Below are 513594 nucleotides of genomic sequence, written 5' to 3'. Positions count from 1 at the left end.
TAGAGAATTCATACTTGTATTAGAAACATTACCTATAAGTATGGGACACCTCAAATGCAAACTAGGCAAACTACAGAAAATAATTTATAAAATAACAGATTTGAAACGATCTGGTGCTGCAGCGGAAAATGCTTACAACCCAAAGTCTTGGATATTGATATATATCAGCATATACTGATAATAATAATAATAATAATAATGGCAACGCAAGCTTTCTTAATATTGTTTCATATTGTAACACGAAACGTACGAGTGTACTCAATGAAATTTACCGTCGTACTGACGAGATTCGTATTGAGTGTGTAGTATACTAAAAAAATACCAGATAAATATCTCGATAAATATCACGATAAATATCGAGCGTGTAGCATTCGCCATAGAATGTTTAGATATTTCTGTTACAAGATAAAAAAATACACAAACATTTATATATCTATAATTAACCTCTTAAAACGGACTATAAACAGTTACACCAAGAAAAAAAACAAGATACAAAAATAGAAATAATAATCCATAAAAGTAATTAACCAGTAACAAATCTATAATTTTGATTTTGAAATAAAAGTTATAAATGAAAAACCAGCGAAATCAAGCATAAATGTACTTAAAGGAGGTAAAAAATTACTCATTATCATTTTGACATTTGTTATTGATGCAGTTACATAATGAAATACAAAACAATTCTGAATTTTTGCAATTACAAGACATTGTGCGGCAATTTGCAGTACATTTACATGGTAGAATTAATGACTCTGGTAAAGACGGCTTCATTTGCCGTGGACGTAAGTCACCGTTGAGTTTTTCGTTACCAAATCGAATAATCAATGGGTACTTAATTGTGTTTGATGAGAATTTTTCCATATTAATGTTTTTGCATGCCTTTTAAGTTCTGTCGTTCCTATATTTCCCGGCAATTTTGAATATCAAAACAATTGAAAGTACATAGTAGGATTAATGCTAGTGTTTAGTCACAGCGTCGTTTGGAATGTGTCAGGTTACGTACGAAAATGAATCTTTCTAAAGGTGGGAACTGACCAACGTTACGAGGTGTAATGTAACATGTAATGTAATGTTGTACAGCGAGCATTCGTGCAGTCAGTACGTCGTGTTACGTTGTTTTTCCCCGTAACACGACGTACTGACTGCACGAATGCTCGCTGTGTGACATTACATTACATGTTACATTACACCTCGTAACGTTGGTCAGTTCCCACCTTAAGGCAAATGTTCGTGCAATAATTTTCTAAAACTTTTCTAAGAGGCCTGACACGGCTTCAGTGTTTTGAAGCGCCATGTCTGCGGACTGTCAAACGCTGGTATTTAGAATTCCAGCGTAGACATACTAGTGTGATGTAGTGCGAAGGACGCCCAAAATCCGTCTTCACTGAAGATAACATCTTGCTGTGAGAAAACTAATAGAACTATTAGAGGCTCTATTAGGCATCTCAGGCAGATGCATCCCATTAAGAAGATCTTGCATGAAGCTTGGTGTGAGAAAGCTAGTTTGCCGTTGGATACCGCATCAGCTTTCCGACGATCACAAGGCGGCCCGCGTCAGATGGTGTAAGAAAACTCTGCAATGGTTCAACAGAGGAGAGTCAAAACACGTCTACGACATCATCAGTGGTGACGAATCTTGGATCCTGCCTACGATCCTGGTTCCATCATCCTGCACCACGACAACGCAAGCTCACACAGCGCTCGTCAAACAATTGAGTATTTGAAGCTGGAAAAAGCAGCCCTAACGATTTCTTTACATTTCTTAAAATTAAGAAAAGTCTTCGGGTCAAAGATTCCAGTCCGGTGAAGAAGCAGTCGACGCTTTCAAGTCAGCCATTTTGAACACCCCCACTTTAGAGTGGAATAAATGTTATAATAACTAGTTTGAGCGAATGGAAAAGTGTATTAAGCTACGTGCTGGTGGTGGTGGTACTTTGAAAAACAATAAAAAGTTTTTTGTGTGAGAACCGTCAAACCATAGACCAAGACACCCAATACTTGCTTAGTTTTTCCAGTAATAAACTGCCAAGAGAAATACATCTGTATCAGCGCTGATTATCATAATATGAGCAGATTGTATCCTTACTGCGTGAAATGTGGGGACGAACATTCTGGAATGAGTTTCTGAATGGTTTGATTGTAATTCAAGTAGGTACCTCACAAATTGAAGACCCTTGCACCTTGAATTATTTAGTTAAATCATCGAATCCTCCACAAATATACATCTCATAGTCTTCTTTGACTTACTTGTGCATATTTTAAAGCATGAGCGCACAGAAATCGAACGAGTTGCAACTTATAAATTAATAACGGCTACAGTAGAACCATTTATATGGAAAAGTTTATTTTTATTAATAATTAGGAATCTATGCTCACTTTTACCATTACAACAAACTATAAATTATTATAGAAATAATCATTAAAATGATTTTATATCATGTTCTCAATACATTCCCTTTTAAGGCATAAGAGAAAAGGGGGTATAAATGGACCAAAAAATGGACCGGCACGATCCACATTGTTATTCCTTTACCTTTTCTTAACTCAAATCTGTTGGCGAAATTCGTCACTCACATTTTGCATACTGAACTACCTCTTACGCCTGGACTATTTTGATAACAATAGATACAAGTAAAAAGTAGGTATTTTATTAAAGTACGTAAGTACTGTACTTAAAAATATTTATTCTTTATTGAAAACTTGAAAAACTTAACACATAATAACTTGTACATTTCTTGTAATTAGTGAATTTGCAGCAACAAATTTTAAGTATACTTATAAAGGTACAATTACAAACACATTACAGTTTTTTAACTTAGAACTATGTTATGGCCGATTTACATTATCTTAGTGTTTAGGAGAGTGCTTTAGTACAACTTGAAAGGCAAGTTCTTTAGCGTAGCGTTTACTAAAGCAAGTAGCGTTTACATGTTTCAACTAAAGTACAATCCTAAAGCACTCTCCTAAACACTAAGATAATGTAAATCGGCCCTTATGATATGTTGAAGTTTAGTCGATCCGAATCCGATTGAGGTTAGGTCTAGCTAGACGTTACGTAGTCGACAAGCGCGCGCAAGTGTGGCGCGGTAAAATTCAAAATGTCGATGCGTTCGTTCCTAAACGTTTACCATCATACAAAGTTATTATATTATATTAATTAAATATTGTAGGTATGTAGTTAATAACAATCTGTATGGTGAAAAAAATTAATAAATAAAATCATTATGTTCAATTAGTCGTTGACCTAAGTTCTGGAACCAGCTCAGGATCAGCTGGATCCGCCGTTGCAGTACACACTACACTGTTCAAGTACGTAAAAAGTCTAGTTTTTATTAAAAGACGAGTATTAACTATGTATGTGTAAATGTGAAAAAAATTTAGGAGTTAGGTACCTAGGTAATAAAAATATGCTCCACCGAGTACTGAACACTTAATACTATCACGGTATCACATATGACAAAACTTACGAATAATGTGTTCACTGTTTAGTTTTCACTATTCTAAGTTCTTGAAAGTCAACAGTCATAAATATATCATATTTTGATACTAGTAGTTTTAGTACGTATCTTAGTACTTAGTAATGGACTGAATAGTGAATTCATAATAAAAGTTCAATTTTCCTTATGCGTATATAATTATTTTTTGGAAATAGTAAGTATTGATAAAACAGATAAAAAAGTTTTGCTTGTGTTTTCTAAGTTACTTGACTCGTTTTACTGGACTGTTATCCATTAAAAAGATAAATAAACAGTCCTAAAACATACTAAAATAATGTAAAATTGATTATTCAATATTATATAAGGAAATTATAAAGACTTATTATTATAATTACGCTTCTCCTAAAATGCCAAGCAATTTATAAACGTATTTGCAAGAAAGTGTCATGACCTTTTCCCAGCTAGTAGCAAGTTTACTCGCTTACTTCAATAGATAGCGCTGATGCACGCTTAAGACGCGCTATCGTTGTACGAGAAAATTACTTAATATTACGAGAAAATTAATGTTTCCGTAGCTTTAATTGTAACTCTTACAGGGTATGATTATTAAGCATTAAATTCACAATTAAAAAATAATGACAAATGAATTTTTGTAGACCCTATTACTTATATTAAGTTAATAGGTCCACCGTCCAATAAACATTATTTAAATATACATATAAGTATAACTAGGGCGGGATGTGATCATGTGACATTCTGCATAAAAAATCGATATTTTTATTAATCTACTTTTTCCTAATTTTTGAATTAATTTCAAAATAAACACTCTAAATATTTTATTTTCATGGTTTTTTTAATTAAAAATAAACAATAGAAATTATAAACACAACACAAATTAACGTTTAAGAATAATCAAAATCGAAATTAACTTAATCTCGTTTTGATAGATTTTAGGAGAAATTTGATAAATGCTGAGTGTATGCCTTTTCAGTAGTACATTGCAGTATTTTTGTCGTCTTTTTAATTGTATGTAATCTTGAGCTGCTGAATAAATTTATTTTACTTTTAAATTATAGTGTTCCATTCAAACTTGAGTTTTTGTAAAATTAACTGGTTGTATCATCATCAAACATCGAATGTTTTACAAAAAAACATCAATGCATCGAGTATATCAATACATCTTCAAAGAATCGGAATCAATGTTTCGCATTATAAACATCGATGTATATCGAATATCCCTAATAGTTCGAGGTCCAGGTTATAAAAGACCAGACATAATGTCGGGAGGTGGCAGATGAAAAATCGACTATGATTGATTTTCAATTATAAAAATAATCGATTATTTTAAATAAAAAAATCGATTTTTCGAAGGGGGATACCTTGTAGGCTTGTACCTGGTTAAGTTATTAAGTACCTCTACCAAATATGAGCTCCATAAAAAAGGATAATGAGATAAAGGATCAGATTAGTAAAAAAAAAACATCTGACATTCTCGAGCGCGTCCGATTAAGGTAGGGTAACTCACCCTACCTATTATAATTACATGCTAAGAAGTGTATATTTCACTAATCTGACAATTTGCAATTAAAGTAAAGAAAGGGGAGAGCTGCCAAGTTGTAAAAAAACGTCAGCTCGACATTCTCGAGCGTAGCTGATTTTTGTTTATTTTGAAGGAAATATTCCTATATATTTAAAGGATTATTCAAGGATGACGAAAAATATATAATCTGACGAATTTTCACAAGCCGAAGTCAGAAAAATTCGTCGATAAAGTTTAATGCGTGCGGGTGCGTGATGCCTATATTAGTTTAAAATATTAACTATAAGTAGTATTAACATAAAGTGTGTATTTTGTGGTGAAACTACTTTGCAAAAATCAATAAAATTTACATTTTAAACATTAGAAAAATGTATAAATATTTTAGAATATCGTTGATATTTTTTTAAATTATTATATAATAAATACAAGTTCTACTTGAACAACATACACTTTTTGCTATTTTCTAAGATTTTCAATCAGTTAAGTTCAATGATTTAAAAAATCTGATTAGGCGAATCCCTCCAGATAATAATCGTTAAATTATGAGACATCACGTCTAGGACATAAAGATGAACCATATGTATCTTAATCTAACGCGCTTGAGTATGTCAAAATGTAGATTTTTTTGGCACATTCTTTTAATGACCACGAGTTTGCGTCACATCCAAATCGTCAGATTATTAGATGAGAGCTTCTTTTTAGGTTCACTTAACACCCCCTTAGGAAATCTGACGCGCTCAATTAATTTTTTTCCCTCCCCCACCATGCAAGCAATCTCCCCGTGGAAGCGTTTGGACGTATCCACCGTGTTAGTTGTTTTAAGAATTTTAAATATTAAATTGAAATATTTGGTTGTGAAACTGAGTATCGAACCGGGTGCCGTGTGGTGTTTGGTTTCTGTGCTTTGCCACGGAGCCAAATTACTTGTGAGTCAGAGCGTAGCAAAATATTGCAACGGATTAAGCCAGTGGGTGACGTAACAGTGTCTACGGAAACGATCACTGCTACGAGTCTGCTACGATAGTGCTAAGACAATCTACGGACAACCTGAGCAAATGACTGCGGCCAAGCCAGATTAGTCTTTGTATGTTGGGCGCAATGTCTAGAATTCCGCGTACGCCACCATCTAAAAATTCATTATCAGGTTCCCGCTCGGAATCCGGTCTTTCAACAACTGCAAGTGCTAGCAATAGTAGCACTTTTTCTTCCGCTTGTTATGTAGTTGAATCATCTGTAACTGATCATGACAGCGTAGTTTTCATATTAGAAGACCAGCAATCTCACAAACAAAATAAGGACTTGATTCATAATAAAATTGATTATGTAGGCCTAGATAATGATATGAAAAACCTTTGCTTTGAACCGATCTATCAGGATGCAAATGTTGCTACTTCTTTTCTTATCTCGGAGATTAATGCTAAAATAAATTCTAATACTCAAACTCACACCGTGCCTAATCGCAAGAGGCTAAAGAATCCTTGGATGACTGCTGGTCTTCTAAGATGTGTACGAAATCCAGATAAACTTCATAAAAGATATAAAAGAGACCCGAACAATGAAATTAAGAAAATAACCTACAAAAGGTACAGAAATTTTTGCAACTGGCTCCTTAAGAAACTTAAAAGGGAATATGAGGAGAAAGAGTTGAAAGCGGCGGTGAACACAAATAATAAAGCACTCTGGGACACTATTAGGAAATTAACGCATACATCAAAACTCTGCAGACCTGCTGAGCAACTTATTTCTCCGTTTTCTCCTGATAACCCCTCTGAATCGGTCAATTATATTAATAAATTCTTTGTTTCTATTGGTAAAGATCTGGCTGAAACGGCATATTCCTCTGGTAAGGGTTGTATATAATGATGATAATAGCCAAGCCAGTATCATCCTTAGTTTTGGATAAAAATGAAGTTCGCAGCTGTATTCTCAACTTAAAAAAAGACAAATGTACTGGACGGCATAATATTTCAGGTGCTATATTAAAACGGTGTCATCAAATAATAGTCCCACCTTTGATATACATTGTAAATTTGATTTTCTCTTCAGGCGTTTTTCCGGATCAGCTTAAGCTGGCTGATATTGTTCCGATTTTCAAGTGTGGTGACAGAGGATGTGTCAATAATTATAGACCAATATCTAAACTACCCACGATTGCAAACGTAATAGAGAAACTTATAAACAAACGCCTTGTAATCTATCTTGAGACCAAGAATCTAATTTCTAGTTCGCAATTTGGTTTCCGTTCCGGTAGTTGTACAAACGACGCCGTTCACGAACTTACTGATTACATTGTAGCCAAACTTGACCGAAAGCAAAAAGTTATAGCGATATTTTTTATTATCACACACTCGCGCGCACACACACATACACACACCACGCACAGAGACACACACCAAATTTATTTTTACGACTCCGTTCGCAATGTTTTATTTTAGTATTACTTCTTTTCTTCTATTGTATCGTATGATAATGACCTGATTGTACGTGTTCCGGTCCGGTGGTGGAGAGGCTGGCTATCTGTCACTCAGGTCTCCTGTTACAGAGACCAGTCTCTCACATACACTTCCAAACGTTATCATCATAGTTAAATCAATGAGAGAAGAAATAAAGATTATTTATTATTATTAATCAGATTAACATACGTACATTATTAAAAATACGTAGGACATAGATGCTATCAATATCTGACGCGCTCGAGTATGTCCATGGCACAGTTTTTGAAGTTATACTTCTTTAGGCGCGTTATGAAAAATTGATGTGAGTGAAATTTTACGATTGCGCGCGCACCGTGACACAAAGTTGTCAGTGTGATTATAGCGTGCGCGAGCGAGATGGGAATAAGACAATCTACAAGTAAAAAGAAATAGAATATGCGTGAAGTTCGAAGATCGCAAATTTTGAATGACCATAATGATTAATGACATTTGTCATAAACCTTTTAAACAAATAAAGGAGTTTTAATTATTTTTTCAAAGAAATTAGCAATGTTTTTATCACAAAGACCTATTGTTAGTTAGTTAAAAGGTTATGAAACATACCACGTTATTAAATTGAATTAATAATATAATAAAATAATAATAATAATTGTTATTAATATTAATTAATAATTGAATAATATACTAAATATTACTAAATTGTTTACGTAAAATATTAATTATTAATTAATTATATTTAAAAAAATAAAGGAAGCCAAAGAAGTATAACTTCTTACGCGCGTACATAAGTACACGCAACGCCCACCGACGAAAAGGTATATAACAATTTTTTCTTATAATTATCTAAGCTTCGCAACCCAATAGGTCTCTATGAGTAAATCCCCATTTAGCATCCTAGGCTCCCCTACTAATAAGCATACGCTTGTTCCTACGTTAAGGCGTGAGGAAAGCGCAAGAGCACAGGCACAAAAGGCTGGTCACCAACTTGTAAAATAAAACATGATTGAGGAAACGGAAGCGCTTTGGGGCCAAGAATAATAATAAAAATAAAGGGCAATAAACGTCCTTCAGAAATAATAAATATTTAAAGAAAGGCCTGTGACAAAAACTGCTTTCATTTAATTAGCCATAAATAGTAGAAATAAAACTAAAAATTACATAAATAACGGAGTATAGCTTAGAAGAAAATGGAGATCTGTGAAAAGAAGAAAGTGAATCAGATGTCAAAAAAAACAATGTCTGTGATGTTTTTCGTATTTTTGCAATTTTTCATCAATATTTATGCCAACCATGCAAAAAGTATGGTACCTATTTTATCATTGGAACAAAATAACGCTGAGAATGTAACGACTCAGCTGACAGAAGATTTAAAGGTAATGAGAAAAAATATAATAAGTTAAAGATTATTATAATGATAATAAAAGTCTTTAAGGCTTTAGCCACTAAGGTGACCAACTATTATTTGTTCAAAATGAGTACGCTTTGCAAAAATTTCATAGATAAAAAAAGAAGAAAAAACGATAAAAACTTTATTTTGATGTATAAAATAATCTAAAAAAATGTTTTAGAAATACAAATAAGTATAAAATTATACAAATAATTACTTTCAGAGTACAGGATTTGAAAGAGTACGGTTTGCGAAAATGATTACAAAACTTAGTAAATGAGTATAGTTGGTCACCTTATGTTTACATAATTTTAACAAAAATTTGTCCGGACAAGAAGCCAGGTTGTCTTCCGACATGAATATGTAATATGTGTAAGTGAAGAGGGAATCCCTCTTCACTTTCACGACCTGATCTTCTCCATCCATTTGGCTCGTTTCCCCATCTCTTTATTTGACGGCCTCTTTTATATAATAATTTATCTGCAAGAATATGGTACAAAAGTTTTATGGTGGTACAATCTAAATCCCATATTCTGCCACAATGGCGTTGACTTAATAGGAATTTTACATAGAACTTACATTATAAGTCATATCATTATAGTCAATTCTTATATTTGTCCTTCTCTCATCTCTGGGATACCATTCTACAACGTCTTTTGTCCATTTTTCTTTTTTTCCATCTCATGATATTCCCAGTCCACGTCCAAAAGGTTATTAAAGTAATTTCAAATAAAAAGTTATTAATTCCAGTAGGTAAGTAAAAATCCTTAGCAATTATTAATAATGTGATGGCACACATCGCTTCCATAAATTTCTACTTTACGTTACAATAACGTCAATTAGTATAGTCATTTATAATATTTACAGTTTCTTCCCTTCATAATGTTAATAAACCAAGCAGAAGATACGAGCGAGTTTTGGCGGGAAACGGAAATGCTGTCTCTGGTCAGGAACAACGAAATGGGCATAGACTATGAAAAGTGCGAACAGAGCAGCCCCGAGAAATCCATAGTGCATTTCCCGAGTCGGCGTGTTGTAAGACCCATCTGTAGAAGTACCTATGGTATATTGATTTTTTAGCTGCTGCTATAAGTTACTCAATGTAACGTATAAGTCAGTACAAATAGTACACATAGTAGTCTTAACCCTATGCAAAAAAGAGGAGTACTGTAAATTGGCATAGAATGTGTTACCATAAAATCAAAAATCATTTATTCATATAGGTAACATAATGTACACTTATAAACGCCAAAAAAGAAATATACATTAAATACTTATAATTGTACATTTACTGCCAGTTCTCAAATCAAGGGCGTAGAACTGGTAGTAAACTCGCCGCCACTCTTTTTAATCGCCATTTTTTTTACACATCGTTTGTAAGGAGCTGCAACCATTACACCATGTTCCACATGACGTCTCAAGTCAACAAAGATTTGTCCTCTATCAGCAGGAGACATGGTGAAAAAGGAGCACGCTCTTACATTCTCGTGGGAACAACACGCAAATACATAGTCGAAATAACTTACATCACCGCATACACGAATCCAAGTCCGACCAGTCACCACAAGTAGCACCCGTTTTCGAGTATGACGCATGGCCATCCATCGGCTCCCTCTCCATATTTTAGAGAGAGAGAGACAACCCGACGCATGGACGCCAGTTTTGACATAAAGTTTTTATATTATTTAGTATACATATACAAAAATTAATTCTTTTTCTTTTATTTTTAGATTTTCAACTATGCCCTCAGTGTCCACGCTACAGTAACTACACGGAATGTGAGCTTTTTAGAGATTCATGCAGGTAAGCGCTTCTGAACTCTAGAATCTAAAAGTTCCAAAGACAATTGATTGACTTTGTCTAAAACCGATTAAATCTAAACCAAGCCCAAAAAGGGCCACTTTACTCTTACTGAAGCAGTCACTCATTCTTTTAAAGTACTCTCTCGTCTTCTGTCAAACTGTGTTTACGCTGTAGTGAAAAGACACAGTATGTCAGTTAAAACAGTGTAAAACAGAAAAGATAATTTGCGTTACAGACACTACCACTCAGCGTCTTTGTATGATGTAATATTTTGTATGAACATGGCGCGTTACATGGGGGGGGGGGGGGCAATAATCTCCCAAAATTGCGTGACGTAATACTTGAACGCATCCTACTAGGCATTTGAAAAGAATTGCTTTATTAAAAGTAATAAACAATTGTTAAGATTATTTTTTTCTTCATTCATTTAGATAATATTAAACTGTTTCTGTCTTTGGACGTTTTATTTTATACAGAGAACGTCGGGTCCAACCAGCAGAACATCGAAGTTACTGTGATAAGATTTATGGAAAATGGCGGGCCATGTTTATACCTGCCGATTATTCACAATGTCGTTGCTGTGATGAGTGTGTGTTATATCGAGGTAATTTAATAATTAAAATATTTACTTTTAAATATAACCTGAAAGATAGAACCTAAGAATAATATAAAGTAATTTTATAACAATGTATAAAAATATATAGCTCGTTCAATGGGGGTTCGAACACTTATTATTGGAAGAAGAATTAAAAAGCATTGTATGTAAAGATTGAACAGCTTTCTGCTGCTGGAACTGATGGAGGATTATAGTTGGAAACTTATGAAAGATCAAAGATCGATATTTTCTTATTTACTTATTAATGTACACCACATAATTTATACATTTTCTAGAGTACAAGTTACCATTTATTTCTAAAATATATGACAATTACGGTACATTTTTCCTACAAAAAAGTTCACAAAAGAGAGTGCGACTTAACATGAATTACAATCTCGCCTATACAATAATTATGGCTAATGAGTAACATCGCGTTGTCCATTTGCTCCAGTTCAAACAATTTGTATGACAAAACTTGGCGATAAAAAGAGTGGCGGAGAGTTTCTTGCCAGTTCTTCTTGCTCGCTCTACGCCCTAGACTTGCAAACTGGTAGTATGTGTAAATTTATAATCAGTTTAACATCTTTTCTGTTGAACTTCATAAGTGTACTTGGTTACCTATATGAATAAAGTTATTTTGAATTTGAGTTTGAAAGCAAATATAGAGGTGAAAAATGTTCTTAAATATAAAAGAAATATATACAAATGTTTTTTTTAGAATTAGACCAATCGTGCGTTGAAGACGAATATAATTTTGATGCGGACGAATTCCTACCGGTGACGACTCTAGGTGAGTTGTATTCAGCAAACAGTGATTAGAGAAATAGAAAGTTGGACTAGAAATAAGAGTCTATAGAAGTGTGTTAGAGTATGTTTTCTTCTTGTGAGAGTAGCAGTTACAAGCTCGGACAGTGACGGCATGTGGGAAATCTTCCAGAGATTCTGTGAAGCTATCATGCACCATAAGGAAGAGGCGGAGAGGGCCAGGGAGGATGACCCTGCAGCCCACCCGCGTCGTCGTAGGAGACCACAGCGTCGCCGTTGCACCGTGCAATCCTGTGTGTAATACTGGGCACGCAGTGGCTCCAGCGGAGGAACAGGGGCTCATGCGTCCAAAAGAAGGGATGCGGTAGCATCCCTGCAAGGATTGTACCCGGCCTCCCCCAGCTTTATAAAACAAGGTGAATTGGCCGATGTCAAAGGCCCTTGCTGTGCCAAGGTCCATTCCACATCAACGGCTGATCGCGTGGCTGGATGCGGACAAGGCTACGCTGTTACCGTGTCCTGCCCCGGGCGATTGCTGGTGGCGCCGTGGGGTTTTAGTGGATGTGCACAAAAGCGAGTCCCACATAACCCTTCCCCACCAGGTCAACCGTGCCGCGGGAGGGTATGCGTAACGCATATCCCCACGAAAAAAAAAAAAAATTCTTCTGGCCTCCATACTATATTAAAGATGTAGAAAATATACAAATAAAAACGTTTGTGTACTTATGTACAGTGTACACGCGTAAGAAGTAATACTTCTTTGGCGTGATAAGATAAAAATCTTTTCAAAAATGTTACTCTACGTTTGTAGAAAAAACGACACTAACAATAGAAAAAAAGGTACAATACATTAAAGGTTTTATTATAACGCATTATCTTGCTATATAAAGTTTATTTAAATATCCCAAAAAAAAAAGTTGATAACTAAGGGTGTCGGTTTTTTGTGACGGTGTGTGGTGTCGATTTTTTGTGACGGTGTGCGGTTGTTGGTATTTGTGAACGTGTGCGCGCGCATCGTAAAAATTTACTCTCATCATTTTCCCCTAACGCGCCTAAAGAAGTATAACTTTAAGAAGTTTGTGCAATTCCTTAGTTTTAAACAGTATCAATATTTCAATAGTTACGCAGATTCTTACAAATATTGCATTGGAATGTCGGCAGTGTCAGCAAGATTTATTATTTTTGCATGCTATTCTTAATAGATTTACTGTCATTAATATCTTTAAGAACCTCCCGTATGCGACAAGATATTCACAATTGTTCCATGTGCCACGTACACGAACATGCATCGGGTTGTACAATTATAATACAATTTATGAAGATGATATTTTCCACTTCACATATTTTAAGAAACGGGAAGTCTTTTACTTTATTTAGAAGTAGTACTATTTAACTTTTTTTATATTAAGTTGTTTGTTTAATGTTTAATTTCAGTTTTCTTTTTGAAGTAAAACTTCTTTATCGGGGTTGGAAAAAAATTTTGTGTAACATTTTTTCGTTACGCGTCACATTTTTCGGTTACGCGTCACATGTTTCGGTTACGCGTCACATTTGACCGTTACGCGCGTCTTTTTCTTGTCCCTACCAGGGTTGATTCAAAGAGATTCTAAACCATTAATAACAAAAAGGTATAATAACGATAACAATGATACTAAAAATTCTATTACAATTTATGAAATTCTGTAATAATCTTAGTGGTAATAAGGTAAAATGAAATAATTGTATTATTTGTATTCAAGTCTGTGATATTAAAAGCCTTTTATTAAACTTTATCTAATGTAACTTTATTTAACCAATTTCTGTAAAGTTGCATATAGATAATTTTTCGAAAAATAAGGTCATAAAGAAGTTTCACTTCTAACGTGTGTACACTAGTACACGCACATTTTTTTAAAATCTATAAATGTACTTAATAAATGTACTTAATAAATGTTTTCCGTTTAATATATTTTGTTTTCGTAATATTGTATATTGTCTCATTGCTTTCTTTTATTTTTAAATGTATATGTGTAGCTGTAAGATTATTTATAAATAAATAGTATTATTCTATCTTTATCTAGTCTATATTTGTTTACAGATTTTCGCGCTGGATGTAATCCGTACTGGGGCCACCCTGAACAAGAGTACAGGGCTCTGAGATGTGATAAAATATTGCGTAGATGTAAGTTATTTCAGTTAAGAAAGTCTTTTGTCAAATCTATATTTATAAAAATGAATTGCTGTTCGTTAGTCTCGCTAAAACTCGAGAACGGCTGGACCGATTTGGCTAATTATGATCTTGAAGTATTTGTGAAAGATCAGGGAAGGTTTAAACGGTGGGAAACGTAAATAACAATTAAAGAAAAATACTTAAAACGACAATTGAATTTTAATAATAAAATCTCTCTATAATATATAATAACCTAATAAAAACTGTTCTTAGCTGGAAATTTTGACGTCTTTTCAGAAATAAAAAATTGTCACTTGGTTGTCATGTATTTGTAGATTCTTTTAGATATATGTTTCATAGTATTAGTATGTAGTCTGCGGTATGAGGTCCGATCTCTTTGGTCTGTTTTAAACGTTTTGACACAAACATATGTTGGTGATACAAAGTTCACGGGGTCATCTAGTATATAATATATAATAATGTTACTCACTCACACTGACTCCGTGTCTTGGTCTCCGAAATGAGAACTTCCAGCGCTTTCTGTATTTCTGTTCTACTTTCCGCCAATTGAATCGATCCAGTGGAATCTGACGTTATTTCTTATATTGTTTTATCTATATGCGGCCGGCGTATTGTGAATTTTTGGGGCTCTGGGCTATTACGGGAGACTTCCCCGTACGCCACGCCACGCCACCAAACGCACAAGCAGAAAAATACACCGACTGAAAACAAGCGACGGGGATTCCCCGTTCCGTTCGATAGACGCACATCACACGTGTATTGATAGATCTTAGGAATAACCTTACCTTATAATTGGATTTTTTAATTCAAAATAGGCCTATTGTTTTCAGTGGGGACTTGGGGCCCTTTGCCCTGCAGCCCAAAAAGCCCTTAAGTAGATCCGCCCCTTTATGCTAGTACGGGAGGTAGCAACGTTTTCGAGAAAGAATTTCAGGTCAGCTGATTTTGTGATATGTCTTCCTTCTTGCACTTCCGGTTAGAGTCTGGGCAATCTGGCTGGCGGTAGCGGTTGCGTTCATTAATGCGCATCCTATTTGTCCAGGTAATAATCCTGGATTTTAAAAGCATTTTAAGAAGCGTAATTTTTAAATTTTCGATTTTAAATACGTCTACCTGACATACTTTTTTTGTTGCCAGAAATTTTTCACGTTGCTATGTGCCAGACGCGATTTTAAGTTGTATTTTTATAAAAATTTCAAAGCATTTTAGAATGTCTGTAATTTTAATATTATGTTATTTAAATATAAGAAAAACTGAAAATCAATTTGCCAGACATTAATTCGATTGTTAAGTCTTGAATTAAAATGAAAAAGTATTGCAGTATGATGAAGCATTGCATTTTAAGAAGCGTAATTTTTGATTTTTCCTTTTTAAATACGTCTACCTGACATACTTTTTTTATTGCCAGACATTTTTCCCATTGCTAACTATGTGCCAGACGCGATTTTAATTTTTTTTTTCATAAAGATTTCAAAGTATTTTAGAATGTCTGTAATTTTAATATTATGTTATTTAAATCCAAGAAAAACTAAAAATGAATTTGCCAGACATTAATTCGATTGTTAAGCCTTGTTCCTTTTTATGCTCGTACTACAAGCATTATACTGCAAAACTTTTCATGACTTTTACATTTTAATTCAAGGCTAAAATTTTTTGAAAAAAAAAACTTAAAATCGCGTCTGGCACATAGTTAGCAACGTGAAAAATGTCTGGCAACGAAAAAAGTATGTCAGGTAGACGTATTTAAAAACGAAAAATTAAAAATTACGCTTCTTAAAATGCTTTTAAAATCCAGGATTTTTAGCTGGACAGATAGGATGCGCACTAATGAACGCAACCACTACCGCCAGCCAGATTGCCCAGACTCTAACCGGAAGTGCAAGAAGGAAGACATATCACAAAATCAGCTGACCTAAAATTATTTTTTTTCAAACGTTGCTACCTCCCGTACTAGCATTTTTATTTGCTTCAATTCGGTTTTATAAAACGTGAACTACGTATTATAACTATGGTAACAAGTCATATATAGTCTGTCTTATAATAATTTCTTAATATGATTTCAGGTGTTCCAGTCAACGTACCATTTCTGCCAAATGAAACTCTAAACTTGTAAGAACTTTTGTTTTGCTACCTATCCTAATGTATTCATTTAAATATTTTAAAATGGCACACTAACGGAACACGTAACACTTAAGGCCGATTTACATTATCTTAGTGTTTAGGAGAGTGCTTTAGGATAGTACTTTAGTTGAAACATGTAAACGCTACGCTAAAGAACTTGCCTTTCAAGTTGTACTAAAGCACTCTCCTAAACACTAAGATAATGTAAATCGGCCTTTACAGAACACACGACTGATAAAATACGCAGTACATGCACAATATATTAAGGGAAACATTACAATTATAAAATAGATTAAGAAATGCAAACATTAAATCTTATAGGTGATTTTAGCATCTATCTAAATTAATAAATTAGTCTGTCTTCCGAGCCTGCCTTTTATTGACGTAACATTTGGCGACGAGGTTTATTTAACGATTTAAAAGTGCATAATGTCGATTGTAAAAATTGAACCATTTAATTTGAGTTCCAAGCAATGGCCAGCGTATATTCGGCGCCTAAAACAATACTTAATTAACGAAGAATTAAGAGACACTATAACCGACGTTGGTTCTCAGTGCCCGAATGTAAAATAGGTTTTTTTTTTATAGAACGGGGGGCAAACGGGCAGGAGGCTCACCTGATGTTAAATGATACCGCCGCCCATGGACACTCTCAATGCCAGAGGGCTCGCGAGTGCGTTGCCGGCCTTTTAAGAATTGGTACGCTCTTTTCTTGAAGGACCCTAAGTCGAATTGGTTCGCAAATACTTCAGTGGGCAGCTGGTTCCACATAGTGGTGTAATGTAATTATTACTATTAATAATAGGCGTAATAATTAATTGTAATTATTAAACTGTGTAATTTATTGTAGCCGAAGGAACTTCCGCTACGACCCACCCAGCGGAGGCAGTGATTGCCCAATATCGTGTCGTGGTTTTGACTGCCAGGGCGGTTTGGTTAAAGAAACAGATTGTAAACCTGGCGCCTTCCTACCAGACAAGGACCAGTGCAATTGTTGTGGTCGTTGCAGCACGTACCAACGTTAGTAACTTTTAACAATGTGTATTTAACAATTAAGCTGATATGAAGTATATAGTTATTAAAAAAAATAAGCTGCATATGAATTTTGGAAATGCTAAACTGATTTAGATAGTAAATGGAATTGTGTAGTTTACTAATTGTAATGTTTTGAATTGACGTTCACAGATGTAAATATCAATATGGTGGTGGGATTTTGTTCATATTTTTTAACGTCAGAGCTCTGCCTATAAAGGGTAGAAATGCGTCTGTCCCATGCCCTGTTTGGGTCTCGTAATCATTACATAGAAAAATCTGCATGTGTATAAAATCATAATATTTTCAGAACTTAATGAGAAATGTGCTGAATTCAAGAAAACTGTTCATATAGTCAATGGTTCAAAGGAAACTGAGGTGATTTTCTTTTTTTTTATATAACAGACAGGAGGCTTACCTGATGTTAAGTGTTACCGCCCATAGACACTTACATTGCGAGAGAGCTCGCAAGTACGTTGCCGGCCTTTTAAAAATTGTTACGCACTTTTCTTGAAGCACGCTAAGTCGGTGGTCTTTCCTTTAGTATGATTATTCTTACGTTATTTACATGTATTTAATTTAATAAAAGGTAGAAGAAGAGTTCTTAGAACCAGGTTGTGATGATGGACTGGTCTGCAGACAGGGGCTCTGTCAGGATATTCATACTGTTCAAACACATCCTGGACGTAGAAAGAGAGATGAGGGGCTGAATGAAGCTAATGGTGAGTACTTATTATGGAATAACGAAACGTTATTGTATTATATTATGGTAAATATTAGGAGGAGTTAACAAGATATTCTTCTTCATTCTTCTACTTATATTCACTCTTACCACTATTTTCATTTATTTCGTGTTCCTACAGCTAATATACATTATACATTTAAAAAAAGTGCGTGCGTACAAAGTACCTATAGTCTAGTCTACAAGTTGAAAATGGTACAAAATAGAGATACTGCTCTTAAAATTTTGTGCGATAGCTCATTGGATCCGGAATGACGTTTAGAAAAATGTGCCAAAAGCGTGTATTAACACATAAAAAATTGCAAAAGTTATAAACAATTAAAGATGAAAAAAATGGCATTTAGTTTTTTGCCAATATTTAATAAACTATTAATATTTAAGAAATTTCAAAAAAAGATTATGAAAGAAGAGGATATTTCCAATAAAAAACTCTCAACTCCCGGAACTCTATCTCCATTATTTATAATTTTAATTTAACGCTGAAAATAGGTCTAATTTTTAAGTCTTGTTCATATTTATACAAATCTAAAACTTTAGATTTCCGAGACTTAAAAGGAAGATATGTTAGGAATTTAATGAATTTGATTGTCATTAAAATATTAAATGTGTCGAAAAACAATACAAATCATAAATTTAATTTTTTAAATTTATTTCTTCGATAATAAAAACACGTGGCATTTTAATTTACTCTTCGTCATTTGAGATTTCAATAAATTATTCTTATGATATTTATGGTTGAGTTGGAACCCGTTGGCCGGCGGGACCTCTTGTGCTATTTATCTTAGTGGCATTTTCGCCGAACTTTCGTTACAGCTCGGACCTGTACGTCATGCTCAACTCGATTTTTATGTATTTAGAACCTTGCAAGCGAGAAATAAAAGAATTTAAGAAGAAATATGGAAGAGATGGTCATCTACACTACAATGCACCACAGTGCACTCCCTTGTGGTTGTATGCCCCTGTTCAGGTATGTACAATAATTAAAAAAAAAAACAATCAAAATTTATGTATTTTTTTAAGTATTGACATGTTGTGTTCATCTGAAACTAGTTTATGTTGAAGAACATACGGTGCATTGGTATTCTGTAACTTCCAATAGAGATGACCCGATGTTTTTGTCTTTTGGTCCTTTACAATTAAATTTTCGTTTATGTCGCAATGGGATCGCGCGGTAAAAAACCTTAGCGTGGACGTCAGGATCTGCTGTTATTGGAAATTACATAGTACCCATGCTGCTTTGCAAGAACAAGATGAGAAACATTGTGTTTTTTTTTCAACACAAATCATAAATTGTTACCCAATTTCGATTCGACTGGAATCGTTCAAATAATCTTTAGATGGATGAAAATGACGTACAGTATTTCCTTCTATAACACGGTAGATTAGTTCCGCGTTAAACGAAACGCGTTTTAGGAGTATTACAGCATAACGCGCTTGTATGACCCCATATGTCGCGTCATGTACAAATGATTCACGTTAAGAAAAAACTATGTTATGTGCGTACAAATCATTATAAATGTCACGGTCCAGAAATATAACGTGTGCAATCCCCGCGTTATTTAGGGGAATACCCGTGTTATAAGGACTGATATCGCGTAATATTAAAATGAGTTTTAAGAGTACCGTGTTATAAGGGGGTTTACTGTACTTCATATTGTATAACATGCGTAACATAGAACTCTAATGAGGTCATCTGACGAAACCCAGTTTCGATGTAGTTATTTTAATATCAGCGCTTTCGCAAACTGTTTTTTAGAATTTCAATGATTTCCAAAAATTGTGTGATATAATACTTGAACGCTCCCAAAGAAAGAACGATTGAAAAAAAAATTGGAGTTGTTTTAAGGTGATTGATTCGCCAAATTTACCGCAAATGAGTGAGCCTAATGCCTCCTCCCCTTGTTCTTTAGAAAAAATAGTATGGCCGTGTCCCTTCACTCAGACTAAAAAGTTCTTTGTGGCAGTGTTCCTTTAATGCAGGCAGGGAGGAAAGCACCAGCTTGGGGGTCACCGGTACCAGTACCAGGCGCCAACTAGTTTCCAATATATAATATTAGTCTAGAGTATAAGATTGTGTTTTTATTATTTTCGTTTCAAAGAAGTAATATGTATAGTGCCGACGTTTCGTATGCTATTGCGCACTGGAAGATGGCACCTTTATAGAAGGCATCAAAGTACCACGCGTGGAGGTGTCTAATATGAACTGTGGTATGAAACACTTTTAATGTATTAACACATTGTGTATCCCCTTTAAAAGTAAGCTTAAACTGACTTTGCCAGACGCAGTTTGCAGGCTACATTTAAAATAAATTCGCAGTTTTGGAGATGCTACTGTGACTTAACTTATAGTTACACACTTATTCACGTTACACTCATTCGTACTAATTTCCTACACCCACACACTCGCTCGTTCACTCAGCTACACCCACACACTCATTCACTCACATACATCAACACACTCCATCAGGCATTCACGCGTCGCGTTGTTTTTTTTTAAATCCTTTTTTTTTGTAAACTATACTATTATAGTATATTATAATAACTATGTAATTATAATAAGTAAATATATGTATATCACTACTACACAATTTAAAGAAATAATATATAATAGTTTGGGGAAAAAGTTTCTTCGCATTTTTTAAGAAAATTCAAAACATTTTTTAATATAGTTTATTTACATTTAACTAAAGTATGTAGGTACCATTTTGTTCGATAACTTTTTGCCATTATTTAGGTAGGGACATGATCCCATTGCTAAAGAAATTTTGGGGCTTCTGGTCAAAATACCGCGATAATTGGTTTTGGCAGTCCTCTCGTGATGATAACCTGACACTTCCTAAAGAATTCTGAAGAGACAGAAACAGGTGGAAATCTGAAGGTGCAAGGTCAGGACTATACGTCGGATGCATTATCACCTCCCAGCCAAGCTCTCTTAGTTTTTGCTGAGTGGCCAAAGATGTGTGAGGTCTAGCGTTATCATGATGAAAAACCACACCCCTTCTGGTGATTAATTCCGGCCGCTTTCTCTCAACTTCTTGCTCTAATCTCATCAGTTGTTAGCAGTAGAGTTCAGAATCGATGGTCCTGCCTGGTGGTAACAGCTCATAATGAATAATGCCCTTCCAATCCCACCACACACACAGCATCACCTTGTTGCGAGTTATCCTGGGTTCCGCCACAGTCTGTGAAGCCTGACCGGCCTTTGACCACGACCTTTTTCGCACGTTCTTGTCGTACGTGATCCATTTTTCATCATCAGTTATCAGCTTCTTCAAAAATGGTTCGGTTTCATTAAGTCGTAATAAAGAATCAAAAATGAGTACACAGTTCATTAGGTTTCTTACAGTGAGCTCGTGAGGTACCCAAGTATTGAGCTTTTTTGTGTACCTAGTTTTTTTCAAATGCGCCAAAACTGTTTTGTGGTCAATTCCCCGTTCTTCAGCTACGTCGTAACTACTGATATGCCGATCTTGCTCCACTTTTTCAAAAATTGCATCCATTTTATCTGTCATAGGGCGACCAGAGCGACTTGGATCTTTGACATCAAAATTTCCGGATTGAAAAAGCTTAAACCAAATTTGTGCTACTCTCACAGATACTGCACTAGGTCCATAAACATCGCAAAAAATGTTCGCGGCTTGTGTTGCATTTTGACCTTTTTTGTAGTAAAATTTTAAAATGTATCGAATTTCTTCATTCGATTCACTCATCTTGACGGTACGAAAAATAAATAAAAAACAGTCATTATCCTAATTTGATTTTGGAATTATCTTCTTTAAAATCTCAACTTTCCTTGATAACAAAACCAGCCAGATACATATAGTATAGCCAAAGAGATTTTATTACAAGTTCATACATACTATAATGCGAAAAGACTTTTTCCCCAACCTAATATGTACTCAGCCTTTAAGAAATTAGTTTAGAGGTTGGTAATCTACAGTTTATCAACTCCATCAGGGATTAAAGCCCAAACCCACATAATAACCATTGGATAAAATGACAGTGTATGGTGATGGTAAACGGTAGTTTTCACCACCACACATGGTGTCCCTGCAAACATTCGTCGCTTTAAAAAAGAGCCGCTTCTTCTTCCGAACATCGGATTAACTTCATTATAAAAAGATGTGTTTTGCTTGCTTAGATTGCGCCCGTGAAAAGTGCAGGACAAATGTAAATTTGGAATGTGATGGGTACGGCAATTATAAGGATGCTGTTTTCACCATGCGTCAATACCAGTCAGGAGATGAAAAGGCTACAGGTGAGTTAACAGTTCTTGGATAGGTAAAGATTTCAGAACTACAGTCGACTCACAAACTCAAGGGGAGTTTAAATTATCGAGATAAATTTTAAATTACCAAGAGTGCAAAATATTACTACCATGTAATACTTTCGTGGGGTAGGTGATAAAATTTTTAAAGGCTTTTCTTATAGCGTGGGAGCGGGAAGCGAGGAAAATTTGAATTGATCACTTATAATAATAATAATAAAGCCCGTTTTATTTCCAATCATGACAAAAAAACAAATTATAATACACAGCTTAGATTATTTTACATTTTTGAACATTTTTGTTGTTGTGCTTGTTCACTTAAGTTACTTAAATTATAGGTTTAAGGAAGAAATTACTAGGAAATTGTTGATGAAACACTGAAATTAAAATGCCAAATAATTTAAATAAATTTTCGAATTTTCCTTAACAATCAAATTACCTATTTTGGGAAACCCTGATTTAGATCATATGTATTGACAACAATTATAATTAACTGTTCTGATTATTATGACATTCTGATAATTGATATGACATTTGCATGCCTATTATATCGGTTCAAAGGTACTTTATTTCTCAAAGAATTACATTTACTTACTGAGAAATTTTAGAGTAGGTTAGTAATGTACGTCGTGTTATGAAACTATACAAAAATAAGCTATATAAAAGAAAATATTAGTTGTTAACATTGTATTGTATAATAATACATATGTATTATATGACTGACTCAAGTAAATAAGAGTTTGATCACAATTCGAGATTTATTATTAAAATAATAATAAATCAAGCTCTATTTTTACTATTGTAGAATGTAGATAATTATTTTTATTGAACTAAAAAAATGTTTCCTAGAAATAATATACGTGGCAAAACAAACGTTTGCCGGGTCATCTAGTAATTATATAAAAATATAATTATGTACGTAGATTTTCTTATAAATTTATAAGAGAACTGCTGTTTTTATCACATGAGAAAGGAGAAGAGAGTGAAGTGAATCGTGTGTGTGAAGTGAATTAATGAAGTCTTAGAATACATTACTACTATATCAGTAGAATGAATGAATATTCTAATATACTGGGCCTGCTAATATAATATGTTTTCAGTGACGAAAATCCCGACCCTGACGTCTCCACGAACTGGTTATGAAGCAGCTCTACCTACTGGATATGTTTGAATTAAATAATATTTTTTTTATTGGATTATGTCACTTCCCACCTTAATGAAACCGATTCCACTTCCTCTGTCTCTTTCCACCACAGTGGAAACACAATTGTCAGAACGAGACCAAATTAATTAAAAGTTTAAGCATAGACACAAAGAGATAAACGTATTCTTAGAGAAATATTTTTGCTTAATCTGTTAATCTGTGTGAAAATTACTTATTAATTTATAAAACTCTCTTGACTTTGCACAGCTGGATATTTAATTTCCAAAATATTTTGTTTAATATATATGGCCCAGTCCAGGATGATAATAATGGAATAGACAACTTTTAAAATCGTTCCAGTAGTTATTATTTGGTTCAAACATGTATCAGCGGTCGAGTATTACGTAAGTACTATAGGGGGGAGGGGGAGGGGTATTTTATGTGCTTATTTGATGATTACGTCAACAGTAATTATTTAGTTTTATGCACATATATACATTGTCTAAACGAAATGCAGTTTCGAGGATTCACACAAAAAATTTATATGTTTACCATCAGACTCGGCCAAGCGTTGCTGTGGCTAAGATTTTTTTATATTACATAGTAGTAAACTATTCAAGGGAATCGGTAGGAGAACACCAGTCATGGGGACCATCATGCTTTTTTAGTGGTTATGCCATGAAATTGTAGCTTATGTGAAACGTTGGTACTTTCAACACAGCGCCATCTGTTAGAATTGTGACTATCAAAGAATAAACAAACATTTTGCAATAAAATAATATTGCGGGTATAAATTGAGATGAAAGCTTTCCTATCTTATAAGTTGGATCAAATTACACACGGTGTGCAAATTTGATTGAAATCGATTCGGTAGTTTAGGAGTCCATAGCGGACAAACAACGTGACACGTAATTTATATATTTTGAGAGATTAGCTTACTTTTTCTGACAAGAGGAGGGGGGAATAAATTGCAGTAAATCTGCTTACGTAAAACTTGAACGGCCCCTTACTACAATATTTTCCTATTTAGCATATTTCATTCCACATGTTCTCCATGCAGACAGAATAATCCGAAATGTCATGTTGATGTTAGCTTCAATGCTGTTTTAATTTAGCTCGATTACCTTCCGCGTCGCGCATGCGCACTGAAAACAATGACAGCTGATTGTTATGTCAATAGTTTCAACAATTTTGAAAATGCCTTCTCAATTTAAGATAATGAGAAAGTTGGTTGACCTTCACCTAGCACTATGTAATGATATTTCTGTCCGTCCTTGTGACGTCACTGTCTCTACATTGTATCTGGGTTGCTTGTTGAAAGAATTACCCTATGTTTGGTAATTTAAATTCACAGGAAACTTAAAACTTATAGTGTTAATTTGACCATATATTTTAAATAGAGAAAATAGTTACAGCTATTGTTTAAAGTAAGGAAGTTATGAAAATTATTATTTCTAAATTGTCATCCTTAAAAGTAGGTTTATGTTAACTAACTAAACAATACAGCGTTTTATGATATGAAACTCTAAAATTTAAATGTTATCTGAAACAAATATATAATTTTATTGTACTAGTTGAAAGTAATATAGTTTAATAAAAATATCATGAACTACTTTCAATTTGAATTTTCAAGAATTTTCAAATTTAATCCAGTTTTCCGGCGAAATACGAGCTAATACATGGCAACACAGAACAGCTGCAGTACGCTTAGCTTTCAGTCGATATCGTGCGCGTCTAGTGTTACATCGTATTTTTAAAATGCCAAATATAATTAACGAAGTTAAATTAGACTTCAAGGATGTGTTGTTGAGACCTAAAAGAAGTACATTGAACAGTCGGAATGATGTAAGTATTGGCTGATACTGAAATAAATAATTTTATTTTAAATTTGGGTTTGTCTATGAAATATTCATGCCAATTCTACCTTTTTGTAATTCGTCGATGTGTATAGTAAGGAATTAATTGAATCTAAAACCCAGACTTAAACCTATATTCAGGTTAAACTTAGTTTAACAATAATCTGTTATGTAATGTTTAGATATAGACATAACATTTATTACTAACAAAACACACACACAAAATAACAATAATAAAAAAAATATAAAAAAGAAAGAAAGATAATAATTGTTTTTTACTTTTAGTTTAGTTAATTCACATTTAAAATTTTAATTTGTTTATAGTAATTTAAACACGCTCATTTACAGTAGATATTTAGATGCGTATATGAAATAAATAACTAATAAATATAGTATTTTTAATGATTTACAGCTTAGTGCTAATATTAGCCATGAATTTAAAATCTCATGGCTGTTAGATGTTTATGAAAAATCAGTCCAAAGTTTTAACTAAAGACCAAGATCATAGCGTAACAGGAAATAGTGCAACTTATATATTATATTCTAGAGTCGGCCTATATACATAATCCTAGATTATAAACCAAAATAACGGTATATAAGGCTCGATTTAAGGAAGTAGAACAATATCTATGGTATCTTCGGATTGGATCGATATTAAACTTTTAAGTAACCGTTGATTCTTTACTAATCCTTTCGAACTAATACGGCTTTAAGAAATTAGCGAAGAATGAGCGAGCCTTCATTGTGATATTGCACTCTGTTCTATAAAAAACTCTTTTGCAATTCAAGTGTCGTGAAAATATTATTTTAGTAGTCAAATGTCAATTGTCAATTGATAACCGCTTTTTTCTAGTTTGTATGTCTGCGGCTGATATCTTTGAAGACGTTTAATAGATATTAAATAAACCTCTCATTGCATCGTTTTAACATTTCTTCATAAAGTTTTAATCGCTGGTATATTTGTATGGAAGACAACCACCGGTTTCAGCGCAACCACCAAGGGCCTATTTCAGGGGAAATTTTCTAATATTTGACATAGACTAGAGAATTTATATATAAAAATATTTTAAAAAAATATTTTGGTTTGAATTGGCTCCATAAATACAGGACCGTTTGTAAAATTCTTTCACTATTAAAATCCTACAAACATAATATTCTATACAACATTTTCGAAATAGGAGTATGAAAACTTTGATATTGTATCTCAAGGTGTGAAAAATTGCCAACAACTATATCGTGTACGCCCCGGAAACTATTGCCAATAGAGCAAAGTGATGTACTACAGTTTTATAGAAGACGTCAATATCTACAAAGATACTATACGTCTGACTATTACATCTAATATATAAAATTCTCGTGTTGTAGTTTGTTTGTAGTTAAACTACTCCGAAACGGCTCGACCGATTCTCATGAAATTTTGTGTCCATATTGGGTATGTCTGAGAATCGGACAACATTTTTTCATCCCCCTAAATGTTAAGGGTAGTCCACGCCTAAAATTTTTTTTTTAATTTTACATAATTTAGAAAATTTTATTCTTTATTGTTTAATGATACAGCATTAAAAAATACATACGACCCCTAATTTTCACCCCTCTACGATCAACCCCTATTTTTTATTATAAATGATAAATATGGCAAAACGACGTTTGCCGGATCGGCTAGTCTAATATATAATATTCTCGTGTCACAATGTCAAATGGCTCGACCGATTCTTATGAAATTTTTATGCATATTCAGTAAGTCTGAGAATCGGACAATATCTATTTTTTTTATCCCCCTAAATGTTAAGGGTGGTCCCACCCCTAAATTTTTATTTTTTAGACAAAACTTTTTGTTTTTATTTTTTATGATACAGCATACAAAAATACATAAAACCCTTAATTTTCACCCCTCTACGATCAACCCCTATTTTTTATTATAGTAGATAGTTATTTTAATTGAACTAAAAAAATGTTTCCAAAAAATAATATACATGGCAAAACGACGTTTGCCGGGTCAGCTTAGTATTTAATAAAATTAATATCCAGCTGTGAGAGGCCGGGACTAAACTGAAAGACAGTTTTCACGACTAAATGTCATCTTTATAATTAAACAGCTTTATAATTAAATTGCTAGCTAACTATGACACTAATTATGAAGATTGAAGATGTTGCTATTTTCCAATAAAGAGGATGTGAGGAAATATTTGAAGGAGCGGGATAACGTACTTTTTAGAGTTTCAATTTATTTCTTTCTTCAAAATATTGAGTATTGTCGTTAAGGCCCTATCCCAGCACGAATTGCTGTGTCAGTGTCTCGCGGTGGACTGCGGGGCGCAGTGGAGAGCTGGAGCACTGAGGCACGCCGGCCCGTAATAACAATTAGTTATGTAAAACGTTTTTTTTTTCTGAAATGAATTACTCGGCTTGCGATAAAATATATCGTGTAAATTTCAAAATCATGTTCCTTATACATTTTCGTCATAAAATGAATTCAAAGTGTCAAAAATTGGCTATGTTTGGATTTTTTTTCTATCGAGCGAAGTTATTTAAATGATGAAATATGAAAAAAGATGTATGATTTTTGTCTGTGTCTCTACCTAATCTCTTATAAATGTGTGCCTTATATTGAATTCAGGCAAGCGGATAAAGATGTCGAAAATTTAGTGACTGAGATATCAAATACGTGACGATAAAGAAAACATATTAATTGTTTACACGAATATCAAGTATAAACATCAGTCATTCTAATTATGATACATAATTTTAATTAAAAAAAATTTTTTTAAATGTTGTAGCATTTTCTGGTCTGGGCCTCAGATTTCTGTATATGTTCTACGATGATTTGTGAATCTAAAAGGCGAGAACAGCCTCCTGCGCCTGACACATGCCGTCGACCGATCATTAAATGCGCACATAGAAAGTCCATTGGTGCACAGCCGGGGATAGAACATACGGCCTCAGGGATGGGAGGGTCGCATGCTGAAGCCACTAGGCCAACACTACTCACAGATAATATACATATAAATAAAAGATATATAAAATAGCCGTTATCTACGTTAAATAAATTTACGTCATTTTAGTTCTGAGCTAATAAAAATTCTGGTCTTATGTGATAAGATTCAAAACTTTGCGGAAACCAGCTTGCCTTAGACCCAAAAAGTCAACGGCGTGTGTCAGGCACAGGAGGCTGATCGCGTACTTGCCTATTAGATTGACAAATGATCATGAAACAGAAACAGAAATCTGAAGCCCTGACCTACAAAAAGTTGTTGCGCCACTTATTTTTTTATATATTATCTGTATACGTAAATGATAGTTTTAAATAAGCAAACATTTGTCGTGGTTATTTGGTTGAGGCAAAATGGTTGAGCAAGTACCGAGGTTCATCTATCAATAATTAAAATAATTTCATAAAACTGTTCTGCAAAATAAACTTTTTAGTACGCTAGACATTTTTAAATACATATAATAAATGTAAAGGTAAAGGTAGAGTTTATTCGTACAAAAAAAATACAAATCTTTCCTTTATTAGAGTAACAGTGCGTTTGTGACTCTTTGGTATAGACTATAGACAGTGGTTCTTTCGTGAAAACAGGGCGATCGCTTATTTTGTAAATTTTTTTACGAACCAAGTCTTTATATACAAATAGAATAATATATATTTATTGAAGTAAACCATTTAAATTTATATATTATATATATATTTATATATTATTAAAATACAATGCATTTTCTACAGTATATGCTACAAACTATTATAAAATATTAAGGCCCTATTGGGAAACGACATTACTAAAACGGCTGGCTCGAATTGGATGCAAATTGAGATAGATACCTGGAGATCCTTGGAGGAGGGCACCTCCGGAGGGGGTTCTTGCAAAATAATTAGGATATAATAATAGAAAAAAAAATTGTAATTTATTTTCTTAAAAAAGAAATATATGTAATAGGATAAAGTTTACTTTGTTCTTTTGGAAGAAATACAAATGCTTTTTTTATTTTATTTATTATTATATGGTGAACATAAATTTGCCAAAAAATATTCAATAAAAAAAATTATTGTATTGCCTGAACTCCTAGGTTGGTAAATTAAATAGTTGGTTTTAATAATAGATTTGATAGGGTGATTAATAGATCTATTAATGTTTAGAATTAAAATTCAATTAAAATATCGAACGAAGAAAAATTAACCTACAAGCAAGTAATGATAGTTGTTATATAAGTCGATAGTATCAGTCTTACGCGATAAATCCAAAAACTCAAAGGATTTTATACGATTTTTATCCAATAATTTGATAATAATATAACGTTGTTGAAGAGGAAATCTTAAATAAATAATTAAATTACTAACACACGAACACAATGAAATGTCTTAGTTTTATTGTAAAATTATTTACAACGGGAAACCATCTTTCTAAAACCAGGTATAATAGAACCCAAAAATTACTCAAATGGAATAAAAATTCCGACGAAAAACTTTTAGTACAGTTTTTCAATAAGCTAGATTTGCATAGGCTTTTGCCATTTTTGATTAATTCGAAATATTTTACAATACGTTTATATAATACTAGCTGCCCCGCGAACTTCGTTTCCCCCTTAATGCCTAGCCTACCTTTTTAGTACATACCAACATGGAACATTTTGCTGTGCTACCCCAGAGACTGTTCGGTTTTCCGGATTGAAAACTTTTTAGGTTATTCTGTGAATTTTTCTCTAAATAAACATCAGAGTTAAAGTCTTAAGATTTTAATTAACAAATACAAAATAGGCGTTGTTTGTATAGGGGATAAAATTAAGGGTATATGTTGCATCATAAAAAAATAAAAACAAAAAAATTTGTGTAAAAAATAAAAATACAAAATTAGTGGACCACCCTTAACATTTAGGGGTTTGAAAGATAGATATGTAGTAGCCGATTCTCAGACTTACTGAATATACATAAAAAAATTCATAAGAATCAGTCGAGCCGTTTGGGAGGAGTATGGGAACATTGTGACACGAGAATTTTATATTTATAAAATATTTCTAAGGCAATTCGTTTCGATGAGCTGCCCGACTCCATATGATTGCCGACCTTTTAAGAATTGATATGCTCTTTTCTTGAAGGAATAAATCGAATTGGTTCGGAAATACTTCACTGGGCAGCTGGTTCCGTAACTGCCTTAAAAACGCCCTGTTATGGAACGACGGACTTCGAGGTGATACGGATGGTATTACGTATTCTGCCTCGACGTCATTTCATTAAGGGTATATAACATCACACACGGTACACGAGTAAAAATAAAGGGCACAGCTAATGGTAGATAAGGATACTTAGAATTGATAACAAAATTACATCATCTGACATCACAATGCGATTGTGAAGTGGTGCGTCACGCGTTCTTTGTGTACATTTTTATAATACTCTTGATATAATACAAACATTTACACTGTCCTACGTAATAACAGGCTAATTATTATATCGGGTTCCGAATAATTAACGACTCGTAGCAATGGCGATTGATCAAAGTAACCTAAAAACATAAGTGCCAAATACATGATTTACTTATAATAAACTCATGACATGACAAAACAGATTGGTTGATTTATATGTGAATATCTTTATATATATAATTCTTCTGTGAGTGTGTATGTCACTGAACTTCTCTCAAACGACTGGACCGATTTTGATGAAATTTTTTGTGTGTGTTCAAGGGGATCTGGGAATGGTTTAGATTCACAAATCAGCCCGCCAGGTGGCGCTGCAGTCGGTACTTTCATACTTTGCTTTACTAATCGCTTGAAATATCATGCAGGACAACGTCTGTCGGGTCCACTAGTCTTTATATATATAATTCTTCTGTGAGTGTGTATGTCACTGAACTTCTCTCAAACGACTGGACCGATTTTGATGAAATCGACCGATTTTGTGTGTGTTCAAGGGGATCTGGGAATGGTTTAGATTCACAAATCAGCTCGCCAGATGGCGCTGCAGTCGGTACTTTCATACTTTGCTTTACTAATTGCTTGAAATATCATGCAGGACAACGTCTGTCGGGTCCACTAGTCTTTATATATATAATTCTTCTGTGAGTGTGTATGTCACTGAACTTCTCTCAAACGACTGGACCGATTTTGATGAAATCGACCGATTTTGTGTGTGTTCAAGGGGATCTGGGAATGGTTTAGATTCACAAATCAGCTCGCCAGATGGCGCTGCAGTCGGTACTTTCATACTTTGCTTTACTAATTTCTTGAAATATCATGCAGGACAACGTCTGTCGGGTCCACTAGTATTGAATAAAAATCAGTGATAAAGCGAGACACTGTCTAGGATCTCTTGATCCTCCCCATCCACCTCTGGACAGGTGGATACATATATAAATAGTTAGTGACTTAATTTAGCTTGGATATATGGAGTGAAAAGGTACTCATGTTAAGATTTTATAATTAACACCATTGAAATATTTACAGTATTGAATTAGGTACTTCTAGAAAAAGGAGGTCAAAATCTTAAAAGGCCAACAACGCGGTCGTTCTGGCAATAAGAGGGCCGTCGGTATCACTTAAAATTATGATATAAAAATAATCGATCAACTACGACCTCATATGGAATACTGCTCACATCTCTGGGCTGGTGCTCCCAAATAACAGCTTCTTCTTTTTGACCAAATTCAGCGAAGGGCTTGTCGAATTGTCAATCTCCAATGTTTTACTGATCGGTTTGATTCTCTCTCTCTCTACGCAGAGACATTGCGTCTCTTTGCGTTTTATATATAGGTACCTACTATAAAGTGTACTACGCTGATTGTTCTGATGAATTGTTTGGGTTGATCCCTCCTGCCTTCATGAATTGAAAATTTCATCAACATCACGTTGATGGCTGGAAGTCTTACACAGTCCGTTTCACAAGGCATTTTCTTTTGCAAACTAGTGAACTGTGGAATCGACACCCGGTGAGGTTCTTCCTGGAGAGAAACGACCTCCAACTATTCAAAATTTGAGTCCTCCCTCAGAGGCCGGCAACGCACCCACTAAAAATGGGTGTCTATGGGCTGCGATGACTACCCGTTTTGGGCGTCCCATAGGCTCGTTTGCCCCCCCTAATATATTAAAAAATCACCCAAATCAGCGTGCGTAAATGAGGAAATATTTTAATTCTAGGTCTGATGAACTGGTACCAATAAATGGCCACTGGATTAATAATTATAATTAATAAAATAATTGAAATTCAAACATTTATTCACAAAAATACATACACTATACGTACTTATAACACTAAGCCAATACAATATAATATCGGAAAAAAGAGATATAATATAATACATAATATACACGATTTAAAAATTAATGTTCTGTGACTGGCATTGCGGTGTTATCATTTATATGCAGAAGGGAGTGCTCGACAGTTATATTTACCCCCGCATTGTTTTCCGTTACCGTAGCAAAAGTATTGATTTCAATATTATTTAGTAATTTGCTATGTGTGCCCGTAGAAACCTGGATGTTTTATTTCATTCGATGCCTGGCCTCTATGATAGAGTGAAATGTTACGGATATAATTATTATGAATTGACAAATCAAATTAATAAAGTAATTTTATATAATCTAACATAACAAAAATGTATATTTATTTCATACAGGAATGTTGCTGAAGTATCAATCTTGCATCGTATATCGAAGCTTTTTATTTTATTTTTTATTTCGTAATCCTATTATATTCTTTCGTAATATTATATATAACCATTAAACTAAACATATAGCGAAAGATGTAATACCTTATTTATACAAAAAGGTTTAAACATTTTCGAAAGGAAAAATTAATACAATTGATTAAATTCGTAATTCGGCTGTGTTGTGTGATATGAGTGAAGTGAGGGTATATGTCTGGTGTGCTCATGCAGGTGATTTAGCGCTATGGATATTCTTAATACTCCTTTTAACTTATTCTGCGATAGCTTAAAGAACTCGAGGCTTAAATAGTGGTCGTTGTATTTCCGGGCTGCGCCATACAAAACTGAGTTGGTTGTTCTTAGGAATTATTATTTTTTAATTATTTTACATCGTTAACTCATCAGCACAAACGACGACCATTAAAGTTTAATTTTTCTTAAAGAATATAAGAAGAATATATTGTCACTGTCATATTTTTGAATATAGATATTTTGAAACACCTTCGTGAAGATGAGTTTTACTGTAAAATCACTTAATTATTTTGATCCGTTTCACAATTTGACGGTTTCACTTCGTAGTCCAGTCAGTCAAGACAATTAATTCATTATAATTCCAAAAGTTTTCAAATTTTGATGTAAGGTCGGGAGTGGTATTAAAACAAACTATAAAATTTTGCAACCTGCTCTGCGGTCCGGAACATTGTTAAAAATAAGTTTTGGTCGTGAAAAAAATTCCAAAAGTTCTGCAAACTTGGGGAAGTTTTCAATATAATATTTCATATCACGTATAAAATTTACGGAACATTTTTTGTTATTAAAAATTAATGTTTTTCTTTATTAAACTGAAGGAAAACGTTCCAAAAGTTCTGCAAATTTGACAGATATATCAAAAATAAAATAAATAACAAAAAATGTTCCGTACACTTAGGTTGGTTGCAAATTTTATACGTGATATGAAATATTATATCGAAAACTTCCCCAAGTTTGCAGAACTTTTGGAATTTTGTTCACGACCATACAGCAAAAATTAATTTAATTGCAATTTTAACAATGTTCCGGACTGCGGACAAGGTTGCAAAATGAGATTTATTGTCGTCCCAATGTACCATTCACTTGACCGAAGTTTGAAAACTTTTGGAATTATTATCAAATTTTCAATTTCGAATGTCTATAATGACTGGTCTATCGATAGATTCCATCTAACGGTGTTTACAATTTTACGTCGACATACATTTTCGTCATAAAATGAATTCAAAGTATCAAAAATTGGTTATGTTTGGATTTTTTTTTCTATCGAGCGAAGCTATTGAAATCGTGTATCGATCTTTCAAAATGGATACATATACTACTTAACTCCACCATATATATTTTCCATTCGCCCTACTTCAAGAAACGATGACGAAAAATGGCAAGAAACAATGTACTTTTTTGGAGTATGGCAACCAGATGGGTCCTTAAGTAAAGATTGCCTGTGAAGAAATCTCTCATGTGAATAATCCTCTTAGTGTCGCTTTAAACAATTTCTGAATTTATAACTGTTTATATACTCTATAATGTTTAAATATTTTATCGTACGTTTAATGAAGGGATAAGACAAAAACAAGGTTATTAACTATGTATTTGGCACATACAATGTGTCCAATGTCTACTCTCTAGTATCACGACCGTCAAATTGTCTATCAAAAATAGAGGTACGGGATCTGGCGATTCTCCAATCATTTTATAAAAAGGTTTTATGCAAATTTAAAACAAATAGTAATCATTTTGATCTAATTGGCTACGGTACGTTTGCGAAACGGATTTATCAGTTAATAAAGTCCATAAAAATAATTGAAGAATATATAAACGTTGAATAAAAGTTTAAATTGAAAATAACAAAAAAAAAATTAATGCCCTTTGAAGATTTACTGATATAGTTAAGAAATATGTAGGTTTTGTACCTTTGAGTTCTTTTTAATTGCGCTCGAATACAGAATATGTATGATTATTTAATCGCGGTTGTGTTACCATGCTTTATTAATTATTAAAGTACATTATACATAATGCATTTCTGTATATGATCCAAGCTAAGTATTCTAAAATACTTTACAAATATGGTGTACATAAATTTTACAAAATACAATAAATATTACACTTCCAATGTTAGATTGTACTAGTAATTATTTGTTTAACAATGCGGATTAATTATCTTTAATGCCGATACATTTAAGCACGTTTCTATTTCAAACTTCTTTTAGTGTATCTGTGTGCTCTTTTTTGGCCTTTGCCGGGATTTGCTTTGTTTTTTTTTATTAGCGGGATTTGGAGGAGGCCAATGCAACCCAAGGCATCAAATTCTTCTCTGCGATGTGCCACTCTCTGCCATATACCATCAGCTGTTTCTTTAATTTGGTCTATCCTCTTTTTCGTTTGCTTGGGCACCAGTTTAGTATTTTTTTCTCCACTTTTCTGTTTCTCTTGCCATGTGCCCCGCCCATTTCCACTAGTTTATTTATTTTTACTGTAACATCTGTTAACATAGTTGTTTTGTCTAGCTGAATTCATTAGAAGTCTATTTGCACTCTTTTCTATTTAAAACATCGTTAATTTTAAATTAACAATATTTTTCTTTCATTTGATTCTATTTATAACTAGCGGGCCCGCCATAATTTGTTCTTTATAGATAAGAAATCATTTAATTTTTTAAATCATTTATGAATCCACTTGAACACAGAAAAAACCTCATCACGTTTTTATGACCAGTCGTTTAGGTTTTTTTTAGTCGTTTGGTTAGGAGTTTAATTACAATTACGATTTATTTAAAGATATTCTATTTGAGTATAAATTTAAAGCGCAAATTCTGTTTAACAGAATGTACTTACTATATCGAGTACTACAGAGAACAGTATATACTATATAATGAGGAACCGAAATAATGGCACAATATTTGTCATACACAAATATACATTATTAACAATATTCTTAGCCTGCATAGTAATAATATTAATTAAAAATGGCAGACCTTTAATGCTGGCATTTCCTCGCTGTATTGTGATACTTATTCGAAGAGCGAGGAAAGCACCAGCCTTGCGATTCTGTAACTCACTCACTCACACAGCGGTTTTCGCATCGGCGGTCGCTGATAAACAATAAACTACAAGCTCCCACCTTTTTCAGAATGCCAAATCATAAAATGACTGCTTCACGACTGATTTGAGAGCGACTGCCGATGCGAAAGCCGCTGTGTGAGTTCGAAAATTAAGTTACAGAATCGCAAGGCTGGGGTCACAATAATTTGTAATAATTAGTTTTACATTTAAAAACATCGTAGTTTTTTAGGAAACACAACAAAAATGTTTATAATTTTGCTAAAAACGAATTATAATTTTTCAGGTAGATCTATTCCGGGAGATAACATTCCGTAACTCCGGTCAGACGTACCGTGGTGTACCTGTGATGGCCAGCAACATGGACACCGTGGGGACATTTGAAATGGCACAGGAGTTGTCCAAGGTATCTTTTTTTATAAACATGAAACATGGCATACTATAAACAGAAATTAAGGTAAAAAAATGTTATGAAATTGGATGCAACGGGCAGGAGGCTCAAGTGGTGAATGGTAATGGTGGTGGATGGTAAGTGATACCGCCGCCCATGGACACTCACATTGCCAGAAGGGTCGCAAGTGCGTTGCCGGTTTCAGAATTGGTACATTCTCTTCTTGAAGGATTCCTCGAATTGGTTAGGAAATACTTGAGTGGGCAGCTGGTTATTATTACAGTAAAAAAGCATTTACGAAAGGGTTAATTTTAATTTAAGTTATTTAAGGGCTTTTGATTAGTTTCGGGAATCGTAGGCATTCTTAATAGGCTAGAAGGCTGTCTCGTACACATGATCCTGTATGACAATGTAATAAATTCCAAACCGAACATCAGCCTTCATGGGAATTAACCATTACATTGTTATGATAGTATTACAAGCAGGAAATGTAAAATAAACATTAGGCTCTTTGTTTAATAAACATACAAGTAGTAGTTCTAATAAATAGTATCCGATGTTCGCGAAATCGCGCAAACAATAGTTTTATCGAAATCGCATGGCGGATAGGGAAGTAGTAATTTGTTGTGGGCAATACTAGGTTAATTGGATTAAATGAAGTTGATACTGTTTAATTTCTTATGTCTTAAGTATTAATGAACATGAAGTATGTATGTTTATATGTGCCCTTAGTTACGATTAGCCGTATAGTAGTACTGGAAACCTATAAAGAAGCCACTATTAAGTACCGAAGAAACATAAAAGAAACTAAAAGTATCAAAACCAGTCAACTCTACCACGCGCTTTAAAATCAAAGATTGAGTTTCATTTACACCTTCTTCCTTTATTTTACGAACATTAAAAACAATTCCCGCTTGAGATCGAAGTGTCTTTTTCAATATTTTTAAATAAACAAGAAAATAATCACAAAATCTCAGCAGCGGTTGTCAGATCTTGTACTTTGATAAATCGGGTGACAATTGACATTGCCATATGAAAATCTATTTTTTTTATTTTTGTGTTATGCTATGAGATTACGGTATAGCTATATATATATATATCCTTTATGATATATATTAAGCCGAGTATCAGTTCGGTTTAGGCCCAAAAATGTCGACATGTGTATAGTTACACATTATAAATAATTGAAACTGATGTAGAAATCAGAACTCCCGTTTGGAAAAATCCGTTTTTAACACATATCACCACTAAATTTGTTTCTTTTTTTTTAGCATGGACTATTCACATGCATACACAAATACTACAGCCTGGAGCAGTGGAAAAAATTCGCACAAGATAACCCCAAATGTTTAGAACAAATGGGTAAGTGTTTTAGAATTTATTTCTATTTTAGTTAATTAAAACTAAACGATATCCTTTGGTAATTTCGGCCATATATAGTAAAGATCTTGATGCAGTCCTAAATACGGCGAAACGGTTTGCCTTAGCTTGCTTAAACAGGCTACATAACCATGTGAATACTGAGGCAATCCAATTGATACAACAGAAACAAGACGCCTATAGAAAGAACTAAACCTTTTGAGTTGATAGACCTATATTGTAGTGAATATAATTTCAAGTGCGGTATCTCGGACACACGAAGTGTCAAAACATAATAGAACACTAATGGCCGCTTTCTATCTTCTATAATCTAAAATTATTTCCAATCCAGATTTTCGCAAATGAGATTGATAAATGTCAAAACTCGATCTGTCGACTTCAAAGTTTACAAACTGAATATCGATCCATTATTGAAGAGTATTTTATGATGTGTATTGTGGATTGAATTATCAATCTCATCAATGAAATTGGATTGGGTATAGAAAGCGGTCGTTAGACCATTACCTTAGTTTAAGCTATTCACTGGTATTGTAGAAAGTCAAGTCAAAATAATATTCTTTTATATACTTTTTATATGTAATTCATGTAAAGGCGTACTCTCTTTTGTAAACTTTGTTCTAGAAAATAAAATGCTACGTCCTGATATTCTTGAATTATCTCTAAGTTAACAGTGATGGAGGCTCTATTTATTAATTTTGTGTTTTGTTTTTTCATTGTATTAATGATATTACTGCCCAATCTTTACTGATTGGGTCTTGGTTTGAAGTCATCTATGCCTACAGTACTAACAATTTAAACAATACAAATAAAATAACTTTTCTCGTAACGCTCCCATAAAAAGCATTTGTGACCATTATAATGATTTATTTTCTCAATTTGACATTATTAATACTACAAAAATTATATACAAAATAATTTATTAATTAAATGAACTTATTAATTTCTTAATCACATGAACACATACGTACGCATAGCTACACAAATATTATAATTTACTAGGGTAGGCCTTTTATGGTAGTTCTTGGTTTACATACATTTGGTTAAGTAATTTTTATAAAAGCTGTTGGCTGCCGTAATAAATAAATAAATAGAAATAAAACCTAGCCCCAGTTTAAATGCCAGTAGACTTACTTACGTACTTCTGAATTTTTTTAAATTCTTCATATAAACGTTTTATTTATTTCTTAAAGCTGCAAGTTCTGGCACAGCAGAAGCGGACTTCGATCGCCTATCCGAGATTTTAAATAACGTCCCAGAATTAAAATTCGTCTGCTTGGATGTGGCGAATGGTTATTCACAGCACTTCGTAGAATATGTCCGACGGGTGCGGGCTGGCTTCCCAAAACACACAATCATAGTAAGTACATATAGTACTATGTCGAGGCTGATCACGGGCCTGGTAAGATGAATGAGAAGGAATACAAGAACAGTGTTGCCTTAAGGGACTGAATAGTGTAAGAGTTTTTGATTATAACAGGGGGCAAAAGAGCAGGAGGCTCATCTGATGTTAAGTGATACTGCTGCGCCGCCTATAAACTCAAACTCAAACTCAAACTCAAAATATCTTTATTCAAGTAGGTAACTAAGTACACTTTTGAATAGTCAAGTTAAATTAATCGTAAATTTACATTTACTACCAGTTCGCAAGTCAAGGGCGTAGAGCGGGTAAGAAGAACTGGCAAGAAACTTTCCGCCACTCTTTTTAATCGCCAAGTATTGTCATACAAATTGTTTGAACTGGAGCAATTCAATCCCAAGGATTAGGATCATTTAAGTAGTCCTCAAATTTATAAAAAGCTTTGTTGATTAATTTTCGTTTAACGAGGACTTTGAATTTATTTAGTGATAATTCTCTAATTGCGCTTGGGAGTTTGTTGTAAAAACGAATACAATTTCCATATAAGGAGTGATTTATCTTTTGGAGCCTGGTTGGTCGTACACTCAAATTAGTTCTATTTCGCGTATTATACTGGTGAAAGTCACCATTTGTTTTAAAATCGTTTATATTTTTTTGGACATACAACAAGGCTTCAAGAATATATTGACCAGATAGTGTCATAATATTTAATTCCTTAAACTTATTCCGTACCGACTCCCTCGGAGAAACACAACAAATACCCCGAACAGCCCGCTTCTGCAGCACAAATATGGATTGAACCTCTGCAGCAGCACCCCACAATAAAATGCCGTACGACATAACGCTATGAAAGTAGCTATGATACACAATTTTAGCCGTGTCCTCATCAGTAAACTGTCGGATTTTCTTTACTGCATATGCTGCAGAGCTCAGCCTATTCGAAAGAGTCTCTATGTGTGGGCCCCATTGGAGTTTACTATCTATTGTTATGCCTAGAAAAACAGTTTTGTCAACAAAGTTTAGTTCACTGTCCTTAATTTTCAGGTTACCAATATCTCGCTTTACGCTAGTAGTTGTAAATCTAATACATTTTGTTTTATTCTCATTAAGCAATAAGTTATTTACATTAAACCAGTTAACTATACGAGAGATAGAATTGTTTACATCGTCCAATAATACGTTATTCCTATTCACTTTAAATAGAAGTGAAGTGTCATCAGCAAACAATACCATCTCATGAACTTCGTTGACAAAGAATGGGAGGTCATTTATGTAAATCAGAAATAAGAAAGGCCCGAGAATCGATCCTTGGGGGACGCCCATTGATACCTGCGAACCCGGAGAGGTGACTCCATTGACATGAACTCTTTGGATCCTTCCCTTTAAATATGAATTCATCAGGCTGGAAGCTTTGCCATCAACGCCATAGTGTTGAAGCTTTCCAACGAGTATATCAGGATGAACACAGTCAAAGGCCTTTGACAGGTCACAAAAGACGCCGACTCCATCATATGATTCTTCCCAGGCGTTAAATATGTCCGAAATCAACTTCACACCGGCATCGATTGTGGAGCGACCCTTAGTGAAACCATACTGTTTATTATGTAAGAGTTTATTTTTATTAAAATGTAAAGAAAGCTGGTCTAGCATTATCTTTTCAAAAACTTTGCTCAACGCAGGGAGCACGGAAACAGGTCTGAAGTTTGACGGATCAGACTCACTACCTGCCTTGAACAACGGTGTAATCTTACTTAATTTCATTTCGTCCGGAAAGACTCCACAATCGATACAGCTGTTAAAAATTATAGACAATTCAGAGCTTATTACATTAATAACGGAATTTAAAATGACTGTTGACATACCCCATATATCTTTACTTTTTTTTAAATTAATAAGCTTAAAAGTTTTAACGATATCATTACAAGTTATATGTTTAAACTGAAATTTAATATTACATTCAGGTACACATTTTTCTAGCAATGAGATCGCAGCAGCAGGTGAAGAATCTAGGGACTTGGTCGTATTTAGTGGTACATTTGTAAAGAACTCTTCAAAAGAAGAAGCTACCTCTGGGTCAGATTTTATTAACTTCCCTTTAACTTTTAACATATAATCAGTTCGTTTGTCAGACGTTTTACCTGATTCTTCATTTATTATTTTCCAGGTAGCTTTTACTTTATCCATGCTATTTTTTATTTTTGAACTTAAATATTGAGACTTTGCAGTTTTGCAATCTTTTTTGAAATTATTTGAATACAACCTAACATATTCCCTAAATTCCACACTAGTGTTATATAGTCACTTACATTGCCAGAAGGCTCACAAGTGCGCTGCCTGCCTTTTATTAATAGGATTTTTTATCTATAATAGTGGTCTGACTAGCAGAAGGCTCATCTGATGTTAAGTGATACCGCCACCCATGGACTCTCTCAATGCCAGAGGGCTATAGAATGCGTTTCCGGCCTTTAAAATAAATGTTAATTTATGAAGTCTATATATTATAAATAGTATATACAAATTGTATTGTATTTAATATGTATACTTGCAACGACGTGTTAATAAATAAATACTATATTACATTTTATTATCTTGATATATTTAACGAAATTTAAGTTCTACAATCTTTATTCTTTAATTAAATTTAAAAAAAAAAATTAGTTTTAATTAAATATTATAAATGTTTAATTTATTTTTTTTATAACAGGCTGGCAATGTAGTAACTGGAGAAATGGTTGAAGAACTCATTCTATCTGGAGCTGATATTATAAAGGTAATATTTAAGGTTTATTTAGAATGTTTTTCTTTATTACTTGTAATTGTTTCTCAATGTTAAATGAATATAATGTATATTTTTAATAACATGTTCGACTACAGACCATATTGTTACGAATAATTTTTAATTATTTATTTAAGTTCTAGTTTATATGATTACTATACTTGCTATACATACAGTTAATCGTTAATTAAAAACTATCTTTTTTTAAAATATATTTTCTAGCTAATTGACTATGTTGACGTCGGATGTATTAAACAACTTAAGTAAATGGTATTGGTAACCCAGGTTATTAAGCAATACTACTTATTTCTTTTAACAACTTTTTGTATAACATTGACAGCAAATACTAGAAAGAAGCCTCTTAACCTATTGCTGAACATTATTTCTCTATAGTTCGTCTCTGTTAGTTTTATTACCATAGCTTGTACAGTGTTATACCTATCGTATCCATACATTGGACAGTCGCTCAAGACATGTAACACCGTCACACACACTTCAACTGTATTGCTACAAGGACAGGAAGTACTTTGTCTAACCCTGAACCTGTAAAGAAACGCCCAGAATCTACCGTAACCTGTCAACATCTCGCCGGGACAACATTTGGAAGAAATAACTAGTTATTCAATAACTATAACAAACTACTTTTTGTATTAATTAGTTTATATCAATCACAAATGTTGTAACTGTTGGAATCTTTGGAAAGCAAGCGATTTTTCGAAACAGAAAAATGTAATTTTGGTTTTCCATTAAAATTTTGCAATATTAGTATCATATGGGATACATCGGGCTATCATGTGCATATGTGTGAGCACACGCATTGTGCATTTATTGCATTCATCTATCTACTCGGGGAATATTATATCTCCCGCGTCGGCTAATCTTAATCAATAGTTGCCGTGGCGTAAGCGATAGTTAGTCTGGGGAACTTTTGCATAATGCATAAATTAAAACTTTCCTTATTTCTCTCCATTAAATTTTTGTCAAATATTACAGGTCGGAATAGGCCCAGGGTCAGTATGCACTACACGAATTAAGACGGGTGTGGGATACCCGCAGCTGTCAGCCGTCATTGAATGCGCCGACGCAGCACATGGACTAAAGGGTCATATCATTTCGGTAAGGAATTTTAGAGTTCAATATTTATTTATCAATTTTACTGAAAGTAATAAAAATCTTGAGGAATATATCCTTTTTCTAAATTTCGTACAATGTTATAAATAAATCGTTTTATTCCAACGAGAATGTAAGTGCGTGCTCCTATTTCACCACACCTCCTGCTGATAGAGGAACAATCTTTGTTTTCAATTTATTTTATTATTATTTGTTACTTAAGATGTCATGTGGAACATGGTGTAATGGTTGTAGCTCCTTACAAACGTTGTGTAAAACAAAAAACTTGCCGATTAATGCCCTTTATTTGAGAACTGGCAGTAAATGTAAAATTAGAAGCATTTAATATGTATTACTTTTTTGACGTTCATAAGTGTACATTGCCTATATGAATAAATGATTTTGACTTTTGACTTTCGTTTATTTGCAAAGAAATTGGTACATTCCACTGGCTATATAAAAAGGCATGCAAATGTCATATTAATAAGAACAGTTAAGTTATATATAACTGTTGTCAAAACTTATGGTCTAAATACTCTCCCTGTAAAGGCCTTGCCTTTAATTTTTTTTATGTTGCCATGTGAAATAATTAAATTTATAGGATGGTGGTTGCACCTGCCCCGGCGATGTTGCGAAGGCATTCGGCAACTTTTTTTTTTTTCAAATGTTGCCATGTCAAATAATAAAATTTATAGGATGGTGGTTGCACCTGCCCCGGCGATGTTGCGAAGGCATTCGGCAACTTTTTTTTTTTTCAAATGTTGCCATGTCAAATAATAAAATTTATAGGATGGTGGTTGCACCTGCCCCGGCGATGTTGCGAAGGCATTCGGCGCTGGTGCAGACTTTGTCATGGCCGGTGGGATGTTCGCCGGTCACGATCAATGTGGGGGCGATGTAGTCACAAAGCCAGACGGAAAGAAAGTCAAGTTGTTCTATGGGATGTCTTCTTCCACAGCCATGTTGAAACATTCTGGTGGCGTTGCTGAGTATCGTTCTTCGGAAGGTTAGTACTAGAATGTTCTATGTACTTGATAAGGAATCACCACTACTTCCTTCAACCTTCAGCCTGAAAGGACAGGGCTGAAAAGTTCGTAGGCATTTTTATAAACAAACAAAAGTTCCTTCACTCAAAATAATATATCTCACAAACATAGTACGACAATTGTCAAATTTATACACGTGTCTTTTGAAGGTTATTTTTGTTTATTTTTTATAAATTTATTTGTTTAAAATAAGTCTTTAAGCTGTACTTACTAAAATGAATGTTTAAAGAACTTTATATCTCATTACAAAAACTGTATTTTTATTTCCATGAGAAACTTAATATATAGAACGAAATACACTCCGCCATCAGCCGTCCCAATTTTAGCCTACTAGGCTCATTCTGATATGTATCTTTAATGCCCTTTTGAATTGGTTAAACGCGCTAATATTACGAATTTTATACGGTAATTGATTAAATAATTGCACACCCTCATATAATCCCTCATATGATCTGTGTTATCTAAAAGGAATAAATTATTAATACGTATTAATAACGCAGAGGAGGCAACATTGTCATCATTAAGTCTTTTCTGGGAGTTTGATATGAACAAAATTGGATTTACAGGTAAAACAGTAGAAGTGGAATACAGAGGAGATGTAGCGGTAACCGTAAAAGACATTTTAGGTGGTCTAAGATCGACGTGTACTTATGTGGGAGCGGCGAAATTAAGAGAACTGCCCCGACGAGCCACCTTCATCAGATGCTGCAGACAAGTGAACGACACTTTCTCGTAATTCTATTAGAATAAATTAGATAAAATATGATTATATCCGAAGTATTACCACAGCCTGTACAGTTATGTACCTATAGTTTGCGATAAGCTGTGGTTTATAAATGAAGTAGTTTAATTATGTCACTTAAAAAACAAATGAAATAAAAAAATTGATAAATGCGGTGAAGTGTATTTTAAATGTGTAATATTTTGACGATTTTGACTTTTGTTTTTCATTCTCACTACTGCGGTGGTCGAGAGAGTCGAGACTAAAACAAAGTACTATTTTTGACATCAATCAATCAATTCGCGTTCGACTCCGAATCTTACTCGAAATGTCGAGTTTATATATTTATTTATTTACACTTTGCTGCATTATAATATAAAAATTTAACATAATTACATGTAAAGGAAAGGCATATTATATAATGTAAAAACGTACTTTTTTAAAATTATCTTGCTTCTCTAATATGTATTAATCGGATATAATAGTATTTTATTACCAATTAATTAATATTTCGAGCTTTGCTGTATGTCCATGTAGCACTGCTAATAATAAGTAGTTAAAAAATGTTTCGATATCGATAAAAAGATTATATGTATGGGCCATAAAACGTAACAGCAGGTCTACTTTACATTGGTCCAATTTACTCACAGAATAATTCGCTGGTATTGGTACTCTTTAACAAAGTGCACTACGAACGAAACTATCTTACCTAGGAGTTATAGAAATTATTTCTACAAGTTAGCTACGCGTATAACTGAATGAATGAGTTTCCCTGCTGATTTTTTTGGGTAGGTTTTGTTTAATTTATAGTAAAAAAAGCTAATGAATAACGGACCATCTGGTCTCGTAGTACCTTTATTTGTGTACTAGCCCAAATACAAACCATGCTTATGACAGGAAGTTAGAAGGTATACAAGAAACAGTACCTTGATTTTTTTGCGTGTCAGGGCCTAGAGATTCAACCAAGTTTTTGATGTAACAATAGATTTTCGTCTGGAAAACTTGAACAGCGCCGCGTGGACGAAACTGGAACTAATTGAAAGTCCGAATGTGCACCGTTCTTTGGTATTCAATAAACGATATCGAGTTTTGAGTTCTAACTCTCCTATTAACAATGTTGATATATGTGCTTTTGTCTGGACTCTATGTTATTGTATGGCCTTAATATTGTATTCAATAGACATTTGTTAAACTACCTCTGGTAATAGGACTTAATTCTTAAAATATATTTTTGATATTATTTTACAATCAGTTATTAAGTACAAAAATAGCACAAACTTTTTTTCGCTTTATTTTTAAGTTATGTAGATGTTACTGTTGTTGACATATTTGTAACATGATCAATTAAAGGAAGGAATTTAATAATTTTTTATTTGTAACCCAATTTAGAATTAAGGAGGTTTAAATAGGCATGCATCTCTATGCAATCCAATAGGCGACATCACACCTAATTTCAGGTGGGAACATACACAATAAAAAAATAAAATTTAAAACTTTAAAAAATAAAAGATTGTTGTTATATACCTATAAAATATATACATTATTGTTCTTCATCCTATAAAAAAATCAGTGGTGCCACAACCTTTTTAGGTCTGTGCCTCAGATTTCTGTATCTGTTTCATGATATTTTTGTCACTAATAGGCAAGTAGGTGATCAGCCAGACTGACACACGCCGTCAACGTCTAATGCAAGCCGGTTTCCTCGATGAAATTACAGAAAAACCTAAAAAGTTTTCATTCCGGAAAACCGAACAGTCTCTGGGATAGCATAGCAAAATGTTGGTATGTACTAAAAAGGTAAGCTAAGTAAAATCAAATTAAGGAGAAACGAAGTTCGCGGGGGCAGCTAGTATTCATTCTATTAAAAAAGAAGAAAGGTAGAAGGCTCACTTGATGTGAAGTTTCTTAGAGAAATCATTGTTAAGTGTCTAAAAATTAGTGGTAAGTATATATTATATTTAATATATTATTAGGTAACACAAAAGATTAGAACATGTAGGTACTTTAGACTTTTAAAATCTACCGAGGTTAGGTTAGTAACAAGTCTCGAAATAAAAGTGAGTCAACGGTTCTGCCTTCTTCCGCGCAATCACCCTCGGGTGGCGCTGGGAGCCCCGTTACGCCCATGGGCTTGCGGGGAGTATCATTTTCGCGCATAGTCAACGCTGGTGTTGCCACGCTTTATATAGGTTTCTGCTACAAGATGGCGTTAGTCCGCTAACAATATATTTTTAATTTTTGGAATTTTTTGTAACATTTATATTTACGAAAATAATCATATATTTTAGAAAAGATAGCTTGTAACATTTACTGTAAATATAGTATTATGTCGTACATAATACTATGTAATATGATGTGATAAACTTCAATAAATAAATAAAACAAGTGACTCAACACAAGAGGGCTCGCAAGTGAATTGCCGGCCTAACATGAATCGGTACGCTGTTTTCTTGATCGATCCCAAGTCAAATTATTTTGAAAATGCGAAAATTTTTGGAGTATTTAGTAGTTTAAAAAAAACTTCTACAAAAAATGTTTTTTTAATGAATACCAATTTTTGAAGTTTAATTTATAATAGGATTTATTTTGAAAGAATCCTCGTAACAGTCAGCAGTAGTGCACATAGCGTTACTACTCGATAAACAATAACATAAATTACACTTAAGTCTAAATGACTCGCCTTCCGGACAAATATCTCTTTGATTCCTCTTAATTGGTACAACTTCCATTGAAACCGGATCTTTTTTTACACATTTGTTGGTAGCACATAAGAGAGTCTCGCCGTCGCTAAGGCAACGACACGGATTACAATCATCAGTGTATGTTCTAAAGGGTTCACAGTAACCACTTAGCTTTGAGGCACTTAAGGGCTTTTTTTCAGTACATGATGCTTTCGTATAACAGATCTGTACCTTCTCACCATTCTCTTCTCGGCAATGACAGACCATACATTTAAGTTCGTAAGCGGAGTTCAAAACACAGTCGGATTTTATGATATCTATAGACGATGTGTTGTAACACAATTTCTTAGTACATCGTATGAGCTTCTTACCTTTTCTTAGTTTGATGCATTGGCACACATTACAATCTTTATAAAATTTTGTCCCTGGTGTGCAGTCTTCATCATCTACTGGTGATGTGGTTAGCACAAACTTACCTTTATTTTTATAATTTAATGTTGGCCGATCTTTAATACATTTGCGAACAGTGCATATTTTTCTTTCGTTCTCATCGCAATAGCAAAGATTACAATTATTTTCAAAAACAACATCAGTTCCTTTAGCACGGCATTCGTTTTCAGAGTCTTTATGACCAGAAAGTGTATTTTTATTTTTAGAACAGCTTTCACAAAGAAGTCTATTGTTCTTCAAACATTTGCAGGGCATGCAACCTATAGTGTACATTGTATTTGGTGTACATGACGCATATATCTCTAGATTATCATCATCTAAATCATCAGTTCGAGCTATATTAGTAGTATTGGCTTTTAATACGGGGTCATCTTTGTGACAAGTGTTTTGGGTACATAAATTTGGATCTAAATATCCACTTGAGGGACAAAAACACACATTGCACCCTACAACATAGAGCTTGGTGGGAAAACAAGTATAGTTTGATGTGGGGTGAGCCAAGGAGGTATGTTCTACTGAGTGTAGAACACGAAAAATGTCTCTGCAGACGGGATTAGGCCAGTTCCCGTCCTCTTTACAGACGCACAACATTGCTCCCCGTCGGTAGTGAATACCAGGAGAACAGGAGGTCAGCGAGGACCTCCATACTCCGTGACCTTCCATGCCCACGTCTATCGCTTGGATAGCATCTGTAAAACCAATGAAGTAATATTTTAATCTTATGTTGGAAATTTCAAAGCAGTTATTATTACGTTGTGTCGCTCAGTATCCAGGATAACATTTATTTTATCCAGTAAAAGCTGAGTTGTGTTGCGTAAAAAACTTACTGATGAAACGTATCAGCGGAATGGAAATGTCTGTCCCATTAGGAGACTACTGTACTTTATGCAGACACTAACTAATATTTGGAGTCTAACGACAAACCGGATATAATAAAGCAGACACGCGTAGAAGTAGTTTTTTAACTTACCTTTGAAATGTCCGAACATGTCAATCTCTTCACAAACTCTGGCCTCGCAATGGTACCTCTGTCTTTCATTACACCGACACCAGTTACAGTCATTCAGGACTACAGCACGCTTCTTGCACCTTTCACTCCATAGTGTATTGTGAAGAGCTGTATAAATACTTACCATTAAAATATTTGGTCAACGCAGTTTAATCTTTCAGTGTATGAACTTATTCGTCGTCGGAGAATCGTAGGAAATAAATGATATATCGTTTGCATTTAAGATCTTAAGGAATCAGCTTGATTGCCCCAACTTTTTAACTATATTTAAATTTCGTGTATCCTCTAGATACTCTAAGCATCCCATCTCCAGGCCAAAACTCACCGATATCCAGATTGAGCATTCTGATAAACGACCTAGGTAGTATATAGTAGCTAGTATAGTATAGTTACTTGTTTTTTATCTCTGCGTGTATGTTATGTTTGCCTATAAGTGCTTGTAACATTAAATATTGTTTTTCTTGTACCAATGTATCAGTGTGCCGATCACTGGCAAGATTCATCCATCCATACCATCCATATGAAAATCGAAAAGCCTAAGAAGTCTAAGAAAGTCGAAAGAAGAAAATAAGAAATAAAAACAAATTTAGATCGAAATTATAATACTCACGCTTTTCATGTAGATAGGAATTGATTACAACAATCTGTAATGAAACTATTAATACTAGACTATAAATCATATTTTCTTTTCGTATAATAAAACTTAAATAATTTTCAATATGACTTTGTAACTACCATTTCTATAAAAACAATAAAAAATATTTAACGATATCAAATTTTAATTATTCCGTATATTACAGCCATTTCAATTAGTTTTACCACAATTTCTTTGTACGCACAACATTTTACCGTTTTGTAGACAATAGCAAGTCTCACAATTCTTTGCAAAAGACTCTCCTGGGGTACAGGTTTCTTTATCTATAAGCATTAGTTTACCGCGCCTAAGACTCAAAACACCAAGACCAAGAGACGAGTCATCATTATAATATCTTTGAGATATTATTGAATCTATATTATTTGGGTGCTTGATTAGCTCGTCTTCTAACAGACCATGTTTAGAATCACGTTTATCATTTATCATATAAAACAAGTTATCATCATTAACTTTTCGTTTACTCTCCAATAAATTTAAGAGCATTTCATCAGTATTTAAATCAGGTACGGCCGTTGTTGTTTCTATATTATTGACACTTTTCATAATACTTTTCTTCTTCCAGGCAGGCAGGCTCGGAAATAATTCCGATGCTGCCTCCAAATACTTATTTCCACATATCGAAAAAGAAAATTTACCAAGTTGGAGTTTATCCTTATTTGCTACGCTGTTGCAAATTAATTTGCTTTTGAAGATACAATAACAGATTTGGCAAGGTTCTGATGAGTACCAGTTTCCGGCTTCACAGCTTCCGTCGACATTGTAAGATCTTCGTGTATCTGACGGGCATTTTCTTTTTGTACAAAATCGTTGGTTTATTTTTCCTTCAGCATCACATCGACATATGTTGCATCCCAGAAAAATATACGAGTTGGGTTTGCACACGGATAACTTTTGATATTTATCTAGAATGAAATATAATAATACTTTTTAAATATAATAATATAAAATAGGAGATATAGAAAAAATAAAAGCGTTAGCAGGAAGCGAATGGAGGAAATAAGCTATGAACAGAGACAGTTAAAAAGCTGGAAGGATATAGGGTACATAGATAACGAGAAAAATGTATATATTAAAACTATATTATTTTTTGCAATGATTGGAAATCAAACGGTCTTTTATTATTAATATAATAAAGAAATACGAATAACAATTAACACTATATGAATACCTTACGTACTTTTTTGCTTACTTTCGATTCCGTTTAAAAACATAATTAAAATGAAAATGACTGTGGAAGTCATATTAAATTTTCTAAAAGTTTCATTTGCATAAATTAAAAATGTAGACTTGCTCTAACATAAAGAATCAATCAATTTTGTGCTTCAATTATTTTAATGGCCCTTGATTGATTCCAGTTGAAATTTGCAATTAAATTAGTCTCGAGATTAAATAAACCACTTATTTTGTGTAACATTTCATCATTTTTTTATTAAAAAATTAAATACATGAATACTTTTTTTCGTTTTTAAATACGATTTCACTGAAGTTCAGTAGTGAGTGCAGCGATATCGATGCAGCAATTATTTAAGTCCAGTAGAAGGCATGAACTGCTAATATAAATTGAGAGGTATTTTTTAACACTGTCAACTAACCCCAAATAATATTGTTTCACCGGGAACTCCTCCGCCTAGGCCCTAGGAGCTATGTGCGTACACATGCAACAATAATGACGTTACACGAGCGTAGTAGTGCTTCTGTAATTCCGTTTAGAAATAGGTGCTCATTTATATAAAGTTACTAGGTGACCCGGGAAACGTTTGTTTTGCCATATATATTATTTCTAGGAAACATTTCTTTCGTAGAGTTTCGATCGTAGAGGGGTGAAAATTAGGGGTTGTATGTATTCTTTATGTTATACCATAAAAAAATAAAAACATTCTAATAATAAAATACACTCCATATCACTTAGGGGTTTGAAAGATAGTAGCCGATCTCAGACTTAGTGAATATGCATAACAAATCAAAGTAAATATCTCTATTCATAAAAACATACTACACATTGTAGCAGTAGAATTTGAAGAAGGCATAACAAAAAAAAATCTGTCGTAGAAGCGAATCAACAAAGCAATGAACTTTAATCAAAGCCAAAAATATAAGTTCCAACTGTTTCTTTTTTGTCTCAAAAATATCTGAGATTGTGATGATGCATTTTATTTTTTTGTAAGAGATAGAAGTTTTATACTGTATTTAACCTTTTTTTTATTTGTTTATTTAGAGTACTGCTTCTTGATGACTATGACTTATTTTACAAAAACGTTTTATGTAGAACGAAACGTAAATTTAATACCTAACCTAATTCTTTAATTTTTCTTTCAAATTGCATTGTCGCTGTGATAAAAATAAGGTTTAATTTTTTTTATTATTAATGGTTTAATAATAACACGACTATTTATAATCTCAATTTATAGTCTATCGTTTAATTAAGGACCACTTTATTATCAGCAAGAAACAATGGCTTGGAGTTCGTACAATTTCCGGCGTCACTTTTAAAGCAATGCTCTTCTATGACGTACCCGTCTTCACAAGTGCATATAAAACAGTCATCTAATATTTTTCCAGGTTTTTCGCATTTATATCGTGTATGCTGATGCTCCACTTTGAGAACAATGGTCTCGTTTGAGTTGGGGTTCGTACTTTCTGTGCTATCTGTAGAAAAATTAACGGAAATTACGTAATTAATCTTAAAATTCATCAAGTTCATATGCGAAGTAAGTTAAAGAAATTCTATAAAGTCAAAAGTCAATTTATTCATATAGGTAACACTATGTACACTTATGAACGTCAAAAAAGAAATATACATTAAATACTTCTAATTTTACATTTACTGCCAGTTCTCAAATCAAGGGCGTAGAACAGAAGAGAAGAACTGGCAATAAACACTCCGCCACTCTTTTTAATAATATCAAACTAAATTTTTTTCTTTAAAGAACTTTGCAAGGTTCGGCAATTTTCGTGCTCTACGTGACATATCGAAGCAATGAATTACAGTAAGAAAAATAAATATAACTTATTTTTATCAATCAGGAAGCAAACGGGCTGTAGGCTCAACTGTTAAGGGATAATGCCCATAGACTCTGAATACTAGAGGGCTTGCGAGTGCGTTGCCGGAATTTTAAGAATTGTTACGCTCTTTTCTTGAACGACCCAAAGTTGAATTGGTTTGCAAAAGTAGTGGCCGCAAATACTTCTTTAAAAAATTGCTCTGTTGTGGAACGACGGAGTTATTCTACTAATCGAAATAAAAAAAATTACGCGCGACAGAAGGTCATTTCACAGAAAAAAATCTTGGCTCGATTTCCAGGGATGTCAATGTTTGAACAAATCAGATCGCCTATTGTTTTGTTGCCTCTTAAAGTGGTATTTAAATGCCCAAAAAATGTGGATAGAAGAAATAGAAGCGTTAGTAGGAAGCGAATGGAGAAAGAAAGCCATGGATAAGATATTTGGAAAAAGCTACAGGAGGCCTTTATCCATGAAGGGGTTCTGATTAATGCTACTGAAGGAAGCTAGGATATTAAGATAACAAGAAAAAATGTATAGACTCGACATGAAAAATCTAAGTATTCTACTTTTGTAATGATTTTACAGATATGATTTTTTGATTGAACTGGCTTTTATTATTATTATTAAACTGGTATTTTCAGTATAAATAATTTGTGGTTCTAGGTAAATAACAGCTTCATGGCCTACGTGAAGTATGTGTTTCACTATTTTCATCAAATCAAGTCGTGGTTAATTTACTTAAATAAAATAAATTAAATTTCCTTACTTGTCTTGAGACATTTTCTGCCCATGGGCAAGTAATTGAATCCAGGAAAGGCTTGTTCACAGTAGGTTGTTTTCGGAAGTGGCCGACAAAATAAATTGATGTTCCCCATATATGGACATATACATTGTTGACATCTGTATATCATACATTTGAATGAAAATCAGGGAATATTTTAAATATTGGTTTAAAACAATGATGCAGGTAGCTAACGTGGTCTTAAAAATACTTGTACTTGTATCCTCACTAACTATTTAAAAATATTAAAGAGTAGTTATTTAAGAGCTTAAGGAAGTTGGTAAGGTTTCTCCTTATAGTTTGTAGTTTATTGTTTATCAGAATGCCAAATCGTAAAATGACTGCTTTACGACTGATTTGAGCGCGACTGCCGCTGTGAAAACCGCTGTGTGAGTTCGAAAAGTGAGTTACAGAATCGCAAGGCTGGTTTACAAATGTTGTTTCTGTTTTCTGTTTCTGTACCTTAAATGTAAAAAAAAAATGTCACTGATCGTGTTACTTGCAATCTCACTTCTGCTCTGCGATAAGACGAAGCGTAATCGGCCACTCCACTTGGCGAAGCGCAAGTACACAATGTTCAGTGTCCATACTCTGCAACTCTCAATTACGATTCCAATGAATCCATTAATGAAGTATGGATTAAATAATATATATGGCTATGATAATAATAATATGGCTGAATTCCGTCAACCTTGGGTTTAAACAATAATTGGATACAGATCATGTCATCTGTCAAATCACCTAATTAGCGAAAAAAATGTAAGCATGGCGAAAATGTCATATTAAATTTTAAAAAAAATGTGATAATGGTGACTGGTCGTACTTGAAGTCGTGTATCCTATGATGTTAGTTATTTCGACTGTGTTTGCGTGTTGTTCCCACGAGAATATAAGTGCGTGCTAATATTTCACCATGCCTCCTGCTGATAGAGGCCAAATCTTAGTTTTTAATTTATTTTATTATTATTTATTGCTTAAGATGTCATGTGTTATGGTTGCAGCTCCTTACAAACATTGTGTAAAACAAAAAACTTGGCGATTAAAAGGAGTGGCGGAGAGTTTATTGCCAGTTCTTCTCTTCCGTTCTACGCCCTTGATTTGAGAACTGGCAGTAAATGTAAAATTACAAGCATTTCATATTTTATATATTTTTTTTGAAGTACACAAGTGTTCATTGCGTTACCTATATGATTTTGACTTTTGATAATTATACTGATAACTCTCTCAATTATGTACTATGTTTACAAGGTTTTATAATTCCGAAATATTGTTTGTTGTATTTAATTCTGACGATTATAAAGTTCTATTATTATTGGTTTCATGAATCGCTATTGAGATTTACAGAGTACAGATTAAATACTATAATCTGGGAATGGGAAATGATTTTGACAGACGGAAGAGATATCTTTGTAACTCTTTATTTAAGATCCGTTAGGATTAAGCATCTGGGAAAAAATAATTTATCATTATTGACTACCTTACTATATACATAGATCCAGGCGTACACTCATGTCTTTCAGATCCTACGTGTACTGTGTAATCCATACATAGGTCTAAATTGAATCTCTTCACTCGATTATGGGATACCGCATTTCGGTTTGTATTTTCTGTCCTATCGATGATCTGGAAAATCTTTTACTTCAGGCATCTGATGTTACTGTTTCAACGATGATGGCTGGACTAAAACTCATTTTTGTATAATCGTTTAAGTCAAATTTATTAGTAAGATGAAGAATGATGACGACAGATCACCGTGTACTTCTTTGCAAAAAGGTTTTATGATGGTATTTATACCATCCCTTGGCGATTAAAAAGAGTGGCGGAGAATTTATTGTTCGTCTCTTCCGTTCTACGTCCTTGATTTGAGAACTGGCAGTAATTGTAAAATTAGAAGCATTTCATGTTTATTTTTTGACGTTCATAAGTTTACATTTTGTTACCTATATAAATAAATGATTTTTGAATTTTATAGGTATAACAAAAATCATTCTCTTACCGATAGCCCGTTGGTATTTTCCGCAGTATCATCACATCCTACAGTATCACAACTGGCATACATTTTCAAACCCATTTCAGGACACATACAAATCTTGCATCCAATCGTAAATTCTTCACCGGGAAAACAATGATCTAGCGACCTTATATTCTCTGGTTTTTCTATACTTTGTGACAGCTTAGAAAGATTCAAAGGAGGTATACCACATTTATGTTGAGTGCACACTCTGTCTATTTTATCTCCATTTGGCGGGCATACACATACATTACAATCGACAGTGAATAGATGACCGGCGGTACATTCATTCGACCTCATAACAATCTTTTGACAATGATTCTTCGTGCATTTAGCAACGTTTTTGATTCCATCCTTTGGACAAAGGCAGATATTGCAATCAACTTCATAATATGCGAGGGGCTCGCAGGTAAATTTATCCATACCTATGGTGTGGTCAATTCCTTCTTCATAGCAACTGTTTTTGGTACACGCTCGGTCTTTCAACATTCCACTTTCTGGGCATATACAGAAATTACATTTCACTTTTGATATGGAACCCGGTGTACATGTTCCATCTGTATTATCAGTTGTTATTGGAAGTGATCTATATCTATGTGCGGCTCCTATTGTTCTTTTAGCTTCACAATCATCGTTGGTACACCATTTTCGATCAATTGTACCATTAACATTGCAATAACAGGAATTGCAGTCAACCGTGACGAATGTGCCGGGTTCACATTCAATCTTGTTGATAACGGCATCTTGTGTTCTTGAGTTGTGGGGTTGTAATTTAATTTTTGATGTTGTGCATAATTTTAAACTTTTATATCCGCTCTCAGGACACAAGCAATACCTTTCATCTTCAATATATATTAAATTGGGTTCACATAATGCATCATCTTCATTTCGTTTTAGATTTTCAATATTGTATAAATCTACATAGCTTTCATTGACAAATTTTTGTAGCAAACGTAGTTTGTTTTGGTAGTTGCAGACTCTTGTACAATAGCTACCACTAGTCATACCATTTTTGGGGCAAAAGCATTCGACGCAATTTGGAACGACTTCGCCGGGGCTACACGATTGGCTAGCAGGATATAAGTTAATATTAGATGCTTTTGTGCAATCTATTTCCACGCATCTATTCTCGCCGACAGTTCCTTCAAAGTTACAGTCGCAAAAGAGACACCTAGGTTTTAGAAAAGTAAATGGTGTACATTGCATTTTTAAATTCCTAAGTTGTAGAAAAACTGGTTTGTTTTTTTTACATGTGGTCCTGGTACAAAGATTTTCATCCAAATTGCTGTTTTTGGGACACAAGCAAATATGGCAATCTTTTCTATAATACGTACCTGGGATGCATCTTCTTATTACTTGCTTTGCAGGGGTCTGACATTTTTCAACACATTTATCGAGAACGAAGAACCCATTTTCGGAGCAGACACATTCGATGCACGGAAAAATATACATGACATTGGGAATGCAATAATTCTTCATAGCAGCTTGAAAATCGATGTTGGTATCGGTCGGACAGGATGAGTCTTTAGAACAGTGAGCTTCAACGGAAAGGCCAGATGCTGGACAGGTACACAGGTTACAATTGATGTAATACGATTTAAATGGCTTACACTTAGGGCTATAATCTGATAATCCATCTTTAGTGCAAATATTTGTACAAACAAATTCTCTATTTTGCTGGCAAATACACTGCTTGCAACCTTCTTTTACGACTTGTCCGATCTGACAAATCATCCGACGTTCAATTGTTTTGCAGCTGGCATCACTCCATAAACCGTAGTGATTGCAACTGCATAATCGATTATTAAATACGAATTGCGTGTCGGGTGCGCACGTACCTGAGTGATAAAAGAAATCAGTAAAGGATAAAACACACTATATTATTTTAATTTTACTTACGGTAGCTATGAATTTGATATGGCAAAAGTGATAATAAAGTTAAAAATGTCACAATCATGCGCATTTGTGTTGTGAATTATGGAGTCTAACATCGACCTTGAGTGGAGAATGAAATTGAATTGGATTAATTTCATGGTTTAGGACTATAACATTAAAGAGTTACATGCTTTATGACTATTTTTCATTCCGTATGTTAGCAATTTTGATTTAAACCAAGCAAGTAATAAAATTCTTTTCCTATATGAAATTGATATTTTTTAGGATTTTTGTCTATGACGCAACTGATTCCGAATGAAATATAAAATCTCGTAACCCTTGAAGTAATTTTCCCTTTAAGTTAATGTTTGTGTTTAGTCCATATTGTAGATTTTTATGTAAATATATAGAAAGCAATAAAATTAAAGTGTAAATAGGAAGTAGTAGTAATAATGTTATTACTCATATTTGTGTTGTCTATGCTGTCTTAAAACTAACAATTAAATTTCAATTTTTTTTAATAATAATTTCCTGATCAACCTCCTTCGTGCCTTCTCCATCTCACGACACTGGTGAAGTACCTTGTGCCCAGTTGGCACAAATAAAAGCCATTAAAAAATATTTATGGAGCATATTATAATACGAGCGAATTACCTATTGATGTTCTAGCAAGAGTTCATTGTGAAGAGAAATCTATATGCGAATCGGGTTCGGATTGAGAAAAAATTGCTCTCTTCTCAAATAGAAGTTTAAATATTTTTTATTGCATTGACATAAGGTCGTTTAACAGCGTAAAGATCTAAAAAGGCCGACAACGCATTCGACTTTCTTACAGTGTGAGTGTCCATGGGCGGTATCACTAAACATCAGGTAAGCCATCTGTCGTAAAAAAAATTGTCAGAAGGGACATGAAACTTTTTAATTTATTAATTTGTCAATACAAAATATATTTTCTAGTACAGGTTATAGGCCATGTTTTTCCAGGTGTAGACGTTGCTTTTCAAGTTTCATCGCCTGGGCGTAGTTGAGGCAGGTCTTTTGGGTACATCTGAGAGTAGAATCCAACTGGCAATAGCACTGGTTGCATTGGACACTAGAGAAAATGAAATGATATAAATAACAAAAGCTTTTTAGTTTAACTATTTTTGTAAGTAATGGGGTGTTATGTAAGGTTTTGGTCATAGACATAACATTTATTACTAACGAAACACACATAAACCCACAAAATAACAGCTAAAAGAATTAAAAAAATATGAATTCCCTTAACTTTAGATTATACATGTAATAAATATTAAAGAGCAATGATACATAATAAATTTAATTAACAGAGTGCAATCAGTGGCCTTATTAATTATTTCAATTGGTGAATATAATATTTATTTATAAGTTCTTAAACAACGTGTATGCATAAAATATACAAGAAAATATTACATCACAAATTTTACACAAATACAAATCAATTATATTAGAAATAATAGAAATATAGAAGAAACAATTAAACAAGCAACTACAAAATATAAAATAAAATAATAATTATATTATGCCATGTGCGTTTCGCACAAATTAAGATAGTCATCTGATACATAAAAAATCCACATCTTATTATTATTAGACTTACTTTATTCTTTAACCATTACATTGCCATAACATGCCCCAAGTTCGAAAGATAATTTTAGAATATTATTGGAATAATTTAGAAGACGTATTGGGAAGTTCATCAAGAGTCGAATCATACAACAAATGAGCCACTTACGTATACATAGTCCCCGGCACACATTTCTCTTCATCAGGGTTCAAAGCCAAGGGCATTTTAACGGCGTGACCAGTCAATTTCTCACGTTCCTCACACTGCGGAATTCCTTTGCAAACAGTGATTCGATCCACGCAATTGCATTGGACACAGCCATACGATTCGTTTTGATGACATTTTTTACCTGAGTAAATGTGAGATTCGTAATACCAAAGGTATAATTCATGTAAGAGACCGTGCATTGATTAAAACAGGATTTTCTCGTAGGCACTCTTTTAGGAAGGATATCTAGCTGGTGTGTCGTTCTTATACAAATTGTTAAATGGTCAAATACAGGACAGTAACCTCTTATTAACATTGTCATCCCTTATACATTCCCAAGGTTTTTAAGATCAGCGGAATTTTCCAAATCCCGTCTGCAAAAACCAACCTAAGAGTTCAGGCATCTCATTCGAATGCTTCCCGAATAAAACAGAATAAATACTACTTAATCAGAGTTGGATATATTTGGTAGTGGGCTGGGTAATCGATTTTTAAGTGATCCGCTGTTTAACTCATATTTTTTTGCTTACAAATGAGCAAAAGTGACTAGTAAAATCTAAAATTGTATGTGTAATATGTGTCACGTGTATGTGCATATCTTTCAGGCCGCTAATTAAAAGGCTAGGCTGTTAATTGAAGGGCTAATTAAGCTAGTTGGCTGCGACATGTATAATGTTATGTCATGTCAAGGTAGCTTATAACATATACGTACTGTAGATATAGCATTATGTATGATATGGTGAATAAATAAATAAGAGTAGTATCATGTTTACAAAGCTGTTGCGTAGAGATCCTTTTGTATAATGAATATAGTATATTATTTAAATATCCTTACCAGAGAGTTTCTTGGCTTCCATTTTGATGAGACCCTTTTTCGATAAGCAGAGATTTTCTTCGCAAACTAAATTATTTGATTCCTGGCACAGACATCCATTGCAATCAATACGATACATCCTTCCCGGCTCACATTTATCAGAAAGACTATTAAGAGCTCGAAACTCTTCTATATCCTGATGCTTAAATGGGAATTTCTTTAGTTTCGTCTTTGAATTAACTTAAAATAAAATAAAAAACATTATGTTTTGTATCTCTTCCTTATTCTAGAATAAGAAACTATTTTTCTTTAGTATGTAGTAAACCAAATGAGCGGGACTCATAAAAAAATACTGTTTTTTTTATGTTAGGCTAAAAAAATCGTATGCTAACAGAAACAATATTTTTTTGATAAAATAGATTTGATATTTTTCAATTGCCTTCGAATATAAATAGCGGTCATAAAATTTTTCGATACCATTTTCATAATACGATTGGTGTTACGCACTAAAATAGGCTTCATTTTCTGCGATAACCAACAGCGTTATGAAAAAAATTGGTTAATACCATTTGATTTACAGAGAAAGATTTACAATAAGAATATTAAGAAAGTACTACACCTAGCGCCACCTAGTGTGTTATGTATGTAAGTCGTATGTAGTAAAGTTTGTCTTACAATATATCAGTTCATTATACCTATCAGAGAGTATTGTATTTCTTTGTGAGCCAAGTTCGAATTTATGTTAATTATTAATGGTTTGAGACCTATTGTTTTTAGGGGCCGATCATGTATTACGTCAACAGTAATTATTTACTTTTTTACATATATTACTCACACATTGTTTATGTTTGAAAACGAAATGCATTTTCGAGGATTCCTACAAAAAATTAATACGTTTATGTACTATTATTTTTGAGAGCTTTGCTTACTTTTGCTGATAAGAAGGGGGGGGGGGGGGAACTGCAGTAAATTTACCTACGTAATACCTGGACGGCCCCTTATCAACTTAATAATAGATCGTTTTCTTTTAATTGACGATCATAAGTGTACATACCAATATGGTTAACGGCTTATTAATTACCTGAAACGCCTTTGAATAATATCGATGAACGAGAGAAAGTTAGCGCAAAGTAAAGAGCTGGGTTTCTTTATTGGTGTGTATTATTACCGAATAAATATATATTACTAACATAATCTAAGCTAACCTACTAAAAAAATCAATATTTTTAGTTACTTTAAAATAACAACTACCACCTATTGTAAAACAGGAAATAAAAAGGCTTATTATTATTATTACTGATTATTACACAATGTCACTTACGACGAATTGTATCCCGACATGTATCCGTACATATTTCTCTCTTTAGGTAAGTGCAGAAACACGTCTGACATAACTTTTTTACGATCTTGCCCGGTGTACTACAACTTCCTGGGTTAATCTTGACCAATTTTTTTAGACTCCCGTGTAAGCCACTCCTTTCGATTGTATCGTTAGTATTAGTTGATCTCCAGTGACGTTTCTGTAAATTGTTTATTTGAAAGAAAAAAACATGATTCTTATTTTTAAATGGGCTGTAAATTGCAAGATTAATACAGCATTTTCTGCGCCTGATATTTTTTTCGTTTTATCAGCAATTTTTTTAGCGCGAACTGTAGGTTTCGTATGTCAAAATCGAATCATTTTTTGACGTACGTGAATGAGGCTTAGTGCTCAGACTCATTTATGAATACCCTGAGCCTAAAGCAAGTTTTGGGTTATAGTTCCACACGATATTTTCTTCACGATATGAGAGATATTAATTGCACAGATAAAAATAAAAGGGGCGCAATTACTAGGCTACCTTTGCTATATTTTTATTATGTCATGTGTTTTTACGTATATTAAAAATATATAATTATTGAGCAGCGCTGGCCTAGTGGCTTCAGCGTGCGACTCTCATCCCTGAGGTCGTAGGTTCGATCCCCGGCTGTGCACCAATGGACTCTCTTTCTATGTGCGCATTTCACATTCGCTCAAACGGTGAAGAAAAACATCGTGTGGAAACCGACATGTTTTAGACCCAAAAAATCGACGGCGTGTGTCAGGCACAGGAGGCTGATTACCTACTTGCCTATTAGATTGAAAAATTATCATGAAATAGAGTCAGTCTGAGGCGCCAATGACTTTCTTTTTTTTAATATATTAGTAATACATACTTTTAAGCTTTTAATAAATCTCTGTTCTAGACACGCCATTTTCGTACACATTAGAACATTATTAAAGCCGCATCTACAGGTATTGCATCCTGCTTTGTACAAGTGACCAATTATACAACTTTGACCGTCATGGATTTCCGGAAGGTGGTAATTTGAGAAGTCCTTCAAGTTTGCTAAGGAAATAGAAAATATACGCTAATTCGTTGTATATGTAATCATTGTTTACCCGTAATGTATAGATATAAAAAAAATGTGAAAGGTCTGCAACCTATTCTAGACCCGCGTTGTTCTTGATATTCATCATCGGACGTCGAGGCAGAATATGAAATTCCACCCGTATCACCTCGACGTCCGCCGTTCTTCAACTGAGCGTTTTTGCCGCGCACCACCGCGTTGTGGAACCAGCTGCCCACTGAAGTATTTCCGAACCAATTCGACTTAGGGTCCTTCAAGAAAAGAGCGTACCAATTCTTAAAAGGCCGGCAACGCACTCGCTCTGGCATTGAGAGTGTCCATGGGCGGCGATATCACTTAACATCAGGTGAGCCTGCCCGTTTGCCCCCTGTTCTATAAGACTCTACGACTCGGCAAAAGGCATCTATGCAGTTGCTGAAAACGTCCAAGTTTTTCATCACAATCTGGACCATTAAACGATGAGCAACATATATCATATATGATGATAAGGACTTATATTCTTGGAGAAGCTATGTCACTTCAAAATCGATCTAAATCATTAACAACTTTCAAGAATTGATACATTCTCATGATTCACGTATTCTATGATAGGCACCAACATTTTAGCAAATGAATGATTTAAAAGAACCAAAAGATTTGAAGGTGGTAAGCTTATAGGAACATAGGAAGTGTTTTAAATTAAACAATCTTATGAATACCTTATATATTGTATAAATATAACAGTCACGCAATTAAAACTAAACTGAAAAAAATCAAAACTTGATTTGAAATGTCCTAATTTATGCTCTCCCATACTTAAAACAAATGAAGGCCCAAAAAGTTCTTTATTTGAATGAAACCTTATGAAGACTGCATCTCATCGTTCGATGATATTAAACCTCTTCTCAGTGCTAATCCGTCTATAATAAAATCATCCAAGCAGACCATCGTAGTGCAAGACAATTCTTTATTCGGTGTACAAATGCATGTGTTGCATTTAAGTTTGTATTTCCGACCTGGGGTACAATGGTCATCCACGCTTTGTACTGCAGGTAGTTCGTCGTTACTCCTTCTAGAATTAACTTTCTTTGGTCGACAGTCCTTTTTGGTGCAAATCAATTGTCCATTCTCTTCGCAAATACAATGATTGCAATCGATATAATATTCTCTGTATGCAGTGCATTTTTTATCCGACTTAAATCCTACATGTGTAACTGCTTTTGCGTCAGCAGTGTTGAGTTCCTGGATAAGATTGGGGCTTATTTTCTTGCACAATTTATCGATATAGTAATTTACGTCGCTACAAAGACAAATTTCGTTATGTGTTCGTAGGAAATCTCCAAAGAGGCACGAGTCAGCTTTGTTAGTAGTTTTACAATGTCGATTAGTGCAGCTTGTTGCTTGAATGAGGCCTGTTTTATCGCATTTGCATACATTACAATCGATAAGGTATAGACTGTTTGATTTACAAGTGATGTTAGATCTTAGATTTCCATGAACTATGGGTAAGTCTGTTCTGAGAGTACGGAAGACTTTTCGGCAGTTTTCAGAAAGCCATCGTCCACTATCAGAACACGTACACACCGTGTGGTCTTTGATGTATCTTATGTTCGATTGGCATTCTAGAGTCTTCACTGTAAGGTCCGCTAAAATAAAAGAAAATAATTGAGAAACTAAACCCCATATTTAGAACAAATTGCAGCCTGTGTTTGTCAACGTCCAACCATTGACTACCTATCGGTTTTATATATTTTGATTGTTTATCGAAGTATTTATGTCAGACTATTAAATTCACAAGATTTTTGTAGTTCGGACATGGAAGAGACATTTTCGCTCCTATATCGCTATTAAGTCTCTGCCTATATAGTATTTTCTATAAGTTATACCTAGCAGCCTTAAATCTCTAGTAGTATTGAATAAGTTATATAATGTATTAGATAGTTATACTTCTTTGAGAGCATTTTATCCCGCGACAAATGTAGACGCCATCGATATTGCAGACGCAAGTGACGCATGGACCTCTGGATGTTGCAGTTGGTATGCATTTACTTAAGTGCTGTTCTAAAAGAATGCGTTTTAGTATTTATTATATTATAGATCATCGTATTCATTTGACATATGAGGGTACTTACTGTGAATAGTTTTTGTTGTTACCCACCCAAGTGGCACTGGCAAAAAACAAGTTGATAAGTTTGATTACGCGAGTATATCACTTTTTATTTCTTCTTCAATCTCTACTATAATATATTATATATAATATGATAAATCGATCTATAATTCGATAAACCGATGAACCGTTGAAGGTAATAAAAAACAATGATAACACTAATAATATATCAAACTAAAAAATCAAAAACTTTTATACTTAATTAAATGTTAATATTAACATTTAATTTAAATTCTAGAATCCAATCAGTCTCCAAGGTCAGCCAATTTAAGAGGCTATTAAATAAAGGCAAATGAATAAATGAAACTTACACAGCAGTGACTGTGTGCTGCTTATAAAATACACAAGAAAAAGTATTGAAGTCACAACCATAGCGATGTATGGCGACGAAAAATTATCGCGTATAACTCATGAAATTATTGATTAAACTGCTATTGAATTTAAGTAGTACTTACGGTTATTTGAATTGTAATTGCTAATTAATTGCCTATTTGAAATTATTATTTTTAAATTCTACTTGAATATTAACTACTGCTAAATTATTGAAAGAATTTGACAATAATTATACATCTGTGTGTAAATTAAAATAATCACTACCCACGCTGCCACGTGATGGTAATAGGAAGAGGTAGACAGGTCAGGCGATGAAGTGATGATCAGGGAGGGGCTGCCTGGCTTAGAGTTGCCACTATATAAGTAAAAAGCTAGAAGAAGCGCATATGCCCCAAGACAAACTGTTGACCAAATTTTTTTGTTGTACACGAAATAAAAGACTTTCAAATATATTATGACCAATGGTCTCTTAGTGGTTAAGCGTGTGTAACACGTTTTTTGTGCGAATCATATACCTTTTGCCGCGCCTTGCCTTTTGAATTTTCGGACCAATTCGACTTAGTCCTTCAATAAGAGCGTACCAATTCCTTAAAGGCACTGGCAGTATGTCTATGGGCGGCGGTCTCCTGTAGTTGAAATTGAAACGGGAATATTAAAATAAAACACATACGTGGAATTATTTTTTTATTCATTCAAAATTATTTTTACATAGGCTCAAACAATAATGACGATCTTAGACACAGATTTAATAAATAGCAATAAAAGGTTTACAGAATTAAATAATTAAACAATGTATGATCATGAAAATATTGAATTATAATTAATAATAATTAGCGCTCATAAAGCCTGATCTATAGTAAATAGTAATACATAAATTAAATCTAAGTAATCATTTAAGATTATGTACAAAGACAATTGTGTGAGACCCAGCTCATGTGTTTTGTAATCGACCGAAAGTTTAAACAAATCTATTTCGTTTCTTTTCATCATGACTTACAGTTTTTATATAAAGTCAGTTAATATAACGCATAACGGGCCGTTCAAGTATTACGTAAGCACTATGGGGGGGGGGGGGGGGATCTTTAATTTTCTTATTTGGTGATTACGTCAACAGTAATTATTTACTTTTTTACACATATTACCCACACATTCTATGTTTGAATACGAAATGCATTTTTGAGGATTCCTAAAAAAAATAATACGTTTAGTACGATTATTTTTGATAGCTTCCTTACTTTTGTTGACGAGAGGAGAGGGGGAGGGGGATAAATTGTAGTAAATCTGCTTACGTAAAGTATTACGTAAGCTATATAGTAATATGGCCCCTAATGTGATATATGAACTTCAGAAAGTGTGAAATCGCCTTAATTGGGTTTTACTATGCGTATTAAATCTATGTAAATACGAAACTTTTCTAAAATATTAGTTCAAAAAACTTCTGACTAAAGTTTTTGTGGGATACATTTGATTAACTTGTAAGAATCTATATGACGATTTGAAAATATAATATTCAATAACTTATCTACTTTAAGCCTAAAACAATACAAATAAGAATAATTAAGTGAATACTATCAATGTAGTTAAAACTAACTTACTTTTTCTTCGTTAGAAGTTTTAATACATACCGATCTGAGTGTCGAGAATTGGTTTTGACATTTCTATACCTTGTTTATTAAACGAGAACTAAAGTTACTACGTATTTGTATCATGGTTCTTAACAGACTTAAAACCCTGGCAATTTCTTGTATGAAAGATTTGTAACGCAACCACGATATTAACTTTGATCAAATATTATTGGAGAAAATAAATTCATAAAGTGAATTTTCCCTTTCATAACTTTGAATTAACTTTTTTATTGGTTATTTTGTAATATTTATTTATGATAAGGTAGTATTTTTAGTTTTTTATCGTTGGTATGTAGGTAAAAGCCTAAATTGTCGGAATTCTTACATACCAGGACTGTATAAATAAAATAACGTTTCTTTGTAATCTTGATATTGGATTTGCTCGCTTTTTATTATTATTACATTTATTAAAAGAAAACATTGTAAAATAATCACTCACTGATGTACCAGGGTGGCATAAATCTAAAGCGCTGGGTTGATGTCTTGGTCGCAAAGACGTAGAGTACAGAAGGTGCTCCTACCATCAGCTGAACATGTACAATCTTTACATCCGCGTTTGAATTGTTCTCCCGGATTGCATCGGAAGTTTGGGTCGTTCTCTATAAAAATATTGTGGTACTTAAATTATTGTCTACAGAAAAAACTGTGGTATCTGTGGTACGGGTATAGACAAAAACCACAGAAAAGTTCTTATGTTACTAGTGTGTTTTTATAAAACTTTAATTATACAGAGCAGTGTTGGCCTAGTGGCTTCAGCGTGCGACTCTCATTCCTGAGGTCGTAGGTTCCATCCCCGTCTGTGCACCAATGGGCTTTCTTTGTGCGCATTTAACATTCGCTCAAACGGTGAAGGAAAACATCGTAAGGAAACCGGCTTGCACAATACCCAAAAAGTCGACGGCGTGTGGCACTGGAGGCTGATCACTTACTTACCTATAAGATTGACAAATAATCATGAAACAGATACAGAAATCTGAGGCCCAGACCTAAAAAGGCTGTAGCGCCTTATTTTTTACTAAAATGATATTTATTTAGACCTGCCTTGCGATTTTGTAACTCACTTTTTGAACTCACACAGCGGTTTTCGCAACGGCGGTCGCTCTCAAATCAGTCGTGAAGCAGTCATTTTATGATTTGGCATTCTGATAAACAATAAACTACAAGCTCCCACCTTATATACCTGGTGTACCTGGTGTAGACAAAGTCTTGAAGCCAAAACCCAGGGTTGTTACTCCAATGGTTTTTTTATACATTTTTAACCCAAAAATAACTTATTCACAACATACCGGGAGCATTAATATCATTCTCGCTCTCATCGTGACAACGTTTCATGGAGCATACGGCGTGGTTTCCATCTGTGGTGCACTGGCACACGTTGCACCCCTGGTCAAAGACCGTACCAGGTGTACAGTTTAACTGTTCTTGTGATGCTACTTCTGGAAAGACACGTAAGTTACTAGCGGGACAGTAAAGGCCAGACCAGGCGTTAGAAGGCACTTGTGAATCAGGGATTAAAATAATTAGTGTATAAATATGTAAAGTTAGAAGCATTTGATATACATTTTTTTTGACGATCATAAGTGTACATTGTTGTACAGTGTTACCTATATGATTAAATGTTTTTTTTTTAATTTGAATTTATTGGTTTTTTTATAGAACTGAGAGCAAACGGGCAGGATGCACACCTGATTTTAAGTGATACCACCGCCCACGGACACTCTCAGAGAGCTCGCGAGTGCGTTGCAGGCCTTTTAAGAATTGGTACGTTCTTGAACCCTAAGTCGAATAATTTCGATAATATATATATATATTTCTTAATAAATGTTTACCTCGCTTTGTCCTATCGGCTCCATTGTTGTTGTTTAAGGCAGCGCAATCAATTCTCGTGCATGAATAATTCTGACCTTCATTATCACAAAGGCATTTATTGCAATCCAAGCGAAACTCTTGGTTTGGTTGGCAGTTCTTCGGTGCACCCTATAAACAAAAACGGTTTAATTTGTATAATAATATATGTATACACCTAATGGCGTTCAGATATTTGTGTATGGTGTTATTTCCAGATCCGTGACCAGTCGAACCAGTGACTGGTCTTGAGGCGCCATTGGCTAGAAGTCGTATATATCCTTATAATAATAATAAGCCTTTATTTATCCACATCTTATTTACATATTTACAAAAAAATATATATACAAATTCATTCCGCTAAGAATAAGCTAAGCTCACGTCCCCAAGGAGAGGCCCTTCTTCAACTTTTTCCAACCTATTTTATTTTTGTCATCATTCAACCTCTCTCTTTCACTTGAGCTCTTTTGCTCTTGTTTCTTTGTCGTTGCCAGTCCATTTGGTTACCGTTTTTGACCAGCTGCGATCTGTTTAACGGGTTATTTGACCCGCTATCCATTTGGGTTGTTATGTTGCTCAGTGTCTATTATTTTCGTTCTCCTGCGGATAGTTTCACTTTTCTTTTTGTCACTTATTTTTATTCCAAGAATACTTCTATCTAATGCTGTATATCCTTAGTGATTACTATCAGGGTATGGCGTCATGGCAGTGATTTGCCGAAGATACACATGAATACCGTAACAGCCAAAATTTCTGATTCAGTCATTTCGTCATTCAGTCATTTGGATAAATCAACTGCCTGATCTGAATATCTGGTTTCATTGTCGAAGCCGGCTCAATGGCTTGTTGTGACGGTGAGAGTAGCGTGTGCGCATTCCCGTGCGTTATGGAGTGTTTAACAAAATAGAAGGTGCGTGTACATTATTTTTATTATTGCCAGTACGTGGACACAAATTTAAAAAGTGCAAACTTATGAAAACTTTTGTGCACTTGTGATATAGTTTTGTGCGCATAACCAATACCTTTAAGGTTGGAGCTGGCCTGGACGGCGCTGTATCGGGGTTTGGTTTTTGCTGCAAATTTCAACTACTATAAATACAGCTTACAACCACCACGTCTATATATCGGAAGTATAAACCCATATTGGCTACCATATTGGCCTTGGTTAGATTCCCAGTGAAACTAGTCCGGGTTGCCTCTAGGCTGGATAGTCCAGAACCAATTAGCGTGATATTAAATATTTATTATAGCCGTGATTATGTTCTTAATCTAGATTGAGATATCGATGTAGTCCAGATAATCTTTAAACGGTTAAAGGCATAAATATAATAAGACATTTTATATTTATTTTATTAGTACATTAAAGTATGTACTTGTTAACTTACTCTAGTGAAAGATATAAAATAAATCAGTGGCACTACAACCTTTTTAGGTCTGGGCCTCAGATTTCTGTATCTGTTTCATGATCATTTAATAGGTAAGTGATCAGCCTCTTGTGCCTGACATACGCCGTCAAATTTTTAGGTCTAAGGCAAGCCGGTTTCCTCACGATGTTTTCCTTCACCGTTCGAGCGCATGTTATATACGCAAATAAACATTCCACTGGTGCACAGTTGGGGTTAAGCTGCGGGGGGGAAGCTACGACCTCAGGCATGAGAGTCGCAAGCTGAATCCAATACTGCTTTATGAAAAATACATAAAGGGCTTGAAAAGTATTGTAGTTTCACTATAAACTAAGAATTCAATAAATCTTTAAAAAGTGTGTTTACCTGTGAAGTTGCTCGCTTTCTTCTGTTTTTGTCCTGAAATCAAATAATTTTTCGACTCGATCAAGTTACAGTATATACAATAGGTTTTTGTTAGATATTATTAATCAGTCGGTAAAGTGACGGATTTGAAATATATGATTTTTTAGCAAACTGTGTAATTTTATTTTATTTTTATTTTGTTTCAAAACAAACCCTTTTGTTTGCTTGTATGCCAATATTTCATAACAGAATATGATTTAAATAGTTATAACAAAAACTAACATGATTATATTATTTTGGAATGGTTGCCCTGTAAAGTTTACTATTTGTCAGATCCGTCACTATTCTAAGGCTGAATTTAGTGTCACGCCGACCGCACGCGCACCGTCGGCGCTGATGGTCGAGATATATGAACTTCTAGGAAGCGTTTTTGAATGACGCGTAGCTATCAGCGCGCACGGTGGTCAGCGCCGATGGCTGCGCGACCGTACGCGTCGCGCGTCGGCGCCGCGTAGCTGTCAGCGCTGACGATCGCTAGAGCGCTTCTGCTTTCAGTGAGCGTTGTAGTGTCGAACGGACGTCGTCAGCGTGTACAGACATGGCAAATCGCAAAGTGGAAACAGGTCGAGTAAGGCGGTCGGTACGATACTAAAACGAACCACGCTGAGCGTCAGCGCTGACGAACTACGCGCTGATCTATGAGCGCTGACGGTGAGCGTGAGACTAAATTCAGCCTAAGACTGAGACAAAATGTCTGGCAGATCTCAATTCTTTTAAATTGGTTTTGTATCCTCCATATGTAAATACCTTTTCGTCAGGTTCAGAAACGCAGACTCGCCGAGTGCAGGAATACGACTCGCCATCAGAATTACACCGACATGTATTGCAGTCCAGTTCAAATACTTCGTCGGGACGGCATTGCTTTTTGATTGTCCTCAAATTCTGAACAAAATTTGGTATTCATTACATAACATTTATTACTAACGAAACACAAAATTATAATAACCAAAAAAGCAAAATAACAAAAATTATGAAAGAATGGGAATGATTATAAGTATGTAATGTGTGTGTGGTTGTAACTGGCCCTGGCTCAGCATTATGAACACGTCTGCTCCACAGCGCTGATCATTCTGCCAGAGACCACAACAATTAGTTTATTTAATTTAAAATGCTTAAGATACAAATTGACTTCTATGCTAAAAACATAAGGTTTAAACCAAATCGTGGTTTCAAATATAGGTTTAAAAAGTTCGTTTCTTTAAATTTAATTTGAATAGTTATTAATTTTATTAATTAATGTATTTAAATTAGTTGTAAATTAAATTGATATAAAAATTCACATTATCAAAAATATAATTTTTAATTAGGTTTTTAAATGGATTCTAGCGGTTACTACTACTAAAAGCTACTATTAAACATCCCGCTTACCTAGGCATGCTTCTTGGTGGTAAACATAAAAGTCATAGCATAAAAATATGAATGGAACAGATGCAGACGCGATGCTCTAATGTTTATGGAGGTAAATTGTCTACGGTGACATAAACTATACTCTATGTCAATCACATGCTCACTGTCAAATTATTAATATAAAAACGTAGGTAGCTGATCAATCTTCAGTGCCAGACACACGCCGTCGACTTTTTGGGTCTAAGACATGTCAGTTTCCTTACGATGTTTTCCTTCACCGTTCGAGCGAATGTTAAATGTGCACATAGAAATAAAGTCCATTGGTGCACAGCCGGGGATCGAACCTACGACCTCAGGGATAAGCGTCAGCTCAGCACTTATAAAGCTCAGGTTGTGACGCTGAAGCCACTGGGACAACACAGCTCAAAAAAAAATATTAATATAAATTAACCAATATTAGTTTTGTTTTGGCTTTATTATGTATGAATTTATTCAATATAAAATTTGGTCAATGTCAGAAACAAAGCAAACTATTATGACGTCTAGAACGAAAGGAAGTACCAGAAGCGACTCGGATGAAAAATGGCCATTGACGATTGAAAATTAACACCAAGAATACTGTGCTGGTAGTCCTGATATCATATAGCTGAAGCTAATAGATAATCATCATACATAGTTAGCAACAGGATACATTTTTAGATCTTACCCATTGCGATTTCTTATTTTAACAATTCAATAATAATAATAATTAAAATTTATAAATCGAAAATATTTTTTTATAAAGTTTAGTCCCTGTGGCAATGTACCGTTAACGCTGACTGCATTTCCTCGCTGTATTGCGTTACTTATTCGGTGAGCGAGGAATGACTGATGTTAAGTGATACCGCCCATGGACACTATCAATGCCATAGGGCTCGAGACTGCGTTTAAATGATTTTAGGATAGCCAATTGATTCCCAGAGAAGGTTAAAACTAAAATACCTCAGGATTCTCTTCACCCTCTTCGGGAAGGACGCAGACTTTTCTCGTGCAAAAGAAGCCAGTTCCATCGTCATTGCACCAACAAGTGTTGCAGTCTCTTATAAACATTCTGTTAGCAGTGCATACGACATCGGACGCGTTAACAGATTTTGGTGCCTTGGGAAAAATTAACAATACCACGATTTATATTATAATATAATTGTTTTTAAAAATAATAATTTATTGTAAGAATATGGTACAAAATTGTGTAAGGTGGTACAATCGTAAGTTCGCATATTCTGCCACACACAATGGCGCGCAAATTTGTCTTTAAAGGAATTTTACATTTTACATTATTAGTCATATGAATTGGTCAATTCTTATATTATTTGTATCGTACATATCATATCATACGTTATTAAATTTATATCAACTACAGTGTCTCACGCAAATAATCATTTATTGAAAAAAAAATTTTAAAAATTTATTTTTAAAAAATTCCAATTAAAGCTTTATTTGTCGCAGTCATCTCGTTCACTTTTTCCAGTTCATGTAATTTAGTTTTTGTTAATATGCATAGCTTAAGTTTTAGATATTATATTGTAATATTGGTAATAATTTAAGCTAAATTGAAGGTGAGTTTTGATTATCTGCGATTTAACGGTAATTTTATATATTGTACTTCAGGAGCTCCTGCGGGCTTTGAATAGATCTTAATTTACATTTTAATAACTAAATCGTGGGCGTAGAGCGGGCAAGAACTGGCAAGAAACTCCGCCACTCTTAATCGCCAACTTTTTAGTTAGAAACTGGTTATATCACGCTGAACATCAAATAAACATAAAAAGTGTGTTTTTTCTTTGTTTCTCAAATTAAATTTAGCCTTAAATTTTTACGATTCGTTCATTCTTGCAAATTTTTGTTACTTCAACAATAACCGTTATTTTAGTTAATAAATATAAAACTAAAATTACGTACGCCTTCAGCCCTGCGATTCTGTAACTCACTTTTCGAACTCACACAGCGGTTTTCGCATCGGCGGTCGCTCTGAAATCAGTTGTGAAGCAGTTATTTTATAATTTGGCATTCTGATAAACAATAAACTACAAGCTCCCAACTTTTCAGAGTGCCAAATCATAAAATGACTGCTTCACAACTGATTTCAGAGCGACCGCCGATGCGAAAACCGCTGTGAGTTCGAAAAGTGAGTTACAGAATCGCAGGGCAGGAAATGTTAACAAAGCACAGACAGTGCCGGAACGGTTCTGCGACATCATTATGAAATATGTAAAGGTGGCAAGAATTCGTAAACTGTAAACTTAAATGTAAATAATAATATTTTATGTGCAGTTATCATTTAAGTAAAAAACATTTATACAAGAAAATATGAGATGGAAAAAATGTCCCTGGACACTATGGCAGGAGAAAAGGCTAAACTTTTCTCAAGAATCATTCTGTCTATTGGTGATAACTGTCCAAAAATCCGGTGGTTTATCGCAATGATTAATATGCAGATAAAGCTGTTAACTGCTGCTGTTTGGAGGGGTGTTGAAATAAAATAACGTAAATAGAAATATGTTTAATAATAAAATAATAGTCGGTATGCGTCAAGTTTCCAGCAGTCAGGGTATTATTGGCTTCATCTCCTGAAAATTATAAATAATATTACCAAGGAGTTGCAATGTCCTTTTTATTTTATTATATAATTCGACTTTTCGTACGAAGAATTGAAGAGGGTCCTTCAAGAAAAGAGCGTACCAATTCTTAAAAGGCCGGCAACGCACTCGCGAGCCCGCTGACATTGAGAGTGTCCATGGGCGGCGGTATCACTTAACATCAGGTGAGCCTCCTGCCCGTTTGCCCCCCGTTCTATAAAAAAAATAGGGGGGCAAACGAGGCTAGGGACGCCCAAAGAGGGCAATCAATGCCGGCCTTTGAGGGAGGAGTACACTCTCACTTTGAATAGTTGGACGTATGTCTGAGGATAGACCCCCACCGGGTGTCGATTCCAAAGTTCGCAAAAGATAGTGCCTTATGAAGCGTACTATAGAAGACTTCCCATCAAGAACTTGATGAAATTTTTAATTATGGAGAGCAATCAGATGTCGCAGGGTTTAGTTAACAAGTGCGCAATTGAAATAAAAAAGTAAAAATGAAAATTATTGCGTTTTTTAATTCGTGAATTAGTATTTTAGATAAATTTCTGTAGTTTCTGTAAAGGAATTTATAAAGGACAATTCTTTGCAATGTAGTTCCCTCAAAGGCCGGCAACGGGCTATGGGCTGCGTAGACTGCCCTTTTTGGTCGTCCCGCAAGCTCGTTTGCCCCCCTATTATATAAAAAAAGTAGTTTCTTCTTAAATCGCTTACAATATTCTTAAGGAGACAAACAGATGGCACATCTAAGGTTTTATAGTTTCTTATTTCACATCTCGTTGTGAATAACACATGTAGAGTAAAAGTATTCTCATTATGTAGACGAAATTGATTTGTATAATCCAAAGCAATGGCGACCACGGGTTTTGAAACATTCGTATCGTTATCGTCGTTCCACAACTGAGCGTTTCTTTAGCAGTTTTCACCACTATGTAAAACCAGCTGCCCACTGAAGTATTTCCAAACCAATTCGATTCGGAAAAGGCCGGCAACGAACTTGCGAGCCTTCTTCGGCAATTTCCATAGGCGGCGGTATCACTTAACATCATGAACCTCGTGCCCGTTTGCCTCCTATTACATGAAATAACTAACTAATATATAACTAACTGTCGTTTGGATATGAAAAAAGTTCAGTTGGACTCTATATGAAGAACTTACCTCCAATTCTTTAAATATTTCAACGTCTTCAGGTAATGGACACGGTTTATTGGTACAAGAGTAGTTACTGCCGTTCATATTACAAAGACAAGTGTTACAACCCATATGGAACTCTGCGAGAGGCTTACACACGGAATGTTCTATGTGGTCTGGGCCCTAAAAACAAATAAATATATATTTATTGTATTTGTTATGCTTAATATTGTATTGTTTAAATATCAGTTGAGCTGATGTCGCAATGGGCGCGGGAAAAATCTCATTAAAGGTTGAATAGCCGTCGCCAGGTGGCGCTGGCTATTTGGGATCTAAAAGGAAGCAGTTCCGTAGTTTTGTTAAAAGATCGAATCTAAGCTAATCAAAAAATCATAATATAAATATATAATGGATAACAGGAAATGTTGTTAGATTTTTATTGTTGCTTTGGTTTGGTGGTCAATAATTAAATTGAGATTTCTATTACTTCTAATCCTAATTTAATTTGATTCAATATGTTTTTATTTAATTGTTCATAGTTAAAAATCATTACATAACGAATAAAAGTTCGAATATCACTACGACCAATCAGAGCACGGCAAATGCTTTAGTGTCTAGGCGCCATCTTGACTTTTCACAGCGCAAACAGAGACGGCAGGCTGTACTGATTGAGTATTCAGTCGAGCATTGCGGCGGCCCAACGTTTCAGACGTTGGGGCCGAGTTGGTTCTAGTAGATTGTGATTAAAAGTGACATCGGTGCCTTGAACCCGTTGCTCTTTATAATTTAAGCTAAAGTGTTATTTGTAGTGATAGAATAAATCAATCTAAATCAAATGTAGTACGAGAATTATTCGTTTCTTATGTGCTTGCCACACGAAAACAAAAAATTACGATGTCAATATTTATGGATGAACAAATGATGAATTTTCAGTAACACAAAGCCTTTGAGCCATAATAAAACTTACCCCTTCATCCATAAACACCTCAACATCATCATTGATAGCCCTATCATCGCAATCATCGTCACTGCAGGAGTAGCTTTGCCCATCAGCGGCGCACGCGCAATCGTTGCAATTAACTTTGAATAATGAATTCGCTTTGCATATTGGGCGTTTTATAAGATTTCCTTCGAATGACCTTGTCTCGATAAGTCTTATTAGTTTTTCCTGAAAACAATAGGAAAAACTAAAATTTATTGTTATACTAGCAGTATTTGTTACAAAATATTTTGAAAAATTATATAGCCTTCGAAAGAAACTGATGGAATATAGCCGGGGTCAATCGGTCTACGTCGACCGATGCCATCGACTGGCAATCGATCTATTGGTTAGTCCGGTATCCGTCGATCAATTAAAGCTACCAAACCAATCGATCAACGTCGACCGATGTCGATCGATGACATCGATTAACGATCGATCGATTGGTGTGGTAACACTTAGGCATAATACGTATAGGTGAAATATTTTATTAAATTGAATCCAGTAGTTTTTGAATTTATTAGTACCAAAATAACATTGTTTTTTAATGTTTAACATTTGGAACCTTTTTATATATCTTCTTCCTAGCCCTTTAATACAAACATAATAGTTAAAATTATCTATTTGTTTTAACCTCCCCATAGAGGTCGATATCTTCAATTACAGATAAAATTATCTACTTATAACGGTAGATTCGTTCTATTGTACTGTCAAGACCACATTGAAGTTTTCACTTGTGTATAGAACTACTTTTTCTATTGTCTGTACGTACATACCTTTTGTTCTGTTACCTCCAGGCTTTCGCCAAGACAAGCCTTAAGTGTGCAAGATATATCTTCTCCATTCGAAGAACAAAAGCAATCATTACAGTCAACTTTGAATATTGCATTCGGCTCACAGACGGACCGTTTCTGGACTTTATGGAATGCATTGTGCCTTGACTAAAATTTAAACAATGGATGAATTAAAGAAATATTTGAGATTAGTCTAAGCGGAAAGAGATCTGTCGTGATGAACGAATAAGTATAGTTTTTATTTGCTACGCGAAATTTCATTAAAAAAATCAATCTTAATCTTTTCACAAAAATACGACAAAATTTTAAAACCCGTTTCTTATTAGTGGCTATAGATTAAAGTACCTATACAGATTGTTACTTTTAATTTTGTTAAATACTGGATTTTTAAACATAAATGAAATCATAATTATGTATTAATAATAATTAATATAACATGATTTCTAAATCCCGCCAAAACCCTTTGACAAGATGGCGTCGAAATGTCAAGATGTTTACGTGTTGATTATCATTATTAAATACGTCTGCTGTCTTCATCCAACCCAATCTGTGAACGTTTTGTGTCACGTGACAGAAGTATGAAACTCAATTTTTTAATTTGCTAAATTAATCATTATTGACTAGTTATTTTATTCCATAGGCAAATGTTACATACAGATTACATTTAATAACACTTTATTTGTCATACTGTGAAATAGACAATTATTATTGTATATTATGTACTTTATATTTTTCATCAAGATGATTATTGTCGGACTATAATGACGTTATTGTTGTCAACACAAACCATAATTTAGTAGTGCTGATACCGCAAATTTCACGACGGTTCTCTTTCCGCCCTATACGTATACGTCGAACTAAAACCCAGATACCACCGCTTGTAGGTTGGTTTAAAAATATAAAAATCTTAACTTGACTATATATAGCCCTATAAGCTCTATAAGCTATCTCAGAGTAGTACATTACCTTATCTTTAATGATAGACAATCAACTGCAACTTAGCTACGAAATTATCCCAAATTTAAACGACGAATGAAACAGGTACGCTTTTCTATAGTCGGTTCGATCTACGACGAACTAATTGAAATCTTTTTCTAGTAGCAAAAACTGTATATGTACTTTAAAAAAACTACTCTTATTTTGGATTTTTGGGTGAATGATTGCAAGTGATATATATAATACATTAAAAATAAAAATAAAGTATATAACAGTGCTCACTTACCTTATAAACCTTCACCAAGTGAATATTAACACAAATCACAAATTAACACGTCCAGCACCGATGGCGATTTATTACCGACGCAACGTAAAATAAAAAAATTCATCACAAAGTGGGTGAATGAGAGTGAAGTAAACGCGACAAGTGAACGAGTGAATGAAAAGTAGTTACCATTCTTTGATTACGCTTACATGAAGTGCGAAAGATGTGCGAATCTTATTGAACAACGCGGCTTTAGATTGCGATATTGTAAATGTATAAAGACATTTAAAATTTATAAGTATCAGTAAAGTGGAAAAAACCAAAGTCATAGTTTATACCATAGATTAATTAATTATTTAGCTACATCACTTCGTTTGACAGTTAACAGTAATATTCTTACTAAGAAGTGAACGAAAAAAGTTAGTGAGCGAGTACGAATCGTATATAGTGACAATTCCTTAAATTATAAAAATATCAATCTTGTATTATACGAGAGCCGCAATTCAGTAAATATGACTTAAAAGTTAGCTTATTTTTGTATTTTAAAGCACAATTAGTTACTTATGAAACGTGTTGGAGTACCAATTCAGTATTATAATAAGGTGCGTAACGTTTAAAATTATTGAATATAAACTTACCACAGACGACAAAAATCTGTTTTCTACTTCTTCAGCTGGTTGTGGCTTCCAATCTGAAACTAAATTGTTTTATTAGAATTGTTGAGGTGTTTATTTTAATCGTAATATTATTTATTGTGCTCTGTGACGGTTAAGTTTTTATTAGATTTAGTTCATTATTTGCATTTTGTGCTGTTCTGTCTATATTTGTAGTATTTTATTTTATCTTTTGATTTAGATTTTATAATTTTGTGTTTTTATGGGGCAGGGGGCAAAAAAGCGAGCAGTTCAATTTGAATAAAAAGCTAACTGCCACTCATGGACCGCAACGCCAACTGGGTTAGGGGTGTGTTGACGTCCTATATGGAAATGATACGCACTTATTTTATATCATTTCAATATACCTTTGGCAGCCGATTCCAAAGATAATACTTTAAAAAGCGCCATGTATCGAGGTGACAAGTAAAATTTGTAATTTCATATTTTTCTGTTTATGTATTTGTAGAACTTTAAATACGGAGACTAAATGTTATATTTAAATTAATTAATTAATTAAATACAAAATAATCTCACCGGTATACATTGAGCATCCCATTTTAGTACACATGGCGTGTCCATTTGTCGTACACCAGCAAGTGTTGCATTCGTTCCTCCACCTGGAGTCCGGAGCACATCGGAGTACGGGTTCTGGAATAATTTTATTATTTAAATGTAATATTTTCGTAAAATCCTCGCAAAATAAAGTCATTAAAAGACAAATTACGACGCTTTGTACTCCTTAAACTGTGTTAGTACGTACATAAATTATAAAAAAAATCAGCGGCGCTACAACCTTTTTAGGCCTCGGATTTCTGTATGCGTTTCAAAGTCAAAGTCAACACAATGCACACTTATGAACGTCAAAAAAGAAAAATTTAATGCTTCTTATTTTACATTTACTACCAGTTCTCAAACTCAGAACTGGCAATACACTCTCCGCCACTCTTTCGTGATCATTTGTCAATCTAATAGGCAAGTATCAGCCTCCTGTGCCTGACACACGACACACGACTTTTTGGGTCTAAGACAAGTTTTTCTTCTCCATTGGAGCGAATGTCAAATGTGCAGTAGACAGAAATTCCTTTGATGCCTGGGTCCGAATGAGTGTCACACGTTAAAGCCACGAGGCAAATAGGGTAACACATAAAATTATGTACCAAGTGTTAATATGTATAAGTAATTAAATATATCTCTTATATATAAAACAATGTTGGGTTTGTTCGAACACTTATAACCCGAAAACGGCTGGACTATACTCAAGATTTTTGATTTGTTGTATTTGTCTCAAGAATAGCAAATTAACTATTAAAAACATTGAAAATTTACGAAAAAAAAGGGTAACATAAATTCTATTATTATTCGAATGTTGTTTTTAAATTATGTCAAAAATAAAGGAAGAAAAAATCCAATATTTCGTTAACGTCATATATTGATTGTTCCCTTTAATAAAGGTTTCGATATGACAAGATATATCCATATTGGTTGTCAAATATTTTGACAACAATATTTTATGTATATTATGTAAGCTAAGGAAAATATACTGAGCTACTTTAATAAAGATTTGTATATCTTCTTGTGTTATCGCTATCTTAATAAAAATTACAATAATGAGAAATAATTTCTATTTTATTTTCTATGTACTTTCATAAAATCATAAATTAGGTTCCGCTAATTTGTTCGCCGCTTAATAATAGAAACTATAAAACTTAAAACTTAAAAGATACATACCATTTTCTTGTCCCGGACAATCGAGTATTGTGCAGTTCCTGACACCCTCTTCGGAGCAGAAACAATCGTTGCATCTGCTCTTCCAACTCGTGCCTGGTGAACAATCTTTCCCCGATTGCAAATCCGCTTTCAATAGAACTAGAGAATATAAATTTTATTTTAACCCTCATAAAAACTAAGATCTCATTTGTGATAATTTTTGTTCGTGTATTAATTTTCAAGCTGTAGTGTACTTCTCTTTCGGCTCTTACTGTCAAATTGTGTTTACGATGTGATGAATAGAGATGATAAAGAAGTTAACGTTACACTGTTTTATATATTTATAACCGAATTTGACTTTTTTTTTAAATGAGTTACCTTAAGCATAACGGTTTTGACCAGCGACTATTATGTCACAAAAAAAACTAGAAAACAATTATTTTTTTAATAAACGATAATTTTAAATCCACGTAATGGAGAAGTACACAATACGTTAATACACACATGTTATACAATTTAACGAAATACAAATTGTGAACGCTCGAATACTTTCGTTCGATCGGTCGTATTTACGAGATTTTGAATTGATTTGCTTTTTCTTAATCTTTAATTCTTAAACTAACGATAACCTTATACAGGACTAATAGTCTTTATATATAGGACATTCTTACGTATTTATTTAATGGGAAATATTCGAAAAGATGGCAAGGTCAATTAAGAATATTACTAACTATTTTTTATTTATTTATATATTATTTATTACAAAAAAAAACAACCGTAAAACACTACAATTATGCTGTATTACGATTTAAAAATATTTTTATTTATATAATATAATCATAATATGTTGCATTAGAAAACCGCAGTCTTGTTTAGGTGCTCGACAATTACATTCGACAGTTTTCAACTTAATTTTATGTTGGTTAACGTATATGCTGACTGGGTAGTACATTTATTAGCCGCGGAAAATATGAACTTACTGGTTCCTCGCGAACAACCCTTCATAGTACAAAGTACTAGACCATTATCAAGGCATCTACACATATTGCAATCTCTCTTGAACGACGTCTCTGGCTTGCATTTCAGCGGTTCACCTGGAAAATCATTTTGTCCATTCACGTTATCTGTTTAATATAATCTATATATAATAATAAAACAAAAAATACATTGTAAAATGTTGGTCCCCGCTGTGTACCTTTACTAAGCATTTGCTCGCTGCGATTACAATATATAAATTAACTAGCTGACCCGGCAAACGTCGTTTTGCCATGTACATTATATTTTCTAGGAAACATTTATTTAGTTTAATAAAAATAACTATCAACTATAATAATAGGGGTTGATCGTAGAGCGGTAACAATTAAGGGTTGTATGTATTTTTGTATGCTGTATCATAAAAAATAAAAACAAAAAGTTTTGCCTAGATAATAAAAATAAAACTTGTTGGGGGAAAAATAGATGTTGTCCGATTTTCAGACTTACTGAATATGCATAAAAATGTTATAAGAATCGGTTGAGCCGTTTTGGAGCGAACATTGAGACACAAGAATTTTATATATTAGATTTACTCACTACTAATTGTTTTTCTATTGTTTTATTGGCATAAGTGTTTTCAAAATGCATTGGTACTCTGTAACTTCTAATTTCGATTTTCCGACGCTTTGGTTAGCAATTTCGATGTTCTTTCAATATAAAGTTTCGTGATATTAGGATCAATGTAAAAACTTAAGAATGAAGTCAGAATCGTACTCGCTGCTGGGAGTTGTGATGGAAATTAGTAAATTAAGAAAGTTGTTGAGAAAGGTTATTTGATTCATAGTAAATACATAATCTGTAAAGGATAGTTAAGAATTGGCGAGAAAACAAATTGTTGTTCTTGCTACGATACGAGGTTTTCAAGGCAACGCACCCACGAAAAATGTGGTCTCTATGGGCTGCGATGACTGCCATTTTTGGACGTCCCGTAGGCTTGTTTGCCCCTTTTATATAAAAAAAGGAGACTAAATTGTTGCACTGCCAGGTTCGAACCCACGATCACTGAGATGCCAGTCACGTGCCTAGATACTATGCTAAGGGTATTCAGAGTCAAAGCTTATTTAAATAAGAAAGCCCTCAGTTACTATGCAAGTTCTTACGGCACACTTACGGTACTTTTGACACTCGGAAGGGACTATCTTTTTATGTAACAAACTTAAAAACTAAACACGTTTTTAAAACAGCAAAACGGCTTTAAAAAACGTGTTTAGTTTATCAGTATGTTAGTTGTTACATTCTATAATGTACACTGGATATGTACCATGTATTTGTGCAACGAAATAAAGAATTTTTGAAATTGTAATTGAATTATCTTTTTATGGGACAGAAGGCAAACAAACACTTTGAATTAAGTGCTTGCCGCCGCCCATGGACACCTGCAATACCAAGATGTCTTTAAGGTAGCCCCCTATTTCGTATCTGTTTAGTACCTGGAATGGCAGCTGGTCCCATAGAAATCTGCCCATAAAACATCTAGATTAATCTCTGGTGGTGACTTACCATAGGTCTTATCACAGACTTCTTGTTTTAAGCAGATAGCTCTGCCCTCCTCGGAGCAGCGACACGTGTGACAGTTGCTCACCCACTCACTCCCGACCAAACACTCGGCTTCTAACCGCACATCTTCGTATGTACTGAACTCTTCTGATTTTATATATTCTGCAATTTGAATTTTATCGATATTAATTGTATGGCTAAGTAACATTGGAACACTTCAAAATCAAACTCAAATAACTATTTATATAGGTACCTAAACAAGTTAACTTATGAACGTCTAAAAAGTTTAGAACGTCTATTAATTGTAAATTTACATTTACTACTAGTTCGCAAGTCAAGGGCGTAGAGTGGGCAAGAAGAACTGGCAAGAAAGTTTCCGCCAAGGTCTAGGGCTCAGATTTCTGAATCTGTTTAATGATCATTTTTAAATCTAATAGGCAAGTAAGTGATCAACCTCCTGTGCCCGACTCACGCCGTCGACTTTTTGGGTCTCAGTCATGTCGGTTTCCTCACGATGTTTTCCTTCACCGTTCGAGCGAATGTTAAATGCGCACATAGAAAGAAAGTCCATTGGACAGCCGGGAATCGAACCTACGACCTCAGGGATGAGAATCGCACGCTGAAGCCTCTAGCCAACACTGCTCCTATAAAGGTATATACTTTCTAAAATATATAGTTGTTGTTTTACAATTGACATAAAATATGTTATGATTTATAACGTATAATAACCTTTTTCTGTTGTGTCCGTTATACTTGAATCTTTCGCTGGAGCTTGTGACGGCACCCGTATCGCTGAAACAAACAATAATTATTCATTAATATAACTTTTTTTTTAAAGATAAATTCAAAACTTGGAAGTTAGGTAAAACAAATTAGCTATCTATTCTCAAATCCGCTTGACGACATTAGATTATGTAATCTTTGCGTTCGAGAATTACGCACGTAAATACATTAAAATACAATTAATTATCTACACAAGAATAATTTATATGTATTGTAATACTATAGTTGTAGTTGTAGCAACATTTAGATATACTTTAGAATTATATGAGTCTGTTCTTTTTCTTTTTTTTTTTAATGGCACTGGCACGATTTGTGCATATTAGCCAGCGTCAAGTATAGCCCTCGAACCGGAAATCGAACCCGGTACCCCTCACCTAGCTGCCACTTAATAAGACCGCTAGGCTATGAGGCCCCTATGAATCTGTTCATTTGCAAGTAAAAACTATCATTTTTCTATTTCGCCTACCGGGCAGGCTTAAGACTTTAGACCATAACTTCTCTCATCTTTTTTTTAAAGAAACTTCACAGTTGCGTAGAATAAGTTATCGAAATGGCAATTCAATGGACAAGCCCATTCTTGAGTCAAAAGACTGTATCATGTATCTTTTAGTTTTCCCGCCAAATTTTCGTCCAAAGACAACGCAACATTTCGGACAACGATAGCAGCGCGCGGCCGATCATCAAATTGCCCTTTAGCCTTCACAATTATTGCAGTTCTATTAATAGCAGGAAACAATTGGCTCGATAATTACCCCCCAGCTATATCTTAGAATTCCATAGATACTACAGAAATATTGAGCAAAAAGTTTGCATAACAGAGAGATTACAACCTCATTTGCTTAATAACGATTTGCTTTCCACAAAGTTCATCTTTTGTTTTTATATGTATTTATGGGACCAAATTACTTATATTTTCCATATTATAGTACGGATAACAGTCCTAGTCAATTTATGCAGCAGAATCAGAATGTTGCCTATACTAAAGATTACCACAAGACTATCGTTTACAACCGGACGCTTAGTTACTTTGGCCATATTGCTAGGAGATAACCGAATAGTCACGACAAGCTGGTAATGGTAGGCAGAAGTAATAGCAGGGGAAATCGGGGCCGATTGCCTGGTCTGACCAAATTAAGACAATTAACGTCACTGTAATGATAACCTCGTATGTCAAAAAACCATTTATTTTTTGGAACGAAGTTCCTTATCGCGTTTTGTGAAAAGGCTAGACGGAAAAAATTCTTACGAAAAGTTGTCACAACACTTTTTTGCTATTTGCTATTGTAATACACCGGTTCTCGTCCGATCACCGAAGTTAAGCAACGTCGGGCGAGGTCAGTACTTGGATGGGTGACCGCCTGGGAACACCTCGTGATGTTGGCTTTTTTTTCGTCGTAAGATTGGTGTCGAGAAAATCTATCATACTGTTATGATACCAAATAACATATAAATTAATCGAAAGGAATTTCGTTCCATCCGGGTGTCCCTTGACACCTCTAAAGTTTCATTATTCTTAGACTCTTATGTCATTTAACTGGTATAATCATGAAGTAAGTACTTATTTATGTTATTAATAAATAAGTCCTTTTTACCATCTAAAACTATTGACAAAAACACATAATAATATTTTAACGAACATTTGCGAAATGAAACATGTTTTTTCGTTTCCAGACGTGCGATTCTGTAACTCACTTTTCGAACTCTCACAGCGGCGGTCGCGCTCAAATCAGTCGTAAAGCAGTCATTTTACGATTTGACCACCGCTGCGAAAACCGCTGTGAGAGTTCGAAAAGTGAGTTACAGAATCGCAAGGCTGTAATGTTTGGTCGAGGTTATCATTCTACAGCGATGTTATGGGTCTTAACATTCCTAATTCACTGATAGATGAGGATAGAGTGTGGAGCAAGTCGACGTATCGGTTAGGGATTTTCGAGACAGGCACTTTCAGTAATGAAAACTAATAAGTAAAATAATGTGACTAAAACATATTAAATCGATGTGAATAATAAAATACCGATATTGAATGAATCAACAGCTTATCAAAGAGAGCGATTAGCACATGCATTTCATAGTAAATACAGAAACAAACCTACGCTGTGGATTCTAGTAACTCGGGTCGGGAGATAACTCTTGATAAGGATTTCATTCAACTGGTTGGAATCTCATTTTAAGTATATCGTTATCTTAATATATATAAATTACATGTCACGTTGTTTGTCCGCTATGGACTCCTAAACTACCGAACCGATATCAATCAAATTTGCACACCGTGTGTAGTTTGATCCAACTTAAAAGATAGGATAGCTTACACCTGAATTTATTTATACGCACAATATTATTTCTTTGCAAAATATTTGTTTATTATTTGATAGTCACAATTCTAACAGATGGCGCTGTGTTGAAAGTACCAACGTGTCACATAAGCTACAATTTAATGGCATAACCACCAAAAAAGCATAGTGGTCCCCATGACTGGTGTTCTCCGTTTCCCTTGAATAGTTTTCTACTATGTAATATAACAACATCCTTAGCCACAGCAACGCTTGGCCGAGTCTGCTAGTATAATATAAAACTTACTCTGAAACACTGAGAAAGTTTTAACTTCAAGCACTAAGACAATTATTCAAGTGAAACTTCTTTAGGCACATGAGGGTAATTTTTTACGGAAACGTCACGAAGATGTGCAGCGTTTTTGCCGAAGAAAAGGGAGAGAGCGATTGAGAGAGAGTGAGAAGGGCGAATTACCTAATAGAAATTCTATTTTTAAAATTAAAATTTCGTAAAGAGAATTTATGAAATATTAGTATTTTATATTTTATGCAAAATAATTTATTAAAATCTCAAATGACGAATTGTAAATTAAAATGCCACACGTTTTTACTATCGAAGAAATAAATTAAAGGAATTAAATTTATAATTTGTATTATTCCTCGACACTTTTAATATTTTGATGTGAGTGTCAAAATACTTTTAACGCATGCACTTTTTTTTCGCACCGTGACACAAAATTAACAGAATGAAGTTGCCCACGGAAGATGCTACGGCATTGGACATAATTTAAAAACAACAATCGTATAATAATAAAATTTATGTTACACTTAATGTAAGAGAATAATAATAAATATTTAATTTTTCAAATGTAAACTGAACTTTATTGACTATATGTAATCCTTTTCCAGTCTTTGATTATTAAATTGTAATTAATTATTTGCATGCAATCAAAAACTATTTTTAATAATGCCAAAGAAGTATAACTTCTTACGCGCGTACATAAGTACACGCACCCTTTTTTTTATATTACTACCACTATTTTATAAGCAGTCATTTAATGATTTGGCATTCTGATAAACAATAAACTACAAGCTCCCACCTTTTCAGAATGCCAAATCATAAAATGACTGCTTCACGACTGATTTGAGAGCGACCACCGATGCGAAAACCGCTGTGTGAGTTCGAAAAGTGAGTTACAGAATCGCAGGGCAGTAACTTTAAGTAAAGATGAATGAAGGGGTTGCAATACCCGTAACAACATTGGAACGTTCGAACAGCTCGCAACGAAATTAAAACTCCTTATTTCTATTTATACAAAGCTATTTATAGTTTCAGTAATTGTCAGTCAAATTGCCATTTGTCGATTAATTGGTGACGAGACAGTCAGGCGCCAATTCATTTACTGGAACTTATGCTATGTTAATTTAGCTTACGATACTTGAGGCAATCAAAGGCTTGCCTTGCGATTCTGTAATTCACTTTTCGAACTCGCACAGCGGTTTTCGCAGCGGCGGTCGCGCTCAAATCAGTCGTGAAGCAGTCATTTTACCATTTGGCATTCTGATTGGGAGCTTGTAGTTTTTTGTTTTCTGTGCGAGTTCGAAAAGTGAGTTACAGAATCGCAGGGCTGTAGCGTCTTCCAAATTCCGTGTGTAACCACGCACGTCTCATTCGAATTCTTTGTTAACGGAATAAACGCTTATTCAGAGTTCGATATATTCGTAAGGGGGCGTCCATAAATTACGTGAGGTGTTTTTTTTAATTTTCTGTACCTCCCTACCCCCCTGGTGAGATGTCGTGAGATTTTACTCAACCCCCTCCCCCAACCCCCAATCTCACGTGAGATTTTCAAAATGTGGGTTTCTTATACGTAATACGCGTTGGATTGTTATTGAAAAAAGAAAAAAAAGTTGCTTCGTGCTTTTATTTACGACTAAAACAAAATAAGTTAAATGTTGAGCGTTTAGATGTGGAGTTAGCGGGAAGTTGCAGAGATTTGCCTTTAGGGTCAACCGTTTTCCTATTTTTTTTTTCAATCAGAAAAAATTGCGTGATATTTGCCGAGACCCCCCCTCTCTCCAACGTTAAGATTAAATGAGATTTGACTGGACCCCCTCCCCCCTTTAAACACGTCACGTAATTTATGGACGCCCCCTAAGGCTGATCATAATAAATTACTAGTAAAATCTAAAATTGGAAGTGAAATATTTGTATTTATTATTAGATTTTTTGTAACATTTATGTTCATGATTGTAATGTATTTAAGAATAGATAGCTTGTAATATATACTGTAGATAAACATTATATATAATGTGGTGAACTTTAATAAATTAATAAGACCATGCATCTTTTGACATATTCAAGCAAAATGTGACGGGTAACCTAATAGGCCATTAAAATGTTACAATTTCAGGGCCTAACTGAAAATTTGTTAGAGGACGCAATTTTATTTATGGGACATGTGCTTGTGGGGTTGGCGCCCTTGTCTCCTGGCCGCCATCTTGGAAAAAGTGATGAAAACACGTTTTTGGCTATATTTCCTATAGATAAACATCTTCAGAAAGAGATCCTCTACAAAATTGTTCTAACATAATTTTGTGATTAAAATGTAACGGTGTCAAAAGTAACCCGTGCGCGCTTAGCCTTACTGTTCGCTACTGTTTATATTATATATTAATGTATTGAGTTAATATTTGCTCCATACTCCAGTATGAATGTATTTGCTGACGTGACGCAGATCACGGGGTAAAATACTGAGAAATTAATTAGTTTAACAATGACCTCATGCGGTATTGAATTATTCATTAGAACGATAAGAGCATGCATTTATGTACGCTTCAGGGAGATGTTAAAACACCACCAACTTCCTAACATTGGGTTCAGTGGCGTAATAATAGGGTGGCAGGCCACGGGCCCCCGACAGGGCCCCTGCCCAAGAGATATTATGTTCTATGGATGAATGTGAAGTCTCCAATACGCATTGGGCTAGCGTGGGAACTACAGACCAGTCCCTCTCGCCTAAGAGAGGAAGCCTATGGCTATTAGTGGGACATATACAACGTGTAATTGAGTACGCTGAAAATCTCGAAGTTAATTAAAATAAAACTGAGCAGGTACGAATTTTACGGATAGGGCCCCATCGCCCTTCCCACGAAAGAAGGTTTGCCACGGGCCCCAGATGGTATAGTTACGCCACTGTCATCACATGTATATCTATAAAATATTTTCATAAGTGGCAGCTAGGTGAGGGGTACCGGGTTCGATTCCCGGTTCGAGGGCAAGTTTTAATTTAATTTAAATTTGTTCTCGGCCTTTGGGAGGGTTGTGCGGTACCGGGCGAGTGCCTAAACCGTACATGGAAGACATGGTCGAATTTATAAGGCAAAAAGCACGAAGTATAAAAATCTTATACTTGACGCTGGCTAATGCACAAACCGTGCCAGAGCCATCAAAAAAAAATCATATGTATCTGATTGTTCTCATGTATGATGTTTGAGGCCAAAAATAACATTTAGAAAAATTCATAATCGCTCTCACCGGAACTTTTCGCCTCCGGACGGCCGATTAATAACGGGCAGATTTATTCACGCGTAAAGATTCATACAGATGAAAAGGTACAAATTCCAGTTCAGCCTAAAAATAATTACATCAAACGGCAAACAATTGTAATAAAAACTTTATTACACACATGAATGGGAAAAATGGCGATGACGTCTACGTTTCAGTACGTAAATACCTAGTATCCGGTTTGAAGCACTTTGATGTCTTTTCGTACAGAAACTGCTGCTTTTCTCTTGGCCTAAGCTCTATACTCACTGGATATTTTCAACTCAGACAAAACCAGTGTGTTTAGATGAATCCTTGATCATTACTAATGGCGCTACAACCTTTTAGGTCTATCTATCTGCTCTGTTTCTTATAGCAAGTAGGTGATCAACCGTCTGTGCCTGACACAACATCGACTTTTTAGGTCTAAGGCATTCCAATGACCTCACGATGTTTTCCTTCACCGTACGAGCAGTGTTAAATGCACACATAGACAGAAAGTCCATAGGTGCACAGCCAGGGCTCGAACGTACGACCCCAAAGCTGAGAGTCGTTTGAAACCTCTAGCTGCTCCTCCTTTCAACCATCCTTAATTAGGCAACACAAAACGATGGATGTTAAGTTTGACGTGTCTACCAGTCTGTACAAGGTAGTTTCTTAATGAATTGACCTATTATGAAGCGCTTTTTTAGAAAGCTGATGTGATCGAGATGTTTCTTCAGAGTTATTTCCTTCAAGAAGCGTAGCAAGTCTTAAAGGGCCGGCAAGGTACTTGAGAGCCTTCTTATAATGTGAGTCCATGGGCGATATCACTTAACATCAGTTGAGCCTTCTGCCCGTTTGTACCCTGTTATATTAAAAAAGCTATATTTAATGAAGATCTGTTGTTTCATCCGCTCTTTTTTTGCGAAAGAAATATCGGGAGTTAACTGAAGTTTTTAATTATTCTTCGACGTGATGGTTTCTTGGCGATGTTTTAGTTTACTATATCATATATCAATTGCGTACATAAAAATATCAATGCATAGAAGTTCAAACGCAAGACCTCAGGGTTGCAAGTTTATTTGCAGATACTATTACAAACCCCAACTAATCTTAGCTGGATGGAGGAAAAGCTATAAATACCAGAAAATATTAAATGTAAAAGCTTGAAAGTTAACTACGATAAAATACATAATTGTAACCAGTTCAAGGAGGAAAACCGTAAACTGGTACATTGACATTACAAGCGGAACTAAGTTACCGTTACTTTGAACTAGTGAAATTGCAAAACATTCCAGGACATTTATATTAATTCAATAGCATGGTCATGCATAGGGAACACTGTTCTACCTTACCTACCCACATTATTACCAAAGAATATAGCATTCTCCATACATATACTACCTACTACTAAAAAATACAAAACAATACGTACTTATAAGCTTGTCAACCCATACTCTGGTCTTTTTTAATTATTTTGTTCAGTGTGTTCGGACTTATTATGTTTGAAAGTACAAGTTTTATGTTGCAAGTGTTATATAGAAAATAGTGACACGTGTCGTATTAATTTTCTGCTCTCAAATTGTAAAAGATGTTGCCAGCTAACATACTCCCTCAATACGAAAGAATATGTTACCCGGCAACATCTTTCAGCAGCAGTCTAATATAGGTGAACTACACATTAGCATGGAGCTATCTTTGACTACGATTTTTACATATACACATATAAAAGTAAAAAAAGGGTGCGTGTACTTATGTACGCGCGTTAGAAGTTATACTTCTTTGGCATTATTTAAAATATTTTTTGATTGCATGCAAATAATTAATTACAATTAAATAATCAACGACTGGAAAAGGAGTCATTATAGTCAATAAAGTTCAGTTTAAATTTGAAAAATTAAATAAATAAATATTTATTTTTATTCTCTTACATTAAGTGTAACATAAATTCTATTATTATTCGAATGTTGTTTTTTAAATTATGTTCAATGCCATAGCATCTTCCGTGGGCAACTTCATTCTGTTAATTTTGTGTCACGGTGCGCGCGCATCGTAAAATTTCACTCTCATCAATTTTTCATAACGCGCCTAAAGAAGTATATCTTCAAAAAATGCGCGCATAACAATGCGTAATATTCTATTGTCTTTGATACCTTTTTCGGACGCATGTATCATGTCCCGGTGTAAAACAATATCATATTACAAATGGACATGTGTCGCATACGTAAATGCTTATCAAAGGTCGCGGTATCTCTCATTCATAATATTATGATGTCATTAACACGCGACGGCCATCCTTCCGGGGTTTGACGTTTCTATTATATACTGGAACCGCCTCGTGGGTTATTAATTGCAGTAGCCCCGCGATTCTCCAATGGGGCATGGGGAGAACTTTCTGCGCCTGTTTTACTTAATTGTATACTAGCAGACCGGCCAAGCGTTGCTGTGGCTAAGGTTTTTGTTATATTACATAGTAGCAATCTATTCAAGGGAAACGGTAGGAGAACACCAGTCATGGCGATCACCATGCTTTTTTGGTGGTTATGCCATTAAATTGTAGCTTATGTGAAACGTTGGTACTTTCAACACAGCGCCATCTGTTAGAATTGTGACTATCAAATAATAAACAAATATTTTGCAATAAAATAATATTGCGGATATAAATTGAGATGTAAGCACGGTGTGCAAATTTGATTGATATCGGTTCGGTAGTTAGTCCATAGCGGACAAACACGTAATTTATATATATTAAGATTTAGGCCCCAAGACATACCAATTGTCTCACAATATTTGGCGTACGTACAAGTGTTAATCTCGGATGTACTGAAAATCTGCATCTGTTGGGATTTGATTTCACGACCTCAGGAGTCAGAAGCACACAGCGCGTCGGGAACAGGCGGCTGATCACCTACTTGTCTATTAGATTAACAAATTATTATAAAACAGAAACAGAAATCTGAGGCCCAGACCTAAAAAGGTTTTAATTTTTTCAAACTACTTTAGAGATTAATTCGGTTTCCATTAGCCATCCATTAACCACTCTAGGTTCAGAAGGACCTATAACACATAGTACAAAACAGTAGAACATCGGGCACAAAAATAATTCTATTCTACAAAAAAATATCCGACGATGGCGACGTGTATCTCGTTCGTACTGTATACATATTCAGTTTCTCATGAAAATATTTTTTTTTGTAATGAGAAATAAAGTTCTTTAAACATTATATCCGAGGAAAGAATGCTAATCGGAAATTCAAACTGTTAAATACTTAGATGTAAGGCGCCAAAGCTATTATGCAAAGTGTTTTTATATTTTATTTGCATGAATAAGTGGTTAAGCAAGTTTATTTTGAGACGCTTAACGGTTAAATTGACTTCGACTATACTAAAGATATTTTGTTGCCACAATTATCCTGTATACTTTCTTTAAAGAAAGAGATTTTATAGCTGTATTGGCAATCCAAAGGTTGCGGGTTGGAATTTTTATTAGTTACACTTTCTCACTCTCACTTTATGGAATTTCCTAGTAAGATTATTATGGAAGAGCTGGGAACTGGCTGTGTCAGGGATACAGGTATTTACTTTAAAGGGTTCCCAAATCCTACATTATAATAAATTTTTGTCAAATGAATATTTTTTTTTTACTATTTATATTCTCGTAAGAATCAAAAAGATACACTAAATACGAAGGGACAGGGTGAAAGCTAAGATCACAGCTACGCTAATACGGCTTATAGTTGAAATGGTAATGGGCAGGCCATATTGCAAGGTGTACCAACAAAAGATGGAGCGCCGAAGCCACCCACTGTAGGAGAAAAAAGAAACGTGGGAAGACCACAACGTAGTCCTGGAATGCGTGGCTGTGAAAGAAAAGAAATCCTCGTATCTGTGAGGTCGCTCCGTGAAGCCTGCGAAATGCCCAGGAGACTTCTGTGCTTCTGGAAGGAGCTAGGCTGGCTTAGTTTGCCAGGACTTGACGCACAAAGGACCTAGTGAGAGTCTAAGTACGGAAACTGACGGAATGGACTAAACATTTGACTATAACTTCTCTAAACAGAATAACAATTCACAATTCATCTCCTTCATGCCCTTGAAACATCACTTAAGATCAAAATCGTATACAGAAATGTCAACCGGATGCATGTTAATTAATTAATTGGCAACACAGATAATTGTTAAACTAATAGGTCCAAGGCTTGTCGACAGAAAAAGGTTTCCCACAGATAATAATCGTATTGTGTCATTGTTATAATTGAAACTAAGTATTGGGGATTTTTTGCAAGTATGATTTGAATAGTTATTCATCAGTGATTCACGGAATGAATTTCTTTACTGGTAAAGATTAAAATGCCTTTATAGCGGGGGATAATATTTAGACCATACGTTTTGACAACAATTAAATAACGCAACTGTTCTTATTATGACATCATGATGATAAATATGACATTTGCATGCATGTTTAATGGCTGATTGCGCGGTTTTTTATTATTAATCAATCTGAATGTACAAGTTAGTGGCGTGGTGGGTAGCAGGGCCGGCAAAATGCCACGGGCCCCCGACCTAAGAGGGCCCCTGCCCAAGAGATATTATGTTCTATAGATGAATGTAAAGTCTCCAATACGCATTGGGCTAGCATGGGGACTGCAGACCATTCCCTCTCGCCTAAGAGAGGAGGCCTATGGCCATTAGACGAGACATGAGACGACTCATTGGTCTAGTGGTTAGTACCCCTGACTGTGAATCCATGGGTCCCGGGTTAGATCCCCGGCTGAGACGAACATCGATATGATGAGCATTTGGTGTTGTGCTTAGGTCTTGGGTGTTTAAATATGTATTTATATGTCTATCTATCTATAATTCTATAATATGTATGAATATCCATTGCCTAGTACCCATAACACAAGCTTCACCAGCTTAGCATGAGACTAGGTCAATTGGTGTGAATTATCTTTAAAAAAAAAAATATATATATATATACAACGTATAATTGAGTACGCTGAAGTCGAAAGTTAATAAAACTAAACTGACTACGTGACGATTTTTACTGATAGGGCCCCATCAAAAGAATTTGCCACGGGCCCCCAGATGGTATAGTTACGCCACTGGTAAAATATATAAATATTCAGAGACTATACTAATGTACTAAATATTAAGATTAAGGAGTAACAATATCGATGAGCGGGAACCTAAAATCAGATACAAACTGGGCTAACGCTGACATGGTACGTTTTTGAAGTAACAATCTTCTGTGCCAACGGATAAGTATTGTATTGCCGTGAATAAAACCCGGCATAAACCCGAATCAGTATAGGTGATATGGAAGACATAGAGTAATTAAACTAAAGCTTATTATAATTGTAATGCATAATATCGATTTTCCCCTGTTCCAAAGATATTATTAATTAAATTTGCGAATATAAGAATTGAACCGAGTTCTTTACTGGATTTTCTCAGCAATTTTATAAAATCAGTGAGTAGCGCTGTTTAAAGTGTGTGCCTCAAATTTTTGCATCTGTTCCGTGTCTTTTTTTTCTAAGAAAAAATTTTTGGTCTAAGAAATGCCGATTTCTTCACAATGTTTTCATGAGTGTTATATGCGCACATTGAGAAAAGGTATATCGATGCACAGCCAGGGCTGAAGCTACCCCCTCAGGGATGAGAGTCCCACGCTAAAGCTTAGGCTAATACTACTCTCGCGTTTATTAATAGTTTGTAAACGGGCAGGAGGCTCACCTAATGGTAAGTGACACCTACCATAGACACATTGCTAAAGGGCTCGCACCGGCCTTTTAAGAATTGGTACACTCTTCGGACCCTTAGTCGAATTGGTTCGAAAATAGATCAGTGGGCAGCTGGTTCCACATAGTGATAAACGAAGAAAACTTCCTTAAAAACGCTCGGTTCTGGAACAACGTCCAGGTGATACGGGTGGAGTTTCTTCCGATGATGAAACACAGCTCCAGGTAGTAAATGCGGTAGAAGATGCAGGGACCCCTATTCTCAACGCAACGGAATCAAGCCGCTCGGAAAGTGACTGGTCGTCGACGGGTATTTCCGTAATCTATACAAACTCTACTATATGTAAGATGTCGGGGAAAGTTTATGGAAATACCCAATTCAATCGGCCATCTTCCCGAATCTATAAAAACAGTTTGAACAAAGATATAGAATAAAATGGGGATGAGGTTTTATTGCTATGTTATCAATCGGCATCTCTTCCTCTTAGTTCTTTTCTGACCCATCTAGTGAAAGCTGTAAAATTAGACACACTTTGACGGCAGAGTCATTGATGCTGTTTCAAGTCTTATAATCCGAAACAATATTGTTCCTGGTACAATACCTCTGGATTATAAACTCTATATGTCACTCAAACAGCCATTCGTAATAAGGTAATAATAAAAAAAATAACTTTGTTATATAAAAAAAACGATAGTCGCATTTTGGATAGCTATATAAAATTCACATTTCAAACGCTCTTAATAATTATTATCGTTACAGTTATTATTTTACAACACGAGTTTTTAAAATTTTAAAAATCAACGTAATTTTTTTTCAACCAAATATTTCGCCTGAAACATTCACGCAAATTAAAATCACTCACCGGTGCCCTCAGTAAGCTCCACATAAATAAAAAGTCCGATTACAATTAACCACTTCATTTTACACTATCACTACACGTCCATCACCCACCACAGCTTTCGCACCACTGACGTACCAATTAAAGTGATCAAGGCACAAAATTAAACTTGTTCCTTCTGACATATAATTTTATCTAAAGCTACATGCAAAAGAACTATATTTGAATGATTCTCTTCATATAGCGGCACATTAAATTGTCAAGCCGTATAATTACGATAATGTTAGTTCGAATAGGGTCTGAGTAACCAAAGATAACAGAACGGTAATAATAATTAAATCATTATACGATACGATGTGGGTAAACTTTTTACGTCGTAAATACTATGTGAGATAGATATCACATGTACATATAGCATAGAAATGTGTCTGGTCTTTTTAAAACATTTATCAAGATAGTAAAACGGAATTTTAGTAGTTATTTTTTTATGTGATACAGGCTTATAGAACAGCCAAAGGCAGCTGCCACAGCTCATGGACTCGATCTTAGTGGGAGCCTTTTGAGGAGAATAGATAGTAGAAGATAAAGAGAGGAGTACGCCTAAAGAACTGCACTGGAAGTCGATTCTAGCCATTGAGGTAGTGCGGATGAAACAATACCAGACCAGCTTCGCACGGGTAACCGTGACTCGAAAACCTTAAAAAAATATTGATGAAAACCGTAATAAATTGCGTCCAGTAATGTTTGAGTAGGTATATATATATATAGCTATATAGCTAACACGCGGCGGAAGACTTGTCGAAAGTTAAAAGTTGGACATGTGCTGTCTTTAACTTTTTTTGTGGGCGTTATCAAACTCTACAACTTTTCTCTATGGCCCAATCTTATATCTCTCATAGTTAAGTGTTCGTAAGAAGCGTCTTTGTTCTACCGTTTTTCCAACGTATATTGCAAATCCGACTTTTAAAAAAAAACCTTTCGATATACATATATATTTTATTATTATAATTAAGACTTTATTCCGCCATCAAGTATAATACATATATAAACACTTTTTTAAGTTACATAACCTAACTTAATCTAATACATAATTTGGTGATCAGCGTGTCCTGTGACACATTAGCTGCTTCCATTATTTTCTAATGTTAGCTCTTCTTGTCCAAAACGTGCCTCCTATTCTTTTTATATCGTCTGCCCGTCTCTTGCTATGTCTTCTTTTCCTGTTTGCATCTCGTGGTTGCCATTTCCATCAACCTTACCATCTGTTGGTTGTTTCCCCCAGTTTAACCCTTTCCTTAACTTCCAGAAGTATTTTAAGATTATAATTTGCCAAATCGGTACAGCCATTCTCGATTTTTAGCTAGACGAACAGCAATTAATTTTTATATATAAAGAGTTATTTACTGTGGTATAGTCTAAAATAATCTAACGAATAACAGAGTAAATTAAATATTGAAACTGGCTGAAAACGAGACGCAAAAGTTAAAAAGTAAAAAAGTACAGCTAGCAACAGACCGGACATTTAAAAAACGAGAAAGGTTGGAAAATGCGAATTCTAAATATAAACGGATACATTCCAAGCAGAACAAGAACTGTAGTCATAAAAAGCGCACTAAAGTTACGATTCATTTTATAACACACGACTTGTAAGGATATTAGGAGACGGACAAATTTTGTAACATTCATGATTGAATTTTAACATTGCGATATAAACATGTTTCTGTTAATAATACATTTAATTGTTTATTTATTATTTTACTATCAAATCAATTTTTGTTTAAATTTTTGATATATATCGTCGGTGTAGAATGATAACCTATATGTCCTGAGAAACAAACATTACAGGAAACTAAAAAAATGTTTAATTTCGTCAATGTCCGTTAAAATATTATTATGTGTTTTTGTCCATAGTTTTAGATGGTAAAAAGGACTCATTTATTAATAAGAAAAATAAGTCCTTACTTCATGGTTATACCAGTTAAATGATATAAGAGTCTAAGAATAAAAAATAAATGGTTTTTTGACATACGAGGTTATCACTGTACAGTGACGATATGTACTTAAAATTTATTGTAAAAGGTAAATTCAACCTTAGTTCGTTTAAAAATATTAATCAAAATGGCATAAGATGGAATAAAAATAATAAATAAAATGCACATAATTTCGATCATCCAAACGCATGCATAATGTACCTATTTGTATAAAACACTGGCTGTGTGTTAAAATCAAATACAATGTCACGATTGCTTATAGGTACATGTAGCATTATACTGATAAAAGGAAATCAAATCGGTATTGCAGTTCCTAAAATTACTTTCTGCGACAAATTTACATTACAGACATTCTTAATAATATGATGAACGTAAAGTAAAAGATCGTGTCGTGTTCGTATCGTACCAAATGAAGTGACTTCAAAGCGCGGAACCTTTGATAGCGTCGAGCCGCGATCGAGAAACTGAGATAGGCATGCATCGAATAAAGCCAGATTAGTCAAAGCCAATTTAAAATTCAAAAAACGTAAGCGATAACGCGAATAAAACAAAGATGCCGCTTAAAATGAGGATATTTATAGGCGGCACGCATCGCAATTTGGTAGTTTTTAAAAACAGAATTCATTTCAACAGATAAGAGACGAAAGAATGTCTATGGTTGAAGTCTGTTGGGAATTAAGTATATTCTTAATTTAAACCAATTTTTTTTAGTTAAATCTATTATACATTCTTGACTCTTCCTAGAAACAGAACGTATGTCATAGCTTTATAGTTTAACTAATAATATATTGTCTTTGGAACTAAAAGGTAACAAAATTTAGTCCGAAATACTGAATTTTTCATTTCAGTTCTCTACAACTGGCGGGGCAAAGCTTATCATTTCCGTAAATTTCAAGATTGTTTTATTCCCAGGAAAACAATAATTATTTCTGAAGAGTGTAGATTAATAAAAATGGGTTAATAGAACTCAAAAAGATGTCTACCACATTGCATTGAACAACAAAAGCAAGAATATCAGATTTTGCGTTTATCTAATGTACGTAGCCCGAAATTTAAATAGTTACAATAAAATGAAAAGACTTGTTTCACTTTATACCAATTATCACTTAAATAAGATTAAATATCTGGTTATTGCGTGGTAAATTCCATATTATTAATTGATATATTTAAAGATGTGGAAACCATTCACTAAATACAATCAACGCCAATGACGTCATCTAGTTGTTCAGTGTGCATTTTAAAACCCCTGCTAGAATTAAGACAATAATCTCATTGCTTTACAATAGTGGTTCCGAGATTAGCATACTACCACGAGATGAATACAAACCACGAATTTAGATGTATCCTTTGGCTACAAAGATATCCCGCTAACTGAATTTGTATGGAAATTATTACTTCATAATCTCAAGTTACCATACATATTATGGTGGCTGTACACACTCGTCGAGACACCCCGAGACAGGCCGAGTGCGAGAGTGTACACTGTACAGTAGAGCTCTCGTCTCGCCTCGCTTCCTCGCAGTTGGTCTCGCCTCTCTCGGTCGCCTGTCGGTTTTTTGCGCACGAGTCAAAGGGTCTCGCGAGTAAAACGAGAGCGACCTGTACACACTCGTTCAATCATTAAATTTTGGATAATATTAAAACTTTATGATCCTAATTACCAATTTCTGTTGCGGTGTATAGTGACCATCTTCTTCTTCGCCATGGCTTCGTATTTTTTTTAATGGTTAACGTGAAGAAAATTATAATAAATCATTGCACAAAGACAAACATCAGCAGCGGTTGCCACGTCCATTATTAATGGTGTTTTAAATACAATTAACGTAACGAGTGTGTACATTCTGCGCTCTTCTCTCGGTCCTCTCGGTCGAGACTCCCGGCGAGAAGCTCTCGCCGAGTGTGTACTGCCACCATAACAGGTATGCTGTTTTAAGTAGTAAGTGAGTCACGCCTGTCCACGTAAGTACTACTATAGTACAAGAATTTGTGCTTTTGCCTGCGAAAGGTCTTAGACGTTGATCACAGTTGAGTTAATATTTTTTCAATAGTACACAAAGTACCAATGCGTGAGCATACCAAAATAATGTAATTAATTCACGCACGTATTTTACGTAAACAGCGGAATTAATCGTAGAGCAACATAGGCGGTAAAGTTAATTCGACTGATAAGTATACTCGTATAATATACAACTTCTTGATCTTAGATCGGGGCCTCAAGACCCTAAAGGCCCCGGAGGCAAAGAAGATGAAGAGTCGTCACCCACTTACGCCGAACAAATTTGTATGAAAATCATCATGTGACAAAGCGTGAGCTAAGTCGTTTCTATACAAATTTTTAATTCGTTAGTGTCCCACAAAACTAATTTTGTCTTTAAAGCCCCAGGCCGGCTTGTTAGTGCTTCGATTGATCGACCCTTCGTCCCATAAGTTCGAGAGAGTACATGCTCTAGCACAAGCTACTTACTCTACAAACTCATGTTTATCCATTATAATATAATATTTAAAAAAAGTTTATTATTATTATCAATTACTTAATGTCCAATAATTTAATATGTACTTGAATGTCAAATATTGGTCTACAGATATAAAGTTTATGTTATCTATAGTATTAATTGAAATTGTAGGCACAGCTGTATCTGTCACTGTCACGTCAATTATGACGTGTTTTTTTAATTTCATTTGACGTTTCTGATTTGTAAGGCAAAATATTTTTCTTAAATATCATATTTGTTAGAATATAATATTATAGTCTTATTAGTTAGATTTTGATTAATAATACAAATTAATATTTTTTTACATATTTCCTTATGAATAAAATCTTGCTTTTAATGTCGTTGTAAAACAATTCTATTTACAAATCAAAACTGATTCAGTATATGATAAAACTTGCGTCATCCAAATTAAAACTGACCCTGGTGACTTGTGTATTATGGTGAAACTTCACAACAAAGTCGAGTAGTTTTGAAATAATTCACCAATTAAATTTATAAACTTTGATGATATTACAAGAGATTGACAATATGCCGCCCGTAAAGCGTGTAAAACGCGTTAGCAGTGCTGAAGACGATGATGAGGATTATAGAAAACGACGTGACAGAAATAATGAGGTAGGAGTTATTTTTTGGTATTTCGAAATTTGTCACTATGTATTTACAAGCATAAAAATTAAAATTTGTGTTTTATACACGCACACATATACAAGTAATAAATTAAATATTATGAAGAATTTAAGAACTTCCATTTTACTATAAAACATTTTTTTAAATTTTAATTACAGGCAGTGAAAAAGAGTCGCTACAAGTCAAAGCAGAGAACACAAGAAACATTTACAAGAGTTAACAAACTCAAAGCAGAAAACCAAATGCTTGAAGAGAAAGTTAAAACATTAACAAAGGATCTGGAGTTTTTAAAGACACTTTTTATGGAGTATGCATCTAAGTCAGATTCAAAGTTTGAAGGAATTGATTTAGAAAAACTATTATCTGAAACACCAGAAGAAAAAGCAGGGAATAGCAGTAAATCTTAAGATCGATTGCCAGAAGTTTTTGAATGATTTGAACAATTAACTATATTTGTACCGTGAGGACTGAGGAAACAAAATAAATCTAAGCCTAGTGATAGTGAGTGTAAAGTGCAAAGCGGATGTGCAATTGAATTAAAATGGTTAAATTAGTTATCTGATTAATAATATTTTATAAATGTAAATAATTAAAAAAACAGGTTTAATGTAAAAATATAATTTAAGTATATCTTTAAATAAACTTCTTTCATTTGAATTGTTAAACATATTTAACATTTTATCAAGGAGATATGAATGTATAACAAAACATTTAATAGTGTGTCGTGTCTGATCGTGTTTATTTAGATTAGGTACATTTTATACCTCCAAAAAGCGATCTAGGGTTTTTACGCTCCACTAAACAGAATTGGAAGAATGTGCAATCTGCTAGAGAGCCTGAACAATTGATAGTTTTTCACCCATCTAATGATAGGAAGGGCAGAGTGTTAGCACTTGTCACTTAGGTTCTTTTGTAATTTTTCATTTGTGTAACTTGTTTGCTTTTATTTTTTCTGTGTTGCCTTGTCAGTGTTAGCTAAATAAACACAAATAATATTACAAATATAATCACAATGTAACTATTTCAATGGACAACCACAACTATGGTTGTTAATAGTACCTCATAACAAAATTAACATTATATTCTAAAATATAAATAATCATATAGAAACATAGGGAATGTATCTAGTATAATATGCATTTTGAATTAAATTGTTTCTTATCTAAAATACACATGCATCTTGCTGCCAGGGTTTACTACTAAATACATAATAAGTATTTAGTAGTAATTTTTGTAGATGATTTTTAATTAAATAAAGCAAAAAACTTATCCCCGTTACATTGTTGGAAAATAAAAAAGGATCAATGGTACAGGATTAATAAATGCAAGAAAACAGATAACAACTTTATTATACAAAATATACATATACTATTTCCAGACGTTTATCACACCGTCAGCAGAGGAGCTGACTAAATAACACTTGTTTGCTTCGACTAGGGTTATATCTGTGATCGGAGCGGTGTGATAAAAGGTCCTAGATTCCACAGTTCTGTACACATTATCCTCTATTAACGATGGTGGGGACGGATTTGACTTACAACACTCTTGAATTACTGTTGTACCGTCGATTATTCTGCTTCTGTAACAAAGTAAGAAAACCATGACTCAAGCCAATAACATTATAATAATAACTACAACAGAATGTTTTCCTGAGGACCAACTTAAAAAACCCTTAAAGTTTTTGTTGTACACTCGGTAATTAGATAATTTAAGGTAATAATATATCTCTGTTTCACCAAAGTCATAATATTTCCGGGAAATAAGTGGTTATACATTATAACGTTCTAGACATTCGTGAAAATGTGTCAATTTTTTTTAAATCTTGTGTGCCGTATAACATAACTATAGATGCTGGCTGACCTTGAACCTGATTTATATAACTAACACTAACCTGTACGCAATCGATTGTGTCGTGTCATGCGGTGCTTGCACAAGTACATGGGAATCATCTGGATGTCTCAAGTCCCACATCCGAAGTCGCAAGTCAGATCCGCCCGTTACTAAGAACCTGTCTCCACCCGCGCGACATCCGCTATATACCGCGCTTATGTATTGGCTAGCCTGTAAATTACTTCTTATTTATAGAAAAACATTGCGAGGTCTTAGGTCCAAGAACACCTGTCAAACAGATGTTGGTTACATGCATCTATTATAAATATATTAACAATAAATATAATTTTTTTACATACTAGATTATATACTAAAGAATTAGCATAATTGTGTCCTGCTTCACAAAGGTTTTTTTTTGTCCCGTTTGACGTGTGGCTTAACAAAAATGAATGATTGACCTGTTTCAAGTACGGCTTAGCAAAAATTAATGTTTGACTGTTTCAAGTAAGGCTTAACAAAAATTAATGTTTGACCTGTTTCAAGTAAGGCTTAACAAAAATTTATGTTTGACCTGTTTCAAGTAAGGCTTAACAAAAATTAATGTTTGACCTGTTTCAAGTAAGACTTAACAAAAATTAATGTTTGACTTGTTTCAAGTAAGGCAATTAATGTTTGACCTGTTTCAAGTAAGGCTTAACAAAAATTTATGTTTGACCTGTTTCAAGTAAGGCTTAACAAAAATTTATGTTTGACCTGTTTCAAGTAAGGCTTAACAAAAATTAATGTTTGACCTGTTTCAAGTAAGACTTAACAAAAATTAATGTTTGACTTGTTTCAAGTAAGGCAATTAATGTTTGACCTGTTTCAAGTAAGACTTAACAAAAATTAATGTTTGACCTGTTTCAAGTAAGACTTAACAAAAATTTATGTTTGACCTGTTTCAAGTAAGACTTAACAAAAATTAATGTTTGATCTGTTTCAAGTAAGGCTTAACAAAAATTAATGTTTGACCTGTGTCAAGTAAGACTTAACAAAAATTAATGTTTGACCTGTTTCAAGTAAGGCTTAACAAAAATTAATGTTTGACCTGTTTCAAGTACGGCTTAACAAAAATTAACGTTTGACCTTGAATATGACTCACCGGCGCAGTGTAGTTAAGTGGCGGATGAGGAGCCGTAGAGGGCCACAAGGCGTGGGTACGATGCGCGCTCTCCACGCACCAAGCGGCTGCGTCCCTTCCCCCCACCGCCCAGATGCGAGACGTATGTGATCCGTACCCTACTATACGTCTTATGCGTTCCGCTATAATGATGTTTTATTTACACTTCGTTAAATTTATAGAAAAACAAATAACATAATAAAAATTATAAGGGATGCATGATGACCTTATCGCTAACAAGCGATCTCTTCCAGGCAACCCTAATAAGGGAAAAACTAAAAAAAGAAATATGGGTAAAGTGCAAGAAGTGCATAACCGAATCATAAAGTCAGTTGTTACCCAGCTTCAAACAAAGTGTTAAATTTTAACATATCCATACAACAACTGTTAGCGAACTTAATTAACGTTAAACGAAAAAAGCATCATGTACCTGTAAAAATTACACGATAATTCATCCTGATATGTCAAAAACAAATGTTTAATAAAGAAAATAGAAGAAATCATACGATTCATTAAACGAAAAAAGGATCATAGTTTTTTTTATTGGACGCAAACTATATACATATATATATTTCGACTATGTATTTGCGTGTTGTTCCCAAGATAATGTAAGTGCGTGCTCCTATTTCACCATGCCTCCTGCTGATAGAGGACAAATCTTTGTTTTTTATTTATTTTATTATTGTTTATTACGTAAGATGTCATGTGGCAGTCATGCAACACATGGACACCCATTTTAGTGAGTGCGTTGCCGGCCTTTGTGGGACGAGTATACTTCAAAATAATACGTATACTTACAGTTAGGATGCCTAACAGATGTAATGGGTAGTTGGAAACGCAAATCCCACACGCAGATGGCGCCACTCGACGTGCCCACTGCGAGATATCCCGCATTATTCGCGTATAGGCACGTGTACACGCCTTGCTTTAAATCACCTTGGAGCTTCCAAGCATTCTCTGAAAAAAAACACTGCTTATTAAAGAGCCTCAAGGTTTTTAAAGTTATACTTCTTTTGGCGCGTTAGGAAAAAATGATGAGAGTAAATTTCTACGATGCGCGCGCACACCGTCACAAAAAACCGACGCCCTGAAGTTAGCTATAGTCAACATTTATGTTTTCGCTATTGTTAGTGTCGTTTAAACTACAAACGTAGAATAAATTTTTTGTAAAGATTTTTATCTTGTTACGCCAGAGAAGTAGAACTTCTAACGCGTGTATATTGTTACGTGTACATGTACGTTTTTTTATTTCAAGTTTATATATAAATATTATAAAAAAGAAAACACATAGACAATATACGAAGCCAAAACTGAATACATAAACAAAATATACGAAACAGAAAACACAAGTCAATTAATTACTAAAATAATACAAAATTAAACTAAAACTTATTTTGAAGAAAAAGAAATTCGTATCCCAAGTGACAATCTCGTCTTGAGCTACGTAAAATATGTCAGACTTCAGACAGAACGGCTTGACAGCTGTTAACCTAGATTTAAGTTTGTTTGGCGCACAAGAATACATTCATCTTTCATAATCACCAGACAGGACCTTATACCAAATATAACTACGGCGTAATTAAGCAACGTAAAAAAAATTAATATCAATATTCCAGTGGCGATACAACCCTAAATAGGTCTTGGGTGCAGATAGCAGACGTTTATTTCATCATTTCTTTTTCATAAACAAGTAGATAATCAGCCTTCTATGGGAGCGTTCAAGTATTACGTAACGAATTTGGGGGGGGGGGGTTCCTTTTGTAAAAACGATACGGGGCGGGGATTGAATATGCGTTATTGGATATATTATTTTCGACTTTCCATGACTTTACACCACATAATGGTAACTTTTAGGTATACAGAGTCACTAAGTGGTCACAAAATGTTACTATTGCGTACAGAAAAACGTTACGGCGCGTTACACGGGGGGGGGGGGGAGGTCAATTGTCTCCAAAAATTGCGCGTGACGTAATACTAAAGATTTATATATATTGATTTATATATTTAGAAGAATATTCATTTTTACGGCTAAGTAAAACTCACCAGGCGATCGGAGATCCCAGCCTACGATATGTGCATTGAGCGTAGCGTAAGAGATGACGCCCGAGTGTAAACCACCTGCGCTCGCGCACGCCACTGCCCCACCAGCGCTACTATCCAACTGACGGCATTGAGAGAGTGTTAGGCGCGATGAACCTGTATCCAACCTATGAAACAGAATTTTCGTTCTCAAATACCGACGTAAAACAAGATATCAATTTGATCCCACAAATAAGCCTAAAAAGGGCAGTTTTTGATTTAATATAATAATAATAAAATCATAGTATTGTTTTTTATTGACATAACTTTTACAAATTTAACGAAAACGCTTTTTAACCGGATTGAAGATACTTATGCATTATTATAAATTTACATAATTTTAAATTTAAATTTAACCGGTATATAGAAAGGGGAATTGTTTTACTCCAAATTTAACGCGTGCGGGCCACAGCCAGTAATGAGTAAATCAAAACTACTGGATCGATTTTAATCATTTTTTCAGTAACATAGGCTAGGCTATATATGTATTTTATACCCATGCGAAGCCGGAGCGGGCCGCTATGTTTTTATAAACAACGTTCACAGTTTTTCTGTAGTGTATTTAGTATCAGCATTGCACCCGTGCGCAACCGGGGCAGGTCGGTAGTGATGTATAAAATAAGGGTAGTCTATATTTTTCCAAAATTAATGATACTGAAGAAATTCAATTAAAGGGCAAAGTCTTGGGATTCCTTATCTTTAGGGAAATACTTGATGTGATAGTAATTTGTTTCTGGGCTTACTCATAGATAAACTTACCTAAGCACAAAAACTGAGCCCTCCTGTGTGGCAGCCACTAAAGAATGTCCGCCTTCACACGCCGCTAGAGACATCACTGGCCCAGCACTACGATTGAATGTTGCTTTTGACCTGAAAAAATTATGCATAATTCTAAAATTTTCTATCAAAAACAAATCTTAATATATATATAAATTACGTGTCACGTTGTTTGTCCGCTATGGTCTCCTAAACTACTGAACCGATTTCAATCAAATTTGCACACCGTGTGCGGTTTGATCTAACTTAAAAGATAGGATAGCTTACATCTCAATTTATACCCGCAATATTATTTTATTGCAAATTATGGCGCTGTGTTGAAAGTAGCAACGTTTCACATAAGCTACAATTTAATGGCATATCCACCAATAAAGCATGGTGGTCCACATGACTGGTGTTCTCCTACCGTTTCCCTTGAATAGGTTACTACTATTTAATACGAGCTAAAACCTTAGCCACAGCAACGCTTGGCCGGTCTGTTAGTAATTCTATAAAACAAAAATTTTCTAACGCCATCGCAATATTGTAGTAGTCTAGTCGACAAGTTGAAAATGGAACAAAATAGAGATACTACTCTTAAAATTATGTGCGATAGCTCATTGGATCCGGAATGACGTCTAGAAAAATGTGCTAAAAGCGTGTATTAGCACATAAAAAATTGCAAAAGTTATAGACAATTAAAGATGAAAAAAAAATGGCATTTAGTTTTTTGCCAATATTTAATAAACTATTAATATTTAAGAAATTTCAAATAAAGATTCTGAAAGAGGAGGAAATTTCCAATAAAAAACTCCTGACTCCCGGAACTCTATCTCCATTATTTATAATGTTAATTTTACGCTGAAAATAGGTCTGCGGGTGACATTTTTAGGATTCGCGCGTGGCGTCAAAAGCGACTACGGCACATTAATTAATTTATTTAAGGTATTGAATATTTTTTTTTAAATTTGAAAAAATTATGGTGTGTTCTGAACACTATAATTAATTTATTCCCGTTGAAAATTTTACTTAAAGTTAATTTTTCAACAAGTTAAATAATTGTTAACTAACGAAATTTTCTCGAACGACCGTCTTAATTGTAAGTGAAAAAAAATGTTTTAATAATGGTCGTAAAAATATTTCGCTTCGTAGAGCCTTTCTTACATACACACTTAACAAGATCGTGCCATAAAAGTTAAAAAAATATTTATACTTTGTTTATAAAAATTTTTTTACTTAAACAAAAACTTAAAAATCCATGTAATGTTGTTAAAAAAACATTTTTTTTTTCTAAATCATCATATATTCGTTTTTTTATTAATACAAGATATTTATTGATTTGCAAAAAAAAAAATTCCCGCCATTTGTTGATAAATTTTTTTTAAACAGATTTATTAAATCAATGTTTTTTAAAAAAAAATTAACACAACTTTATTACATTAAAAATTTTATGATTTTTAAAAAAAAAAATTTTCCTTAATAACAATTTTCAATTGTTTATAATCGTTTTTTTTAATTTTCTATTGTTTAAATAATTAGTTAAGAAATTTTTTTTTTCTAAAAATCATAATTGATAGTCCTCTATAAAGTAACAGAAAAAAAATTTTTTTTAATCAACAATTCTATTGTTTATTAACTTACCAAGTTGTTATAAACAAATATTCAACTTTCTTTTATTTTTTTTCTAAAACTTCTAAAATTAACAAAAACAACCATATATAACAAAGTATAGAAAAAAAATTTTTTAATTTTAAATAAAAGTAATATTCATGATAATCAAAAAAAATTCAAACATTTTTTTTCTATACTTTGTTATATATGGTTGTTTTTGTTAATTTTAGAAGTTTTAGAAAAAAAATAAAAGAAAGTTGAATATTTGTTTATAACAACTTGGTAAGTTAATAAACAATAGAATTGTTGATTAAAAAAAATTTTTTTTCTGTTACTTTATAGAGGACTATCAATTATGATTTTTAGAAAAAAAAAATTTCTTAACTAATTATTTAAACAATAGAAAATTAAAAAAAACGATTATAAACAATTGAAAATTGTTATTAAGGAAAATTTTTTTTTTTAAAAATCATAAAATTTTTAATGTAATAAAGTTGTGATAAATTTTTTTTAAAAAACATTGATTTAATCAATCTGTTTAAAAAAAATTTATCAACAAATGGCGGGAATTTTTTTTTTTGCAAATCAATAAATATCTTGTATTAATAAAAAAACGAATATATGATGATTTAGAAAAAAAAATTTTTTTTTAACAACATTACATGGATTTTCAAGTTTTTGTTTAAGTAAAAAAATTGTTATAAACAAAGTATAAATATTTTTTTAACTTTTATGGCATGATCTTGTTAAGTATGTATGTAAGAAAGGCTCTACGAAGCGAAATATTTTTACGACCATTATTAAAATATTTTTTTTCACTTACAATTAAGACGGTCGTTCGAGAAAATTTCGTTAGTTAACAATTATTTAACTTGTTGAAAAATTAACTTTAAGTAAAATTTTCAACGGGAATAAATTAATTATAGTGTTCAGAACACACCATAATTTTTTCAAATTTAAAAAAAAATATTCAATACCTTAAATAAATTAATTAATGTGCCGTAGTCGCTTTTGACGCCACGCGCGAATCCTAAAAATGTCACCCGCAGACCTATTTTCAGCGTAAAATTAACATTATAAATAATGGAGATAGAGTTCCGGGAGTCAGGAGTTTTTTATTGGAAATTTCCTCCTCTTTCAGAATCTTTATTTGAAATTTCTTAAATATTAATAGTTTATTAAATATTGGCAAAAAACTAAATGCCAATTTTTTTTCATCTTTAATTGTCTATAACTTTTGCAATTTTTTATGTGCTAATACACGCTTTTAGCACATTTTTCTAGCCGTCATTCCGGATCCAATGAGCTATCGCACATAATTTTAAGAGTAGTATCTCTATTTTGTTCCATTTTCAACTTGTCGACTAGACTATAGACCCGACAATCTTTTGCTAAATGGGTGTCGGGAGGAGACAATTATCAACTTTGACACAAGAACGTAAATGATACCACCTACCACATCCGGCGCAAGCATATCGCTTGCAAAGCACTTATACGACTGTTTTAACCTTTTGACTCTTTTGGATTGTAATTTTTATTCATACTCTAGTGTATTGACTAAATAAAGTGTAGCTTGGTTGTCTCATGCGCCTACGTCACTTGTCAGACTGTCACTCGTAAACCGACACCCGAACGGAGCGGTTGTATGTAGGACGTTTGTACAAGTGTGGTGGTGTTGGTGAGCCGTAAAACACTCCAAGAAGCAGGACATTACACATACCATTTTACTATAAAAACACGTGGATATCTTAATTCTACGGAAATTGTTTTTTGCACAAATTTAGCTGCCCTAAAGTAGATCGCAACAACCATAAAGATAGTTTTAGTTTAGATTGTAATTCTACCAAATAATCATATTAAAGTAAATGCGACAGTTTAAAAACTAATTAAAAGTGGTATAATTTTATGAATAGTGTAAATCCTCACTTATTAACATAGGCGTGTCCCTGCAGACGAGCCGCGTCCCACACTTTCACTGTTCCGTCGTCGGAACACGATCCGAACAGAGCCGGATAAGCGGGCAAACGAACCATTTGGTTCACTCTGGCTCTGAAAAGTTAAGTTGCGTAAGTAAACTCTTCCTTTGAGTCGAGCTTACCTGCCTATGCTAATCAAAAGTTGCTCTGAAGTAAAACTATGTCAGTGACGTGTCAGGCACAGGTGGCTGATCCCTTGGATGCCGTTTAAGTATTACGTAAGCAGATTTACTGCATTTTATATTCCCCCCCCCCCTCCTCTTGTCAGCAAGAGTAAGCAAACCTCTCAAAAATAATAGCACATAAACGTATTAATTTTTTGTGTTTTCAAGCATAGACAAAGTGTGGGTAATATATAAAAAAGTAAATAATTACTGTTGACGTAATCACCAAATAAGAAAATCAAAGACCCCCCCCCCCATAGTGCTTACGGTATACTAGCGTTTACCCGATACGTTTATGTTAATCACGATACATAAATTTATGTATCATGAAATAAAAATACCCACCAAACAATGACACACAAAAAACCACTTGATTAAATTACATTATTATACCTTTTAAGTACATAACAAAAAAATCGAAGTAACAATGTTAAAATAAATAAAACTTTAATGGGCCAAATGGGGACATTTCATTTCATAAAAATGAAATCTTTAAGAATTTCTTCTCCTTTAAAAATCTATCTCTAGATCTACAAAAAAATGTTTTTATTACTTACTTATGTTCGTGTAAATATGCCAACAGCTGGTTTCCGGGTCGCCATGTTACTGGTGCCACCAGTTCCTCGCTGCTCTCTACATTATCGTCTTGGCTTCTAAAAATATTAATTAAAATTTAAGTAGCTTAAACACAAGGTTAGAATCAGCGAAATTTTTTTTGGAATGTAGGCAAACGGGCCGGAGGCACACCTGATGTTAAGTGATAGCATCGATCAGCAGCAACAGGATCTCAAATGGGCGGGGCCAGTTTGGGCGTGGCGAACGTGACTACGTCCGCACCTGCATCCTTATAGTTCTAGCTATGTTCAATGTAAATTTTGGTATAATTTTTTATTTAACAGGGGGCAAACGGGCAGGAAGCAGAGGCAGAAGGCTCGCAAGTGCGTAGCCGGCCTTTTAAGAACTTGTACGCTCTTTATTTTCCTTAGTTTTACATAACAATACAATAACCAAAATAATATTAATAAGGTGACGGTCCTCACTCCATACTGGATTTAAAAAAAAAATTGGTACGGTTGGTAGGACTGTACCCACAAAACACGAAAAATATTATTAAAAAAAACCAAAGCACCATAAGCAAGAAGAGAAGAAATGGTTTATTTTCTAGTAAAGCTTCCACCAAGGAATCCTACAATTTTCTATTTCTGCCATCCATTATCAGAGATATCTGATGGGTAATAACCTAGATTACGTTCCTATAAACATAATTAATAAAGACAAATACGAATTTGAATACCTTAAAGTCTTTTGAAACTTTTGTTGCGTTCGTGTGATTAAATTTCTTAATTCCACACGACATGGCGCCATACTATCTGTAAAGATAATATATTATTAACATTACGATGTAAACTTGACATTACGACAAAATTGCAAATAAATAAGGCGTCGGACGTCAAGGCAAAATACCACCCGTATCACCTCGACGTCCGTCGTTCCACAACAGAGCGTTTTCTACGGCAGTTTTTGCCGCGCACCACCACTATGTGGAACCAGCTGCCCACTGAAGTATTTCCGAACCAATTCGACTTAGGGTACTTCAAGAAAAGAGCGTACCAATTCTTAATAGGCTGGCACTTGCCTTCTGGCTATGTAAGTGTCCATGGGCGGCGGTATCACATCAGGTAACCCTGCCCGTTTGCCCCCTGTTACATACAAAAAAGACAAAAATGAATACCAAAACTTACATTGTACATAGCTAGCACTGTGGCCCAGTTGCGAATGTACGGGTGCGGACGCAGTCACGCTCGCCACGCCCATACTGGCCCCGCCCATTTGAGATCCTGTCGCAGCTGATTGGGTCAAAGTATCTGTTGCTGATAAACAAAAATGTGAAATTTTCACAAATGCCTAGAGTTATATTAGTAAATATCAATATTTTTTTAATTTTTATGTAAACTTAAGTTCTATGTGCCCGTATGTACGTTCGTTTATAAGCGGTCACTAAGATGGCGTATTTCAAGACGTAATTTAGCCTTTAGCTTTAACAAACCTTCATAAAATGTGTTGACATATATTCAATTAGACGTTTCACAATAAAAATATGCATTATTACAATCTATGGAATTAATTGTCAAAATAAAAAAAAAGTACTTTACTCTTTGTGATGAAAAGGAACGTAATTACCACTCGCCGTTAAACCACTTTTAATGTGGAGTACCGCACTTAATAAAATGGATAAGTTAACTAACAAATAAAATGTATGTATAGACTCAGATGTTCAGACTCGTATTGAAATTGAAAAATGTGCCCGGCCAAAAAGGTTTGCCATCTCTGACATGTCAAAAAATGATAGCTGTCAGAATTCTACGGATTTAAAAATCAGAGTATAGGCTATACAAACTTTTTGATTGTTAAAAACAATTTACTAATAATCAAGAATTAAATAAATTAATAAAATATATATATATTTAATATAACAAAAAATAAAAGACTTACGTTTGACAGTTCCTGGTTCTTGCGTTCCGAACATATGCTGCCATTCAGTGTTCATATGAGTTTCGTGGGACAAGGACGTCTTTTGTGTACGTCTAGAAAATAATTTATAATAATTATTATTATTCAAAATACTGATATATTATATTCTTTCTAACTTAAATATTGTATTACGTACTAAAGTACCTACATAGAAGCGGTGAGAAGATGAAACAGCAAGAATCTTTGGGTAAAATATTAAATCTAACATATTTTTAGAATTAGTTGACCTGCTAACTTCAGTTTGTAAAAGTACACGGTAGGCATCGGTTACAAGGAATTTATTGTATATGTCAGAGCAATGGCGCTTGTATTACCTGTCATTGTCATAATAATTTAATAACATCAAAGTCAAATTAGTTCAAAACTGTTCTGTGGTTAATTAGATCTGCCAATATTAAGAGATCTGACGAATATAGTCATTTGTACGTCAACCAAGAAGAATTTTCTTAACGCATCCCGTACAGATACCGGCAAACTTCTTGAGCATTACACAATGGAGTGGGGGAAAGTTTGCGCATCGCGGGACATAAACGTCAACTGATTTACCAATCACGCGATCGACACGTCACTCTCCCACCGCCCCTCAAAGTGATACCTAAAAATCGCTTCTGCGCAGGCAATGACATATTTACAAGATGTTTGCCGGTATCTATAGCAATAGACATAGACAAGGGTATCTGGGCCTCGACTCTAAAACCAGTTCCAACGACCGCTTCAGCATTCTACCGGGACATCAGCGTATACTAAAATAACCAATGACAAATATATCCGGTATTTACCTATTTTGTGTACTAGCGTAGATTTTGTCGTGTACGTTGTGAGGCGTCGTGTCCGATGTCGTATCCAATTGCACTGACCGGGACAATCCACCCGCAGATAGCATTAAGCGACCTGGTGCTTCAGTTATGTGCTGGAATAAAATTGATCGTAAATACTGGTTATAAAGAAAACAGATTTCAAAACTATATAATTCTAACGGATTCGATAGACGTATACATGTCTTACATAAAAAAAATATAATAATGTAAATCATTCTCGACTCCACTTAAACACAAAAATTTCATCAAAATATGTCCAGCCGTTAAGGAGTTTAATTACGAATACATGCACAGAAGATTTATATGTGGTGCTTCAATCTTGAAGTGCATTCAGTTTATTTGACTGATACCCGTGTTTTATTCCTAACTCTATGGACATAGAACGGTCTACTATAAAGCCGACCAATCAGGGACAGCCTTCGGGCAGTTAACAATTTTAAGATTGTAATTTGACGGTTTCACTTCGATAGATTACAATCTACCGAATAATAATACGTTAAATTGTAAACAGTACGTTGCGGTTCACAATCTTTCGACAGTTCACAATCTCGCAAGATAGATTACAATCTAACGGTGTTATATACGTATATATACCTACTATAAAAACTACATATTAAATAAACTTACTTGAGTCGCTGAACTTTGTATTTTAATTAAATGCGCACTCATCGCTAGAAGCTGGTTCTCCACGTGTTCCGTCATACCTGTATTAAATATATCTAAATATACTACTTTCAAGAAACTATAATAATTCGGTAAGATACTAAAGGAATTGAAACACACTGAATTTATTTTAATTTCTAATAAATTTACTCAAAAACACTCCCTTTTATTACACGCTTTATATTAGCTTCACCTGTATGTATGTATGTAACCGACTCCTTCGGACTCGATTTTGACCCCCTTAAAACGGACAGATTTTATTCAAATTTTGCGTACCTGTCAAAGATCGATGACAATGCAATAATCCGAAAAAAAAATTTAACTAAAAAATAATGTCGAGCAACCCACGCTTTTTCACAATAAAACCAGTATTTTTTGTTCATTACCATTTTCAGCCTAAATTAGGAATTATTTTTCACTTTTTAGTTTGATGTGCTTTAAAAGCGTGGTTTATAGTTTTTTTAAACTATATTTATATTTAACAGGGGGTAAAAGAGCAGGAGGCTCATGATATTAATTGATACCGCACGCCCATGGACACTCACATTGCCAGAAGGCACGCAAGTTGCCGTTCTTTTAAGAATTGGTACGCTCTCTTCTTGAAGGACCCTAAGTCGAATTGGTTGGTTGGTACTCAACTCAGATGTAAATGAGTTGAGTACCACTTTATTTAAATAAAACTCACCATCAGAACTCAATCTTCTAAACAGGTTCTTCAACTGCTGTCCCATTTCCGAATATTGTGGTATCATTCCTTGTTTCACCTGAAATATTATAGATAAAAAATGCGTATAAATAAACGAAATAAAGAAAATAGTCTTTATTAACGGGCCCTTATATGCTAACAAGCTATTTCTTCCTTCTAGTAAGGAAAAAGAAATACCTACTAAAGGTTAAAGTGCTAGAATAAAAATACCAAAAGTTCCAATACCCACAACTTACCCGTAACCGAGCGTTTTTCCTCTCCCTAAGTGTTTGGACGAGTCTGTCAACATCTCCATGTCTTAGTACTGCATCTAAAACCTTTCTTGGTATAGGTTCAGCCAAGCTTTCTAGCAGTAACTCGGCTCTTTCTACCTATAAACGGGAGTAGAAATTTACCAGCAAAAGTACATTCTATTGAAAGCGCATTTGATCAATTTATTAGTGAATATTTTCAACAATGTTTTAATAACTATAAGATATTATTTACACACATTTAACTTTTTAATACCCGACTTGTAATTTTTTCACGAGCTACTATCTAGTATAGCATAGTGTATCTTATTAAAAAAAATAGTTACAAAGAAGTGAATCGTCGGGCCAATCAAGTGGAAGAGAGATAGATGCGGCGCAAGCGTACAATGAGCGTAAGGGTCAATGAGCGTAACTGGACAATGAGACATGTTTTTTCGTGCGTACAGCCGGTGTTCATTGATTTATTAGACGTTGTCACGTGTAAATACTTTTTTATTTATTTTGCAGTACAAAATTTGGATCGAAGGCTGCATTTAGGGCTCGTTCCAATTAAACGTAGAATTTGGAACCAGTGGCTCTACCATTTTTTAGATTAACTTAAAGGTTGACCAGAGACTTAGAAACAAGGTTAGTTTATGTGTGTTTACATCAAAATTTACCTGTATTAATTTATGTTTGAGATGTGGCCACACCAATGGCAGTATCTTGCAGTTGACATCGATTGGATTGAGGAGATTTGCCACACACGACACCAAGCCGCATACTTCGTGACGAATCTGTGAAATTAAAAATGCGGGTAGTTTGGAAGATATCGCTTAATAGCAAGTACGATATTTTTATACAGTTATTATTTCGTGCCATAAACGTTCTAATTAAAAAAAATCTCTACTTGTATAGTTTATAGAAAATTATATGCTAATATTTATGAGTACCCGCAAACCAATAATATATTTATGGTGAATCCGGGTAATAAGTTGGTAAAAAATGCTTAGAAATCGTTTTCCTGTAAGGCTACCCTGTAAGAGAATTACTGATATCTAATAATTAATAAAAAAAATGGCACTCGCGCTTAATTAAGCTCTTACAATATCCGTGATCTAAAATGATTGAAATTTCATTATTCAAAAAAATCATATAGAAATTAGAATCATTATTAAAGTTCCAGAGTAACCCTGCACAAAAATCATCTTAGAAAAACTCAATCAAAATATACTTACCCATAAGTTAGGATGTGCCAAATACACCGCGCTCTCGGCTAGTAACGAACAAAGAGCCTGTTTCGGTAGTAACCCTAGTTCAGCAAGACTACTGCTTGCTCGTATGGCTTTGGCTATAATCCACTCAGACGGGTCTGTTAGTCCCTGAAATATAAAAAAATAAAACGTGTAACACTCGGGGACTGCCGCGGTAAAGTTATTGCATAGCATTTTTTATCAACTTATGCAACTATATTAATTTTTTATTTATGCAGGAAGGTTTTTTTTTGATATAAATTAAATCTGCACCGCCCGTCGTCAGAGAGATGACCCGATCTAACGCGTATTGGTCGCACCTATATTACGTCATCGTGTGTTAGGTTTATTTTCGTTACGGAATTTCTTGATACGGTCGCCGCGCTCAAAGCCCGCGATAAAATCTATGCAATAGCTTAAAATCCACCATTAAACCCTCTTTCGTCTATTAAAAACACAGGAAATGTTTTCAGTCTATAATTATGACTTGCGTACAAAATTTATTGCTAAATGAATCCACCAGTGTATCTCAACCCAGAGTTCGTAAAAAAAAATTTCTTTAGCTTCCAGTATCATAGTCGTAAGGTTATCGTCTGTCATAGACTTAACATTTTGTTACATCCAATTTGATCCATCTGTTCGGCTGACCATAAAAGCTTCTTATAAAGTGGTAGATCCAGTTCTATTTTATTTTATTTTATGAAGATCTTTTTTTATACACAACTGGACAGACTTTGAAGTTTCGCCACAATCCCACGTGATGTTAAGTGAGATGCGCCCTATAGGCTATGCCCGTCCAGGCCTATTTAGCATGAATAAACCCATGTTATTCTGATAAGGGAAGATACAAGGAGTTCCATTTGCTGTTTTACAAGAAACGACGATCCAAATCGTGTTGTTCGACTTGAGGATGTCAAGAACGAAGGGTTGAAACTCCATCGTGCTTCTAGACGAGAGTTGTTTGAAAGGGGAACGACGGAAGAACGTCATTTACTTTTGTATAAGACAATTATTTAGGTTTGACTAACAAAAAAAAAAGGAATTTTCAAACAAAGACGTACATTAAAACGTTACACAAAGAAATACATATAAGGGCCGGCGACGTTGCCGCGTGCAAAGCTACGTACCTGTTGTAACAATGGTAATAAAATTGGCGAAGCGTGATGCCCAACGTACGCAGCAACTCCTACGACTCTTTCAAAGAAGCACCCGCGAAGAGCCGCCTCTTCCTTGTCGTTTAAGAATGTTACCATGTGTGAGAGGATTACGTCGTTTGCTAAAATAATATACATTATATATATAAAATGTAATACATCTATAAAATTATACATAATATAAAATGAACCATTCTTTCACCATTTCGTGAATATGTCATTATGTATATCGTAAATATCTACCAAATATTAATTTCAGTCATTCGTTCATTTAGTTTTAGTTATTATTTTTTTATTATTATTTTTGGTTGCTTGTTGAATTTTTTCCCTAGATAGCTTTCTTATGTTCTAATAAAATTGATGTGTGTAAAATTTGTGATGTCTTATTATATTCTTGTATTTTTTATGCATATAAATAAATAAAATATTGTTTCAAATAAATAAACTGTAAACTTGTAATTACAAACATAGTTATGACTATGTTTGTAATTACAACTTAATAATTTAAATCTAAAGATTAGTAGTTTTACATATTTTAGAACTTATAAAAACAATTTTATTGACATCCTATATATTATTTAATAAAGGGATATTATATGAATCCATATAAAAAATAATATCACAGTAGTGATATTTTTTGCAAAAATCATCATAACACAAAGCAATAAACACTGTAATATACAAAAAAACTAATTCACGAGCTAAGAGGCAATTTATCTGAAGTGAAATATATCTGAAGGTACAATGTTAAAAATATTTAAATTTCGGAAAAAAGTTTACCTACCTTTCTGCTTTCCAAAGAAAACACATAACTTTGTAATACCATTTTCGACCAACGCACGTTTGACAACTGCTTGAGAATCCGTAAGTAAATAAGAAACAGTTGAACGAACCTGAAAAAAAAAATTTTTTGGATAGAATTTTTTTTTCCAAAACGAAAAATCCTAAATGGATAATCGAAAAACTTAGTATAGAATAATAAAAAAAAAGGCACTTAATTGTTGCCCTATCAAAATTATAATTTTACAACGATATATGAACACAAAATAGAAGTTGATTCCAGAAATTTCATTGTACGGTAGTAAGGGCAAAGTAAAGGAGGTAAAGGGGTCATCCCTGGAAGCGAATCGTGAATAGGTCTAGTTTTAGGTACTATTACTTTTGACTCCAAAGTCAATTTCACACAGTCAAAAGTGCGGAGAGCTTGGGTCACGACTGACAAATTGATTTTGTCTTAGGGGGCGTCCATAAATTACGTGAGGTGTTTAAGGGGGGGAGAGGGTCGAGTCAAATCTGATTTAATCTTACGTTGGAGAGAGGGGGGGTCTCGCAAATATCACGCAATTTTTTTTCCGATTGAAAAAATTATAATTAGGAAAACGGTTGACCCTAAAGGCCATCTCTGCAACTTCCCGCTAACTCCATACCTACACACTCAACATTTCACTTATTTTGTTCACGAATTCTGTTATTTTGAGTTCTCCGAGCTCAAAGAGATAGCTTCTTACGCGTTTACGTAAGAAACCCACATTTTGAAAAATCTCACGTGAGATTGGAGGTCGGGGGAGGGGGTTGAATAAAATCTCACGACATCTCACCAGGGGGGTGGGAGGGAGGTACCGAAAATTTAAAAAAACACCACACGTAATTTATGGACGCCCCCTTAAGCCCTCGTAAGGAAGTAATTTCAAACAATCAAAGAACCTATATACCAAAAAGCGGAGCATTTTGTTCATAGTTTCTAAACCATTTCAGAAGAGTTTTGCCCAATCATTCATAAAAAAGGTTTTAATTTAAATTGTTATTGAAAAAATTGACTTACCATTTCATGTAAAGCCGATAACTCAGTCTCATAGTTAATATTAGCTGCTTCTTTATCAATCATATTTTGTGTTTGATCCAAAAACCGCACAGCAGTTTCTGCAAGTTTAGCTGAAAACGCAATAAGTTCAATTACAGGATAAGATGTCAATATTATAAATAATAAAAGATGGCATTTTTTGTCGTTCATAAGTGTACGTTGCGTTACCTATATGAATAAATGATTTTGAACAAAAAGCCTTTTATTTCTTGCAAAATGAGAGCAAGCTTAATCGTATTTTTTTATAAAATAAATTACACAATTGGTTTGTCTGTTCTAAGTAATATCTATCTTCTAATAAGTTTGCAAGAACCCCTCGAAAGACGAAGACCTCTTCCAAGGACATCAGGTATCTCTATCACGAGCATCCTGCTGGAGCCAGCCGTTTTGATAATGTCATCCGTCGCTCTCCTGAGCTCCTCGGTATCGTTTCCCAAAAGAGTCTCCCCACCGAGTCGCCCTTACGCCCATCAATCGTCTGACTGTCTTGCTACATGCCCTGCCCATTTTTCCTCCTTAAAGGCTTTAGAGTATAGTTTAGCATCAGTAGCTTTGGCCGCTGTCTTTTTTTTTTTCTAATTTTGAGCATGCTCCGTTCCGTCCCTTAGACAATTTCTGATTTTTATTTTTATCTTGTCTGTATATTTCCCAGTCTGACAGGCATATGTTAGTCTTCGTCATCATTCCAGCTAAGCCCCAGCCCTAAAGCGGACCCTAATCTGTGCCTTCCACTCTATACAAGATCGTTTATGCAATGACAATTAATTTACAGACTATCAATAACCGCGAGAACAGTGTTGGCCTAGTGGCTTCACCGTGCGACTCTCATCCCTGAGGTCGTAGGTCAATGGAGTATCTACGTGCGCCTTAAACACTCGCCCTTACGGTAAAGGAAAACATCGTGTGGATACCGGCATGTCTCATCTACTTGTCTATGAATTAGAAATTACCAAAGAAACGGATTGTAACCACTGGATTATTACAATTTAGACTCACATTTTGCGGCTATAATAACGTTTTAATATGAAGCAAAGATCTAGTAACATTTTCAGCGCATCTATTGCTACACATGTTTAAACTTTTATAATTTAAAAATCAATGTATTGAGAAAAACGTTGACTTCGAAGAAATTTACACTTAAAGGTGATATTTTTAATATTTATACATCACACATATTACGACGACAATCCTACTTATGAAAATATGTTATAGAAAGGATATACATGTGTGAAAATAAAATGAGAACTGCACAGCGCTATCCAGATCCATTCAACTTCCTCACAATCGAGTAGTAAGCAATATCGCAGCACTCAAGTCACGAGGGGACTCTTTGTATTGAAGAAATCGCATGGGTCCACCCAGCATCCGCAAATATATTCTTTAAATACATATATTTGTAGGAATAGAGAAAATAATAACAGCAAAGTTTCTAAAAACTGGTAATCAAAAATCATCCATATATTACTTACCAATATTATTAGCGTACGCAATTCTCACGGGCAAGGCGGGGTCCGAGGCCCTTGGAGCGAGTTCTGGTAAGATATACTCGGGGAACACATTGCAGTCTTGTGGTGGGAGGGATTCCACACATGACACGCATCGTGTTACACACCAGACTGCGGCCGCGCGTACGCGTGCTTCAGGGGCATGGGAGAGGTATATCTGAAATTGCACGTTAATAGACTGTAAAGTGAAAAGTTTAAAAGTTAAAGTTCTGTTTATTTATTTCGTATTACAGCTAACATAAATTATAAACAAAAAATATATATTATACAAATTGCCAAAAATTATGTAACAGATTATATACAAAAAGGCATAATATATTCAAACATTAACGAAAGGAAAAATCAATAAAAATTATTAAATACATGTGAAAGTGAGGGTTTGTATAAGGGGTGTGCTCATGATGCAGAATGACGGCTATAGATATTCTTAACACTCCTTTTAAGCATATTCCACGATATCGATTTTTTTGTTCTAGGTACATGGTCTTCACATATAATTATCAAATCAATGTAAACAAACTATTAAAAAAACTATTTTAAAAGAGTAAGTAAGGAGTTTCTTGCCCATTCTTCTCCATATGGACTACCTTTTGGAAGGTAGTAATTAGAACTAGAGTAATTATTTTAAATATTTTCAACATGTAATTTTGACATTCAAAACTTCCTTTTAAATAGGCGTAATTCAATAAATGATTTTACTTTGAGCTCGAGGCCTAAATAGCGGTTGTTGTATGTAAATACATACTATAAGTGTCGTAACATTTGTTTTATCTGTCTAAATGACATAATATGTTCCTTAAAAAATGTTCAAATGCAAATAACTAAGTTGGTATCATTCTGTCAAATAGTGTTTACGCTGTGGTGAAAAGAGACAGAGAAAGGATTTAGTAGAGACACAATACTGAGTGTCACAATATATCGATATTTTTTAAGTCTATCAACTAAAATTTCTCTCAGCGTTAAAAGGAACGTACAGTTAACGAATACGGATCTGTTTAGTTATGCTTGAGCCAAAACGCTACAAATAGCGATTTTACGAAAGTCCATAAAAATACAAAAGCTTCTAATTTAAAGGTTTACTTACAATATAAGGCAATATTCGGTCCAAAATAACTTCAGATGATGAGTTTTTGCACAAAAGCTGTAATATCTCGAGGCATTGTAACTTTGACGTGCAGTGGTGTAAGCCGCGGATACATGACGTCACCAATGACGTCATCAGAATTAGTCCTTCGCTGTCCGGACCGTGTTCCGTCTTGTCCGGTGCCTTTTCTGACTGAAGGAAATTAATTAATTTAAAACGTTATGTAAATATGTAATCAATCTGCGTTTATATATGTTAAAGAAGTTCATATTCTAATTCGTATCTCAAGTCACAATGTTGTCTTGAGCGCCGTCAAATATACCAAACTTCATACAGAACAAATGGTTTGACCGCTCTTGAAACTGGATTTAAGTTTGACGTTCTAGAATTAATCTATATTACTTGGTCGTTGAAACAAATAAATTTTTATAAACTTCGTTTTAAGTCACTTTCGACTTTTAAACAACAGACAAAAAATCCTAGTTTATTGGCTACGTTATCAATAAAAGAGGAAAAACTATTTGGATTGAACTATATCATACTAAATTAGTAAACGTTTTACTATTTGTTTGCAATTTGTTTTGTCAACGATTGAACGATGTTCAAACTAGTTTTGTATCCCCGAAAAACGGCTTTGTTTTGTCCAAGTGAAAACCATAAACAACCCATCTCTGTACTTCATAAAAGACTAGCATAGTATTCCAAAACATTAAATACTTAAGTATCAAGTACTGTCAAATAATAGTAACATCGGATTCTGTTTTATATCGAAATATAATGTGTATTTTAAGGGTGCGTCCACATCTGGCAAATATTCCGCGAATGTGCAGCTCGCGAACCGTTTGCGAGCAGCGCGCGTGCATTCGCCAGATGTTATATTTCGATAGCGTATACACGTAAAAAACATAACCTTTGTTTACACGAATATCAGTTCTAGGGACTGGTATGACGCCATTTTGAACGTTTAATTTGAATTAAAGCTTTAACAAAATTAAAAATAACAATTTGTATAGCTTCTATTAGTCACCAATTAATAATCTAAAATGATTTTTATAACATTGTCAAATAGATCATTCTATAATTAAGGGCGAGGATTGGCGAGTAACTCCAGAGCCTCATATGGATGATGAAGCCACAAAATCAATGTATTATGTGAAAAAACCTCTTCTTCTGTCTTAGTCTACTCTAAAATATGCAATTAAAATACCTCTTCCTCAAAGTCTGCGACATTCACGGTCATAACCCTAAACCCTTCCTTAACCAGGGCATCGATCTCCACCTTCTGGTTATCCGTCGTCTCATCCACCAGGTCCTGGTAATTTTTAGCATTAGAGGGTTGCGTGAATATTTTGATGATGTTTTTAATGTCCTGATGGATTCTCGAGATCTTCTCATCGGCTGGTAGAATTGGTTGAGCGGAGAATATTAACATGTATGGTTGGAGAAATGAGTAGAAGTACTCGGGGAACAAGCTGAAAATTCATTATGCAAAATAGAATCCTCCCTCAAGGAATTTTATTATTCATACACTTTATAAAAGCAGACAACGCACTCGCGAGCCTTTTGGCAATGTGAATATCTATGGGCCGAGTATCACTCATGCAACTTTGGTTTGGGAATCCAGGATTCGATTTCGGCGAAAAACATATTGTTTTTGTTAAAAGGGAAGATTTTTGGTTCAGATGCACTTCTGTCTAAACCAACCAAATTCGCAGATTACGGGACTTTCTACAATAACTTAAATAATACATTGTTGGAGACTATTTACAATATTTTGAAAGAAATAATATAATATAAAAAGCCGACAACTCACTCGCGAGTTTTTAGGCAATTTGATTATCCATGAGCCACGGTACCACTCATTATGTAAGCGTTTTGCTCATTTGGCGACTTTCCTATATAAAAAAAACAAGTTTTTACCTTCCCTTTGCTTCATCTAAGTAAATCTCAGCACTCTTCCGATCCCCTGGATTCCTTTCAGTCATGGACAGAAGCAGCTCTTTCAGTTCTTTGGGATATGAGTTACTCACTTCCATGGTGGAAGGTCGGTCTTCTCCATTCCTATACGCGAGTAGACCAGGAAGATCTAAGGCTGGCGTACCATCGTTCCACAGTTCTAATAGAGCACAGCTGTGGGGATGTTATGAAATTATTGCAACTATAAATGATTTCTCTATAGATTAGTACAAAAAATAAAAATCTGCTTTTTGTGCGATGAAACTTGTCCAGGAATCAAAACCAGGCACTCTCAGCAACGAGATGGTATATAGAATAGGAGGTTAATTAAGAAAATAAGTCTAAGGTTTTATATTTTATCTGTATAGTATCTAGTCTGTGACGAAAGAGCCGTCGTAGAATTTGAGGTCAATTCATTGCTTATATTATGTTTGCTTTTTCTCTCCCTCTGTCTCGGAAATCTAAAGTTTTAGATTTGTATAAATATGAACAAGACTTAAAAATTAGTTTGCCAAAGAAGTTTCACGTCTGACTTGTGTACTTTGTACACATGCAATTTTTTTTGTTTTATATATTAGGACTTACCCTGTTGAAAATATATCCATGCTAGGTACAAGTTCACCAATCTTGCAAGGGGATTCGCTCAACAATAGCCCAGCCATTTTGTCATCACCCTAAAAAAAATGAGGTACAATAGCACAGTCTGTTTTTGATGCAGCTCATGAAAAATATCTGAGACTATTACTAGCCAATTCCATTAAATACCATAATAGGATTGGCACAGATAATTTATATGACTTTTTTGAATTCATTCGAGTGACAAAACTGTTATTATTAACAAAATAATCCTAAATAACATTATTAAAATGTAAGGCGCCATCTGTATGCAGAGCATTTTTTTTCGTTATACGGAGGGTAGAGAAAAAAAATGTTGATCAATTACAACAATTTATAATTTTATTACTATCAATAGATAAATTATACTAAACACATATATTCTGTTAATTTTGCTTGACGTAATACACAATAGATGACGATGGTGCGTTTAGTAACTGAGACCAAAATTTCCTACAGGCAATGTAATCTAAGAATAATAGCACATGTGTTAATGCAATTAACAATAACAAAGGCGAGACGGCTGTTTATGACCTCAGGTGTCTTTCTTAGAAATTTCTTTTTTTTTGTAAGCTGATTATAAAAACAATTACACTTAAGTATGTTGTTGATGTCTAAATATGAAAATATTTCTTCGTTATAGCAAGTGGCTGTTGCGTTTTAAGAGTGAATTAATGTATGGGTTTTGTGTTAAACCAAACAAATGTAACTATTTTTACGTAATCGAGAGTTTTTCGTCATAACTATTGACGTTATAAAGAGATTACACTGTAATTATGGTTAAAATATCTCAAATCACTTTTTAAAGGCATTAATAATAAAAATACTTACTGCAGGTCTATTATGAGGGTCAGGTGCTCTTACAAATCTTTCAGGTGCAAGATAGCACAGCCTTCGTCTAGATGTGTCAAAGAAATAGCTAAAGTCAGCCGGGTTGTCATCTGGGAGGAAAGTGGGTTTAAAAGATGCTATATCCGTCAAGAGGACCCATAACCATGATGTCACCATTATGTTTTCCAGCTGTAATACATTTATATATTTCTTTAATTGTTATTGGAAATTTTACATAAAAAACAACAAATTTCTGTGAACATGCAACAAGCAATACAATATTCATTTATTTAAGAGATATCTACAATAATTTGCCAGTTGAACTTTTTAATCCTGGGAACAATTCATTTTTTATGTTTTCAGCTATTTGAATAATTTACTTTTTATAAATAAAAATATAAATAAATATTTATTTAATTTTTGCTTAGAAAGCGTTCAAGTATTACATAACGAGTTTTTTTTTCCTTTTGTAAAACGTTACGATCCGGGGCGGGGATTGAATTACGCGTTATTGTTAACATTACTTGACTTACACCACATAATAGTAACTTAAGAGTCACTAAGTGATCACGAAACGTTTTACTATACTCGAGTACAGTACTGTACTTGGGTACTGAAAAACGTTACAGCAAGTTACATTGGGGGGTCAATAATCTCCAAAAATTGCGTTACGTAATACTTGAACGCTCCCTTATCAATTGATTTGTATATCGAATTGAACCCAGGTTGGTTGAGACATCTCAAGTTTCCATTTAATCATGTAGAATAGTAATTCTATGCATATCCTAACATATTACCTTAATATCCCCATGGCATATCCCTAATTTGTGCATTCTATGTAATGCATGAAGCACTTGAAAAGTAATCCATTTTTTTTCAAGCATGGTTAGAAAGGGCCGAGTGGACATTCGGTCATAAACACTGCACTTGCAGTATTCCCTTATAAGAAAACCTGCTTTGTCTGTTAACTGAAACAGAAAATACAGAGAAATATATATATTGAAGCTAAGAGGTAAAATAGTTTAAAAATCATGGTTTCCACCTAACTTCTAAAAGAATACTTATGTTATATAGTGTTTAACAAAATAATATATGTGAGTATGTATACATACAATAACTCGCTGAAATGGCAAACAATTGAATGCCGAAGCAAGTTGTTCCTTAATTTTAAGTATTCTTTCCTTATGTTCAGCAAGTGGTAGTGAGGGATCATGTATTGCAAACACTTTGACAACCACCAAACCTTCTCGAGTCCTAGCTCTAGCCACCTTAAAGAATCTTGTTGAGCCAAGGCTAAAAAAATAAAGGAAATTAATATAGCTTTAATAATAGGTCTATACATTCTTACTATATTGTACTTTGTATTGAAATAATGAGGACCAATGACGTAGGTGAAACTAAAAATAATGTATAGTATAAAGAAACCTTATAGTCAATTAATAGTCCAAGAAACTGTTAATGGCGAAATTAACATTATAAACCGTACCTTTGATCAAAAGATAAATCGACATGATCGCTCAGATAGTGTTCCACTGGATAAATCTGGGATGGGGCGATACCAACGAGTTGGTTACCCATTTTGTTTCAAAGTTCGAGATGGTTTAAACTGAAAACTAAGGCGACATCGAAAACCTTTCTTATTCGCTTTTCCTTACGATGTTAGAAAAGTTCAAATTTATAAAAAACTACCAATAGAATGATAAAAGAAACAAAAAATCACCACAATACATTTCAATTTTACTTGCTGCTTTGTTTAGCTTTCCTCAAGGGCCAATATTATGGAGCAAAATTAAAATGTAAATATTGCCTTTCCAGTGATTGGTCAGTGGCTACAGTCAATAATCAAGCAATATTTATCTTAAATGACAATTAACAACTGACTGAATTTTTTTTAATGACTTTATGGCCAAACCAAACAAATATTAATACTCGAATCAAAATAAGATAAAATTGAGAAGCCTGATTTGAAATAAAACAATAGATTTATAAAAATTACGCTGACTTAAAATACCTGTTTCCATTATTTACCTATGTATGTATGTGGTCAGTTCTCAAATCTCAATAATTGGTACTGAACCGATCATATCGATATGATATGAGTTTTGGAGTAATTAATTAGTGATTAAAATTATTATACTCAAATATTATCCGATTCCAACAATCATGTATTTACAGGTCAAACATATAAAACTATACATTCTAATTTTAACATCGAACCAAAAACAATCGTAGTTAAAGATAATTTATATTAGTGTTCTGACAGTATATCGTCTATCTGTATCAAATAGACAATGACGTTAATACGTTTTGAATTATGTGTCAGCGTTGTGTCAACTTCGACTATGTCATCTTGATCCATTTTCGTTTAGTTTATGGCTTCCTGTCAGTCTTCAACAAATAATCTGAATTTCGTATCCTCCCTTTTTTCTTTTATTGTGTAGTTTTTCACAGAAAATGTCTTCTAAAAGTGAAAAAGATCGAGCTAAACAGATCCAGGATCGATGTCAGAACATTCTAATCCAAATGTTAAAAGATGAGGACAATAAATATTGTGTAGATTGTGACGCTAAGGGTGAGGAAATCTTTTTTTCTCTTTTTATTTTTACAATTTAATAGTTCAACCAACAAGTTTTAGGCGAGATTTGAGCTTCAATTTTGAAAGTAAATTTAAAATGACATATTCGTCATAAATGCTGTTGTAATCTCTCAGGGCCTTTGAACTAAGAAAATACTGACTCATAATTCCTGCTATATTCAACTCCCTATTAACACTTTTAAATTAATTATTTACCAACACTATTATTTTTTACAAAAAAAATGTTGATTGTAATGACAAAATATCGTTTTCTATCCTTGAACATTGTTAAATTACTTAGCCCAATTTCACGTCCAGGTACACTAATTTACTATGTAACATCTGATACCAATGTGTAAGGTTAATTGACTGTTCAATAATGTCTTAAATGACTCACAGGAGGAAACCAACTATCTACATTTGATCTGAACATTCCTTAATTATATCACTAAGCATACTAGAATAACCTGCAACATTTTTAAATGTGTTTAAAAAAGTTTTGATACCTCCGAATGTATATCTGGTTAGATTATTATTACATTAATCTTTAGAAAAAATAAGATCAGGCTTCTATAAAAATCAAATTATGAAAGATCTATTACCTAATTTTCTATCAATTAATACCTGAAAGAATGATCTTATTAGACAATATGTATAGTGATGTAAAAAGGTCTGCATTCATAAATGTTGTTACTCAAATTTCATGATGTATGCTAAGAGGTAGCAATTACATATAATACTAATACTATTCTCACTCTCAAATGTATACAATACTGTTTTTGATATCTTAATTTCATTATCATAGCAATAAAGATAAAATATTGTGTGTAATAATATTGTGTCTACACTATAAAAATGTTAAAATGTTACTGCTCTTTATTCTTAATTCTTTTGTATTATTTTATTATATAAATCCATTCTAATCTATGATGTATTTCATTAGGTCTGATATAATAAGTCATTTTACATGCTATTTTTATTGTAAATTGTAAAACCTTTAAATGGTAAAAGGTATACAAATAAGCATAATTAAAACAAAATGATTAACTTGATGAAGGTCATGATAGTTTATATTACAAAATATTATTGAAGGTAGATTTTGAAATAAAACCATCATGTATAAAATTATTCAATGGCCTATTAGTATTGAAACAAGAACTTCCATATATGTATTCCAATTCCAAAGCACTCACAACAATGATGGGAATTCTTTACCCTCAGTTTTATAATTATACTGGGAATTATCTCTTACTTACTCATATATTGCCTTATAGGGCTGATATAAATTATTCATTACTTAAACAAATTCCTTAATTATAGTTCACTTAAGTAACTAAAATCTGATGAATATATTGTACAAACTAGTACTACCATCTTAATATATATATTTCTTGTGTGCGTGTGTATGTGACTGAACTCCTCCTAAACGACTGGACCAATTTTGATGAAATTTTTTGTGTGTCTTCAAGGGGATCTGGGAATGGTTTAGATTCACAAATCAGCCCGCCAGATGTTAAGGGTAGTCCACCCCTAAATTTTTATTTTTATTTTTTAGACAAAATTTTTAATTTCTATTTTTTTATGATACAGCATTAAAAAATACATACAACCCCTAACTTTCACCCCTCTACGATCAACCCCTATTTTTTTATTATAAATGATATACATGGCGAAACGACGTTTGCCGGATCAGCTAGTTATTTTATAAATGTATCATGTAGGTGTTTTTGGAATTCAAAGTTTTTTTAGACAACATTTTTTTGATGACAGGACCACGTTGGGCATCATGGAACCTAGGTATATTCCTATGCATAAGGTGTGCTGGTATCCATCGTAACCTGGGTGTTCATATATCCAAGGTGAAGAGTGTCAATTTGGACTCATGGACACCAGAACAAGTGGTTAGTTATTGCTTTAATTATATAACAACCTAACATCTTTGGCTCCCTTATATTATTTTATCTTTTATAGTTTTGATTATGTTTAAATTGAATTTTCTAAACCACTGTATTTTGATGCTCTTTAAGTAAAGAGCTTATAGCAAGCAAGCAAATGGGATGCAGACAAATTCCCAAATTTACTAAGCCAAAATTTAAAAACTTTTGTGTAGATGTGCTTTAAGGGGGCGTGCATAAATTACGTGAGGTGTTTTTTTTAATTTTCTGGACTGGTCCCCCCCTGGTGAGATGTCGTGAGATTTTATTCAACCCCCTCCCCCAACCCCCAATCTCACGTGAGATTATTCAAAATGTGGGTTTCTTACGTAAACGCGTTGGATTGTTATTGTAAAAAGAAAGAAAAAATTGCTTCGTGCTTTTATTTACGACTAAAACAAAATAAGTGAAATGTTGAGCGTTTAGGTATGGGGTTAGCGGAAAGTTGCAGAGATGACCTTTAGGGTCAAACGTTTTCCTAATTTTTTTTTCAATCAGAAAAAAATTGCGTGATATTTGCCGAGACCCCCCTATCTTCAACGTAAGATTAAATGAGATTTGACTCGACCCCCTCCCCCCCTTAAACACCTCACATAATTTATGGACGCCCCCTAATAATAATCCAGGTATCACTGCAACAAATGGGCAATTCTCGTGCAAGAGCAGTATACGAAGCAAATCTGCCGGACTCCTTTAGACGGCCACAAAATGACTCTTCACTTGAGTCATTCATACGGGCCAAATACGAACAGAAGAAATACATTGCTAAGGAATGGGTGCCACCACAACTTCCTAAAGTGAATTGGTAAGAGATAGTTGTTTTATTGTAGTTAGCACTATCAAACCAGAAGGTCATATTACACAATATATGGTTTCTGCAATGGCTGAAAACGTGACGAAATATTGAGTCATAAAAAATTAATTTCATTATTATGACTCAATATACATATCTTACTTAGTCTATATTTTAGATGTAACTAATAATGGTTTCACTCTGTAATAACATCTTACATTGATGTTTGTGCCAGTTTTATTTCAATTATGTATTTAATTTTATGGTAATATGTAGTTACAAACATTTATAGCTGAAAAATTATTGATTAAGGAAATAATTGTATTAAGACCCCAGTAAAGCTGTTAGACAATACTGTTTTTACATGATTTTGATTGAAAATAGTTAGGCTTCTATAACTTTAAAACAAGAACAATTATTGTTTGCCGAAATCGAGCCCATTACATACGAGTCACAGATGCTTTTGTAGTATGTCAGTGCATAAAAATTAAAAATAATCTTTTATGTCTATATATTTTTTATTTAAAATTAATTATTATACATATTATAAAAAATAGTATTAATTTGTATTGTATTGTTAACTAATGTCTTATAAATAAAATTTTATTTATAGGGATAAAGAGATAGATGAAGAAATAGATAGGCAAAAGAGGAAAAAGAAAGCGACCACTTCCTCTCTGGGACCATTGCCCGCGCCATCTGTTGATAAAAAATATAACGTAAGGAAAACTATATATTTTTCTAACCTTTATTAAATCGTGATAATAATCTAATATATAAAATTCTCGTATCTCGGTGTTTGTAGTTAAACTCTTCCGAAACGGCTTGACCGATTCTCATGAAATTTTGTGTGCATATTGGGTATGTCTGAGAATCGAACATCCATTTTTCATCCCCTTAAATGTTTAGGGGATTCCACCCCTAAATCATTGTTTTTTTTAATTTTTAGATTATTTCATTTTTAATTTTTTTATGATACAGCATTAAAAAATACATACTACCCCTAATTTTCACCCCTCTACGATCAACCCCTATTTGTTTTTATAAATGATTTTTATGAATGACATTTGCCAGGTCAGCTAGTTATTCATATAATAGTTACAAAAAACTAAGTCATAATTATTGAATTTCAGAAATCGGACGTTATCCCCAGTATACCGAAACCCAAATCGTCAGTCAGTCCCAAATTGAGTAGAAATACACCAGTTGAAACCAAACCGAGTAATGGTGCAGCTGATCTGCTGGGATTGGACACTGCCATGCCCTCGACCAAACCAGAGCAGAAGTCTACTAACGATGATATTTTCTCAAGTTTCTTCTCGGCACCAGAAAAACCGGCTGAGGTATGTTTTATTATAATTATTTTGTTAAAAATAATTGAATAAAATGACAAATATAAGTTACAAAATCTGGTATCACCTTTGCCGCGCTGCAAATTTTTTGTGTGTATTACCATATGCATATGTCACTTAATTTAAAAAAAAACATCTTCCGAATAAGGGAGTGTTCAAGTATTACGTCACACAATTTTTGGAGATTGTTGACCCCCCCCCATGTAACGCGCCGTAACGTTTTTCTGTACCCAAGTATAGTGACTAGTGACTCCTTATACCTAAAAGTTACCATTATGTGGTGTAAAGTACTGGAAGTCGAAAATAATGTTAACAATAACGCGTAATTCAAGCCCCCGCCCCGCATCGTAACGTTTTACGTATTTTAAATGGACCCCCCCCCCAAATTCGTTACGTAATACTTGAACGCTCCCTAAGTAGCATTTTACGCAAAGTATATTAATTATGAAAAACGTAAAATACTTTATTCAGACCTCTCAGATTAAAGTCCTTTAAAATTAAGAGTAAATAGGCTTTACAGCAATCTGTAACGGGTTGGAATTAATAATAATTGTTACATTAGTATGTTTTCTTCGAAATATATGACACTCTTATAAAGAGCAATATCCAATTTCAGGTACCGCAAGAACAAAAATCAGATTTGAAAACAGAAGAAGAAAATTTCTTCAAACAATCTGCACCTACTGAGAAAGAAAAGTCTAAACTTACTAAGGATAGCATATTAGCGTTATACAGTCAAACACCTATGAACCAGTTTAATCCAGTACCTCAAATGCAACAGATTCCAGGTCAACAAATGCAACAGATTACAGGTCAACAAATGCAACAAATGCCAGGTCAACAAATGCAACATATGCCAAGCCAACAACTACCCGGGCATCAACTACCCGGTCAACAACTACACGGGCAACAACTACCCGGTCAACAACTACACGGGCAACAACTACCGGGGCAACAACTACCTGGACAACAAATAACAGGCCAACAAGCTCCTGGCCAGTTCTATCAGCCATATATGATGAATGGTATGCAAATGAACCAATTCCAACCAGCTAGCCAATTTCAGTATCAAATGCCACCGCAGCCACAGTTCCAGACGCAGCCAAACTTTTTCAACCAGCCCCTTTCGCAACAGTTTGGCAATCTTAATTTAGGTCAAGGTTTCCCAAACGCATTTCCTAACCCCAATGTTGCCAGTAATTCGACGTGGCAATAATAAAAATAGTTTTTTTTTTAAATGGCAATACTTTTTGAACATGGCGTTTTGGGCGATTAAAGTAGCATGGCGTCTCCCGATTTAGACAATATGTTTAAACATTAAAAAAATACAAGATTAGGGCATTGTTACACATTATAGTCTTAATTCTGTTTATTCATGTTTAGTTACAACATTGCGCAAACTTATTTTCGAGTTAGTTGGGAGATTCCGTTAGGTTTTAGTTCGGTCAAATCGCACATACGCCTTGAGACATTTCGTTAATCATAGACAATAATTTCATTCAATAGATAGAAAATGTAATCTAGTTGCCTTCGGGCAGATTAAAATTATTTCATAAAAATGCAGTCCTACTTGTTCAGTATGAGACGACAATGTTGAAATGCCAATAATACAGACATTCCTTTTTGCTAAATATATGAGTATAATACTAAATTATTGGATGACCGTTGAAACTTGTCATCAAATTTAAATTCTAAATTTTTTTGCCTACCGCCATAATGAAACAAAACAATATCACCATTTCTAAAGTACTGGTAACTGCTATATAATTGGGTATAGAAGGGGAGTAGTCTTTGACATCAAATGATGTATGCCCAACCCCGTAACATCTTGCCAAGTTTAACAGTTTGACATCTACTGAAGAGAAAGGAGTGTGTATAACTGAGTATATTGTTAAATGTTCCTCTGGGATTGCTACATACTGTTTGTTCATATATACGTCAGAAGTAGCACATTGAAATGCCTGTTTTGATGTCTTCAACTAGGTAAGCCGACTAATTCCTAAATTGTCACTACTGTCAAAATATATGAACAACCGTATTGGGTACTTTTAGGCGTATTTTTGGGGAGTCTAGCGTGATAAGCATACTTGACATTGCTGCTTAAAACTACATCAAGTCATGTCTTCTAGTTTAAGGTGTGTCGTAAATTGTTTTAGTAGAGAATTTATTTTTTTAAAGCACTTTTTTTCTACATTCATTATTTACACGATTATTTTTGTTTTAAAATTATTCTTATATTCGTGGTTTAGCATATAAGTTTTCCTGAAAAAGATATTGTGCCCATAAGTATTTATTATCATGAACGTTGCATTTTGGTGCTGTCAACTTTTTTTCTAATGTTGTTTTTAAGTCATGTAAGAAATCGAAGAGTTAATAAACTGTTGGTCTTATAAAGTAGATGATTTCGCATTGTTATCTTTTAGTTTCTCTTATAATATTATTTCTTATAATTCATAGACAAGATCTTGTGAATACTGTGATTATCCATCTCAAGATATCATTTCATGCTTACTAATTCAATAATATATATATATACTCTAGTATTGGTCACATTAAAATTACTAAAATGAAATAATATTGTGTACGTCGGCTTTCGCTGTTTCAGAAAAAAACACTATGATAAAGTTATCGAAAACCTGCAATATTTTGAGAATATTTTCCATATTATGTTAATTTTTATTTCACTAATCTTGTAGATAAAACATTATCGTTGTTTGAGGACCTTACCTAATTTGAAATATGTGGGTTTGTTATTTTATTTACGATTAAAATTTACTTTTAAGCTAACAAATTATGCACTATTATATTTCACATCCTTTCAAGAGACAATAAACACGTTGCTTGGGAGCGAGAACTTACAATATTAAGTACTTAATACCTAAGTGTGGTATATCCCCTTGTTTATAAACGTACAATAAACCTCTTCAAATATTTGCCTTTACCCTCGCGTCATTTTGCCATGAAATAAACTGTATAAAATATTATTTAGCTATAACGGCTTAAAGTACGTTTATGAACAAGACTGGTGACAGGGAGCTGATGTGTGCCGTGCCTGGCGTTTTTTTGTTTTAATAAAAACGTTGATATAATTGTAACAAGACTGTCTGTCATATTGGCAAGATTTGTCTCGGAAATTGTACTTTTGGTTTTTAAATAAATACATAATATTGTCCTCAATGTGTAAATTTTAATTAATTCTTCCTAGTTCCTTTGACATTTTTGGAAATTATTGACAAAACCCCCCCCATGTAACGCGCCGTAACGTTTTTCTAATAGTTTACTATTGGGTACAACGTTTTGTGACCACCCAGTGACTCTTTATACCTAAAAGTTACCATTGTGTGTAAAGTACTGGAAAGTCGAAAATAAAATTAACAATCACGCGTAATTGAATCTCCGCCCCGCATCGTAACGTTTTACAAATAGAAATTCGTTACGTAATACTTGAACGCTCCCTTATGTTTTAATCAGAATTATTATTATATTGGATGATAATATACCCACCTACCAATAAACCTAGCTAAATACGAGTGGATTCCTATAAAATGTTTTTTATTAACCTATATTTTCTTTTCTGATAATTAATAAAATCAAAATGGATCCTTTACATAGGACAAGTCAACAACTTATAAAGTGTAAATTTTTCAAAATGATGATATTAATTTATCCCTAATGGGAAAGGCAAAGGAAATTTGTTCAATAACTATAGTGACACAGAATAATGCACTGTGTATATACTTCACAAAATATAGTTAAATTCTAAAACTGACAAATGACAATTTATTCGAGTATAACGAGGTAAACAAGTAGTGGATAGAAATAGTATACAGTAATTTTAAAAATAAAAAGTTTAAATTCCATTTATAGTGATTGAAATATCTTTAACTTCAAACTCAACTGCAATTATGGATATTTGGTAAGTAAACTAGAGTAAATTTATAATTAATAAGGCCGTTAATTGTTGTAACTTGAAAGTAAATGTAAATGTGCCAATCACCGATTGCGATTCACTCATTGTATTTTCGCGCGCGCAGCCATGTTGACAGAAGAACAGCTGTTATGCGTGCAACAGAAAGTGAAATAGTAGATAATTTAGCGTTTGTTCATACCGTCGTATAAAATAAAAATAATGTTTGATAAAACAAACAATCCTTTAGTCGTAATATATTTTTAAATTTTACTTAACTACATTGGCAATGTTGTAAAATATCATAAACGCAATGGCTTGTGGAAAACAACAACCGGACGACATTTTCGTTTGTGATGAAGAATTTGAAGCGAAATGGAGCAGATTTTCCGACTGGTTGCATTGTATTTGTGTTGTTACATTCGATTTGGAACTGGGGCAGGCTATGGAAAGAGTATATCCGCCTGGTGTGCAATTATCTGATCAAGAGAAATGTAACATTTGTTATTTAGCATTCCCGGATTCAAACTCAGGATGCATGGGTGATACTCAATTTCACGTACGACTGCGTTCACGTGCTCCACTAACACCGCAACAGTTGATTTATAACGAGGACAGTGTTTCTACGCTCCGAGCAGACCCAACGCATTACTGGGGCTTCGTTTATTTTCGTCAAGTCAAGGATTCGACCTTGCCTCGGGGCTACTTCCAAAAGAGCATTATTTTACTTACGCGTTTGCCCTTTATTAACCTGTATTACAAAGTGATACAGCTTATAGCTCCTCGACATTTTGAAGATGGTGAAAGCAGCTTGGAAGCTGCATGCCATGACATAAATAGATGGCCAGAGTTGAATGCGGGTCAAAACGTTCTATTGCCAGTCTTGGGCTCTGTTTTTCAGTCATATATTCCTAATCAGCAAACTGGAAAGGTTACAAGATCAGATATTGTGAAACAAGTGCATTCCCCCAATGTTCCTCACATAATAGTATGTATTCAAGATGTTAATGTTTTTGATGCTCTATCAAGTTTAATATCTCACCTGCATTTACTATGGGAGCTTGTATTGACTGCAGAACCCATAGTTGTTATGGCCAGCTCACCAACAGAATGTTCAGCTTTAGTCCAAGCATTGACCTACTTGATACAGCCTCTTCCATATTCGGCAGAATACCGACCTTACTTTACAATACATGATAGTGAATTTAAGGAATTTACTAGAAAACAGTTCAACCCACCTTATGTAATATTAGGTGTGACAAATCCATTTTTCACTAAGACATTGCAGCACTGGCCGCATACAATCAAACTAGGTGATTCAACCCCTGTTAAAACTAAGTTGAGGAAACTAGGAAGTATTAAACATTTAGATTCTGCACCAGGGGTATACACTCAGTACAAACCTTATTTAGAGAAAGATAAGGCAATTATCAAGAAGTTGCATAATGGAATAAGGACAGACCGTCCTTCTGAAGTTCAGACAGCAATGGTTAAAAGGCATTTACTAGAACTAACACAAAGCTTTATGATCCCACTCGAACGTTATATGGCATCCCTCATGCCATTGCAGAAAAACATATCTCCGTTTAGATCACCTCCAGTACCTAATCCATTTAATCCAGAAGATTTCTTCACATCTCTGCAGCAAGCAGGTCCTCAATTGACATCTGGCATTAAAGGTGACTGGATAGGATTATATAAAAATTTTTTTAGGACACCAAACTTTAGCACCTGGTTTCATGAGCGTCATAGTGATTTAACAAATAAATTACAAGCTTTGCAATTAGAAGCCTTAGCAGAAAGTGACTTAAAAGAATGGTCAGTTGGAAAGAAAGAGGTTGAAATTGTTGACATGATACTTAAACTGCGTGATGTGTTAAAAAATAATCCACCAGTAGCAGACAACACACGAACATTACTGGCTCGGAGGTTAGATGATTTAAATTGTGTTCTTCAAGATGATATGAAGGCTATTTTAAGTGCGGCAACGTGACACACATCTTGCTGCACCTCGGAACTGCGAGAGTGCAGCATTCATCTACGGCTCTCGTTTATTGCTTCATGTGTATAGTCCAGCCAAAGTTAAGGACAGTGCAATTATTCACAATAATAATTAGATCCCAGCGTAAAAATATTTTTAATTAGATACTCAAATAGATTTATGTGGAGGTATTTAGAATTATCTACTACAAATTTAGTTGATATGAGAATTACTTTAATTATATTGATGTTAGTTCTAAAATGATGCCAATTTATTTGTACAACAATAAATTTAAAAAATGTGTTAATTTAATTAGGCCAAACTTAATAACAGTTTAGTGTGCTTAGTGAACAAATATGATATTCTTATGAGGTCAAAAATTCTCAATTTCACTATAGCGTGTTATAGAGAAATATATTTTATACAGCACTGTGCAATTATATTTTTACTCTTAATGTAAGTTAAATATTCCTGGTATATTCTATAAAATATTTGTTTGTATAACATTTACAGTTACATTTTCTACTACCGTTAATTACATAACTGGTACACCGGTACATATACATAGTTGGAAATGTAACTTGAGACAAAACTTCAGAAAAAAGAATTACAAACTGTAGCATCATTTTTTAAAGGTAACTAATGTAATGTATATGTAAAAGATCTTATGGAATAGTGCACTGAAGAATGTTTATTTAAGTATCATTTGCTCAATCATTAACAGATGGATCAAAACTTTTTCTCTCCACTATTTTAGTGTTAATGCTATAAATATCATGTAAGAGGAATAATTATTTTAGTCTTAATTATATATCTAAAATACACAACAATATGACATGCATTATTCTGCCTAAATATGGCTGTAGCTTAGTCTGAAAATTTTAGCTACTTCCATGTATTCTATGTGTTAATTATGTTCAACCTAAAAAAATAAGTTTAACCAGCCATAATAACTAAGTTATTGACCAGTGAATGTTTACCGAAAATTATTTCACTACAAGAATGAACTATAATGTAATTTTAAATAATAAAATGCTGTCAATTTTTAATAAATTCTTTTATTATCTATTTGTGCTACCTGTACCAATATGGAACATATGATCGGTTCAGGTGATAAAAATGATCTAGCAAGCTTTGACATGGAGCAAACAAGTCATCAACTTGACAGATCTCAGAGTGCCAATTAAAATAACTTAAATTAACAGTCTATGTACAGAATTCACAAGATAGGTAGAGTTGTTTATAAATGTACACAATGGTATACAATTTAATACCTTGATCTAACAGTTATAGAAATGTAAGTCGAGTTAAGGAACAATAGAATAATTTTTAATTAATATAATATATAAGATTTTAAAAATATGAGTGACTTATACAATTAGAATATACTTGTGAAACAATTGCATAACATCATTTACTTACATTTTTTTTAAATTATCTTTACTACATTTATAAACAACAATCTCTGGGTTCTATTACAACTAAATCACATTTTTATATATCTAGCTTTGCTCCATATATTATCATTATCAGTGAGGAGGGTGTAAAGGCCTGCTAATGTAAGCCCTGCAGCTGCTCCTAAGCCCATTGAGCGCAAACCAGCAGTACTTTTATATAAAACACCTGTAGCTGTGGCAGCTATAAAGGTATTTGCGGTATCTTCTTGGTCCCTAATCCAAGTTACACCCAGGGCTATACTTGAATAAAATGAAGCTAATATGCCTAGGGTACAGCCAGTTGTTGTGCCTGAAACAGATTTTAGTTTTGAGCAACAAAAAATATTTAGCATATTTGTAATTAGAATTAATAGAATTGAAAGGCAATTTCAAGACCTTAGCAATTTGAGAGATAATATAATCTCTATAATCATATAACTCAATTAGTTTTACCAAAATATTAATTATTTAGTATAAAAAGACAAACCTTGCTTCATTACGTAGTTTATAAGCTGTGTTCTTCTTACTTTGCCAATTTGTCCAGCTAATGTTGTCGCTCTTAATCCTTTGTAAAGACCAGCCATGCCTCCCAAACCTGAAAGGAAAATTTAATTAATATACAAAGGAGTATGATTGACAGAAAATTTATGATGAGAAAATCATTATCCAAAACAAAGATAGAATAAGTTTTTAGTAGTTGTATTTGATATTACACAATTCCAGCATACTGAAAACTAAGTAATCAATAACAAAAGTTATGTAAAGTCAATGTTTGAGGTTATGTTCACACTGCATATAATTCATAGCTTACCTGATCCAGTCATGAAAGACATTCCAATGATTGGTAAAGCTACGTTTGATCTTCGTGCTGTTGAGGCCATATGGCTCTCATCGGGATATAGAAACTCTGGTTGCATTTTAGGTATGTAGTTGGGATCAAAGTTTAAATAGGGAGAAAGATTTGCACTGGCCTGATTATTTTGGCTTTCATTTTTATTAATCGGTAATATATCTCCAAATAAAGACATTTTCGTTGTTTAATTCACTAAAATTAAACAAAACTGTATTCGTTCGTGATGTTGAAATCACGCAGAAATTTATCGTGAAGAACTGTCAAATAGAATGTCACAAATATAATATTTGAATCTCAGAGTGAGAGATGTCATCGTTGTATTATTGTCTATTATTTTTTATTGTCAAGGAGCTTTGTCCTAATGACAGCCGAGGGTTGCCAAATAAATATTCCTTGAAATTTAAAAATCTAAAAATGCCCTCCAAAAGGGAAGGGTTAAGTTGCTTGTTCGTCAGCATCATGCGTTATATTTTTGTCCCAATACATTGTAGAATTCCCGAAGTATCGAAATGCATTGCATTATTGGTAAAGTCGGGGGTGTCGGTTTAATTTTCTAAATAGCCGACTCCTTGAACGGTTTTTTTGAGTTTTTTTATTTACAAAACAGATGTATAATTCTTTCCTCATTATTAAGGAAATAATTAGAAGAACTTTTATTTTGTAATAAAGTTGTTAGATTTTATCTTATGACCAATAATATTTGATTTCTACAGTGAAGAGAGGACCCCTGAAGACGTCCGCAAAGTAATAAAAACTGCGAAGTTACACGAATCCGAACTAACAGAAATTACCCAGATTCTTAGATTTCCAGACACCAGCCAATGCAATAATAACTTAAGGCTTATGCTATTAGATAATAATATATTAAAAAATATAGAAGAGGGCAATCCCATTGTATTTAAAGGTATTGTTTACACGTATTAAATATGTAGTTTATTTATTTTCAAGCAAATAAAAAGTCAGTCTAATCCAAAATCATGATTGTTTTGCTTGAAATCAAACCCTGCGGGGAAAACGCATTGAATACTCACTTATATTTTGAGCAATTAAGCCATGAAGTCTATTAGTATTATTTTAATATAGCATACTAAATTAAAATAGTTGTGATATTTGTATAATAAGTATTTAAAAGTTCCTAAACAAGGTTTGGAAATTTGTATGAATAAATTATATTTTCAGGGGATCCAGATGAGAATGTGGTACTATGTACAGATGATAAAACCTACGACGTCAAAGAAGCAGAGACATCTAACAGCTTTTTACTCGTACCCAACCTACTTTTCGCGGTTTCCACAGGTCTCGACGAAACAATCGCAAATAATTCTATGGAAGATTCTGATTCATCTTTCGAAAGATCCAATACTAGTTTGAACATATCCAACGATTCTGATGATAAACCACCCAGAAAAATTGTTAATAAAGACATTGTTAACACATTCTTCACTTATTACGAATTGAAACCTTGTAAACCGCGTCTTTCAAAACTCTCGAAGCTTCTAGAAAGTACTACATTTCAGGGTTTAGAACTCGAATATAAAATTGATAAATCGAAATTGCTAGATTATAATGCGATTTTGGATAAGGTCCAGGCGTCTCGTGTAGAATTGGATGAGGAATTGACAAATATACAAGCGATAGAGGTCGATGGGTATTATAGGTTGTTAGAATTTGATTATGAATTTCGGGTCCTTTCGTACATGTTGGACCTCATTGAAGAGAATTCCTGGCCTTTGGACAGAGTATCTAAAGAAGTCACATTGGAAAGCTTAAAAGATTTGGCTCCGATGTGTGTTTTGGAAGCCATGTTTGGATTTTACACACTGAAAAGTGCTGAAGAAATGGGCGTCCAATACTATAGGTATAAAGAGGATAAAGTATGTAGATTTTTAGCAAGAGTTCTCTTAAGAAGTGCGGGTAGATTCAATTTGTTTGAGTTTATGCAAGCATGGAGCGATTCGGTACCAGAAGGAATGACAACAAACGTATGTATTATATTTTAATGTGTTTATTTAAAATGTGCGTGCGTACAAAGTACACATGTCAGAACTTAAACTTCTTTGGCAAGCTAATTTTTAAGTCTTGTTCATATTTATACAAATCTAAAACTTTAGATTTCCGAGACTTAGAGGGCTCAAAAAGGAAGATATGTTTGTAATTTAATTGTCATTAAAATATTAAGTGTCGAAAATGATTACAAATAATTTTTTTTTTTCAATAGTAAAAACACGGCATTTTAATTAAAATTTGTCATTTGAGATTTCAATAAATTATTTTGCATAAAATATGAAATGCTAATATTTAATAAATTCTCTTTACAAAGTTTTAATATTAAAAATACAATTTCTATAAGTTAATTCACTCTTCTCACTCTCTCTCAATCGGTCTCAATCGCTCTCAATCGCTCTCTCCCTTTTCTTTGATATAAACGCTGCTAATCTTCGTGAGGTCTGTAAAAATTTTACCCTCATGCGCCTAAAGAAGTTTCACTTCAAAGAGTTTAATGCGAAATAGACATAGGGTTTGGACCCTAGTTCAACCGCGCAATTCTTACTTAAGAAAACACAGATAGGAACTTTCTTATCACCATACCCTTCGACTATTCCACATCACATGGAACAAAAATATATAGGAAAATGTCATCGCCGTTGGACATCGGAATCAACCCATCCTTTTGTTTGATTTACGATCTTCAAGTTATTTTTTTCTTATCAAGTTATGTAACACAAAAATGATATATTTTTTTAGGAGTCACTTCTATCGGGCATAGCCTTAATAGACAAAAATGTCACTCCGCAAGTAATTTGGGGTTTCTCCGAGAATGAACTGCCGGAAGATATCAATGAGAGGTTCAGGATTTTATTCCACACAAAACCCAAGTGGACGGTTGACGAAATATCTCCATACATACAGTAAGTTACCTGGTTTTTCACTTGCACTTACACTCGTCGCATATAACACAGTAGACTGACAACTCGATGCCTCCAATTAACACTACTCTAACTCGAAATTCGTAGGTTTACAGGAGAAGCAATTGAATGAAAAAACTTGATAAAATCTTTATTATTACAGACATATTTATGATTTTTTTAATGTGACTAGCTGATTTACTCTTGCTTCAAACCCCATTAATAAAATATTGTTAATCTTTTTGGTTTTAAAGTTAGCACCAGTTAGCGGAATGTAACAGGTAAAACTCCAGTTCAAGATGAGAATACATTCCGCTAACTCACACTTGGCGGAATATATTAGGAAATGTTAGATAATACAGAAAAATAAATGAAATCCTATGAATAATAAAAAACAATATATTAGTTATGTCAAAAATCGAATTTGTAACTTGTTTACATTATTTTATCCAATATTTTCTCCTAATAACACCGATTTATATCAATTTATAGAAGTTGGAGTTTTGTAGTTTGGAATAAAAAGAAAATCCTCTGCCGTATTACAAGCTGCTAATAAATATATAGCGTAATGTAACTCATAGTGTGTATGGACTTAGCGTTTTGTATTAGTAGATATCAAAGAAAAACTGGATTTTATCCAACTATTTTTGTTTTAAAATAGACAATTAAAACATGTACCTAATATTTATAATACTTCTGAAAAACATTGTAAAAATTGTATTCTAATTATGTAGCAGGAATGTATAAAATATGGAAACAAAGTTTACTTTAAATAGATATTTATTTATTTTGATTATAAATATTTATATATGTCTTTTTAACACATTACGTACAGAGGTAAGAATATAATTATTAATTTAACTTAAAACTTCTAGAAATGAATATTCTTATACAATAAATCACAGTACGAACTTAATATAAAGAGATGTTGAGGTCAAGCAAGAAGCCATTGACATTTTGTACTATTATAATTATAAAATAAAAATTAAAAGTTCAGTTCAAACTTTAATTGTTTACGTAACTACAAGTATTTTTTCCGGCCCCGTCTAGGACCCAATTTTTTAAAGGATTCAATCTGCTGCCTTTCTTCATCACCTAAGCTATATTTATAACTCGGAACTCCTTGACTATCTGGAGAAGCTTCGATCTCTTTTATTTTATTCCAAGAAACTTTAACATTACTAAAGTTCTTGGTCAAATTTTTTGCAACAATGCCTTTTTTAAAGCTTATAATAGTAGTTTTCGCTTATAATAGTAAATACTGATATTTCCATGCGGTGCGCTTAACACTTTCTGGAAATCGAAAACAGTGCATGCTTTTTTGTTGTCATTACCAGCTTTTAATTTGTTTTCCAGCTTTAGCATTCGAGCATATTCCTTCTCCTTCTGATGTTTTTCGTATATTTGGAGTTGCTCGTCAGTAACTGCAGGTGTGTTCTTAAATTGATGGCAGAGGTCACATTGATCTTTTTTAGGAACATGAAAGCCAATCTTTATATTATAATTTACTATATCTTTATATTGCCTTACAGTCTGCACTTTACTTTTATAACCATTTTCTGTACACCATTCTGAATACATGTTAAATATTTTTGAAAATGATAATGAGGGATCTAAATATTTGATGGTTGAATTTTTATAACATAGTAAGATTCCATCGGTGCAAAAGAATTAACATTATCTTTTAGATAATTTTGTTTCATTTCGTCTGTAACTACTTACGGTGATGTTTATGGTGAACTCCGCCATCAAAAAAAGTATCAAAATCAGTTGATTCTTGGTTTTTTTGTCCCTACAAAAAAAATAAAGTATAAACAAAATCGTTACTTATGGAAAAAGTATTCAGGAACATATTTTTACATACTTTTTTAATGCTACTTTGTTTGTTTGTTTTGTTTGATTTAATTGGAAGATGGTAATGCAAAGTGTGTAATCGACGAACGTGTACATTTTCAAGATTCGTACAAAGTTTTTTACTTTTCTTAAAATAATTTTGCGCGTATTTCTTCAGTGAAAGTCATATAACAATTCAAACGACAACTGTTAGCACAACTTCCTTTCATCTGTCTTGCTTTTTTACAGACCCTCTCTTAGAAATATATTGCTGTCCCAAATTACATAAACGTTTTCTTTTTGTAGTTACCCAGTCTTCTATATATACGTTGCGCTTACGCCCCGTGTCAGATCTTATCTTTGATTTTCTTTTACTTTTTGGGGTACTGGTCTCATTTCCTAAAGAAAAGGATTCATTGGACATCAAAGACGTAGCAACAGATAGAGGATTCACATCTAACTCTGAATTTTGTTCATTTGAAATTGTACGCAGAGGTGTGTCAGTTGTTAAATCTTCTTCGGAACCATTTCCCTGTATTAGTGTAAAGTCTTTAACAGTTGTCGACTGCTCTAAAGTGTCATCAACGTTGTCAGAACAATCACTAAAGTTACAATAAGGTGAAGGCATTGGAGTACGTTCAATAACATATTCACCATTTTCTGCGCCACATGAAATAAGGGGGTTTTTAAGTCTTCGTTGTTGTCTGGTCCATAGTTTTCTACGAACGGACTGTGTAGTCAGTATTATCGGAGATGGTTTTTGAATAACAAAAACTAAATTAGGAGAATAAGGTTTCATCGGTGAATCGTATGTTCACGTCCTTTATGATCTGGCTACGGGTATATTTTCACTTCACTATTAGCTAATTAACACATAAAAAGTGCACAAACGGGCGAAACACCGCTAACTGTCAATGTCGACGAGAATTCCCCGCGCGTCACCCCGCCAATCTTAGTTGGCGGAATATATCTCGCGGGCCGCTGCCGTGCCTGCAGCATACACTCCGCTATATTGAGATAGTAGTTTGTCTACCACACGATTGCTGGAAGTACATATACTTAGCGTTATGTAAATCTCAAAACTTTTTTGTTTCTCATGATATTTTTACAAAATTCGGTGGACTTAATCCTTATAAAATAGTTAATCAAATTACGTGAAAAACGAAATTTTCAATTTTTTGAGTTAGAGTAGTGTTAATTGGAGGCATCGAACTGATAACACCTCTAGTTTTAAATATAAATTTCTAAACAATCTTATGAATAAAATATGAAAAATCGTTGCATACAATTATAGACTCACGTTGGTATTGAAAATTCGGTGTAGTGGTATAGACTATACGGTATAGTGGTCTTACGGCCGCTGTTGTAACGGGTTGGATTTAGAAATACGTCGCCTGAATTTGATGTTACTGATTATGTAGGGGGACCTTGATTGGAAGTCCAAGTAATTTTGGCTGCCGGAGTTGCGTCTAAGTATAAAAAAAATGAAGTATAATTTTGTATATTGTATTGAAATTCGTTAAACGAAACGTACATTTTATACGCTGCATTTCACGTCGCGCCGGAGCTGTCCAAAAAAACTATTATAAATTATTTTTTAAATAACTGTTTCCGGCGCGTGAAAGTGTTTGGGGGTGATAACTCTACACCTCTTTCTAACCACCTTTTTCTTAATGTAGGAACGTTTTTGACTTTTTTGATTTTTTTTTTTCAATTTGTAGTAACTACATATTTTAATCTCTTATACAGACTAATACTAACATTTAGGTTTAACTAAAGTATCTACTCATTGATTAATCTCTATTTATTAAGTAAATTATCTCTCAAAAGTTTTATTATTTTTAAAGGTCATATGCTACAGAGAAGCTGAACGTCAACGCTTTGCTGACGAAACATGCACGTGCGTCCACCCAAGATGGCGTCCGTGTATTCTCCGCCAAACACATGAATTAAGCTGTCTAGAAAAATAAATAAAATTTCTTAATTTTAGTTTTATTTCTACCTATTTATGATTAAATGAATGAAAAAATGATAGAACTTCCTAATTATAATACATTTAAGACATGTAACGGCGTTGATTAAATATGTTTTTAAAACGCCTTATTGATAAATAATTAGTAAAGGTTTGTTTTACCACGAAAATTTTCACACTAAAGGGTTACCCTTATTATTTTTTGTGAGGAGGCGCACCATTTCTATAGTCTATATTAATTACTCTATGACATATTTAAAGTTTTTCTCTTGTCGCTGCTTTCGCTTGGGCGTTTAGCGCCATTCATAATATACTTTTATTTGTTATGGGGCGTTCCCACGGAGCGTTAATCACGATTCACGACAGTCAACTACGCTAGTCAACTGTCGTTCGTGACACTCACGAAAGTGTGAATTGATGAAACGTTCACATGGTTGGGGGATTTCGTGCCGTTCACGCTTCGTGTTTCGACTTAGTTTATTTATATTTATTATTTATTTTTGATTTTTGATATAACTTCTTTTGGTCCAAATCCAGGAATATTTAATTCATGACTTATTCTCTTAGCTGCGGCGGCACGTAAATCTCTATCACGGTATTCCTCCAAACTTGGATCATATAACACCTTTTCCATAGAATATAACTCCAAAAAACGCGTAGTTTCACTGTCGTTAAACTTAATTCCACGTTGTTGTGACGACATCTTGGCTTCACGAACGGTATATCACGACTGAAAATCAAACACGTTTGATCTATCCACGCTTGTGTCGTGCGCCGTTCCTCACGAAAGCAAGTTTAACGCCTATGCGTTCACACAGAAGTGTATTTCACGAAAGCGTGGTTGACTGTCGTGATTAACGCCTCGTGGGAACGCCCCATAAGGTTCATTCTCAATTTATGACAATCATATCATATCGTGTCGAACTATTCACATTCTTAAATAGGATGAGAGAGAGAGAGAGAGAGTGATGAAAGAGATGCTACTATGTGAAGTTTTTATTTCTTGTTTTTAAATCGCAACCATGCAATTGTTTTATATACTACTAACAATAGACCAACTAAATGCGAATACTTTTTATCAAATGTTCTGCATATTAGGTCTCTATCAAAAATTACAGTTCTTATTGTTACATTTACTAGATTTTTGTATATAAAAGGATGGCTTCAAGTGCTTAGGAAATTCCCTGAATACAGATGAATCTTTCAAATAATTTGCAAGATTGCTTTTGTGCATTGTTATATCGTCTTGTCACTGTTATGTTAACGTGTGATTGTAGTTTAAATAAAGCTATATTATGTGATTAGTTAGTAATTAAAACATTGTTTTCATTTAAAATAAGTTTATTTATAGAAGTCTTATATCTAAAATTTATTTCTTAATCTAACACAGCCACATAATTCGTAATTTTGCCAGATAAGAAAAGACTAGAGATCTGTTAAAATACAAAAAAATATTCTTGTTAATAATATAATATAGAATACAATAAACATGGAAGTATTATAAATATTAATATGTGACGACGTAGTTGTAGTTACTGGATTTGGGCTGATTAATTATATTTTATCGTTGCATATAAACTTGTCTTTGGTATCGCAATATTGTCTATGATTTTTGAATGTTTTTCTTGAGTGTCATCAGTTGGTCCCACATTTCATTCGGTAAATCTTCACCCACTTCTTCCTTAAAGTATTTTTCTATCGCGTCAGCCTGTAAAAATATGTTTATGTAAATAATATTTCCAGTCGTAATTTATTTATTTACAATAGCTTGCCAATGTCGGTACACTGATACTTAAGGAAAATAAAATATAAAATTTAGTGTGACGAGCACTTATAGGCAAACATAACAAACACGAAAACAATACATCGAAATCATAAAACTAAAGGAAAATCGATTTCAAATATGGAACTTTAGGCTTTTCATTTGACTTCGATTTTAACAGCTAAGTATATGCATTTTTTATATGTATAAAGCATACAACATGTTCTGTTAGATATAAATATAAAAATCAAACCGCTAAGATTAATTTATCAAAAAATCTATTCAAACTCTCCTTACAGATCCATTTAGTATATTATTTCTCTTATTTGTATTATGTGCTAATAGGATGGACAAACAAATGAACCTACCTCTTGCAACCAGAAGTCCTTGGGAATGTTGAACAATTCGTTCATATTGATGTCGCCAAGGTCGCTACAGTCAAGAGCTCCGGGTTTTGGCACGAAGCCTAATGGTGTCTCCACGTGACACTGCTCATCATCACATCTACGCAAAACCCAGTCCAAAACGCGGGAGTTCTCACCGAAGCCAGGCCATAGGAATTTACCCTATACATAAAAAATATATTTAGAAACTCCAGACATTGGCCTGATTTTGTAATAATTAGTTTAATTACCGTTGACAACTTTTGATGGTATAAAAAAAACCTTTTTCGGTTTGGGCCTCAGATTTCTGTATCTGTTTCATGATATAGATCTAAAAGACAAGTAGGTGATCAGCCTCCTGTGCTTGACACACGCTGTCGAATGGGTCTATGGCAAGCCGGTTTCATCACGATGTTTTCCTTCACCGTTCGAGCGAATGTTAAACGCGAAGAAAACACATAGACAGAATGTCCATTGGTGGACTAAGCCAACAGCCTTTGATGGTATAATTTTTTGAAATTTTGACAATTAAATACTTATTAAACTATTTGGATATACCTGTTGGTCTTTCCTGAACCAGTTAACGTGGAAGATCTTAGGCATCTGGCGACCAGCTTGCGGCATCGACAGCCAATGTTGGAGATACTCGCCAAAGTTGTAACCAAAGAATGGCCGCATTGCGAACGGATCGTGCATTACAACTTTTCCCTGCAATTAATCAGAATATTGTCAAAGATCTTAAAATTATAATTATGGTGTCTGGTGAATGATTAAAAAAGGAATAATTATTGTTTCTTTTTAATCTAATATATAAAATTCTCGTGTCACAATGTTCGTTCCGAAACGACCGATTCATATGAAATTTTGTATGCTTATTCTACTCTTTCAAATCCCTAAGTGATAAGGGGTGTGTCCACACCAAATATTTTATTTTTATTTTTTAGACAGTTTTTTTGTTTTTATTTTCTTATGATACAGCATACAAAAATACATACAACCCTTAATTGTCACCTCTCGACGATCAGCCCTTATTTTGTATATTAAAAACTATACTTGAACTCTGAGGTTTATTGTATTATTATTGTTTATTAATTCTCTAAACAACCTAAAAAAAATTCATTCCGGAAAACCGAACAGTCTCTGGGGTAGCATAGCAAAATGTTCCATGTTGGTATGTACTAAAAGGCTTAGTAAAATCACATTAAGAAGAAACGAAGTTCGTTAGTTTATTAAAAGTCCAGTTTGGTTTTTAAAGTTATAAAACGACATCTGGCAATGTTCCAAAAACAGTGTTTAGAAAACACCAAAACATTTGAAGGCTTAACTCACAGCATATTCAGCAGCTGCAGTCGACTCCGATCTCATGGAAGCCCCGAGGAAGACTCCATGAGCCCAGTCCCGGGCTTCGACAACTAGTGGAACACCCGCAGGGCGCCGCCCGCCCAACAATATCGCAGATATCGGTACACCTTCCGCACTCTCCCAATCTCCATCTATCATCGGACAATTGGCCGCCGGTGTGCAGAATCTGAAGACAAATAATTATATCAGAAAATTTAAAAGTGTGTAAAGTGCTCTTTTCTAATTAAAAATATCGCAAATTCTTTAAACTGTTTGGTATTCAAATTGATGTAATTCTTTTTTTATAAAGTTGTTTATCGTTCATTAAAACCTAAACATAATAATCAAATATACAGTATTTACAAATTTCTTAACCTACAGTAATAAACAGAAAATTAAAACAAATTTAAAAAGTTTGGTCCTCGTAGCAGTGTACTTTTAACGCTGGCAGCATTTCCTCGCTGTATTGCGATATTTATTCGTTGAGCGAGGAAAGCACCTGATTTAATTACTTTTATTATTTTATATACTAGCTGACCCCCCTTATCCCTTAGGGGTATGAAAAATAGTAGCCGAATCTCAGACCTACTGAATATGCATATAAAATTTGATAAAAATCAGTCAAGCCGTTTCAGATTAGTATGGTAACTAACATTGTGACACGAGAATTTTATACATAAGATTATTATATAGGGTAATATATTGTATGTATAATTATAGGAGAACTAAATAAATGTTTACTTTTGTGGTACTCTTATTTTGTATTTCTATTATGTCTTATCGATTATAATACCTTGAGTTTGGATGCGCAGCTGGCGTCTTCTTGGTTTGATCCCAAGCCTGTCCTTTCCAATCTGTAATACCTTCAGGGGCCGCTCCCATTCCCTCCCACCACACACCACCATCTTTAGTCTCCGCGACATTCGTGAATACTGTGTCTTTGAATACTGACTCCATGGCAATTGGGTTCGTTGACGCCGATGTACCTACAAAATAATTGTATTCTTTAAAGGCATCATCATCATAATGATGATATGATGATGAAGAAAAATTATTCTCTCCGTTTATTGTAATGTTTTCGTTTCGTTTTTTGTATTAATTATATTTATTTTTAACTCTTTAGCTTATAAGGAATTTAAATTTTTGAAGTTTTACTTCTTTAGACGCGTTATGAAAGATTGATGAGAGTGAAATTTTACGATGCGCGCGCACCGTGACACAAAATTAACAGAATGAAGTTATCTTATTATGTAATTTATGTTACACTTAATGTAGGAGCATAATAATAAATATTTAATTTTTCAAATGTAAAATGAACTTTATTGACTATAATGACTCCTTTTCCAGTCTTTGATTATTTAATTGTAATTAATTATTTGCATGCAATCAAAAACTATTTTTAATAATGCAAAAGAAGTATAACTTCTTATGCGCATACATAAGTACACGCACCCTTTTTTACTGTGGTACAAATAAACTTAACCTTGTACCCATCAGGCACCAAGGTTAAACCCATTAGCGGTTTTCTGTACTTTTAGTTTATATATTAAGCAGTGTTGACCTAATGGGTGTGCACCAATGGACCAATGGACTTTCTATGTTCGCATTTAACATTCGAACGGCGAAGGAAAACATCGTGAGGAAACCGACTTGCCTTAGAAGCAAAAAGTCGACGGCATGTGTCAGGTGGCTGATTACCTATTAGATTGCCAAAAGATCATGAAACAGATAGAGAACTCTGTGGCCAGAATCTAAAGAGGTTGTAGCTCCACTGGTTTATTTTATATATAGCAATAAAAAGTAAATGAAGAATATTTACCTGGGGCAACACCGAAGAACCCGTTCTCAGGATTAATAGCTCTCAATACGCCGTTCTTGTCAAACTTCATCCAGGCAATATCATCACCCACACACTCCACCTTGTACCCCGGCAGGGTTGGAGTCATCATTGCCAAATTCGTCTTCCCACATGCCGAGGGGAATGCTGCAGCGATGTACCGCTTACGACCTTTCGGATCGGTGACTCCAACGATCTAGACAAGCAAAAGTTTTATAATAATTTACCAAAAACATTTAACTTCCTACTAGAGTTTTAAAAATCGGTATGCTTTTGTAAAAAATCTATTATTTTATTAATTATTCGGTCAAATAATGAATATTATTTGGGTAATGTAATGATATCTCTTTAACTCCGTAATTCATAATGTAATACGTAAATTCTATGAAAAACTCTACCTTTTGAAATTAATTTGCACGCCATATGCCAAGCTATTGTACCACTATAACATTTTAGTACCATGTACATTCTTGCAAATAACTTATTATTATAATAAAATATATTATTTGTGCCCAGTGAAACTGAATTATAATCGGGAAATCTTTTGGTTTAAATGATGTTCAAGTTTAAGTTAAATCCATACAATTAATTATGAATCATATTAAGACAATTAATAATTACCAGCATATGTTCAGCCAGCCATCCTTCTCGGCGCGCTATAACAGAGCCCAGCCGCAGAGCGAAGCACTTCTTACCCAAAAGACTGTTGCCTCCGTAGCCACTACCTATAACAACATATATATATGTTGATATCTGCGTTCCTGATTATAAGCTTTCATAAAAAATGGGCCGAAATTCCCAGTGGCTATAGTCGAGAAGTTGTTTGTACCCTTTGCGCCTGTTATGCCGACCTTCCACTGCGAGCGGAATGGACCCATTACGGATTTGACGGCTCATTGGTCTAGTGGTTAGTACCCCTGACTGCGAATCCATGGGTCCCGGGTTCGATCCCCGGCTGAGACAAACATCGATGTGATAGGTTGCCCAAGACCTAAGCACAACACCAAATGCTCATCACATCACATAGATAGATAGACATATAAATATGTATTTATATGTCTATCTATCTATATGTATGTATATCCGTTGCCTAGTACCCATAACACAAGCTTCACCAGCTTAGCATATGGGACTAGGTCAATTGGTGTGAATTGTCCAATCATAAATAAAAAAAACGGACTCCGCTATACTCGTAACAATAATTCCATTACTGACGCTGTAAAACTTACCATAACTAACTATCTCATTGTCAGCTGGTCGATGAAGGATGATAGTTCTAGCAGGGTCGCAGGGCCATCCTATGGTGCCTGATGACGCAGACCGTCCCACTGAGTGGAGACAGCGCACAAAGTGTTCGTCCTTACGAAGAGCTTCTAACACAGCGGCACCTGGGAAATTAAGCATTTGAATGGTTTAAAATAAATATTATTGTTTGATCTTGAGCAGTTACGACTAAACATGTGTTTTACTGTAAAATTAATATTAAAATAACTTTATTTATATTGGTAACCAAGTACACTTATGATCGTCAACAGAAAAGATTTTAAATTGATTCTAAATTTGCATTTACGAAAAAAAATTAAAAAGGTGGGAGCTTGTAGTTTATTGTTTATCAGAATGCCAAATCATAAAATGACTGCTTCACGACTGATTTGAGAGCGACCGCCGATGCGAAAACCGCTGTGTGAGTTCGAAAAGTGAGTTACAGAATCGCAGGGCTGTTCGCAAGTCAAGGGCGTAGAGCAAGAAGAAGTGGCAAGAAACTCTCCGCCACTCTTTTTAATCGCGAAGTTCATTATAAGCCGCTTAAATATGACATATAATCATATATAAAACATATATAAAACGTAGAAAGGTTCCTCTGCCCGATATATTTGATTTTCTTTTATAGAACAGTAGGCAAATGGGAAGAAGGGCACTCTCAACGCCAGAGGGCTCGCGAGTGCATTGCCGGCCTTTAAAAATTCATACGCTTTTTTCTTGAAGACCCTAAGTCGAATGGGTTGGGAAATACTTCAGTGGGCAGCTGGTTCATAGTAGTGGCGGCAAAAACTGCCTTACATAACGCTCAGTTGTGGAACGGTGGATGTCGAGGTGATACGGGTGGTATTTTGTATTCTGCCTCAACGTTCGATGATGAAACTGATGATATGATCATATACATACCGATTCTGGTCATGACCCTCATGGAGTAGGCGACATAAGGCGAGTCGGTAACTTCCACACCAATTTTAGAGAGTGGAGACCCAACTGGACCCATTGAGAAGGGTATTACATACATTGTGCGACCTGGAATGATATTTTTTTTAATCCGACACCAATTTGATGTATAAATCTAATTCAAAAAGGATTAAAGAATTCCATTCACCTGGATTTTTAAGACATACTACAATAAAACTTCTTTAGTAAAAAGAGACAGTCACATAAATTCATAAGATTTAACGTGGGAGAAAATGAGATAGAAAGCACTACACAGCGTATAAACTTTAAATTGTGTGTGTATTTGATAATTTTCTGAATTTAAAAAAAACATAGATGTGAAAAAATTCAAAGTGATATTAATTTAATTCAATTACAAAATTAGATTAAATTTATCAATTTTATTTACATATTATTTATTATAAAAACTTTTTGATGTGAAAACTTCTTACTACACATGAGTACAATTTTGATAATTAAAAAGGAGGGCAACTTACCTCTCATACATCCTGGGAAACGTTCTGCAACGGCTTTCTCATAGTCGGGCAGTGGAATATAGTTTCCTAACGCGCTCTTCTGGCCTGCGCGTGCGATTGGAACTACGTCACGCTCGCGCTCCGCACAAATAAAAGTACGGGACTCCACTCTAGCAACATCAGCTGGATCCGTGCGAGCCAACCAGCTATGTAAACGAAGGTATCTTTTAGGTAATTACTTTTTTGGTTTATCAAAACATAAACATAACAATCAAATCAGTGGCGTAACTATACCATCTGGGGCCCGTGGCAATTCTTTTGATGGGGCCCTATCAGTAAAAATCGTCCCTACTCAGTTTAATTTTAATAACATTCGAGATTTTCAGCTCAATTACACGTTGTATATGTCCCACTAATGGTCATAGGCCTCCTCTCTTAGGCGAGAGGGAATGGTCTGTAGTCTCCACGGTAGCCCAATGCGTATTGAAGACTTCACATTCATCTATAGAACATAATATCTCTTGGGGCTCGTGGCATTTTGCCAGCCCTACCCACTGAATCAAATATTACTATTTTCTTTACATAATATAGTAATAATAAAAAATTAAAACAAATTTAAAAAGTTTAGTCCCTGTGGCAGTGTACGTTTAACGCTATATACTTATTCGTTGAGCGAGGAAAGCACCAGCTCGGGGGTCACCGGTACTATCTAGTATCTACCAGGCGCCCACAAAATGAAATAATTATTCTAAAGATATCAAAAGGTGACTTATTTTTCAACTCTGAGAATCTAAACAATGATTTGCACATTCTGAGATCAAGGCCCAAGATCAATTGTCCTATATGTAGTTACATACTTGGCGAGCAACCCAAGTGTTCTTGAAGAACTCGGGTTCTTTGACTTAGGGGATATGCGTGGCATAGGCCAAGGTTGTTTGCGATACCAATGGCCAGAACCAGTGTCGCACAGATCCCCGTTAACAAAGACGTTGCGCTTACTGAATGCTGTCTCCGACACTATCGACATCTTTATATGTTCCCAGAATGAGTTCACAGTGTATCTTATATATTACATATGTCTTTTTTTGAAGTTATCGTATTCACTTTGTACTGTAAGTATTTTTGTGAATAAATAAACTAATAGTTGACGGTTCTCAAACGAGATTAAGGGTCTGTTTCACAATGTATGCATAAAGTACCAAATAGCTATGCAATACATTATTTGGAAGATAAATTGTGCTATTGACACTTCATCGGACTCATAACTTATGATGGACTTTATGTGACGAATAGCGCTATCTGACAGTCGCGAAACGCAACAATAGTGTTTATCCTACCAACAAGTAATAAATAGCTAATTTGAAACTTATGTAGATCCGTGCATTGTGAAAGATTTGATTAAGGGAATCGATTATGATTTTTAATTTGATATATAGCCGTAGCATGTAAAACAACCTCAAAGTTTGAAAGGACCTAGATCGAAAACAACCCATTCATCTCTAAATGTAAAAATGTAAAAATTTAGTATTAGGTAATTAATTGCTTTTAAACAAAGAACAGTTAGTAACAAGTATTTTTAGATTTCTCAAATAATTCGATCGGGAAAACAAAAACATTTCAAGTGTACACCGTTCCAAGAGGAATGTCGAATACAATATTTTATATATATCTACTGTACATATGTACTGTATACTTATGTTGTGAACTGTATATATACTACGTTTTAGTATCACGTTATTCTAAGTTCCAACAAGTGCTAAAGAAATTAAAAGGCCTATTTCAGACTTTGGTTTTATATCACGACGTGGCCTTTCTATTAATTTCAGACAATTTAATAAAATTAATTTTGAAATCCTTATCGGTTTTAGAAAGACTTGCAGATCTATTAATTTAAATAAACACAATGTGTATCCCAGGACACACACATATATTTACTTACCAGTTATCATACTTGGGCAGCGGTTTCAGTGTACCCTGAGTTTGCATCAAAGCCACCAACGCGTTGGCTTCAGCTTCGGAGCCATCACAAATGTGCACATGATCTGGTTCGCACAAAGCAGCACTTCGCTCGATGAAGGCTCGGACCTGTGGTGATAAAATCATTAGCTAATGAAGCTAAAAAGCTCTTTTTCAGAGCGCAAAATGAGAAGAACTAAAAAACATTAGGGCCGTTTAATATATAAATGTTAAACTATTCAAATGAAGTTGGCTTATAGCTTAGGCATTTTGTTCCTAGTGTTGTGTATAGTGGCTTCAGCGTGCAACTCTCATCCCTGAGGTCGTAGGTTCGATCCCCAGCTGTGTACCAATTGACTTTCTTTCTATGTGTGCATTTAACAACAACATAACGGTGAAGGAAGACATCGTAAGGAAACCGGCTTGCCTTAGACCCAAAAAAACGACTGCGTGTGTCAGGCACAGGAGGCTGTACACCTACTTGTCTATTAGATTTACACAGATACAGAAATCTGAGACCTAAAAAGGTTGTAGCGCCACTGATTTATTTATTTATTTTTGTTCCCAGATATCACAATGAGGGAGAGCTTTGGTCCCAACTTTTTATTCGTTTTGACGATTGTTCTTTATACGAAAGTAGATTAGAGACCTAGATTTTTGAATATAATACATACTCGTTAAATGTTTTACTACACTATTAATTGCGTGTATAGAAAAACGGGTAACACTGTGTTTTATAAACAATATGTATAATATATGTGGCACTGTATTTTATCCTTTTAACATCGACCTAGTGGTAACAGTATTCGAGTCGAGACTCACTGCTAAACATGACTCTCGTATGTTATAAGTTTCCAAGTATGCAGTTAAATCTGGACTCTGAAAGAAATATCTCAAAGACATACCTTCGGTGTTAAAGCGGCAACTTGAGGGCTTAGCTTGTTACCACGAAGAGCTGTCTGGTGAGCAGCTCGACTGCAGTTCACAGCTACCTGGGCGAATCTGGTAAAAAACATAAAATTAAATAATATATAGTATTTAATGGCGACAAGACGCACTTTTGTATAAGCACACAACATTACAAATAGTTCAGACACAAAATAAGAAGATTGTAAATTTCTCGGTTAATACAAATGAAAATAACATTTCTTGTAACGCTCCCATAAATAGAATTAATTACCAGTGTAATGATTTATTTTCTCAATTTGACGCTTTTAATAAAATAAAAATTATATAAATTATAATGTAAATAGTTGCACACACTGTCACACACACACATAAACACATACGTTCGCACAGACACACCAATATATTTTATAAGTATAATTTTTAGTTCATGGTAATTCTTTGTATTTATGGTTTTGTAATTTTCGATTTTTTGTAATTTTATTTAAAAAAATGCAACAATTAGTTTATTTTTGGTTTTAACTATATTTAAATCTCAATTAAAAAAAAATAATTGAGGCAAAATACCTACCGTAATTAATATTTGAAATAGAAAAAACACAATACACTATTGAAAAATTATCGTATATTCACGTAATAATTCTAATAAAATAATTACAATTTAACTATAATCTGAAGATTTATCGAACGATAATCTCGTTAATCATTTTAAAGTAATTGTTATTTCGAGGCCATTAATTGATAGTGTTATTAACAGGATTTAATTAAAATATGTATTCAATAATTACGAAATGAACCATCATTAAGAAAGTGACATTAATGAGTATAAAGGATTAAATAAATTATTACGGGCCTCATAGCCTAGCGGTCTTATTAAGTGGCAGCTAGGTGAGGGGTACCGGGTTCGATTCCCGGTTCGAGGGCAAGTTTTAATTTAATTTAAATTTGTTCTCGGCCTTTGGGAGGGTTGTGCGGTACCGGGCGAGTGCCTAAACCGTACATGGAGGTCGAATTTGTAAAGACAAGCACGAATTATAAAAAATCCTATACTTGACGCTGGCTAATGCACAAATCGTACCAGAGCCATAAAAAAAAATATTATATTTTCTTCTAACGAAAGGAGTCCGCCAAAATTAGAATGAACTTTTTTAAATTTGGAATTAGCTAAATATAACCACAGACGTACGCGGTACGAGTCTTGGTATACCTCGAATACAGACAATAACATCTCACAGAACAGAGGTCTTTAGTCTGGAAGTTATTTGTTTAAAAACATTTTAAATAAAATTACGTAAATGGTTCACATAATAGAGAAATACCTATTGAACATGACCATGATTATGAGTTTGATTTAGAGCTTCAACATTTTAGACCGGATTTCGAAAGATATTAAAGAAACAGTCTCAAATTTCATCACTAAAAAACATTTTCAAACAGACAGATAATTATATACCAACAGGCAGGAGACATGAAGGGAAGACTGCCAGAATCGCGAGCGCGTTGCAGGCTTTTAGGAATCGGGACACCTTTTAATAATTTAAAAACACTTACTCAGCCGTCTTCCTTATGTAGTCTTCGGGGATAGTTTTGAAGTGCAACATTTTTAAAAATTTCATTAATAATAAATATTTAATTAATAATTAATTTAATTTTCAAATTGTATCGCTAAAACTGAATAAGAATATGAGCCACTTATAAAACTTTATTCTATCACCCATTTAATGGGATTTCAAATGTGGAATGAAAATGTTACTTGTGCGCGCGCGCTTTTAACAAAGAGTTGATAGTAGCCGCGCTGTGATTGGTCGAATTTGCGGGCGGGTCACTGACGTCAAGGCAACGCGTCATGCCGACGTTACATGAATCAAAACAAATAAGATCTAATGTTTGTCGATTGTTTGTTATTGATTTAAACAAACTGTTTTTCAATTTGTACCGTTTAATTACAACTTACGTGGTCATATACGTCATATGCGTCTTAATTCTTGTCTCCTACATTGAGAAAAATGCGATTTCTTATTCATTATTATTTTCAGATTATTACACGAATTTGTCAAAGGTACACACAATAATTGGATATTTACGGCAGTTCTCATAATGTATTTGTAAACATGTTAGGAAAAGAAATCTTTCGCTTGTTGTTCTAAAACGTAAGCTGGAAGTGACGTTGGCAAATGAATTTTAATTTTGCTTAGTTTTGATTACGTAATAATAATAAATAAAATACTAAAAACTTTATTTATGACAGAAATATGGTTGTGACAATATTGATCTGCTATTCCCCACACTTGGGGACCCCTTTTATACTATGTTACGAATTACGATACTATAAAAAAATATGCACATTGTTTTCCATTTTCGCGAAAGAAGTATGCAGTTACAGAATGCTACCTTAACAATAGTTGTATACAAAAATAGTACTGGATAGATTTTGTTTAATATTTTAACCAAAAGTAATGTAATAGGGCTAGATATTTCGTCAGCACAGTTAGAGGTTATATTGCGTCATATCAGAAATGTGAACGTTCAATCCAAACTCCAATGGGTCATGCTTTTGTGTTGTGATTGTGAAATACAAATAAATAAAAAAAGGGTGCGTGTACTTATGTACGCGCGTAAGAAGTTATACTTCTTTGGCATTATTAATAATTAATTACAATTAAATAATCAAAGACTGGAAAGGAGTCATTATAGTCAATAAAGTTCAGTTTACATTTGAAAAATTAAATAAATAAATATTTATTAGTATTCTCTTACATTAAGTGTAACATAAATTCAATTTTTATTCGAATGTTGTTTTTAAATTATGTCTCATACCGTAGCATCCGTGGGCAACTTCATTCTGTTAATTTTGTGTCACGGTGCGCGCGCATCGTAAAATTTCACTATCATCAATTTTTCATAACGCGCCTAAAGGCCGATTTACATTATTTTAGTGTTTAGGAGAGTGCTTTAGTACAACTTGAAAGGCAAGTTCTTTAGCGTAGCGTTTACTAAAGCAAGTAGCGTTTACATGTTTCAACTAAAGTACTATCCTAAAGCACTCTCCTAAACACTAATGATAATGTACATCGGCCTTAAAGAAGTATAACTTCAAAACTCAAACAGATTATCCGATTTCGGTATCGAATTACCAAAAATCGGATAATCTAAGAACAGCGTCATTTTTTAAAATTTATTGTATTGGTTTAGTTGTATAGAAATTATTGCTAAGGTTAAGATTGATTATCTTGTTTATAGTTATTGCTATAAATTTCATAAAAACTAAATTAGTCTAATTGCACCGGTTTGTCATGTCTCTTATTAACTTTAATAAACAATTACGGGCTATTAACTATTAGTGTTTAGTTTTTCCTTTAATGCCACATATTTATGACTTCTTAGATTATTTATGACTTCTTGATTTCGGTGTCAAAAACAGAAAATCGGTTAATGTAAGCATATATTATTGTGATGTTTTAAAATTCATTGCATAGTAATTTTTGCTTACAAATAACACGTCAAATGAATAATAACAGGCTAATAATTATTTTTTGGTTTTTCCCTTTAATGCCACATATTTATGACATTTAAAGCCAGTTAAAAATTGCAATAAATCTGATTCACATCACCATGATGTTTCATATTATATTGTTTATTATATTATTTTAGTTGCTGAGTAACGTTTAAAGTTACGTGGCTTTTAAAATAAGATTAAACTGGAAGACAGCAGTTTAGATAACGTCTAGGTATTAAGTATGGTAACGATATTTGGAGCTAGACTACATAAGATTACATAGCTAGCTATGATTAGCTATTCAAAGAGGTAACGCTGCCAGTATCTTCGGAACCTTGTCTAAAGGTCCTCCTTTTAATAATACGTTTTAGTTATAACATTATATTTTTGAAGGTTTTTAGTTTTAGGTTCATTATTCTCGTATTAATGAATTATTAATTAATATTCGTTAAATATTAAATTTTCATCAATGTTAGGTTGTAAGAGCTAAATAGTAAATAGCCTATTCACTAGATCAGTAGCAGATTATATAATTATACATATACTATACTTTCACAAGCAAGGGATAACTGGGAATTTAGTATTGTCCATTGAATTAGAAAAGCAAATAGTGGCCTCACAGGATTGTGGTATTTTCTAAAGAAGACACGAAATGTTAAATAAAATATTTATTAAATTCATGCTTTAAAATTAAAAAAAAAACACTTTGACAGCACTCCTGGTACAAGATACAAGTAATTGACGAAGATAGGAGAACAAGCCAAGAAAATCAGTCGCCGAAAATCGTTTCTACTTGTGAATTTTAAAGAATATTATACAGATCTTGGTTGCATTTTTGACAGAAATTAAAACAGATCGCATAACTTATATTGCGTGGTATGAAATGAATAAAATGATCAAGTTCAAGTTTGTCCTTTATTTACACTGTCGTCGTATAAAAGATAGAGAAATGAGGTTGTAATGAAATGTAATATGTAGATCTAGAGAACTGATTGAATAAAATATTGAATATTGAATAAAATTGAAGGATTAAAACGTCAGAAATAATTTAACAGTTACACTTTTCAGTTTATAATTTAAATGTTCCGACGTTTCTAGTGTCAACTGTCAAGTGGGGTTTTTCGAAGCTTATTATCAAATCTTTAAATTTTAAATAGAAGTCATTTAATGAATATATATACGAGTTATTCTATTATTTATATTACTCGAAGTTTTGGGTGCTTCAAGCGTCCTTAGCAAGACACGCTACATCAAGTCTATTTAAGAAGTATTGTCTATTGAAGTGAGTTGTTTATACATAGAGGTTTCGTATTGTACTCGCGTACACTAAAAAAAATGGATGACGAGTAACAGCTGTGGTATTATGATTAAATTCACTAGCAAAGCTCGGATGTCGTTTTTAAGTTCTTACCGACAAGAAAATAGCCGAACAATGTTCAATCTACGCAAAATGTATTTTACGCTCTAAGATGAATACCTATATAATTTTTTCGACCTGGCAACCCTGTAAAAGGTCAAATAATCTGGCTCGGACCAGTCGTCAGCATTGATAAAATAACCGGTTGGGGCGGGGCACTGAGTTGTGTGGAAAATTTGCTTGTTGACAAATTAAACCGACGCGACGCTAATAAAACAACTGAATTGATTATGGTGAAACTTGGAGTGAAAGTTGTATACCTTTACATCTGTATGATTTTTAGTAACGAGAAATGCAAGTAAGCATTTATGTAAATCATTACTACTATATACAAACAATACAAAAATAATGAAACTAGATTTTATCTATATAATATTATAAAGAGTAACAGTTTTAGAAATTTTCTAAACGGATTTTGAAAATTCTTTAAAAAATTGAGATTCTTTTTCATGGTTTACCGTCAAACTAAAACCCTTTTTACGAACGCTCTCCGTGTGGTCAGAAAACTTGTTGGGCTTGAGTTCTAGAGTCTACAAAAAATCCTCCACCTCGTATACATATATATAAAAAATTCAAAATTGTGTTCATATAGTTAACACAATGTACACTTATGAACGTCAATATATGAAATGCTTATAATTTTACAATTACCGCCAGTTCTTAAATCAAGGGCGTAAAACGGAAGAGAAGAACTGGCAACTCTCCGCCACTCTTTTTAATTGCCTAGGGGTTTTTGTAATAAAGGAACATACCATGTAGACCGCCGAATTCATGCCTAAATCATTATTCTAGCGGGTATCCCCAAGAGGTGTGATGAACAGAAGTTTAAATTAAACAACATTTACTATTCCAAATAAATATATTCTATAGTAAGTGAGCAGAACCTTTGTTCCTTCTTTGTTCGAATAATAGATAGTAGACACCTGCGTTGATCAAGGTCGATGGTAACAGGTTCTGCTCTCTTTGATCAGGAAATAATTCCCTCTGACGTTCACATATTTTTTGTATGATTGTACACAGACTAGAAAGGATATTTATAATTTATGTAATAAACTAGAGAACATTTAAATTTACCTAATATGGAACATTGCACGTAAATTGTATTATTTTTTAGAAATTATTAGTAATCCGAGCTTCTGCAAGAACAGTTTATTTGTACCAAACGGCTATTTGAGGCGAAAACTAAGGATATTTGCAGTCCCTAGGGGTCCAAATTTGTGGCCCCTTAACAAATGCGTTAAAAAGTACATAGATCCTGATCCAATTCCGCGTACTCACATGTCTATCATTTGCCGCCAGCGAATTGTATCTTATTTCGGCCATACAATGCGCAGAGGGGATTAGAACTTGGAGAAACTGATCGTGGTTGATAACACAGAAGGTAAAAGATCACGTGGTTGTTCACCAACCAGATGGACCGATCAAGTGAAAGACTCATCGTCCTCAAAACTGTTCAGTCATAAGAGAGCGCACTGGACAGAAACCGGTGGAAACAGATTAGTGTCGTTCCACTCGTGTCGTCCGACTTAGGATCCTTCAAGAAAAGAGCGTACCAATTCTTAAAAGGCCGGCAACGCACTCGCGAGCCCTCTGGCATTGAGAGTGTCCATGGGCATAACTAAACATATATCATATATGGTGAGCCGTTGCCCGTTTGCACCATGTTCTATAAAAAGAAAACAGATAGTCCGCTCCAGATGCTTTCTTGCTGACCACGACGCTCAGACATTAGCTACCGATTAAAGAGAGAGAGAGAGAGAGAGAGAACAAAAGCGTTGAGAGTGCTTAATACTGTCTCCGAAATGATCGATATTTTTATGTGTTCTTAGAGCAGTACATCTGTTAGGTAGTTGTATTTTACGTAAATAAATAAATATGGTAGGTATACATTTTCTTATATCTTTAAAAGTTTAAATTTGCTTATAAAACAGGCCCGTTTAAGGTTTTTTTTAAATGATAACAAATAATATGAAGAGTATTTATTCACGGTTAATTAGCAAATTAATGGAAATTATCATAACATGTTATATAAATGTTTATATAACGATAGTGTAAGGTCAAGATGATATTTAAATAGTGGAATTTTAAAAACGCAATAGTCATCAATAAATTGTTTGTTGTTAGGGCATTGTTAGCTACCGGACGTGGAGTTGAACAGATTACCCCATCATCATCAGGACCGTCGCCTGGTGGAGCAAGAACCTCCAGCAGATCCACCACCAAATATTGAAACCAACTACAATGAATGACGACGCATGAAAATCTGTTTCGAAAACGAAAGAAAGTTTGTTGCTATCAAACTGATATATGACAAGGACTTTGTTTTATAATCTCATTGTAATAAAATCTATCGACACGTTTAAAAGATTAGATGATACCCGTTATTAAAACAATAATTAATAATAAAAACTATTCACGACAAATAAGTTGTGACAAAATTCATCTATCTCTAGTCCCCTAACTAGGGAGTCCCTGTGTTGTGGGTAACTATTCCGTGGTACATGGAATAAGTAGTCTTAGCGTTACAACTAATCAAACACAGGTCTGAATTCTTATAAGACATTAAGTATGCGTGAATATGAGTGTATGTGTGAAATTGAGAGTGTAGTTGAGAGTTGTTATAAGAGTGGGCTGTGTCAGTGTCATGGAACCTCAGAGTCATGCAAAGATACATCCCCTCAAATATAATTATATCCATCCCCTATTAACTCTTTTAACTAAATTATTTCGTCCCTTTCTATCAAATAATGTTTATTCTGTGATGAAAAGAGACTTTTGTTAAAGGTCCAATAAGACTCAATTATGTTACATGGATAAGGCGGGAACATACCATAGATTATAAATCCTTTTTGATGGTATATATCAATTGAATACAGTATATAAGAAGCGGTAGAAAAAATACAAAAATGATTCGTGTTTTCCCTTTAATCGAGCCTGTAAGTATCTAGTGTTATTGGACCCGTTCTTATGTTAAATATATTAGTAATTAAAGTAGGTTTATTTGTAGAAGTAGTATTAGTAGCGGTAGAAGGAAGAAATCATGGCTTCGCAACGTTAGAGAGTGGATGGGTATTGCGACTGCGGAAGAGTTTCTGCATCTGGCACAGGACAAGACACGCTTCAGCCTTCAAGAGACTGACAGCCAATCTCCAGTAATGGAGAGGCATTAAAAGACGAAGAGGCTAGATCGTAATGTTCCATGATGTCAAAAATTGGATACAGTATATAAAATAGTAATGTAGATTACAAATGGTATTTTCTTAATGTACATAAATAAAGAGAGATAACGTCAACTGATGCAATATGGGATGGGTGCCGTGCCTCCGAGATAACGTGATCTTTGATCTTTATATATAAATATATTTGTTTATATAAAACTTGTTTAAATATCAGAACATGTGACTCTTGGGTCCGCTTTTACGGCTGGTTTGGGAATTGTAGTGAATTTTATGATCGTTTAATAAAATATCTTTATATATATATAATTCTTCTGTGAGTGTGTATGTCACTGAACTTCTCTCAAACGACTGGACCGATTTTGATGAAATTTTTTGTGTGTGTTCAAGGGGATCTGGGAATGGTTTAGATTCACAAATCAGCCCGCCAGATGGTTGCTGCAGTCGGTACTTTCATACTTTGCTTTACTAATCGCTTGAAATATCATGCAGGACAACGTCTGTCGGGTCCACTAGTAATTAAATATAGTAATATTTTGTTTATATATTACTCTATTCTAAATTTTTTCAGTGTTTTTATTCGTATTTTTGTTGAGAAAGGGGGCTTTTTTAATAAATAAATCAGTGCCGCCATAAACGGTTTAGGTCTGGGCCTCAGATTTCTGTATCTTGATCATTTGTCAATCTAATAGGCAAGTCTGCCATATGCCGTCTACTTTTTGGGTCTAAGGCAAGCCGGTTTCCTCACGATGTTCGAGCGAATGTTAAATGCGCACATCGAAAGAAAGTCTATTGGTGCACCGGGGATCGAACCTAAGACCTCAGGGATAAGATTCGCACGTTTAAAAGGTCGTTTATTCAGTTTAATTTAGCAATTATTTAGAAATGCTCTGTTTTCAGATTCTTAAAATTAATAAACATACCTTTTCGATATCCTTGTAATAAAATACACCATCTTGGATGTTTACCAATTTTGGTGATTTCCTGAAAAAAAAAAAGATCTGCGATTATTTTACATCTTAAAATATCCTATTTTTGAATTGCTAACTACTTTTCAAACAAAAAATCCATTTATATTTTTACTAGCCGTTTCGCGCCCGCTTTGCTGGACGAATTAAAATAAATTTTATGTTTAATTATTTTATTTTTTTTCATATTTTTATTATTCTTCTTTTTAACTTCCCGCTAAGAAAATTGAAATATTTCGAAAATCGACTTTTTAACAGATGTTGACGTTTTGCGGTTCTAGGAAGCCTCTTTTGTTTTTATTAGCGGGAAAAATTTTCATAAAGGTAAAACAGAAATAAAAAAATGAAGGAAAGTTGGAATTAAATAAATAGCCATAAACCATCTAGGAAAAATTTCGCATCGAATGGTGGTAGTTTCATGACTTTCATGTCGATACGATCAGTGGTTTAAGCGTGAAAGAGCCTCAAACGAACACCATTTTCTTTTTATATATATATAGATTTTCTCCATGAAGAGCAGCGTAGATATTGTTATGAATAACCTAACCAGGTAAATAGGTGAACCTAACCAGGTTCGAACCGTGACCATGCACCAATGGATATATCTCTAGTGACCATTACAAATCGGTCGCACGGTGCACAAACATTATTAAAACCCATGTCTAGATAGACAAAGCAATTTCAGTTGTCTTTAACAATTGGCGGAGTGTCCCGTATCTCAAATCCAATACGTTTTTGACACATACAAGCACATAGTCTCGCTTATAAATAGTAGTATAATAATCCATAAATAATCATCTATCAAACCTATTAATTCTAAAGTGACCTGTCAGGCACAAAAGAATTTCGAACGATGAAAAACTGTCATCATAAATCTGTAGACTCATTATTATTTCTTCTTCACGAAGATGAAATCCGGGTTCATATACAGGGTGGCCAAAAAGTCGTGGATCAAACGCAAATAGGGTATAGATGAGGTCATCAGCGGCAAAAAATTGTTCTACGGGAGGTCTCTAAGGTCAACCCCTGCAGAGTTATGATTAATTTTGGGTTTTATATGAAAATTGACTTTTTTTTACTAATGCTTCTTAAAATTCGAAAATATCTACATCCTGTATCTTTTTCATAATATCCACTAGATTGGTACTGATGAGTTCTTGCGTTAGACATACTCTTTATAGTTGTTTATTGAGTGTATTGAAGATAATATTAAGTTATACGATATAAATTTTTTTCAAATCAAAACTTTTTGTTTATTTCGGACCCCACTGTGAAAAAAAATTACTCTACCGAAAAGTGACCCTGTATTACAAGTTTTGGCGCATTTAATAGGGATTCTGAAAAAGTATTACACGTGGCCATGAGTCGCTCTAATATCTTTCTAGGAAGAATTACAAACAACGATTGTGAATTATTTCTCAATGGTTGTTTGTAGGAAAAAAAATATTTTACAATAAAATATGCTCAAAATTCCTGACTTTGACCATAATACTTAATCTGCACCGTCTAATCAAATTCCTACGTAACCCTCCAGCCTTCTGTCCAATTTTTTGAATCTAGTCCGATTCACACAGGTAGGTAAATAATCTATCATAAGTCCGAATCGTTGTTGTTTTTTCGTCCTAGAAAGATATTAGAGCGACTCATGGCCATGTGTAATACCTTTTCAGAATCCCTATTAAATGCGCCAAAACTTGTAATACAGGGTCACTTTTTGGTAGAGTAATTTTTTTTCACAGTGGGGTCCGAAATAAACAAAAAGTTTTGATTTGAAAAAAATTTATATCGTATAACTTAATATTATCTTCAATACACTCAATAAACAAGTATAAATAGTATGTCTAACGCAAGAACTCATCAGTACCAATCTAGTGGATATTATGAAAAAGATACAGGATGTAGATATTTTCGAATTTTAAGAAGCATTAGTAAAAAAAAGTCAATTTTCATATAAAACCCAAAATTAATCATAACTCTGCAGGGGTTGACCTTAGAGACCTCCCGTAGAACAATTTTTTGCCGCTGATGACTTCATCTATACCCTATTTGCGTTTGATCCACGACTTTTTGGCCACCCTGTATATTGTAGATAATTCTAATTATCTTATAATTTAAAATCTTTTGTGTCTCTCGCTGTCTGTTCAAAAGCATTCAATATTGGACGTCTGATTCTAGTTTAAACTGAGCAAATATTTTTATATTGAATCGTCATCGCTTTAAGCTAAATAAGATCACTTTTTCAGCGACAATCCGTCTCATATGGCTACGACGTCATCAATATACACAACAAAAAATAAAAGAACAAACGGGGGCAAATGGACAGAAGGCGCCCATCTCATGTTAACTGATACCGCCGCCCATGGACACTCACGAACGATGAAAAACTGTCATCATAAATCTGTAAGACTCATTATTATTTCTTCTTCACGAAGATGAAATCCGGGTTCATATATATTGTAGATAATTCTAATTATCTTATAATTTAAAATCTTTTGTGTCTCTCGCTGTCTGTTCAAAAGCATTCAATATTGGACGTCTGATTCTAGTTTAAACTGAGCAAATGTTTTTATATTGAATCGTCATCGCTTTAAGCTAAATAAGATCACTTTTTTAGCGACAATCCGTCTCATATGGCTACGACGTCATCAATATACACAACAAAAAATAATAGAACAAAAGGGGGCAAATAAACAGAAGGGAAGATGCGCTCTTTTATTGAAGGACCCTAAGTCGAATTGGTTCGGGAATACTTGAAGTATTTTCGAACCAATTTCGAACCAATTCGACTTCAAGAAAAGAGCGTAAAAATTCTTAAAAGGCCGGCAATCCACTTGCGAGCCTTCTGGCATTGAGAGTGTCTATGGGCGAGCGGTATCACTTAAGATCAGGTTAGCCTCCTGCCCGTTTGCCTGCTATTACATAAGAAAACAAAAAAAAGTCATGCATTAGTACATATTTGAGGAATTGCTTCCAGTTCACTTCTTATTTTACGAATTAACGCGCTTTAAGCGCTAGTAAGGTTTTAACTTATAAGTCGAAAACGTTATATTTAAATGTGTAGAACTCCCGTGAAGCAAAATTGGGTCATTTTTTCAAGCTTTTTACGAATCAAACCTTCTTAATTAACGTTTATCAAATATTTATTCCGAGGACCTTTGAAAGGAGTAAACGAAATCCTACGCAAATTAAATACCGCCTGCTAAAGATCGAGCTGCAAATAGGTCGTACAGGGAAATAATTTTGTCTTAAGGAACTTTGTTCGTTTGTAATTCAATAAACGGAACGTTTTTTTAATAATACCACAATTACTAATTCTACGAAACTGTCCTTTATTAAATTACACTAAATCCATGTCATTATGTTTTACACTCGATCTCCGATTGAGTGAAGGACTCCTCCAAATTCTTCCACTAGTCTCTCTTCCTCGCCACACTTATCCAATCCTGCCCCGCTATCCCTTTTATTCCATCTTCCCAAGTTTCTGAGCGTCTTCTCTTTTTCCTTCCCACTGGGCTATTCCAAACTAAGCGTCTTCTTGCCCATCTGTCATCACAATATGTCACATTTCCACTTTAACTCGGCTAGTATGAAAACCGCCTTCACCGGGGAAGACCTTTATTGCTCACTCCAGTGAGCTTCCGTACTGCCCTTCAGTCTTCCAGAGTCTGAGAGGAGACGCCCTTGCGCTAGTCGCGGCAATAACGCCCATTCAGGCCAAGCTACGCTCGCCAAAACAGCCCGAGCTGAGCTGTAAAGGCCCTTAAGGCCACAGATTCCATTAAAAAACAAATAGGTACCTGATAAATGATATTGACAAACATTAATTATCTTTTTTATTTCTAGAATCGGTTGTCACTGAAGGTCGAATTGATAATATTATTTTAGCAATAAAATGTGGTTTATTACATATTGGGTGACGCCCGCAATTTTTATAATTCTCGTATCACAATGTTCGTTCTGATACTCCTCCGAAACGGCTCGACCGATTCTTATGAAATTTTTTATGCATATTCAGTAAGTCTGAGAATCGGCTACTAGGTATCTTTCAAACCAATTATTTATTTTTTATGATACAGCATACAAAAATACATACAACCCCTAATTTTCACCCCTCTACGATCAACCCCATTTTTTTATTATTGTAGACAGTGTTTATATAATATTTTAAGGAGGAATCGCGCGCCTAACCACTACGTACTTCTCTGCTTTACTAACGTACCTCATTTTAAAAATTACATTCTTATTCAGAGAGTAATATATATTATAGTATCTACGATCGCGGTATCACATAATAAATCTTGTGAAACCTATTCTAAAATAGTGCAGGGTTGTTATAACAGCCTACTACGCAATCAAACTTGTCTGGTTTCTCCCACTCAGATTACCAATAGACATAATATACTATGTAATCTATGGCGAGTGTGATTACTATGCCGCGTCGTGAGTGTAAAATAATGTCTAATTGTCTATTGTCAATACCTAAATTTCGTAAAATTTGGCTGTTATTGCATTTAGGCAGTCTATTATAATTCGACTTCAAAGTCCCACGTTTAAAATGTGTCGAATAGTTCGCGCTGAGTTTCGTTTCTGTATTTTACTTTTAGCTTTGAGGGGGAAACTATATAAAAACGTATTGCATTTCGACAATGGAAGCCTAAAAATTGGAAAACTTTAACGTTCGAACTATTCTATAAAATGGCTTTAGACATTTTTTGACATTTTAGAATAGAGCTTCATGTTTTTGATGAGATGCTAAAGCATTTATTAAATGTCTTAGGACTATTTATTAGTAGGAAACACAACCAGGAAGACAGCCGTATTGATTACATCGTAATAACAAGAAATATTATAATATTTCTTGTATCATTTATCGTATTTACTTTTCACGGCCTTATAAAAATTTATCTTTTATTTAAATAACAGAGATATGGTCTAAACATCATAAGCCCATCGAGATTTTATGATGTAATTATTTATGTGCATGCAAAAATAATAATTACAGGCAACTTCGAGTTCTCATGTCATTACAAATTTGACACATACCATAAACAAAAGATGAAGACAGGTTGTTTTTTTTACGTTACAGGGGGAATATGGGCACGAGGCTGATCTGATGTTAAGTGATACCGCCGACCATGGACACTCGCGCTGCCAGAAGACTCAAAAGCACTCCGCCGGCCTTATAAGAATTGGTACGCTCTTTTCTTGAAGGGCTCTAAGTCGAATTGGTTTGGAAATACTTCAGTGGGCAGCTGGTTCCACATAGTGGTGGTGCGGGGCAGGAATTGCCTTAAGAAACGCTCAGTTGTGGAACGACGGACGTCAAGGTGATACGGATGGTATTTTGTATTCTGCCTTGACGTCCGATGATCTCAGCTGCAGGTCCGAACAACTCCTCTGAACACTCTCCATGGTAAATGCGGTAGAAGATGCAGAGAGATCCCACATATCTACGCAACGCCAAGGGATTCGAATCGTTGTTCGTTGAATACGGTCAAGCGGAAGGAGCTGGTACTGGGAAGCTCTTTACTTACCGATATCGAGCATATTGTTTTAATATGAATGATATAAAATGCTATATAAATGTTTATGACTTACGTTATACAATTTATGACAGAAGCAGTAAATTGTTTACCCTATAATTCATTAAAACTTATCAGTAAACTTTGTTTTAACTAAAGTACTCATATGTAAAATACAGAAAAAGCAAACAAACATCGAAACGTAAAGCGAAATATGTAACGGTGGCTCTTTTCTAATGGTTGGTCAAACTAAAGAGGTAGAGGTGTTGGAACACAAGGATTGCTGCAAAGCCGGAGTTTGACACCAGGTATAACGCTTAACCATAACGCTCATGTAGAACGGAGGAAAGAAAAGTCGCAAGACATACTCGATATTACGTCACTTAAATCAATCATTATTACTGCAATGTTATCGCGTAGTGTATAATTCAATAGTCATCTTTTGTAATCGGACAAAAAGGACAGATTACTTAGATTACTTGTAATTACATCTATTTTTTGTGTTGTCAATTCACACACATCACATGACCGAATTAACGTGGGCGATTCTTTTTTATCTCTGGTTAATCGGTTTTGTTTCTAAGAACTGATTAAAAAATTCATAAACTAATAGAGTAAAAATAATTCTTTATCATCAATTTCTCTTTATTTACAATTCTCAAATCAGAGATTATGTTATGCAAAAAAACAGGAAAATTACATTAATTTTAATATAAAACGTAATTTATATTATTTTCTATCCATTTTTAGATATGGATTAAATTTAATATGTTCGCTTATCCTTTATATGCAAAAATGTCTAACGTGTTAATGGGGTCTTTATATGTACGGTGTACTTTTCAATAATCAAAACGTTTTTTAATATTTTACCAATCTGCTTTTCATCTGGCAATCTGTCATGGTTTTATATTAAAATATATTACCTGATAAAGGTAAATAAATATAGCGTAAAAAACAATAGCTGTAAATTTTTGCATTAGTTTCATAGATCTTTTTATATTATAGACAAGTCACTTGTGTCATCATTGTACATCAGCCTTGTGTGCCTGTTATCAGCCTGTTAAGTGGGTTTACTCCAAGGGGATAGCGTTCACGTTAAGAAGGGTCATATCACAGTCTCCAATAAAACAATACAATCCCCTAGATCCTTCTACGGATGGTTTACATTTAAATTCAGATACCAGATGCGTGCTAGTTTTATCAGGATTTCCTTAAACTGAGTTATTATTAATTTCGGACATAGGTAGGAAAAATCGGAATAATTTCGGACACAGGTAGGAAAATCGGAATCTATTTGTACACAGAAAAATCGAACGAATGATCTGAGATGTCACGCGCCAACAGAGAAAGTGTTTTGTCTATGTAATGTTCAAATAATTATTTATGACGTCAATTAACGGAAATGGGAATGTAAGAAAACAAATTATGATGATAAACATGTTTGTTATAATTGCAATTGATTAGTAGCGATATTTTATGACTATATTTATAATATATATATATATATATATATTTGAAAACGTAAATAAGATTCGCAATGTAGCGAGGAAATGCCACCATTAAAGGTACACTGCCACAGGAACTTTTTAAATTTGTTTTAATTTTCGATTTGTTGTTACTACTATGTAAGTTATATTGTATAAACTGTATATATGTGTTGGATCTATTTATTGATCTATATACTCGCGTCACAGTGGTAGTATCACCGAAACGGCTTGATCTTTTTATAAAACATATGTTTTATTCAGTTTGTCTAAATAGGTCGTAATTTTTTTTAACAGTAAGTGAAATGAGGTTTTGGCAAAAATACATGTGATTCTTAATCTTCACCCTTTTCTTTAATAACGATATTAGTACTGTAATAATCTTTTAATAGTAAAACGTTTGCCGGCATACTTTTTAACAAATATAATTTGCATGTCAGTTTTAGGTTTTTCAGTTATTACATTTTTGGGATAACCGTTTAGATATTGATCCAAAAGAAAATTTAATGTAATTATAATTTGTCCATAATAAATTAATATTAAATTATAATTCATGTTGTCTTTTTCGACTGTTTCCGTATTCCGACTGGTCCCATTTTAACAGTGAATGCAAATTTTTGTTTATCACATACTTTTCTATAAAGACAAGAAGATCTTTCAGCGCCTTATCTTACCTTTAACAACTTACACATAAACAGAAAGATTAGAATTGAACTATTTTTTTTAATGCAATACCAAATTTATTTTCAACACACAAACATACATAATTTACAATATTTTAACTTAATTATAAGAAATTTAAAAAGTTTGGCACCTGTGGCAGTGTACCTTTAGTCCTTTACCTAGAAATGTATTATTCGTCCAATGTTAATATTGGAACATATATATGTATATAATAATATAATATGTATAGGAGACATTTACGATTGCGGAATTAAACTCTGCTGACATTTAAAGTCCGGCTTTTAGTATATAATTATTTAAATTCATAATATTGGTGTGTTATATATATTCATAGTATTCTAATAAATTCCAAAAATTAAATATCTTCGAATTTCTAAAATTTGTGATATAAAAATATAATCAAACTTTTGTTTTTAAAATTACAATATTCGTTAAAAATCAGAGATCTGGGTGACATGAAATCATAGCTTCCATAATCTATTCTACTAATATTATAAGCGCGAATGTTTGTAAGTATGGATGGATATTTGTTACTCTTTCACGTAATAACTACAGAATGGATTTTAATGAAACTTTACAATAATTTAGCTTATACATTAGAATAACACATAGGCTACAATTTAAAAAGATATTGTGTGAATTGTCTAAAATATCAAGTAAGTAGGAAACAATCTACCATCTGTGAGCTCTTCTGTCGTGCGCTACCAAAACCGCTAGAGTTACACATATGTAATGTTTACCTTAAATAGTCAATATGTTTAGAAATACTAATCCTGCGTAGACGAATTCGCGGGCACCGGCTAGTATAGTATAATATAGTAGTCTGTTTTTTTTTCACCATTCACCATACACCATTTTAAATCGATTTTTATAGAAATAATGCTTCTAATTTAACGCAGATATATCGTGTTTATTGACTGGTTTCATGATAGGAAATAATAAATTAGCATTACTTAACCGTATTATTACCGATAATGTGGAAATTGAGCAAAAAATACGTTATTAATAGATATTCAATACAACGCTAAAGTGAGTTTGAAGCTTCAATTATTAATCTTCATTATTCTTGGCAAAGGTTAGATCAACACACAGAGCTACGGAAAAAAGTATTCTAAATATGAAGAAGATACACAAAGTAAAATGTGATTATATTAGACAAAAATCTAAAGCAACCGATGCTATCACAAGCTCAGAAATCAAAAAGGGCTTTATTACGACACCTGGACAACAGATGGAAATTAAAGACATCAAAATGGAAGGACCACTCGGGAGAAGAAGTGTGGGAAGGCCAAAAAGATGGTGTGCGGACGGTAGGTGATGTCTTAATAGACATAGCAGGAAAAGACTGGCAGACTATTGGCAAAGATAGAACCTTGAAAGGGCCTTTACTCAAAATGGGTCCATATCTACATGCGACTAACATTTACTAAAATTAAGCTAACAACATTTGAAATGGATTATGGATTTGAAAATAAACAAGGCTTTATTATTATTATTCTTAATACACGAAGTGTAAGATTATGTGTATGTGATTCCTGAGGTCATACGTTTGAAGCTGGCCAGTATTTTTTTGTCTTTAATAGCGCACTTAGCATTTACGGAAACCGGCATGATTTAGAATCAAAAAACTTATTGGAAATTGATAAGACTGACGTATCTGCCACGCCTAATGGAGGCAGTCTTCATCCAGAATCAATTGCAGAACCTGCCCGTGTTTCGGGTAGACAGAATTCTGTACAGATACCGGCAAACATCTTGAACAAATGTCCTTGCCCGCCCAGAAGCGATTTTTAGGTATCACGATCGCGTGATTGGTAAATCAGTAGACGTTCCCCCACTCCCTTGTTTAATGTTCAAGATGTTTGCCCGTATCTGTATCTTGTACAACATTTAATGTTGCACGCAATTCTCCACGCATATGGCCTTTTATGGCTAGAAACCGGATGCGGCAAGAGTTTTTATATTTTACGAACGCATACAGGTGAACCGAGATTAACTTGAATTGGAAAGGTTTCACAACTTTTATAAAAACGATATGTTTCATATAAATAGTAAAAACAATGTAGCCTAATACAGCTAACAAGCCTTTATATATACTTTGTTATATTATATAGGTAAAGCCAAGTTCGAAGCTATCAAACTATTTCTCGTAATTTGTTGCAATCATTTGATACCAGTTTAATAGTTAATGTAAATTGCTTAATGCATGTGAAAATCAGGTCGCAAACGGCAAAAAACACTTGCGAGGTAACGTTCGTTTTTACTACATATTGAAATGACTATACTTTATTTTTTATTTGATAATAAAAAAATTGTTTTGATTTTACGAAAAAATATAATCGTGATTGTAAAACTTTAAATTTAATAGTTGTCTTCTGCAAGTAAATTTTGGAATAGTGGGTATTTTATTTGAATACGTAATTAAAAGAAAATATAGTTATAATTTAATTGTAACAAATTAACATTAAAGTTTAATTTTAATTAACCGTTTTGTGATTTACAAACTGTGTGTTATTATCATTTAAAAAATGACGTTGGGTAATAAATAAACGTTGTTTTATATTTTACTTTAATGTTTACTTAAATTAAAAAGAAAACAAGTTAAACTTCTAAATAAAAACAAAAGATAATCCATTGGTGACATTAAAAGTCGAACGTCATTCTGACATTTGATTTTTATCATCATAGAGTATTTGTATCATAGAGTACGTAGAGAGCAAAAAAAACTTACAAGTAGCAGCTAGTGAAATCGCTCTGTGTTGAATACGTGTTTAGTGGAATGAACGCGGGTGCGCACTGACTTTCAGATGCAGTGATAGCGCTCAACGATAATTGATACCGATTTCTTTGGCTTGATCTATCAATGGCTATTTTTAGAGGATTGCAGCTGATTATTTGTCGTACATATTTTTTCATGTTATATAGGAACTTTTTTGTTTGATATGCACAGAATAGATTAATATAGTTTTTATATAACTGTTGACAGTTAGAAAAAAGTTTGTATATATTTAGTATTTTTATTTTTAAGAAAATTCCATTTTTGAATTAAATAAGTAGTTTCCGGAGGTGAGTTTATATCCGGTAGAGTATCGTGCCACAAAAAAATTAATTACAAATTACTTCGTGAGTTGAGGGCGTCTAACCGGCACGCCGACCGGGTTTATTGTGAATACGATAAGACCAATTTATACAAATTTTTATCACAAACTGTACAACCACGATCCCAATTATAAAATATATCTATTGCTTTTCATTAGAGCCCACTTTTCGCCCAAATCTCCTTATTGTTAATATAACTGCACCGTTATAAATAAATCTTTAAAAAAATGTTTAGTGATTAACACGTTGACACTGATTTTGCTGACATAAATTAAAAATTATATGTAACATTATCCAAGTGAAATAAAAAATCCTGTAATAAAAAGTTACGACTTCCCTTGATCTGTTTCTGTAAGGGTTAAAAAAATACAGTGAGTAAAAAAAGCAACGGTTCTTTGTGCATGAGAATCTTTATTTTCATTACCATACAAGTATAGTAAAATAAAATAATCATAATGTAAACTCTTTGTAACTTTATTTAATTCAAAGAAAGGAAAAAAATCTTCTTTATTGCCGATTTCATATTGTTTGTAGGTACATCGGTTTTCAAGAATTTATCAAAAGTTATAAAAAAACTTGCCAGAATTCACTTCACGCGTAATTTACACGATTAATTGACACGCTTCAAGAGACTTTCGACCAACCTCCAGTAATGGAGAAGCACTAAAAGAAGAAGTAAACACTATACAGACTACTAGAGTATCAGACAATTAAGTCAATGTCGATTTCAGCATTTTAAAGCTGATAAATTAATATCTCAGACAATAAAATTAAAATATCGGAAATCGACTTTAAAACGTAAATTTCGCAAAAGAGATTATGTATCTAGAAATACAAAAATTATTGCCGGTTCTTTCTCCGTGGTATAAAAAGTCTGTTTTTAACACAGGAACAACGCAATTTAAAATAAAGAGACGAGAGTACTTTTTATGTGTTGTACAAAAAAGCTTTAAAAATGTTGTTTTGACTTGATAGATTAGTGGCTTTACCACCTTTTTAGGTTCCGGGCCTCAGATTTGTGTCTCTGTTTCATGATTTGTCAATATATTAGACAAGAAGGTGATCAGCCTTCTGTGCCTGAGACACGCCATCGACATTTTGGGTTGGCACGTTGGTCTCCCACGTTGTTTTCCTTCACCGTTCGAGCAAATGTCGAATACGTTCAGAAAAAAAGTCCAACGATCTCAGCCTTGCGATTCATTCTGATAAGGAGGGAGCTTGTTTATTGTTTATCAGAATACCAAATCGTAAAATGACTGCTTCGCGACTGATTTGAGAGCGACCGCCGCTGCGAAAACCGCTGTGCGAGTTCGTAAAGTGAGTTACAGAATCGCAAGGCCGGTACGAGAGTCGCAACACTGCTGCGACGTTTTGACTTGATAGTACTAGAAATACATAATAATTATTAAATACTTATATAACCATACATTGCGATATCAATCATAAATCCTTAGTATATATCAATGTCGATTTCAGCTATCTATATGACTATATCTGTATTGATATTTTAGCCTACGCAATGGATTTTAATGTATTGGATTTATCAATAAACCGATGATTTCCCTATCTTTCGTCTTTTATTTTTAGAATTATAATTACAATTCAATAAGATAAACCACCAAACACAACACACGTACCTACACAATAATGTTATGTATCAATTATTGTAAATTACAAACTAATATAAAAGGTGGCAAACTGGCAGCAGGCTCATTTAATGTTAATTGATGTCGTCGCCCATGGACATTGCCAGAAGGCTCGCAAGTGTGTTGCTGGCCTTTAAGGATTTGGTACGGTATTCATACGATCTATATAATGTAAAGATGATTTTTTGTTATGATGGAGCCTAATTTTAAGGACTATCATTAAACGTAATATTAATACATTTAATTAAGTAATACCTTATTTGGCTGTGGTGTGTGATTGTGTGAAAGTGAGGTTATGTACGTGAGCGAGTTGTGGAGTTTCTTGCCCATTCTTCTCTACACGAAACTACAAACACGGGCAACTAGAATCATCTTTATGTTTTATTTGACGTTCCATTTTAGGTGGTCTAATTGAAATAAATGATTTGACAAAATTTGAGGGTGTGTATGTGGGGTGTGCTCATGATGCAGATGATTTAGCGCTATGGATATTCTTAATACTCCTTTTAAACATATTCCGCGATAGCTTAAACAAGTCAAGGCTTAGTGGTCGTTGTATGTCCGGGCTGCGCGATACTGAGTTTTTTTGCATGGTCGGAGTTGATGTGAAGAACGTGGCAACGGAAACGTGAAACACACACACACACACTTATAGAAAGAAGTGCGGACTATAATAGCTAAAACTAAATACCATTTCTATATCAAACTTTATCTTAAGCGGTTCGTACTAGTCAATGTACTTAACTTTCGCGATAAGTATGTTAAATTAAAGACAATTTGATAAAAAGGTTTTCGAGACAAATATTATTGATATTTTCAAGGTTTGTTTTTACAGCTTACTAAATGATAACAAAATCTTAATATAGAATAGAAATGTGATTGTTGTGTGATAACATACATGATATACATAAAATATGATAGATTTGTTGTGATAACATTATTTTAATGAAATAATTTGTTAGTTCAGAGGAGTTTTTCGGATTAATATCTGCAGCTGAGTTTCATAATCGGGCATCAAGGCAGAAAAAAAATCGCGACTAAAATTATATAATATATATATTTAGCGTCACAGAGGCAGATAAGATTTAGATATATAATTCAAATTAGTATAATAAATCCCATACTATCGATCCGCCATTTTTAATAGTAATGAAGTTGCCCACGGAAGATGCTACGGCATTGGACATAATTTAAAAACAACATTCGAATAATAATAGAATTTATGTTACACTTAATGTAAGAGAATAATAATAAATATTTATTTATTTAATTAGTTAAATGTAAACTGAACTTTATTGACTATAATGACTCCTTTTCCAATCTTTGATTATTTAATTGTAATTAATTATTTGCATGCAATCAAAACCTATTTTTAATAATGCCAAAGAAGTATAACTTCTTACGCGCGTACATAAGTACACGCACCCTTTTTTTATCACAAATCGTTCTATGCGCTGCGTCAGACGTCATGTGTTATTTCAAAGGAACAAGGGATTAGAGACTAGTGTTAAAAATACCGCCACAAATGAGATTATTTCTCCCACACTGCGCTTTTCATATCTTAGTTCAATACATTCAAAGGGTCGCACCTGTTCTCTCACATCTATTGTGGACGAGAGCCGAACAAGAAATTTATGGTTTATGTATTGAATAAAAATAACTCAACGCTGGTAAAGAATATATTTTGCACGTAATAAGGCGTACAGAGATCGAGCGATTTGTAGACATAATTTAAAGTCTATGGTACGTATGGTTCGAAGTAGCTTCTAGAAATATTAAACTCCCAAAATGATCTTTAAAGCTGAGACATATTACCATATGATTTAGTCTACGACTTGAATTTAAGAGGATTAGCCTTCAATTCACGAAGGGTACGGCAGACACTTGTGCCCTGATTTTATTTCACACTTTTATATGTATAGGTACATTTATAATGCGCAATGTGTGTTCGCCACTTAACTATTCTGACATAAACACACGCATAAATTAAAATTAAATTAATTACTTTATCAATTGGCTTGGATACACATTCCCAATTTATTGTGTAAAGTATTTTTTTTTAAGACAATTCACACCAATTGACCTAGTCCCATGCTAAGCTGGTGAAGCTTGTGTTATGGGTACTAGGCAACGGATATACATACATATTATAGATAGATAGACATATAAATACATATTTAAACATCCAAGACCTAAGCACAACACCAAATGCTCATCACATCGATGTTCGTCTAAGCCGGGGATCGAAACCGGGACCCATGGATTCGCAGTCAGGGGTACTAACCACTAGACCAATGTCGTCAAATGTTAAAAAAAAGTTGAATGCTTCATTTCATTTTTATAGAAAGTTAACAATCATCTTTGCCTGACAGACGCAATCGATTTTGGGTCTTAGGGAAAGATCCAGTCTTCAGAGTCGTACAGCTTAATACTTAGCGCAAAGTATGACTTCTGTGTGTCAATATACAATACATTTTGTACTCCCAATCATTCTGAAGGGACCTGAAGATACAAAGCCAGATATCCTTATCTAAATTGTTATGCCCAAATCAACACGCACAGCTTGATTTGGGCATAAAAACAACAACAACACAGGAAAATCAACAGAATCATCACTCCTCAACGTTGTGTCAAATGTCTATTCTCTGAAATCAAAGCAGCCGACTGCTGCAGCAGCATAACCAGAGCAGTAGGAACATGTGGAGTAGCATCAGCTCCTATAGAATGGATCAACAACATGTTAAAACAATACAGTTCACCGTAAATACCACTACGCTAGCTATCGTCAGCATAGGTTGCTCACAATGCGGTGTTCTGTCCTGTGGTATTTAGTATTTAACGAGCTTATAACATTGTATGACATGATTGGTAAAGTCCCAGAAGTACATAACAAAATCTTATAAAAAAATTTATAGAATCACTCATAATCTAAACATTACAAAAAAAATCTTGGCTAATGTCACGGTTACCAAAATATACTACTACCAAAAAACACATAGCCACCTTATCGTGTGGCCATAGTTAAACTTGTATTATAAAAATATAAGTTAGAAATGGGCTAAATTGCCGCTGGTTGCCACTTAGTATGTGACCTATGGGTGTTATGGGAGCGGACTTTGGAATTTATATGGCCATTTTATATGGCAAACGAGTCTACGAAACAGCCCTAAAAGGCAGCTACTCCCGCCCATGGACACCCATGTTAGTGGTATATTTCCAGGAGTATCCATCAAACATTTATATGTAAATTGATCTAATAAATGCATAATTATCATATAGGCCTTCATATGTACTTGTTAAATACTAAAATGTTTCAATATCGTTACATAAAAAGACAATTTTCGCTGTTTAAAACCTCCTTTTGAAAATCGGTTAAGATCCGTTTCACACTATAAATATTCCCATTGTCCTGTAAGATGCGCAGTACGTTCTTAGAAGGATATAAAAGGGGAAAGGACATTTATTCAAAACAGTTTAATACGAAAAATACAAGTGATTACAATGAATACTGTTACGTACAGGTACTGTTATTAACGTAATTAATTGTTAACGTATTATTTATTAAAATAACTTAATTAATAGTTAATAATAATATAATTATTAAATTAAAAAATCATCAGTGGCGCTACAACATTTATAAGTCTGGGCCTCAGATTTCTGAATCTGTTTCATGATCAGATATTAAATCTAATTAATAATTTAATGCATGTTTACTACATTATTTACTTGATGGATTATTTAAATATAGTACTGAATTATTAAATATAGTCGTGAACAGCGAGTGACTAATGTGATAAATTCGCGAGTTTTTTATTGTCTCTAAAATGCGTGATATATTTAAATTAACTTTTTAAACTAAAGGTTTTGTGATATTAGTTTATGTCTAAAGCATAACAAATCAGTTCTTATTATATCCTTATAACAAAATATACATGATTTTTTTAAAAGAAAATACAACCGATATCAAAATATAGTAAAAAGTATTCAAAATTCTTATTTGTATTATATAACCAAGAAAATTAAAATGAATTAGTGGAATAGAAGGGTTTAGATTATTTAAGACAAACTTTTGTAAGTAAAAATCATTTGTCACCTCGGTTATTCAGATCGGTCATGGATAGTAATTAAAATACGACTATATTTATTGAGGTCTGGTACCTTGTAGGATTAGTTTACAATTGGCGCTACTACTATAAACTAAGCGCTTCTTAAATGGGAATAGTGGGTTTTTATTGCTAGTTATTTTTCAAGGTGAAAAATTCATAGACTGCAAAAAATATTTTTATTTTGTTTATAGTGGTGATAAATTCACCTTCCCAAGGTGTGTTCTTAATCAGGACTATTGAATAAAAATAGGTTAAGTATCAATCAAATCAGCAGAAATGAGCAGTGTTGGCTTCAGTGAGCGACTCTTATCCCTGAGGACGTAGGTTCGATCCCCGGCTGTGGACCAATGGATTTTTTAAGTGCGCATTAAACATTCGCTCGAACGGTGAAGAAAAACATCGCGAGAAAACCGGCTTGCATTAGACCCAAAAGTCGATCTTTCACCTACTTGCCTATTAGATTAACAAATTATCATCAAACAGATATAGAAAACTGAGGCAAGGCCCTAAAAAGGTTGTAGCGCCACTGATTTTTATATTTTTTATCAACCAAATCAAGTGGTTTAATCTTATTTGTTTTCAATCTAATTAATTTAATGTAATTAACACAATCGTCTACTTAACTAAAGTCGAAAATCTTTTGGTTTTGTGTGTTTTCGATTTTCTAATATTTAAAGCAAATTAAAATATTTTTATATAGGTAATAAAAAGAGCATCAATCAATAAATATTTTAACCTACGTAGAACGGACCAGAAGAACTGGCAAGAAACTCTCGGCCATTCTAATCATCAATATCTTTATTACATACATATATGAATGATATATTAACATATATGTATATATTATATAATAAAAACCAAATGTCCCTAAACCTAAACCAAAACCCTCTATCAACTGTAGGCGTGACGATTACCTGGTTGCCGATTTTCCGAGTGCAATAATGCAACATTTGATACGATAGAACGCAACGATTGTTTCATTATCAAGTGTACTAGTTTAACGAACATGCCTATAAAATTAAAAAAAAAAATTACCCATAGGATTGTATTTACTGCATAGGTTTATAAAATAAAATTTGGTGTTTGTAATTATGTTCCAGAATCCTTACGCTGGTGATGTTACTCACATTGATGATGGTGGTGACATCACAGGTGACGTTCAGTCGAGACTGGACTGGCGGCAAGCGGTCAGACACACACGTTGATTGTGGGCAGTTCACAAAATTGTGCAAACGGTTCATTGTAAGTAACATTTAGATTCAAATTCATTTAGGTAACACAATGTGAAGTTATAAAGAAATACATATTAAATGTTTCCGTTTCTATAACGCTACAATTAGGTTTACACATGAATGAAGACTTGTATATTATTTTTTAAGGAATCGAACAACTAATACTCGTTATATAATAAAAAAGGGTGCGTGTACTTATGTAGAAGTTATACTTCTTTGGCATTATTAAAAATAGTTTTTGATTGCATGCAAATAATTAATTACAATTAAATAATCAAAGACTGGAAAAGGAGTCATTAAAGTTCAGTTTAGGTACATTTGAAAAATCAAATAAATAAATATTTATAATTATTCTCTTACATTAAGTGTAACATAAATTCTATTATTATTCGAATGTTGATTTTAAATTATGTGCAATGCCGTAGCATCTTCCGTGGGCAACTTCATTCTGTTAATTTTGGGTCACGGTGCGCGCGCATCGTAAAATTTCACTCTCATTAATTTTTCATTACGCGCCTAAAGAAGTATAACTTCAATATTTGAGTTCATAGGAGAGGATAAAAATATATTGTTTCTAAAATGCTCCACTATTACATTTTATCGGCATGAAATAAAATACACTTTTAGCGTTTGGTGTAATCCAGAAAGGGTCATTAATTTTTTGGAAGTTTTATATTCGCTAGCTGGTCAATAAATAAATGGTTAAACAATTTAAGAGTTAATAAAGCAGGGTCTTTTGTCATATATTTTAATAACAATTTATATATTAAAAGAGAAGGGTACGAAATGGAATGCTTAGGTGGTTTGCCCATGTAGAACGGATGAATTGTAGTTAACAAGTAGCAAATACAAGGCGACTGTGGATGGTGAAGTCGGGTTGGGTAAGCTTTGTCGTACCTGGACCAAATCAAGTAGGAACTAGAGAAGGGACAAGTTAAATGTACCCATAGTGAATGTCAGGAAAGTGGATGAAGCGAGAAGTATATCAGGACCGTAGCAAGTGGAGTGGTCTCTGCCTACCACTTTGGGATGCGCGATGTATATAAATAAATTAAAATAATTTCTTTGCTAATAATCTTGTAATTGTGTTTATTTTATAATTATTTCAGCACGATCTAAGACAATTTATGTCATCGAAGAAGTTTGGTAAACATCGGAAGATGGAAGACGACTTGGCTGTTTCCTACGATGACGATAAATAGTTTAAATACGTCTAAAAACTTTCTAAACAATGATATTCCAACTGAAATAAATATAGAACAAAATTGTAATTTTTTAAAGTGCTAGCAAGCTATTTTACATATAAATACTAATCGTATATCTACATATATATGAAACGAAAAACAGTACGAGAATAAAATTAAAGAATGGAAAATCGTATTAGAAAATTCGATCGAATACGTAACTTCCGATTTCTTGTTTTTTATTCGGAATCATTAAAACGAGCTATTTTCCTACATGAAAGCTGTACATAAATTAGTTATTTATTTGTACAGTACTATAAATGACAACGCTGTCAAAAGTCTCGAGGTTTATATTGAATAATAATATTTACTTTTAGTTTATTGCTTTATTATAATCTTTTAATGTCAATACATGGGTACTATGTGTATCTGTGACATGGTTCACAGACGTACGTATCGAAAAGTATTTAATGTCTGTAAAACAGACATGTAATCTTGTAGATTAACTATTTAATCAACGCATGAATAAATATATAAATTACACTAGAAATATCGTAGTGTGTATAATTAAATAATTACTAATAAATAATGGTTTTATTTAAATAAACTAAAATTCCATCTTATCTCAAAAATGATTTTAAATTTTTGGGAGCCCATAACTATAGCTTACGCTCTTCCGAAAACTATAACCTTGAAATCCAATCTCATAACTCCTCCTTTAAGGTTTCTGCAGTTAGGCTATGGAATTCACTTCCCGTCCCTATTCCCTTAGCTCCTTCTCTATCTCACCTTTAAATTTCTTCTGTACAAGCATTACCTGCCCACATCGTAACCCTAACTTTCGTACTGACTACTAACTGACGGAGAGTGATCATAAATTAAATTATCATGATTCAAACTCAAAATATCTTTATTCAAGTGGGTAACCAAGTACACTTTTGAATTGTCAAGTTAAATTAATTGTAAATTTACTACCAGTTCGCAAGTCAAGGGCGTAGAGCGGGTAAGAATTCATGTGCACTTTTTACTTTTCATGTATCCTTTATTAGTTTAGTTTCTTTTTGTTCTTTATAACTATATGTTATATGTATTTTTGCACTTCTTGCCTACCTCATCTAATTTAATATTTTTTTTCTTTTCTCACAGTGGTTGCCTGAAAGAGATCGCTCGAAAGCGAAAGCTCCTTTATATTTAATTATGTTAAATTTTTATATTGTAATGCAACAAAGTGTAAATAAATAAATAAACACACAAATTTAATAATACACTTTATTGTTAATTGATTTTATGTACAGGTATTGCATAATCATAATTAAAACCGATACATAGGTATATTATATGTTTCATTTAAAACACAAATTAATTCAACTATAAAGCAATTGTTTGTTATTATTTGTACAATTAAATCATCGTAAAAAAATAATAAATACTATTTTATATTGAATACTTGAGTAGCTCTCCTTGGGCGAATTTTTAACTACACGGAAGCTAAAAAATATCCAAGTAGAGTCAACTCTAGGGTAGCCGCTGAATTATGTAGAAAATTTTTGAAAGATCAAATATGATAAATGATATTTTAATAAAATATAAATATAACAGCTTAATCAAAAAATCCATATAAAATATTGAAACTGACTTGTAAGCGACATGCATAGTGTTTTTTATTTGGCAATATTGCATACGAAAGGAATGAATGAATAAACTATTATGATATCTTACATAATATTGTTGAAAAATAATACCGAATTTAATTCTACCATAATTCTAAATTATACACAAAACTAATTAATACATAGAAATAATTCATTCGAGTTTTGCATAAAATATCGTTCTTACATGACTTAATATAAAGAATTGAAAGTTCAAAGAAATACATGTTATAATAAAGTACATGTACCTGCTAATAAATATAAATTAAATTATTAATACAAATTAGATAATTTAGAATTAAACATTAGTTTACCTAATGTTGTATCCAATTTAATTTTTAACGTCATAATTATGACGTAAAGATATCCAATTTAGAAAAAAGAAGAGAGAAAATATGAATTCCATGAATACTTCCATATATTAATGAGGCTAACTTTATTCTAGTTTTAAAACATTATAAATATCCTACATTGCATTATCGTATTTATCGCAAAACTAAAACTTCCTAATTAGTACTAAAGATGTAAAATTGACCAAAAAGTATCCATTAACTGAATTTTAACCTATTGTCGTCTTTTGCTATAAAACCGTAAAAGTTTGGTAACGTAAAGTAATACAAATTAGTTTCCAAATATCAAATTGGAACAATTTAAATTTTATTAATGTCATACAATCCTCTTAAATTGCTTACATTAAAAAACCTTGTTAAATATTTTTCGGTTATATCGACAAATTTATTTGGAACACCGGGCCTTTCAAGTATTATGTAAGCAGTATGGGGGGAGGGGGTTTTTGATTTTCTTATTTGGTGATTACGTTAACAGTAATATTACTTTTTTACACGAATTACCCACACTCTATGCTTGAAAAGGAAATGCATTTTCGAGGATTCCTACAAAAAATTAATACTTTTATATACTATTTTTGAGAGCTTTGCTTACTTTTGTTGACAAGAGGAAGGGGGGGGGGGGAAATAAATGACAGTAAATCTGCTTACGTATTGAACAGCTCCTAACTGTCTTTAGCTGACATTTCTGTTAATCACCTTAACTAAAACATGAGTTACTCGTCTTCTTCGATGCAGCACCTCACATACTCCAACGCACTATTGAGCATCTCCAACCACAAATCTCTATCTTTCGGTGTGTCCGCGGCCAATAGATGTCTCCTCCTCACAACCCCATCCGAACCCTTGAAGTACACGAGGGAGCCCGAATCTGGGACTATGAGACCGGCAGGCACCGATGTCTCCAGCAGGATAGTGTTAGGTCTGGCGCAGAGGTCCCTGGGGGCTCTTGTGACCCGGTCTGACGTCACCGTTGTGAGGTCTATATCACCGATGGGCATCTGGAATGAAAGGGGCAAGGTATTCATAATGAGCAGCAGTGCATCCCTGAGGTCGTAGGTTCGATCCCCGGCTGTGCACCAATGGACTTTATTTCTATGTGCGCATTTAACATTCGCTCGAACGTTAAAGGAATAAGGAAATCAGCTTGCCTTAGACCCCAAAAGTAGACGGCGTGTGTCAGGCACACAAGATTGACAAATGATCATGAAACAGATACAGAAATCTGAGGCCCAGACCTAAAATGGTTGTACAAAGAAATCTTATTATCATACCAATGAATTCTCGTCCTATCACTTACTTTCTTCTGAACATCATCAGGGTATTTCCAGTAGGAGAGCATCGGCGGTTGCAAACGGAACCAGCGTCTGTGCCACGCCCCTAGACCACTGACGTCATCAAAGGCGGTCAGAAAGGCCGCATGAGGGGGCGGGGCCGAAACGCGTACGCGCGCACGTATGTCTACGTGTATGTTGCCTTCTAGCGGACTACCGCTTGGAACCTATTAACAGTATGTTTGTTAATTTATTCACTAGAATATTCTCATACAAATTTGAGAACCGGCTCACATCTGTTATATTTTTTTTTAAATTCGCGACAAAAGATGAAGTTAAATGACAACATTTAGGCTCTAAGTCTTATATTGTCTAATGGACTTGTATCCAGGTTAAATTAAAAAAAAACTATATCTAAACTTAACAGTCTCTCGCTAACATATAAAAGCGCTTGTTGTGATAGTTTAAAATCGCGTTTTTATTTATAGAAATTCTACTGAAATATTAAAATAAATTGACCTTGTTGAGCGTAAAACTCTTCCTATTAGCTTGCTGCAATGCGAATATACAATATCCGTGAAGCTGGAATTGTGGTGTGCGCACACTGTGGGGTCCCGCCGGACTTTGGACTCTGGGCGCTTTCAGTTCTGACACTTTGGACTTCGGTGTTAGGAGTTTTGAGTTGCCCTGAAAACATTAATTATTTTATTATTTATTTATTTTAAAAAACTCGTAAAACCTAATAAATGTATAGTTTTCATAATCTAATAAAATGAATAAAAAAATTGAGAAGAAGAATACATCTTATAATATATAATAAACAATTTCTAATTTTAATAAGTCTTTACTTGTCGGTTAAACATTTAATTCAAATACTTAAAAACTTTATTTACCTAGAAATGCATTAAGATGAAAAAAATGCCAATTTTTTTAGTTACGCTTATGATTAAATTACTCACTTTTTTATTTGAAATGTGATATTTGACATCATGTGGTAAAAGTTCTTTTGAGGCTTGCAGTAAATATACTTCGACCGTAACCTGAAAAATATAAAAATATAATTAAATTAAATTAAAAAAAAAAATGCAATTTAATATTCTATATACAAAAACAAAATCTACATTTACATTTTGAAAGTATAAACTTAACACTATTTTATATAAGAACTATCATTTAACTCATTTGTATTCGGAAGCGTTCAAGTATTACGTAAAGAATTTTTTAATACAGTTGCTCAAAAAGTGGCGTATTGCAGGGACGTATAGCGTTCGGGATGTGGGCTATTACACACTCGTGCTTTTTCTTTACCTTTTCCGAACTAGTGCGTTTTCTTTCCCAACTGTCAAGATAATGTCTATTAAAAAGAAAAAAACAACCACGAAGTTTTTACTAAAAAAAATCATAGAAGTTTTTATAATTCATGCAAATATTCCAAAAAAGAAGCTACTCATTTGTTTTAATATCAGATTTAATGATTTGATTCAATGAGTTTTAGGTTAGGTTTCATTTCATTTCATCTCATTAAATTTCATATCAATAAAAAAATTCTACTGAAGATTTGGCTGTATGGGCATAGTTCCCTTTGCCTACCCAGAATGGGTGAAGAAAAAAAAAATCGCTGCTCATATTCTTTTACAGTTGGCGCCATTTTCCAAAAATGTTCTTTGCTAGTTTAGTTGTTTGTTATATTATATATTAAATATACATGAACAATCATACGAAATTAATAATAGTTCGTCTCAAACAGTAAATATGCAACCTAAAACTTCCCCAGTTAGTAAAAAAACTGTAATTTCAATGAATATGTGAATTATACCTTTTATAAGAAATAACTGATTAGTTAGTTGAGGTTATAGTGTTTTAATATTTTATTAAATAGCTTAATTTTTTCGCAACTGTATTAAAAATAGTTGTTCAGTACACGTGCGGACCCGTCATTGCAACTTGTTCCGACTGTCAACCCTCACCTTCGGCTGCGCCTCGGCTCGGGTAGACATTTGTCGAAACTCTTTGCAATGACAGGCTTTCCGCACTCGTAATGAAATATACTATTTTAATACAGTTGCTCAAAAAGTGGCGTATTGCAGGGACGTATAGCGTTCGGGATGTGGGCTATTACACACTCGTGCTTTTTCTTTACCTTTTCCGAACTAGTGCGTTTTCTTTCCCAACTGTCAAGATAATGTCTATTAAAAAGAAAAAAACAACCACGAAGTTTTTACTAAAAAAAATCATAGAAGTTTTTATAATTCATGCAAATATTCCAAAAAAGAAGCTACTCATTTGTTTTAATATCAGATTTAATGATTTGATTCAATGAGTTTTAGGTTAGGTTTCATTTCATTTCATCTCATTAAATTTCATATCAATAAAAAAATTCTACTGAAGATTTGGCTGTATGGGCATAGTTCCCTTTGCCTACCCAGAATGGGTGAAGAAAAAAAAAATCGCTGCTCATATTCTTTTACAGTTGGCGCCATTTTCCAAAAATGTTCTTTGCTAGTTTAGTTGTTTGTTATATTATATATTAAATATACATGAACAATCATACGAAATTAATAATAGTTCGTCTCAAACAGTAAATATGCAACCTAAAACTTCCCCAGTTAGTAAAAAAACTGTAATTTCAATGAATATGTGAATTATACCTTTTATAAGAAATAACTGATTAGTTAGTTGAGGTTATAGTGTTTTAATATTTTATTAAATAGCTTAATTTTTTCGCAACTGTATTAAAAATAGTTGTTCAGTACACGTGCGGACCCGTCATTGCAACTTGTTCCGACTGTCAACCCTCACCTTCGGCTGCGCCTCGGCTCGGGTAGACATTTGTCGAAACTCTTTGCAATGACAGGCTTTCCGCACTCGTAATGAAATATACTATTTTAATACAGTTGCTCAAAAAGTGGCGTATTGCAGGGACGTATAGCGTTCGGGATGTGGGCTATTACACACTCGTGCTTTTTCTTTACCTTTTCCGAACTAGTGCGTTTTCTTTCCCAACTGTCAAGATAATGTCTATTAAAAAGAAAAAAACAACCACGAAGTTTTTACTAAAAAAAATCATAGAAGTTTTTATAATTCATGCAAATATTCCAAAAAAGAAGCTACTCATTTGTTTTAATATCAGATTTAATGATTTGATTCAATGAGTTTTAGGTTAGGTTTCATTTCATTTCATCTCATTAAATTTCATATCAATAAAAAAATTCTACTGAAGATTTGGCTGTATGGGCATAGTTCCCTTTGCCTACCCAGAATGGGTGAAGAAAAAAAAATCTCTGCTCATATTCTTTTACAGTTGGCGCCATTTTCCAAAAATGTTCTTTGCTAGTTTAGTTGTTTGTTATATTATATATTAAATACACATGAACAATCATACGAAATTAATAATAGTTTGTCTCAAACAGTAAATATGCAACCTAAAACTTCCCCAGTAAGTAAAAAAACTGTAATTTCGATGAATATGTGAATTATACCTTTTATAAGAAATAACTGATTAGTTAGTTGAGGTTATTGTGTTTTAATATTTTATTAAATTGCTTAATTTTTTCGCAACTGTATTAAAAATAGTCGTTCAGTACACGTGCGGAACCATCATTGCAACTTGTTCCGACTGTCAACCCTCACCTTCGGCTGCGCCTCGGCTCGGGTAGACATTTGTCGGAACTCTTTGCAATGACAAGCTTTCCGCACTCGTAATGAAATATACTATTTGTCCTTTTGTAAAACGTTACGATACGGGGTGGGGATTGAATTACGCGTTATAGTTAATTTTATTTTCGACTTTCCAGTACTTTACACCACATAATGGTAACTTTTAGGTACATCACTGGGTGGTCACGAAACGTTTTACTATTGGATACAGAAAAATGTTACGGCGCGTTACATGGGTTACGTAATACTTGATCGTTCCCTTAATCAATAGATAAAATAGATAAAAACGAGAAATGTTCAAAAACTGTTTTCGTGAAAGCTTTTTTTTTAGACGTTATAATTTGTAGACAATATAATATAAATTATACACGAAAGTAGAAAAAAACACTAAAATATTATTTAATTTTGTATATTATACATAATTAAGATTGATCGTTTATGAGCATATCTTTAAAACTATTTACAGTTTGTCTAACTCTATCTCTACTATGCAATAAACAGAGACAGTATTACCTTAAAATCACTCGCCAATCCGTCCATACTTATTTCGTCAGGGAAGTTGAGTGGAGCGTTGGGTTTAGTCAGTTGCATACTACTTGCCAATACTCGGTCTCGGCATTTGAGAAGACACACTGCGTGGTGGCCTACAGCACCATCTAGCAATTTAATAATAATAATTAGCCCTTTTTTTAAATGTACGTACGTACGCGAAATATTGTGTTACGAGAATGAGATCTTAATTTAATTATCTTAATTGTCTTGATATGGATCGATATACATATCTTCAAATTTAGTAACATATGGCGTTCACCATATGTTTATAGTCTGTGCGAGAAGAGAACTGAACATATTTTTTTTGTTGACAGTGCTAGGTCATTATAGCTAAACAGTAATAATCTTGAAATTTAATGTAATTTATTTTTGTGTATAAAATAAATTACACGTAGCAAATAAGTACGATTCCTGTAACCGTCACTTTTGTCCTGTTTTCGCACAGAATCTAACAACTTATACGGATAAAGTTACAAGTTGAAATTATAAAAATGTATAAATTTTTGTATATGTAAATATGATGTTTTTTTAATAATAAAATTCTCATACAGAAATATAATAATAGTAAAACATTATACAATTGGGCCCGTAATGTTATATTAGCCCTCTTAGTCTTGGCCCATCATCACACTCACCGGCATGCAGCTGCCTGACGTAATCCCTGCGAAGAGGCACACGAATGTTCTGAATGTGCAGTGAGGCCATCCCAGCTGTGGCTGCAGGCCCGGCGCCTTCCACCTGCAACCTCTGCATTTCATGGAGGCATGCTTGACGGCGGTGGGCTGGAATATTTACGATTCGTGTGAACATGGCTCTTAAATTCTTGAATTAAATATAGTCATAATAAATATGTCTTAAACGTAGTTTTGCAAATTCAATGGGGCAAGGGGTAGATAAACTGTGTTACTATATTATTTATTTTATTTAATTATGCTTTATTACCTTATTCACAAACATACACATAACAAAAATACAAAAAACATGTTAAAGTTATAAATCAACTAAAATTATTGTATTATTTACCATTTAATAAGATTCTATAATTAATGTTTAAAAAATCTATCAAAACTACTTAATAGTATCACAATACACACTTGCTAATAATAGTAGTCTCTCTCCTTCAGCTTGTTCCGTTGAACCACTGAATTCTATCGTAGCAGCGCATAGATTTAATGCTTGACTTGCCTGAAAAATTATATTAAAACAAAACACGATTTATATCAAGAAGAAAAGCTGACCAATTCTTTATTAATAAATATAGTTTTTGGGCCTGGTATAAGCTCAGTTATTTAACTTATTCGTTTATCAAAATGTTTTATTTTAGAATAGGGACTTTTTATGATGTTTTTTATTTGCCATAATACCTAGCTTTACAATATTATACATACAAAGTAAAATGTATATATCAGCAGCTTGCATTATAAATTTACAACTATTTAACATCCAACACCTTTAGTCTTCAGTCACCGTGACCACGCACGCTGTAAAGCACCCGAAAAGTCGGATAAATTTAAAATTATGTTAAATAGTTGTAAATAAAAAAGTCATGTTCGACTCCACTCAATACCTTGTCCTACCGACCACGGTCGGTCGTAAAATTTTATTGCTTTAAGTACGTATACACTGCGTTGTAATAACAACTTTAAGCAATTCGCGTAAGGTTGATTTTGCAATAATATATGCTTGTAACATATACTGTTATAGATATACTGTTATAGAAAGGGACAGAAATAGCGAACTTTCGAGCGTTACTTTTATTCGAGACTGTGCATCTTGGGTTTTTTGTATATCAATGCCTGTACCAGCCAAGGCTGTACATTTTGCTCACTCAGGCTTTCTTAGTTTTATAAGCGTGGCGATTGCCTAAATCGTCGGAGTTACGCCCCAAAAGTATAGCCAGACGTAGGCACTCTCTTCAACAGTTACATTGCATTCATTCGTTACATAGTAAACAGTATTTCGCTCATATTCTGTTGTACGCGAGTGGTTAATATAGAGTAAAACTAAAATCCTCTATTAATTAAACCCCGATGACCCAGGAACCGCACAATACCTGTGATATAACAGTCTGCTGCTTCGATATCTCCCCCTGCAACTCCTTGATGCGCTGACGCACAGTAGTGACGTTCGGCACTTCAGACGTTGCCCCACCAACCTCCTCGCGCTCAGGAGACGTGTGACGAACAACGCGCATTGGTGTCGATGGTGTGCTCGACTGGAAATTTTAATAAATAAATTGTATTTTTCAAAATTGTTAGTCAAACTGTGATGGCGCCTTTTTTTGGAGAGGTTTAGGGTCTTTTATGACTGACAAAATTATAGATTTGTGTCTCATTTGTTACTTCTATGTATCATTCATTGTTGTTTCTTTGTATTCTTTTATCAAACAAACACCACCACACCACATCATACACAATCACAACCTACATATAAGCAACCCAAAAAAACACACTTTCTTCGCCCAAAACTTTTTCTCCTTCCGAATCCCTTTCATCTAAAAAAGTAACAGAAATAAAGATTCTATAACCATAAAAAAATTACCTACCAACTGTATAAGTAGTTGTATGTATGGAAATATCTTGGTTCGCACAATTGAGACAAAAAAGGAGGAAATTGCAACGATATAGGCGCAAACAAAAATATAGACGAAGTTATGATGCAGAATTAATTTAAACTTAGTTGGCGCTCGCTAACCTCGTCACAACGAGGATACGAAGATTGAAATGGAAATGGCTGGTCATATAATAAGAGTTACTTATAGAAAAGTGGAACAAAAATATCATATTATATTGGTATCCAAGAAATAAGAAATGAAAACGAGGTGGACAGTTTCGAAGGTGGGAAGACGAAATAAAATCCGTAACTGGGAAAATTTGGACCAGGAAAGCTCAGAACAGAGCAGAGTGGAAAGAAATGGAGGAGGCCTTTGCCAAAGTTGGGCAAACAGATGGGTTGTCGGTGTCACCGACTCACTAGTGATAATAGTTTAAGTTTAAAATTAAGTAAAATTTTCTGTCTGAATAAAGGTTTTTATTATTATTATTATTATTATTAACCTAAGATAATTCTTGGGAAACAAAAAAATAATATATTTACCGCTTGCATTCGCCTGTAAAAGCTGACGCTGTGCACGAGCTCGCTGCCCTTGTCGTGTCTGGTTGGAGTGGCTGCTGGCTGGTTCTTTAACGGAGACTTGAACTGCGCTCGATCCTGGTACACGAAACTTGATGATGAGAGGCACGCCGGCTGCAATATATGGCCGGTCCATAACAAGAATGGACTCAAATAGTGAGCAAATATCCACTAGGAATGTATAGAGCGAATACTAAATAGGAATTAAAGAAAGCCATAAATCATAAAGTGTATTATTGAAAGCTATAGGACATTGAACTATCATTTACACCTTAGTCAATATTAGTTTTTAATTATTAACGGTGACTGTAAAAAAAACCCTAAACCTAACCCAAGCGCAATAAATACAAAAAAAAAATGGTGCGAAATCTATTGACAAATAATGTACTACAATTTTAAAGATATGAACAACTAAAGTCCGGAATACCATATGTCTAATGAATATTGCTGAACGCTAGAAAGCCGATTTTACATATTAATGTGACGTTACCTCATTCACCTTATTAACTTTGGGCGGTGTGGGTCCCTCGTTCAATGCTTCGTCCAACAGATCATCTAACTCACTATCACAGGCACTTTCTTCGCTATCACTTTGAACAGCTTTTTTGTAGCTTGTATTGTTTTTCTTTACGACCTGAAAACAGTTAATAGTATACATAAGACAGAAGGACTGTTTTTCATGACACATAGTTTATATAGAGCAGTGTTGGTCTAGTGGCTTCAGCGTGCGACTCTCATCCCTGAGGTCGTAGGTTCGATCCCCGACTGTGCACCAATGGACTTTCTATGTGCGCATTTAACATTCGCTCGAACGATGAAGAAAAGCATCGGCTGATCACCTACTTGCCTATTAAATTGAAAAATGATCATGAAACAAATACAGAAATCTGAGGCCCAGATCTAACGGTAGTAGCGCCACTGGATTATTTTATATATCTTTGTAGCAGTTGCTACATGAAAATAACAATTATAGGGTATATAGGAATTAAACAAAAAACAAGTCTTTATAATCGACAGATATTCCATGACTGTGTTTGACGATATACGGTGTAAACGCATTGCTTTATCGATTCTCGAATATAAATACGAATTATATAAGAATAACTTACATTCATAACTTCGCGACCAAACGACGTCTCGCCCCAATCGTCCGATTTATTTAACTTCGCGGGTATATCCTCTCTGAAATAAGATAAAATAAAACGTCGTGCAAAAACAAATAAATATTCACTCATCCTTTTCATGGTTAGTGTGCATTTTGTTAAACCTTTACGTTTTGAATATGGTATATCAATTTAATCTTTGCTCTTTTTTTATATATAGTTAGTAGTATCTTCCAATTAAGTTTTATACAAGATTCATTATCAGCTAAGAGTAGATAGGAATGGGAAGAATGAAAGGACAAGAATTAGGAAATTATCGCTGTCTACATATATTATATGAAATAGATGTATATATCGGTGAAGAAGTATTTTTTAAACCCGTTAACGTAAAGTTTTCAAGCCGTGTTTGGTATAAAGAATAGACCGATCATTCATTGAGTTGTGTATTGCTCTGTCATATTTAAAAGTGATACTTCTGCTGGGGCTACGGGAATCCCTATTAACGTATTTTGTTATTTTAAGATCCGTGACAGGAATTAGATATATGGGCCTCCACTAATATTAATCGCATAGCTTATCATCTCCTCCGAATAAACAAAAACGATTAGTTGCCGGCAAACCCAAAATGTATACGCTATAATGTGCCTTAACCACTCAGCTATTTAGAACACAAATTGCAGAAAATCTGCTTACGTAATACTTGAACGGCCCCTAACGAAGAAAAATAACTTTGTATAACACGAGATATACCTACCATACCATATTTACGGTCAACTCTCAAAACGAAAATAATAGGAAATAAGATTCATAATGGACGCAACTCAAATTTGGCCAACTATTAAGCTTACTTAGATATCAATCGCTTAAAATGACTTATAAACCCGCGTCCTATTAAAATAAACTTATTCAACGCCAAATATAATTCTAGAACCACGAATACGATTGGACAAATGCATATTGTACCTAAAGGCAAATAATCTTGAGGAAACGGGCAACGACCTAACAATTTTTATAGAAAAAGCCGATGCAATCTGAGGCCAAGATAGTAGCTGCTAGATTAATATTTATTATCATATTGTACGAGCCAAGGCTGTACATTTTGAACACTCAGGCTTTCTTAGTTTTATAAGTTTTAAATCGTCGGAGTTACGCCCTGCCAGTATAGCCAGACGTAGGCACTCACTTCACTAGCATGGCATTCATTCGTTACATAGCAATTAACTAAATCATGGGAGATACCCCCCGAGAGTATAGCCAGACGCATTCACTCACTAGCATTGCATTCATTTGTTTCACTGCAACTAAATTATGGAAGTTACGCCCCGAGAGTATAGCCAGACGCATTCACTAACTAGCATTGCATTCATTTGTTTCATTGCAACTAAATTATGGAAGTTACACCCCGAGAGTATAGCCAGACGCATTCACTAACTAGCATTGCATTCATTTGTTTCATTGCAACTAAATTATGGAAGTTACACCCCGAGAGTATAGCCAGACGCATTCACTCTATTAACTAGCATTGCATTCATTTGTTTCATTGCAACTAAATTATGGAAGTTACGCCCCGAGAGTATAGCCAGACGCATTCACTCTATTAACTAGCATTGCATTCATTTGTTTCATTGCAACTAAATTATGGAAGTTACGCCCCGAGAGTATAGCCAGACGCATTCACTCTATTAACTAGCATTGCATTCATTTGTTTCATTGCAACTAAATTATGGAAGTTACGCCCCGAGAGTATAGCCAGACGCATTCACTCAACTAGCATTGCATTCATTTGTTTCACTGCAACTAAATTATGGAAGTTACGCCCCGAGAGTATAGCCAGACGCATTCACTCAACTAGCATTGCATTCATTTGTTTCATTGCAACTAAATTATGGAAGTTACGCCCCGAGAGTATAGCCAGACGTAGGCACGCTCTTCAACAGTTACATTGCATGACATACAGACCCGAGCGGTAACGCAAGTTCGGCTCTGTACATCGGGAGCAAACAACGTATACGGCGAGAGAACGTTGGGTTTGCGACCGCGGCTAATAAATGGACTACCCAGTCAGTTATTAGATAGTCTAACATTAACCAACAAAAACGTAAGTTGAAAATCTACTTTTATATGCATTTGTCGTTCCTAAACAAGACTGCTATTGTTACATTTATACAAACCACAGCGGTTATCTTATATAACATATTATGCTTTTATATTATTATGTAAATTAAATATTTAAACAAATATATCACCCCAAGTGAGTCATACAATCAGTTAATACTGTCTAAAATCGATTCAGAGTTTAAGTTAATAACAGACAATATACGGTCCTAATTTTTTATTCTATTACGCGATGTTGTATCTTAGTAAGCTACTTTAATGATCGTATCGTAAAACAGGCACAAAAATGTGTCTAACGTACATGATTGTTTACCAAACATACGTAATAAATTTTGTATATCTAACCGGATGTAACAATTTCTTCTGGTCGTAGAAATAGAGATGGAAAGGTAGAAGGGAAAAATAGAAAAGATTGGGAAATACCTTATTTATTTCAAAATGCACACAACCATGAAAAGGAGTGAATAAAATACCATACATAATTTTATTTTTTTATTCCTTACAAAAACAGATAGAAAATTTCTACTATCACAGACAATAACTTAAGATAACGCCTTCAAATACAATGAAGGACTTAAAAACTACTTATAGACATCTCTGTCTATAGCTTACTGAATGAAAGAGGCAGCTGTATTTTGAGTCATTACTAAAAATCTACTTTAAGTATGTACTTATAAATACTCAAATACGATGCAAGAAATGACATAAATAGTTTTCGCACATTGCATTTTAAATTGTAATACCATCTAAATAAGGTTCAATGTACTTTGCGCTACACAAAGGTAGCGAGTATTATGTAAAAATAATCGTAACGAAATATCACAAATTAACTCCTATTTAAGCCGCTTTATGAACCAGTATTTAAATTTGTGCGTTGTTACATTAAGTACTATAAGGCATGAACACAGTCTTTAAACTGGGGTCAACATGAATAAATCGCTTGTCACCTCTACGGTAGTTTTTACGGCAGTATTATTTTTAATATTTAATGATAATAGTCTTGAATCAGTATATGTTATGTTATGTTAACTATATATCGTATTTTACATAGCAACTATGATTTGTCTTAAGATTTCTGTAACATGATAGTTTCATGATGATTTGGATGAATTTGCGATATATATGATAATTGTGTAATGGTGGACAGTTAATATATATAGTTTAGTTCATTACATATTTCGTGGACTAGAAATATTTAGAAATTTGTTGTTGTAAAGCTTTATACCAACATTTTCGGCAAATAATTTGGAAATTATCCTTAAGTGAACAGTATCTATCTGTAGACACTTTAAATGGTAAATAACAGTGTTCCTTGTAGAAGATGTCATGAATATTGAGATTTTTTTGGGGTTATTATTTCCAAATAATCGTTCATCTCTTTCTGTCAAATAATTCCTCTTCTATGATAAAAAGAGACAGTGCTATTAAAAATAATACCGCCATGTTTTAATACTAGATAATAAATTACCCTAAATCTATCTAGGCAACGTACAGTCTTAATGTATTAATTGAACTAATTGGCTTCGAGCGACTGTATTTCTAACCGTTATATATAATGGGGCATGAATATTTTCGTTCGTTTATAAGCTACAAGCGTAAATGGTTCAAGTATGATTACCAGCGTCGTTTGAATCCTATTAAACAGCTGAAAATTTTATTTAAATAAAAAAAATATTCATTTATTTAAGAGAATTGTATCAATATAGGATGTTAGGGCTAAATAAATAAAAAAAATAAAAAAAAAATTACGATACGGTGCCTGCTCTTGCATCATTATTATTACACTGGATATATGTGATATCTTTATATATTACCACTGTGCGTTTTGTAATTTCTTAATACGATTTTAATATCATATCGTGTGTTCAAGTGGATTCGAGAATGGTTTAGATTACGATTGATTTAGATTGTTATTACGTGTTTACAAGACAAAGTCTTCCGCTAGTTTTAATTTATAGAAGACACGAGAATAAATATCGTAATATTGTGGAGAATATTTTTGTTATACAGTAATGCATTTACGTATAACGCGATTTCAGAATAACGTGGAGATTTCTTGAGTTATATTTGAGTAGTGTGACATTTATAATGATTTGTCTATAATTAGTCTTGCGTACCTTTGCACCTGTTTCAATTATGTTGTTATAAAATTAAACTAAATAACATTTTTTTTTAACATAGTTTTTGAATTGTTCAACCCACGATACCACATAACTTTTTTATTTCTTTTTATAATTTGTTTGACTTTTAAACAAATGTCCCATCGACATAATTATCTACAAATAATATTCTGATTGTCATTATGATTGGCTTATCGCGTTAAGCGTTATACGATAATGATACAAAATGCATTTATAATAACATGCTTTGGTTGGTTGAGTTTTTATATGACCACAATTTGTTTAAAAAATTGGATTTTTTCGCGTCAAATCTTTGATATAAATGCTTTCACTGGAATATCGTGTAACAAAAACGCTTTTATAATCAATTCATTTATAGGTTTGTCTATAAAGGCCTATTCGAAATGTGGTTAATTTTAACTGGCAACATTTAACAGTCTACATTTTTCGTCAAATAGACTTGTATCCAAGTAAAAAAAATATATAAACACCCGATATTAAAACATTTGTTATGTACGAGATGTATAAAGGTCATCAAAATTAATTGACATAACGAGAAGACTGGATTGTTGTATGATCCGATCCAATAGGGACCTTATTTTAAACGCATAAGTCTCATTTTAACTTTACATAAACTTGGCAGCGTTAAATCGATATATTATATTTGAACCGGAAAACTAGTAAATTACGTCAAGTGCAAAATGTGACTTTCCCGCTTAGGGAGCGTTCAAGTATTACGTAACGAATTTTGAAGGGGGGGGGGGGGGGCCTTTTGTAAAACGTTCGTAACGTTGCGGGGCGGGGATTGAATTACGCGTTATTGTTAATATTACCTTCGACTTTCCAGTACTTTACACCACATAATGGTATAACTTTTAGGTATAAAAAGTCACTGGGTGGTCACGAAACTTTTTACTAGTGGGTACAGAAAAACGTTACGGCGCGTTACATGGGGGAGGGGGGTCAATAATCTCCAAAAATTGCGTTACGTAATACTTGAACACTCCCTTATTCATTAAATCGAAATCAGTCTAATTGCAATTTCGATAAGTACTCTTTTGTCTCTTTCACTGAACCTGTATTTTCGCTGTAAGGAAAAGAGACGGATGAGTTAAATCGGGGCAATACTGATTTATTGTGTGTCTCATACTAATGAGACGTTTCGCGTACCGTATTCACTGTTTTGTATTATTATTTCAAACTACCCTACATCGGTTTATATATGATAAGCGCACATCACATGCGTTCTTAACAGAAAACTTGAATATTTTAAATATAGAAACCGGACGTTTTTCAAAACACTTATGAATATATAATAGATAGATTGTACATTTAAAAATCGAATCATCGTCCGCTTGTGATTGGTCGACAGCGTTTGACCAATCACAATCAAGCGACACGTTATTTGATTTTCATATAGTGAATTTCTATATTAAGGCTTAGTTATTGCTAAGTTTCTATTGTCAGGACCCATTTGCACCACAAAGGCTCATATACATAGAAAGAAGAATATGCATTCCACAGTATAATAACCGCACCTAGAACCACCACAGTCAGAGTACTCCTCTTGCGTGTCTGTTTCTATGTCTGAGAGGCGTGGGTATAGACTGGTTGGTTGTTGTACCACTGCTCCATTCTCTTTGTTATTCACTTTGATCCTTTTAACGTCCTCTAGTACTGATAGGACTACGGGTGAGTCCTGTTGAGAACCTGGAATAAGAAGATTTATAATTAGTTTAAAGTTCTACAAGTTGAAACATATATCAACTAAAGTACTGTTTCGTCTCTTTCTGTCGTATAGTGTTTATGCTGTGATGAAAAAAGACAGATGAGAACTTAAGTTCGGCTGCATTGACATTCAAGTTTTTATGAAAATCCAACTTGTAGGAAGGAATTGCACGTGGTATTAAAATGAATTATTCTTTTTTGTTCCTAAAGCTTCGCAAGTCTTTTTTTACAAACAGTCAACTACTTTCTTGGTACCAAAATCTTGGCAATTTGAAGAACTGAATTTTAGATTATAAAAGAAATACTTACTTCTACGTTTCACCGGCTGTGCTGCTTTATCATCTTCTTTTATCTCCTCTACCTCAGGTTTAGGCACATTACTTACAATCTCAGGTTTTCTAATCTGAGATAGGCTACTGGTACTGCCCATCAGAGGTGCCTTCTCTGAGGGATCTGTTTCATCATCATCGGAATCGTCTGGCTTTGGTGGAGGGGGTTGCTGAAAACACAAGTATATTTTATCAAATTTAGGATCTGCTTTAATTTGTAAGAAATAAAGAAGACACATGATATGATGAGCATTGACCTAGTGGCTTCAGCGTGGAGTAAATCCAAGCAGGGATTTGTACCTCAGGGAGAGTCCTGAAACCACTAGGTCAAATCTGCTATAAGGGAGCGTTCAAGTATTACGTAACGAATTTGGGGGGGAGGGGGTCCTTCTGTAAAACGTTACGATGCAGGGCGGGGATTGAATTACGCATTGTTAATATTATTTTCGACTTTCCAGTACTTTACACCACATAATGGTAACTTTTAGGTATAAAGATTCACTAGGTGGTAACGAAACGTTTTACTATACTTGGGTACAGAAAAACGTTACGGCGTGTTACATGGGGGGGGGGGTCAATAATCTCCAAAAATTGCGTGACGTAATAATACTTGAAAGCTCCCTAACGCGGGTTCTCTAGACAAAGAGACCAGGACATATAAAAAGGGGCCAACAAATATTCACAATCCATTTAAATTTACAATAGTTGCACAACGTAAACATACTACATTCATGGAAACTATTTCCATAACAAAACTCATCATTATCTATGGGAAAGTTGTGTGTGCTTCAGAAATTATCGCCGCCCACTTACGCACTTACATCATGGGTTGGTCAACATTTGTAACATGTGTTTCAATGAGGGACTTCCTCGCCTAACCGGTATTTTATAACGACGTGAATTGATATGTTAATGTAAAGTCAAAAAGTTAAGAATGTATAAGAGTTTGTTTACATATAAACATAACATTTATTACTAACAAAACACACACACAAACTCACAAAATAATAATAATAATCTAATTAGAAAAATAACAATTTTTTAAGCAATACGGTACATTTTAAGTGTGTAATGTGTGTGTGTGTGTCGTGGTAGTAACTGGCCCTTGCTCAGCATAATGCTGTGGAGGAGACGTGTTCCACAGCGATGGTCATTCTTCCCAAGGACAAGACAAAAAAATAAAAAGAATCTAATAATAGTAGAAAATAATAATTGTAAAAATTACAGTGTAAGTAAAGAAGTCTTGGAAGATATGTGTGTAAAAGTATATAGTAATTAAAAATAAGAATAAATATTGTTACTAAAATTACTATAAATAAGAAATAGATATTGGGCGTATTAAATAGATTTCGTGGGATTTTTGTTGAGTAAGTAGATGTACTTTAACTTTTTTTTAATTTGATGTTATGTTGTAGACGAAAAATTTATGTATAATTAATGAATTTTTGTATCTCCCTAATACTATATAATGAAATTACTATAGATTTCTTTCTCACTGCATGAAGTGAGGCACTAGAGCTGCATAAAATTATATGAAGTAGGTCAATTATTTAAATTAGTATATTTAAGTAGTTTTTATAAGTATTGTTGCATTCAATTGTCCTTAATAAATCCTTAATAAAGAATTATATCTTTAATTAAGAGTAATTAACTTATAATTCAGATCTTTTTCGGTACAATCATGCAAGTTATGAATAAGAAATGTAAGATTATTTTAAGCCTTTAATCCTTAGGTTAGTTGCAGATCTGGGGTTCGATTATTGAGACAAAAATCTTTGGTACAGCACCGCGTTATAGCTTTATTCGTTACAAAGCGTATAAACAACTGATACTGGTTTTATTTTTCTTTAAATTGTCATTTGTCAAATGGTTTTACGATAATTTACGATGTCAAGTACGCCCACAAATAGAAAACATTACATATACGCAAACTGTTATAAGGCCAGCATAACATTAACCAGCTCTTGTTATATATGTATTAGCGCAAAATACTCCCATATTAGTTATTTTAACTTTAAATAGAATAACGTGAACTGACTAAAGGCCTGATTCATGTCAGTTCTTATACTGTAAGTTTTTTTGTAAACATTTTAATCTATTACTGTGTAATTTTGTATTGATTGTATGTGATAATATAATAATTGCCGCATTGGAGTCATCTGTAATGGTTCCTTATTTTGTTAAATAAATAACCTTTCTAATTTAAAAATTAAACATACATACATACAAACATACATATATTAATTTACTTAATTTATTAAAGCTATAAATAAATAATTTTCTATTTATTAATTTTTAATTATTTTTATTAATACTATGTCTTCGCACTTCGGCTGGGTATTATTCATATATTTTGGTCAGAATGCCTATGTTACTAAGGGATTGTAGACACGTATTCTAATAGTAAAATGATTTTTGAAATCGAACCGTTATTTCTAGTATAGGTAACTCATATGTTCAAGTGCGTTTGCGCAAAAGAGGGGATGCCAAATTCCTCTATTCAATTTAAAACTTACCTAGAACGACATTATTCTTCCACTTTAGCGATTTATTGGAATTAGAATATTGTTGTTATTTCGCCTGAATTCTATGTGGCCATAGAATAAATGTTCTAGCTACTTAAATTACTCGAATTTTGTATGTTATCATCGATGTTATAAATATAGTTAAGTCGCATAAATATTTAAAAACATTGATTATACGTAAACTTAACGAGGTGGATAAATACAGCATAAACCATTACGTGTTTTAACAAGAATCGTTATCAAACGTGTCCACAAGCAAAACAAAACACGGTTTGCTGAGTACAAATCCTGGAATTCGAGTAAGCGTTAAAGGATACGAGACGCGAGTATTTTTAGAACTATGGGAATAGGGGAAACGTCTAGTTATTATTAACTTCTCGTGTGTTAAATTTGAATGTAATTTTGCCTATAGTTAAATATATGTGACAACGTCAAATTGAAAACACTTTCAAATCAGGTAAATTCATTCCAATTTCAAGAAATTCCCTAAATATTTTACGACTACTTGTATTTTGCAACCACTTCAATAATAATAGCATACACTAAAATCACAGTATCTGATTTTGACAACCATACGAAAACTGTTCGGTAGTTTTTGACCTTATTGCGTTCATATACGAGTAGAAGCGGCGGAGGGACTTCATTTTATGTTTTATAATTGTATTAGATATGTAGATTACTCGGAATATTGGCCTCTATCTTATCTTCTTAATATATATAAATTACGTGCCACGTTGTTTGTCCGCTATGGACTCCTAAACTACCGAACCGATTTCAATCAAATTTGCACACCGTGTGTAGTTTGATTCAACTTAAAAGATAGGATAGCTTACATCTCAATTTATACCCGCAATATTATTTTATTGCAAAATATTTGTTTATTATTTGATAGTCACAATTCTAACAGATGGCGCTGTGTTGAAAGTACCAACGTTTCACATAAGCTACAATTTAATGGCATAACCACCAAAAAAAGCATGGTGGTCCCCATGACTGGGGTTCTCCTACCGTTTCCCTTGAATAGTTTGCTACTATGTAATATAACAAAAACCTTAGCCATAGCAAGGCTTGGCCGGTCTGCTAGTCGACTATAAATTAAATTCAACATAAAAATAATAATTTAATATGAAACAAATCTACGTTTTTTTAAGATTACCGTGGTTATTATTATTTTGGTTTTAGTTAGTATTTCTGGTGTTACATGTATTTTTGTCAATTATTTCCTGTACTTTAGCCTCAGTTGGTATTTCTTTTTTATTTTCCCATAAAACGTGCCTTCCAAAAACAGCTTGTTAGCGATAAGTCCGCCCGTTGCCTAATAACTTATGTAACCTATTTATATATGTATGTTTCAGTGTAAATAAACTCATATTATTCAAGATGTTCACAAATGTGTTTGGTACAAACCCATTGGTTTAAACCGATGTTATCCGTCAAACAAAAAACTTGTCTACACTAGAAATCTTACATTCGCAGACCAGTTTACTATGTATGCATTTCGAGTTCACGCGTTCACGGTCAGACCACATTTTTAAGGTCAAGTCTGGTCATTTGACCACAATATATGATATAGAAATGTAAAGAGACCAGATAATCTTAAAACATCTCTTAATGATTTATTAGTTCAGAAAAAAAAACAACAATCAACGTTCATAGCAATTACGATGAGTATTTTTGTATAGAAACCAGCGTTAGCCCATCTCTAAATAGAATACCTAGTAAGTTTACAGATTTACTTGGAGTTCTATATCAAAAATACCAATCGTATCTACTACGAACAGTAATTTAAAACGTCCAAAACGTAACGTGCGTTGTAACTACGATTATGGTATTTCTAAATAGAAATTAACCTATATCGGTTAATTTAAAACTCCCCAATCAGACATTAGTGTCATTTGTAAAATATGACTTAAATAATTATAATAATAACTTCATGTGCCCACAGCTAGGACTAACCTTCTGAAAAAGGCATATGATTCCCTTTTCAGAAGACTTTTGTTAAGGAATTACAGGTTATCGGACCTTTTTTATTGTCCGTTGATTGAATTGACAAAAATTCCATTATTTGTGAGTGCCTTTAGTTAGGTAATTATATTTATTTTAATTATGTAATTTTCTTTTTCCAAATTATTGATTGTTTTCTGTGTAAATTTTATACATTAGTTGTGTATTATTGTCGATATAAGGTCACCTGCTAGAACAGGATTGTATTTTTTGTAAATAATAAATAACCCTCACCTTATAATGAAATCTATTCTGAAGCATCTCCATCTCCTTCTCCCTCTCTTGCTTGAATTTATTCGCTATTGTTGTCTCGCTTATCGTCTGCTCTTTATTGAACAAGGCAGCCAGTTTGTCTTTTATCCCTCCACCAACTGAGCTTTGACTGATATTGTCCTCAGCGAGACTGTCTTTGGAATTAGTTCGCGAGCTTTCCGTACTTTTTGGTTTTTGTGTTTTCGCTGGCGTTGGTTTAGCTGAAAATAAATGTCGTTAGTATTCAATACGTAATTTAAATATATTGCGCTAACGGTGTTTAATAAACATATTATTTATCTATGATGATATAATGATAATTTTGTATTTTGTATGTAGTACATTTATATAACCCTAAGTTCCTCGATAAAACAAAATCATCGTGTTTATGCTATATGTATCAATATTACATGAAGCACTGAGCAATGTCGGTTATTGCGTAGGTTCGAGCCCCGGGTGTGCAATCAACTGTCTATGTGCGTATTTAACACTCTCTAGTAAGGAAAACATCGTGAAAGCATGCCTTTGTCCCAAAAATATGACGGTGTCAGGTACAGATCACCTACTTGCCTATTAGAAATGATCACGGAACAGAAATTTGCGGCCCAGACCTCGTTATCGATAAAACAAATTGTTCTATATACGTGTGTAAATTTTACCCTAAAATTTGTCAATCGATTGAGTCAGCATTGGTTTTAATTTTATACATTTGCGATGGCGACGGTCACTTTGTTATTACTTTGAATTATTTTTTATTACATTTGCTTTGACAGTCGTAGGTAACACCTAAAGAGATTAAGATTACCGACAGAGCATTCAAAAGTACACGAGCCAAGGCTGTACATTTTGTTCACTCAGGCTTTCTTAGTTTTATAAGCGTGGCGATAGCCTAAATCTTCGGAGTTACGCCCCGAGAGTTTAGCCAGACGCACTCTTCAACATTAACTTTACATTAATTGCATTCGTTTCATAGCAATTAGTATTTATTCTATTGTTGTACGTAAGCCGTTAATATATAGTAAAAAAAATATCGCCTATTATATAACATCCCGATGACCCAGCAAACGTACATTTTGGTGCTTAGAGCCGGAGAAACCTATGGATACAAAACTTTTTTAAATTCTTTATTCACGATTCCGATATCGGTTTTGTGTGTAATACGGTCCGGTATCAATATTATGTCTTACTCGATAAACTTACAAACACAAAAATATATTTTCAATTAGATCAAAATTAAATTTAACAGGGGTTTAGTTATTTCTGATCCTTATTAGTTGAATTGCTGTGATAAATAATCGATTCATTCTAGGTCAATCAACCAGATTAAGCTGGTTGGCCTTCATGATCCCAATTAACAGATGTGCACTGTCTTTTTTACGATTATTTCACTATTGACAAACAGGTACCTAAAGAATATGTTTTTATTTTACCTAGTATGTTTTAATTAGAATGGCTTAGGCGTCTCTTTTATGATTTATAATAAGCCAATCCAAGTATATGGGTCATGGCTTCTCAAGACATGTCTGTCTCACAGTACCAGCAAGTGTTTGGGTAAGGGGCCGGGGTTTGAACCTACAATCTCAGAGTCACATTAAATATGGCTCTCATAGCATAACACAAATAAAACGTTTTGATAAGTTATGGCCTGTATTTCCATAACTTGGAAGGTCACACATACGTAACGTAAAGCCTACACTATTTGCTTATCGTTTGTACAAACTTTATTGTCTGCATGACCCAAATTCACGTATTGAAAAGAAATTGTTCATTTGTTTCAAACGTAAAACGAATAAATAGCAGACCTTAAAGTCAATACGAAGACTGAAAATTTAATTTTTGTCATTACGATGTTTTAATATATAAATGCTAACCAGGGTAATAGGTCCACGATTTATAATATATGCCATCGGAGTTTAATCTACACTATTATAAACTTAAACATTTTGGATGAACGCATTTCCCGACGAAGAAAATTATGATTAAAACATTATATATTTCTTTTATCGAGGAAGGGTACACATCCAGGTTCTAGGACTTAAGACTTCAAATCTAGGTCAAAAGCGAAGATGGAACCGTGGGGTTTTAGTGGCTACAGTAACTGATTTCCACTAAACCCTCCCCCACATGCAATCATACCGTCAGAAATCACGATAAAAAAGGTCCTTATCCTCAAAATTACGGAATATTTTTAATAGATAAAGGTAGGTTTTGCAACCGGTATTTAAGTTCTAAGAACTTAAACAATGCTTAAACAAGTGCAGCGTTATGTCGAAATTGCTCGAGTTACAGCAAAATGACGAAATCCTTTATTTTTTCTCGGCACTTTTCACTACAATTGCTAAAATCGCCGTTCTTATGACGCCAAATATCTAGTATATTAATAAATTATAAATGACAGTTAAATGTTAATTAATACTTAATTTAATAACTGAATAGTTAAACATTTATTAAAAGAAACAACTATTTTCTTTACAAACGGCTCTAAATAGGTTGTATGAATAATAAATAATACTGTAGTAAAAAGTTTAACTAACAAGTTAATATATTAATTTTAGTTAAAATAAATTCCTTTAGCTTTTATTGAATAAATTTAAATTTCGAAATCACCTTTTAAAGTCACCTTAATTTTTTATTGTTTAATTAGGAAATTAAACAATTTTACAGGAACTTTTCACATGTAAATCACCGTTTATATTTGATCACGATTCACAGGTCTTCACTGCGCGAGCGCACAGCGCCAGACAGAATGGTGGATTGACAACCGTTGGTCGAGAGCTAATGACCCAATCCGTCAATATTGCACGAGTTACTATGATTTGACATAACCGTAACCCCATAATGGGGTATGGGACAGACACATTTTGTTGTTCATTATAATATTATTTATAATCCAATGGGATTATTTAAAGAAGTCGTTCATGTTATTCAAATCCCTAAACGGAGAATTTATTTGTGATCCTTCTGTGTGTTCATCTGGGTGTTAAAAATATAATAAAATAATTCTTCTCCTAATATTAATATAAATGTAGTAATAGTCTCTATACAGTTAACAAAAATTTAATAATATTAAATGACTTGTATGCAATATTTGTATTGTATCACTATTAAAAGTATGTAATAATATTTGACAATTTTGCTGAAGGAATATATAATTTTATTGGAAGTTTTCCTATTTTGACTTACATATGAGCATCAAAGAACCTTGATAACGATCTAAGCGAATCTTATTTTACATCGAAGACACAAAGCCTTAGTAGGTATTCAGTAACATTTGTTTCTATAATATTATTTATAATTAGGCCCGTATCCAATAGGTATCTTGAGATACTATGTATTACTTTTGAAACTTAAATTTGACGGTCTACGCAAGTTGGATATCACAGAATTCAGTTTTAAGTGTTTTACATTGAAATAATTTTTCTTTTATAAACATTTATCCTTAAACCTGATGTCACTAAGATCCATGTTTGTCATTGCGCACTGTCCTGGACTTGTCAAACGAGTTTTAGTACGACGCAAAAAGGTACTATACATTAGAAGGCCAAAGAATCCTAACAATGCGAAAAACACTGTTTCTTTAGGTAAATCACGTATAGTTTTGAAGAGGTTTATTTAAGGCAATATTAGGTAAAAAAAAAAGATTAAACTTTGTCTAAGACCAAAGTCTATTGCAAAGTGTCCTTGTAAGTGGGTTCACGCTTTAATCTATTGTGTGTAAAAAGCATTTCTGTTTAAATATAAACTTAATTAAAGTGGTTAATGGACATGAAAATGCGCTTGCCTAGAGATACAAGGCTCATCCACCAAACTTTCTGCTATACAGAAATCCAGTTCACGAAAACCAACAAATCTTTCCAAAACATTAAAACCTTCGGAACCTTGTCAGATGACATAACAAATGTTAGTCTGTGCACATCGGAACTTTAAACTAAATCAATAATGCACCTTTCCGTGGATGATAATGATTACATAGAATAACAATTTTATCTGTCCTATTACTATTAAATACTCAAAGGTTTCACGCATCACTGACGCTGCGCCCGAGTCGCGTTTCTAAACAGCTGACTGGCTGTAACGCTTCAACGCTCGCCTAAATACCTATTACTCAATGTGCAATTGACTTTATGTAAAAAAATTGCTTTTATAAGTTGATTAATTAGTATTAACTCGAAATTCATATATTAAAAAATGCCCTAATTCTTATAGTTTATTATTGATTAATAACCATAATTGTAAATCCTATAGAACATTAGTCTAGAGCAAATGTACCTCACAGTCTTGACTAGAAGTATTGTTTATTTTGTATTTGAACTCGGGACCTGACGATGAAACCAATCGACTTTACTGCGGATAAAGTTTATGTAATAATTAAATTCCTGCTATATGACTTGTATTATACAAAGACAAAATATTGCTTATAGAGACGACGGAAGGAGAGAGGAGAAATGTAGAATGTCCCACATTTATGACAGACCAATTTGAGAATGCGCTAATGATATTATATAGGTGGCAGCAGGAAGTCTTTGATCCCAGAAAATAACATAGAGATTAGGCCTAAACAGCATTATTCAACCAACGAAAGCTACCAATGATTTTGCTAAATAATTGTAACATCTTTTAATTTTTCATTGTTATAATTATTTGTATTTGTCGTCTACTCGAGCGATTTTCTAAATATTTGATTATCTAATTAGTTTCCCCGTCTGCTATGTATAATAAATTATTTTTATGAAGCTATGAAATGTCCGATACTCTTATTTAATAGTCTTCTTTCTGTTTCTATTAAAAGAACGAACTAACTTCAGGGTGTCGGGTTTTTGTGACGGTGTGCGCGCGCATCGTAAAATTTTACTCTCATAATTTTTTCCTAGCGCGTCAAAAGAGTACTTTTTTTAATAACTTAAAAAAGTATTCTTCAATGCTTGAGCAGAGTAATAGGAGCATCTAAAATATGACACAACCAGAGCGATAAAAGTTCTAGGTTTTATTGATTTGTCACGTCCCAAATCAAGCAAACAACTACCTTAACACACACATATACACTTATTGTAGGTAATGACAACAATCAACTCCTTGACAAGTCTCATAATTACCATGATTATCGTATAAACAATGAGCAAAACATTATGTACTAAGAGAACAAATGAATTGTGCTTAGATAACTTTCGATTTACTACATAACCATAGACATACATTTATTATAACTTCGATAACACATCAAACCAAGTAAAAGTGTCTATACATGGCCCTAAAATCAGTGGTAAAGTTGGGGAAGTGGTGGGGAGCACCCTCGATCGCCTCGTGTGTACCATTTTTACTGCCGATTCAAACTACGAGCCGATATCATCCCCATCACCATTGTCCCGATATCGCCACTAATTTTAGGGCCCTTAACATAGATTATTAGGGATGCAATAGGCGGTCTTATTGCTAACAAGCTATCTCTTCCAGGTAACCTATTAAGGAGAAAAAGAAATACTAAAGGTACAGTGCAAGAAGTGAATAACATTACAAAATAAAATTAATCCCAATAATTTATTATTATAATTACATTTTACTTTATGTCTCGAATCTTCATCCCCTGATACTAAAAATGTATGAATACTTAAGAAGAGTCTCTCGCTGTTTGCCAGAAAGCACTTAAATTATGTAGTTATGTAAATTGTTACATTCATAAGAGTAATGTTAATAACGCCAATTTGCAATTGAAAATATTCATTAAGTTGATCCTAACAGAAAATTGAATTTTAATTTCACCGTCTATTCGTTGATTGATAAAATCGATCGGAGTATTGCGAGAGGAAACCTTATTGACAAAACTATTAACTGTTCAACAAAAACGACGACTTTTTGATGACGATTTGACGACTCATTGGTCTAGTGGTTAGTACCCCTGACTGCGAATCCATGGGTCCCGGGTTCGATCCCCGGCTGAGGCGAACATCGATGTGATGAGCATTTGGTGTTGTTCTTAGGTCTTGGGTGTTTAAATATGTATTTATATGTATATCTATCTATAATATGTGTGTATATCCGTTGCCTAGTACCCATAACACAAGCTTCACCAGCTTAGCATGGGACAATTGGTGTGAATTGTCTTAAAAAAAAAAAAAAGTCAAACAGTTGTTTACTCTACATTCTAACGTATAATTCCATGAACCGTTAACTGTCATAACCGAACCACCCCATCATTACCCACATTGTTATCGTTATGGGAAGTGTTCGTTTTATTTCCGGTATTACTGACCCCATATACATAAATGTACACTTTTTGTCTAGGAACCAATGAATATGTCATTATTTTCCGAGTTATATTATATTGAATGTACTAAAAATTTATTGTTAAATCTTTGTATGTATTGAAATACAGTTTAACCTCCATATAACGTCGCTCTACTTAACGACAAACCCCTATAGCGTCGAAATCACTTGGTTTAGCTTGTCTTCCATACAATCACACTCTACATAGCATTACACCCATCCTCAATAAAGACAATTTAAAGGTAAAAAGTACTTTTTAAGTTGCCGAAGTTATTAAAACAGCAGAGCTGTGTACGTTCTTTAGTGGCCTTATTGTCCTAGCCCGTAATAAACTCGACTGTCTCGGCATATATACTGAACTTTCGAAGAAATATTTTTTTTTTGTTTACAAATTGGGATTGCTTGCATGTCTAGACAGAGTGATGATCTATACGTTATCATATTTTGAGTTGCTCACAACTTTTCAGGTGCAGCAAAATACGTCAGGCAAAAGTAACAGACTATACGCAATTCAAAAAGGAATTGTTTTCTAGTAGTAGTATTGCTAGTTATCATTAACTTACATTAACTTTATATTATGATAATTTATAATATGAGAGCTTCTGTTTCAGAATAGCTAGACCCATAGTAAGATAATAAATAACCTGGGTAATAAAGCGAGTCTAGATTACATTGTTAGATTACAGTTAGTTTGATATCAGTTACCTAAGTACTAGCGTGTGAATTCTAGTAAGTTCAGAGCAATACAATTCAATCTTAGATATAATATTATATGTATTATTTCTTATTTAAAATGTAAAGGTTTTATTTAAAATTGATTCTTCAATAATTTGGTTATGTAGTATTTATTGGTGCGATAAAAAAAAATATGTTTCGCAATATTTAATAGGCAAGTAGGTGATCAGTACTTTGCCTACCATGCGCCGTCTACTTCGAGAATCAGCCTTTATTTATCCACATCGTATTTACATATAGAAAAATAAATATATATACAATTTATTAAGCTAAGATGCATTTTTGAATAAATTTATTGAAAAAAAACTAGTCTCTTGACATTTAGATTTTTAACAAAAAAAGGATATACGATTTAATATTAAAGTAATCCGACGATCCGGTTTTTCAACTGCCTTTCAAACAAATGAATCTTATATAGCTGGACACCATTTTTCTGAATTCTATCCAAACTACGATATGCTATTAAATTTAAAATTGCATTTTATTTTTGCTGTTTGGTCTATATTTTTGTTCCTTGCTTGTTTATAATTTATGTTAATGTAATTGATGAGTATAGTTTCATCATCAGAAGTCGAGGCAGAATACGAAATTCCACCCGTATCACTTCGACATCCGTTGTTCCACATCTGAGCATTTTTTAAGGCAGTTTTTGCCGCGCTCCACCACTATGTGGAACCAACCCACTGAAGTATTTCCGAACCAATTCGACTTAGGGTCCTTGAAGAAAAGAGCATACCAACTGCGCGCGAGCCCTCTGGCATTGGGAGTGTCCATGGGCGGCATATCACTGAACATCAATTAGAATTTTCGTAATAATTCCATACAATATCTTACAATCGTAAAATTTGCTTAAAATATTAAATTATGTGTGTTAAACAAATTTCCAGTTGCAAATAATAGCTGAATCATTTGTCCTTTGAAATGTACAGTTGTTTCTATAACTGTTTGTTTTATCACGTCATTTTTATACCCAAAATAAAAATCTAATTGAATTTAAAAGCGAAAAGTTAGTTAGTTAGGTAACTTACCTGCTTACCTAGGTCAAAATCTATGTAGGAGGACCTCCTCCTATACTAGATACTATTGCAGAAGGCTAGCAAGTGCGTTGCCGGCATTTTTAAGAATTGGTACGCTCTTTTCTTGAAGGCCCCTAAGTCGAATTGGTTCCGAAATACATCAGTGGGCAGATGGTTCCACATAGAGATGGTGCGCAGCAAAAACTGTTGTGGAACGACGGACGTCGAGGTTATACAGATGGTATTTCGTATTCTGCCTGAGGTCCGATGATGAAACTCAGCTGCGGGTATTACTCCGAACAACTCCTCTGAACACTCTCCATGGTAAATGCGGTAGAAGATGCAAATCTCTACGCAACGCCAAGGGATCATGGAAAGTAACTGGTCGACGATTCGAATCGCTCTTCGATGAATACGGTCAAGCAGAAGCAGATGGTACTGTTACTATTTACTTAAAGCTAAATTTTAGTTGTAATATGTTAGTAGTATGGATATGGAAGTATTGGATGAAGGCATTCTCCAACCATTTCTAGATGTCTTTACTTTGCCCATAGTATTTCAGAAAAATTAGAATTTACTAATTACTCACAGGGGTTCACCCATAACACAAGTTTCCTCCTAATGTTGATACATTATTTTCCTTGTAAACGACACTCAACAAGAGAAAGTTAAAAACCACATATAAGGATGTGCTAAACGAAATTCTGTGACCAACCTACTTATCGTTATTTAAATAAGAAAAGAAAATGTACGAGATTGTATTGTGACTTCTGATTGTGATTTTACATAAGTGTGCCAAATAAAGCTAGCTAGACTCGGCCATTTACAAAAATAACCTTTAGGTCTGGGCCTCAGATTTCTGTTTCTGTTTCATGATAATTTGTCAATCTAATAGGCAAGTAGGTGATCAGCCTCCTGTGCCTGACACACGACATGTGACCTTTTCCAAGAACAACAAGTCGTTTCTAGTAATTTACAAATAATATGACGTTCGAATTTCAAAATAACACTTGCCGCTTGAACCGTTATAAGATTCGAGTCCTAACTGCCATCCTAAATGTATGCAAATTTTTTACCAACAAAAAAGATCCTTTCCGGTCAACGACCTTTTATTTAATTAAAGATCGACTGATAAGAAATGTTCCACGAAAGCGATTCTGCACAGTCATTTCTTTAAGATGTACGTGACGGAAATAATGTTCGCCACTTTTGCTATATGGTCAAATATGGTGAAGGCTGAAGAAGAGGCATTGTACTGATTATTCATTATGGGTAAGATTCGTCAAGACTTACTACTAAGTACGACCTCTTGTATGTCAAAAATATATAAAATTTGACATATCAAATTTAACGTACGTAGTAGTAGTAGTAGTAACGTACGTAGTGGTAATAATAATATAAGATTTTTGTCTAGTGTTATTAGAAACAACCTAGAAACTTAGTTGATACGACTAATTCAACTGACTCGTTTTTATAAGTAACTAGCTGACCTGGCTAACTTCGTTCCGCCCTACAACCTTATAATATCGTTGTTACTTTAATTTAACTTAGTTTAGGATTTCATTAATGTTTAGTATTACATTAATACAACTCTTTTGCAAATACAAAAATGTTTTATTGCTTGCCATTGCGAAAGAAGAATGGCAGTTTTACACATTAGGCATCTTCTCTCTAGCGTCAATATGGCGATACTGCATGTTAAGCACTTTCTGATATCCAACATCTTTTGATCAGGATCAAAGCATGGTTATGCATCTCCTCATTCACCTCAAGATCGGAATTTCTTGAACTGACACGAATTCGACGTAAAATGATGCGTAGTTTTGTCAACAGATGGCACCATATGGTTTTTGCATTCGTAAAATTAATTAATTAATTTATTGTTATTCGATAACTTATCCGATATTTTATTATATATGCTTATTCTGCTATTCGGGACGGAAACAAATCCAACAAATCAACAACCATGGCAATCGGTCCAACCGTTCTCGAGTTATAAGTGTTGTAACAAACACGACTTTCTTTTATATATATAGATTTTGAGCTTATTGGGTCTGCTATTATTATAATTCGCGAATTATACATACATACAGTTTTATAATATTTACACTTAAATATTAGTTTTCATCCAATCCGTGACATTCTTAACTGTTTCATTCAATAACGATTCGTGGTTACGGGTAGTACTTTCGGATACGGCCATTGAGTAGTAGTAGTAACGTACGTAATAGTAGTAGGACGTAGTCAAACGTAACGTAACGGACTTTGAATATTGCCTTTTGAGCAGACGATATGACTTCCAAACAACTACTATTATTGTTTATGAGAGGAGAGAATCCATAAACGGCGGCTATATGGAGAGAATTTCAATCTTCTAGGCCTTCTGCTAGGAAAAATAAATTGCTGACTAAAATTTTACTCACATCTCAAATATAAAAATTATACTGCTTACAAAAATGTATAGACTTGTATTTCCTTGACGGTCGTGTTGGGATTAGTTAACTAATTTAAACCAATATTGATTTCTGTAACACCCGTATATAAGGGTAATAAGTATCAATGTCAATATAAAGTATGGTGGACCAAAACCTTTTTTAATTTACACTTATTATGTCACCAATGTAAATGATAAGAAGTAATCCATACACAAAACAATTACTTGGGAACTATTATATCGCACGAATACTGCATAATAACCTGAACCAATAAGACTAATTGTACTTAAAAATAATAAGACATTTTAGAGTATTAGCGCCATCTCTTGAGAACTATTTAATTGTTTATTAATTTAAACTTAAGTTACCGTAAACTAAGTGGAGTTTATGAGTAAACTTATATTATTTTTATAGCACTAACTGACCTGGAAACGGAGTTTTGCCATAAAAGATTTATACAGTACTGATATCGCTGTTCAAAGAGTGAAATTTAAGTATAATATGTATTTATTATCATAGAAATTTTGTCCAAAAATAATATTAACCTCAAGATTTCGGAGGTGTGTCTACAAACACGACATATGTACAGATTAATAAACACAAACGAACAACAATACTATAAATAATGTTTATTACGAGATCGTTAAACAAAGACTGATCTTGATATGGCAACAAAGGCCGATAGCTCAATGCTGTATATTATCCTGCATACTACGAAGCGTCAGGTAAATTAACGCCCGAACCCAATAATCAATCAACAATCTCAGATTGTGTTCAATGAACGATCTGACTGATCCATTTTGGATCGTTCCGTGTGGACGCGGCTAATAGCCAAACCCTATGAAGACAATCCATTTTTGGCGACGGATAAAATGCTCTTTGTCGTTCCATTTCACCGAGTTTTCCCTCATATTATATAGTCAATGTAAACAAAATAAAGTCAATAAAACCGTACAAATAACATTAAAATATACATGTGTAATAAGTGTATGTTTAAAACATAACAGTTTTTTTTGTCATTTAAAAAACTGGTATATGTTAAAATCTGTTAAAATAATTAACTGTTGAAATCGAGCTTTCGTCAACTGTCATTTTCATACACAGGTCTATCCACAGACACCGATACGACCTCCCATGATAGCTTGTATCGACAGATGGCTATGAGAATCATAGCTTGTATCGACAGATGGCTATGACAATCATAGCTTGTATCGACAGATGGCTATTACAATCGGTAGATTGGTTATTGGCACACTTGTTACAACATTTGGATTACGATAACTATCTCAGATGGTGGATTACGGATTGAGATAGGTTATTGAGGTCGGGCGTAAATCTCTTAATTTAAAAGTGTAAACAAAACTTTAACGAAAATTTGAATAAAAGCGTTAAAAAGTATTCATTACTTTCTTTTTTAGACAATCCTGATACTATGAGTCATCTTTTGTCAATGTCATCTGGGAATTAATCTTATAAAATTCGTGACTCCAGGATGTCTCACAGGGATAAGAACAATAATAAGACAGTTGGGAACATGCGTTTCGCTTCTTGGGTTCGATAGGATAAACACTTTATAATCTCACTGTATGTAATACAGTGTTCATACAGACATAAATAAACAATGTAAGAATAAAAAACCCATAACTTGTACTGAATTAAAATATATAAAAATCAGTGGCGCTTTAATCTTTTTAGGTCTGGGCCTTGTATCTGTTTTATGATCATAAGGCAAGTAGGTGATCAGCCTGCTGTGCCTGACACATACCGTCGACTTTTTGGGTTAAAGGCAAGCAAGCCGGTTTCCTTACAATGTTTTCTTTCACCGTTCGAGCGATAGATTCGCACATAGAAAGCAAGTCCATTGGTGCATAAGCCGGGATCGAACCTACGACCTCAGGGATGAGAATCGCCCGCTGAAGCTCTTAATTTAAATATATACTGAAGAGAAATATATCTTTTACTTATTGCCATATCTCCTAAATATAATAGGTTTTAGGAAGCTAAATCGACATTACCAGTGAAATCGGATATTGCTAAAGTTATCGTTCGTTATCGTTCATAACATGTACATATAACATAAACACTGATTTACATCACTATTGGGAAACGTTGCAGGAAATGTCATAAACTTATATAACTATATATATTATATGTACCTATATCTATTGAAGAAACAGCTAACACCGGCTCAAACATATAGACGAAGACGATTGTATCCACATACAATAAAATTTTAACCACCAACTCCATAAACCCACAGTACCCTACCCTAGTAACGTCACTAAATATTTCATAATAATTGCGATTGTTTCGCAAAATATTTCATTGAGGAAAACAATATTTTATACTTCGTCTTCACGAATTACACGAACGAAATCTATATGTATTTAACTTGCGAAAAATCTTTCCGATAGTATTATATCAGAAAACAGCTGTTAAAACGTCAACTTTTATATGATAAAACGGTGACGAAATTAAGAATTCAAATGGTAATGAGACAATCGTATTACACAAATAACCCTTTGAATGCGCAATCTACCTGCTAACGACGGGTAAACAAGACGTTTTTGAATTGAGTCTATTCGCTGACAATGTAACATGAGAAATCTAAACACCGTTAGCACAACAAAAATAAATCGTACTTACCTTTGTCACCGTGTAGTGTTTTCATCGACGGTGCAAGTCCAAAGGGCGCTTTAGGTACTATAATAGTCCCCTTATTCTTTTCGAATAGAGCTTTCCTTTCCCGTAGGGTCATTTCTGCGGGATCTTTTGCCTTGGGGCTGCCCGATTCGAACATCGCCGCTTTCGATAACACAGAACTTCTGTCAACATTTGATTTCGGCAATAACCTCTTCACAGCTGGACTAGCCGGCGTCTCTTTTGTTTTGCATTCATTTGTTTCGTCGACTACGTTCTCTTTGTCCTTTTCGCTTTCCTCTCGAGGCGGCGTAGGCGCTTTGTATTTTTTAATCGACGGTTTTTTCGTGACAGCCGGCGGCGCGGCCACCGCGGTTGCCATGATGGGGGCTGGATGTGCACTGGGGGTTGTGGATGCAGCGCTCGGCTCCTGTCGGTTACGTTCGTGTTTCGTCGGGGCGAAATCGTATACGAGCCGCGATTGGGTGGCCGAGACGCGGCGGTACCCCTCACCCTCCTATGATTGGACAATGGTGCTTTTCGTTCACGTGGTTATTGACACAAAACCGTAGCCTAGACCGGGTTAATGTAGTTGCATCATCGTAATACCGGGTTTAAACAATGGATTGGATAATAATTCGTATAAAGTTGTAGTCGTGGATCACGCGTGGCGTTGGGCAGTCGACTGACACATGTGCGGAACTCGTTTGAGTTTTGCAATGTGCACGATATGTTAATGTAATTTCGGAGACTGATGAGTGAGATGCGGTTGAACGGGATTGAGTCAACTTTTAAATATTGCGGCGAAAATCTATAATCTATATTTTATGTTCAAATAACATGTTTATGATTTTGTACCGTAATTAATTATATAAATTAACCTTTCAATACCCAATATGAATACGAACAAATAAAAACTATAACGTTAATAAACGGCACATTTTTCTTCATTTCAACAAACCATTTACTAGAATGAAACAATACATATTATATAACTCCGCGGACCGCGTTAGTATGAACACGATAAACTCAAAAACTATAGATTTTTAACAAGTTTAACTGTATCGAAAATGTGTATAGTAAGATTTAGGGTGTATCATGGCTTTATATAAATTGAATTAAGTAAAACGATTATTGTTTTGTTTTAGACAATGGACATTGCCAGAGGGCTCGCAAGTTCGTTGACGGTCTGTTTGTTTGTGAGCTCATAAAAATCTCGTCTAAATACACGAAATTCACATTGTATTAATATTAATCTAAACAAAGGTCTTTTGTTTGTGTTACACTAATTGGCATAACCGAAACCTCATTCACCGTTTACGGGGTCAAACTACTGCGCTAGCTGTGCGACGATTTTAGCATCGCCCTACTTCAAATTATTTTAAATAAACATGTTAAACGGACAGAAAATAAAATACAAAATATTATCGTTGGGTAAAGTGGCTATTGCAAGCAAGGTTTTCTCTTTAAATTGTAGCGTATAATTAACGTAATTTTATTTATGAAAAAGGGTTTTTAGAAGGTTTAATATTTGCATATAATGCATACAGTCAAATCTGTTTACGACATCGTTTAGAACAACATACCGGTTATATCGACCAAAATCAAAGGTACCGGCTGAATTCTATTGTATTAGGTTTCAACGTCATCGGCTGTTACGACTATCGATTTTTACGACCAAATATGAGTAGTCCCTTCGATGTAGTTTAACAGATTTTGACTGTACATTCTAATGCTCGTCAAAAACTTAAATAAATAAATGAACTTGAACAAATATATTAATATGAGTTGCTCGTAGTCGACCCCAGACTACACATTTTGATATCAGAATTAACATTCAGGCTTCTAAGAATCAAACAAAATAAACAACAATTTAATTTGCATTTTTAATTATTATTATTATTGAATCACTATAAATGTTTCTCTGTAATGTACCGTAAAATTAGTATTGTTTCAAAAGTTTGCATTCTATCATTTCGATTTGAAAAATTTCTAGTCAATTAATTAAAGATGACCATTGACCATGACAAATCTCGCTTCGACCGAATTAACATCTGATATCGGAACAATGGCGGGCACATAAATTAACAACGTCAAAGTCTTGGCTTAAACCGTTAATAGTTGTGGTTTATACGATTTGCCAATATTCTACAAATTAACGACTATTTGATAATCCATAGTTATAGTGATTCCATAGTCATCCTATTTAAAGTAACCTATTGTAACGACACGAAATATACAAAGAAATACGGATATTTTGAACTAAAGTTCATGTTTCAATAATAATGTTTATACTAGGCCAATGTATAACCAAAAAATAGGGCAGAGTGCAATGACATTAATATGGGGTACAGATACAAACAATTGGATAATAGATTCAATTTTACATAATTTAGAGTCGCCTTTAACCGGATATTCTTTGATATTTGAAAATCGAACACTACACCGCGCAAGGTGTGTTTCTACTATCTTTAGTCAATTAACGTAAACATACAGCGTGAATATCTATATATATAAAAGAAAGTCGTGTTTGTTACAACACTTATAACTCGAGACCGATTGCCATGGTTTTTGATTTGTTGGATTTGTTTCCGTCCCGAATAGCAGAATAAGCAATAAAATATCGGATAAGTTATCGAATAACAATAAATTAATTAATTAATTTTACGAATGCAAAAACCATATGGTGCCATCTCAACAGATCACATAACATAACATAACACAAAACTACGCATCATTTTACGTCGAATTCGTGTCAGTTCAAGAAATTCCGATCTTGAGGTGAATGAGGAGATGCATAACCATGCTTTGATCCTGATCAAAAGATGTTGGATATCAGAAAGTGCTTAACATGCAGTATCGCCATATTGACGCTTGAGAGAAGATGCTTAATGTGTAAAACTGCCATTCTTCTTTCGCAATGGCAAGCAATAAAACATTTCTATATTTGCAAAAAAGTTGTATTAATGTAATACTTAACATTAATGAAATCCTAAAATAAGTTAAATTAAAGTAACAGCGATATTATAAGGTTGTAGGGCGGAACGAAGTTAGCCAGGTCAGCTAGTTTTAATATAAAAATATTTTCTCGTAAATAAAATTACGTGTTTCAAACCTAACACTGAATCTATATAGCCTTCAATGCTTAATTGAGGAAAATACGCATTTATCGATAAATAACAGTAATTATTTATTTCGTAATCCTACAGCTAACATAAATTATACATAACAAAAAACAATTATACTAAAGATATAGCCAAAGATGGAATACACAATATATATACAAATAGGTTCAAACATAAAAAAGGTAAAACTCAATAAAAATTATTAAATACATTTTAGTAGGTAATATCTAATTCGCCTTAGTTGTGATGTAAGTGAGGGTATGTACGAGGGTGTGTATATGGGAGTGCTCATGTTGCAGATGAGGTAATACTAACAATATAATAATTCTTATTAATTAACGCAATTGCAATAAAGTAACAAGTATCTGTCAAGGGATTACGGTTAAAATTATAACTAAACAATCGACTATTCTATGAGCTATGTACCGTTGACTATTCAATAAGATGACAAGAAGTGAACCATAAAAGTTCATCGCACTGAACGTCGTTGATATAAAAAACTGCAACCGACTGCCTAGGCAAAAAACTCAGTTCAATAAACTGTTAAGTACGATTTATATCTTTTTAAATACTATTAAACAAATAATAAGTTTATTCATATAGAGTAATTATATTATAACAGAGCAGTGTTGGCCTAGTGGATAGGTCGTAGGTTCGATCCCCGGCTGTACACCAATGGATTTTCGTTCTATTCATTTAACATTCGCACGAACGGTGAAGGAAAACATCGTGAAGAAACCTTTGCATAATATATATAAAGCTTCAACCACTTATAAAAGGAAAATCTCAATAAAAATTATTAAATACATACATCTAAGTGATACCTAATTGATATGTTTATGTATGTCCAAATACAAAACTTGATATGCAAAAGACAATAATTTAAATAAATTCAACAGTCTCCGTCGCTAATACCACAAAAACAACGAAACCAAAGTAGGATCGTAAAGTTAGTAACAAAGAGCTTTCAAGAAACTCAGAGGTGGTCGTAAACTTAAATTTTTGGTGGAAACAAAAGAACCCGCAATGAAAACGTGCTTGAGACTAAAGATTTTCATGGACAAATAAAAAATTACTTTTAAAGTATTATGTATAAATGCTTATTAATGCTTTAAGTTCTACTTTTGTCTTTGAATCGATTTAGTTGGATGGTACGGCGTGGTACCTACTCATATGTCATTATCGCATGCGCGTACTGGGGCTACAGCTAGTTCTTAATAACCCAGCAAATAAATTTTTACACCTGTTACTGATAATCGGCTTTTATACATTGATTCACACATACGCACATACCTTTCACACCATCACACAACACTTAGGTATTACTTAGTTAAATGTATTTTTTCCTTTCGTAAATGTTTGAACCTTTTTGCACCTTTTATGTATTTCATCTTTGGCTATATATTTAGATATAATTTATGTTATTTGGTTTACGAAATAAAAAAGCCTACATTTAGCTATAATACATCAAACGTCTTCAAAAGGTGCTCCTTAATATATTTGTCGCAGCCAACTTGCTTAATTAACCGTTCAATTAACAGCCTAGCCTTTTAAGTAAACGGCGCCGTTTAACTGGCGGCCTGAAAGATATTCAGCCGTAGCGTTTGCTACATAAACTGGCTGGCTAATACTTAGGCCATTCATACGATAAAGTCATTATTTGGCAGAAATAAAAAAGATGCAACATATTATGACATAAAAAATATTTCTTTTAAAATTAAATTGTTGTCACAGTCAACAGGCTAGGCAAGTAATGAAACGTCATCGATCCAAATCATTTGCCTAGCTGTTTAAGCAACTGGCTCAACATTTTACAGGCCGCTAATTAAACGGCTAGGCTGTTAATTGAACGACGAATTAAACTAGTTGGCTGCGACATATATATTTTAAATATTAGGTAAATACTGACATACCAATATAGTCTTAACCTTAAATGAATTCTCAATATTATTGTATTTTTTTTAAATGAAGCTAGCTGTAAGTTAATAAAAAATTTAAGTTCAAAATTGCACTTTATATCCGAAGTTACTCTTTAAGACCACCCAAAACTTACATAAAAACAGTCGTAAAGCAATGGCCATACATTATTGCATCTTATCGTTATGGGCACGTCTTATCGGGACGAATCTGTAGAAACAATTTGTATGGGTCTAATTTAGAGCGTATGGAAATGATTATTACTATACGTTTAAAGCCCTATAATCTCACAACTAGGCTAGATATTTGTGGCTGTCAACATTTTTTGAACCATCGCTAATACTCTGTGTTAATCATTTAGCAACGTTTTGGGTTATTAACATTTTTTTTATTAAAAACACGATGCACGTAACTAACCTACCTACCTACCCTACATTTTCTCACTAAGAGAATGTAATTGACAAAATAAGGTGTATTTTTTTTTACGGAATTTATACTCCGACATTCCGACACTATAGACATATTTATATGTTCGCAGAGTCAATTCACAGTAGCGATATTGTGTATATAATATATTATGTTTAATATTACTTTATTATATTTTATTTTTCTCGACATTATTATTGGCATAGTATGTAAGGTATGTCTGTAATAAATATATAGTGTATTTCTGTAATAAATATATAGTGTTTCATTAAAAATTACTTATGTACTGTTTTAAAAAAACATTTTTTTAAGCGAATTAAAAATCGATACACAAACAATTGGCTATTTGTTGAAATTTTTCAAAAGCATTTCAGAGTTTTTATTAGTGACTAAGGACCTATTGGATTGGCCCAAAAAGTCAAAGAAACCGGTTCGTCAAATTGTACGAAGGATTTTTTATTATTTAACTACTTCGAAGCTTTAAATGTGTAAGAAATAATTATATCCTTAGTTAATGCACGAAATCAAAAGTAAACGCTGATATTTAAATGAGTGCGCAATAGTAATACGCGATTAGTATTCATCGTAAGTGCTATTTAAATTGTCACCCAATGTGACATAAATCGTGGATTAAACAGGCAAGGCGTGGAGTTGAATTATTCGATAAAACTCATTATTTTCTTTAATATTTATTTATTTCGTGTACCTACAGCAAACAAACTATATACAAGGAAAAATATAGCCAGAGATGGAATACATAATATACAAAGGTTCAAATATTTACGAAAGGAAATATTACCAAATACGTAATACCTAATTCGGCTGTGCTGTGTGATGGTGTAAAAGTGAGGGTATGTATGTTGGTTCTACTCATGATGCAGGTGAGTTAACGCAATGGACAATACAAGGAGTATTTAGAATATCCATATTCAGCATATACCGCGATAGCTTATTGTTTAAGCTATCGCGGTATATGCTTAAATAGTGGTCGCTGAATGTCCGGGCTGCGCGATATGAGTTTTTTGCATAATTGGTGTTGATGTCAGGAAAGTAAGACAAAGCATGATTAAGAATCTGGTAGGCCGAAATATGGAATGAATGCAATTTTTCTAGAATTGTGAGCTGCAATTAATTTTATTTGAGATGATGTCATGGTATGGATTATATTATATGGTATTGTTTTCGTCGAGAGTCTGAACTATAAACTATAAATTTTAATAAAATGTAATGGAATCAATATTGATGAATTACGTGAGTATATGTTAAACTAAATATTGCATTAAAATTATCTCTGTTCTGAGTTATCTCATTAACTCATCTCGCGATATATAAAAAAACTAAATAATTTAACTGGATGAAGTAGGATTAAAGGTTTAAATCTAGGTTAATGGAGAATGGATTGTGGCCTCCTTTTTCAATTAATTAGTGAACATAAAATGCCGTCCATTTTGCATGACAGCAGCGCATTATAATTCGAAAATATAATTTTACTCATTAAAAATCGAAGTCTATTTCTGCTTTAGTAGAAAAATTTATTACTATTTAGCTTTTTACAACTAATACAACTCCACTCCTTCACTATTCTCATTATTTTCAAACGTGTTCGCAGACGCAAGTCCCAAATCGCAGTACGACAATTCAGGGTTATCTTACGTATACTAAGAGAAGACCATATCAACATTTGAATATCATTATTACTATGAAATAAATATAACAGTTGTTCTTGCTATTCATAATGTAAAAAATTGGTGAATAAACGATTCAACTAATACAGATTTTTGTATAACAACTCACCCGATGTTAAGTGATATATGACAGTACCATAGGGCAAGTGCGTTGCCGGCCTTTTAAGAATTGGTACGCACTCTTCTTGAAGAATTAAACCTTATTCAAAGAAACTAAGGCAAGAAGACTTAGCTTCTCTTTACGTTCTCTTTCGTCTCTTTCCGTCAAATTGTGTTTTACGCTTTAATGATGGCAATCATTTCTGTAAATCAATATGGCATATATAATTTCTGCCATATCAAATACCAATAATTTACGCAATATTTCAAGATCAATTTGAAGATCTTATTTTTTATATATTAATATATTCTTATAAAACAAACTCCACAGAGCAAGTCGGACCGAGTGAGGGGTAACAGAGAGGTGGAACTGGGAACACCGGAAATGTGGCGATTGGCGCGCGGACGTGACAGACGCGGGAATATTTTATTATTTATGGTGGCGTTGTGTAAAAGATTGTCTTCTGGTTGCGTATAATTTTCATTGTGGTATTTTAGTTAATTAAAAATTGTTTTGTAAGGAATAAAACTTCCTAGGTTGAGTGTTTTGTTACTTTTAATATTTATAGTTTGTGATTTCCAAGATCAGAAGTGGGATAACCACGCGTTTAGACCGTTTGTTTTCTAAATTTAGTACTTATTAGTGTTCAGTATTGGAGGAACCTCATCTCGGCCGTAAGTTTTATTTCTTATAAAAGCAAAATGTCTGGTCTTTCGTCTCGACTCGAGGGACAAAGGCATAGTCGCGAAAAACGGCGTTCTAGTTGTCGCGAAGCACGTCGCGATAGTGTAGATTCCCGATATACGCCGCCTGGTAGAAGTCTCTATAGTAGTTCATCAAACCGCCGGAATCGGACTTCCAGGCGTCGTGATGTATCGCACGACCCTCATAGCTCTCGTAAACGCCGCGATAGTTCACAGTTCGCGACAGTTCGCGCTATGTAGCTTTTGATAGGATTCTTAGTAGATTAGAAGTGATCGAAGCTAGACTACCTGTATCCGTAGATAGCGTGAGTCCGTCGCGTCCTGTGAACGGGAGTCATTTAGTTTCTACTCCATTGGCTGTACAGAGTTCTGCTAGTAAGCCAGGCTCAGGCATGGCTGAAGAGATTATTGAGGGTAGTATTCCACACACACTGGATATGAAAACCAGTGAAGCAAAGGAGGAGGGGAGCGGTATTGTTGAAGCATTGACTGCATTGTTCAAAGCAAAGTCTCACAACTTTTATATATCGCCTTTTGATCCAAATGTACACGACTTTGATGTTTGGTGCAACGAGGTTGACCGTGCCCGGCTTCTAAATAATTGGGATGATCACGAATGTTTAGGACGGATAGGTAGTTGTTTGAAAGGAGATGCGAAGTTGTGGTTAAACGATTGGGTGACAAATGATCGATCGTGGAGTAATTTTAAACTAGAATTTAGATCGTTATGTCCACGTAACGTTGACATGGCTTCTGTATTATTTGAGGTAATGAGTACAAACTCTAATAAGTTTTCTACTTATGCGGAATACGCGCGTAAATCTTTGCTACGTCTTAATATCGTTAAAGGTTTATCCGATGAGCTGAAAACCGCTATTGTTGTTCGAGGCATTAGCGATCCCCAAATAAAAGCCGCGGCCACAAATGCTAAATTACACTCAAAAGGTTTGATTGAATTTTTATCTGTTTATATAAAACCTAAATACGATTACCGCCAATCTAACAATACCGTTCGTTCTTTTAGTAGTTCAGGTCCGTCTTTCACGCGAAAACGCGAGGCGTCTAGGTTTGATAATAATAAAATTACTTGCCACACCTGTGGAAAATTAGGTCATAAGAAATGGCATTGTCCTAAACAACTTAGAGCTGATCCTACGACTTCTACTCAGAGTGACAGTTTCACAAAACCATCTCCAATTGCATTAAGCGACAATCAGAATAGGTCAGTTAAATATTGCACATTTTGTAAGCGTAAGGGACATTTGATAGATTCATGTTTTCAAAAACAGCGTTCTAACAGTGGTGATAAAAAAATCAATGAAGTAAATTTTTGCTTAGACTTGACCCCAAACAAAGTAACGTAATATCAGCAGTACTTCAAAAAGTACCAGTCGATGTTTTGATCGATAGTGGGTCGGATATTTCTTTGATTTCAGAGTCAGTACTGAGATATTTTAATTTGAATAGAGTGCCAACTTATCGCTTGATGCGTGGAATTGGAAGTCAAGAAATTGAGTCGACTTCTCAAATTACGACAGTAATAGAATTTCCTGAAGTGTCATTAGAAATAGATTTATTTGTTGTTCCTTCTCAGTGCATAAATGCACCCATTTTGATTGGTACCGACGTACTGAACCGAAAGGGTTTGACATACATTCGAAGTAATGGAGAACAGCGGCTTGTAAGGTCTGGTATTGTACCGATTGTGCAGCATGTGGTCGCGGTGGACGATGGGAGTGTCAGGACCCCATTAATTGGTGTAGATAGGGATAGATTACTAACGATAATTCACGAATTTTCGGATTTATTTATCTCTGGCACTGCGGCCTCCACCGTGAACACAGGCAGCATGGAAATTCGATTAACTTCGACTACCCCGATAAGTCATCGTCCTTATAAACTTTCGATAGATGAAAAGAATAGAGTTCGTGACATTGTCAGCGATTTGCTCAGTAAGGGTATAATTCGGGAGTCTCAGTCTGACTACGCTAGTCCTATTATTTTGGTCAAAAAGAAAGACGGCAGTGATAGAATGTGTGTCGATTATCGGGCTCTCAATTCTATCACTGTCAAGGAGAGATTTCCCTTGCCGCTAATCGATGACCATGTTGACAAGCTTGGCAGCTATAAAATCTTCACCAGTCTTGATATGGCTACTGGATTTCACCAGGTGCCAATAAGGGACGATGACTCAATCAGCAAGACTGCCTTCGTGACACCTGAAGGACATTATGAATATTTGAAAATGCCCTATGGGTTGGCCAATGCACCAATTGTTTATCAGAGAATCATTTCCAAAACTTTAAAAACATTAATAGATGCTGGCAAAGCCCTTACGTATATAGACGACGTTTTATTACTGTCAAATTCAGTAGAGGAAGGCCTGGACACGTTGAAAGAAGTTTTACATACATTAAAAACAGCGGGATTTTCTATTAATTTAAAAAAATGTAGCTTTTTAGACTCAGAAATTGAATACTTGGGGCGATTGATCGGTCATGGTCAGGTCAGACCGAGTCTGGGGAAGGTCGATGCACTTATTAGATCTCCAAAACCCACAAATGTCAAGGAGGTTCGCCAGTTTCTAGGCTTAGCGGGATATTTCCGTCGCTACATATCGGGTTACGCTTCTAAGACCGCATGTATAGCAAAGTTGTTAAGAAAAGGGTTACCATTTTTGTGGGGTGCTGAGCAGGATACTGCTCGCGATTATATAATTCACTGTTTGACAAATGAACCGGTTTTAGCGATATTCAATCCCCGGCTGCCTACGGAACTTCACACCGATGCAAGTGCTATTGGTCTTGGTGCTATTTTGTTACAGGAACATGCCGGTAGGGGAAAGAGGGTTGTCGGTTATTTTAGTAAGTCCACCCAGGGCGCAGAGTCACGGTACCACAGCTATGAGCTGGAGACCTTGGCTGTCGTACGTGCGCTCCAGCACTTCCGCCACTATTTGATTGGTATAGCCTTTAAAATAGTGACTGATTGCAATTCATTAAAATTGACGGAGCGTAAAAAAGATCTGTTGCCTCGAGTTGCGCGCTGGTGGGTGTATTTACAAGATTTTAATTTTACTTTAGATTATCGAAAAGGGGCTTTAATGCAACATGCAGATTTTCTGAGCCGTAATCCTCCTCTTTCCACTGCCAATGTGTCTCATATTCGGAATCCAAGCAGCTGGGCGAAGATCGCTCAAACCGCTGATGTGGAGACACAAGAGTTAATTTCTAGATTAAGAGACGGGCAGCTTGACGATACTAGGTATGTGATAAAAAATGATTTGTTGTACTACAAATTTACACCAACTGGGGAAGACCCGCGACTCTTGTGTTACATCCCTAAGGGTCACAGACTCAGCTTGTTGAGGGTGTTCCACGATGAACATGATCATATTGGGACGGACAGAACAACTGACTTAATATTAAGACACTTTTGGTTTCCTAGTTTGCGACAGTTTGTAAAAAAGTACATAAGTTATTGTCTAGTATGTTTAGCACATAAAAAAGTTCCCAGGGCTCCGTCACAACCGATTCAATCCTGGACAAAGCCAGATATCCCTTTTTCTATTATACACACCGATGTCCTAGGGCCTCTCCAAGAGTCAAACGGTTTCAAATACGTTTTGATTATAGTGGATGCATTTTCCAAGTATTGTTTGCTCTACTCTCTATACAGACAAAACACTGACGAGCTAAAACGAGTTTTTTCAAATGCGGTGTCATTATTTGGTACGCCGTCTACAATAGTATGTGATCGCGCTAGAATGTTCGAAAGCACTACATTCCAAAATTGGGTCAGTGATTTGGGATGCTCGATACATTTTATCACGCCTGGTATGCACCGTGAAAATGGGCAAGCGGAGCGGTACTGCAGGACAGTTCTCAACATGCTACGTGTTGAAGTAGGCAACAAAGGTTCCCAATGGTCCGATGTGCTGTGGAGGATGCAGCTCACTTTGAATATCTCCAAGCAAAGTACCACGCAGACGTCACCACTACAGTTACTGGTCGGTATTGACGCAGTTACTCCAGTCATCAGATCGTTAGTGCGAGATGTGGCACTTACTAACGCTAATCCCAATCGGGAGGCTCTTTTAACTCTTCGCAGACAACGAGCTTCAGAACTCCTTGCAACCAATCAACTGCGCCAGGATGCCTACGTTAACGAGGGTCGACGGCAGCCACTCACTTTTGCTGTCGGAGACTTTGTGTTTGTGAGCAAGACTGCACAAATCACCGGCAAACTGGACTCCGGCATGCGTGGGCCTTACAAGGTTATTCGCGCGTTACCGTGCCACCGTTACGAGTTAGAGCTACTAGCTGGTTCCTATGGGAAAAAGACCCAAGCTGCAGCTGAAAATATGATGTTGTGGCAAGGCGAGTGGACGCCGGATGCGTGCTCAGTTTTTTTTGAGACTGGTGAGTGATGTCAGTGGTGCTAATGTGTTTAGACCACATAGAGAACATGCAAAGGTATGGGTCTCTGTTTCAAATTTTTGTGGTGCTAATGTGTTTAGGCCACATAGAGAACATGCAAAGGTATGGGTCTCTGTTTCAAATTTTTGTGGTGCTAATGTGTTTAGGCCACATAGAGAACATACAAAGGTATGGGTCTCTGTTTCAAATTTTTGTGGTGCTAATGTGTTTAGGCCACATAGAGAACATGCAAAGGTATGGGTCTCTGTTTCAAATTTTTGTGGTGCTAATGTGTTTAGGCCACATAGAGAACATACAAAAGTATGGGTCTCTGTTTCAAATTTTTCTGGTGCTAATGTGTTTAGGCCACTTAGAGAACATGCAAAATGTATGGGACTCTGTTTTAACAAATTATCGCTTATGAGAGCACTAGAAGCCACTGTCGTTACGACAGTGTATTGCAAGATACTGAGTTTTATTTTTATTTGTGTTAAGTCTGAAGCTATCTAATTCTGTAATATTTGCTTTTTGATAGACCTTATCTGTGTGCGCTTGAGTGCACGCTTGCGCACATAGTACTGGTAATTGAGAAATAGAGATAAATGTCATTTTTCATCCCTTTAATCCAGGATATATGCTTCAGGCTATAACACTAAACTAGGTAAATTACTTACAAGTTCCTTCTATATTTCAGAGACTGCATTAGACAATATTGAGCAGGTTGCAAGGGATGAAACAAATGAAGAGAGAAATGGTTCTGATGCTAGTGGTGCAAGTAATGCTGCGGTCGAGGACGCCGCACTGTCAGGAACGGCCGTCTTATAAAACAAACTCCACAGAGCAAGTCGGACCGAGTGAGGGGTAACAGAGAGGTGGAACTGGGAACACCGGAAATGTGGCGATTGGCGCGCGGACGTGACAGACGCGGGAATATTTTATTATTTATGGTGGCGTTGTGTAAAAGATTGTCTTCTGGTTGCGTATAATTTTCATTGTGGTATTTTAGTTAATTAAAAATTGTTTTGTAAGGAATAAAACTTCCTAGGTTGAGTGTTTTGTTACTTTTAATATTTATAGTTTGTGATTTCCAAGAATATATATACATATGTAAAGAAACTTGTATGTTTCTTTATTACATACTAGATGGCGCTATCAGCCATCGCTGTTGAAAAAAGCAGTTAGTTTGAAGTTTGATAGAAGTAAAAGTCATCGGCATTGAATTCAATATTGTTTAATTGCGAGGTTATTGTAAAAAGCTTAAAAAGGGATTGATAATCCTCTTTTAATGTCGTTTCTTTATTTTCAGGTAGGATATTGTTAATTCATATAAAATAAGATATATAATCTTATACATTTATATACAATTTGTATACTAAATAATATATCTAAATGCCTTGAATGTAATCCTATGGTTAATAGTAATTTACTAGAATAAATACTTTTGCCAAACATAATAATTTGTAGGTATACGCAGTCGCAATCCTTACGTACTGCATATTACGTTAAAATTGTCAAAAAGAAGAACGTCCGTAAAGAGTACGTATGAATATTTTCGTAGCTAATATCTCCAATCCATTGTTTCGATCCTATAGATGCAACCACGTCACCCATATACCACTATTTCATATAATTTAGCGATCTAAAATTAACAATAAAATAGCACATGTTTCGAAGCACCGTCACCAAGTTGACTGCTGCCAATCATAGGAAAGAAGGTTTAAGCGAAATAAACAGACATTCCCCACATTCGATTTTTGATTGAAATAAGTCGATATTTAATTATCTGAAATAGAAATCTAGAAGCATTCAAAATTTATCCATAAATTTAATAATAAAATTCACAAAATTGAGTTCTAAAAATATTTGTTAAAGAGCGAGAAAGAAAGAAGAATGAAGCAATTAGGTAACTGTTATCTATAGGTATATAATATTACTATTATAATTATTAATTATATTACAGGAAATGGTACTTACCTTATATATGTATAATGTTGGTTAAAAAACCATAATTAAATTCTTTTAATAAGCCAGAGTTTGAATAAAATAACCCCAACAATAAAATAATTTCCTATATAAAACCGTGAAATGTAACCAACAATTCATACTTGTTTTTTTTTTATACATATATTAAATTCATTAAAATAGCGTTAAAATCCTCTTAGCTGTCATAATTATGTTCTACCCTTAATTCATGTTAAAAAACATTCAAAAGTCAACATATAAGAAGAATATAGGCATCTAAAATTTAATTACAAAAACAATTGTATTGAATATTCTCTGAAAAGTGCTTACAATTCTAGAACTTACCAACTCAGCTACTATCTGGTCATCAAGTCGCTGGCATTTGTTTTTGGGTTCGGTGATTTTTTTTGGCTGAAACAAATATTTATACTGTTATATAATAATTATTATATAATAATGCTAATGAATAGGCTACAAAGGGTCCAAAGGTACACTATGTTTGAATATATAAGCTGATAAATATCAACATATAATATATACGCAAAAAAGCAATCAATTAAGATGGATCTAGTGATGTGTGATGATTTCTATATTTATATTACATCATAGCTTCGCACGGCTTGAAATCTTTTTTAATTTTTGTTAATAAATATTGACTACGTCACTCAGGGATAACATTGCGGTCCAGTTTGAATGATTTGTTACAAAGCTTTCCTCTTTTTAATATTAGTATAGATATATGTATTTATGTAATTAACACTTGTTCGTCGTGCTAGGCGCCATACATTAAAATCAAAAACTCAAAAACAAATTGGGGTCCAATACCTACTACTATGGTTACTTTATAATCTTTTACTTAGTATAAATTAATATCATACAAATATGCTAAAGTGGTAATATAAGTCATAAGAGAAATCTAGACAACAAGAACTGTGTAAAATTGCATCAAAATTTGATTATTTTTAGTCTATAAAATATAAATATTATGTATCAAGTTTATTTTAATAAACATTTTTAACACCAAGTTGTATACAAATTAGTTTGTAACATTACTTGTATAATTATATTTACCATTGCCTTAGTAGTTTTGAGCACCGAGTTTATGTCATTGATGGAATGTATAGAAACATCAAGTGTTGATGTGTCCAACTTGTCTTCTCTCTCTTTCTTTTTGACTTGAGTTACTTTTTTTGGTTCAGGTTGCTGAAATTATTATAAATAATTATTACCAATTGATATTAATAGTAATTTACAATAGTCTGTACGGTTCCTGGGTCGTCGGTGTGCTTTAAATAATACAGGATTTTATTTTTATTAACCACTCGGGTACAACAATAGAGTATAAGCGAAATAATGAAATGTTAATTGCTATAAAAGGAATGAATGCAATGTTACAGTTGAAGAGTGTGCCTATGTCTCGGTATACTTGCGGGGCGTAACTCCAACGTTTTAGGTTATCGACCCACGCTTATAAAACCAAGAAAGCCTGAGTGAGCAAAATGTACAGCCTTGGCTCGTACAAGTAAAACTATAGATTTACTTTAAAGAGCAACGTTCAACTAGTAGCTAAGCACTCTCTCTACCCTGAGGTCATGCCCTAAAATCCCGGCTCGCGCCTTTAACTTTAATGTACGCAATTACACACATAGTGCAAAATATCATGAAGAAATATAAACATGTGTGACATACCATCAACTACTTGACCATAAATAAAAATTATGAGGGATTATAAGGTCCCATTCAGAAACATGACAACCTTATTACTTTTTTTTCACTTTAAGTGTGTTAAAAGCGGCCTAATAACTAACTTTTTAGATGTAGGTCCGATCCAAAATATTTTTGAAAACTATTTTCAATATGTATAAATAACCGGACAGATTTTGTAAAAATTTATTCACTTTTATAGTTGAAAAAATGTGAAAAGTACTTACAAAGGTATGATGACTCAAGTCGTCTTCCCAATTGTTAATCTGATCAGCGAGTGCAGCTAGCCGTCCAAACTTCTTTTTACCGTCTTGTTTGGGTTCATTTCTAATATTCTCTGCAGGTGGAGTTGCTGCTGAGAACTCTAGCTCTGTTCTATGTATTGGTGAGGATAGGTTAGGTGAATCTGGAATTTATTAATTTTCTTTAATAAGAAACTTTTAAACAGCAATACTTTTGGATAAGCTGTAAAAAATCATTTAATCATATAGGTAACATAATGTACACTTATGACTCATCAGTAAAGAAATACATATTAATGCTTTTAATCAAGGGCGTAGAACGGAAGAGAAGAACTGGCAATAAACTCTCCGTTGGGTTGCAGCTTCTTGTTTGATACAATAGTATAACATACAAAATGTCATGGCACTTAATTCTTATAAAAGCAAACAGTGCTTTCAAATCTTTTTAATTTAATAATTTTATCACCAAGAATCAAACTCCTGATTTAAACGCACTTTGCATGCAATGAGTGAGACAGGAACAAAATTATTTGTACTGATATTTGCTCGTATAAATGGTAACAAAGATATCAATCAACACTATATTTACCTTTAAGCTCTATTTTATTGTCACAAAATACTTTATGTTTACAAATTGTAAGAAAGCTTACCCGAATATAAATTCCCAAGTCGATCCAGTCTTGATTTGAAATTTGTTCTTACATTTGTCTTATCAGTCTTATCCGCCATATCTGGCTTTGTCGTTAGCTTTTTGGGACTGGCACCTGGAAAAAAATAAAAATATACTATACTGAGTGTAGGTTTGCATGTTTTGCTACTAATGACAACAATTGGAAATGGGAAGAAAAAAATACATTTGATATTTGACACAGATATCTGAGGGCACTCCTGTTGAGGTGATACCTATTTAGCCACCGCTTGAATGATTAAATGTTATGGATTTTAGGAAAGATTGAAAGGGGCAAAGGCCACTCCTTTTCCGTTTCAGAAAGCAGAAAATGCGGCACACCTACAGAGTGATCGCCTACAGATGCAGAAAAATTAATATCAACTAAAACAAAAACTGAAAGAGAATTTCTAATGTGGAGAATTTACAAAAAGGCCACCAATGCACTCGGGAGCCTTTTGGCAATGTGAATGTCCATGGGCGGTATCACTTAACATCAGGTGAGCCGCCTGACCTATTACACACAAAAAAGAATAATCTTAAACTATTTGAAAGAATATTTATAAAACCTTTACCTATATATCTCACAAAAATGTAAATTATAGTAATTAATATAATTAAAGTTAATATATAAACATTTACAAATTGCTGAAGTTCTACTATAAGCTTGGCTAAAAATGATTTAATTAGATTAAACATTTGTATAAATTTAGACATAATAATTTCAAGTCTTTAAAATAATTGAAGCGTTTCTAAGACTTAGTGAAATGTAATAGTAATAATCAAACACACTAAACTTTACAAATAACTTACCAACTTATAAAAACACAGGAAATTCACTTTAAACTGTTGTATTTGCAGTCAATCCCATGAGAACATTAGTTAATTTTGTTTACAAATAATTTGTGGTGCACTATCAGTGGTTAATGAGTAATAATTACAGGAAATATCTACATAGTGTAAGTTAATGAACTCTAAGTTAGAATGTGACTTTTACATTAAAAAGCCAATCTTATACATTTTAATAAAAAGACCATAAAAAATCTAATGTACTAAGGATGAATACAAATAATGGTGCAATGAAATGTACAAGGCAAATCAATAATAAGGATTGTAACTGAAACTAACAAATATTTAAATCCACACAATTAGAACAGATTGTATCACTAGTTACTCCTTCAATAGATGTAGGTATCCACTACATATTATAGGTGCACTGTTTTATTTATTGATTTTGCTTACCTTCAATTTCTGTAATCTGTACATTACTGCCTCTCTCTAATGAAGGGTCATATACAATGTTTATAGGAGCATCCCTTTCTTCCACTTGGACTTCAATTTGAATGTCATTTCTGTGTGAAATATTAATCTCAACAGAAACATCAGAGTTTCTTCTAGTCAAACTGCCACGGTTTGGACTTTTAAACTCTTTTTTCGTCACTATAACATCGTTTTTTACCTTCTGGGGTGATAAGGCTTTTCGATCCGATTTCTCTATCACCCTCTTAATTACTGGCGTATTACAGTTAATAGTTTCCTTGATTGAGCGTTTGGGTGATGTTATTGACTCTCTGGCTGGTTTAGAAGGTGATTTTACAGGAGAAGAGTTAGTTTTGAGTAGATTTTCGGCCAACGGCTTTCTCTTTGGTACAGATTGTCCAGAATTAGCAAGCTTTTGATCAATTTTCTCTTGTCTGGCACGCGCTCGTTCTAACATACGCTGTAATTAGTTATTAAGAATAAATTCAGTTACTTTAAATTAAAACAAAGTTCAAGGATGCATAACGTCTTATAAAAGCCGAATCCTACCTGAGTGAAGGGATCCATGGCACCACTTTAACAATTGTTTGTACAAAAATATTACACAAGACAAGACACTAACATATCTAGATACAAATTTTCAACTTATTCTTTATAGGTTTAATCTTTTTTTGTAAAATTGAGAATAATTATTCTTGAATTACGCCCGTTATAATCAGTTTCCGATTAGACACAACAACAAACTGAATTTTTTGAATTTAACTCTCATATCATTGGACAGAGGGCGTGTCTAAAATAAAACGGCGTCAATATTTTTCTAGTACTACCTCTGTAGTCTATGGAAAACTTTCTTTAATGGTGGTATAATATAATCTAGATGGCGCTGAAATAAAAAAATGTTGGTAACATCAGTCTTAAAGTAATTGTCTTTGGTAACATGAAGCGGATATTATTGTTTACTACGAAATTCACATTAGTTAACAACTAATATATTATATTTTATACTGGAATTATTTCCAAAATTCACGCCATTATTACACTACTTACTTTATGTGAAATAATTTAAGTTTGTTATCCTTTTACCACAATATATAAATAAGGGTTAAGGTTGTTGAATCAAGCTCACCCCTAATATTAAAAATCGAAATAATGACAAGGTTAACTTTGATTAAATTTGGTCTTTATTGTCTATACATAGTTAATTTTATTATCTCTTTAACCAATTGGTAGTTTAATAAAAAATATTTTATCTTGTATGACTTGGATTTCAGGAGATCAACCTCTTATCTTATTAACTCAAAACTCAAAATTACTTTATTCATAATAGGCTACCAAGTACACTTATGAACGTCAACAGAAAAGATGTTAAGTTAATACTAAATTTAAATTTAATACCAGTTCGCAAGTTTAGTGCATAGAGGTGGCAAGAAACTCTCCGCCACTCTTTTTAGATTAAAGTATTATGTTCATTAAAATAATCGTCAAATTTAAAGAAAGCTTTATTGATTAATTTACGTTTAACGAGAGTTGCGAATGTATTCAGTGATAATTATTTAATTTCGGGAGTTTGTTGTACGTAAGAAAATATATGAATAAAAGAAGTTCAGAAAGGCTTTCGCTCGTTTACACTATGTTTACCGACACTGAATATGTTTATCGACTCTTAGAAAATACGATTGCGATTGTAGTGGCACTACACATATTAATATTATGTACACACAAACTGCACAGCTATAATACCAGTTTCCATATACCTGTTGCGTTAGTAATCAAACAACATTCATACGTAGTGCCAGTGAATTTGCCGAACAATGGGTGAGCAATTATTGTAGTCCAGGTTTTTATACGATTGGTTCCTGGCTTCCATTCCCTTGGATATTTTTTTTTTGTTTTAAAATGATTTTTAAATATATATGCATTTATTTATGTATTTATTTTTATTTCCTACCTGGAGTATAAACAAAGAGAAAATCAACGTCAAACGTTACGGTATAAAACAATCATAAATATTAACTAATCAATGTCATAGTGTCAAAATAATACCTACTTCATTAGAAAGTTTAAAATATTTTGGAGTAACGGCTAACGGAGATAATTATAAGGTATAACCCAAATAAAATTTCTTCGGTGATTATCGGTACCTATTTTCGCAAAATAAGAAAACTACAAGGATACTTCAAAAAACTTTAAACATTAGTGTTTAAATTTAAATGGTAAGTTATTAGCTTGAATAATTATTACTAATTATTGAAACTTTTAATAAAAGACTTTAAATTCGTGGCTAATTTAAAAAAAACCGTTTCGAATCAAGCAACTCAGATTAAAGAATAACCTGTCAATTATTTCATAAGATGAATACTTTGAAAATCACGATAATGCTGCAGGATGCTAATTATATTTAAATATTTTAGTAGTCAAATACTATGCAAAATATAAATTATGGGTAAATATTTAATTCACATAATGACTGCTCAAAATAATATCTACGTATTAGTAAAGATCTAAACTTAAAAAAGCGTGATTCGAGAAAGATCGATTAAAATCAAGACAATAGCAATCAAACAAATCAAGACTGGTAAACCATAAAAATTTTAAGAAGTAATTTTTTTCTATTACACTGTAGATTTATTATCAATAACCTATAAAATTTAAAGCGGTCCTAAGACCTCATAAATGAGTATTTAATTAATAACGAACTTCTCTCATACATAGGTTAAATGTCTATTTAAAATAATGAACTATAAGGCATGTAAATTTTGAATACAGAGTAATAAGCAATTAGCGAACGAGAAATTTGTTTTCGTAATATCCTTTGACCTCGTTCAAAGATGTGTGATGCAATGCATAACTACATAATTAAAAAGGAATCGCAAAATTTGTTGCTAAACGCAAAACTCGAAGACTGCTGGACCTTTTTGAGTAATTTTCTTAAAACTCTGAGGACGGTTTATATGGAGTAAAAAAATTGGTAAAATATAGAAAAAAACTAATAGTTTTAGGTTACTTAGGTTTTTATTTTGGAGAACAGTCTCTTTGGGGTAGCATAGCAAAAACTAAAAAGGTAAGGCTATTCTAAAAAACGTTCTCAGGGGGCAGCTGGTTGAAATTTGAAAATAAAATGAAGAATAATCAAGCGTATACAGTTGTTTTACGTAATAATATAATTTATCATTAATTGAGTATAATTCAGCAATGGTACTATATTAGTATTAGTTTCCAAGTAATTGTTGTTTTTGTATGGAGATTGTACAGAGGAATTGTTCGGACTTATACCTGCAACTGAGTTTCATCTTCGGACGTCAAGGCAGAATACAAAATACCATCTGTATAACCTCGACGTCCGTCGTTCCACGTCCGAGCGTTTCTTAAGGCAATTTTTACCGCGCACAACCACTATGTGGAACCAGCTGCCTACTAAAGTATTTCCGAACAAATTCGACTTAGGGTCCTTCAAGAAAAGATCGTACCATTCCTTAAAGGCCGGCAACCCACTTGCGAGAAAAAAGTCCAAGTCTGTTTTGTACTTATTATAGTTATATACAATATTTAGGGACGAAATAAATAAATTATATGCAATATTCCTAGATTACTTTTCGAATGATATGTATAAAAGTCGACTTACGCCCACTTCAAGACCTTGAAACCAATTTAAGTAGGTACTACGAGTACCTAATCTAATTGAATGATTTACAAATCCGCTATTATCCTGATTAGGCTGGAGCATAAAGCAAGATTGCTAGTGCTTTATACTCTATAATTTCTCTCTTTAGAGTCCTGTTTCCATGCCCTTGAAATTGGAATCGTTTAAGACCGAGTTGTTTTTGAACAACATTTTGTTGTTAAACTAATGATCTGAGAAAGCATTCTAATTGGGTTATGGATCGTTCACTTTTTAATTTAAAAAAGTAAGGGAAACTGACAACAAATAAGGTAAATATGTAGGAATCTGGTTCTAATAGTTCTAGTATGTATTTTTACGTGAATCATTAGGCAATAACAATAAATGTGAATAGGTAAATGAGACTTTTCCGTATAGATTCTTATGAAATTTAGTCAACGTGTTTATGTGATAAAATAAAATGATACCAATATAATAATCATTAACAAATACGAATGAATATGTAATATACGAAACTACGTATTAAGCTCTTTACCAGCAGTCGAGGCGTACGTATAAAAGAGTAAGTACCTACCTGAAAATATAATCATTTGATTATATTTTTCATTTCTTTCCATACGACATATTTCCTAGGCAAATAGAACATTTTACGACCTTTCAACTATTCCTAGTCATCTTTATAAATTCAGGGATTTTCAAACATAAAAACGCTACGGTTGCATAATTTGACGCTCAGAGAATTGAATGTTCATCGAAAATTAACTTTTCTGCCTTGCGATTCAGTAACTCACTTTTCAAACTATCACAGCAGTTTTCACAGCGGCGGTCGCGCTCAAATCAGTCGTAAAGCAGTCATTTTACCATTTGGCATTCTGATAAACAATAAACTATAAGCCATATCTGATGTCATGATGTCATGTTTCGCTTCGGGAATAATCTCGAAAAATGGCACGAGATTATTGCATTCCCCACCTACCACACAATACCTGGTCAAGTGTCAACAATATTTGTATATATTTTTCAACATTCGAGTAGCCTGATAAAATCGTTTATATGTGAGGAAAAACCGCCTGTTTCACAACATTACTTATCGTATGTTGCACACGTAATAAATAACTAAATAATTTATAAAATATGTTTATTATGGAATATAAGATACAGGTATCACTTATTCCACGTCATTAAATTATTAATCCCTACTCATCGGCAAAGAAGACAGAGGGTGTAGGCCGAGAGAAAAAGCCGGCGTAAAAAACTCTCGGTACTCTTTTAAAATAGCAAATCATCGTACAAAATAATGTCAACACTTATTTTAAAACAAATATCGCAAATTAATTAGGAGTTTACTGAGTATGTGATAATCCCGAGTGTCACTGATTAGGAAACAATTTTCCACTAAACATTTATAAACAACAATTTACTTGCACGCACATTAAAAGCACACAAGGATGTATTTAACACATTGTCCAACCAAATATGGGAAGAAGGAATAAAACTAACTGTTTTTTTTAATATTCTTCGTAATTGCTAATATATATAGGTATAACGTAATAATACACGTATTTATTGACCTTAATTTTAACACCTAAAGACGCACAAAGCGTTCGTTTCCTTAACCTAGTCTTCTTCTCTATAATTATTTCTAGCCTAATCTAGTATATAAAATTCTCGTATCACAATGTTCGTTCCCATATTCCTCCGAAACGGCTCGACCGATTCTTATGAAATTTTTTATGCATATTCAGTAAGTCTGAGAATCGGCGACTATCTATCTTTCAAACCTCTAAATGTTAAATGTGGTCCACCCCTAAATTTTTTGTATTTATTTTTTATGATTTAGTATATAATAATACATACAACCCCTATTTTTCACCCATCTACGATCAACCCCTATTTTTTATTTGTTAATTAAAATCTTATGACTTGAACTCTGAGGTTTTTATAGAAAAAAATTCACAGAAGAGCCTAAAAAGTTTTCACTACAAAAAATCAAATGTTTTCCATTGATATATAAAAAACCCAAGATGCACAATCAACGTCTAAAAAACGTCCTCAAAAAATGAGCGCAACATTCTAAATTGTGCACTCATTTCAAATAGTCTCGCGTCTAATAAGTGGAGTCGATGTTATTTATTAGTGTTTTTTTTTATAAATAAATTTATGTACTTTTGAACTTTTTAGTGTGTAGTTTTTGACAAATATATTTACTAACAAATTATTTTTTAATTGAAAGAAAAAACTTTTTAACCGGATTAAAGTTATGTATTATTATAAATTTCCAACTATTTAACATCCAACACCTTTTGTCTTCAGTCACCGTGACCACGCACGCTGTAAAGCACCCGAAAAGTCGGATAAATTTAAAATTATGTTAAATAGTTGTAAATAAAAAAGTCATGTTCGACTCCACTCAATACCTTGTCCTACCGACCACGGTCGGTCGTAAAATTTTATTACTTTAAGTACGTATACACTGCGTTGTAATAACAACTTTAAGCAATTCGCGTAAGGTTGATTTTGCAATAATATATGCTTGTAACATATACCGTTATAGACATACTGTTATAGAAAATGACAGAAATAGTGTTTCGGGACACTTTCGAGCGTTACTTTTATTCGAGACTGTGCATCTTGGGTTTTTTATATATCAATGATGTTTTCTCTCGAAAAAAGTCTCTGGGGTAGCATAGCAATTGTTCGCGGGGGCAGCTAGTATTTTAATAAAATTTACTAAAACCATGCCTGTTCATGTACTTATAACTCCAGTATTGTCAGGTTTATTTATTATCAAAATGATACGAGAGCGATAAAACAGCTATTTGTAACTTTTTTGATTACGATGTTTACAAGAAAAGGGGGTTTTTAATTCTACAAGGCAACCAATGCATTACGGGTCTTCACCTATTAATGTGTCATAAGTCAATGTCGTTTTAAACAAGGAAAACGAATTCCTTATCGACATTGACCACATTGACCTTATGAATAATACCTTGTTCAACTTATGTATTGCAACTCATGTAGATCTGAATTATATAGCCAAGTTTTTGTATCTATATACATACTAATCATTTTTTACCGTCATCTTTGAGCTATCATCATCATTATATACCAAATAGCTAATAGGCTTTTTTGTTTCGTTTATTTTTAAGTTATACTTCTTTTGGCGCGTTAGGGATAATTTTTTTTTTAATCAGCGCAAAATTTCTGTCTAGCAACCATTATTTTGAGGTCTGACAAGAAACTATATTACCCGTTAGGAAACAGGTCGAACATGTTATTATGTTCTTCTGTCTTAGCGCCGAGTGAAAGCTAAGTTTTTTTTACAATTATTTGATGGCTACCAAAATCGATTATAAGTGCCCATTGTACAAAGGGTGCAGTTTGAAATTAAAAAATCATTTATTCATATAGGTAACAAAATGTACACATATGAACGCCAAAAACTAAATGTATATTAAATGCTTCTAATTTTACATTTATTGCCAGCTCTCAAATCAAGGGCGTAGAACGGAAGTGAAGAACTGGCAACTCTCCACCACTCTTTTTAATCGCCAAGTTATTTGTTTTACACAATGTTTGTAAGGAGCTGCAACCATTACACCATGTTCCACGTGACATCTTAAGTAATTAATAATAATAAAATAAATTAAAAACAAAGATTTGTCCTCAATCAGCAGGAGGCATGGTGAAATAGGTTATAGGAGCACGCCCTTACATTCTCGTGGGAACAACACACAAGCACCTTGAGCACCTTATATTAAAAGTTTTGTAAATTAATTCTTAAACAGTATTCTGTAAATGTTAATAATTAAATTTACAAGTGAACCGAGGTCGCACCCGTGTCGGTATTGGTCGATAATGCATCTTTAGTCTATGGCAAAACGGGTCTATAGTCCTTTTCATGAAAGAAGTCCCCCAGACGCGGCGCTGCAATCGCATGACGTAATGTTGCCATTTATGAGTAAAAAAATTACCTATTTTATTTACATTTAGCAGATGTAATTTATCAAATAATATTATTTTCTGCATACTTCGAAACAATATTTCTGTTATGTTAAAAGTATATTTTTATTTACTTATATTAGCGGTGTTCTACCTACTTGCAGGGAAAAGATGAGAAAATAGGGTAAAGAAAAGCAATACAATTTTTTATTCAGAGTTTTATTGCATAATTGTTGGGTTACAATTTTTTTCGAAGTACACGCTGCTGTTGTTACAATACCTTCGTTTGTAATTCTTGTTACAGTTTTCTCTGACACACCTGCAATTAAATTATGTACAATTAAAAGTAATAATTACTTTAAGTTTATAATGCTTATGTAATATGTAATATATGTTTTAATAGTTAGTCTAGTTTCATCACGTTATGTATTTGTTAAATTTTGTCGCAAAAACGAATTTATATCATAAAAGTCCCATCAATACAGCAAAAAATTATTAAATGGCAACTCTAAAAAGTACCTGTTATGGCGGCAACTCTCTTCCGAACATTGTTTAGTGGTATTAAAACACCTTGATTCTTATGTTCCGCTTCACAGAACTCTTTCACCTTTAATATCATTTCTCGAGCCGAACTTTTTACAACTTTTGGCATTTTAATCAATCTTGAAAATGCACTAAGTAAGCTATATAAAAATTCACAAAAATCTACCACAACAAACGAACTTGATAACATCGACGAATGACAACATTGCCGACCTGTCAAATTTAGTTCCAAAAATCGCCGCGGGACTTCTTTCATGAAAAGCACTATACTTGAGTTCGAAAATCCGTTTAAATTACAGATTCAAAAAGGTTTATTTTCTTTTCAGGTTCCTTTGCAATTGTGACATTGTTTGCTGTGGTGTTCATCGCAGCGTACGTTGAAGCAGGCCGTAAGTAATTAACATTCTGAGAGAGTCGCACTACAAGGACAATTGCAGTATGCATGCAGTGAAATACAGTTTATATTGAAACTGCACAAAATTATTTAATTTATTTGTATTTTATTGATAAAAGCTTGCCAACGCTCGGCACACATTGGTAAAATAACCTCAAAATATTTTTTTTTATGTGACAAGCACTTAAAGGCAAATATGACATACATGTAGAGATCATACAAATAACAAATAAGAACAAAACAAACATTTAAAAAAACAATTACTAATCAAAAAAATTAAAATTACAAAAATCTAAACAAAAATATCAATATTAATTCAGTCAAAATCTATTATAACGACATCGAAGGGACTACACATATTTGGTGGTAAAAATGACGTTGTTATTAAGTAGATACCTACAAAATTATGAGAGTAAATTTTTACGATGCGCGCGCACGCCTTCACAAAAACCGATACCCGCACTCCGTCACAAAAAACCGACCCCCTGAAATAGTCAACATTTTAGCTTTTTTTGTGATATTGAAATAAACTTTATTTAACTAGTTAATGCGTTATAATAAAACTTTTAATGTATTAAATACCTTTTTTCTATTGTTAGTGTCGTTTTTTCTAGACGTAGAGTAAAATTTTTGAAAAGATTTTTATCTTATTACGCCCAAGAAGTATAACTTCGAACGCGTGGATATGTTAACGTAAAATTGTAAATACCGTTAGATTGTAATCTATCTCGCGAGATTATAAACTGTCGAAAGATTGTGAACTCAACGTACTGCTTACAATTTAACGTATTATTATTCGGTAGATTATAATCTATCGAAGTGAAATCGTCAAATTGTGAAACGGTACGCACCTCGCGCGCTGATTGGTTGAACGGAATATGCCATGGTGGCGACCATATTTGATTACAATCTCGCGAGATAGATTACAATCTAACGGTTTTTACAATTTTACGTAGACAGATATAAGTAGGTACACAGACGTTTATTTTATGATTGGGCATTAATTCTACATGTACCTACACTAATTACTTCATTGGACTAACTCCCACTGTTTTATAGCGATACTAGTATTACAGTACCTTAGCTTCAATGTGCTGATGGGTACGTCAGAAGGCGACATCGTCCGCCGCTACTTCATGTGCTCACAGCTATGACTTACCTTCTGAAAAGGGCATACGATTCGCTGTATTACTTTTGTTAACAAATTACACAGGTTAACGGACCTTTCTTATTGTCCGTTGATTGAACTGACAAAAGTTCTATTATTTGTTAAGTGCCTATAGTAGTCAGTTAATTTTTTTTTTGATGTTGTTTGTATCGCGAGTGAATTTTTTATTGGTTATGCATGTTGGGACAGGATTGGTATAATTATGTATATACATACATATATTGTGATAAAAAAAAACATATAAAATAAAAAAATCTTTGCCGAGTATAGTAATATTCTCAATACTAATAAAGCGTAGTTGCCGCCTGTATACTGATTTTGTTTAACTTTTTACAGAAAGTATTTTAAAATTTATTTCCCCAGTAATTAAAAAGCATACTGAAAATGAAGTTATAATATTAATTTGTATTTCCAGCTGCGGGCAACTGTCCAATGCCATCGAAGATCTACGGCTGCAGCCCCAAATGTCATGACAACTACGACTGCAGTCATGGCAAGGCATGTTGCCCGAACAGCTGCAATGCCAAGTCCTGCGTTGACTTAGCTGCACATGGCGGTGGAAATAATGACAAGTATTCTCAATGTTAGTGAGTTTTTAAATAAACCAAGATTTTTATGTCGTTTTAAATAAAAAAATTTTTATTGCGACTGAGGCGCAAACTAGCTGATGTGGTCTCTGGCAGAATGACCAGCGCTGTGGAACACGTCTGCTCCTCAGCATAATGCTGAGCCAGGGCCAATTACAGCCACAGCACACACGCATTATACTATATTTTTTTTTTTTTTTTTTTCTTTGATAATTGTTATTTTGTTAGTTTATGTGTGTGTGTTTTTGTTTGAAATATGATATGTCTATGTCTATGTCTATTAAAAATATTTCGTAAAATTTCTATTAAACGCGTCGACCTTTCACTGACGAGTGCTATGCAAATAAACTTCAAATCAGATCAACATAATATATATATAACAACTTAATATATATTATATATATATACATATATATACATAACAACGCAAACTGGAAGGAGGCTCGTCTAATGTTAAGTGATACCGCCCATGGACATTCACATTGCCAGAGGGCTCACAAGTGCGTTGCCGGCATTTTAAGAATTGTTACGCTCATTTCTTGATGCATAAATATAATGTTTTTTAAAACGTAATACGTTTTTTAACTGATAAAGTATATCTAATTTTTATCTTCAGCTGGAGGCGCAGGAGTTTACTGCGCTAACCAAAAGTGCAGTCCCTTTGAGAAGTGCAAGTTGGATCCCGCTACTAAGAGGATGAAGTGCATGCGAGCTTAAATTTTTATAATTTAAATATTGTACCATTCATACTATATAACTTTAGCATATATCAATATATTTTGACAGAAACAGACACATTAGTTATTTATACGCATAGGAAGAACACAAAAACTGCAAATGTCATAGAAGCATGCAAAATGTCACTGGTAACATTCAGGAAAGACTTTACGCATAGTTCGTCCTCTCTTGTTTCTGAATCACACCCTTAGTTATGACAATTCGTATAGGCATGTAACTTGACAAGATTTTTCGTTGTAAGGGTACTTTAAGTACTTTTAATATATTGAAAAAAGCCAGCTTATTTGGCGGATTATTAGAGATTATTAGACCTTAAATTATTTTTTTATTTGTAAAATTTTATACTTTATTAAATAAATATATTTTCATAAGTTTTTTTAGTTATTTATTCAATCATAAATGTACCGAATGCAATTTTTAAGATACTTAAACGACATTAAACATCAAAATAAAAGAAAAATAGCAATACAATTATGACAAAAAAATAACATTATGATACTATATTGCCAGGAAGAGATCAATCCCATTTTTGGCTTTGTCCTAAACATGTTCGTCTTCGTGCACGTATCAAAAATAAATCCCGCTATAAAAAAACAAAATCACAAATGTCACTGTGCACGCACGGCTTCCTTGTGAAGTCAATAATTCGTTGGCAACAACGATCAGTCACCCTTTTGCCGTAGCGTTGATTGCAGGCGCCAAAACTATAGAAAAAACCGCGCGTAAACTTTTGACAGTTGACATAATAACGGAAACAAAGACAAAAATGTGATTTAAAGCTTCGACAAAAAACATATAACAAATTTATTTAAAAAGTCTGATTAAACTGAATAGTGAAAACTGATATAACTTTTTCAAATGTGTTTTCAATAAATAAACTTACATATAGAATGCTATGCAACTTCTACTTCCCTAACCTATTTCACAGCCTAAGCGTTAATAATGAATTGACAATCGATCATTTATCCGTGTTCACTTCGAGGAGTTATTATGTTTTAATTATACACGTTCAGGGCATTAAGGTCCACGACTATTAGGAAATCATATTTTAATATCTCCTATTAACATAGTCTAACATAGTTTTTTTAGACAAAAATAACTCAATCGTTGGTTATCTTTATATATCTATTAATCTTTACTCTATGAACGGAAGTATAGATTTATCGGAAGAGGAAGAGAGACCGCTATGGTCCAGGTTCGGATGGGGACACATTACTCGACTTTGCCGACGTAAAAAGCGAAGAGTTGATCCAGAAGCAGCTAATGGAAGGAATAAGTAAGGTTTATATTAATGCACCAACAATTTTAGATTAAAAACCTGATATTATTATTGCTGGCTCTTATATTTGCTATACCTACCCGGGAAATTTTAAAAGAGTACCGAGAGTTTTTTACGCCGGCTTTTTCTCTCGGCCTACACCCTCTGTCTTCTTTGCCGATGAGTAGGGATGCCTACAAATTGAAATTTAATGACGTGGAATAAGTGATACATGTATCTTATGTTCCATAATAAACATATTCTATTTTTATTTTTTATTTTAACAAAAGGTTTTTTTTAGGAAAAAGACAATGTAATGCTATTCTTATTAGAATACTAAAGACATTTACACATATCAAACCAAAAGCATTTTTTTTATATTCGACGATTTAAACATTGTTGTGATGTATTTAGTGTAAATAATTAAAAAAAATAACTAAATGTACATTACAGTACTTTATCTAATTAGGCTGAAGAGCAAAAGCGTTTTACGAATGTTTCATTATTTCCAAATTGACTAACATTGTGTATAAAAGAATTTCCGTAGAGTAAATGCATTCACGTGTTTTTTTATAATAAAATACCTTGCAAAAATTCTGAAAAAAAACAGTTATCGCACATTGCCCAAAGAAGTAAAAAATGAGAAAACTTTAAAACAGTCGTAATAGTGCTTTACGACTTTGTTCTCTGGGGCAAGCGAATGATATCTTATATTCTATTGAACTTAAGCCATAGTAAGGCTGCTAATTTCCTACAAAAAATATCAATGAAACATACCTACTATACACTATGCCTCTATATTGGATTCTTATTTTGACCAAAAATAAAAATTTCACCAAGGAGTCTGTCTATGTCTACAATTATTATTCAAGATTTTTAAATTTTAGTTGTGAAGTTAGAAATGGTATGTACATTGTACAATTTACATTATGGAATAAACGACGTTAACAATAAAAAAGTAACATTACTATAAAAATAAAACAGGTATTGTATAATTAAGTGGCCTGTATGTATTAATAATTTAATTACTTATTACCACGGAAAGCTTGTCCTTGATATAAAAACAGTTATCCAACAAAGCTCACGCACTAGTATTTAATTATTTACGCAATAATTATAGACAATATCTACCTTCGTCAAGTAATTTGTAGTTTATCCGTGGCTAATTGCTTCAGTAGTTTTTCAGATATGTACGCATTTCTAAAGACGTATGTGTAGGACCAAAGACAATTTATGTTTTTTCATTTACTTTAATTGCTTTTGGTAGTACTAATGAGTTATATAGTTTTTGACAGTTGACAGGTATTTTAGGTTGATTTTATATTTGAATTACTCGCTTTAAATTGTATCTATGGTATTTAAACTGTTTCACGAACCTTTGTGCGATATTTTAAACATAATTTTAAATGTTTTTATAAGTGCTATTTGTAGTTTTCATGTAGACGACGACGTGATATTTATAATTGTATGAACAGCCCGTAAATAAGTCACGCTACAATATAGGTCATGCTATTATTAGAAACACGAAAACCTCAAAATACAGTTGTATAATTTTGGAGTTCAACATTTACCATGGAACATTTTAATTATTATTACATGTATTTATTAAATAATCAGATAGTTATTTAAAAATCCTTGGGCTAGGGTCTCGGAGGCTGATCTGATGTTAAGTGATACCGCCGACCATGGACACAGCCAGATGGCTCGCTAGTGCTTAACCGGTCTTTTAAGAATTGGTACACTCTTTTCTTTTCTTTCTGACTTAAAAGACGCTCAGTTGCGGACCTACCTATTGTTAAACATTATTTCTTTTAAGTTCGTCTCTGTTACTTTTATTCCCATAGATTGTTCAGTGTTATTCCTGTCGTATCCATACATTGGCCAGCCGGTCAGTATATGTAACACCATTGCTTGTTTTTGTTATAGAACCCAAACATAAATTAAAATTGAATGATTGAGTAACATTTATTCATATAGTGTACGAACATTTACAATGGGCAGTATACCTACAGCCCTGCGATTCTGTAACTCACACAGCGGTTTTCTCATAAGAAGGGAGCTTGTAGTTTATTGCTTATCAGAATGCCAAATCGTAAAATGACTGCGTAACGTTGAGATTGAGCTTGATCTTATTTTTCGGCACCGATTTTCACTTATTTTAATTGCGTGTAATTTTACTTTTTATTCATTTCTTTTTTTAAATCAACACGGCATTTTTACGGGTTTTTAATGCACTATAACACTTTTTGTTTATAAGCAAATCCCACATGGAATGGAAGTTGGTTTTACTAACTTCCATTTTTTTCACTTGACAATACAGATACCGGCAAACATCTTGAACAAATGTCCTTGCCTGCGCAGAAGCGATTTTTAGGTATCACTGGGAGGGGGTTAATCAGTTGATGTTTGTGTCCCAGAAGCGCAAACTTTCCCCCACCCTCTTTTTAATGTACAAGAAGTTGACCGGTACAGTTTTTATCTGTACTAATCTATAAAAAATTACATGTTTTTTTTTTTTTTTTCAAATTTGAAGGAAAGATGATTTCTGTGATCTCGTCATTACGAAAAGATCAAATATTCCTATTTAATATATGTATGAAGTTTTGCAAGGTTCTCGACAAAATGACACAACCATATAACCTTGGCATTGTCTTTGAAATATGTTTTTTAACCTGTACACATGAAATGTTTGTCTATCGAGACATTAACTAAATAAGGTTCTGTAGCGATAGAACAAAAAATACTGACTTAAAAATTACTAAAATCGAACGTCGCGTAACCACCAGAGTTGGTACATTACTTACAATTTCGTTTGTTTTTAGCCGCATCAATTACAAGACGCATGCGACAATTTTATTCTATTCCTCCAACCTAAAGGCAGGATCCTCGACAATCTAAACACTTAATACCTGGCCCAAAGGCCCCAATAGCTATGTTTTTGGAATGGAATCTAGCCGTTGGCCTTAAGGTCCTTGACAGCTCAGCTCGGTTGTTTTTGCGAGCGTAGCTTGACCGAAATTGGCTTTAACCCACGACTAACGCAAGCCACAAGTGCGTCTCCTGTCAATCGCCTGATGGTCAGGATGGAAGCTCCGTGTAGTAAGCGAAGTATAGATCCTCTTTGAAGGCGGTTTTTGTCCTAATCTGATTTGACTTTTCTTTGCCGCGCGGGCATCGTTTAATTTGTCGTTAGCTATTGTTATTGGATCATCCGGATCCGTTAGGACATGTTGGGGCCTTTTTTGTCGGAAAGGAGTGGTTAAAGTCGATAAGTTGTAGGTATAAATGCTTAATCGACAATATTTCGTTAGCGTTTGAGGGTATGACGTCATCACAGTGATTTGTAAGCGTAGATTGTAGATGTCACTACACGTCTCGAACGCCCGCTCGTCTTTTGTTTGATATGCTTATCCAGTACGTACACGATTTTGCTAACCCTACACACAATATTGTAATGGTTTGTCATTGTCACTGTTTACTTATATAAGCGTCAGTGGCCGTTAGACCTTACGGTATAAGGGTTGAAGTTCAAAGAATACAATGTCGGAAAGAAAAAATAGTTTTAATCTATCAAATGCTCGAAGTTTTCATTTTCTTAACAGGTATGGGTAGTGTAATATTGTAGGTAACATTATTTTCTTAGAGGTAACAAAGGCCGGCAACGCACGTCTATGTGTGTCTGTCTATCACTTAACATCAGGTGAGATTGCTGTTCGTTTGTTATTAAAAAAAGTATACTTACCATGTTCAGTCAGAATACGAGGTGTCGGGTTCAATTGAGGAGAGTCAAAAAAACGCCGTTACGATACAAACACACGCCCACAGTATAAGGTTTAAATTCGATTATTTTTATATAATATTTAAAACTAAATAGATCCTTCGTTCTTATTCTATAAACTACGACATTGCGGATTTAACAGCGGATCCCTTGGAGGTTGGGAAGGGCTTTGGCATGGGGTGCTACTTGTGGGGACACGTTAGCCCCGTACCATCTTCGACGGCAAGCACAGGAGCTGGCGCTGCCACAGAGCAAGAAGATAATATAAGGCTCATAAACGGAACGGAACGGAAAAATAATAAATATAAGAGTCTTCCGACTTTGACTTTGTTCCCTTAAAAGGAGTATAGACCCTTCGCCGGTTGGGGTTTAAATCTAAATACATAATTATTTAAGTTGGCGCCTGGCAGTAAATACCGGGGAACCCAGAGCTAATACTTTTCTCGCTCAATGAATTAGTGTTGTAATATAGCGAGGAATTGCCAGCATTAACGGTACACTGCCACAGGGACCAATCTTTTAAAATGTAATAATTATTATTATTACTAATTACTATGTAGGTTAAGAATATCGTAAATACTGTATATATGTGATGGAAATATATACTTGAGATTTAAAATTTATCAGGATATGTTTACATAAATCAATAAGACAAAAAAATAGCGTCGACAATTCTCTAAAAATGTTCGTAAGTACGTGTAGAAACAAAAATTGTTCGATCAGTTACAGGAGCTAAAGGTGATATCAGACGGTTCACTCGAATGATTGTTCACTCGAGTGAATGCTTCATTTTTTTTCATTCTATGTTCACACGGCTTAGACGAAATGATACAGAAATGAACATTCATTGTTCTTTCTTTTAAATATGTCATCGAATGAAGTCGTACGTCTTGGAATTAGTTTAATTTGTGATCATTTAATCAAAGAGTTGACAAAAAAGAAGCAAAGAAAACGTCGACGGTGGTGGGTGCGACCATGGATTGAAAGAAGAAATTTATTAGGAGCTTCCAATACATTGTTGAGAGAACTAGCCGTTGAAGATCCTGATTCATATTGTAATCATCTTCGAATGGATGAAAGTAAATTTAAAGAAAAGTTAAAAAAAAGTTATAACTTCGTCGACAACGTGATGTCCGTCGGCTACAGGACTCGAAACAAAATGGCCGAATCCGAATGAACGTTCTCTCAGTGTTCAGACCGTTCATTTCTCGTTCATTCGGAGTGAGAATGAAAGATACCGGATGCCAATATCCAACACTGTTGGATCGGTTCACTAATGAATTCATTCGGCACTCGTGTTTCATTTTTTGTTCAGACATTTCATTTCGAGTGAAATGTACCGAATGAAAGGTGAAAATGAACAAAAAATGAACCGTCTGATATCACCTTTATGACGGCGTTACGTGTCAAATATCGTGAAATCAGTGGACGTAATTGCGCGTTTTGACGTGAACTTTAGTTCGATCAGTGGCGTAGCGTGCCTTGTCGGGGCCCCGTATAAAAATTTTTTTGGAGGCCCTTATATGGAGGTAAAGATTTTTCCAGTGGCGTAGCGTGCCTTGTCGGGGCCCCGTATAAAAATTTTTTTGGAGGCCCTTATATGGAGGTAAAGATTTTTCACAAAAGAAAAAAAATATTGTGAGAAGTAATATTTATTTATCACATAATTTACCCATTTTACAAATAAAAATCGAATTTTAAATATTCACTCTCCTTGCCTTTTTATCGGCAAACTGATTTATTAAATCATTTATGGCTGATGATTTTAGTTTTTCTAAAGTTTCTGCCTCTATGGACAATAGTGAGATGTCTGACAGCCGTTCTTGTCCCATCGAAGTTCTTAAGTAATTTTTTATTAGTTTTAATTTTGAAAAACTTCTTTCTGCCGTTGCGGTTGTAACTGGAAGGGTCAAGAATAAAAAGCATGCTGTGATTACCTCGGGAAAACTGGATGCAAGACTATTGAATTTTACTAGTTCAATGAGTTCTTTAATGGAATAAATTTTTTTAATTTCAGAATTTAAGCATGTTTTTAGAGCCTTTAATTGGTCACAAAGATTAAGTGAGATGTCTTTACTGTATTTAGCAGACAGTTTTCCGGAAGCGTTTAATATCTCTTCGCTTGAAGAAGATAGGAGTGTCTCCGGTTGTAATATTTCGAATATACTACTCAGGTTGCAAAGGCTCTGAAATCTTTCTTTAGTTTGAGAAATTAATATATCTAAACAGCAATAGTATACATTGACTTTGAAATAGGATTCCGGGTCGGAAATTCTCTCATCTTGTGATAACTCATCAAAAAAACGCTTCGTTATCTTTCGCCTACTGTTTTTAAAAACAGTTGTTACCCCCCACTTTTTTGCTAAATCTTTGGATTCATTTAGCAAACTATTAAATGAATTCTGATTTCTTAATTGGCACAGTCTATTTAAAAGATTACTTAATAAAATACTAGATTTCTGTAAGTCATTATTTTCATGCTGTAGAGCTTTAGAAACAGGATTAATAATTTCAAATAGTGAAGAAAAAAATGTAACGAGCACTAAGAAATCAAAACTCTCTAAAATATTAATTATACTTTTACATTCTTCACGTTCATCTTTTTTATTTGAATTTAAATTTAAATTTGAAGATGAAGTAAGTAAAACGGGGAAGTCCCGCAGCCCGCCATAACGATGTAGTGTTGCCAACTTTTGAACGCACGCTTAAGGCGGGAAAAAAAGGAATTGCTTTATAGAATTTTGTCATTTGTAAAATAAAATAAATTAGAAAGTATTTATTCTTTTTCCTTACACACTTTGGGGGCCCCCGTGGCCCGGGGGCCCCGTATAATTGATACGGCAAATACGGCGGTAGCTACGCCCCTGAGTTCGATTTAATTAATTTGCCACGAGCAGCGTTGTTCTTGCGTCTTGGGTGAGCTCTAAGGTCTTGTGGTATTCTATGTGGGCAGTGACTTATTAACGTCCGTTGTAACTTCCAATGGTAATAAATCAATCCAAGCCGATCTAATCGGTCAAAAATATTATGAAATATTATAGAAATCTGAGGCAAAAAGCGTAGCGACACTGTTTTTTTTAAATTAAGTAAAGAATTGTATAAATTAATTTAACGTAAAAATACGTAATTGCCTACGTAATCAAAGGATTTTATATTTAACTAGCTGACCCGGCAAACGTCGGTTTGCATGTATATAATTTCTAGGAAACATTTTATTAGTTCAATAAAAATAACTACATATCTATTATAATAAAAATAGGGGTTGATCGTAGAGGGATGAAAATTAGGGGTTGTATGTATTTTGATGCTGTATCATAAAAAAATAAAAATTGTCTTAAAAATAAAAATAAAATATGGGGTGCATTTTGTGTATGTGTAACTAATTAGTAAATGTGTGTGCGTAATTAGCGGGTTTTTTGTGTAAACAAATTCCTCGTTGATTTAGTTGAGAATAAACCCTTGAAGAGATCTACGGCGTTTTTTATCCGATCCCCTAGCTCGTAACAATAAACATTGTATCTGAATTTCAGAAAAGACTCCCATCGTAGAGTGAACCGCCCTCCATCCGCCCAATACAGTACGTTTGGTGAATTAGTACGAACAAGTGCGCCATCTGGATTACAATGCGCCTTGTTCTGCGGTGGGTCTCGATGCAAGTATGAACTACCTTCAAAGCGATCATCGGCGATACAAGGACTTTACTCAGACTGGTTGGTACCTATTAACTTAAGGCCCTATCCCAGCACGAATTGCTGTGTCAGTGTCTCGGGGTGGACTGCGGGGCGCAGTGGAGAGCTGGAGCACTGAGGCGCGCCGGCCCGTAATAACACTTAGGGTATGTTCCGATATACACTGCGACCACTGTACAGAGTACTGTCAATTTAGTATACTGTGAAACCGTTTCTCTATAGCCAGCTATACTGGTTACAATTTAAAACGGAACGCAGTCCAGTATACTAGTCAGCTTCGTTTTTCGACACAGTTTTCAAATGAGTGCATCAAAGTTTTTCAATTCAACAAGAAAAACTATTATTGGAGTATTATCGCATTAAAAAAATCTATATTAATATTAACTGTCAATTGAATTAATACTACAAAGAAAGTAAGTTAGAATTTTAAATGTTTGTTATTAAACTGTAAGTTATATCAGCCGTTAGGCATTCAAGTGGTTTTGATTGATCACGTGATCAAAGCACTGCGAGTACCTTACCTCGAAAACGCCAGTGCTCGCAGTAGAAGTATAGCGGGGATTTGTGACGTCATATATTTCTCTAGGACGCTGCGGCTGTATACTGGCGTCCATAGCGGAACGAATTTTTGAACAGTGGGAGCACTATACAGTACTCGCAGTGTATATCGGAACATACCCTTAGTTATGTAAAACATTAAATTAATGAGATTTTATAAAAAAAAATTCTCAAATGGATTACTTGGCATGCGATAAAATATATCGTGTAAATTACAAAATCATGTTCTATATACATTTTCGTCATAAAATGAATTCAAAGTGTCAAAAATTGGCACTATGTTTGGATTTTTTTCTATCGAGCGAAGTTACTTCGTGTATCGATCTTTCAAAATGGATACATAAACTACTCAACTCCACCATATATTTTTTCCATTCGCCCTACTTCAAGATTCGATGACGAAAAATGGAAAGAAACAATGTCCTTTTTTTGGAGTTTGGCGACCGGTATATCGGTCCTTAAAATGTCGCACTTAAAATAGGCAGGGCTTAAAAAACACATTTTTAACTATTTATTGATAAATATAACCTATATTGGTATTTTTAATTATGTCAAAACATCTAATTTAAACATTCATAATTTAAAATCCCGCCAAAACGCTTCATTACACAAGATGGCGTCGCACCGGTCCCTATAACATGACAATGCATGTAAACAATTAAACAACATCAATCTTTCGGCGTGTTAATAATAATACTTAAATTACACATAAATTATTTCTCGATTAAAAGCCTTTAATTAGAGAGAAACGAAGAAGACATATTATTTACATAGTATGACATCATCGTCCTCGTGGATTCGACCAAGCTGTGACCGTTTTAACGTTTGATTTCTTATTCAAACAACAGTAGAACGAAACGTCAAATGCCTCTACCAGTCTGTTACTTGAATAGTATGGTCTGGGCCTCAGATTTCTTCTTCGTGATCAATTGTTTTTTTCTAAACGGAAATTAGGTGATCAGTCTTCCGTGCCTGACACATGTGGGTCTAATACCGGCATTACAATCTTTTCATTCAAGAGCGCATTGAAAGTCCATTCGTGTATAGCCGGGATCGAACCCACAACCTCGGGGATTAGAGTCGCATGATAAATCCAGGCCAACACTGCCCCTGACAATGACAGTTGGCTGATTAAATTTCCGCCTATTTTCTTTGGAATTAAACCAGTACGACTGTACTACACATGTTTAGAGTTATAGTAAATTTATAGATTTTTTAAATACGTCAATTATTTTATGTTTCTCATAAAAATTATACCAGCTATTAAAACATACTCTCTCCTTATTTTAAATATTTATCTTCAATGACAGCTTATAAATAATTATATATATGTATATATTGCTTATTTATAACTATAATTGTTTCAAGGTGCCTCATGGTCGTATAATTTAAGTTGCAAGTACTATGTAATTATTTGCAATAGAAATGTAATCACTATAATAAAACGGAACGGAAGTCACGCGAAAAATATATTAATTTAAAGTTTACATGAAAATTTCCACTTATATTTCAAGTTTTGTGGTCTTATGTTTAAAACATGTTTCGTGATTACTATGACCTTGCGAGCTTAAAAAATGTGATACACGTATAATGAGTGTATTGTTTTAACAATTGGGATGGATAGTTCGTAGACTAACACATAGATGGCGCTACTAACATTAAATTCATAATATTATGATTTTTGACCTTCAAAAGACATATGTAAAATTTAACAATGTCGTAGTATTAGTTTGTACTATTATTTTAAGATAAGGAACTTTTGTTTCTGTGTTACATTATTTTACGACAAAAGAGACCAGAAACACAGCAGTAGTGGAGGCCTGTGTCAAATGTACCAAATATACACATACATACATACGCAAACATCGATATTTAATAAGTAGTTTAAATGTATATAGCTAAAGGTCCCTATTTGTAAATAAAGGCATTTAATATATACAATTAAATTTTTATTTAATTATTTATAATCTTAAAATGTATAAATCGAAGTACACAGAGATCAAAACTTTTTAAATAGATATATATTAAGTCTCGTTTATCGCAAGTTTTATTGCAAGTTATTGGTTTTGTTGGACCCATGGTTTCAATCGCTTTGATTCGGTTGTAGCGAGAGGTAAAATAGCCGATCATAAACTATTTAACTATTCAAATGCACAAACGCTAATTAAATATTTAGCGTCATCAGTGGACCTACCGAAACGAAAACCATATTGGGAATCTGAAATAATATTGTGTTTGTCGAGGAAATCAACCAATCGCCTGTTCAATAATCGTTCCAAGATTTTGGACAGGATGGGAAGTAAGGAGATAGGCCTATAATTGTCTACAAGGCTTCTGTCACCTTCCTTGTAGATAACCGTTATGAGAGCTTTCTTGTAGATTTCCGGATGTATGTAACACAATGTACAATTATGAACGTCATAAAGAAAGAAATATACCTTAGCTTCTAATTTTACATTTACTGCCAGTTGTCAAATCAAGGGCGTAGAACGGAAGAGAAGATCTGGCAATAAACTCTCCGCCACTTTTTTTAATCGCCAAGTTTTTGTTTTACACAACGTTTGTAAGGAGCTGCAACCATTACACCATGTTCCACATGACATCTTAAGTAACAAATAATAATAAAATAAATCAAAAACAAATATATTTTGTCCTCTATCAGCAGGAGGCATGAAATAGGAGCACGCACTTACATTCTCGTGGGACTGTGGGACACTTACTTACTTACATTCTGCCACAGGGACCAAACTTTTTGAATTTGTTTTAATTTTTATTTATCAATTTTTACTTAATATTATTACTATGTAGGTTAAGAATCTTGTAAATAATGTATATTTGTGTGTTGGAAATAATGTTAAATACCTACATTAATTGATGTATAACAAATAACAATTATGTTGGTCAAAATATACTCAATCCATACGCCGTCGGAAGCCAGTACAAATAAACCCTGTATATCTTCTGAATTCTGTTTTGTTAAAACGGAAATGGTAAAAAATTTAAAAAGACTTATTATTTACAATATCACATTTGTTTCAGGGTCACCGTAGACATTCTGGCGATGGCGCGTCCCAGCACAATGAGCATCGCTGCTAGAAACATTATTCAACAATTTCACAGGTACGTCATAACATAATATCACACATACATAATACCAAAGTATACACAACACATACAATAATATGTCGTGAGTCAAGACCCAATCTTTTACCTACTACTAGCAGACTCGGCCAAGCGTTGCTGTGGCTAAGGTTTTTGTTATTTTATAGTAGTTGACCCGGCAAACATTTGTTTTGCCAAGTATATTATTTCTAGGAAATATTATTTTAGTTCAATAAAAATAACTATCTACAATAATAAAAAATAAGGGTTGATCGTAGAGGGGTGAAAATTAGGGGTTGTATCTATTTTTGTATGCTGTATCATAAAAAAATAAAAACAAGAAATGTTTTGGGGTGGACACCCCTTATCACTTAGGGGTAGGGAATGCAATCCCGATCCCGCGGGATTCTGATCTCGCGAGATCTCGTGTCATTTTTCGGGATCAATCCCGAAGCATAATATGACGAGATCCCGTTCGAGATTGACGGGGTTGGGAGATACTGATTAATTAAGTGCAGAACATAAGTTGCGTTTCATTCACAGACCTAGAAACTACTCTCTCAGAAAAGTTGGTCTCTTCGATAAAAAATCTGAAAAATCCGAATAATTTTCAAGATGATTTGGAGCAATGGAAAGGCAATGAGACTTTCCAATTGAATAATCCAACACTGCCAAGCAAATATCTAAATCGAAGAAATCAAAAAATATAATCACACTATTATAGAGATTAATAGAGAGTAGTAGTAGTAGGAAGAAGTAGAAATTAATATATAGTATTAAACGAAGATCACTTGCCACTTTCTATGATTGCAGAGAATTTAATATGTATAAATTCTACTGTTACACAAACTAATACATTACTTCAAGAGGAATTAGAAGATACTCTCCGAAACGCTAGCTTAGACAAATTAGAGTCAGTAATACAAAAATAAATGGATTTTTTTGAATGTGGAGGAACAAGGGGGCAATTTTTGCAGTTTACATGATATAATTGCTTATTCACGCTGTTGCCAACCAGTGTTGAGTTGGAGTAAGCATTCTCAGCAGCTGGGTACATCGCAACAAACATTAGATGCCGGTTATCAGATAGCACTCTTGATACACTTTTTTTTAATAAGTAACTTTCAAAATGTACCTACTACTTTTTAATCTCCTTAAATAATATAAATTCTTTTGTTTTGATATGTTAAGTTCGTAAAACTGTTAATTATTGTTATTAGTACTAAAGGCCTTTGTTTTCTTTCAAATAATATTTTGTTTTAATTAACCTCATTATCACAAACAAGCAGTTTTCATCATATTCAGTCATGTGAAATTCACAATTTTTAAAACATGGCGAGATTCCGAAAATCTCGGGATCCCGCTGGATTGATATTTCTAATCCCGCGGGATCTCGAATTTTTCGATCTCGAGTCGGGATTGCATTCCCTACTTAGGGGGTTGAAAGATAGATAGTAGCCGATTCTCAGACCTACTGAATATGCATATAAAATTTGATAAAAATCGGTCAAGCCGTTTCGGAGGAGTATGGTAACTGTGTGTCTGTGACACGAGAATTTTATATATAAGACTATTCAAGGGAAACGGTAGGAGAACACCAGTCATGGGGACCACCATGCTTTTTTTGTTAGAATTGTGACTGTCATATAATAAACAAATAATTTGCAATAAAATAATATTGCGAGTATAAATAATTGAGATGTTAAGATAAGTCTTAATATCTTTTAAGTTAGATTAAACTGCACACGGTGTGCAAATCTGATTGAAATCGGTTTAGTAGTTTAGGAATCTATAGCAGACAAACAACGTGACGCGTAATTTATATATATTAAGATAAAATAATATCTGGATTTATCTGGAATTGTATAGGTCTTTTGTTCCAGTTGGGGTGTTCGCACTGTGATAAACTTACAAATGCCTGGAGAACATGCCAGTTGCGGTCCTCCACTCACGAAATCTGGTTTCACCTATGACCCTGTGATTTTCATGGCGAACGACAGTGGGTATTTTATTCTCTTTATATCAAATATACAGTAATAAGTAACCTAAAAATAATTAATGATAATTTCTATAAAGAAAATTAAAACAAATTTAAAAAGGGACCAACCCTGTGGCAGTGTACCTTTAACTCTGACAGCATTTCCTCGCTGTTGCGATATTTATTTGTTGAGCGAGGAAAGCACTAGCTCTGGGGTTACCGGAACTATCTACAAGGCGCCAAATTAAATCTTTAATTAGCGCCTGTGCTTATGTTAAAATATCGATAAAAGATCATTACAAAGGAACGTAATTTTCTTATTTAATAAAATCATTTACATAAATTAGTGTATAAAAATTAAATAACGGTTACATATAAATAAAATTGTTTGAATTTGTTCACAGTATACTACTATAACTTCGGCTGGCCAGACTATGGAGAAGCAAGTCTTTGCGGTCTACTTGATATGGCGAAGGTCCTGTCCTTTGCGTTACAAGAAGGCAGAGTGGCTATACATTGTCATGCTGGTAATTATTGTACTAAATATTAAGATTAAGTTAGTGGGAAACTTATCCCAACTATGCCCGGAGGGAAGTACATATATTTACTGTTCGTGTATTTTAAAGGGAAGCAAGATATCGTAATTTCCAAATGATTTCATTTTTGTTTCATCATAAATACATTTATTATAAAGTATTTGCGTAACGGCTTTTAAACTAAACAAAGTCAAACTATGAGGATTGATTTTACGAAGAAAGAGTGTACCAATACATAAATCACGCAAATGTGTCAAACCAAGTCCTGTCGTGGTGTTCATAGGCACAGTAATCAGATGATCCGGCATCCCATTTGCCTTATTCTAAGAAATCGTTTGATATATATTATATTTAGCTGTCGTCAGTACATACCACTATATTGAATTTTTTATTGCGGAATAACTGAGAACTTTAAATTATACACTAAAGATTTTACGAATAATAACAATGTCTGCTATAACTTGTTTAAAATGTCCTTGTACATTTATACTTATGAGAATTATAGGTACAATCTTGGCAACAAACGTCGTATTTACCAAGGCAATTATACCTGATCAAACCAAGCTACTTCACACCTAATATTCACAATGTACACAATTTTGGACAATCTCAATATTGACATCCTCGAATCAAATATAAGCGACGTCCTGATCCAACGGCCTTCATAAATCTAAAATGTGGCCAACACATTTAATACTGACTTTATTTAAAACTACCAGCTATTTAATAATACCTTTTGCTATATTACTCGTCGGAATTCGGTTTTGGATTCAGCCCGTCAAAGGCGTGTGTCGGTGTAAAACAAAATTAAGTGGAAAAGTAGCTTTAGTGACCGGAGGTAACTCTGGCATCGGATTAGAAACTGCCAGAGATCTAGCAAGGCGAGGAGCTAGAGTGATCATAGCCAGCAGAGACGTCTCCAAGTCCACAGAAGCTGTCAGAGACATCATCAACACCACTGGCAACCCTAACGTCGAGCATAGACAACTGGACTTGGCTAAATTTAAAAACATTCGAAAATTTGCCGAAGAGTTTAATAAAACTGAAGATCGCTTAGACATTTTGGTAAACAATGCCGGCGTCAGTGGCTTGAACTATCGTTTGACTGAAGATGGACTTGATATGCTGATGCAAATCAATTATTTCGGCCCAGCATTGCTTACAAATTTGCTTCTCAACAAGTTGGAACAATCTAAGCCCAGTAGGATTGTGACAGTGACATCATCAATACACCACGACGGAAAAATCGATTTGCATAATCTAGAATCAAAAGATTTATCCTCTTACTATCAAAGGTATGCGAATAGCAAGCTATGCAATGTTACTTGGACTAAAGCTCTGGCAAAGCGAGTGGATGGCGTTTCTGTAAATTCTGTCCACCCGGGCGTAGTTTACACAGACATTTATAACTCTTTCGGTGTAATTCAGAAAATTGCAATCCTTGGTGTTATTAGACTTCTTTTTAAGACGGCTGAAGAGGGAGCCCAAACGTGTATACATTTGTGTGTCGCTCCAGAACTTGAAAATAAATCTGGTGGTTATTATGTAGAATGCAAAGAGAGGCGGCCTGCAAGAGTTGCGAGAGATGACGATTTTGTTAATAAAGTTTGGAATACAACTATGGAAATAATAAAGCAGTGATACAATAATAGCAGTTATGTAATTTATTGTAATACATAATGACTGTTACATGTTTCTAGTTTAGTCAGAGGCGGCCTTACCCATTGCGAGGCTCCGGGCAGGTATTTACAAGGCCCTTTGTCCTTCGTAAAAACTATGTCACGTGAAAGTAGGTCTGGTTGTTTGGTTTAGGTATTTGTCATGTAACTACATAATGAATTTTTCAATTTTGTTTTGAGTGAATGAGTTAGTTAACTAACTTTATTTTAATTTACCTGTATAAGTAATTAAGGATCAAATTAAAAAGTTTTTAATAAAAAATGAGAACCGTCACGGGACGCTTGGCAGATGTGAAACATCGACATTATTTTGTAAAAGTAATATGCAGAAAAGAACAGATTGTGATAGGAACTAAATATGTCATAATGATAAAATAAAATATTACGATTTTTTTTCCAGATAACGATGACTATTTATTGAATAAACATTTATTTTCATTAAATACAAAAATTTACGAATTTATTTCAAATCGTGACTTAATTCGTTTAATACACACACCGTACATACTACTGCATATAGACTGTATATAGATACCATCATATAGCGTGGCGTGGCGTCGCCACGGCATGCGTCGCCACGCCAGAAATCGGTTTTACGTGCGGCTATAGATGTTTCACATCAATAGTAAAAAAATCGATATTTTTTAAACTTGCTTATTCCAAGTTCAGCTCGATTTATAGAGAGCAAATTTTGTCTACAAAAATTTAAATCTCTTTTCGTAACGAAATTTAAGTTTTTATTTGATGTACCTATTCAGAATAGTTAATTTTTATGACAAAACTGTATTTTATGTTAATTTATTACAGTGCGTGTCAAAGATCAGTAGATAATTAAAATGTAATAGGTCTTTAAACAGAACATAATTTTGATAAATTGTTCTAGTGATGTTCTGTTAGTGTTGATAAACCCCTAAACGGTTTCTTACTACACTAGATCTTCTACTATACTATTATCTTTAAAACAGCAACCATTTTATTCTAAAGGTTAGTCGACATCACAGGGGGCTTAGACAATATATTATTAAAAGGAGTTCCTTTAGGCAATGTTCCGAAGATACTGGCAGCTTTCCCCCTTTGAATAGCTAGACTAATTCTTTGTCCGAGGAAGCTGACAAAGCAAGACAATTTGTCGACATGACATTTTCATACAAATTTAGTTTTCGACATTCTACATACACTACTGTTAAGGCAGGAGACTGAAGAGCTGGCAGCTACCTCGGACAAAGAATTAGTCTAGCTGTTCAAAGGGGGAACGATGCCAGTATCTTTGGAACCTTGCCTAAAGGGACTCCTTTTAATAACATATTTTAGTTATTATATTTTAGGTTAGTTATTGTTTTTGGTATATTATTTTGTGTTAGCTGTAGTATTACGAAATAGGCTTACTTTTTTTTATTCTTCATCTACGCATATAAGTTACGATCACAAGCAACAACAAAACTATTTTTGTAAGTCTTATTGCATTTTATTGAAATTGCATGTAACTTGTATTTCTATAATTAATTAATCTGAATGTACCACTTTGCAAATAAACGATCTATTTATTATTATTTATTGATTATAAGCTGTTTAACGAAAATGTCAACAAGGCTTGATTCGTTTCAAAATGGGTCATAAGTCACAATGATCACAAGTAGCTGCATGGTTTTCGTACATCACTATAATTACCGGATTGCCCTGATGTTAAAAATAATCGCGTAATAATTCGTTAAGCTTTAGTCTGACTCAGAACTTGTATTGTGAACATGTTACCAGTCATTTTATGGTGTATAATATTCATTTTTGCAACTATTATATGCAGTGCGTTGGGTATTCTCATTTACAAATTTATTTTTGAGACAAAAGCTGGGATATGCGTGTGTCAAACAAGGCTCGATGGAAAGATTGCAATCGTCACCGGAGGCAATTCAGGAATTGGTTTTGAAACAGCGAAGGATCTGGCCAAACGTGGTGCAAAAGTTATTATTGCTGATGTGCAAAATTCTGATAAAACCGTTGATGAAATAGTCAAAGCAACTGGCAACACTGAGATAGAATATGCCAAATTAAATCTTGCCAGCTTCGCTAGTATTAAAACATTCACAGACGATATTAAAAAAAGATACGACCGTATAGACATATTGGTGAATAATGCTGGCATAGGAGCTATAAACAAACATTTGACAGAAGATGGTATTAATATGGTAATGCAGATAAACTACTTTGGGCCATTTTTGCTAACACTCAGGCTACTCGATAAATTAGCCGCTTCGAAATCCAGCCGGATTGTAATAGTAGCTTCAGCGGCTCATTATTATGCTAAATTTGATATAGATGACATAATAGGAGCTAAGGAAACCAGCTTTTCTATGTTGTACGCGAACAGCAAACTCTGTAACGTTCTGTGGATGAAAGCTTTATCAAAAAGATTGCCTAAGAACGTAACTGCTAACTCGGTTCATCCAGGAATAGTGAAAACAAAAATTTTTGACAATTTCCTCCTGTCAAGTGTGATACTGTTCGTGATTGATATCTTTTTCAAATCGTCTGAGCAAGGCGCTCAAACCAGCATACATTTATGTGCTTCAAACAAATTGGAGGGTTCGTCGGGCAATCATTATGCTGATTGCAAAATTAAAACGATATCACGGATTGCAAGGGATGAAGAGTTTGTAGAAAAAGTTTGGACAACAACGACTGGTTTGGTTGAAAAATATTTATAGGATTAACTGCAGAATTTCGTTAAAATAATCTTGTCAACTGATATTGTGTTTCTAATTAAATCCGCGCGTGACGTTTTGTTTTTATTGTGGTTTGAATTTGGCTATGGTTACAAATAAGTGTTGAGTATAAACTTCGAGAGGCGAACTTAATAAGAATGGATAATTTAAAGTAATAAAATAAAAAGTGTTTTATTGTATGTCAAGGATTAGGTTCCAGGTCAATGTATGACGGCGATCAAAGATTCAATAACATTTTAAAACCTTGGCGGACAATCGTAGATTGCTCTGAATACAACCGCTTACTTAGGTATATCGGCATATGTATTGACTTCAACTTTCATATTCCTGGAGATTATTAAAATAGTAGATTGCAATCCCGCACTGTTTCCAATCCGCAGGATTTTTGCTGGATTGACTTCGTAACAGCGGGATCCCGCGTAGTTTATAGCTTTTTTATGGAAATCAAAATATAAAATAATCAAATAATCACTTCATTTTTTAGAAAATATGATCTTAAAAAACAAATGGCATCAATGGTTTTATCTCCCAACCTACTTCTTATAGAACTACACATTATGTAGCCATCGCCCCAAATGACTCTTTCTGCATCTACATTTTATGGCTTGATAGTTAATAAATAGTCGTACAACTAAATTAAATATTTTCCTTTTACTTCATCGGTTTCAAATGCTGCCATTTCTTTCTTTAAAATTTCATCAAAGTTTTTCTCTTTTGTAGTATCAGTTCTGTCTGTTTAGTATAATTCAGTATGTACGTGCGTCGTGCAATTCAGACGCAAAACAAATGATTGAACGGCACGTCGCTTGTAAAACGCGTTGCTGAATAGATTTCTGGCGGAAATTTGAATAAATTTGTCAAAGTCAAAGTCAAATCATTATTGCATTCCTGTTCCTATTTTACAGATGACATGTTATGATTTTGTTACAATAAGGACCTTGGTTAAGCACAGCAATGTTGTGAGCAATACTTTATTATAGTTAATTCTATTCTTATACATTAGATTAAGATTAAAAAATCTTATAAGTAGATACATTATTTATTTATTATATTTGCTTTGGCTTCACGTTACGAAAAGGAGGATGTACCTAACATTATTAATATACTTAACTTTTATAAATAAATTTAATTCTATCAGTCAGATACTCTGTAACGGTGTAATAACATTTCTTATATAATAATTCCTTTAACAATTTCGTAAACCTCATGTCATTTGTTTCATTCTTCAAATTTTCCGGTTTGGGCCCTAATTGATTTAATTTTAGTTTGGATGTAGGTGGAATAAGGAATCAGTTGATTTGCACCGGCTAATGCTTGCGGATTCGTATTGCTAATCCGCAAGATATTGCGGGATCCTGCAGAGGCTAAAATTGAGCTGGAATCCGCTGGATCGCGGGATCCCTCTTTGCTGGATTGCAATCTCTAAAAAATAGTTTCTTTATATGTTTTGCTCCCAACACGGCTGGTCCCCGCGGGAGCACTAGGCCAAAACCCTCCAGCAAAAAGATGTGAAACATTCAAAATTGCAACATTTAACACAAGAACCTTAAGTCAACAAGAAAGTTTATTAGAATTGGAAAATGCGCTTCAACATATAAACTACGACATCCTAGGCATAAGTGAAATGAGAAGAATGGATCAGCCTGACTTTGGGACCTTATTGGACCAGAGTCGCAGAGGATAGATAACAATGGAGAGAGCTGGAGGAGGCCTATGCCAAAAGGCACGCCGAATTGCGAGACATAATATAAAATGACACTACATACCCACACCTAATTGTTTACCCTAATCAAATATATTATGTATCACTTTTCTGGAAATAAAAGGCTTTATTATTATTATTATATGTTTTGCTATACTTCTATTAAAGGCGTAGACAAAGGAATTCACGTCTGTATGTATTAAACATTATCTTCTCTCTAAATAAGAAAGCATTATTATGCATACATTGCATATTATTATGTTACATATTTGCGAAACATAATTTATATAAGTTCTTTTCCTCCTAATAGGCAAAATAAACCTCTCTCTTTGAAAACTATCAGGCTTGGGACACAGGGTACCGTGTAATCTTACCGTGTAATAATCTAATAATAAATCACTATTTACCGTACTAACAAGGAGTAAGTACGGTAAATAGTGATTTATTATTGTATGGTAATACAAATTATTTTTACACTATGATGAAAAGAGACAGGGACTTTACATAAAACGGTGCAAATAAAATTGTTCTTTATGAAATATAAAGTAACATTATTCGTAAATTTATATTTTTTATTTTGTATAATAACTCTCATACCTAAAGCAGGTAGCTACATACCTACATGTCGAGGACCTCTCAGTATTAGTAGATAAAATTGAGAATTTCGACACGTCGAAAGTCGAAATTCTCAATTTTATTAGCGAATACGCTACCCTAAAACTATTTGTTTTACCCTAAAACTTTTTATTTAGAATCTAAAAATGATGGTAGTTTTCATATGAAAACTGGGAATAAATAAGTTATTTTGTTCCTCAGTTTAGAAATTTTGTAGAATGTTTAAAGTGTCAGGCGCAACAAATTGTAAAGCTATTGACAAAGCTTGAGCATTGTTTTTTATTATAAATATGTTTTCCTATTTAAATTTATTTATTTAGATTCTAGAGACTTCCGTCTCCTTTTAGATATTTGTAAGAAAGACATATCCAGTTGAGTGGTGCGTTTCAAACGTATTTCCGTATTTAAACTGGTTTAATTCTGTTTTGTTTCTTTCTAAAAAAAACAAATTCCTTTGTTATTGTCCTGTTATAGGTACTAAATCTCTAAGTTTAAAAATTTTTTTCCTATGAATTAGGTAAAAACATTATTTAATTTTGCAAAGAGGCAAAAAGTTTTTAGTGTGTAGTTTCAGAAGTAGAAAACATTGTTGACACTGACAGCGACAAATTGGGGTGTAGCAAGATATACTCTATTATCTATGATTTTATGTAATATTGACATTATTTACTTAATTTAATAATATCCCGGTGTCTAGACTGCTGTTGCCATAAAAATATAATAGGTTTAAGAACAAAACATATATAACAAGACGTTATATTATTAATAAATGTATATGTACCGTTTCTGGGTCATCGAGGTGTTTTTAAAAATAGAGGATTTCATTTGGACTAAATACAGGACAGGCCACTAATAACATAACATAAGTTTTAATTATTGTTTGCGTTCAGAAACATGTATATGAGTCCTATAAATATATAAAATAGAATAAAAAGGTAAATTATGTATTTTTATAATACTAAGCAGTCGGGTACAACAATAAAATAAATGCGAAATAATTAATGCTAGGTGACTGGCATAACTCCGACGATTTAGGTACCTATTATAGTATAGGACTTATAAAATTATTCACTTGTCTAATAAACATTTAACATTATTTATTAATGGAATATTGTAAGTGTAGCAACAAAACCTTTCTTTTCTTAAAAGGCCACGGGCCCTTAAGCATTGAGAGTGTCCACGTATCATCACTTAACATCAGGTGAGCCTTCAGTTTGTCCCGTTATTATAAAAAAATCACATAGCATTTTTTCTAACCAACGTTTTTAGATTAGGGTTTTTATGCTGTCTTACTTTTATAACATAAAGCGTAATTATTATAACACATAGTAGACGCCTTACAATGATAATAAATATATACAATTAACTTTTTATTAATATTATAATTATAACGTAACATTTTTACACATATTCGCTGCTTCCGCAATAGATTTAAAAGTAGTAGTGTAATTAGTATGTTATTTTAATCGATCTCAATAGTTTTATATAAGCTAAACTTTTAGATATCTGTCTAGATAATTATAGACTTATAGCACATGTAATGTATGTAAATCACGACCCTGAGGTCGTAGGTTCGGTCGCCGGCGTGCACCAGTGGACGTTCTGGCTATGTGCGCATCTAATACTCGCCAGTATCCAACCAGCGAGGTCTAGATCTAAAAGTTTGTAGTGCCATTGGTAGACCGTAATATAAACGTACTAATATGCCAGAAATAGCTATTGAATATTTTATCATGAATCTGTGTCAATACTTTATAATATATACACATGAATTTCTGTTCGTTTGTTTTGCTAAAACTCAAGAATGGCTGGACAGATTGCCTAAATGATTTGGAAATATTTGTGGGAGTTCAGGGAAGGATTAAACGGTGGGAGAAAATAATAAGTAAAGAAAAATACTAAAAACCACAATTGATTTTGCCAATAAAAACTGTTCTTAGCTGGGAAATGTTTGATGTCTAGAAGTAGAAAAAACAATACTGTCACTTGGTTGTCATGTATTTATAGATGCCTTCGGACATTTGTGTTTCATAGCTGTAGTATACAATCCGATATCTTTGGTTTGTTTAAAAAATGTATATTAAGTTTCGACACAAATATGTAGGTGATACGAAGTTCATCCGGGTCATCTAGAAAACTAAATAAATAACATAACAACTTAGGGTACTTTAACTGATATAATAACTTATTTATAATATATATATATTATAATTGTTAACTTTTGATTAATTGAATATCCATAGCTGCTCTTCACATTTTGAAATCGATCGTCCTTTAGTTTTTATATTATTTTTATCTCTTTACGTATCTTATGTTTGCCTATAAGTCACATTAACTATTGTATTTAATTGGTCTTGTACCAATGTATGATCTATAAATAAAATAAATTACCCTCTATGCTAACGAAATTTACAAAACGCCACACGACTAACTTGAGTTGGAATATATTCATAAGTTAATTAAAATTCCCTCACTTTAAATGCTTAAGTTATTCTAATGAACGTATCATTGAATGTACCGGTTCAGCGCCGTTAACATGTGGCTCGTTATATATATATTTATTATTATACTTAAAACTTTTATATATCTATTTCTATCACTTGTGTTACTAATAATTGGCTGTCGGCTATACTTCCAACCGGTAAAAGAAGTGTGCAGATGCAAAACTAAACTTGATGGAAAAGTTGCTTTAGTGACGGGAGGAAACTCTGGTATCGGACTGGAAATAGCCAGGGACCTGGCAAGACGAGGTGCAAGAGTGATCATAGCAAGCAGAGACGTCGCCAAGTCCGCAGAAGCTGTCAGGGATATCATACAATCAACAGGAAACAATGACGTTGAGCACAGACAACTAGATCTAATTAAATTTACTAATATTAGAAAGTTTGCTGAAGAGTTTAACAAGACGGAACAGCGACTGGATATTCTAGTCAACAACGCTGGCATTGCTGGTGTCAAAAATAAAATTACTGAAGATGGATTCGACATTATTGCCCAAATAAATTTTATCGGACCGGTTTTATTGACAAGATTGTTACAAGAAAAACTGGAAAAGTCAATGCCAAGTAGAATAGTTGTTGTAAATTCAATACTGCATAGATTGGGCAAGGTAGATTTGAACGACATACCGATGAAGCATGTGGCCAGTCATTACGCAAGATATTCAAGAAGTAAGTTATACTCTCTTCTCTGGACGAGAGCTTTATCAAGACGACTGGTTGGTGTGACTGTTAACTCCGCACATCCTGGTTTTGTTAAAACAAACATATTTCAAAGATCTAAATATCTAACGAAATTTTTATCGCTCAGGGCAACGAAATGGTTCTACAAAACAGCGGAGGAAGGAGCCCAAACGTGCATTCATTTATGTGTAGCTCCACAATTAGATAGTGAAACTGGGGGCTATTATTCAGAATGTAAAATACAAGAATTGCCGAAGGAAGCAAAGAATAAGAATTTGGTTGAAAAATTGTGGGACGAAACTTTTAAATTGATAAATGGTTTTTAAACGTCACTAATTATTTTAAGTGGTATTCTTCTTGAGAAACATTTGTTGCTGTTACACAAACTGGTATTTGTTTAATTAATTAGTATGCTAATTAATTAATGCGTAACGCGTAGGGCATCTTGCTGTTAATAATATGAGTTGCTCAATATGCTCAATTTTATGCCTCAAAGAAAATTTGTCTTGTTTAAAATGTGTTTTTTCCGACTAAAAACGAACCAATACGACTTAGAGTCCTTCAAAAAAAGAGCATACCAATTCCTAAAAGACCGGCAACGCACTCGCGAGCCCTATTGCATTGAGAGTGTCTATGTCACTTAACATCAGGTTAGCCTTCTGTCCGTTTTTTTTATTTAACAGTAGTGAAACGGGCTGGAGGCTCACCTGATGTTATGTGATGGACACGCCCATGGACACTTATGGCCAGGTGGCTCGCGAGTACGTTGCCATCCTTTATAGCCTACGGTATTCTACTGTGGGGTGCTGCTGCAGAGGTTCAATCCATATTTGTGCTGCAGAAGCGGGCAGTTCAGGGGATTTGTTGTGTTTCCCCAACGGAGTCGGTACGGAATAAGTTTAAAGAATTAAATACGTATTATGACACTATCTTGTCAATATATTCATGAAGCCTTGTTGTATGTACAAACAATATGTATGACTCAAAACTTGTCGATAAAAAGAGTAGCGGAGAGTTTCTTGCCCGCGATTTGCGAACTGGAGGACTTAGAATCAAGGTTACCTATATGAATAAAGTTATTTTGAGTTTGAGTTTTAGAAATAATAATATTCAATTTGTATTCTTATCTCCAAACTGACCTTGCTGTAGATGATCAATTTTCCCCAAGACTTTAGAAATTATATACGATTATCAAATAAAAGAACTCTTAGCACAATAAATTCATTTTTCTTTACGGAACTCCACAGTTACAACATATTATAATTGATAATATCAAATGCAACGTCTTAAATAATAGTTTGCCATAAGTGCGAAAACATGTGGCCTGAATTAGGTACAACTTTGGTTTGTTTATTACTAACAGCTTTATTTGGATTCTATGTATTATTATTAATTTTAAAAATTCTAACAGACCCAGAGACTGTAATGTGCAATTGTAAAACAAGACTAGAAGGTAAAACTGTTCTGGTGACCGGCGGAAATTCAGGCATCGGCTTCGAAACAGCAAAAAATCTAGCCCAGCGTGGTGCAAGGGTCATCATAGCAGATGTTACGAACGCTGAAAAGTCAGTCGAAGAAATCATCAGATTCACGGGCAACGAAAAAGTAGAATACCGATATTTGAATCTCGCTAATTTCAAAAGCGTTAAAGTTTTCGCTGAAGACATTAATAAAACAATAGACCATTTGGATATTTTGGTTAATAACGCTGGATGTTTGATGGATAACAAAACTACAGAAGATGGAATAAATTTGATAATGCAAGTTAATTACTTGGGACCGTATCTGCTAACTAAACTGATTTTAGCAAAGCTCATCAAAACGCAAAGCCGAATAGTGAACGTATCATCTGGAATGTATTTCTGTGGTGAATTAGACTTGCAAGATCTAGCAGGATTGAAACAGAATATTTTTTTTGAATCATACAACAATAGCAAACTCTGTACTGTTCTGTGGACGAAGGCGTTGGCCAAGACCCTGCCCAAAAATGTGTCAGTGTTCTGTTTACACCCAGGCATGGTGGCAACAAATATTGTTGGTTTCATAAAAGGCCCAATCGGTACATTTCTTAAGAAATGCTCAACCTTGATAGTGAGAAATCCGTATGAAGGTGCCCAAACGAGTATTCACCTTTGTGTGGCTCCGGATATAGAAGCATTGTCTGGAAGTTATTTTTCGAATTGTAAAGTGGCAACTACGACCAAAATTATAAATGATACTAATATAGATGGTTTGTGGAATGAAACTACTCTCTTTTTGAAAGAAGAAATGAATGGATAAGTGAATAATTAATATATTATTTCTGGAAAATGTAAATACTAACACAATAGTTTTAAATTAACGTAATGTTAGATTAACATTATATAATAAAAGTCTTATATTTCATTCTTTAAAACCGTATTCCATATTATGAATTAGGGTTAACCTAACCAAACAAAGCATTTAAAATAATGTTGTTTTTGTTAAAGTACTTAGATACTAGTAATTTCGTAATTACCATAGGATAAATTGAGAATATGTGCTCTTCAGTCTGTAATTTTAACAAAAATAAAATAAAGAAATGTATCATTTCTTTATTTCTCATCACCTCGATAGCTTGAAATCTTCCCCAGTATATTTTACAAGACATTACAAATCGGGACCTATCCTATGGGGATTGCAAGGAAATACTCATGCGTTAGTAAGACAGAGACTACTCCTCCGTCAATGGCCGACAACGTATCCATTAATACCTAGGCATCTTCCATTTTACATGCTGCTAGTGAAGTCACCTCGGATTACCCTGGCATTCCAAAAAAAATATGCCAGCAATACACGCTGACGATGATTTCATAGTTGCCCTTTTACCAGTTCCTAAAAGGCCGGGTACGCATTTGTGAGCAGCAACATTGAGAGTGTCATTGTTACTTAACATCAGGTGAGCCTCTTGTCCTTTTCTTTATTTATTTAGCAGGAATCAAACCGGCTGGCGGCTCATCTGATGTTAAGTGATGGACATGCCCATGGACACTTTAGAACACGGCCTTTTAGAAATTCGTACGCTAATATTATTCAAATTGTAATCTTATCTCTAAACTGACCTTGGAGATAATAAATTTTTTCTCAAGACTTAATTAATTATATTTCATTTATCGTGACCTCGTTGTTTACGTTTGATACGATTATCAAATAACAGATCCCTTAGCACAATAAAATCATTATTCTTTGCGGAACTTCACAGTTACAACATATTTACAAACAAATATAGTTAAGTGCGAAAACATGTGGCTTGAAATAGGTATAACTTTGGTATATTTATTACTAGCAATTTTATTTGGATACGCTGTAGTAATAATAATTTTTAAAATTCTAATCGAACCAGAACCAGTAATGTGCAATTGTAAAACTAGACTAGAAGGTAAAACTGTTCTGGTGACCGGCGGAAATTCAGGCATCGGCTTCGAAACAGCAAAAAATCTAGCCCAGCGTGGTGCAAGGGTCATCATAGCCGATGTTACGAACGCTGAAAAGTCAGTCGAAGAAATCATCAGATTCACGGGCAACGGAAAAGTAGAATACCGACATTTGAATCTCGCTAACTTCAAAAGCATTAAAGCTTTTGCTGAAGACATTAATAAAACAATAGACCATTTGGATATTTTGGTTAATAACGCTGGATGTTTGATGGATAACAAAGCTACAGAAGATGGAATAAATATGATAATGCAAGTTAATTACTTGGGACCGTATCTGCTAACTAAACTGATTTTAGCAAAACTTATCCCAACGCAAAGCCGTATAGTGAACGTATCATCTGGGATGTATTTCTTTGGTGAATTAGACTTGCAAGATCTAGCAGGATTGAAACGGAAGAATTTTTTCAAATCATACGTCAATAGCAAACTCTGTACTGTTCTGTGGACGAAGGCGTTGGCCAAGACCCTGCCCAAAAATGTGTCAGTGTTCTGTCTACACCCAGGCTTGGTGGCAACAAATATTGTTGGTTTTCTAAAAAGGCCAATAGGTACATTTATTAAGAAATGCTCAAACGGGATAGTGAGAAATCCGTATAAAGGTGCTCAAACGAGTATTCACCTTTGTGTGGCTCCGAATATAGAAGCATTGTCTGGAAGTTATTTTTCGAATTGTAAAGTGGCAACTACGACCAAAATTATAAATGATACTAATATAGATGGTTTGTGGAATAAAACTGCTCTCTTTTTTAACGAAAAATTAATTAATAAGTGAATAATTAATATATGATTACTGGAAAATGTAAATACTAACACAATAGTTTTAAATCAACGTAATGTTAGATTAACATTATATAATAAAAGTCTTATATTTCAGTATTAAGCTCATTCTTTAAAACCGTATTCCATATGAACTAGATTTAACCTAACCAAACAAAGCATTTAAAATAACATTGTTTTTGTTAAAGTACTTAGGTACTAGTAATTTCGTAATTACCATAGGATAACATTTAACAAAAATAAAATAAAGAAACGTATCATTTCTTTCTTTCTCATCACCTCGATAGCTTGAAATCCTCCCCAGTTTATTTTACAAGACATTACAAATCGGCACCTATCACATGGGGATGGCAAGGAAATACTCATGAGTTCCATTCCATTAATACCTAAGGATCTTCCGTTATACATGCTGCTGGTGTAGTCACCTCGGATAACCCTGGCATTCTAAAAAAAATATGCCAGTAATACACACTGACGATAATTTTATAGTTGCCCTTTTCTTAAACGTATAAATATCAAATAGGGATTGAATATTTCGTTCTTACTCGTGTTATTTTGATAATAACGACCTCTAAATTTCACCAGCATCATCTTGATGGTTGGAGGTCTTCCACGGTCCGCTTCACTAGGCATTTTCTTTTGCGAACTAGCGAACTGTGGAATCGGCTCCCGGGGGGGGTCTTCCCTCAGAGATACGACCTCCAAATTTTTAAAAAACGAGCCTACTCCTCCCTCAAAGGCCGGCAACGCACCCACTAAAATGGGTGTCTATGGGCTGCGTGGACTACCCTTTTTGGTAGTCCCGCAAGCTCGTTTGCCCCCCTATTATATAAAAAAATAAAAAAAAAAAATAAAAAAAATAAACTTGATAAAACGAATGTATGGCATACACGAATTCAAGTACGACTAACCTTAAGTAGCACCCGTTCACGAGTATGACGCATGGCCAGCCATCTGCCCCCTCGTCATATTTTAGGGAGAGAGACAACCCGACGCATAGACGCCGCCACAAGCGAGCAACACACCACATTTAAGCGAGCATGACGATAGTTGTTAATTTGCTCTTAAAAGGGAAACCGTTAATTCTTCAATGTGTTAATAAATTGTTTCTCAACACTTAGTAATTGAGAATTAATTGAGATTGAAACTAGGACGTCCCGCTGCTGATACCTTAACTTAACCGGCAGGTACCAAAGACAATCTTTGGTACCTCGATTCCTAGCGACATAATAATCGTTTCCACACTGAAACCTAACACTGCAAAGCAACTATTAGCAAGATTGTTTAATTACTTTGAATTCTTATTAACATGGCCTCTTTATTTCCTTATGGTACTAAATTATAAAGTCTTTGTTTGTACTCCCTGTAACATGTTCCTTAAATTGTAAAAGAATGACGAAAGGCGACAGTAAAATATACATCATTATGATGACCGGGAAGTCAAAATAGTAAAGTCCTTTTTTTTGATAAACGAGCCAACGAGACTGCCATCAAAGCCAGCAACCGTAGCCCATAGACTCCCATGTCAGCGGTTGTATTGCCGGCCTGTAAGGAAAATTATGCTCTTTTTTACTGAGAGTTCGTAATGTGGAAAGAAAAGAGCGTGTCCATGCTCAAAAGGCCGGCAACGCACTCGCGAGCACTGGCATAGAGAGTGTCCATTGCGGTATCACTTTACATCAGGTCAAACTCCTGCCCGTTTGCCCCCTGTTCTATAAAAAAAATATACTTATAAGTCCAAACATCCTTGAATAAAATACAAGAGTCCTTTACAAGAAGAGACTAATAAAAGTCGGTCAGTCTTAGAAACCATACACAATTCCAATCAAGTTTTTTGACACTCAATGTCATGCTGCCTCCCATGGACACTCAATGACAGAGGGCTGTCGTGTGTGTGGCCTCTTCATTTACACTCTTTTATGAATCTAAAAAGTCAAAAGTTAAAATCATTTATTCATATAGGTAACACGATGTACACTTATGAACGTCAAAAAGAAGAAAATATATTAATGACATGCTTCTAATTTTACATTGCCAGTTCTCAAATCAAGAGCGTGGAACGGAAGAGAAGAACTGGCAATAAACTCTCCACTTATTTTAATCGCCAAGTTTTTTTGTTTTACACAACGTTTGCAACCATTACATCTGAAGTAATAAATAATAATAAAATAAATTTAAAACAGAGGTAGATTTTTCCTCTATCAGCAGGAGGCATGGTGAAATAGGAGCACGCACTTACATTCTCTTGAGAACTACATGCAAATGCATAGTCGCTACTTATAATACGATATGACAATAATTGTAATACCAATTTTTCAGGTCTTGGACGTACCGGGGTGCTGATAGCTTGCTACTTGGTGTATTCGTTACGAATACGGGCAAACGATGCAATACGATTAGTTCGCAAGAAACGTCCTAAATCCATTCAAACCAGCGGTCAGATACTATGTGTTCAGCAGTTTGAGCATTACATCTTGCCCCAGACCGTGGTATTCAGCTCCAAGTAAGATTTTCTTTCTAACGCGACTATATTGGCATGAAAATTATACAAAGCATAAGTTTATTTTCATTTAGTTAAAGTAATTACCTTTGTTCGTAATAAGTAAATGAGCTCGCATACTTTTAACTTAAGTATTCTAATGAAGTTCTTCTCTTTTTGTCAAATTGTATTTACACCGTGATGTAAAGAAAGTATTTTTTTAACATAGTTCAGTTTGATTGATTTATTTTTTATGTATAAGTGTGAAAATTTTTAAAAGTTTTTTTAAAGATTTTATTTAAGTGTAAACTTTATAATAACATAAATAAACAAAACAATCAGAGCTTCAGCGTGCGACTATCCTCTGAGGTTGTAGATTCGATCCCCGGCTGTGGCTTTATGTGCGCATTTAACATTCGCTCGAACGGTGAAGGAAAATATCGTGAGAAACCGGCTTGCCTTAGACCCAAAAAGTCGACGGCGTGTGTCAGGCACAGGAGGCTGATCCCTTGCCTATTCGATAAGACAGATACAGAAATATGAGGCCCAGACCTAAAAAGGTTGTAGCTCCACTAATTAATTTCATCTATATTTATAGTCTGTATGTGTTCCAGAGAACCTCTTATGTTATCTAAAGATCCAAAAACATGTGAGTTTACCCTACGACAATACTTGTATAGACAACGAGCTACTTTACACGGCTTGGACGAGAGAGTATTCAGAGAACTACCTAAGGTACAACTAAAAATTTATTAAAATTATCTTAAAAGTGTTGCAAACATTCGCGTCTGTAGATTTAAATCCAATGCAAGAAATTTTAATATAGTCAAGAGTTTTAAGTATAATGTTGTATAATATAAAAGAAAAAAACGCCTGTGCCCTCGTGTGGGAACAAAAATCGGTTGTTACCTTCTTCATGGTTCAGTTCCCAGAATTTATTGTAGCCAGAGTTATTGAATTAATTGTAGCCCAAATCCTGGCTCGGTTGGTAAATCCGTTCTAGAGATGAGCGTTTTACGAGAAACGTGCAAAATTAAAAAATCTAATTTATTATATTACCTTTTTGAATCTTTTTCTTGTTATGAATTTATCCAGTAATAAACATTACACAATGTTATATGCTTCTGTAATAGATTTTAATACAATAACAAACATATACATATCATATAGGAAAAATTGTTTAGATTAGTTCGTATTTTATTTATTTACAAAAGCTTGCCAACGCTCGGCACACATTGGTACAAGAAAAATAAAATACAAGATTTAAGGTCACATGCACTTATAGGCAAACATAACAAACACGAAGAGAAAAAATACGAGTTATAAATAATATTCTAGATAAGGTACAATCTTTGTTCCAGATAGTGTTTTGTATTTGCGAGCGCCTATTAAAATTATGCGGGTGTCGAGACAGCGGTGGACTGGATTATCGCGTTAAAAATAGAGCCTTTTACAAAATGTTCTTATCGTATAAACTGAAACAAGGAAAGCCTCCCGATATGACAACTCCAGATGAATATATCAATGGTAAATATTTTATATGAGTTAATAGAATTTGGGAGCTACTTAGATAGATAGTTCTTGGCAAAAATATATTTACGGTACTAGAAGAAGTCTTGGCTTATATTTTTAGGACCATGGAATTAAGTCTCTCCACTTACACTTAAATTGCACTAAGTACGTACGTTTTTAACGTCCGTTTAGATATTGGTATGTTATCTAAAGCTGGCGGCTTCAACACATTTACACTTTGTGCTTGTGTAGTGTCTGTGAATAAGCGCGAGGCGTCTTATCGCACTGAATATGCATCATGAAAAGACTGTCCGTCTCTTCTCTCGCGCTCGGTCAAGCTTATGTTTACACTATGCTACAGTTATTGTTTTGCTTTTGATACTGTTTATGTTGATCTTTTTTCTCATTATTATTTTGTCTGTGATTGTTTACTTATTTGGTTGGAGGTTAGAATACTTTGAAAAAAATGTCTTATAAAATATATTCCGTCTAAACATTAACAGGACACTCTCGTGAAATGGTGTACAATGTCTTTAATTTTTTAAGCATCTTAATAAAAACAGTTAAATGAAAAAAAAATAATTAATTATTAATTTGACATCAGATGCGACTGGTGTTCCTAAGAGGAGTATTGAAAGAATTGTTAGTAAAGTAAAAGTGAAGTGTGTTGAGCTAGATGGAGCTTATGTCGAAAAATGAAAAATTATTCACACAAACTACTCTTTTACGTTCTTGGTCGGGCTTAGAACTTTTGGATCCACCCTCGTATGCACATATTGACACATTTTTATTTATTTACAACCCACCCAACCTAACTAATACCAGAGTAGACTAAATATAGCTTGGCAAAAAAAGTCATATTTTTCAACATACTGCCCTGCGATTCTGTAACTCACTTTTCGAACTCACACAGCGGTTTTCGCATCGGCGGTCGCTCTCAAATCAGTCGTGAAGCAGTCATTTTATGATTTGGCATTCTGAAAAGGTGGGAGCTTGTAGTTTATTGTTTATCAGAATGCCAAATCATAAAATGACTGCTTCACGACTGATTTGAGAGCGACCGCCGATGCGAAAACCGCTGTGTGAGTTCGAAAAGTGAGTTACAGAATTGCAAGGCTGTACAGTGAAATTGCATTAGTGTGAGTACTGTGAACGCGCCAGCTTTCGATAACCGACCATTGGTATAAAATAGTATGTATATACTATTTTTGTCAGAGAAGGTGACCTACGTTATATTCCGATTTATCAAAATTGGATTTGTATTAAATACATTCAATACATGTCATACAGCCTAACTCAGAGAAAATGGAGCATTTTAATCGTAATTTATTTGTTTTTTTATTTAAATAAAAAATATATTGAACTTAGCTTATAATAGGTCAGTTGACTTGTTCTTACAAAATTCATATTTTGTAGGGTAGAGCGGGGCTAGTTGAGCATAGGGGCAAGTTGGGCAATCGAAATATCTCGGAAACTATTCACCTTACGCGGGAGTATCAAATAGCGAAAAGAAGGAGTCGTAGGAGGGGTAATCATCGCACGATAGCTAGTGGCAGGTCGAAGAGTGAGTGAAGTGTCACGGCGTTTTGTTTATTTTGTGACCAAAAAGTAAAAACATTGTTTATCGCACGTTTTCGTCTGTCTTTGTCTAATGTTCTCTGTTTTCAATCAGGACAGTGTTAATCTTCCAGAAGATTATTGTATTTTTGATTTGTAAATAGGATTTGGGTCTAAATCTAGGCATTTTTTTACAATCCCACTTTTCTTTTAAAATTCCGGGTTGGGGTAAGTTGAGCAACTATAGCTCAACTAACTCCACGACTTAAACAACTGATAAGTAATGAATCTTTTATTTCTGTTTGGATGCTTACAAGAGGAGGAGATGTTCTTACACTACTGAATACTTAAATAATGCTGCAAAGGCTGTCCACGATGAGGGAAAAAGTGTGAATATCGCCGCTAAAGAATTCGGTATGGGTTGACTTTTAAATAAATTAAATGAAGGTGATGGTTCATTTATGGGCTATACAACACCGAGGGAAGTATATCCTCCCTCACAGGAGGACTGTTTGAAAAAATACTTGCTACAAATGGAATTTTTCTCCAAAAGACGACCATCGCCTTGCCTAAGAGTGTGCTGCTAAATTTGGCATTGAAATTCCACCCAGCTGAATTGCAAATAAGATGGCCGGAAATTAATGATTGATGATGTTTTTAAAACAAAAAATCGTAGCTATCCATACAAAAACCCGAACCCACCAGCCTTGGTAATCTTTTTTAGAAATTATCGGAAGTAATGGATAGATATGGATGCTCATGTTTTGTTGATTCTAGTTTCGGGTAATTATACAAAGAAAATTTCTTTAAGTTTTGTTGTTCTGTCAATAAAAGACAATAAATAAAAAGCTGACTGTCTAACACATATTTTACTTCATCTCAAGTTAACATAGAACCCATGGTTTGGCCTAGACATTCTTAGTGCTCAACTTGCCCCATACCCTTGCTCAACTTACCCCACCTATGGGGTACATTGAGCATACTTGACTTTCTGCATTTAAACATCTGTAGCTATTATATTGGACTTGTTACAAAAAAATACTATGTACTCTTTTGTTAAGGGATAAATTACTAATCCATCAGGACACATAACAACTCATTGAGACTTATCATTGAGGAGCTATATCCAAGCAAGTGAAAAATTGCTCAACTAGCCCCGCCCTACCCTACTGATTTAAACAGTGCCGCCTATTTTTGTTCTAGGCCTCAGATTTCTGAATCTGTTTCAAGATCATTTGTAATGTGATCAGCCTCCCGTGCCTGACACAAGCCGACCTTTTGGGTCTAAGACATGCCGGTTTCCTCACGATGTTCTCCATTACCGTTTGTGCAAATGTTAAATGCTGACATAGAAAGAAAGTCCATTGGTGCACAGCCGGGGATCGAACCTACGACCTCAGGGATGAGAGTCGCACGCTGAAGCCACTAGGCCAACACTGCTCCCTATTATAACTTACATTTTACAAAAAAGTTGTACATCTCTAGGAGACAAACCTCCAGCCCTCCCAATGATAGAATGGAGGGATCCGGTAGAAGAAGACGTGGAAAGAAACCTGGAGTCTGTTAGCAGATTTACCAGCTCCAGCAATATACCTGCTGTACAAGTGTACGAGGTACGTATTCCGTATGAAAAAAATAAAATTCATTATTATGGAACATAAAATACAGGTATCACTTATTCCACGTCATTAAATTCATCCACTCATCGGCAAAGAAGACAGAGGGTGTAGGCCGAGAGAGAAAGCCGGCGTAAAAAACTCTCGGTACTCTTTTAAAATAGCAAATCAAACAACACTTATTATGTACTTGTCTTTGTATTTCATAAGTGTCGATTCTTCTAAAGTACTAAATGTGACAAGAATACGATCTACGAGAACTCAAAATAAATATTTTATTTAATTAACTAAATAAAATCTGCCTTAGAACGTAATTTTTTTTAGAAGACCGTTTTTGTGCAAATTAAAAACGCTGTTTCAGACTAAGTCATAGTCACAAACACATAAAACTTACCAACTTAATATTAGTAGGCATTAGCTTATTTTATTTTAGTTACGTATTTTTATATAGAAATATAAAACATACGCAAGTTTGGTATGATATTAAAGTACACACGCGCGAATTAAGCATTCATAATTACTATTTTAAGGCACAGGCGCTCTGAAACCAAGATGGCGCATTCCTAACCAAACATTGGATATGTTTAGTTTCCGAGTTTCCAGCAAAAAAATAATTATTTCGGGCTTGTAGACATTGAAGTCTTCTTTAATAAATGAACTAGATGGTATATCTGGCCCATGCCCCTTTGGGGGACGAAAAACAACTGTCGTAATCAAATAATACCAATGGTATTCTCATGATAACGATTTTATTTAATTACAGGCATTTTTAAGTGATCATCAAAATCTTCCACAGGAGAAACAAAAATACATAAAACAATTAAGAATTGAAATTAATCAGAGAAGAGAAGCCATGAGTAAAATTGATGAAGAGGTATTTATTCTAAATATATGTCCCGGCTTCGAAAGAGTTGTTAAACTTATTTTAAAAATAAATATAGCCTATATTAGTCACGATTCATGTAGCATTTTAATAGTGAAAACATTGAGTAGTATTTGAGGTTCTTCGTCAAAAAATACATCATTATTATTATCGCTGTAATGAGTTAGTACAACTTAATATCTGTTGCTAATAAGAATATATATTTTTTCCTTTTATGGGTCTGGCACGGTTTGTTTTTTTTTTTTTTTTTTTTTTTACTTGGGGAAATGCATTGCGCATACCCCACCGCGGTGTGACTGCTTAGTGCGGGAGGGTTATGTGGGACTCGCGAATGTGCATACCCACTAAAACCCCAAGGCGCCACCAACAATCGCCTTAGGAGGGATGCGGTAACAGCAGAGCCTTATCCGCTTCCCGACATGCGATGCGGCGGTTGTGTCCGCCTCTCCCCGCCCATTGTTGATTTGTGAAGATACTTGACACAGCAAGTATCCTTCACAGATCGGGCCATACGCTTTTAGGAATAGCTAGGGGAGATCGGGTCCAGTGCTTGCAGGGATGGATCACCATCCCTTCTTTTGAACGCATGGACCCCTGCTTCCCCGCTTGGGCACTCTTTAGGTGGCGAGGATTTGACGGGCCTGCGGTTTCTTTCGCCGCCGCGGACGGGTTCCGGGACAAAGCTCCCTGGTTCTTCCCGCTTCTTCTTTGACTTTCATGACCGACTCGCAGAAATTGTAGAAGATTTTCCACGAGCCGTCATTTCCTGCGCTCAATATGGCTTTCACTACGTTTGGCAGAATTGCGTCCTCGCCCTGGAGGGCATCTAACAAAGGTCTCCTTTCCGCTTCCCATGCTGGGCAGTCCCTAAGTGTATGCAGGGCGTCGTCCCGGCTGTCTCCGACACAGTGGTGACAGGTTGGTGACTCCTCACACCCTACTACTTTGTGCAGATAGCTACCAAAACATCCGTGTCCGGACAGCATCTGCACAAGTCGATAGCTGAGGTGACCCCAGCGCCTCTTTACCCAAAGTTGAAGCAAAGGTCTGAGGGCTTCGGTAGTATATTTACCGGCACTCGCATCCGCCAGCTCTCTTTCCCACTCTACTAACAATTCCTGGTCTTCTAAGGCTCGCCACGCGTTTAATTGTTCCAGTGTGGGGTTATCCCCTTTTTCCCGAGCTTCGGCCCTCCTCCAATATACTTCGCTAAAAGCAGCCGCATCGAGATGCCATGGCGCGGTACCGGCTATAACACACACTGCGTCATAAGACACAGTGCGGTACGCCCTCGCAACCCTGGCAGCGACCACTCGCTGCGACTGCCTGAGTATTGTGCGATTGTACCCGGTCAGTTTGTCGGCCCATATGGGACACCCGTACAGTGCTTTTGCCCGGATCGCATTTGCGTATAAGAGGCGACAGCCCCCACTCGGCCCGCCGAGGTTTGGCATTATGCGCGAGAGCATGTTTGCGGTGGCGGTGAGCTTAGGGGCAAGTGCCACGAAGTGTGGTCTGAAAGTCCACCGTGGGTCAAGAATCAGCCCAAGGTATTTGAGCGTAGTACCGACCCGGATAGCTACTCCGCCGACGATGATGTCTACGTCTTGAGGTGGAGCTTTTCTGTGGCCGTAGAAGCATATAGCTTCTGATTTCTGAAGGGCGACAACAAGGCCGAGCTTCTTGATTTCAGAAACCACCCGAGCTACTCCAGCTGTCGCTCGGAGGCGCGCTTCCTTAAAATCTTCTCCAATAGCGACCACGAGGGTGTCGTCTGCATAGCATATAGTTGACACTCCAGGGACTAGTTTCGCTCGCAGCACCCTGTCGTAACCTATGTTCCAAAGAAGGGGGCCAAGAACCGAGCCTTGTGGGACGCCGCACTTGATGAGGTGACTCCCTATGCCATTTTGTTTCGGGAAGATAACACGGCGGCCGTTGAGGTACGATGCTACACATTTTCTTATATAGGCCGGTAAGCCGTGGTGGCGAAGGCCGTCCGCGATACAGTCCCATGGCAAGGAATTGAAAGCGTTCGCGATGTCTAACGATACCGCGAAAACCACTCTGCCCCGTGACACCTGCTCCTCGCAGACGCTTCGCAGGCGCGCAATTGCGTCGATCGTTGACCTATGTTTCCGGAAGCCAAATTGAGCCTCATGTATGTTTGGTCCTATAGTTTCCAAATGATTGTAAATCCGACCGGCAATAATACGCTCGAAGAGCTTGCCGGCTTCATCTAGGAGAACTATAGGTCGATACGCTGATGGTGACTCTGTAGGTTTTCCACCTTTTTTTAGAAGAACTAGCAACCCAGTCTTCCATGTCGACGGAAAGAGGCCATTTCTAAGACATTTCGTGAGTAGGCCTCGAAAGCGCATGTCAAGACCAGCGTCGAGGGCCAGAGCTAACACTCGTCCGTGCATGCCATCGGGACCAGGTGCAGTTTTTTTAGTGGTCATGCGTGTTATTGCTGTCTTCAGCTCCGAAGGAGATACTTCAGACACTGTGACACTGTGTTCCGTGGTCGTCTCATGTGGGGAGCTCAGGGCGTCGCGTTCAGGAAAAAGTTCCGCAACCACTGTGCTGAGCAGTTCCGGCTCCATGTTTTTCGTGAGTGGCGGGGCCCACGAGCGCAGCTTGTTTGTGACAATCTGATACGGGCGTCCCCAGGGATCCCGCTCCAGGGTGTCAAGCAGTTCTTGCCATGCTTTCTTTTTTGCTTCGGCAATACCTATTCGCAGCGCCAGTTTTGCATCTCGGTATACGCTATATGCTTGTTTTTCCTCTTCTATGCGAATTGGTCGCCTTCTGCGAGTCCTGGTGTAGCCTCGACGAGCTGCTACACAAGCAATCCGCAACTGGGCGAGTTCTGCCGACCACCAGAATACACTGGTCCGGTGAGCTCCAGGGCGTCTTCTTTGCATTGCAGCATCCGCGATGCAAGTCATTGCGCCACGAAACCACTCTGCCTCTTCCTCTGGATCTACGGAGGCTGGGATCGGGCACCAGGCCTGCACAATCGTAGCCAATTCCGCCTGTTCCTTGTTAAGACTCCCAAGTGCCCATTTTGGGCCCAGTTCTGACGGGTCCGAGCTAGGATTGGCCGACGGAGAGAGAGTGCGGAAGCGGATATACCGGTGGTCCGAAAGCGTCTCAACCCCCGTCAGAACCTCCCAGTCCTGAACACGGCACGAAAGATGGGGGCTCGTGAACGTCACATCCACAATAGATTCTCCGTTTGTTCGAACACACGTAGCTTCAGAGCCCCTGTTAGCCACTACCAAACAATGCGCTGCTGCCCAGTCCACCAACGCTTTTCCTCGTGGGCTTGACACCTGTGAACCCCAGGCCACAGACTTTGCATTCAGATCCCCAGCGATGACTAAATGTCTCGGATGGCTCCATTGCACCAGGCTTCCCAGTTCGTTTAGGAAGGCCTCAAATTCAGCCAGCGAGCGATTGGGGGAGAAGTAGGTACTCGCGATACACATTTTGCTACCCAACTTTGCTGCCACATAGCCGTGGCCTTTTCGAACTGGACCAATGCAGGGCGAGCCATCTGCCGGTGTAACGATAATTGCGGCCAGACCGTCGAGGTCGCCAACCCAGTTCGCCCTTTCGTGTATTGAGTAGGGCTCGGAAATTATACCAACGTTGATATTCCACTGCGCTAGACTCTGGTACAGTAGGTCTTGTGCAGCAGCGCAGTGGTTTAGGTTGCTCTGAAGAAACCGTAGGGCCATGTTAATTTGCTGGGGTTTCTATGACCTCCATACGCGCATTGTTGCGCGGAGACTTTGCGGGCGTCTTTTTTTTAGGTGACGAGCGGCGCCTGGGTACCCTCACACTGGGAGCTGTGCAGCTGTTGCCACCTAGCCTGTGATCCGCTTTCCTACCGGCCTCGTCGCAGAGTAGGCACTTGGGTTTTTCACTGCAGGAGGCTGCCCTGTGACCGGCTTGACCACAGCGAAAACACAGTTGGCTACGATCAGTATCGGACATGCAGCGGCTAGCTACGTGCCCGATTTGTAAGCAGCGAAAACACCGTAGCTCTCTTGGCTTTGCAACACTAATATTTGCCGCAACCCATCCGACAAAGAAACGCCCCGCTAAGAGTTTTTTGGCGGCCGTTACGGGGCAGTTAGCCCACGCTGCACCAAGACCCGATTTATCTTGTCGTATACGGCTGATCCTTATTTGATCAGCCGGGCACTCTCCCTTCGCCGCAATCGCCTCGCGCAATTCATCCGCTGTAATAGAGTCGTCCAGGCCAGAGATGCGGACATCGGCGCATCGGACGGGCCGTGTAATCTTGATTCCGCTGTCACTCAGTACTGTTTTGAGTCGGTTGGCTAAGGTATCGGCTTTTTCCCCACTGCCGGCTCCGGGGATCTGAATTATCGTGGCTCCTGTTGCCGCTCGGCGAAACTTAACGCCCTCAATTCCAGCCTCCTTCAGATCTATTTTAGCCCGTGCTTCTTTTAGGGCAGCGGCGTAGGTAACACCCTTAGCTTCAGCGTCTTTAGACAAAGTGAGCACAATTGCAGCGGTACGAGGTGCCTTTAGCTTGGGCAGTGTCCTGGGTGGGGGCTTTTCAGCCTTCGATGTTGCCGACTTTGGAGCTCTCGCATTTTTTTGCGTCGCCTTTGCCGCCTTTTGCCTTTTTTTAGTAACCATCGTCCAATTTTCTTCATTGGTGGTGGTCAGCGAGGGCCAGGAGTGTGGCAATACAATGGCACTAGCGGGAGAGGAGACAGGTGTATTTCTTTCAAACATTTCCATCCTCGGCGCGTTTGCCAAACGGTTTTGCTCATTATTTCCAACGGCAAGCGTCTGCACGGTTGCCTTTCCCCGTTTTGTTTTCGAAGCTGCAGCTGACATCGGTGATTTGGAAGGTGGTTTCGCCTTACCTTTTTTGCTCTTTTTAGTCTCAGTCGGAAGGGGAAGGGCTGGCGTCTCCAAGTTGGGCCTTGACCCGAGATCCTTAAATTGCGCATTGATATGCTCACCTACCTGTCGGAGGATCCGAGCCTCCAGTTCGTCTACATTGACAGCTGGGTGGTCCTTCGGAGCTTGCAAGATCGACCTCAGCTCGCGCATTTCGCCTTGTAGTAAATTAAGTTGTGCACGGAGGCGTTCATTTTCTAGCTGCAGAGCTCGAGTTTCATCCGACAGCGTTTGCACGGCCAGATTATCAGCATCCGTTCTGATTGCTACAACTGCCTTTTTAAGAGCGGCTACAAAGGTACCTTTTAGGTTCATAGAACACCTGGCCACTTTTTCTACGGCAGCCAGGTTTTCTTCGATGCGTCTTCTGGCGTTTCCAACCGTACCTGTCTCAGTGGGTTTCTCGTTAAGAGCCGCGAGTTCCGCCTCGGCTTCACTTTCTCTCTCTACTCTCCGGGCTCTTTGGTATCCCGCTTTCGTGCGTTCGTGCGAAAGGATAGGGGTGTCGCTGCAGCTACTCTCCTCGTCATCCTGTCTCGTTCTCTTTCGGGGTCGCCAGAAGCGCGACTTCTCCCCTGGGGTGCAAGGAGCCTCACCTAGTCCTCGAGGACTCTGTTGATTTTGTGTCGAGCTTATGCTTAACATGGAGCTTGTTGAGTCTGAGCTCATATTGTCAGCCATGGCGAAGGTCCAAGTTGCACTTCGCACCGGTGATGGACATGAAGTGCGCTGGACGATCTCATTGCTTTCCCTTATTGCGATCTCTCCTTGTGTAGAAGGTGTTGCAAAAGCGCCTGAGCACTCATCCAACCGCCCGCTACAGTCCGTAAGCTTGTTCATTATTTCCGTATTATTGCCAGGTCGTGAGTTTTTGGGATCTATCGCATGGTCGTGGTCCGCCCCCAGAATACGATGCGGACCGGATGCCATGACCACTTGGTCATGGGAGGGATTTGACCCTCCTGGGGTAGTCTTTACTTTTCCGTTACTTTCCATGCTTTGAGGTGCTTTTAATTTTTAAGGAGGGGTAGCTCCCCTCTTTGGTGCCCTAGTGACCGGGTTTAAACCCCCCGGTCATGCATCCCATCGCCGGGAACCAAAAACTTGGGATTCAGGTGACCTGTATACGGACAAAGTATACATAGAGATACACGTTGTAGTAATAATAAAAGCGCGGGTACGGCAGACCAATGTAGGCCGTGGAAGGGTCAGCCGCGCATAGGACGCACAGTATGAATAATCGTTTGTCCTCCACCTTGGCTTCACATGCAACGAAGCAGCACAAGAACATTATACAGACGGACGTAAAACACCACTCTCCGCCAGCCCATTCAAGGGAGGAGGAAACACAGATACAAATAACGCCAATACAAGTACACACCGTTGCCGGATAAAGGGAAGCGGGAAATACAAATAACGAGCACGCACACAACGCTCCACAAACCAGCCTGTTGAGGAGCAGGGAGCACATTGAGACACGAACAAGACAAAACACAAAGCGCCGAAAACGCCCGGACAGCTAAAGCGCCCTCTACCCGGCCGCATCTCGCGTGGTTCTTCTAATGAGAACCTGTCGGGAGCGGCTAATAACGTCGTGGTGGTCCCATTTGCTTTCCAGCAGCACATTCAGGCGTACGCCCCGTGCCGCCGGTACTGAGCCCTCCCGCCACGACAAGGCTGGACCCCGCGGAACTACATAGTTCCGCGGTGGGAGGGTACGGTTTGTGCATTAGCCAGCGTCAAGTAGAAGATTTATATAATTCGCACTTGTAATTGCCATCCTCGGCCTAGAACGTGTTGCTACGTTCTAAACCTTCACAGTCTCCTTTCTTAGGTAGCATACTCACTGCTTGCCTTAGAAATTCGACCGTGCCCTCCATGTACGGTTTAAGCACTCGCCCGGTACCGCACAGCCCTCCCAAAGGCCGAGAACAAATTTAAATTAAATTAAAACTTGCCCTCGAACCAGGAATCGAACCCGGTACCCATCACCTAGCTGCCACTTAATAAATAAAAATATATTAAACAGGATATTTTTATGCACCAAATTACACAGATTATATTTATTTAACTGAACTTAATGAAACTCACAGACTACAAGATAATATAGAGCACGATACTATAAACGACGACATAATTATGTAAAAAAGTTGTTCATATTTTCCCTTTCATAGATTGTATAAGAACGCAAATAATATCTAACTATGCAATATTTATTTTAGGAAGATCCTAACATATTGTCAGCACTGTTATTCGAATGGTTAGAAGGTTTGAAACAGCCAGTACTAGATAAGGAAGATCTATCTAACATAGTCTGTCGCTCCACCAATGTCAACTCATGTATTATGGCTTTACAAATGGTTCGTATATGTATTATATAATAAAACACAATAGCCGTTTCCAGTGGCGGATTTACCAGCAGGCTGAACCCTAGGGCGGAAAATTTTTGGGGCGGCAATTTGGGAACCGAATTTATTTTGCTACCTCATAGATATCAAAAAGATAGCATGACGGTTTACTGATGTTTTACGGATAGACGACGATTTGACGACTCATTGGTCTAGTGGTTAGTACCCCTGACTGCGAATCCATGGGTCCCGGGTTCGATCCCCGGATGAGACGAACATCGATGTGATGAGCATTTGGTGTTGTGCTTAGGTCTTCGGTGTTTAAAATATGTAATTATATGTCTATATATCTATAATATGTATGTATATACGTTGCCTAGTACCAAGCTTCACCAGCTTAGCATGGGACTAGGTCAATTGGTGTGAAAAAATTGAAGTCTACAACAAATTTTGCCTTTCCTCTTTCACTTGTTATTGTACATTCGGTGTAGCAAACTTCAATATTCTAGCGTTAACAGCTAGTTCGCCGCCCCTCAACCAGCATTCGACCTCTGCGCCCTCAGCTTCTTATACTGACGAGTGAAAAGAGCGAAATTGCAGAAAATGTATTTCCCTCTTCCGCCTATCAACCCATACATACTACTGGTTGGACGCTGCGAACTGGATGGTTATTGGTTTGTGTATAGTTTTATACTCAAAAAATCAGACCCAAAAGCAATTTTTCGTGCATGTTGTCTTGTAAAAATATCCTATGACATGACAGCTGTAGAGGCAAAGGCGGCAAAAACTTCACAGACTATACTTTGAAAATATGTAAATCCGCCACTGGCTGCTTCGATAAGTTTTTTAAGTAGATTGTAGACTAAATATGTCATAAACATATATGATATAAGGACAGATAACTGATAAGGAATCAAAACAGATCTAATTACAAAGTCTTAGTTTGTTATTCAGTCGAGACATAGAATTAAGTGTTCATCTCGTATGTCAAAAACTTATTGGATTTTGACGTTGACATAGTCTCGTTTTTGAATTCCCACCTTAGTGTTGCATTGGATGGAGCTAGCAGTATTGAAACATTTATTTTGATAAAATTTAACGATACGAACGATATTATCGCGGGCGATAAAAATAATCTGTATTTCCCAGTTTTAACCATTTGTAATTATTTTTCAGGAAGATATCATCCTAGTCGAGTATTTACTACGCTTCGTGGTACGATTGCGCCCTCTTGTGGCACTCAAGAAAGTCGATATTTTAAAAAGATTACTTGCATCTTTAACACATCAAACAACTAAAATTAATGGGAAATTGTTACCCAATAAATGTTTTCCTAGACTCAGAGATGGGACAGGCAGCCATATCATTAATTTTATGCTAAGAATGGTTGTTGAAATACAGCAAGACATCGCAAAACCAAGTCGCGAAGAGTCAGATGTTGTGATAGCCCCAAGAAGATTGAAAATAAAAGCATGGACATAAAACTAGTTTTTTTTACTAATAGAATAAAGAATTATTATTTTTAATTATGTCAAAAGCTATTAAATTCTTTTCGGTAAAATTTTAAATGTATAGAAAACCGCTGTTTTAAGTCTTAATTGTGACCAAATTATAAATAAATTATTTTAAAGGTGGTTTTACTTCTAAATGTGTTCAGAGTTTAAGGACATCTGTCTCTTAAAAATGGCTAAGCCAATCATATACACAAACGAGGCAAGTGGATGGGAGAAGGAGTGATTGGGATAACTTTCAGATTGTGATTCTATTATAATATGTATAAGTTGGGTTGCACACAAACGGGTACGGGCGTTATCAATAGTCCCTTATTGATTTTTCAGAAGATTTTTGTTCTATCTTATGATTTTTATTATATCAGCTATAACAAATAGTGCTAATAGCTTTCATGAAAACGTCTCCCGCAACCAAGATTAGCGCCAAAGGTCCTTGCAACAAAAAATATTTAAGCAAAACATATTGTTTGTATAATTATGGTTAATTTTATATAATATTTGTTTTTATAATGTTAAATAATAAATTAAAATAATTTTTTGATGATCTGATTAAATAATTTCAATTTCATACATTGCTTTATTACTAGATCCATGTATAGTAAATTGTCATTGTCTTCATTAATGTATGTCACACACTCCGTCAACTACAACTGGCAAGTGTCAACTTCAATCGTATTCGTTTTACTTTTGTTAACAAAAAGTTACACGTTGCTATAAATTGCGAATACGTATATTATTTACGCTGTTCTCGAATCACAATCTTATCAGATTTTATAGAACCATACCGGGATTTAAATTTTTAAATATGTCGTCAACTGAAGATGTTTCCCAACTAAAAGCAGGTCACCCTCCCGCAGGTAAATATTATTTTTGTTTACATAATATTTACTAATAGAACAGCCATATAAAATATGTTCGACTTCTTTGTCGTCATTGCATTGAATTGATTGTAGTAAAAACATAAAAAAAATTGTTTTATTCTTTATTTGACCTTGTAAACTTATATGATATCCATCACGATTCTTCATTGTTATTAAACAAAGAACGCATCAAGGTCATGGAATGGTCAAATTGTTGCCGTGTCCAATTTTATGTCGAAGTTGCAATAATAATATCAATGTTTCAATAAGGAAAGTCTTTACTGTGCAATATTGCACTTCTATCTATTCTAAATTTTCAGATAACTATAATAAAATAATCTTTTGTACTTTTACAGTGAAAGCTGGTGGTATGAGAATTACTCAGCATAAAGTGCCTCATGTTAAGGAAACTAAAGAAACAACTACTGAAGATTTAACTGGTCTCTCTGGCCCTTCCCCAGTTCCGTCCAACCCAGTCTCAATTGCAGGAGCTCCAAACAGAGGCAATGCAGACTTTACGCCGCAGGCGGCACAAGTAGCACATAGTCCTAAGCCTCCAACTCATATTAACGTTAAACCAAGCCCAAACATTCAACAACCCAGGAAGTAGATTATTGATCTATGTATGTTATGCTGCATTATTTACACAACTGTTGACTATATTGTTAATAATGATAGATAACTATTATAGGTGTACTGGTTTAATACCTTATGATAACATATCATTAAATTTTGATTCCTTGTTGATCCCTTACTAAAAGCAAATATTAAAATTATATGCAGTTATTGTAACAGTCTACTAAATAGTGTTTTTAAAGATCAACAGCTGTGCAAATAATGTTGAACATAAATTGATGAAGAATGTTTTTGGATATGGTTGAGACTCAAAAGTGACTGTATTTGGCATAATTGACATGATAAACATCAAGGTTATTTGTTATGAGAATTTAGTACTATGTTTGTGTACCATTAATACTATATATATTGGTGACTATGATATAAGAATATAGGCCTACCCATATTCAAAAACAGTCTTATGTCCATAAATATCAGTGACCATGATGATTAGAATGTTATAATAAGAATGTATTGTTATTATTATGTATATGGTTCTAGATTATTGATGCTAGAAACATAACCACTTTTTAAGGTTATATTTCTGAATACAGCTACCAACTATATGCTGGCCCTATGTTATAATTGGATTAACTACACATACATTTTCTAAAGAAAAATGGCTAATTATGAAAATTTCTTAGCAAAATATGCAACTAGAGTTTTCTATAGAAAAGTTGGGCATAAATCAGAGTTGCAGGCCATTTCAGATTTAATTAATTAATTTCATGAATTCTTTTTATAACAAACTGATTGCTGATCCTATTTTTGCAAGTGAAAGTCATGTGTGTGCTGGGAAAAACTGATTCTTATATAACCTAACAAAAATATACAACATGACAAAAACTAGGATCAAACAATTGAAATATTTAGGTGTTTGAGAATCATTAATATTTTTTGTGTGCAATTAACATTTATTTTTAGCAAGTAGTTTATATTTTTACTTCATTCCTTATGCATTTTCTTGGGCACTAAGCCATCATAATTTTATATTTTATACTTATTTTTTTGTACTTACTGGACTGAAATTGGCAAAAGTATAGGTTAAGAATTTTTTATAAAGGTATATGACCTCTTTGATTGAAATATAATAAAAATCATTTTTCATCAGACTTCTTTAATATTGTTTACATTTAGGTCTTGTATTATTTACTTGCCAGTCTGTCTGATTTTCTTTTTAGTATTAATTTCACATTCCTATTTTTTTATCACTTTGTTAACAGTGTCATCTTTTACTTTTAAATAAAATTATCAAATTATAATGTTTTATTTTTATAAGAAAATAAATAGAATCATCAAATTGTCTAAATAAAAGTTAGCAATCATTATTTGTTGTCTGAAGTTCTGCCTTTAGTCTTAGACAGCATGGTGTTAAAAATCTGAAAAAAGAATGTTTAATAAGTATTGCATTTATTTATTATATTATAATGATGTAATCTTGTTATTAAAATCCCGCTTCTAGCTGAATGGAAATATCCAGAATAGTTAAATTGTGTATAGTCCTTTTCATGAAAGAAGTCCCCCAGACGCGGCGCTGCAATCGCATAACGTAATGTTACCATTTATGAGTAAAAAAATTACCTATTTTATTTACATTTAGCAGATGTAATTTATCAAATAATATTATTTTCTGCATACTTCGATGAAACAATATTTATGTTATGTAAAAAGTATATTTTTATTTACTTATATTAGCAGTGTTCTACCTACTTACAGGGAAAAGATGAGAAAATAGGGTAAAGAAAAGCATTAAGCAATACAATTTTTTATTCAGAGTTTTATTGCATAATTGTTGGATTACAGTTTTTTTAGAAGTAACGCCGCTATTATACCTTCGTTTGTAATTCTTGTTACAGTTTTCTCTGACACACCTGCAATTAAATTATGAACAATTAAAAATAATAGTAACTTTAAGTTTATAATGCTTATGTAATATATGTTTTAATTTCAGTTACCTAGTTTCATCACGTTATGTATTTATTCAATTTTGTCGCAAAAACGAATTTATATCATAAAAGTCCCATCAATACTGCAAAAAATTATTAAATAGCAACTCTAAAAAGTACCTGTTATGGCGGCAACTCTCTTCCAAACATTGTTTAGTGGTATTAAAACACCTTGATTCTTATGTTCCGCTTCACAGCACTCTTTCACCTTTAATATCATTTCTCGTGCCGAACTTTTTACAACTTTTGGCATTGTAATCAATCTTTAAAATGCACTAAGCTAGTTAAAAATTCACAAAAATCTACCACAACAAACGAACTTGATAACATCGACGAATGACAACATTGCCGACCTGTCAAATTTAGTTCCAAAAATCACCGCGGGACTTCTTTCATGAAAAGCACTATACATACATACCTCTTGTTCAGAATCCAACCTAGACTGTCGCGCTGACTGTATATGCTGGGATGTGGTTTCTCCTAAAATATTCCGATTAAAAAAGGTTATTTTTTTTAAACTAGATAAAGGTATATTTACTAATTGCTGTGTTAATTAGTTATAATGATTTGTAATCGTAAAAAGTGTATATTAACATAAATATGCAGGCTTACCGTTATTTTGAGATGTTTCCAATTTTTCAGGCTGAAAAAGAAATTTGGAATAAAATCAACCATAGTGCATAAAATATTATTGGGCAGATACATAACATTTTGAGTTTGAGTTTGAGTACATAATTATGAGTTTCACAAATCATGTGTGTTAATGGATCGCCTGCCGCGCGCGGCAGTCACGTCCAACTAAATTTATATCTACATATTGGCTCGCAAATTAACGTCAACTCTGGTCGAACATTGGCTCGCGCGGCTGCCGCGCTTAATTTATACGCAGCTTTAGCCTCCTTCCGAAACCTCACTCAATTAACTAGTGCATAGGCAAAACTTACGATAGCTATTGCTTGAAATATTATATTACGAGTATATTATGATAGCTAACGGAACATTAATATATCTATTAAAGCTTTTTTTAAATAAGTACTGATGTCGCAAACTTGTATGTGGTACGAACGCTGAGTATTGAAATTGGAGTTATGTGGTAATGGAGCGTTCAAGTATTGACCCCCCCCCCCCCATGTAACGCCTCGTAACGTTTTTCTGAACCAAAGTATAGTACAACGTTTCGTGACCACCTAGTGACTCTTTATACCGAAAAGTTAGCATTATGTGGTATAAAGTACTGGAAATTCAAAAATTCTACGTTTTACAAAAGGACCCCCCAAAATTCGTTACGTAATACTTGAACCCTCCCTAAGCCAGCTGATAAACAACTAAAATGTGGATTACTCACCACATTATCCAAGCTCGGTTTGTAATATTTAGACACTCCTTTATCGGTATGAGATCCTACCCCCGGTATTGTTGATGAAGCTAAAACAATACGTTTTTTAAAGCACAGAAAATAATGATGATGTCGTAACTTATGTGTCAAACTAGGATACAATATACATAAGATCACGCACTAAGTTCTTATTGCGTCTTAAACATATCGGTAATATGTATGTCACATACGTTTTTAAAATCATTATCATTGAATTTAATTTACGAAAATATATGTTAATTCAAATCAATGCTATATTTAATTTTTTACTTACACATCTGTTTTCCCCACACGGACTCCCTATAGTTGACCCGTTTAGCCCCACGTTTCCGCTTGCGCCCGCGCATAACGCTCTTATTGCGCGATTCAACAGATAATTTTCGTATCACCCTGTGGTATAGGCAACGGGAGGAGGCGTTGGAAACCTGCATTTTGGAGAATTAAGGTATTATATATATAGATATTATCTTAATCAGTGAACGTATAACAATATACATATTTGATTCTTTATTTAAAAAATAAATTGGAGCCATTACTTTTAACATTGTTTTGTTATTAATGACTCGTGAATTGTAATGGCGTTGTTATTGCTGGGTATTAAGGCATATGTTACAATGCACAGAAATTTAATGTCTGCAATTCTATGGTTTTGAAGAGGTGTAATTATTGTCTATATAAAAATTTCGTAATTCCATTTGTCAAATTGTCTACGTATCATTATTTCGTAATTCCACTTGCACGTGGATCAATCAGTCGCCCTAAAACCGCCATGTAAGACAGCGGATAATAAACACAGTGAATGCCTATTTCGGTTTTCATTTGTGTACCTCTCACACTAAAGTTTATTTTACAAGGATCAGTTCTTTATGTTTTCATATCAACGTATGCAACGCAACAATATTGAAAAGCTAAGATTATGTTACCGAACAATAAATTCAGCACACATCTTTAAAACAAGGTACTAAAGTCTAAACCCAATTAATAAATTATCTTCTGTTTGACACTAACCAGTTCGCATTGTAAATCGTCAAGTTCGTCCTCCATAATGTCCAATTCGTCTGTATCTTTTGCTGGGACTATTAATAATTTTGTCTCTGGACACTGACTGGATACGACTAGTTGTGATGACTTTGGAAATATAAGACGATGGACTGTCCTACACAAAATATATTCTAATAGAGCTGTAGCTATTAATTTGTTAATACACTGCTGTATACTTTTCTATTAACAATTATTTGTTCGTAAATTCGTAAGAAATCAATATGTTTTTGAGCAAAAAAATTTACTAGAAAAAACTAAATGAAATAAATGTATAAACGTAATATTTATTTCGGCATATGACAGAGGGACGCATAAAGATACAATTATTGAGTTTTATTCTTTATAATGTGTGTTACCGTGGTATATAACAAGGTGGTTGGAACACCTCTCTAGTAGCCATATCCTGACACACTCCGTCTAACAGCACTATATCTTCCATTAATTCACCAACCACAAATATCTAAAACAAAGAAATAGATCATTCAAAAGATCGGGGGTTCAATATATGGGGGGTACAGTAAAATCTGGCTCGAAGGACCAATAGTCAATGTAAGCCAGTAATGTCAGACTTGTTTATTTATTTTATGTATGCTTACAATATACAAAAAATATAACATCACAAATTTTACACACATACACATCAATTATATTAGAACATAAAAGTGCTCAACTAGCAAGGAAAATAAAAAAATAACTGAAACTACATAGAAACTTAATTAAACCTGTGTTGGTTTTAGGAATCTTTTTTATAATGGCGAGTTTCATTGAGATCCATAATCTTAGTTGCTTCAGGTTAACACACCGAACTTATCTAAAGAGCTTTTTGATATGGACAGAAATAAATACCTTAAAAGCCTTAAGGCAAGGCACAAAAGCGTGTTCCAATCGCATACTGATTTTCTCGCTTGACCAAGAATGATAAGCTGGAACGTTTGGTAGCACCATTAGAGATAACTTGATGCCTATTTCACGCCACATTGACGCTTCTAACCTGTATGACTTGCATATTAAATATGGCATAATTGTCAAAAGAAAAATAGCCAATGGATGTAAAAGATATTGCACACTGAGGGAGATCATGAAAACAACAGATTTCAGCAAAAAATAAAGATCAATGTCTTTAACACTTGTGTTCTACCCTGCCTTACCTATGGCTGCGAAGCCTGGGCACTCTCTAACCAGCACAGGGACATGCTAGCACACTAACACACACTAGCAGATAGAACAAATGAAAGGAGATGAACGGGTCATATGTTACGGAGCCCTCGTGAAAAATGGAGCAAAAAATTACGGAATGGTAGCCTAGAGAAAACGAAGAAAAGGCCGGCAACGCTAAAAAGGAGGACGAACTGAAATTAACAGTAGAAGGAAAATAACTGAAAAGGAACTTATCTGGAGAATCTCCCAACAAAAAAAAAGTATTTGGAACATCTCCTACGTCATATTTAGAAGCTTACCCCATTATAGGATGTGGGGCAATATTGAATGCATCTTTGACTACTTGTATGGTGATATAATATGCTTGGACTGCCGAATCGCAGCGTACTGTATAGTTGTAAGGACGATTCGTTAGCACCTGGAAACATTAAAACATCTTGAATATCCTTTGGTGTCGCCTTATCCATTGTACAGATGTCAAAAACTTATTTTGCGTTTAAGGTATCTAAATATCAAGTTATGATTTATATCTAAAATTATCTATACTGAGTGATAACGTCTAAAACGTTTTAAATGCGAAGAGTGTTCTAAACACTTACATCTTTTATGAATCATCTGGCATTGAAACCAAGACCTGATCTGAAGCCCAGTTAGAATCAAGATCCTCTTAAGCCTCTTAGCCTATCCTACACTTAATTAAGGTTACTTATACTCTGATTTTTAATTCCGTAGAATTCTGAAAGCTACAATTTTTTTACACGTCAGAGATTACAAACCTTGGCAGGGCACATTTTTCAATTTCAATACGTGGCTAAACATCTGATCAACAACGCACAAGAAAAGACAACATTTTTTTTAAAGGTTTACTAAACCTGGAATTAGTAGGCAGTGATGCCAGCTAAAGAATAAAATAAAGTGATTAAAGTTAATTTGATATATTGTTCGTGATATTGAAATATTTGTTAATTTTGTATTAATTCACTTGTGTAAGTAAATATTTAGATTTGTAGGTAAAAAAAAAATACGTAGCATTTTATTTTTTATTGCCCTCAAATGGGTCAAATTTGTCTCTTTTTCGGTGGAGAACTTTTTAGTAGCAACACATATGAAATGTCAGAAGTCTACGGAATGAAAAATCAGAGTTTAAACAAGGTATTTATAAACAATTTGCAGCTGTTTGTCGTGCCTCTTCCAGATTCTTTCTGTTCAGAATCGTCCTTCCATTTACCGAATTGCAGCCCTCTCAATTAACTTACCCCCAATACTCCAATAGCATTTCCAGATACAATATACTCCTGACTCGGTTCAGAGAACTTCAAATCCGTGAGGAACTCATAATTGGGAATCGCCTCATCCATTTCGTCGTCTGGCGGAATGTATTTCGCTTCACACAGCCCTGATACCAAAATGTAAATCCCTTTTGGCTGGTCACCTTAAAATAAATAATAATTTCGATTGTTTACGTTAAATTACTGAAGCTGAGTTTCATCATCGGACGTCAAGGCGGAATATTAAATACCATTCGTATCACTTTGACGTCCGTCGTTTCACAACTGAGCGTTTCTTAAGCAGTTTTTGCCGCGTACCACCACTATGTGGAACCAGCTGCCCACTGAAGTATTTCCGAACCAATTCGACTTAGGGTCCTTCAAGAAAAGAGCGTACCAATTCTTAAAATGCCGGCAACGCTTTGCAAGCTCTGGCAATGCGAGTGTCCATGGGCATAACATCAGATGAGCCTCATTTGCCGCGTGTTGTATAAAAAATGTGTGACTCGTGGTGTTGCTATTATTTTCTTTTTTTTTCTTTTTTTTGTTTGTAATGAGATTGTCTATATAAACTAAAAATAATGCCTTCAAAGAACGGCTTAGTAATATAACCCCGTTAGAATCGGTGGTGACACACACACCATCTTTGCCTTCCAACCAGAAACGATTACTGTTTCTTAAACTATTAAGTCAGGATTGGGCCATGGAACCCCGGAGAACTTATCTCACGACATGCAACGATAACAGCTGTACCTCTAAATATCAATACATCGTTAATATTATAATTATGTATTTCCGAGTTTTCTATGAAAAAGTCTGCTACTCTCTCGTTGCCTTGAAGCCAGGAAATGGCGCGGAGCTGGGTCTGAAAATAATTATTATTGTGTTATTGTCCATTTCGATATATATCTAATATATAAAATTCTCTTGTCACGATGTTCGTTCCCATACTCCTCCGAAACGGCTCGACCGATTCTTATGAAATTATTTAGGCATATTCAGTAAGTCTGAGAATCGGATACTATCTATGTTTTAAACCCCTTAATGATAAGCGGTGTCCACCCAAATTTTTATTTTATTTTTTAGACAACATTTTTTGTTTTTATTTTTTTATGATACAGCATACAATCATACATACAACCCTTAATTTTCATCTACTCTCTACGATCAATCCCTATTTTTAATTTTTTAGTTAAGATAACTTGAACTCGTTTATATGGAGAAAAATCGCAGAAAAACCGAACAGTCTCTGGGGTAGCATAGCAAAATGTTCCATGTTGGTATGTACTAAAAAGGTAGGCTAGGCATTAATGAGAAACGAAGTTCGCGGGGGCAGCTAGTTTCTTAGAAATGTCTCCTCGTCAAAATAAAGCAGTAATGGCTTGCATGCCACCACAAGAAGTAAAATTATGTAAATTATTAGTTAAAGGGAAAAACTGGCTACCCAAACACGTCAATCCTATTAGGTAGTGATTTTACTTTTGTGTCATATTAAATGATATTATTATACCTACGTTAGGCGTTTTAGTGAGACGTTTTGATAAATTTTACGTAATAAAATAGCTCTGCCAAAATCTGCTCTTTTGCCAGATAGTTCCAATCCGTACATTACGTTACGTCCCAGTTGGACACCGGGCATAGACAATACGAAAATAAAGACTTTTTTACTTTGACAGTTTGTAGTTGAGCACATTTTATATTAATTAAACCAATTGAACTTTGTAATAGGTTTACGATTTAAGATTTTTTTTATAATCTAAATTGTAATTTTTAAAAATATTTGTTTGACAACTGTTATTTTTGATACTTTGAACTCACCTCTGGTAAAGAGGGTGCCACTAAGCTACCCTTATGTCGAATAGCTTGAACTTTCTCTTGTACCGCGTTTACTAGTAAACGGTACTCCATTTCGTCTAGAAAACCTGAATAGTTAAATAAATAAAAAGTAATTTTATTTATAACTCGATGTAGATATAAATGATTCAGGACACAATTTAAAAAGCAAAATTTAATTCAACTAAATTTTAAAATTCGCTTACCGGAAACAACTAAAAACAGACATGTTTTAGCATAACAAAATCGTAGACAGATAACAGAAATGTTAAATTAACTAACGTTATATTAACGTTGTGTATAACGTGTTATTTTTGAAGTTATACTTCTTTCGGCGCGTTAGGGAAAAATTATGATAAGAAAGAAAAGTAATTTTTTACGATGCACGTTATATATAGTCAACAAATTAGTTTTTTGAAGTTATATGTCATAAAAACCTTCTTCCTTTAGTTGCATTGCATCTGAGAGCATTATATTAAGGGTAGACGTGGTTGCTTGTCTCGTCTTCACTGTGATTGCTGTCCATGGCCTGTCTCTTTGTAGCAAACCCAGTTGGCGGGTTACAACGAGTCTAGAACAATCATTCATTCATAGAGAATCGTTGCCTTATTCAAGAATATTAGTAAATTCTACGTTGCGCCTACTGAATGATTTCTCCGACACTATCGACATCTTTATAATATGTTCGCAGAATGAGTTGATATGGTATCTTATGTTTCCTTATATTTTATTTTTTTCGACATATATATGGTATTATATATAAGCTTATAGTACTGTAAGGATAATGTATGTAATTTTTGTAAATAAATAAATTAAACGTTTTACATTGTAAGTATTCTATAATTATTAAATGTGTTAAAATTTTGTTAATTTAATCCAAACGCATTACAATAGGTACCTCAAGTCAAGTCTTTGTTTGAGTACTATCTGTCAAACTTTATATAAAAAAAGACATTGACATGGACATTGACAGCTCTTGCCATGAGATTTAAATTTGAGTGACGTTTAGAATACTAGCTTAAGAGTTTCTAGTCCTATCGTCGAGTTATATAAATAATGTTATAAATTCGCATTTTATCGGATTTTTTAAATGTATACTCGCGTAAACCGTAGACAATAAAGCATTTTAAATGTGACAACACTTAAATCCAAACATTGTGATTCTGTTAATAAGTTTATTATTATTTTGAATTCTCTTACTAATGAGATTTAGAAAACAATATTCAGTAAAACCTTTTTAACACGGTACTTTTTCTACGCATTTTCATATTAAGCGATTTCAGTCCCTCAGGTATTCCCCCATATAACTTGCACACGTTATATTTCTGTACTGTGCATTTATAATGATTTGTACACATGTTTCGTTCATAACATAGTTTTATTTTTATATTCGATTTATATCCCCGTCAAAAAAGGTTAAACGTGTATCATACAAAACGCGTTATATGGGGTATTACAAGCGGGTTATGCGAGAATACTCCTACAACGCGTTTCCTATAACGCGGAACCAATTTCCCTTACACCCATGGTTATTACGTATAAGGAAATACCTGTCAGCCTCGAGTCTATTATAAAGGGTCTCTTGAATCTGCTGATTATCAACCAGCTGAGGCAAGAGATTGCACACCTCAGTTTCACCAGTTACGAATCCCTGAAAAATAAAATATAAGCAACTATCTTCATAAGGCAGCGTTCAAGTACATATTACGTAACGAATTTTGGGGGGGGGGTCCTTTTGTTAAACGTTACGATGCGGGGCGGGGATTGAATTACGCGTTATTGTTAATATTATTTTCGACTTTCCAGTACTTTACATCACATAATGGTAAATTTAGGCATAAAGAGTCACTAGGTGGTCACGAAACGTTTTACTATACTTGGGTACAGAAATACGTTACGGCGCATTACATGGGGGGAGATCAATAATCTCCAAAAATTCGTAATACTTGAACGCTCCCTAAGAAAATATTACATACACAAGAAGAAAATATAACAGTGTCTAATCTTACCTTTCCAACGTCATATCCGAACGCCAGTTGTATATCTATCATTCGGTCTATATACGCCATTATTTTTGGTACAGATACCCTGGAAGATTTCGAAAATATTAAAAAACATTTATAAGGGAAATTCGCTTAAAAACATCAGATAACATTGACCTTCTTTTCCTAAATGAGTTGCATCAAATTAAATATTTCTATTAAACACGGTAACGTTTTTTTGTATCATCCGTTTTAACTCTTGGACTTCACAATTGTTTTCTTTTTTAATTAGGACTGCCTGGATGATCTTTTAGTAGCAATAAGGCTTTTATTTAGTTTACTGTTAATATCATTATTTAAACATAAGGCCGCCCGTTGCACCATGTTTCTTTTTAAGTTTACTGTTAATATTATTATTCAAGGAAAATAAGTAAATGTACCTATTTCATACAATAGTACTACCACGAAATAATCCTTTAATCAATTAAAAAAAAAAGAACTGTATGTGATTATCATTTTTAAATACGACACCTTAGACTGTATATTTTAGAATATGGACAAATACCGGGCCAATTTGCACAGCCGTAAAAATCGCAACATTCTCAACAGTTTCGTCGCCGTTAGAACACTTGAATTTAAATTATTCCATTTATCCCAAAGTGTAACCGAATCAATTATATCGAGGATAAGATCTGAAATCAAAATCACTTTATTAAAACGATTGAATACAAAAATACTTGAGCAAAAATTACAGAGTGAATGACCAAAAACTACATTGCTCTACAATCCTTGGTCTTGGGCCTCAGATTTATATATCTGTATTTACCACTCTTTTAAATCGCCTAGTTTTGAGACATACAAATTGTTTGAACTGGAGCTAAACAATCCCAAGAATTAGTATCATTTAAATAATCGTCAAATTTATAAAAAAGCCTTATTGAAGAACGTTTAACGAGAGTTTTGAATTTATTCAGTGATAATTTTCTATTTTCGCTTGGGAGTTTGTTGTAAAAACGAATACGATTTCCATAAAAGGAATGGTTTAACTTCTGGAGCCCGGTTGTATTAGTTCCGTTAATACTCTAATATCTACTTCCTCTACTACTACTATCTACCTTTGTGTCTCTGTCATAACTGTAATGACCTCGGGTCGGTAGGCGCAAACGGTTAAAAAAACGTGTGTGTACTTATGAACACCCGTTAGAAGTTATAGGTTTAGTGTAACAAGAAAAAAATATTTTCAAAAAATTTATTTTTCGTTTTCGTGCGCGCGCATCAGAATAATTTTTCCCTTACGCGCCAAAAAAAGTATAACTTCGAACTCGAATAGGTTTAAGGATTTAATTAAGTTATTTAAGACTGTTTTTAAAACAAAACGCTTACCTCCAGTCGCCATCACAATAATGAAAAAGTCTAGTTTATTCCAATGAGATTTGAAATAACCACGAATCGTCAGAGCATAGAACTTAATAAGCATTTCTAGGACATAGATTATAAAGAAGAACCTGTAATTACTTAATTGTACAAATAACTATCTATGAGGGTTCACCAGCAGTGTTGGCTAGGCTTCAGCGTGCGACTCTCTTCCCTGAGGTCGTAGGTTCGATCCCCGGCTTTAACATTCGTTCGAACGATGAAGGAAAACATCGTGAGGAAACCGGCTTGCCTAGATGAAAAAACGGCGTGTGTCAGGCAGGAGGCTGATCACCTACTTTTCTATTAGATTAACAAATGATCATGAAACAGATTTAGAAATCTCGAGGAGACTTTAAGAGGCTGTAGCGCCACTGATTTATTTATTTATTCAGGCATATTTATTGTAATCGCAATGTTATACTGTATCAAGCTATGCATGCAAATCCAGGATTTAAAACTCAATACGTCAACAGAAAAGATGTTAAAATGATTCTAAATTAAATTTACTACCAGTTCGCAAGTCAAGGGCGTAGAGCGGGCAAGAAGAACTGACTAGAAACTATCCGCCACTCTTTTTAATCGCTAAGTTTTGAGTCACACAAATTCTTTGAACAGGAGCAAATCAATCCCAAGGATTAGGATCATTTAAATAATCGACATATTTATAAAAAGCTTTATTGATTAATTTACGTTTAACAAGAGTTTAAAATTTATTCAGTGGTAATTCTCTATATGATTTTAGGTGACGAAAAACTAAACCATATTATCTCTCTTACAAAAGTAAATTACTTACAAATTTAAGGATTTAATAGCAATAGTCACTTCACGTCTCACTGGTCCCCTCAAAGCGACTTCACATAATATAACTGGTGTATTACATAATATCATTATGTATATGAAACCATCGAACCAAATGTTGCTAACGATGCGATAGCAATACTGCCGCCAGGGATGTCGTGGTACCTGGGCGTTGGCTGCGTCTGGCATCATCATATCTACCAGTTTACGACGAAGCCAGACCGCGTGAGCCTAAAAAGCCGCAGAAGAATTAGGTTTTAGATAAGACCAGAAAGAGAAGCAGAGGTTGAGCAAGGAGTCTTTACAGGAAGAAGAAAAGATGTATTGCTTTATCTGTGTCATCTGGACATCGACATAAACCACTGGTTTTAAAAGGAGCTGATTGTAAAACAAATTACCAAAAGAATTGAAAGATCTTCCCACTAGAGTTTTTAAAACTATGTGTATAACTTTTGGAAAAAATGTATTATTCAATAGATGATTTGCGTGAGACACTGTAGTTGATATAAATTTAATAACGTATGTACGATACAAATAATATAAGAATTGACCAATTCATATGACTAATAATGTAAAATGTAAACTTCCTTTAAAGACAAATTTGCGCGCCATTGTGTGTGACAGAATATGCGAACTTACGATTGTAGCATATTCTTGCAATAAATTATTATTATTATTTAGAAATTTATTTTCCCATTATTCTAAATAACAATACAAATTAAACTCTTTTTGCGAAACCTACCAACCGAAACAAATTTTATTTTTTCGCAGGAAATCCTTGCATTATAAGTCCATACCTTAATGGATACTTATCAACAGATAATGAATAATTAAATACCGACCTTTGGCTTCCACAGAGTCCCCAATTGCTCCAAATTAATCTTCCCATTATCTGAGTCCGCAGCCACTTCCACAGCTTGAACCAACGTCCTCACCCCGTCTTTGCTTATTTTACCGTGCTCATACTGACGCCAGTAGGATATTTTGAGGGCTTTTAGCACCCTTTGATTAGCTTCCCTGTAAAATCAAGAATTAAAAGCTTGCAGGTGCTAATAAGCCCATTATTTATCTATCTAGGACATTGTTAGGGTTGCCACCTTTTGAAATTAAAGTACATACACATTGTTGTTTTTAAATTATGTCCAATGCCGTAGCATCTTCCGTGGGCAACTTCATTCTGTTAATTTTGTGTCACGGTGCGCGCGCAACGTAAAATTTCACTCTCATCAATTTTTCATAACGCGCCTAAAGAAGTATTACTTCAAAAAGTACATATTATCAAAGTGAAGTACAGTTTTTTGCAGTTCGTATTAAATTAGTATCTCGACTAAACAATTGCATAGAATTATAACCTATATTCAAATATCGAATCAGCGCAAATCGATAAATTCCGTTTAACGTGAAAAAATATTTACGACTAAAGAAATCACATTCTTTTCATAAAGTATAGAATACCTGAACTAACGAACTACACTTTATTCCAAAAAGCTAACCAAATAATGGACTCAATGATATTTTTTAGTCTTACCTCATCATTTCCGCTATCTCCTTCTTCGTGGGCTCGTTGGGTATCTCTCTCTCGCAATCAGGACAAGTGGTGTAATGATATCCCATATACGTTTCGTCATCACTATCTTCATCACGGCCAGACATTTGCAGCTGGTATGGGTGTTTTATTGTTGTATCTGACGAAAGATGATATCGATTTAGGGATTATGCCCGGTTTTATAATAAGAAAGTCTTGCGTACTTAATCTACGGATCGTATTATGCCGTATTATTAGAAATCAAGTTCCATAAATTCGGTATAAGTGTATTGGTCTCAGATAGATTTTCTTTTTTTACGTCTGAGGCGCAAACTGTTGTGATCTCTGACCAGCGCTATGTAACACGTCTGCTGTGGAAGCTGTGGAACCATAATACTGAGCCAAGCCAGTTACAACCACAATACACACACGTTACACATTTAAAATGTAGGTACCTTATTGGTTTTTTCTATAACTTTGTTATTTTTTTGTGAAGTGAAACTTCTTTAGCCGCATGAGGGTATTTTTTTCGGAAACGTCACGAAAATGTGCAGCGTTTTTGTCGAAGAAAAGGAAGAGAGCGATTGAGACCGATAGAGCGGGAGTGAGAAGGGCGAATTACCTTATTTTTATTATGGATGAAAAAATTTTTTTACACATATCTTCCTTTCCCCCCCTCTAAGTCTCGGAAATTGGCAGCAAATTTGGCAGACATATCATATATGACATACCGGATTCCTCACGATGCAAAATATGATAAATGTCTGAACATATACGTCATTATTGCTAAAATATATTTTCAATTCACAAATATTCATAAACAAAAGTTCACTTACTAGCCTGCACCAGGTCCCAGTTAGCATCAGCAAGGAACTTATCCATCTTCAACATTGAAATACATCGATCCCTCGTCATCATGACGCGTTTTACACAGTTCGTCATATTGGCCTTTTTGGCAAGGGATATTTCGGCTAGGCCTAGAATCTTCAAGACTTTGCTAATCGTGGTTGCATTTATGAGAAGAGATAGCAAAACAAGCCCAGCTGTTTGGATTATGAAGACCTAGAAGTACTTCGATATCAACAACAACTTCGGACTAAAAATATTATGTTTAAAATGAGCATATTATGGCTACTAGATCTCACATATATCTTTTATTATTACTTTTAAGCCTTTATTGCTGATACCCAGTATAACATAACCTAACTAAATCTAATACATCAGATGTGCCGGTTTTGGTGATCCATGAGCGTGTCCTGTGACACATAGGCCTCTTCCAGCTGCTTCCGTTATTTTGTAATGTTAGCTCTTCTTGTCAAAATTCTTAAATTACTTTAAATACTTATTTTAAATCAATGAAATAACTTTACTTCCAAATAATCTATTTATTTATAAAAGCTTGTAAACGCTCGGCACACTGATACATTGGTACAAGAACAATACAATACAAAGTGTGAGGGGAAAACTATGGATATCTAGACCTAGCTCGTATATCAGAATGCTCAATCTGGATATCGGTGAGTTTTGGCCAAAACGCGATCTTCCGAAAGGACAAATGGAATGGTGGGATGCCTGGGGTATCTAAATTATACATTATTTGACTTACCTCCCCAACATCCGCAGTCAACGGTGTTTCAAGAACAATCAGAGCCAAACAAAGAGATAATGGTCCGCGTAGGCCACCCCAAACACAGGCCATCGCATGCTGCCAGGACATTCCATATCCTATGGTCCTCAATATAGGAGTCATAGCCGCATACACCAATAACCTCGACGCATACACTGTAGTATAAGTCACAAACACCAACGCCACTTGTCTCACAGTTACAACATAGCACAACTTTTCAAATATGACCACTCCAACGATCGTAAACAACAATGTATTCGCTATATGCGATAGAATCCTCCAAAAGTGTGACACAATTTGCTCCACTTCCGCGGAAACTGTTGACTTCGTCGTGCTCACCATCACTCCCGCAATAACAGTCCCCAACAAGCCCGATACGTAAAAGAATTTCTCACCTATATAATACGTCAAGTAAGCACCAGCCAACGTCAGAGTAACACAGCATAACAAATCGTAATATGTAAGAGATAGCAATCCGGATGTAATCTTTCCCATAACCAAGCCCAGTATCACTCCACCCCCCGCGAATCGTATCAACATTAAAGAAATTTGAGATGCATCAGTAAGAGCCGACGCTAGATATCCAAGTACTGCTGTAAACTCGATCATAACAGTTGCATCACCTATTAAACCCTCTCCCAGTAGTAGCACACTGATATTTTTACCCTTGGTAAGTTCTTTTAACTGCGTAACGATTTCAACGGGATATATAGGCGAACAGACGATACCAAACAGGAGAGCAGTGGTAAAATTCCATGACGATTCAATCAAATAATATGCCATGAAGGCTGCCATAAGAGCTGTGAGCAGCACTCCTGCAACGCCAACCATTAAAATTTGAGGAAAACTCTTCCAAAATGAGTGAGAATCAACGCTATAAGACGTGAAAAATAGTATGATCGGCAGGAAAACCGTCAGCAACAAATCTACGTCTATGTAGCAAATCGTAACAAACGGTTTGAAGGCCGGATATTTATGGGCAAAAAATCCAAGAAAGCCCCCAAATATGAACATTACCACTCTATATGGTATACACATTGTGGTTATCAGCATGACAGCTCTGACTATTACACCAACTAAAAGTGTTAGGAATATGAAGAGAAATGCCAAAGACGTTGGGTAAGCTATAGGTGGTGTCTCCATTTCATCTACTTTTCCTTGCAACCCTTCACTATGTGTTTCATTTACACTTTGTGTATTAACCATAACAAATAATATCGAAAAAATATAAATAGAGCACATTTTCGGCATGGCCATAGAGATACATGAAAACGAAAATATGAACTAATTTTTATTTAAAAATGTCTCATGTTAAAATACTTAAATATAAAAAACACAATATTATTATTAATACAGAAGTTTTTGCTTATTTATTTAGTTTTTAAATATTAAAGTTTTAAGTCTCAATGTCGCATTTCTTAGCTGGCAATTATCCTTAATTACTTTTCAAATTTTTGGAAAATTCAGTCTTAGCCTAGCTTTCTCCGGACTTTTGTATGGCGAAAACTTTTGCGGAGTTCTTTGTTTAGATGGCGATTTTAGTGGTGTCATTCCTGATGATTTTTGTGGTGTCATTCCTGATGATTTTTGTGGTGTCATTCTTGAAGATCTTCGGGGTAGCATGTCTTCATTAAAACTAACCCTGTTTTTACCTATTCTCTTTTGATTCTGTAACTCTCTCAACTCCTTGTAAGCTTGTTCTAACATTCTTCGCTTCCAATCCTCATAAGGTTCTATTTTTGTTTCCGTTGTCTCTTTTATAGGACTTGAATCTATTTCCATTTCATTTTCATCTAAAAAATTTAAACATATTTAACTGTATACACAATCTCTAAACCAGTCTACATGCATTTGGTTAATGTGATTGAAATAAAGGAGTTGATTTGATTGAATAAGAGAAACAATTAGTGAAGCAGATTTGTGACTATACATGGTACCAAAAATCAATCTATTTTAATTATTTATGTTATTCACACTTTATTGCACATCACAAAACCGATTTACAAAATATAAAATTAAAACAAAAAATTACACACTGCAACAGACATTGCTAAAAGCGATCTCTTCCAAGCAATCCAGTTATAAGGACAAGTTAACATCTTTGCCTAACATCATGGTGACATTCTTATCATTTATTTTATTTATATAACACTTCGTTGCATGTACAGAAATGACATAATTAAATAAAAAAGTGATAAATTGGCGGCCTTATCGCTTTCGAGCGATCTCTTCCAGGCAACCACTGTGTGGGGTTGGATTTAGAAATAAGTCGCCTGAATTTGATGATACTGAGTATGTAGGAGTCTCGGAGTGCCTTGATTGGAACCCCTTCAAGTAATTATGACTGCCGGAGTTGAAGTTTAAGTATAAGAAAAAATTAAATATAATTTTGTGTATTGTATTGAAATTCGTTAAACATACATTTTATATTGTAATAATTATTGTGACAATCTCAACTGATATGTTACTAGTCTGTTCTACCAATAGAGTGTTATTTTAAACCCGTAGGCGTTTTATTCATGCCTGTGCTTTGTTACTTTGGGGGCTGCCCTCCCTCCGCCGGAGATGTACAAAAATCCTATTATTATCACATCTAAAAATTCTATTTTACTTATACAACGTACTTACTTCAAAATTTTTACCATTTAGACAAAACTTATGGAACAAAACATAGGAATTAAAACATATGTAAACAGTGAAAGGGACAATATATAAAATGTGCACATGAATCACAATAATTTCAGATCAATCAGTATGATAGTTAGGGATATGATGTGGACAGGTATAGTAGAGATTTTATTTATAAAGATATATACTTACTTTCAATAACAACTTTGGGTGGCCGTCCCCTTTTTTTAACAACAAGAAACTTTTCATCCACAATTTTAGTCCACTCTGCATCCAACTCACTCCATTGCCCAGGTTTTAATCTGGATTTTTCTATTATTTTAGATTTTGTTATCTTTACTCTATTGATTCTGTAAATGTGAATTAATTTTCCGAGATAAGTATGGCTTAATTGTATAAATGAATAGTCAAGGTATTATGGCAATATTAAGGAGGGGTCTAGTAAAATGAGCCAATAAAAAAATAGATACTAAGTAATTGATTCATATTTTGCTTTCTTGATCAATATCAATATTGATACAAATTGTGACTGGTTGAAATTAATATGATACAAACATACATGAATTAAAGCACAACTTTCATCCTTTTTAGTAATTCATCAATTAAATATCTTACATTATAAAAACTTGAGATTTCTATAGAAATTTATGTTAAAAAATAAAATAATTTTTTTTTTTACCTACAAGCCTGGTATACTGCCATACAAACATAATGGGGTAATGTCAAATCCAATACCTGGAATTAAAGAGTTTTATAGGAAAAAAGCTATACTACTATAACTTTCATGATATTTTTTACTACTATCTTTAATTTAAATCAATCTACAAATGATCTGTTATCTATTTTATTTTATGCATCAACTTTAGTTTAAACTAAGGTCAACATACCACTTTAGAGCTTGTTTCATATTCTTTCATGATACTTTCAGCAAGATCTTGTACTCCGGTACACTGTAGGTTCAAGCACAGTGTGGATATTGATAGCTTTTCATTGTCCAACTCAAGTAAATTCTCAATCACCTTTCTAGTATTTCTATAGCTTGGTCCCTTTAACCCTGAATACTTAACAGCAGTTTTCTAAAAATATAAGAACACCATTAAATTGTTATTTTAGTGTGGTAAAAACTGCATTTGTGATCAAATCTAGAACTGTATTTCTAAGGTTAAACAGCTGGAATATCAAACTGCAGTAGTAAGAGTAATAATACTTACTTGATCAAAATTAGTACCAAGCAAAGAAGCTGCCAAATCTAGAAGTATTACAATTTTACTTGTGTCTGAAAAGTTATTCCCTGGAGTAGATTTAATTTGAAGTAAGCGTTCAAATTCTGCAGCTTTGCTGAAAAATTATTAAAGTATAATAATTGTGTAAACATAATTCAGGTATGTTAGGAATAGGAAGAAATATTTAGGTTCAAAATCAAAGCCAAAAATTTAACTAGGATATATACTTGGATTTTTCTCTTGTTTTAAAAGCAATCATTTATTATAACGCGCATGAGTCGAAGACTGTTAGCAATCAGGAAGATAGGGGATCATCAGTAAACTACCCTTCGAAGTACCCTGTTGTGTTGTATAAGTAATAAGACACAATTATAGACAAAAAATGAACACGAACCTCAGAACTTTTACTTCGTTAGCCAAACCTAATTTAACAGCTAAGAGCCGCAGAGTGTTTGACGTAGCCATCTTAATTATAATTATATTACGTACTACGTAGTTTTGGATATTTCTTCAATTATTTTATATATTTTAGGATTTGCCTTTTAAACGTGTTAGTCTAACCGCCATCTAATCGCTTTTGACATATTCATTATCAACAGAACATATTATCTGTTGAAAGTTGACTCTTGACTGGTATAGGTATTTTGTCTAAAATATTTTTTTTTATCGGTGACAACAGCTGATTTATTTGTTATCTATGAAGTCTTGGCTTTTCATTCTACGCAAAATCAGGATTACGTAATCTTCTTGTTATAATTGTACCAAGATTTGAAGAATATTTTACTATTAAAATATTTTAACATTGAACTTATCAAACATTGCTATTACCATTGCTTCACTGATAACAACTTGATTTGTGTAATCATACACTGAAAAGGACCTTAATACTGAGTCGAGACCTAGGGCTGTCACTCTGGTTAAAATGAATTTTCTTTCCATTGTTTTATTACTTTATTAGGCAAAATTACTATATAAAATATTTAATCTCAAATTTGAACTCTCATCCCGGAGGTCGTAGATTCATAGTTCAGGTGCACTAGAAGTTGACAGCGTGTGTCAGGCATAGAAGGCCTACTTGACTATTTGAAAAGTCATTAATGATCACGACGCGGATATAGAAATCTGAGGCCAAGACCATGGGTTGTAGTTCCACCGGCTTTGTTGTCTGTTTATTTTTAAACACACCAGTGGAACACACAAGAACATAACAGAAAAGGAAATTGATTTTTATTATGCTGTCAGAAATTACAAAGAAACATGTATAATAGGAAAAGTACATTTTAACTGTTTATATGGTACAGTTTGTTTATATTTAATACACAGAAAACATAATTATATACTATTCTCAACTGTTAACAATCTTACAATTTGATTAAAAAGTATGAACCTCAGTGAAGAAGTATAATATTCATAAAATAATAACTAAATAATATTAATAGCACCGCCACAAATCACTGAAGTTGCCAATAGCCAATAATGAAATATAATACTATTTAATAAACACACACCGTATAATTTGTATTAATCATATTATTATTGTGTTCAATCTAAAATTATATCAGCCACACCCCTAATATCTATAAACTGTATTCAACAGATTTTCATTGAGACATTTTCATATCACAGACGACATGTTGATTTTTCTAGTTCTGTGAAGCCGATACGGATTGCTGTCATCGCTACAAAAATGTCTTTGTAGTTATCAGGGTGTAGGTCATATTTTAATTAAATTGTAATCTTTCACAAAATCGTGCTCAATTTCGCATGTTTAAATCATAATAGAAAATAAGAAGAGGATCTATTCACCCAAAACAGGGGTGTGTATGAAGTGATGTCTAGCGAATATAAATTCGTATCAAAATAATCTGAAGCTATTTATAAATATTATTTTCTCATCTTTTACTTATGTTCAAACGTTAATAGTAACGTCTGGTCTATAATTAACTCGTGAAAGTTTATAAATAATTTAGTTTACCATGGTGGTGTAGATGATTCGATCAGGCGAGTCTTAATATTTGGTTGCCATTTTTTCGTGAGATAAGTTTGTTCTTGGTGATTATTGGGCGTGATCGCAGCCCAGTGTCAGTTCTTAGCGCGCGGAAGTGTCAAGTGCGGTTGTAGTGAAGTGCCGTGGTGTTTTCAGGTAGCAATGCAATTGGTGTCAGTTTGGTGGAGATAATAAGAGTGAAGTGATGATGTGGGCTTAGTGTGTGGAACAGCGGCACCACGGCTTCCTCTGTGGCGGGTGGCGCGAGGGGAGCAGAGTCCCCCTCGCAGGCCAACCAGGACACGGTGGATAACGCCACTCCCACCTGTTGGTAAGTACCCTAATTGAATATTTAAAAAAACAACCTAAATGAAAGAAAACTGTTACCATAACCCATGCCAAAACCTAATTTTTTTTTCGCAATATTACCAATTATAATAATAATCACCTAACCATGATAATTTTTAAAAACCATTAAAAAATTAATAAATCGATACCTATATAGTATTAGTATTTATTTTTTTATTTTTGGAAATAGCTAATTAAACAAAAATGCTAATTAAAGTAAAATTCAAAATCATTAAAAAAAAATCAGCTAATTTATACATTACATTGCCTTACTTACTGAATACTAGAAAACATTTGAGATTCGTAATAATATTGATTTAATGATGCATAAAAATATAACTAATTGACTTGGATTTTTGTTTTAAAATATTTTCACTAGATATTACTTTATTATAAAAAACTCTACCTTGAAATCTCTATTTCTATTTGGTAAAATTGCTCTTATGCTGATTCCCTTATATATGTGAATCATGAATATATATTCAATTATTGGTCACATATTTTTTTTACCCTTTATTATTATACATAATTTAAGACTTGAGCATTACAGGACTATATGTAATAGCTATTATACTATTGTGTGCGATTGGTCAGGCGTTTCAAGATGACCTTACTTTGATCATTATTCTTTCCATTCATATACTAATTATGTATTTAAATGTTGTTATTTTTAGCTCTGCCTGAGCAAGTATTTCAAAAAGTTCATGTGTCTTAAGTTTTTTTAATATGCTGATGAAATTTGTTGGTCTCCATTAAGAAGAAGAAATTGCGAGCTAACATTTTTTTAACCCATTCTAGGCTTTAATTGAAAAGTTGTTAAGTAAAATCATATGATATTAGTTTTAGTATGCCAGCAAATTTACTCACCTCACACCTAAGAGTCACTAGTACATATTATCTTCTTTATTTATTAAAAATAAATCAGTCTTATTGCATGGTTTTATCTAAATTATTTATCAGCTTTCTTTCAACACAATGTAAACGCAATCTGATAGTAGAGACGAAAGAGTTATTTCAAAAAATACAATTACACTGATTTAATTTCTCAGTTAGGTTATTAGGGGGCTAATTGCCAGGAAATAAATACATAATTGATTCAAATTATTTAGTCACATGAATTACTTATTAAAAGTATTATTTTCACATAATTTTTGGTTTTAAACTTCATTTAGATGTATGCTATTATCAATTTTAAGTCATATAATCACATAAAAAATAATTATAATGCTGCTTTAAATTCCAGTTTGCTCTGCAACAAAGAAATTATCTTTTAAAATATCAATATAAATGGCAGTGATAAGCCTACGTAGCAACAAACATACATAATGTTGAACTAAAAATAATATACGCTATGGTAATGACTCAACATGGTTATTTTTAACAATATGTTTAACATGTAGAAATTTAATTGATTCAATACACTCATACAATTGCATATAATAAACATATGGTTATGTAAATAATATCACTGATCATTTTATTTTAATTATTGTAAGAAACAATTGTCTCATGGAAGAGTTGTATTATAATGGTACATGATACTAATTTGTACAATTCAGATAACATACTGAAGTATCCTAATATGCATCTAATAAAGATTTATTTTGCTTCGTTAAGTATCTGTATTTAAAAAATCCTTTCAGGCTTTCCTTAAAGACTGATATCCGTGTGCTAGCACTTTTAGTACTAATTAAAAGTATATATTTAGATCCTTTTTAGTTTATTATATTGTTTCTACTGAAGATATATGTGTTATTGCAAAATTATATACTTTTAAAGTAGTTAAAAAAGTACAGTAAAAATAATATCATTGATAATTAACAGATTAAACCTGATTTCAAGATAATTGTGGATCACTATTAATCTTTTCTTATAATATGTCTGTATCAATTTCTAAAAAATATTTATTGTTCAGTCATGCTGAATTGTGGTTAAAAGCAATAAAAATATCACATCATCTCATCTCAATACCTATGCAATATTTAAATATTATTGTATTAGTAAAGGTGAATTTTATTGAAATCAAAACCAAATAAAATCTTTCTTTCTGTCATAATGTCTTACTCTATCAGCAATTAAATTTGTTTAATATAGATAAGGTAAATTTGTCCGTACCCTTTAGATTAGGTCACTAATAATAACATTATTTATAGAATCTCACAAGAATCTAATTATAGGGAACATAAAATTGTGTGGGCGAAAAATCCTCTCATTGTAAGTAAAAATGTATCTACAACAGCTGGTTTTGTAAACACGAGCCGTTAATTCATCACCGGCTTCTAAAAATAATCAGTGACATTCGTGGTTTAATTGCAATGGCCACGGTTATGGGACGTCCGGAGTTACATCCTACGCGTTTGACCCGTCCTTTCACATATGAGTGTCAAAATCCAATACGGTTTTGACATGCGAGAGTGATATTTGCTAAGTCTCTCTATCTGTGGCTAAATGTGACTGTTAGCGCTCATATCAAGCCGGAGGTGTCTGAAGAGCTTTGGACACTAGAGCGTGGAGAAATAACTATTGATTTAGAAAATTTTACAATTCATATGTATCAAATAAAAGTATGTTAAAGTACCTATATAAGTCCTAATAGTTAACCGGCTGATCGTTTCTTTGTAAGCGTGTGTTTTAAAACATTTCATTTCGCGAGGAATTTAGCCAAGAACCTATGGGTTATGTTTTGTTACACGCACTGTGCGTTTTCCAATTACAGCACTAGAGCGCATTTTGCGGCATAATGCTCAACGTTGAGTGTTCCAACTACAGCAACGCTTCGCACAATTGAGCACTCTCAAAACGAATGCTCTCGCAAACAATACCAACACAGTGACAGAAAATTGACCAGTATTTATCTTTAAGTTGGCATTTATCGAAATTTTCGTTAGTAAATATTATTTATTGTTGAAAAATTTGTAAGGCTTTCGTTTCGTCGTAGATTTTGAAAATAATTAAAGTTATTTCAAACTGCTAAAAAAAAATATATTAGTATGGATGAAGGTATAGATAGTTACTTTTTTTATATTCCACATTTAAAATATGAATACAATTTTATTTTAAAATTCGGATCTGTAAACAAATTTACTTTACAGGATTATACTTTAGAAAAAATTGCAATGGTTTTGAAAAAGTATATAATTTTTTTAGAAATCATTAAAAAATATTACTCAAAACGTTAATTATGTAAACTTCTTACATGAAACTAAATATTTTACTGTTAATTAAGCTTGTTAAAACCTTATATTCTTTAAAGGTTTTCTCTTATTTCAGTAAAAAAAATTTAATGAAATAATTTGATTATTAAATTAAGCGTAAAAAGTTTTCAACCAATTATTATTGTTTACCACATTATTTATACATTAATGAGGTTGCTAACTCTATTCAGACCATTTTTTTGTCAACACTGACTTAGCGCACTCTGCTGATGCATTATTATTATTAATTCACGTTCCAATTAAGCTTCAGCATTATGCGGCATTGTGCGGCACTGAGTCGCAAAATGCTCTGTAATTGGAAAACGCACGCACTGTGTGCGACGTTTACTTGGGATATACCCTGTGGCATCATTCATCCGTGTTAATTCCCCTGTGGCCTCCTGTTATATAGACTACTAGTTGCGCCCGCGAAATTCTTTTCGCCTTAATATTTATTTATTTAATATGTTTTTTTTTAGCAGTGTTGGCCTAGTGGCTTCCGGCAGAGCACCAATAGACTTTCTTTCTATGTGCGCATTTAACATTTGCTCGAACGGTGAAGGAAAACATCGTGAGGAAACCGACATTTCTTAGACCCAAAAAGTTGACGGCGTGTGTCAGGCGCTGGAGGCTGATCACCTACTTTTCTATTAGATTTAAAAATAATCATGAAACATATTTAGAAATCTGAGGCCAAGACCTAAAGAGGTTGTAGCGCCACTGATTTTTTTTTTTAGTCAGCCTACCTTTTTAGTAGCTACGTACCAACATATTATGGAACATTTTGCTATGCTATTCCATAGAGAGTGTTCGCTTTTCCGGAATAAACACGTTAGTACTAAATAAAACTATTATTTTTTTATGTTCCAAGTTTTTCTCCATAAAAACCTTCCTCAGATTTTAAGAAATAAATAAAATAAAAAAATATTTTAATTGGTCCAGCCGTCTTCGAGCTTTGAGCTAAGCAACATATTTTTCGATTCATTTTTAATATGGATAGCCTTTAGAGTCAAAAGGATTTTGATTAATTCAAAGCAGCTACTAATTTCTTTCGGTTCTGTTATATGGGTATTATCTATGTGCGATCATAAATATACTACGAAATTATACTTTTAATCGAAAAACCGTTTAAAATACCGAAACTGTACACGTTTTTATTGTCACAATTGTGGTATCTGGAGTAATTGGGTTACGATAACACCACTGTTTACTCAAAGGAATGCCAAATTTCATATTATTAACCTAATTTCGAAGTGCGTCAAAAGTTTTATTTTACGACAAGCGGACATGTCAGGGGAGGATCTTGAGCTAGATTTGTAGCGCATATTCCATATAATTTAATCCATCCATATAATGTATCCACGTAATTTTGACATTTGTGACGAATATAGAAGGATAATAATAAAAATAGCTTAGGGATAATGCAAAAATTGTGAATGAATTTTTGGACGGACCAGTACTTTTGAGGTTTATTGGGTTTTTTAAATATTATTATGGACTAGTTAAAATAATTCACGAGATGAATCAATTTGAAAACCTTACAAATATGTCTCAGTTTCCTTTGTTTGTTTGTGGAACTGCTACAATGATCTATTTTGGTCAGACAGCAGAGTTTTTTTATAAATATAAGTTCCCGTAATTTACTGTCAATGTAAGGTAATCTTTAAAACCTGATCTGATCTGATAAAATTTTACATATGTATAGTTACATCTACGTGTGATTTAAAGTAATTTATAAATCCTGCAACAATGGCAAAAGAAGAAACAGACGAACCGCTATCTGAGTATAGTAAGTTGTTTTACACATGCTGCGTAAAGGTGATGTATTCATCACCGCACTACTGAGCCGCGTGTCTACGCTATTTTCTGTAGTTGTCACGAACCGTCTCGAATGCAAGTGACTTTCAACCGCGCGAACAGGCTGGTTTCCGTAAAGCCACTACAATCGACCACATCTGACTGTCCGGGGCACACAACAGTCAGACTTAAGACACATCAGCAAGGTGTCAGACAGGGCGATGTTATATGTCCCAAACTTTTTACCGCGATAATAGTGTTCTCATGGTTCGCACGGGAAGATCTAAACCGAATGCTCATTGACCTTTAGAAAGTCAAAATAAGTCGGTCTTGAAATGAACACAGGTACGACAAAAATTATGTCAGTCAAGTAGCATTGGGGAACTCAATTCTCGTGGTAGTGGATGAATACGTTTACCTAGGCCATTCAATACAATTGGGAAGATACAACTTCGAGAAGAAGGTCAGTCGAAGAATCCGCCTTGGGTAGCTTTCAGCAAATTGAAAAGCGTATTTTCAGCGGTTTCCCTCCCTCAATGCTTAAAGTCTTCAAACAGTGCGTCCTACTGATGATGAGCCACGGCTCTGAAACTTGGTTTCTTACTGCTAACTGGTGCACAAGCTCCGTATCGCTCAACGAGCTACGGAGAGGGTTATGCTCAGTGTTTCTCTACGCGATCAAATTAGAAATGAACTTAAGTCTCCGAACCGATATACCAAAAAGGCCGTAAAAGCTTAAATAGTAATAAATTTCTGGCGTGGATGCCGAGAACCAGTTGGCGAAACATTAAACGCCCTCCCACTACGACAGACGACCTGGTGAGGTTGGAGGGAATTTGGATTCAGAGCGCGGAGAAGCGGCCGTATTGGAAATTAAGGAGATAGGCTTATGTCCAGCAGTGGACGTCAACGGGCTGAAACGACGATTCAGCTGATTATGGTGAGAATTCAAGGTATAAGGTATGTTGGTAGAAAGAAGAAATGAACAGATACCATGACTGTATAAGGTGCATCTAGTTCAGAAAAAGATTCAGGACTAGGAAAGGAGGAAATGTCATGTCAAATACGATTTTATATGTTAAAAGTCTCTAACATTTTAAATTGTTCGTCCCCAGTTAATTATTCATATAAATATTCACGGTTATAATATGTCTGTATCAATTTCTAAAAAATATTTATTGTTCAGTCATGATGTATTGTGGTAAAAAGCAATAAAAATATCACATCATCTCATCTCAATACCTATGCAATATTACCTAGGAAATATTATTGTATTAGTAAAGGTGAATTTTATTGAAATAGAAACCAAATAAAATCTTTCTTTCTGTCATAATGTCTTACTCTATCAGCATTAAAATTTGTTTAATATAGATAAGGTAAATTTGTTCGTACCCTTTAGATTAGGTCACTAATAATAACATTATTTATAGAATCTCACAAGAATCTAATTATAGGGAACATAAAATTGTGTGGGCGAAAAATCCTCTCATTGTAAATAAAAATGTATCTACAACAGCTGGTTTTGTAAACACGAGCCGTTAATTCATCACCGGCTTCTAAAAATAATCAGTGACATTCGTGGTTTAATTGCAATGGCCACGGTTATGGGACGTCCGGAGTTACATCCTACGCGTTTGACCCGTCCTTTCACATATGAGTGTCAAAATCCAATACGGTTTTGACATGCGAGAGTGATATTTGCTAAGTCTCTCTATCTGTGGCTAAATGTGACTGTTAGCGCTCATATCAAGCCGGAGGTGTCTGAAGAGCTTTGGACACTAGAGCGTGGAGAAATAACTATTGATTTAGAAAATTTTACAATTCATATGTATCAAATAAAAGTATGTTAAAGTACCTATATAAGTCCTAATAGTTAACCGGCTGATCGTTTCTTTGTAAGCGTGTGTTTTAAAACATTTCATTTCGCGAGGAATTTAGCCAAGAACCTATGGGTTATGTTTTGTTACACGCACTGTGCGTTTTCCAATTACAGCACTAGAGCGCATTTTGCGGCATAATGCTCAACGTTGAGTGTTCCAACTACAGCAACGCTTCGCACAATTGAGCACTCTCAAAACGAATGCTCTCGCAAACAATACCAACACAGTGACAGAAAATTGACCAGTATTTATCTTTAAGTTGGCATTTATCGAAATTTTCGTTAGTAAATATTATTTATTGTTGAAAAATTTGTAAGGCTTTCGTTTCGTCGTAGATTTTGAAAATAATTAAAGTTATTTCAAACTGCTAAAAAAAAATATATTAGTATGGATGAAGGTATAGATAGTTACTTTTTTTATATTCCACATTTAAAATATGAATACAATTTTATTTTAAAATTCGGATCTGTAAACAAATTTACTTTACAGGATTATACTTTAGAAAAAATTGCAATGGTTTTGAAAAAGTATATAATTTTTTTAGAAATCATTAAAAAATATTACTCAAAACGTTAATTATGTAAACTTCTTACATGAAACTAAATATTTTACTGTTAATTAAGCTTGTTAAAACCTTATATTCTTTAAAGGTTTTCTCTTATTTCAGTAAAAAAAATTTAATGAAATAATTTGATTATTAAATTAAGCGTAAAAAGTTTTCAACCAATTATTATTGTTTACCACATTATTTATACATTAATGAGGTTGCTAACTCTATTCAGACCATTTTTTTGTCAACACTGACTTAGCGCACTCTGCTGATGCATTATTATTATTAATTCACGTTCCAATTAAGCTTCAGCATTATGCGGCATTGTGCGGCACTGAGTCGCAAAATGCTCTGTAATTGGAAAACGCACGCACTGTGTGCGACGTTTACTTGGGATATACCCTGTGGCATCATTCATCCGTGTTAATTCCCCTGTGGCCTCCTGTTATATAGACTACTAGTTGCGCCCGCGAAATTCTTTTCGCCTTAATATTTATTTATTTAATATGTTTTTTTTTAGCAGTGTTGGCCTAGTGGCTTCCGGCAGAGCACCAATAGACTTTCTTTCTATGTGCGCATTTAACATTTGCTCGAACGGTGAAGGAAAACATCGTGAGGAAACCGACATTTCTTAGACCCAAAAAGTTGACGGCGTGTGTCAGGCGCTGGAGGCTGATCACCTACTTTTCTATTAGATTTAAAAATAATCATGAAACATATTTAGAAATCTGAGGCCAAGACCTAAAGAGGTTGTAGCGCCACTGATTTTTTTTTTTAGTCAGCCTACCTTTTTAGTAGCTACGTACCAACATATTATGGAACATTTTGCTATGCTATTCCATAGAGAGTGTTCGCTTTTCCGGAATAAACACGTTAGTACTAAATAAAACTATTATTTTTTTATGTTCCAAGTTTTTCTCCATAAAAACCTTCCTCAGATTTTAAGAAATAAATAAAATAAAAAAATATTTTAATTGGTCCAGCCGTCTTCGAGCTTTGAGCTAAGCAACATATTTTTCGATTCATTTTTAATATGGATAGCCTTTAGAGTCAAAAGGATTTTGATTAATTCAAAGCAGCTACTAATTTCTTTCGGTTCTGTTATATGGGTATTATCTATGTGCGATCATAAATATACTACGAAATTATACTTTTAATCGAAAAACCGTTTAAAATACCGAAACTGTACACGTTTTTATTGTCACAATTGTGGTATCTGGAGTAATTGGGTTACGATAACACCACTGTTTACTCAAAGGAATGCCAAATTTCATATTATTAACCTAATTTCGAAGTGCGTCAAAAGTTTTATTTTACGACAAGCGGACATGTCAGGGGAGGATCTTGAGCTAGATTTGTAGCGCATATTCCATATAATTTAATCCATCCATATAATGTATCCACGTAATTTTGACATTTGTGACGAATATAGAAGGATAATAATAAAAATAGCTTAGGGATAATGCAAAAATTGTGAATGAATTTTTGGACGGACCAGTACTTTTGAGGTTTATTGGGTTTTTTAAATATTATTATGGACTAGTTAAAATAATTCACGAGATGAATCAATTTGAAAACCTTACAAATATGTCTCAGTTTCCTTTGTTTGTTTGTGGAACTGCTACAATGATCTATTTTGGTCAGACAGCAGAGTTTTTTTATAAATATAAGTTCCCGTAATTTACTGTCAATGTAAGGTAATCTTTAAAACCTGATCTGATCTGATAAAATTTTACATATGTATAGTTACATCTACGTGTGATTTAAAGTAATTTATAAATCCTGCAACAATGGCAAAAGAAGAAACAGACGAACCGCTATCTGAGTATAGTAAGTTGTTTTACACATGCTGCGTAAAGGTGATGTATTCATCACCGCACTACTGAGCCGCGTGTCTACGCTATTTTCTGTAGTTGTCACGAACCGTCTCGAATGCAAGTGACTTTCAACCGCGCGAACAGGCTGGTTTCCGTAAAGCCACTACAATCGACCACATCTGACTGTCCGGGGCACACAACAGTCAGACTTAAGACACATCAGCAAGGTGTCAGACAGGGCGATGTTATATGTCCCAAACTTTTTACCGCGATAATAGTGTTCTCATGGTTCGCACGGGAAGATCTAAACCGAATGCTCATTGACCTTTAGAAAGTCAAAATAAGTCGGTCTTGAAATGAACACAGGTACGACAAAAATTATGTCAGTCAAGTAGCATTGGGGAACTCAATTCTCGTGGTAGTGGATGAATACGTTTACCTAGGCCATTCAATACAATTGGGAAGATACAACTTCGAGAAGAAGGTCAGTCGAAGAATCCGCCTTGGGTAGCTTTCAGCAAATTGAAAAGCGTATTTTCAGCGGTTTCCCTCCCTCAATGCTTAAAGTCTTCAAACAGTGCGTCCTACTGATGATGAGCCACGGCTCTGAAACTTGGTTTCTTACTGCTAACTGGTGCACAAGCTCCGTATCGCTCAACGAGCTACGGAGAGGGTTATGCTCAGTGTTTCTCTACGCGATCAAATTAGAAATGAACTTAAGTCTCCGAACCGATATACCAAAAAGGCCGTAAAAGCTTAAATAGTAATAAATTTCTGGCGTGGATGCCGAGAACCAGTTGGCGAAACATTAAACGCCCTCCCACTACGACAGACGACCTGGTGAGGTTGGAGGGAATTTGGATTCAGAGCGCGGAGAAGCGGCCGTATTGGAAATTAAGGAGATAGGCTTATGTCCAGCAGTGGACGTCAACGGGCTGAAACGACGATTCAGCTGATTATGGTGAGAATTCAAGGTATAAGGTATGTTGGTAGAAAGAAGAAATGAACAGATACCATGACTGTATAAGGTGCATCTAGTTCAGAAAAAGATTCAGGACTAGGAAAGGAGGAAATGTCATGTCAAATACGATTTTATATGTTAAAAGTCTCTAACATTTTAAATTGTTCGTCCCCAGTTAATTATTCATATAAATATTCACGGTCCATGAATATAAAGCTCGGTTTGAGCTGCAGGTCAAGTCTGAAAGCTTTGAGTATCCAAACCTTTAAGCTAATGTAAAACTCGACGGAGCACTGAACGATTGCTATCTCTAAGTAGTTCCTCAATCTTTTATACTAAAAAGAAAACTTTAATGCACACACTTAATAGAGTATTAAACAGTAAAAATACAAATAATTATGGACGAAATATCACTAAGTAATAATTTTATTTATAAAAAGTGTACAATTTTTTAAAATTTGAGCCGGTAAAGACTGATAAAAACTGTTTACTGTGGTTTATAATTTTTACTTCTTTTTGAAGTGAAACTTAGCGCATGAGGGTAAAATTTTTACGGAACGTCACGAAGATGTGCAGCGTTTTTGTCGAAAAAAAGGGAGAGTGTGATTGAGACCGATTGAGAGAGAGTGAAATTCGTTATAGAAATACTATTTTTAAAATTAAAATTACGTAAAGTATTATGTCACATTAATGTATTTGATATTTTATGCATAATAATTTTTTGAAATCTCAAATGACGAATTGTACATATCAATTATATTATCAAATAAATAAAGTTAAAAAATTAAATTTATCAAGTATTTGTATTAATTTTCGACACTTAATATTATAATGACAAATAAATTCATTAAATTTTGATTTATTTATATTATCGTTAGCACGTATACAGTGTGTAAACAGTGTGAATATAGATATACAAATACATGGAGTGATCACATACAGGTACATGATCATCTATTGGGGCTTTTACCTTAGTAATAATTCTGACATGTGTACTTTGTACGCACGCACATTTTTTTTTAATTTATTTAATGCTCTGTTCTGTGTTATGGCGTTCATTACCGTGTCAAATCACCGCTACAATTGTTTTTTAAGACAAGAGGATCTAATTCTGTTCATATATAATATATATATATATATATATTCTGTTTATATATTTTGATATCAGTCGAAAAATCTTTTGTCTAATCGAATCATAAATTAAAATAACGTTGATATATCAAGGAATAAATGCTTTACATTTGTTCCGTTTAAACAACGGCACGCTGTACGTGAATTCAATAGTACTAGTTTTGTTTTCTTGTATGATTAGTGATTACGTCGTACGAATATCCGAAACCCGCATTCTAAAGTGCTATTGATAATTCAGATAATGCTTAAAGCGTAATGTAAGTTATGGTTTGTGTGACGCCGAATCCTGGAAATAATTAACCGCCGAAATCGTTTGGAGTACGCGCGCCGCAGGACAAATGCCATTGTATAATGAACCTATTAGCATATTTGCTGCATTACCGCGCGAACAATCGCGCGATGAATAGTGTAGACTAGGAGATGGGTGCTTAATTACTTGTTTATGAGTGCGACTTCGTATTAAGACACCAAAGCGTTGTGTTACGCCGGCGGGACGTGATTTTTTATACTATGTATAGATTGAACTTAAATTTCGTTATCGTATAGTATTTATTTAATATATTTTTATATGATAGTTCTTAGATACAGCTTTGGTCTTTAATTGATTTTTGTTTATTAATGACGTGTGCAGCAAACACATTTTAGCGCCTGTATAGCTTTACAGCCGGGTTCTTTATATGATGCTTGCCTGAACTTTAAAATAAAAATAAATCAGTGGTGTTTTGGGCCTCAGATTTCTGAATCGATTTCATGATCATTTTTCAATCTAATTGGCAAGTAGGTGATCATTCCAGTGCCTGACACACGCCGTCGACTTTTTGTGTCTAAGACATGTCGGTTTCCTCACCGTTCGAGCGAATGTTAAATGCGCACATAGAAATAAAGTACAGTACACAGCCGGGGATCAAATCTACGACCTCATGGTTGACAGTCGCACGATAAGGCCACTAGGCCAACACTGCCTTCACTTTATGAATAATGATAATTATAAAGTTTTATTTTCAATATTTACAAATGTTGAAAATACAGTTCAGATTTGTTATATTATAGATTCTTTTCTTGTTATTCTTTGTACCATTGATCGGATCGGAGCCCCTTCACAGGTAAAGGCCGCCTCCTCCTTAATGAATAAGTTTGCATTAAAAATAAAAACTTAAGAACACAGCTTAGATTCGAATGCGTTTATGTTGAGAATTGCCATCTTAACCACTTGGACCTGCTCCAAAAAGTGCGCTTGGATTTATTCTATTATTATTAGTATTTGGTCATTTGGCTGGCTCTTAAGCTACACATAGTTTGACGAGCTCAATGGCACCGATCGACGGATGAGGTCGTATACGGAACATCATTACCTCCTTGGTATGCCTGACGACGCGTTTATGGTCTGAAAATGAAAGTTTATTGTATGTATGACGTACGCATACGTTTCGGTACAATTGAATTGTAGGTGACATATATGGAGCTCATAGTTTTGTTTATAAGCCACAAATATATATGTATAAGAAAAATATGTTATAGAGATAAAAATTTGTATGAATAATCTTAAGACACTGTTGGTTAACTAATTATCTAAAAAAAAGTGAAAGTCTACTAAGTCGGACTATAGATATGTTTTTGTTATAATAAAAGTTTTAAGATATGACGGCTCATTGTTCTAGTGGTTAGACTGCGAATCCATGGTTCCCGGGTTCGATGCCCGGCTGAGACGAACATCGATGTGATGAGCATTAGGTGTTGTGCTTAGGTCTTGGGTGTTTAAATATGTATTTATATGTCTATCTATCTATAATATGTATGTATATCCGTTGCCTAGTACCCATAACACAAGCTTCACCAGCTTAGCATGGAACTAGGTCAATTGGTGTGAATTGTCTAATCATATTAAAATACTTAGTTTTTAATTACTTCTTTCAGATTATTAGATACACAGATTATTAGATTACATTCGTAATCTCATCTTTATACAGATTTTACTTTACAACGAATATATATATTTTTAAATTCGTAACATCAATTACGTAGACATAAGTAAATTTAAAAATACTCTACAGGTATTGAATCAAAAAATATGCTTCTAAGCTCAAAACACTACTACTACTGGACTAATTTGAGTAATTTTTATTTATTCTTTGTACTCTGAGGAAGATATAAGTTTACTTAGGTTTAATTCCGTAAAGGAAAACACCGAACAGTCTCTATGGAGGTAGGTACACCTTAGCAAAATGTTCCATATGTTGGTATGCACCTACTAAAAAGGTAGGCTAAGTAAACAATCAATTTAATGAAAACTTATTAGCTGTACTAGAAGTATGTCAAAGTATAAAAATTCTGAGAGAGACATTTGTATGAAAAAGCCTAAATCTAATGGTTAATCCAAATTTTTTTATAATCGACGCATTTTACCTTCGTATAATTCTAATCATATATTATATAAAGCTTTAAAGTTTAAAGTAAGCTTAGTAGAGGCTGTTATAACAATATTATTTTACAAAGAGGCAGTATATATTTCAAGTATATTAAATTGAGAACTTCTTTTCGTTTCGTTTCTCAAGCGGTCGCAGTCTGTTGGAAAAAAAATAAATACCATCTACATACGGGTACAAAGGATTCGTTATTAAAGGAATTAATAAATATTATTATAATTTTACAGTGACGGGGTTGCAAGAATGTTTTACTTTTGGCTTTTTCGTGGGTCGTGATATATAAATGGTTGAGAAACGATGTCTAAGTCAATACATTATAATATTCACTTATAATAAGATAGTAAGATTTAGGCTCCAAGCGATGGCCGAATCGTATACGTTATTGTCAATTTGAAATCTAAAGGCCATAATAGCCGTGCGATTCTGTTAATCCGTGAGTTCACCTCGCACTAACAACGCTCCCTTTGTCACTCACGTCATTTTTGGAATCTCATGGTATTCTGTTAAGCAATTTCACATTACGTCTTCACAAGCGGAGGGAGCTTGTAGTTTATTGTGTATTAGAATGCCAAATCGTAAAATGACTGCTTCACGACTGATTTGAGCGCGACCGCCGCTGCGAAAACCGCTGTGAGAGTTCGAAATGTGAGTTACAGAATCGCAAGGCTGAACTGTAACTTGCAACTTCATACAGATCAAATGGTTTGACAGCTCTTCAGTATGATTGACAAAATGCGATATTTAATGCCAAGTCTCGAATTTCAATTGCGACATTTACACTAAGCCCTATTATGTGCGGAGGGTTTTGTAATTTGTGGGACTCAGTAACTGTACCTACTAAAACAGGCTAGCGTACTTTAAGATGTTCTTATTGGAGAATCGTAGAAAATTAATTGATATATCGTTTGCATATAAGATATTTAACAATCAGGTTGATTGCCCCAACCTTTTAACTAGGCAATGAGATATGGATAGTTAATTCCCCACACACAAACTATATTCCTTTTTCTATCGTTTTTTTTTTCGTTTATATTATCTTATATTGTATTTTATTTTTATTGTATCAGTGTGCCGAGCGTTGGCAAGCTTTTATAAATAAATAAATAATCGGTCATCATCTGGCTGAGACAGGACATTACCCTTATTGCCCGGTATGGTATACTGTCTTTCTGTTTATGAAAAGTCCAAACTCAGGCATTAAATATAAATCAGTTTAGTTAAAAAAAGTTTGTTTATTGAGACTTGACGTGAATGGTTCCAGGTGGGCTGCGTGGTCGGCAATGGGCTGCTTCGGTTCGCCGGGCGCCAAAAGCGGCGAGGATGACGCCAAAACGCAGAAACGACGGAGCGACGCCATCACACGCCAATTACAAAAAGATAAACAGGTAACCAGAAATAATATCTTAATAAGCCTTGTTGGCAGTGGCGTAACTATACCATTTGGGGCCCGTGGCTAATTATTTTGATGGGGCCCTATCAGTAAAAATCGTCACGTTGTATTCAGTTTAATTTTAATATACTTCGAGATTTTCAGTGTACTCAATTACACGTTGTATATGTCCCACTAATGGCCATAGGCCTCCTCTCTTAGACGAGAGGGAATGGTCTGTAGTCCCCACGCTAGCCCAATACGTATTGTAGACTTCACATTCATCCGTACATAATATCTCTTGGGCAGGGGCCCTCTTGAGTCGGGGGCCTGTCGCATTTTGCCAGCACTGCCGTCCTATTGTTACGCCACTGCTTGTTGGAAGTATACAGTAACAAATTTAATTCATATTATTCATTATAAAGGAAAAAAAATTGTTGTATCAAACCAACACCATCTTGGAAAGTTGTCTTCACTTTATTTTTTCAGAAATATTTATTTGTAGTCCTGAAAACGTAATACCGACATATTTCTGTTTCGTTAACGTCTGAAGCAAATAAATATTGAAATAATAAAATCACTTACACCGAATTGAATCCTAGACCCCCGGTGTAAAATTCTTGTGCACTAGTTTCAAAATATTATTAATATATACTAACTTGTGTTTATATATGTTATTCTATTTTTTTTTGTTTTCGACACTATCGTATTGGTTTAGTAAGGATAGTGAATGTATGTTTTGTGAATAAATAAACTTGCTTGTCTGCTTGTAATCTTAACCAAGACTTTAACATAACACCACAGGAAAGTACAGTAATCCCTCCTACAACGCGTACTCTTATAACGCTGTCCGGGTGTACCGCGTTATAGGAAATCGCGTTGTAGGAGTATTGTCGTAAAACAGTTTTTTGAACAATTCAATTAAGAAACTAGGAGCACGAATTTTATAAAGTTTAATTTTGTAACAATACAATTGAAACAGGTGCAAAGGTACGCAAAACTAATTATGACCTTGACAAATCATTATAAATTTCCCACGGCAGAAATATAACTTAAGAAATCTCCACGTTTTGGGGGGAAAATACCGCGCTAGGGAGCGTTCAAGTATTACGTAACGAATTTTGGGGGGGGGGTCCTTTTGTAAAACGTTACGATACGGGGCGGGGATTGAATTACGCGTTATTGTTAATATTATTTTCGACTTTCCAGTACTTTACACCACATAATGGTAACTTTTAGGTATAAAGAGTCACTAGGTGGTCAGAAAAACGTTACGGCGCGTTAGATGGGGGGTTAATCTCCAAAAATTGCCCTTAAAGGGGACTAGTACAGTACACATTGTTTTTTACTTAATTCTTGTCAAATAATTTTATGACGTAAATTTCCAGTTATATCGCGCAACGCATCGCTTGCTCCTCCTCGGCGCTGGCGAGTCCGGCAAGTCGACGATTGTGAAACAAATGCGCATTCTCCACGTAAACGGATTCTCTGATAAGGAACGTCGGGAGAAGATTGAGGATATCAAGAAGAATATTCGCGATGCGATTCTCGTGAGTAAACCATATAAAGTTATATTAGATTGGCGTTAATTATTAATAAGGACTTTTAGATTTTATTGAAGTCTTCTTTTGGCGCGTCAGGGATAAATTATGAGAGTAAATTATTACGATGCGCGTGCACACCGTTACAAAAAACCGACACCCTGAAGTTAGCTATAGACAATTTTTTTATATATACAACTATTTGTATGATATTTAGACAATGTTTCTACATAAATATTTGTATCATACTTTAGCTGTCGCCTGTCATAAGTCTACTGAACTCTAACCAATTTACGTGAATTAAATAGTAAATATCAATATGTATAAGTTGCATGCTAAAATAAAAAAATGTTGTTTTTTTGTGATATTTAAATAAGCTTTGTTTAACTAGATAATGCGTTATAATAAAAATTTCAATGTATTAAATACCTTTTTTCTCAACTGATGTTAAGTGATACCGACGCCCATAGACACTTATATTTCCGGTGTGTTGGTGGCCTTTTCAAGAATTTTCTAATGCAATTTTCCAGATCTTGATGAGCTTTGTAATTTCAGACGATAACTGGTGCGATGAGCACGCTTACACCGCCCATACCTCTCGAAAAGGCCGAGAATAAAGCTCGAGTTGACTACATACAAGTAAGTTATAAAAACATAATTATATATATGTATATTGTATAAACTTATGTAAGAAAAACATATAGTGTAAAGTATGTTTCTCTAAGACAATTGTATGTAGGATTAATATTTTTTCTATTCTCGATTTAGTATTAAAATACAAACTGCACCGGCCGCGCTTACCCTACGTCACCGATCTCGTCAGAGAGATGTGAATACACAGTTTGCGTTCTGTCCCACTCCAACGCACCTGCGCTACGTCACCGATCACGCCAGACCGATGTGAGATGCAGTATGCGTTCTGTCCCGCTCTGACGCGTATTGGCCGCACCTATATTACGTCATCGTGTGTTAGGTTTATTTTCGTTACGGAATTTCTTGATTCGGTCGCCGCGTTCAAATCCCGCGATAAAATCTATGCAATAGCTTAAAAACTTCGTCCGTTTCGTTATCATTTTATATTATCTAATAGGTGATCAGCCTTCTATGCCTTGACACGCCGTCGACTATTTGGATTTTTGGCATGGTTTCTTCACTATGTATTCCATCACCATACGACCGAGTATTGAATGTGCACCATTGGCACAGCAGGGCATCGAATCTATGATTATATGTATAGATTATATTAATTGTTCAAGTTCAAGTATTACGTCACGCAAATTTTCGAGATTATTGAAAATATAGACTAAATCAGATTTTTTTAATGAGAAAAGTTAATGCTGAATGTGATGGTAATTGCTAGGACGTAGCTTCACAACCGGATTTCGACTACCCACGTGAGTTCTATGAGCACACGGAGGAGCTCTGGAAGGATGGAGGGGTTCAGCGGACATATGAGCGCAGTAACGAGTACCAGCTTATCGACTGCGCCAAGTAGTAAGTAGAATATAATATATATGTATATCTAGATTTTCTGTTTGTTCCATATTTGAACAATATATTCCTGGTACAAAATATGTTTAAAATAGTATGGTAACATTTGTGTTATTTTAATTTTTTTAACATTATATTTCATTAAAAAAATTCAAATTAAGGAATTTGAGTTAATCTTATTTTTAATGAAATTTGTTTTTCAGTTTCCTGGACAAAGTGCACGTGATAAAGCACCCAGAGTACACGCCCACGGAGCAAGACATCCTTCGCTGCCGAGTTCTCACTTCGGGCATCTTTGAGACGCAGTTCGTGGTCGATAAAGTCAATTTCCAGTAAGTATACTAATATATTTATGTATCGAAGGTAAATCAGTTACACACATATACACAAATTTATATTTTTTTTCTATAGCGTATTTTTATCATTTTGTAAATATTTGTTCTTTTCATTTTTTGTTTTGCTTAATATATTGTAAATAAACTAAAAGTATAGATAACATCAAAATATCAATTGCCGTTTAGCCTTGGTGCCTGAAGGGCGACACCACAGTACTATTTAAATTCCTTTTAAGTGAAGAGTAAATACAATTAATACATTGTATTGAATACATTTATAAATTCGGTTAGAAATTACAAGTTTCACAAGTTAATATATTGTTGAGATATGTCGACATTCACGAAACGAAAGACGGAACGTTCAGCTCGATTGTGATTGGTCCAACGGACGTAATATGACGTGCACGCGTCCTTATTGGACTAGAAATGCGGTTCACAATCGATTACAATCTTTTAAAACAAAGTGCCTTTATAGCGTGGGAGAGTATTTAGAAGTTTTGACAACAATTATAATTAATATGACATTTGCATGCTTATTTTTATATGGCTGATTGTGCGGTGTTGTTTAAATTTAATCAATCTGAATGTACCATTTTTTGCGTAAATAAACGATTTATTATAATTATTATTATCGATCAGAGCCTGAACAAAACAATTTTTGTTTTACTTTCTCAGCCCCTGAATACATTTTAAACAGTGGATCGAAATCTTAATATAATGTATAATCGACACCTCCAACGTGTCTATTATTATTTAATATTTGTTTTGATAATCTTTACTAATGTACATAATGTAAGCTATTCTGCTCCACGTATATCTGTATTTGATTCTGATTGCTTAGTTTGAATTTGATTATATGAAAGCAGAAATTATTTGATTCATATTATAATTTTTGATTACTAAAATATTAATGTACGTTCGTGAGTACACAATTATTTAGTAAAGTTATTATAAGTTATATATTATATATAAGTTAAAATAAGTTCTATAACATATTAATTTTTTAATAAAACCTAAGCCCTCTATTGTGTTGTGTGAATTACTACATTTTATAAAAATAATAAAGTATGATTTGTATTTATTTATTTATAGAAACTTGTCAACGCTCGGCACACTAATGCATTGGTACAAAAAAAAAATACAATTTTAATGTGACAAACACTTTTTAATATTCTATTCGTGTATGTAACACGAATAGATAATTAAAAAAATAAACAAACAAATTAAATTATAAAAACTAAACGAAAATCGATTTTAATAAGTGAGTGGAGGAACTATCAATATTCAGCTCGTTTGGGAGCGTTCAAGTATTACGTGACGAGTTTTGGGAGAGGGGGGTCCTTTTGTAAAACGTTACGATGCGCGGCGGGGATTAAATTACGCGTTATAGTATTAACTATTATTATTTTCGACTTACACCTCATAATAGTGAGTAAAGAGACACAAGGTGGTCACGAAACGTTTTACTATACTCGAGTACAGTACTGTACTTGGGTACTGAAAAACGTTATGGCGAGTTACATGGGGGGGGGGGGGAGGGAAATCTCCGAAAATTGCGTTACGTAATACTTGAACGCTCATTATCAGAATGCCCTTGTACGCCTACTTTTGGTCATTATGATAGATTACGAGGTATTCTTTTGTATAAGATGTCTAAGGCAGGTAGGTACTCTACAATCCAAAAAAAAATCGATAGCTTGACAATGCCCCGGATTACATATTATAATACTGTAATTAAGAAAAAAGCATTGGAGTGTTATACGAACTATAAACAAATGATTTTTCCGACTTCTTGCAGTTAGCCTACAAAAATATCTTTATCATATATCCACTAATGAGTGGAACTATAACGACGTGACGTTGTTAAAAAGATAAAAGGTACTTTAACTCTTCGAGCGATTCCTCATTCCTCTTTGAGTCAATACGATATGGTTTAGCTTTGTTAATTTTCAGTATGTTCGACGTGGGCGGTCAGCGCGACGAGCGCCGTAAGTGGATCCAGTGCTTCAACGACGTGACGGCTATCATCTTCGTGACGGCCTGCTCCTCCTACAACATGGTGCTGCGGGAGGACCCCACGCAGAACAGGCTCCGGGAGTCGCTGGATCTCTTTAAGAGCATATGGAATAATCGGTACCTAATAGTTCTGTCCGCTTTGGAAATATTCCCTCGGTACATATTTCTCTGGATTTTGTGATGGAAACATTAAATGATCCAGAAATAGATGTAGACCGAGAGAAAATTAAAACTTAAAATATTTCATTCAATTTTAAATCTTATATATAAAATTCTTGTGTCACAATGTTAGTTACCATACTCCTCCGAAACGGCTTGACCGATTTTTATCAAATTTTATAAACATATTTAGTAAGTCTGAGAATCGGCTACTATCTATTTTTCATACTCCTAAAGGTTGTCCACCCCGAAAATTTTATTTTTTAGACAACATATTTTGTTTTTTTTTTATAAAGCATAGAAAAATACATACAATCCATAATTTTCTACGATCTACGATCAACCCCTATTTTTTATTATAGTAGATAGTTATTTTTATTGAACTAAAAAAAATGTTTCCTAGAAATAATATACATGGCAAAACAATTTTTGCCGGGTCAGCTAGTTTCAATATAAATATATACAAAAAGCACTTTAAAAGCTATAAAAAATGAAATTATTTTTTTATTCGGTTCTGATCTTTATTAATGAATTCCAGATGGCTCCGCACAATATCGGTGATCCTGTTCCTCAATAAGCAGGACCTGCTCGCGGAGAAAGTGCTCGCGGGCAAGTCCCGGCTCGAGGATTACTTCTCGGAGTTTGCCCGATACCAGACTCCGCCTGACGCCAGCCCCGACGTCAGGGACCATCCGGAGGTGGCTCGCGCTAAATACTTCATACGGGACGAGTTCCTGGTGAGTGGGGTATGGGGCTTGTGGGCATGGGAATGTTGTCTTGATGTGAAAGGTCACTTTCCAGACGAATTTTATTTGTGGCAATTTTTTTTTCTTTTTTTTTTTAAAAGTTTTTTTTTAAAAGACAATTCACACCAATAGACCTAGTCCCATGCTAAGCTGGTGAAGCTTGTTTTATGGGTACTAGGCAACGTATATACATACATATTATAGATAGATAGACATATAAATACATATTTAAACACCCAAGACCTAAGCACAACACCAAATGCTCATCACATCGATGTTCGTCTCAGCCGGGGATCGAACCCGGGACCCATGGATTGGCACTGACCACTAGACCAATCAGTCGTCAATTGACACATATTGACATACATCCATAGATATTTTTTGTCTAGTGGCCCCGCTAATTGCCTACTAATAATTTATAACTGAAACAGCGATTAGGACTAGAAGTTCTAGACTTTACTATTCATTATTATTACTATATAATTTATTTCGCCTATATTCTGTGGCAAAAGTTGTATTTTTTTTGGGGTTATTTCTGCAATATGTCTTCTTTAAAGATTCATTTTTTTTTCGTTATAATGTAGAAAAAATATAGAAATATGCATTTTTTTTAATTAAATATAAAATATTTATAAATTTGAGTCGCTCAAATGCTCACATTTTGTTACAAGGTGCGGCCGGGGTTACGTCTCGTGTTTGTTTACTAGGCGTAGAAGTAATTTCGTATACATTTTCAGTTTTAGTAGTACAGATCATTGAAAATGCTACCCTATTAGATTTTAAAGTTATACTTCTTTTGGCGCGTTAGGGAAAGATGATAAGAGTAAATTTTTACGATGCGCGCGCACACCGTCACAGAAGACCGACACCGTGAAGTTGACATAGTCAACATTTTAAGATAAAAAATGTCCATTTCTTTAATTATGTAGAAATATTTTTTTGTGATATTTAAATTATTTATATTTGACGGCTCATTGGTCTAGTGGTTAGTACCCCTGACTGCGGATCCATGGGTCCCGGGTTCGATCCCCGGCTGAGACAAACATCGATGTGAATAAGCATTTGGTTGTGCTTAGGTCTTGGGTGTTTAAATATGTATTTATATGTCTATCTATCTATAATATGTATGTATATCCGTTGCCTAGTTCCCATAACACAAGCTTCACCAGCTTAGCATGGGACTAGGTCAATTGGTGTGAATTGTCCAATCTAAAAAAAAAAAAATAATAATTGTGAATAAACATTATACATCTACGTCCCACAATATTTATAGTTTAGTGGACAGATTAATACAAATTGGTACATGTACAAAATGGGCAAATATTGGTTAATTAATTTATTTAAATAAACTTTATTTCACTAGATGCGTTATAATAAAATTCACTGTATTACCTTTTTTCTATTGTTAGTGTCGTTTTTTCTACAAACGTTGAATAAGACGAAAGATAATAAGATTTTTATCTTGTTACGCCAAAGAAGTATAACTTCTAACGCGTGAACATAAGTACACACACGTTTTTTTAACTTATAAAAATAATAAATTCAAAAATCCCTATCTTCGGTCCTCGTATATATGCGTTTAAGAAGATTTGAATTCTGGTTCCAGCGCATCAGTACGGCCAGTGGCGAAGGCAAGCACTACTGCTACCCTCACTTCACGTGCGCCGTGGACACCGAGAACATCAAGCGCGTCTTCAACGACTGCCGCGACATCATTCAGAGGATGCATCTGCGGCAGTACGAGCTGCTCTAACGGTCAGTATGTCTATTATATGTGTATGTGTATTTTTTAAAATAGAAAGAGACATAGTATTGTCTTTTATTGACATAACTTTTACACATTTAAAGGAAACAATTTTTTTTACCGAGCAAACAACAAAATGTGTGTATAGACTCAGATGTTTACACTCGTATTGAAATTTAAAAATGTGCCTGACAAAAAGGTTTGCCATCACTGACACGTCAAAAAATGATAGCTGTCAGAATTCTACGGAATTTAAAATCAGAGTATTAGCCCGTTTATTTCCAAATGTAGAATGTACAGTTTAGTTTTTATCCAACCTTCCTTCTTCTCCAGCTTTTTCCAAATATCTCTATCCATGTCTTTCTTTCTCCATTCTCTTCCTGCTAACGCTTCTTTCTTCTATCTATCGTTTAAAGGGCGCTCTCTTCTTCTTCACTGCCCGGTCCTTTCCATATAGTTTTTAAAGTCCACCTTATATCTGTGCATCTTGCTATATGCCCAAATAATATACTAAACTAACTATATCACATACATACTGGTATGATATCAAAATATATAAATACATATTCTTAGATGTTTCGATAATTGCAGTGAGAACGGCGATTCCAATGCGCCAGGGCTGGTTCGAAGCCGGCGTGATATGACACCAAACGAATACGACAGCAATATTTACATATTATACATATACTATCTATGTGTAACGCTCCAATATTAAATTATACAAATCTTTATTAGCGATGGCAATACATAACATAAGTCCTTTGAAGTCGATATATTTACAACTATCTACACAATGAGAAACTCTTTGACTTTATTGTCACTTGTCAAAAATGGATTCAGTATTTATATAACTTTTTATTATCTGTGTTGCCATCGCATGTAGAGCAAAGGCTGGGACATACGAGGCAATCTATTTACTTTAATACGTCACTAAGTGTGTCCATAGCCTGATCTCTTGCACATTATCTGTGGTAATTGGAATGTGATTTTGTACACTGACTTTAAATGTGTTTTTCCATAGACTACATACTCTTACATCAACTTTTGAGTAATACATTTTTGAAGTTCGGAAGCCAGAGACGTAACTAATAATGTTATTCGTACAGCTACAAAATCGTGTAGCTTCTTATGTTTAATACAATATTTTGTTGCAGTGAAAAACAGTGTAACTAAATCGTGTTTAAGATAATGTGCAAAAGACCGCCGAGCGGCAAGTCACTGATTCTTCTGTCGCATGGTGTTTCCGGACGTTACGTACGCGTATACGTACTTCGTACGTTGCTACTTTGAAACAACCAGTGAGAGTGTGGGTTGATCTCGGAATGAAACTACAAGGGTATTACCGGTTCAAAAAATCGTCTTAGATTTTTTGGTGTGGCAACATCCTTTTTGTCTATGAATTTTTAAATTAGACGCGTATTTAACATGATTGCAAGTTTCTATAGGATATAATTTGCACTTAAATTTTAATATTTTAAGATTTTTAAAATTCACGCTACATTCCGAGATGTAAACCTTTTTAGAGCATAACGCGGCTTTATTGGTTCGATTGTCATTTGTCATTCGAATAACATATCTTTTAGGATATATAAAAAAAACAAAAGAGACAAAGATGTAATGAATTAATTGTGTTTATTATTTATTCTACAATGGAGTATTAACAGAAACAACATAAACCTTTTTTGAAGAAAAAAAAAAGAATAAGTTTGACATGTGACAATGACAATCGAGTCATTATCGCGTAGAACAAATCGTTTTATATTGAGGATCATATAGTTTGATATTTTCGAGGCTACACATAGTATTATGTATATGAGCACCTTTAGCTTTTTGCCCATTTTTATTGATGCATATCACTGAAAATTGTTATCTATTAAAACATAGACAATGCACTTTGGATCAAAATTTCTGTCTTTTCAAAGTGACAAATGTTTTTAAATCGGAATATGATTCTCTTAACCCTTGTTGTCGCTATGACTATGTTTTAAGAGATAACAAGCTGGCATAATAATTTGTTGATGTTTTTTTTATATTTCAGTTTTTGTCTATGAAATAATTTGACATCTGTGGATGCCGTTTTTCAATAGTAAATTTTACAAACGTTTTTTTTATGATTTTTGCGTATGCGCACAATTAAATCATGTAAATTATACTTTTTTACCGAATGATTTACTGCAATAATCTTTATGTTTTCGTGATGTATACAAATATGAGTTGTATTCGTAGCTGAATAGGAGATCTTGTATTTTTATAAATCATTGAATTTGTATTTTTTAAGTTTATTTTTAATGTTAAGTTTATGTCTTCCATATGTATATTTTTTGCAATTTCTTTTGTCTTATTAAACGACGCACATTGACACGAGAGCTTCGCTGTGTAGATTTTGTTGAAGTTATTTAATATATGGAGCTTTTAATAATTATAAGGTCCAAAGATTTGTTCCCGGTCGCATCTAATGCGGCGATTGGAAGTTTATTAGCAGTATTTAATTTTTCAAATATTCGCGGTTGCCGCTAAACTTAAAACCGCTACATAGAGATAAAGATGTGGTGGTTTTTTGACAACCTGTATTTTTTTCGAAAATTAATATATTACATTTAGCCCTAAGTACAAATGTAACTAACATTACGGTAATAATATTACAAAATAATTATTTATACGATTGATTTATGTACTTACCGATTTGTTAGTCTGTGAAAAGAAAAATATTTTTAACGTTCAAAGATTATTGGTAGGGTATTATTCATTCTCGAAGGAATTTTATAAAAATAGGATTTGAAATGAAATGGTCCTTAATATAAGGTCGATGCTGGCAAGAAATGTGCCATATTTGATGTCCTGCTAGCGGAAACACCATAAACTAATGTTACCATTATTAAATCTACAGACTATATGAGAACTCGATCCTTCCTAGAACCTTGTAAATTAACAAATCATCTATTTTGCTTTGAAATAAACGTTTTGTCGTTATTTTTAATATATATTTAATATTGAGAATTGTATTTTTCTTTCGTGTTAAGTTTCTTTGTAAGTAGACAAATAATAGATTTACTTCATACATTTCTTGGTGCGTAGTCGTTCGTATCACACGGAATATATACTTTTTAGGTTTGGATAAGAAAATTCCATTCGGTTAATTATTATAAGTGAAATTATTAATTATTGGTAGGAAATTTTTGGCTTTTAAAGATCTGCTTATTTTAGTGAAATATAGAACGACCGCCGCCGACACCAAACCATCTCATCGTGTAATTAATAAAATGGCATCTTGAACTTATGTATATGCAAATTAAGCAAACTATTTGGTAGCTATTTTAAGTAAGTTTAGTGTATCGCGATAAATCGAACGCAAATATCTATAATTTAGACTGCTAACGTAAAGTTTCTTGCGAGTCACTGTCCACTAGTCGGATTTTAAAAATAATTTTCATTACACCTGCAACAAACGAGGTGGCTTCGATGGCTGCTTGGCTTATATTTAAAACGTTTTTAAAACTGACAATGGAGATGGCAACACGTCGCGAATCTCAATCTGCACGCGTCAAACTGACAGATGTTTCCGCCATTTTTAATCTATGGTTCTTTAAACTTTTTGTAGCATGTGGTGATAGTATTGTGCAATATTTTAACATTCTTATTTTGAACTTGAACGTTAGCATTAATCGGATATCTGCTATTTACGGTCGTTTCCAAAAACATAGCTATCTTTCGATTTTTATGTCCAAATACGAAGTATCATAATGTGAAAGTAAGAAAGATAGATAGGTTTTGTCTATTGCTGTATATTTCTGTCCAGTCCCCGCTACAACGTACAATTTAAGTAAACGCAATAACACGTGAGTCATGTATAAAGTAGAATATAGCATATTTTCTATGTTTTTCGATATGTAGATGATATACTGCCAGTGTCGATGTCAAAGTTAAGATAAAGATAAGATGTTTCCGAACGTGCAATCCTCTTGCACACGACATCAAAGAGTCATCCTTGAATTACGAGACGAGACATAAACGTTAACTGAGATTTTGAGGTTGAAACAAAAGAAGTTCTCTTGATTCAATTTTGTAAGTGACAAATGCGAAGATAGGTTCGTCCACATTACACGATTATAACACAAATTATTACTATAATGATGACTTTCGTTGCATAAACGTTATTTAATGTTCTGTGGACGAACTGTTCAAAAGGAGGTGCGAACACGGAGGCTTAATAAAAATCTCTTCAAAACGGAAACTTAGCATAGAAAAATAAAATTTAGTTTCGCGTGGAATCCTCGACTAGTAGTAATAAACGTCCGTGGCCAATAACCAAATAGTATTGAACAATTTCCCCTTTTTTAAATCTTTCATAGTAATAAGTGATTGTACTGCGCACAATATGTATGTGAGGGAACTTTCGTTTCGACTCTTTAAAGTGCAGAATTATTCTGCAAAATATTTTTTGGTAATATTTTTGACTGTCGCTCACTTAGCGTCCCTGTCTCGCTGAAATAAACGCATTTAACTGCTCATTTATGTATAAATTCATCGGTTTTATTCATTTTAAGAGTAATCAAATCGGCACTCCTTATTTACAAATTGTCTATTGATCGTAATTATATTCTATCATTTGTTTTAATGTTATTATTAGAAAAATCTATATATTTTAACAAATTTTTAATTTTTAATATACCTAATTAATAAAATTCCTAAAGATAAAATTTTTAACTATTTATGTGTATAGTAGATTCTAGAGCGAGGTAAAGATAACGAACGCTTATTTTAATTTGTTTTTCAGAGAATCGCAATTTATTTACTGTCTTTTAAATTACCCTTAACTGATGTGTACACAAAAATCAGTATGTTTCAGGCATTTTGAATCAGACTTAATGTATGTAAAAATAAATGTTGTTTTAAAATTGTGCTTTTTTATTTTCCTGTACCTAGTATGTAAATATAAGTTCTAGAGGTTTAATTACATAAGGTGAAACCCAAAGTTCGTAATTGATACACGCCCGACGCCGTAATTTTTTTGTGATATATAATCCATAGGAGGCGCACGCATAATCGACTAGCCCTAGGCCAACACAGCTCTACTGGCATGACCATGCCGAAGCGAATAATCTGCTAATTATTCTGATTTCATATACATTAATTTCAGCTAAAATAAAATAAAATATCTTCAGGAGAGGTATTTGTTATTTTTGGTTTCAATTCAAAGTTATGGTTTTGTTGTGAATGTACAATACTTTTTTTATATTTTTGAGGCCACTTGAGTCAAGTGGACTCATTCGAGTATTGGGTGATTTTCAAAACGCATAATTAAGTATCTGTTTCGTATATAAGTAGAAGAAAAAATGATAATTACTTCCAGATTTTAAGTAATTTATTAATATCAGGGTCAGTGCAATATGAAGGTTAGAATTAAAAAAGTTTCTAAAATATAGCTTTTATTAAAATCAAATCGAAATTTCTTTGTGAAAACTTAAAAACAGGGATACAATCATCCAGAGGTTACGCAAATAAATATTATTTACATTTCTATGGCATTGTTAAAGGTACACTTTCTTTGGATTCATCCCCGCTTTCCAAAAACTTATGGAAAATTAAAACAGTATCCAAATTCACAAAGGTCCTTACATAAATTACCCCTTAAAAAACGAATGTATTACACTGTTATAGCTAAATCACCAATATATCTCTTCGACACATCTTCATCAAACTCAATTTAAATGGAAGAAACTTTAGTTACACTAGTGTAATCAGACATTATTTTTTAAATCAAAAGGGGAACGGCTTTTGGAGCTCCTACATTGCATTTGGGTATTTGGATAATCTATAACAAAATAAAGAAATAATCAGATTTTTTTAACCATACTCAAATTTTGTAAAGTCGAGGGTAGATGTAATATCTACCCTCATAAGTATAGAATTTTTGTGCATATTATGATGGTAAATGGTTCAACACAGTTCATCTATTTAAACACTAAACAACATTAGAATTAATTCATAATTGAAAAATGAAGTTGTTTAACAAGCACAATTATACATTCAACCCAACACGCTAAACCATTTTACTAAAAAATATACACTACTAAATAGTGAGGCCTAAACTCCATGCTCTCAAGTCAAAATCTTGTCATGAGTATCGTCAAGAACTACACATAAGAACATTTTGTCAGTTCTTCAAATGGTCACTGACTAATAGCACAACAAATTTTTAAGCATTATACTTTAAGACAAACTTATAAGATATTTAAAAAAAAAACAATCTTTCAAATAGTTAAGGTAAGGGCCTTAAAGCCTAAGTACTCTATGACAAATAAGCGTATTTTCTGTGAATTCTAGACATATCAACTACACATAATATGAAATTCTTAAATATAAAACTTAAAAGCCAAACATTATAATGGTTTAAAATGACTTGCGTCCGAATTTTACATGAAAACTAATCAAATATTATTCCAAGTAACAACTTTCTACACAAAAAATCAACCAAATCTGACCAATAGGCTTTTAATAAAGAATAAATTCACACGGCACTTAGAGAGCTGTAAAAATATTTCTTAAGACTTTAAAATGTATTTGAGCTCTTTTTTTTAATAAAAACTTATATCTTAAATAAAAACTTAACCTAACTGAGGCACATTCATCTTATAAATTAAATTGGCACTTATAAATATGACTAAAATATTGGTCCCAAATATGCATCACAATTGGAAAATATTACATTAAAAACTTCTATAAAAGACAAAAGCAGCAAAACACAAGAAATTAAAAATCCATACAAAAAAATTAAAAGTGCCTTTCTGGTAATAACTAAAACCAAATGCGGTAGAAATTAAAACTTTCTGCATTTAGCACTAAACAAGCATTTAAAAAAAATCGAAACAAAAATGTGACTACCATGTCAATATCTAAAAAATCCTTATAATCGAGGTTAAAAAGTCACTTACCTAGTTCAAGAATCTTATCACATATTTTTTTATCAAAGAAACATAAACAAGATATAAAATTCTATACCATAGGAAGTTCTCACTTTTTTTCCTAAAAAAAATTACTTGGATCTAATAGCTCCAACATTTTGTTGAGTATTCAAATGACTGACAAAGTATACTACACTACTTCTAGAACTCTACATAGCGTAGTTTCTATTCACTAAGTAAACTAACTTATCACTTACTCCTTTAAGTCACTTATTCACATATTTGTTTCAGTTACCGTATTTCACTTAACTTATTTCAGTTCACTTATCTAATTCACATTAGTTCAAGTACACGTAAAAGTTTTCGGTGCCACAATATTTAGTGGCAAAAGCCTTGCCCGAGGGAGTAGGAGAAGAAAAGGCAATTTCCTGTCTGGTAAGAGCGATTCCATAGAGGAAAGATGCGCGTGCGCATTCCAGCATACGACCTGCTACGCCCCGTCTGCGGTACTTCGCGTGGGTCCATATTCTGGATACACCGCATCTGTAAATTGTTTTTAATTAGACATTTATTATTAGAAATCACATATACATCGCAAAACTATAACATATAATTTAAAAAGATATACAAAATAAGATATTCTAGGAATAGGCGGCGCGAAATACCTTCTTTGGTATTACATACAATTAAAAGATGATGCAAGGTGTATAACAAATACTTGTCTCATGACTTACTTGACAGGATATTCTTCGACGCTGCAGCAGTCAGGTTCTCCTGGAAGTAACTTGTAAGCTCTGGCTTTGGGTTCAACCACCAGACAACCCACGATTTGCTTCTTTTCAATGTACAGATAGGCCTGCAAATTTAAGGTTAATATGTAATACGAAATACAAAAGAAATGTTATATGGATCATAGCTAATGGGCTTTTCCTTCTATATGCGCATAACACTAGCTCGTACGACGATGGAAAGCTTGAGAAAACCGGCCTCAAACCTAAAAATCGATGGCGTGTGTCATGTCAGCTGATCAGCATATTATTTTTTAAAAAATAGTGCGTGTACCATTACCGTAATCATCACCGTAATTATGTACGCGCGTAAGAAGTTATACTTCTTTGGCTTTCTTTATTTTTTTTTAATATTAAATAATTCAAAATAAATATTTAGCGTTAATAATTTAACAATATTTAATATTTAGTATATTATTCAATTATTTATTAATCGCGTGTCGCACTCGGGAATTGCCACGGTAATGCTATTGCATAGCATTTTTTATTAACTTATGCAATTATAATTATTTATTTATGCAGTATTTTTGTTCTTTGATATTAATTCAATATACGACTCTACCAGACTCAGACTAACACGCCTATATAGTTTGTCTCACTCTAACGCACCTGCGCTACGTCACCGATCAAGTCAGACCGAAGTGAGACGCAGTATGCGTTCTGTCCCGCTCTAACGCGTATTGTAGAACGTTAATATTACGTCGATACGAAATATTACGTCATCGTTAGGTTTTTATTTTCGTTACGGAATTTCTCGATTCGGTCACCGCGTTTAAAGCCAAAGCGATTAAAATCTATACAATAGCTTAAAAGGCAATAATTTTTTCAGGTGTTGTTAAAAATATTATTTATACACATTACTCGGGCCATCAATAAATAAATACTTACTGTATATCCATGAGTTTCTCCTGGCAAATCTGAGCTGTATCCGAGTTGAGGATGGACCACCCTGTTGAGCACGGAGAGGACTTTCTTCCACCCCGTATCACCACCACGAACGCGAATAATACGACCTGTTTGTGTCTTTTCTACTATGTATTCGTCTTTCCAACCCTGAAATGTATAAAAAAAATTACACTACACACTTGGGTAGGTACGTCTGTTAGGAGTATCACTGCCACTTCTGCAAGCTACTTTTTGGTATATAATTGTGACACACACGAAGTGTTTATTATTACAAGGTCTAAAAATAGTTTAATGTTATAAAAAGAATTAGTTAAAGATCTAATCGTAAACTTTAGATTGGAAATAAAATAAAAATAAATCAGAGGCGCTACAACCCTTTTTGGGTCTGGACCTGAGATTTCTGAATATGTTTTATGATCGTTGTCAATATAATAGGCAAGTAGGTGGTCAGCGTTCTGTGCCTGACACACGCGGTCTACTTTTTGAGTCAAAGAAAAGCCGGTTTTCTTACAATGTTTTTCTTCACTGTTCGAGCGAATGTTAAAATATGTGCACATAAGGAAGTACGACAGGAATGAGAGTCGGACGTTGAAGCCACTTGGCCAACGCTGATCTGGATTGGATATTGGAAATAACAAATGTCAAATATATTTACAACATACACTTACATTAAATTTAAGTACATCGGTGGCATTGTGGTGAATAAGATGATCGTGCTCGTCTAATGGATCTCCGATCTGAAAATTATAAAATATTGTAAAAAACATATTATAATGCAATTATTAACATATTTTTAACTTCCATTTGTTAAAAGATAACAGTTAATTCCAATTATTGGATTTTTTTTGAGGTCTTTAATATGCAGGTAAAAACACTTTTAATCATAGTAAGACTAATACAATATTACTTAATAATAATAACAGTATATTGTAAATGTAAAGAACATCTTAACCTGAAGCATTATTGATGTGAATTTAAAGTTTTTAAAGAGATGGTGAAACATAAATCAATTTAAATTTATTTGGTGCAACAAAGTAATAATGCAACAATTTTGTGATAGTGTAATAATAATCAAATATGAATTACCTGGTATATAACGCCACATTCGCTGCACTGCGTGGCCCCAAATTTCTTCTGCCCCGCATCGATCACATACTGATCGATCCCAGTCTTTATAAATTTCTTCTTTTTATCCGGAGATTCTGTGAATCAAAAGGTTTTTTGTATGATTGTCATAGTCTTTTTATATAACGACAATAAATTCATATCTCAAATTCAAGATTCTCATCCACAAGATTTAAAAAATATTTGTCGAAGTTCACATTTACTACGGCCTAACCAATTGCAACAACTTTTTTTAGATTCTACCCTCATTTAGTTTTATAAACAATAAAATATAACACGTATAAATATCTAATGACAAACAACCTAACCAATTTGTTAAAGACACTGGAAGGAACTAGCGTTTAAGATACAGGCTAGGCCTAGTTTAATCGCTAGTGCATATAGAATTATTTTATGTACGAGGTTGACCAAAATTAATAGTGAGAACACAACGATTCGTTGCATATTGTATGTTTATAACCTTTAGAATGTAAGTACAAAATTTTCAAATTTTTCGTCAAATAAAGTTTTTTTTTTTTTAACTAACACTTAACACATTAGTGAACCGAGTCTACTTTTTTTTAAATAAATACACGCATTAAAAAAATTTACCTTTAGTCATATTTGTCAAAATTCCTGGATTAGGCTTTGTGAAGATTGGGAAGAGCTTCGTTGATTGATCTGCTTCAGCTGGTAATGACGAAGATGCTGATGAAAAAGTATACACACTTATATTATTAATAATAATATTTAATAAACGAAATACATATGAAAAGCTTGCATTTAAACTGATTGTCATGATTTTTAAGTATACTATGTATTTATTTTTTAAAACAACATGGGTATAACGGTCTGTGGGTTCACGTGTTAAGTGATATCATTGACACTGTTAAACATGAGAGTGCGTTGCCGACCTTTTATGAAATAAATACGTTACGAGTTATATAGCGCAGAATTGTCCCTGAATTGAATATCATATTTTAAATCCAGGAGAACGTACTATTCTTGTTAGTAAAAATGAAACTGAGATATGTACAAATCTAATAAACGTGCGGATTGAGTGCCAGCGCTCAATTTTTTTAATATGTTCAATTGATTGTGGAATGGCAAACATCCCAAAACAGACAAAAGAAACAGTCTGCTCCAATTACAATATATATATGTCACCGTAAAATTGTAAAAACCGTTAGATTGTAATCTATCTCGCGAGATTGTAAACTGTCGAAAGATTGTCAACTCAACATACTGCTTGCAATTTAACGTATTATTATTCGGTAGTTATATGAAATTGTTGGGAAGTAAAATTAATCTGTAATTGACCAAAGAAGTTTGAATGATAACTAAGTTAGTGTAGTACAATCTACCGAATACCGATAACCGATAGATTACAATCTAACGGTTTTTATAATTTCACGTTAACATATATATAGGTTAACTGACTGTGGAAAATATTGATTGAAAAAACAAAGAATTCTTCTGTAAATTAATGATTTTAATAAAATGTTAAAGCAGTATTGTATGCAAATAACCTTAATTGATTAAAATAAATGTTTTAATTTAATTGTTCAAGCAATTGTATGTTAATGTACTTTTTTATGATTCTAGTAAAATATAAAATTACGCAGATTGTAGCTTCCAAGCCCGAATCTAGCTAATATTACTGTTGAAATGTCTTTTGTCAATATTTTGTTGATGTTAATTACTCATTCACCTATACATTGAAAGATATTGATAGGAGCGATTGCTAAAGTATGAATTACATATAATAAATAATATTTCGATTGAGTTGCGTAATTATTTATTGAACCACAAACATTTTAACTTTACTTTTTAAATATTGTGTCTTCGCCAATTGATTATACGAGTATGCACAAATCGAATCTAAATTTTTGAAATTTGTTATAATACTTTTTATTACTACTATGTAGGTTAAGAAAATTTTAAAAACTATATATTTGATTGTTATGTATAGGGTTTAACAAACGATATAATTTAAAGATGATAGGTGTGAAATATTCACTATTTAATTGACAAAATATACAAAGCTACTAACTACTAGATAGAATCATAAGTCATTTTGGAACTTTTTGGAGATACCGTTATTTATTTTATTATAATATTGCTTATCAGAGCCGTGTTGGCCTAGTGGCTTCAGCCTGCGACTCTCATCCCTAAGGTCGTAGGTTCGATCCCCGGATGTGCACCAATAGAATTTCTTTCTATGTACGCATTTAACATTCGTTCGTACGGTGAAGGAAAACATCGTGAGGGAACCGGCTTGCTTTAAGCTCCAAAAATCGACAGCGTGTGTCAGGCACAGGAGGCTGATCACTAACTTGCCTATTAGATTGACAAATGATCATGAAACAGATTCAAAAATCTGAGACCTGGACCTAAAAAGGTTGTAGCCCAGAGTTTTTGTTTAATTTTGCTTGATATACTTACGCATTGTTTCCGTAGACGCCAACACTGCCTCAGCATTGATGTTATTTGATTCAGCCAATTTGAGTATTTGCTCATCAAGCATTTTTATCTCTCGCTCGATTTCATCTAAATCGGGTATTTCGTGCTGACCTGAAAAATATATTTTATACAAAATCTTTCATATTTCAAAGTAATCTATATTATTGGGTGCTATATATAAATCATAGACAATGTGTGGGTAATATGTGTAAAAAAGTAAATAATTACTCTTGACGTAATCACCGACCCCGACCCCGAAACCGACCCCCACCAACCCTACATAGTGCTTACGTAATAGGTACTTGAACGATCCCTATTTATATACTTTTTTCACATATTACCCACACATTGTCTATGCTTGAAAACGAAATGCATTTTCGAGTATTAATAACATTTATGTACTATTATTTTTGAGAGCTTTGCTTACTTTTGACAAGAGGACGAGGGGGGGGGGGGGGTAAATGGCCGTAAATCTGCTTACGTACTACTTGAATTTTGATCAACTGTTGCTAAACAAATGTTTACCATGAATACAAGGTTTTATTCTTATTTTTAAACGAGCTAATCTGATCACGGAGCGGAAAAGTCCATTAATAAAGAATCTTTTATTTACATCATGCTAGAATCATACATTAACACTGGTAACACCCTATCTGGGTTTGAACTTTGAAATATATAAAAAAAGAATAAGAAATGTATAAAAAGATAAGTCTATCTAAAGGCGTCTGGGGATGTTTTAAGGAAAGCCTACAGTAGAATAGAATTGGTGAAGCGTAATAACCATTTTTAGTGCGCCACATTTTTTGACATCTTTATTTTATAAATTTTTAATTATTATTTCACATATTTGGAAATTTTTAAATATTGACATTCATAAGTGGACATATGTACGCACAACGGACCTATTGAGAGTGTAAGTGCGGAAACTGAGTCCACCAACCAATAAGTGTACATTTAAATAACTAAATTTTGATACAATAATGGGTTCACTCATCTTAAGGACCTATCTGGTCGCCAAACTACAAAAAGTACATAGCTTATTTCCATTTTTTGTCATCGTTTCTTGAAGTAGAATGGAAAAAATATATGGTGGAGTAGAGTAGTTTATGTATCCATTTTGAAAGATCGATACACGATTTAAATAACTTCGCTCGTTAGAAAAAAAACCAAACATAGCCAATTTTTGACACTTCAATTTATGACGAAAATGTATATTGTACATGACTTCGAAATTTACACGATATATTTTATCGCAAGCCAAGTATTTCAGAAAAAAAATTGACAAAATTACATTAATTTAATGTTTTACACAACTAATAATTGTTATTACGGGCCGGCGTGCCTCATTGCTCAAGCTGAAAGCTCTCCCATTGCGCCCCGCAGTCCACCCCGAGACACTGACACAGTAATTTGTACTGGGATAGGGCCTTAAGGATGATTCACGGTACACCGTGTCGCGACCGGGCCGGGCCTCGGCCGGGACACGTCCACCGTGCGCCGGCCGGAACAGTGGTTCATGTTACACCGGGCTGTTTGGGTGTACGCACGTACGTGCTTGCACTACTATATCTGTTTTCGTCAGCTAGTGATTTCATCTGTCGATAGACTTGACGCTTAAGTAATTATGCAATTTTCACAATTTGAATTGGCAGCTATTGCAATTGCCATCGATGACGAAGTATTAATAGTTTTCCATATAATATTTTTGTATTTGTTATCTAAATACTTAGGATAACTCATGTCGTAAATAACAGGGTACTTGCGTACACATTCTAATAATTTTTCATCGTCCATTTTGCTGTTGAGCTGCAGACCTCACTAAGATTTGACGTTGGGTGCCCGGGCGCCTACGTTCATGTTACGACGTGTCGGGGCCGGACCGTGCCGGAGCCGGGAAACAATACCCACCGACATTACAACGCCGTGCCCCGGCCGAGTCCCGGCGGCGCACGGTAAGGGCACGGCCGAGCCACGGTCAGGCATGAATTACTTCATACAAAAGTATATCATTAATGTTAGACCGTGCCCCGGCCGGGGCTCGGCCCGGTCGAGACACGGTGTAGCGTGAATCATCCTTTAACCGTTAATCTCAAAAATATGATCGTAGGTTAAGCCTAGAAGACACAATTTGGAAATAGACACTTACCATGAACAACATTTCCATCAACAACGATATAGCCACCTTCAACTGGTAATAGACCGTCTGATATCACACCATGGCTGTCTATGTGAGATTCCATTACTGCATCACTCATTTGATCAGCTTGCAACTGATCATTTAGCTGAACTGCAGTTGCTTCTAACTGGGCTGTCGGTAATTTTTGACCTATTTCAAGGATCACGGGTTCATCTTGGGGTAATACACTGTTAACTGGTACAGCTATGACTGGTTCAAATATTGGGTTAGTCTCCTCGATAACAGTGCTGTTGAAGCAAGGAAGCTCTTTTCTATGAACCAGTTCATTTTCAGGCACCTCCTCTTCAGTCCACTGACTGAGTAATGCTTCGATTGTCTGTCTTTCTTTATCAAATGGATCTGTTTTGTCTGTAATTTTGTTTTTTCTTAGATTTTCTTATTAAAACAACAGTTAATATCTCAATATAATAATAATGGCTTCTGAATCAAAATGTTTGTTTATAAATAGTATAACTACGATAGGACTTTATGTGATGAATAGCGATATCTGACAATAGTGTTTATCATACGAATAAGTAATAAATAGCTAATTTGGAACTTATGTAGAACTTATCCGTACATTGTGAAACAGACCCTTATACTATTTATAAACAAACATTTTTAGTATTTTGACCCTAAGAGTATTTCTACTATTAGAACTAGTTTTACACATAAATTATACCTAAAGAATAAAGTCTAGTAAAATAATGATTTACCTAGTCCGGACCACTTAGGAAACATAAGTGAATTATGATTATTATTTACATAATGAATAATTTTATGTACTCTTAAAATTTAACTCTTATTTCACTAATCCAAATTTTAATGAAGTTTATGCTAATACTATATCAAATTATGGCAATGCAGAATACATCCTAGCTGTAGGATAACTAACTATAAAGCATGGATGAGACACACCATAAACAATATATCAGAGGGTTTAACACACACATGAAATGAAATTTCTCTTACCATGCTCCATTTCCTGTGATGTATCTTGTTGACTCATAGACTCATCTTTATTAGTTGATACAGTATTATTGGATACTAAGGATTTATTAATTCCCATCAAATTGGTTTTGGCAGCCATTTGCTTCTTTAAAGGCTTGGGCTTTCTAATTTTATGTCTTACGCCCATATTAATTTGGCCAGGCTTTCTTTTGTATCTGTTGGACTGGGGATGGAATGGTCTATGCTTATGAGTTGCTGTCACTTGTATAGCATGAGATATTTTTGTTGAAATACTAGGGTTTAACTCAGGGTTTGGTTTGCCATAGAATGATTTTGTGGAAAGAATTTCTTTAAGTCGCTCACTGTTAAAGAGAGAGAGACGGGCTTTGGGAGCAGTGCTAGGATCTAGACGTGGATACTTTGATACGGGGCCTGTATCAGTTTTGTCATCATAGTTTAATCGTTTGTAACTTTTTTCACTTTCACAAACAGACTCAGGGCTCTCTTGAACCTCAATTAGAGATCTGCGATGACTGAGTTTAGGTGGTGATGCCTTAGTTTCAGTAGTGTTATGAGGAGTTTTCATTATAAGAGATGGAGAGATATTACTAAAATCCATTTTAGTTAGACAAACTACTGCAGATTTTATTGGTGTAACATTTTTCTTTTGCTCCAATAAAACCCCTTTGAAGCTTTGCAATTTTGGTGTTAATTTCAGATTACGTTTGGAACGTCTTAAGGATTTTGTTGGAGTGTTCTCTTTAGCGTCTGAACCAGAATCTGAGTCAAAGTTTAGGTCTTTTAAAGAGCTACTGCAACTCTCTGTGTCAGCAATAAGACTGGCCAGGCTTTTTCGTGCCCGGCTAGAGGTAGATGAAGTTGTATGGACACTTGTACAAGAGTGACTAGATGATGGAGTTCCAGGGTGGTTTTGAAAGTGTGGAGTAACAGGTGTTGATGAGGATGTGCATTTTTCTGGACAGGAATAACGCGTTTGGTATTTTTTTAGTGTAAAGGGAGATTTCATAAAGTTCTTCAGATCTGTTGTTTGATTAAGCTTATGCGAGTGACTTCTAGTTCCACCTGCAAGGAAATTGTAGGAGTTGTAGAAATATCTTACTTAATATGAGAAATAAAAACATATATATAAATCAAACAATGCTATGTTCAGTATTAACATTAGATAAACTAATACCTAATAGTAATTTGCTACATATATGCCAATATCGAAATTGCTTTGGAATTACAACTCTGTGTACATATATATAAACGAATGTCTGTAAAGATAGAGACAAAAACACAAAATTAAATTGGTATTAGTATTTAGAACTCACGCCACAGAAACCTCTCAGGTGTTTTAGGGAAACTGGGATCATTTTCATCACAAGAGCTAGAGTCCAGAGTACTGATGATGCCTAGATCACAGTCATCGCTATCGCCTTCACTATCAACAACAGATAGCCTTCGATGCTTCGTCAATGACTCCTGCTTGGGAGGCGTTTCTGGCACAAAAAGACTCTTCTTTCGCTCCGACATTTTTGGCGTATGTGTATGAGGAAGGCGTGAAGAACGGCGAGGAGTTATAGCAGCCATAACGCATAAGTTTCAGTTAAAAACCACGCCAAGAAGTCACTTGTGTTTGCACCTGCCGTTCGCGCCTACTGGCAAAAACTTACTCCACTGTTAAGTTCAATAAACTTATGCATTGCCGGTAAAACTTATGAATTATCACGAAAACAAAAACAATAAACACAAATAATGAACAAAATCACTTAAAGGTGGCAATAGGCACAATTATTTCACTCTAAACAGCGCTCAAGTAAAAGCCACACAGCATTGTTCATACTTGTTTGGCGCGTAAACAAATGTCATGACAGAAAAAAAAAAAATGCCAACAATAAGCTCACACTCGACAGTGACAGCTGTTGCATGGGATATTGACGGAATCGCTCGTACGGGTACGCTCATGCCTCGTGGCTCGTACTTGAATATTTAAACACGATGTGTGAATGAAAATGAATATATTCTCTATTAAAAATTAGAAGATTGCATATTGAAATCAATTTATTTACTAGAGATAATTGAAATTTAAAATAAAATAATCTTCAATCTAATATAATCTAATTCTTTAAAAAGAAAATTGTGCAACATAAGTTTATTGGTATCCACTTGAAACTGGAACTATACCTAAGATTTCGTGTTTTTTAGTTTTACAATTTTTAATTGTAAGGACTCGTATCTTGGTTCCATGTTTGTCCAATTTCAATTCCAATATTCCAGGAAATAATTGATTTGTAGTCACTGACTCTGACTGAAATACTTATCAATTGTACTATAATAATTATTAAATTATGTACCTATAAGAATTAATATTTTTATTTCCTACTATTTCCAAAATGCATCCTTATCCTGAAAACCAGGTGACATAAAAAAGATAATTATATTTTTACTTAGTACTTATAAATTCAAAGGCATTTTCAGAAAGGTAAATATGGTAAATACAATCTTCATTATTAGATGTACCGCTAACCAAATAATTACTGTCGTGCCAACATAATATTTACTCTGTAGCAGAGATCCCAGTGTTCTTACACGTCTAAGTTTGTTTTAAACCTCTTTGGTTTTGCTAAGTAAGAAAGGATTTAATTTAATTTCCTTAATTTCTATATGAAAGTTATTCACATAATTATATTTCACGAATAACGTATATATAGCAAAAAAGTGTTCATAGCGACGCGAGTATTGTGATGTGAGAAGGGACAAATAGAGGTTAATAATTGTTTGAAACATCTAGATATTCAAAATGCGATATTAAAAACAAAATCTTTATGAAATTAATATTTTTAAATTAACCTGTTCAAGTGCTGCAACAAAAAATGAAAGCTACAAATTATCTGATGCGTGTCCATAAGGGCGTAGACCGGTCGAGTCACGCATCGTCGAAATGCATTTATTTTTATTAAGTAGCTTTGTATTGTAGATTTCGTAATTATTGCCTAGCCTTATGAATGAGGCTAACTACCTAACGGCAAGACTCAGAAATGAGACTCAGCTTCAGAGTGTCTCCCGTACCTACGTCAAAAGTGTATTGCGTTTTGACATAAGAGCGAAGTATAGCGAACTATGACTAGTTCGCTATAAACTTTTGTTTCTGAAACTCACCCTCACCACGGTCACGGGTATTTTTGTCATATTGCTACAATGTATTAAAAAATACAAATGTTGATGTTATATTAGATAGATACGTAAACTTTAAAATTAATCAATAAAGAATTCTGTGATCAAATTTCACTATTTTATTTCAGTTTACCCTTATGAGTTTCCTCTACTTTCCCGTATGTTATTATATATTACAAAAATACTCAGGTTTTCAGTTTAGCCTTCTATGTTCCTACTCGAATTGTATTCGCTTAAAATGTATTAAATCCCTAACAATTCCATTGCTAAACCAGGATTGTACAGAAAATATGCACATAATAAATTTTACAACAATTAATATGTATTCTATGTAAATGGCGCGGAAGAGAAGGGATCTGTGAAATATGAACGTATAAAAAATAATGTGTTAAATACAATGTTTGAATTAATTTTATTGCAGTTATGTAAAACCTATTATTATTGAATAACGCAAAACCGAGTGTATATGTTACTGTAAAGCTCGAACTACGGTTAATCTTAAGATTCAAGTGTAAGTCTTAGGATTTACCGACATGAGTTGGTAAATGTAAGAATTTCTGAAAATACGACGAATTTTTCGATTCAGACTACTAGGTTTTACCATTGTCAGCTGGTAGATGTTGGTTTTAGGAATAAAACAATGAGTAATTCTTAATTATTTAGTTTAATGAACTATTAGACAAAACAGGTACATAGTATTATAACGGTATCATATGATAGTAATAAGTACAAACTAATACCAACTTACTTAAATTATTTTGAAAAAACACATAACGTTTATATCTGAATATCTCACCTACATAAGGTACCTACCTAAAAAAAACATTTCACTTGTTACAACACGGATTGCTATTGTGGCATTTAGAATTACAAAGTAATCCTGATGATCTGCAGGTGAATTTTTTTGTTTTTCAACATTTACCGTGCCATTAATGTACCTAAATCCTAAGATTTACCAACGGAATGGTGGTAAGAGTTCGAATCGCAAACCTTTTAGGACATTTACCATTAGGAATTGGTAGATCTTAGGTTTTACTGGAATATCTTAGGATTTACTGCAGTTCGAGCTTTTACAGTAACATATAAATTGCCAAAGTTCCATACTAAAGTTATATCCCAAATGGTGTAAAGATTTGTCTCGATTGAATGATAAATCTTTTTTGATTCTCAGTATGATGAATATTTCGAATATTTCCTTCTTATCCTCATTTATGGCATCACAATACTGGAATACAGAAAATACAGGGTGTCTTGTTAACTGTTTCCCATAAGTTTTGTCTTTTAAAACCTACCTCCGAATTTATCATTTACAAATGTTTACAAAGAATAAGTAACAATGACAGTTCATTGTTACTTATTCTTTCTCTCCATATAATTTTTTGAAGTTATACTTCTTTAGGCGCGTTATGAAAAATTTATGAGTGAAATGATGTACCTAATGATGATGTAATCAAAAACTATTTTTAATAATGCCAAAGAAGTTTAACTTCTTACGCGTACAAAGTCAAAGTCAAAGTACACGCACCCTTTTTTTTTCTTTTCGTCCATGGCGCAGGCTTGTCTTTTGGCCATACCGCTTATGTCTGTCTTATAAGAAATATATCATGGTAAATAGGACGGGCGTAGGTTATATTTTCAAATCATAGTCGAAAAATGACATATTATACATACAAAGTCAAAAATATCAAAACTAAAATTAAATACATTTTTGACGTAAGGAAGTCAGATTTAAAGCTAAGCTTCATTTCGGAGAATTTGCATGAATTACGAATATTGTGATTTCTGACTTTAGCTTATGGATGCGAAATAGACAATTAGGTAACAACTAATACACAGAGTGAGTTCCATTAATCTTTATATTTATATATCAATTGTACGTTTGTATGTCACTGAACTCCCCTTAAACGACTGGACCGATTTCAATGAATTTTTTGTTTGGGTGGCGCCCTGGATGATTTAGATGCTCAAATCAGCCCGGCAGATGGCGCTGCAGACGATATCTAGATTATTTATCTCTAGAGCTAATAAATAACTGGTATATATATAAATTTTCTGTACATGTGTTCGTAATTAAACTCCTAAACGGCTGGATAGATTTTGAGGAAATTTTTGTGTATTCAAGTGGATTCGGGAATAATTTACATTATCAGAAAAAAAAATTTGTAAGACAATATTTATCGGATCCGCTAACGATTAGGTTTAAAGACTGACTTAACATAGAAAACTAAACTCGGACATAGCTGTAGTCAAAAGCTAATAGTCAAGGACGACATTTCGTAAGGGCCTCGTAGCCTAACGGTCTAATTAGGTGTGTGCTAGGTGAGGGGTATCGGGTTCGATTCCCACTCACAGTGCAAATTTATTTAACTTAAAATTTAGTTTTCTGCCTTTGGTAGGGTTGTACGTTACCGGCCGAGTGTTCAAACCATCCATGGCGGGCACGGTTGAATGTCTAAGGCATGCATCAAACTTTAGAAAGGAGATTTTGAGGTTTAGGATGTATGTAACAGTTTTGATGGAGATGGCATTTGCAAGTGGTTGGCAATTCAACATTCCTTTTTTGGGTGGAATGCCTTTGCCAACCCTGGGGGCCCATTAAGGGCGTGTGGAGGGCTGAGGTGTTTTAGTGGGTATCGTCCTCTGAATAGCAGAGGGCTTTGAGTAAACCCAGCCCTACAGTCCTCGCGTCAAGCTCGACATCCAAGCAGGCCTATGTAAGCGTTCACCTCATTAAAACCAAAAAAGAAGTAGGTGATAAAAACAACATGTTTATATTAGAATTGTAGATAGGAATTAATTACAAAGCGTACAGTTAATTACATTCTATTAATAGAAATTTCTGAAGGTAGTAACAGTTAAATTCATATTAAGGTGATGGTATTGTATATTTAGTACCAACAGAGGTGCGTCAGCTGAATTTCTAATGATTTGAATCACAGACTAAACACGACAAAGGGTCGTTGGCGTTTGTCAAAGTCAGTAGAAATTACTTGAGTAGAAACTCCTTTCATCTCCACATGTAAAATTTTATTAACAATCATAACAAACAAATATAAAATATACAGTGTTTAAAATTTAATTAAGCTGCATAAAACATAATTAAAAATTAATAAAAAGAAAATTTAAAAGTTTGGTCCTTGTAGCAGTGTACCTTTAACGCTAGCAGCATTTCCTCGCTGAATTGCGATACTTATTCGTTCAGCGAGGAAAGCTCTGGGGTCACCGGTACTATCTACCAGGCACCAACTTAAATCTTTAATTAGCGCCTGTGCACTTGTTAACCCCACGGCCCAAGAGTCTACTCCAAAGGGAATAAAATCGAAGTTGGAGTAAAGACTCTTATAGGTATTTGAGCCGTTTATTATTTTCCGCTTTCTTCTTCTAATATAATATTATGAAACAATGACGAAACGGAGTGGTAGGTATCATTTTTTATCTGGACAGTAATATGACTCCAATGACCCTTGGATTCGCCATTGCAACACGCTTCTTTCGATTTCCATTCCTCTCCCGGGGTTCTAAATATCCTTTTATTATTTTTCTTTATTTTCTTCTTTCTATTTTAGGAAATAATGGCCCAACTGAAAATCTGTATGAAATAGCTTATTTATTGAGAATATCTATATATTAAACTCTACGCTCCAATCGTTTCAGCGCGGTGAATCCGCGGGGCATAAAGGAATAAACATAACGAACCATTTCGATACATAAGATTGTTTGTTAATTCTGTTACAGTATGTAATATAACAAATAGTAGGTATACAAAAATAGGTTAGCCATTCAAGAAATGTGTCACAGTAATCTGAGAGGTAGGCGTCCATCTTGGATTAACGACCCAATGAACCAATGAGAGAGAGCAGAGGCGGCGCGCTCGTTGTTTTATAAACATTCCTAATTTAAACTTGGAACTGATTTGCGCGGCATCAAACACAACAAAATCGTTAAACACTTCAAAAAAAAAAACTTAGCTGTAAACAAAATAAAATATGTTGGAATTCACATCGTGTAAGCAAGAATAAAAAAACTTCTCAAGTAATGGTAAAGTTTTTTATCGCATTCCTCCTAATACGTGTCACATAATTAGTGAACTATTACTAGCACCTAATTAGACAGTTGCCTTATTGTTAATTAGTATTGACTATTGACATCAATATCGTAGGTGTCGCCAAGAATACGACCGGGACCACACTAGATGTCAATATGTATATGTATGGAATGACCACGTGACCAAGCGTGAGTTAATGTCATAAATTTACACCTGAAAGATTCTAATGTATGCAGTTCTGTAATTTCTTAAAATAATAGAACATCCAGCAGCAGCGGGACAACCTTTGATCATAAATATTCTAACGAAACTTTATAATAACGTGATTAATTTAATATTAATATTAAGCGTCATTACAATTATATAAAACAATCAAAAAAAGTGCAAGACAAATCTTTTAACTAAAGTGCTCTTACATCTCTTTCTACCAAATTGTGTTTACGCTATGATGAAAAGAGAGAATAAGTACTAAGTTGGAACGGTTCCATCACACTGATTTTTAATGATTAAATGTATCGAATCTTTATTATTTGAACCTCAGGCCTCACGTGAAGCACATAAACAAAGACATAAGCTTTATAAATGACCGACAGGATTTAACTCCTGTACATAAGAAATACAACTTCATTACATTGATTTAAGGTGTATTATACGATAGGCATAAATAGTGTACCTATGGTGATTCAGTCCTATAAGATTTGTTATAGTTTACAAATTCGGTAATATTTTGTATCCAGTATGTTGAAGTCAAATATGAACCTGTTAAGGTACTTGGTGGTACATGGAGTACTGACCTAATTGAAACTTGTATATATATCGATTTATTAATATCAACCTCAAAACTAGATAGCAATAGATGTGACCGCTCAGGTGTGAACTGATATCAATATATCAGAAAGAATTATCTCCAGAGATAGGCAGATAATCCCTCCCGTAACTAACAGAGGTTAGCCTCCACGAGTTCACTATCAAGGTACCTAAACAAGTTACAATTGATGTCATACACCGACACGTTAAGTCTAAAAATGATGTAGGTAGCATGTAAACTTAGCATTTTATTGTTGTTTCACACTAAAAATCGGCGTGACGTGATATCTCATCAATGATAGCGCGCGGTTTGGCAACGCCGCACTCACCTGGCGTTTACCTGCGCAGTGTCAACAGGGGGGCAAGCTTGCGGAACGTCAGTCGATCTAGCGATAGCGACGGGTACGGCCGCGTTGACCTGTCTCCAATATTATTTACTAATAAATAACCTAATCAACAGTTCTATCCAACAATTCAGACAATCGGCGAACGTGATTTTAATGCATTAAAGCCATTCGTGGAACATTTCGAGTTTAAACACGACAACGCGTCCCAAAAAGTCAAAACCAGCCATCCAGTCAGTCCGAAATTTCAATAATCGTACTTCAGACAGTGAATTTTGTGATGTGAATTTGCAGATTTGTGAAACGGAAACAGCTTACGTAGACATAGCGGTAAACGCCGCACGCAACTTCTTGGTTTACATTGAGTAACCGACAACAGTCAGGTTTCTTGAGTAACTCGATTTTTGGATGTTAACGTCGTAAAGACTTAACCCGTTAGTCAATTAGTATGCAAGTGTGAAGCGTCTCTTTGACTCGTGTTAGGTTAGGAGAACTGTTGTGTTGCTGTAACTCATTGCATGGCGCGATGATTAGCGGAGGCTGGGTGTGCGCACTCCACGTGCGGACAGCAGGACTTGGAGGTGCTGCCCTTGGCTCTGATGAGGAGGAGATCGTTTACTTGGCTTATGTACTCATTGATGTCCAGACGAATCAGGTAGGTTCTGCATACTTATATTATGACTGTGATGAACCTTTATTTGAAGTATGAACTATAAAGGTCCAAGAAGAAGTATCTTCGTTAATTGTAGACGCTACCTACATCTTTATTTTTACAGAAAACGTATAAAATGTGTATTATCTGTAACGGCATTGAGATTTGCAGTAGAAACAATCAATTCAATAGTATGAAAAAGTCTTTATATCCATAGGTTCACAGACTATAAGAATACTTAAGTATATTGTCATGTATAATTTGTATTAAGGTATGTACAGACACGGCAATCATAGAAATTCGCGCATAAAAGACAAGACAACACGTCCGGAACGCATTCAATGCCAATGATGCAAGACGTTCATTTACTCGACTATTGAAGGAGAGTTATGTTGTTTAAGTACATTTGTTTGGTGTCGATCCATGAGCCTGGATAAACGTCAATGTTATTTTTTACTTACTATGTACAGTTTTTAATTGCACCAATGCGTCAATGTGAATTTTTCCCATATTATATTTAAATTAACTACAACTTTTAAGTAAAGTCGACTTTGACCTGACGTGAAAGTCTCTGTATGTGTGTAAACAATTTATTCCTTACCTAACTCAAACGGATGCTCCTCAAAGCATAATATTAAAATTAAATAGATCTGTATCGTTTAATTAAATAAAGGCGATTAAGTTGCGTGTGAGCATAACATTTCCGCATTAATATTATTATTTTTTGTAGTATTATAGTATCTATGGTGATGGTGAAAATTTTTATAATGAAATGATTTTTTTTGCTATGATATAAAACAGAACAGACTTATATTCCGTAAGTGTTATTTTAAAAGCACACAGCGCGCTCACGTATGATAAAGAGAAATAGGGATGTTGTTGTCGGTCATATAGATATCTATAGTTATATCTATAGATATATATAGTTCGCCTGCAATATGCAGGTAGACTATATCTATAATAAATTAAATAGGCTACTTAATATCTACCCGCTCACCACCTACAATCTAATAATACGATTAAAGGACTGGCTTATGAACACACCTTGCGCAGTGTTGGAGATGCTTCTGAGACCAAATATGTAGTTTCACATTTCATTCACTCACTCACTCACTCATTCACTCACATGCACCCAACCACACACTCATGCACTCGGGCGAAAAAAACAATACTTTAAAAAAAATGTAATTAAATTATATTTTTTTATTTATTTTAAGTAATGTATAATTAAGTTGTTTACGGAAGAGCTGGGAACCCTGATACAGGTAATTTTTTAAAAGGGTTCCCAAATCTTACACATTATAATTAATTGTTGCCAAATAAACACATTTTTATTTATTTATATTACAATAGTAGGTTTAATTAATTAAAACGGTTTAAATAGTTTTTAGTTACACACCTCTACACATGAGCTAAAGCTGTCGGAAGCAAATACCATTTTTATCACGAGTTCTTTGTCTCTTTATTGTTAAGGGAGCAACGGATTCCCAGACCCGTTTTATAAAAAGTTCAAGACCTGTTTGAGACGATCACCTGTTAGACACCGTAGCTCAATGCTTTCAAAGGTTGGGGGTTGTAAATAAAACTGTCATTGGCTAGAATTATTCGTGGAAAGTAGAAAAAATAGCGTCGTTATATGCAAAATATTACGCAATTTTTTAAAGAATTAAAATTGTGATAGGTACTAGTCGTAGTATATCTATATTTTTAATGGAGAATTTAAATTATGATACTAAAATACCTTTGGAAAAAAAATATTATCTTCCAGGTATACTATATTAATAATAACATCGGCATACTCAACACACAACTAACAAGAAACACACTTACAATGAAATCAAGCAATATAAATCTTAAAAATGAAATAAAAAGGTTGTGGAGTGTGGAACCTTAACAAAGTATCAGTAATTTTGTCCACCACGGGAATAATCCCAAAACAGTTACACGTATCTATCAAATAAACTATCGAAATCCATTTATATCATCCTTCAAGTGCAAAATACGGCAAGAATAACCCGCAAATTTCTACAAGATTATTCCATTAAAAACTGTGTTCATTGGCTTAGGCCTGTGTGCAAGTGTATCAGGATTGATTGATTCGATCCCGAGTTAAAGTAAACACTTACCAAACATAATAATAATTTATTAATTTAAGATCATACCCGCAGTTTTAGTTAGAGTTAGTAACAATTGAATTCATTAATATAAGATAGAAGCGAACGTACCAGCTGCCCACTGAAGTATTTGCGAACCTTAGGGTCCTTCAAGATGACCGTACCAATTCTTAAAAGGCCGGCAATCACTTGCGAGCCTTCTGGCAATGTGAGTGTCCATGGGCGGCAGTATCATTTAACATCAGGTGAGCCTCCTGCCCGTTTGCCTCCAGTTTCATAAAATTTCTGATATCAAATTTCAAATCATTTAGATCAACACTTCTTCGTGTATCTATTCCAAAATCGTTAATAGGATCAACTACTTATTCCGTAAAGTACTAACTGGATATATACGCAGTGTATTGTCAACATTATGCACATGTATTAAATATCAAAATGCTATACATCTATATCCTACATTGCAGGCCTCAAGGCCCAGGTTGGAAAAAAACTCGAAAGTCAATGTTACATTTAAATATTTACACTGCTTTGCTGCATAAAATAATTTTAAATTTGTTTTTGTATAATATTTTAGTGTTACAGTTTTAATTGGTTTCTATCCTCCGCGGTTTACAGATAAACGCATATGAATAAGTCCTAATAGTTATTTATTTATAGCCTTATATCAGAAATACAAAACATATACATTTTAGTTACTGTTTTTCTTAATCTACGATAACCGATTCTGTGTGCTTACGGCCAAAGGCCTACCCCATTGTCCCCCATTTTTCCTTATTGTATACGAATCTTGTCCAGGTCTTAGTCTGTCCAGCCATTTCCATGATTTCATCGGCTTACCTCTGTTTCTTTTATGGCCTCTTGGTTGCTATAATGTTATAATTTTGCACCATTTATCTGCTCATCTTATGGTATGTTGAATTAAATATTATTTATGAATTCCGTATCACCTCGACGTCCGTCGTTCCACAACTGAGCGTTTATTAAGGAAGTTTTTGCCGCCACTACTATGTGGAACCAGCTGCCCGCTGAAGTATTTCCGAACCAATTCGACATGAGGTCCTTCAAGATCAGCGTACCAATTCTTGAAAGACCGGCAACGCACTTGCGAGCCTTTTGGCAATGTAAGTGTCCATGTATCGCTTAACATCAGGTGATCCTCCTGCCCGTTTGCCTCCTATTACATAAAAAAAGACGCAAAAGTGTGTCGCAATAGGTTACTCAAGCATGTATTAATTAAAACGCAAACCACCAATACTTTTAAAATGGTGTTTAAAAAGGGTTTAAGTATGTAAATGTTTTAACCCGGAAACGAAAGGTCAAGCTTGAATAGTAATTTGTACATAAATTATAGTGTAAGGAAAACTACTGGAGCACTAATAATTACAGGAATAATTAGTTGTTACACTGTATTTAGTTCAAATGTAAGTTCAGACTATAGATTATTATCTATACATTATAGCGCAAATTCAATACATACGGCATTCAGCTACATATTGAAAAGTTATGTGCAATTTTGCGCAAATAATTGAAAGTAAAGAAGAAAAATAGATGTTCTGGAAATGAGGTTTTGGAAGCGCATCATCTGTCCACACTAAGATGGTTATAGGTAAAAAGTCTTTCCACACTGTTGCATCCAGCGACTTTTTGGACATGTTACCAAACTCATCGTCACTGACACAGTGAGGCCGATCTCCTACTCGCTGGTTCAGTCAAGTAAAGGCCCTTACAGGTGTTACCATCGACCAGGCGGCTTGCCAAAGACAGGGGAGATCAGTATTATAAGCCCTACTAGAATGGGAATTCGGCCCCGCATAATATTCAGAGTGGAGATTTAGCGCAAGATAGACTTACAGAAGTCATATAGGCTTTCAAAAGTGACAGTTTGTAAGTTCTGAATATAGTCTGTAAATACTGATGTGCCTCATAGCCTAGCGGTCTTATTAAGTGGCAGCTAGGTTAGGGGTACCGGGTTCGATTCCCGGTTCGAGGGCAAGTTTTAATTTAATTTAAAATTTGTTCTCGGCCTTTGGGAGGGTTGTGCGGTACCGGGCGAGTGCCTAAACTGTACATGGAGGACATGGTCGAATTTCTAAGGCAAAAAGCACGAATTATAAAAATATTATACTTGACGCTGGCTAATGCACAAACCGTTCCGGAGCCATAAAAAAAATACTGTTGTCATAGTAACGAAAGACGAAAAACGCGTTTCGCTTGATTGTCATTGGCCAAACGATGTTCATCTTCTATCTATAGGACGAATCTTGCCAAGCCAATGGCGCCATCGTTTCGTCTTTTGTTTCCATCGCGGCCAAGAGGAGGCCATTTTGGCGTTCTGGCGTTTACTATATCTTCAAGCCAAAACTGTATTGCTTTGAATAGTTCGTCATTGTGTTAATTTGGTTTATGGAATTGTACTCTTATGAATATTTTTTTTTATTATATGCCCAAGTTTCGTGGGTATTTCTAACATTCCGAGCGTTGAGAGTGACTTTGCTCCTTAGTATTAATTTCATACGGGTAAATAACCAGGTTCCGTAAATGAAATTCAATTAGATGAAATAACAGACGATAAAAGACTTAACTGTAAACAGATTCGTCGTCCAGCTGATGACATGACGCGTACTTTTTAAAGTAACTGTGCTAGCGCTGAATTGTAAGTTCTCCAATTAATGTTATTTTACGAAGAAATATTAACGTTCAATTAGACAAATATGGTAACAAAACATTTCGACAGACGTTTAAAAGTATAATACAGATTGTCAGCTATATATATAAGCGTGTGAATACAGATTGTATATATGTATATCTATTATGTAAAGATTACCTAAGAATAAACTATTTGACAGGATGAAAAATAACGTGTTATTCATGGTAATAGAATATGGCTTTAAAACTTGTTATGGAGTAAAATTATTTGTATATTAATGTATAAAAAAGCCATAGTTAAGTAGTCAGTCACGTGACACATAACGGTCACAGATTAGGCGATCGATGATTTCTGTAAATAATGTCTTGCCTGTCTGATCCTAATATCTTGCTGTTTTTTTTTCGTCGAAGGCTGTTTGTGATCGATATATGTGTATTTTAAGACTGATAATAATTAATACGTGAAAAACTTGTTTACGTGTTGACATGGGATCGGCGCCATCTTGTCTAAGGAAACGTTTTGGCGGGTTATTGAAATAAAAGTTTTATTTAAAATTTACAAATCAATACTTAACAGAATCAAACAACAATTTGTGTAGGTTTTATAGTCACTGATCATCTGAAATTGTTATTTAAATCTTGTCAAATAGCCCATTAATTACGTTGTTGCAAACATAGACTCAATATAAGAAAAAAATATTTACGCGGTAAACACGATCAGCTTGACATAAATGTCATCTTTATGACAGGTCTGGAAACATTTTAAGTTACCGTATGAAACTATAGTATGTGCGCTGTAGCAGGGTGCGTGTGACAGTTGCTTAATTTTTCGTTTCACTCTTGAAAGTTGCCGCGATTTACAAATTATGACTTAGTATTTCAGCTGTACCACATTACACGTACGCAGTATATTAAATAATTAATAACTGTAGTAACTTAAAATTAACCCAGCCAGAATGTTCTAGTCTAGAAACAAAAAACGTGTGTTTTTTATCACATTGGAACGGGTTTTCTCGTAAAGAAATCATTATTTTGGTTTAAATAAACACGACTCTGAAAACCACTACGCCATGACAGACAATGCAACATGTCGGTGAAACAGAGCAAGGGCCAACTAGCGACCCAGACTGTTTTACGACGACAGATATTCAGGGTGTCGGATTTTTGTGACGGTGTGCGCGCGCATCGTAAAAATTTACTCTCATCATTTTTCCCTAACGCGCCAAAAGAAGTATAACTTCAAAAATCAAGCAACTGTCAACCGCACCATGCTACAGCGCACATAGTATAGCTTATCTAGGTATCTATATATGGTATGCTATCTATATTAGGTATGGTATCATTTGTGTGTTATTAGAATTACTTTGGTTTGGGGTTTTGTTTACCATCCCGCACTGCAAGCATCTATCCATCTCAGTATTTTTATAGTGGGGCAGGCATCTCAAAAAATATGTTCTTCGAAAGGTAATTTCTGAATAATTTTGAATAAAGAATTGAGCTAGCTATAGATTTTCCCATACCTACCTTAAATTAAAACGTTCCCAGACCTGTCATAAAGGTGACATTTATGTCAAGTCTAGATTGTGCCTTACCTTTTGGCATACCAGTTTTAATTTCGAAACGTCATGCCTCAGTAATTACACAGCTTCCGTATTTGTCTCGAATTTCTTGTGACACATACGCCGATAAAATCAGATTTTTTGAATCCAAATCTGACAAAAACAAATAATACTTCGCATTTTAATAAAGGAAGTTACACAAATAGAAACACGTAACAATTTAACAGTTTTAATAAAAAAGCTAAACTAGTTGTAGACACGCTTTTAACACCCCCCTATAAAGCCCCCCAATTAGACGTCCTTGTGTGTTGCTTCATTAAACGAAGGTTTCACTAAATGTGAGGGGTCTTAGCGGAAAATTTACCTCGCTATAACTATGTAGTGTATGAGCGCTATTCGCACCTGTCCGCGGAAATTACTGTGTATAAACCCAAATCTACGCCGCAATATCACATAGTGGTACTATGATCACTAGTAATATTGTAATGGTTTTTAGTTAATAGTAAAAGCGTCTTTATTGCTTTTAAAGGGCCGTTAATGTATTACGTAAGCAGATTTACTGCAATTTATCCCCCCTTCTTGTCAGCAAAAGTAAGCAAAGCTCTGAAAAATAGTACATAAACGTATTAATTTTTTTGTGGGAATCGAAAATGCATGAAACCTCGAAAATGCATTTCGTTTTCAAGCATAGACAATGTGTGGGTAATATCTGTAAAAAGGAAATATTTATCTACTGTTGGCGTAATCAACAAATAAGAAATTCAAAGAAACTGGCTCTATCCCTCTGTAGGGACTATCTTGGCTCGAGTAAGGCAAAAGATCGATGCCTTTGAGATGTGGTGCTGGCGGCGAATGCTCACAATACCGTGGACCCAACTCCGCATATGGATTCCTCTGTCTACCATATGCCTACATCGAATCATATCTTATTTCAGCCATGCAATGCGCAGAGGCGATGAGAACTTGGGGAAACTGATCGTGGTTGGTAACACAGAAGGCAAAAGATCACGTGGCTACCAACCCGACCAAGTGAAAGACTCATCGTCTTCAAAACTTTACAGCGAGAGAACGCTGGACAGGAACCGGTGGAAACAGATAGTTCGCTACAGATGCTTCCTTGGTGACTGCTGCCGATTGAGTATAATAAATCATAAAATTAAAGGGCATATGCAGTCTATTGCAATGTAAGCATAAGAATAGTGCATATGTTATAACTTATAACAAATATATTTTGTAAAACAAGAACTCTAGAGCATTGTACATATTTATCTAGCATTGCAAACAGCGAGTGTAAAAGATATACCACGTTCCAGTAATTCTAAAGATAAGGAGAGATATTATGATGTCTTAAGTATTTAAACCGATTATTAATTTTTAAATGTTTCCATTAATTAATTTAACATTAATGATATAATATATTGAACACGAATTACCTGCATAATTCGGTAATGTTTCGGGTTTTATCTATGACACTACGTATTTAATTATGAAGATATTGATATTATCCACCTCTCCAAAGAAGTGAGGAAATATTTGAAGAGGCGGGAAGGCTTCGTTTAGCAGTAATAATTAAGTTTTTTCTTTGAAATATAATGTATTAATTGTCGTTTGTTTAATGTTAGATTTCTTTTTTTTCTTTTGGTCTTATGTTTTCTGTTTGATATATATTGTTTATCTATGTAATCTGTTTTGGCTTTGTTTATTTTTTAAGTGTTTTGTTTTATCATATGTATGTTTTTTTTTAGCCAGCGTCAAGTATAGGATTTTTTATAATTCGTGCTTGTCTTTAGAAATTCGACCGTGTCCTCCATGTACGGTTTAGGCACTCGCCCGGTACCGCACAACCCTCCCAAAGGCCGAGAACAAATTTAAATTAAAAATTAAGTTTGTCCTCGAACCGGTAATCGAACCCGGTACTCCTCACCTAGCTGCCACTTAATAAGACCGCTAGGCTACGAGGCCCCCCATATGTACCTACTATGTTAGTTATAAGCGTTGTCGTTATGACTAAAGGACTTTGCGTTGACCTAAAAAAAGCGGCATGTCCAAAATCCAATGTCACCTGTGTATAATCTCCTGTCTATAAGCATACAGTATTTACAATATTCTTAACATACATATTAATAAATAGAAAATTTAAAATTTAAAAAGTGTGGTCCCCGTGGCAGTGTTTTAGATTTCCTCGCTGTTTTTTTTTTTTATTAGAACGGGGGGCAAACGGGCAGGCTCACCTGATGTTAAGTGATACCGCCGCCCATGGACACTCTCAATGCCAGAGGGCTCGCGAGTGCGTTGCCGGCCTTTTAAGAAATTGTAAGCTCTTATCTTGAAGGACCCTAAGTCGAATTGGTTCGGAAATACTTCAGTGGTCAGCTGGTTTCACATAGTGGTTTTGCGCGGCAAAAACTGCCTTAAAAAACGCTCAATTGTGGAACGGCGGACGTAGAGGTGATACGGGTGGAATTTCGTATTCTGTATTGCGATACTTATTCATTGAGCGAGAAAACCAGCTCTAGGGTCACCGGTACTATCTTTAATTAGCCGCTGTGTGATCCCCACGGCCCAAAAGCTTCAAAATATTAATAACTAGCAAACTCGGCGAACTCCGTTTCGCCACCAGATGGCTTCGTTTTATGTAACATTCGTTTGGTGATCCCGCTTTTCTGTTGAAGTTTTTCCTGAATTTTCTTTGCTATAAACCTCACGGAGCCCGAGACCTTTCCAACGAATGCAAAACCGTGGAAATCGGTTCGTGCTTTCTGGAGTTATAGCGTCAGGAAGGAAAACCCGACTTATTTTTATATAGTAGATAATTGTTGCACACTATGTCAACAGAATAACGTATTTAAGAATGGAGTATTTCACACATTTGTACTTATTAACAATAGACATTTCATTTATTAGCACTTCGCACAATCGATTAGATATTACAACATCGTTAAGTAGGAATTGAACAATACCAATACGTTTTATATGCCTTAAATAGTTCAGCAAAAATATTGTACCGACAGAATTCCCAAGGTGTGGTTTCATAGACCTTCACACAACTTGTGACGAGAGCAGTGACGTAACTATTCCATCTGGGGCCCGTGGCAAATTCTTTTGATGGGGCCCTATCAGTTAAAATCGTCATGTTGTACTCAGTTTAATTTTAATAAACTTCGAGATTTTCAGCGTACTCAATTACACGTTGTGTATGTCCCACTAATGGCTATAGGCCTCCTCTCTTAAGCCAGAGAGAATGGTCTGTAGTCCCCACGCTAGCCCAATGCGTATTGGAGACTTCACATTCATCCATATAACATAATATCTCTTGGGCAGGGGGCCTCTTGGGTCGGGGGCCCGTGGCATTTTAACATCAGGTGAGGCTCCGTGACATAATGTCTTATTGCTGAATCTCATCTTTAGAGTCCACAATTAACTAATTACTTGTAGGTATTATTTTATCGTAGGTCGTAGGTAGAGAATCGTAGGTTCGATCCCCGGCTGTGCACCAATGGATTTTCTTTCTATGTGCGCATTTACCATTCTTACGGTGAAGGATAACATCGCGAGGAAACTGGCTTGCCTTAGATCAACAAAGTCGACGGCGTGTTGAGGAGGCTGATCACCTATTTGCCTATTAGATTGACAAATGATCATGAAACAGATACAAAAACCGGAGATAATAATTTAGCTATTTTCACTGGGTTAATAATGAAGAAAAAATTAAATAGTATTGCATAAGCGTCATAATCCGACACAGTAATTAATGAAGATTATTCACAAGGATGTAACAAATTGGTGCAAAAAATTAGTTTTAAAGTTAATTAGATATTAGGTCTTGACCGTGAACAGTTTTTCGGATTTTGTACTTAATACTAAAGTAAAAAATACTTAAATCGTATTTAAATTATTAGATTTAACACTGTCGCCTTACACATATTATCACAAATTTTTAAAAGTGAATCGCTTTTTGAAGAATGTTTAAACAATGTCTAACCTAGTGAAAACAATTCTTACCTACATAATTTATATATAAACAAATTGGATTGTAAATAATAAATTAAAATAGTAGGTTTTAGGAATCACTAGGAAATTGTTAACGAAACAACATTTTCAAAACATAATGAACAACTGAAATTCAAATTCCAAATAATTTTAATTAAGATTTTCTACATTATTTTGGCGTGATCCTTGCGCTTGATGCTTGCTGCACAGAGATTGTATATTAGGTTCCAATTAGCTTCAATCTTAAGTCTCCACGTTGTGTTATATCCAGCTGATGTCCCCCTATGGGGCATGGGGCCCCACGTTGGGAAACACTGGTCTAACCGGTACAATAAATTACCTAACTCGGTTTTTTCACTATTCACGTACATACACTAAAAAAAGTTATCTAAATAAATATATTTTCCCTGTGGCAGTGTACCTTTAACGCTGGCAGAATTTCTCGCAATACTTATTCGTTGAGCGAGGAAAGCACCAGCTTTTGGGGTCACCGGTATTATCTACCAGGTGCCAACTTAAATCTTTAATTAGCGCCTGTGCACTTGAACCCCATGGCCCAAGAGTCTCTACTCTAAAGGGAGTATCTAATTACTTGAATTAGTGGCGCTACAACCTTTTCAGGTCTGGGCCTCAGATTTATGTACCTATCTGTTTCATGATCATGTCAGTCTAATAGGCAAGTAGGTGATCAGACTCCAGTGCCTGACACACGCCGTCGACTTTTTGTGTCTAAGGCAAGCCGGTTTGCTCACGATAATTTCCTTCAACGTTCGACTGTTAAATGTGCACATAGAAAGAAAGTCCTTTGGTTAACAGCCGGGGATCGAATCTACGACCTCAGGGATGAGAGTCGCACGCTGAAGCCACTAGGCCAACACTGCTTAATCTTATTAGTGAGTATTATTTATAGTACAGTCTAGGCCGCGTCAATCATTTCATTTTCTGTCCTCATAATTTTCCTGTGCATTTAAACAATATAAACATTTTAAGAATATAAATATAGAAACTGTATGGAAAGTTTTTATGCGTATTGCGTAGTTATGTAAACAAGTTGTAGTATAGTCGAAATCTGGTCTTTCCCATTTAAAAGATTTTATAAACACTATAATTTTCCATATAACGTACTTATTAAAAAATCTTGATTGTCCTGTTTGAGTATATTTTTATGTTTTTCAACATAGCACATATACAGGGCGTCCAAAGAAAATGACATCAAGAGAACGTACCTTAAATATAGTAGATAGGATATTTGCTGGAAGAAGACTATACATATTTTATTTTAAAAACAAAAAGGTATTCAATGATTTTCTAAAAATTACTTGTCTCGTCCCTAAATCGATCCGACTCAAATGTGAAAAAAACACCGCTAATTTTTTTGATGCCAATCAAGAGAAAGGACGAACAATAATAATTCTTCTTAAGTAACATAATATTTTGTACGTGAAATTAATCATTTTTACTAAATTAAAATTAGAAAGAGAAAAAAGAATTTTTAATTTTTCGAGGTTCGATCCCCGGCTGTGCACCAATGGATTTTCTGTCTATGTGCGCATTTAACATTCGCTCGAACGGTGAAAGAAAACATCGTGAGGAAACCGGCGTGCCTTAGACACAAAAAATCTACGACCTGTATCAGGCACACCTACTTGCCTATTAGTTTAACAAATGATCATGAAACATACAAAAAACTGAAGTCCAGACCTAAAAAAAGGTTGTAGAGTCACTGATTTATTTTATTTTACAAATGAAGCCTCAATCACGTTGTACAAATTAGAAATTTGATAAGTTACCACTAAAATTCCCGCATAATTAATTAAATGTAAATCTTTTATGACAGGTAAGTCGTAAAAATGATGGAAAGTCTCTGCTTGAGTAATTTTTATTATTTTATAACCCTGGCGTACGTCAAATAATGTAACCGACTGTGTAAATAGTAAATGCCATCACATTTCTCACCACTGTTGCTTAATGATCAAGATAACCACGGAATGAATTTAATAATTAAACAGCTCACTTAATATTGTCACACAAAACACCCACAACTTACAAGAAACAATAGATCATAAAATCACGAAATATACACATCTTAGAAATGAAAACGATGCACTTAACAAAGTATCAATCTAATATATATAAAATTCTCGTGTCACAATGTACTCCTCCGAAACGGCTCGACCGATTCTTCTGAATTTTTTTATGCATATTCAGTAAGTCTGAGAATCGGCTACAATCTACCCAGGTACCCACAGATATATTTTTTTCTTTTTATTATTTTATGATACAGCATACACTTAAATCCCTTAATTTTCATCTACCCTCTACGATCAACCCCTATTTTTTATTAGTTAGTTAAGCACTTGAACTCTGAGGTTTATATAGAGAAAAATCACAGAAAAACCTAAAAAGTTTTCGTTCTGGAAAACCGAACAGTTTGGGGTAGCATAGCAAAATGTTCCGTGTTGGTATGTACTAAAAAGGTAGGCATTAAGGAGAAACGAAGTTCGCGTTGGCAGCTAGTATCAATATAATTTTGTCCACCGGCGTAAATCCAAAAACAGTTGCACGAATCTATCGAATTGTTAGACCTCCCGGAATCCATTTATATCATCCTTCAAAAAGCAAATACATTAAATACGGCAAGAATAACCTGCTAATTTCTACAAGATAACAATCCATAATAAAAAACTGTTTACTTGACTAAGTCCCGTGTGCAACAATGTACCAGGATCATGAATTGATCTTGAGCTAAACTACACAGATATCAAACATATTACGTATATGGTATAATAATGGTAAAGTTTATTTGCCTCTTCATTGCACTATCTTTGTGAGGGGCTGGTGCGTTGAGAAGTCCTGTGGTAACAGATTCCACAACTCCGCGGACAAAAAATATACAGAGACTAAATTAAAGAAACATACTATGACTAAATTAAAGTAACAAACAAAATAAAAGTAAAGCATGACTGTGTAAGTGAGAATATGTGTGAATTATACGTGTGTGAAAAAATTTAATTTAATGTCTACTTCAAATGGTTATGACAAATTGCATGTTGCATCGTAATCAAGACTTTTTAGAAATTCAGAAACAGCAATTTTTTATTTTGTAAATATACAGTTTAATTAAGAATTAAGTTTATTGTACAAAATATAGCGTAAGTGTAGGGACTACTAGTTTGTATTGAAATAATCATACTCACATGGATTTGAAATGTCGGCAAAGGGTTGTCTCTGGTTCTAGAACCCTTCCAACCTTATCTTATTGATAACACGTGCAATGCAAAATACACCTAATTACAATATAATAAAGACTATTTCAATTAACGAGAATTTGTGGTAATAGTACAACTGTTGGTCGAGGTATATATTCGTTTCAATATAGTTATAGACTAAGGTAAGATTCTGAAATAAGAATTGGCGCGAACTATGACGTATGTCAAACTTCAAGACGTTTTTGAAGTCTCAATGCTTTATTTCGTAATAGCAACACTTAAATTTGTAAAATATACCTTAAATCCAAGTAATAAAGTCCAAATTGCATGAGAATTGAAAGTAGATAGCGCAGGCATGCATAGTTGTCTCGTATATAGCAATTTATCTACGTGCTGAAATTTAAATTTAAAATATCTTTTAATAAATTGCTTATATTCAAGTTACAACATACAACACGTTCATAAAATATACATTTATTAAATCTGATAAAAAATATTAAACACAAGTTAATAAGATTAATATTAAAACCATCATTAATTGCTAGCAATAAATATGTGTCCCTAAATTTTTCATCCGTGACGTGATACTTTGATAGATTTTAAGTCTTATTTCAAGGTGATACGGATTAAAATTGCGTGTGTTATAAAAGTTGGATACTGTACTAGTTTTGGAACTGGTTTCACGAAGCTCATGCAACGCAGTATGTCACTTAACAAGTTACGATGCGATTTGGTTAACGATTTTCTGTACGATGATAAAAATCGTACATTAAATGTTATGTATACGTGAGGCTTAATGTAATATTTTTTCAGATATTTATCATGCATTAAAATAAACCTACTTAAAATGCGTTTAAATAAAAATACTTGGAAAGGCTAATACACAGATTAACAATTTTAAATTGCGTATTAATTTGATTTATTAGATCTATTGTTTCCGTGTCACTGAAATAGAAAAAAAAACAAACTTTAGGTCTGGACCTCAGATTTATGTATCTGTTTCATGATTATTTGTCAATCTAATAGGCAAGTAGGTGATCAGCCTTCTGTACCTGACATTCGCCGACTTTTTGGGTCTAAGACATGTGGGTTTCCTCACGATGTTTTCCATCATCGTTCGAGCGAATGTTAAAAGTGCACATAAACAGAAAGTCCAATAGTGCACAGCCGGGGATCGAACCTACGACCTCAGGGATATGAGTCGCACGCTGAAGCCACTAGGCCAACACTGCTCTCTAAATAAAAATCTTATATAAGTCATATTATATTTAGCTAAGCAATAAAAGAAAAAAGTAGCATAAAAGGCTTTTTTGCCGCGCTATGATGAACCAGCTATCGAGGTATTTTCAAACCAATATGACTTCCAGTCCTTCAAGAAGAGCGTAGCATTGTCTGTTCCCGACTAACCTTCAGGTGAGCGTCCTGCCCGTTTGTTCTATTAAGTCACCTTTATCTTAACATATACATTTCTTATTAAAGTAGTGAAACATTTGAAATACTCGACACGTTTATTTGTTCGCCAAGAGTTTGATTTACAAATTGCATGTTTACCGGACAATTCAAGGGTCCACTTCAATAACATATAAGTATATATGTCGGTAAATACTTCATATATTTTAATATCAGAGCTAAGATTTTCCATTATGTTATTGTACTTCTTCATCTTTCAAGGTCACATCTAATAAGTTAAAACAGGTATTTTATAAAACTTTTGACATGCGTTGTGGTCTTCTTGGAGAATGGAGTATCATGCTAGGGTCAAGATAGGTCGAAGTGGTGATGGCCAGATGATGTCGAGGATCTCTTAATCTTAGGAACCATAATAGAACCAAAAAGTACATATAGCCTTAGCCCCTATCAGAGGATTTTTATAAGAAAAGATTTTTATAACTGATTATAAAATAATGGGAAAGTATTGCCAGTATCTTCGGAACCTTGCCTAAAGGGACTCCTTTTAATAATATATTTTAAGGTTAGTTTTGTTCTTTTTTTTGTATTTAAATAGCACTTGAACCTTTTTGTATAGATATTGTTGTATATAATTTATGTAAGCTGTAGGTATACGAAATAAATAAATAAGCAAAGTTGTAAGAACATCGTGCGTATTAAAGATAAAGGCATATTAGCGTCAACGGGCAGAGACTAATTATAACCTTTGTGATCCATTGTAACTACTTTATTACAGAGGATTTGTCCACAGACTATCAGGTTTTTAAATGGAAAATTTATCCTAACGAGTTATTCTAATATAATTTAATTTGTGTACGTAATATCACTTAGGTATGATGTGGGGTATAATATGGTGAATTAACATGAATTACAATCTGGCCTATACAATAATAATAATACACAAATCTATCAATTGCTTAAATCGTTTTATATCATCCTTCAAAAAGTTATATTGAATACGGCAAGAATAGTAAACCATAAAAAAACTATGTTACGCGGTCAACTATGAACAAATTTTAGGCTAAAGTAAACAGTTGCAAAAAATAATAATAATATACTTGTTTTGGCGCGTTAGAGAAAATCGCGCGCACACCGTCACAAAAAACCGACACCCTGAAGTTAGATGTAGTCAACATTTTAGTTTTTTTGAAGTTATACTTTTGGCGCGTTAGGGAAAAATGATGAGAGTAAATTTGTTCTATTGTTAGTGTCGTTTTTTCTACAAACGTAGAATAAGGCGAAACATAATTTTTTTTAAATAATTTTATCTTGTTACGCCAAAGATGTATTACTTCTAACGCGTGTACATAAGTACAGACACGTTTTTTTTTAATATAAAAATTGTAACCATGGTAACAGACACGGAATCTTTAGTCCCAAGGCTGTACTGTGTACAAGTTTGTAAGTTTTACACAATACACGTTGTCTTTGGTTTTTGCGAGTACTACATCTTAAATAATACACCGTATTACCTGTGGGTTCAATTTAATTGTCTAAAAATCGTAAAAGGAATATTTTTCTCTAGGAAAGGATTTCCATAATACACAGGATATCCTAGAAAGCTCGATACCGTACAGAGACAAGTCACTTATCGCGTAACAAAATCTATCCATAGAGTTTGATTCGTTCGAACTAATAACGTTCAAAGAGTAAAAATGTCTGCCATAAAGAAGCAGTCGAGGTTATAGAGTCAATCTCTGGATCTACTGAAGGGATTTGGAAAATTATTTTACTAATAGACAGACACGTTATTTACGAGTCCTCGGACCTTTTCGTGGTAGGCAAAGTAACCGAGATAAGAGATTAAGTTCTAGAGAAAAGTTGTGAAGCTGGATTATGCCTACAAAAAGTCTGTGACAGCTGTAACTTTAAAAAAAAAATGCGTGCGTACAAAGTACCTACTCATGTCAGAAGTGAAACCTCTTTGGCAAACTAATTTTTAAGTCTTGTTTATATTTATACAAATGTAAAACTTTAGATTTCCGAGACTTAGAGGGAGGGAAAAAGGAAGATATGTTAGCAATTTAATTGTCATTAAAATATTAAAAGTGTCGAAAATTTATACAAATTATAAATTTAAATTTATTAATTTATTTCTTCGATAGTAAAAACACGTGACATTTTAATTTACAATTCGTCATTTGTGATTTCAATTTTTTTTTTCATGAAATATAAAATTTTATTAATAATTAATATAGATAAAATCAAAATATTAATTTCGTATACGTTTGTATTTCACCACTTTGTTTAGTTTATTAATTTAAATTCATTGACGTCAATTTTTATAACATGTTTACAGCAAATAAAATTTCATTACGCAAGCAAAATGTTATACGTGTAGTAAATTTGTAATGTGTATACAATTTTAACCTACATAGTAATAATAATAATTATTAAAAAATTATAAATAGAAAATAACAACAAATTTAAAAAATTTGGTCCCTGTGGCAGTACCTTTAACGCTGGCAGTATTTCCTAGCTTTATTGCGATACTTATTCGTTGAGCGAGGAAAGCACCAGCTCTGGGGTCACAAGTACTATTTACCAATTTAATTATTTAACTAGGGCCTTTGCAGTTGAACCCCACATCCCAAGAGTCTCTACTCCAAGAAGTACAAATTCAAAGTTGGAGGAAAGACTCTTTTATTGTTGCCGTTTATTATTTTTAATGTAGAATTTATAACCTCGGAATTCTTTTTTGTATGTAATATGTTATTTCATCTGGGTTTAATTTTATTATTTATTATCCAACTTAATTCACGGATAATCAATCACAGATATAAAAACAGTTCTTTATTTTTTATATTTTAAATAAAGTCGCCAAATTCAAATCAGGTAAGTGCAGACGTTCGAAATTCAAATTTGGTAAACGGAGAAAACGTTGCAAACTCAAATCTAGTAAGTGCAAAAAACGTTCGAAATTCAAATTTGGCTGTTTACTTTTTATTTGGAGCTCTGATTACCAGTCTGGCAGCTTTTACAAACCTTCAAATCATTAAGACAACATTGTAATGTCACCTCTTTATGCTGACCTTAAAATGAAAGTTGGAAATTTTCCCAAATGTTAATTTCGTACTCGGCTCTTTCAATTGCACCGTTTTGATAAAAATCTCGTGATAAATGAAACTTTAATAAGAGATAAATAACTTATAATCCGCTTAATTAATAAACCGACCGAAAATATAAAGCAAAGACGAAACTATGACGCGTTCAGTTTGACTGTGATTGGCCAATCGTTGGCCAATTACAATTAAACGAAACATTCTGACAAATAATCCCCCTACATCACTTCTTTATTCTAACAAATTAAAAAAAAACATCTTACAAAAAAAACCAGTTTCCAACATTTGGGTCTGCGCCTCAGATTTATATATCTGTTTCGTAAAAATTGGTTTATTTTAGGCAAGTAGGTGACCTGCCTTCTGTGCTTAACACCCGTCGACTTTTCTAAGGCATGCTTTCCTCACGATGTTTACCTTCACCGTACGAGCTAGTATTAAATACGCACATAACCATTGCTGCACAGCCGGGGTACGAACGTACAACCTCAGGGAAGACAGTCGCACGCTAAAGGTATATCCAACCCCAAGATCAAAAATATGCAATAATCAACAATTATTGCAACGTCATTTGAGTAGTCAATGGAACTACTTTTTTCTCATGTAAGTGACATATATTTTGCTTTGTGTATGTTTTTAATGAGAGTAAAGTTTTTCAAACCAGCAGTAGGTACCTATCTCATTATAGAATGTCCTGTATTTGGAGCCTCCAAGTGCGATTTGGAGCATCAAATCTATACAGGGTGTCCCAAAAGTCGACGTCAAGACGAAATATTCTCATAGGTAATGCCACACCAGTTATCAGAAAAATTAAAAAAAAAAATTAAGTCATGTATTTTTGAAGTTATGGAAATTTTCCTTTTATTCCAGAAAATGTACACCATGTGACAGTTTTTTCATTCCTGTTGTTACAAATATTTACTTTTTGCTAATTTTTTTTCTCTTACGTCATCCCGAATAGTGCTTTATGTAACCTATGATCCTAAACCCTGTGCCGATCACTCCAACTTGTAGGAAAATTTCATTTTATACCGTACCAAGTTTTCAAAATTAATTTTCGCACTAGTTCAATTGATCGTCCTGAAAAAAAAATGTACTACTCCAGTTTGGCAAGCAGCTTTAAAAGTTTGCGCATTCAATAAGGATTCTAACGTGGTATAACACTTACTTCATTGTTTCTTAGATCGGCCATAAAAAATTTTTTTGTTAAACAATGTCTGTTTTTAAAAATTTCTCTGGAATTACAAAAAACGATTCTAGTGTACCCAAAGCGTTCCTAATAACCACAGCGTGGTTTAAAAAAGATGGAGAGAGACATTCCATAAAATGTGAGCGAGACAGATAGTGACGCTTATGGTATACGGACGCAAATAAGTAAAATAGACAGTTTCTTTTTTATGATTAGATTTATTACTTTTTTTATAAAAGATGTTCAAATTGCCGTCCTTCAGCTGCAATACATTAGACACAATAGCTCTTCTACATTTTGAATCGACTTGGAATAGACTTTTTCCTTTACTGCTCCCCAGTAAAAAAAATCAAGAGGATTTAAATCGGGTGAGCGGGCGGGCCACGAGATTGTACCACCCCGCCCTATCCATCTGTCTGGATACTCCTCGTTAAGGTGGTTTCGAACTAAGCGGCTGTAATGCGCTGGACAACCATCTTGCTGGAACCACATATCTTGTAAAATAGTAAGCGGCACGTCCTCCAGCAAATTGGGCAAATGATTTTGTAAGAAATCTAAATAAATTTCAGCATTTAAAACTTCTGGTAATTCGAAAAGGCCCTATGACTTTTCCGTTCAAAATTCCAGTCCACATGTTAACTTTGAAACGGTACTGTGATCTGTTTGGTCTCATCAATCGTGGATTTTCGACGTGCCACTCGTGCAGATTGTGTAGGTTCATGTAGCCGTTTTTTTAAAAAGTTGATTCATCCGACCATAAAATTTTTTCTAAGAATTGTGGGTCTTCTCGGTGTTTTTGAATTATTGTTTGACAAAAAGCAACCCGAGGTTCATAATCTCGAGGTAATAAGGATTGTACTCGCTGTACATGAAATGGATGGAACTCACGTGTGTCAATAGCAGTAAGTAGCGTCACTATCTGTCTCGCTCACACTTTACGCCATCTTATTAAAACCACGCTGTGGTTATTAGGAACGCTTTGGGTACACTAGAATCGTTTTTTGTAATTCCAGAGAAATTTTTAAAAACAGACATTGTTTAACAAAAAATTTTTTTATGGCCGATCTAAGAAACAATGAAGTAAGTGTTATACCACGTTAGAATCCTTATTAAATGCGCAAACTTTTAAAGCTGCTTGCCAAACTGGAGTAGTACATTTTTTTTTCAGGACGATCAATTGAACTAGTGCGAAAATTAATTTTGAAAACATGGTACGGTATAAAATGAAATTTTCCTACAAGTTGGAGTGATCGGCACAGGGTTTAGGATCATAGGTTACATAAAGCACTATTCGGGATGACGTAAGAGAAAAAAAATTAGAAAAAAGTAAATATTTGTAACAACAGGAATGAAAAAACTGTCACATGGTGTACATTTTCTGGAATAAAAGGAAAATTTCCATAACTTCAAAAATACATGACTTAATTTTTTTTTTTAATTTTTCTGATAACTGGTGTGGCATTACCTATGAGAATATTTCGTCTTGACGTCGACTTTTGGGACACCCTGTATAAACTAACTAGCATTTACGTGATATATTAAGAAGCTTCAGATCGCAACTGGAACATTTCTGCAGTAAGACTGTAAGATAGTGAAATGCGTCACTCACTGCAGCAAGAGAGTAGCGGAGGCGGGAAGTCGGACCCCCACTCGCCTATGAACATAGAATATTTGTACAAAATATGTGAATAAAATGAGGTCCACACCAGACGTCGGGGCTATTGGGAAATTTATATATTTAATAAAAACAGTAAGAGGATTTATAATATTTTAAATTAATTACTTACTATGAAGGTCCAAAAATCTTCCAAAACGTATTAACTAAGTTTATGTGATACATTAGCATAGTTTTCGTATTTAGTTACGCTTCATAATTTTCTGGTTTAATGGGACCTCGTTAGTGTTTTGTTTCATGAATGATGCTTCAAGCGACTCCCTTAGATATGTCTTATTGCATCTTTTAAATTAGTGATGTAAAAAGGCCGGCAACGCACTTGCGAACGTTCTAGCAATGTGAGTGTCCATTTATCACTTAACATCAGATGAGCCTCCTGCCCGTTTGCCTCCTATTACATAAAATTTTTTTACTTCTTATTTAAGTTTCTAACACTTAGAAAGAACTGGTACTGTATGGTAATACAAAGATTTGTTTTACCATACAGTACAGGTCACTCTGCATCTTCTACCGCATTTACCATGGAGAGGATTTGTTGGGAATTACATCTGAAGTTGAGTTTCATCATCGGACGTCGGCAGAATACGAAATACCATCCGTATCACCTCGACTTCCGTCGTTCCACAACTGAGCATTTTTAAGGCAGTTTTTGCCGCCACCACTATGCGGAACCAGCTGCCCGCTGAAGTATTTCCGTACCAATTCGCCTAAGGAACATTCAAAAGAAGAGCGTATCGATTCTTGAAGCGATGGCAATGTGAGTATCCATGTATCACTTATCTTAGCCTCCTGGCCGTTTGCCCCCTGTTGTATTAAAAAAAAAAATCGGTTGTCTGTAAAGTCGGTTTACTGACGATAGTTGAACGTGACAACGTCACGAATCGCTCACTCAAGTAGGAGAGAGACAGATGTCGAACGCTGAAGAGCGCGGAGTCCGATTGTGCCTCTCTGTCGCTTCGCGCTCTCGCTTGCACTTCAAGCCTTAAATGGAACGCCTCAGAGCGAGGTAACGCCGCATGAGTCATGTTTATTCGTGCGTGCAGCCGGCTCCATCGATTTATAAGACGTTGTCACGTCAAAAAATTCTCAATGCTTCGCAATAATAATGATAAAACAGCCTTGTGGCTGACGAGAAGTGTTAATTTATCAAGTTTTGTCACACATTTTAACAGCTAATTAACCAAGCCCATGAGAAACCTCCTTGCTTAATGAGCAAAGGCGTTCCAAGCCATGGTTACATTTGCAGTGAAATCTTTAGTAGCTATCACCGAAAAGGCTTACGAAAATACGTTGCAAAACTTTCATATTTTCTTGGGCCTAGTGGCTTCAGCGTGTGACTGTCATCCCTAAGGTAAACAAAATGTAGTAATAATAAATAAGTAATGTGCCCTTTGATGTTTATTTAAATTTATTTTGGTTATGAAATGCTCAAATTTCTGTAAGTTGGCCTCAAACAAAGGACATTCACGACACAAATCACTGTATTAATAGTCTTAGCCGGCCTTTAATTCACTATATCACTATACTTAGACAATTCACATTTACACTAGGATTCTGCCTGTCCCGATACATGTGCCAGGAAGATTTGGTGCAACGCGTGCGCGTGCGCACCTGGAAAATAAATATAGAGTAAGTTATTAAAATGAAAAAAAAATCATTTGAAAAAATTAACAATTTTAATGCTTTTAATAGAATCGGTTCGCGTAGTTGCCCTTTTACGTTTACTTAAATTTAATTTCCCTTATATTGTGATTTTTTTTCCTAAAACTATAGGGAAATCAATACTACAATGAAAATCTCAGTGATATTTATAAGTCTGTGTGACAACACACTGCGTATTTAACACACACTCGTACGGTGAGAAATGTTGGCCTAGTTCAAGAGTGGTCTCTCATCCCTGGGGTCGTAGGTTCGTACCCCGACTGTGCAGCAATGGACTGTATATGTGCGTATTTAATACTCTCTCGTACTGCAAAAGAAAACATCGTGAGAAAAGCGTCTTAGACCTCAAAATTCAACGGCGTGTGTCAAGCACAGAAAAGGTGATCACGTACATGCGTATGACTAGATCAAGTATACTTTTTTTTTAATTTGCCCTATGGCGTAGGACTTGACAGTTGACGTCAGTCTGGTGTCCGTGGTTATTTATTTTAATAATTATTAATGCTTGCGTAATTCACGTATATTAGTAAAAAAAATATTTACTCACTCTGTCCTTATGAATATGTAAACCTTGCTAAGTGCTTCTAAAAATAGGAAAAATTAGGTTTTCGAAGTTTAAAACAACGCAAGTTATGACGTAAAATGCAAACTGAAAATATAAATTTAAATATTTCTTTTCCGCAATTACATTATGATTTTAAAATTTATAATTTTATTTTGCTAAATTATACTGCGCCTTGACCAATATAGGAATAATTTTACACAATAGAAGGTCACATTTTATTTAATAAAATAAAATAATAATACACTGTACGTTTGATATTAATTTTGTTAAATTTGTTGCAAAGAATCGGACCGGTTTTGGTAGGTTTCTTTCGCAAAAATATTTGTATAATATATAGGTGCACGTCCGTTTCTTTCGCAAAAATATTAGTTTCATAACCACAGATAATATAGCCTGGAGAAGATCAAACAGAATAAACTATAGACGCTATATCGACAGTCGACACATACTGCAGGGCATTAGACAATAATATTAAAGAGCAGACGTGATTCACCAAACGAATTTGTAACACGTCACGTGACAAGCCATTGTCATTACTCAATACAAGTCTTAAATTGAGTCTGGTTTCTGTCAGAAGGATATTAACGTCTGACAAGCCTCTTAATAGATTGACTACTGCTATCAAAAAAACAATGGAAGGTGTATTTTTATTCTATGTGCGCATTGTACTCTTAAAGGTAAAAACGAAACACGCAGGTCTTAAACCCAAACTTTTACGTAAGTTATATACTTACTTGTCGCAGCTAACTAGCTTAATTAGCCGTTCAATCAACAGCCTAGCCTTTTAACTAAACAGCGCTGTTTAACTAACGGCCTGAAAAATATTCAGCCAGTTGATCAAACAGCTAGGCAAATGACTTTAATCTATGATGTTTCATTACTTGCCTAGCCTGTTCACTGTTACTTTAAATTTAGTTCCACTTTCTGCCACTCTCAAGCTCGAAATGAAACTCTACAAACTGTCAAAATGGCGTTGGCTAACCACAACATTGATGGTGTGGACTAAGCATTAGCCAGCCAGTTTATTAAATGTTGTTACTAACGCTACGGCTGAATATCTTTCAGGACGTTAGTTAAACGGCGCTGTTTAGTTAAAATTCTAGGCTGTTAATTGAACAGCTTATTAAGCTTGTTGGCTGCGACATACATAATGTTGAACGCCTACTTGCCTATAAAAATATGTAATTCGTAAAAAAATTCTTACTATAAGGCATTAAAGGTAATTTAATGTTCGTCACGGCATGATAGCAACTATGGTGATAAGAATAGAACAATTAATGTCTATGAGGCTTATAGCTTTACGTACCATATATGTGTAATATTCACATTATGCGTGTTATATATATCTATATATTAATATTTAAATTAACATACGCTGATATTTTACTTGATTTTTTTGTGTGCAAGAACCTGCTTCTTGCAGTAACACTGCCCATTTATTATTGTTTTTAATGTAAACGTACTACGTATACAAATACACACTAGTATATGAATGGAATAATGCAGAATGCATATATAGATATATATAAGTAAGAAAGTCTTTGACTATGGGGCCACTCTGTCGTTCGGTCGGTGCACAGACGTTAATTAAAGATTTAAGTTGGCGGTAGTACACTCAATGAATAAGTATCACAATAGAATGAGGAAACCGTGCCAGCACAGCGTTAAAGGTACACTGCCACAGGGATCAAACTTTTGAAGTTATACTTCTTTTGGCGCGTTAGGGAAACACGATGCGCGTGCACACCGTCACATCAAGCCGACACCCTGAAGTTAGATAAGTCAAAATTTTAGTTTTTCTATTGTTAGTGTTTTTTCTAGAAACGTAGAATAAAATTTTTGAAAAGATTTTTATCTTGTTACGCCCAAGAAGTATAACTTCTAACGCGTGTAGGTACATAAGTACACACACGTTTTTTATATTTGTTTTAATTTTCTCATCTTAAATTTTTAATAATTATTATTATTACTATGTAAGTTAAGAATATTGTAAATACTATATATTTGTGTGTTGGAAATAAATATACTGAATAATGAGAAAGTTTTATAATACTTATAAGAAGCATTATTTTAAATGGATTTCGGATATGTTTTTTATATTTATGTTTCTGATATAAAAAGTGAGCTTCGACATATAATATATAAAATTAAATGTTGTTATATTAATAACACATTATTTACCGATCCGGTAATGCATATCTATGTTAAATAAGATGATTACACGGAAATTAAATAACATTGTATCACCCACGTGTGAGGTTGAATAACCTGAATAATACCAGTTTATTGTTCAAGTAATTTAATTAGCCTAATTTGCATGGCATTCCATATGTGAGCTTTAAGCGAATCTATGTATTAGATATTAACGTTATACTGTGGAACATTTTAATCTGTAGTATAGTCTGTGTTAGTGCATAGAATATAAATGTTAGAAATTGCTTCACTTGTCACGGGTGATCTTAGCGGGGATTTCTGATTCCAATTTTAAATTGGAGAAATTAAAAAAATAGATATTTAAATTATGAAAAAATACGTTTTTTTAATTCTTAATCAAACAAAAAGAAACTTTCGGCTGTATGATAGTATCCATCAGTCAAAATAAGAGGGTTTTACCCCAACTTTAAAATATGGGATGAATAACCATATAGTATTCTTATAGTTTACGGTAAAAACACTATGATATATTAAACGAAATAGCAAGTAGTGAGTAATAGTTAAAACACTTAAGGTATTCGTGTTCATAAGTATTGCGATCCATGTTGCATGTTAGAAGTTGCTCCGTCATTTCCGATCGCTTACAAAACCTAACATTTCATTTTCTTGTTTATGTTTTTAACGGCGAGCCGCTCAAGTACACTTTGGATATGAATGATCTATAGCCATATTTATTCGTCGAATCAATATGCATATTTTAAAATTCGAACACAACTTGCGCAATGCTTGAATCAATAATTTTTATACCACAGACTATATGGACAAAGCTGCATTGTCACAGGTGATTCTGATTTTAAAAATAGAATGCCCATTTAAACGTTCTTACAAAGGACATAATCATATGAAAAATAAATAATCATTATAGTCTGTTAACTATGGAGCTTTCCGATAAAATGAATAATATGTCTGTCCCGTTATGGGATATCTATGTTTATTTTATGTTCTATATATAAACGTGTTTTTTATAATTCTTAGAACAACAATTATGGTACATAATAACTGGAATTCACGCTTGTTTGGCCCGTTCATAATTAACTACAATTTCGCGGTTAAACCATTGATTATTGATATAACTTGTAAATTACTTAATTCCAAGTACAACACGGTTTAATAACTATTATAAAACTATTCATGTTTCAATAACATTTGAATGTTCTTGGTCAAAGAGTTTCGTCCTTTAACGTGTCAAATATACCTAAGCATGTAGCATTGCTGTGTTATTCGAATCCCTGCTTACCGATTTGAGATTCAAGGCTGGGCCCTTTCCGAAATTCACAAGGGGCCTAATCAACCCTGTAAAAAAACCATAAATAAGTGTTAAAAGTTAGTAGAAAAATCTTATGCAAAAATGGTTATAAACCGTCTGTCGTTGGAGAACTAAGTGAGGATATACTTATTTACCAAAAATCGCGAGATTAATACGATAAAAAAGCTACACATAAATCGAAATGCCAAAGAATCCAAATAGGTTACCAAACTGCGGCTTATTGTAAAGATGGCGCCACTGTCATTTAAAAAAAATATCGATAACGTTTAGTCGTGAAAACATCTGTGGAAATTTATTCTGAGACGGGCGTTGAATGAAATATTGTTTTTTATAGTGTGTGACATTGACATGTTAATATCGACAATTGTTTGTATTGACTAGTGCTTTAAACTCGATAAAAATAAACTAATTTTATGACATTTTTATCTTATCTGATTTCTCATTAAATTTACCTCCTGAGTTGTTTACGGAAAATAATTAAGTTTATTTTAAGACTTTAATTGGTCACACATCCATTCAATTTGAACTGATATTAAAGTATTTTGAAAATAAAATTATTAAAAGTTTTATATTTTAAAATATATTGTTTACCCACTCATTTTATGGAATCTTACGTGTAGAAATTATTGTTATAAGAAACACAACCCTGCCTGCCATCATTATAATATAAATGTAGTTGATGAAAACGAAATCGTATTATGTATAATGAAACGTCAAACGAATTTAATGGCTGGCAAAGAGCTCCTTTCCCGCCATTGTCAGTGACATTTGACCGGAGCATGCGCAATGGGTGTCGCGACCCGACTTTACATACAATATACAGCTGTGGTAACGCTTATTACGTTTTTGCCTAAATTCCATTTTCAAATTTATTAAATTCGCAATGTCATGTCAAATGATCGCATAATAAGCGTCTAGACATTTTCACAAAGGTTTGCTAATCTGCAGTGCTGTTGTCTACGATAATTTGACAGTGTTGAAGGTTGATGCTTGCTGACTATAGTATTATACTCTATTATCTCAAGACTTTGTCAATTAACTTTAACTACGAATTACCCGTACGTTTAAAGTGCGCCCCAAGGCCGCTAATTCGGCTTTATCAGAATGATACAATATAAATGTAATATTTACCGTTTATATGTACGAGAACTCAATTAATTTACAATCAATCAAACACTGGCCCTCAAATCAGGCAAAGCCGTGAATTAAGCTTATTAAACTATCAATGTTATCACAATAGCGCGCTGATTTGGCCGCCATGATTGTTTATGATTGTCAAGCTTCTGATTGGTTAGTGCAGCGCATGCGCTCCAGCTCTAATTCCATTCGTCGAGCTAAAATTGAAATAGGAACCACATGTGGCACTTGTTGAGAACATTCACTCCAACCTAATCTTTATGGACTTTGTATACATCGTTTTTGTTTTATGTATTATAAACTGAGTTAACTTCCATTTAGTTGGCACTGTTAATGGATTTAGGGCGTTCTCCTCGTCTTAAAAGTAATTCTATTTTCAAATAAGTACTTATATTAAACGTTTTTCAACTAGTTTGGTAATCCTTGTTTTGGTACCTAAATAAAAACGCCTATATAAATTTTTTAATATATAGAAATTCCTATTAGTTCCTCGGTTTTATCGTGAAAGCGTTAATATACATACAGACTCGCTTTCACATTTGTAACAGTTAGGTCGGCGGTTTACCAGCTTCCGACGAATATTTCTTGCACTTATACAGTTAACTAAGTACTTATAGATACTTGTAAGATAACTGGGATTTAGGTATTAATTATCATATTAACTCACAAATAATTGACTAATTACTTAACAAGTAGACGTAAAAAAATATAAATAAAATAAATATATTGCGGAAGCAAAATATCGTTAGTAATAGATAAACAAATGAAATTCAAAATATATTTTTTACCTACATTTTTTTCCTAAGCCATGCCGTTTTCCTCGCAATGATTTCCTTTACATAATATAAACAAAAGTGCACAGCGAACCTTAGGGATGAGAGTAGCACGGCCAACCCCGCTCTTTTTACTATATGTATTTAAAGATAATTTAAAAGCCTAATGTTAAATTAAGATTGCGGGTAGGTACTTAGGAGACGGATTTTGCCGCCACCAATGTGTGGAACCAGCTGCCCACTGAAGTATTTCTGAACCAAATCGACTTAGGGACCTTCAAGAAACGTGCCAATTCTTAAAAGGCCTTCTGTGAGTGTCTATGGGCGGTATAATTTAACATATGTGAGCCTGGCCCTCTATAAAAAAGTGTGTGTACCTACTTATGTACACGCGTTAGAATTTACTCTTATAATTTTTCCCTAACGCGCCAAAAGAAGTAGGTATAACTACCAAAAATGCTAGAATATTTTCGCAAAAAATATTATTATTGATCTCTGCCTCTGCATTAAGTGAAAATTCATTAAGCAACATTAAAAACAGATGATTAAACCAGCTATTACTAACGATGAAGATATGCTACAGTATATATTTATATGAAATCGATTCCTAGTAATGCGATCGGTATTTAATGCAGCAAGTATATATATTTGCATACTTATAATTAAAAATAGCTGTTATCCAATCGTTTTTAGTATTAAATACAGCAAACACCTATATATTACTATTTAAAAACAAACACTTAAAAAGTTTATACTTCATATAAGCAAGCAGTCGATATGCGATAAAAAAACCAAAATTAAATGTGAAAAAAAATAATGAAAATAATAATGATGATAAATAATTATTTTAGAGTTGAGTTACGGGTTACGGGTAGCTGATATTTACAGATAAATTTTGCCTATAAATGTTTTAAAAATTAACTAAAAAGTAATAGCAGTGTTGGCAATTGGCATAGTGGCTTGAGCGACTCACACCCTCAACCACCTGGTGGTGACATACTTTTCTATCTAAATTTTACACTCGCTCTTTAGGAAAACATTGTGGATATACAGGCATGCCAAAAAAGGCTACTTTAAGTCTATTAGAAAAAAAAACACGAAACAGATAATGATATCTAAGGAAAAGACCAGTGTAATTAATCTGTGTTCTGTTTTTTTTAAATTTAAAAACGATTGTTGGGAATGAAGTATTAGCTATTACAGTTTTCCGGATCTGTTTTTTTGGCGCAAAATAAACTCGTTCTGTTTTAAAAGGTTCAAGGATTTAAATACATGTAAACAACGAATTCTTTTAATTGCGTTTTTAAAATTAACTTATTTTAACTTTAAGGTCATATATACTCGTATATACAAATGAACATTGTTTACGGAAACCTTTTTCCGCGTTCTACTTTTTAATGAATAACTTTCGCTTACAGTTATAATTTTGTTACAGATTATCGGCGAAAGAGAATATGCTGTGAGACCGACCAGACTGCCAACTGAAGAGTTTCAGACGGGACAGCCTTTAGAAAATATTATTTTACAGGTAAATTGTAATGCTTATATATGGATATATTTATTTATTTTTTATTTATTAACACTTTGTTGCAAGTGTATAGAAATATAGTACAATTAACGTAATTAAATAAAAAGGAGGGCTGGCGGCCTTATCGCTTGTGAGCGATCTCTTCCAGGCAACCACTGTGAGAATAGAAATTACATTAGATAAGTGCAAAAATACATAAAGACATATAGTTATTTAGACAGAACTAAGCAAAGCAATTAAAACATGTAAACAGTTAAAAGGACAATAATAAAAAAGGACACATAAAAAATACATTAAAAGTGATGTATATCACAACATAGGGTCCTAGTTTTATCAAAATCGATTAAATTTTTGAAATATCCACTCATTTCTTAAGTTAAAAATCTTTTTCAGTTAAAAGGTTTGTTTTCTAAATTAATGTAATCTAGAATCATCAAAATTCGTCAAAATTCGACAAAAACCAATAGTTAATATATGCAGGTATATAATATGATTTTTTGCATATTACTTTAACCGGTTTTAATTGGTTATCGATTTATTTTTTCGTCTTCAATAGAGCAGTTAACTTAAACTTCTACCCACGTCTTCCACGTTCCGATTCACAAGACATTTTCTTTTGCGAACTATGGAATCGACTCCCGGTGGGGGTCTGCCCTAAAAGATATAAACCTTCCTCAAAGGCAGGCAACGCATCCACTTAAATTGGTGTCCATGGGCTGTGATGACTGCCCGTTTTTGGCCGTAGGCTCGTATTCTATAAAAAAACGTAATTGTTAGGCATGTGATTATTAACCCTGAGGTATTATTTGCATACTTAAAGCTAAACTACCTAATATATACCTATATATATCTTAAGTACTTTGTCAATCATTTGTAAAAAGCGATATTTTAACATGTAATAAAAGAACCAAAGAGTGCATTGAATGATTGACAGTTACTTTTTGCTAATACAGAATTATTTTTAGTCTTTATTTTTGACTTTAAGTTTAGGCGGCAAACTTGATTGACGGAAGCGATATATATATTATATATATTTAATTAATGTAATTATAAATTTTTTTTAATTAAAAAAATAAGAATTATAGTAACAAGGCTTGATCCCTTGGTGTTGCGTGAAGATGTGGGGTTTCTCTGCATCTTCTACGTCGGTCGTTTAGGCAGAATATGAAATACCACCTGTATTACCTTGACGTCTGTCGTTCCACAACTACGCTTAGTTAGAGCAGTTTTACCACTATGTAAAACTGCCCACAAATTTATTTCCAAACCAATTCGACTTAAGGACTTTCCAAAAAAAAAAGAGCGTACCAAATCACACACACTAACACACTTGCAAGCCACACATCCACCAGTGTGTGTCCATGGAAAGTGGTATCGCTAAACTTAACTCCTGCCCATTTGTAAAAAGAAACAAAAAACAAAGAGTCCATTGTTAGCACTGAATCGGACGTTCCTATTTTCCAGATTCAAAAAGTTTTATCATAAACAAATTCCATAACAAACAATTGTTGCCATACGCAAGGCGCCACAATAACCTTCAAAATAATTGCCAGCTAATTAATTTAACCTGCCTGATGGGATTATCATAATGTAATATCTTGATTTAATGGTCCGTGCATAATTAATTTAAGGCCTTTTGACGTAACGGGGCTTAGAATCACCTTTCGTTTTCATAATAGGGTTCTTCTATGATCTATGACCTGTATTGTCTATGAAACATAGACATATTCAAAAATAATTGACCATAGATTAGCATTAACACACTAAAAAGTTTGAATAGTTGTCAAAAATTGTTTGTAAAATAAAAATGTATTAATTTTTTACACTAGATCAGATTTTTATGCTTGCAGTAACTAGAAATCAAAGGACAAATAAGAAAAAATTCTGTATAAGATAAAAATTGCATAATCTATATTGTACAACAATCAATGTTTATAACTTCTATATTATAATCTACATAGACTATACACTACACATGAAAAGATAAGATATAATCTTTCATTCATTTCTTATCGGTCAACACTCAGCATTTTTTTTAAATACACGTCGAATTGTAAACCTCCTTTGGCCTTTTTAGTCCGAAATATGAGTGGGACTAGATACAATTTTGCAAATGATTTTTCTTAGCAACACTCGTATTTTAAAAACTTTTTTTTTTGACGTTTGTATAGAGATAATGATTTGACAGTTCGATTGTCTTCGCGTTTTAGAGAGCGGACTCTGTGGCTAATATTTCCTTGTAACAGACGAATTCAAAGTCCTTACCTAACCTATCCATGTAAAAACGGGGGCTGAATAAAATGCCTAAACCCATACTAGATTTTTATAATATTGTTACGTGCTAGGGGATCGGATTGAAAATGCCGTAGAAGTTTGGTTTATTTTTAAATAAATCAACGAGGAACTTAACTACTTAACTTAACAGCAAGCTGAAAATGTATCCTGTGAAAAAATCGAGAAACATTTCAGTCAACCATATCACATTTGTATCAGTAAAATTGAAGTGAATTTTACCACGATAGATAGATATTGTAAAAAATTGCGTTAAAAAAGTATTTTTTTATAATCTGTTAGATTTGGGAACCCTTTTAAGTAAAAAAATACCTGTGTCAGGGTTGAAAGTCAATTTTATACAATATTTTTAATGAAAATCATTATTGGCCTGGTAACAAGACCTTTAATTTTGGGCCTCATGATTTATGTAGTTAATAAACAATTTGTTATTTCAATTTTTTTTATTATTTCTTGTCTAATTAAAATTTACGTTTGGTTTATTCAAATCTATTAGTCAAAGACAATATTACAAACAGTTGTATGTAATTAGTAATTACTAAAGACCTAACACCTTTGCTCCATGATTGAGACAATTATTTGCGTAATGACGACTAATTGTCATTACAGCCAACTTTAACCATAGTATAAACGAGCTGTAATAGTAAATTCTGAAGATATGTACTGTGTACCAACGTGTGTATTTGCCATATAGTTTTTTTTATAAATTTGACGATAATTTAAATGATCCTAATCCTTGGGATTGATTTGCTCGTTCAAACAATTTGTATGACTCAAAACTTAGCGATTAAAAAGAGTGGTGGAGATTTTCTTGCCTGTTATTCTTGCCCGCTCTACGCCCTTGACTTGCGAACTGGCAGTAAATGTAAATTTTGAATTCATTTATCTTCTTTTCTCACGTTCATAAGTGTAGTTGTTTACCTGTATGAATAAAGTTATTTTGAGTTTGAGCTAGGATAGAGTAAGGTTCAGAAGCTTAGCGCTAATCAGTCCCGTATGTCAAATCTTTTTGACGTTGACATACGGAAGGACTACGTATTTGACAGTTATACTTTCTCTACACCCATTCTCCCAGATTAAAAATTACAGACATTAAAATAACCATAGATTGTAAAGTAAGGATGCAATGTATTGTTGTAAGCGAATGCCAAATCTACATTGATGAAATTTGTAATAGATGGCTCAGTGATATTTCTTTTAATTTATTTCAAATCAGGAACAGTTCTTGATTCTCGATTTCATGACCAAACCAAGGGCTTTAAAAAAGCTTTATTTTGCACATTAAATCTTTAACCTTAAAATCTCTTTATAAAAGTGGCCTCCTTGTTTGAGAGCAAAAAAATCTGCTTGTGTTTTGTTTCCGCGAAAAGCCTAGAGCAATTGAGAAAGATAATAGAATAATTACATAAAAAATAATATATTTATTTTATAGACATTTATTATGTAACAAAGGAAAATGCATGAATTGCGTGATGCATAATGACTATTGCTAAATTGAGGTACTTTTCCTTATAACTATGACACGATTGGTCATATACAAAACGCATATGACACAACCAATTCCGGCTTGACATTGACTTGACTTAATGACCCTAGACGGGGCAGAGGGCGTCCACAGCGAGTCTCCATTGCGTTCGATCTTGACCGTCGTATTTACCACGCTCCAAGTCTTTCCGGCTCTCTTTGCCTCATCTGTACGACGCCAGGTTTGCTTGGGACGGCCACGCTTCCGCTCTCCTTGCGAACCCCAATCAAGCGCCTGCTTGAAGATATAATTGGAATCTCTTCGGAGTGTATCCATTTACACTTGCGTCGAAGTTGCGTCTCACGACAAAGACAGCGGTTGACGAAGACTGGACTGGACTTCGCACTGTAACCTATTTGAAAAGATGTTAAAAATCTGATTAATTTATTAGTGACTAGAGAGCATTGTTGGCCTAGTGGCTTTAGTGTGCGACTTTCATCCCTGAGGTCGTAGTTTCGATCCCGGGCTGTGCACCAATGAAGTTTCATTCTATCTGCGCATTTAACATTCGCTGAAATGGTGAAGGAAAACATCGTGAGAAAACCGGCTTGCCTTACAGATACACATACAGATACAGGAGCAGATACAAAAATCTAAGGCCCAGACCTAAAAAAAGGTTGTAGCGCCACTGATTTATTAATAGAACCTATATATTAATTTTTATGTTTTAATAACTATTAGCTATTAAAATTTAAATCGCTAATCAGTGACGTGATTGACATAAAAACATTGGTTTCATTTACGATTTTATGATACATTAACGTTTACTTACAATTTATTTTACATGTAACGCTTTTTATTTTAGAAAAAACCTTTACTTACAAAATAATTTTAGAACCGAAACGCTTATCGAAATAGACTTCACTTATATGAGAGAGAGAATGCATATAATATGTGGGTGTGTATTAGTATGTGTAACTGAAGCCTGTGTGTTAAAATCGGCTTGATTTAGTGGCTTAAATGTCTGTGTTTTAAGGATATATATACTGAAAGTGTTTCTTCAAATAGTAGATGTGTGTGTGTGTGTATCCTATGGTTTGAACCTCCAAACCGTCATACATATACGTTTGCTCTTATATAATTCACGGAGCAGGTAAAAAGATATGAACCGAAAATTACAAAACGAATCCCGGTGGAACCAGTTCCCGTGGGCATAACGGTTCAGGTCATTGACATTAATCGTTAATTATACAGGATACGTTTAGCTGACGCGAAAAAGAGGTTTAAATGCGCTAATAATAGCTAGTTAATTATTTCTAATGGAAGATTAATGATAATGGTAAACGGTGAACTAATAAATCTACTAAATGGCTTAATCTAAATTAACCACTCTGAGCGTGGCCTTGGAGTAGTTAACTGAAAGTTAAAAAAAAAACAGTGGTGCTACAACCTTTTAGGTCTGGGCTTCAGGTTTCTGTATATTTCGTGATAATTTTTTGCTAATAAACAAGTTGGTGATCAACCTTCTGCGCCTGACACGACGTTGAGTTTTTATGTCATGCTCTCGTTTCCTTCACCGTACGAACAAGTGTTAATGCACGCAGAAAGTCCATTGGTGCACTGGAATCAAACCTACGACCGGATGAGAGTCGCTGAATGTATCTTTATATATACAATTTAGTCGCTGTATCCAACTTTACTTTAGCTAGAATATACATGTCTAGTATTGAAAAACAAAAATAACTTAAATATAGTTGAATATGTATTGACATTCCCTCGACAACCTTGTCTGTTTGCCATTTGTTGGCAAAGGTCTCCTCCAATTGGCACCATAAATTTCTGACCTGGGCAGTTCGGTTCAATGTGCCACCTGCCACGGCTCTTATTTCATCAACCCAGCGTAGGAATAGACTATAAATATATATACATAGTTTAATATTGTTTTTGTGTATAGTCTGGGGATCGAACCCATGGCCTCAGAGATGCGAGGCGCACTTAAGTATAAATTGTTGACGTAATGTTTAAATCGACTTCATTAATCTAATATATAAAATTCCCGTGTCACAATGTTCGTTCCCATACCTACTTCTCCGAAACACCTCGACCGATTCTTATGAAATTTTTTATGCATATTCAGTAAGTCTGAGAATCGGCTACTATCTATTTTTCATCCCCCACTAAATTGGTCCACCCCTAAATTTTTATTTTTTAGATAAAACTTTTTGTTTTAATTTTTTATGATACAGCATACGAAATACATACAACCCCTAATTTTCATCCCTCTACGATCAACCCCTATATTTTATTATGTAGATACATAGTTATTTTTATTGAACTAAAAAAATGTTTCCTAGAAATAAATAACATTGCAAAACGACGTTTGCCGGGTCAGCTAGTAATTAATATATGTTTTTATTGTTTCAGTTTGACGACTTCGTGCGATCACTAAATGTGGACCCACACTCCCCCCTCTTTAGGCTAGTAACCGATGGACAACCACCACTCAGGTATGGGATTATTAAAGTTCGATCTCCTGAGAGAAATATAAGCATTTTAGGTACTTAAGTATTAACGCCACCGCGGCAAAAATTCTGTTTGGTTAGGTTAGGTTACTATATTAATATTTAATATTCTTAAACTTTATTTAAATAAAATATTTATTTTTTTGCGCGGTGCAAAAAAATATGATGTACTGTTGCTCCAACCTTAAGAGATAATCCTCGACCGGCCTTAGCACTGACTGGCCGGCAAATAAAAGATTAATATTTAACCTAACCTAACCAAACAATAATCAGTATCATCAAATTCGGGCGACGGATTTCTAAATCGTTACGCGTACCGCATTTTACTATTAAATTTAGATACGAAGGGTGAGATTCATAAAGACTTAAAATACTGCCTCATTTATGTCAATACTCGATACATTTTTGATGTTCGGGAACCAGACTTAGCGCGTCACGTTTCAGAATCTACATTAAACATTTTGACATAGGTACGAGATAACTTTCATCAATCATCATCATCGAGGCAGACTACGAAAATACTGTATCACCTCGACGTCTGTCGTTCCACAATTGAGCGTTTTTATGGCAGTTTTTGCCGCGCACCACCGCGTTGTGGAGCCAGCTGTTCCTTTAAGAAAAGAGCGTACTAATTCTTAAAATGTCGGCAATGTACTCGCGAGCCCTCTGGCGTTGAGTGTTAATGGGCATTATGTCTATCGCTTAACATCAGATGAGCCTCCTGCCCGTTTGCCCCATTCCTATAAAAAACTGCTTTATGTATTGTTTATATTATATAAGGCAATTTATTGATAAACATATTTACATATAACGATGTCAACCTGTCACCAATACGTACAGATCTATCAATAAGACAGGTCATAAAAAAAATGGCGGTAAAAAGCAAAAAAATACAATCTTCATCAATTTTAAATTACAATTAAATCATTTAGATTTAGTATTGAGTCAAATATACATATTAAATCTTATATATTTAGTTTTAGTTTATTTCGTATGTATAAACCAACCTTAGTGTCATATTATATCTACTGCTCTTACCAATCTATGTCATCTAATGACTCTTATAATCTGTCGCCCTCTGTAATTTATTCCACGTATTGAACGTAACTTTAAAAGAAACCATAGACCACATAAAGAATACATGACACATGGAAATCGGTTGAGTAAGGTCAACGTAAACAGATCAGCCATTTCCATATTTAACTGATCGTTATCACTTCCGTTTTTTACTAAATTTAAATAATCAAATAGCAATTGTTAAACATTTTAAAAATAGATTACTGTGGTTATGGTAATTCTTTATTACACATATCCTCTATGTATTAACATTGATGCTGGCAGCTCACCCGCTTATTATTATAATAAACTCTGTCTCATTTCGGAAACTCAAATGCTATATGTATTTTTAGAAACAAACTTTACTTGAAAACAATTACTTTAATCTAATTCGTTTAAAATACAAAATGATCCAATTATAAAAACTTCGGATAAAAATTTAAATGAAAAAATTAGCGTCTTTTCCACAGACTAACAAACAAATTAAATGAAACGTCAGTTAACACGTAATAGATAATTAGGATAGTAATCTAAAGAATCTAATCTAAGAATTATAATTATTTCTCTACATATATTAAGTTTTGTTTTTGTTTAAATATGTGGTGAGTTAATTTACGTGAATTTCAAATTGAATTTGTACCCAACAAAAATCCGCCCTTTTACTGGAATTTTCGATACTTTCATAATAGAAACAAATCTTATATTGAAATTAAGTTTTAAGTTAGTCATCAAAATGACATAATATTGTAACTGTATTGTTCTATTGTTATTATTTTAACAGCTGCTCATTAGTTTTAAAGGTTAATAATAAATAAATACAAAGAAAATGGCTATTCACTAGTAAAGATATTAATTATACAGACTTATCATAAAATTACGTAAGATACGAGGAAAATCTTTGAAGGATGTTCATTATCATTTTTTATTGAAAGTATTATAACTGAAAGAATATTAAAATAATAAATAAAATGTGAAGTAATTAAAAGAATATTATAAATGCGGTGTTGCGATTTCCCGTCTTCACCGTCTATGGTTTTGTTCTTGGTTTACGCAAGTAATAATAATAAAAACACATTTAGTTCACTAAACAGGATAAAAACAAAATAAGATTGAATGGGCGGTCTAATCCAGATGTTAATAATCTAAAGATTTAAAAATAAAATACAGAACTTACAACTGAACTAAGAAATATATTCACAGAGTAAAAAAAGAAAAGTATTTTGGCACATTGTTCTTAGTTCTGGGGCCTTAGTCAAGATTCCTTAACAGTAGCTTATGTCGGGACATACACTACTGTTACGGCATCTTGACAAAGGCCCCAGGTTCATTCCATTCCAATTTCCCTTAAAAAAATTACGCGAATTTTGTTTGTAATGTCATTTTTTATATTACTTGAGATATATTTTTAGTAATCGTGATAAGTACGGATAAAAAACAAAATAATATTTACCTTTCGGTTTCCTGCCTATGTTTCTCAGCAATTACACAAGATATAGTATTTTCCTGTACCTAGTTCGGTAACTATGATTACCCTTGTATAGACGCAAGTTTTGTTAAAAAAATTACTTTTAAGGGCAATGGGTTTGTTTACAAGGTTCCGAAGGCGGATCAAAATATGGAGTACCTACCATTGCTGCGCAATTTAAAGGCTATATCGCATTTAATCTTACGATTGACTGGTTTGACGTGACTCCAAACATTCCATCATCCACATTAATTCTCCATTAACTAAATAAACAATAGAACATTCTCGGTTTTATTTTCAGAAACATTATTTACGTTTTTAACCTATTGACAAATAAACTTTTTGCGTCATAGCTTTGTTAATAGGGTTTAGATTTTAGTTTTAAAGTCTTCTCGACTTATTATTGTTAAATTAGTCATTGTTTACGTATATTTTGTTTGTTTGTAGGAAATAAATTTGACTAAGATAAAATGTACTAAGTGGCGGCGTTTTCAGAATTGTAATCTGTGTCCGAAGTGACAATTGACTGTTGCACACGACATCTATGTTTGTCAAATTTATGGATGTCAGTGCCACAGTTGTCTTCTTGATTTTGCCGGGCTTCACATAGAATTGGTCTTTAATTTTTACCCTTTGTAAAATATTATTAACGATATCCTATTCGTTAAAATTCAAAGTAATCTTGCTGATAATATTTTTGTTTTCTAGTCTGTGAAAATATGTCTATGTAATTTATATTTTGAAGATTAATTATAAGGGTATGTTACAAAATTTCCAGACAATGTCTCCACCCAGAGGCGTGCAGCAAAGACCTCACATTACCCACATACTACGCCCGTTTCCACGACCTGCGCAAAGAGTACGTACGGGCATACACACTGCGAGCTGTCACGCCGCGTGCGCAGCCGCCGCCACCGCCACCTGATCACCCGACCTCACTGCACGATATGCTAAATTGTATCCTTTTTACAATCATTTCTAGTACTTTAATAATTGCAGTGATGAGGAACATTGTAGTAGCGTCAGTTCTTTTATATCTTGAAATGAAAGACTGCAACTCTATGAAACGATACTTCCGCAAAGTTTGATTCCGGAACATCCGGTTGTATTTGAATTTGTTGTACAGAAGCCATAGTTCGTGTTCTCCAATACACCAACTGGCTTGGTTACTTAATAATGCCAATTTTGAGACATCAATCTTCTAGACGGATACTAAAAGAATTTATACTAAAACTAGCAGATCCGACAGACGTCCTGTACACACGTCTTACATTAAAAAAATCTAATAATGTAAATTCTCGACTCCACTTGAACATACAAAAAAAATCCCGTTTAGGAGTTTAATTACGAACACATGCACATAAGTTTTATATACCAGCTGTTTATTTGCTGTATAGATAAATAACCTACGACTGCAGCGCCATCTGCCGGGACGATTTGTGAATCTAAACCATCCAGGCCACCAAAACATACAAACAAATTCATTCAAATCGGTGCAGCTGTTTAAGAGGAGTTCAGTGACATAAACACGTACAATAGAATTGTATATATAAAGATTAAGTTTCGTTCATAACGTCATAATTATTGGCATCGGGGCTTTCGTAGTGCGAATTTCAGCTTAAATATTTAAGTATTCAAGTAAAGTTTTTATTTAAAAAGAATGCCTACATTTTAAACCCGTTTAATGCAATCAGGGCCCGGGGCCTCCTCAGAAAAGCCCCTACATTGGTTTCACAATAAATTATATATTGAAAAACTCTACTGATAATTTTGGGGCCCAGACTTTTTAGACCTCTTATTTAGGCATTGCATAAGCGAGGATTACTTTAGGGTCACTTTAAAAGCTCATTTAAAAGATTTAGTTTAATTAAGATATAATGGAATAGTAGTAGGATTTATGACTAAATTACATAATATTAAACGAGGTTTATTGAAATAGGGTTGACACTTTAAGATTGATTTGGGATCTGTTTCAGTATATAATCAAAATATAAATAATTGAGCATTTAGCTGTAGATTTTCAGACTATTTTAAATGAATTTTGATGTAAAAATTTGTTGCCATTTTGTTTCCTGAAAGTCTTTATTAATAAGTATTATTCTATAGTTTTACCAACGCTGTAATAAAAAAGCTCCATAAGTGGACTGTCAAAAATAATTAAAAACAAAAATAAACAAAGAAAGGTACTAGCTATCCAGTAAGATGAGCTTAATTTCTTCGTTAATCAGAAATGATACTTCTTAAAATTGTATTTAAACTAAATTTCATAAACTTAAGTAAAATTTATAATAAATAATATAATTAATGTCCAAATGTGCGTTAAAATCGTATATATCAATGTATAAGATTAAATAGTAGAAAGTTTTAGCCATTTAGTAACGACCTCTTTGGTAATTTGTAATCTATGACAACCCTAATACGACGATAAATCTTGACATGGAAGCCATACCATGACCTCGTGACTCGACAAAAAAATAAACGCAAGAAAATAATTAATATTCATACAAAATTACGGAATATTCTAAAGCCAATTAGAAATATAACCGAGGCTATATACTATTTACATATGATAAATTGTATATTACCATGAAAAAAGTACGTTCACTTGACGTCAACTTTCCATATATACGGCATGACATAATATTTATATTAATTTCCCAAACATATAACAGTTAATCTGCTAATTAGATTTTATGATAGATTATATAAGTTTTATTAGAGAAGATTAGTCAGAAGTACCCATTACAAACGATAGGTGCAATACGTCTCTACTTCCCTTAAGGAAAAGGCGTGGCAATTTTTTATAAATTAAATATTTACTTATATAATATTTTTTTACTAGCCCGTTCATGAAAATTCTTTGTTAATTATTATACACTTGTTTTGTTATTTTTATGAAAGCTACCTATACTGTGATTTTTCATTCCATAGAATTCTGACATTTCATAAGTGTTGCTACTAAAAAAGTTCTCCACCGAAAAAGGGACAAATTTGGCCCATTTGAGGGCATCTGAGGGCCAATGAAATGTTACGTATTTTTTATGTTTTACCTACAAAAAGTTCAATCTTAATATTGACTTACTCAAGTGACCTAATACAAAAATAACAAATATTTAAATATCACGAACAATATATCGAATTAACTTTAATTACTTTATTTTATTTTTCAGCTGGCACACTTTTCACCTACTAATTCCAGGTTTAGTAAACCTTTTTAAGAAAGTAAAAAGTTATCTTTACTGGTGCGTTTTACTGTTTGTGATGAAAAGGGACGTAATTATCAGTCGCCGTAAAACCACTTTTTATGTGGAGCACGCACTTAATAAAATGGATACATTCACTAACAAATAAAATGTATGTATAGAGTTAGATTTTTAGACACGTATTGAAATTGACAAATGTGCCCGGCCAAAAAGGTTTGTAATTTCTGACCTGTCAAAAAATTATAGCTGCCAGAATTCTACGGGATTAAAAATCAGAGTATCAATGAAATAAATGAATTTACGTTAGACTATGCAAAACATTTTATCGCATTCCTTTTATTTTCGCAGTAGTCAACAAGTAGTACTAAGTGTATCGACAAAATTACTGTTTGCATTTACTATTTTATTTTTATTTTTTTAATTAAAAAGAACAAAAATCATTCTTCATTTAGGTATCACAATGTAACGTCAATAAATGAATACATATTAAATACTAAATGCTTCTAATTTTACATTTACTGCCAGTTCGTAAATAGAGAAACGCGAGAAGAACTGGCAATAAACTGTCCGCCAGTCTTTTTAAGAGCCAAGTTTTTTGTTTTTTACAATGTTTGTAAGGAGCTGCAACCATTACACTATGTTCCACGTGACATCTTAAGTAATTAATAATAATAAAATAAATTAAAAAACAAGATTTGTCCTCTATCAGCAGTAGGCATGGTGAAATAGGAGCACGCACTTACATTCTCGTGGGAACAACACGCATTATTATTATTAGGTAAAATTTTGATTTCCACCGTGGAACTTTCAGCGTCTGAACAGCATTGGTAACTCAAACAGCAAACGGCTTGGGTCTTGAGCATTTTAAGCTGTATTTATCACAATTATTTCCCTTTTATATCCCGTTACCACTTTGCAATTAATAATTAAATAATTGTCTTGATTAATCAATACCGGAAATATGATGAATTCATATTTTATTTTTATTCATTATATTTATTTAGTTAGACAATAGACATTCCCACGAGAAAAGGGTTTTAGAAAAAATTTTTTTGATAAGATTAGGCAAAATTAAAACAATGCAAATAACGTGTGAATTTTAACAACAAAGACGAAATTATTAATTAAATCCATATTTTTGTCTAACGACGGTGGTTGAGATTTAACGCTAAATGTGATACACATATGTATGTGAAAATACGTTTCTGATACGTCGTCACTCAACTGTCTTGACTCTAAATCTAAAGCTGGGTTCCGACCAACGTTACGAGGTGTAATGTAAAGCTTAGGTTTCCTAGAAAAGCGGTGCCGCTAACGGCCGTCATTTTACGCTTGTTAATAACGGCCGTCTTTACTTTTTAACATAATGCAAAAAAACACCATTTTCGCTCGTCTAAGTCACGTTTCCACTCATTGTATTAATTAAATATGGGCACCGCTACACGCGAAAAACGTTGAACTAATGTTTATCACCGCTATGATGGCCGTCATGCAAATGACGGCACCGCTATTTGACGTTACGGTGACACTCAACGTTCTCTAGGAAACCTACTCCGATTTTATTTATGGACAACGTATGGGTGAAGTCACCCAACGCTACATTATGGCCGTTAGATAACGGCACCGCTTTTCTAGGAAACCTAAGCTTAACATTCGCAACGAGCATGTTACGCTGTGTTCTATAAAGGTGGGAACTGACCAACGTTACGAGGTGTAATGTAACATGTAATGTAATGTTACACAGCGAGCATTCGTGCAGTCAGTACGTCGTGTTACGTCGTGTTTCCCCGTAACACAACGTACTGACTGCACGAATGCTCGCTGTGTAACATTACATTACATGTTACATTACACCTCGTAACGTTGGTCAGTTCCCACCTTAATCGGCGTAACATGTTCGTTTGAACTCTGCGCTCCATATTCGCCAGCCATTCCCAGGCAAGAAGTCCGACAGCGTTTGTTATAATTCTTTGGACGAGCTGGGTTCCACAATACAGAGGTTTTTTTTGCCCCACTCCATTATTTCAAGAAATAGAGGAACGTGTGATCGTGACGACTTTACAGTGTACTGACTGAACCGCGTATCACTCAAAGGATTCGTCATAAAACAGACAGCCGAGTGGAGCAATCAAAACTAGTCTCTGGTTGTCCCGGAATACTTTGTACTGACTGCACGAATGCTCGCTATGTAACATGTTACATTACACCTCGCAACGTTGGTCAGTACCCAGCTTAACTCTTTGCCCGGGTTAACGCTTAGATCTGTAATACATATTTAATATTTTTTACCTTGACGGAAGTTAATTAGGCCCTGTATAGTAAGCTAATTAAAATAGTAAATACATTAAAAACAATAGTAGCTACATGCTAATTATTTAATCAATTACCGTCTAAAATTCGTAATATTAGCGTGTGTAACCAATTCAAAAGGCCATTAAAGATACATATCAGAATGAGCCTAGTAGGCTTAAATTGGGACGGCCGATGGCGACGTGTATCTCGTTCATATTTACATATTAAGTTTCTCATGTGAATAAAATATTTTTTTTTTAATGAGAAATAAAGTTCTTTAAACATTAAACTATACATTTTTGTATAAACAACTTCAGCAGCGCTCCGTGGGCATATTTAGAAGTAAACAGAAGTATAATTGGTTTGATAATCAATTCAGCTGTTAAATCATTTTCTTGGGAATACTTTACGATACATTGTAAAGTTTGAACTATCAAATACATCTGTCAAAATGTCAGTTGTTATTCAAATTCAAATTCAAATTCAAATTCAAAAATCATTTATTCACGTAGGTAACACAATGTACACTTGTGATTCGTCATTAAAGATATAAATATTAATGCTTCTAATTTTACATTTACTGCCAGTTCTCAAATCAAGGGCGTAGAACGGAAGAGAAGAACTGGCAATAAACTCTCCGCCACTCTTTTTAATCGCCATGTTTTTTTTTTTTTTTTTTTACACAACGGTTGTAAGGAGCTGCAACCATTACACCATGTTCCACATGACATTTTAAGTAATTAATAATAAGAACATAAATAAAAACAAAGACTTGTCCCCTATCAGCAGGAGGCATGGTGAAATAGGAGCACGCACTTACATTCTCGTGGGAACAACACGCAAACACATAGTCGAAATAATTAACATCACCGCATACACGAATTCAAGTACGACCAGTCACCACAAGCAGCACCCGTTCACGAGTATGACGCATGGCCAGCCATCGGCCCCCTCGCCATATTTTAGGGAGAGAGACAACCCGACGCATGGACGCCGCCACAAGCAATGACATTTAAGCGAGCATGACGATCCTTGAAATGTGGACTTGGCTACATAAGAAAATAATAATAATACTGAAATAATTGGATACCACATGGATCACGGTTTGTTCCCACTTTACATTAAAACAGTCGTGGATGTTGACGATCGCCCCAGAGTCTGGAAATGCAGCCGAGAGATTCAGTCGTGTTACCTATAATATATACTGGAGCAACTCATATCCAAGCACTAGGATCGTTTAAATATTCATTTATATTATAATAAGCCTTAGTAAGCAGTTTTACTTTAATGTACGATTTAAATTTATTTATTGACAACGCTTGTATCTCACTAGGGATTTTGTTGAAAAAACGTATACAATTGCCTTGGAAAGAATTACTCGTTTTATGCAGCCTTCTGGTTGGTGCGCTAATTTTGTCTTTATTACGAGTACTATAATTATGGAAGCTATAGTGCTTTTCATGAAAGAAGTCCCGCGGATATTTTTGGAACTAAATTTGACAGGTCGGCAATGTTGTCATTCGTCGATGTTATCAAGTTCGTTTGTTGTGGTAGATTTTTGTGAATTTTTAACTAGCTTAGTGCATTTTAAATATTGATTGCAATGCCAAAAGTTGTAAAAAGTTCGGCTCGAAAAAATGATATTAAAGGTGAAAGAGTTCTGTGAAGCGGAACATAAGAATCAAGGTGTTTTAATACAACTAAACAATGTTCGGAAGAGAATTGCCGCCATAACAGGTACTTTTTAGAGTTGCCATTTAATATTTTTTTGCTGTATTGATGGGACTTTTATGATATAAATTCGTTTTTGCGACAAAATTCAACAAATACATAACGTTAGAAACTAGGTAACTGAAATTAAAACATATATTACATAAGCATTATAAACTTAAAGTTATTATTATTTTTAATTGTTCATAATTTAATTGCAAGTGTATCAGAAATAACTGTAACAAGAATTACAAACGAAGGTATAACAGCGGTGTGTACTTCGAAAAAAATTGTAACCCAACAATTATGCAATAAAACTCTGAACAAAAAATTGTATTGCTTTTCTTTACCCTATTTTCTCAACTTTTCCCTGTAAGTAGGTAGAACACCGCTAATATAAGTAAATAAATATATACTTTTTACATAACAGAAATATTGTTTCATCGAAGTATGCAGAAAATAATATTACTTGATAAATTACATCTGCTAAATGTAAATAAAATAGGTAAATTTTTTACTCATAAATGGCAACATTACGTCATGCGATTGCAGCGCCGCGTCTGGGGGACTTCTTTCGTGAAAAGGACTATACTATTCTTTTTAAAGATATCTATATTTTTCCGCACATACAAAATATTCTCATAAATGTATTGACTTGCCAGAGTCAAAATATGTAATTCCTTAAATTTGCTTCGGACCGACTCCCGTGGGGACAACCCACAGATCGCTCTTATAGCCCGCTTTTGCACTACAAATATCGATTTAATGTCAGCTGCATTACCCCACAAAATAACACCATATGACATTATACTATGAAAATAGCTGAAATAAACAAGCTTTGCTGTGTTCTCATCCGTAAGATCGCGTATCTTTTTAACTGCGAACGCTGCGGAACTTAGCCTATTCGAAAGACCTTCTATGTGTCGGCCCCACTGGAGTTTACTATCTAAATCTATCTATTAATGATGTATTTAAAACACTATCCGAACGATGTGTTTAGTTCCAAATACGCCCGTTGCGTGAGCTTTCCATATAAGCTTTTTGGGAAAAGGGATACTCTTCTTTAATAAAATCCCAGAGGCTCTTTTATCTCTGCCTTTTAATAAATTTAAGAAATTTATTAAAGAAAAGCTGTGTGAAAAGGCTTACTATAAAGTTAACGATTGTCTAGTTGATAAAAGGGCCTGGGACTAGTGCTAGACAGACTACTTCTAATTAATTTGCGATATTTGTTTTAAAATAAGTGTTGTTTGATGATTTGCTATTTTTAAAGAGTACCGAGAGTTTTTTTACGCCGGCTTTTTTTCTCGGCCGACACCCTCTGTCTTCTTTGCCGATGAGTAGGGATGCCTAAAAATTCAAATTTAATGACGTGGAATAAGTGATACATGTATCTTATGTTCCATAATAAACATATGTATTTTATTTTTTATTTAAGCTTGTTCTATAGTATCGAGTATTTCATTTTACGTTTTACATAATAGTTGAAATTGTGATCTTTCATATAAAATAAGCGTATTTAGTTGGTACTATACAGTATACATATAAACACTGAAAATCTTTTTAGTAGGTAGGTACTTATACTAGAAACTTAAATTTCTAAAGATTTTAATATCACTGGCGTAGCTACATGGCCAGTCTCAATAGCGGGAGTAGGTCTTAGAAATTCTACAAAAATCTCATCTAAAAAATGGCCTTTAGACTTCTGTATTTATTTCGTAAACATTAGATTTTTTCTAATAGGCAAGTAGGAGATCTTCTGACACACGCCTTCAATTTTTTAAACATAAAATATGTTCATGAGCATATCTTGTATCGAACCTTCGACCTCAGGTATGAGAGATCGCACGTTCAAACCACTTGCCAACACTGCTCATAATGAGAGTTTTATAACTTCATCGATATTAGTGCCACTTATATAATTACGAAAGCAAAGCCTTAGTTCGGATTATAATATTCCTGAACCCAATTCAGATTTAGGCATAACACCCTATGCAGGCGAAAACTTCTACGCGGCGGAAGTGAAAGACATGGCGGCGATCATTCAAAGGATTATCACAGATGGTAAGGTTCTTAAGCTTTTATATAGGTATTATAACTTTCGCCATCTCAAACTATCTCGTGCTTGGGTCCAAATTCGAACACCAATTGTTTCGAAGTCCTTGACTTATCCATCCTACCAATACCAGTTTCTCTAGAACTATTCTCTACTATAGTTTCCTAATTTACATTTAAGTTATTTAAATGACGTCTACCTATAGTACTGATAAATAAAATAATCACACTTCATGGGACCACTTAAATTACAGAAGAATTAATATATAAAAAAATTACTAGAAAGCCCTTTTTAAGCACAAGAACTTTAAGAGTGAGATTTCCTCCAATATCCGATTTGGGTAAAACCCGCCTTCTACTTTGTACTACGCTCACTCCAGTTAGCTTCCTGACCTTCAGGCGATTGACCACCCCGCGATGGCCCAAGTCGAGGTCCGAGTCTCACAGGAGATGCCCTTGCAGTAGTCGCGGCAAAATTCCCATTCCGGGTTAGGTACTCTCGCCAAAATAGCCCGAACGCAGCTGTAAAGGCCCTTCAGGCCATTAAAAAAAAAGAAGAAGATTCAGAAACGAGAATTAGTGTGCACTATGATCCCGTATGTCATGTTTTTGACGTATGGAAGTCGGAATTGCCAAGTCTCGTTTCCGAATGTTACCCTACATTTCAGGCTTTGGATTCAAAAACTTACACAATTTATCTTTTTAAACGGCGGATCTTCCTACTATTCTATGTCTCTATTTATTATTTAACACAACCAGTGGCTCGGAGGAGATCGGAAGTATTGTTCCTACCAATTTGAGTGTGGTACCGTGGCCTAACCTTTTATTTATGAAGAGAACCCTCTATTTGCACTCTAAGAAGAATTAAAAGAGTTGCACGACTGCTTTAGTACCTACTCCTTCGTCTATTTTTGACAAATTGTGCTTACGTTGTGATGAAAAGAGACAGATGATTACTTTAGTTAGCTATTATAAGTAGAGTCCTATATTTTTCTTATATTTTTTAATGACCTTAGTGTTCAGAAATCATGTGCAAAAAATTGATTACCTTATAGTTCTTGCATAAGTTTTTGTATACAATTTAATTTAGTAATTTATATTTAATATTTCAGGTTTCCGCTTGGAGTTGCCAGAGACGATTGACTTAGTTTTAGAAACTGGAATTTGGTAAGATCTTCCTTAATCTATTTATTTTAACAAGAACTACATTTATTTACACTACCTTATACATATACAAAAACATATATATAAAAAAACAGGTTATCTAAGTTATTAGGCAACGGCCGGACTTATCGCTAACAAGCGATTTCTTCCAGGCAACTCTAGTATGAAACACCTACAGTGGGTAAAGTACAAAAAGTGCATAACAAAAAAGATAATAATATTGACATTCCAAAATACAAAAATACAATTAATAAACAGTTCAAATATTATACGCATTTAATTACGACTATTTTTAACTATTGTTGATAAAAAATAACGCCTACAAAATTATTATAGCAATTACGCCTGGTGACTTGAAAATAATTGTTAAGGCGGTAACATCACTATAACCAACTCTTTAATTCCAGTCGCATTACAAGTTTGACTTGACACTTATGACCTCTCTATAGTCTATTCTTCCTTGACTCGACTCCATTTAGTAGGCAGGATATAAAGTGGATGCCTGGACAAAGGTAATAAATCCATAATTTTCGTGTCCCGTGGTGATCTAGGTGATCAGGACTGTCAGTTTTACGTACTCATTCGAGATGTGAAGCTTCTAACGCCACCATTTTGTATTGATGGTTAGAAAGTAGCATATATTCAGATCACATTAGTTATTTGAATCTGCAAATCTGCCTTACAGTTGAAAATGAAGCAATAATACGCCCATGACCAATAAATTAATATTTTTTTTTGTTTTAAAGGTTATGGATGTGACTTTGAAAATAAAAGTTATTTGAAGGAGAGGTCTTAACAAAAAGCGCTTGAAAAAATAGAGATACGTTTATAATATTATGAAATTTTGACGTTAACGAAACTGAGTGGTACAACAACTTGTTCCTTTAAACTCAATAATGCTTTACAAAATAGCCACTTAAACTAGAACAATATTCTGCCCTTTCTTTGGGTATCTATAAATTATGTCAAGGCATGTTAAGTTTTAAGTTAACAAAAACTCGGCGTGACATATGAGAAGTGCTGACTGAGAAAACAACACCGTACCACGTTCGCTTTTGTTTTTCTGTCGTATTACAGTCGCTGTGGTGTCGCTAAGGGTGATTATACAATAATTTTGTGAAGATTTTGTATTTTACATAGATCACTTTAATGTTTTTGCAAAACCAAGTTACTGTTGGAAATAGGGATTATGTATTTAAGAATTATAAATCTTTCCCAGGTTTGTGGTTTGTATATATGTATTTCAAGAATGATTTTCGATTTAATACGAAAATTCGTATGACATGACCTTAGCGATTAAATTAAATACTAAAAACTTCTTAATATAGGTACTAATTGAAGATATCCTCATGACCTTTTTAATTGGAATGCGTCTTTATTTCCATATAATACGGTGCATTTTTCAACAACAATTATAGACATATGTGATATACGATTGGCCGTTGTTATTGTCAAACTGTTAATTTTTATTACAACATCCATTAATGTATACAGACAGTTTTTATAGACAAAAGTTAACAGAGTGGTGTTAATCATTTATATTGCATAACTAACGATTTTAAATGTTGTGGTAGTGTTGTTTTGTGTAGTGTATTTAAATTTCGCAATTTATACACGCCCACTCATTTGCCATACTCTTCATCTTCTACTCTCCGTGTACAATAATACAACACCGTACGTGCTATAGACAGTAGAGAATATCTATAGTTGGTCAATCTCCAAAAATTTTGGTCTACTATAATAGTTAAAATAAATGAAGTTCCAATCTCGTTTCAGTTGTGTTACGAATCTTCAAATATTGTTTATTTGAAGTATGCTTAGATTTTGATTTTGTAATCATTTTAAATTTAAACGTAATGTATATAGTAGTTTTGGTAAGTTGGAAATTACAAAATGCATATAACAAGTTCGGCAGTTACAACTTAGCAACTTAAACATAAATTTGTCGTTAAAAATTATAAAATGGATCATATAATAAATACTGAGCAGAGAAATAGTTAAATAGGCAGTTAAGAGTGGGCCATCCTAAAATTAACCTAACCTAAAACTGTCGAACTATTTATCGAACTGCCCGTTCCATAATTTTTACCGGCCATTTATTTACGTATTTTTAGTACCTACTGACATTGTAAGAAGAAATAACTGGCCAATTGTTTTTTTTATTCGATGTATGTTTTACTGTCGCACAAATTTACCAACCAGCCAAAAAAAAAAGTGCGTGCGTACAAAGTACACATGTCAGAAGTGAAACTTCTTCGTCCTTCTCAATCGGTCACAATCGCTCTCTCCCTGTTCTTCGACACAAACGCTGCACATCTTCGTGACGTTTCATCCGTAATAAAATTACCCTCATGCGCCTAAAGAAGTTTCGGGCAGTCAGCCCATTATTTTATTCAACTGATCATAACAACTTCTCGGATATTTAAATGACAGTTCAAATTTTTTTTACCTATTATTATGGAATTCTTAAAGTGCCAAGAAATATAACGTAAACAAAGGTACTATCATTAAAACATTAATAACGTTAAAAATACAATACTCATATAAACGTTTATTAAAAATCAATATCGTGCATGCGACCCCTAAGCCTTATCGCAAGCAAAAATTAATAACATTTCTTAATACAAGGAATCGACTCAAGCGCAACGTCGTCAAACTTTATCGCTGCGTTGTGCGCATTCTTAGTTCAAACGTCCACCGAAACGGACGTCTTAGTGTAATTAAGTTTAGTGTTTGTGATACTTTTGGAGACTATCGTCATAGATAAGGAGGTGAGTTATGATAGCTCCTGATAATTGGTCCGGTTTGACTGATATGGTCACTGGATACACTGTATGGTACTTGAGAAATATTTGGACTATGATAATGTATTGGTTTTCGACTGTGGGGTCACTTAGTGGACCTGTTAAATTTTGTATCAGTACAAAAATTATACGCATATTATGGTGTGTAACGTCAAATAACGGCAAATGTTTTTCAAAACAATCGCTACGTTAGAAATGTTAAATTATTGACCGAATCGACCGACCAAAGGCGTCAGTTTCTAAGGCGATAACAGTTTAATACATTATTCACTTGTTTTAACTTAAGTCTAAAATGACCTATAATCCTATCTAAATTATCATTCCTACAATGTATAATTATTATCGGTAGAATGAAAATAACCCCGACTAAGTAGTCTATCATGTTTGCCAATGTAAAAACAGAAAAATAGATAGTTTTATAAATCGTAATATACCACTTGTAATGGCGTCTTTATTTTACAATGGATTTTTTAAATATATAAATTGTCTTTGCACAATTACCATTACGATCTAGCCTAGCTTAAGACTAATAAGTAATGGATTTTTTGTTAAATAAAAAGAATATTTAACAAAAAATCCAATAAAGCTATTTACAGTCTATTAAGGGGAAGACACTCAGTTCTTGTGTACAATTTTTTACCCCCTTTCCATTGTTTGGCACTTAGACTTTCGTGCACTTACACTAATGAACTAATTCGATTATTAATGTCCTTTTCAACCTTCTCACTAGGCCCGTGGTGTCAAGGAAATTAATACCCTCGACATTCACGTGTTGCTGGAGCCTTTTGATTATTGTGGTGACGTCTACTTTAAGGTCATCAAAATCTAAATCTAAAATTAAAAAAAAATAAATATCAGTCTTCCGTCTTGACATCTGTAGACTCATATTGGGCGTGCACTGCTTACAATTGTTGCATCCCATCGCACAATGCTTTAGAATCTTTGTTTGTAATAGTGTACATGTCCACGCAACAAATGAATGCTTAGACGTTCTTATCAGAGGTTGTCTTGCATCATATCATTGCAGTACCCCTTAGCTGTGCACAACCAACTCCTGATCTGCATCCAAGTACCTCTAGCTGTATCTGGTCATCTACCTACCTAATGGACTTTTTACGCTTCTACTAATATCCATTCTAGAACTGTTTCGCCTAAACGCTCAGCGATTGAATTGGCATTGGTTACGCAGATGTTTTTAGTTTTTTTTTATAGTACAACGAATTTTTTTCCATCAAAAAAATCTGGCCAAGTTACATGTGAAGACTTATGTCTGGCAAACGCGCTAACGGCTTTGTCTCTTCGAAAATCGGATGTAATAACAACAACAATTGTTCATCACGAAATAGACTTTTTTTTACAAAGTAATGAAAGTATTGAATGCTAAATCAAAGATTTATGTCTAGTTGTACATGAATGGACCTTTGCAAACAGTCATAGGTAACTTAATTAATTTTAATACTAATCAGCGCAATAAAATTCAAAATCATTTATTCATTTAGGTAATACAATGTACACTTATGAAGTTCTTAAACCAAGAACAGGCGAGAAGAACTGGCAATAAACTCTCCGCCATTTTTTTGAATCGCCAAGTTTTTTGTTTTACAAAATGTTTGTAAGGAGCTGCAACTATTACACCATGTTCCACATGTCGTCTTAGGTAGTTAAAAGTTAATAATAAGAAAAATTTAACTTGTCCTCTATCACCAGTACGCATGGTGAATAAAGATCTAGGTGACTAAAATTAAAGATAAAGTTACTAGTATAGGCTTTGACATCCCTTAGACGTCACTTACAAACTATTGTCATGCTAAGATTTCTAGAACGACGTTGGAAAATTGCTACGCATTGCCGATTAAAGAAAAATTAACTCATTCACATAATAATAGAAAGTAAAGCAGGAATTAGGGGCAAATATCTTTACTGTTTGTGGGTGGTTAATATGTCCATTTATGATTTGCATCACCCTGAGTTCAAGGGCGTCAATATTTTACCAAAATGGTGTAAACATAGATACTGCTATCATTTTATTTAAACCAAGGTTTTGTGATTTGCTAGTTTTAGGTAGCAACTACAAAAATAAAAACTTCTTTTTAAACGTGTTTTTAAGAGAGAGGAAAGAGTTCTCTTTATATAGTAAAAAAACCTTTAAATGAATCTTCCAAATTCTGATATATATTTACTCCTCGATAAAAGTGTTTATAACTGAGCTCTGGTATTATATTATCTTCACAGTACGGGTGACACATTACTTTTGTGGTTGTCACGTGTAGAGACAAAAAAATAGCACATTGCAACCAGGAGAAATAAAATAGCGGGAAAGTGTGTGATAAACGTGACATTTGCTAGTTAATAAACAAGCCCTATCAACCTTTTAGTTAAATCGGTCAGTTAATCATTAGTCTTAAGTTAATTTAGCGTAAATTTATAGAAATAATAAGGAAGATTTAATTTATTACGCAAAAACTTTACGGTAAATAATTTAATTCAAGTTCCTCATTTTTTTTGTTATCCGCCAGAATTGTTACCACAACAATGAAACTTTAAACGTCTGTAGTCCCGTAACTTCCAAACATGGGACGGACACATTTCTGCGTCTGTCGTATTCATAGCTCAAAATCGTTAAAGAGTTTTGTTGCCAGTTTTTGTCGTAAATTTAAATTTAGAGAATTTTTTTAAGTTTAATAAATGTACAGAATATGTAATATTTTGTTTGCATACATTTTCTTTATAAGCAAGTAGGTGGGTAGCCTTGTCTCTAGTTTTGGGGTCTAAGCCGACTTTTCTCACGATTTTCTTATGTTAATTGCACCTGAAAAAATCTTGCCCGAACGGGCAATTTCTAGGTAGAGTCTCAGTTAAGATTTACGTATACAAATCGTATAAAATTATTAAATGCAAAGGTTTAAATATCGCGGTAATATGAGTAATGCTATTGTGCTTTATTTCTGAGATTCAGCTATCACGTTCGACTGATTCAGGGTATAAATTCCATCCAAGGTTTATGCGGAATGGCGTATTTTAATACGTATTTCCATAACTATAACAAATGCGTCAGCATAATCCATAACTAAAGGATTCTTGTCCATGAAAATGTTACCATGCTGTAATTTGTTAGGTTATTTATTTCTAAATCATCTTACTGCTTCACATATTATAATAAAGAAAACGCTTAGACAATACACAAAGCTAATAGATTACATTGTTATTCATTATATGAAACAGAAAACATAAGTCAATTAAGTACATGCAGATAAAAAAAATGTGTGTAGGTACTGTACACGCGTTAGAAGTTATACTTCTATGGCCTAACAAGATAAAAATCTTTTCAAAAATGTTATTCTACGTTTGTAGAAAAAACGACACTAACAATAGAAAAAACTAAAATGTTGACTATAGCTGACTTCAGGGTGTCGGTTTTTTGTGACAATGTGCCCTAACGCGCCAAAAGAACTATAACTTCAAAAAGAAAACTGAAATTAAACATTAAAAAAAGTACAACTTAATATTTTAAAGAAAAAAACTAAATTGTTATTACTGCTAAATAATGAAGGTCCTCGCGCTTCTTAAAATACTTCCTCACATCCTCTTTGGAAAGGTGGAATGTCAATATCTTCATAAATTGTGTTATAGTCATTTAAAACCCGAGACATCGACGAATTACGCAGATAACTCGTCGTACGAGGCACATGGAACAATAATTGTGAATGTCTCGCCGCATACGTTAATTTTTACTGTATTAAGTACAGAAGATCATTAATTCTAAAAGTCCGTTAAATTGCCATGCCATATATTACGAGATTTAACCCAATAAAAGGTGAAAAAAGATGTTGCTTTAGTGAGGATTGCTTATGAACTTCTCTGACTAGCAGATAAATCGTGAAAAAAGAAAACCTGCGCTTTCCTCTTCAAATTCTGATATTTAACTTTAATATATGTATATAAAAGTTTAATATTTAAACGCCTCTAATTGCGGACAATAAACATTCGTAATTTATTGAACCAGCTGAAATTGACCTTGCGTATTTAAATTGCGTAACAAAAACTAGAAAAACCAACAATAATTATTTAATGATGCATTTTCATTTAGAGTCATAATCAAAGCTTGCGATAATCTTCAAATATTGCGCATTAATTTAATGTTATACTAACTTTATTCCCACCACTGTATTATACCATTAAGATACTGTACTTTAATCTCTTAGCACAAACTACCTGAATGCTTATCGGTAAGGCCAGACTCACAACTCTATTTTTAAATATGGTATCGTTCATATTAATTTTGAGCAGTAACATAATGACCAAACCATATTTTTATTACGTTAGCATTTCATATCATGTAAGGGGTATTATTATGGGATTAGGTTATACATCCAGGATCTATGTATGTATTACCCGCCCCTGCTTCACACGGGCATTCACGTAAACCTTGAAAAATCATGAATTATTTTAGATATTGGTGAAAACTAAAATAAATTCTGTGCGTTCATTACTTGGCCTACACACAGAGATAGACGCGGCGAAGGACTTGTTTTTATATAATATAGACAAAGACATAATATTTATTACTAATGAAACACACACATAGAAACACACAACATAATAATAATCAAAAAAAGAAAATAATAAAAAATTGTGGATAGAAAAACAAGGTACATTTTAAGTGTGTAATGTGTCTGTGTGTTGTGGTTATAACTGGCGCTCGCTCAGCATTATGCTGTGGAGCAGACGTGTTCCACAGCGCTGGTCATTCTGCCAGAGACCACTACAGTTTGTTTATAATATGAAATTTGGTAGCGCTTTTGGTTTCACATCAGGTTCGGAACGTTTTTTCTCTGACTACCACAAAAGTCTTTTAATTTTTCGAATTATACAATACTCAAGCTTTCTATTGGTAAATATTCAAAATCGGGTTAGTAGACAGATAACTCCCTACACCCTAACGGACTTAAGAATAACAGAATATATTTTTTTATTATTAAATTTTTCTTGTAGCCAACCTCTGTCAGTGCCTAGAACAAACTGATCAGGAGTAAGTCCGACATTTTACATCTTCTGTCTACTTTTAATTACTACTTGTTCTGTGGTAATTTGGTTGATATTGTTTCTTTAATAAAACCGATAGTAGTCGAAATATCATTTTATTCGGAGACTGAAAATTCCTTTAATTAAACACTCCAAAGTTATTATAAAACAGAAGTATGTCAGCAAACATTGCAACATTACATGTGTGAACTCAAACATTTGGTAAAGACATCAATTTTTGTTCTTATCGAATTGTTCTTGTAATGCTTACTAGGCATCTTTTGAGATTGTTTGACTTAATAACGTAGTCCAAGTGATAAAGCATTAGATAATGGTAATGTTCGATTAATACTTGTTAATTTTTACATGGATATTATTAAAGTTATACTTCGTTTGGCGCGTTTGGGAAAATGATGAGAGTATTATTTACGATGCGCACACCGTCACAAAAAAGCGACACCCTGAAGTTAGCGACAGTCAACATTGCTGTTGTTTTTTAAATACAACTATTGATGCTGTATTTGTACGATATTTAGACAATGTTTCTACAAGAATATTTGGATCATACTTTAGCTATCATAAGCCTCTTGTAACTCACATGTCTACTGAACTCCAACCAACCTTCCACGTTGCCAGAAGACTAGCCAGGACTCCAAGTCGAACTGCGGCAATTGTCCCATAGAAAGTTCTAACAGATGAATAGTTTTATATTATTTCTGAGTTACTTTGAAAAAAAAGTCCGTGCCTACAAAGTACACATGTCAGAAGTGAAACTTCTTTGGCAAACTAATTTTTGACTCTTGTTCATATTTATACAAATCTAAAGTTTTAGATTTCCGAGACTTAGAGGGTGGGACAAGAGAAGATATGTTACGAATTTAATGAACTTAGTTGACATTAAAATATTAAGTGTCGAAAATTAATACAAATTATATATTTTTTATTTTTATTTATTTCTTCGATAATAAAAACACTTGGCATTTTAATTTACTTTATGATTTACTTTTTGAGATTTCAATACATTTTATTGCATAAAATATAAAATACTAATATTTCATAAATTCTCTTATAACTCTCTCTATAAGGTAATTCACCCTTCTCACATTCTCTCCATCAGTCTCAATCGCTCTCTCCCTTTTCTTCGACAAAAGCGCTTACCCTCATACGCCTCACTCCACTTCAATACCGTTTTGATTTTTAGTTTTGCCAGAAACAAACATGCCACTTAAATGTCAATTGTCAGTCAGACAATCCGTGGCTCAGAATAATTATTATTATAAGTATAAGTATTAATATGTTTGCTCCATTGTAATATCGCTTGCAAGACAATGTAAGTTTCTGTTAGTCTTACAACACAGATTAATACAAAACACGATGCCTATATTAAATATATCATTCATTACTTCCTCTTTGTAAAGACCATGTCACCAATGCGAGGAGTCAGAGATATGTACTTATTTATTTAAGTTATCAGCTAACAGATTTGAACCTTAACAACAGGCACCCAACATATCCCTTAGTATAAGGGCCTAACTTTTGGTAGCGATTGTTTAGGTCACAAATTCTCACTCAATGACACGGAGAAATACACTACTTACACTTCTGACAGCCATCTGACACCAGGGTTTAAGGGTCAGGATTTAGAGTCGAGAATTTGCGCTAAATTCAAGTAATACTTGACCCTAATGAAGGGTTTTATATTACTTCAGATCCCTAATCTGCATTGTTGCAAAAAATACTAGTAGAAGCTAAAATTGCAAGTGTAATATTTTTTGTAAAAGTTATGTTTACCATAATTGACAGACAATAGGTATATGATGTTGTGTACTTTAATAAATAAAATGCTTATGTAATAAATACAAAAAAAATAACAATAGAAACAATAACTAACCTTAAAATATATTATTAAAAGGAGTCCCTTTAGGCAAGGTTCCGAATATACTGGCAGCGTTCCCCCATTGAATAGCTAGACTAAATCTTTGTCCGAGGTAGCTGCCAGCTCTTCGGTCTCCTGTGATGTCGACTAACCTTTTTTATATTTCTTTAAAAAGCCTCATAGCGCTAGGACCAAGGGTCTCAACAAATAAATAAATAAATAGATCCCTTTTACATCCGAACTATGAGACGGTTTGCCTCTTTGGACGGATGACAGAATTAGACGTTAAAAAAATTGTAAGCTTAAAATGTTTGCAAATTTTAGTTGGTATATGTTACTTATCGAAGTAATATTTATTTCGTGTATTGAAAAGGGGACAATTTAATTATAAAAGAGCGTAGTTTCTAAGCAATTAATTAAATGGCGATAAGAGATTAAAAATATCAATATAATTCGACATTTGTTACGATATAGTCAGCGATTTGCTCTTATCTATTCAGTTATTAGAGTAGATTTGATAATAAATTGTATACCTATATTATTTGTATATCAAGTGGTGACAATGAATACCAAATTGATGATTTTTTCAATTCTATTTGGTGTTTATAGAATTTGAAGTATGAGCATCTAACGACTCCAGTCAATTTCGGAAACTATTTATTTCTTGTAGTCATTACTTAAAAAAATATAGTTTTGCGTATTTATATAATTTATTTACGTGAGTAAACTAGTAATTGGCGTTTTATCTGTATCCTTTATAGCGTTAACTTTATCTGTCATTTTGACAACTAACCATTTCAAAAAACCCGCGTACGTTAAGACGAACGAGAACCTTACGATTTGAGGTCGTATCAAAGCTAACTTTTTATTTTGACATAATTGTATATTGATAATTAAAAGTATATATTTTTGAATAAATGAAAGGGCGCGTAGTAAATGAGAATTATATATAAGTTCGTATAACTGCCGCGGTAGTCTTCCCGCACAGATTATAAATTCATATAAAAAAAAGCGTGTCATCTGTCAATTCTCTATTTAACGCGGTCATTGTTTTTAATTGTTCTGAATTGTGAGTTGTGGCTATGCATTTATTATCTTGCGACAAATTACCGTGCTTAACCTAAACCATGCAACCGACTTATAAGTACCAAGTACTTCCTTTACAAATCCGTGGAAATTGCATAGAAGCAATAATGTTTATCGTGATTGTTACTTACCAAGCATAGCGTGACCGCATTGCTTCTGATAACACGACTGAAAATCACGGACGTTAATATTTTCAATACCTAAGAAGTTTTTTTTGTTATTTACTTTTGTGTAACGTTTATAGGTTTTCTAATAGCTAAGGTATGCGATCTATGTACAAATGTTATTTGTTTAGGTGCTTAATGTGGAATTTTAAAAAAATCTGCGACTTAATATAAGTTACTTTCAATTTGTATTAGCTTGCCTTAGCTTAATATGAAAACTTCTTGAATATTAAAGTAAATGTATCCGCTGTCTACAAAAATATCTCCGGGGAATTTTGTTCGCGTGGAATCAAAGCAGCGATTTTATAATAAGCACGCTTTTTATACTAAAACTGTAAAGATATACGAAATAATCTGTAACCTATATTTTAAGTTGTCCTTCAGTTGAAACTACTATTCATAATTCAGTATTGCCAGTTGAAAAAATCATCATAAATAATCCGATTAAAATCAAAGTAGGTTGATTAATAATAAATAATCTTTTGATAACGTAATATTTAAGCGTTTCTGCTTTATCATCGAAGAAATCATATTATTGCCAAGTTTTTTGTAACACCTTTTTCATACTATTCTGATTTAGCCAATGCCTGCCATTGTTCATTTTAAAATAAGGGTTATTTGTTTTTTACTCGGTCTGCAGTTTCTGTGGGAATTCCAATCGAATAAAAATTATTATATCTCGCCTTTTGTGACTAGATCAAAAATAACAATGCCACAAATTTGTCTGCTGGATAGGTATAAGATAAAATGACGACGCGATACTCTTGTATTACTTAATCTGTAGTCAGAATCTTAGACAAGCATATATTTACGTTTGGTCAATTGTGATCTGTGGTCACTTATAACTTTAGTGTACCTTTTAAATTGTCTAAAGCGTAGCCCCTTACCCACCTGGGGAATAGAATCGTGACAAGTCTAATTATAAATTATCCACGATTTTTTATATTCATAGTTTGTTCGTGACGATAAATATGTACCTATTACTTTATTTTACTGCAGTACTCATATTTATATCAATTGCCTAATCGTCATAAATATAATAATCGCTTTTCTATTGTTTGCTTCAAAGCCAAATAGGTAGTAGGTATGAAACTTTTGTGGCCATAGAAAACTGACTATAAATGAGAATAATATTTATATATTAATCATAGCATAACTCAGCAAAGCGTCTGGGAGTGCTTTGAAAGACCTGCAAAACTCCAACATGCTAACAACATCAAAAGTTTTATTTAAAAGTATGTATTTCTAGATCACGTATAGTTGTCTGATTTTCATTTATTACAAACAAAAGGTCATGATCGATAATTGCTTTTATTATCACGTGTGTACATAGTCTGTCGATCCTTGCTTCTTCGTTCTGAGTCAACACATTACAGTCTGTTTTATTAATTAGGTAGGATGTTATCAAGACTTTTATAATTCGTGTACAGCGACATTTTTGTAGAGTTTTATTGATACATAAGGGAATAAATAATTCAACTCGGTCTAGTCAACATACAGTTGATTCTCACTTGACAATTGACATAACAGATAACAAAATCCACAGATTACTAATACACCTCATATTGAACTCATTTCTTTTTATTTACTTAGAACTTTTGACAAAGCAGTATTAACGCCCAATTCCAAGTTACAATCTTGAACGCTGTCAAACTTAATACAGATAGAATGGTTTGATAACTCCTGAAACTAGATTTAAGTTTGATTGAATACGGTTTTGAACTCACTATTCAGTTGCTTGGTATAATATCTCTCTATATCGAAACATTTTCTTTTTCTACGTCTTTTAGATTTTCCCATTAAAATTACTTTTTCCTTCGAGAGACTCAGACTATTTTACTCCCCGTTTTTAACAATACTCTATCGCTGGCGATTCTACTCTCTTTGGTTATGATGGTGTCTCCCATGTTATTTCAAAATTTCGCAAACTAATACTACTTATGAGTTTCAGTGATTTTAAGTTATTGATAGAAAATCTTGCAGAGTTCTTAGGTCATTGATAAGGTTGCAAGATAGAATATTAATGATCGTATTGACATTGAATTGCGTACAATGTTATTTTATGTTTTATACACTTCCTATATGGAAAATATGGGTTTGCTAAAAATAAATAAGTAGTGAGTATTGGTTAACTAAACAAAGACTACCCAGAAACTTAAAAGCTACTTCACTAAGGGACTCATATAGGTCAGGTATTAGATTATATCTCATTACATTCTACCAAAAACAACTAACTTTACTGGCTCTGCGACCCATAAAGGACAGAGTACTGGAAGATTAAATATATAAGCAACCCAAGAAACACACTTTCTTCGCCCAACGCTTTTTCTCTTACCGCAGCCCTTTCATCTTTAACCACTTTCCTATCCTGATCAATCTTGACTTTTATAATTCTTGTATTTCTTATTATTTTGTATTGCATCGCCATTCATGAATCCGTGAGATTAGCTGTTAAGTTTGTTTTATAATTTTTTTTTTAAATTACTTTAGATTAAGGTGGATGCACTTCTTGCACTTTACTCATCATATTATTATTTTTAGTTTTTCCCTTATTAGGGTTGCCCGGAAGAGATCTCTTGTTAGCGATAAGGCCGCCCGTTGCATCCCTTATAATTTTTATCTATTGTGTTATTTTGTTAATGCAACGAAATGTGAATAAATAAATAAAAATAAAATTTTCACATAACATACATTCACAAAAAATCTCAAACAACATCTTGTCAACCTGTACTATGCTGATACAGAAAATATTCTTATCGTGTTAAAATAGTTTAATTATAAATTTCTACGTGACACAATTTGTGTACGTAACAATACATGTCCTTAGTACAGTAAGCATGTCAAAAGGAAAAGACTGGCTGCCCAAATTACACGAAATCCTAGTGTGTGGGCTAGTAGGGGAGCGCGGGGCTTGTTGTAACAGGGGTAAATAGTAACAGACCTTTTTCAATAGGAATTTGAATTTTATTCACGTTTTTTTTTTACCTACTCTTAAACTTATAACGTGCCACGCCACTTAACCACAGCCAGGGTCCCACCAGACGGCGTAGTGAGTGGGTGTGTGCAAACGCTTTATTGTTGACAGGTAACCTATAATTTTACTTACGTAAATTTTTGGTTAGTTTTACTATTTTCGTAGCTTTGAAGTTTTATGTATTTTATTTTATGCTAAAATATAACTATTTATGATGTTGTGTAACAGTTTTCGAGATTACTAAGTTGATTTAATAGTTATCGTGATAAATATTAAGAACTATATCTAGGGGCTAGTTGTAACAAAACCTCGGGGTTTGTTGTAACATGTTACAATTTGCCCCCAGATTGCTGTAAGTTACTGACGACCGATGTTTATTTTTCCCCGGCTTAAATACTCAGAAATGTTCATTCGCGGTGGACCTCAAGATTGCATTGGAGCTAGCAATTCTTCAGGGTGGATGACTGAAAAAGAATTCTTGATTTTTATAGATCATTTTATCAAACACGCGAAACCGATCAAGAAAGAGCCAGTTCTGTTACTGCTCGATAATCATGGCTCACGTATGAATATAGCAGTTGTCGAAAAATCCAAAGAAAACAATGTTATCATGTTATCGTTTCCCCCCCATTGCTCCCACAATTTGCAACCTATGGTTGTGATGGTGAGTCTACGGCCCTTTTAAAAACCACGTGAATAGAGCACAGACTGCATGGATGTATAATAGTCCAGGAAAAACGAATTAAATAAGCCAATTTATGACATCCGAAATGTAGTGAAGGAGTCATTATCACTTGCCTTGAACCCTGCAAATATTATCAGTGGATTTAAAGCTTCTGGTATTTGGTCTTTGAATGTTTATATTTTCCAAGATAGTGACTTTGCGCCCTCTTATGTTACTGATCGTCCAGATCCTACAGAACAATCAGAAAATGTTCTAAATGAAAGTGAGAATTTATCGTTGAATCTTGAACATCCACAACTATTTATTAGATTCTGCTCCTGAATTGGATATCAGCATAACAGAAATATACGCCACATTGAAACTGCGAACAAACCAACTCCAAGTTGCTCTGGTCAAAATCAATTTTCCCAATTATGATGATGAATTATGAAAGATTAGACCATTACCAAAGGTGCCACCACGAAAAACAAATATAATTTGCAGACGCAAAAGGAAGTCTCCTATTCTGACAGATACGCCTGAAAAAGAAGCTTTGAGAGTGGAATATGAAGAAAAGATGAAGAAAAAGCAAAAAAAGATGATAAAGAAAAGCGAAAGGGGAAAGGAAAAGTTAAAAAATCTGCGAAAAATAAAGATTGAAGGTGTCACATTTTTGTTTTTTTTGTTGTTACAACTAGCCCCAACCACGGGGTAAGTTTTAACACTTCCCTTTTTTCAAAAAAATCATAATTGTGAGATAGTTACCTGTAGATTTGATAATATTTCAATTCGACTTCATAGATTAATAGTTAAAGTATCGATCAAAATTTATTTGGTAGTAATTTAGCCAATACACTTCATGATATTCAATGTTTTGTTAAAATTGTTACAACTAGCCCCTCGCTCCCCTACCTACACTTTAATTTACCTAAATATTCTGTTATTGTGTATAATAAAGTTTTTCTTTCTTTATTAATTATATTTTTATTACAAAGAGCCGTAGTAGCATTACAGATGACGTAGTGTTTGCTTATATTCTCTTCTATTGCTTCAGCTCAAAAGACGATGAAATAGACGGAAACTGCATAGCTCGTGCACGCGGTTTGCCCTGGCAATCCTCTGACCAAGACATCGCTAAGTTTTTCCGGGGACTCAATGTTGCCAAGTAAGTGTTATTCTGTTAGGATTTTTAGATAATACAGGCACTATCAAGGCAGGACGAAGAAAGGATTGGTTTAACTCAGACCTCACCTGATCTTCCTGATCGCCCTCCATGGACACTCACATTGCCAGAGGGCTCGCAAGTGTGTTGCCGGCTTTTTAAGCAACAAAAAAAGTTCTTACTCTGTAACTTCAAATAGCGACAGAGATCCCGACGTTTTTGTATGCAAGTTTGATATTCTCTCATATAAAGAGCTGATGTAGGGGGCCGTTCAAGTATTACGTAAGCATATTTACTACATCTAACCCCCCCCCCCACCTTGTCAGCAAAAATGAGCAAAGCTCTTAAATGGTATTATATGAATAAATAATTACTGCTGACGTAATCACCATCTGAATCCCCCCGGCCCCACCTCATCAAAAATAAGAACCCACGAAAGAAAAGAAAATCAGAGAAATAGTGATTACGTAATACTTGAACGGTCCCTAGGGTTTCGTGGTACAAAAACTCATTGGGAGTCGGTATAGCTATTGGAAGTTACAGAATAGAGCCTCTGCTGTTTCCATTGGCAAATATTACCAGAAGCTATCAGGCTCCTTCCTGAAGTCGTAGGTTCGATCCCCGGCTGTGCACCAATGGACTTTCTGTCTATGTGCGCATTTAACATTAGCTCGAACGGTGAAGGAAAACATCGTGAGGAAACCAACATGTCTTAGACCCAAAAAGTCGACGGCGTGTGTCTGGCACTGGAGGCTAATCACCTACTTGCCTATTAGATTTAAAATGATCATGAAACAGATTCAGAAATCTGAGGCCCAGACCAAAAGAGGTTGTAGCGCCACTGATTTGAAGGGTTAGCCTTCAGTATTCAGTATGTATCAAGATTTTTAATAAAACATATTTTTATCCAGGGGTGGTATAGCTCTTTGCCTCTCACCACAAGGCAGACGTAACGGCGAAGCGTTGGTGCGGTTCATCTCTCAAGAACACAGGGACATGGCTTTAAAACGTCATAAGCACCACATTGGGCCGCGGTATATTGAGGTAAAGCATTCCTTTTTATCTTTTCCATTTATTGTGATAGCCTTCGTGGAATGGGGGTGTAAAATCTAGACAAGGTAGGAATTAAGATAAAGAAAAGAATGCATATTATTGATTTGATAAAAATAACAGTTTTATCGTTTTTGTAATGTATATTGAATAGCTGTTATGTTGAAGTCAATATGTTTTTAAATAAAATTATGAATGAAATATTACACCGGATATAGCAACAAGCATCGTAAATGTTTTCTACAATTATTAATAGATCTTAAATACCTATTACAATTTTTTTTTTGATATATTAAGTTTTAATCGTGGTTGTTTAATGTAAAATTTTAGTTATCATTTATTTTTTTGTATATTAACGTAGTTTTTTGTTTTCTGTTTCATATACATATAATATTGTTTATCTGTGTAATCTGTTTTGGCTTTTTATATTGTCTTAGTGTTTTGTTTCATAATAAGTATGTTAGCTGTAAGATTACTAATAAATAAATAAGTACTTATTCCTTAGTAATATTTTTAGGTATACCGTGCGAGTGGCGAAGATTTTCTCTCAGTAGCGGGCGGTGCCACGTGCGAAGCCGCTGCGTTCTTGTCTCGCGGCGCACAGGTGATCGTGCGCATGCGCGGTCTACCTTATGATGCCACACCACAACAAGTTGTAAGTAATTTTTAGATAAGTATACTTAGAAGCAATTAGACCTGAACCAAATTCATAAAAATCTTATTTCGTACACTGTTTATAAAGTGTTCTTAGCGTAAGCATAGTTTGTAAGAAACGGACTACAGAGTAGTTTTTTTAATGGTTCTTTTGTTTTTATTAATGATAAGGTAAAAAAAGTTTGCTTGGAAATTGTAGGTTTATTTTTTTCTAGCTTTCACTCACTCCGCTAGCTCTGATCCAAAAAGTCTCTTGGAAAAACGAGAAACTTCCAGCTCATTTCTTGTGTCACCTCCCACCAACTGCTGCTTTACTTAACTTGAGATATGCCTTAGTAATCACTTAGTCTTACGTGCTATTAATCTCCTCCTTAATCAAGTAAACATGTTTCACATTTTAAAGCAACGGTTTGCAGAAGATAATGGCGAGAAATTGTAATTTACCAACTCTTCTACGTAAACAGTTTTCTAAAAAGCAGTTGATATAACCTATTTTTTAGCTGGAGTTCTTCTCATCGGGCGATGACCCAGTACAAGTATTGGATGGGGAAGATGGCGTACTATTTGTTCGTCGAGCGGATCGACGTGCAACGGGCGACGCATTTGTGCTGTTCGCGAATGAAGAGGATTCGCCGAAAGCGCTCGCGCGACATCGGAAGTTGATCGGCGCGAGATATATTGAGCTGTTTAGGTCCACCACCGCGGAGGTTCAGCAGGTAATTTGAACAAATCATTAATCTAAATCTGTATGTAGATTTTACAACTCCTTACCAGAAATATCAAATATAACTACTACATTTATCAAACTATAAGTATTATCTAATCTTCATTTGTTTATTTGTTTCTTCTTTTATTTAAAATTTACCTACTTGTACAAACATAAAGTCAAATTTAAAGACACCTCGACACTTGGTACGGGCTTCAATAACAGGCTCCAAATGTCGCTCTCTGAACCTATCCCCTTAACATTTTAAACCAAATTTTTTAATGATTGTAATGAATATGATGATTGTAATGAATTTAATGATTGTAATTAACGTAATAATTGTAATGAATGTAATAAATGTAATGATTGTAATGAATGTAATGATTGTATTGAATGTCGACGCTTCGGTGGATGAAGAGATTGTGACCAATTTCCAAATTGTTCCACCGTCACATAAATTTTTGTATTAAAAAAAAATAACCTCGCTTCAATGCTAATGGAAAATAGAACACAAGAGAAGAGTGTCTTCTCCTTAATGGAGACTGTAAGTAGTGTTCTGACGCTTTCTTATGTTAAATATCCTTATTAGTAAATAAGGTTAGACTTAAATTAATTATAAGTCTTAAGTGTCGTAACGTTCCATAATGTCTCTGTGAACACATGTATTAAAAACGTGTTAGAATTTTTTATAAAAAAATCTATTATAAACTAACAAAAGTCTAAAAACCCATATCCCTCCAGTTATATTTAAATCTTTTATGAAAGAAATAATTAATTTATATTATTATTTTATTAATTTAGACGTAACAACAATTATTTATTTATTTAAAATCTAACTTTTCATTGATTTTTGTGTTTACATTTGTATTTTGTATGTCAAAGTATTTTAAAGCTCTAAGTACTATAAGTAGCATCATTACTATAATAATAGACGATAATGTCGTTTTTGCGGTTATCTTCTCTAAATTGCTATTTTATGTACAGCCTGCCCTTGGGATGTGGTAAGTTGAGGTCAAGAGGTACAAAATTGTTGAATTATTCCCATAGCTATAAAAATTTAATGACACGTAGTTGTCACAACCTTCCGACTAACTAAATTTGTAATATGTATTTATAGATTATTCAGTGAGTACTTAATTGCTGCTTTAAAATCCAAATTCTACGTTATAATTGTCGACATCAGAACAGACTATAAATTATATAAATAATCACATACAGACTATGCCAATACGACAATGTCGAGAAAAATATAATATTAAACACATAATATACACAATATCGCTACTGTGAATTCACTCTGCGAGCATATAAATATATCGATAGTATCGGAATATAGTCACAAATAAGGGCAAAGCGTAAAACTTAAAGAAACCACTAAACTAGAAACCACATGAGGGACGTTAATTTACGACCACGATATCGAATTGCAGATTCTTGATCGATCGATCGCAAAAATCTGGATTGGAAATAATTTTAGATTATAGATCGAGTATAGAAACCGGTCGGTCCGTACGACGTATCTCTAGTAATTCTTAAGAAAATTTAATACGTATTTCAGGTTCTCAACCGATCACTAGAGACCAGGACCAGTCAAAGCAGCACGCCATCTACAGCCAATCCTCCCACAGAAGGGCTTCTTCCCGTGGCGTTGGTACCACAGCATGTCATCACTTCTGGTACTGCCAAAGACTGCGTACGGTTGAGGGGTCTGCCCTATGAGGCGCAAGTAAGTATTTTTCAGTTCAAAGATCTCACGCATTAATGCACTTTCGTTCTATACATTAAAGTCTATTTTTCTCAATCATTGTTCGTTATTTATAAGTTAAAAAAACGTGTATGTACTTATGTACTTACGTTAGAAGTTATACTTCTTTGGCGTAACAGGATGAAAATCTTTTCAATAAATTTATTTTACATTTGTAGAAAAAACGACACTAACAATAGAAAAAACTAAAACGTAAACTATAGCTAACTTCAGGCTGTCGCTTTTGTCGGGTTTGTGACGGTGTTTACCTAACGCGCCAAAAGAAGTATAACTTCAATAATACAAAGACAACCCTTTCTAACTCTTAACACTTACAGGTGGAACACATTCTCAACTTCCTCGATGAATTTGCCAAAAATATTGTAGTGCAAGGCGTTCATATGGTGTACAACGCACAGGTAATTTTTTTTGAAAAAAAAAAATATTATTCTATTAATGATTATTTGCGTGAAACATCATAATTAATATTAATTTGATACCGTTATAATATATTTTAATAATGTAATGCTATAGTGATAAAATACTATAAGAATTGACAATAATGAGTGATAATGTAATTGTAACTTCTGTAATTGCAAATTTGCACGCCATTATGTGTGGCAGAAAATGCGAACTTTAGTACAATCTAACCATAACATTTTGGCAAATAAATTATTATTATAACGGTAGATTAGGAAGGCAATAAAAGTAATTATACATTTCAAACAAAATCGTTACTTTATGTAGTAAATATTAAGAACTAAACATATAACATACTAAAATATATATTATAAAATTTTCAGGGTCACCCAAGCGGTGAAGCTTTCATACAAATGGACAGTGAAACAAGCGCTTATCTCTGCGCGCAACAAAAACACCACCGTAACATGACCTTCGGTAAAAAGCACAGATATATCGAGGTAAGTGTCTTGTATATTGGTTATGGTATTGCTTGGGTTTGAGGTTCACATAAGGACTTCATCAATATAGTCGTAGAACAAAGGTGTCAATTGGAGATGACTTTAGTGGTTTACTGTGGTGTTAAGGAAAACTCTCAAAACAAAATATTCTTATAGTTTTACTAGCTGAGCTGGTAAACGTTGTTTTGCCATGTATATTATTTCTAGGAAACATTTTTTAGTTTAATACAAATAACTAACTACTATAATTTTAATAAGGGTTGATCGTAGAGGGGTAAAAATTAAGGGTTGTATGTATTTTTTATTGCCACATAATAAAAAATAAAATTTTGGGGTGGGCACCCCTTATCACTTAAGGGTGTGAAAGATATATAGTAAGCGATTCTCAGACTTACTGAATATGTTTAAAAAAATTCATAAGAATCGGTCGAGCCGTTTCGGAGGACTATGGGAACGAACATAGTGACACGAGAATTTTATATACATATTAGATAAACTTATTTTTATTTAACAATGCAAATGTTTTGAAAGTAACTGTTAAAAATGTTTTATTTAAATATAACTGAATTAAGAATCTTGCATACACAATAATTAAGATTGCGACTGGGCTTCCTAACGTATAGCTCATCCGAAGTTATTCCAACTAGGTGTTCCAGTGTTCCGGCGACGACATGAATCTAGTTCTGACAGGCGGCGTCACTCCCGCCACGTCACCCAAAGTGCTCTCACCCGGTACGTTGATATCTCCCCCACCCGCGCCGGCACCCCGCCTTTTAGCCCAACACATCGCGCACCAAAACCTCCTCGCGAGGCAACAGGAGAACCTCCTTTTAGCCTCCCTCCGCCCTCCCCTCTACCCCTTCCTACCTAGCTACGCTCCCGTTCGGTCCCCTAGCCCCTATCTCCCCGTTCTCCAACAGAACATACTGCCAACTAAGCGTACGTACGACCGCGCATTTACGCCCACGGAAACTGCCGCAAAAAGACCGTATTTGCAGCCGCAAATGACACCTATGTCGCTGCCCATGCTGTCGTATGCGACGTCTTCGCCGATTTTCTCGTATGCCAACACGAGTCCAATGCTTTCTTCGTATAGTGCAATGCCAACCGCGCTGCCACCTGGTCTTCAGGGCTACGGCTCTGCGCTCTCTGCCTTACCGGCGTCTATGACAAACCCGTTCCCCGGGTCGTTGTCTATGTTCCCAACTTACCCGTACTATCCGGGCGTTTAGATGCGATACGGAGCTTTAGAATGTTAGGTAGATTGTTAAGTTTTTTTATTTTCCGTGACGCGATCACTTGTTTTTTTAAATGTATATTTTTATAAGTAAAATTAAGATTTCTATCAATTTATAAAGCCAATAAATTTTCGCCTGCTTTATTCGACTATTGTCGTTTTATGAAATCTTTGTTTGTATATTATGAAAATGGAAAATGACACGTTAGATTTTGGAATAGGTTTAAGTATCGTTTTTTTTATAATTAGGTAATTAGGAAGTTTATACCTAGATGATAGATAGAGCAACTAATGAAGTTAAAGATTCGTGAATGAATTTTGTGCTTTGGGACCAATTTTGCGACTCTTAAGTCGGAATGACAGGGTATTCAAATGACAAGCTCAAACTGGCATCAAGTGCCTTCTAATGAATTTAGTAAACTAATATTACGGCAAATATTGCAGCTTTTAGGTTAGTCTATGAAATCAATTTGTTGAGTATATATCGACTTTAATCATTGTTGAATTCTTTAATTTTATTCTTTAATCGATGGTTGTTTCAGTGACAAGTAGTGTGTAGTTTTTGTTTTTCTTATACGTTGTGATTTATTGTAAGACATTCCATTTTTGAAATAGAAACGTTTGGCAACTAAGTCTGATTTAAGTCTGATAGGTACGGTACTTATTTTGATATTTTAAGGTACTTAAACACGATTTCAGTACAATACTTTTGTGATTAGGGCAACTTTTTACTTATGGCAACTTTGTTAATGCACTCTAGTTAAGACTTAGTTATCGTTAGTTGGCAGTGTGTACGTCCTAAAGGCAGCTAAAATCCTATTTTCATACCTTCCACTTACCTTCTAACGTAAAAGGTTGTGTCGAAAATGTGATACTAAATTTGGTTTATCTATGGACTCTATAATTCTAGTAACGTCATTGTTTATGGTGTACCATCGTCAAATTCACATAGGTAATGGGGCTTCCGTCACAAAAAACATGGTGTATTGGCTAATCTATGTTCTGTCATATCTAAATTTAATTACTTATTGCAACCTTACCAATTTTCACTGTATGTTAAAATTCTAAACTAAACACTCAAAATGGCGGCTGCCGTCATGTGTCAATTAAAAGTCAATTCATTGAAGGATATATCAAAGAGGTCTTATTCATAAATGGACTACAAACCCTGTTATTACATATGTGACTTAAACAAAATATTATATATATCCTTGGCTTGTAGTACGTTTATTAATAATACCGTACTTTACGGCAATAGCAGTCCAATATTTCTTATAAATAATAACTAACAATTAATTGGTAACGCTGCAAAATCTTAGTTTAGATAATCAATTATATGTTTTATTGTTATAAAGATTGTAATTTGTTTCTTACCCTTGTGTGATGGAAAATGAGCATGCATCGTTCGGTAAGTTTGCACAGTTTGATAATACGAATCAGTGATACAGTATTTTGGTTTGTACAGGGTTTTTGGTACTTAAGTAACATCAGTCTCAAAGTACTTGACTAGATATTAACATAAGAAGAGGTCAGCTATTCAGATTAACATGTATACTATACAATAGTTCGCGGCATAATCTAGAGGTGGCTTGCGCAAAACATAGATAAAAAATAGAAGTCCATAGACAACTGTACGACTAAGTTCGCTAGTCTCTGAATCTTACTCTAAAATATTTCATTCGTAAACTACTACTTACTATACTCTAATTATTAATTCCGTAGAATTCTGACATTTAATAAGTGTTGCTACTAAAAAAAGTTCTCCATCGAAAAAGGGACAAGTTTGACTTATTTGAGGGTAATAAAAAAATGCTACGTATTTTTTATGTTTTACCTACAAAAAGGTAAGTCTAAATATTTACTTACTCAAGTGACCTAATACAAAAATAACAAATATTTCAATATCACTAACAATATATCGAATTAACTTTAATTACTTTATATTTTATTCTTTAGCTGGCGTCACTGCCTACTAATTCCAGGTTTAGTAAATCTTTAAAAAAAAAATGTTATCTTTATTTGTGCGTTTTTTACTGTTTGTGATGAAAAATAACGTAATTACCACTCGCCGTTAAACCACTTTTAATGTGGAGCAGCGCACTTAATAATATGGATACATTAACTAATAATAAAATTTATGTATAGACTTAGATGTTCAGACTCGTATTGAAATTGAAAAATGTGCCCGGCCAAAAAGGTTTGCCATCACTGACATGTCAAAAAATGATAGTTGTCAGAATTTTACGGAATTCAAAATCAGAGTATAACATTATTTCGATACTATAACACTAAATAATATCCTTCTATAGCGCTGTGTCACTGTGACCAGGTCCACTTGATCAAATGTTCCTTTCAGGTTATGGTAGCTTAAAGTATCAAAATCATTAAATGTTCCATATTCGAAAGTTGAAACAATACAACAATAAACTTTTGATGAATAAAAACATTGATATACCGTTTCATTGGTTATTAAGACATATATCTATATAAGAACTCACTAGTATAAGATTATAACATCATACCTGTATCACTGGTTAAGGGTAGCATGAATATCTATAGCTTTATGTTAAGGTTGTGTGCATGGTGACATATTTAATCATTTTCCAGCACACAAATGGCCGGACACAAATAATTACGTATCTGTATTTCTATGTCCAAGACCATAGATATGATACATTGGTGATTACATAAAGTATCAAAACGTTCCAGTCCGTGAATCACCAGTGTTTGTCATATTTTTACTCTGATTGTACAAGACAATTTGGCATAATGGTCAGTTAACATGGGATTCTGCTATATTATCATTTCACTAAGCTGTAGATTTAACATTAGGTAACAATAAGTAATTTGTTTAATAGCAGACGCAACTATTGTAGTAATCTCGCTCAAATATGTGCGAGTTTAAATATTGAGGTCGGTCGTTGTCTGTTCTTCCGCGAGTTAAATGGAATAGTTTTAGCGGATTTCAATGCGTTAATTATAACGGGTCATGTGTCTAAAGTACGAGTTGTATTACGACTCGTTTTACGTAGCGAAAACTACTAGTATTTTAGTTGTATCCTATACAAAATGTTGACAGTTATTTTTTTTAAAAACTGGCATCAATAGACCCAAGATGGTGGACGCTTGAATCCGTTAATCTATTTTTCATTTAAATTATCGTTTTGGTAATGGCCAAATGAACGGTTGCTTCCATTGCAATATATTTTGTTGTGGTAAAGGGGTTTTCAATCAAATGAGGCTTGCTTAAAACTTAAACGAATAAATTCTTTGAAATATCTTTTTCGCAAGTTGCATCTGCATACCTTCTTTCTCGCTTCACCTGATAGTTGGGAAATATTGTATTTACAAATTACGATTTTTTTTAAATATACGCACGTCACAGCATAGATCGTGTGACTGGGACTTGCTCGTTTTTGAATCGTGTTTAATATAAGAACATTTCTTATTATAAGGGACTTTTGGTTCATTAATATTGAATACTTAATAAATCAATTTGTCGTTATTCCGATATTGTGCGTTTCACTGGTATTGGTTGGTTGTGCTATTACGTTTATTGTGAAGGCTTGAATAATGCTTGACATTTACTAACATCGTCGGTTTGGTATCGACTGACTGAATGACGAACTAGACTATTAGGGTTATACTTACGACGCCAGCGTTGCGTTGGTTATATTTATACGTTTATTATCTAAGATTTATGTAAGTGATTTGACAATTACGAGAGTAACACGGCTGTTTGTCCACCACCGCCGTCACCGGGACGTCACCGAGAACGAGATTATTGCGGGCCGAGTTTAAGATGACGTGACGGCGATCGTGTGTCCACTGCGCCGATATATCTGTGGCTCAGTTTTTCAAAACAAACGTGTTTTAAGCCCGCTCATCGGCCCGTCATAAAACCTTGCCGAGTTCTAGCGGTCACGCCGAACTACTCGAGACATCGGCGGCCGGGATCGGCGGGCGTGCGGTGGACACATGGCCATATTAAATGTATGTATCGCTAAATCGGCGCCGTCATCTCGTCGTACTCGGTGACGTCCCGGTGACGATGGTGGTGGACAAACGGCCTATGTATCAACCCAGGTGTTTCACGGTAAATACATTGGCGGGAATAATTAGATGTGTTTCTTAGCTTTGCTAGGAAAATAGATCCGTTTTCTACCATCCAAAATCTGGCTAAATGCGCCAAGTCCTATGCTAAGAATGTCTATCTTCAAGTTGGATAAAATGTATTTCTTGTATTACATATACGCGAATTATTGTCTGGCTGAATTTTATACATGCATAGTAATTGATAAGTGATTTTCCTCATGCTTTGAATTATTCGTAACTTTCTTCACAAGTATACATAATAGCACAATCATAATCCCTTTTTGTCCTGCTCCTAACAAAGTTGCTTTGTAGCACTATTTAAAAAACCTCTTCAACCAAGTGATTTGTGTTTTAAGCACAATATGGGCTTTAGACTAAAAAATTTATCTGAGCTTACAGCGTTTAAACCATTATTTCCGAAACTGAAGGGTAAATTCAACTAATACTGGAATGGAATACATAAGTGTGTTATGTAATTGTGTTCGTACGTAGAATAGGGGTAGGTATTTTAACGTAATGTAAGCTCAGTTAGCTAATACATAAAATGTTCTGCATGGTCCGGTGATAGATGAACCGTTCTGGGCTGAAAGCTTAAGTGTGACGTAGAGGAGAGTGTGCTTTCTATAGAAAGTGTATCATGGTGTTAAGGTTGGTTGAATGAAACGTAAGTATCATTGTGGGATCACGTGCGGTCTTATACTATCGCAAAGTGTCTTGTGACCTCAACTGAGACTTTTAAATGTATATACAGAATGTACTCTTATAAAACACTAGGTATATAATCTATCGTAGGCGAATCGAGTAACCCTATTTCTAATTACAAAACGATATTTGTTACATGAGAAACTTAAGCGAACGAGATGAACGTCGCAATCTGACAGCTGTCATTTAGTCTTACAGGCTCATTCTGTTGAGTATCTTTAATGTCCTATTAAATTAATTAAACACGGTAATAGTTTGAATTTTAGAGGGTAATTTATTAAATCTTAATAGATCTCTTCAAATAATTTTTGCGCGGCATCAGCAAAGCAAACTCGCTCGGGTTTTTCGTGTAGTCCTGAGTTAGATTTGTTTAAATGATAAGCTACTATGGAGATAATAATAGAAATATCGATTTATTGCTAATTTCACTAAGACCGCTGATCCCTAGTGGACGATAAATCTGTTAATGGAGCTAAAATCGTCTATAACTTAATCGTAGCATAAATACTTTTATTCTGTATATATAAAATGGTAAGCAGTTGGGGTCGCATAATATTGGTGCAAGTAAAAGGGTACCAGGCGTACATAAGTTTAGTGAAGTCCGCAGTAGCTTGGTGACTAGGAGCTGCGACGTCGTGCGTAACATAACGGTGAGGTGTAAGCACTGCTTTGGTGGACTGTTAATGCGTTCAGTATGGTGAGTGTTCATCATTTTAATTACATTGTGACGTCTGTGAATAAACGCGTATCTCGCTGACAGTTGTCGCAATTCTTACTTTGTGAATTTAAATTCTAGCCGTTTAGAATTGCTGTCAAAATGCCAACGAGATACAGATTATAACATCAGTGATTCTTATATACAAATATATTTATGGGACCAGTATTTATATAAAGCTGAAATGTGAGGGATCCATTTTGGTTATCAATGGAAACATATTTGTGACTAACAAGAAATCTTACGCATGAAGTATTTATATATTCATAATTACGTTTTTATTCGTTTTATGGTAGATAACAGGTGTTTATTGTAAGGAATTTATCCAGGTCCGCTGACGTACTATTACCCAGCTATGGGTCCTACGTTACCACCCCCTCTGGTCTACTGGGGTTATCCGACACCACCAGTTTCACCAGCCCATTACTACCATCAGCCACATCACCCACAGACTATGGTAAGGGTAATAAGTGAGTTACAACCAATTATTTTATTCGCTCTTAGAAATGTTTTTCTTGATTATTGTTACAACAAAAACTCACAATTTATCTAATAAGGGAAAGGTAGGACTTTTTTTATAACCTTTAACATGGATCCCATAATTTATCAAGTAAGAACAATGTGTTTTCCAGATGCCGGAAGTGCTACCAGTCGGGGGCGGATCCCCGCTACCCATACCTCCCCCAGCAACTTGCCCCGAATGGCCTATATTCATGGTCAACTGATAATCGTTAATAACTATAGATAATGCAAAAATATATTCAAGTTTTTTGTCAATGTCAAAACTGACTTTGACAACTTATTGTGGCGCTCAACATTCAAGGCCTTAAAAAAGGTACAAATAAAAGTAAAATCACTTGCCAATAAATTATATTCACGTTATATTTTATCTTCGAAATATATTTTATATAAAATTTATATTTTATCAGATTGATATTACAGAAATCTTAAATACCTCTTTATTTAGGTTCTATCTTGTTTTCAGCTGCTATTTATATCTAACCTGTGGATAAATCTATTACGGATCTATTTTTGTTAACATTGTATTGTTTTTAACATCACATGAGGTATTCATTTTTTCTTCCTAACTCAGTTTATCACTGTTATTTAGTAGTTAGAGTTAATATGAATGGATATAATTTAATAAAAACGAGCAATAATATTATTTTTAAATAAAACATTTAATATTGAAAATCTATATTTATAAGATAAATTGTCTAGATACCCAAAATTCATAGTGAAACTGATATAAGTGATATATTTATTACTGATATGGTCTCTGCGAAAAGAGTCCCGGTAAAGCGGTTATACGAACATATATAATGCTACGCGTCATTTCATTTTCATTCAGAAATATATTAAATATACTTTTAATTATCAATTTGTTAAACTATAATGACGTAACAATGATGTCACCATAAATAAGGTAAAATTGCTTTGACCTCAAACCGTAAGATGGTTCTCTTTCCGCAATGATTTTATTAATAATTTTCTAAAGTTGTCTAATTTATCAATTAACATGTTGTATTGCCAAATTGGATACTTATTACTTTAAATTTAATATATATGTTATCGGAATATTTAATTAAAAAAATTATCGTCTTAATATTATCTCAATTTTAGACTTATCTGATAAAATTATTTTAATTAAGATTGTGTATGCGATAGAAAAATTTAAAACTCAAAACTCATTTAAAGTTCTTGTGAATGAAAATTCAAAATTTAAACAATTTTTTTTTATTTAAGAACGGTGCTTCAATTCTCTTTAAATACCAAATATGTTATGTCTTTTGAAAGGCGAAGCTCAATTAGTTCATATTAGTTAGTTGCCATAAGTTTAGTCGTGCATAACTTTGAATAAAACCTTTGTGATTTGCTCAATAACTTATTGATAGCAATAACTGAATAGATATATTTAAAATTTTATTTCGAAATGCCAAATTCTATGGACTAAAGTTAAGAAAGCAAAAATGCGTATATTATTGAAAACATACTAATGCACGATATTATAAATTTACACCTTATTAATGCAGTTTTCTAACTTTAGTTTGTTTTTAAGAATTGGTTAGAATTGCACGATACCCTTAGCTTACAGGGTCTTGAGGAAATTTTGACAATTAGTTTGTAATTAGTTATAAGAGAGAAACAACAAAATCTGAATGTCTTCCATACATTAAGTTGTCACAATATAGATTTTACGATCACAGTTCATAGATAGTATTTTATTCTTAAATCTATAATTATTAATGATTGTTTTCCTTCTGTTTTAAGATTCTTCCTGTGATTTCTTGTATTTCCTATTGTACAACGATTATATTAAGCTACAAATATATTTTTACTGAATATAGAAAGCGATATTATATATATTCTTGTGTTATTACAGAATCGCATTTCGATAAATCTGTTTAAAATAAATTTTATTTTTATAATAAAAATCTATATTTAACAAAATTTTATCTTTAGTCTAAGGATTTTACGGTCAGTTTATTTTAAGAATAGATAAATATTTGTTCTATATAAAATCTACTTTATTTTCGTTACAAATATTAATATATGTTTATAAGTGATCAATATCCATGACGTTAAATTTAAAATACCCAAAATAATTAGATTTATCTTTTGTTACTTTTTTACTGTTATCCAGTGATCGGAAAATATTGTTACCTATATGTTATGATCGTAATATATAATGTCAATTATAAAAAATGTAATTAAAACTTTGTTAAGATTGGTTAACACTAAAAATAATGTGGAACATTTGTTGTTGAGTGACTATTGGAACATTGAACAAAAAATAGTTGAAATATGTGTTCTTCATTACATATAAATAATGAGAGATAGCGCGCACTCAAAGCAACTTAATTGATTGGCACTCGATAACTACCTAAAGAAAGAACGAGACTCGAATCGGACTATAGCTGTCGAAAAATGACTTTTTTTAATAAAGATGCTTTACTCTAAAGATGTTAATTTTACGAAGTTTTTATTACATTTCTCATATTTTAATAGTTAAATTTAGATAAATTAGAATGTGCAATGTTTATTTTAAATCTTTCGAAATACCAATGTTTGGTTTATCTTAATAGTAGAATTGTTCTAATAAATGAATAAATTACAAGAAAATGTTTTATTTCATGATGGTTTGATAACTTCTGAGGACCGTGACACCTGATCCAATCCAATTGCGCAGTCAAATTTGTTCAACTTTAAATTGTCGGAGACCAAAAACAAAAAGTAATTTTAAATTACCAATTTCCTCGGCAATTTACTCACTCTTTCACCTACACCAAGCCTTCAAAGACTTATAATTTTTTTTTCATCTCATGCATCTAGTTTACATACAATTTACAAAAAGAAGATATATAGAAGTGTGTATAACATTTTGCTAAAATGCGGCCCCAGTCTGTTAGGCTTCCAATTTTCCCCGTAGCTCGTCTGTAGCTAACTTTTTTAAAGGTTTGAGGGTAAACATTTAACAAGGCGTCGAAACACACGAGATTGTGCATTCTTGACTGTTCCGGACTGTCCGAAGTTTTAGGTTTCTTATCGCTATCGTATGCTTTGAGTACTGCTTTTCAGGACAGAGTCAAGTTATCCTTGAGAAGCGAATCTCGACAAACAGTAAACAATCTTATAATATCACTTCAATTTAAGGGCTAGAAAAGTTCGTAAAAAAAATCTTTGCAAGTTTAAATACTGTCCAAGTAGGTTTAATGAGTTCTTCCGTAACTACTTTTCTGTATGAATATTGAATGCCTCAGTTAGCGCAAGTGGTAAAGCATAGTTTAGCATAGCATTTATTACGAGCGTGTTTACCGTGATGTTACCAGTTAAAATTATTATCGATAGACCAAAATTTGTTATTGTATATTTATTAGCCATTCCTTATACCTGGACAGTGGCAATTCATTCAGCCAGAGTGAAGACACACGTGATTACGTGCCGTGAATGCCGGAACGCGATAGTGACGTGTATAGGAACATTTTATTATCATCAATTTGGTCTTACTAGGATTCAAGCAATTCAGCATCATGGCACCATTTCATTAAAGCATCAGTCATCGTTCAACAGAGAAAGGGCTATATATAAATAATATATAATAAATAAAGGGCATATTAATTATCAAGCGGTCATTAAGGTACAAAGGGTAAAATCTATAGAGGAAGGGCATGGTTTTTTTCATTTAAGTTTTTCTTAATTTTGTCGGTAAACTTTACATTTAAAAGTAAGCTTGTACTTCTACCTGCCTGGAATCCGAATTGATAGCGGTCAGTCCGGAGAAAACGTTATATTTGTTCTTGAATGGATTAGATTGCAATATACGTAGTATTATTTTTAAATTGTTGATATCCTTTATCAGAAAGAATTTCGGTCTTTGTTTTCTTCATAGTCACGCTTCCCAAATTTTGTAAGAGCGGTTTCAAACTTTACAAAAAAAGTCTCAGACCCAGGACATTATGACATGACAAAATTAAATTCCATTTTATCTACTACATTGATATATATTTAGTTAACCCTATTGTTAGATAGTATGAATAATAGAACAAATTTCATAAAAACTCTTTTATTACATAAATTAAAACAATGTACATTATAATAATTGCACTGTCGTGTCAATAAATAATTTAAGCGGCACTTAGGTAAGGCCTATATGAATTGCCGAGGTCTTTACTATTTACAAATTCAAAAAAGGTTTTAATCAGTATTTATTTTCTTTGAATATCCGTTCTATTGATATCTAGTACTGTGAACATTAGGCTCGGCGCGAACAGGCCACCTTCCAGGCACTGCAGGCTGTCGCGCGGTACAACCACAATCAGCTACTGGTGTCTAGAACCCGTTCTTTGCTGGGAATTCTTACAATGGACTCCGATACGGAAAGTTTACTCGCTCAATGTCATACGTCAAAGCCGTCGCCGCTTTTATTGAGTACATCCAATTTTAACTAGACTATGTTACGTCTGGTTTATGCGACACTGGCCTGTAGCGACCACAAGTGGTGTCGTTGTCGCTGGCCACCAGTGGCTGTGGTCAGTAGCCCCTTTGCGCCGAGGTACTGCATAGAACTGTCTAAAAAACCTGGATACCATAATGGACACCGAATTCCATCTCTTTCTAGAGATACACACACTCCAAAAAGTTCAAGGGCTTTCAAGGGTTTGATTCAGAACTATGTTAAAATAGTATGGGGTTTTATATTCTATGTTATACATACCCCACCCCATAACATTAAAGCGACTTTGTGACTTTATTTGACAGAGTATTTAGATAGAGACAGAATTCCCAAGGTGTGGTTTCATAGACCTTGACACAACTTGTGATGAGAGCAGTGGCGTAACTATACCATCTGGGGCCCGTGGCAGTTCTTTTGATGATCAGTGAAAATCGTCCCTACTCAGTTTAATTCTAATAAACTTCGAGATTTTCAGCGTAGGTACTCAATAATTACACGTTGCATATGTCCCACTAATGGCAATAGGCCTCCTCTCTTAGGCGAGAGGGAATGGTCTGTAGTCCCCACGCTAGCCCAATGCGTATTGGAGAGTTCACATTCATCCATAGAACATAATATCTCTTGGGCAGGGGCCCTCTTAGGTCGGGGCCACTCTATTGTTACGCCACTGGACGAGAGCCTTCTTCCAGCGTCGACTATGTACTTGATGGAAGTAAATAATAAGAATTGGGGCCTATTATATCGTTACATTACATTAAACAGCGCAATGGAAGATGTTTTAGTCTTATAAAATTAAGAAATATTATAGATATAACAAGTACATCCTAAAAGGCGCAATCTAATTTTTATCTTATATCTATTTAGTAAAACCAATGAATTCTATATAAAATTTAAATTTGGTTATAAAATGCCCCAATTTCTGTTATTTGGCCTCAAATCGAGTACTTTCACTTCATATGGTAGACACTAATCACTGTATTAATAGTCTTGGCCTTATTAAATTACAGTCTGGCCTTTAATTCACTTTATCCCTACACTTAGACGATTTACATTTATACTAGGACTCTTCCTGTCCCGGTACATGTGCCAGAAAGATTTGGTGCGGCGCGTGCGCACCTTGTGATGATACCTGGAAAGTATTTGTAGAGTTAATTTTTAAAATGTATTTCATTTGAAAAAATTAAGAATTTTTAATTTTTCCTTTTGATAGGATATAAAGGGAAAGCGATAAATTGAATTCACACTGTACAAGTGTATTTTTTTTTTAATTATTCATAAACATACTTTTCATATTGCAGGTTTATTACCTTTAGTTATTTAGTTACGAATATTAACCTGAATAATCTGTGGCGTCTGCTGTTGGGTCTGTTGCTGAGCCTGTATGCTGATGGACGCGTTGGGATTATTCTGCATCTGCATACGGATCATGTTCAGCTGGGCTTGTGACAGCATTAGCTGAGGAAATAAAACATTTATTTTTATTAGTTTCTTATGTTTTTAACATGTGTTGGGGGCCTCATAGCCTAGCGGTCTTATTAAGTGGCAGCTAGGTGAGGGGTACCGGGTTCGATTCCCGGTTCGAGGGCAAGTTTTAATTTAATTTAAATTTGTTCTCGCCCTTTGGGAGGGTTGTGCGGTACCGGGCGAGTGCCTAAACCGTACATGGAGGACATGATCGAATTTCTAAGGCAAAAACCACGAATGATAAAAATCTCATACTTGGCGCTGGCTAATGCACAAACCGTGCCAGAGCCATAAAAAAAAAAACATGTGTTAGATTCATATCAAATATATATATAAATATATGTCAGGGAATGCTAGGGTTATCAGGAATTTATTGAGTCAATTGACCGTTAATTTTAATTGTTGCTTTGTTTAATCATTGTGGTTTCTTCTACAACTTTTAGAATCATAATTTATATTAATTCAATTTGTTTTGTTACTATTTAATTGTTTAATAGATTGGAATAATAATAATATTGATTGGGTATCCAGTGGAGCATTATGGTGATGAGAGGTTGGACCGAGTTGGGTCTGGTAGATTGGGATTAAAAATGAGATCGGTGCCCTTAACCCGTTGCTCTTTATAATTTAAGCTAAAGTGTTATTTGTAGTGTTAAAAGGAATCAATTAAACTAAATATTGTATAAGAATGATTTGTGTCATTTGTGCTCGCAGTTTACCCACATGTCAATATCGATGGAGTGATGATATTTCTCAGACATACAGTACTTATATTATTTTAATAATTTTGATCAACATAAAAAATTATATACTCATTTATATCCACTAGTTACTATACATGACAAATAAACTGTTGCTGTTTATCTATATATATATAATGAAAATGGTTTTCGTTTGAGGCTCAATCACGCCTAAACCACTGATCGTATCGACATGAAACTACCACCATTCGATGCGAAATTTTTCCTAGATGGTTATTGGCTATTTATTTTTATTTTATTTATTTTTATTGCTGTTTTACTTTTATGAAAATTTATCCATACGGACTTCACCGCGGAAACATTCGGGGAGGCTTCCTAGAACCTCTAAACGTCAACATCTGTTAAAAACTCGATTTTCGAAATATTTCAATTTTCTTAGCGGGAAGTTAAAAAGAAGAATAATAAAAATATGAAAAAAAAATAAAATAATGAAACATAAAATTTATTTTAATTCGTCCAGCAAAGCGGGCGCGAAACGGCTAGTAAATTTATATATCTATTACAATAAAGAAAAATTAAAAGAAATATCTCAAAAGTAAACCTAATTGATGAAACTAAGTAATATACTTCCACTTAAAATTTAGCAAACGTACTTAGAAGCCTTAATATATTACATAGATTTAGGGAGCGTTCAAGTATAAAGTAACGAATTTTGGGATGGGGGGGGGGGGGGGGGGGTTTGTAAAACGCTACGATGCTGGGCGGGGATTGAATTACGCGCTATTGTTAATATTATTTTCGACTTTCCAGCACATAATGGCAACTTTTAGGTATAAAGAGTCACTAGGTGGTCACGGAAAAAACGTTACGGCGCGTTACATGGGGGGGTCAATTTTCTCCAAATATTGCGTGACGTAATACTTGGACGCTCCCTTACATAGGTTATGATTTTGCTGGAATTAAACATTAAACTCAATTAATATCCAATCCCACAACCATAACCTCCTTTTAAAGTCGGTTAAAATGAAACATTGGTTATGGAACTTTGTATTCTACCTGTATGGGTTGTGGTTCTTGCTGTTGGGACTGCGACTGGGCCTGGAGGATGATGGGCGCGTTGGGGTTGTTCTGCATCTGCATGCGGATCATGGTCAGTTGGGCTTGTGACAGGATAAGCTAGAAAGGAAATTCTAATATTATATATATAATATATAGATTTAAATTTTATTGATCTTATGTAGGAATTCACGGATTAATGTTGAATAATCAAGCAGCGGGGCGGGAACAAAAGGCAGATACCGCGTAGAATCCTGGATGCGTTGCCGACCTTCTAAAATTACATCATAACTATTTTGAGAAAATTAAAGATAAATTGTTTTACTCTCAATACCTTTTGACGTATAAAAGCTAAAAATTGAATACGGATGGTGGCGCTACAGGCGCTGAAGGTGATGAACATTTTCGCTTTCTTTCTTGAGACTATGTTATGAGTATATGAGTATGTATTTTAATATTTTTAGCTTGGTGTTATTCCTATTGTTTTTTAATTTTGTTTAATTCATTTTATTACCTTTGTACATTTGTTTGAAAGATAATTTTTAAAAATATTTTTATTAATTACTATTATAATATTAACGATAGGATCTAAAAAGTATAATATAAGGTACTTTGTATTAAATTATTATAACCCAGAATTTTCAGTTCTACGCGAATTATTAATTAATTTAGGAAACCGGTATTTTTAAACAAAAATCGTCGTATGACAAACAAAAAATGATACAAAAATGTGTCTGCTAGCTAGCGTACTTACAGGAACATGTTGTACTTCTCCAGATGAGTTCACGACTTGTTGTAACAATGTGACAGCTTGATTGCTGCTACTCGCTGACGTCGTACTTGATGACGGCTGAAATTAAAAAAAAAAAGTTAAGCTATCACCTCGACGTCCGTCGTTCTATAACGGAGCGTTTTTTAAGTCAGTTTTTTCCGCAAACCACGTCTATGCCACCAGCCCACTGAAGTATTTCCGTAACAATTCGAGGGTCCTTCAAGAAAAGAGCGTGCCAATTCTTTAAAAGCCGGCAACGCACTTGCGATCCCTTTGGCAATTCGAGTGTCTATGGGCGGTATCACTTAGCCACCTGCCCGGATTCCCCGTTCTTTAAATAAAAAGGCACGAATACAATAAAAAAATTCTGCTAGAGTTTGAGTATTACACAACAAATTATTCCCAATGTGGTTAAAAGCATTATTATAATGATCATCAAAGATCACATCTAATATGTGTGTGTTTACCTGAACAATTTGAGTGCAAGGTTGTGTCACAACTTGTGTACTCGCAGCTGGAGATGTGTGTTGCACTGGGACCTGAAATTTCTTTCTATAGTTAGTAAACCAGTATTTTATTTTTATCTTAAGATAAGATTATTTTACTTAGTTTCGACTTTGATTCTTCCCTTATAGTAGGGGAGCCCAAGCGGGGATTTCGGGATTTACTACGTGACAGATTAATATACAGGTGGATACCTTGTACCTGGTTAAGTACCTCAACCAAATATCCATATAGGTATATGGCCGCCAGTCAAGGATAAAGGATCAAATTAGTAAAAAAATAATCATCAGACTTTCTCGAGCGCGTCAGATTAAGTCAGGGTGAGTTAATTACATGAGAAATATACACTAAGAAGTGTATATTTCACTAATCTGACAATTTGCAATTAAAGTAAAGAAAGGGGAGGGCTGCAAAGTTGTAAAAAAAAACGTCACCTCAAATCGAGCGTGGCTCATTTATTTTTAATTTTGAAGGTAATATATAATCTGACGATTTCCACAAGCCGAAGTCAGAAAAATTCGTCGATAAAGATTACATAACAGTCTATCAATCTAGGTTTATAGATCCTGTTTTTTTTATGGCTCTGGCACGGTTTGTGCATTAACCAGCATCAAGTTCAGCATTCGTGCTTTTTGCCTTAGAAATTCGACCATGTCCTCCATGTACGGTTTAGGCACTCGCCCGGTACCGCACAAGCCTCCCAAAGGCCGAGAACAAATTTAATTTAAATTAAAACTTGCCCTCGAACCGGGAATCGAACCCGGTACCCCTCACCTAGCTGCCACTTAATAAGACCGCTAGGCTATGAGTCCCCTATAGACCCTGTTATGTGTATTATACTAGACCACTCTCATATATGAAGTCTAAGAGTAAGATAGTTAAAAATACTAACATTTATAGGCTCAGACGGTGCATTGACTCGGGTTTCCTCTCTGACACGGTTGAATTTTATCTCTTGTCTTGGGACTATGTCGATTAGGAAATCAAATTGGTCTGAACGAGATATTGCCATTGCTATATCGTTACGCTGAAAATAAATAATTTGTTGATAAGTCATTGGTTAATAATTCACTAAACTAATTCACAGTAAACTGTACAGGGCAACCATTTAAAAATAATATAATCATGTTAGTTTTCGTCATAACCATTTTAATTCATATTCTGTTATTATGAAAATTGGCATACAAGCAAACAAAAGGGTTTATTTTAAAACAAATTAAAAATAATAACATTCACGAATTACAGTTTTCTAGAAAAATCATGTCTATCAAAGCCGTCACTTTACCGACTGATAAATTTGAAATTTAAAACACATGGAATTTTAATGTAGGCGTAATATTTAATCAATGTAGTATCCAAATATGATAGCAAGTGGATTTTGGATGTTTTTCAGATCCGGCTTTGTTCTACGATTATGAGTCATAATATATAATAGAACAATTAGTCATAATTTATATAAATTAACATTAGCAAATAATAACTACACTGAGTACCGGCACCCATTGTTCCATCATGAAATGGAATAAATTTATTTTTACAAAAAGAAGTACACAATTATCACAGCTGAATACAGAACTTCAATGAGGATTTTATAATATATATTTAGTATTAAGGACAGATTCAATGCAGCCAAAGTGTAGGGTGAAAGACCCATAACATATACAAAAGCTTCTAAGACCGTCTTTATTCGAAAAGTGCAAATTTAGGGTTGTGCCTAAAACAAACTATTTGTAACTGGCCAAATATTGTACCTGATTGGAAACAAAAAAAAAAAGTTTTTTGTGCTGGATTACCTGCAAGGTCCTCCTCTTATTGTCTTCAGTATGTGACCAGGCCCGTAAGGTCAACTCATGAATGAATATCTCACAGGCTTTCGCAAATAATATTGGGGCTTCTGCAGATATCATTTTTACTTCCTCATCCAATTTCATAATTTTTTTAATACGGGCTAGGGGTAGTGATTGTGTTTTAAAGTCATCCTGAAAATGACAATTACTCTTCTTAAATATGGTTTTCATAATATTTTGATACAACAAGAAGTTACAAGTATTAATAAAGATGCATGAATAAATTTACAAAATAATATACATCATATTAAACACTCACAGCAGTTATTTTCTTTATATCCTCATTAACTTTAGCCCAGTAATTATTAAGTGTTGTGTGGATATGAACTGTTGGAGACTCTTCAACCTCTCCTTCAATTTCTTCTATTTCAGGAGCATTACCCTCTTGATCCCTGTGGACAACCAAAGCTTATTTATCAGTTCTATTATTATTACAAATGGAAAAGGAATTAGAAAAAGATTCAAAAAGAAAATTGTATTCTATGTTGAGTACAATTCTGTTTCATCATACATTTTGGGATTAGATACAATTACTAAGAAAGCATGATAAAATAATTTACATACATTAAACACTATTATATACTGCTTTCATACATCTTTCGCACCAAGGGAACCAAATAAGGGAGGTATGATAGAATTTAAAAAAATACTGGTGTAAAGTACCTTCTAACATTAATTACTTAGGCTAAACCGAATTAACAATGATTGCTCACTACTAAGTGGGAAATTCTTTAAGAAATTTTATTGTATAAATATGTTATGAGTACATACCTCAACGACATTGTTAAAATAACAATCCAGATTAATTTATAGATTGATAAGAATAAATAAGTCTTTTTTATTAAAGGGACCAACTGGCAAAATGATGACTGAAATATATCAAAACATTAGTGCAGACAGCATAATAAAATATGATAATAGAAATAGCATTGCAATAATTGTAAGCGCTTAAGTACTATCTTGGTAGAACGATTCTTCCAGAGGATATTTTGAATTGTTTTATTTAAACTTGATTTAAAGTTTAAAGAATTCGTAATGGGACAAATAAACAATAAACATTGTGAAGAAACTTACGTAGGCACAAGGAAGCACACCGACATCTTGTATTCACCAACAAACGATCAAGGACCTCGTAGTTTAGTATATTTTAACACTATTATGTATTTTTCAATTATGAGATAAAGTTAACGAAAAGATTAGCCGCGAGAAAAGTTATTAAAACACGGTAACCAATAATCAGTGCAATATTTGGAGATCTCCAATCAACAATTACTGAAAATCCGCCAGTTCCACGATTCGTCCACCGATGACCAGTCACAAGCTTGACGTAGTTCGGTGTTGCCATTTTGCATTTCCGGTTGAAAACGGGTTAAATTATACAAATATCAACCAATAGTTCTTGATTTTAATTAAATTTTCATGGTAATAGGAACTACTATCTAACTTTTCGAAAAAAACTCGTAACATTTTTTTTTTGCCCATAAAATTAATTTCCAACTTAGAAAAACCATTACGCAGTTTTACTAAGATAACGTCAGACTAGAAAAAATGTCAGGGGTTTTGACATAACACATAAGACGTCATCACCCAGTTATTGATTAATGATTAGCATCGGCAATTGAGCAAGGCATTAGCGTCCTATTAAAATGGCGGCCGCAGAAATAGTATCAAATACTTCTAGTATATCAAAAATAGAAAGGTTTGACGAGTTTTATATGTTAAAATATTTAATTTACTGAGTGTATATTAAGTTGACCTTAATATATTGTAATAAAAAGGAGTTGTAACATGTTAAAAGTTCTAAAACAATATTGGGTGTTTACCTTTCCGTTTTTATTTTCAGTTTTTTAAATGACCCAAGCTATAAGGAAATTATTGAAAACTCATCTACATTTAATTCAAGACTATGTGCAGAAAGAAGGATGCGGATGCCATTTATCGATACCCAAACTGGTTAGATATAGTAAAGTTATTTTTTGGCTCTCACTTAAGAAGTTTGATTAAGCAATATTTGTTTACAAATTAATATGTAAATTAAATTTACTTATAAATTTTAATTTAATTTCGCAAGATATAATCAATCAAACTTCTATTTTTAGGTGTTGCACAAAGCCATTCAAATTTATTTATGACAAAAAAACAGCGAATGCCTGGAGCTAAAGAAGGACAGGTTTACACATATCCATCTCAACGGTTTGTATTCTTGTCTTGATAATGCATCAAGGGATGCATTAAAGATTGCAATGTTTATTACAATCTTTAACATCTTTGATTTAAATAACTGTAAATTTAGTTTTAAACAAATAACAGTTTCATTTACTTGTAGAATGCATAGAATTTTTTTTGTCCAATTAGATGATACCCAAATGTCTTCTCTAACTTTTTAGACATTGGGTTTTTATTTTTTAAAGCAAGGATGATTAGTGTAAACTGTGTTGTGAATAATTCCTGTAAGTAATTATATAATTTCTTAAAAATATATTTTAACATAGATGGAGAAAAGCCCGTCGTCAATACCTGACCATGTCATCAACCCGCTGGGGTTGGATTGGTGCTGATGCTGCTGAAAATGCTGGAGAAGGTGAAAACAGTTCTGGAATACCAGATGGTCTTGGGGGTGACGATAGTCGAGATGGGTCTCAAACAGCTGCTAAAGATGATCCCAAGGTATCTTTTCATTGTTATTAAACATGGGGCAATAAGGTTCATATAAAGTGATTGTAACCCAGCCAGCTTTTTAGGAATCGGTACACCCTTTTATTTAAAGACCCTAAGTCTATTAGAGGTACACTGATAGATCATTTATATTTTTTTTTTGCAATTAACAATAACATTTGTTTAATAATGTTTAAAAATATTTTTTAGGAATGGTTCTACGATGAACTAGCTATGGAAGAGATGGAAACGGGTGAAGAGCCCGATCCAGAGTCAGATGAGGACTACTACGATGACACATATGCAAATAGACGTAAGCGACGCGGTGGTGTTACTCCCAGTGGACCGGGCTCCAGGGGTGGTCGTACACGAAAATCTCAGCCTGAGGAAGGAACGCCGAAGCGAGGACGCGCTGTAAGAATCCTTTTTTAAAATAATAGCACATACTATATAATTTTAATATTGTCTTTGATTTATGCAATTACTATAGTTTTCAAAAACTTCTTTAACATACACTAGACACATACACAAGATAAAAACAACATTTATTTATTATTATGTAATAACATACTGTACACAAGATAAAAACAGAACATTTATTTATTATTATGTATAAATAATTAAGACACATGGAACCGAACTGCCCAGGTCAGATATTTATGGTGGCAATTGGAGGAGACCTTTGCCAACAAAAGGCAAACAGACAAGGTTGTCGAGGGAATGTAAATATTCAATGATATTTAAGTTAATTTTTTTTCATTTCTCAACATGTATATTCTAGATTAAGTAAAATTGTATCTTGTCTGAATAAAGGCTTATATTATTATAATTATGTAAGAATAATACAAGTAATAACTAACTTTACTCACAAATATTATTTATATTTAAATCTCTGTCTTCTGAAACCTATCACAAAAGTATTCAGTTCTGCAACTTGCTTTATTACAATATAATATTTATATTTTACTCCCTTAGTTTTTGCTCTACCTCAACTCAATACGGAATTAACACTTGCTTGTACGATGATGCAAAACAAAGTAAGGAAGCCGGCACGTCTTTGGACAAAAACCCATTGATGTGCTGTGGTCCGGGGTTGAACCCTCAGGGTTGTGAGCATTGATATACAAAAAACCCAAGATGCACAGTCTCGAATAAAAGTAACGCTCGAAAGTGTCCCGAAACACTATTTCTGTCCCTTTCTATAACAGTATATCTATAACAGTATAATATGTTACAAGCATATATTATTGCAAAATCAACCTTACGCGAATTGCTTAAAGTTGTTATTACAACGCAGTGTATACGTACTTAAAGCAATAAAATTTTACGACAAAGTATTGAGTGGAGTCGAACATGACTTTTATTTACAACTATTTAACATAATTTTAAATTTATCCGACTTTTCGGGTGCTTTACAGCGTGCGTGGTCACGGTGACTGAAGACAAAAGGTGTTGGATGTTAAATAGTTGTAAATTTATAATAATACATAACTTTAATCCGGTTAAAAAGTTTTTTCTTTAAATAAAAAAAAAATGTTAAATTGGCTACCTACACTTTATAGAGCGTAAATATATTTATCAAAAACTACACACAAAAAAGTTCAAAAGTACCTACATAAATTTATTTATAAAAAAAAAACACAAATAAATAACATCGACTCCACTTATTAGACGCGAGACTATTTGAAATGAGCGCACAATTTAGAATGTTGCGCTCATTTTTTGAGGACGTTTTTTAGACGTTGAGTGTGCATCTTGGGTTTTTTGTATATCAATGGTTGTGAGCCACTGTCACACGGCTCAAACTGTATTGCTTTTTTTTTTCATAATTATGTTAATAATTTCAGGGTCGAGGCCGCAAACGGGCCGGTCAAGGTACACTCCCTTATGAAGTACCTGGTGATGCTGAGAAACCCTTCGGCTGCGAACGTAAGTCTCGCAGGAGAAACTAATCCACACTACAATTTTCGATTATTCTAAATCAATTCTCAATCTGACGATATGTCTGGAATTCGTTGAAGTAAATATAAAATAGATTCTATGGAAATTTAGAGGATTTGATATTGAAATATTGGATTTGGTTTAAAAAAAAACAGTTTAGCCGAATTTGTGTATTATCAAAATTAATATTGGCATATTTTTTTATACAGTTAACAGCATTCAGGATTAATATTAATATTTTTTTAAGAAACCGGGCTAATGTCTTCAAGCTAAAACATTAAAAATAAGTAGATTTAATGGCAAACGTAAGGTATATATCAACTGTAGCTTCGTTTTAAAATTTCTATGGAATTTTAAAATTTACAAGCATGGGATATTATACAACTTTTTAATTGGGCTCAAAATGTTTGCGACTTCGATTGATTTGGAGGATTATTTCATTTAAGGCAAGGTGTTATTAATAATTAAATCGGGTTTTACTATACACAAAATCTTTAATAAATAAAGTGAAGGGACTAGGGCCCGCTACTTCCGAACTACAAAATTCTAATTTGCATTGGCTATTTTGACTTGTAACTCGTGATCCAAGGATATAAAATGGTCTACATGTAGTACCACCTTTGTGACCATAGTAACGAAATGAAATATACAAAGAAATTATCCTTGGTAATAATAGTGTATTTTATGTTTTATAATGAAGTCAATTTAGAATCCTATTTTATTTTATGACCCAGATACAATTATAGATTTGGTAACAATTAACATCTTAACTAAAATTATTTAAGCGAGTTATTAATAACGATATTAGTTCTAAATCATTAAAAAAACCTAAACATAAAACGGGCTATATAATATCAAATTAAAACAAATATTTTAACATAACCTGATATGTCTGATTAGAACATCGCATTAAGATTAACATCACAGTGTATAGTTAAGCTAGTAATTATTGCTATGTAATAACCAAATACTAATCCACAATTTTATACAAACTTCGACCATATTTTAAAGAGCTTAAACGCTAGATTCGTGTGCAATAAATAGATATAAAGCCAATGAGAGATACCAACCTAGATAGGTGGGTCACTTTTTTCTTTGTAACTTTGAAATTTGGTGAGAAGGTATAAAAATATTCTTTACTTTGTCTCAAATCATAATTTAACGTAAAATTTTACTTTAGGGATACATCACAAAAATGCATCTAAAATAAAAAATCGTTAATTTTGTTTTCGGAAATTACATAATTCTTCCACTTCACGTCTGCGTGGGTGACTTTTAATATAGTTCTAAGGATATAAACGCGAATCCATTACATTTTGTACGTAAATGGAAGTTCGTGTTTTTCCACTTTTATGTCGAAAGAGGTTACTCTCGCGTTTGTCAGAGAGGTATACGTTGTCTGTCAAAAAAGCCATACATTTTGATAAACAACGTTTTACTATGAATGTAGGAAATAGGCGTCGAGTTACGTATAAGCATTGCGCGAAGTTGAATGGTTTAAAAGTCTTGCTCATATGGCGTTGGATTGTTTTTATGGTAGGGGAGCCCAAGAGGGGATTTCGGGATTTACTAAAGCGCGGCAGATTAATATATAGGGGGATACCTTGTACCCGGTTAAGTATCTCCACAAAATATAAGGCCCATATATAAGGCCGCACGTGAAGGAGACAGGATCAGTTTAGTAAAAAAAATTGACCATCAGAAATTCCCGAGCGCGTCAGATTAAGGTAGGGTGAGTTAATTACATCCTAAAAAGTGTATATTCCACTAATCTGACAATTTGAGAGTGACGGAAAAAAAGGGGAGGGCAACAAAGTTGTAAAAAAAAAACGTCATCTCGACATTCTCGAGCGTAGCTAATTTTTTTTTTATTTTGAAGGAAATAATTCAAGAATAATGAAAAATATATAATCTGACGATTTCCGCAAGCCGAAATAACAAAAATTCGTCGATAAAGTTAAATGCGTGAAGCTGCGTGATGCCTACATTTCCTTAAACCGATCGGAATCTACTAAACGGCGTTCTAAATATTTCCCTCAAAATTACATTTCCTGTGAATTTGAACCGATTCGGACCGAAAGATTTTGAGAAATTTTGAAAAATCTTAAAAAAATAAGAAATATATTTTTTTTAAAGTGGTTTCTTTATCGATCAATTTCAAAAACTAATCCGCCTTTTAGCTTGAAAAACCACGTCGATCGCCACCAAGCTGGTCAAAAGCGGTTGATTCGTTCGAGAGATATCGTACACGAAAGAAACCCGAAAAAGTGTTTTTTCGGGATTACTCCGAAATTTGTGGTTCGATCAATTAAAATTGCTGAATTGCTGCTAAAATTGCTTGATCCATTCAAAAGTTATTGCGGTTTGAAAATTCCAAAAATAGTGTTCTATGAAACTTCTATCAGACTTTCGAGCTTGGAGAGCTCAAATGCATAGAAATGTTATTTCTTTGAACTCAGCGAGCTCAAAATATCAATTTTAAGCGCCCAGGAATGGAATTAGCGGGAAGTTGCAGGGATGGCCCTTTAGGTGAACCGTTTTTCTATTATTTTTGTCAGATCAGGCGAATCCCTCTAGATAATCGTCAGATTATGAGACAGTACGTTTAGAACATAAAGATGAACCACATATATCTTAATCTGACGCGCTTGAGTATTTCAAAATTGCGTTTTTTTTTTGCAAATTAAGAAAATGGCTGTGGGTTTGCGTCCCATCGAAATCGTCAGATTAGTGAATGAGAGCTTTTTTTTGGTGCACTTAACACTCCCTTAGAAAATCTGACGCGCTCGATAAAAATTTTTTTTTTTTTAATTTTCAACCCTTAAATACAACCACCCGCATCATGCAAACGATCAGATTAACATACGTACATTATTAAAAATACGTAGGGCATAGATGCTATCAATATCTGACGCGCTCGAGGATGTCCATGCAACAGTTTTTTTTTACATATTTAACTATCTATAGCCGCTTCCCCCACCGATGAAAAGGAATTTATCATATAACATTTTTTTCTTCTTTTTATCTAAGCTTTGCATCCCAATAGGTCTCTACGACGCTCGAGTAAATCCCCATTTAGCATCGTGGGCTCCCCTACCATTAGTTGAAATCGTTTTTGTCACATAAATTACCCACCTGAACTTAAAAACTGAATCAGTTATTACTATTTCACCTGAAGTACTTATAAGATCTGATTTTTGTGACGAATGAAACAGCGCGTTAAAAAATTCATGGAAATATTGTATGCAATAGCGTTTATTGGTAGGACAAAGTAATTAGCATGAATTCGTTCTTTTGTATTGAAAGCAATCCTTTTGGTTTGATACAGAATTGGATTATATTTCTCAATTGTAACGATTTTATAAACGCTTTCACAAAAACATATCACAGATATACATCGGGTACCTGCTTATTTCTCTGTACTCTGTATTGATGGATTCAGTGCCTAAACAATTAAGTATTTGAACCGAGTACTGGGTTCGCTAAAGAAATAAATAATAGTTTAAAAAAAATTAAAAATCACGCTTTTAAAGCACTACGCCTTTCACAATAATACCAGTATTTTTTGTTCATTACCATTTTCAGCCTAAATTAGGAATTATTTTTCACTTTTTATTTTGATGTGCTTTAAAAGCGTGTTTTTAGTTTTTTTTTAACTATTATTTATTTTTTAGTTAAATTGTTTTCATTTTTTTTTTCGGATTATTGCATTGTCATCGATCTTTGACAGGTGCGCAAAGTTTGAATTAAACCTGTCCGTTAAAAGTGGGTCAAAATCGAGTCCGAAGGAGTCGGTTACATACATACATACATACAGGTGAAGCTAATATAAAGCGTGTAAAAACTTAATATACTCTAGCTATTTGGTTAACGATACACTCGAAGCATGTCCTCCGATTTAAGAGTCGAGATTAGGCGACATTGATACCTACTTGTCGCTTAGACTCTGAATAATACATAATTATAATTCAAAAAAGCTTTATTAATTGGTTGTGTTTGGCATTATTTTATTTGGAAAGGTAAAGGACGGTTAGGTATGGTTAAAATGCCTTTAATTAAAGTAAATTTTTGTAAAATATTAGGTTTAGGCGAATCTCAAAGTTGAATGTAGTTTTCTAGGAAATTTAGACGAGTTTATTATAAAATTAGAAGCGATAGGAAGCATTTTATTTCGTAGGCTATCAAATGGAACGCATTTAAAAACCATAAAGTTAATATTTATCAGTAAAATGCAAGATCATAGAGAAATTAATGTTTATGAATTAACATTATTAAAAAGTAATAGTATTTTTGTACTATTAATAGGTTTTTATTTAATATCACAATTCAAAGCTTTTTGTTCGGCTGTTATGAATTTTAGCTATTTTAAATTAGTTAAGCTTAATTTAGCTCATTGTATCTGCATGAGCGCTTTAGTGTAATCGTAGTTTGATTTTGTTAGGTTAGCTTTTTAATTGGCTTTTACTAAATAGGTTTAACACAAAAGTCGATTAAATGCATGTAACAACGTTACAAGATCCAGCAGGGTTATTCTGTAAATTCAAGAATAACTGAAACTGTCACTAACTTGTTTTCACTCCACTAAATTACGCCATTTAACAATAAATCCATTTGTATGTTAAAACCTCAATATTTAAATCGCTATTAAGGGGTAAAAGCCTGCTGTTAACACGAAAATGCAGCAATAAATAAAGTTTAAATTATAGATGAATTCGGAATAATATGGAGCATTCGGTTTCGAGTGATTTCGATTTATTTCGAAGTGCGTTTCCATGGATATTATTTGGCAATTATCGCTTAGGTCAATTATGAAACTAAAGTTCAAATACCACTATCAGTGATAATTGTAACACCAATTTTGTACACTGCCACGTACCAATCCGGTTTAACGTAGTTTGTTACTTAGATTAAGTGTAAGTTAAGTCATTCAGCTCCAGCTGCGTTCGTATTGAACGGTCCATCTTTCAGCTATCGTTTAATAAATTACGATTTCATACGAACGCAGGTAGATTGTTGCCATTTTTGAAGACAGGAACAATTTTAAAAATGGCAAGACATCGCGGTACTGAAACGGTAGACGGGGGATAATCGCGATGAAACCTATGAACGTTAATTGTATGTTAACAGAACAATTACGGTGTTATAAACGTGTATGAAAGTACAGTGTTCGTTGTCTTGGTTACGATATATGCATAAAGCAGTATGGTCTGCCCACTTCAGGATAGGTTACTGATACTAAATTTTTTGATGGACATAAGAAAATTCAATCAGAGGCCAAAAGATTGATGATTCTTGTGAAATATTATGACCAACACAGTAGTACACGTTTGATAATGCCGTGCATTGCAAACTAGCGCTTCAAGGCTTTTTGAAACGAACCGGTAAATATGTGAAAATTGTCTGAAAATAATGTACAGTTAAACGTCGTTGAAATATAGGAATTCGTAAAAGTATGCCGTCAATAAATAATTAGTTCTTATGATAAATTGAATCTTCATGTTTTCTTTGCACTGATCGGGGTTTGTTTCACTCATATGTCTGTGATAGTTCTAATTTATTTCATTTCTCGTTAGGAATTGACTCTGGCAATGACTAAAGTTTTGCGTAAAGTGCCAAAAAAGGGAGGCCAGATAATCGTACACTTCCATACAAACACAATGGTCAAGAAATGTTGGCGACTTTTTTTTTAAATTTAATGTTGTTGTCTTTGACAGTTACAATTTTCATAGACATAGGACCGATGCGTCTTTAAAATAGTAGCCATGGTGCCGTTCAAGTATTACGTAAGCAGATTTACTGCAATTTATCCCCCCCTTGTCAGCAAAAGTAAGAAAAGCTCTCAAAAATAATAATACATAAATGTATGCATTTCGTTTTTAAGCATAGAAAATATGTGGGTAATAAGGTATAAAAAAGTAAATAATTACTGTTGACGTAATCACCAAATAAGAAAATCAAAGACGGGGACCCTCCCCCCAGAGCTTACGTAATACTTGAACGCCGCCCACGGACAATATATGTTTATTGCAATGGAATATGCCCATTATTGCCAATGTCTTCCAAGTTTGAGAGAAAAATGCTTGCAGCATGTACATATCCTATAATACGCAGGAATTCTGATGAAAAGCGCGATGGTTGGATTTTACATTGTTTTTATTTGTCAATTATGATTTATAAACAACAACAATATCAAATGGAATATCTCAAAATTATTTATAATAGTCGTAATTAGGAAAGCTGTCAGTTTTGACAATTGACGTTGGAGTAAAATTTTAGTCATTGTAGTATTTATGTTAATATTTGGCTAATAATTATTTATTACGGAATGTGGGATGTGCATTGAACATTTTAGGGAAATCATGTTATTCTTAGAAACGTTGGTATCGAAAACTCCAAGGTAGAAACTTGAAAGTCTCCATTACAGGAAAAATGCCTTCATGGTCGAACTTTAGGGTTAGTTGCCATAGCAACGTTATCATAACTTAGTTTTACGTGTATGGCCAGTTTTGACGCTTGAAATCGTTGCCTTGGTAATGAGCCTTCCGCTAATAAATTGCCTCTTGGATTTTTCCATATCAATGATTAGATTCAAACTATTATTAGCACCCAAAGATTGTTATGAATTTATACAAGAATATTTATGTTGAATAAGAAATAAAAGTATGCAATTCATCTATTTTCTTTAAATATTGATTGGATTCTCAAGTTGTTGGAGTTCTGTCTTTACGCTGCTTTTGATTAACTTCAGTACTAAACGGCCATTTTCGAACGTCTACTAATTGTTAAATTTGTGTGTTGTTATTATAAATTTAAGTGAAAATAGCTAGTAATTCCGATTCTATATTCAGAAATTGATAAGTACTTCTAGAAGCGTATGGAATTTACTTCAAAATTTGCGTATCTCTAGCGATCGATTTTAGTGTGTTGAAGACTCGAATGGTCGCTTAGTACAAGGGTTTTCTTGTCCGTGAAACCGAGGGCAGATCCATTGATTTGAAGTCATCAATCAAACTACCCCCGGAGACTGCGTCTTTAGAACCGAACATAGATCACGACGGGCCGTCAATAATATGGGAACAGTCGATTCAGTAACGTCTAAAGCTTTTTATCACGTCGTTACTTTTTAAATCGACAAGGGTCTGTGCTATTTCAATTGTGTCGTGTTTGTGGTATGAATGAAAAGTCAATTAAAATGTGCTTGAACCGCATGTTGGCTTTGGAATTGTATCATTAAGGAGTCTGATACAGTTGAAATAGCACCAACCCACACCCATATTTGTTGGTATTGATTGATGACGGATAATTTCTGGAAAGCAGCGCAACGTACGTCGGTTACCGTCGTGGTGTCTCCTATGCTCAGTTCTAAGACGTAGGTCTCCGAATCCCTTTTATATTATAAGTTGTTGACGCGTGAGCTTGTGCTATGGAGGCACCATGGACGGTAAGTTCGATGTTCTTTATTAAAGATAGGCCGTTTTTAATTCTTTAGAGTCAACTATTTTACATAGAATTTGTGTCTGAATGTTCTCAACGTTTAGCGGGCTTAACGATTTCATCGTTACGATTTATCGCGTATAGTCTATTAATTTGACCTGTTAATCGTATGTTACGGTTGGAATAGTAATGGGCATAGAAAATACAGCGGATTTAAAGTAAAATAAGAATTCAATATAACCTTTGAAATATTACATTTACTTATATTATTTCCATTTAAGATGAGAAATTAATGTAACGTCTCATACGACGTAGGAATAGAGATCCTTTATTTCGTGTGAAGTAAGAGAAAATACGTGAATTAAAAGCGGCCTCATTCATTAATAATTAAATATTTTCACGACTTTAATGATATATACAATGCCTATATACACTTGCAGTGTGCGGTGCGAAATACAAAACTCGTCCGGGTCTGACATACCACTTTACGCACACGCACAAGGAGCCAAGCGGCGGCGCAGGCGCAGCCGGCAGTGACAATGACTCACGTGACAGTCGGCCAGCCAATTCGCCAGCTTCTAACCAACCTGCCACAGAGTATCAGGACAGCTATGTCACGTTTCTGAATAATCCTGCTGGAGGTTAGTTGGCAATTTAATACTTCGAAAGGGTTAAATTAAATCTCAGATATGAGCGAATAAATAATAGATTGCATTGTATATATTTCTGCTCCGCACTCTGCAGTGCAACCCTACAATATCCGAATTTGTTAAACAGTTTCGCAGTTACCATACATACAAACTTTTTAATCGAAACCTTATAGAAATTAACATATTTTAGACATTTAATTTGACTATCTTACATGTACCATCTTTAAAATTCGTAATATGTTCAATTTAAAATAATATAGTACGTGCCGAATCTTATCACTAAACTTTTAGAAGAATCTATATGAAATTGTATCTGTGTCTGTCTGTACGTATTTTACAAAAGCCACTGCAGATAAACATTACACAGAATTGGCGGGCCCATTGCGTACCATAAATGGATGTAATATATATTAATAATCTGAAAATTATTCCAGCCCCTGCAACTGTGTCAGCTCCCACGCCCCCCGCTCGTCGTCCGTCCCCCCCGCCGCGGCCAGCATCAGCAGATACGTCATCGTCGGACTCTGCGCACGCGCCGCTTGTTCCACCTCAGCCTGCAGGTCCGACTGCAGGCGGAAGCACTGTCCGTGAAAGCAAGAAGGGCCCTGATGGAAAGGTATAACAATTTTTTTTTCATATTGTTCCGATGTCAATTTAGTAATTCGTCCACGGCATTTAACGCTGATTGCTAATTAATCATTAAATTACTAACGCTCGCTTTCAAATTAAGTGTTATGAGTGGAATGTAATGTATAAGTCTTTTAAGAACATTTTTAAACATAATCAAAACTAAAAACTTTTTTTAATTTCGCATAATTTTTTTTTTGGAGAAAATAATTATGTAATTCCTTGCTTGCAATAAAGCGGTTATATTTTAAATTGATTTTAATTATGCTTTAAAATAAAAAAAGGCCTACAGTAATGTGAAATCTTTGAAACATAATCTTTTTTTTTTTTTTTAATTTTAGCCATCACCATCCCCATATTGCGACTTCTGTCTTGGCGACGACCGTGAGAACAAAAAGACCGGCATTCCCGAAGAGCTGGTCTCTTGTTCCGACTGTGGCAGATCAGGTAAGCGCCGTGGTAGACCTCCACGAAACGGCCACAAACCCTGTTACCACCTCGCAAACCGGGTCTGCGAAACCCACAGACATCTTAGGGACATAAAACTGAATGGCGTCGTAGAAATCCTAACTTCCATGTCGTACTCGGCCGATGACTTTGACAGTTTCGCATCTAAAACTAAATTATTAGAAAACTATGATTATGGAGATTATACCACTCCACCCTCATCCAGACAGAGTCCTGTGTACGAAAGTGTTGAAGTCAAAATTAACGGGTTTAATTAAATAAGTGGGTAGCTAGGTAATCTATGACATTAAATTCAAATTATGTTTGAGGCGTATCCGACTCGAAGGACCAATATTTGAAGAATACATATGAAAGGAATTAATAATAGGTTATAGGAAATGTTTGTTTTCGCTTTTCATATAGCGATATGGGAATTGGATATTATACTAAAATAAGCTTAATTTTTGGGTCAATTATATTTACCAACTTAAAGAAATAAGTATAATTCTATATCAGGCTACCTAGCAAACCCTATTAGTTTATAGCTCTCAAAGACCAATAAATTTATTATATGAAATATTTTTTGTGGTCACTAAATTTGTGCTTCATCACATAAAGTACATTTTTGTAAACCAATAGAAATATAATCTAATGATAAACTCTTATGACTTGATCGTAGCATAATAATATATAAGTACAGACCTATTATTTTAAGTACAACATAACAAAACCTGTAGTAATATTTGTACTAAATCTATTTTTAGTGAAATTTGGCTGATTTAAAGATTTCCTAATGATTTTAATATGCATATTGCATATGCTTGGATTCCATCATCATAGAAGAACTCCTTAAGTTTCATAGAAGATCCTTGTTTTAAAACAAGATTGACCATAATATCAGTGCTATTTGCACGTGTGTGTGTTCATATTTTTCTATTGGTTAACAAAAACATACATGTGTGGTGGCTTATCATGCTTATTACCAAAGATTTGGGTCTCGTGCATACATACATTCCATGTTATACTCTATTAGATGTTTACGTTATGGGCGCTTGGCAATGTTGTTAAAGAGAGTTGAATATTACAGCTGCATATTTTTATTTAGGGAATTTTATAAAAAATATAGTATGTTTGATACTATATATAGTGATTTAAAAAGTTTGTAATTCACTTATTTCAGTTAATTTGAAATTTGTGATTTATCCATATCTTTGTCGGAGCGCTCTATAGGGTTAAGTTTACTTAGTAATAATATATAAATATTTTGTTTATTTATACTGTACCAGTCGGTATCGCGTATTCAATGTTAGTTCTAGTTATTTTATTGTGTTGAATGTTAATTGAAATTTTAATTAGAAGCTTAGTACTTATTTGTGATGCCATGTGTTTGGATGCCAAAAATCGCCTAGTTTCTCAGTGTGCATCTCGTCACCGTTTTACCATTATGAAGCCAAATACATGTTAAAAAAATGTTTTAAGAGTTATTAGTCACAAATTATTATGATAATATAATAAAAAAATTTTATCTCGAATATAAAAAATAAAAAAAGGTTTGTCAGGTGTGGGGTTCGAACCCACGCTCCCTCTCGGGAACCAGAGCTTAAATCTGGCGCCTTAGACCACTCGGCCAACCTGACTTACTGATGTAATTTGAAATTTCAGTAGGTTTTAATAATCTTGTTTGTATCTTTAGGCGTTTTATTGCATTAAGGCCGATTTACATTATCATTAGTGTTTAGGAGAGTGCTTTAGGATAGTACTTTAGTTGAAACATGTAAACGCTACTTGCTTTAGTAAACGCTACGCTGAAGAACTTGCCTTTCAAGTTGTACTAAAGCACTCTCCTAAACACTAAGATAATGTAAATCGGCCTTTATAGGATGATGACTGGTAGATCTTTAAAGATATCGTGTTTAGCACTCAATGAACTTCAATATAAGGGAGTTTTTGGGTACAAATATCAAATATAAAGAAACTTCTTTACGAAGTGTGTTGCAAATTTGGCTGTTGACAAAAATTTAAAATTATTGAAACTAAAATTTATACCAGAAATGTTATACAACGTATAAAATTAATCCCTATGACAACGATGATAAGCAATTCATCTAGTCAATGCACCAAACAAATATGGGTCCAAAACTAGTTTAGCTAATTGGAGCTTAGGTCGTGCCTTAAATCGGCTGCATTTTAAATGCATTACATTGTTTTTGTTATCAATTCGATGTTATCTTTGAAAATTTTAAAATCTTAACCTTGAGCAAGAAATATATTTCTACGAAATTGAAATAACTTATTGTTAATTCAATGATTCTTTGATATTGAAGGCAGTGTTTATATCATTAAATATAATTCATAGATATTTATTTAATAGGATTTCATATACATTTATACCGTGTATACAAATCTACCGACAATTATCTTTCAAAATTAATTCTTTAATTAAAATAAAAAAAATCAATTTAAGAAAACTTTAATTTTAATTAAATGTTTTTATATAAACCGATGCGACACCAAGACGGGCTAGTACGATTATAAGGTTCATGAATAAATTTTAAAATATTTTTTTTATATTAAAGACTAGCAAACTCGGCGAACTCCGTTTCGCCACCAGATGGCTTCGTTTTATGTAACATTTCGTTTGGTGATCCCGCTTTTCTGTTGAAATTTTTCCTGAATTTTCTTTGCTATAAACCTCACGGAGCCCGAGACCTTTCCAACGAATGCAAAACCGTGGAAATCGGTTCGTGCGTTCTGGAGTTATAGCGTCAGGAAGGAAAACCCGACTTATTTTTATATAGTAGATTATTTACGCCAACACTGTACAGTGTACACATATGTAGTTTATAAATTTTAATTATTTCTTGGTCAAGGCATATTAGATTAAATTCAAATCAAATTATTTACATATGACCCGTGTTAAAATTTTCATATATTCATATAAGTTATTACATTTTCTAGTTATGAACAAAATCCAAAGAGTTATTGCACTGAAATGTTTTATAATGAAATTGTGACAGTGCCCCAAACATATCTGATACGCTTTTAGCTTAAAAGTCAAATGAAAGCTGGATCAGATGGGTTTGTGGCACCAAATACCTACTTTTGTTAATTGTTTTATATTTTATATTAATGTGACCAAATGATTGGCTATGTTATCTCTAGTGTTATTAATAATGTATGTTTGTATACAAATATTTACAATAAGTTATACCATATATTTGTGAAATGTGTATGTATCTCAACATTTCAAGGACGGAGGTTTGAAATGACTTATTTTTAAGTCTTTAAAAGCAATTTCGTTTTATTATGATAGAATTGAAATAGTGAAAAGGGCATTAATGAGTAGGGAAGTGCATAATTCAAAATGAGGCATTAATTATAACGTGAAATCTCTAAATATTTAGCTATAAAAGACGGAATGAACTTTGGGCGCGTATTTCAGAACGTAGCTACGACTTTTAGTTAGATCTGTGAATCCATTTTTTTTTAATTTAACATTACCTTTGGGTACGCTTTGCAATACGAGCCTATTAGCTCAAATGTCTTGTCATTGAATTATTACAATTAAAATGGGACAAGTTTGGGATTTACCTTCGATAGTGTCCGAACGGCGAAATGTTATAATTTGTGCCCAATAGATGGCGCTGACACAGAAATTCCCTTGTAAACGGTGTTTAATTAAATTTTATGAGTTAAAAGTTGCTTTTTATTTAGATTGTGCTGAAGAATAGTGAATGTTGCACTTCCTTACTCTTACGCTATATGTGAAATATGTTGAAGTTATTTGTTTGTTTTTATTATTTTTCACTATTGTTCGGCACATTTTTACCCTTAACTTTAATTTTTAATAGTGCTGACGATTCAACGAAATGTGCCAAACAGTAAGTGAAAAGTTTTTTACTATTAATTATTGAATTAGTTTTAGAATTATATAAGATTAGGGTTTTATCCAATTAACAGTAGGGCGATTCTAAGTACAGTGAAGTTTGTACACGCTTTGGGGTAATAATTTTATTTTTATTTATTTAAACAATAAATAAAATCATTTGTTTTTTATGTGAAGAATGTCTCCTGAAAATGTAAATAATATTCATGCAGGTAACTTAATGGACACTCTAAATTTATGCACTCACGTACACACACAGACACACACCCACACACTTACGCACACACACATACCCCATGTGGTTTCCTTATATGTGTATCCTTATAAATATTTTTTTTTGTTAACGTTGCAGCCTATGTAATAACGATTGCTTATTCCCTCTAAATTTTTCTCTACTTTTTAAGACCTTCTGTCGATCCGAAGTGGTGGAGACCTGATGACCTGTAACACAGGTACTCTTACCTTTAGCAGGCATCAGTCTCACATAAACTAGTATTTTCCCTAAATAGAAGAAAGACCATTATTTATTTATAATAGTGCCAGTTCTTCGCCCGTTCTACGGCCTTGAGAACTGGCAGTAAATGTAAATTTAGAAACATTTCCTAAGTGTATATTATGTTACCTACATGAAAATGATATTTTAATTTTCAGGAGGCATTCCTTATATAAAACACGTTTGAAATAATCGGACTAATTTAAATTATAAGACAATTACGCAACTCCGCTGCTATACCTACCTGAATCGTCCTACGATATTTGCTTTTAATTTATGCCATGATTGTTTTATTTTTATAGAAGAAACGCTAACGGGCAGAAGGCTCATCTGATGTTAAGTGATACCGCCGCCCATGGACACTCAATGCCAGAGGGCTCGCGAGTGCGTTGCCGGCCTTTTAAGAATTGGTAGAATTTCTATTGGTATTCGATTATTAATAAATACTTTTTCAAACAGGTCACCCCACATGTCTGCAGTTTACAGCGAACATGATGGTTTCAATGCGGAAATACCGCTGGCAGTGCATCGAGTGCAAGTGCTGTTCGGTTTGTGGGAACAGCGATAATGATGTGAGATTTTTAAATACTTTAGTTGATGGATTTTTTTAAGACCATAACACTTCCAAAACATACTACGAATTAATTCTATAAAGTGAATTTGACAACCCAAGTATGGTTTCGGTATAGAGAAAACGGCTCGTAACTGGGTTATGAAAACCGAGCGTTAAAGAACTGTAAATTATGTCGGCGAAACTACCGCATTGAACTATTTATCATAAGTGATTTATTTAAGGACTGGATTCTTTGTATATTTTCGTTTTATGTAATAGTTATACCCATTTTAGTCTGTTTCGCGAAACAACAATAACTATTTGATTGTAGGCTCATGCACCAATGAATATGACACTAAAACCTTATATTTTCTATTTATATTAAAAAATTTAATTATTCACATAAGGGAGCGTTCAATTATTACGTAACGAAGTTTGGGATTTTTTTCTTTTTGTAAAACGTTGCGGGGCGGGGATTGAATTACACGTTATTGTTAATATTATTTTCGACTTACACCACATAATGGTAACTGTTAGGTATAAAGAGTCACTAGGTGGTCACGAAACGTTTTACTATACTAAGGTACAGTACTGTAGTTACTGAAAAACGTTACGGCGAGTTATATGGGGGGGGGGGGTAAAGAATCTCCAAAAATTGCGTTACGTAATACTTGAACGCTCCCTAAGAAACTTAAATCATAGGTTTTAGGAAAAATACTAGGAAATTGTTAACGAAACTCAGTAGGTAAATTTTCTTCTGATATTCAAATTCCAAATAATTTTGAAAACAAACAAAGAAACAACAAAACAAACAACCCTTAACAATCAAATTGCCCCACGTTGGGAAACTGCACTAAAATGTATCGCATGCCATAATGGCGTTACTTCAAATACGTTTCAGATCAGACAATACTTAATAATATAATGTATATGAAATGGTTTTTTTTAGAAAATTTAGCAAATTAACTCTCATTTTGTGTCTTTGCCATTTCTAGGACCAATTGTTATTCTGTGACGACTGTGATCGAGGTTACCACATGTACTGCTTGGCGCCGCCTCTCGAAACCCCACCAGAAGGATCGTGGTCATGCGCGCTTTGTATTAAGGAGTTCCATCTTAAGGAGTGAGGTAATAATGTGGACCAACCATTCCAGGAAACAGCTTTACCTGCGTACATTGTAAAATCCATGCCCGTATCTCTTGGAATTTTCCGAAGAATCCCTTCGTTTTTGTGTGTGAATGACCAGCGCTGTGGAACATTCTGCTCCTCAGCATAAAGCTGAGCCAGGGCCAATTACAGCCACAGCACACACGCACACACACTTGAAACGAACCGAATGGGAAAAGGGATATTTTTTTTATATCTCTCATTTTATTATTTCTTTGATTATTGTTATTTTGTGTGTTTATGTGTGTGTGTTTTTGTTAGTAATAAATTTTATGTCTATGTAAATTTCGATATAGTTCTCTCAAAGATCATGGCGCGAGCGGTTAAAAGGTATCCCCAGTCCCAAAGGTATCGCTAAAGGAACTTACAGAATATGCTGTATGGTCAAACATTACTGATCAAATTTAGAGGCGCTGCTTTTGTGATGGTAGCAGTAAATGAGGGTAGACAAAAAATTTAATAAAGCTGATTGCTGTTATCATTAAGTAAATCTTAATTGAAATATTTTTAACTTGGATTTTAGCCTCATAAATATATAATGCTTCACTATGTAAATTAAATAAATGTCTTTTCAGGTCGATAATGCAACAGATACTTATACGTACAACGCAGTGAGGGCGCAACGCCATTTTGTATGAGTCAGATGTATAAACTATGTTGCCATAGATAATGTAGATTGTAGAGTTAGACTGGGCCGAGTGTGGTTAGTCTGTGATCCAATACAGTGTATTTAAACTAACTTCATTTTACAACAGTATTTTAATTAATTAAATGAATTGACAGTTTAAAAATCAAGTTTTAATCTGTGGAGCTTTACTAACTTTTACATATTGTAACTGGCCAGTGTTAATGCGAATTTTGAAGAAAAAAACAATAAACCGAGCATTTGATTGTCTTTTAAAATATCTTAACAGCTGGACACAGATAAAAAATTTAAACTGTTGAAAAGCTAAAACGGTATTTCTACACTGTTTAACTAAAACATTGTCTCTTCTCTTTAAAATACAATTTTACCTAAAGAGATTAATGTTTCAGAACAATGTTATAAGACTGATTTAGCTTATGTACACCTGTTGCAATAAATCATTTTTGTACGAAATTTTGTTGGACCACAGATTAAACTGTACATTGTATGCTTTTGTACATATCGCCATTATAGTAAGTATTTTTTCTGATAAATGTAAATGTTTATGGACCGAACAAAAATCAATATTATACAACAAAATCTCAAATTTTAAATAATAAAAATCTTACAGATAATAAATTGTGTATAAAACTTATATAAAAATCAATAACTCAAATCATAATAAAAAGGTGTAGCTTCAAATAACATCCGAGCTTAAAACGCCTCTTCAAAATCAAGTTTTACATAATTGACGGGTTCATTATCGACGCAAATCGTGAAATGTCAAGGTCAAAACTCTGATTATGTAAAAGAAGCACATGCTTGTTGTCAATAATTAAGAAAAAACAAATTATGGCTTCATTCAATTTCCCGTTAAACGCGCGGTGACGCCATTCTGAATCACGATTGATCGGTGAAATGTCAAATGTCATCTATGTTTGTTTATTCTTTTTTTTTAATACAACTGACAATTGTGAATTTCAAACGTAGATTGAAACATTTTGTACGCGGTAAAGTTGACGATCGTATTAGCAATTTGTACTACATTTGTATAGGATGGAAATACGTTATTTTGAAGAGTCATATAAATATATTATACTATATAAGACACTCGGCCTAATACTTACAGCTGATACATAGCATTTCTACCTCTACCGGTGCTTGCTTTAGCTACTTTTTTTCTATAGCAGGCTTGTATTTTTAACAACGGAATTTGTTGAGCCACGGTGGAATAGTACCATAAAATAATGTACGATTAAGAGCCTACTTGGTAACCCTTTATCTAAAAAAAACATTGGAAAAAGCCAAAAACAGCATAGATTGTCCGCTTATTTTTTGAAGTTTGACGTACATGGTATAATGATAATTTTAGAGAAGGTAAATTCTTTGTGTCTTGGTAGTTAATTTTTTCGTTGTCATTTTTTATCTCAACTGGGCGCTCATTTCAGGCATATAGGCTCTTAAGTGTACCTAATATTTAATGGTTAAAAATTAAAATGAATATTGCTATGGATGATTTTTTTTTGCCCCAATTAGAAGACGATATAGTCTTCTAATTTTTAGGCCTCAGTCTATATTTTAGAAAAAAAGCGTTCCATTTAAGTACATAGAAAGTACAGTATTTTTTTAAGTGTAATTTTGTCTGCAAAGTTTAGTTGGGGTTTTTTATTTATTAAGTTTAGTAACTGTAGACCGTTCTCTGTTGCGTGTGAATTGTAATTCTCATTTATTCTGTCAAAATGCTGAGTATTTTGTGGGAATGAGGGATCTGTTTTCAGATCCTTGTAAACTTAAACTACCATTTATGGTTTCCTTTCTTGAAAGGTATTGTAGATATTGGTAAGACGGCTCTGTGATCGAACCAGGTGGTTGTGAATTAGCATGGATTTATATTTTTTTTTAGCTTTTTAGCGTAGACGTATCCGAATTTTTGCTTTAATCTACGAACAATTCCAGATTTTTTTGTAATTTTATAATTTGTAGATTTAAATGCTTTATCTGATACATTGGTAGAGGAATAGTTACTTGTAAGGTTTTTTATTTTATTGTATAATTGGAAGCCATTTTTTTCGATTTAGTAACTCTACTAGGTGTAACAGAAAAAGCGCAAACGCCGGCTCTAATTTTAATGATGTATAGAGTTAAATGTAAAATAAGATTTCCAGAACTTAAGTGTGTTGACGTAAATAAAGCACTTTGATGAATTTTTGTGTTTTCTTTGGAATTCCTCAAAAACTTACAAATCTAGAATATGCGAGAAGCTACAGGGGAGGGGTAATAATGAGAAAAGAAGGAAATGGTGTTTCGTTTAGTTGTCATTGGTCAAAGAAAAAGGCGCGAAAGTTCAGGACGCGTGTGATTAGACTGGAGATGCGAATGTAATCACAACCTAACTTCGTCACCCCTTTCTCTTTTGTTTTACATTCGGACAATGGCTCCAGAATATCTTGCTAGATGCGATAAATGTTCACAAACTCAACAGATTTAAAGATAGAGGCAATGCAAAAAACAGCGTTCTTTGTAACTTTTTATCGAAAAAATGTCCTGTTTTAGAATTTCACAATGGAAACGAAACAATATAAAAAACAAAATTTATTCGACTATGACACACTTTCGCTTTAAAACTTCAACATTTACTCCTTTGTACGAACTTCCTTCGCACCCTGCAAATCTTTGCGTAACACGTCCTGACGATGTAGAATTGGGTATGATGGCATGTTGAGCACGCCACACGTATTAGATCGTGATTGCAGTCTTGCAAAGCCCTTCTCTCCCCAATCGGTGCCCCACGAATTCTTGATAGTTAGGTACTCTTCTCCCTCCCGCTTCCCCCATCCTATCGCCAAAACGGCGTGATTCAGCGGATTTTTAACTTTGCCGCTGTGGAAAATTTAGTTTTGTTTAAACCACGTGATACATGACTGTTACCTTGATATTTGATCTGAATTACATACCAGCGTTCATCATAGTGTACGCCTGAGGAGTAGGTAAAGAAACCCTTGTTTACCCCATCTACAATCACGACGGTGGGCCCGTGCTGTTTTATCGCCACCTGTGATACATACACCTTAATATAATATCAATTTATCAATACTACTTATAGATAGATACTTATTATACATATCTACATATGTACTGTATACCTACAGATTGCACTCAGCGGGATAAGTATGAGTTAAAGAAAATAATAAAAACCTATCATAAATAAAAAATCTAACTCCTCACTTGTTTCATGAAACTTAAATTATTCATATAAATATATAATTTTTAATACATTGTCAATTTGTCATGGTAAAGCTACAGTATTTAAGTCACCTTGAGTGCAGGTACACTGCGGCGTGTAACATTGACGTGGCCAGATATGCGGGTAACGGGCTGAACTGAGTCTTCGAGGCACTTTTTGACCGAATCCGTGTAGGTGTATTCTTCATCTGCCCGAAGACCGCGCTCCCTTGTGTAGTCATACGCGTGAGAAGGCCAGGTACCCTTGCAGCCTCGCCCTCCGAATGGATGTGCGCAGTCAACCAAGTTCTGCGGAGACAGTGGCACAAGCTGTCCGGTACGCACCGCCAGAGCTCCTTCGACCGCACCGCTAACCGCGAACGCCCAGCATGACTGGCACTGCACTTGTTCTGTGTCACAAAAAAGTTCATGCAAAGTTCATCTTCGACTGTTGCTTAGCAGACATACATACTATGACACTTACTTTTGACGGGAGAGACAGCTCCGCGAGGCCGCCAGTCAAATTGTTCGGGAAGCCTTTGCTCACGGCGGCTTACATCTCGCCTCGAGTACGGGAACTGTTCAGCGTTGTCAATGTCACCAGGATGCATCTCGACGCCCAGCATCTGTTTTAGTTCGGCTTCCACACGATCACAGAAGCTGTTTACACCATATCGGGCAGTGGAGCCTTGCCGATTAGCGGAGTTTATGAAACGTACGAATGTTACCAATGCGCTTTTGCGGACCCCCTCTTCGCGGGCATCTCTATATACGCGCCCATATTTTGCCTTAAACCTGTAAATATAATGGATATCAACTACGCAAGGAATAGTAATCCTCGGAGCAGTGAAGCACCGTGAAGCTTGTGAAGTGCCCAGGAAACTTTTATCTTTCTGGAAGGATCTAGGTTGGCTTAATTAGCCAGGACTTGACGCACAACGGACCAAATGCAGTATTGATGACAGTTAATCTTCACTTACTTGTCAAATATTTCGTCGTATCGCGTGTCACGCGCAGGCATTAGAGTAAACTCGCGCAGCGGCTCAAGACGTGCCATTTGTTCTGGTTTAACTTTATTCCACCTCTCGACGCGGTCGCACAATTCCTCTGTGTAATATGTTCAGTTAATATTTAAATATAACGCAATACCATTATTTCTATATTATATAGCGCATTTATTTGGAAGGAGACACATTTTAATCAATGTGAGAGACTCATTTTACTTTAAATGTAGTACTTAATATGATAGATGATTTGATGAAACAATGATTTAATGATTAAACAGAGCTTTACCAATATTAGGCTTAAAGAAATCTTGTTCCATTTCGACGTGCTTGACAACCGTGTATCTGTGTTGATAGAAATCGAAATTTTCTCCCAGTTGGGAGCTATTCATAGTGACGGTGTATCTGTAAAAATAAGTAAATACTTCGAGAAGTATAAACATACACAATAGGGAATCTTTTATAAACAAGAGCATTTAAAATTTTATTTAACAAACTCATCCTTTAATTCTGTTGCGTAATATTTAAATTATAGACATTTTCTATTACAAAATCTCTTCCACAGTCATTATCTTCATCATGGTTCCAAGGCCCTCTATACACAACCGTACAGCACAAACACATTTCTTTTTCACGGCTTTTGGCAATTGGTTTAGGTGACAAACCTTTATGCGTGCAAACGTAAAACAATTATTTAAAAAAGTACTAAAGATAAGTGTCTCACTGGATTGGCACTGTGTTCCCGGCTGTTGTGCGTGTCAGAAGCAGTTCATGTCGGGCTGTGAGCCTCTCCTTCTTTGCTGCGCCCAGTTCTCCCTCTGCGCCTGCAACTATACGCCCCCATCGCTCTACTGGTACAGCGTTATTTTCTTCTTCTACGTAGCCTGTAAATACAAGATAGAGAGTATTAGAGTTGCCACTAAACGAATCTTTTGATGACAAATATCATAACCCGTTACAGGATACATTGTCTGCTATTTCTCTTAGAGAGGAGGCAATCCGAATCAGTTCATGTATTTTTATTATAATTATTCAATCAGCCTTGCGATTCTGTAACTAATCTTTCGAACTCTCACAGCGGTTTTCACAGCGTGAGTTACAGAATCGCAAGGCTGAAATGGAAAATATCTGGAGATTTTTTAGCGTCTACGAATGATGGCAACAACTAGATTACTGAACCTTCATATAAAATACCTTCGAATTGGAACAGTGTTATGTCTGGGAGCCCTGGTGGGATGCGGTCGGTCGGGGTAGCAGGGCTTGGCTCGGCGCGAGCGCAGCGACGAACGTTACCCTCACTTGATCTATCTACAAGTACCTGCAAGTTATTATTACATCTTATTATATTGTACATTTTAATATTGAATGCTCATAAGAATTATGAGTATCAAAATACCTCAAAGCGCTCCACCTTTCCCTCAGTGGAGAAGGTACGATAGGTGGCAGTTGAACCACCGTGAAACTCTACGCGCGCTGCTTTGCTGCCGCCGTCAAACCTGCACATTTCATATATAGAGATATATTCCCTACGTATATAGGAAAATGCGCAATCTTTTCTTGCAATACTTCGATAAAAAGACAGCCTCATCAGAAAGTGAAGTAGCATTTGAATATCAGATACATTCGATTATTAAAAAAAAGCAAAAAAATATTAACTTAATTATGGGATCTTTACTTACCAGAGCTTATAGGGTTCGGTGTAGTCAGAACTTGGGACGAAAAGCTCAGCCTCAATTTGAAGAGAACTGGAGAAGCTAGGTTTTTGCGGAGAAGAAACCGGAGCCGCCTGAGATGGTTGGTGGGCCTCAGGGGCTTGGGGTGATGGTCCGGCGTCCACCTGCCGTACTGTCTGGTCGTGTGCTGATAGCAATAAAGGCGGCAGATACGGTGCATTTGGAGTCTGCGACAGGAATAACTGCACGAGCTCCTCGGACGTGACTAATAAGAAAATTATTTAGAGTATAATTTCATATTAAGTAATATTTACATTATGTGTATTTGACTTATTTATTTAATAAAATTATTAACATAACTTACAGTTGGTCGTAAGCGGCGGGAAGTATATGCCTTGGTCGATTTCCTTTGCTACCACGAAACCAGGGAACTCCAATGACACGGGCTTGGGTGCATCATGTATTGGTGCTGATTTAAGACATAATATCTATATTAAATACTTATAAACCCTCAAAATACTATGTGATACAAGTTTCCTTACAATTTGTTGTGAGTGGTGGGTTAGTTCGGTGGATTTCTTCAGGTTCTTCATAACCAGGGTCTACAGGGGCTGCTTTTTCAGATATTTGGCGGTGGATGGGTGTCTGTAGTACAGGTGCTTTACACTCTAAAAGAAGCAAAAGATGTAAGCAGATCATTTGCAGTACCTTAACAGTTTCGTGGTCTTTGCTTTTTTATTTTTGCCGCTGTGACTTAGGAACACTACTTTTTTTTACGCTGCTATTTGATGGGAGAAAAGTATTTACCAGATTGCATAGGCACAGGCACTGGCAGCAACACAACTGGTATCGTCCCTGCTGATGCCTTTGCTGTAACAAACATACGTTTATTAACTTCATGTTACTGAATTATCATCCAATTATGCTCGAACCACTTACGTATAGGGATATTGATGCTAATAGGATTTAGAAACCATGGTGGCACTGCAGGCGATGTAGTTGCGTCAGCAAGAAAACCTGGAAATCGATTAAGAATATAATTAAAACATTTAACTTCCCAGTACCTAACTAAGAAACTATTAAAGTTTCTTAGTATTCTACACTACACCTGTTCAGTAACCTAACCTGACCTAGGTTACTGAATAGGTATTATTTGGTATTTGATTAAACTAATACATAAAATTCTCGTGTCACAATGTTCGTCACAACGGCTCGACCGATGCTTAGGATTTTTTTTATGCATATTCAGTAAGTGCCATACCTTACCGGGACGCCATGGCGACGTCGCTGGCCACGTCGCCATGGCGTCCCTACAACTAATCTCCGAATAGGCTACTATTTATCTTTCAAACCCCTAAGTGATAAGGGGTGTCCCCAAAATTTTATTTTTTATTTTTAATGATTTTTTTTGTTTTTATTATTTTATGATACAGCATACAAAAATATATACAAGCCCTAACTCTCACCCCTCTACGATCAACCCCTATTTTTTATTATTGAAGATATGTAGTTATTTTTATTGAACTAAAAAAATGTTTCCTAGAAATAATATAAGTACATGGCAAAAAAACGTTTGCCAGGTCAGCTAGTATATATGTATATAAAATTATATAACTAAAACTGACGGAATTTAAAGATAAGGATTATTTTTAAAGTTATTGTAAGTAAATCTGGTGTTTAAAATTTGAATGTTTTCTGTAAGGACGAGATTTTTTACTACCTCATTACTTTTAAAGCACAAACAGACAAACCTGTGGGCTGAACCGTTGCGGAAACTGCAATATTTTCTTGTAAAGGTACTGGTCTATCTGCCAAGTCTAGTGGGCTCTCTCTGGCGCTGCTCTGCTCAGCAGTAATCCTATACCTAGCGGCAGGCTTTTGCGTCCTAGAACGGAGACTAACTCCATCAACAGAGACACAAGCATACACGCACACTGTAACAAAATTTATAGTAAGTTATAAGAAGCAAGTGAATTGAAAACCATGTATGAGTTCGATGGTAGTATTAGATTTATCGAAAAAGCACATTAGCCAATCTTTACATAAAATTGTACGGTGTTTTTAAATATCTTTATTATATATATAAAAAGAAAATGGTGTTCGTTTGAGGCTCTTTCACGCTTAAACCACTGATCGTATCGACATGAAACTACCACCATTCGATGCGAAATTTTTCCTAGATGGTTTATGGCTATTTATTTTTTTAATTCCAACGTTCCTTCATTTTTTTATTTCTGTTTTACTTTTATGAAATTTTTTCCCGCTAATAAAAACAAAAGAGCCTTCCTAGAACCGCAAAACGTCAACATCTGTTAAAAACTCGATTTTCGAAATATTTCAATTTTCTTAGCGGGAAGTTAAAAAGAAGAATAATAAAAATATGAAAAAAAATAAAATAATGAAACATAAAATTTATTTTCATTCGTCCAGCAAAGCGGGCGCGAAACGGCTAGTTCTATATATGTCGGCGAGGTTGCGTTAAAGCGATCATAGATGTCGTTATTAGTTGTTAAAAAGAGTAAAATGCTATCACTTTCAGAGATGGCGATTGAGTGAGGAGCACGGTTCGAGAGTGGGGACGGAACGGGTCGAGAGGTGGTCCGTGGTCACCGACCACCGGTCACTGGTCAGTTTGGTTTTGGACGGCATCCAGTAAAATCGTACGCAGAACTTACTGCGCTTTTAAGAGTCGAACCGCGACATATATACCTACAATCCAAACTAAGAACTTATATGATTTATATAACTTATAAATATGTCATAAAACTCGAAAATAGAAATCGGTAAAGCATCAAAGTGACTTACCTTGATATCTCCTTCCTCATTATAATAAGGATAATTAATTTAAAATTGACATAATATTTTACGGTATAAAAATTTGCGATTAGCTATTTAAAAAAATAACACCATTTTAGCCTTTATCACATTATCAATTAAAGGCTTTAATTATACAAAATATTTGTATGACCGTTTTTGTTATTATAAAAATATTACCGCTCAATTTAAATTATTATGTACTATGTATATTGTTTGCTAGGAAAAATGCTCAAGATAGAAAGAAGTGGAGTGAATTGAAGGTGGATGGCCTGGCTATTTTACAAGAAGTCCTTGGAAAAAAAAAAAATTCTGTATGTAATTTTAAGTGTGTGTATCTTTTGTAAGAATGTTTTAAGGAATAGATGAAGCTTAATTATTATTATATTTTTTGCAAGCAAATTATTATAAATAGAAAAAAAGAACAACACGGGTAGATGCGATATATTATTGATTAAAGCTCAATACACATATAATATAATAGATAATTAAAGTAAATTTCAATTTAATAAATTAAAATATCAAATAATACTAATATAAAAACGTAGCAACGAATATAATATCATTTTATTTTTTGAACCAAGAATTGTCGTCTACATATTTGACAACATTTAAATTGATTAAATGATGATATTTATTTATTCTTTCGCAATTAAAAGAACTTTTAAGTTTCACTAGTTAATAAAACACATTTGGAGGCTTTTAAAGTGATTAAGTATCGTCAGATGGTGTTACAGAGGAAACAGGTTTGTTCTTCTGATTTCCGAGCTATGCGTAAGGAAAAACCATTAAAACAAATTTAGTTAATATGGTTAGTTTTGGTAAAAATAAGTAGATACACACTTATAGCACCCGCTATTTGGGCTAAACGTTAAACTTACATATCTTGTTTTCAGTTGATAACAACAAATATATATTTTTATGGAATCATATTCCAAATAAAACTGATAGGATTCCGATGTCCTGGAGATAAACTCTTCGCTAAACGATTTACCAATGGCGTCATTAGAAATACAATTTTACTTACAAAAAAAGAGAAGTTGGGTGGAAGAAGCCATTGTCCGCAGCCCTCGGTCACGCGGCTTCGGAGGTGACTGTGTCGTCTTCAACGATACCAGATCTAAATCGACCCCACCTATCGCGACCTTCGAGATCGCGACATCTCCACTCGAATTAGTTTTTAACTGTTATCTAATAATATTTTTTACCACACAAACGCTATTGATGCTTAGAATCGAACCATAGTGACTATAGACACAGTAATGGACCAAATTTAAAGCAGTCATGATGTTTGTAATAAAAGTTTTTGCGTCTTTGGTGTCTTATGTTCCTGGATAATTATATTTCATTTTAATGGTAGTATGGGATCAGCCAGTGTATATGTCACCGTAAAATTGTAAACATCGTTAGATTTTAATCTATCTCGCGAGATTATAAACTGTCGAAAGATTGTGAACCTCAACGAACTGCTTACAATTTAACGTATTATTATTCGGTAGTTATATGAAATTGTTGGAAAGTAAAATTAATCTGTAATTGACCAAAGAAGTTTGAATGATTATGACTTTGACTGACTTTTGACTGATTATTAAACATTATGACCTTCGCAAAGCTGTAAAAAGATTCAAGTGCGTTGTTCGATAGTATTGCAAAATTAAGAGATCCAACTAAATATGTTGTAATATACAATATATTAATCGGCCGCGACGGACCCTACGTCTATAAAGACATGTCAGAATTCTCAATTTTATTTCACTTTTGGCTTTATCTTGTAAAAGTGTTTTTTTTATATTTCGTGAATTAGTAGATAAACTTATCGTATTATGAGAACGTATGAGAGTATTCTGGTTTCAATGAATTGATGTAGTATATACGAACTATGCATAATATGTACCTTTCTACTACGATTTCAAAAGCGCGCCTATCGGCGAGCGGGAGATTTGTCGAACTTAACGTCATTTACGATAGTTTCCCTAGATCCAGTATTTGAATAATATTATAATACAGTTTGGTGGTGTGTTTTTTTTGCAATAATAATATCACAATATAACTGGAAAACATTAGTAACAAGGAGCAACAAATAACCAAAGATAAAGCTACATCTGTAAAGCAATATAAAGATACTAGCGGATCCGACAGACGTTGTCCTGCTTGATATTTCAAGCGATTAGGATATAAAAGTATGGAAGTACCGACTATAGCGCCATATATCGAGCTGATTTGTGAATCTAAACCATTCCCAGATCCCCTTGAACACACACAAAAAAATTCATCAAAATCGGTCCAGTCGTTTGAGAGAAGTTCAGTGACATACACACTCACAGAAGAATTATATATATAAAGATCATCAGTCAACAGTTGAAATTCATTTTCACGTACCGAAACACGATCAGTGTGACTTATTTCATCCTGCAGAAGAGGGCTATTCGTGCAATCTATAATTTAAAATGTAGGGAATCTCTAAGAGATAAATTCAAGGAAATTAATATACTTACCTTTCCCTCGCAATATATATTTATGAAAATATTATGTATGTATACAAAAATAGTGATAAGTTTACTAGAATAGAACATACGCACAATGTTAATACACGGAACAAACGCAGGCTGCAATTTCCCCGTACTAGACTATCTAAAGTTAGTCATTCTTTTTTGGGGAAAGGGATACTCTTCTTTAATAAAATCCCAGAGGCTCTTTTATCTCTGCCTTTCAATAAATTTAAGAAATGTATTAAAGAAAAGCTGTGTAAAAAGGCTTACTATAAAGTCAACGATTATCTAGTTGATAAAAGGGCCTGGGACTAGTGCTAGACAGGCTACTTCTAATTAATTTGCGATATTTGTTTTAAAGTAAGTGTTGTTTGATGATTTGCTGTTTTAAAAGAGTACCGAGAGTTTTTTACGCCGGCTTTTTCTCTCAGCCTACACCCTCTGTCTTCTTTGCCGATGAGTAGGGATGCCTACAAATTTAAATTTAATGACGTGGAATAAGTGATACACGTATCTTATGTTCCATAATGAACATATTTTATTTTTATTTATTTTATGTTACTCAATAACATTAGGTACCTCACCATTGGAGAATGAGAAATTAAAATTAAAGTTACATTTCGACTATAAAGAAAGAGCCAGAGAAATGAAAACGTTGATAAAATAGAAGCTCAATCGAATCCATCAAAAATGTATCGTTCAAATTCAAATTCAAATTCAAAAATCATTTATTCACGTAGGTAACACAATGTACACTTGTGATTCGTCATTAAAGATATAAATATTAATGCTTCTAATTTTACATTTACTGCCAGTTCTCAAATCAAGGGCGTAGAACGGAAGAGAAGAACTGGCAATAAACTCTCCGCCACTCTTTTTAATCGCCATGTTTTTTTTTTTTTTTTTTTACACAACGGTTGTAAGGAGCTCCAAACATTACACCATGTTCCACATGACATTTTAAGTAATTAATAATAAGAACATAAATAAAAACAAAGACTTGTCCCCTATCAGCAGGAGGCATGGTGAAATAGGAGCACGCACTTACATTCTCGTGGGAACAACACGCAAACACATAGTCGAAATAATTAACATCACCGCATACACGAATTCAAGTACGACCAGTCACCACAAGCAGCACCCGTTCACGAGTATGACGCATGGCCAGCCATCGGCCCCCTCGCCATATTTTAGGGAGAGAGACAACCCGACGCATGGACGCCGCCACAAGCAATGACATTTAAGCGAGCATGACGCGTTGTACAGCATTTCAGAAAATAATTAACACCCCACATGCTAACATCACTGTTCTTTACTTAAAAAAAAAATATCTGTATATAATTTTACTATTCTTGGTGCTGGAATAATAGAAGCTGTTTGTTACTTTGGAACGAAACAATTGCTAAACGCGATGTTGTATGTTTTCTTTTGTAAAAAAAAGGTTGAAGCCGGTGTTAATGATTTTAGAATCGGAATCTTATTGTATTCATGTACTTTTTTGTAAGCAACTAGATTTAACATAGACTTGTGCCGTCGTTTCGTTCAGCGTTTATGAGCTTATAGAAAGATCAGTAAAAACCAAAGTCATTTATATATTTGATGAATGGCATATGCTGATTCGTTGGGCTAAACAGAATGTCCCACGTCGTAGAACTGGATCAAGATTTAATTTGAAATTTCAAAGAATGGTCATACTAAATACTGGCTAAAAGATACGAACTCTGAGAAAATTATTTGGAATACAATAAGGGAGCTCTCCAGACGTTTTAGAATTTAAGTATGATTTTTTTGAAGACAGCTATACACAAATGATCTCTGACTACAACTTGAAATACACGAGCAAGAAAAAGAAAGAGCAAGAGATTATACTAGAGAAGTTATACAAACAGCCAATTGCGATAACTGAAGCAAAGTAATAGGACTTGATTACTTTGTGTGAAAATGATAATTCTACAAAAGTATCATGAATTTTATAAAAAACCTTAATCATACTTAGGAAGTCCAGGGTGATGAAGATGGTTGATTAGAGATAACTTAGGTTTAAGAATAACTTTATTTCTCATAAGAATTAAAATTCACTTACTGAGAAACACATATTTAAAACTAAGATTAAAAATTAGAGCGCACAGATGTGGGTAGACATAAAAAACTTGGTCAGTCAACCAAGACCATAACCTAGATACTAATTCATTTTTATGTTGAAAAAAAAATAATACTAATCAGACTGAATGAAACTGTGATAATAATAAGATTAGATATATCTTCAGATAATTTAAATAGTAAAATAGAATATTGTTAGACTTAGATTGTGAAGCTTAATTCACCGTCATTAAAAAGTAGAGCCTTTTTAAAAAAGTAGATTAGACGAGTATTGAAAACTAAACGTTTTCTATTTAGTTAACAATTTTATTTTAATAATAAAAATCATGCTGATTATTATTTTAATTCAGTGCATTCCGTTTGTACATTCCCAAAGCAGTCGTATTGTAATAAAAAAAACCACGTATAAAAAATCTAAGAATATTCAAGTCGTACCTTTTATTATAGTAACTTATGTATTAAAATAAATTTAAATAAAAACTAGTTGATTGTACGTATAAACGATTAAATTAAATTTATAATGTAGAAACAGTCATCTATCGAGTTTTTCATGAAAGCATGTATTATTATAGAAATGGTTAATAGAATCATTAACTTTAAATATCTTATAAATCATTTCAGAAATATCAAAAAGTGATTAGATTCATTTTCTAGAGAGATTCAAACATTCACTATGCTCTCCTGAAAACCTCTATTTTTGACATGTCGCTCTGTAGTCTGTAGGTAGGGACCGTCGATTTTTTTTTTATATTATGGACCATCGAATTTTAGTAACGTTTGATAACATAAACGTAATGCGGTTAGAGCCATTGCGACAGAGCCTCGAAGAACTCGTCCTTTTTTAACAGACTCATTTCTTTTTGGTAATCGGCAATATGGCATGTTGATGAAATACATTGGAGTAGTTTTATTGTGTTAAAATATTCACGCGTATAAAGCGAAGCTGTTCTGTTGTGAAATACACGGTTGTAAATGCAAAAGAATTATTTTTCGTTGTAAAGGCTCTACAATTCTTACGTACATCACTACACCTCTCCATGAGACCTGAATGTGCAAGTGAAACAGTCAGATAAATATTATTAATGACTCGAAGCCTCAGTTCATGCGTCGACTATATAATAGTAGAATAAAAAACATGTAGAAAATAAATCGAATACTTGACCCAGTTATTAATTCAAATATATTAATTTATACAGTATGGTATGGTTGGCAGGCTAAGTTTCCGCAGTTAGACGCTGATTAGGTCCATTGTGCATATTTATATTTATAAAGCCCTGCGATTCTGTAACTCACTTTTCGATATTCTAATAAACAATAAACTACAAGCTCCCACCTTTTCAGAATGCCAAATCAAAAAATGACTGCTTCACGGCTGATTTGAGAGCGACCGCCGATGCGAAAACCGCTGTGTGAGTTCGAAAAGTGAGTTACAGAATCGCAGGGCTGTACACCACATCATTTATAATGCATTTTCTACATTATAAGTTGCAATCTATCTATTCTAAAATACATGACAATTATGGTCAACATACATTTTACAAAAAAATGATAAAAATATAACATTAACAGTGTGGATTAGGTACCCGATAGGCGCTTTTATTTAAATTGATCAGTAGGTACATTACTGTATATATATACAAAAGCAAAGAAGTGGGTTTAACAATGAACAAATCAAAAACAAAAGCCATGACAAACAGAACACCAGATACTATTATCCTAGAGAACGAAAACCTAGAATATGTGACAACCTACATATACTTGGGACAACTCATCTCCATGACAGAACAAGCCCATCAGGAAATAGAGAGAAGAACCTCAAATGCCTGGAAAAGATTCTGGTCTTTAAAACACATCCTAAAGAATAAAGAGTACCCACTTAAGATCAAAAGGAGCATCTTCAACACCTGTATCTTACCTATCCTAACGTACGGCTGCGAAACTTGGACCACTAAGCAAGTCACAAGTCAAAAGCTTGTGACTTGCCAGAGAAGTATGGAAAGGAGCATACTAGGTTACACACGGAATGATAGGAAAAGAGCTGTAGATCTCCGAAGGATCACCAACTGGGAAGATGCAATGACCAGAGCCAAAAGGCTTAAATGGAGATGGACAGGACACCTGCTCAGAGGCCAGAGAGCAAAATGGTCGAAAAAAGTCACCCAATGGACACCTCGCTACAACACCAAGCGAAAGAGAGGAAGACCATGTGCCCGGTGGGCTGACGACTTTAAAAAAGCCACTGGTCCTCTGTGGCAAAGACTTGCCTGGGATAGGAAGGAATGGAAACAGTTGGAGGAGGCCTGTGGTTGTGGCACAAAGGCAAGCTATACAAGAGGACAGCTGTGCTTGTTAAACTTTTTTCTTTTTTTTATATACATTTATATTTTGTTCTCTTGTATTAGTTGAAATAAAGGCTTTGAAACTTGAAACTTGATATTATTCAATTATTAATTAATATTAATAATAATTATTATTTTATTATATTATTCCTTCAATTTAATAACTAGGTATGTTTCATAACCTTTTAACTAAGTAACAATAGGTCTTTGTGAAAAAGCAAGGCAATTATGGTCATTCAAAATTCTTGCTAACTTCACGCATATTCTATTTCTTTTTACTTGTATATTGTCTTATTCCCATCTCGCTCGCGCACGCTCGGCGCGCGGCTGGTTTAAAAACTTCATACTGATAATTTTGTGTCACGGTGCGCGCGCATCGTAAAGTTTTACTCTCACCAATTTTTCATAACGCGCCTAACGAAGTTTAACTTCAATTTTTTTTTTTTTGACTTAACAGCTGGTAACGGCAAAAAATTTAAACTGTCATAAAGCTAAAACGGTATTTCTATCCTACAACATTGTCAATTCTCTTTAAAATACTTACAATTTTACCTAAAGAGATGAATGTTTCAGAACATTGTTATAAGACTGATGTAGCTTATGTAATATGTTGTATACATCTATAGCAATATATCATTTTTTGTACGAAATTTTGTTGGACCATAGATTAAATTGTATATTTTAAAATATGCTTTTGTACATATCGCCATTTCAGTTTGTATTTTTTTCCCGATGAATGTAACTGTTTATTGACCGAACTAAAATCAATATTATACCACAAAATGTCAAATTTTAAATAATAGAAATAAAAAAGAATCTTATAGATAATGAATTGTGTATAAAACTTATATCAAAATCATTAAGTCAAATCATAATAAAAGGCTGTAGCTTAAAATAATATCAGAGTTATTTAAAACGCCACTTAAAAATCAAGTTTTAGATGATTGACGGGGTCATTATCGACGCAACTAGTGAAATGTCAAGGTCAAATCTCTGATTATGTTAAAGAAGCGCAATGCATATAACAATAATTTAAAAAAAAAATATGTCAATAAATATACAGTTTTAATTTTATTTTAATCGCGCGTTTAAATGTCGACTGAAATAAAATTTCCCGCGAAAACGCGGTGACGATAATTTTTCTTTTTGTCTTCTAATATTTAGGCCTCAGTCTATATTTTAGAAAAAAGCGTTCAATTTAAGTACATAGAAAGTCAGTATTTTTAGTGCAATTTTGTCCGCAAAGTTTAGTTGGGGTTTTTTATTTATTAAGTTTTGTAACTGTTCTCTGTTACGTGTGAATTGTAACTCTCATTTATTGTGTCAAAACGCTGAGTTGTATTTTGTGCGAATGAGGGATCGGTTTTCAGATCCTTATAAACTTAAACTACCATTTATGGTTTCCTTTCTTGAAAGGTATTGTAGATGGTAAGACGGCTCTGTGTTCGCGACTATTTACTCAGGTACTTATCCAGCAGGTAACGAAGAAATGTCCAGTTTTAGAATTTCACAATGGAAACGAAAAAATATAAAAAACAAAATTTATTCGACTATGACACACTTTCGCTTCAAATCTTCAATATTTACTCCTTTGTACCAACTTACTTCGCACTCTACAAATCTTTGCGTAACACGTCCTCACGATGTAGAATTGGGTATGATGGCATGTTGAGCACGCCACACGTATTAGATCGTGATTGAAGTCTTCCAAAGCCCTTCTCTCCCCAATCGGTGCCCCACGAATTCTTGATAGTAAGGAACTCTTCTCCCTCCCGCTTGCCCCATCCTACCGCCAGAACGGCGTGGGTGAGCGGATTTCGAACATCGCCGCTGTGGAAAATTTAGTTTTGATTAAACCACGTGATACATGACCGTTATCGCGGCATTATTGGACCTGTATTACATACCAGCGTTCATCATAGTGTACACCTGAGGAGTAGGTCATGAAGCCCTTGTCATCCCCATTTACAATTACGACGGTCGGCCCTTGCTGTTTTATCGCCACCTGTGATACATACACCTTCATATAATATCAATTTATCAATACTACTTATAGGTAGAGTATTCATATAAATACATAATTTTTAATACGTTGTCAATTTGTTATGGTAAAGCTACAGTATTTAAGTCACCTTAAGTGCAGGTACGCTGAGGCGTGTAACATTGACGTGACCTGATATGCGGGTAACGGGGTGAACTGAGTCTTCGAGGCACTTATTGACTGAATCCGTGTAGGTGTATTCTTCATGTGGCCGAAGGCCGCGCTCCTTTGTGTAGTCATACGCGTGAGAAGGCCAGGTACCCTTGCAACCTCGCCCTCCGAATGGATGTGCGCAGTCAACCAAGTTCTGCGGAGACAGTGGCACAAGCTGTCCGGTACGGACCGCCAGAGCTCCTTCGACTGCACCGCTAACCGCGAACGCCCAGCATGACAGGCACTGCATTTGTTCTGTGTCACAAAAAAGTTCATGCAAAGTTCATCTTCGACTGTTGCTTAGCAGACATACATACTATGACACTTACTTTTGACGGGAGAGACAGCTCCGCGAGGCCGCCAGTCAAATTGTTCGGGAAGCCTTTGCTCACGGCGGTTTACATCTCGCCTCGAGTACGGGAACTGTTCAGCGTTGTCAATGTCACCAGGATGCATCTCGACGCCCAGTATCTGTCGTAGCTCGGCTGCGACACGATCGCAGAAGCTGTTTACACCATATCGGGCAGTGGAGCCTTGCCGATTAGCGGAGTTTATGAAACGTATGAATGTGACCAATGCGCTTTTGCGGACCCCCTCTTCGCGGGCATCTCTATATACGCGCCCATATTTTGCCTTAAACCTGTAAATATAATTTTTATCAACCACGCAATGAATAAAAATCCTCGGATTAGTGAGGTCGCACCGTGAAGCCTGTGAAGTGCCCAGGAAGCTTTTGACCTTCTGGAAGGATCTAGGTTGGCTTAATTAGCCAGGACTTGACCCACAACGGACCAAAGGGCGTCTAAGTGCGAAAATTGTGACCAGACACGCAGAAAAATGCAGTATTGATGACAGTTAAGCTTCACTTACTTGTCAAAAATTTCGCCGTATCGCGTGTCACGCGCAGGCATTAGAGTAAACTCGCGCAGCGGCTCAAGACGTGCCATTTGTTCTGGTTTAACTTTATTCCACCTCTCGACGCGGTCGCACAATTCCTCTGTGCAATAAGTTCAATTAATATCTATAACGCACAACCATTATTTCTATATTAAATAGCGCATTTATTTGGAAATAATTTACATATTGTGAGAGACTCATTTTACTTTAAATGTAGTACTTAATATAACTGCAGTTAATGGATTCAACATTAAAAAGGCAACACAATGATTTAATCACTAAACAGCCCTGCGATTCTGTAACTCACTTTTCGAAATCACACAGCGGTTTTCGCATCGGCGGTCTCTCTCAAATCAGTCGTGAAGCAGTCATTTTATGATTTGGCATTCTGAAAAGGTGGGAGCTTGTACTTTATTGTTTATCAGAATGCTAAATCATAAAATGACTGCTTCACGACTGATTTGAGAGAGACCGCCGATGCGAAAACCGCTGTGTGAGTTCGTGAAGTGAGTTACAGAATCACAGGGCAGAGCTTTACCAATATTAGGCTTAAAGAAATCTTGTTCCATTTCGACGTGCTTGACAACCGTGTATCTGTGTTGATAGAAATCGAAATTTTCTCCCAGCTGGGAGCTATTCATAGTGACGGTGTATCTGTAAAAACAAGTAAATACTTGTAGAAGTAGGTATAACAACAGATAATCTTTTATAAACAAGAGCATTTAAAGTTTTATCTAATAAATTTATCCTTTTATTCTGTTGCATAATATTTAAATTAGACATTTTCTATTACAAAATCTCTTCCACAGTCATTATCTTCATCATGGTTCCAAGGCCCTCTATTCACAACCGTACAGCACAAACACATTTATTTTTCACGGCTTTTGGCAATTGGTTTAGGTGACAAACCTTTATGCGTACAAACGTAAAACAATTATTTAAAAAAGTACTAAAGATAAGTGTCTCACTGGATTGGCACTGTGTTCCCGGCTGTTGTGCGTGTCAAAAGCAGTTCATGTCGGGCTGTGAGCCTCTCCTTCTTTGCTGCGCCCAGTTCTCCCTCTGCGCCTGCAACTATACGCCCCCATCGCTCTACTGGTACAGCGTTATTTTCTTCTTCTACGTAGCCTGTAAATTCAAGATAGAGAGTATTAGAATTACCACTAAACGAATATTGTGATAAAAATTAACATAACCCGTTATTGGTTACATTGTCTGCTATTTCTCTTAGAGAAGAGGCAAACCGAATCAGTTCATGTATTTTTATTATAAAAATTCAATCTGAAATGGAAAATATCTGGGGATTGTTTAGCGTCTACAAATGATGGCAACAACTAGATTACTGAACCTTCATATGAAATACCTTCGAATTGGAATAGCGTTATGTCTGGGAGCCCTGGTGGGATGCGGTCGGTCGGGGTAGCAGGGCTTGGCTCGGCGCGAGCGCAGCGACGAACGTTACCCTCACTTGATCTATCTACAAGCACCTGCAAGTTATTATTACAGATTATTATATTGTACATTTTAATATTGAATGCTCATAAGAATTATGAGTATCAAAATACCTCAAAGCGCTCCACCTTTCCCTCAGTGGAGAAGGTACGATAGGTGGCAGTTGAACCACCGTGAAACTCTACACGAGCTGCTTTGCTGCCGCCGTCAAACCTGCACATTTCATATATAGAAAAATGCGCAATCTTTTCTTGCAATACTTCGATGAAAAGACAGCCTCAACAGAAATTGAAGAAGCATTATAATATCAGAAACATTAAGTTATTGAAAAAAGCAAAAAATATTAGCTTAATTATGGGAACCTTACCAGAGCTTATAGGGTTCGGTATAGTCAGAACTTGGGACTATAAGCTCAGCCTCAATTTGAAGAGAACTGGAGAAGCTAGGTTTTTGCGGAGAAGAAACCCGGGCCACCTGATATGTTTGTTGGGCCTCAGGGGCTTTGGGTGATGGTCCGGCGTCCACCTGCCGCACTGTCTGGTCGTGTGCTGATAGCACTAAAGGCGGCAGATGCGGTGCTTTTGGAGTCTGCGACAGGAATAACTGCACGAGCTCCTCGGACGTGACTAATAAGAAAATGATTTAGAGTTTATACTCTATAATTATATAATTGCATATTAATATTTACATCATATTTGAATTAATTATTTCATAAAATTATTCACATAACTTACAGTTAGTCGTTAGCGCCAGGATGTTGATGCCTTGGTCGATTTCTTTTGCGAAGCCAGGTAACTCCAGTGGCACGGGCTTGGGTATATCATGGGTTGGTGCTGTTTTTAAGACATAATGTTTAAATTAAATATAAAACCCTCAAAATATTATGTGACTAGCTGACTCGCCGAACTTCGTTCCACCTTGCAGTCTTATAATATCGTGTTAACTTTAGGTAAACTTATTTTAAGATTTCATTAAGGTAATAACATTAATACAACTTTTTGCAAATACAGAAATGTTTTATTGCTTGCAATTGCGAAAGAAGAATGGCAGTTTTACACATTAGGCCTCTTCTCTCTAGCGCGCTTATTGCGATGCTGCATGTTAAAGCACTTTCTGATATACAACATTTATTGATGAGGTAACATATGTCTTCGATCAAGATCAAAGCCTTGGTTGGTTGATAAACTTAATGGTTATCACATTAAGTGCTCTTTACTCGGATCCGAGTGGTGCGGGGCCATAGTAACGTTGCCGCTCACTCGTATCCGTGCAAGTGTTCCGTTCATTTTGTATTAGCAAAAAAACGGCCGGCTTTCGAGGCGAACTCACGTTGTTTTGCGTGGCCACTCTGGCAATAAAGTCAACTTACGAAAATGAGTATTGGTTTCATTCTTACAGTGTAGTGGTGATTTGTATACACGATAGAAAGGAAGCTATTGTTGTGCCAAAATAAACAGTAAGGTTTGGCCACCCACTAGTAAAATTTAACTGATTATTTCAACATCGAGTACTAAAAAAAGCATCGACAAAGTGATGATTATGACTCGGAAGGGTCTGAAGAATATAGTGATGAAGAAGTGTATTCGCAAGGAGCTCATGAAGAGGAGTTATCTTCAAGTTCAGAAGGAACTGGTGGCAGTGATTTATGTATTTTTAACTTCGATCGAATACAAGATCGAAGTTGAAGACGACCAGTCGTAGACCACGCGCTGGTGATACACCAGCTCAACCTTCAAGGTCACAAGCATCAAAGCCAGGTTTGAGTGAGTCAGGCGGTAGCTCTATTATTCGAACTAAGCGATTGAAATCTATGGTTAGTGATGGCCGTAAGGGAGCGAATATACCAGGTAGATTTGCATCATACATCAGCTCAATCTTCAACGTTAACAGATTCAGATATAGGTTTCTCACCATCGAGGCCTGCGCCTCGCCAACAAGAGTTTGACAGACCTGGTAATTATGAGTTGATTACGAAATTGATGGACTTTCATCGCAATCTAGCGTACAAGATTATGGAGACGTACTGCCTGATATACCAATCTAGTTAACATGCATAAGGATAACATTTCTACGCCTAGCGTGTCGCTTCTGAGATCTAATACGATCACTCCGAAATTATCGCCAGAGCATACCCGACTTACCAAACGATATCGATGACGCCCCATTACCTCAAAAGTCACGCAATAACTAACCTTCTCATCAAGGAGCCACTACCACATGGAGCAGTAATCCAATTTCAATGAAAACTATTGACTTTACCAAGGAACAAGAACTCTTACGTGCCATCAGATCCTTACGATGCATTCCATTTACTTATTGATGATGATTTATTAGATCTGATTGTTGGATAGACAAATGCAAATGCAGTAAGAGTGGGTGTTCAGATAACGTAAAGCGAAACTCACGAATTAACAATTGGAATTATTTAACTAGAGAAGAACTGATGATTTTTCTCGGACTCCTCCTACACACTGGAAATATTCGACTTGCGATTACTGGAAACGGCACTATTTATTTAAAATTCAATGCTTCGGACAGTTTATGTGTGTCTCCTGTGTGTATGTCCTATGTATGTATAGACTGTGTGTCATATGTTACAAGATTTTGGTCAAGAAAAGTAAAATGAGTTAAAAACTCGTTTTGATTACTTTCCTTAGATGATTTTAAAAGAATTTGATTAGAAAAACACGGATTTGTCAAAATATTGTGACATATTAGTACGCAAAAACGCACTCGCGGAACAAATATCTATGATATTAGTGAATAAATCATTGCCAACCCCTAGCTCTCTATGCCAACCACTCGGATCCGAAAAATGTTTTTTTTATAAAAATAAAAATTATAAACATTTTATTTAATCATCATCAATCACACACACAACATATTTATTTAATCAAAATTCGCCGTAAAAAGTTTTGGTTTCCGGCTATTACTTTATATCAATTGTTAAGGCATTCAATGTGTTCTCCTAATTCACTTCGGAATTAGGTACTTGAACTGACACAAATTCGATGTAAAATGATGTAGTTTCACACCACATGCTGTTTGCATTCGATATTTTATCCGATATTTTATTACTTATTCTGCTTTTTCGGAGCGAAGAATCCACCAAAAAAGAGATAACTAACATTGGTTCAGCTTATCTTGCGTTATAAGTGGTGTAACTAACACGATTTTGGTTAAATATTACGTGATATAAGTTTCCTTACGTGGTGGGTTAGTTCGGTGGATTTCTTCAGGTTCTTCATAATCAATGTCTAGCTGGGGTGTGTGATCTACAGGGCCTGCCTCTACAGATATTTGGTGGTGGATGGGTGTCTGCAGTGCAGGTGCTCTACACTCTGAAAGAAACAAAAGATGTAAGCAGATTAAGATATTTTTTTTTTTTTTTTTTTTTATAGAATAGGGGGGCAAACGAGCTTGCGGGACGACCAAAAAGGGCAGTCCACGCAGCCCATAGACACCCATTATTAGTGGGTGCGTTGCCGGCCTTTGAGGGAGGAGTAGGAGTAGGTATTAAGATATCCTATAGGAAACCTTTTCGCAACTCAACTTTAAAATTGTACAACGAAACAAAAGTTTTAACTGATAGACAATTATACTTAGGGTCTGTTCCACAATGTACGGATAAGTTCTACATAAGTTCCAAATTAGCTATTTATTACTTATTGGTAGGATTTAGACACTATAGTTGCGTTTCACGACTGTCAGCGCTATTCGTCACATAAAGTCCATCATATGAGTCCGATGAATGACAAATAGCACAATTTATCTTCCAAATAATGTATGTGTTGCATAGCTAATTGGTACTTTATCCATACATTGTGAAACAGACCCTAAATAGCAAAAGACAGACTTTTGAGACCGCCACATCAAACACAACGCAAACCTATATATGTTACCCAAAAACGCACTTTCTCCGCCCAACGCTTTCTCCTTCCGAGACCCTTTCATCTTTAACCACTTTTTTAAAAACAAAATTATCACTAACATTTCAAAATTCACATTATCGACTAAAAATCTCAAACAATATCTTGTCAACGTGTCCTATGCTGAAAATATTCTTATTGTGCAAAAATAGTTCAAAATATATATTTGTGTTATGTAGTAATCATAAAGTGAAGTACAGTTAACAGGTGAAAAAGAAGAGACTGGCTGCCCAAAATACACAGAATCCTAGTTAATTTACTTAAATATCCTACTATTACTGTGTATGATAAAGTTTTTTCTTTCTTTCTTTCTAGATTATTTGCAGTACCTTAAGTGTTTCTTAGTCGTTACTTTTTAACCTTTGTCATTTCCTCTTTAACCTACATTGGGACTAAAGTACACTACTTATTTTTACGCTACTATTGAATGAGAGAAAATTATTTACCAGATTGCATAGGCACAGGCACTGGCAGCAACACAACTGGTATCGACCCTGCTGATGCCTTTGCTGTAAAAAACATACGTTTATTAACATTATGTTACTGAATTATTATCCAATTATAGGTACTCGAACCACTTACGTATAGGGATATTGATGTTAATGGGATTTAGAAACCATGGTGGCACTGCAGGTGATGTATTTGCCTCAAGAAACCCTGGAAATCGATTAAGAATATAATTAAAACATTGAAATTCCCAGTACCTAATTGAGAAACAAAAATATATAATTCGGTATGTGATTTATATGTATAAAAAATTATATACCTAACTAAAACTTGAATGTTAAGATAAGGAGCTAACCATTATAATTTAAAGTTATTGTAAAGCGGTTTTTGAAATTTTAAACTCATTACTTTTAAAACACATACAAACAAACCTGTGGGCTGAACCGTTGCGGAAACTGCAATATTTTTATGTAAAGGTACTGTTCTATCTGCCAAGTCTAGTGGGCTGTCTCTGGCGCTGCTCTGCTCTGCAGTAATCCTAAGCCTAGCGGCAGGCTTTTGCGCCCTAGAACGGAGACTAACTCCATCAACAGAGACACAAGCATACACGCACACTGTAACAAAATATATAAGTAGTAAGTTATACAAGCAAGTGAATTGAAAACCATGTTTGAGTTCGATGGTAGTATTGGATTTATCGAGAAAGCATATTAGCCAATCTTTACATAAAATTGTAAGGTGGTTTTAAATATTCTATGCTATTACAATTCGTATGCTCAAAACAATTACGGGAACAAAACTTTAAAGTAGAACTAAACTTTTTACTTAAGGTTTTAATTATTACTGGCCACTAGATAATGTTAAGGCATTGTCGAAGAAAATAAAAAACAAAAGAGCATCGGCGTTTTGGTTAGTAGTCCTATAATAAAGTGGCGCTGTGTCTAAAAACACCTAAAAACAAAGTGACGTCTTTGAATTTTCATTACTTTCTAATCACAGAAAACACATTTTAAGTAGTTTTTTTCAATCTTTTGAGTATTAATAGAAATTGAAGTGAGCCTTTTGAGTATTGTTATTCATTGAAGCGAGTTAGTTTAGGTCATAATGCCAGATCTGACTGAATTGCATGTCTCCCGAGCTATCGCTTTGCTTGTAGAGGGTCGAACTATGCGTTATGTAGGAAATGATCTAGGAGTAGCCCCTTCTGTTATCTACAGACTTTGGAAGCAATACCGTGAGACGGGAGAATACTCACGGCGTGGTCAAGGTCGAAAGAGAAAAACTACACGTTTGCAAGATCGCTACATCGTCAACTGTGCTTTACGTAACCGCACCACAACTGCAAGAGATCTACAAAATACACTAAGGACGGCTACTGGTGTAGAAATTTTCGACCAGACGGTAAGAAATAGGTTGTTGGAAGCCAATTTGAGATCACGCCGACCAGTTCGGGCTGTGCGTCTAACAATTCAACAAAGACAAGCTCGCCGACAGTTCGCGCAAAATCGCGCTAATTGGCAACTTCGACATTGGAGGCCAGTGCTTTTTACTGACGAATCACGATTCCGTCTAACACGTTGCGATGGTCGTCTCCGTGTTTACAGACGCCCAGGCGAGCGATACAGTGCAGCAGCAGTCCAGGAATATGACAAATTTGGATGTGGCTCTGTGATGGTTTGGGGCTGAGTTAATTTGGACGAGCGCACAGATCTCGTCGTTGTTCCCAGGCGCTTGTTTGCTCAAACTTACATTGAAAATGTGCTCGAAGATCATGTTTGGCCCGCAGCATATGGTATGGGCCCAGATTTTCTTTTAATGCAAGATAATGCCAGGCCGCATACTGCAGCGATCACGTCAGATTACTTACGACAGCAGGAAATCCGTGTAATGGAGTGGCCTTCCATGAGCCCTGACCTAAATCCAATTGAACACATTTGGGACTTGCTTGACAGGCGCATCCGGAAGCGTCCGATTGCACCTCAAACACTGCAGCAGCTCAAGCGTTGATTAAAGAATGGGAGCGAATTCCACAAGAAGATATTCGGAGGATCATACGAAGCATGCCGCGTCGTTGTCAAGCCGTGATTAGGGCTCATGGAGGCCACACACGTTACTGAAAGTCACTAAAGACGAATATTCAAACGATATAAGAATATTTCTTTGATGGACCTTTTTTATCACCAATTAGTTTTTCGTCTATAATGCACATTTTAATTTTTTTTTAATAAAAAAAATACAAATTTAATTTTTTTATTAATTGTAGTAATTAACAAATTAACAAGGTAAAAATAGCGTACAAGTTAATTTAAATCTAATTTTAGTTTAAGCAATAGAAAGGAGAAAAATCTTGTTCCGCTAATTGTTTTGAGCAGTATATATATATATATAGCATAGAATACCTACAACACAAACTAAGAACTTATATGATTTATATAACTTACAATTATTATGTCATAAAACTCGAAAATAGAAATCGGTAAAGCATCAATGTGACTCACATTGTTTCCTCCTTCCTCATTATAATAAATAAGATATAATAAGGATAATAAATTTCAAATTTACATATAATATTTTTTGTATTTTTTATCTAAATGTAAATGCCAACTAATCGTTATAAATATTAATTGGAAATAGAGTTTAACACAGTCCTGCCCTGCGATTCTGTAACTCACTTTTCGAACTCACTCAGCGGTTTTCGCATCGGCGGTCGCTCTCAAATCAGTCGTGAAGCAGTCATTTTATGATTTGGCATTCTGAAAAGGTGGGATCTTGTAGTTTATTGTTTATCAGAATGCCAAATCATAAAATGACTGCTTCACGACTGATTTGAGAGCGACCGCCGATGCGAAAACCGCTGAGTGAGTTCGAAAAGTGAATTACAGAATCGCAGGGCAGAATTAATGTTGGTCTACATTGACATACCTATTAATGTTATTTTATAACACATTCATATTATAGATACACAAAAAATTCTATTGATTGCAGTATGTTTTAAAAGCTCTAACCAAAACAGTCGCTGACCGCATAAAAGCTCTCAAGGCTATAAAGTTACATATTTCAATGTCACAATCTAAATGTCATCACAAATAAAAATGTATCGAACTGACCTTGCAATATTATTTTATGTGCGATATCTTCGTAACAAAAACGCACGGTCATAAATTATGAAAAGCTTCCGGGTATAAATATGTTTTACTAAGTTTTAGCAGATTTAAAAAATCTTCCCGCTAGCGATTAGGTATTTAAAAAATTAATATCTTTTAGCCTTTATCACATTATCAATTAAAGAATATTTGTATGACCGTTTTTGTTATAGTAAAATTGCGTTATAATAAAATGTTACCGCTATATTTAAATTATTATCTATATATACATTTTTTGCTAAGAAAAATGCCCAAGATAGAGAGAGAGAGGTGGAGTCAGTTGGAGGAGGCCTATACTTAATACGAGATCCTTGGAAAAAAAATCTGTATAATATTTTAATTGTGTGTATTTTTTGTAAACATTCATGTTTAAAGGAATAAATGAGGCTTATTTATAATTATATTTTTTTTTATACTTGGTTGTAAATAAAATTAATAAAAAAGAAATGTATTTTTTGCAAGCAAATTATTATAAATAGAAAACAGGTAGATATAAATTATTATTATTAGCTAGTAATAATTTATATTGACTAAATATCATACATATATAATAACATCAAAATATCAACTTTTACCAATATAAAAAGTTCGTAGCAAAGAATATATAATTCTATTATATATTCTTGCCTAAAGGGACTCCTTTTAATGATACATTTTAGTTTATGTTAAGTTTCGTTATTTATTTCAATGTATATTATTTTATTATTATTAGTTTATGTTTATAAGTTTAATTTTATTAATATTGTTGCTAATTACATGTTGATGTGTTATAGATATAATATAATCATACATATTCTATTATTAGAACCAAAAATTATGGTCTACATATTTGACAAAATTTAAATTAATTAAATGATTATATTTATAACTAGTCTGGGCATAAATACTGTTACCTACATTAAAACTTTTCTTTCTTTGAAACACGTAAATTATTTTTAAAAATTCTTTCGATTTTGCTCCATTTCACATATTTGTTCGTGTTCATTATCAAATTACAATATGGAATGGGCTGTTAAAGAAAATAGGGTTGCAGTGATCGCCTTGAACAACGTGGGTATGCCGTCGGTCATATTCCAGACACTTCAAAAGCTTGGTATCAGCCTTATGATCGTATATCGTACTATCAACAGATACAACAACACTTCGTCTGTGGAAGAACAGAAAAATACGGGGCGATCGAAATCCGCGTGCTTGTAGAACTACAAAGGCTGTTAATGCTGTTAAAGCCAGAATTCGTCGAAATCAAATATCGACCAGACACTAGACGCTCGATATTTATCGACGACTAGCAAACTCGGCGAACTCCGTTTTGCCACCAGATGGCTGCGTTTTATGTAACATTACGTTTGGTGATCCCGCTTTTCTGTTGAAGTTTTTCCTGAATTTTAATTTAATTGCTATAAACCTCACAGAGCCCGAGACCTTTCCAACGAATCCAAAACCGTGGAAATCGGTTCGTGCGTTTTGGAGTTATAGCGTCAGGAAGGAAAACCCGACTTATTTTTATATAGTAGATAATTGATACAGATCGTGGATTTTTAGATTTCTACAAATCCAGCGATCCGTATCACGATACGTGATACGCTTATACTACACATCGTGATTCTGGGTTACGATCCAAATATCACGATAAATATCGAGCGTGTAGCATTCGCCATTAGGAAGCAAAAAATCTTATCGTGAGAAATGAAGATTCCCGCTAGAACTCTGTCGCGTATTATAAAACATGACCTGAAGCTCGTTGCTTATAGTCGATATATAGGACATGTCCTAAATCAATCTTAATAATTAAAGAGATTGGATCTATCAAAGCGCCTTCTGTCGCAATACGCAGGTGAAAACAGAAATATCCGCTTTACCGATGAAAGAATTTTCTAGATTGAAGAATACTACAATAAGCAAAATGATAAAGTGTACGCTCACAGTTCTAAAGAAGCTGCTCTAGTGGTCATCATCCAGCGTCAGTGATAGTTTGGTGGGGAGTGTATCAAGGAGTCACAAAACAATATTTTTGAGAAAAAGGAGTGAGAACTTCAGCCAAAGTGTATAAGATGATATTGTGAAACCTCTCAAATATACACTTTAAAAAAATATACTGTGGACTTTCCAGCAGGATTCTGCACGTGGTCACAAGGCACGAACTACTCAAGCCTGGCTTGAAAGTTGAAACCAACGTTCCGGGCTTTATAAGAGCTGAATACTGGCTGAGGGCCAGCCCTAGCTCTTAAGACTTTAAATTATGGTCAGTTTTAGAGGACATGGCCTGCTCTATACACGGCGACATTGATTCTCTTAAAAAATCTTTGCATGCAGTGGCGAAATTTTCCTTGGAAACAGTATGTAAATAGATTCGTGTCTATACAGATTAAAGGTCTGTATAAAAGCCAAAAGTGGCCATTTCGAATAGATACTAATTTTTTCTGATACTTTAATAAATATGTTAGTATAAATTTTTATAATATTACATTACTTCATTTAAAAAAATGCATTTTTATTTGTAACAGAACTCATGGCTGGACAAAAGGTAAGGAAAATCACTTAAAAAAATGTAGTCCATATGGTCAGTTTTGATTAAAATCTTAAACTTTTTTTTTTTTTTTTACAATTCGCACCAATTGACCTAGTCCCATGCTAAGCTGGTGAAGCTTGTGTTATGGGTACTAGGCAACGGATATACATACATATTATAGATAGATATACATTATACATATAAATACATATTTAAACACCCAAGACCTAAGAACAACACCAAATGCTCATCACATCGATGTTCGCCTCAGCCGGGGATCGAACCCGGGACCCATGGATTCGCAGTCAGGGGTACTAACCACTAGACCAATGAGTCGTCAAAGTCGACAACTGTCGTCTGTCTAGCAAGACTGTAACAAAAACTCAGACCGTTTTTGCCAAACTCTTTTACAAATTAAAAATAAGTAGATACACACTTATATCACCCGCTATTTGGGGTCAACGTTAACATATCTTGTTCCAGGATACGTTTTCAGTTGATAATAACAAATACATATTTATATGGATATTCCAAATACATCAGATAGGATCCCGAAGTCCTGGAGATAAACTCCTAAATGGTTACCAATGGCGTCATTACCAATACAATTTTACTTACAGAAAAAGAGAAGTTGGGTGGAGGAAGCCATATTGTCCGCAGCCCTCGGACACGCGGCTTCGGATGTGACTGTGTCGTCTTCAACAATACCAGATCTAAATTGACCCCACCCACCGTGACCTTCGAGATCGCGACATCTCCACTCGAATTACTTTTTAACTATTAATAATATTTAATACCGCACAAACGGTATTGATCCTCAGAATCGGAGCATAGTGACCACAGCAACACAGAAATGGACCAAATTTAAAGAAGACTTGTACAAACATCATGTCTTTGCGTTATAAATGTTTTTGCGTCTTTGGTAAAGGAAGTATGAGACCAGGCAGGTATATACAATACCCTACAATCATTTTACGGGAAAACTAACCTCTGAATTGTCGCCGACATGAGTTCATTCCAAGGGTACGTTTAACTAAGACTATAATATCGTTTAAATGCTAATTGTATAACACTTTGTCAGAACATTATGACCTTAAAGTTGTAAAAAGATTCAAGAGCTATTGATGTGAGTCGTTGTTCGATAGTATTTCAAAATTAAAAGATGTAATATACGTTGTTATATATGTTGTAATATACAATACATTTAGTAACGTTTGATAACATAAACGTAATGCGGTTAGAGCCGTTGCGACAGTGCCTCGTAGAACTCGTAACAGACTCATTTATTTTTGGTAATTGGTCGTAATATGTTTATGGCTGATGAAACATATTAGAGTAGTTTAATCGTGTTAAAATATTCACACAGTATAAAGCTGTTTTCTTGTGTATTACACGGTTGCTTGCAAAATAATTATTTTTCGTTGTGAAGCCTCTACAATTCTTACGAACATCAACCTCTCCATGAGACCTGAAAGTGCAAGTGAAACAGTCAGATAAATATGATTTATCCGAAGACTCAGTTCATGCGTCGACTATAGTAGAATAAAAACATGTAGAACATAAATCGAATACCTAAGAATCATCCGTCATCCCTAAGAACGTTGCAGCATGCCAAAGCATAATTGCCGATAGTGTGCGCTTGCATGTAGGATGCCGAAGGATCCTTTTCCTTGCCGATGCCGATAATGGGCGCCGGGCCTAAGTCTCCGCAGTTAGATGCTCATTAGGTCCGTTGTGCGTATTTATTTATACAGAACACCACATCATTTATAATGCATTTTCTACATTATAAGTTGCAGTCTATCTATTCAGCTCAACGCTCAGCTATCTAGTCAAGCTATATTAGTAGCGTATGTGCTTGTGTATTCGCCAATAATTGGAACTTTTCTTTTTTTTAACTGCCTGAACTCCTAGGTTGGTTTTTACAGAAGGACGTTTAAAAAGTTGTCCTTTAGATCTCCAAAATCCTTTTACTAACCTACGCCATGACTAGAGAAGGTAACATGGGAATATTTGCATTCAAATCGAATATTTTATATGGTGATCATGTAGAAATTTATTTAGCATATTTTGTGTGCCTTGTTCGTGTGTTCAAGACCCGTCTATGGTACACTTGATTCTATGTCTAAGCGCATATTAGCCTTCTAATACAGTGTCAGAAAATACCGTTAGAGGTTACCAGATACGATCCAAAACATATAGTATACATATAGGATTGTATCCCATTCAACATTTCGTTTGAAGCATAATTTTCATCTTCAAACTTTTCCCTTTTATTTTTTTACTACGTGCTAACAACGCTTAGGAGTTATAATTTATAAAAACAACGAAATTGTAATGATTATTTATATTATTCAAAACACAGATGTGTATATACTTTGTATCATTTACACAATACGCCTACGGCTTTACGAAACGACTTGGATCAAGTGGTCAAATAACTCAATGTTATAACCTTTATTAGATAACTTGTTTTATTTCATCTGCTTTTCACGAGTAAAGAATAATTCTAAATACTTTTTTATACTTACCTATACCTAGTTCAGCCATAAGTTCTGTTACTGTTCCATTGCATTAACATAAAAAAATGAACATAATTAAATGAAAAGGAGGGCAACTGGCGGCCTTATCGCTTGCAAGCGATATCTTCCAGGCAACCAATTCCAGTGGTTGCCTGGAAGATAAAGTAATAAGATTTTTTTACCAGGCGCCAACTTAAATCTTTAATTAGCGCCTGTGCCCTTGAACCCCACGGCCCAAGAGTCTCTACTCCAAATAGACCAGTGCCGATAATTTTTGAAACCAAAAAAAATTACAGTAGGATGAAACCCATTAGAAAAGGAGGGGAATATGATCAAAATGAAAGGAAAAATAAATTACGGTCGATCTGAGGTCGGGAAGGGGTAGGGGGGGGGGAGGTTTAAGGGTAAAAAACGGTTTATCTGGATTTCCGGCAAATTAAAAGTCCTATCGAAGAAAGTTAAATGGCAAAGTTGGAGGTAATAAAAAGATCTAAAACTTTTGTATTCACACATTTTTCACATAACCTCAAAATTTATGTGAAAAATTCAAAAAACCAAGTTTTTGGTTTTTTTATTTTTATCTTTAACAAAAAAACCAAGTTTTTGGTTTTTTATTTTTATCTTTCCGCCGATGCGAAAACCGCTGTGTGAGTTCGTGAAGTGACTTACAGAATCGCAGGGCTGCACTGGTCTAAAAGGGGAAAAAAGTTGGAGAAAATACTTATATTTGGGCCGTTTATAATTTTCCACCTGCCGCCTTTTTGCTTGTCCGAGGAAGGTGGGACGAGGCAAACGTGTCCACACAAGTAGCATCCCATACCAAAGCCCGTCCCATCTTCCAAGGGATCAATGACATCCCATCCGGCCGCTTGCCATCATCTCTAGAGATGTCTGTTGGCTCCAAAATGACTGGAACATTGACGGAGGACAAGGCCACTAAACTAGTTTAGAACAATTACGTTTTTGGCATATTAATAAAAATTTTGAGTAGTTTTATTGTGATATTAAATTTACATATTTAAAGGTTATCTTCGTGTAAAATTAGAATAAAAAGTAACGATGTAAACTTGTTTTAAAATATTCACACGTAGAAAGCTTAGCGAAGCTTAGGGAGTTTTTTAATCTAGTTGAAAACAATTATTTATTGTCGCTATGTGACTTGTGCGTTACTAACATAGTACACTTGTACACGCTCTAAGGCTTAAATGGAAATGGGCAGGTCATATTGCTAGAGCGCGGGATAAAAGATGGACACTTGTAATAACGAAATGGACTGGACCTACTGGAAAGAGATATATAGAACGACAAAAGAAAATGGAGAGATGACATTAAAGAACTGGCGGGGAAAAACTGGATGAATGTTGCTGAAGACAAGGAGAAATGGAAAAATATGGAGGAGGCTTTTACCCTTAAAGGGGTCATACACAAACTAGACCACTAAAAATTAAAAATAAATAAATCTAACTTAATTTTTTTTAAACTTATACCTACTAACACAACTAATATTAAGGAATCTAAACGAACCAACCGGTCAAAACGGTCTTCAACCTTCTCATTAAACTCCATCATTCAGTTCCACATGGACTGATCTCTGGGTTCATCGACAGGACGTAACTTAATGAATCACGATGCCGGTATGAAATAATATGTTCATTAAGAAACTATTAGCATTAACCAACAAAATCAACAAAAAAACACGAAGAAGCTTTCCATAAGATACGGGTGGCGCAATAGAACGTGCCTTTATAAAGTATAGGCTAAAAACATAAATACAAAAGGTACAGTTGAATAAGAATATAGGGTGATTAGGTAATTAAATGTTGTTTATTTTTTTAAATAACATCATCTAAATGACGGCCCTGTCGAAGACGGCACTCCTCTAAACGCGAACGCTGATTTGTGAAAACTATTGTCAATAAATCTGGGGTGATAGCTGCCATTTCCCCACGGATTTTTTCCTTTAGCTGACTGATGTTCCTAAGTCAGCTAAAGCCTCAAAATGAAACATCAAAAACCACTGCATAGTCCGAAAGGAACGGAATGGACAGCAATCTCAAGCAAAGGAATTATTGGCAGTTGCCTTTGCGGTTGACATCGCGCAGTTCGCAAACGGCTCGCGAGCTGCAAATTCGCGGCACATTCACCAGATGTGGACACAGACGCTTATGATTGAGTCTTATGCTTGGCCGATAGACAGTGACTGCTATGTTCTATGTATAAATGTAAAGAGAATCAATTTATTTTAATTACTATACACCTTTACACAAGACTTCATAACTTACGCTTAACATTTACTAATATTTTTTTTTCTACTAAATATTATTACATTCCTTTTCTTTCGTTTTTGCGACTGAGGCGCAAACTAACTGCTGTGGCCTCTGGCAGAATGACCAGCGCTGTGGAACATTCTGCACAACCACAGCACACACGCATTACACACTTGAAACGAACCGAATAGGAAAAGGGGATTTTTTTTTATATCTCTCATTATATTATTTTCTTGAATATTGTTATTTTGTGTGTTTATGTGTGTGTGTTTTTGTTAGTAATAAATGTTAAATTTATGTCTATGTCAATCTTGTGGGCAGAGCATCTTACGTAGCTATGACTCCACAATTTCAATGTAAATCTTCACCACTTAACTTTACATATGATTTGACCTATTCATAAACTTTAAGGTCAAAATAGCATAGTCATAATTCAACGTAATACGAGGGTCAAGGTTACATTTAACAAGTCTCACCTATCCATTTGATAAATAATAAACTTTATTAAGGGTCTGTTTCACAATGTACGGATAAGTTCTACATAAGTTCCAAATTAACTATTTATTACTTATTGGTAGGATAAACACTATTGTTGCGTGTCACGAGTATCAGATAGCGCTATTCGTTCACATAAAGTCAATCATAAGCTATAAGTCCAATGAATATCAAATAGCACAATATATCTTACAAATAATTTATGTGTTGCATAGCTATTTGGTACTTTATCCATACATTGTGAAACAGACCCTAAATGAAGAACTATTATTATTTTTTTGAATAGGTACTCAAGTCTCCGATTTGTAAATAATATCAACTCTCAAAGGTCAGCTTACTAGAAAAATAAAATAAAACGCCACCCACATAGTCTACATAGGTAGACTTGTTTTAATTTTTTTAAGACTTAAGACAGCCCAGTGTATTTCTAAGAGAGATTCAAATTCTTTTTGGGTAATTACGAAAGCTTGTTACTCAGAATTGTGTACATAGGTTTAATATTAATCACCAATTCACACATTTTTATTACATTCTGTACTATTTTGAACGAGAGATAATACATGATTTTTAAGTGAATATGTAACCTAAAGTTATTATAGTTACATATATATATTAGTAATTAATTAGAAGCGTAAACCAAATTTTAGCAGTACACTTACACTTGTAGCAAATACATTGTAAAACGTCAGTTAAGTAATCAATTTGTTTAGTTTTCCCCACACTCATAAATCTCTATAATCTATATATACTTAGGTACCTATATAAAATTCTCGTGTCACATTGTTCGTTCCCATACTCCTCCGAAACGGTCCGATCGATTTTTATGAATTTTTTAATGCAAATTCAGTAAGTCTGAGAATCGGCTACTATCTATCTTTCAAACCCCTAAGTGATTTTTTTTTATGATACAGCCTACAAAAATAATTACAGCCCTTAATTTTTATCTACCCTCTACGATCAACCTCTATTTTTTATTTGTTA

At 34.2% G+C, this 513594-nt stretch overlaps 31 protein-coding genes and 1 non-coding gene across 57 annotated transcripts; 16 read left to right on the top strand and 16 right to left on the bottom strand.

Annotated features, from left to right (window-relative positions):
• Positions 1-8607: 8607 nt before the first annotated feature.
• Positions 8608-23542, top strand: LOC125050695. Its single transcript, XM_047650698.1, has 14 exons — positions 8608-8785; positions 9667-9862; positions 10530-10602; positions 11079-11206; positions 11919-11990; positions 14043-14126; positions 16199-16244; positions 17107-17276; positions 17599-17666; positions 17878-18010; positions 18888-18997; positions 20145-20238; positions 22172-22288; positions 23398-23542. Exons 1-14 carry the CDS (start codon positions 8633-8635, stop codon positions 23466-23468), a joined length of 1515 nt encoding a protein of 504 aa, XP_047506654.1. The 5' UTR covers positions 8608-8632; the 3' UTR covers positions 23469-23542.
• A 1592-nt stretch (positions 23543-25134) lies between these two features.
• On the top strand, positions 25135-45600 carry LOC125050560 (GMP reductase 2-like). The gene is made up of 8 exons (XM_047650484.1): positions 25135-25286; positions 36304-36423; positions 37680-37770; positions 38979-39145; positions 41850-41915; positions 42915-43037; positions 43821-44037; positions 44644-45600. The coding sequence occupies exons 1-8, from the start codon at positions 25200-25202 to the stop codon at positions 44811-44813; spliced, it is 1041 nt and encodes a 346-aa protein (XP_047506440.1). The 5' UTR covers positions 25135-25199; the 3' UTR covers positions 44814-45600.
• Positions 45601-47359: 1759 nt separating this feature from the next.
• LOC125050515 lies at positions 47360-50489 on the bottom strand. Its single transcript, XM_047650413.1, has 3 exons — positions 49549-50489; positions 48900-49046; positions 47360-48618 (listed from the first exon to the last, which is right to left on the bottom strand). Exons 1-3 carry the CDS (start codon positions 49616-49618, stop codon positions 47363-47365), a joined length of 1473 nt encoding a protein of 490 aa, XP_047506369.1. The 5' UTR covers positions 49619-50489; the 3' UTR covers positions 47360-47362.
• A 1501-nt stretch (positions 50490-51990) lies between these two features.
• On the bottom strand, positions 51991-57441 carry LOC125050053 (laminin subunit alpha-like). Of its 3 annotated transcripts, XM_047649614.1 has the most exons (4): positions 57287-57441; positions 55373-57225; positions 54854-54999; positions 53318-53496 (listed from the first exon to the last, which is right to left on the bottom strand). In XM_047649614.1, the coding sequence occupies exons 1-4, from the start codon at positions 57348-57350 to the stop codon at positions 53349-53351; spliced, it is 2211 nt and encodes a 736-aa protein (XP_047505570.1). In that variant the 5' UTR covers positions 57351-57441; the 3' UTR covers positions 53318-53348. The 3 variants fall into 3 exon arrangements, with proteins under 3 accessions (XP_047505573.1, XP_047505570.1, XP_047505572.1); XM_047649617.1 differs by lacking the exons at positions 53318-53496; positions 54854-54999 and adding an exon at positions 51991-52239; XM_047649616.1 differs by having other exon boundaries at positions 55373-57427.
• A 725-nt stretch (positions 57442-58166) lies between these two features.
• LOC125050454 lies at positions 58167-64855 on the bottom strand. The gene is made up of 6 exons (XM_047650325.1): positions 64717-64855; positions 62065-62237; positions 61190-61388; positions 59890-60108; positions 59016-59196; positions 58167-58355 (listed from the first exon to the last, which is right to left on the bottom strand). The coding sequence occupies exons 1-6, from the start codon at positions 64775-64777 to the stop codon at positions 58226-58228; spliced, it is 963 nt and encodes a 320-aa protein (XP_047506281.1). The 5' UTR covers positions 64778-64855; the 3' UTR covers positions 58167-58225.
• A 1764-nt stretch (positions 64856-66619) lies between these two features.
• LOC125050289 lies at positions 66620-96291 on the bottom strand. Of its 8 annotated transcripts, none has more exons than XM_047650021.1 (14): positions 96162-96291; positions 83708-83770; positions 82982-83140; positions 81427-81540; positions 80468-80605; positions 79274-79387; positions 78722-78780; positions 72345-72500; positions 70764-70898; positions 69978-70010; positions 69231-69281; positions 68193-68340; positions 67650-67799; positions 66620-66962 (listed from the first exon to the last, which is right to left on the bottom strand). In XM_047650021.1, exons 1-14 carry the CDS (start codon positions 96217-96219, stop codon positions 66826-66828), a joined length of 1515 nt encoding a protein of 504 aa, XP_047505977.1. In that variant the 5' UTR covers positions 96220-96291; the 3' UTR covers positions 66620-66825. The 8 variants fall into 8 exon arrangements, with proteins under 8 accessions (XP_047505977.1, XP_047505978.1, XP_047505979.1 ...); XM_047650022.1 differs by having other exon boundaries at positions 78725-78780; XM_047650023.1 differs by having other exon boundaries at positions 78722-78774.
• Positions 96292-102578: 6287 nt separating this feature from the next.
• On the bottom strand, positions 102579-127857 carry LOC125050719 (phosphoinositide 3-kinase regulatory subunit 4). Of its 2 annotated transcripts, XM_047650757.1 has the most exons (30): positions 127759-127836; positions 127517-127636; positions 127143-127323; positions 126828-126998; positions 126031-126219; positions 125170-125258; positions 124549-124758; positions 123836-124100; positions 122626-122820; positions 121509-121701; positions 120001-120110; positions 118963-119071; positions 118152-118300; positions 117010-117153; positions 116452-116568; positions 115778-115912; positions 115521-115599; positions 114800-114876; positions 114134-114264; positions 113316-113407; positions 112565-112693; positions 112117-112192; positions 111380-111475; positions 110609-110731; positions 107075-107185; positions 106280-106443; positions 105035-105193; positions 104219-104379; positions 103139-103308; positions 102579-102826 (listed from the first exon to the last, which is right to left on the bottom strand). In XM_047650757.1, exons 2-30 carry the CDS (start codon positions 127606-127608, stop codon positions 102616-102618), a joined length of 4128 nt encoding a protein of 1375 aa, XP_047506713.1. In that variant the 5' UTR covers positions 127609-127636; positions 127759-127836; the 3' UTR covers positions 102579-102615. The 2 variants fall into 2 exon arrangements, with proteins under 2 accessions (XP_047506713.1, XP_047506714.1); XM_047650758.1 differs by having other exon boundaries at positions 122629-122820; positions 127517-127857.
• Positions 127858-128387: 530 nt separating this feature from the next.
• On the top strand, positions 128388-135861 carry LOC125050720 (stromal membrane-associated protein 1). 3 transcript variants are annotated; one of them, XM_047650762.1, is made up of 7 exons: positions 128388-128602; positions 130376-130506; positions 131166-131344; positions 131946-132051; positions 132466-132675; positions 133301-133480; positions 133514-135861. In XM_047650762.1, the coding sequence occupies exons 1-7, from the start codon at positions 128485-128487 to the stop codon at positions 133898-133900; spliced, it is 1311 nt and encodes a 436-aa protein (XP_047506718.1). In that variant the 5' UTR covers positions 128388-128484; the 3' UTR covers positions 133901-135861. The 3 variants fall into 3 exon arrangements, with proteins under 3 accessions (XP_047506718.1, XP_047506717.1, XP_047506715.1); XM_047650761.1 differs by having other exon boundaries at positions 133301-133557; positions 133588-135861; XM_047650759.1 differs by having other exon boundaries at positions 133301-135861.
• Positions 135862-136448: 587 nt separating this feature from the next.
• Positions 136449-147584, top strand: LOC125050563 (sister chromatid cohesion protein DCC1). Of its 2 annotated transcripts, none has more exons than XM_047650488.1 (5): positions 136449-136600; positions 141575-141765; positions 142041-142843; positions 143607-143770; positions 147448-147584. In XM_047650488.1, exons 1-5 carry the CDS (start codon positions 136590-136592, stop codon positions 147551-147553), a joined length of 1275 nt encoding a protein of 424 aa, XP_047506444.1. In that variant the 5' UTR covers positions 136449-136589; the 3' UTR covers positions 147554-147584. The 2 variants fall into 2 exon arrangements, with proteins under 2 accessions (XP_047506444.1, XP_047506445.1); XM_047650489.1 differs by lacking the exon at positions 136449-136600 and adding an exon at positions 141300-141386.
• On the top strand, positions 136653-138864 carry LOC125050562 (protein DENND6A). The gene has a single exon (XM_047650487.1). The coding sequence runs from the start codon at positions 136905-136907 to the stop codon at positions 138582-138584; it is 1680 nt and encodes a 559-aa protein (XP_047506443.1). The 5' UTR covers positions 136653-136904; the 3' UTR covers positions 138585-138864.
• On the bottom strand, positions 139611-141141 carry LOC125050564 (mitochondrial import inner membrane translocase subunit Tim23). Its single transcript, XM_047650490.1, has 3 exons — positions 140820-141141; positions 140496-140603; positions 139611-140318 (listed from the first exon to the last, which is right to left on the bottom strand). The coding sequence occupies exons 1-3, from the start codon at positions 141034-141036 to the stop codon at positions 140059-140061; spliced, it is 585 nt and encodes a 194-aa protein (XP_047506446.1). The 5' UTR covers positions 141037-141141; the 3' UTR covers positions 139611-140058.
• Positions 147585-148895: 1311 nt separating the features above from the next.
• On the bottom strand, positions 148896-178021 carry LOC125050561 (phosphoenolpyruvate carboxykinase [GTP]-like). Of its 2 annotated transcripts, XM_047650486.1 has the most exons (14): positions 177911-178021; positions 167445-167505; positions 158432-158528; positions 157510-157655; positions 155592-155776; positions 155062-155184; positions 154125-154283; positions 153517-153620; positions 152878-153091; positions 151852-152044; positions 151047-151245; positions 150276-150425; positions 149703-149900; positions 148896-149280 (listed from the first exon to the last, which is right to left on the bottom strand). In XM_047650486.1, exons 2-14 carry the CDS (start codon positions 167474-167476, stop codon positions 149176-149178), a joined length of 1905 nt encoding a protein of 634 aa, XP_047506442.1. In that variant the 5' UTR covers positions 167477-167505; positions 177911-178021; the 3' UTR covers positions 148896-149175. The 2 variants fall into 2 exon arrangements, with proteins under 2 accessions (XP_047506442.1, XP_047506441.1); XM_047650485.1 differs by lacking the exons at positions 167445-167505; positions 177911-178021 and adding an exon at positions 159984-160171.
• Positions 178022-189048: 11027 nt separating this feature from the next.
• On the bottom strand, positions 189049-241324 carry LOC125050091 (anillin). Of its 5 annotated transcripts, none has more exons than XM_047649682.1 (21): positions 241080-241324; positions 240513-240990; positions 239254-239367; positions 238589-238767; positions 237729-237860; positions 237003-237068; positions 222327-222837; positions 209216-209454; positions 204433-204622; positions 203934-204105; positions 198167-198239; positions 197557-197691; positions 197022-197171; positions 195979-196140; positions 195020-195110; positions 194561-194707; positions 193887-194029; positions 190676-190756; positions 190236-190403; positions 189743-189943; positions 189049-189443 (listed from the first exon to the last, which is right to left on the bottom strand). In XM_047649682.1, exons 1-21 carry the CDS (start codon positions 241095-241097, stop codon positions 189159-189161), a joined length of 3735 nt encoding a protein of 1244 aa, XP_047505638.1. In that variant the 5' UTR covers positions 241098-241324; the 3' UTR covers positions 189049-189158. The 5 variants fall into 5 exon arrangements, with proteins under 5 accessions (XP_047505638.1, XP_047505640.1, XP_047505637.1 ...); XM_047649684.1 differs by having other exon boundaries at positions 197022-197135; positions 241080-241323; XM_047649681.1 differs by having other exon boundaries at positions 189050-189443; positions 197548-197691; positions 241080-241323.
• An 899-nt stretch (positions 241325-242223) lies between these two features.
• LOC125050444 (WAP, Kazal, immunoglobulin, Kunitz and NTR domain-containing protein) lies at positions 242224-251895 on the top strand. Its single transcript, XM_047650303.1, has 4 exons — positions 242224-242345; positions 248961-249023; positions 250612-250779; positions 251400-251895. Exons 1-4 carry the CDS (start codon positions 242342-242344, stop codon positions 251498-251500), a joined length of 336 nt encoding a protein of 111 aa, XP_047506259.1. The 5' UTR covers positions 242224-242341; the 3' UTR covers positions 251501-251895.
• Positions 251896-260073: 8178 nt separating this feature from the next.
• Positions 260074-297525, top strand: LOC125050272 (protein tyrosine phosphatase domain-containing protein 1-like; the record flags this gene model as incomplete). Its single annotated transcript, XM_047649999.1, has 11 exons — positions 260074-260267; positions 263844-263924; positions 265790-265905; positions 266289-266411; positions 282870-283053; positions 283644-283764; positions 284391-284556; positions 287584-287711; positions 288478-288588; positions 295770-295907; positions 297072-297525. Coding segments are annotated over 11 exons (1668 nt in total), but the record flags the coding sequence as incomplete, so codon positions are not given.
• LOC125050154 (retinol dehydrogenase 11-like) lies at positions 266928-268465 on the top strand. The gene has a single exon (XM_047649783.1). The coding sequence runs from the start codon at positions 267096-267098 to the stop codon at positions 268059-268061; it is 966 nt and encodes a 321-aa protein (XP_047505739.1). The 5' UTR covers positions 266928-267095; the 3' UTR covers positions 268062-268465.
• Positions 269797-270885, top strand: LOC125050156 (retinol dehydrogenase 11-like). The gene has a single exon (XM_047649785.1). The coding sequence runs from the start codon at positions 269845-269847 to the stop codon at positions 270799-270801; it is 957 nt and encodes a 318-aa protein (XP_047505741.1). The 5' UTR covers positions 269797-269844; the 3' UTR covers positions 270802-270885.
• LOC125050152 (retinol dehydrogenase 12-like) lies at positions 275566-276927 on the top strand. The gene has a single exon (XM_047649780.1). The coding sequence runs from the start codon at positions 275649-275651 to the stop codon at positions 276642-276644; it is 996 nt and encodes a 331-aa protein (XP_047505736.1). The 5' UTR covers positions 275566-275648; the 3' UTR covers positions 276645-276927.
• LOC125050155 (retinol dehydrogenase 11-like) lies at positions 277466-278883 on the top strand. The gene has a single exon (XM_047649784.1). It carries the CDS (start codon positions 277636-277638, stop codon positions 278596-278598), a length of 963 nt encoding a protein of 320 aa, XP_047505740.1. The 5' UTR covers positions 277466-277635; the 3' UTR covers positions 278599-278883.
• On the top strand, positions 279007-280646 carry LOC125050153 (retinol dehydrogenase 11-like). Its single transcript, XM_047649782.1, has one exon. It carries the CDS (start codon positions 279580-279582, stop codon positions 280543-280545), a length of 966 nt encoding a protein of 321 aa, XP_047505738.1. The 5' UTR covers positions 279007-279579; the 3' UTR covers positions 280546-280646.
• A 544-nt stretch (positions 297526-298069) lies between the features above and the next one.
• Positions 298070-300143, top strand: LOC125050151 (death-associated protein 1). Its single transcript, XM_047649779.1, has 2 exons — positions 298070-298263; positions 298623-300143. Exons 1-2 carry the CDS (start codon positions 298212-298214, stop codon positions 298874-298876), a joined length of 306 nt encoding a protein of 101 aa, XP_047505735.1. The 5' UTR covers positions 298070-298211; the 3' UTR covers positions 298877-300143.
• LOC125050148 (sodium/hydrogen exchanger 10-like) lies at positions 299662-311802 on the bottom strand. Its single transcript, XM_047649777.1, has 17 exons — positions 311694-311802; positions 310050-310176; positions 309512-309590; positions 309053-309153; positions 307940-308073; positions 307488-307591; positions 306423-306534; positions 305658-305833; positions 304701-304819; positions 304090-304234; positions 303600-303703; positions 303211-303358; positions 302477-302627; positions 302173-302252; positions 301440-301470; positions 301246-301307; positions 299662-300260 (listed from the first exon to the last, which is right to left on the bottom strand). The coding sequence occupies exons 2-17, from the start codon at positions 310082-310084 to the stop codon at positions 300207-300209; spliced, it is 1635 nt and encodes a 544-aa protein (XP_047505733.1). The 5' UTR covers positions 310085-310176; positions 311694-311802; the 3' UTR covers positions 299662-300206.
• LOC125050147 (sodium/hydrogen exchanger 8-like) lies at positions 311569-316107 on the bottom strand. Its single transcript, XM_047649776.1, has 5 exons — positions 314830-316107; positions 314060-314285; positions 313227-313383; positions 312541-312715; positions 311569-311929 (listed from the first exon to the last, which is right to left on the bottom strand). The coding sequence occupies exons 1-5, from the start codon at positions 316105-316107 to the stop codon at positions 311690-311692; spliced, it is 2076 nt and encodes a 691-aa protein (XP_047505732.1). The 3' UTR covers positions 311569-311689.
• A 54-nt stretch (positions 316108-316161) lies between these two features.
• On the bottom strand, positions 316162-319318 carry LOC125050150 (origin recognition complex subunit 6). The gene is made up of 6 exons (XM_047649778.1): positions 319096-319318; positions 318690-318816; positions 318366-318554; positions 318158-318213; positions 317671-317828; positions 316162-316643 (listed from the first exon to the last, which is right to left on the bottom strand). The coding sequence occupies exons 1-6, from the start codon at positions 319164-319166 to the stop codon at positions 316297-316299; spliced, it is 948 nt and encodes a 315-aa protein (XP_047505734.1). The 5' UTR covers positions 319167-319318; the 3' UTR covers positions 316162-316296.
• A 1007-nt stretch (positions 319319-320325) lies between these two features.
• LOC125050138 (guanine nucleotide-binding protein G(s) subunit alpha) lies at positions 320326-349085 on the top strand. 3 transcript variants are annotated; one of them, XM_047649765.1, is made up of 11 exons: positions 320326-320410; positions 320845-321019; positions 336051-336174; positions 337547-337708; positions 338255-338338; positions 339060-339193; positions 339394-339522; positions 341479-341658; positions 342239-342437; positions 344053-344201; positions 344782-349085. In XM_047649765.1, exons 3-10 carry the CDS (start codon positions 336070-336072, stop codon positions 344197-344199), a joined length of 1140 nt encoding a protein of 379 aa, XP_047505721.1. In that variant the 5' UTR covers positions 320326-320410; positions 320845-321019; positions 336051-336069; the 3' UTR covers positions 344200-344201; positions 344782-349085. The 3 variants fall into 3 exon arrangements, with proteins under 3 accessions (XP_047505721.1, XP_047505720.1, XP_047505719.1); XM_047649764.1 differs by having other exon boundaries at positions 320357-320518; XM_047649763.1 differs by having other exon boundaries at positions 320357-321019.
• Positions 349086-349599: 514 nt separating this feature from the next.
• On the bottom strand, positions 349600-361351 carry LOC125050521 (N-acetyltransferase ESCO2). The gene is made up of 10 exons (XM_047650420.1): positions 360815-361351; positions 359502-360563; positions 358500-358898; positions 356336-356464; positions 354503-354598; positions 353873-353988; positions 353455-353523; positions 352769-352933; positions 351827-351948; positions 349600-351635 (listed from the first exon to the last, which is right to left on the bottom strand). The coding sequence occupies exons 1-10, from the start codon at positions 361071-361073 to the stop codon at positions 351431-351433; spliced, it is 2622 nt and encodes an 873-aa protein (XP_047506376.1). The 5' UTR covers positions 361074-361351; the 3' UTR covers positions 349600-351430.
• A 6525-nt stretch (positions 361352-367876) lies between these two features.
• On the top strand, positions 367877-448306 carry LOC125050462 (RNA-binding protein fusilli). 3 transcript variants are annotated; one of them, XM_047650344.1, is made up of 16 exons: positions 367879-368508; positions 398449-398541; positions 404723-404805; positions 408120-408298; positions 416521-416610; positions 417714-417768; positions 433410-433520; positions 434429-434561; positions 435085-435222; positions 435722-435937; positions 437486-437653; positions 438010-438090; positions 438475-438591; positions 439239-439323; positions 445670-445810; positions 445973-448306. In XM_047650344.1, exons 1-16 carry the CDS (start codon positions 368380-368382, stop codon positions 446086-446088), a joined length of 1935 nt encoding a protein of 644 aa, XP_047506300.1. In that variant the 5' UTR covers positions 367879-368379; the 3' UTR covers positions 446089-448306. The 3 variants fall into 3 exon arrangements, with proteins under 3 accessions (XP_047506299.1, XP_047506300.1, XP_047506301.1); XM_047650345.1 differs by having other exon boundaries at positions 367880-368508; positions 445670-445797; XM_047650343.1 differs by lacking the exons at positions 445670-445810; positions 445973-448306 and having other exon boundaries at positions 367877-368508; positions 439239-441750.
• A 2627-nt stretch (positions 448307-450933) lies between these two features.
• Positions 450934-457997, bottom strand: LOC125050311 (nuclear transcription factor Y subunit gamma). Of its 2 annotated transcripts, XM_047650059.1 has the most exons (10): positions 457713-457997; positions 457410-457507; positions 456898-457030; positions 456585-456770; positions 455684-455818; positions 454755-454826; positions 454270-454365; positions 453516-453635; positions 451630-451749; positions 450934-451423 (listed from the first exon to the last, which is right to left on the bottom strand). In XM_047650059.1, the coding sequence occupies exons 2-10, from the start codon at positions 457418-457420 to the stop codon at positions 451352-451354; spliced, it is 945 nt and encodes a 314-aa protein (XP_047506015.1). In that variant the 5' UTR covers positions 457421-457507; positions 457713-457997; the 3' UTR covers positions 450934-451351. The 2 variants fall into 2 exon arrangements, with proteins under 2 accessions (XP_047506015.1, XP_047506014.1); XM_047650058.1 differs by lacking the exon at positions 457410-457507 and having other exon boundaries at positions 450935-451423; positions 457713-457993.
• A 206-nt stretch (positions 457998-458203) lies between these two features.
• On the top strand, positions 458204-479321 carry LOC125050310 (zinc finger protein ubi-d4). Of its 3 annotated transcripts, XM_047650056.1 has the most exons (12): positions 458204-458337; positions 458482-458591; positions 458738-458831; positions 459131-459305; positions 459504-459707; positions 461141-461222; positions 469109-469309; positions 469753-469934; positions 470287-470392; positions 475231-475343; positions 476320-476452; positions 477068-479321. In XM_047650056.1, the coding sequence occupies exons 1-11, from the start codon at positions 458285-458287 to the stop codon at positions 476449-476451; spliced, it is 1452 nt and encodes a 483-aa protein (XP_047506012.1). In that variant the 5' UTR covers positions 458204-458284; the 3' UTR covers position 476452; positions 477068-479321. The 3 variants fall into 3 exon arrangements, with proteins under 3 accessions (XP_047506012.1, XP_047506011.1, XP_047506013.1); XM_047650055.1 differs by lacking the exons at positions 475231-475343; positions 476320-476452; positions 477068-479321 and having other exon boundaries at positions 470287-470848; XM_047650057.1 differs by lacking the exons at positions 469109-469309; positions 475231-475343; positions 476320-476452; positions 477068-479321 and having other exon boundaries at positions 470287-470848.
• Trnal-uaa lies at positions 471946-472029 on the bottom strand. Its single transcript has one exon. It is a non-coding gene; the product is annotated as a tRNA-Leu (tRNA).
• A 373-nt stretch (positions 479322-479694) lies between the features above and the next one.
• Positions 479695-486985, bottom strand: LOC125050308 (counting factor associated protein D-like). Its single transcript, XM_047650052.1, has 16 exons — positions 486858-486985; positions 484768-484950; positions 483956-484033; positions 483824-483886; positions 483559-483684; positions 483381-483485; positions 483023-483281; positions 482740-482839; positions 482538-482661; positions 482068-482227; positions 481633-481748; positions 481320-481446; positions 480824-481134; positions 480433-480749; positions 480072-480169; positions 479695-479997 (listed from the first exon to the last, which is right to left on the bottom strand). Exons 1-16 carry the CDS (start codon positions 486886-486888, stop codon positions 479751-479753), a joined length of 2445 nt encoding a protein of 814 aa, XP_047506008.1. The 5' UTR covers positions 486889-486985; the 3' UTR covers positions 479695-479750.
• A 7300-nt stretch (positions 486986-494285) lies between these two features.
• On the bottom strand, positions 494286-508072 carry LOC125050309 (counting factor associated protein D-like). Its single transcript, XM_047650053.1, has 16 exons — positions 507948-508072; positions 502109-502291; positions 501813-501887; positions 501677-501739; positions 500511-500642; positions 498036-498134; positions 497669-497927; positions 497415-497514; positions 497213-497336; positions 496818-496977; positions 496388-496503; positions 495823-495949; positions 495282-495592; positions 494891-495207; positions 494666-494763; positions 494286-494588 (listed from the first exon to the last, which is right to left on the bottom strand). The coding sequence occupies exons 1-16, from the start codon at positions 507976-507978 to the stop codon at positions 494372-494374; spliced, it is 2412 nt and encodes an 803-aa protein (XP_047506009.1). The 5' UTR covers positions 507979-508072; the 3' UTR covers positions 494286-494371.
• Positions 508073-513594: the final 5522 nt, after the last annotated feature.

The sequence above is a fragment of the Pieris napi genome, chromosome 6, assembly GCF_905475465.1.
Source record: "Pieris napi chromosome 6, ilPieNapi1.2, whole genome shotgun sequence".
NCBI classification, from domain to species: Eukaryota; Metazoa; Arthropoda; class Insecta; order Lepidoptera; family Pieridae; genus Pieris; species Pieris napi.
Note: the sequence above shows the minus strand (reverse complement) of the source record. Positions and strands in the feature narration are given on the sequence as shown.

Excerpts from the sequence above, each read along its gene's own strand:
- LOC125050695 (XM_047650698.1), top strand. The coding sequence starts at position 8,633 with ATGTCAAAAAAAACAATGTCTGTGATGTTTTTCGTATTTTTGCAATTT. Across the intron at positions 17,277-17,598 it reads TCGTTGCAGCACGTACCAAC|AACTTAATGAGAAATGTGCT; the intron begins GTTAGTAACTTT and ends TAATATTTTCAG. Across the intron at positions 20,239-22,171 it reads GGTGTCTAATATGAACTGTG|ATTGCGCCCGTGAAAAGTGC; the intron begins GTATGAAACACT and ends TTGCTTGCTTAG.
- LOC125050560 (XM_047650484.1), top strand. The coding sequence starts at position 25,200 with ATGCCAAATATAATTAACGAAGTTAAATTAGACTTCAAGGATGTGTTG. Across the intron at positions 37,771-38,978 it reads CAAATGTTTAGAACAAATGG|CTGCAAGTTCTGGCACAGCA; the intron begins GTAAGTGTTTTA and ends TATTTCTTAAAG. Across the intron at positions 39,146-41,849 it reads TCCCAAAACACACAATCATA|GCTGGCAATGTAGTAACTGG; the intron begins GTAAGTACATAT and ends TTTTTATAACAG.
- LOC125050515 (XM_047650413.1), bottom strand. The coding sequence starts at position 49,618 with ATGATTTATAGTCTAGTATTAATAGTTTCATTACAGATTGTTGTAATC. Across the intron at positions 49,047-49,548 it reads TTCCTATCTACATGAAAAGC|CTCTTCACAATACACTATGG; the intron begins GTGAGTATTATA and ends GTATTTATACAG. Across the intron at positions 48,619-48,899 it reads CATGTTCGGACATTTCAAAG|ATGCTATCCAAGCGATAGAC; the intron begins GTAAGTTAAAAA and ends TTGGTTTTACAG.
- LOC125050053 (XM_047649614.1), bottom strand. The coding sequence starts at position 57,350 with ATGCGCATGATTGTGACATTTTTAACTTTATTATCACTTTTGCCATAT. Across the intron at positions 57,226-57,286 it reads ATATCAAATTCATAGCTACC|GTACGTGCGCACCCGACACG; the intron begins GTAAGTAAAATT and ends TTTATCACTCAG. Across the intron at positions 55,000-55,372 it reads AAAATACCAACGGGCTATCG|ATCATCGATAGGACAGAAAA; the intron begins GTAAGAGAATGA and ends AAGATTTTCCAG.
- LOC125050454 (XM_047650325.1), bottom strand. The coding sequence starts at position 64,777 with ATGGTTGTGACTTCAATACTTTTTCTTGTGTATTTTATAAGCAGCACA. Across the intron at positions 62,238-64,716 it reads CAGCACACAGTCACTGCTGT|CAAACTTGAAGGACTTCTCA; the intron begins GTAAGTTTCATT and ends CTATTTCCTTAG. Across the intron at positions 59,197-59,889 it reads GGAAGCCAAGAAACTCTCTG|GTAAAAAATGTCATCAAAAC; the intron begins GTAAGGATATTT and ends ACATTTACTCAG.
- LOC125050289 (XM_047650021.1), bottom strand. The coding sequence starts at position 96,219 with ATGAAGTGGTTAATTGTAATCGGACTTTTTATTTATGTGGAGCTTACT. Across the intron at positions 80,606-81,426 it reads GGGTTGTTCGCGAGGAACCA|TTCTATTGAAAGCGGATTTG; the intron begins GTAAGTTCATAT and ends TATATTCTCTAG. Across the intron at positions 68,341-69,230 it reads GGCCAGCTCCAACCTTAAAG|GGTGCACCGAAGAACTGCCA; the intron begins GTATTGGTTATG and ends TTTTGTTTATAG.
- LOC125050719 (XM_047650757.1), bottom strand. The coding sequence starts at position 127,608 with ATGGGTAACCAACTCGTTGGTATCGCCCCATCCCAGATTTATCCAGTG. Across the intron at positions 124,759-125,169 it reads ATGGATATATTTTCAACAGG|CTGTGCTCTATTAGAACTGT; the intron begins GTAAGTCCTAAT and ends ACATCCCCACAG. Across the intron at positions 115,913-116,451 it reads TCAAACATAAATTAATACAG|GTAGAAAGAGCCGAGTTACT; the intron begins GTAAATTTTGAT and ends TCCCGTTTATAG.
- LOC125050720 (XM_047650759.1), top strand. The coding sequence starts at position 128,485 with ATGTCTTCTAAAAGTGAAAAAGATCGAGCTAAACAGATCCAGGATCGA. Across the intron at positions 131,345-131,945 it reads CAACTTCCTAAAGTGAATTG|GGATAAAGAGATAGATGAAG; the intron begins GTAAGAGATAGT and ends TTTTATTTATAG. Across the intron at positions 132,676-133,300 it reads CACCAGAAAAACCGGCTGAG|GTACCGCAAGAACAAAAATC; the intron begins GTATGTTTTATT and ends ATCCAATTTCAG.
- LOC125050563 (XM_047650488.1), top strand. Across the intron at positions 142,844-143,606 it reads CAGAAGGAATGACAACAAAC|GAGTCACTTCTATCGGGCAT; the intron begins GTATGTATTATA and ends ATATTTTTTTAG. Across the intron at positions 143,771-147,447 it reads GAAATATCTCCATACATACA|GTCATATGCTACAGAGAAGC; the intron begins GTAAGTTACCTG and ends TTATTTTTAAAG.
- LOC125050562 (XM_047650487.1), top strand. The coding sequence starts at position 136,905 with ATGGCTTGTGGAAAACAACAACCGGACGACATTTTCGTTTGTGATGAA.
- LOC125050564 (XM_047650490.1), bottom strand. The coding sequence starts at position 141,036 with ATGTCTTTATTTGGAGATATATTACCGATTAATAAAAATGAAAGCCAA. Across the intron at positions 140,604-140,819 it reads GTCTTTCATGACTGGATCAG|GTTTGGGAGGCATGGCTGGT; the intron begins GTAAGCTATGAA and ends TTTTCCTTTCAG. Across the intron at positions 140,319-140,495 it reads AAACTACGTAATGAAGCAAG|GCACAACAACTGGCTGTACC; the intron begins GTTTGTCTTTTT and ends AATCTGTTTCAG.
- LOC125050561 (XM_047650485.1), bottom strand. The coding sequence starts at position 160,048 with ATGAAATTTTTAAAAATGTTGCACTTCAAAACTATCCCCGAAGACTAC. Across the intron at positions 155,777-157,509 it reads CTGCCCAAGTATGATAACTG|CTGGTTGGCTCGCACGGATC; the intron begins GTAAGTAAATAT and ends TCGTTTACATAG. Across the intron at positions 154,284-155,061 it reads GAGGGTCATGACCAGAATCG|GTGCCGCTGTGTTAGAAGCT; the intron begins GTATGTATATGA and ends TTAATTTCCCAG.
- LOC125050091 (XM_047649681.1), bottom strand. Across the intron at positions 239,368-240,512 it reads ACAGATTACAGAAATTGAAG|GTGCCAGTCCCAAAAAGCTA; the intron begins GTAAGCAAAATC and ends ATTTTTTTCCAG. Across the intron at positions 237,861-238,588 it reads ACTTGAGTCATCATACCTTT|CAACCTGAACCAAAAAAAGT; the intron begins GTAAGTACTTTT and ends TAATAATTTCAG.
- LOC125050444 (XM_047650303.1), top strand. Across the intron at positions 249,024-250,611 it reads AGCGTACGTTGAAGCAGGCC|CTGCGGGCAACTGTCCAATG; the intron begins GTAAGTAATTAA and ends TTGTATTTCCAG. Across the intron at positions 250,780-251,399 it reads TAATGACAAGTATTCTCAAT|CTGGAGGCGCAGGAGTTTAC; the intron begins GTTAGTGAGTTT and ends TTTTATCTTCAG.
- LOC125050154 (XM_047649783.1), top strand. The coding sequence starts at position 267,096 with ATGTGGCCAACACATTTAATACTGACTTTATTTAAAACTACCAGCTAT.
- LOC125050156 (XM_047649785.1), top strand. The coding sequence starts at position 269,845 with ATGTTACCAGTCATTTTATGGTGTATAATATTCATTTTTGCAACTATT.
- LOC125050152 (XM_047649780.1), top strand. The coding sequence starts at position 275,649 with ATGTACCGGTTCAGCGCCGTTAACATGTGGCTCGTTATATATATATTT.
- LOC125050155 (XM_047649784.1), top strand. The coding sequence starts at position 277,636 with ATGTGGCCTGAATTAGGTACAACTTTGGTTTGTTTATTACTAACAGCT.
- LOC125050153 (XM_047649782.1), top strand. The coding sequence starts at position 279,580 with ATGTGGCTTGAAATAGGTATAACTTTGGTATATTTATTACTAGCAATT.
- LOC125050151 (XM_047649779.1), top strand. The coding sequence starts at position 298,212 with ATGTCGTCAACTGAAGATGTTTCCCAACTAAAAGCAGGTCACCCTCCC. Across the intron at positions 298,264-298,622 it reads AGCAGGTCACCCTCCCGCAG|TGAAAGCTGGTGGTATGAGA; the intron begins GTAAATATTATT and ends GTACTTTTACAG.
- LOC125050148 (XM_047649777.1), bottom strand. The coding sequence starts at position 310,084 with ATGTTGCGATTTTTACGGCTGTGCAAATTGGCCCG. Across the intron at positions 301,308-301,439 it reads GGAAACATCTCAAAATAACG|GAGAAACCACATCCCAGCAT; the intron begins GTAAGCCTGCAT and ends GGAATATTTTAG. Across the intron at positions 300,261-301,245 it reads GGTTGGATTCTGAACAAGAG|ATTTTTAACACCATGCTGTC; the intron begins GTATGTATGTAT and ends TTCTTTTTTCAG.
- LOC125050147 (XM_047649776.1), bottom strand. The coding sequence starts at position 316,107 with ATGGCCATGCCGAAAATGTGCTCTATTTATATTTTTTCGATATTATTT. Across the intron at positions 313,384-314,059 it reads CTGGGACCTGGTGCAGGCTA|ATACAACAATAAAACACCCA; the intron begins GTAAGTGAACTT and ends ATCTTTCGTCAG. Across the intron at positions 312,716-313,226 it reads GAGATAGCGGAAATGATGAG|GGAAGCTAATCAAAGGGTGC; the intron begins GTAAGACTAAAA and ends TTGATTTTACAG.
- LOC125050150 (XM_047649778.1), bottom strand. The coding sequence starts at position 319,166 with ATGGCTACGTCAAACACTCTGCGGCTCTTAGCTGTTAAATTAGGTTTG. Across the intron at positions 318,555-318,689 it reads TTGGTACTAATTTTGATCAA|AAAACTGCTGTTAAGTATTC; the intron begins GTAAGTATTATT and ends TTATATTTTTAG. Across the intron at positions 316,644-317,670 it reads ACCCAAAGTTGTTATTGAAA|ATGAAAATGAAATGGAAATA; the intron begins GTAAGTATATAT and ends TAAATTTTTTAG.
- LOC125050138 (XM_047649765.1), top strand. The coding sequence starts at position 336,070 with ATGGGCTGCTTCGGTTCGCCGGGCGCCAAAAGCGGCGAGGATGACGCC. Across the intron at positions 337,709-338,254 it reads ATATTCGCGATGCGATTCTC|ACGATAACTGGTGCGATGAG; the intron begins GTGAGTAAACCA and ends TTGTAATTTCAG. Across the intron at positions 342,438-344,052 it reads TCATACGGGACGAGTTCCTG|CGCATCAGTACGGCCAGTGG; the intron begins GTGAGTGGGGTA and ends TTCTGGTTCCAG.
- LOC125050521 (XM_047650420.1), bottom strand. The coding sequence starts at position 361,073 with ATGGCTGCTATAACTCCTCGCCGTTCTTCACGCCTTCCTCATACACAT. Across the intron at positions 352,934-353,454 it reads CCGATGTACTTAAATTTAAT|GGTTGGAAAGACGAATACAT; the intron begins GTAAGTGTATGT and ends TATACATTTCAG. Across the intron at positions 351,949-352,768 it reads GAGAAACTCATGGATATACA|GCCTATCTGTACATTGAAAA; the intron begins GTAAGTATTTAT and ends TTAAATTTGCAG.
- LOC125050462 (XM_047650343.1), top strand. The coding sequence starts at position 368,380 with ATGATTAGCGGAGGCTGGGTGTGCGCACTCCACGTGCGGACAGCAGGA. Across the intron at positions 368,509-398,448 it reads TTGATGTCCAGACGAATCAG|ATTATCGGCGAAAGAGAATA; the intron begins GTAGGTTCTGCA and ends ATTTTGTTACAG. Across the intron at positions 417,769-433,409 it reads GTTTTAGAAACTGGAATTTG|CTCAAAAGACGATGAAATAG; the intron begins GTAAGATCTTCC and ends CTATTGCTTCAG.
- LOC125050311 (XM_047650058.1), bottom strand. The coding sequence starts at position 457,738 with ATGTCGGTGTGCTTCCTTGTGCCTAC. Across the intron at positions 454,827-455,683 it reads CACCGTCTGAGCCTATAAAT|GTCCCAGTGCAACACACATC; the intron begins GTTAGTATTTTT and ends AAGAAATTTCAG. Across the intron at positions 454,366-454,754 it reads CTTGCACTCAAATTGTTCAG|CCGTCATCAAGTACGACGTC; the intron begins GTAAACACACAC and ends TTTTAATTTCAG.
- LOC125050310 (XM_047650055.1), top strand. The coding sequence starts at position 458,285 with ATGGCGGCCGCAGAAATAGTATCAAATACTTCTAGTATATCAAAAATA. Across the intron at positions 458,338-458,481 it reads AGTATATCAAAAATAGAAAG|TTTTTTAAATGACCCAAGCT; the intron begins GTTTGACGAGTT and ends TTTTATTTTCAG. Across the intron at positions 458,832-459,130 it reads TACACATATCCATCTCAACG|ATGGAGAAAAGCCCGTCGTC; the intron begins GTTTGTATTCTT and ends ATTTTAACATAG.
- LOC125050308 (XM_047650052.1), bottom strand. The coding sequence starts at position 486,888 with ATGGCTTCTTCCACCCAACTTCTCTTTTTTT. Across the intron at positions 483,685-483,823 it reads GCCTGTGCCTATGCAATCTG|AGTGTAAAGCACCTGTACTA; the intron begins GTAAATACTTTT and ends TGCTTCTTTTAG. Across the intron at positions 482,662-482,739 it reads GAAAGGTGGAGCGCTTTGAG|GTACTTGTAGATAGATCAAG; the intron begins GTATTTTGATAC and ends AATAACTTGCAG.
- LOC125050309 (XM_047650053.1), bottom strand. The coding sequence starts at position 507,978 with ATGGCTTCCTCCACCCAACTTCTCTTTTTCT. Across the intron at positions 501,888-502,108 it reads CGCAACGGTTCAGCCCACAG|GGTTTCTTGAGGCAAATACA; the intron begins GTTTGTTTGTAT and ends ATCGATTTCCAG. Across the intron at positions 495,593-495,822 it reads TACGGCGAAATTTTTGACAA|GTTTAAGGCAAAATATGGGC; the intron begins GTAAGTGAAGCT and ends TTATATTTACAG.